Below are 573,600 nucleotides of genomic sequence, written 5' to 3' on the forward strand. Positions count from 1 at the left end.
CAGAGTCTCTGGATGGAAAAAACAGTGTTGTGCTTCCAACTCTCATAGAATGTAGCCACATGCCAGACGGCCGGGCCGAGATCCCAACTCCAGAGGTCGCACGACACCACAACCACTTGAAGTCCATCGCTAACATGATTCCACGTCTGGACCCTGAAGCCCAGATACTAATACATCTTGGACGCGACGTCCTTCAAGTCCATAAAGTCAGAGAGCAGCGTAACGGTCCTCATAGTGCCCCTTTCGCCCAACGACTGGATCTTGGCTGGGTTGTTGTAGGGGACGTGTGTCTCGGGTCAGCCCACAAAGCGGCAGCTGTGACTTCCTACCGTACTAGTGTGCTTGAAAATGGAAGACCATCTCTCCTCACTCCATGTCCCAACCAGCTTCAGGTCAAGGAAACGTTCAGCCCCAAAGTACACAATACAACTTCTTCTTGCAGCCTCACATTCACACACTAGGGACCATTTATCCGCAACACTGAATTTGAGTCACTAACTCCAATAAACAATTTTCCCTTTTTGATAATTTGTTATGCATCCTAATTTCGAGGAATGCAAAAAACTGTAGTAAAGTGCTTTAATATCTGTAGGACTGTGCAGTATATTTGGGTCCAAGCAATACAACATTACAGGACTCTCGCTACTATATTGGATCCACTATGGACTGGACTCTCACTGTTATGTTGGATCCACTATGGACTGGAATTTCATTATATCATGTTAGACCCGCTCGACATCCATTGCTTTTGGCCTCCCCTGGGGAGGGTGGAGGGGGTGGGGGTGGTTGCCCACATATGCGGTCCTCTCCAAGGTTTCTTATAGTCACTGTCACCGACATCCCACTGGGGTGAGTTTTTCCTTGCCCGCATGTGGGCTCTGTACCGCGGATGTCGGTTTGGCTTGTGCAGGCCTTTGAGACACCTGTGATTTAGGGCTATATAAATAAAAATTGATTGATTGATTGATACAATTTTCAGAGAGGGATACAGTTCAAGGTTAAAGAAGATTTTTACTAATGAAAATAAGAGGAGCCAAAACCTCCTCCCCGTCAGGGAATCGAACCCTGGTCTTCCGCATGACAGGCGGGGATACTGTCCACTATACTAACGAGGACTGTAGTTGCCAGTGTTTTTTACAGGACAAGTAAACGATCCAAGCCTATCCCTGCCACGCCACAACCAAAGTGATGCAATGTCATACATTTGCCGTCTCATAATGCCGATAAATTGATAATCTAAAGCACATTTATGGTGGTTGTGTGGCTGACTGGTCTAAGGCGCAGGCTTTAGGCTCCAATCTTTCAGGAGGCGTGGGTTCAAATCCCACCACAGCCATTTCTGTTCTGGTAACCACCTTGTTTCTTTCCTGACCTAAGCAATTAGATCTAACGTGGTCCTCGTTTGGAATGCTCTGGAAAACTTGTGGAAATCAGGCCAAAACATTAGCTTGAGAGTTTTTTACGTTAGGAATGTGATCAAAAAGAACACAACCCGGGGTGAGGATGTGTGCAGCAGTCCAAATACAACATAAAATAAGTGAAAGGTTGGTCTGACTTTCCCTCACAGTTATAAGGATGAAACCCCATGATAGTGAAAAAGGTAGACTTTCCAAAAGTTAAGTGAATTCAGAAAGGTCCATGGCATCTGTGCCAGAAGCAAAAATGTAATCATCTTCAACATCAATTATTTAATATAGCAAAGGACAGTTTTGTTTCATTGACTTGGTATGGTTGTAAGGTGGATATGTATGTTTTTGTCAACCTGTCTTCTGAAAATCTGCACCCCTACCGTAGACATTCAGGCCACTTGTATTTGTTCCTGTATTCGGATCACACCGCAGTGACGTATCGCTGGTCGGCACGGAGCGACTTGCAGGAGGGAGATGGCCTGTCTGGTGACATTGTGTGGAAACAACAACCTCAACCTCAACACAGACTACACCAAGGAGTCAAAAGAGGACATGAGAAAGGAACGTCTGTTCGCTCTTGTTAGAATTGTATACTTTTTCCAAGTCTTAGTCCATATTCCTGCAGGAATTTCCTAAGACACAAAAGTTCCCTCTCAAAGACTTTTGCAAAACACATTTCTGACTTTGTACAACTGACATGGTGTGGGGGCTTCGTGCATCCGTCAAAAAGGCAGGCAGAGGGCAAGTGTCTGGGTTAATTGTCATCTCCCTGGGATAGTTGTCATCTCCGTGGTGGTCCAGTGGATAGGATTTGGCGCTCTCACTGCTGTGGCCCGGGTTCAATTCCCGGACTGTCTACCCTGTCTGGGAGCATTCAATTTATAATTTATTTCCCATCTCATGTTTATGCTCATTGGATGCAAAGCATTAACATTGACATTTTCAAAAAAGGCAACAGGAAAATTGTTTAACTGTTCTTCGGCGTGAAGTCTGCACAATGGGTGTTCTTATCATGACGTGAAAACCAACAGTGTAAGTGGAACCTCGCGGATTCCTTTTACCTTAAACACTCGAGATAGAGGATAGATTCGATCTATCAACCTCGGGATTATGGGGGCAGCACTCTTCTGCTGCGCCACTCTGCTAATTGTATATGCTCCCTAGCTTTATAGAGACGTAGAGTTAAATACCATCGCTTACGGACAAGCAGTAGAAAATGGATGGATGGATGTTTTCCTGGTGAGAAACTTGTCTGTTTTCTGAGACGAAAATAATTTGTCCTTGTCAAATAGAACTAATGCACCCCAAAGGAGAGGTGTTTGTTTCTTTCACAGAACTGAACTTCCAACAGTAAAGGTACCGACACTGTGGACTTAACAAGATTAAATGTTGACAAATGTGTCAGTAAGAAAAGGTTAAAATCCCATCTTATCTTTTACATATATTCTTGGTTTCAAATTAACCCGCAATACAGAATTTTAGTCACTGACTCTAGTAAACAATTTTTCCTTTTTGAAAACTTGTTATGCATCCTAATTTCGAGGAATGCAATAAGCGGTAGTTAAGTATTATAATATCTGTAGGACTGTGCAGTATATCCGGGTCCACGCATCACAATTTTCAGAGGGGATACTGTGGTCACTGCTCAAGGTTGAACAATCAATCAATTAACCAACCACTGTATCTTTTGTTACTCTAGTGTATCAAGTACAGATTTTGGGCTTCTGCCGAGTGGGGGCGGAACTCTTCACTCTGCCACTCATTCACAGACTTTCAAGCTACTTTAACTAAAACTTTTGACCCGGTGTCCTCCAGCAGAGAAGGCACAAGAGCTAAGCAATTTAAAGCAGGGTAGCGGCTCTGTGTGCGACTACGCCACCCGCATCCGCATGCTAGCAGCAGAAAGCGGGTGGGAAGACAGAGCCCTCTATGAAGTCTTTCTGAAGGGACTCGGAGCTTCCAATCAGGGCCTCCTTGCTCCCTTGGACCAAAATGGTAAATGATAAATGGGTTGCACTTGTCTAGTGCTTTTCTACCCCTTTTTAAGGAGCTCACAGCGCTTTGATAGTATTTCCACATTCGCCCATTCACTCACACACTGACAGTAGGAGCTGCTATGCAAGGCGCTCACCAGGACCCATCAGGAGCAAGGGTGAAGTGTCTTGCCCAAGGACACAATGGACATGACTAGGATGGTAGAAGGTTGGGATTGAACCAGTATCCCTCAGATTGCTGGCAAGGCCACTCTACCAACTTCGCCACACCATCCCCAACCTACCAGACAACCTAGATGCCCTCATCGCACTCGCCATCCGGATGGACAACCGACTAGCCCAGCTCAAACGATAGCGAGGAGGAGGACCGGCTGCGGCAGGAAGAACCACCCATCCTTTCGCACCTAGCGGGGCGACCACTCAGCGTTCACCCCCGGAGCTATGTCCTCACCTCCGCACTGACCTGAGGGAGGAGCCCATGCAGCTAAAGAGAGCCCAACTGACCCCAGAGGAGCGACGCAAGTAGCTGATGGAGGGGAGATGTTTTTACTAGGTCATTTCATGTCCAACCAAGGGATCCCAGGTGGCAAGTCACGTTCCGGCGGTACCTCAGATGCCACGCACTCTCACTAAGGTCACGATAACGCATCTCACGGCCACAGATCTAGAGTTTAATAGACTCTGGGGAAGACGAGAGTCTGATGGACTGGGGTTTAGCTAAGAAACTAGGACTCAAGTCAGAACCGCTAGCTAAAACCATTAGGGCGAGGTCTTTCAACGGTAAGGAGCTTTTCACTATCTCACACACCAGTTAACCGGTCCAAATGAACATTGATTGCCATCAGGAAAAGATTTGTCCGTACTTAATTACTTAACCCTCCCTTTCGCTGATCCTGGGGCATCCATGGCTGTACCAGCATAATCGTTGGGTTAACTGGAAAACAGGGAAGATCAGTGAATGGGGAAGGGAAGGCACCAGGAACTGTGATTTTTCTACTGTCCAGGAAAAACGTGTCAAGGAAATGAATCCTACTTCTGCCAATCCTGCCACAGACTCTAAATTTCCGGACCTGAAGTCTGTTCCTTCTTGTTATCACCACCTGCGACAAGTCTTCAGCAAGACAAAAGCCCTGTTACTTCCGCCCCACCAATCCTACAACTGTGCCATCGACCTGCTTCCCGGTACCACTATTCCCAAGGGTCGTCTGTACTCCGTCTCTGATCCAGAAAGGGCTGCCATGAACGATTACATATCTGCATCACAAGAAGCTGGCTTGATTCGCCCGTCATCATCGTCAGCAGAAGCAAGGTACTTCTTTGTGAAGAATAAAGACGGGTCATTAAAATCCTGCATTAATTACAGCCCACTGAATTACATTACCATAAAGAACCGTTACCCTCTTCTCCTCATGTCTTCTGTCTTCGACCAACTTCAACAGGTCAAAATATTCACCAAACTGGATCTACGCAACGCTTTCCATCTGGTTTGAATTAGAGAGGGAGATGAGTGGAAGACCGGATTCAACACACACAGCGGCCACTATGAATAAAGGGTCATGCCCTTGGACTCACCAAAGTTCCCGCTGTTTTCCAAGCCATTAGCAATGAAGTTCTAAGAGACTTCCTGGACCATTTTCTGAATATCTACCTTGGGGATGTATTGATTTATTCACCTGACAGTGACACTCACCAAGTCCATGTAACTCAGGTTTTAAAGAGATTCTTGGACAATGACTTGTATGTTAACACCACCACAACAGCTGTATGAATATATGGAATTAATGGAGAGGTCTAGAAAAACATGTAGGCCACTTTAATTACTGACAAGCCATGCCAGCATGAAGCCTGCTTGTATAAGGAGCGAAACGTCATCTAGGACAAACTGAACAATCCAGTTTTAAATCCATTTCATGACCTGAGAATACAATGACCTGGATGAAGGAGGACGTCCATTGACTTTATTTGTTGGATGAGACAGAAATGTTGCCATAACATTAGGTATTAGCACACTGAATGAGATTCAGTTCCATGATGTCGTTCAAACAGAATGTCGCTTTAATAGATCGTTTAACATTAGACATCAGGGGAGCAAACACATTATCAATCAGAGAGGGTAGGTACAACCGTGATCGTATAGTGGTTAGTACTCTGTGTTGTGGCCGCAGCAACCCCGGTTCAAACCCGGGTCATGGCACTTTACCCTTTAAACTGTCTTTTTTTAAGCATAGTTCTTTTACACCTGGAGACTTAATTATTAGCCCCCTAAGAACTTTTGAAAATTTCTGAAAAATCTGCCGAATGTTTGCAATAATCATAAAAATCATGATAGTAAAACATTCTTCAGAAGCATTTTGGTACATTTTTTAGAGACCCTGAATTTCTCAGTCATGGAGTGTAATACATTCTTTAGACTAGGCTTTGAGAACCCTTGGAAAGGCCTCTTTCCACCCCTCAAAAGTCACCAATAGGGCAGACCTTGGTTACATTTGGATATGTGAACCCAAAAGTCATTCATATAGCTGAAGTAGCTCGGTTGGGAAAGCATCAGACTGAAGATCTGAAGGTCCCTGGTTCGACCCCGGGTTTCAGCGTAACTGTGAACTTCTCAATCAATTCTTATTACTAATAAGCCTTCTGTGGCTCTTATAATATTGAAATGGTCTCCCTGACCTGCCAGCCTTGCTGGTGGAATCCTAGCAACAGTTGTTTCAAACCTTTCCTCCATTTTCAATTTGTACAACCATTACGTGGTTTAGCAGTGTATTGTTCCTTAAGCCAATGTTTGGTCTTTAACTGACCCTTACATTGGGCTGTTTCAAACACAAATTTGTTGCCTTAGGGGTATTTCTTGGACTGTATAACTTGAAACTGGGAGTAATAAAGCTGGGCTCTGTGTGATGTGAGGGTGCATCCAACACACCTACAGCAAAAGATTAACCACAACTTTCATACAGATACACTGTCTAACAATTTATGTTTAAGGTATTGAGGTTAAACCTTCAGATGATCACATTTTAATGCTCTCCCACCAGAGCTTAAGTGGATGTGTGGGATGTTTTTGGATTTCAGTTTTTCAAATGAAATAAAGAAAAAACAATCGCTGTTGAAAACTATAAATACAGTTGAAATAAAGGTTACAATGACTCTTGCAGTGTGGCAAAGGGGTGTCTTTGGAGAAGTGTAAGGAGGTTAGCATCAGTTGCCTGAAATGGGACTTGAACCCTGGACTCTCAGTTAAAAAGTCTGACGCTCTCCCGACTGAGCTACCCAGGCCCTTATTAATGCTGATTTGCCCAACATCTGAGAGAACAGCAATATTGTCAATATCAGTTAAAGGTGAATTAGTCAGCATGTTCAGTGACATTCTGGGAACTGTCAAAGCTCAAGCTCGCCAATTGCTTGAGTCCAAAGCTCATTTTTGACAGTTAGGCCAGTTTTACATCGTCATCAACAAAGAACGTTTTGATCGAAAAAGAAGCTCCTCTCCCGAAGTTGCCAACTCTGAGTTGGATTAGACTTAGACTTCCTTTTTATTGTCATTCAAATTTGAACTTTACAGTACAAATAAGAACGGAATTCCGTTGCATTAGCTCTTGGTAGTGAAGGATGAAAAAAAAAGCAATAAGGTGCAGATATAAATAAATAGATTACTGTACAGATAAATACATTGCACTTTTTCATATGCATCCAGGTTTATGGATTTATGTTATATTGTCTTTTTTATTCCAGCGAGTTAATCCATTTTGGGGGGAGTTGAGGAGATAATTTAATTATAATGCGTTCAAGAGTCTTACGGCCTGAGGGAAGATGCTGTTATAGAACCTGGAGGTTCTGCTACGGAGGCTGCGGAAACTCTTCCTAGAGATCAGCAGTGAAAACAGTCCTTGATGGGGGTGGGAGGAGTCTTTGCAGATTTTCTGAGCCCTGGTCAAGCACCGGCCTTTTGTGATCTCCTGGACAGGAGGAAGAGGAGTCCTGATGATCTTTTCCGCCGTCCTCACCACTCTCTGGAGAGACTTCCAGTCTGAGGCATAGCAGGCTCCAGTCCAGACAGAGATTCAACTTGGATGCTCCCCAGAATTTTGCCAGAAGCATTTTGCTTCAATTTTTAGTGGAGGTTAGCTGCAACAGGTAGAGCTGGTGAAGGCCCAGGCTGCAACAAATCAAAGGTCACTAGATTTTAAAGTCCAACATAAGCAGTCAGTAAAGCCCTGTTTTGGTAGTAAGCCTAATGTAAACTGTGTGTTCCTTTGGCGTAAGATGTGTACAATATACAAGCTGTACTACCGTAATACTATTCTTTATGTAGGGCTAGTGGCGCAATGGATGACGCGTCTGACTAAGAATCAGCAGATTCTAGGTTCAACCCCTGGCTAGCTTGTTGGTTTTCGTTAGTTGAACTGAAACAAAATTCAGTGCCATTTCTTAAGGAGGCTTTTTTTTGCATTTAAAATAAATATCAAGTAACTGGAACATGCATTTTTTAAATTTTTATTTTAGGGATTAGTTAACAGCTGTAATTGTGTAGTGGTTAGTACTCTGTGTTGTGGCCGCAGCGACGCTTGTTCGAATCCGGGTCGTAGCACTTTACCCTTTCTTCCAGCTCTTTGATGATGATTTTTGAAAAAAGAGGTATCTTGTTCCCTCTGGTAAGTGGTTGAACAAGATGTGAAACCAACCAGGTACTCTGGCAATATTAAAAATATCTATTTTATGTCATTACGGTATTGGACTTGATGCACGATCTAATATGACTGATTTGTGCTTTGTGCTGTTTCTTTATCCCTTGGTAAAATTGCATTATAAGCTCAGTCAATCGATCAATACTTTCTTTAGTTTCTTTCTTTCTTTAGTTTATTTCGAACATTAACATACTTACAACATAATACATCAGACAATTGTATAGCATTTCACATTACATCCAATCCAATCCAATCCAAACCACTTTATTTATATAGCACATTTAAAAAACAATAACGTTTCCATAGTGCTGCACAGCCATGTTAAAAACAATATTAAAAAAACAAAATTATGCTCCACCAATAAAACAAAAAAATAAATAAATATAAAACCAATATGAAAAAAAAATCAATATAAAAACAAATATGATTAAAAGCTATTTTAAAGGGTAAAATCAATTAAAACAGTAAAATAGAAATCAAAGTGTATAAAAAACACAGAGGACAACAGAGGACAGAGGACCACAAAACTCACGCAGTGTTAAAAGCCAAAGAATAAAAGTGGGTCTTAAGACGAGACTTAAAACACTCCACTGTGGAAGCAGTTTGAACATGGAGGGGCAGAGTGTTCCAGAGCTTAGGGCCGACCACAGAGAAGGCCCTGTCTCCCCTGGTTTTAAGTCTGGTCTTGGGCACCACGAGTTGGAACTGGCTCTCGGACCTCAGGAATTTAAATTTGGATGAGGTCCGAGATATATTGAGGTGCCAGTCCATGTAAAGATTTAAAAACAAACAGCAATGTTTTAAAATCAATTCTAAAATGAACAGGGAGCCAGTGCAAACTCTGAAGAATTGGGGTTATATGCTGCCGTTTCCTGGCCCCTGTTAAAAGTTGTGCTGCCGCGTTCTGGACTAACTGCAACCGGGAGAGAGCTTTTAGGCTATGCCAGCATAAAGTGCATTGCAGTAGTCCAGACCACTGGAAATAAAAGCATGCACGACTTGTTCAAAAAGGTTAAAAGATGAAAACGGTTTAACCTTTACTAAAAGACGAAGGTGATAAAAACACGATTTTAAAACGCCATTGACTTGTTTTTCAAGTTTAAAATCGCTATCTATAGTGACACCAAGGCTGGTGACCTTGGGACGCACTTCATTTTGCAATGGTCCCAAGTCAGTGAGGGCCGGACCAAAAACTAAAATTTCCGTTTTTCCCTCATTCATTATTAAAAAATTCTGAGCTAACCAAGCCTTGACGTCGCATAGACAGTTAAGAAGGGGTGTCAGGGGGCCGTGGCCTTTTGAAATCGGCATATAAATTTGGCAGTCATCTCCATAAAAGTGATAAAACACTCCATGTTTCTTAAAAATATCTCCAAGATAAAGAGCAAACAGGATGGGGCCTAAAATAGATCCCTGGGGGACACCACAGTAAAGCGGGGTAGAAGAAGAGGTGGCGTCTGCCAGCTTGACAGAGAAGGACCTCTCAGACAGGTAAGATCTGAACCACTCTAACGCAGTCCCCCTGACACCCACAGTCTCTCAGGCGGTCTAAAAAAATTGTGTGGTTGACTGTGTCAAAGGTGCTGTAAGATCTAAAAGCACTAAAATGGCAGAGCTGCCAGAGTAAGACATTAAAAGCAAGTCGTTAAAAACCTTTAAAAGTGCAGATTCAGTACTGTGCAAAGCTTTGTATCCAGACTGAAAAGGATCTAAAGTGCTATTTACATCTAAAAAAGGCTGCAGTTGTGCCAGAACACATTTCTCCAAAATCTTTGACACAAAAGGTATTTTGGAAATGGGCCGATAATTTTACAAACTTGTCGGATCAATACTTGTTTTTTTAATCAAAGGCTCAACAACAGCTCTTTTACAAAAGGAGGGGACACTGCCAGAAATCAAGCTGCTGTTGATGATGTTCCTAACAGACAAGTCAATAGTGTCCCAGATTTCTTTAAAAAAGCGAGGGGGGACTGGGTCTGTGGGACATGACGACGGTTTTAGCTTGCCGACTATTCCTGTAAGTTCAGGCATGGACACAGGCTCAAAGTGACAGAACACCGTCGAGCACTGAGTGGCCACATTAAAACTTAATGGAAGACGAGAAAGATTTGCCCGAATAGAAGCAACCTTATCATTAAAAAAGGAGAGAAATTTTTCACAAGTTTCACTTGTCATCTCTGGTGAAGTGGCTGGATTCGGTTTAAGAACATTACTAATAGTATTAAAAAGAACACGTGGCCTACTGATGCTATTTGAAATTAAGTCTGACAAATATTTTGTTTTCTCAACTTTAACCACACTTTGATAATTTCGACAGTTTTCTTTTAAAATTTGATATGAGACTTCCACATACACAGCAACTTCGCCTCCATTTTTATTTAATCTATTAATATAGTTGAGTTCATATCTTTCTAGTCCAAAGTCCATTCCGTTTTTTGTATCCATCCATGTCTCTGATACAGCAATGATTTTGAAAGGTTCTGCAAATTGTTCCAAAAATGATTTTGTATTGTTAAAATCATTTTGCAAATCATTGTATTCCGTTTATATTTACATCCAACACAATTTCCCAACTCATATGGAAACGGGGTTTGTATGTTCATATGTTTATGCTTGTCAATGTTGAACTTTATAAATAAAGGTTTATGGGGGGAGGGGGGTATACATTCCGAAGCAGCACCCCCAGTTAGGGGTGTGGCCTAAAGATATGCAAAGATGGGCCAATCACAAACAAACAAAGGAACTCATCACCCCCAGACGACACACTCACCACAGATATAAAACTGCAAACTCTGCACCAAAACATTTAGAACGGAGGAATTCTTTGGCAATCAAGGCGAAACAAAAATTCAACTTTTGAAATCAGCTTTAAGTCCGTGCGTTTTTGAGCGTTGCAGAGAGAAACCAGCGAAGAAGAAACGCCGGAAGTTAGCAACGCGCAGGTTTTGTTTGTTTAAAAAAATGTGTCAGGTCAGAAAGCTGAGAATGTTGATGGAACAGCGACTAAATTCTGTCGTTGAAGAAATATTTGGACTGTTTGAAAGAACCATAGCAGACTACGAGGAAGAACTTTCTCGGACGAAAGAGGAAAAAGAACGACAACAAGAACTACTGAATGCTGTTTTCAAACCTCGAGTTGTGCTACACAGAGCAGGTTTGTTGACATCTTTTTGCTCCATCATGTAATTTAAAAGTAACTTTAAATACTTGCACTGAATTAACATTTTGCATTTTGTTTGGTAAATGCCTAGATGGGGTCAAAACTATTGTTTTGAAAAAATGCTATTTTGCTGATTTTTAAGAAAATGTGTGTGTAATAATTTGTATATGGTCTTCATTCTGCTAGTCCAGTGGTTCTCAAATGGGGGTACGCGTACCCCTGGGAGTACTTGAAGGTATGGCAAGGGGTATTTTTTTTTAAATATTCTAAAAATAGCAACGATTCAAAAATCCTTTATAAATATATTTATAGAATGATACTTCAGAAAAATATGAATGTAAGTTCATCAACCGTGAAAAAAACCAACAATGCAATAATCAGTGTTGACAGCTAGATTTTTTGTGGACATGTTCCATACATATTGATGTTAAAGATTTCTTTTTTTGTGGAGAAATGTTTAGAATTAAGTTGATTAATCCAGATGGATCTCTGTTACAATCCCCAAAGAGGGTACCTTAAGTTGATGATTACTTCTCTGTGTAGAACTCTTTTTGTATAATTGAATCACTTGTTTATTTTTCAACAAATTTTTTGTTGTTTTTATATCTTTTTTTCCAAATAGTTCAAGAAAGACCACTACAAATGAGCAATATTTTTGCACTGATGACATAGTGCTGTATTTTACTTCTTGATCTCTTTTTTTCAAGCAAAAATGCTTTGCTCTGATTAGGGGGTACTTGAATTAAAGGGGAACATTATTACAATTTCAAAAGGGTTAAATACAATAAAAATCAGTTCCCAGTGGCTTGTTATATTTTTTGAAATTTTACCGGTCTCGGAATATCCCTAAATAAAGCTTTAAAGTGCCTTATTTTTGGCTCTCTGCGAAGACACTGGCCATTTCCCTGTGACGTCATACAGTGCTGCCAATGTAAACAAACAATGGGAATACCACAGCAAAACATAGCGACATTAGCTCGGATTCAAACTCGGATTTCAGCGACTTAAGCGATTCAACAGATAACGCATGTATTGAAACAGATGGTTGGGGTATGAAAATATTGAAGAAGAAACTGAAGTTATTGAGCGAATAGCTATTGACACTATTCATAGCCATAGCATGGCCGAATAGCTGCGTTAGCATCGCCGGTAAAATGTGCGGACCAAACAATCAGGACTTTCGCATCTGTTGACACTGGAGCAACTTAAATCCGTCGATTGGTAAGTGTTTTTTTCGCATTAAATGTGGGTGGAAGGAAACTGGTCTTCAGTCTTGAAATATAGTACGACTTTTGCTCTTTTCATTTTGTTTGGGAATTAGTCTTTTTGAAATGATAGGTTGCTGATATATGTTAAAGGTTCTGAAATATCTTCAATAATCTCTTCAATGTAATGTAGTATTTAGTAGATAGATACCACACTGTACTTTCAACCATTCCTAAAAGACTACAATTTAGCCTCCAACAAATAACAGGACTTAGAAATGCTGCTTTTGTGCCATTATTTGCAACTGAATGGAAGGCTAACATGGGTGATTCCAGTCTAACAATTGATTTTGGGCTAGCAGTGGTCGTTACACTGCCATCGTTCTGTCATACAATACCTCAATGCTGACGAGGGTTGATTCCTTTCTAACGACTTTTGTGCGCATTGACAGAAATGTTGCTCTTTTGCATCTCAATAGTTGTTTTTTTTCACTACAATGGATTGGCACCCGCTACTAGACTGGATCTGACAAATTTAGGGCTATGAGCGTGAATTAAAAAAGCCTACTTGAATGAGAGGTGGAAGGTTTTCATAGGTATCGTTATAGACCACTGAAATTCTGGTCTTGTGACAACCTTTGTAGAGTGTCTTTCACAAAACAGGACCCCCACCACCTAGCTAGTGGTGCACTTTGGACCACTTTTTATTGACGACCCTTTTACTTTTTATTGACGACCCTTTTACAACGACTCCTTTCTTTTCCTACCTGTTGTCATTTTTTTTCTGTTAAGCACACACGCACACACACACACACAGATTTTTCTATCTGTTACCTTCTTGCGACCTCCAGAAAATGCCTACCTCTTTAGGACCACTCTTTCTAGATATATAAAGATTTGTATCTACAACAATAATAATATATACATCCATCCATCCATCCGTTTTCTACCGCTTATTCCCTTTGGGGTCGCGGGGGGCGGTATTGTGAGGCAGACGCACTAACCCCTCTCCCACCGTGAAGCCCCTAATATATACATACTATGCAGATATAAAAAACCTTGTTGTGAGAAATGAGTTGGAATTTCACAAGAAAAACTTGAAATTTCTGCAGTGTTATAATAAAAGTCGTAATTTTAATCAACGCAAGTTAAAAATTTAGCAGAAAAACTGAGCATTTGGGCCATATTACGATAAAAGTTGGAATTTTACACAAAAACAGTCACATTTTTACAAGAAAAGGTTAAAAGGGAACATTATCACCAGACCTATGTAAGCGTCAATAAATACCTTGATGTTGCAGAAAAAAAGACCATATATATTTTTTAACCAATTTCCGAACTCTAAAGGGGTGACTTTTGGCGAATTAAACGCCTTTCTATTATTCGCACTCGGAGCGATGACGTTACAACGTGACGTCACATAGGTATTCAATCCGCCATTTTCTCAAACACGTTACAAACACAAAGTCGAATCAGCTCTGTTATTTTCCGTTTTTTCGACTGTTTTCCGTACCTTGGAGACATCACGCCTCATCGGTGTGTTGTCGGAGGGTGTAACAACATGATCAGGGACGGATTCAAGTTGACTTACGTGGAGTGTGCAATGATTAGCACGGCATGCTAATCGATGCTAACATGCTATTTAGGCTAGCTGTATGCACATTTATAGCTATATTTGAATCCAGCCTTTCACTCCGCCCACATTTAATGCCAAACAAATACTTACCAATCGACGGATTTAAGTTGCTCCAGTGTCACAAGATGCGGAAATCCCGATAGTTTGGTCTGCACATTTTACCGGCGATGCTAAGGCAGACATGGCACAGAGATTTATGGATATCCCGCGACACTCAATCGTTGGTTAGAAGGCGATCGCCGAATAGCGTCAGTAGCTATTCGCTCAATAGCTTAATTTTCTTCTTCAATTTTGTTTTCGCTATCTACCTCCATACTCCAACCATCCGTTTCAATACATGCGTAATCTGTTGAATCGCTTAAGCCGCTGAAAACCAAGTCTGAATCCAAGCTAATGTCGCTAAATCTTGCTGTGCTATCCGCCATGTTGTTTGTATTGGCATCACTGGATGACGTCACAAGAAAATGAACGGTGGCTTCACAGATAGCGAAAATTTGGCACTTTAAAGCCTTTTTTGGGATATTCCATGATGGGTAAAATTTACAAAAAAAAATTGAAAAATAAAATAAGCCACTGGTAACTGATTTTTATTGGTTTTAACCCTTCTGAAATTGTGATAATGTTCCCCTTTAACACTTTGGCAATGTTTTAATAATAATCTGAACTTTGCTTGACACAATTATGACTATAATTTTACTCAAAAAATGTCACTATTCTACAAGAACAACAAAATTGGCAATATTGTGATAAAAGTCGGAATTTTGCATTACAAATGTCACCATTTTGCATCCAAAGTAAAACTTTTACAAAAAAATCCATCAATTTATGAGAAAATATTGCAATATTACAGAAACAGAAAGATTAGAAATAGTCCCCAATTTTATAAGAAAAATGTTGTCACATTGTCAGAAAAAGACTGCTTTTAGTTTATTTTATTTTTTGGAATGTTTTCTTTGTATTTGGTTTTAAATCTTCATTATTTACTTCAAGTTATTGCAGTATGTCGCTATATACATATTAATCTTTTTTTTTAATTAATTTTGGCACATTTCAATTTTTTACACACACTTGTTATTTCATATGTTGACCAGAGAGGGAGCACTTTTAAAACAGACACACAGTCAATTTGAAAAATTCCTCCTTTTTGGCACCACCCTAATTAATAGATTTCACCACCAGGGGTGCAAATGATAAATGAATAAATGGGTTGTACTTGTATAGCGCTTTTCTACCTTCAAGGTACTCAAAGTGCTTTGACACTACTCCCACATTTACCTATTCACACACTGATGAAGGGAGCTGCCATGCAAGGCGCTAACCAGCACCCATCAGGAGCAAGGGTGAAGTGTCTTGCTCAGGACACAAAGAACGTGACGAGGTTGGTACTTTTTAATGTAGGTGGAGAAAATGAATAACATTATAGGGGTGGGCCAAAGAAAAGGCAAACTAAATAAATGCATAAAGTGGAGTGCTGTCTATTTGGCCAAATTCACATGTGAATAGTTTGAATACTGCAAACTTCAATACAGTAACACGTCATTTATGTTTTATTTTCTGCAGACGTCCAGCAGGTGTCAGCAGAGAGTCATGAAGAGATTCCCTCCAAGCAGCAGGAGTGGAGCTCCAGTGTGGGACAAAAGAAGCTTGAGCCCACTCCTATAGAGGAAGAAGAAGAACTGTGGGAGCAGCTTCCAAGTTTGAAGGAGGTTAATGACGAAGATGATATAAACTCAGAACCAGACAGCATCTTTGCTCCACTGTCAGACATGGACGACATGATGTCAGACCTTTCTGATCACAGTGACCACATCCAAAAACATTTGGAGAGTAAAAATGACTCTAAAGGTGATACGAGACATCACACTAACAACAAACACTTTGACTGCACTGAATGTGGGAAATCATTTAGATGGAAGAGTGATTTTACAAGACACATGAGAATACATACTGGAGAGAAACCTTTTACTTGCTTTGTTTGTAAGAAGAGTTTCTCCATTAAGCGTGACATGACCACACACATGAGAACACACACTGGAGAGAAACCTTTTACTTGCAATGTTTGTAAGAAGAGTTTCTCCAGAAATAATCACATGACCACACACATGAGAACACACACCGGGGAGAAACCTTTTGCTTGCTCAGCTTGTGCTAAAAGATTCAACACTAAGAATACAATGATATCACACATGAGAACACACACAGGTGAGAAACCTTCCACTTGCTGTGTCTGTAAGAAGAGTTTCCCCACAAAGCATCACATTACCACACACATGAGAACACATACTGGAGAGAAACATTTTACTTGCTCTGTTTGTAAGAATAGTTTCTCCAGAAAGCAAGACATGACCACACACATGAGAATACACACAGGTGAGAAACCTTTCACTTGTTCTGTATGTAAGAAGAGATTCCCCAGAAAGTATCACATGACCAGACACATGAGAACACACACTGGCGAGAAACCATTTAGCTGCACTGTGTGTGATAAAACATTCAGGTTTAGGCAGCAGGTCAGTAAACACAAGTGTGTAAAAGTCATGGAAGCTGCAGGGATTTAAACATTAACAGAGTGACTGTGCTAAATGTAATTAAAAACCACAGCATGTTTAATATGAATGTATATTTTATGTTCAATGTTGTGCTTATATGTTGTGTTATAAGTGTTATATGTTGGCCTGTAATTACTTTTAAAGTTGTGTGCATTTATTGAATTTTATATATGTTGCTACATTTTTATTCTATTTTCCCATTGTTAAAGAGAGGTCATCTTATATATATATATTTTTTTTTTTTTCACACATTTTTTCCATTGCATTTTATTGATGTTATTATCCAATTAAAGGGGAACATTATCACAATTTCAAAAGGGTTAAAAACAATAAAACTCAGTTCCCAGTGGCTTGTTGTATTTTTTTAAGTTTTTTTCAGAATTTTACCGGCCCTGTAATATCCCTAAAACAGCTTTAAAGGGGAACATTATCACCAGACCTATGTAAGCGTCACTATATACCTTGATGTTGCAGAAAAAAGACCATATATATTTTTTAACCGATTTCTGAACTCTAAATGGGTGAATTTTGGCGAATTAAACGCGTTTCTGTTTATCACTCTTTTTGCGACGACGTCAGAACATGACGTCTCCAAGGTAATACAGCCGCCATTTTCATTTTCAACACATTGCAAACATTGGGTCTCAGCTCTGTTATTTTCCGTTTTTTCGACTATTTTTTGGAACCTTGGAGACATCATGCCTCGTCGATGTGTTGTTGGAGGGTGTAACAACACTAACAGGTTGCACCACTGGCCCGAGGATGCGAAAGTGTCTGCCGCCAGACCCCCATTGAATGTGCCAGTGTCTCCACATTTTACCGGCGATGACAGACATGGCACAGAGATGCATGGATAACCTGCAGATGCATTTGCAACAATAAAGTCAACGAAATCACAAAGGTGAGTTTTGTTGATGTTGTTGACTTATGTGCTAATCAGACATATTTGGTTGGGGCGTGACTGCCAGCTAATCAATGCTAACATGCTATGGTAATCGACGCTAACATGCTATTTACCGGCGGTGCTAAAGCAGACATGGCACAGAGATGTATGGATAACCTGCAGATGCATTTGCAACAATATTATGTTTCCTTCCACCCGCATTTAATACGGAAAAAACACTTACCAATCAAAGGATTTAAGGTGCTCCAGTGTCACAAGATGCGAAAGTCCTGATTGTTTGGTCCGCACATTTTACCGGCGATGCTAACGCAGCTCTTCGGCCATGCTATGGCTATGAATAGCGTCAATAGCTATTCGCTCAATAGCTTCAGTTTCTTCTTCAATACTTTCATACTCCAACCATCTGTTTCAATACATGTGTAATCTGTTGAAATCCGAGTCTGAATCCGAGCTAATGTCGCTATATCTTGCTGTGGTATTCCCATTGTTCGTTTACGTTGGCAGCACTGTATGAAGCCACAGTGAAATGGATAGTCACATCGCAAATAGCAAAAATCAAGCACTTTCAAGCTTTTTTTAGGGATATTCGGAGACCGGTAAAATTTTGAAAAAAAATTCAAAAAATACAACATGCCACTGGGAACTGATTTGTATTGTTTTCAACCCTTTTGCAATTGTGATAATTTTCCCCTTTAAAGGTAAATTGACCAAATTGGCTATTTCTGGCAATTTATTTAAGTGTGTATCAAACTGGTAGCCCTTCCCATTAATCAGTACCCACGAAGTAGCGCTTGTTTTAAAAAAGGTTGGTGACCCCTGGTCTAGATGATGAAGTAAGCTGTAAAATACCTGAAAGTCATGTGAATAAAATATTTGAAAAATTGACTGCAATAATAAATAGAATAAAATACATACCCACAAATATTAACTACATTTATTGTACCCACCTTTAGTTGAAGCATACATTGTTTATTGCATAAATGTCTGGGGCAGTGGTTCTTAACCTGGGTTCGATCGAACCCTAGGCGTTCGGTCAGTCGGCCTCAGGGGTTCGGCGGAGCCTCCGCCGGGAAGGTCAAGACACACCCAACTCATCGTGTAAATGAAAACTTCTCCCTATCAGTGCATAATGGATACGGCAACTCCAGAAGTCAGACTGATTTGCAGGTGTGTATCTCGTTGTGAGTTCATGCACTGTGTTGGTTTTGTTCTATGAACAAGGTGAATAAAATAATGTTTTTATTTTACGCTAAAGAAGGGTTCGGTGAATGCGCATATGAAACTGGTGGGCTTCGGTACCTCCAACAAGGTTCAGAACCACTCGTCTGGGGACATACATATAAAACAATCACACAACAATATTTATATTACACAAGAGAGTAATAAATACATTTAATAGAATGGATTATAGAGATCCAACAAATTATTCATAAAGTCACACATTTTAAAATTATATAAATACGACTGTTCAAATGATATATAAAGTAAATAATAATGTGCTTCCTGAAGTGGTCCAGAAGATGTTTCAGATGTGAACCAGTAAATATGAACTAAGAGGGATTTATGTGTACTCAAAAGCAAAGGTATGAACTCATGTAAAACAAATATGTACATCATATAAAGGAGTTCATCTATGGAATCATGTACATTAGAAAATAAAATATGTTACACTTCATTATTCAAAAAACATATATAAAACACTAGTACGAATAAGTATGAAAGTGAATTATGAATATGTACACATAAAATGTTTATTGTATGCAACATATTTTATGTACTGTTTATTCTCACCTTTCAGTCAAATTGTTGTGCTCATTTTAACGACAAGTTGAGTTTATACCAAAAAGTTCTATTTTGGTTTCAGCAGACCACATGGTATTCCCCAAATCCTCTGCTTTATCATCCATGTATCCATGTTGGTGTAAACTCATCTCGTCGTGTTTGGAGGAAGAAAAATTCTGAGTTGCATCCCAAGAACACCACACCTACTGGGAAGCATGGGGGTGGAAACATCATGCTTAGGGGCTGTTTTTCTGCTAAGGGGACGGGACGATTGATCCGTGTTAAGTAAAGAATGAATGGGGCCATGTATAGTGAGATTTTGAGCCAAAACATCATTTACCAATAAATTCTTCAAAAATCCTACAATGTGAATTCCTGGATTTTTTTTTCACATTCTGTCTTTCACAGTTGAAGTGTACCTATGATGAAACTTAGAGACCTCTGTCATCATTTTAAGTGGGAGAACTTGCACAATTGGTGGCTGACTAAATACTTTTTGCCCCACTGTATTTTCTGATGTTGTCAGAAAGTCAAATTTAACAAAGTTTTGACCGTTTATTTCAAATCCTGCATCTTCATTTGTTGCTGCTGTTCTCACCAGCACACTTGTGTTTCTAACACTGGTACTTATAAGAGAATCATTCTCCACACAAACTGCAACTCAACACTTTTTCTCCATGTGTACTGTAAGAGTGTTTAGGTGACCAAAGCTTTTGTTGCAGCTTGAACAGAAGTATGGTTTTTCACCAAAGTGCATTATCATGTGTGATTTTAATTGCTGTCTTTCTATATAACTTTTACCACATACTGAACTTACAAAAGGTTTTTCACCAGTGTGTGTTCTTAAGTGTACTTTTAAACTTCGATTTAATACAAAACTTTTACCACATTCTGAGCAGGAAAAAGTATTTTCTCCAGTGTGTTTTGAAATGGTCCCTTCGAGTAAAATCTTTACCACGGATTGAACATGCACATTTTTTTTCTCCATTGTGTATTGTCATGTGTGTTTTGAAATGGTCCATTCGTGTAAAAACTTTACCGCAGATTGAACATGAAAAAGGTTTTTCTCCAGTGTGTATTCTCATGTGCACTTTGAAATGCTCCCTTTGAGAAAAATGTTTACCGCAGATTGAACATGAAAAAGGTTTTTCTCCAGTGTGTGTTTTCATATGTACTTTTAAACTTTGATTTATTACAAAACTTTTACCACATGCTGCGCAGGAAAAATGTTTTTTTCCACTGTGTATTCTCATGTGTATTTTCAAATAGTGCCTATGAGTAAAATCTTTACCGCAGATTGAACATGAAAAAGTTTTTTTTCCAGTGTTCATTCTTATGTGTATTTTTAAATGTTGCTTTTGAGTAAAATCTTTACTGCAGATTGAACACAAATAAGGGTTTTCTCTAGTCTGTGTTCTCACGTGTACTTTCAGCATGTGTTTTAGTCTAAAATCTCTACCACATTCTGAGCAGGAAAAGGGTTTCTCTCCGCTGTGTGTACTCATTTGTCTTTTCAGATTACGATGGTCTTTGAAAGTTTTGTCACAGCGAGAACATGTGAAGCGTGTGTTGTAAGTGTGACATGTCTTATCATCGTTGAGGACGTTGTGTCCTCACTATCTGATAGTGGAGCTAAGAGCTTGTCTGCTTGTGATCCTCCACAGTGGTCTCCATCAGCTTCTGTTGTCATGTGTTGTGTTGAGCTGCTGCTTGGAGGCTCCCCCCCTCCCCTCTCCTCACTTTCACCTTTGATCTCTTCATCTTCACTCTTCACAGGGACAACAGTCACTGGCATCTTGGTGACTTCAACCTCCTCCAGTCTTTCAAGTTGCTCTCCCTCCTGACTGATGCTGTGTTCCTCCTCTTCCTCTTTAAAATAAGAGGTCAGTGGGTTATTTCCTTCGCTTCGCATTTGCAATGTATGTGGCGCCTCTTCTTCCTCTTTGATGTGGAAAGGCTGTGGCTCCTCCTTGTCCATCCGGAAGCTCCACTTCTGTTGCTCAGAGAAAATATGTTCTTCACAGACGTCTGCAGGACACAAGAAGACAAACATGCTCGAGAGGAGTCCATCTTTGTTCAGTCACAAGTTAGGAGCGGTATTGATAAGATTTTACCAATTCAGATTTCATTTTCAATTCTGCTTTAAGATTCAGTTATTTGTGGACTCACTTTTGCTTTCAAATTTGGTAAAAAGGAGAAGAAACAGGTTGATTAGCACCAACAGTGAGGTCTTAAGAGGCCCATACCTTACGGGTCCCCCATGAGGTGCCAGAGGGCCCTAAGAGCAATATTCTGCTTTGAAAATATCTACAAAATAAAAATATTTTGGGCTATAAACTAACAAGACGCTACACGTTATTTTTTGGTATTTCACAAAACTTTCGTCCAGAAGGTCTTTCTTTGTCCATGTGATGTCAGATGAAACAAACATTGAGCTTTTTGGCCACAATACCCAGCAATATGTTTGGAGTAGAAAATCCCAGGAACACCATTCCCACAGGCAAGGATGGTGGTGGTAGTATTATGCTCCGGGCCTGTTTTGCTGCCAATGGAATTGGTGCATTAAATGGGACAATGAAAAAAGAGGATTACCTCCAAATTCTTCAGGACAACCTAAAATCATCAGCCCGGAGGTTGGGTCTTGGGCGCAGTTGGGTGTTCCAACAGGACAATGACCACAAACTAGAGATGTCCGATAATATCGGACCGCCGACATTATCAGCCGATAACTGCTTCAAAATGTAGTATTGTAAATTATTGGTATCGGTTTCAAAATGTTAGGGATCAGTTTCAAAAAGTAAAATGTATGACTTTTTAAACTGCCGTTGTGTACACGGACGTAGGGAGAAGTACAGAGCGCCAATAAACCTTAAAGGCACTGATATCTACGGCTTTTCACACACAAGTGAATGGTCAACAGCCATTCAGGTCACACTGCGGGTGGCCATATCAACAACTTTAACACTGTTCCAAATATGCGCCACACTGTGAACCCACACCAAACAAGAATGACAAACACATTTCGGGAGAACATCCGCACCGTAACAAAAAATAAACCCAATAGAACAACTACCCAGAACCCCTTGCAGCACAAACTCTTCCAAGACGCTAAAATATACACCCGCTGAAATAAGATTTTAGAATGGCCTTCCCAAAGTCCCGACTTAAACGTTTGGACAATGCTAAACGAACAAGTCCATGCAGAAAACCAGAAGCTTGGGGATAGCTACCAAAAGTGCCTTATTGCAGTAAAACTTGCCAACGGGACATGTAAGCAAATATTAACATTTCTGTTTGTATACTTTTGACCCAGCACATTTGGTCACATGTTCAGTAGAACCATAATGCATTCATAAAAGAACCAAACTTCTGTCATGAGGTGGCGATTTTTCCAGGGTGTACGCCACCTTCCGCCCAAATGCAGCTGAGATACATACATAGCGCTTGCAACGAGATCCTGTTTTTTCTCTCGATTTAACATAAAAAGGAGAACGCAATATATATGCGTCATTTCATTTTTCTCAAAAACTTTCCACTGTGTTCGTTATAAAGTTCCACAACTGTTCACGTTATCCCACGCTTGTGCTACAACACTCATCTCATTGTGCAACATGTAAATGTTTGAAATGGAACTAAACGTGATCTCTGAAAGGGGTACACATTATTTCCAAAGCAGGGCCCCCATCCGCATATACAATACTAGAACATATCTGATGAAAAACAACATTATTTTGTTATTTTAATCATAGGTGGGCCATACCACCTATTAGGGTTGTACGATATACCGGTATTAGTATTGTACCGCGATACTAATGAATCATTTTTGAGACTATACTGTCTCTGAAACGTACCGGTCCTGCACCGCCCTTCTCCCGCGTTGAAGTCACGTCGTGACATTGCTGGTTTATGAGCAGACGAGCATGTTCGGCGGCACACAATCACAGGGTACTTACAAGCAGACACAGTGTGGAGACAGAAAAGGGAGAATGGACACATTTTGGTGTAAAAACTAACAATTAAAGTGAAGTTATAAAACTGAAACACCCTCAGGAAGAGGTGCTTTAAGACATGGCTAGCTAGCAGCTAACGTCCATCCGCCGTCTGCAGTGTTTTAGCTATAGTTGTGATCAAAATTATTCAACCCCCACACAATTTTGGTGTTTTAGCAAGTTGGACATTTATTCCGTATTTTGTTTATACTCATATCAAATAAAGATGTGTCAAATAGACAAATGTAACTTAAATTGTAACACTGTATTTTACAAAATACCAAAAAAGGAGATTTATCTTAATATCATATTTCTTAATAATTTAATTGACAAAATGATTCAACCCCCTAGTTACATGCACCTTTAGTACTTAGTAGAACACCCTTTGGCAGTAATGACATCCTTCAAACGTGATACATAACCGGACACAAGCTTCTTGCAACCATCTACAGGTAGTTTAGCCCATTCCTCTTGGGCAAAGGCCTCCAGTTCATTCATATTCTTTGGCTTGCGTGCTGCAACTGCCTTCTTCAAGTCCCACCACGGGTTTTCTATAGGATTTAGGTCTGGCGACTGTGAAGGCCACTCCAGAGTCTTCCAGCCCTTCTTCTGCAACCACTCTGATGTTGATTTGGAGCTATGCTTGGGATCGTTGTCCTGTTGGAAGGTCAAACGTCTCCCATGCTTCAGCTTCGTCACTGACTTCCTGACATTTGCAGCTAATATATCCTGGTAAGAAATAGAATTCATAATGCCTTGAACGCGCTGGAGATTCCCGGGACCTGAGGCAGAGAAACAGCCCCAGAGCATGATTGACCCCCCACCATGCTTAACAGTAGGCAAGGTGTTCTTCTCTTTGTAAGCTTAAATTTTTTGTCCTCCAAACATAATGTTGATTCATAGGCCCAAAGAGTTCCAGTTTTGTCTCATCACTCCATAGAACAGTTTCCCAAAACATTTTGGGTTTGTCCAGATGATTTTTGGCATACTGGAGTCTATTTTTCTTGTGCCTGGTAGTCAGAAGTGGGGTGAGCCTGGGAGTTCTGGTATGGAGGCCTTCATCTCGTAGTGCGCGCCTTATTGTCTGGGACGAAACCTGCGTTCCCCCTTCTGCAATGTCCTGTTGTATTTCCTCAGCTGTTACCTGGGGGTTTTTTACCACTGTACGCTTCAAATACCGGACAGCAGTTGCACACAGCATCCTCTTTCTACCACGCCCAGGTAATGTTTCCACTGTGCCTTTAGCTTTAAACTTGCGAATTATGCTCCCAACTGTGCCTCTTGGAATGTGTAATGTCTTTGCTATTTTCTTATATCCATATCCTTTCTTATGAAGAGAAATGACCTCCTCTCTTGACTTTTTTGACCACTCCCTGGACTTCACCATGTTGCAAAATACACCTTTGACCATCTACAAGAAGCTGAGCGTCACAGTCTTTTTCAATCAGTTTAATTGTTGCTCGTTATGGTTCTAATCACATCTACAGGTGTTTTCAACACCTGATTGAAAAGACCTTATTCAAATTCTGTTCTTAAGAGTTATGATCTTCAAGGGGTTGAATAATTTTGTCAATGAGATATTAAGATAAATTACACTGTTTGGTATGTTACAAAATATAATGTAATTCAAGTTGCATTTGTCTATTTAATGCATCTTTATTTAATATGACTATAAACAAAATACGGAATAAATGTCCTACTTGCTAAAACACCAATATTGTGTGGGGGTTGAATAATTTTGATCACAACTGTAGTGGAGCTAAGGGCTTTTCTGCTTGTGATCCTCCACAGTGGTCTCCATCAGCTTCTGTTGTCATGTGTTGTGTTGAGCTGCTGCTTGGAGGCTCCGCCCTTCCCCTCTCCTCACCTTCACCTTTGACCTCATCATCTTCACTCTGCACAGGGACACCAGTCACTGGGAACTCCTCCAACCATTTAGGCTAAATGATGCGGTGTTCTTCCTCTTGGTCCTCCTGTTCTCCGTGGTTCTTCCCCTCCCTCTTTAATGTGATGGGAATCTGGTACCTTTTCTTCCTCTTTAATGTGGGGGGGCTGTGGCTCTTCTTCCTGCTCATGAGGAAGATGTTCTTCATCGAGGTCTGCGGGACAGGAGAAAACAAACATTCTTTAGAAAAGTCCAGCTTTGCTCATTCACATGAGACATTGTCCTGCATCAACATATGATCTCACAATCTCATTAGTTTCCCCTCACAGCAGTCAGGGTACTGCCAGCTGACACAAGAAGAAGATCTTCAGGGGAATGCCTTCCCATGCCAACGTCCAATCCACCTTATTCATATAAAAACATCCTAAAAGTAATTCCTGCAATCCAGTATAGTGTGCTGTTCTCCCTCTGAATAAGTCATACACACACAGGAAATAATGTAGCACATGCCAGCCTCCACGCAGTAGTACTAGTGATGAGCTCCCCCTGCTGGTGGACAATAATTACAGTGATTTTCATATTCATCTTTAGAGACATGTCTGCTCAGACAAAAAGCATGAGCACAGTCAACATGTTGGCCAAAAAAGATGACATCTGTTTTGCTTTGATTACTGATTTCTCCTTCAAAAGACAACTTGTTTACCTTATTAATAATAGTAATAATGGATTAGATTAATTTAACTGTGTTAGAGTGAGAACTGGGAAGGCATCATTCATGCTTAAGCTACATTTAATAATAATAATAATAATAATAACAATAATAATAATAATAATAATAATAATAATAATAATAATAATAATAATAAGTAGATGAAGCAATTCCTGAAGCATTTGCGTGTGAATGCTCCAATACTGAAGTTGAACTGAAAGGTTGACGGAATGTAGTGTGAATGTAAGAATGGTTGGAATGGTTTGAATGTTGAAGAGTTGGAATTTCCAGAAAAAAATGGAATTTTGTTTAGAACTTGGGAACATGTTAGTTTGAATGTCCAGGATGAGTAGAATTTGTTGATGTTGAAATGGTTTGAATAGGTTGGAAAATGTGGGGATTGTGCAATTTGGAAATATATCACTCCAGTGGGTGTACGGATGTGTCAAAGGTACGTAGGCACAGAAAACTTCCTCACAAGCATGTTTGTGTGATTGACAGGAAGATTTAAATTCAATGTCCAAAGGTATTAACGCATTAGTCAATCAAACAAATGGTCAATGAAAATGAAAGCAATAACTTTGCAGTCATGGATACACCGAATGTGTGTTTATTTTCTACGGCTGCGGCTCTCAAATCCATACAAAAGGTCTTATAAGGTTTGGTCGGAAAGCGTAAAAAAGCACCCAGAAAAATTCCATAAAACCTTTAACTTTTTATTTAATTGTATCCGAATTAAAAATGTATCCTCCAGTTTGTGGCTGTTATAAGGCACATTTCCAGAGGATATGCATTTTTACAGCAAGCTTTAAAGAGATAGCATTTAAAAAACGATTTTTGCGTATACTGAATTCCATCCATCCATTTCCTACCGCTTATTCCCTTTGGGGTTGCGGGGGGCGCTGGTGCCTATCTCAGCTACAATCGGGTGGAAGGCGGAGTACACCCTGGACAAGTCGCCACCTCATTGCAGGGCCAACACAGATAGACAGACAACATTCACACTCACATTCACACACTAGGGACAATTTAGTGTTGCCAATCAACCTATCCCCAGGTGCATGTCTTTGGAAGTGGGAGGAAGCCGGAGTACCCGGGGGGAACCCACGCATTCACGGGGAGGACATGCAAATTCCACACAGAAAGATCCCGAGCCTGGGATTGAACCCAGGACTACTCAGGATCTTCGTATTGTGATTTATCATCTGAACTTGCTGAAGGCATGGAGGGAGGACGAGCCTGTCTCCATGGTGACGGTAGTGAGAGAGGAGGAGGAGCTGGGCCCTGAGATCCCGCGCTCTGGCCCGCCCCCTCATCTTCTCTGTGATAAACAGCTCACGGGGGCGCAGAAGGAGGATGTTGCCAAGTTGTAGCGGAGCTTCTCTGACGTGTTCTCCGCGCGGCCCGGACGGACGAATCTCATACAACATCACATTGAGACCAGCCCGGGGCTTACGGTGCGATCTCGGCCATATCGGCTGCCAGAACACAAACGCAAAGTAGTTTGGGAAGAATTAAAAGACATGCTTGAGAGGGGGGTAATAGAAGAATCCCACAGTGCCTGGTGTAGCCCCATCATCTTAGTTGGGAAGAAGGATGGGACTATACGTTTCCGTGTGGATTACCGCAAGGTAAATGCAGTATCACGTTTTGACGCGTACCCAATGCCCCGGGTCGACGAGCTCCTGGATCGGCTAGGCGCTGCTCGGTTTTTTTCGACACTGGATTTGACCAAGGGCTACCGGCAGATTCCCTTGTAGCCAGAGTCCCGAAGAAAAACTGCCTTTTCCACTCCGGACGGGTTGTACCAATTTGTGACACTTCCGTTCGACTTGTTTGGTGCGCCTGCCACGTTCCAGCGCCTCATGGACCGGGTGCTGCGACCCCATGCGGCGTACGCGGCTGCATACTTGGATGATGTCATCATTCACAGTGGCAGCTGGGAACACCACATGCGGAGGGAAGTACAGTACCTGGGGTACCACTTTGGGGGGGGGGGGGTTTGAGGAGGTAAAAACAGCACTCTGCGAGGAACCGTTACTGCACATGCCAATCTTTTATATGCCCTTCTGTCTGCAGGCGGACGCGTCGAGCCGGGGACTGTGCTTACCCAGCAGGTGGGGGCGTCGACCGCCCCGTACTTTACATCAGCCGGAAGTTGTCAGACCGGGAGGCGAGGTACAGCACCGTAGAGAGGGAGTGTCTCGCCATCCGGTGGTCGGTCGGGGCCCTCCGCTATTACCTGCTGGGGCGGGCCTTCAGTCTCTGCTCGGACCACAAACCTGTGCATTGGCTCCACCGAATGAAGGACGCCAATGCGCGGATCACCCGGTGGTACCTCGCACTGCAGCCCTACAACTTCCGGGTGGTCCACAGGCCGGGCGCGCGGATGGCCGTGGCGGATTTCCTCTCTCGACCCGCAGTGGGGTGTGGGGGGGAGTTGGCGTGGCCGGACGGTTGGCCGGCCTGAGTCTGGCGGTGGAGGCCTGTGGAGGGGCGTGGTCGCGCGTTCCCTGCGGGCGGGGTGTGTGCAGGGCCGGCCATGAAACAGCCAACAGGTGAGTGGATAATCTCAGCTGGAACGAGTTATCTAATCACCTGTTCCCTTTATTAGCAGGGCCGGAGACCATGAGGGGGGTTCTTCTTCTTGAGGACAGAGGAGACCGAGAGGCTGAAAAGCAAAGAGTGAACTTTTGATAAAATAAACCAGATTGCCGAGAGCAAAAAGAGGGACTTTGGAAACGAATGTAAACGAAAAATAAAAACTGTTCTGTTAAAGACGAACGTCTCAGGTGTTGTGGTCACAGTGCTCCGCTAGGAATCCGGAGGGGAAGAGAAAGACGTCCACAGTAATACATATGTCCTTTTCATAGTTTCAAAACTAAGCATTTTTTTATTTTCCATTACACTACATAAAGCTATTATAACCTTAGATATCCAGTCCTTAAATATTGAGTCTAATTTATTAGGTGCAAACTCTGTATCATAGGCACACCACTTAAGAACTGCAATATCGCTCTTGAGTTTGTGTTCCTTTGTGATCTTTTTCCATACTTTAAGGATCCATTTCACCCATGGATTATCAATGTTATTTATGTGGGCTTGTAAATTGCTATCTGCCAGGATTGCTTGTAGGGGGATGGAGGACATTTCTTCTTCAATAATTTTCCATTGAGGAACATATGACGGGTTGCACCAGTATATCACTGCTCTCATCTGGGCTGCAAAATAATAATATCGGAGGCAAGGTAAACCCCATCCTCCTTTTTGTTTGACCAATTGTAAAGTTTCGACAAAAACTTTTGGCCTTTTACTTTGCCATATAAACCTTGATAGCATTTTGTCCCATTCATTGAATTGGTTTTGGTTCATCTCTATTGGAAGGGTTTGGAACAGGTATAGCAGTCTCGGCAGTACATTCAATTTAATGGAATCAATTCTAGAACTAAGGCTAAAAAAATGAATTAATTTCCATCTTGCTAGATCATCTTTTATTTTTTTATGTATGGCCAGATAATTGTATTCTGATAATTTTGTTAGATCTTTTGACAAATTAATGCCCAAATATTTGCCATTTCAGAGGGTAACTACTTCTGATTTCCCCTGGTGGGTTATAATTATATGAGAGTAGATGGGTTTTACCTATATTAATTTTATATCCTGATAATTGACCATACATTTTAAGTGATTGCATTAACATAGGGAGTGAATATGTTGGGTGTCCAAGATAGACCAAAATGTCGTCCGCATAGCAGGCCAATTTATACTCTCTTCCTTTAATCCTAATTCCCTTAATATCTTCATTTTGTCTGATAGACTGAGCTAACGGTTCCAGATGTAATGCAAAGAGTAATGGTGACCATGCACATCCCTGTCTAGAGCCCCTTTCTTGGGTAAAACTGTTTGATAAGTATCCATTGACTTTAATCCTAGCAGTAGGATTATTATATAATGCCTGTATAGTTTTAATGATTGTATCCTGAAAGCCAAATGTGTATAGAACTCTGTAGAGAAAATTCCAATTGACCGAATCGAAGGCCTTTTCAGCATCCACACTTATAACAACTGCTTCGATGTTTTTTCTTTGTATATGATCCATAATAGGTAGTGTCTTTCTTATAATTTCTTGTGTTTGGCGTTGATGTATAAAACCTGTTTGATCATTATGTATTAACATAGGTAAGAAATCTTCTAATCGTTTGGCACTAATAGAAGTAAATAGTTTATCATCTACATTGAGAACCGATATTGACCTGTAAGATCCACATTCGATTCTATCGTTGCCATCTTTTGGTATAGCTGAAATAATTGGCTCCCTCCAACTAGGTGGCGTTTGAGCCTTTTTAAGACCCAATTCAATGTGGGGAGTAAAACAGGTATTAATTCATTTTTAAATTCCTTATACCACTCTGCCGTGTAACCGTCTGATCCTGGCAATTTCCTTAATTTAAGCCTACTAATGGCAACTTTTAATTCATTTTCAGTTATATCTGCAGACATTGTTTTATTTTGTTTTTCATCTAAAATAGGTAAATCCAGGGAATTCAGGAAGCTGTCCATTTGAGTTATGCTCCTACTAGAGACCTCGGAGTATAAAGTTTTATAAAAATGGTCGAAGGCTTCCTGAATTTTCTTTGGTTTAGTTTTTATCCCTTTTGTTCTTGGATCCCTGATTTTATGAATTGTGTTTTCCACTATATTTTTTTTTAGTTTCCAGGTCAATATTGTCATAGACTTAGAGCCACTTTCATAGTGTCTCTGTTTCAAAAACATTAGATTTTTTTATTTTTATTTCTTGTGTAGCCAAACTGTTAATTTCATTCCTAATATTTCTTATTTCCCATTAATGTATCTTGTGCCAAATCTAGTTTGTGTCTTCTTTCTAATTATTTTTGTCTTTTTTTTAAGTCATCTGATTTTGTATTCTCATTTTTTTTCTTAAATGAAGATATTGCTATAATTTTCCCTCTTAAAACAGCCTTCAAGGTGTCCCATAAAATGGGAGGCGAAACCTCTCCTGCGTCATTAAACTCTAAGAAGAGACTAATCTCAGATTTAATTTGTGTCTTAAAGGGTAGGTCATTCAGCAGACTTGAGTTTAATTTCCATGTCACTAGATAGGTATATAGGTGCATGGTCACTTAGATCTATTGTCCCAATTTCACAGGTATATATTTCATCTTTATCCTTCCCAAATGTTAGAAAATAGTCTATTCTTGTATAAAGACTGTGCAGAGCTGAGAAATATGTATAGTCCCTTCTGTCTGGGAAAAGGTCTCGCCATATGTCAATTAAGCCTACTTCTTCAAAAAGTGTGTTTACTTTCTTATAAAGGGGTTTAACGTTACGTATTTTTATGCTAGATGAGTCCAGTTTTGGCTGTAAATAGATATTTAAATCCCCACCACAAATCAAAAAACCTCCGGTTTCCGTTACCATAATATTGGGGATTTTTTGGAAGAAGTTAATATCACTCCCAGGTGGTGCATAAACCCTTTACTAAAATAAATCTACCGTCTTTATCACCAATTTCCAGTACTTTTTCAAAATGTACCTTTTTTGAGACGAGGATAGCAACTCCTCTCCTATGTCCTAATTTGTATGACGAAAAAAACAGGTGAGTGAAGCCCATTCTCTTTAATTTGACATGCTCCTTGTCAGTCTCCTGTAAATATACTATGTGGGCTTGTTCTGTCCTCACCTTCCATAAGATTTTACTGCGTTTAACTGGGTTCAATAGCCCATTAACATTGAACGACACACATTTTACTCTGTCACCAACCATAAGTGTTTATTTGTAAGTGTACCAAAAAATATTCAAAATATAACCTAGCAAGTCTACTCCCATAACGAAAAAAATTGAAATAACATAAATAAAACAAAGCAAAGTAACCAAGGCAAAATAAACAAAAAAAAAAACGGAAAAAAAAGGAAAAGTGTAGTTCCAAGGCAGGGGTTTCTAATAAATGACCCAGCAATGACAGTAGGATGGTGTTCCTGGGATTAAAGGCCTCACATTTTCTCCTCCAAACATATTGCTGGGTATTGTGACCAAACAGCTACATTTTTGTTTCATCTGACATCACATGGATAAAGATAAGACCTTCTGGAGCAAAGTTCTGTGGTCAGATGAAACAAAAATTGAGCTGTTTGGCCACAATACCAAGCAATATGTTTGGAGGAGACAAGGCGAGGTATTTAATCCCAGGAACACAATTACCACCGTCAAGCATGCGTCCTGCTGCAAATGGAATTGGTGCTTTTAATGTGTCAATGAAAAAGGAAGATTTCCTCCAAATTCTTCAGGACAAGGATATCAGTATTTTCTAGTGCGCCCAAGACCAGAGGTTAGGTCTTGGGCGCAGTTGGGTGTTCCAACAAGACAATGAGCCCAAACACATGTCAAAAGTGGTAAAGGAATGGCTAAATCAGACTAGAATTAAGGTTTTAGAATGGCCTTCCCAAAGTCCTGACCTAAACATGTGGACAATGCTGAAGAAACAAGTCCATGTCATAAAATCAACAAATTTAGCTGACTTGCACCAATTTTGTCAAGAGGAGTGGTCACAAATTCAACCAGAATCTTGTGGATGGCTACCAAAAGTGCCTTATTGCAGTGAAACTTTCCATGGGACAGGTAACCAAATATTAACATTGCACCTTCGCTTCATCCAAGCAGTCATGTCATTTTCTCACCATTATTTTGGCTTTCTTCTCTGTCTAAGCATGTCAGCATCATCCTCCATCTTGTCATTGATGATGTGGCCTAAGTATTTGACATTGTTGCACACACACAGCTGGTGGAACCCTGTACGACTGGGAGATATAATGGCCAAATCATCAGCGTACATAAAGTGGTTGATTAAGGTGTTCCCCATGATGAATCCTGTTCTGCATTCTCCGACTGCCTTGACAGGTCATCCATAGACAGGCTAAATAGGCCTGGTGATAGAAGCCCACCCTGCTGTACCCCATTGCCAACTCTAAAGGGAAAAGATAAACTACTCCCCCATTTTACCTGCTTCATCTGCCTGTCGTACCAATATGCCAGAATATACCCAGAACACCCCTATGCTTCAGATTGGTATATATATATATATATATGTATATATATATATATATATATATATATATATATATATATATATATATATATATATATATATATATATATATATATATATATATATATATATATATATATATATGTTCCCATCCTCACCTATGGTCATGAGCTTTGGGTTACGACCGAAAGGACAAGATCTCAGGTACAAGCGGCCCAAATGAGTTTCTTCTGCCGGGAGGCGGGGCTCTCCCTTAGAGATAGGGTAAGAAGCTCTGTCATCCGGGAGGAGCTCAATGTAAAGCCGCTGCGGTGTTTTGGGCACGTCCGACCGGTAGGAGGCCACGGGGAAAACCTGGGACACATTGGGTAGACTATGTCTCCAACCTGGCCTGGGAACGCCTCGCGATCCACCAGGAAGAGCTGGACGAAGTGGCTGGGGAGAGGAAAGCGACCCGACCTCAGATAAGCGGAAGAAGATGGATGGATGGATGGATTCTGCTTTCATGGATAAATGTTTGCCTTTTAGACATTGTTTTAACATTATCTGAATTTTTTACAGACTGTTCCTTGGGACCAACTACCTTGAAAACCTTTCAGTGTCACTGCTCATTCTGGCATGTGTAGAAGTGGCATTATGATCAGTAATGTAAATGCATGTGCTGTCAGTTCCTGATACATGCCAGTGGATTATACTTTTATAGTATTACTTGGCTATAAAAAGCTGAATGAGTTTTTATTAGTAAGAGTGCACATGTGTGTTACTGTGTATGTTGTTTGAGTGCTAATATTATTATTGTTATTAAAAACACTTGGTATTGCGTCTAACTTTTTTCTATGCTACTAAATGTTTTCATTTAGTAGAACCAGTGCCTGAGTGAAAAAGCTAAGCGTACATCCCGAGTTATCATTGAATATATATTCTACAACAACATGACTACAAAGTATTAGTTGCAAGCATGAACGCCTAATTAATTCCTAACCATTTTTATTCAATATAATTAGTCATTGTAAAACATTTTTAAAATATGTATACGTTCTGTTAAACCACAAATGGTAACATAAGCAAACCGGTGATGAACTAGTCATATGTGTAAAAAAAAAAAAAAAGGAACTTTAAGCTTGCTGTCATTTTGATTTGCTGGACTACCTCTGTAACAAAATTTAGGAATATTTTCTGTGGATTATCCATGTTCTTCTTTAGTTACATTACTCTGTTCCATGAATCTTCTTTCATTTGCATGCCAGATTGTTTACGTTCACTTGACAAGGCTACTCCACTCACTTCAATTTTACCAAATGTCATTTTATTGTTAACAATTAAATATAAAGTTGGTAAAGATGTGAGAGTAAGAAGTAAACAAACCTGTTCTGTGTAACGCAACTTGATGTTTCTTGAAAACAGTGTCCAGGAGTCGATTGTTCTCCTTTCTCGTTTCAGAAAGTTTTGCCTAGTATTCTGCTGTCTTTTTTTTTCTAACACTACAAATATTTCTTCAACGGCAGCAGTTAGTCGCTGATCCACCAACGCTCTCAACATTTGTGATGTAGACATTTTCACACAATCACAACATTTTACTCTGAACATCTATCTGATAACTTAAATGATAAATGGGTTGTACTTGTATAGCGCTTTTCTACCTTCAAGGTACTCAAAGCGCTTTGACACTACTTCCACATTTACCCATTCACACACACATTCACACACTGATGGAGGGAGCTGCCATGCAAGGCGCCAACCAGCACCCATCAGGAGCAAGGGTGAAGTGTCCTGCTCAGGACACAACGGACGTGACGTGGTTGGTACTAGGTGGGAATTGAACCAGGGACGCTCGGGTTGCGCACGGCCACTCTTCCACTGCGCCACGCCGTCCCTACTTCTGTGTCTTCTGTTAGCAGCTAACAAGCTAAGCTAACTACAGAGCTAAGCTAACAAATAAACGAGACAATTTTATCCTTGAATAAATAATTAAATATGTATTTCATATGACATGAATATATATATACTATATATATATATATATATATATATATATATATATATATATATATATATATATATATATATATATATATATATATATATATTAATCGTATATATGGCAGTAAAATATAGTATTTGACACATTTTATTTTGTAATACTTGGTAGGTAAAAATAAAGAAAATACATTATAATATAATATGATACAATATGAAATCTATACATAAATGTTCTACCAATTGTCCCTCTCAGCGTTGCAGTGGGGCTGGAGCCTATCCCAGCTGCACTCTGGTGGAACGCCGCCTAATCACAAGGCCAAAACAGACAACTTTCACCCACTCAGGACACTTTAGTGTTGCCAATCAACCTACCTCCAGGCACATGTCTGTGGCGGTGCAGAAGCCAGAGCACCCGGAGAGAAACAATAGAACATAATATATGTTAATAATAAAACATAGATTTCAACTACGTGAACTCACATATGTCACTGTAATGTACTTCTGCTAATCTTTTAATCCTGCAACTCTGAGCCAGTATCCAGTCCACATGGATGAGTGAGGATGCGTGCAAGGAGACCGACGTGTCCGATACCTGCTCAGTCAGCCAAGACACTGTAAAGTTTGTCCGTCCCAGTGCTCAGCGCCAGCTCCGCAGCCCTGTCTCTTCATCCGCATCTCCTCCAGTCTCTCCAAATGGACTCTGGTGTGGCAGAGACCCAGCAGCTGGTCTCCGGTAGGCAGATCCAGAAGTTCACAAAAAGCACCGCAGAAGTCACGAAAGTCCCGCCCCTTGTCACACAGTCCCAAAGGGTCCCCAACCAAAAGGCAAAAAAAACCCCACATGAAAACAAGAGGGAAACAGCAGGAACACAAAAGGATGAAACAAGAGCACAGAGCTCCTGCCACCAGCAGCCACTACAGCGGCGCTGTGATGTAACATTATTCGGTAATAAGAAGGGACCTTTATTTTGAAGGCGAGTTGCTCCTTCCTCTGGTTTCCGGAAGTCTGCCTGTGACAGTCTGACGCTCACTTGTATACACACGAGACGTATTTACGTGATTCAGCGCTTAAAGTTTGTTGTTTCTTCCACGAAGTGCCTTGGAAACATTGTCTGTAAGTCTTGTGTCTGTTTTATGAGTAGCATGAAGAGGTTGTGTGTGCGTGTAAATGTAAAAAAATAGTACTGTGTGAAGATAGCTTGTTCTCCTGTTTTAGCTTGTTGCTACTTAGCATTTAGCTTATTTGCTCCCTTGCTCATTCCTCTAAAGGAGGGTGCAATGTTTGTGTCTCTCCTCTTCAGTATATAATGTATATTATCCTGTGTTTATAAGCATTCCATATGTACATCTTATTCATGTGTGGCCTTGAGTGTTAGGACTATTTACATACATTTATGAGCACTGTTTACATGCTATTGTATGGGCTGTGTGTGTGTGTGTGAAAACATGTTATGCAGCAAAAATTTATGGACATGTTGTTACTTAGTAGTGTTTATTTGGCATGTATTATGTGTCACTTTATACAGTTTTACAAACAAAAAAGATAACCAAAACAAAAACAAAATCAATACAAGAAAAAGAGAAAACAAAGAAAGAAATGACCAATTAGAGAAGAAGAAAGGAAAAGTGCATTCTCTGTGAAAACCACTAAAGCTTCTTAAAGATAAAAGGCCTGGACTCTTTTTTCCATTTCCTTGGGATCTTCATGTTAACTATCTGTCAACTTGTTTACGTCACGAACACAGACACGTAGGACGGAATAGGCGCCATCTTAATGAAATACTTGTATGTTTTAGTAATGTATGTATAAAAAATAATATCTTACCTCGGAATAAAAGGGAACAAGAATATTATAAAGGAATTAGGTGTATCGCCACAATTTCAACCACTTTTACGCTTCTGTCATTGTAATGAATGACGCACGGGGGCGCCACTAACTCCCATCGCATCATCCATCCATACATCCATCTTCTTCCGCTTATCCGAGGTCGGGTCACGGGGGCAACAGCCTAAGCAGGGAAACCCAGACTTCCCTCTCCCCAGCCACTTCGTCTAGCTCTTCCCGGGGGATCCCGAGGCGTTCCCAGGCCAGCCGGGAGACATAGTCTTCCCAACGTGTCCTGGGTCTTCCCCGTGGCCTCCTACCGGTTGGACATGCCCTAAACACCTCCCTAGGGAGGCGTTCGGGTGGCATCCTGACCAGATGCCCGAACCACCTCATCTGGCTCCTCTCAATGAGAAGGAGCAGCGGCTTTACTTTGAGTTCCTCCCGGATGACAGAGTTTCTCACCCTATCTCTAAGGGAGAGCCCCGCCACACGACGGAGGAAACTCATTTCGGCCGCTTGTACCCGTGATCTTATCCTTTCGGTCATGACCCAAAGCTCATGACAATAGGTGAGGATGGGAATGTAGATCGACCGGTAAATTAAGAGCTTTGCCTTCCGGCTCAGCTCCTTCTTCACCACAACGGATCGGTACAACGTCCGCATTACTGAAAACGCCGCACCGATCCGCCTGTCGATCTCACGATTCACTCTTCCCTCACTCGTGAACAAGACTCCTAGGTACTTGAACTCCTCCACTTGGGGCATCGCATCATTTATTTTTTAAATGTTGATATTTTTTTAAACTTAACATTTACTGTAACCTAACAAAAAACATTTCACATTTTCAGAATTCTGAAGTAAATAAAGTATTATAAAAATAACTTTTAAAAAATCGATGTATTTTCCATTTAAGGTTGCTGGACACATCTTTCGGGTTTGTGTACAGATCTGTGCGGTTTCACTGTATTTTTTCAATAACGTTGGTTTTGTTTGTAATCGTTTATTAAGACATCGTTATTGAAGTACAGATGACCCAAAAGAACCATGGTAAGTAAGTGTGGCAAAACAAGTTGGCGGAAGTGATGTCGGTACGCGCATGCGTGGACCGATCGGGTGACAAAGCAAGATGGCGTCTGACGGAGAAAGCCTAATCGCGGGCATTATATTTCTGTATTCTTACATATATTTTGTTTAATAGAGTACACACGGTTAATAATTGTTTGTAGCCGGATACATTAGTCTGAGCGCACTTTGACACTCCTCCTGTTTGATAGCTTCACTTAAGATAGCTTGCAGCTAGTTTAACTGGCTAGTTAGCTTAGCTTGTTAGCTGCTAACAAAGAGACGCGGAAGTTATTTAAACATCGCTAAGTAGGGAACTAATGTGAGTGTAAAGTGTTGTGTTTGTGTGAAAATGTGCAAAAGAACGATAGCAAAGTGTGAGGAGGAACTTTGGCCAACAAAAGAGGAGAAGGAGCAACAACATCAACTACTGGAAATTTATTATAAGAAACATCATCAAGTTGTGTTTCACAGAACAGGTTTGTTTACTTCTTACTCTCACATCTTTACTAACTTTATATTTCATTATTAACACTATTCTTAAATATATTGTGTATAAGAAGTTTGGTTGGCTTGTGAGGATGATGTACATACAGTCGTGGTCAAAAGTTTACATACACTTGTAAAGAACATAATGTCATGGCTGGCTTGAGCTTCTAATAATTTCTACAATTCTTATTGTTTTGTGATAGAGTGATTGGAGCACATACTTATTGGTCGCAAAAAACATTCATGAAGTTTGGTTCTTTTATGAATTTATTATGGGTCTACTGAAAATGTGACCAAATCGGCTGGGTCTGAAGTATAAATACAGCAATGTTATATGCAGTCTATAATATATACAGCAATGACAGTAGGAATGGTGTTCCTGGAATTACAGGCCTCACCTTTTCTCCTCCAAACATATTGCTGGGTATTGTGGCCAAACAGCTCAATTTTTGTTTCATCTGACATCACATGAACAAAAATAAGACCTTCCGGAGTAAAGTTCTGTGGTCAGATGAAACAAAAATTGAACTGTTTGGCCACAATATCCAGCAATATAGTTGGAGGAGACAAAGCAAGGTATTTAACCCCAGGAACACGATTACCACCGTCAAGCATGGTGGTGGTAGTATTATGCTATGGGTCTGTTTTGCTACCAATGAAACTGGTGCTTTTAATGTGACAATGAAAAAGGAAGATTACCTCCAAATTCTTCAGGACAACCTAAAATCATCGGCCCGGAGGTTAGGTCTTAGGCGTTGTTGGGTGTTCCAAAAAGACAATGACCCCAAACACACGTCAAAAGTGGTAAAGGAATGGCTAAATCAGGCGAGAATGAAGGTTTTAGAATTGCCTTCCCAAAGTTCTGACTTAAACGTGTGGAAAATGCTGAAGACGCAAGTCCATGTCAGAAAACCAAAAAATAATAGCTAACTTGCACCAATTTTGTCAAGAGGAGTGGTCGAAAATTCAACCAGAAGCTTGTGGATGGCTACCAAAAGCGCTTTGTTGCAGTGAAACTTGCCAAAAGACATGTAACCAAATATTAACATTGCACCTTTGCTTTATCCAAGCAGTCATGACATTTTCGCACCAGTATTTTGGCTTTCTTCACTGTCTAAGCATGTCAGCATCATCCTCCATCTTGTCATTGATGATGTGGCCTAAGTATTTGACATTGTTGCACACACACAGGGTTTGACCAGACAAATATAAACCTGGGAAATTAAGATGGTGATCCTCCTTGGTCCTACATATCATTATCATACTCTTTGTGGCATTATACTTGATGTCAAACTTGACTCCATAGTCTGAGCATATGTTAAGAAGCTGGTGGAACCCTGCACCACTGGGAGATATAATGGCCAAATCATCAGCGTACATAAACTGGTTGATAAAGGTGTTCCCCATGATGCACCCTGTTCTGCATTCTTTCCACTGCCTTGACAGGTCATCCATAGACAGGCTAAATAGGCCTGGTGATAGAAGCCCACCCTGCCGTACCCCATTGCCGACTCTAAAGGGAGAGGATAAACTACTCCCCCATTTTACCTGCTTCATCTGCCTGTCGTACCAATATGCCAGAATATACCCAGAACACCCCTATGCTTCAGATTGGTGAAGAGATTGAGATGGTTGACTCTGTCAAATGCCTCAGATCAGGGGCGCTCACACTTTTTCTGCAGGCGAGCTACTTTTCAATTGACCAAGTCGAGGAGATCTACCTCATTCCTATTTATAATTTATATTTAGGGAATAACCAGTAGAAAATGGATGGATGGATGGATTTATGAAAGAGACATTTTTGTTAACAAGTTAATGGTGTTTAATGATATTACAAGCATGTTTAACACACATAGATTCCTTTCTTTCATGAAGACAAGAATATAAGTAGGTGTATTTGATTCTGATGACTTGCATTGATTGGAATTAGACAGTGGTGCTGATAACGTCCGCATTTTCAAATGGAGGAAAAAAAAAGTCCTCCTTTCCGTCCAATACCACATGAAAGTGGTTGGATTTGGCATCTCATTTGTCCAACTTGCATACTCGTTTTTAAACACTTTGTTATGAGAGTAGCATGTGTGTGTGGCCCTTTAATGTCTGGCAGCAGGTGAGTGACGTCAGTGAGTGTGCGGGTGGGCAAGCAAGTGAGAAAGCGGTCGCTGAGGGCGGGGGAGAAATACATTGGCATCAAACTCCGTAGCTTGCTAGCTTGTGCACGCTAGCTTTCTGAGACTCTTATTTTGTTAGCACAGGCAGGATGAAACAGGTCTTTTATGGTGAAGACAGGAACTGTGCGGTCGGTCTTTAGAGTTTTGACAGTAGGTACGAAGTCTCTAGATATAAAATGTGTTTCTCTGCGTCCGCCCTGTTAGTGATTTTTTTCTTAAATATGAGCTCGCAGCAGCCAGCGTCATCTCACAAGATCCTCGGGTGCCGAGAATGTCAAACAACTGACGAAAGTGAAGTCTTGGTATGATTGATGATTGCTCATTTTTATGTATAGTTTTTAATGCCTGGCTTGAGATCGACTGACACACCCTCCGAGATCGACCAGTCGATCACGATCGACGTAATGGGCACCCCTGCTTTAGATGCATCAATAAACCCTACCAACATTGTAGAGCCTTGCGCTCTGTATTTTTCTACTGCTTCTTTTAAAGCATAAATACATAAGTCAGTGCTGTACTTGCTCTTAAAGCCAAATTGGTTGTCTGCGGTTTAAATAAGATCCCCAACTCTGTATATTATCACACTTTCCAGCACTTTAGATAGCACGCTGGCTCGGGCGATAGGTTGATAATTGTCCATAGTCCCTACCTTACGAGCCTCGTCTTTAATGACAGGTACTAAAACAACTGTCAGCATAGCAGCTGGCAGGATGCCATGCATTACCAACCTACCAATATATACCTACTGCATGTACATAAAACCTTAATGGAGGTGTGTGGATGTTTTTTTAAGTTCTTTGTAGGCAGAGTATACAGACTCCAATAGCCTCTATTGTAAGCAGACTTTGGATCGCATTTATTTACTATTTACAACGCATAAGAAAGAAAAAATGTGTGTTCTTGATAGGCAAAATAAAAAAAAAGTGTGGTTTCCTTTTAAGTGAAGTGTATTTATTTAGCTCTTTTCTCTAGTGACTCAAAGCACTTTACATAGTGAAACCCATGATCTAAGCTACATTTAAACCAGTGTGGGTGGCACTGGGAGCAGGTGGGTATAGTATCTTGCTCAAGGACACAACGGCAGTGACAAGGATCAAACCTGGAACCGTTGAGTTGCTGGCCTACCAACCGAGCCACGCTGACCTCAGAATGTGTTAAATGCTATCAAAATCTCATAAAAATCGTAAATACATTCTAGAAATGTCTCAATGATTCCATGAACAATATTTTTATTTTGGAACTTTGTAATGTAACGTGTTTCTATTTACACTTTTGTTAAAATGTAATAATCACTTATTCTTCACTGTTAAAGAGAGTAATAAGCACTCGTTTTGTTGTTTGATACTTTTACTTTTAAGAGCTTTAGCAGTGTTTCTGTGGATCATTAAAAATCATTCGATGGTCTTTTCTTAAATTAAGGCCCTAAATGGTATTAAAAACCATTAAATACGATGTCCAGAGACATTAAAATATTCATGCAATCATAAGCTTGGACTGATATAAATGAAAATAAACCTAATAACTTAATTCTTGCCGTCTTCAATATATTGCTATGTCCGTCTGTTTCCTTCTTGGTCTGTGGATTTTAAACTGGACTAAGAGGTCTCACTCTTTGCATCGCTCTCAGCACCTGAGCATGTTTATTCCACAGCAGACTTACATGAACAAAGTAAGCCTCTTGTCACTCATTCACAATCTTTATTTTGGCTACTTGAAATTCTCCTCCACACATTTTCCTGCATGCAGTAGTGTTAGTGACACTCACTTTAATGTTGGAAATAGAAATAGTCATTTTAATACAACACTGTAGTACAGGCCCCCATACAGTTGCACGGGCTATGCCTGTTATATGATTCTTTAATTTTAAGCCTTTTAAAATTACCATGTTTTTGTCCGTTTGTGTCAGGGAGGTGAAATTAGGTCTGAAACCCTTTTGACAAGTTGCCTTCATGTTTATTAGGACTTTTCAAAGTGTAAAATACCATTCGCCTTAAACATAATTTTTTACTTTAAAATTAAACTCGATCATTTATTTTGTGTTTATGCATGACTTCCTGTCCCACACGAGCAGATTTTGGCTCAATTGAACCGCCTTGTTGTGGCGACCACTAAATATAGAAGCTAGGTGGTGGAAATTGACACATTGACTTGGAAACAAATACGGAATGAGTCTGTCACCGTGGCGCTGCCGTTCCAAATCCAGTGGAAATCCCCGGTTACATTTACAAATGTTGCATGGCAAGATCAATGACGAAACCTTACTTTGTGTTCAAAGCACGAACCAAAAGGAAATACACTTTCAACCCACAGCACTCACAGTGAGCAAACTTGACCACAATATTGCATCATAGCAGAGACAACAATACAGAATACAGATTTACACTGTAAACGGCCTAATCTTTTCTCCAAGTTTATACATCAGTAACTGACATTAAAATCACAGGAGGCGCTGGAGCATATCCCAGCTGCACTCAGGCAGCAGGGAATTTATTGTAATATAGATTTTAGACGATATTGCCCAGCCCTCATAAAAAAGGGTTTTATTTTCCTGTGAATAATGTTGTAAAGAGCAGTGTGTTTGTTTTCAGGCCAATCAATATCATAACTTGTTTTTTTAAGTTCATGTGAACTTACTGACTGATATAGACATTTCTCAAGCATGTTTGTCATTTTGTGTTCTGCAGACGTCTGTGAAGAAGAACTTCTGCCTGAAAAACTGGAGTGTAGCTTCAGGATAGTGAAGGAGGATCCATCAAAGAAGAAGACCAGGCGCCACAGACCCTCTGGCGTCTCCTTTTCCTTTTTGACACAGACCCTTCCCTGTAAAAAGGAAGAGGAAGACTCATTGACCCCCCACATTAAAAAGGAAGAGGATGAACACCGCATCAGTAAGCCTAAATGGTTGGTGGAGTTCCCAGTGACTGGTGTCCCTGTGAAGAGTGAAGATGATGAGGTCAAAGGTGAAGGTGAGGAGAGGGGAGGGGGGGAGCCTCCAAGCAGCAGCTCAACACAACACATGACAACAGAAGCTGTTGGAGACCACTGTGGAGGATCACAAGCAGACAAGCTCTTAGCTCCACTATCAGATAGTGAGGACACAACGTCACACTCTCCTGACACTGATGATGAAGACTCTAAAGATGATAAGACATGTCACACTGACAACACTCACTTCAAATGTTCTCACTGTGACAAAACCTTTAAATACCATTGTCATCTGAAAGTACACATGAGAACACACACTGGTGAAAAACCTTTCTCTTGTTCAATCTGTGGTAAAGGTTTTGCACAAAGTTCATGTTTGGTAAAACAAAAAACAATACACACTGGAGAACAATATTGTATCTGTTCAATCTGTGGTAAAGGTTTTGTAGAAAGTGGCAATTTGAAAGTACACATGAAAAGACACACTGGTGAAAAACCTTTTTCTTGTTCAATCTGTGGTAAAGGTTTTGTAGAAAGTAGCTCTTTGAAAAGACACATGAGAACACACACTGGTGAAAAACCTTTTTCTTGTTTAATCTGTGGCTTATCTCTTACAAGGAAGGAATATTTGAAAGTACACATGAGAACGCACACTGGTGAAAAACATTTTTCCTGTTCAGTCTGTGGTAAGAGTTTTACAAATACTGTCAATATGAAAACACACGAGAACACACACTGGCGAAAAATCACATTTCTGTTCAATCTGCAACAGAAGCTTTTGTGACCGATCAAACCTTGTAGCACACATGAGAAGACACCCAGGAGAGAAAGTGTTGAGTTGCAGTGTGTGTGGTGAAAGATTCTCTTATAAGTACCAGTGTAAGAAACACAAGTGTGCTGGTGAGAACAGCAGCAGCAAATGAAACTGCAGGATTTGAAATAAACTGTCAAAACTTTAATTGTGACTTTCTAACAACATCAGCACATATAACATGTGTGACATTGATGTTTGTGTAACAATCTTTTAATATGCTTCTACATTTATAGATTAGATATTTTATATTAGTGCTTTTTTCAGTCAAATACATGCATTAATATGCAACATTGTGTGCTTTTATTAAAAATTTAACAAAACAATTTGACTGAAAAGGTAAGTGTAAACAGTACAAGACATATTTTACATAAAATAAACATTTTATTTTTATATATATGCATAATACAATGTTAGACTTATTTATAATAGTGTTTTTTATAGGCGTTTGAAATATTGAAGTATTACATATTTTTATTTTTAATTGTTAATGATCCCATAGGTTATCACCTTTATATGATATACATATGTACTGGTTCACATCCAAAACATCTTCTGGACCACTTCAGGAAGCATGTTATTATTTACTTAATACATCATTTGAACAGTTGTCTTTTTTGCAATTCTAAAATGTGTGACTTTATGAATCATTTGTTGGGTCTCTATAATCTATTTTATTAATTATCTTTATTACTCTCTTTTGTATTATGATGATTGTGTTGTGATTGTTTTATATGTATGTCCCCAGACATTTATGCAATGTGAAAGTGAAAGAAAATGGCTGATTTGTTTTTAGAGAGTTATATTTGTGGATTTTAAAAAAAATCCCATTGTTGTGTTTTAAACACTTGTTTGTTTGTTTTTTTCTTTTTTTAACATCCCAAAAACAATATCAATATCAATCAAAGTTCAGAGTGTCAGGCAAAAGCCAATAATGAACATTTACTTTGCATAAATTCATAAAATAAACTGTTTATTTTGTTTCCCTATCACAGACTGAACAGGTCTTGTCTTCAATTGCAAAAGTACATCCTAAAAAATATTTTAAGTGGTCGATTCGTTTTTTTTTTGTTTTTTTTTAACGAACTCCTTTGCTTTTGGAAGAATGGAACCTTTCAAGTTATGAGTAGTTTTTTGTGTTCCACAGAAAATACAGTAAAGAAGAAATAATAAAGAAGAAATAGTAAAGAAGTAAAAAAAGATGATATTCTGTAATTAGAATAATTTGAACGAAAGCCTTTCCAAAGAGGTACACAGCTGTATGTGCGGCGGCAGGTGCTTGAGCCGTAACAATCTTTCTACAATCCTGTCAGCAATGAAAGGCAGTTTTGTTTCCTTCAGGCCGAGTGTATGCCTTCCATGAATGTTTACTGTGCTCCCCGTAAGCTGTGGCTTGCTATTGAAAAGAAGTCAATAGTGCATATTGTACCTGTTTTGCTGGCTGTGTAATTATATAGGATCATAGAAAACCCAATCTCAATTTAAAAAAAATTATATTAAATGTTTAACTTGTTTAGTGCTTAAGTTTTAACCCAAAACGCAATGCATGTAATATTCATTCTGTTTGTGTAAAAGTTCAACATTTAGAATGATTTTGAAGTTTTTAAGACTTTTGCCATCTCCAGGTATTGCATACATTACAATGATTTGTGTGACTCTAGAAAAATAAAATAAAATTGATGATGATCATGTTCCACAGATTCCACTTTAGTGTTGAGTTTTGGGGACAGAAAAAAAGAAGAATGTGTCATTTATAACCATTTGCAGAGTAATATAACTCTTAATTGGTACTTTTTAGTAAACAAATAACTGTCAATTGATATAACCTATTAGTAGGTAATCCATTACACTTACATTTCTGATGACAGGATAACAATGATGTAATGTACCTTTTATGAATATTTGTACACAACATTATTGTATAATGCAGCAATATGTTTCAACAATGTTTATTTCAACTATTGTCCATGTCATGTTTTTCCATACGTGCCGTGGTGGATTCAGAACTCTCCTCTACTTGGCCAGTCTGTGGGATAACTTCATCCATGGAAGCAGCAGCAGTAGTTGACGCTGATGTTGAAGTTTCTGTAGGTCCATGCCGCTCTAGTGTTCTTCTTTTTAACACGACAACTGTTGATGTATAGCCCATTTCTAAAAATCATCCGTTGGTTTACCATGCAAGAAATAATAACTGCAAGATCTGTGAGTCTTTTGTAGGCTTCCAGTCCACCCACTTGTTATTAGCGTTCTTACATTTCCTATTAAAAGCCTTAATCCATCTTATTTTCATGTCTGGATCTTTTTGGAAATGGCTACTGTTTGAATGGTGGATCACAAACACATCTTCCTGAGTCAAAATAACTCTCATCAATGTCAGACATACTTTGTTTCCATCGTGTGAGGTGATATGTACTATAAGAACATCTCACAATTAAGCACATTTTTTTCAGCATATTGAAAAATATACACGACGCGGAATAAACAATCATTCAGATATATATCTACTACTATTCACGTTAAAGAGTAAACACAAATCACAAACTTACAAAGTTTACTAAAAAAGTATGGAGTCGCTTGGCTTTGATTATCCGTCACGTACTTTGACCTCGACAAATTGGACATGTGCAGAAGCCAACATGGAAGTGGTCCATAGAAATATCGGAAGAGATCACCAATGCAAAAGATAGCAAAAAGAAGCATTAGACACAATTAATCATAGTATCTTAATAAACAAATTAGAACAGTATGGAATCAGAAGGTTGGTCTTGAACTGGGTTAGAAGCTACTTAACCAACAGGAGGTGTACAAAAAAACTGCCTCTGTAACGCTTGTTTTCTTTTTGTGTCATCGGGTTGCTTGAGTGTAGATCACTTTTACGACACTGGAGGGGGCATTGAATGCATCATTGCATCAGCAGGCTCTGAAAGTTACTGTGAACTTCAAAGTCAATTGTTTAATTGGCTGAGTAAATTACTTTATATAAACTTCAATATCACTTATGTGCTTAAAACTGTATCGCAACTAATTGTATCGGTTTTATTGTAGTCTAATGGCTGTTCGGCATCAAATTGACAAGCTAATTGCTAGCTGAATATCATACCCTGGTTGGGGCCTGTTTGTAGCATTGGACATGTTTGTTAGCCCCAAGTTACAATTTCCAATTATTGTTCTGATGCTATTTACATTCTATTACTCATTACATTACTTAGGGCTGGGATGTTCAAATCCTGTGCATTTATGTACACTGTGTATACACAGCTAAGTGATGTATATTTAAAAGCCCTGTCGCAGGTTTGTGCCTATATTTCATTGCATTGTGGTGACTTTAGTTCAGGGGTCTCAAACTTACTGGATGCAGAGTCTGGGTGAGGCTGGGCCGTGAGAAAAGATTTCTTTAAAAAAAATGTTGCATACTCCTCAGCATGTCTAGTTGTATAATGACGTTTCAAATTGTATCCCTTGTGCACCGTAACTTTCTCTGTGCAAATAAAGAAATATTGCATCTCCCACTTTTCCTGGAAATGTCTTTGCTCATCACAAACCTTTCTATTCATCTTTTAAAAAGACATGTTTAGGGTTGTGGAATATATTTGTGTTCAGCCGACGCACAGAGAATAATGTTATTTCCGTAATGTGTGTCGTTCCGCTTTTCCTCCCTACACATATTTGCCAACCTTGGGACCTCCGATTTTGGTTCAATTCCCACCTGGTACCAACTTTGTCAAGTCTGTTGTGTCCTGAGCAAGACACTAAACTCTTGCTCCTGATGGTAGCTGGTTGGCGCCTTGCATGGCAGCTCCCTCCATCAGTATGGGTAAATGTGGAAGTAGTGTCAAAGCGCTTTGAGTACCTTAAAGATAGAAAAGCGCTACACAAGTACAACTCATTTATCATTTATTTATTTAAATGAGAACGTGATGTTGCTTCCAGCTGCATAGCCATCTTTTCAAAGCATAAGATACACCATCGATCTCCATTTTGCAAGGTGGGCCATAATTCTGGGTTGTGAACAATGCTGCGCTGCGAACACTTTGTGCTTTGCTGACTGACCGTTCATGGCTGAGTATATCCGTTTACCGTGTTCAATGGAGAAGTCTGTTCTACAAAATTTACAGGCAACATACCCCTTCCCCTTCGAACTCTCCTGGATAAACTGAAATTCTTGTTTCCAATAGTTCTGGAACTGGCAAGTGTATTTCTTTATTTTGCCCGTCAACGGTGTAATATATTGGGTTGGAGTCAATAACCAGGCGACGTGATGAAGTTACGTCTCTTTACTGTGGGCTTCAGAACAGACATTATTTTCTATGTACAGTGGACGGCAGTATTGTCCTGTTTAAGAGGGTCACACCATTGAGTCAGGTTCTCTTGGAGCTGGAGTGGGCGTGGCCTCCAGCTCCATCTAAATTTCGGGAGATTTTCGGGATGAAATTTGTCCCGGGAGGTTTTCGGGAGAGGCGCTGAATTTCGGGAGTCTCCCGGAAAATCCGGGAGGGTTGGCAAGTATGTCCCTACAGCAACACGGCGGTCGGCGGATAATAGCCAGGAAAAAACAGGGGTAGCGAGCGCTAAAAAGTGACGACTTCCGGACTGTTATCCGGCGTCATATAAAAATATATGTAGTGTTAATCGTGTGAGGCAATGCAAATTAAACAATAAAAAAAACTAATAACGGTTTGAATTGGTCCAGGTTATCGGGGACTGTTATTACTGACGGACAGGTGTCGCGGTATGACTGCAGCCAGACACGTAAGAAAACCCTTGTCTCCATGGCAACGTCTCTGTCGCTTTCACTCACTCGCTGCTTTTCCACTAACGCAGGGGTAGGCAACCCAGAACGTTGAAAGAACCACTTTAGAGCCAAATAACACAACACTTTCAAGCGCCATTCATATTAAACTCACGGGCCACACTAACATTAAACTTTCATATTAAGGTGGGGCCGCAAAATAACGTCTCGCGGGCCGCAATTGTCCCGCGGGCCACGTGTCTGTAACCCCTGCTTTAGTTGATTTAAAATGATTATATTTGTTTAGAATAGGAAACCACAGACACACACACACAAAAACATGCACGCAAACAAACAACTCATGCAAGTCTTCAATAGACAATTAAACCTACAAATCTTAACTTGGACAATCTATTTTTCCTCCTGCACTCACCTGAACGAATAATTGCTGTCCTAACTCGACACCCTGAAGTGATTGCTAATCCATATTAATCCAGTCATAGTCATCACCACAGGAGGCAACATGTGAAGATAGGGGAACACACTTTTACACAGCTCAAAATATCGTGTGGTGTACTTCAGGGATCAATTCTTGGACCAAGACTGTTCACTCTTTATATAAACAACATTTGTAAAGTTACAAAGGACTTAAAGTTAGTATAATTTGCAGATGATACAACTGTGTTTTCTTCAGGAGAGAACACACAAGCTGAAACAAATAACAGAAGAAATGAACAAATTAAAAAGATGGTTTGACATAAAGCAGACTATATTTGAATCTCAGTAAAACTAAAATAATGTTATTTGGTTACAGTAGACCGGATAGTCAAACACAAATACAAATAGACGGAGTAGACATTGAAAGGGTAAAAGAAAACACATGTTGGGTGTAATAATACATGATAAAATTCTCTACTGCTCACTAGTTACAGTGTTACAGTGCAGAAATATGGGAAATAACTACAAATGTGAGCTTCATTCACTAATGGTGTTACAAAAAAGATCAGTTATGAGAATGCATAATGTTGGATATAGAGGACATGCAAACTTTTTATTTATTGAATCACAAATATTGAAAATCAACGATTTGGTACAACTTGCAAACAGCTAACATTGTGTACAAAGCAAACTATAACCTGCTATCAAAGAATGTACAACAATTCTTCCCTACAAAAGAGGAGAAATATAACCTTAGAGGAAAATCTAATTAAAAAAAATGTGTCTGCGTGCACAACATTTAGAGCCTTTAGCATATTTGTATGTGGAATGAAATTATGGAATGGATTAACCAAAGAAACCAAACAAAGCACCAATAAGATCCAGTTTAAGAGACTGTTCAAAAAGTACAAAGAAAAATTATGATGGACTTCTTGAACCTTTTTTTTTTTTAGATAATGATTATTTATATATTTAATATTTGTTTACTGACTATTGTATATTAATTATGTAATTACTGTTCTGTTGCAGAGAACAAGGAAATGCGATACAATTGCTATGATATGAAAAGGCTTAGGATTAAATAAGTTCTGCTTCTTCCTACTCCTTTTCGGACTTGCTGTCATGAAACAACTGGAAATATGTGATGCATCACATGTATCGAAACTGAATGGCAATAACACGAGATAAAGTGAGCCCCTTTTAGACTCATTAGCTGACACGTACTGTTGTTTCTCATTATAATTCTGTTCAAGACACGGTTGGCAACCCCAAATTCACACTAAATAATTCAAGCAGCTGGAAAAAAAAAATCATATTTTTTGTCTCACAATCTGCTGTATGTGCATGTGTCTTTTTTTTACAGCAATACTTGAAACATTTGACGCTTGTTTTGCATGACTGCAAGTTAAAAGTGTTATCATGTGTGTAATGACAAACCACCTCAAAAACAGAATTGTATTTGACAAGTTTTTAATGACTAAAACACCCAGAATGTACATGAAACATTGTACACATAAAACACTGAATATCAAGAATATATGAACGGCCTACCTTGTTTACTTCCCAAATGACATCATCGGGGTGTTTGCCAATCAAGCAAAAATATGACAATGCAAAAAAGAACGGAAAAAACAGCAAAGTTTTCAAAAAATATAAATATTTTGCAACGCCTTGTCATAAAAATATTGTGTCACACTAACTAGTAGGGTTGGGTACCGAATTCAGTACTTTTGTGGGTAATGACCAAATTCCCTTGTTCCTATCAATTCACGTAAAATCAAAGGGTGCCATAGTTCGATACCTTTGTTGCATGTGACGTCATGTCCGGTTTCAGACTGGTCATGTCTGCTTTCAGACTAAACACGGGCTCACGTAAACAATCACTCAAGCAGCATTCAGGCTGGACTCAGCCAAACTCCCTCAAAGTCAAATTGCAATTTTCAACACCAACACAGTGTGCTTAATAAAAAATAGCTCAAACGCAAAGTAATGCGACACTCTTCCAAAATGCTCTAGCTTATTGCTAATTTACATAGGATTTGCCATAGACAGGCTATTATTAACATGAGCGGTTGTACATGGCGATTTCCACACCTTGGAATTTGGTAAAGGAAACGACAACTAAGATTATAGTTAGAATTTACAGTTTTGTGTTATGAGGACAATTCTTACAGTATTGACACTTTGTAGGGCGCAACCTAACAAATTTGTTTTCCTGGAAAAAAGCTACTTTCTAGTTTGACAACATACCATAAATAGTTATACAGTGCTGCCATCTAATGGTCTTGGAAGTGCAACTTTATTTCAAATGAGACTAATGCAATCAGAAAACAAGATATAACAACTGGACAGCAGTTCTCATGATCATTATTCTTAAATGTTATATAAAAAAAAAATTAACATTAACATACAAAAGTACTTAAAAATGGTACTATTGTTCCAAAATATTTGTAAAAATAATGATGAGATGTAACACAAGGTGATATTCACTGATAAGCAGCTGTCTATTGGTTTGAAAAGGAAAGAAGAAATCCTTGTCAATGTGATGACACATGAGGCCCAAATGATGACATCACAACTACATGGACACAAAGATCAACATCAACATTATTCACTGGCAAAATATTGTTGGAAAATGCAGATTGAAGGATTTTGCTCAGCCACAAACAGCCAAGGAAGACATCATGTAAGATGAGGAGCAATTTGTGCAGATGTGAAAGAAATGTCCAAGTGTGATGAGGTCCCTCAGCGATGGAGACATCTCTCTGTGTTCCAGTGCACAAAGCATCCTGGAGGAAGAAGATGACTCAGCACATTCCCAACAAAAGCAGGTGAATCCAAGTGCAGATGTTAGCATGTGGCAGAGTGAACATCATCTTCACACAAAGTCAGAAGAACATTTGGAGGTGCGTGAAAAAGCAAAGTCCTCACTGTGTGCCGACTGCTGTGTGTCACTCAGCCTTCAGCCTTCACGTCTCTCTGAGAGCTCTTTACCACTGTCACCAGCTGTCGGAGCACAAAACGCACCGTGAGCTGGTTACGCTGCTCATGCTAAGCTAACACCTCACTCTGGTGAAGGAAGTCCATCCAGAAGGTGCATCTTCACTCATATCACATCTTTTCAGCTGTAAAATTCAAGAAGCAGAATTCTGCTCTTCTACTTCCTGACTAGTCTAAGACTAAGTCTCCAAACAGGTTCAGTCTGGCTTCAAGGCTCATGTGCAACCAGCCCTCCAGTGTCTTAGTCAGGTACGGTCATGGTCAGAAGTTTACATACACTTGTAAAGAACATAATGTCATGGCTGTCTTCAGTTTCCAATCATTTCTACAACTCTTATTTGTTTGTGATAGAGTGATTGGAGCAAATACTTGTTGGTCACAAAAACATTCATGAAGTTTGGTTCTTTTATGAAATTAGCGCTTTGAGTGTTTAGAAAAGCGCGATATAAATCTAAGTTATTATTATTATTATTATTATGGGTCTACTGAAAATGCGAGCAAATCTGCTGGGTCAAAAGTATAAGTACAGCAATGTTAATATTTGCTTACATGTCCCTTGGCAAGTTTCACTGCAATAAGACACTTCTGGTTTTTCACCCCTCCTCTTGACAAAATTGGTGCAGTTAAGCTAAATGTGTTGGTTTTCTGACACAGACTTGTTTCTTCAGCATTGTCCACACGTTTAAGTCAGGACATTGGGAAGGCAATTCTAAAACCTTTATTCTAGCCTGATTTAGCCATTCCTTTACCTCTTTTGACGTGTGTTTGGGGTCATTGTCCTAATGAAACACCCAACTGCGCCCAGAGACCCAAGTTCCGGGCTTAAGATTTTAGGATGTCCTCAAGAATTTGTAGGTAATCCTTATTTAGCATTGTCCCATTTACTCTCTGTAAAGCCCCAGTTCCGTAGGCTGAAAAACAGGCCCAGAGCATTACACTACCACCACCATGCTTGACAGTAGGAATGGTGTTCCTCAGATTAAAGGCCTCACCTTTTACTCTTCCAAACATATTGTTGGGAATTGTGGCCAAACAGCAACATTTTTGTTTCATACCCAGCAATATGTTTGTAAGAGATAACGTGAGGCCTTTTATCCCAGGAACACCATGCCAACCGTCAAGCATGGTGGTAGTAGTATTATTCTCTGGGCTTGTTTTGCTGCCAATGGAACTGGTGCATTACAGAGAGTAAATGGGACAATGAAGAAAGAGGATTACCTCCAAATATTTCTGGACAACCTGAAACCATTAGCCCAAAGGTTGGGTCTTTGGCGCAGTTGGGTGTTCCAAAAGAACAATGACTCCAAACACCCGTCAAAGGTGGTAAAGGAAGGGCTAAATTGTGCTAGCATGAAAGTTTTAGAATGGCCCTCCAAAATTTCTGACTTAAATGTGTGGACAATGCTGAAGAAACAAGTCAATGTCAGAAAACCAACACATTTGTCAAGAGGAGTGGTCAAAAATTCAAGCAAAAACTTGCCAGAAGCTTGTGCATCGCTACCAAAAGCGCCTTATTGCAGTGAAACTTGCCAAGGGACATGTAAGCAAATATTAACATTGCTGTACGTATACTTTTGACCCAGCAGATTTGCTCACATTTTCAGTAGACCCATAATAAATTCATAAAAGAACCAAATTTCATGAATGTTTTTTGTGACCAACAAGTATGTGATACAATCACAAAAAATAAAAGTTGAAGAAATGGTTGGAAACGGAAGACAGCCATGACATTATGTTCTTTACAAGTGTATGTAAACTTTTGACCACGACTGTACATGAAGACAGAGACGCTAAATGGATTGCGCTCTCTATTTTGCTCATTTCAGAGACTCTGCGCAGGAGTTAAGTAGATGAGGTTTGCACATGTTTTAATACACACAAACCTTTAGTAGATCAGGCCCTTGATGTTCATTATCATGACCACTCATCAAAAGTTGGCTGTGATACTTTCTATTCCGTGCGCTTACACCAGTATCAAGCTACTCCTAATGGAGGGAAGCTTTTATTCTCCTGCTAAACTTGTAACACGTGTCTACATCACAGCTTAAAACAGCAAGTTTGCAAGTTGACCCTTACAAAGATACCAACAATCCAGAATGTTGATGGTAACAGAAACAGAAAGTCAATATTATATTGAATATACCTGACATAAAGGTGTATAACAAAGATGAATCAATTATTTTAATTACTTGTATCTTTGTGGGGGTAAACTTACAAAGTGTGTGAGTGATGCTTCACCACTGCTTTGTTTATTGTTCTGGTTTCCGAGAAAGAGAAGATGTTTTACTTACCAGCTGGATCGTATTGGGCTGAAATGAAAGAGAAAGCAGGTGAAATTCACATCTCGTGAATGACGGCAGAGACTTTTCCGCGTCTTCCTGAAAGAGAAAACATTTGTGTCCCTCACCTTGTCTGCTTCGGCGACGCTTGATGATGATGACGATGATGATGATGATGGGGGCCGCCAGGAGGACCACCACAGCGAGGACCGCCAGCGTGGCAGTGACGCTCACGTTGCCTGTTGGTATGATATGATTGATTTGTTTGACAGCTGCTTGATAAGTCACATGAAGGAACATCAGGTGGTTCCATTGACACTATTCAACATGTCCTAGATGTTTCTTTCTCACCTTCATGGCTTGCGTTGCTCAGGATGCTTCTTCTCTCCAGCTTGGTGACCAGGTCCTCCTTGACACCAGACAGCTGGAACACACATTCGTACTTGCCCTCCACCTCGGCCGTCACCTCCACTTTCAGCTCCACCGACATCTGGAAGGTTCCGTCGTGGTTGGGGAGCAGCTCTCCATGCTCCACGTCCTTCAAGATCTGCTCGCCGTCTTTCCTCCAAAACAAGTCGGCTCGGTCGGGGTAGAAACCTGTCGCAAAAGCACCGCAAAGGTCATGAAAGTGCCACCCCTTGTCACACAGTCCCAAAGGGTGCCGGACCAAAAAGCAAACAAATATAATAACAAATGAAAAGAAGAGGGAAACACAAAAGGATGACACAAGAGCACAGAGCTCCTGCCAACAGCAGCCACTACAGTAGCACCATCTTGGAAAAAAAATAAAATAAATACACATTTTTTTTATTTATTTTTTTTTATTTCAAATTATTGACCTATTCAAGGCTCCAATTACGTCACGTTAAATTTTCCACTTTGAGATATTGTTTGAGGAAAATGTAGCATATTTTGTGTTTGCCATATAAAAAAAATGAGCTGTTTTTTTTTTTTTTTAAAGACGAGCCTAAAACGAACAAACAAAAAACATAAACAACAACAAAACTTAGAATTGACAGATAGATCTGAAGTTGATCTCGAGATTGTTGTGTTAAAAGTAAACGGTAAAAAAAATGTATAATTTATTTTCCAACACTTTAATGAGTAGGACCCTATTGGATCCCCAATAATTTCAGTGTGATTTGTTTTTAAGTGTCATTGCTCGAAAAATAATAATTAATCAAAATCAATGATGTTATGAATTATTGACCTTTTTAATTCACCAATTATTATATAATCTCAAATATTCCAATTAAAAAAAACTATTGGATGAAAAAATTGCATATTTTGTGATTTATCCATAAAAAAAAATGTTTTTTTTGTGAGAAAAATAGTATACAACTTAAATCGTTAAAATCATTATATTGACAGATAGACTTAATGTTGATCTAGCGATTTAAAATGTGAATAATAATAAAACAGAATAATAGTGAATAATGACACATTTTAAATATTTTTTGGACCAAAACCCTTTTGGGTCCCCGGGATCAAGCTTGAGTGGAGGCCTAAATGTATATTGGTGATAAATATATTGTATTTGTTTTTAAAATGAAAAAAATGTGAAATGGCCCCCGCTTGCTTTGATTTTTCAGTGTGCGGCCCTAAGTGCAAAAGGTTTGGACACCCCTGGTCTAAACGTTTAAAACACTCTTTTAAAATGGCAAAAACAATAACCTAACACTTTGGTTTTATTTGTAATTATTTGTATTTTTGGAATAATTGAACAATTGATCATACATAAACAATGCACATACATATCAAGGCACTTTCAACACAATACGATTCAATATTTTACAGCAGGTTTAACAATTACATAGGAATATAAAATAAATCAAATTAAATACAATGCCAATACCAACAAGACCTTGAAAAATAAGATACAATACAAATGAGATTAAAATAAAAATATACATCAGTAAATTAAATAAATAAAAATATAAAAGGGATCATTAAAAAAAATATTTAAAATGGGATGGAGTGGATTTTTACACTCTTAATAAAAATATTGTTTTTAAAAATTTAAAACATTTATCATCATCGACCTCACTTCATTTGACACTCACAAGGATTTAGAGAAGAAACAATTAGATGCACCAATGTCTTTACATCTGAGGGCTCCACTAATTAAACATTCATCCGTGAAAGACAAAGTTGGATTTATTCGTGCTGCTGAGATCGTGACGCTAATGAGGAAAATGATAAGTTTTTTTGCAGTTTTTCTCCTGCTACAAATATTAGTCTCATCTACAATTCATGTCTGCCGTTGTTTTTAAGCTGTGAAGTCAGTAAAGTCAGTAAAGTTGACCCGGGAGGAAGTCGCTACTACCACAAAATAAAATGAAAGTCGCAACACCTTCAAAATGAGTGTTTTTTTTTTTTACGTGAAAGTAAATGAAAGTAATATAATGTATGAATGGATGGATGTATGTAGTGTAATATATTTAGGAGGGTTGTAATCTTTTAATGGCTGTTAAGTAGAGGAGACACGGACATCAGTGTGGATCTACAGGAGCTTTGTTTTTCAACTCGCCACAGAGTGAATTCCAGTCCTTCAGCAATCACTATTTCTTTGGAATCAAAGTAAATAATATCTACAAATAAATATATATATTACATATAGCCTACTATTTGCGCACTACTGACAAGTGATGCACCAAAAATGTAATCGTCTTAAATAGACTTTGCACACCAAAACCGGGTGTTGTGGTTGAAATATCCACAAATATCCACGGCACACACGAATGATGTAGCTCGCCCAAAGCTGATAAGAAAGTCACATTCAGGTTGCATTGCGTTTAGACTGAAGTCACACTTAAAATGATCAGATTCCAATCGGATTCAGGACGACCCCCTGATATGGCCTCAATCTGATGCCAAAACATCATATTAGAAGGACTTTGAAGCATTTGGACTGTCAAAAAAATCAGATATTTGTCACTTGAGGGCATAAAAATAATCAGCTTTATTGTGCACTGTAAACGGATCTATAAGACCTGCTCAGTGCCCTTGTGGTTAGAGTGTCCGCCCTGAGACTGGAAGGTCTTGAGTTCAAATCCGGCCGAGTCATACCAAAGACTTAAAAAATAGGACCCATTGCCTCCCTGCTTGGCACTCAGTATCAAGGGTTGGAATTGGGGGTTAAATCACCAAAATGATTCCTGAGCATGGCCACTGCTGCTCACTGATCCCCTCACCTCCTAGGAGGTGAACATAGGAATGGGTCAAATGGGGATGATAATTTCACAACACTTAGTGTGTGTGTATAACTATCGTTGGTAATTTAACTCTAAAATCATACCAAATATATATTTTAATGACTCACTCATTTAATCACATCAAGGATTGTTCGTTACATTTGTTTACCTTCATAAATCATGTGCTGTGTGTTGATAATTGAAAATATGAAATGAAGAGAAACAGTTTAATTGTTTCATCTTTTATATAGGCATAAGACATTTCAAGAAATACAATATTAATAACTATATATGTATATTCCAACAAGAATGTATGATGAGGGTGCTAATGCACAATTGTATTTATGTACTCTTCTCTTATTATAAACAGGAGGCTGCAACAACAATGCCAACACACAGCAATTCCACTCAATCTACGCTAAGCTGGCTGTACACTGTGGCATTGAACCCAGCAAAACTGGAAATGCCACAGCACAAGACAACACTAAGATCCTCCCTATGACGAAGGACTCGGAGGACAACATTCCAGATGCCTTAGTGGTGGTGCCAAAAGTTCTTGTCGAGCATGACTATGCCAACTGGACACCAACTCAAAACTGTCCCTTACCGGACAACCATGTCACCTACATTGGTGGCTGGGTGGTATGAAACATTCTCACCAGGCTAGCGTGTCACACATGTAGATTTGTCTTAGTTACAGAAGTTCTCACACGGTCAGACCACTTATTAAAATGAATAAACAATGGCGGCCTTATGTCTTCAATGAATATTCATGGTGTCCAGGTGTGCAAGTTGCAGCATGTACACGTTGAACAATAGGGTCCCAGAATAAAGCCCTGAGGAACCCCACAGGTCATAGCCCTTTGGTCAGAAACACAGTTACCAATTCTAAGAAGTGGATATTCCCACCCAGTTTTCTAACCTCTTTTTTAAGATATTATGGTCAACTGTGTCAAAGGCAGCCCTCAAGTCCAGCAGAACCAAGACTGGGACTTGTCCTGCATCCGTTTACAGGCCGATATCATTTGTCACAACAGTGCTGTGGTGCCACCTAAAGCCTGATTGGAAAGTATCAAACACATTGTTAAATAGGAGAAAGTCACCAAGCTTTTGGTAGTGATGCACAGATCGATACTGAAATTTCAACACAGCCGATTCCAGCTCTTTTTGCTATAATATCGATTCTCAAGTCAAAATATTCATAGTTTTGATACCTTATTTAATGTATATCATTAACATGACCACAGTGTAAAGTTACTAAATCACTGAGATCTTGTCGAAATGAAACGCGAATGGTGGGAACTACTTTTTCACCCGCAGAGGTAAGTACGTAGCGCAGCGGCACATTGTGCTGTGCTCAGTCATTCAGTCGATCAATTGTTTATTTAAGTAATATTACCGTCAAGTAAAATGAGTCAGTCAGTATTATAAAACAGAAAGTGCATGTTTCCTTTTATGTAGACTATTTGAAGACACTTCATACAGAGTTGAATATAGACAAGAAAATGCATTTAGTGCAGAATAACACCATTATTTGTTTCGCCCTCTGACTTTATATCGTTTGAAGATGATTCCCCAAGATTAGCAGCACTCAAAATACAGTAGGTTTTAAACATTACCAGACCCATTAAGTATATTTGCGCATAGTATCAGTATCAGACCCGTATTGCCGATACCAGCCTGGATATTAGTTATCGGATCTGAAAAAAAATCAGTGGTATTGAACATCACCAGCTTTTGGGAGACACCTTTTTTCAGGACTTTGCCCAATAATGGCAGGTTTAATAAGGGCATATCGTTGTTCAACACTGTGGCATAAAGACTATTACTTTTACAATTACTAAGGTTGTATAGTAAGCAGTGCGTATGAAATGATTGGTGTTTACGGCGGTCACTTACCCTGTCTGGTCAACTCGTACGTGTCGAGAATGTGTGCACGCGTACAAAAGCAGTCCAAGAGAGGCAACAACCAATTTGCAATGATGTTATTGTTAAGATAGGATTTACATTCAATGTAACTATCCAAATTGCTATTATTAGTTAACAACACCCAAAGCTAATGTATGTGTTACGTACGTATGTAGTTACATCATTACAACCTAGAAGCCGAAAGAAGGAGAGCGTCAGGGGTATTTGTTGTCGAACCCCAAGATGCACAGACGGAGGAAGGCATAGCATATGAAAACATTATTTAATTAAAACTAAACAAGAACAAACAAAAAGCACGCACGTGGGCGGAATAACAAACTAAGGGAGCTAGCACTAGAAGCTAGAAAACAAAAAGGAACTTTAGCATGGAAGCTAGTGGATAGCAAACAGAAAAACTGGAAATAACTAATGGCTAACAAGAACAGCTTACCGCTACGACGACCAGGACAAAATGTAGCATGACAGGTAATAGCTGAAAAGAATCACAGATACGACAAGAGCAACATATGGCAACGACAAGTCCGAATGACAATACAATGATCCAGCACTGACTGGAGGAACAAAGCAGGTAAAATAGGAGCTGGCCGATTGACATCAGGTGAGACCAGATGAAAACCCGCTGTGATTACATGAAGAAAAACAACAACAGTACAGGACTACAGCCTGGGGCTGGGCTTTACGTAGGGGTCTGTCAGACACAGGTCACTTGTGTTCAGTTTGTCACATGCAGTGGACGTGGGCACTCATCTGGGCACAAAATTCATTCACTCCAATGTACGTGTGTTGCCCACTTGCTTGTAAATTGATGAAAACGGCAGTGTTTTTGTTTTTAGGTGTCTTGATCATATCAAATGAAACTTATAATTTGTTTATTACAAAATGTAGATTGAAACATTAAAGGTTGACTATGTAGAATTACAAGAAAAACAACAGAAAAAGAATTCCAACAGTCGATTGCCAGACCGTTGCTAAGTAAAACGGGCCGTTGCTAGGGACTCCGCTCTGAACAGAGGACAGCAGAGGAGGACTGCTAAGCAGGATATATACGTTATGTTTCATTTTTACCGTCATTGACAGCATCATAAATGACTTGTAACTTGTTACAGGGACAGTGGAGGCTCTCTGCCTTCCAAACCACTGCTGCTCAGAGCCTCCGCTGTCACTGCTCTCGTCAAGTTGTAAAAAAAAAAAGGAACACCCTAGGCACCGAAAGTCCGCGATGATAAACGTGTTTATGACAGATAAGACTACACATATACACCCATCCTAACAAGTATATGATAAATCTAGACAACTTTTCCTTTTCTTTTACTTTCATACTGCAACAGTGATTGGATGTTTACCGAGGGCTGAGGGGTGTGTGCGGGTGTGTGTGTGCTGCGCAGCCTGTGGAATGTTGAATACACGCACAGCGGAGGGAGGGATGCGAGGGAAGCCGACACTACTATATCGTGTGTGTCCCTTTTTCGGTGAATTTTTCCGCTTGTGCAGATAATTTTGTCAACTTGTAATGTAATTTTGTGAGTTTATTAAAATGTGCTTTCTCAAATTTTGATTTGGGGGCAAGACATTTATTTAAGGGGGCTCTGCCCCCTCTTGCCCCTGCGTAGACGCTTGTTTCAAGCCGCTTAACCGCAGTGACTGTTACAATATGATTTTTATGTTGACACTCCAGCCTATTAATACATGTTGCAGGGGGGAACGTTTAGGGTGAGAAACACTGTACAGGAAGTAAGCGGGCTGGTGTGAGTGAGCCACCTTGGATTGTAACTGCATTGAAGTTGACAATAAAGTAGAAGTGAGCAACTATACTGCTCTAACCGTCCACTCTTTATGGTTGGGAATATAACAGACTATATTGAAACATGGTGGCAGCGGTAGTTCAACTTTGAGACCGCCACGAACGTAAAGGTTACCATGAATTGATTAACGTGGACCTTGACTTAAACAAGTTGAAAAACCTATTTGGGTGTTACCATTTAGTGGTCAATTGTACAGAATGTGTAATGTACTGTGCAATCTACTAATAAAAGTTTCAATCAATCAATTCAATCAAGAGGCAACGCTAATGGCTAACAGCTAACGGGACCAGAGCTGACAGAAACCGCAGCATAGAGTGAAGTGACGGAAACGGAAATGGAGCAACTGAGACATCCGCCGATACTTCGTTTGGACTCTGCTAACTTGGCGAAGTCGTGGAAATGTTGGAAAGAGGAATTTACTCTATACATGGAACTGACGATGCTGGAAGCAGAGGAGGTTATGAAGGTGAAACTTTTCTACTACCTAATCGGCGAAAGGGGAAGGGAGCTGCTGAACACGCTGGAGGGCAGCAGTGGATCGGCGAGGAGGAGTGAGCTTGATTATGTTGCTGTTTGATGGACATTGTTACCCTAAACTGAACGAGACAGTAGAAAGATACAGATGTTTTGTGCGCAATCAAGTATTGGAGGAAAATATTGACAAGTATGTCACAGATTTAAAGTTTTGGCAAATACGTGCAATTCTGGAAGTATAAAGGACTCTCTAATAAGAGACATAATTGTTTGTGGCTCACACAGCTCTGCAAAGAGAGAGAGAGGCTGTTGAGGAAGAAAACTTAACCCTGGAAAAGTGTCTGCAAATATGCAGAGCGGCAGAGCTGTCGAAAGAAAACAGCAGAACTCTGCAAGGACAGACGGTGGAAGAAATACATGCAGTACAGAAAGTGCCGCAACATAAAGATATGTTCAGTGGCAATTTTTGTGGTAAAATACATGCAAGGAACAAGAAATGGTGTCCAGCTTTTGGTAAGACATTCAAGAAATGTGGCAAAGACAACCATTTTGCCGCCAAATGTAGGTCATAGGGCTGGGCGATTTATCGACATTCACAATATATCGCGGGTTTGTCTCTGTGCGATATAGAAAATGACTATTTCGTGGTATTGGAGTTTACGTTATCACGCAGTTGCTTTTAGCTGCTGCCATTACACTCCATTACACTCAAACTTTCTTGTCTCTCCTTCTCACAGACAGCAAGCGCACCTTCTTCCATACGTCACATATTGTCACGTCATACGTCACATACGTATACACCCTCGCGGAGCAGAGAGGTAGCAGCATGGGTAACGTTAGCTGCACGTAAGCGATGATAATAGAGACCTTCGATCCCTCAACTGAAGCCTTGCGAGTGGTAATACGAGAGAAACAATGTGCAAATGAAGGAAGAATTAATTCCCAAGAAAAAACAGCAGGGGGTCCATCGTCTGTCATTGGTTTGGCTTCAAGTGGGAATATTTTGAACAGAAAACCGTAATTTGTCAAGTGTGGGGCAAAAGTCTTGCTACAAAAAGTAGCATTACTGCTAATATGTAGCATCATTTGAAAAGTCACCTGCTAGAGAATTAAGAGTGATTAATCCGGATGTCAACATCTCCATTCGGTGCCACACGCCCACATCATCAAAATGCCGAGGCAAATATTTCCAGATCAACGACGTATAAAAAAAATAGTCAACAACACAATTTAGTAACGTCCGTAGTAACTTACCACATAGCAAAGGACGAATAGTATTTGATTTCCTATTACGCAGCTCATTTTTATTTAATCAATCAATCAATCAATGTTTATTTATATAGCCCCAAATCACAAATGTCTCAAAGGACTGCACAAATCATTACGACTACAACATCCTCGGAAGAACCCACAAAAGGGCAAGGAAAACTCACACCCAGTGGGCAGGGAGAATTCACATCCAGTGGGACGCCAGTGACAATGCTGACTATGAGAAACCTTGGAGAGGACCTCAGATGTGGGCAACGCCCCCCCCTCTAGGGGACCGAAAGCAATGGATGTCGAGCGGGTCTAACATGATACTGTGAAAGTTCAATCCATAGTGGCTCCAACACAGCCGCGAGAGTTCAGTTCAAGCGGATCCAAGACAGCAGCGAGAGTCCCGTCCACAGGAAACCATCTCAAGCGGAGGCGGATCAGCAGCGTAGAGATGTCCCCAACCGATACAGGCGAGCGGTCCATCCTGGGTCCCGACGAGCGGTCCATCCTGGGTCTCGACTCTGGACAGCCAGTACTTCATCCATGGTCATCGGACCGGACCCCCTCCACAAGGGAGGGGGGGACATAGGAGAAAGAAAAGAAGCGGCAGATCAACTGGTCTAAAAAGGAGGTCTATTTAAAGGCTAGAGTATACAGATGAGTTTTAAGGTCAGACTTAAATGCTTCTACTGAGGTAGCATCTCGAACTGTTACCGGGAGGGCATTCCAGAGTACTGGAGCCCGAACGGAAAACGCTCTATAGCCCGCAGACTTTTTTTGGGCTCTAGGAATCACTAATAAGCCGGAGTCTTTTGAACGCAGATTTCTTGCCGGGACATACGGTACAATACAATCGGCAAGATAGGCTGGAGCTAGACCGTGTAGTATTTTATACGTAAGTAGTAAAACCTTAAAGTCACATCTTAAGTGCACAGGAAGCCAGTGCAGGTGAGCCAGTACAGGCGTAATATGATCAAACTTTCTTGTTCTTGTCAAAAGTCTAGCAGCCGCATTTTGTACCAACTGTAATCTTTTAATGCTAGACATGGGGAGACCCGAAAATAATACATTACAGTAATCGAGACGAGACGTAACAAACACATGGATAATGATCTCGGCGTCTTTAGTGGACAAAATGGAGCGAATTTTAGCGATATTGCGGAGATGAAAAAAGGCCGTTTTAGTAACGCTTTTAATGTGTGACTCAAAGGGTCGAAGATAATACCCAGATTTTTTACAGAGTCACCTTGTTTTATTATTTGGTTGTCAAATGTTAAAGTTGTATTATTAAATAGAGGTCGGTGTCTAGCAGGACCGATAATCAGCATTTCCGTTTTTTTGGCATTAAGTTGCAAAAAGTTAGCGGACATCCATTGTTTAATTTCATTAAGACACGCTTCCAACTGACTACAGTCCGGCGTGTTGGTCAGCTTTAGGGGCATGTAGAGTTGGGTGTCATCAGCATAACAGTTATTAAAATATCTTGCGTGACATCATCCACAAAAGTGCACATTATTTGTTTTAAAATGTTGTGTTGGTGTTCTGTACAAAAAGTGCACTTTAATTTAGTGTTGTTTTGATATGTCATCTTAGTGACATCATGCACAAATGTGCACTAATAGCTTGTTTTAAAATGTCTCTGACAATCTTGCACTTTCTGTTTTGACATGAAATGAATGTTTGTGCCACTGCTTATTAATGTTTAATAAATACACTTTTGAGCAATTGATTTAGTTGTGATTTCCCTCTCAATCAATCAATCAATCAATCAATGTTTATTTATATAGATAGATAGATAGATAGTACTTTATTGATTCCTTCAGGAGAGTTCCTTCAGGAAAATTAAAATTCCAGCAGCAGTGTACAGAGTTGAAATCAATTTAAAAAAATAAAAAAATAAAAAAAATAAAAGTAAAAAGTAAATAATGGGGGTTTAAAAGGAAACAAAATAGAGAAATATTACAAAAAGAATAAAAACAATGGGAATAACAATATAACAGTAAAATAAGAATATAACAAGACAAAGTAGGCATGACCATGTTATGAAAACGTATTGCACTGTTAATGTTTTGCATCCCCTGTCATCCTAATACCCCCCGTCCCCCGTCCCAGAGAGGAGTTGTACAGTCGAATGGCGTGTGGGACAAAGGAGTTCTTGAGTCTATTAGTCCTGCACTTGGGATGAAGCAGTCTAGCACTGAACAGGCTCCTCTGGCTACTGATAACGCTATGCAGAGGGTGACTGGCATCATCCAGGATGCTCACTAGTTTGTCCACAGTCCTCTTCTCTGCCACCGTCACCAGTGAGTCCAGTTTCATTCCGATTGTAGAACCGGCCCGCCTGATCAGTTTCTCAAGTCTGGAGCTGTCCTTCTTAGATGTACTGCCCCCCCAGCACACTACCATGTAGAACAGAACACTGGCAACCACAGACTGGTAGTACATCCACAGGAGTTTTCTACAAATGTTGAAGGAGTGCAGTCTCCTGAGGAAGTACAGCCTGCTCCGTCCTTTCTTGTACTGGTGGTCCGTGTTAACAGTCCAGTCCAGCTTATTGTCCACCCAAACCCCGAGGTACTTGAATGAGTCCACGGTCTGTACCTCAACTCCCTCCCAAATCACAAATGTCTCAAAGGACTGCAAAAATCTTTACGACTACAACATCGTCGGAAGAACCCACAAAAGGGCAAGGAAAACTCACACCCAGTGGGCAGGGAGAATTCACATCCAGTGGGACGCCAGTGACAATGCTGACTATGAGAAACCTTGGAGAGGACCTCAGATGTGGGCAACCCCCCCCCCCCTCTAGGGGACCGAAAGCAATGGATGTCGAGCGGGTCTAACATGATGCTGTGAAAGTTCAATCCATAGTGGCTCCAACACAGCCGCGAGAGTTCAGTTCAAGCTGATCCAAGACAGCAGCGAGAGTCCAGTCCACAGGAAACCATCCCAGGCGGAGGCAGATCAGCAGCGTAGAGATGTTCCCAATCGATACAGGCGAGCGGTCCATCCTGGGTCTCGACTCTGGACAGCCAGTACTTCATCCATGGTCATCGGACCGGACCCCCTCCACAAAGGAGGGGGGGACATAGGAGAAAGAAAAGAAGCGGCAGATCAACTGGTCTAAAAAGGAGGTCTATTTAAAGGCTAGAGTATACAGATGAGTTTTAAGGTGAGACTTAAATGCTTCTACTGAGGTGGCATCTCGAACTGTTACCAGGAGGGCATTCCAGAGTACTGGAGCCCAAACGGAAAACGCTCTATAGCCCGCAGACTTTTTTTGGGCTCTAGGACTCACTAATAAGCCGGAGTCTTTTGAACGCAGATTTCTTGCCGGGACATATGGTACAATACAATCGGCAAGATAGGCTGGAGCTAGACCGTGTAGTATTTTATACGTAAGTAGTAAAACCTTAAAGTCACATCTTAAGTGCACAGGAAGCCAGTGCAGGTGAGCCAGCACAGGCGTAATGTGATCAAACTTTCTTGTTCTTGTCAAAAGTCTAGTAGCCGCATTTTGTACCAACTGTAATCTTTTAATGCTAGACATGGGGAGACCCAAAAATAATACATTACAGTAATCGAGACGAGACGTAACAAACGCATGGATAATGATCTCGGCGTCTTTAGTGGACAAAATGGAGCGAATTTTAGCGATATTACGGAGATGAAAGAAGGCCGTTTTAGTAACGCTTTTAATGTGTGCCTCAAAGGAGAGAGTTGGGTCGAAGATAATACCCAGATTCTTTACCGTGTCACCTTGTTTAATTGTTTGGTTGTCAAATGTTAAAGTTGTATTATTAAATAGAGGTCGGTGTCTAGCAGGACCGATAATCAGCATTTCCGTTTTTTTGGCGTTAAGTTGCAAAAAGTTAGCGGACATCCATTGTTTAATTTCATTAAGACCCACTTCCAACTGACTACAGTCCGGCGTGTTGGTCAGCTTTAGGGGCATGTAGAGTTGGGTGTCATCAGCATAGCAGTGAAAGCTAATACCGTATTTGCGTATGACGTCACCTAGCGGCAGCATGTAGATGCTGAAGAGTACAGGGCCAAGGACCGAACCCTGGGGAACTCCACACGTTACCTTAACATAGTCCGAGGTCACACTGTTATGGGAGACGCACTGCATCCTATCAGTAAGATAAGAGTTAAACCAAGACAGGGCTGAGTCTGACATACCAATTCGTGTTTTGATACGCTCTAATAAAATCTTATGATCGACGGTATCGAAAGCAGCGCTAAGATCGAGGAGCAGCAACATAGATGACGCATCAGAGTCCATCGTTAGCAATAGATCATTAGTCAATTTTGCGAGGGCTGTCTCAGTCGAGTGATTTGCCCTGAAACCGGATTGAAAGGTTTCACATAGATTGTTAAACGCTAAGTGTTCATTTAGCTGCTCTGCAACAATTTTTTCGAGGATTTTTGAAATAAAGGGAAGGTGAGACACCGGTCGGTAGTTTACCATGAGGTCAGGATCGAGGTTAGGTCTTTTAAGGAGAGGATGAATAACCGCTTTTTTGAATGCTAGGGTAACAGTGCCCGAGGAAAGTGATAAGTTTATAATATTTAGCACTGATGGACCTAATAATACAAAAAGCTCCTTGATAAGTTTCCCAGGAAGTGGGTCAAGTAAACATGTTGTTTGTTTTATTCCATTTACACGTTGTAACAATTCTTCTAGTGTTATTTCATCAAAACGAGAGAAACTATTTTGGATATTTGCAGTATCCGCCGTATATACAGTTGTATCTGTGTTACTATAACCCAGTTGTAGCTGGGTTGCATTGTCTTTAATCTCCTTTCTAATAAGTTAAATTTTCTTATTAAAGAACTTCATAAAGTCATCTGCCGAATGGGTGGAGCTACTGGAAGGAGTCCCTTGTTGGGTTAGCGATGCTACTGTACTAAACAAAAATTTTGGATCGTTTTTATTAATGCGGATGAGATTTGAGTAATAATTAGTTTTAGCTAAGGTAAGCATGCGTTTATAAGTTATTAAACTATCACTCCATGCTTGATGGTGCACCTGAAGTTTAGTCGTCCGCCATTTGCGTTCCAGCTTTCTACATAATAATTTCTGAGCTCTAGTTTCTTCAGTAAACCATGGCGTACGCCTTTTTGGAGCCTTTTTTAACTTCAGCGGTGCTATACTATCAATGGTTTCGCACAGCGCGTTGTTAAAGTTGTTAGTGAGGTTATCAATAGAGCCCACATACTTTGGGAACGGTGCCATTACCGAAGGCAGTAGGTCAGCAAGAGTCGTCGTTGTGGCAGCATAACTGCTATAGCGGCTGCTATATCAGTTTTTATTATTATTATTAGCTTGCCGAATATGAGTCTGAACTTCGAATTTTATAAGGTAATGATCGGAAAATACTTTAGTATACGGGAGTATCATAACTTTGGAAACGGTGATACCTCTGACAAGCACTAGGTCTATCGTATTACCACTGCGATGCGTCGGTTCATTTATTATTTGTGTAAGACCACAGCTATCAATTATAGTCTGGAGCGCCACGCACGGTGGGTCCAATGGGGTATTCATATGGATATTAAAGTCCCCCATTATAATTATATTAACGGCGTGTGTCACTAGATCAGCAACAAACTCTGAGAATTCACTAATAAAGTCCGAATAGGGCCCTGGGGGGCGGTAGATAACGGCCAGGCACAGAGGCAGAGGTGTGGCAGACTTCATAGAAAGCACCTCAAACGATTTATATTTATTATTTAAGTTAGGACTAAAGTTAAAGTTTTCGTTGTATATTAGTGCGACCCCCCCCCCCCCCCCCTCCCATTTTAAGGGGACGGGCAATATGCGCATTCGTATAGTTAGGAGGGGATGCCTCATTTATCGCAAAAAAGTTGTCTGGTTTAAGCCAGGTTTCGCTAAGACCGATGACGTTAAGGTTGTTGTCTCTAATGACCTCATTAACTAATAACGTTTTGGGAGACAAAGATCTGATGTTTAGAAAGCCCATATTATAGGTAGTGGGCTGTTTTAAGGAGTTGTTGATAAAATTATCCGTAGTAGCAATATTAATAATGTTGCGTTTATTATGCGCAGTGTACTTAAAATAATTACGACCATATCTAGGAATTGATATGACGGGAATTTTCATATTGTCTACTTGGTGCTGCGATAAACTGAACGCATCATAATTTGCCACCTCAGTAGAACGCATGTCTAACTCTGACGTAGTCATAGTCATAGCAGAAAAAAACATTTTGTGAGTTGTGTATTATTCTACGAAAATTGCTATGTGTACAGGGATCATCCAGCCTGGCGCTGGCTAGTTCTAACTTAACTGACTCCATACCCAGGCTAGCAGGCTCTGTAATTGCCTGTGACCGGGCTTGCTCTAGTGCAGTTAGTCAAATGTGGCTCAATGCGAAATCTATGTTCCGAGACAAGAGGATAGCGCCTTCCTGGTTAGGGTGAAGGCCGTCTCTCCTCAGCAAGCCAGGTTTGCCCCAGAAAGAGGGCCAATTATCAATAAACGTAAATCCCTGTTGTTTACAGAAGCTATCCAGCCACTTGTTATGAGAGACTAATCTGCTATACCTCTCATCATTGCCTCTCCCAGGCAGGGGGCCAGAGACAATTACTCGATGCCTTGACATCTTTCTGGTGAGATTACGAGCCCTGGCTATGTTTCTCTTTGTAATCTCTGATTGTCTCATCCTAACGTCATTGGAGCCAACGTGTATTATTATATTTGCATAACTAGTGGTGCGGTTAGCCTGCCGTACGTGTTTACTAGACCTGTTGCGAGTTAGCTCCCTAAGATTAGCTTCAATGTCAGGTGCTCTGACCCCGGGAATACACTTAATTGTGGCTGGTTTGCTAAGCTTTATGTTTCGGGTGATGGAGTCCCCTATGACTAAAGTGTGGTGCCCGGTAGACTGGGGTGTAGGACTAGCTAAAGGGCTAAATCTATTATGCGTCTCAACCGGTACACCGTAGCTTGTAGGCCGCTTAGGGCTGCTACAAGCTGGGCTAGTTAGCTCGCTACAGCCAACGCTAGCAGATGTGTCCGCAACATCTAAAGTTACGAAATTACACTGCTCTAACTGGCGGACACGGCTCTCTAGCAAAGCCAACCTATCCATGAGTAAAGTGCACGAAGCGCAGGAAGCCATACTCACAGAAACTTTCCGTTGCCGAGTGGAGTGCCAGCTGTCTTCGGGAAGTGATGGTCACGGTGGCGGGGGTGTAGCTTCCTTCAGACCGGCGCTGCCTTTCTCCGCTAGCCTTGTTAGCTTAGCAGCTAGCTAGCTGAGGGCGGAGTGGTGAGACAGAGATCGGGTGATTTGCAAGTTAAATTGAACTATTAAATATGTTCGAGAAGTTGTAAATAAAGCTGCAAAACAGTTAAAATCACACATGTAGAACGATACTTAGCTTTTTTGCAACAAGAGCAGTCATTCACGTTGACCCGGAACCCTCTCTGCATGTTAGTTTATAAGTAGCATATATTAATGCAGTATGAACAAGAATGTTTTAATGTAGACACATAGAATCATCTTACTGCAGTGATTATATGTATCAAGTGTTCATTCAAGGCCAAGGCAAAATATCAAGATATAAATTGTGTATCGCGATATGGCCTAAAAATATTGAGATATTAAAAAAAGGCCATATCGCCCAGCCCGACTTGAACTTTAAAGATGGCTATGAGTTTTTTTCCCCCTTGGCCTCAGTCTGGACTCAATTTTTGTATTTTAATTTTTTACTGACCTAGTTTCTCGTGAAAAAAAAAACATGTGTGCTTGTCTTACATAGGACTAGTGAATGATTATAAAAATTTAAAAAGTGCAGTTCCCCTTAAAATGAGAAAATAGAAAAAACATATATCATGTAACAAGAACATGAATGTGATGTGATTAAATAATAACGATTATGTTTGGGATTTCCCCTTTAAAGGGCAATAAAGTGCAGTTCCCCTTAAAATGAGAAAATAGAAAAAACATATATCATGTAACAAGAACATGAATGTGATGTGATTAAATAATAACGATTATGTTTGGGATTTCCCCTTTAAAGGGCAAAGTCCTCCCAGGTTATTTGGTCCTATTAACTATCTGTATAAAGTGATGAGACTAGAATTAAAGTTTAACAATTTATTGTACAAATGGTCTGGGATATGTAACTCATCTTTATGAGTAGTTAAATTCGACAGAACACGACAACCACATGTTGGCAAGACCACGTTGCAAGTACCAGACGGAATGCATCATCATCGCAAGACATCCCAACTTCTTATACACAATATATTGAATAGTGTTAATAATCAAATATAAAGTTAGTAAAGATGTGAGAGTAAGAAGTAAACAAACCTGTTCTGTGTAATACAACTTGATGTTTTCAGAAATGATGATGTCAGAAGCCTGGTTTCGCACAGTGTACCACGCGACCTCTTCAAGAAGCGGTTTGGATTTGCCGCGAGATTCGACAACTCCATCCATCCATCCATCCATTTCCTACCGCTTATTCCCTTTCGGGGTCGCGGGGGGCGCTGGCGCCTATCTCAGCTACAATCGGGCGGAAGGCGGGGTACACCCTGGACAAGTCGCCACCTCATCGCAGGATTCGACTACTCATAAACTAAATTATTTGAAGATTTCATTGTTAAGTAAGACCTACAAATAAAAATAATAAAAAAAATTAAAGACTTTTGGGGCGGTATAGCTCGGTTGGTAGAGTGGCCGTGCCAGCAACTTGAGGGTTGCAGGTTCGATTCCCGCTTCAGCCATCCTAGTCACTGCCGTTGTGTCCTTGGGCAAGACACTTTACCCACCTGCTCCCAGTGCCACCCACACTGGTTTAAATGTAACTTAGATATTGGGTTTCACTATGTTAAGCGCTTTGAGTCACTTGAGAAAAGCGCTATATAAATATAATTCACTTCACTTCATTCTAGCCTGATTTATCCATTCCATTACCACTTTTGACGTCTGTTTGGGGTCATTGTCCTGTTGGAACACCCAACTGCGCCCAAGACATAATACTACCACCACCACGCTTGATGGTCTGTATGGTGTTCCTTGGTTTAAGCGCCTCATCTTTTCTCCTCCAAACATATTGCTGGGTATTGTGGCCAAACAGCTCACATTTTGTTTAATCCGCCCACAGAATTTTCCTCCAGAAGGTCTTATCTTTGTCCATGCGATATCAGATGAACACAAAAATTGAGCTGTTTGGTCACAATACCTAGCAGTATGTTTGGAGGAAAAAAAGGTGAGGCCTTTAATTCCAGGAACACCATGCCTAAGCATGGTGGTGATAGCATTATGTTCTGGGCCGGTTTTGCTGCCATTGCAACTGGGGCTTTACAGAGAGTGAATGGGACAATGAAAAAGTTCTTGAGGACAACCTAAAATCATCAGTACGGAGGATGGGTCTTGGGCACAGTTGGGTGTTCCAACATGGCAATGACCCCAAACACAAGTCAAAAATGGTAAAGGAATGGCTAAATCAGGCAGGAATTAAGGTTTTAGAATGGCTTTCCCAAAGTCCTGAATTAAACGTGTGGACAATGCTGAAAAAACAAGTCCATGTAAGAAAACCAACACATTTAGCTGAACTGCGCCAATTTTGTCAAGAGGAGTGGTCAAAAATTCAACAACAAGCTTTTGGATGGCTAACAAAAGTGCCTTTTCGCAGTGAAACTTGCCAAGGGACATGTAAGCAAATATTAACATTGCTGTATGTATACTTTTGACCCAGCAGATTTGCTCACATTTTTAGTAGAACCATAATAAATTAGTAAAAGAACCAAACTTCATGAATTTATTTGGGACCAACAAGTATGTGCTCTGATCACTCTATCACAAAAAAAATAAGAGTTGTAGTAATGATTGGAAACTCAAGACAGCCACGACATTATAATCTTTACAACTTTTGACCACGCCTATGTGTGTCGTGTTTAAAAACAGGACACAGTTTAAAAACAAAAAGAGCTTATCTCTGTTGATTGATTGATTGAAACTTTTATTAGTAGATTGCACAGTACAGTACATATTCCCTACAATTGACCACTAAATGGTAACACCCCAAAAGTTTTTCATCTTGTTTAAGTCGAGGTCCACGTTAATCAATTCATGGTAGCAGTAACAGTAACTACAGTAACTTATTTACTTGTTTATTATGCCTTTAAAGTAGATACTGTGGATTGTTTTTAGTAGTTAAAATAGGTACAAAGAGGAACTTTTACTGTCATGAATGGGTGTGCAATCACCTTAAAAATATTAATTTATTCAACAATGAAGTGTGGGGAAACACTCAGCTCTTACTTAGGCATATAGCATATTGATACCAAAACTTAAACATTTTAAAATACTTTTGCATGCTGTCTAAAATAAGAAACATCTTAAACTATCCAAGAGTATGTACATGTGAATCAAGTTTGTAATATTGTTGTTTTAGGAAAACATTAAATCCATGAAGATAATGAAAATAGTGAGTGAATGAATGACAAAGTACATAAAGCACATACGGTGTACATGCACACCCATGGTTTGCAGTCATTAGAAGTAAAAGTAAAATTATATAATATATCATTGATGTGTACAAATGCACAAATGTGCATTGTGTACAAGTTTGTAAAACAAATCTTTAACAAGGAAAATGTGACGTACAAATAAACTTTAAAAAGTATTTAAACACAGCTAAACACATGGCTAGTTTGATAAACCATTAGAATTATACTAACATAAATTAGTTTTTTGGGTATCATAATCATGACCTCAGTGTGAAAACACTTACAGTGTTGATTACTTTTAAAATAGACTTTCATGTGCACATGAATATGTTGCTATAAGCGTTTGATGCTGTCTTGCGGTGACTGTTTTCTACCATAAGTAGAACATAGCCCCGGACTATAGCAGTAGTACAATTACATTGCAATCTATTTATTATTAGACTGATTACATGGTGTATGGAGAGATTCATCAATGTTACTACAAGAGGTAGTAGAAATCATTTCGAAATTATGCAGCTTAACAAAAGTAAATACACAAACGTAAATGCGTTGTAAAACTTTAGCATTATTAGTTTTAGACATTTTTCATTCAATTGACAGCTAGTCGTTTATGTTAGCTTTTTTAAGAACTACGATTGAAAATCAGTTGAAAGTGTTGAAAGCAATGACTATATATGTGTATAAGTGTGTATGTGAAATTCAACCAAATATTAATCAGTAAGGTATGTAAACACAAATGGTTAAATTATTTACCTTAACGTAGCCTTAATGTATAGTTATTCAAGTGCAGTAGGGCTGTGGAAAACATTCTGCTGAATATATAATGAGAAAAATATCCAAATCCTTTGCTATTCTTTATAAAGTAAGACACATGCTGAATAAGACAAGTCAGCATATGTTATATTATTCTTTTATTTTCCCTTATCTAACGTATCGTGTTGAAGTTTGGGAAAATGTTTATAAAACAAACATAGACCCAATAATTAAAACTTCAAAAAAGGGTCATCAGAATAATACACAAAATGTGCTACTATGAACATACAAATCCATTATTTATTAGTTCTAATGTGTTAACATTTTCAGATATTGTGTTTTTAAGAACAATGTAAATTATGTTTGGAGTAAAGAACAACAGTCTTCCTGCTTGTATTCTTAGGTTATTTCAATTAAGAGGAGAAAGCTATCATTTACGAGGGATATTGATTTTTTAAATAGGTAAAGTAAGAAGGAATATAAAATTCAAATGTATTTCAGTTTTAGTATTTAAATGGTGGAACAAGCTCAGTGATGAGTTGAAGACATGTAGTTCTCTCACTGGGTCCATTTCTACATACTCAGTTACATTAACATTGATATTATACATGTGGATAGAAATGCTGTTAATTGTAGCTTTGATGTGGCAAGCTACTTTTGCAGTATAGCATGTAGTGTAGCTTTCTACAATTCTCTGAGGATAGCTTTGCTACTTTTAATTGAGAGTAACTTAGCTTTACTTACATTACATTACTTACATTTTCCAGGTCGCTTGCCCATCACTGTCTATGTGGCCTAGCTCACATTTGAATAGTTTGAATACTGCGAACTTCAAAGACAAAAAAAGTAATATCAGTGTAATATTTATTTTGTTTCTTTTTTTTATTTCCTTATGCTACTGTTGTTTCCATACATTCTTAAATATTTGAATATTTTTACGGAAATAAGTTGTATGATTTTGTTTTGAAAATGTAAAATAGACAAGTTTACTTTTATTTTCAGAATGTTGAAATAGTTGTACCGGGGGTGGTTACTTGTTTCTCTCGCGAGATCTGGAAGAGAGAGCTGGTTACTTTTTTCTCTCGCGAGATCTGACAACACTGCGCGCGAGAACCAAACACGGCGAGGATAAAGCAAGATGGCTTCTGACGGTGAAGACCTTATTGTAGTCGTCACAGTTCAGTGTTGTTAATCTGTGCCTCCATGTACACATATATGTCCTTTATTAGGCTCTATTAAATAGAGTAAACATCATTATTAACTGTTTGCATCCGGTTATATTAGTCTGAGCGCACTTTGATGCTCCTCGAGCTAGCTTAGCCTGCTAGTTAGCTTAGCTTGTTAGCTGCTAACAAAGAAACGCGGACGTTATCAACACATCGCTAAGTAGAGATCAAATGTGAGTGTGAAGTGTTGTGATTGTGTGAAAATGTGCGAAAGAACGATAGCAAAGTATGAGGAGGAACTTTGTCCAACAAAAGAGGAGAAGGTGCGACAACATCAACTACTGTACGCTGGTTTCAAGAAACTTCAAGTTGTTTTACGCAGAACAGGTTTGTTTACTCCTTAATCTCACATGTTAAAAAACTTCATATTTATTTATTACCGCCATTCTTAAATATGTTGTATGTAAGAATGTGGGTGTTGTTGATGCACATATGTCTGGGACTTCCAACCACATGGTTCCTTAGCTACCTGTAAAAATGAGTTACTTATCAATCAATTAATCAGTGTTTACTTTTATAGCCCTAATTTATGAGTGTCTCAAAAGGCTGCACAAGACACAACGACATCCTCGGCTAGGATCCCACATTAGGGCAAGGAAAAACTCATCCCATTGGGATGACAATGAGAAACCTTGGAGGGGACTGATGTGTGTGAGAGTCCAGTCCAAAGTGGATATAACATAATAGTGTGAGATTCCAGTCTATAATGGATCTAAGATAATAGTGTGAGAGTCCAGTCCATAGTGGCTCTAGCTTAATAGTCTGAGAGTCTAGTCCATAGTGGATCTAGCATAATAGTGCGAGAGTCCAGTCCATAGTGGATCTACCATAATAGTGTGAGAGTCCAGTCCATAGTGCATCTAGCATAATAGTGTGAGAGTCCAGTCCATAGTGGAACAAGCATAATATAATGAGAATCCAGTCCATAGTAGATCTAGCATAATAGTGTGAGAGTCCAGTCCATAGTGGATCTAGCATAATATTGTAAGAGTCCAGTCCCTAGTGGATCTAGCATAATAGTGTGAGAGTTCAGTCCATAGTAGATCTAGAATAATATTGTGAGAGTTCAGTCCATATTGGATGGAGCATAATATTGTGAGAGTTCAGTCCATAGTGGATCTAGCATAATATTGTGAGTGTCCAGTCCATAGTGGATCTAACATAATATTTTGAGAGTCCAGTCCATAGTGGATCTAGCATAATAGTGCGAGAGTCCAGTCCATAGTGGATCTAGCATAATAGTGTGAGAGTCCAGTCCACAGTGGGTCTAGCATAATAGTGTGAGAGTCCAGTGCATAGTGGATCTAGCATAATAGTGTGACAGTCCAGTCCACAGTGGGTCTAGCATAATAGTGTGAGAGTCCAGTGCATAGTGGGTCTAACATAATAGTGTGAGAGTCCAGTCCATAGTGGATCTATCATAATATTGTGAGAGTCCAGTCCATAATGGATCTAAGATAATAGTGTGAGAGTCCAGTCCATAGTGCCTCTAGCATAATAGTCTGAGAGTCCAGTCCATAGTGGATCTAGCATAATAGTGCGAGAGTCCAGTCCATAGTGGATCTAGCATAATAGTGTGAGAGTCCAGTCCATAGTGGATCTAGCATAACAGTGTGAGAGTCCAGTCCATAGTGGAACAAGCATAATATCATGAGAATCCAGTCCATAGTAGATCTAGCATAATAGTGTGAGAGTCCAGTCCATAGTGGATCTAGCATAATAGTGTGAGAGTTCAGTCCATAGTGGATCTAGCATAATATTGTGAAAGTTCAGTCCATAGTGGATCTAGCATAATAGTGTGAGAGTCCAGTCCATAGTGGATCTAGCATAACAGTGTGAGAGTCCAGTCCATAGTGGAACAAGCATAATATCATGAGAATCCAGTCCATAGTAGATCTAGCATAATAGTGTGAGAGTCCAGTCCATAGTGGATCTAGCATAATAGTGTGAGAGTTCAGTCCATAGTGGATCTAGCATAATATTGTGAAAGTTCAGTCCATAGTGGATCTAGCATAATATTGTGAGAGTCCAGTCCATAGTGGATCTAGCATAATAGTGTAAAAGTTCAGTCCATAGTGGATCTAACATAATATTGTGAGAGTCCAGTCCATAGTGGATCTAACATAATATTGTGAGAGTCCAGTCCATAGTGGATCTAGCATAATTGTGCGAGAGTCCAGTCCATAGTGGATCCAGCATAATAGTGTGAGAGTCCAGTCCATAGTGGGTCTAGCATAATAGTGTGAGAGTCCAGTCCATAGTGGATCTAGCATAGTAGTGTGAGAGTCCAGTCCATAGTGGATCTAGCATAACAGTGTGAGAGTCCAGTCCATAGTGGAACGAGCATAATAGTGTGAAAGTTCAGTCCATAGTGGATCTAACATAATATCATGAGAATCCAGTCCATTGTGGATCTAGCATAATAGTGCGAGAGTCCAATCCATAGTGGATCTAGCATAATAGTGTGAGAGTCCAGTCCATAGTGGATCTAACATAATAGTGTGAGAGTTCAGTCCAAAGTGGATCTAGCATAATAGTGTGAGAGTCCAGTCTATAGTGGATCTAGCATAATATTGTGAGAGTCCAGTCCATAGTGGATCTAACATAATAATGTGTGAGTCCAGTCCATAGTTGATCTAGCATAATAGTGTGAAAGTTCAGTCCATAGTGGATATAACATAATAGTGTGAGATTCCAGTCTATAATGGATCTAAGATAATAGTGTGAGAGTCCAGTCCATAGTGGCTCTAGCTTAATAGTCTGAGAGTCTAGTCCATAGTGGATCTAGCATAATAGTGCGAGAGTCCAGTCCATAGTGGATCTACCATAATAGTGTGAGAGTCCAGTCCATAGTTCATCTAGCATAATAGTGTGAGAGTCCAGTCCATAGTGGAACAAGCATAATATAATGAGAATCCAGTCCATAGTAGATCTAGCATAATAGTGTGAGAGTCCAGTCCATAGTGGATCTAGCATAATATTGTAAGAGTCCAGTCCCTAGTGGATCTAGCATAATAGTGTGAGAGTTCAGTCCATAGTAGATCTAGAATAATATTGTGAGAGTTCAGTCCATATTGGATGGAGCATAATATTGTGAGAGTTCAGTCCATAGTGGATCTAGCATAATATTGTGAGTGTCCAGTCCATAGTGGATCTAACATAATATTTTGAGAGTCCAGTCCATAGTGGATCTAGCATAATAGTGCGAGAGTCCAGTCCATAGTGGATCTAGCATAATAGTGTGAGAGTCCAGTCCACAGTGGGTCTAGCATAATAGTGTGAGAGTCCAGTGCATAGTGGATCTAGCATAATAGTGTGACAGTCCAGTCCACAGTGGGTCTAGCATAATAGTGTGAGAGTCCAGTGCATAGTGGGTCTAACATAATAGTGTGAGAGTCCAGTCCATAGTGGATCTATCATAATATTGTGAGAGTCCAGTCCATAATGGATCTAAGATAATAGTGTGAGAGTCCAGTCCATAGTGCCTCTAGCATAATAGTCTGAGAGTCCAGTCCATAGTGGATCTAGCATAATAGTGCGAGAGTCCAGTCCATAGTGGATCTAGCATAATAGTGTGAGAGTCCAGTCCATAGTGGATCTAGCATAACAGTGTGAGAGTCCAGTCCATAGTGGAACAAGCATAATATCATGAGAATCCAGTCCATAGTAGATCTAGCATAATAGTGTGAGAGTCCAGTCCATAGTGGATCTAGCATAATAGTGTGAGAGTTCAGTCCATAGTGGATCTAGCATAATATTGTGAAAGTTCAGTCCATAGTGGATCTAGCATAATAGTGTGAGAGTCCAGTCCATAGTGGATCTAGCATAACAGTGTGAGTGTCCAGTCCATAGTGGAACAAGCATAATATCATGAGAATCCAGTCCATAGTAGATCTAGCATAATAGTGTGAGAGTCCAGTCCATAGTGGATCTAGCATAATAGTGTGAGAGTTCAGTCCATAGTGGATCTAGCATAATATTGTGAAAGTTCAGTCCATAGTGGATCTAGCATAATATTGTGAGAGTCCAGTCCATAGTGGATCTAGCATAATAGTGTAAAAGTTCAGTCCATAGTGGATCTAACATAAAATTGTGAGAGTCCAGTCCATAGTGGATCTAACATAATATTGTGAGAGTCCAGTCCATAGTGGATCTAGCATAATTGTGCGAGAGTCCAGTCCATAGTGGATCCAGCATAATAGTGTGAGAGTCCAGTCCATAGTGGGTCTAGCATAATAGTGTGAGAGTCCAGTCCATAGTGGATCTAGCATAGTAGTGTGAGAGTCCAGTCCATAGTGGATCTAGCATAACAGTGTGAGAGTCTAGTCCATAGTGGAACGAGCATAATAGTGTGAAAGTTCAGTCCATAGTGGAACTAACATAATATCATGAGAATCCAGTCCATTGTGGATCTAGCATAATAGTGCGAGAGTCCAATCCATAGTGGATCTAGCATAATAGTGTGAGAGTCCAGTCCATAGTGGATCTAACATAATAGTGTGAGAGTTCAGTCCAAAGTGGATCTAGCATAATAGTGTGAGAGTCCAGTCTATAGTGGATCTAGCATAATATTGTGAGAGTCCAGTCCATAGTGGATCTAACATAATAATGTGTGAGTCCAGTCCATAGTTGATCTAGCATAATAGTGTGAAAGTTCAGTCCATAGTGGATCTAGATAATAGTGTAAGAGTCCAGTCCATAGTGGATCTAGCATAATAGTGTGAGAGTCCAGTCTATAGTGGATCTAGCATAATATTGTGAGAGTCCAGTCCATAGTGGATCTAACATAATAATGTGAGAGTCCAGTCCATAGTTGATCCAGCATAATAGTGTGAAAGTTCAGTCCATAGTGGATCTAGAATAATAGTGTGAGAGTCCAGTCCATAGGGGATCTAGCATAATGTTGTGAGAGTCTAGTCAATAGTGGATCTAACATAATAGTGTAAGAGTCTAGTCCATAGTAGGGCTGGGTATCATCAGGTACCTCGCGGTACGATAATATCACGATATTTTGCCCACGATAACGATAAGTTCAGTGATGCTAAGTGTCAAGCAGGCCGGCAATGAGTCCCGTTTTTATAGTTTTTGTTATGACTCGGCCGGGGTTTGAACCAGGGTTGGGCGATATATCGATATACTAGATATATCGCGGGTTTGTCTCTGTGCGATATAGAAAAAGACTCTATCGTGATATTTGAGTATAAGTTAAATGACTATATCATGACATTCGAGTATAAGTTCTCTCGCAGTTGCTTTTAGCTGCTGGCATTACACTACAGGCTCTTCCCACTCTTTGTTGTCTCTTCTTCTCACAGACAGCAAGTGCACCTTCTTACATACGTCACATACGTATATGCCCTCGCGGTGCAGAGAGGTAGCAGCATGGGTAACGTTTTTTGTGGTGCTAGTGGTAATACGGTAATACGAGAGGAAGAAGGTGCGAATCTGGTAGCATATGAAGGAATAATTATTTCCCAAGAAAAACAGCAGGGGTTCCATCGTCTGGCGGTGGTTTGGCTTCAAGTGGGAATATGTCAAACAGACAACCGTAATTTGTCAAGTGTGGGGCAAAAGCGTTGCTACAAAAAGTAGCATTATTGCTAATATGTAGCATCATTTGAAAAGTCACCTGCTATAGAAAGAAGAGCGCTTACTCCGCATGTCAACATCTCCATTCGGTGCCACACGCCCACACCATCAAAATGCAGAGGCAAACATTTCCAGATCAACACCGTATGAAAAAAATAGTCAACAACAAAAGGAGATAACGTCCGCAGTAACCTACCACCTAGCGAAGAACGAACACTATTTGATTTCCTATTATGCAGCTCATTTTTATTTGACAGTTATTGAAATATCTTATGTGACATCATACACAAAAGTGCACTTATTTTATTTATTTTTTTCAACTATTGTAGTGGCGTTCTGTACAAAAAATGCACTTTAATTTCGTGACATCATGCACAGAAGTGCACTAATAGCTTGTTTTAAAATGTCTCTGACAATTTTGCACTTTCTGTTTTGAAATGACGTCAATGTTTGTGCCACTGCTTAATAACTGTTTAATAAATACAGTTTTGGTCAATTGACTTAGTTGTTTTTTACCTCCCTGCAAGAAAGTTTAAAATGAGCATATATTAACGCAGTATGAACAAGATTGTTTTAATGTAGACACACAGAATCATCATGCTGCTGGGATTATATGCACCAAGTGTTGATTCAAGGCTAAGGCATAATATTGAGATAGATACCGTATATCGTGATATGGTCTAAAAATATAGAGATATTTAAAAAAGGCCATATTGCCCAGCCCTAGTTTGAACTCACGACCTTCCACTCTATTCACAAGGCCACTGAGCAAGTCAAAGCCAAGAACACACATGTTTTAATTTAGTTTATGCATTTGAGAAAGAAAATAAACCTTAGCAAAAGTTAGATAACATTTAAGTCATTGGTAGCTGTTCTATTCTGCCTATAAAGTGCTCTAAATAACACCCTAAAACCTTCATCAACATTTTAAATACATGATTTAAGTATATAGAATAGAATACAATAGAAAGTACTTTATTGATCCCTGGGGGAAATTCAGCACCACAGTTTGCTCACAATAGACAATAATAATAATAAATGATATATAACATATATATATAACATATATATATATATATATATATATATATATATATATATATATATATATATATATGTATTTTTTTTAATTTATATATATAATATATGAATAGTATAAATATATTCTACATTTAAGTGCAGTCAAGAAATAACATAGGTATTATACAGTCTGATGGCTGTCGGTATGAAGGACCTCCTGTGTCGTTCCGTGTTGCATTTAGGGAGTCTGAGCCTTCCACTGAACGTGCTCATTCTCTCCGCAAGGTCTGAGTGTAGTGGGTGGGAGGTGTTGTCCATAAAGGCTAGGAGTTTTTCTAGACTTCTCCTGTCTGACACCACCGCCAGAGAGTCCAGCTCCACTCCCACCACATTACTGGCCTTCTCTACCAACTTGTCCAGTCTGTTTGCGTCCCTCACTCTCAGCCCGCTGCCCCAGCAGGCCACGACGTACAAGAAGGCGCCCGCCACCACCGACTCATAGAACATCTTCAACATCTTTGTACAGACGTTGAAGGATCCTAGCCTTCTGAGGAAGTAGAGGCAGCTCTGTCCCTTGTAGAGGGCCTCAGCGTGTTTTGACCCATGCAGCTTGTTGTCGATGTGTACTCCGAGGTATTTATAATCCTCAACCATGTCCACATTGACCCCCCTGTGGAAACAGGGGTTGCCGGAGTACTCCTCCTCCTTCTCAGGTCCACAACCAGCTCCTTGGTCTTCGTCACATTGAGCTTGATGTGGTTCTTTCCACACCATGTGACAAAGTCCTCCACTAGTGCCCTGTATTCCTCATCATCACCATCCTCATTACACCCCACTATCGCAGATTCATCAGAAAACTTCTGAAGGTGGCAGGACTCTGACTGATAGTGGAAATCGGTGGTGTAAATGGTGAAGAGGAAGGGGGAGAGGACCGTACCCTGCGGGGCCCCGGTGTTGCTGACCAGCCTGTCAGACACAGTCCTGCAGTCGAACGTACTGTGGTCTGTCAGTCAGGTAATCTACAACCAAGGACACCACGGGGCCCTCCACCTGCATCTTTTCTAACTTCACACCCACTAGCCCAGGCCGTATGGTATTGAAAGCACTGGAGAAGTCAAAAAACATGACCCTCACACTGCTTGCAGGCTTGTCCAGGTGGGTGTGGGCTCGGTTCAGTAGGTAGATGACTGCGTCCTCCACTCCCAGTCGGGGCTGGTAGGCGAATTGGAGTGGGTCCAGGTGGGGTTTGACTGTAGGGCGGAGCTGTTCCAGGACCAACCTCTCCATGGTCTTCAGGGTATGGGAGGTTAGAGCCACCGGCCTGTAGTCCTTTGATGTGCTGGGTCGCGTGCACTTGGGGATAGGGACCACGCATGAGGTTTTCCACAGTGTGGGGACTTTCTGCAGCCCATATTGAAGACATGTACAACCCATTTATTTATTTATGTGCTGGAGCACATATATGTAATGTAGTAACATTCTTATAATATGTAATATATACATGATGTAAGTATGTATGTTGTCTTCAGTGGCCTTCGTGTCTACCCAACTCTAGTAGTCGTGTGAGTCCACACTATTACCAGACTTTGCTTCACTGTCCTTATTGGATGATAAAACAGATAAGACCTTTTTACAATGTGCTAAGTGTACCCAGGTTAGTCTTTCCGCTATTTTTACTACTGTCGGGGTTGTTTACAGTACCTGGTACGGTCCCTCCCACTTTGGAGAAGGCCAAAGTTTTCTTTTAACACGTCTTATAAGAACCCACTCTCCTGTTTCCACTAGGTCTGTTATCTTGTGGAGACACAACAGGTTTACTGTTAGTTTCTGTCTCTTTTAGCTTCTCCAGCATTTTGCGCATTTTACCTGTTTGGTTCATCATTAGGTTCTCATTGATTTTTGAAATTTGGTAGCTGAAAAGGTCTTCCAAGTATTATTTCATATGATACACTAAATTGACCGTAGTTTGTGAATGTGAGTGTGAGTGTTGTCGGTCCATCTGTGTTGGCCCTGCGATGAGGTGGCGACTTGTCCAGGGTGTACCCTGCCTTCTGCCCGAATGCACCTGAGATAAGCTCTAGCACCCCCCACGTCCCCAAAAGTGACAAGCGGACGAAAATGGATGGATGGATGGATGATATGCGGCCTGTTGTACTCGTAATGTTCATGTACATTTTTAGTAAATCTATTCATTGTGTCCATGGACGTTTTGTTTCTTAATACATTTCTTTAGTCTGTTTTTAATTGTTCCGTTTGTCCTTTCCACTAGTCCTGCACTTTGTGGATGATAAGCACAGTGGTTTTTGAGATTAATGTGGAATAATGATCCTATATTCTTGATTAATTGATTTATAAAACGAGGTCCATTGTCACTGTATAGTTTTTTAGGTATACCATATCTTGGTATTATATATTTTCATAATGTTTTTGCTACTGTTAGTGCATCTGCTTTTCCTGTAGAAAATATTTCTACCCATTTTGAGAATTCATGTACTATGACCAGACAATACTGTTTTCTTTAAATCTTATTTATTTCAATAAAATCCATGCATAGATGTTGGAACGGGTGTTGTGGTTTGGGGAATTGGCCTAGTTGTGGGCGCATATTCCCTTGTGGATTGTGCCTCGCACAGGTCATGCATGACCTACAAAACATTTTTTTGAATAACAATTAAAACCATAGGTAGTGTAATACTTCTGTATAAGGGTCACCATCCTTCCGGTTGAGACATGAGTACAACCGTGGCTCAATACTGGTGCCCACTTATACAGAATTTTTTGGTAAGATTGGTTTATTGTCTGGACATACACAGATGTCTTCCTTGTTCACTGTGGCACTGTTTTTTTTTATCCATTGAGCTTTTTCTTTTAGAGGTCTTTGTTGCTGCATCTCTTTTCATATATTATTGTTCATGTCGCTAGTTTGTAGTTTGAAAACTTGTATTTCTTCATCTGCTGTTTAGCTGTTTTTTCCGCAAAAACATTTCCGAGTGATACTGTGTCCGTTAAGTTGGTGTGTGCCGTACATTTGCATATTGCTATTTTAGCTTGTAGCTGTACTGCTTTTAATATTTTTTTAATAGTTCTTCATGTGTTACAGGTTTTCCTGTTGACATTATCATTCCTCTATTTTGCCACTGTTGTGCAAATATGTGCACTCTTGAGAATGCATATTGGTTATCTACGTCTATTGTAACCTTTTGATATTTCATTGATTTACATGCTTCTGTTAGTGCCACTAGTTCTGCAGCTTTCGCTGAGTGATTTGATGGTAATTTGAGAGCTTTCAACACTTTGGTCGCTGTGACAACCGCACATTAGGGTTGGGTATCGTTTGAATTCCAACGATTCCGATTCCTGACGATTCTCGATTCCAATTCTTCTTGTACCATGCCGGGATCAATGTGTTTGCCAGGTAGTCCCTGGAAGGTGGTATGTACTTTGGGTGGAGAGTTTTCACCTTATCCCTGCAAACATAAACAAACATGTAATGTTGCTGTTACTGTTTAGCCCAGTATAAATTAGCTTATTGCTTAATTAACCTAAATGTTGGAGATTCCACATCTGAAAAGGGATGCAGTCTTTTGACTGTGTGCAGTGACCTTTCTGTGGCACTCTTCCGTCTGTGGTACCGACATCTTCCCCATTGGCGCTACGGTGACCGGAGTACGCTGAGCACATCGCGGAGCCTGGCTAGCAGGTTGTAAATTGTGTATGAAAAAATATGCGGGCTAATTTGTTAGCTGCCTCAACGTTGGCGCAAAACACATTATTTATTGCATATATACTGTTTTACTAACCGGATTCAGACTGCAGTGCAGTCACCGAGGTGCTGGGAGTCGGAGCCGGAGCCAGAGGAAGAGACAGAGGAGGACGGTCGGCGCAGCTCTTCGAAGACGGGACACGCATTTATTTGTACTCCATGAACTCTGAGGTGCTTCATCATGTTTGACGTGCACCCTCCTAAGCATGAAACAGTCCTGTTGCACGTGTTACATTTTGCCGATATTTAATTTTTTTTAGTAAAACAAAAGCCACACTTTCGACCGCCGACGCCCGCTATCCATGCTTGACTGACTTCCTCGGCTACATAGGCTCGGCTATGCTAACACTTCCGGCGGTGGGCGCTTCTTCGTTGGTGTTCAGCGGCTTCTTCTTCCGGTCGGTGGACTTATTCTTTTTTTCCGGTCGGCGGACTGGGTATCGAAACTAGGAATCGAAATTTAAACTTTTGAAGGATTCCGGGAGAATCGAAAAGTTAGTCCCGGTTCCAATCGATACTCGATACGCAACCCTACCGCACATCCTGTTCTATTTTTTCCATCTTCCCCTCTTCGTGCAGATCCGTACTTTTCCCTCCGTGAGAGGTTGGTCTTGTAAGTCAGGTCTGGGTTTAGATGTTTGTTCTGCTAAATGTTGACAGTCATGTGGTTCTACGTCATTTGGGTCAGGAATTAATTTGCTGGATTAAGTGTTGTGCATCTCTCTATTGTCAGATGTGGTTACGAACGTAACGTTGCCATACAGGATACATGTCTAGCTGTCGATAAGAACGCTAGATTAATTTGTAGTAATATTGCAGACACAGCATGAGGTACTTTTAGGGTGAATGGGGTGAAACAGTACAATTTGACTACTGCTATCAACTGCCATAGATGCGGCCACTAAAGCTTGCACATAAGGAGGAAGTGCGCATGCTACACTATCTAATCTAGATGAGAAGTAGGCCACAGGCCTTTGTTTAGCGCCATGTTGTAGCAACACGGGTGTCATAAATTGGCCTCTGCAGTCTACCATTTGTATGAACAGTTTGCTATAGTCTGGTAAGGCTAATGTTCTGCTGGACACTAATGTTCTTTTTATTTCACAGAATGCTGCTTCAGCTTCTGGATTTCACTCTACAGGTGTTGACATTTTTAGATATTTTTCATGCATTAATTTACTTAATGGAGCTACTATTTCAGCGTAATTTGGTATCCAACTCCTACAGTAATTAGTTTATCCTAGAAATGACATTATTTGCTTCTTTGTTTGTGGTTTTGGTGTTTGTAGTACTGCTGTTTTTTCTGCTTTCCACAATAGTGCGACCATCTTTGTTGAGAGAATGTCCTAGATACTTTACTTCTGTTTTGCAAAATTGGACTTTTGTTTTGCTTACTTTGTGTCCTTCACTATGTAAATGATTTAATAACGCTAATGTATCTTTTCTACAGGTTTTCTGATCCGGTGACGCTAATAATACCTCATCTACGTATATCAGGACTTGACTTCCTCCTGGAGGGTCGAATTAAGACATGCTTGCATGCATGGCTTGTGAATAGATTGTCAGACTTTCCGTATACCCTTCAGGTAGTCTTGTATAGGTATATCTTTTCCCTTCATAAGTAAATGCAAATCGAATTTACTTTCCTTATATATTGGTATCGAGAATAATTTATTACTGATATCAATCACTGTGAAATGTGTCTCATCCGTTCTTAGACTGTTCAACAATGTGTATGGATCTGGTACACATGGTGCACGTTGTATTACTGCATTATTCATCGCTTGTAAGTCTTGTACCATTCGCCATCCCACTGAGTTTGGTTACTTTTTAACAGGAAATATTGGGGTATTACGTGGTGAGTCCTCACATTCTATTATAACTCCTGCTTTATTAGATCTTCTATTACAGGTTTTATTCCTTCTAATGCATCCGGTTTTACACCAGTAGAGCTACACCAGTATATCCCGAGACAGGATCTACTGGTGTCCTTCTACCGCTGTTCTGTGGAGAGCATCCTCACATACTGCATCTGCATATGGTTCTGCAGCTGCACAGCAGCAGATAGGAAAACTCTCTAAAGGGTCGTCAACTCGACCCAAAAAATCACTGGGTGCCCCCTCCCCTCCCTAGAAGAACTGTACAACTCCTTCTGCCTGAAGAAGGCAGCCAACATACTCAAGGACCCACTTCGAACGGCTGTCTTCCGGCAGAGGTTTCAGAACCCTGCGAACCCGCACAAATAGACTCAAGAACAGTTTCTACCCCGGGCCATAACTGCACTAAACGCAGCTGGAATCTAAAAAAAAAAAAACAATAAATAAAATTAAATTAAATAAAAGTAAAAACTCCCTCATGTCAATCACAATCCGGGACTGTGCAATCAGTGGTTACATGCCAACTGGACAATATTTACCATATTTATTTACATATTTAATCCACAATAAAAAGCCTGCACAGCATAGGAGGTAGGAAATACTGACTCCCACACCCTCAGCACACTGGGAATCAGTATTACTCCTCTCTAGTCAGTTTTACTAGTCACTTTATATTTTTTATTGTCTTGTTTTTTACATTGCCTCTTAGAGTGGTCTTAGGCCATATTGTATATTGCATATTGTGTATATTGTGTTGTTTCTGTATATTGTGTGGTTTCTTCTTTTTTTAAATGCAAAGCACCTCAGGGAAGCAACCTACAATGGGGCAAAAAAGTATTTAGTCAGCCACCGATTGTGCAAGTTCTCCAACTTAAAATGATGACAGAGGTCTGTAATTTTCATCATACTGTAGGTACACTTCAACTGTGACTTAGACTTAGACTTAGACAAACTTTAATGATCCACAAGGGAAATTGTTCAACACAGTAGCTTAGTTACAATGATGGAAAGTGTAAGGATGGAAAGGACAATGCAGGTATAAATAGACTAGGTATAGCAATGTAAAATATAACATATTTGCGAATATAAACAATATATACTTATCATGTGTACAGTATATAATATATACAGATATAATGTCTATAACATATATACAATATATACCAAATGCTATGTACACTATCGCAGTATATTTGGCAGCCCCAGCATAAAAAAGAGAGTAAGTCCAGCAGAAAATGGAATATAGACATTAACAACAAAGAGAAGTAGCTGACATAGAAGGTGTCAGGTAATAGGCGGATAGTATCTGTTGCTGTATGGGGAGTGATTATACAGCTGGATGGAGTGTGGAATGAAGGAGTTCTTGAATCGCACAGTGCGGGAAGGAAGCTGAAGGAGCCTGTTGGAGTATGAACTCCGCTGTCCCTCAATTGTCTGGTGGAGTGGGTGGGAAGGATTGTCCATGATGGCCAGCAGTTTGTCCAGTGTCCTCTTGTCCCTCACTGATATAAACGCCTCCAACTGCGAGCCAATAGTTTGGCCGGCTTTCCGGATCAGTGAGAGTCGGAATGTGAAAAAAAAATAATGCATGGGGCCATGTATTGGAGATTTTGAGCCAAAACCTTCCATCAGTGAGAGCTTTCAATGGTTGACCAAATAATTATTTTCCACCATAATTTACAAATACATTCTTTACAATTCCTACAATGTGAATTCCTGGATTTTTTTTCACATTTTGTCTCTCACAGTTGAAGTGTACCTATGATGAAAATTACAGACCTCTGTCATCATTTTAAGTGGGAGAACTTGCACAATCGGTGGCTGACTAAATACTTTTTTGCCCCACTGTAAATTTTGTTGGACCTGTACCTGTACATGCAGAATGACAATAAAGATCATTCATTCATTCATTCATTTTAGTGGATATTGTTCAATGCATGGTCTATATTCTGTTTTTGGTCTGATTTGTACTGGTTGTAAATGATTAATTTTGCCCACATCGGTAGGTCCTTTGGACCATATTTTTTTTTGGTATTTGGTCTACAAATATTTATTCAGCTTCAGTCAGCAGCTGATGTCAGTGTTTTGCGTCGGGTTCCTGATGTACTCCACTTTGTAGAGTTACAGTCCAGAACAGACTTTTTTTTTGTCATTTCAGTTTTCTATTTACCCATGTTTTGTCTGAGGTCTTTTCACAATTAGTCAGATATTGTCCTTTCGTTACTAATGCTCCTACATCGTTCCATTTCATGTTATAATCATTGTACAGTGATACAGTATATGTGGTGCATTATACATTCTGAACAGGGCAGACATGGATGCAGGTAGCTTTACAGCCACTGCAGCTGCTGCTTCCCCGTCACTGTACAGATGTGTCAGTGTTACTTTTGTTGGAGTCTCTTTCTCTAATTTCTTTTGATAGCCAAAATCTGGTCCATCTCTGTACCACATGGTCACATGTGATTCATCAACGTTCATGCTGTCTTCTATTGTCACATGTTTCTTTTTTCATTTACCAACGCTTTTGCTGTGTTTAACGGAGGTGTATTTTTCAAATCTAGGGAGTACAGTCTCCTTTCTCTAATTGGTGCCGTCTTTTATCTATCTATCTATCTATCATAATCTGATACTCTCGCTAATCCGAGTACAGTCATCACGTCTCGTCCTAGTAGGTTTACTGGACAGTCTGGGAAACTTATGATTGACATGTTACACGTGTTCCCTAATGGGTCTCGCAACCATACTTTTTCTGTTTCTGCTACTCTCACAATTTCACCACTTGCTGCTCTTGCAGAAATGTTGTTTCCACTTAGTTTTATTCCTGGAAAATGTTCTCTACATGTAGTTCTACAAGATCCGGTGTCACACAGAAATTAGATTTCTCTGCCATTTAATTCGATTATTGTTTCCGGTTTACTTACTGTTTGCTCATCTAGGTTTTCACAACTTAGTATGTCCTCACTGGTCATTTCCTTTGTCTTTTGTCTTGGCCTTTGGAGATGTGGGCTTCTCCTGACCTCGTCATGCTGAGTAACCCGAGTTGTTGTCTTTCCTCTCAGGACAGTCTCGTGCCAAATGTCCTTCTTTTCCGCAGCACCAACATGCAGTAGGGTGTAACTGCTGTTGTTGTTGTTGTCCTCTACCTAAGTTTCTTCCCCCTCGACCTGGTCGTCCTTGTCCTCTAAACTGTCCTCTATTTTGGTTGTAAAATATTTCACTATATTCCTCCTTGTGGTGGAATGTGTCAGTGCCTGCTTTGGCTTTATTTCTGTTTTTAACTTTTTTCTGCATGTAATGCATGATTTATGTATTCATCCAATGTTCATGTGGGGAATCCAATGTAATGTTTGTTCACCCACTCACCCACTCATGTATGGCTTGTCTGGAGTTTGCATGCAGAATGTTTTTTAGTTGTTGTTGGTAGGGTCCTTGTGGATCAGCAGTTTCATTTAGTCCACTGTGTTGTTTAAAGGGGAACATTATCACCAGACTTATGTAAGCGTCAATATATACCTTGATGGTGCAGAAAAAAGACCATATATTTTTTCAACCGATTTCCGAACTCTAAATGGGTGAATTTTGGCGAATCAAACGCCTTTCTGTTTATCGCTCATGTGGTGATGACGTCAGAACGTGACATTTCTGAGGTAATACAGCCGCCATTTTCATTTTCAACACATTACAAACACCGGGTCTCAGCTCTGTTATTTTCCGTTTTTTCGACTATTTTTTGGAACCTTGAAGACATCATGCCTCGTCGGTGTGTTGTCGGAGGGTGTAACAACACTAACAGGGAGGGATTCAAGTTGCACCACTGGCCCGGAGATGCGAAAGTGTCTGCCGCCAGACCCCCATTGAGTGTACCGGAGTGTCTCCACATTTTACATGGCACAGAGATGTATGGATAACCTGCAGATGCATTTGCAACGATAAAGTCAACAAAATCATAAAGGTGAGTTTTGTTGATGTTGACTTATGTGCTAATCAGACATATTTGATTGTGGCGTGACTGCCAGCTAAGCGATGCGAACATGCTATGCTAATTGATGCTAACATGTTATTTACCGGCGGTGCTAAAGCAGACATGGAACAGAGATGTATGGATAACCTGCAGATACATTTGCAACGATAACGTCAACAAAATCACAAAGTTGAGTTTTGTTGATGTTGACTGCCAGTTAATTGATGCTAAAATGCTAAGCTAATTGATGCTAACATGCTATTTACCGGCAGTGCTAAAGCAGACATGGCACAGAGATGTATGGATAACCTGCAGATGCATTTGCAACTACATTACGTTTCCTTCCACCCACATTTAATGCGAAAAAAACACTTACCAATCGACGGATTTAAATTGCTCCAGTGTCAAGAGATGCGACAGTCCTGATTGTTTGGTCCGCACATTTTACCGGCGATGCTAACACAGCTATTCGGCCATGCTATGGCTATGAATAGCGTCAATAGCTATTCGCTCAATAGCTTCAGTTTCTTCTTCAATACTTTCATACTCCAACCATCCGTTTCAATACATGCGTAATCTGTTGAATCGCTTAAACCGCTGAAATCCGAGTGAATCCGAGCTAACTGGTTTAAATGTAACTTAGATATTGGGTTCCACTATGTAAAGCGCTTTGAGTCCCTAGAGAAAAGCGCTATATAAAAAAAAAAAATATATATATATATATATATATATATAATGTCGCTGTATCTTGTTGTGGTATCTGCCATTGTTTGTTTACATTGGCAGCACTGTATGACGTCATAGGGAAATGGATAGTCGCATCGCAAATAGCGAAAATCAAGCAGTTTAAAGCTTTTTTAGGGATATTCCGGGACCGGTAAAATTTTGAAAAAAACTTCTAAAAATACAACAAGCCACTGGGAACTGATTTTTATTATTTTCAACCCTTTTGAAATTGTGATAATGTTCCCCTTTAAATGTTTTTTTCCAGTCTTGGTTTATAATCTTCAAATGTTTCTTCATCTTTTTGTTTTGTGCTTGCCAATTTAGTGTAATTTGCTTTCTTTTGGAACCTTTGTTCAACTCGTGCCATTAGGTCTTGTACTCTATTTCTTAGGTTGTCATGGTCATGCTCTAATGGTATTCTTCTTCCGTCTTGCATGTCTAGTCTAATGGGGTCCCAATTGCCTCTTACTTGGTCCCATTTCGGCCACAATGCAGTCATCCAGGTAGTCTGTGTGTCTATCCCGTTAAGGTGATAGGATCTGTGGAGGTTTTCCATTCCCTCGAGGAACTGTGTTTTGTCCTCGGTTTATGGTGTTACCTCTTCTAATGCTTTTTTAGCATCTACCAATGTCCATGTCCTGTGTACTAACAGTGTCTTTGTTTTCCTGAACGTGGATAAGCCACTTCAATTAATGGACATAATTCTCCATTGTCAGGATTATAGTCTCGAGTTGGCGTTTTAGGTTTTGGCGATTACACTACTCCTTGCTTTCTGGACCATTTCAGGTTTGAGTTTGAGGCATTTGGTAAATTCATGTTTTGAACTACAGTCATCGAGACATTTCAGTAGGTCTCGGTTTGTTTTTTCTACTGCGTTCCAATCTTCACATTTTAACTCATCTTTTGGAGTAACATTTAGTTTACTTGTACCTTTTCCCATTTTGAGAATATAGAGTAATCCGTCGTCCTCTACAGAGCCAAATTCATAAGGATTATTTTTGTCTTTGTTGTAAGATGGTGGTTGAATTTGTTATTGTGGTACACGTCGCTTCTACTGGGGTTTTCCCACCAGTGGATGTGTCTTGCCTAGAGATTCCACAATAACCCACTATTTGTTTCTCACAACTTTTAGTACAGAGTACACCCCCACACACTCCCATGTTCACACCTTTCACACTCGTTTTACGGAATTTTCAGTTTTCACGGACCCCGTCGTTCTTCAGACTCACACTCGTTTTGTGGAATTTTCAGTTTTCGCGGACTTCGCCGTCTTTCAGACTCAAACTCGTTTTACAGAATTTTCAGTTTTCGCAGACTCTGCCGTATATGAATGATAATAGAATAATTTCAAAATAGGTTACAAAGGCTACTAATTTGACTGCTGACGTGCAGTAACATATTGTGTCATTTCTAATGGTACTATTTTGCCGAAAAAATTATTATTAGTGTACTTGTTTATTTATTGTTAATATTTAGTTACTTTCTTTGAGAAAATAATACTGGAAATGATGTAATACTTTACTGTATATTTCAGCAACTAAATTGGGAGCCTATGTAGCCTGTTTTAAAATGGTTCTATTAGTATTTCAATATGAAATAATATATCACAAAATCAATTTTAAACCATTACGTTCATCCATAGTAAAAAGTCCTGTTGTCCTGTTTTTTTTTTTTTTCCTGTGAATAAAGTTGTAAAGAGCAGCATGTCTGTACGTCAATGGGATTTCAAGACAGTTCATACGATAACTTGTTTTTCCTGAGTGCATGTAAAAGTACTGAATGCATCGTGTGACTGAGCACAGCTGGATGTTTCTAAAACATGTTTGTCTTCTTGTGTCCTGCAGACGTCTGTGAAGAACATATTCTCCCTGAGCAACAGAAGTGGAGCTTCAGGATGGAGCCACAGCCCTCCCCCATTGAAAATGAAGAGGGACACCCACTGATCCCCCATTTAAAGGAGGAAGAGGAGGGCCCACCGATCCCCTATTGTAAAAAAGAAGAGGATGACCCACTGACAGCCCATTTTGAAGAGGAAGATGAGGACCCACTGACACCCCATTTTAAAGAGGAAGTGGTGGATTCACTGAGCCCTCACATCGAGGAAGAGAAGGACCCACTGAGACTTCACATTAAAGAGGAAGACCCACTGATCCCTCACATTAAAGAGGAAGACCCACTGATCCCTCACATTAAAGAGGAAGAGGAGGACCCACTGACCCCTCACATTAAAGAGAAAGAGAAGGACGAGAAAGAGAAGGACCCACTGACCCCTTACATTACAGAGGAAGAAAAGGAGTCACAGACCCCTCACACCAAAGAGGAAAAAGAGGAACAGAGCATCAGTCAAGAGGGAGAGAATCTTAAATGGTTGGAGAAGGTTGATGTCACCAAGATGCCAGTGATTGGTGTCCCTGTGAAGAGTGAAGATGATGAGGTCAAAGGTGAAAGTGAGGAGAAGAGAGAGGCAGAGCCTCCAAGCAGCAGGTCAACACAACACATGACAACAGAAGCTGATGGAGACCACTGTGGAGGATCACAAGCAGACAAGCTCTTAGCTCCACTATCAGATAGTGAGGACACAACGTCACACTCTCCTGACACTGATGATGAAGACTCTAAAGATGATAAGACATGTCACACTGACAACACTCACTTCACATGTTCTCTCTGTGACAAAACCTTTAAATACCGTTGTGGTCTGAAAAGTCACATGAGTACACACACCGGAGAGAAACCTTATTCTTGCTCATATTGTGGTAGAGATTTTAGACTAAAAGGCACGCTGAAAGAACATATGAAAATACATACTGGAGAAAAACCTTTTTTATGTTCAGAATGTGGTAAATGTTTTGGAATAAATACAAGTTTAAAAGTACACATGAGAACACACACTGGAGAAAAACCTTTTTCATGTTCAATCTGTGGTAAAGATTTTACTCTAAAGCACCATTTCAAAGCACACATGAGAACGCACACTGGAGAAAAACCTTTTTCATGTTCAATCTGCGGTAAAGATTTTACTCAAAAGCACCATTTCAAAGCACACATGAGGACACACACTGGAGAAAAACCTTTTTCATGTTCAATCTGCGGTAAAGATTTTATTCAAAAGCACAATTTCAAAGCACACGGGAGAATACACAATGGTGAAAAACGTTTTTCCTGCTTAGAATGTGGTAAATGTTTTCTAAGAAATCAAGAGTTAAAATCACACACGAGAATACACACAGGTGAAAAACCATTCATATGCTCAATTTGCAATAAAGGATTCTCCCGGAAGCCATATTTGATACAACACACAAAAACACACACTGGTGAAAAACCTTTTATATGTTCAGTATGTGGTAAACGTTTTATACAAAGACATCATCTAAAACAACACATGGAACACACACTGGTGAAAAACCCTACTCCTGTTTAAGCTGCAACAAACACTTTTGTCAGCGAGAAGCTCTTACAGCACACATGAGAAGACACCCAGGAGAGAAAGTGTTGAGTTGCAGTGTGTGTGGTGAAAGATTCTCTTCTAAGTACCAGTGTAAGAAACACAAGTGTGCTGGTGAGAACAGCAGCAGCAAATGAAACTGCAGGATTTGAAAAAAATTGTCAAGACTTTAATTTGGACTTTCTATCATCAGCACATATAACATGTGTGACATCATTGTTGTGTGTATAACACAATCTTGTTATTATGATTCTAACATTGATAGATTTGATACTTCAGGTTAGTGCTTTTATTTCAGTCAAGTACATGAGTTAATATACATATTTGTGTACTTTAAAAATGAACAGGACAATTTGACTGAAAGGGTGAAAATAAACAGTCCATAAAATATGGTGCATGCAATAAACATGTTATGTGTAGATATTCATAATTCACTTTTATACTTATTAATTTTAGTGTTTTTTATGTAAGTTTATTGAAATAATGAAGTGTTGCATATTTTAATTTCTAATTGTAGATGATTCTATAGATGAACTCCTTTATATGATGTACATATTTATTCTACATGTGTTCATACCTTTGCTTTTGAGTACACATAAATCCCTCTTAGTTCATAATTACTGGTTCACATCTGAAACATCTTCTGGACCACTTCTGGAAGCATTTTATTATTTACGTTATACATAATTTGAGCAGTTGTCTTTTATACAAGATCCTTTACTTTTAAAATGTGCGACTTTGTGAATCATTTGTTGGGTCTCTAGAATCCATTCTATTATCTTTATTACTCTCTTGTGTAATATGAATATTGCTGTGTGATTGTTTTATATTTATGTCCCCATACCTTTATGCAATAAACAATGAATGCTTCAACTAAAGTTGGGTACTATAAATGTAATTAATATTTGTGAGTACGTATGTTACTCTATTTAGTATTGCACACAATTTTTAAAATGTTTTCTTTATATGATTTATATGTAGTTTCCAGCTTCGTTTTTATGTTATATTTAAAAAATGTGATTACCTTTGCTCTTTTTATTTCAATATTATCCATCATAGTTTGTGTTTTACATTTTTACAATATCCAAAAATGATATAATCGGTATTATTGAAGTTTAGTGACAGTTTATTGATGTGCAGCCATCTTTTTATGGTCAAGTTCTCTCTGGATAAAATAAGATGATAGTTTAATCAAGCAGTGAATAATGGAAGGTTATTATATACTTAATTATATATATATGTACCCTCAGTAGTGACAATTAAAGACACTTTCATCCAGTTCATTTCAGCAAATTAAAAAAAATAAGTATAATATTCTAAACAATAGAAAAATATTAATATCAGCAGTCAATATTCCAACATGGTGAAGCTGAGCTATCTTGATGAAGGAAAGATGACAGCACGTGTACCAGGAGCAGCAGCATTAGGAGGAAAAATTTCAAATGTACTTCTTGAAATATCAATGAAGTGGAAAAAAAGAGTAAAGTGTGACAATCAAATACTTCAGACTAATAGAGGAGTGAAAACATTTATTAAATAATGTTGTGTTTGATCAAACAATGGCTGCTGAGCTGTGAATGTGATGTATGAATTACAAAGTGAGGGAATATATCCCACAAACACTACGCTCTATTTTCTCCACTGACTTTCTTGATAAATCTGCCATTTTGTAAGAACTACGAATCAACAGAAGATAGTTTATTTCCAGTTTGAATCAAACTTATTTTTTAATCACTTTTGATCTCCCCTGTGACATTCTTCTTCTCTCCTACAGAGGCCATTGCAATGGATTATGTAAATGAGGCGATGTCGTCTTCTAGGACAGCCAATAGCTGCGTTCCTTACTGAGGAGTTGGCAACACTGATGGACCTCTACTTTTATATCCTGTATAAAACTGGGATTGTCTTTAAAGTTCACTGGTCCTGAAGGCACCGTGCATGGTAAACATGTACTTTGATATAGGCATGTACCTTGGTGTTACACACATGTACTTTAATATGGGCATGTACCTTGGTGTTACACATATGTACTTTGATATAGGCATGTACCTTGGTGTTACACACATGTACTTTGATATGGGAATGTACCTTGGTGTTACACACATGTACTTTGATATGGGCATGTACCTTGGTGTTACACACATGTACTTTGATATAGGCATGTACCTTGGTGTTACACACATGTACTTTGATATGGGCATGTACCTTGGTGTTACACACATGTACTTTGATATAGGCATGTACCTTGGTGTTACACACATGTACTTTGATATAGGCATGTACCTTGGTGTTACACACATGTACTTTGATATAGGCATGTACCTTGGTGTTACACAAATGTACTTTGATATAGGAATGTACCTTGGTGTTACACACATGTACTTTAATATGGGCATGTACCTTGGTGTTACACACATGTACTTTGATATAGGCATGTACCTTGGTGTTACACACATGTACTTTGATATAGGCATGTACCTTGGTGTTACACACATGTACTTTGATATAGGCATGTACCTTGGTGTTACACACATGTACTTTGATATGGGCATGTACCTTGGTGTTACACACATGTACTTTTATATAAGCATGTACCTTGGTGTTACACACATGTACTTTAATATGGGCATGTACCTTGGTGTTACACACATGTACTTTGATATGGGCATGTACCTTGGTGTTACACACGTGTACTTTTATATAAGCATGTACCTTGGTGTTGCACACATGTACTTTGATATAGGCATGTACCAGATTATTTGTTTCACACAATTTTCTTACTGTTTACAAAACTGGAACTCTTTTGCATGTATGCTGGTGTGGAAGATAAAACAAAAGGAAAAGAGAATGGAGTCAGAGGTCACCAGTACATGGAGGAGATCAGCCTTTACTACTCTTTATTTTAAAGTACACAAATGTGTGTATTAACTCATGTACTTGACTGAAATAAAAGCACTAACCTGAAGTGTTTAAAGGGGAACATTATCAAAATTTCAGATGGGTTAAAAGCAATACAAATCAGTTCCCAGTGGCTTATTTTTTCCCCCCAAATTTTACCCATCATGGAATATCCCGAAATAAGGCTTAAACGTGCCTGAATTTCGCTATCTGTAAATCCACCGTCAATTTTCCTGTGACGTCATATAGTGATGCCAATACAAACAAATATGGCGGATAGAACAGCAAGATATAGCGACATTAGCTCGGATTCAGACTCGGATTTCAGCGGCTTAAGCGATTCAACAGATAGCGAGAACGACATTGAAGAAGAAACTGAAGCTATTGAGCGAATAGCTATTGAAGCTATTCGGCGATCGCTTTCGAACCAACGATTGCATCTTTTGACCACTGGAGCAACTTAAATCCGTCGATTGGTAAGCGTTTGTTTGGCATTAAATGTGGGTGGAGGGAAAGGCTGGATGCAAATATAGTTACAAATGTACATAGAGCTAGCCTAAATAGCATGTTAGCATCGATTAGCTGGCAGTCATGCTGCGACCAAATATGTCTGATTAGCACATAAGTCAATAACATCAACAGAACTCACCTTTGTGATTTCGTTGACTTTATCGTTGGAAATGCATCTGCTTTGAGTGTCGCAGGATATCCAGTCATCTCTGTGCCATGTCTGTCGTAGCATCGCCGGTAAAATGTGCAGACCAAACGAGGGACTTTCGCATCTTTTGACACTGGTGCAACTTAAAAACGTCGATTGGTATGTGTTTGTTTGGCATTAAATGTGGGTGGAGGGAAAGGTTAGATGCAAATATAGCTACAAATGAGGCATAATGATGCAATATGTACATACAGCTAGCCTAAATAGCATGTTAGCATCGATTAGCATGCCGTGCTAATCGATGCACACGCCACGTAAATCAACTTGAATCCGTCCCTGATCGTGTTGTTACACCCTCCAACAACACACCGACGAGGCATGATGTCTCCAAGGTACGGAAAAAATTCGAAAAAACGGAAAATAACAGAGCTAATTTGACTTGTGTGTGTAATGTGTTTGAGAAAAAAATGGTGGATTGCTTACCATTGTGATGTCACGGGTGAAAGGTCATCACTCCGACAGCGAACAATTGAAAGGCGTTTAGATTGTCAAATTCACCCTTTTAGAGTTCGGAAATCAGTTAAAAAAACATATGGTCTTTTTACTGCAACATCAAGGTATATATTGATGCTTACATAGGTCTGGTGATAATTTTCCCCTTAATCTATAAATGTTAGAATCATGATTACAAGATGGTGTTACACACGCACACCAATGATGTCACACATGCTATATGAGCTGATGTTAGAAAGTTGTAAAAGAATCATCTCATGGATGCACTGGCACACATCCTCAGTGATGTACCCTGAGGCCATAGGGTGTTTCGGGTCTCACAACATCATACAACCTCGCCCAGGTGACCCAGCAGGGTTGATCAAGTCCTGACTTGCGTCCCACTAGCAGTCCACACGGATCAGCCCTCTTAATCCACACCCACCTTGTGGCCTTCTCTGCGGCTTCACTTGCGGATTTAAAGGCCCTTTGCTGCCCTTACAATGCCCAAGCGACTCAGGACTTTGTACAGTCCTGCGAAAGCCCTACAACCAACTTCTGTATAGGCTCATAGGAGGTTCACCAGCCTCTCTTCCTGCACTCCACCACCAGTTCCTGATATTAAGCGTGTTTCCTCCCATTGGCTTACTCAATATGGTCTTCCCAGGGCACCGCAAGTTCCAGAATGATCAGGTGTCTTGAAGCCTCAGAGGTAATGAACATGTCTGGTCTGGACATTAATTTGTCACAAAACCTTTACCACATTCTGAGCAGGAAAAAAGTTTTTTTTCCAGTGTGTATTCTCATGTGTTTTTTCAAATTCCGTCTTGGTGTAAAACTTTTACCGCATACCGAACATTTAAAACGTTTTTCTCCAGTGTGTGTTCTCATGTGTATTTGTAAACATCAATTTGTTACAATACTTTTACCACATATTGAACAGGAAAAAGGTTTTTCTCCAGTGTGTATTCTCATGTGTGTTTTGAAATGGTACCTTTGAGTAAAACCTTTGCCACAGATTGAACAGAGAAAATGTTTTTCTCCAGTGTGTATTCTCATGTGTACTTTCAGATGACAATGGTATTTAAAGGTTTTGTCACAGTGAGAACATGTGAAGTGAGTGTTGTCAGTGTGACATGTCTTATCATCTTTAGAGTCTTCATCATCAGTGTCAGGAGAGTGTGACGTTGTGTCCTCACTATCTGATAGTGGAGCTAAGAGCTTGTCTGCTTGTGATCCTCCACAGTGGTCTCCAGCAGCTTCTGTTGTCATGTGTTGTGTTGAGCTGCTGCTTGGAGGCTCCCCCCTCCCCGCTCCTCACATTCACCTTTGACCTCATCATCTTCACTCTTCACAGGGACACCAGTCACGGGAAACATCAGTCCTTCAATATTATCGCCCTCCTGACCAACGTTGTGTTCCTCCTCTTCTTTAATTTGGGAGGTTTGTGGCGCCTCTTCTTCCTTTTTAAAGTGGTAGGTCAGTGGTTCCTCTGTATTCCGTTTAATGTTGGGGGTCAGTGGATCATTCACTTTCTTTATAAAGTGTGGGGTCTCCGGTACTTCCTCTTCCTCTTTAAATTGGAGGAAGAGTGGGTCCTTGTCTTCCTCTTTAAAGTAAGAGGGCTGAGGTTCCTCCTTCACCATCCTGAAGCTCCACTCCTTTTGCTCAGACAGAAGATGTTCTTCACAGAGGTCTGCAAGACACATTACAATAACTTTTATGAGAAATAATCAGAACTTTTCCGAATGTGTTTGTTTCAACTCTGAAGTGGCATGCAAGGAAAAAACTGAGCCCACACAAACCCTCATGGTAACACAAGACATTCTTCTATCCTTCCTGGGTGGACCCACAAAACACACACACACACACACACACACACACACACACACTATAACACGTCTAACGTAGTACCCTGTCAATTTTTTAAAGGGGAACAGTATCACCAGACCTATGTAAGCGTCAATATATACCTAGATGGTGCAGAAAAAAGACCATATATTTTTTTAACCCATTTCCGAACTGTAAATAGGTGAATTTTGGCGACTTAAACGCCTTTCTGTTTATCGGTCTGGAGGGGATGACGTCAGATTGTGACGTCGCCGAGGTAATACAGCCGCCATTTTCATTTTCAACACATTGTAAACATAGGGTCTCAGCTCTGTTATTTTCCTTTTTTGCGACTATTTTTTGGAACCTTGGAGACATCATGCCTCGTTGGTGTGTTGTCGGAGGGTCTAAGAACACTAACAGGGAGGGATTCAAGTTGCACTACTGACCCGATGACAGACATGACACAGAGATGTATGGATAACCTCCAGATACATTTGCAATGATAAAGTCAACGAAATCACAAAGGTGAGTTTTGTTGATGTTGACTTATATGCTAATCAGGCATATTTGGTCGCGGCGTGACTGCCAGCTAATCAATGCTAACATGCTATGCTAATCGACGCTAACATGCTATTTACCGGCGGTGCTAAAGCAGACATGGCACAGAGATGTATGGATAACCTGCAGATGCATTTGCAACGATAAAGTCACAGAAATCACAAAGGTGAGTTTTGTTGATGTTGACTGCCAGCTACTCGATGCTAAAATGCTACGCTAATCAATGCTAACATGCTATTTACCGGCGGTGCTAAAGCAGACATGGCACAGGGATGTATGGATAACCTGCAGATGCATTTGCAAATATATTACATTTCCTTCCACCCACATTTAATGCGAAAAGAACACTTACCAATCGATGGATTTAAGTTGCTCCAGTGTCACAAGATGCGAAAGTCCTGATTGTTTGGTCTGCACATTTTACCGGCGATGCTAACGCAGCTATTCAGCCATGCTATGGCTATGAATAGCGTCAATAGCTATTCGCTCAATAGCTTCAGTTTCTTCTTCAATACTTTCATACTCCAACCATCCGTTTCAATACATGCGTAATCTGTTGAATCGCTTAAACCGCTGAAATCCGAGTCTGAATCCGAGCTAATGTCGCTGTATCTTGTTGTGGTATCTGCCATTGTTTGTTTACATTGGCAGCACTGTATGACGTCACACGGAAATGGATAATCGCATCGCAAATAGCGAAAATCTAGCACTTTAAAGCTTTTTTTAGGGATATTCGGAGACCGTTATAATTTTGAAAAAAACTTTAAAAAATACAACAAGCCACTGGGAACTGATTTTTATTGTTTTTAACCCTTTTGAAATTGTGACAATGTTCCCCTTTAAGAGTTTTATAAAATGTATAGTTCACATACAGGCTACTGTTAAATGAAATATATTAGGTGTATAGAGATGACAGACAAATCCTTCATAGATTTTCAAAACAACTGACATCTGACAAATCAGACTGTTAGTATCAGACTGTAAAATACATGGTCATCTTTAATGGATTGATCAGTCAAATCATCCTGTCAGTGACCTATTGATCCCATCAAAATCTGGGGGCCTGGCTTAGAGGTCATAAACCATTTTGATTGATCTGTTTTTGACTATTCGACAGAGAGTGGGTCCGATATTATCTTATAGCCCCCACCTGTGGAACAGCCTACCAGAGATCTTCGGGACTGCAGAGACCGCTGGTATTTGTAAAAAAGGGCTAATGACACACCTTTTTAATCAAACTTTTTACTGATCATGTTCAACTCCTGTTTATTATTATTCACTGTATTGTTTACTATCAGTGTGGACAATGTTTGTCATAAAAAATTATGAACTTGTTTGAGAAATGTTCAGATGATTCATCAACATCATTTTCATTGTGCACATTGTCCCAAGTTTGTTTTTCTAGCTCATTTTGGAAAACAATCATCCTCTTCTCTGTGCAAATTCTTCAAAATGTATTAATGTCTTCCATGTTCTGCTTTTCATCATATTTTGCAAAAACTGGCAGATGATGACTAATGTTGGTTATAAGTGGACCACTTGTAGAGTTGTTATCAAAATCATTGGTAACAATATGATCAATAAGCGTGGCACAGTGTCCTGTGATTTTGCTTGGCTTTGTGATTTTAGGATATAAACTGATGCTGAACATTGTATCAATGAAGTCATCAATGGACATTTGCTTGTTAGGGTTCAATAAGTCAATATTAAAGTCACTACATAAGAACATTATATTTTGACCATTGTCCATGTAATTTGCATTGATCCATTCTTCAAATGTTTCTATAATTGAATAAGGTGATCTATATACACAAGTGATCAATATGTTTTTGTGTTTTTCCTGACATATTTCAATACTTATACATTCTACAAAACCCCAAACCAGTAAAGTTGGCACAAATCGTGAATAAAAACAGAATACCATGATTTGAAAATCCTGTTCAACCTATATTTAATTGGATAGACTGCAAGGACAAGATACTTAAGGTTCAAACAGGAAAATGTTATTTTTTGCAAAAAGTAGCTCATTTGGAATATGATGCATTGAACATGTTTCAAAAAATCTGGCACAGATTTGTCACAAAGAGTGAGAAAGTAGAGGAATGCTCATCAAACACTTATTTGGAACATCCCACAGGTAAACAGGCTAATTGGGAACAAGTGGGCACCATGATTGGATTTAAAAGCGGCTTCCATGAAATGCTCAGTCATTCACAAACAAGAATGGGGCGAGGGTCACCACTTTGTGACAAAATGTATGAGCAAATTGTTGAACAGTATACGAACAACATTTTTCAACAAGCTATCGAAAGGAATTTTGGGTTTTCAAAATCTGCGGTCCGTAATATCATTAAAAGATTCCGAGAATCTGGAGAAATCACTGCATGTAAGCAATTATATTATGGGCCTCCTATCCCTCAGGTGGTACTGCATCAAAAAGCGACATCAGTGTGTAAAGGATATCACCACATAGGTCGAAAACCACTGTCAGTAACTACAGTTGGTCGCTATATCTGTAAGTGCAAGTTAAAACTCTACTATACATAGCCAAAGCCAGTCATCAACAACACCCAGAAACACTGCCGGCTTTGCTGGGCCCCAGCTCATCTAAGATGGACTAATACAAAGTGGAAAAGTGTTCGGTGGGCTTACGAGTCTACATTATAAATAGTTTTTGGAACCTGTGGACGTCATATATTTTGGACCAAAGAAGAAAAGAATCATCCTGATTTTTCTCGGCGCAAAGTTCAAAAGCCAGAATCTGTGATGGTATAGGGGTGTATTAGTGCCCAATACATGGGTAACTCACACTTCTTTTTTTACCACTTTGTGGTTCAGGTTCTTCATCACGTACCCAGCTACTCCTCCTCCTTTTATGTTGTTTTTGTTAATGTGGTTTAGTTAATTCCGTTCCAGATCAAACTCTTTTCATTTTTTATCATCGATCCATGTTTCTGTGACAGCGATCACTTTGAAAGGTTCGTTGAATTGTTCGAAAAATTGCTTCATGTAATTTGCGTACAAGCTTCTGCTATTAAAATGAATAATTGACAATTTGTTATCACACTTAATGTTGCTATTATATTTGGGTATCTCATGCTTTGATTACAAACAAAATATTGATGCATGTTCAATTTGTGTTCAATTTGTGTACAGTATATTAAAGCCATTTTTAATATTTAACATTTATTTCATTAAATATTTATTTTTGTCTAACTGAATGAGCATTAATTGTTATTCGTAATAACATGAATCAGTTGATTTAATTTCCATGATATGTTTGCCCCAACCCCAAAAAGGAACAAGCGGTAGGACAACGGATGGGTGGATGTCATCAGGGTAATAGAAATGCGTGCAAACAACATCATTTGTATTTATTGCTAATAAAGTTAGCACCAGCACAAAGTAGACCACTGCAATGTGTGTGTAATACATTATATTACACTGTCATAATAATCCATCCATCGATTTTCTACCGCTTATTCCCTTTGGGGTAATAATAATTTAAATTTTTATCCTGTAAGGCGTCTTTGAATGCACTGAAAAGCGCTGTACCAAGTAAAATGTATTATTATTATTATAATAACATGTGACTTATTCCAGACCTAAGTTACGAGACGTTCGTTCCTTTCTGGTAACAACTATTTAATGATGATAAGCGTGACTGTAATATAGAACAAAAAACAGTTAAAGTATTAAATAAGTCAATATAATTCTCATAGAGAACAAATAAAATACACTCCTCAGAAAAAAAAAAAAAACGCTAACATTTGCTACAAAGGCTTGCTGGCGGGCTAACGCTAGCACGTTAGCTTCGAACAACATATCAGGTAAATAAGAGAAATAATATAAAAATATATAATTTATATTACCTCATAAGCCGCGTGTAGAAGAGAGGAGTGGAATATATTATTCTTATTGTTACACCAGCAACTCTTAAATGGGACTTTCTTTGTTCTGTGGCCGGACGAGGGAAGTATGCACCACTCACTATTGTCCAAGTGAAACACGTGTTTGAAGGAAGTGTGCACCACTCACTATTGTCCCAGTGAAACACGTAATTGGCCAACATTTGTTCCGCGGTTGAGAACACTTCGATGACGTCACAAAGGAGGAAGAACAAAACAAGATGGCGTCTGGCGGAGAATACGTTGTTTTGGTTGTTATGGTTTCTTGGTCTTAATTACAACGTACATGTGCACATGTGTGTCGTTTAAAAGAGTAAACGTCGTTATCAATTGTTTGTATGCGGATACATTAGTCTGAGTGCACTTTGAAGTGCTAGCCAGCCTGCTGGTTAGCTTAGCTTGATAGCTGCTAACAAAGAGAGGCGGAAGTGATCGACACATCAAAGCAGAGATCCAATGTAAGTGTAAAGTGTTTTTATTTACAAATGATGTGTTGGTGACTCAGCGACTAACTACTGCCGTTGAAGAAATATTTGAGATGTTAGAAAAAAAAAACGGTAGCAGAGTACAACGAGGAATTTTGTCCAACAAAAGAGGAGAAGGAGCGACAATATCAACTACTGGATGCTGTTTTCAAGAAACACCAAGTTGGGTTGCACATCCATCCATCTATCTTCTTCTGCTTATCCGAGGTCGGGTCGCTGCGGCAGCAGCCTAAGCAGGGAAGCCCAGACTTTCCTCTCCCCAGCGCTTCATCCAGCTCCTCCCAGGGGATCCCGAGGCGTTCCCAGGCCAGCCGGGAGACATAGTCTACCCAACGTGTCCTGGGTCTTCCCCGTGGCTTCCTACAGGTCGCACATGCCCTAAACAACTCCCTAGGGAGGCGTTTGGGTGGCATCCTGACCAAATGCCGAACTACCTCATCTGGCTCCTCTCCATGTGGAGGAGCAGCAGATTTACTTTGAGCTCCTCCCGGATGACAGAGCTTCTCACCCTATCTCTAAAGGAGGGCCTTATTTCGGCCGCTTGTACCCGTGATCTTGTCCTTTCAGTCATAACCCAAAGCTCATGACCATAGGTGAGGATGGGAATGTAGATCGACTGGTAAAATGAGAGCTTTGCCTTCCGGCTCAGCGCGGCACTGATCCGCCTGTCAAACTCACAATCCTCTCTTCCTTCACTCGTGAACAAGACTCCTAGGTACTTGAACTCTTCCACTTAGGGCAGGGCACTCCACCCTTTTCCGGACGAGAACCTTGGACTCGGACTTGGAGGTGCTGATTCTCATCCCAGTCGCTTCACTTTCGGCTGCGAACCGATCCAGTGAGAGCTGAAGATTCTGGCCAGTTGAAACCATCAGGACCACATCATGCGCAAAAAGCAGAGACCTAATCCTGCAGCCACTAAACCGGATCCCCTCAACGCCTTGACTGCGCCTAGTAATTATGTCCATAGAAGTTATGAACCTCCTTGGCGGAGTCCGAACCTCACTGGAAAAGTGTCCGACTTACTGCCGGCAATGGGGACCAATTTCTGACACTGATCATACAGGGAGTGGACTGCCACAATCAGACAGTCCGATGCCCCATACTTTCTGAGCACTCCCCACAGGACTCCCCGGGGGACACGGCCGAATTCCTTCTCCAAGTCCACAGCGCACATGTAGACTGGTTGGGCAAACTCCCATGCACCCTCAAGGACCCTGCCGAGAGTATAGAGCTGGTCCACAGTTCCACGACCAGGAAGAAAACCACACTGTTCCCCATGAATCCAAGGTTTGACTATGCGCCATAAACCCCTCTCCAGTACACCGGAATAGACCTTCCCGGGAAGGGTGAGGATGCTTATACATATTGACACAAATATATAAAAAACACTAACCTTATGACAGATGATTTTGCAATTTTTCGATTTGATCTTTCACAGCAAGGTTAAATCACCATAAATGATTCCTGGGCGCGGCACCACTGCTGCCCACTGCTCCCCTCACTTCCCAGGGGGTGATCAAGGGGAAGGGTCAAATGCAGAGGACACATTTCACCACACCTAGTGTGTGTGTGACAATCATTGATACTTTAACTTTAACTTAACTTAACTTAGTGGCCACAATAATTCATTAAGTCAAACCTCATGGCGCAGAAAGTTGAACGCTGCGGACACGTTTGTTACTGGATACTTTCTATCAGATTTTTGTTTTGGAGACTTTGTGTACGTATTAAGCAAATATAATTATTTGATATGCTTAAATGTGCTGTTTTAGCTTAGCTGTTGTGTAGCTGCTAGCTCCTCGTAGCCTACAGCAGGTGTGTCCAAAGTGCAGCCCATAGCTATGTTTTTAACCGACAACGGGGAGTGGTGAAAATGTGGTATTTGTGTGTCGGCCCAGTCGGCGGCAGCTATGCCCTGTTTCATCATTGGACCTAAGTCTTTGGCTTGGTAGGCGGGTACGAACCTACCAAGACAGGTGGTACGAGCACGAGCATGGAGGAACCTTTGTGGTGGTGTCGCAGCTTGGTGGTCGTGCTGTCAGGTAACACCAGGAAGGTTCCTTCTGTGAGATATTGACTGGTGCTTTTTTTCTCCCTGTACTCCGACTTCATATCTGGTGTTGTCCTTCAGACCTCGGCCAAGAAGTCATGTAAACAGTGGCAAGAATGTGGGCGATAAGAGTGTATGTGCGTGGGCATGAACTTGCACCCAGTTTCAATTGGAACTCAGGACATATGATTAGTTGCACGGCCTATTCTAATCTATATTAAACATTACTTAATCACTTCATCCTTCATTGTCTTAATTACATCCCAACTTTAGCTACCTGTAAAAATGAGTGACTTAGTCTAGTCCATTAGTAAATAAATTGTTTTCCTAAATTATAGTCTCCTCACTTTAACCAGACCCTTTAAAAGGGAAAGCCTGAAAAAAGGACAGTATGAGGATGAATTCATCACATTTGCTATGAGGCATTTTATTATTGATATATTATGTTCTCGTTACTTGAGGCGGTATAGCTCGGTTGGTTGAGTGGCCGTGCCAGAAACTTGAGGGTTCCAGGTTCGATCCCAGCTTCTGCCATCCTAGTCACTGCCGTTGTGTCCTTGGGCAAGACACTCTACTCACCTGCTCCCAGTTCCACCCACATTGGTTTAAATATAATTTAGATATTGGGTTTCACTATGTAAAGTGCTTTGAGTTACTAGAGAAAAGCGTTACATAAATATAATTCACTTAAAGGGGAACATTATCACAATTTCAAAAGGTTAAAAACAATAAAAATCAGTTCCCAGTGGCTTGTTGTATTTTTTGAAGTTTTTTTCAAAATTTTCCCGGTCCCGGAATATCCCCAAAAAAAGCTTTAAAGTGCTTGATTTTCGCTATTTGCGATACGACTATCCATTTCCCTGTGACGTCATACAGTGCTGCCAATGTAAACAACAATGACCAATAGCACAGCAAGATATAGCGACATTAGCTCGGATTCAGACTTGTACTTCAGCGGCTTAAGCGATTCAACGGATTACGCATGTATTGAAACGGATGGTTGGAGTATGAAAGTATTGAAGAAGAAACTGAAGCTATTTTGACAATTCTACAAACTTTATGGCTGGCTCACATCGTGGTCACTCCGTGATCACGTACGACCGCCAGACACTTCTGGATGTGGACATATTGGGCCGTTTTGGACTGATAGACGCGTGCTTGCTACACCTGCTAACTAGCACGGGAATACGTCGACGGCTACATCCAGCGGCCTGTGAAGCAGGGGAGTATAGTAGCAGCGGGGGCCGTCTACGGAGTCGACGCCAGCGGTGTGATCGGAAACGCGGATGCCGAGCGGGGCTAAAAACAGCAGACGGCTAATCCCCACAGAACACCACGTCCCTCCATCCTGAAGCCGGATTTAAATGGAAGATGCGAGATTACTGGTCTGGGTAAGGAGTCAGTTAAATTAGAACAAGTTTTTTCTGCTTTGAGTGTTTCAGAGTTGGCCATGTGTTTTACTGAGGTGGCTAACTATGATGTGTGCAGTTTATCAAAGCAACAAACAAACAATCGGAAAATTCCCGTCGTATCAATTCCTAGATATGGTCGTAATTATACTAAATGCACTGGGCATAATAAACACAACATTATTAATATTGCTACTACGGATAATTTGATCAAAAATTCCCTAAAACAGCCCACTACCTATAATATAGGTTTTTTAAACATAAGATCAATGTCTCCCAAAAGGTTGTTAGTTAATGATATCATCAGAGACAACAATCTTAACGTCATCGGTCTCAGCGAAACCTGGCTTAAACCAAACGCCTTTTTCCGCTAAACTAGGCATGTCCTCCTAACTTTACACATGCGCATATTGCCCGTCCTCTGAAAAGGGGTGGGAGGGTCGCACTGATTTACAACGAAAACTTTAACCTTAGTCCTAACATAAATAATAAATATAAATCGTTTGAGGTGCTTACTATGAGGTCTGTCACACCGCTGCCTCAACACCTGGCTGTTATCTACCGCCCCCCAGGGCCCTATTCGGACTTTATCAATGAATTCTCAGAGTTCGTTGCTGATCTAGTGACACACGCCGGTAATATAATCATAATGGGGGACTTTCATTTCATTTCATTTCATTTCATTTTTATTTATCTCATTCATTGATGTGCATTTAGAACGATAAATAATTATATCACAATTATACAATTTAAATTCACACAATTCCTGAGAAGGAGCAGGATGAAGAAAATCTTATAATTTCCTGCCCCCTTTGACATAATACATTATCTTACTTCATGAATATCATTTAAGCCGACACATATATCCAAATGTGATGAAACAATCAAAAACAAAAAACACAAGAAAAACACAACAAGTGCAAAACTTCATAAAGTATAAACCAAACCAAGAAAATAATAGTAATAATATAATATACACGTCACGGAATGATACAGAGCAAATACCAAACCAGACAAAAAATAAGTAAAATAATAAATAAAAAACAAAATGTAAACACTTATGGCTGTCCATATGATCTTATCGTTCTATCTTTATATATTTTTTTCAATTGGAATATATTTTTACAGTTTTTTATCTCGTTGTAAAGAGAATTCCACAATTTTACCCCACCACTGATGTACACATTTGTTTTAAAGTTGTCCTTGAATATTGTTGTTTGAAATGACCTTTTCTTCTATGCTCTGTATTCTCAGAAGTGATGACAAACATTTTTTGTAAATTTGCTGGTAATGTTTTACTTCTAGCCTTAAACATGACACACAATGTATGTAGCTTTACTAGTTCCTGAAGTTTCAATAGTCCAGAGTTAATAAATAAAATGTTAGTGTGTTCTAAGTAATCTACTTTATGAATAATCCTTATAGCTCTTTTCTGTAATTGATACAATGCCTTTATGTTACTCTTATAAGTGTTCCCCCACACTTCCACACAGTAGCTGGTATATGGCAATATAAGTGCACAATACAATATGAGCATTGCCCTATAATCTAACATATATTTTACCTTGTTTAATATAAAAATACTCTTAGACATCTTTTTTCGTACATGTGCAATATGAGATTTCCATGTCAGACCATCATCTAGTATCACTCCTAAAAATCTAAGTTCAGAAACCCTTTCAATATCAATTCCATCTATCGACAGTTTGATGGTGTCCTCTCTTTTCCTCTTACCAAAAATCATAAACTTTGTTTTTTTTACATTTAATGATAATTTGTTGACATCAAACCATCTCTTAAGTTTAATCATTTCCTGTTCAATAAGTATCGATAAGGCTTTTAAGTCATGTCCCGAACTATAAAAATTGGTGTCGTCTGCAAATAAAACAAATTTCAATGACTTTGATACCTCACATATACCGTTAATATACAAAATAAACAATTTAGGTCCCAAAACCGAACCTTGTGGAATTCCACATTCAATCCTCATTTGTTCAGATGTATTACCCAAAAAATCCACAAACTCTTGTCTATTATCTAAATAACTTCTTAGCCATTCTAAAACTACTACTCTCACACCAAGTGAATGCAACTTGGACAATAATATAGTATGATCTATAGTGTCAAATGCTTTTTTAAGATCGATAAACACACCGATAGTGTATTTCCTATTATCAGTTTCTGTTGCTATATCCTCCATTATATTCATTACAGCTGAAGCAGTGGATCTATTAGTTCGGAATCAATACTGGCTCTCACTCAACACCATGTTCTTCTCAATAAAACTGTCTAATTTTTCTACAAATATTTTTTCAATTATTTTTGAAAATTGTGACAGCAGTGACACTGGTCTGTAATTAGTAAATATATGATTATCTCCCGTTTTATAGAGTGGAATTACTTTTGCTACCTTCATTCTATTTGGAAAAGTCCCTGTTTGAAAAGAGAGATTAAAAACATAACATAGAGGTTTGATGATACAGTCAATAGTCTTTTTTACAATTATCATGTCAATACCATCACTGTCTGTTGATGCCTTATTTTTCAGTTTTGTTACAACCGATAGAATTTCATTTTCACTAACATCTCCTAAAAGCATGGACTGTAGCACTTTGCTTCCCCCTCTCCATCCACTCTGTATATCTTTATGCTCTTCAATACTCTCTGCCAATTTGGGTCCAACATTCACAAAAAAAGAATTGAATCCATTTGCTACTTCTTTCATATTTGTTATCATCTTTTTATCCTCATTTATAAAATAGCTTGGTGGGTTTGTAGGCCCCGATGTTTTACCTATTACCTTGTTCAGAATATTCCAGGTTCCTTTAATATTGTTTTTGTTGTTTTCTAGTAAGTTATTGTAATAGTCTTTTTTAGCTTGTCTCATTATTGTTATCAATTTGTTTTTGTAAACCTTATATTTCGTTTCAGCATCATTTGTTCTTACTTTTATAAAGTCTCTATAAAGTTTGTTTTTCTTTTTACAAGCATTCTGTAGTCCCTTAATAATCCAAGGCTTTATATTGTAGCTGTCTCTTTGTTTCCATACATTCGGACAATGTATTTCATACAATGATAAATAAATATTAAGAAAAGCCTCATATGCAGCATTTGCCTCTCCCACATACACCTCATTCCAGTCTGCTTCAAATAAGTCCTTCCTAAATTTATTTATTGCCTCTTCAGTCCTTTTCCTTGTATACCTATGGGTTTTATCCTCCCTCTTTCTATACATTTGACAGTCATAAGTAAGAAACACAGGTAAGTGGTCACTTGTATCATTAATTATTAATCCACTTTTTATATTATTTTCTATGTCATTTATAAAGATGTGATCAATTAATGTTGCACAATTTGTCGATATTCTACTGGGTTTGGTGATCAATGGATAAAGCCCTCTACTATATACCACATCCAAGAAGTCTCTTGCTGATGTATTTCTGGGTGAGCTTAGCAGGTCTATGTTATAGTCGCCACACATGACGAATGTTTTCTTTTCCTTTACCTTACACAGTAATTCTTCCAGACTATCATGAAATGCTTCTACCTTAGACCCAGGTGTCCTATATAAACACGTAACAATAACATTTCTCTTCTTTTCTATGTCTACCTCCACAGTTACACATTCAAATAAATCATCGATTACCGTTGTCATACATTCGACAGGTTTACATTTAAAGTCGCAGTCAACAAACAGGGCCACACCTCCTCCCTTCTTGTTTTTTCTACTACTGTGATACAACTTATACCCGTCAATGGAGAAGTCAATACCTCTGTCTTTATCGATCCATGTTTCAGAAAGTGCTATTATTTTGATTTTGCTGTTTAAAGTCTTCAAGTATTCGTCAATCTTTGAGAAATTTGCATATAAGCTTCTGCAGTTGAAATGTATCAAAGAAAATTTATTATCTAAGCTAACATTGTCATTAAATTGTTCCTCGGTGTAGTAGTCACAAGTAGCATTGATTGAGTTGAACAGATGGTTATCTGGGTCAACATCATATTCAAAGTCATGTAATTTATAGTCCATGTATTCAGCTCTTGAAGACGCTTGATTCTCAGTTGTCTCACCTTCTCGTCGCGAAGCCTTCCCCATCTCCAGCCAAGGATGAGCCATGTCAGTCATACGCCTAGCAGGTCTCATCTATATTGATCCAAGTCACGGAGCTCTCGAATCGTGACAACTTTGGCTTCTTCATATGGTCCATTTAGCCGAATCATGATTTTACAGTTTCGTGTCCATGTTGCTTGTATCTTGTTTTCTTTTCTGAGGATGCGTGCTTGTCTTGCAATGTCGGCGTTCTTCTTTGTAAGATGTTCATTGATGTAAACCCCAGTTCCTTTCAGCTTCCTTCCCTGCCGTAGTAACTCCGTCTTATGTTTTCGATTCGCAAACCGGATCACAATGGCTGGGTTGGTTCTGCTGTCCTTCCTGGGTATAGTATGGCACGCCGAAATGCTGCCACTTTGAAGAGATATGTTCTTACTTGTAAAAAAGTTAATTACTTGCCGTTCAAGTGTCTCAAGTTCGTCTGCCGGGGCTTCGGCGTCCTTGTCAGCGTCCTTGCTGCGAGTCCCGGCCACTCTTGCATACGTGCGATGTTTGGTTTCCAGTCCGCTTATAATCAAATCGTCCATTCTGGTGTATTGTTCAAGTTCGTCAATTCTTGCTTCTAGGTCGACAATTTTCTTGTCTTTCTCCTTGATGATGTTTTTTAGCATTTTGATCTCGGTCAACAACTCCATTAGTGTGTCTTGCTGCTTGGCCACTGTCCTTACATCTTCCGACAGGGAGTTGATAGATTTTCTAATCTCCTCCAAGTCTTCCTCGAGTTTCTTGTGTTTTGCAGTCATTTTCTTGAATATCGCCGGCTTTTTTACTCACAGTAGGTAAACAAGTAATGATTAATTACAAATCAAATATGTTCATAGCTACAGTGCAAACAGTCCATTTTGTTCATAGATTTTTTTCGATGGATGTTTTTTTATGTATAAATCACTTCTTGGGCTTGCTCCCAGCTATTTGTGTTCCTTGTAGAGATTTCAGTCGCTACAGTTCATGGTCACAGGACATCCTGAACATGTTGGTTCCTGGAGCCAACGCTGATCTGGATAGTAGAAGGTTGTGGCCATAAACCGAGAAGTTGGTCCACTTTGACATCCAACGCCCAGGACACGTTGGGAAGACTATGTCTACCGGCTGGCCTGGGAACGCCTCGGGATCCCCCGGCAAGAGCTTGACGAAGTGGCTGGAGAAAGGGGAGTCTGGGCTTCTCTGCTTAGGCTGCTGCCCCCGCGACCCGGCCTCGGATAAACAAAACCCCAGTAGAGCATCCCCAACAACAGAACCAACAACCTAGTCCTGATCGTCGACTTTACTATCCATATGAATACCCCATCGGACCCACCGTGCGTAGCGCTCCAGACTATAATTGATAGCTGTGGTCTCACAAAAATAATAAATGAACCCACGCATCGCAACGGTAATACGATAGACCTAGTGCTTGTCAGGGGTATCACCGTTTCCAAAGTTATGATACTCCCGTATACTAAAGTATTGTCCGATCATTACCTTATAAAATTTGAGGTTCAGACGCATGTTCGGCAAACTAATAATAATAATAACTGCTATAACAGCCACAACATTAATACGGCCACAACGACAACTCTTGCTGACCTACTGCCCTCGGTAATGGCACCATTCCCAAAGTATGTGGGCTCTATTGATAACCTCACTAACAACTTTAACCACGCCCTGCGCGAAACCATTGATAACATAGCACCGCTAAAGTTAAAAAAGGCTCCAAAAAAGCGTACCCCGTGGTTTACAGAAGAAACTAAAGCTCAGAAATTATTATGTAGAAAGCTGGAACGCAAATGGCGCACGACTAAACTTGAGGTGCACCATCAAGCATGGAGTGATAGTTTAATAACTTATAAACGCATGCTTACCTTAGCTAAAGCTAAATATTACTTAAATCTCATCCACCGTAATAAAAACGATCATAAATTTTTGTTTAGTACGGTAGCATCGCTAACCCGACAAGGGACTCCTTCCAGTAGCTCCACCCACTCAGCTGATGACTTTATGCAATTCTTTAGTAAGAAAATTGAAGTCATTAGAAAGGAGATTAAAGACAATGCGTCCCAGCTACAACTGGGTTCTATTAACACTGATACGACTGTATATACGGCGGATACTGCCCTCCAAAATAGTTTCTCTTGTTTTGAGGAAATAACATTAGAGGAATTGTTACAATGTGTAAATGGAATAAAACAAACAAAATGTTTACTTGACCCACTTCTTGGGAAACTGATCAAGGAGCTCTTTGTTTTATTAGGTCCAACAGTGCTAAATATTATAAACTTATCACTTTCTTCGGGCACTGTTCCCCTAGCATTCAAAAAAGCGGTTATTCATCCTCTTCTTAAAAGACCTAACCTCATGGTAAACTACCGACCGGTGTCTCACCTCCCCTTTATTTCAAAAATCCTCAAAAAAATTGTTGGGGAGCAGTTAAATGAACACTTAGCGTCTAACAATCTATGTGAAACCTTTCAATCCGGTTTCAGGGCAAATCACTCCAAGGAGACAGCCCTCGCAAAAATTACTAATGATCTATTGCTAACGATGGATTCTGATGCGTCATCTATGTTGCTGCTCCTCGATCTTAGCGCTGCTTTCGATACCGTCGATCATAATATTTTATTAGAACGTATCAAAACACGAATTGGTATGTCAGACTTAGCCCTGTCTTGGTTTAACTCTTATCTTACTGATAGGATGCAGTGCGTCTCCCATAACAATGTGACCTCGGACTACGTTAAGGTAACGTGTGGAGTTCCCCAGGGTTCGGTGCTTGGCCCTGCACTCTTCAGCATCTACATGCTGCCGCTAGGTGACATCATACGCAAATATGGTATTAGCTTTCACTGTTATGCTGATAGCACCCAACTCTACATGCCCCTAAAGCTGACCAACACGCCGGATTGTAGTCAGCTGGAGGCGTGTCTTAATGAAATTAAACAATGGATGTCCGCTAACTTTTTGCAACTCAACGCCAAAAAAACGGAAATGCTGATTATCGTTCCTGCTAGACACCGACCTCTATTTAATGATACAACTCTAACATTTGACAACCAAACAATTAAACAAGGCGACACGGTAAAGAATCTGGGTGTTATCTTCGACCCAACTCTCTCCTTTGAGTCACACATTAAAAGCGTTACTAAAACGGCCTTCTTTCATCTCCGTAATATTGCTAAAATTCGCTCCATTCTGTCCACTAAAGACGCTGAGATCATTATCCATGCGTTTGTTACGTCTCGTCTCGATTACTGTAATGTACTATTTTCGGGTCTCCCCATGTCTAGCATTAAAAGATTACTGTTGGTACAAAATGCGGCTGCTAGACTTTTGACAAGAACAAGAAAGTTTGATCACATTACGCCTGTACTGGTTCACCTGCACTGGCTTCCTGTGCACTTAAGATGTGACTTTAAGGTTTTGCTACTTACGTATAAAATACTACACGGCCTAGCTCCATCCTATCTTGCTGATTGTATTGTACCATATGTCCCGGCAAGAAATCTGCGTTCAAAGGACTCAGGCTTATTAGTGATTCCCGAAGCCCAAAAAAAGTCTGTGGGCTATAGAGCGTTTTCATTTCGGGCTCCAGTACTCTGGAATGCCCTCCCGGCAACAGTTCGAGATGCCACCTCATTAGAAGCATTTAAGTCTCACCTTAAAACTCATCTGTATACTCTAGCCTTTAAATAGACTCCCTTTTTAGACCAGTCGATCCGCCGTTTCTTTTCTTTTTTCTCCTATGTCCCACTCTCCCTTGTGGAGGGGGTCCGGTCCGATCCGGTGGCCGTGTACTGCTCGCCTGTGTATCGGCTGGGGACATCTCTGCGCTGCTGATCCGCCTCCGCTTGGGATGTTTTGCTGCTGGCTCCGCTGTGAACGGGACTCTCGCTGCTGTGTTGGATCCGCTTTGGACTGGACTCTCGCGACTGTGTTGGATCCATTATGGATTGAACTTTCACAGTATCATGTTAGACCCGCTCGACATCCATTGCTTTCCTCCTCTCCAAGGTTCTCATAGTCATCATTGTCATCATTCTGCAACATCAAGGTATATATTGACGCTTACATAGGTCTGGTGATAATGTTCCCCTTTAAAGACATTAAAGTAGCGTAGCTGATGCAACCAGACACTTCTACATACAGCTATGAATAAAAAGTAAAATAAACATATACATTGTGGTGGCCTCTGCGGTGTTCCACGCCGTGGTCTGCTGGGGTGGAGGAAGCATGGCCAGAGACAGGAGCAGACCCAACAAAGCAACCAAGAGAGCTGACTCCACTCTCGGTTGCCAACCAACTCTCGACCAGTGTCCAGTCCGCATGGATGAGCGAGGATACGTCCAAGAAGACTGAGGTGTCCGATACCTGCTCATTCAGCTGAGACACCGTGAAGCTTGTCCGTCCCGACACTCAATGCCAGCTCCGCAGCCCTGTCTCTTCATCCGCATCTCCTCCAGTCTCTCCAAACTGATTCTGATGTGGCAGAGACCCAGCATCTGGTCTCCATGGCCAAAAGGCTCCCGGGAGGCAGATCCAGAAGTCCACAAAAAAGCACGGCAGAGGTCACAAAATTGCCACCCCTTGTCACACAGTCCCAAAGGGTCCCAGATCAAAAGGCAATATACATATATAAATATATATATATACTGTATATAATAACACATCAAAACAAGAGGGAAACACAAAAGGATGACACAAGAGCAGCAGCCACTACAGCGGTGCCATCTTGAAAAAAAAAAAGGGTAATTGCACTTTTTGGAATCATTCAGTCCCTATGTAAGTAAAAGTTAAGGTCCCAACGGTAGTCACACACTAGGTGTGGTGAACTTATCCTCTGCATTTGACCCATCCCCAACGTCACCTGGGAGGTGAGGGCAGTGGAGGCCGCACTCGGGAATCATTTGGTGATTTAACCCTCAACCCTTGATGCTGAGTGCCAAGCAAGGAGGCAATGGGTTTGTTTTAAAATGGTTGTATTAGTAGTTCTATATGAAATGATATATTGCAAAATCCATGTTAAACCATATCGCCCATCCATAGTAAAAAGTCCTGTCGTCCTGGTTTGTTTTCTTTTCCTGTGAAAAATGTTGTAAAGAGCAGCGTGTTTGTGCGTCACTGAGATTTCAAGACAGTTCATACGATAACTTGTTTTTCCTAAGTGAATGTAAAATTTCTTCAATGTATTGTGTAACTAAGCAGAGATTGTGTGTTTGTCTTGCAAATGTCTGTGAAGAACATCTTCACCCTGAGCAACAGAAGTGGAGCTTCAGGATGCAGACGGAGGAGCTACATCCCTCCCACATTAAGATTGAAGAATAATACTCACTGATCCCCCATTTTAAAATGGAAGAGGAACACCCACCGATCCCCCATTTTAAAGAGGAAGAGGAAGACCCACTGACATCCCATTTTAAAAATGAAGCGGTGGATCCACAGAGCTCTCACATTAAGGAGGAAGAGGAGAACCCACTGACCTTTCACATTAAAGAGGAAGAGAAAGAACACAGCATCAGTCAGCAGGGAGAGCATCTAGAAGGACTGGAGGAGGTTGATGTCACCAAGATGCCAGTGACTGGTGTCCCTGTGAAGAGTGAAGATGATGAGTTCAAAGGTGAAGGTGAGGAGAGGGGAGGGGGGGAGCCTCCAAGCAGCAGCTCAACACAACACATGACAACAGAAGCTGATGGAGACCACTGTGGAGGATCACAAGCAGACAAGCTCTTAGCTCCACTTCACATGTTCTCACTGTGACAAAACGTTTAAATCTCCTCGTAATTTGAAAAGACACATGATAACACACACTGGAGAAAAACCTCTTTCATGTTCAGTCTGCGGTAAAGGTTTAACTCATTGGCACTATTTGAAAGTACACATGAGAATTCACACTGGAGAAAAACATTTTTTCTGCTCAGAATGTGGTAAAAGTGTTGTCTCCCTCATCTATAGGGGAACAGTTTCACTTTAGAGTATCCACAGCCCTCATATTTTAAAGGAGACAAGGAGGATCCACAGCCCCCCTATTTTAAAGCGGAAGAGGGGGAGAGTGTCTTCTAGGGCAGGAGGAGGCTGATCTCAGCAAGTTTCCACTGACTGTTGTCTCTGTGAAGACTGAAGTGCATGAAGCATGTATGCACTGATTAAAAATACAGAACTAGAATGCCCATGTTTAGACTTTCTGATAGTTTATAAATCAATGATGAAATATTAACATTACAACACAAGCCAATACAGCCTTTTTAGTTTACTAAATTGCAATTTAATGTTTCCCGCGAAGTGTCCTGTTGAAAACGTCGCGGAATGATGACATGTACGTGTGACGTCACGGACTGTTAGGAAATATTAGCGCTGCGCTCACACACAGCTAAAAGTCGTCTGCTTTAACCGCATAATTACACAGTATTTTGGACATCTGTGTTGCTGAATCTTTTGCAATTTGTTCAATTAATATTGGAGAAGTCAAAGTAGAAAGATGGATTTGGGAAGCTTTAGCCTTTAACCACACGAACACACAGTGATTCCTTGTTTAAAATTCCCGGAGGTGACACTTTAAAATGGATCAGAGCGGTCAAGTGAACATGAATCCCGACAAAATGTCAACCAGCAGTTTTCGGTGAGAAAATTGTGGTAAAAAGTTGCCACTTACCGGAGATCAGCTGAGCTTGTGCCGTCCATACAGCTGCCGTCGACTTCAATCAGACACTGGCGTCAACACACCCGTAGATACACCCTTTCGACTATCCTGGTACTGTTAAACTCACTAAAACACTAGCAATACAATAGAAAATTAAGGGATTTCTCAGAATTATCCTAGTAAATGTGTCTAAAAACATCTGAATCTGTCCCAATGCAATCGCCTTTTTTTTTTTAAACTTGATTTTTTTTTTCTTAGTCCGTTGCTATCAATATCCTCAAACACAAATCTTTCATCCTCGCTCAAATTAATGGGGAAATTGTCGTTTTCTCTGTAAGAATAGCTGTTTTTGTTGGAGGCTCCCATTAAAAACAATCTGAGGATGTGATGAGCCATCAACGGGTGACGTCATCGTCTGCGACTTCCGGTAAAGGCAGGGCTTTCTGTTAGCTACCAAAAGTTGCGAACTTTATCGTCGAAGTTCTCTACTAAATCATTTTAGCAAAAATATGGCTATATCGCGAAATGATCAAGTATGACACATAGAATGGACCTGCTATCCCCGTTTTGATAAGAAAATCTCATTTCAGTAGGCCTTTAAGGACGTCAAAACAAAATGTATGCATTCTTTCCAACGGCCGCTGGGTAGAAGCAGAGGCTCCATGTATTACCTGAAGAAACATTTTGACTTTTGACCTTTCCACATTATTTATCTCATCTTTACTGCTGGAGTTCAGCTCGCTGAGGATGTAAGCTCCATTTTGGTATTTTAATTATCTTTAATTTTTCATAAACAGGCTTAAAACAAAGCATTATTATTATTACTACCTAATTTGTTTTCACTCTACTAATTAAAATTATCCTATTATGAAAACATTCAGGATGTTCATACACAAACAAAATATTACACATCCCCCAAACGTACACCTTTATTATAGTATTAATATAATATATAATTACATTTAATATTCACATGTTTATAACAGTACTGAACATTTTATTTTCCCCTCGGGGATTAATAAAGTATTTCTGATTCTGATGATTACATCACTCTCATAAAGCCTTTAAAGCTGAATATGTTTTACCACAGCTCAGCTTCACAATGTTGGAATATTGACTGCTGATATAAACATTCCTTTATTGTTTAGAATATTACACTTTTCTCTTTTTCTTTGCTCAAATTAATATGCTGAAAGTGTCTTTAATTGTCACTAATATAGTGTAATTATGAATATAATAATTTTCCATTCTTCATATTCATTACCACTTGATTTAACTCTCATCTTATTTCATCCAGAGATAATTTGACAATAAAAAGATGGCTGCACATCAATAAATTGTCACTTAACTTCAATAAAACTAAATATGTCATATTTGGAGATTGTAAAAATGTAAAATACAAATGCTGATGGATAATATTGAAATGAAAGTAATAAAGGTCATCACATTTTTAGGAGGTAATATAGATGATGAAGTAAGCTGGACACTACATGTAAGTCATATAAAGAAAACATAAAAAATGGAGTACAATACTAAATAGAATAAAATACATACTTACAAATATTAACTACATTGATTGTACCCAACTTTAGTTGAAGCATACATTGTTTATTGCATAAAGGTCTGGGGACATACATATAAAACAATCACACAATAATATTCATATTACAAAAGAGAGTAATAAAGACAATAATACAATGGATTCTAGAGACCCAACAAATTATTCATAGTCACATGTTTTAAAAGTAAATCATCATGAATAAAAGACACCTGCTCAAATGATGTATAAAGTAAATAATAATATGCTTCCAGAAGTGGTCCAGATGGTTTTTCAGATGTGAACCAGTAAATATGAACTAAGAGGAATTTATTTGTACTCAAAAGCAAAGGTATGAACTCATGTAAAACAAATATGTACATCATATAAAGGAGTTCATCCATTGGATCATCTACAATTACAAAATAAAATATGTAATACTTCATTATTTCAAAAACATATAAAACACAATTATGACTAAGTATAAAAGTGAATTATGAATATCTACACATAACATGTGTATTGTATGCAACATATTTTTGTACAGTTTATTCTCACCTTCTCAGTCAAATTGTTCTGTTCATTTTAAAGTACACAAATGTGTATATTAACTCATGTACTTGACTGAAATAAAAGCACTAATCTGAAGTGTCTAATCTATAAATGTTACAATCATATTAACAAGATTGTGTTACACACACAACAATGATGTCACACATGTTATATGTGCTGATGTTTTTAGCAAGTCAAAGTCAAAGTTTTGACAGTTTATTTCAAATCCTGCAGTTTCATTTGCTGCTGCTGTTCTCACCAGCACACTTGTGTTTCTTACACTGGTACTTATAAGAGAATCTTTCACCACACACACTGCAACTCAACACTTTCTCCCCTGTGTGTCTTCTCATGTGTACTGTAACAGATTTTGGGTGACGAAAGCTTTCGTGGCAGCTTAAACAGGAGTATGGTTTTTCACCAGAGTGTGTTCTCATGTGTGATTTGAAATGGGGCCTTTGAGTAAAATATTTACTGCAGATTGAACATGAAAAAGGTTTTTCACCAGTGTGTGTTCTCATGTGTACTTTTAATCTTTGATTTATTACAAAACTTTTACCACATTCTGAACAGGAAAAGGGTTTTTCTTTAGTGTGTATTCTCATGTGTTCTTTTAAACTTTGTTTTGTTACATAACTTTTACCACATTCTGAGCAGGTAAAAGGTTTTTCTCCAGTGTGTATTCTCATGTGTCTATTGAAATATTGCCTTTGAGTAAAATCTTTACCGCAGATTGAACAAGAAAAAGGTTTTTCTCCAGTGTGTATTCTCATGTGTATTTTCAAATATTGCTTTTGAGTAAAATCTTTACAGCAGACTGAACATGTAAAAGGTTTTTCTCCAGTGTGTATTCTCATGTGTGTTTTCAGATTACGATGGTATTTAAAGGTTTTGTCACAGAGAGAACATTTGAAGTGACATGTCTTATCATCTTTAGAGTCTTCATCATCAGTGTCAGGAGAGTGTGATGTTGTGTCCTCACTATCTGATAGTGGAGCTAAGAGCTTGTCTGCTTGTGATCCTCCACAGTGGTCTCCATCAGCTTCTGTTGTCATGTGTTGTGTTGAGCTGCTGCTTGGAGGCTTTGCCGCTCTCTTCTCCTCACCCTCAACGTTGACCTCATCTTCTTCACTCTTCACACTGATGAGGTGTCTCTTGTCTTCCTCTATGAAATGGGGGGACAGCCACTGTTTTTCTTCATCTTTAAAGTGGGGGGGCTGTGGCTCCTCTTCTTTCACTTGGAGGTGCTGTGACCTCTTCTGCTCCATACTGGAGGACCTCTCCTGTTGCTCAGGTGGACGATCTTTTTCACAGACGTCTGCAGGACACAAGAAGACGAACACATGCTGGGATGTAAATAGATACGATTTTACCAATTCAAATTTCATTTTCGAGTCTGCTTTCCGATTAGGTTATTTTTTTTTTTTTTTTTTTTTTTTTATTCGGTTATTTGTGGACTCACTTTTGCTTTCACATTCAGTAAAAAGAAGAAGAAACAGGTCGATTGGCATCAACTTTGACTAGTTGAGAAGTAACATGAGCGTACAAAGCCAACAATGAGGTCTTAAGAGGCACAGATTTTACGGGTCCCCCACGAGGTGCCAGAGGGCCCTAAGGTCAATATTCTACTTTGAAAATATCTATAAAATAAAAATATTTTTGTAAAGAAATTAACAAAATACTACATGTTATTTTGTGACAATTACAAAAGAATATCTAGTATAATTCTCAGGGCATTCAATCAATCACAACTGGACTGTTAAACTGAACTTATATACACAAGTATACACTATACATATTACATATATACATACATATATATACATATATACATATATACGTATATATGTATACATATATACATATATGCATATATATATATACATATGTACATATATATATATATATATATATATATATATATATACATAAATATATATATACATATAACCTGCCTTCCACCCGATTGTAGCTGAGATAGGCTCCAGCACGCCCCGCAACTCCAAAAAGGATACGTGGTAGGAAATGGATGGATATATATACATATAAACATATACACATGCATATATATACATCCATCCATCCATCCATTTCTACCGCTTATTCCCTTTTGGGGTCGCGGGGGGCGCTGGCGCCTATCTCAGCTACAATCGGGCGGAAGGCGGGGTACACCCTGGACAAGTCGCCACCTCATCGCAGGGCCAACACAGATAGACAGACAACATTCACACTCACATTCACACACTAGGGCCAATTTAGTATTGCCAATCAACCTATCCCCAGGTGCATGTCTTTGGAAGTGGGAGGAAGCCGGAGTACCCGGAGGGAACCCACGCGTTCACGGGGAGAACATGCAAACTCCACACAGAAAGATCCCGAGCCTGGATTTGAACCCAGGACTGCAGGAGCTTCGTATTGTGAGGCAGACGCACTAACCCCTCTGCCACCGTGAAGCCCCCATATACAGTCGTGATCAAAAGTTTACATACACTTGTAAAGAACATAATGTCATGGCTGTCTTGAGTTTCCAATCATTTCTACAACTCTTATTTTTTTGTAATAGAGTCATTAGAGCACATACTTGTTGGTCACTAAAAACATTTAAGAAGTTTGCTTCTTTTATGAATTTATTATGGGTCTACTGAACATGTGAACAAATGTGCTGGGTCAAAAGTATACATACAGCAATGTTAATATTTGCTTACATGTCCCTTGACAAGTTTCTCTGAAATAAGGCGCTTTTGGTTGCCATCCACAATTTTCTGCTTGATCTTTTGACCACTCCTCTTGACAAAATTGGTGCAGTTCAGCAAAATGTGTTGGTTTTCTGACATAGACTTGTTTCTTCAGCATTTTCCACACGACTTTGGAAAGGCCATTCTAAAACCTTAATTCCGGCCTGATTTAGACATTCCTTGACCACTTTTGACGTGTGTTTTAGGTCATTGTCCTGTTGGAACACCCAACTGTGCCCAAGTTCCAACCTCCGGGCTGATGATTTTAGGTTGTCCTGAAGAATTTTGAGGTAATCCTCCTTTTTCATTGTCTCATTTAAAGCAGCAGTTCCATTGGCAGCAAAACAGGCACAGAGCATAATACGACCACCACCATGCTTGACGGTAGGTATGGTGTTCCTGGGATTAAAGATCTCTCCTTTTCTCCTCCAAACATATTGCTGGGTATTGTGGCCAAACAGCTCCATTTTTATTTTATCTGACCATAGAACTTTCCTCCAGAATGTCTTATCTTTGTACTTGTGATGTCAGATGAAACACAAATTGAGCTGTTTGGCCACAATACGTTACAATCAATTGAAACACGGTACGATACCCCCTTTGAAAAGTACCGCTTCCACTCTCTGATTGACTACAGGGTCGAGGCGCACACACAAAGTGCATACAAGCAATAACATCTTGAAGAGGAAGAAAAGCAAAAAAAACTGAATTCTACTGGTTAATAATGAGGGTGTGAAGTACTATATGGGGGTATTAGGGCTTCAAAACTATCAATAAAGGTGACGCTTTAAACAGGGAGGGCCCACGTTGCAAGTACTGTTTTACTCCTTCCCTGCTTGTCGGCTCCCAGACCGTGGTCGAGGAGAGCAGGGGAGACCTTTCACTTTGGTCGGCATGACGAGGCCATCGATTAGTTACAACTTGCTCACTTTATTTATAATTTCCACAGGGCACAACCGGACATCCACCATGCATATTATTTAAGACTTTATCGTGCCCAGAAAAGGACAGTTTGCCTCTTCTGTGGCATTGATGAGATTTAAAGGAGTGTTGTTAGTCCCATGTTGATGTGATAAAACCTCTTTCTTGTTTGGAAGATACACACAGCTGTAAGTGTTGTTTCTTCCTGCACATGGTAAATATTTACAACAGGTTTGGATGTATTAATTTATGTAAAATTGTCATTAAATGTAATATTGTCGGACAAAAAGAGATTCGACGAAATATTTTGATGTTTACACATCGCATTTTTACACATGCTTATTTTACTAAAATACCCTTTTGAGCATTAAATATATCAAAATCAAGTCCCTACTGTACTGTTTACTTGTTGAAATACCCTTTTTAGAGCAAATATTTACCCAAATGGACACTTTGTTGCTGCCCCAAAATCATTTTAAGTAACATTTTGATATTGACACATCTTATCTCTGCATATTCTACTGGAATACTCTTATGGGCATTACATATGTTTCCAAATACACAGGACAAAATGTTAAAATCCAAAGTGCCACATACCTCCCATGTTGAAGACTTAAAGACACTGACTTACTATCTGTGTTGCTGCAGGCTGGGCAGACGCGTCATTAGGGTTTTCAAGTGGGCTCTTATTCTCACGGACGTTTCTCTGACTGGGCCCACGACGCTTCAAGTAGGTTCAGCGGTGCATTCTGGCGTCCCAGAAGCACCCCCCTCTGCAACTGACCAGCCTCAGCATGAGTATTGATTTATTTCGGTGACAAGTTGGGGTCCTTCCTCCTTGGTCAGAACCATTGGCTGCTCTGCTCTGCCACCCGCGATGTTTCTTAATGGCCTGACGTATAGCTTGACCGCCAACTCTCAGGTCCCTCAACAGCCTTGTTGTTGATGTTGCCACAAAGCCCCGACATCCAACTTTTACGGGGCAGATTTGTGTTGTCCAGCCTCGCCGTTCAGCCTCTGCAGCGAGCTCTGTATCCCGGAGCTTTTTCCGCTCAAAAGCTTCCTCCACAGCATCCTCCCAAGGGACTGTGAGTTCAACGAAGTACACGATGTGCTGGGAGTTGGACCACAGGACTAGGTCAGGCCGCAAGTTGGTAATTGCTGTCCCTGGTGGAGCGATGAGTTTTTTATACACGTCCACCAGCATCTGCCAGTCCAGGGCTACCTCCAGCTATCCCAACCTGGGCCTTGATGGTGTCTTCTGTTGGCTTCGTCGCCCCTCTCGAACAAAGGCAACTGGCATATTCAGGTTGGGTGTCCTGGGTGGCAAGGAGTTGTTGTTTTTTCTCCTGCTTTTCAGGGTTGTTGCTAAGTATTCGAGTACTTTGTTGTGTCTCCAGGTGTATCGTCCTTGGGAGAGGCTCACTTTAATCCCAGTGAGGATGTGTCTGAGTGTCACCGGTGTTCAGCACAGGGGGCATGATGGATCTTCACCCAGCCATTGGTTGACGTTTGTGGGGGTGGGAAGGACATCATAGGTTGCTCGAAGTAGGAAACTTACCCTACCTGATTCCATCTCCCCATTGTCCCTCCAGCTGAGCTTCCGTTTCTCCACCCCTTCCCACCTTGTCTACTGGCCCTGCTTAACTTGCGCCACAGCCTTGGCATATCTATTCGACTCTTCCTGTCGACGGACCTCGGTCACGAGCAGCTTGCGCCACTCAGCAGAGGATGCCTTGTTCCAGGAAGGTCCTTTCTCTCCAAGACCCAATCCGGCTTTTCCATGCCGGACTTGGCCCACGATGTCAGCGTGGTGAAGAGCAGATTTTGCCTGCTGTACTGCGTTCTTAGCTAACCACTTCTTCCCTGCTGTCAGATTTGGGGCAGTATCCCTCGATTCTGTTAGGGTCATCTCGAGCCTCACTTTGGAGCATTTGAACTCCTCTGTCAGGCTAGAGAGAGGCAGTTCAAGTAACCCATGACCATACAGGCCGATGCTGCTCAGGCATCAAGGGACACCTAGCCACTTTCTAACGTAAGAGCTGATTGTTCTTTCCATTTTCTCCAGTCTGGTGAGGGAGATACCATACATGGTTAGTGGCCATATGAAGCGGGGTAGTAACCCGAACTGGACGCACCAGATTTTCAGCTTCCCAGGCAGCATAGATCTGTCAATGTTCTTCAGACCTTTGGTGACTTATTGCCTTACCTTGTCTGCTTGCTCAGTGTCCTTCAGACTTGAGTCATACAACCTTCCCAGGTTCTTAATTGGCTTCTCTGACACAGTTGGAATGGGTTCTTCACCAATGAGAAACCTTTGTTCTGTCAGTTTGCCTCTGATGATGGAGATGCTTCTTGATTTTGAGCCCTTAAATATATATAAATCAAGTACCTACTGTACTGTTTACTTGTTGAAATACCATTTTTAGAGCAAAAAACTACCCAAATTACCACTTTGCTGCTACCAAAAATTGATTCCAGATAATATTTACAATAACAAAATTGTCAGAATAATTGTATATGAGTTATAACACAACTTTGTGTTCCATTGAGTTCAGGTCCCCTGCGAGAAGACAAAAGCTGTTTTTCTTCTTATCAAACAAAAGGGTTGTAAACTCCACTGTATGCAATGGTATGCGACATGGAGGTGTTGGTTTCTTTGATCTATTGACAGCCACAGGAAGACCTTGTCCTGGCCCGAGATTTACAAAGTGGAAAGGGAGCAGACCTGAAGCAGCTCCAGGCACTTTTTCGTAGAACAGTTTATAACCGAGTGCGACAGCAGTTTACGACCTCCCTCCCTTTAGAAACAGCTGCAGCTATGTAATCAAAAAAGGCCCAAATAAAAGAGGACAAGTGGAACTCCCTCGTCAGAGCGTGGTGGGAAACTGTACGAAGTTGCAGCCCAGACGTTTCTCCTCATGAGCTAAATTGAAACCTGTCTCTGTTTGATTTATTTACTTCTTTTTTTGTCTAATCCAATCCAATCCAATCCACTTTATTTATATAGCACATTTAAACAACAATAACGTTTCCAAAGTGCTGCACAGCAATGTTAAAAACAACATTATGCTCCACCAATGACTGAATAAAACAGAAAATGAATAAAAATAAAACCAATAAAAACAATATAAAAACAAATATGATTAAAAACTATTTTAAAGGGTAAAATCAATTAAAACAGTAAAATAAAAATCAAAGTGTATAAAAAACACAGAGGACAACAGAGAACAGAGGACCACACAACTCACGTAGTGTTAAAAGCCAAAGAATAAAAGTGGGTCTTAAGACGAGACTTAAAACACTCCACTGTGGAAGCAGTTTGAACATGGAGGGGCAGAGTGTTCCAGAGCTTAGGGCCGACCACAGAGAAGGCCCTGTCTCCCCTGGTCTTAAGTCTGGTCTTGGGCACCACGAGCTGGAGCTGGCTTTCGGACCTCAGAGCGCGCGCAGGGATGTAAATGTGGATGATGTCCGAGATATATTGAGGTGCCAGTCCATGTAGAGATTTAAAAACAAACAGCAATGTTTTAAAATCAATTCTAAAATGAACAGGGAGCCAGTGCAAACTCTGAAGAATTGGGGTTATATGCTGGCGTTTCCTGGCCCCTGTTAAATGTCGTGCTGCCGCGTTCTGGACTAACTGCAACCGGGAGAGAGCTTTTTGGCTAATGCCAGCATAAAGTGCATTGTAGTAGTCCAGGCGACTTGAAATAAAAGCATGCACAACTTGTTCAAAAAGGTTAAAAGATAAAAACGGTTTAACCTTTACTAAAAGACGAAGGTGATAAAAACACGATTTTAAAACGCCATTGACTTGTTTGTCTAGTTTAAAATCGCTGTCTATAGTGACGCCAAGGCTGGTGACTGTCATCGGTGTTTCAACCGGACAAAAATGTCAAAGCATTTCTCTGAAACACAATACTATATATTCTGAAAATGTAAACGAAACCAAGAATATACCTACACATTTCAGAAATGTTCACTAGCAAACACTTTGTTCAAAAGGTTTTTACTGCCTTTTTTAGCCCTTTGAGACACTTGTGATTTAGGGATATATAAATATAACATTGATTGATTGGTTGATACTCTACCAAAATTCTAAATACATAAAGAAAAAAATCACTGATAAACACTGGAAAACTGTCACTGAATGTCTTGGTGTGATGTCATTCTGTGACAGACAAATGGTACACAGTTTCCACATGGTGAAGACATAGATGTTCTGACTCACAATCTAACGGATCACCTCTACTTCTGCTTGGACGTGACCTGCCCTGCTAAGACTTTTCGGTGCTACCCTATTAAGAAACCCTGGGTAACACAGGAGGTTAAAGCTGTGCTCAACAAGAAGAAGCACGGCGGGAGGTGAAAGGACGCGTGAGGAAGGCTAAGGACAGCTACGGGAAGAAGCTGGAGCAACATGAGGGAGGTCTGGGAAGGTGTGAAAACCATCACGGTCCACAAGACAAAGACCAGGGCAATATGGGGGACAATAGAGAAGGCCAACTTCTTCAACCGGTTCAACCAGCACGTGTCATCCCCACCCCCACTCCTCATCGCAGCCACCCCCTCTTCTTCTCCCCCCCAGCCATGGCTGCACCCCCCACTCCTCCTCCTCCTCCTCTTTCTCCACCAGACATTAGTCATCTCCGTGGACCAGGTCAGAGGTCAACTGAGGAAGCTGCATCCTGAAACTATCTGGTGCGCACCAGAATCTATGTAGTGTGCACCGCGTATCATTTAAGTACATTGTTTTAGTTTCCTACATGCAAACACAGTGTTACTGTTCAAACTGTGTGTAATGTTACAGTAACTAAAAATATAAAATATACTTGTTACATAACGTGTCTTCCTTGTTTTTAAAGAATAATCCAGGCCTACTATGCTACTGTATTTTAATGCTGTTCAAGATGGTGGTACTTGGAAATCCAAGTATTTTCTGAGGTGGTACTTGGTGGAAGAAGTTTGACAACTACTGACGTAATGACATTGTAAACTACATTGGCAGACACCATTTTGTTACACCCAAACGGTGTCTGCTCATACATCACGCTTCCAACGATATCCCGTTTTTTCCCCAAGTTAGAAAGTTCCACAACTGATCACGTTATACCATCTCATCTTATTGTGGATCATGTGAATGTTTTTAAGTGGAACTAAATGTGATCTCTGAAAGGGGTACACACTATTACCAAAGCAGGGCCCCCATCCACACATACAATACTAGTACATATCTGATGAAAAACACAATTTTTTTTGTTATTTTAATTATAAGTGTGCCAAATCACTTATATTTGGACATTATCTAATGGAAATGACTACTGTCTGATAATCACATTAGTAACACAACAACAATCATGTGTCTGAGTGCACCTGTTGATTGAAATTAATCTAACACGGTATTTTCATGTTTATGATGAAATATAAAGTTAGTCAACATGTGAGAGAAAGAAGTAATCAAACCTGTTCTGTGTAACACAACTTGAGGTTTCTTTAAAACAGCGTCCAGTAGTTGTAGTTTCTTGTTCTCTTCTTTTGTCCGAGAACGTTCCTCTTTGTACTCTGCTATCGTTCTTTCGCACATTTTCACACAATCACAACACTTTACACTCACACTTGATCTTAACTAAGCGATGTGTTGATCAAATCCGCGTCTCTTTGTTAGCTGCTAACAAGCTGGCCTAATAATCTCCAAAGTTGACTGAGACGAGTGGAGTTTATCCTGACACGGAGGATGAATAAAGTGTAGTTAGTAGCGATGTGAGGAGATGTGCCGAGGCTTAGAAGCGTGTGTGGAGTGAAGAAGGACTTTGATGCAAAGCGCATATCTTCCACGCATGCGTCACTTAGGGGCGGGGCCAACGAGTCATAGTGATGGGCAAGTCATGAACGATTCATTCTAAATGCATGTTTTCATGGCGTTTACACAAAAAAGCACAGCAACAAATGATTTATCTACCGCGTGTCCATTACGGGGCGGCGGGGGGTGCTTGAGCCAATCTCAGCTGCATTCGGGTGAAAGGCGGCGTACACCCTGGACAAGTCGCCACCTCATCGCAGGGCCAACACAGATAGACAGACAAGTATATGAACTGTATTTGACTTTAAATCAGATAAATATCATTCCACAACAACATAATTTAAAGACTGTAATTACTGGTTTGCTGGTTTGCTGCTCATACTGGTGTAAAATTCTGCATCCATGTGTCCAAAATGTAACATCATCTTGCGGACACATAAGGACAAGCAAAAGTAAAGTGTCTGTTGTTTTACAATGTTTTACTATTTAATGACAAATGTTCAGAGAATACCTTTTTTTTGTGTATTTATTGGAGGCCTCAAAAGACAAAGGCCGTCCGTTTACAGGAGAGTGTCGGTGAGGCACACACCTTTGATCTTAGCTCAGGAATGCGTGGGGGAAGGGTTGGAGACAAGCGGGAAACTCTTAGTTAGGAAAAGTGTAGCTGCTGACAGAAGCACATTGTATATATGTTGTATCATTTCATTGTTGGTTAGAGTAAATAAATACAATGTATAGATATAAGTTCATATTTACATATAATGTGATTAAAAATGTGTTTCCTTTGGTTAATTCATGCAAGTACAAACCCCGTTTCCATACGAGTTGGGAAATTGTGTTAGATGTAAATATAAACGGAATAGAATGATTTGCAAATAATTTTCAACCCATATTCAGTTGAATATGCTACAAAGACAACATATTTGATGTTCAAACTGATAAAAAAAATGTATTTTGCAAATAATCATTAATTTTAGAATTTGATGCCAGCAACACGTGACAAAGGAGTTGGGAAAGGTGGCAATAGATACTGACAAAGTTGAGGAATGCTCATCAAACACTTATTTGGAACATCCTACAGGTGTGCAGGCTAATTGGGAACAGGTGGGTTCTATAATTGGGTATAAAAACAGCTTCCATGAAATGCTAAGTAATTCACAAACAGGGATAAGGCGATGGTCACCATTCTGTAAGCATATTTTCGAACAGTTTTAGAACAACATTTCTCAACGAGCTATTGCAAGGAATTCAGGGATTTTACCATCTACGGTCTGTAATATCATCAAAAGGTTCAGAGAATCTGGAGAAATCACTGCACGTAAGCAATGATATTACGGACCTTTGATCCCTTAGGCGGTACTGCATCAAAAAACGACATCAGTGTGTAAAGGATATCACTACATGGGCTCAGGAACACTTCATAAAACCACTGTCAGTAACTACAGTTGGTCGCTACATTTGTAAGTGCAAGTTAAAACTCTACTATACAAAGCGAACGCCATTTATCAACAACACCCAGGAACGCCGCCGGCTTCGCTTGGCCCGAGCTCATCTAAGATGGACTGATGCAAAGTGGAAAAGTGTTCCGTGGTCTGACGAGTCCACATTTCAAATTATATTTGGAAACTGTGGACATGGTGTCCTCCGGAACAAAGAAGAAAATAACCATCCGGATTGTTATAGGCGCAAAGTTCAAAAGCCAGCATCTGTGATGGTATGAGGGTGCATTAGTGCCCAAGGCCTGGGTAACTTGCACATCTGTGAAGGCACTATTAATGCTGAATGGTCTTAAAGGTTTTGGAGCAACATATGTTGTCATCCAAGCAACGTTATCATGGACGCTGCTGCTTATTTCAGCAAAACCATGCCAAGCCACGTATTACAACAGCGTGGCTTCATAGTAAAAGAGTGCGAGTACTTTCCTGGCTCGCCTGCAAGTCCAGACATGTCTCCCATCGAAAATGTGTGGCGCATTATGAAGTGTAAAATACGACAGCGGAGACCCCGGACTTTTGGACTGAAGCTCTACATAAAACAAGAATAGGAAAGAATTCCACTTTCAAAGCTTCAACAATTAGTTTCCTCAGTTCCCAAAAGATTGTTGAATGTCGTTAGAAGAAAAGGTGATGTAACACAGTGGTGAACATGCCCTTTTCCAACTACTTTGGCACGTGTTGCAGCCATGAAATTCTAAGTTTATTATTATTTGCAAAAAAAAATAAAGTTTATGAGTTTGAACATCAAATATGGCTGTGTACTCACGGCCCCGCGTCTGTGCGTCCAACTCAAAGGTGCCCCTGGTAAGAGTCTGTGTTGTCTAGGTTCTCCACAGACCAATGGGAAGTCACAACAATAGTCAAAAAATGAGGATACTTCCATAAAGTGGCTCCGTGGTCAAAACGCTGTGACTGACAGGTGCTCCAGGGGGTGTGTCATCTGCTTCCGCTTCCGCCTCTGCCTCCGCTTCTGCCCGGTCTGATAGAACCGGATGCCTTTTATATCCCCCCATTCATTTACGTTACATTTATTTTTAATATTAACATGATTTAATACGCCTGCAACAGTTTCATAATAATTACATGGATGACATAATAAGTATATATGATTACTTTCCCAGCTGAGCACAAGTTAATTGTGACTGGATTATGTATTATGTATAGATAGACCTCTTTGGCCATTACAATTTATGATGTCTTTTTGTTATTTTTGTTCGTGATTTATGATGTGTGTTAGTTGGAGGTATGTTCAGACAAACAATAAAGAATCAAAATAATGTCTTGTGTGTCTTGAGGTTGACACAAAATAGAAACCTCAACAGCTGTATGAATCTGGAAGTAAAGAGAAAAGTCCAGAAGAAAGTCAAGGGCAATCACATGGCTGACAAGCCGTGCTAGCAGTTCTGAGAAATGATTCTAAATCCAGAGACCCAGGCTGCAGGGAGACCAATTTTGCATTGTAAGAGCCACAGAAGGCTTCTTAGTAAAAAAATAACTGGTTAAGAAGAACACAGGGTTGTGCTGAAATACCTGGGTCGTACCAGGGACCTTCAGACTGACACTCTCCCAACTGAGATATTCCAGCCACACCAATTCTTTTCGGGTTCACTTTTTTAAATGTAACCTAAGTATGCCCTGTTGGTGCATTTTAAGGGCTGGGAGGAGGCCTTTCCATGGGGATCTCAGAGCCTAGTATTGGTCAGCAGAACAGGTACTTGAATTCCAGAAGCTCAAAAAGACTGTCTTATGCTCCATGACTGAGCATAATAGGGTCTCTAAAATATTAAGCGAAATGGTTCTGAAGAATGTTTTACTACCAAGAATGTTATGAGTATTGCAAACATTTGGCAGATTAATGTTGTTTAAAACAAAGACAATAAACTGTTGATCTATTGACTGAGTTTATAATGCAATTTTACCAAGGGATAAACTAACAGCACAAAGCACACATCAGTCATATTAAATCATTCATCAAAGCCAATACTGTAATGACACATAATAGATATTTCGAGTACCTGGTTGGTGTTACATCTTCTTCGACTACTTACCATAGGGAACAAGATACCTATTTTTCAGAAATCATCATAAAAAAAAGGCAGTTTGAAGAAAGGGTAAAGTGCCGTGACCCGGATTCGAACCAGGGTTGCTGCGGCCACAACACAGAGTACTAACCACTATACGATCACGGCTGTAGCAACATCCTCTGATTGATAATGGCTTTGCTCTCCTGATGTCTAATGTTTAATGATTTGTTCAAGCGACATTCTGTTTGAACGACATCATGTAAGAAAATCTCATTCAGTGTGCTAATACCTAATGTTCTGGGGAAATTTCTGTCTCCATCCATCCATTCATTTTCTACCGCTTATTCCCTTTGGGGTTGCGGGAGGCGCTGGTGCCTAACTCAGCTACGATCGGGCGCAAGGCGGGGTACATCTTGGACAAGTCACCACCTCATCGCAGGGCCAAAACAGATAGACAGACAACATTCACACTCATATTCACACACTAGGGACCATTAAGTGTTGCCAATCAACCTATCCCCAGGTGCATGTCTTTATGTCTCATCGAACCAATCAAGTTAGGATGTCCGACATAATGATGATTCTTTTTTAAATGACGTTACATAAAAATAAGAGAAAAAAAACCTTCGAGCTGGAGTTGAACCAGCGACCTAAGGACGTCAGCATCAGCAACTACAGTCCTTCACTCTACCAACTGAGCTATCGAAGGTCCTGCTTGTAGTTTTCATTTAGGAATTAAATTGGTTAAAATCTAATTAACTATTGCACAGAGTTGCAGACATTTGTAATAACATGCCATAATTGAAGAACCAGCTTCTACAGTACACAGGAGATGCTAAAAAACTAACTTTGTGCTGTGATTGGGCAGACAAAAGCTGGAATTGGATTTGATAGGTGTTTGAAAAGATGGATCCAGTTACGTGATTGGCCACAGAAAGATGAACTCAGTCTGGTGATAAGTTTAGGAGAAGTTTGGCTGGCGGCGGAACAAAAGAGTTTGTATTCGCACTGTGAAGGTTTAAAAGTATTACCTGAAACTCCAATTATTAAGCTGTGTAACTGAATGAAAAAGTTTTGGTGAAGTTTTTTGCTGTAGGTGTGTTGGATGCACCTTCAAGTCACACTGAGCCCAGCTTTATTACTCTCAGTTTCAAGTTATTTAAGTGTCAGTTCAAGACCAAACATTGGCTTAAGGGACAATACACCGTTAAACAATGTAACGGTTGTCTAAATTAAAAAAACGCGACCCGATTCCAGATAAGCGGTTGACGATGGATGGATGGAAAGGTGTGTGACAACTGATGTTAGGATTCCAATAGCAAGGTTGGCAGGTCAGGGAAACCATTTCAGTAGTGTAAGAACCCATCCATCCATCCATTTTTCTACCGCTAATACCCTTTGGGGTCGTAGGGAGCGCTAGTGCCCATCTCAGCTACAATCGGGCGGAAGGCAGCGTACACCCTACACAAGTCACCACTTCATCGCAGGGCCAACACAGATAGAGACAACATTCACACACTAGGGCCAATTTTTTTAGTGTTGCCCATCAACCTATCCCCAGGTGCATGTCTTTGGAAGTGGGAGAAAACCGGAGTACCCGTAAGGAACCCATGTAGTCACAGGGAGGACATGCAAACTCCACACAGAAAGATTCCGAGCCCGGGATTGAACCCAGGACTACTCAGGACCTTCGTATTGTAAGGCGGACACAATAACCCCTCTTCCACCGTGCTGCCTAGTGTAAGAGCCACATTAGGCTTATTAGTAAAAACAACTGGTTAAAAAGAACACAGAGCTGTGCTGAAACCCTAGGTCCAAACAGGGATCTTTGGAGTTATGCTCTCCCAACTGAGCTATTTCAGCATTACAAATCCCTTTTGGGATCACTTTTTCAAATGGAACCAAGGTCTAACCTGGTGGTGACTTTTCAGGGCTGGATGAAGGCCTTCTCATGGGGATCTCAGAGCCTAGTATTGGTGAGCAGAACAGGTACTTAAACCCTGGGAGCTCAAAAAGAATGTCTTACGCTCCATGACTGAGCATTTCAGGGTCTCTAAAAAAATTCTGCAAAATGCTTCTTGCAAAATTCTGGGAAGCATCCAAGTTAAATCCAGCTAAGAGTTGGCAACTTCGGGAGAGAAACTTCTTTTTTGGTCAAAACCTTCTTTGCTGCTGACGATGCAAAACTGGCTTGACTGTCAATAATGAGGTTTGTGTTTAAGCAATTGGCAAGCTTGAGCTTTGACAGTTCCCAGCTTGAACATCCTAATTATTTCACTTTCATCTGAGTTTGCCGATATGGTTATTCTGTCAGATGTTGGGCAAAACAGTATTGAAAAGAGCCTGGGTACCCCAGTCAGCAGAGCTTCAGACTTCTAGTCTGAAGGTCCAGGGTTCAAGTCCATGTTCAGGTGGCTGTTTTTAACTTATTTCCATTTCTGCAAAGGCGTCCCTTTTGCCCCCCTGCAGCAGTCCTGTATCCTGTATTCAATTTGAAAAACTTATTTGAGCTGATGCTTCCATTATTACAAACAATTACATGTGTCCAGATGAATTACATGAATTCTAAAGTGTGGGTCTCATGAGACCCTTTGATAGCTCAGTTGGTAGAGCGGGGACTGTAGTTGTACGTACGAAAATACTTAGGGAGCTGGTTCAAATCTACCTTGAAGGAATGCCAATTATATTTGTATGTGATGTCATCCAAAACAGAATAAAAATAATGTCTGACATCTTGAGGATGTCCGTTCAAAATCCTTACCGCTAGGACCTTGGCCTCTATGGATACCTCAATCAATGTTTATTTATACAGCCCTAAATCACAAGTGTCTCAAAGGGCTGCACAAACCACAGCGACATCCTCGGTAGAGCCCATATAAGGGCAGGGAAAAACTCACACCCAGTGGGACGTCGGTGACAGTGACATTGATGACTATGAGAAACCTTGGAGAGGACCGCATATGTGGGCAACCCCCCCACCCCCCAAAACGGGTTATCCATTGCACCACAAGCCCTATGTAAAGAGCAGTTTTACTGTAGTACAGCTTGTATATTGTACACATCTTACGCAAAAGGAACACACAGTTTACATTAGGCTTACTACCAAAACAGGGCTTTACTGACTGCTTCTGTTGGACTTTATAATCTAGTGACCTTCTATTTGTTGCAGCATGGGCCTTCACCAGCTCTACCTGTTGCAGCTAGCCTCCAGTAAAAATTTAAGCAAAATATTTCTAGGAAAATTCTGGGGAGCTTCCGAGTTGAATCCAGCTCAGAGTTGGCAACTTCGGGAGAGGAGCTTCTTTTTCGGGCAAAACCTTCTTTGTTGATGACGATGTAAAACTGGCCTAGCTGTCAAAAATGAGCTTTAGATTCAAGCAATTAGCGAGCTTGAGCTTTGACAGTTCCCAGCTTGTCACTGAACATGCTGACTAATTCACCTTCACCTGAGATTGACAATATGGCTGTTCTCTCAGGTGTTGGGAAAATCAGCTTTGAAAGGTCCTGGGTAGCTCAGTTGGCAGAGCATCAGACTTTGAATCTGAGGGTCCAGGGTTCAACTCCCTCTTCAGGCAACTGATGCTGACCTCCTTACACTTCTCTAAAGACATCCCTTTGCCACACTGCAGCAGTCGTTGGAACCTTTATTTCAACTGTATTTATAGTTTTCAACAGTGATTGTTTTTTCTCTATTTCATTTGAAAATCTGAAATCCAAAAACATCCCTCACATCCACTTTAGCTCTGGTGGGAGAGCATTAAAATGTGATCATCTGAAGTTTTAACAGCAATACCTTAAACATAAATTGTTAGACAGTGTATCTGTATGAAAGTTGTGGTTAATCTTTTGCTGTAGGTGTGTTGGATGCACCCTCACATCACATGAGCCCAGCTTTATTACTCTCACTTTCAAGTTATACATTAGAAAAAATACCCCTAAAGCTACAAATTTGTGTTTGAAACAGCCCAATGTAAGGGTCAGTTAAAGACCAAACATTGGCTTTAGGAACGATACACCGTTAAACCATGTAACGGTGTCCAATTTGAAATGGAGGGAAGGTTTGTAACAACAGATGCTAAGATTAAATCAGCAAGGCTGGCAGGTCAGGGAGACCATCTCATTATTGTAAGAGCCACAGAAGGCTTATTAGATTGATTGAGAAGTTCAGAGAGTTGTGCTGAAACCCGGGGTCGAACCAGGGACTTTCAGATCTTCAGTCTGACGCTCTCCCAACTGAGCTATTTCAGCTGTATGAATGATTTTTGGGTTCACATATCCAAATGTAACCAAGGTCTACCCAATTGGTGACTTTTGAGGGGTGGAAGGAGGCTTTCCCAAGTTGGTCTCAAAGCCTAGTCTAAAGAATGTCTTACACTCCATGACTGAGTATTTCAGGGTCTCTAAAAAATGTACCAAAATGCTTCTGAAGAATGTTTTACTACCGAGAATGTCATGATTATTGCAAACATTAGGCAGATTTTTCAGAAATTTTCAAAAGTTCTTAGGGGGCTAATAATTAAGTCTTCAAGTGTAAAAGAACCATGCTTAAATAAGGCAGTTTAGAGGGTAAAGTGCCATGACCCGGATTTGAACCGAGGTTGCTGCGACCACAACAGAGTACTAATTATACGATCACGGTTGTACCTACCCTCCCTGATTGATAATGTGTTTGATCCCCTGATGTCTAATGTTAAACGATCTATTAAAGCGACGTTCTGTTTGAACGACATCATGGAACTGAATCTCATTCAGTGTGCTAATACCTAATGTGGGAACATTTCTGTCTCATCTAACAAATAAAGTCAATGGACGTCCTCCTTCATCCAGGTCATTGTATTCACAGGCCATGAAACGAATTGTTCAGTTTGTCCTAGATGACGTTTCGCTCCTTATAAAAGCAGGCTTCATGCTGGCATGGCTTGTCAGCCATTAAAGTGGCCTACATGTTTTTGTAGACCTCTCCATTAATTCCATATATTCATACAGCTGTTGTGGTTGTGTTAAAATATAAGTCATTGTCCAAGAGTCTCTTTAAAACCTGAGTTACATGGACTTGGTGTCACTGTCAGGTGAGTAAATCAATAAATCATCAAGGTAGACATTCACAAAATGGTCCAGGAAGTCTCTTAGAACTTCATTGATAATGGCTTGGAACACGGCTGGAGCATTGGTGAGTCCAAGGGCATGACCCTGTATTCATAGTGGCCGCTGTGTGTGTTGAATCCGGTCTTCCACTCGTCTCCCTCTCTAATTCAAACCAGATGGTAAGCGTTGCGTGGATCCAGTTTGGTGAATATTTTGACCTGTTGGAGTTGGTCGAAGACATAAGACATGAGGAGAGGAGGGTAACGGTTCTTGAAGGTAATGTCATTCAGTGGGCTGTAATTAATGCAGGGTTTTAACGACCCGTCTTTCTTTTTCACAAAGAAGTACCTTGCTCCTGCTGGCGATGATGACGGGCGAATCAAGCCAGTTTCTTGGGATGCCGATATGTAATCGTTCATGGTAGCCCTTTCCGGACCAGAGACGGAGTACAGACGCCCCTTGGGAATAGTGGCACTGGAAAGCAGGTCAATGGCACAGTATAAGGAATGGTGGGGCGGAAGTGACAGGGCTTTTGTCTTGCTGGAGACTTGTTGCAGGTGGTGATAACAAGAAGGAACAGACTTCAGGTGCGGAAATTTTGAGTCTGTGGCAGGATTGGCAGAAAAATTATTAATTTCCTTGACACGTTTTCCCTGGACAGTAGAAAAAACACAGTTCTTGGTGCACTCCCTTCCCCATTCACTGATCTTCCCTGTTTTCCTGTTAACCCAAGGATTATGCTGGTACAGCCATGGATGCCCCAAGATCAGCGAAAGGGAGGGTTAAGTAATTAAGTACGGACAAAATTTTCCTGATGGCAGTCAATGTTCATTTGGACAGGTTAACTGATGTGTGAGATAGTGAAAAGCTCCTTACCGTTAAAAAGCCTGGGTTTAGCTAGCGGTTCTGACTTGAATCCTAGTCTCTTAGCTAAACCCCAGTCCATCAGACTCTCGTCTTCCCCAGAGTCTATTAAACTCTAGATCTGTGGCCGTGAGATGCGTTATTGTGACCTTAATGAGAGTGCGTCGCATCTGAGGTACCGCCGGAACGTGACTCGCCACCTGGGATCCCTTGGTTGGACACGAAATGACAAAATGGCCGCTCTCTCCACAGTGAAAACATCTCCCCTCCATCAGCCGCTTTGTCGCTCCTCTGGGGTCAGTCGGGCTCTCCATAGCTGCATGGGCTCCTCCTCCAGGTCAGAGCGGAGGTGAGGACATAGCTCCGGGGGTGAACGCTGAGTGGTCGCCCCGCTAGGTGCGAAAGGATGGGTGGTTCTTCCTGTCGCAGCCGGTCCTCTTCCTCGCTGTCGTTTGAGCTGGGCTAGTCGGTTGTCCATCCGGATGGCGAGTGCGATGAGGGCATCTAAGTTGTCTGGTAGGTTGGGGACGGCGTGGTGAAGTTGGTAGAGTGGCCGTGCCAGCAATCTGAGGGTTACTGATTCAATCCCCATCTTCTACCATCCTAGTCGCGTCCCTTGTGTCCTTGGCCAAGACACTTCACCCTTGCTCCTGATGGGTCCCGGTGAGCGCCTTGCATGGCACCTCCTACCGTCAGTGTGTGAATGGGCGACTGTGGAAATATTGTCAAAGCGCTTTGAGCTCCTTAAACAGGGGTAGAAAAGCGCTATACAAGTACAACCCATTTACCATTTAGGTCTAAGCGAAAAGGAGGTCCTGATTGGAAGCTCCGAGTCCCTTCAGAAAGACTTCATAGAGGGCCCTGTCTTCCCACCCGCTTTCTGCTGCTAGCCAAATTTGGCTCACTTGCCAGAGTTTGACACCTATGGAATACAGGAACAAATACAAGTGGCCTGAATGTCTACGGTAGCGGTGCAGATTTTCAGAAGACAGGTTGACAAAAACATACATATCCACCTTTTTTAGCCATACCAAGTCAATTAAACAAAACTGTCCTTTGCTATATTGAATAATTGATGTTGAAGATGAATACATTTTTCCATTTTTGTTTCTGGCACAGATGCCATGGACCTTTCTGAATCCACTTCACTTTTGGAAAGTCTACCTTTTTCCTTTCCCGGGGCTTCATCCTGGGGGAAAGTCAGACCAAAAGCCTTTGTAATCTGCATACATAAAAAAATGATTTAGGTTGATAAAACATGGCATATATACACTTTCACTTATTTTATGTTGTATTTGGACTGCTGCACACTTCCTCACCCCGGGTTGTGTTCTTTTTGATCACATTCCTAGCGCAAAGAACTCTCAAGCTAAAGTTTTGGCCTAATTTCCACAAGTTTTCCAGAGCATTCCAAATGAGGACCAAGCTAGATTCAATTGCTAAGGTCAGGAAAGAAACAAGTGGGTTACCAGAACAGAATTGGCTGCGGTGGGATTTGAACCCACACCTCCTGAGACACTGCAGCCTAAATCCAGCGCCTTAGACCACTCAGCCACACAACCGCTGGAAACTTGTTTAATGATCAATTTATCGGCATTATGAGACGGAAAACGTATGCCATGGCATCACTTTGGTTGTGGCGTGGCAGGGATAGGCTTGGATCATTTACTTGTCCTTTAGAAAACACTGGAAAATGAAGTCCTCGTTAGTATAGTGGACAGTATCTCTGCCTGTCACGCGGGAGACCAGGGTTCGATACCCTGGCGGGGAGGTGATTTTGGTTCCTCTTATTTTCATCAGTAAACATCTTTTTCAACCTTGAGCAGTGACCACAGTATCCCTCTCTGAAAATTGTATCAATCAATCGATGTTTTTTTTATGTAGCCCTAAATCACAAGTGTCTCAAAGGGCTGCACAAGCCACAATGACATCCACGGTACAGAGCCCACATACGGGCAAGGAAAAACTCACCCCAGTGGGATGTCGGTGACAGTGACTATAAGAAACCTTGGAGAGGATCGCATATGTGACGTCATGAATTTAACGGACAAAAAGAGTATATGGCTCTAACAACTGTCATCTAGTGTATTGGACTTGCAACTGTAAATAAACTTACTTATAAATGATAATTTGATAATAACTAAACAAGATGTAACAAAAGGACAACAGTTATCATTACAGTATCATTTTAAATTTTGCAATAAAAATTGTGATTTATTATCACAAACAATATCATTACCACACACAAAAGCACCAAAAAGTGGGAACGTTGAGAACAGGTATCGATTTCGGGGTACCGGAATCTGTGCCCAGTTCGGTAAAAAAGTGAACGGTACCCATCCCTACCAGCAACTGTTGTTGTCCTGGAAACTAATTTACAATTAGTTACAATTATTTTTTTATCACACACAATACTCCACTATGGAATTGTTGTTAAATTAAAATGATAAACAAATCCATCTTTGTACAGCAATTGTTTGAAAAAAGCATTTGGTCGCTGATGCACTTATTGAGTGATAAAAGTATTTTATTATTTGAAGACATCATTAAGTACGACCTGCAAATAGAAGAATATACAAAACAATATATATATAAAGGCTTTCCTTCAAAATATTCTAATTAGAGCATTTTATTTTTTTCCATTATTTACTATTACTTCTTTACTGTATTTTCTGTGGAACGAAAACAATTGTCATAACTTGAAAGCTTCCATTCTTCAAAACACAAGGGAATTCATTTAATAAAAAAAAGACGGAATTGACTACTAAAATTTATTTTTAGGATGTTTTGCAATTGAAGACAACACTTTTTCGTTCTGTGATAGGGGAAAAAAAAAACAGTTTATTTTATGAATGTATACAAAGTAAACCTCTGTTGGATGATGTACAATATTGGCTTTTGCCTGACACTCTGAACTTTGATTGCATACTAATGCACGTACTTGACTGAAAAAAGCAATAATATATTTAGAAGCATATTAAAAAGATTGTTACACAAACAACAATGTCACACACATTATATTTGCTGATGTTGTTAAAAAGTCAAAATTAAAGTTTTGACAGTTTATTTCAAATCCTGCAGTTTCATTTGCTGCTGCTGTTCTCACCAGCACACTTGTGTTTCTTACACTGGTACTTATAAGAGAATCCTTCACCACACTCACTGCAACTCAACACTTTCTCTCCTGTGTGTCTTCTCATGTGTGCTACGAGGTTTGATCGGTCACAAAAGCTTTTGTTGCAGATTGAACAGGAATGTGAATTTTCACCAGTGTGTGTGTTCATGTGTCTTTTCAAACTGTGACTTTCTTTAAAACCTTTACCACAGGTTGAACAGGAAAAAGGTTTTTCTCCAGTGTGTGTTCTCATGTGTCTTTTCAATTTCTGACTTACTGTAAAACACTTACCACATATTGAACAGATGAAAGGTTTTTCTCCGGTGTGTATTCTCATGTGTCTTATCAAATTTTGATGTAGTCCAAAACCTTTGTCACATACTGAGCAGATAAAAGCTTTTTCTCCGGTGTGTATTCTCATGTGTCTTTTCAGACAACAATGGTATTTAAAGGTTTTGTCACAGTGAGAACACTTGAAGTGAGTGTTGTCAGTGTGACATGTCTTATCATCTTTAGAGTCTTCATCATCAGTGTCAGGAGAGTGTGACGTTGTGTCCTCACTATCTGATAGTGGAGCTAAGAGCTTGTCTGCTTGTGATCCTCCACAGTGGTCTCCATCAGCTTCTGTTGTCATGTGTTGTGTTGAGCTGCTGCTTGGAGGCTCCCCCGCTCCCCTCTCCTCACTTTCACCTTTGACCTCATCATCTTCACTCTTCACAGGGACACCAGTCACTGGGAACTCCACCAAACATTTAGGCAGACTGATGCTGTGTTCCTCCTCTTCCTCTTTAATGTGCAACAGCTCTTGGTCTTCCTCTTCCTCTTTAAAGTAGGGGTTCAGTGCATCCTCCTTTTCCTCTCTAAAGTGAGGGGTCAGTGGGTTCTCTTGCTCCTTAAAGTGAGGGGTCAGTGGGTCCTCCTCTTCATTTTTGATGTGTAAGTTCAGTGGTTCTTCCGCTTGCCCTTTAATGTGAAGGGTCAGTTTAACACTATGGGTCTGTGGAGTCTCGTCTTCCTCTTTAATGTGGGGGAGCTGTGGCACCTCCCCCTCCCTCTTTTACATGATGGGAATGTGGTACATCTTCTTCCTCATGTATGTGGGGGGACTGTGGTTCCTCCTCCTGCTCATGAGGAAGATGTTCTTCATAGAGGTCTGCGGGACAGAAGAAAACAAACATTCTTTAGAAAAGTCCAGCTTTGCTCAGTCACATGAGACATTATCCTGCACCAACATATGATCTCACAATCTCATCAGTTTCCCGTCACAGCAGTCAGGGTACTTCCAGCTGACACATGAAGAAGACCTTCAGGGGAATGCCTTCCCAGGCCAACGACCAATCCACCTTACCGTATTTTCCACGCTATAAGCCGCACCTAAAAACCAAAAATGTTCTCAAAAGGTGACAGTGCGGCTTATAACCCGGTGCACCTTATATATGTATTAATATAAATATTTATTTTCATAGAGTTTAGGTTTCGCAACTACGGTAAACAGCCGCCATCTTTTTTCCCCTCGAAGAGGAAGCGCTTCTTCTTCTACGGTAAGCAACCGCCAAGGTAAGCGCCCGCCCACCTGGAAAGAGGAAGCGCTTCTTCTTCTACGGTACGCAACCACCAAGGTAAGCACCCGCCCCCGTAGAAGAAGAAGCGCGCAGCTAATCCGATTAATTTCATTTGTGTGTTTCTGTAAAGACGACCACAAAATGGCTCCTACTAAAAGACACGCGTACCACGCAGAATTCAAACTCAAGGCAATAAGTCACGCAGAAGAACACGGAAATAGAGCAGCAGCGAGAGAATTGAACATAAATGAATCAATGGTGCTTAGGTGGAGGAAGCAACAAGATGACCTGCGCCAAGTAAAGAAGACAACACAGAGTTTGAGGGAACAAAGCAAGATGGCAACAGTTGGAGGACAAACTGGAACAGTGGGTAGTTGAGCAGAGAGCAGCAAGCAGAAGTGTCAATACCATCACTATTCCAATGAAAGCAACAGCGCTAGCAAGCGAACTTCACTTAGATGATTTAAAAAGGTGGCGCTTCTCGGTGTTTCCGGTTCATGAAAAGACGCAATCTCTCCATCCGCACACGGACTACTATTTCACAGCAACTGCCAAAAGACTTTCAAGAAAAGCTGGCTACTTTCCACGCATATTGTAAAAACAAGATAGCTGAAAAAAGATCCGGCCAGGAAGGCAGGATTCATGGAACTGCCGGACAACAACAGCGACACTGACTCTGATGACTTCGACGAGACGGAGCCCGCCATTTTGGATGCCGTATTCGCTCAATTTTTTTAATTCAGACACCGAAGAAGAAGAATTCGAGGGATTTATGGATGAGGAATAACTTCTGAAGGTGAGCTTTAAATGTTTATTTTGTGTGCTGTGACATTAACGTTCGAGCAAAGTTGAGTTATTGATGTTGCTATTGCTCTGCAATATTTTGAGTGTTACTATTGTTGTGATTATACATTCGCACACTGGTTTGTATTATTAAAGTTTGACTGACCTATCTGACTGTTTTTTTGACATTCCCTTTAGCGCAGCGGGGGCGCGGCTTATGAACCGGTGCGGCTTATAGGTTTACAAAGTTTTTAAATACGCCATTCATTGAAGGTGCGGCTTATAACACGGGGCGGCTTATAGCGCGGAAAATACGGTAGTTCATATAAAAACATCCTAAAAGTAAGGGTGTAACAGTACACAATAATTTCGGTTCGGTACGTACCTCGGTTCAGAGGTCACGGTTCGGGTCATTTTCGGTACAGTAAGAAAAAAACAAAATATACATTTTTTGATTATTTATTTAACAAATTTGCTAAATCTTCCACCAAAAATATTTTGATGTGAAGTAATCGGAAACTTGGATAGGTCAATAATTCATAATAACATTGATTTTGACTTAATATTATGTTTTCAGCAATGACAGTGTGAAAGAAAAAAAAAACAGCTTTGTTTAATTAGACAACGTTGCCTAAATTACATTTAGCCTTTAAGCTTTTTTATTTTTGTTTATTTTGATGGTATTTTTAGAATGTGCCATGGGCCTTTAAAACATTAGGTGTGTGCTGAAATGGCCTCCTAGGCACACTTTTGACACACGTGCTATAGATATTAAAAAATTAAATCAGAGCCTGGCGACGCATGCAGGTTTATCATAACTCTCTCGCTCTGTCTGTCTCTGTCCCTCCCTCACGAATGCTGCTGTGTGCACAAATTGTCTTGTTTTGAACCCCTTCTTAACCTTGAACGTACATTGAAAATACACGCAACCCTAACTTAAAATACCGGACTTTTGAGGCATTTAGGAAACTCCACCCGGACAGCCCCGCAAAAGAGGACATGTCCGGTGAAAAGAGGAGGTATGGTCAGTCTATCATAGCCCAGTCGTTGCCAGCATGCCGTGTGTTGTTGTTTTTTTGATTGATTGAAACTTTTATTAGTAGATTGCACAGTAGAGTACATATTCCGTACAATTGACCACTAAATGCTAACACCCCAATAAGTATTTCAACCTGTTTTAAGTCGGGGTCCAAATAAATCAATTCATGGTGCCTCGTAGGGGTGCAACGGATCAAAAAACTCACGGATTGGATATTTTTTTTCGGATCAGCAAAAAAAAAAAAAAAAAAAGACAAGACAAATAAACAAAAGTTTTGCCGTTTTGTTTTGTAACACTTTTGAATTATTAAATTAAAATATATAAAATCTAGTTCAAGTGCACAAGGCATTATATCTTCTTTTTAACATAATTAAAAACAGTGCCACATAAAGAGGGATTTCTCCTTTCCTCCACTGCTTGTGTCAGTACCTGCACAAGGTGACTCTCTTAGAGGGGGCGTGTCTTCTCATCTCCCACTCTGCTGTGATGATATGAGCGCTTATGGTCACATAGTCCCTCTGGACCTCCACCCTTGCACTTATGGTCACATAGTTCCCCTGGACCTCCACCCTTGCACTTATGGTCACATAGTTCCCCTGGACCTCCACCCTTGCACTTATGGTCACATAGTTCCCCTGGACCTCCACCCTTGCACTTATGGTCACATAGTTCCCCTGGACCTCCACCCTTGCACTTATGGTCACATAGTTCCCCTGGACCTCCACCCTTGCACTTATGGTCACATAGTTCCCCTGGACCTCCACCCTTGCACTATGGTCACATAGTTCCCCTGGACCTCCACCCTTGCACTTATGGTCACATAGTTCCCCTGGACCTCCACCCTTGCACTATGGTCACATAGTTCCCCTGTCCCCTGGACCTCCACCCTTGCACTTATGGTCACATAGTTCCCCTGGACCTCCACCCTTGCACTTATGGTCAAATAGTTCCCCTGGACCTCCACCCTTGCACTTATGGTCACATAGTTCCCCTGGACCTCCACCCTTGCACTATGGTCACATAGTTCCCCTGGACCTCCACCCTTGCACTATGGTCACATAGTTCCCCTGGACCTCCACCCTTGCACTTATGGTCACATATTTCCCCTGGACCTCCACCCTTGCACTATGGTCACATAGTTCCCCTGGACCTCCACCCTTGCACTTATGGTCACATAGTCCCCTGGACCTCCACCCTTGCACTTATGGTCACATAATTCCCCTGGACCTCCACCCTTGCACTTATGGTCACATAGTTCCCCTGGACCTCCACCCTTGCACTTATGGTCACATAGTCCCCTGGACCTCCACCCTTGCACTTATGGTCACATAATTCCCCTGGACCTCCACCCTTGCACTTATGGTCACATAATTCCCCTGGACCTCCACCCTTGCACTTATGGTCACATAGTCCCCTGGACCTCCACCCTTGCACTTATGGTCACATAATTCCCCTGGACCTCCACCCTTGCACTTATGGTCACATAGTTCCCCTGGACCTCCACCCTTGCACTTATGGTCACATAGTTCCCCTGGACTTCCACACTTGCACTATGGTCACATAGTTCCCCTGGACGTCCACCCTTGCAATTATGGTCACATAGTTCCCCTGGACCTCCACCCTTGCACTATGGTCACATAGTTCCCCTGGATGTCCACCCTTGCAATTATGGTCACATAGTTCCCCTGGACCTCCACCCTTGCACTATGGTCACATAGTTCCCCTGGACCTTCACCCTTGCACTATGGTCACATAGTTCCCCTGGACCTCCACCCTTGCACTTATGGTCACATAGTTCCCCTGGACCTCCACCCTTGCACTATGGTCACATAGTTCCCCTGGACCTTCACCCTTGCACTTATGGTCACATAGTTCACCTGGACCTCCAGCCTTGCACTATGGTCACATAGTTCATCTGGACCTCCACCCTTGCACTATGGTCACATAGTTCCCCTGGACCTTCACCCTTGCACTTATGGTCACATAGTTCCCCTGGACCTCCACCCTTGCACTATGGTCACATAGTTCCCCTGGACCTCCACCCTTGCACTTATGGTCACATAGTTCCCCTGGACCTCCACCCTTGCACTATGGTCACATAGTTCCCCTGGACCTCCACCCTTGCACTTATGGTCACATTGTTCCCCTGGACCTCCACCCTTGCACTTATGGTCACATAGTTCCCCTGGACCTCCACCCTTGAACTTATGGTCACATAGTTCCCCTGGACCTCCACCCTTGCACTATGGTCACATAGTTCCCCTGGACCTCCACCCTTGCACGTATGGTCACATAGTTCCCCTGGACCTCCACCCTTGCACTATGGTCACATAGTTCCCCTGGACCTCCACCCTTGCACTTATGGTCACATTGTTCCCCTGGACCTCCACCCTTGCACTTATGGTCACATAGTTCCCCTGGACCTCCAACTTGCACTTATGGTCACATAGTTCCCCTGGACCTCCACCCTTGCACTTATGGTCACATTGTTCCCCTGGACCTCCACCCTTGCACATATGGTCACATAGTTCCCCTGGACCTTCACCCTTGCACTATGGTCACATAGTCCCCCTGGACCTCCACCCTTGCACTTATGGTCACATAGTTCCCCTGGACCTCCACCCTTGCACTATGGTCACATAGTTCCCCTGGACCTCCACTCTTGCACTATGGTCACATAGTTCCCCTGGACCTCCACCCTTGCACTTATGGTCACATAGTTCCCCTGGACCTCCACCCTTGGACTATGGTCACATAGTTCCCCTGGACCTTCACCCTTGCACTATGGTCACATAGTTCCCCTGGACCTTCACCCTTGCACTATGGTCACATAGTTCCCCTGGACCTCTACCCTTGCACTTATGGTCACATAGTTCCCCTGGACCTTCACCCTTGCACTTATGGTCACATAGTTCCCCTGGACCTCCACCCTTGCACTATGGTCACATAGTTCCCCTGGACCTCCACCCTTGAACTTATGGTCACATAGTTCCCCTGGACCTCCACCCTTGCACTATGGTCATATAGTTCCCCTGGACCTCCACCCTTGCACTTATGGTCACATAGTTCCCCTGGACCTCCACCCTTGCACGATGGTCACATAGTTCCCCTGGACCTCCACCCTTGCACTATGGTCACATAGTTCCCATGGGCCTTCACCCTTGCACTTATGGTCACATAGTTACCCTGGACCCCCACCCTTGCACTATGGTCACATAGTTCCCCTGGACCTTCACCCTTGCACCTATGGTCACATAGTTCCCCTGGACCTCCACCCTTGCACTATGGTCACATAGTTCCCCTGGACCTCCACCCTTGCACTTATGGTAACATAGTTCCCCTGGACCTCCACCCTTGCACTATGGTCACATAGTTCCCCTTGACATTCACCCTTGCACTTATGGTGACATAGTTCCCCTGGACCTTCACCCTTGCACTTATGGTCACATAGTTCCCCTTGACCTCCACCCTTGCACTATGGTCACAAAGTTCCCCTGGACCTCCACCCTTGCACTTATGGTCACATAGTTCCCCTGGACCTCCAGCCTTGCACTATGGTCACATAGTTCCCCTGGACCTCCACCCTTGCACTTATGGTCACATAGTTCCCCTGGACCTCCACCCTTGCACTTATGGTCACATAGTTCCCCTGGACCTCCACCCTTGCACTTATGGTCACATAGTTCCCCTGGACCTCCACCCTTGCACATATGGTCACATAGTTCCCCTGGACCTTCACCCTTGCACTATGGTCACATAGTTCCCCTGGACCTCCACCCTTGCACTTATGGTCACATAGTTCCCCTGGTCACATAATTCCCCTGGACCTCCACCCTTGCACTATGGTCACATAGTTCCCCTGGACATCCACCCTTGCACTATGGTCACATAGTTCCCCTGGACCTCCACCCTTGCACTTATGGTCACATAGTTCCCCTGGACCTCCACCCTTGGACTATGGTCACATAGTTCCCCTGGACCTTCACCCTTGCACTTATGGTCACATAGTTCACCTGGACCTCCACCCTTGCACTATGGTCACATAGTTCCCCTGGACCTCCACCCTTGCACTATGGTCACATAGTTCCCCTGGACCTTCACCCTTGCACTTATGGTCACATAGTTCCCCTGGACCTCCACCCTTGCACTATGGTCACATAGTTCCCCTGGACCTCCACCCTTGCACTTATGGTCACATAGTTCCCCTGGACCTCCACCCTTGCACTATGGTCACATAGTTCCCCTGGACCTCCACCCTTGCACTTATGGTCACATTGTTCCCCTGGACCTCCACCCTTGCACTTATGGTCACATAGTTCCCCTGGACCTCCACCCTTGCACTTATGGTCACATAGTTCCCCTGGACCTCCACCCTTGCACTATGGTCACATAGTTCCCCTGGACCTCCACCCTTGCACTTATGGTCACATAGTTCCCCTGGACCTCCACCATTGCACTTATGGTCACATAGTTCCCCTGGACCTCCACCCTTGAACTTATGGTCACATAGTTCCCCTGGACCTCCACCCTTGCACTATGGTCACATAGTTCCCCTGGACCTCCACCCTTGCACTATGGTCACATAGTTCCCCTGGACCTCCACCCTTGCACTTATGGTCACATTGTTCCCCTGGACCTCCACCCTTGCACTTATGGTCACATAGTTCCCCTGGACCTCCAACTTGCACTTATGGTCACATAGTTCCCCTGGACCTCCACCCTTGCACTTATGGTCACATTGTTCCCCTGGACCTCCACCCTTGCACTATGGTCACATAGTTACCCTGGACCTCCACCCTTGCACATATGGTCACATAGTTCCCCTGGACCTTCACCCTTGCACTATGGTCACATAGTTCCCCTGGACCTCCACCCTTGCACTTATGGTCACATAGTTCCCCTGGTCACATAATTCCCCTGGACCTCCACCCTTGCACTATGGTCACATAGTTCCCCTGGACCTTCACCCTTGCACTATGGTCACATAGTTCCCCTGGACCTCTACCCTTGCACTTATGGTCACATAGTTCCCCTGGACCTTCACCCTTGCACTTATGGTCACATAGTTCCCCTGGACCTCCACCCTTGCACTATGGTCACATAGTTCCCCTGGACCTCCACCCTTGCACTTATGGTCACATAGTTCCCCTGGACCTCCACCCTTGCACTATGGTCATATAGTTCCCCTGGACCTCCACCCTTGCACTTATGGTCACATAGTTCCCCTGGACCTCCACCCTTGCACTATGGTCACATAGTTCCCCTGGACCTCCACCCTTGCACTTATGGTCACATAGTTCCCCTGGACCTCCACCCTTGCACTATGGTCACATAGTTCCCCTGGACCTCCACTCTTGCACTATGGTCACGTAGTTCCCCTGGACCTCCACCCTTGCACTTATGGTCACATAGTTCCCCTGGGCCTCCACCCTTGCACTTATGGTCACATAGTTCCCCTGGACCTCCACCCTTGCACTTATGGTCATATAGTTCCCCTGGACCTCCACCCTTGCACTATGGTCACATAGTTCCCCTGGACCTTCACCCTTGCACTTATGGTCACATAGTTCCCCTGGACCTCCACCCTTGCACTATGGTCACTTAGTTCTCCTGGACCTCCACCCTTGCACTTATGGTCACATAGTTCCCCTGGACCTCCACCCTTGCACTATGGTCACATAGTTCCCCTTGACATTCACGCTTGCACTTATGGTCACATAGTTCCCCTGGACCTTCACCCTTGCACTTATGGTCACATAGTTCCCCTGGACCTCCACCCTTGCACTATGGTCACAAAGTTCCCCTGGACCTCCACCCTTGCACTTATGGTCACATAGTTCCCCTGGACCTCCACCCTTGCACTATGGTCACATAGTTCCCCTGGACCTCCACCCTTGCACTTATGGTCACATAGTTCCCCTGGACCTCCACCCTTGCACTTATGGTCACATAGTTCCCCTGGACCTGCACCCTTGCACTTATGGTCACATAGTTCCCCTGGACCTCCACCCTTGCACATATGGTCACATAGTTCCCCTGGACCTTCACCCTTGCACTATGGTCACATAGTTCCCCTGGACCTCCACCCTTGCACTTATGGTCACATAGTTCCCCTGGTCACATAATTCCCCTGGACCTCCACCCTTGCACTATGGTCACATAGTTCCCCTGGACCTTCACCCTTGCACTATGGTCACGTAGTTCCCCTGGACCTTCACCCTTGCACTATGGTCACATAGTTCCCCTGGACCTCCACCCTTGCACTATGGTCAAATAGTTCCCCTGGACCTACACCCTTGCACTTATGGTCACATAGTACCTCTGGTTCTCCACCCTTGTACTATGGTCACAAAGTTCCCCTGGACTTTCACCCTTGCACTTATGGTCACATAGTTCCCCTGGACCTCCACCCTTGCACTTATGGTCACATAGTTCCCCTGGACCTCCACCCTTGCACTTATGGTCACATAGTACCCCTGGACCTCCACCCTTGTACTATGGTCACAAAGTTCCCCTGGACCTTCACCCTTGCACTTATGGTCACATAGTTCCCCTGGACCTCCACCCTTGCACTTATGGTCACATAGTTTCCCTGGACCTAAACCCTTGCACTATGGTCACATAGTTCCCCTGGACATCCACCCTTGCACTTATGGTCACATAGTTCCCCTGGACCTCCACCCTTGCACTATGGTCACATAGTTCCCCTTGACCTCCACCCTTGCACTATGGTCACAAAGTTCCCCTGGACCTCCACCCTTGCACTTATGGTCACATAGTTCCCCTGGACCTCCACCCTTGCACTTATGGTCACATAGTTCCCCTGGACCTCCACCCTTGCACTTATGGTCACATAGTTCCCCTGGACCTCCACCCTTGCACATATGGTCACATAGTTCCCCTGGACCTTCACCCTTGCACTATGGTCACATAGTTCCCCTGGACCTCCACCCTTGCACTTATGGTCACATAGTTCCCCTGGTCACATAATTCCCCTGGACCTCCACCCTTGCACTATGGTCACATAGTTCCCCTGGACATCCACCCTTGCACTATGGTCACATAGTTCCCCTGGACCTCCACCCTTGCACTTATGGTCACATAGTTCCCCTGGACCTCCACCCTTGGACTATGGTCACATAGTTCCCCTGGACCTTCACCCTTGCACTTATGGTCACATAGTTCACCTGGACCTCCACCCTTGCACTATGGTCACATAGTTCCCCTGGACCTCCACCCTTGCACTATGGTCACATAGTTCCCCTGGACCTTCACCCTTGCACTTATGGTCACATAGTTCCCCTGGACCTCCACCCTTGCACTATGGTCACATAGTTCCCCTGGACCTCCACCCTTGCACTTATGGTCACATAGTTCCCCTGGACCTCCACCCTTGCACTATGGTCACATAGTTCCCCTGGACCTCCACCCTTGCACTTATGGTCACATTGTTCCCCTGGACCTCCACCCTTGCACTTATGGTCACATAGTTCCCCTGGACCTCCACCCTTGCACTTATGGTCACATAGTTCCCCTGGACCTCCACCCTTGCACTATGGTCACATAGTTCCCCTGGACCTCCACCCTTGCACTTATGGTCACATAGTTCCCCTGGACCTCCACCATTGCACTTATGGTCACATAGTTCCCCTGGACCTCCACCCTTGAACTTATGGTCACATAGTTCCCCTGGACCTCCACCCTTGCACTATGGTCACATAGTTCCCCTGGACCTCCACCCTTGCACTATGGTCACATAGTTCCCCTGGACCTCCACCCTTGCACTTATGGTCACATTGTTCCCCTGGACCTCCACCCTTGCACTTATGGTCACATAGTTCCCCTGGACCTCCAACTTGCACTTATGGTCACATAGTTCCCCTGGACCTCCACCCTTGCACTTATGGTCACATTGTTCCCCTGGACCTCCACCCTTGCACTATGGTCACATAGTTACCCTGGACCTCCACCCTTGCACATATGGTCACATAGTTCCCCTGGACCTTCACCCTTGCACTATGGTCACATAGTTCCCCTGGACCTCCACCCTTGCACTTATGGTCACATAGTTCCCCTGGTCACATAATTCCCCTGGACCTCCACCCTTGCACTATGGTCACATAGTTCCCCTGGACCTTCACCCTTGCACTATGGTCACATAGTTCCCCTGGACCTCTACCCTTGCACTTATGGTCACATAGTTCCCCTGGACCTTCACCCTTGCACTTATGGTCACATAGTTCCCCTGGACCTCCACCCTTGCACTATGGTCACATAGTTCCCCTGGACCTCCACCCTTGCACTTATGGTCACATAGTTCCCCTGGACCTCCACCCTTGCACTATGGTCATATAGTTCCCCTGGACCTCCACCCTTGCACTTATGGTCACATAGTTCCCCTGGACCTCCACCCTTGCACTATGGTCACATAGTTCCCCTGGACCTCCACCCTTGCACTTATGGTCACATAGTTCCCCTGGACCTCCACCCTTGCACTATGGTCACATAGTTCCCCTGGACCTCCACTCTTGCACTATGGTCACGTAGTTCCCCTGGACCTCCACCCTTGCACTTATGGTCACATAGTTCCCCTGGGCCTCCACCCTTGCACTTATGGTCACATAGTTCCCCTGGACCTCCACCCTTGCACTTATGGTCATATAGTTCCCCTGGACCTCCACCCTTGCACTATGGTCACATAGTTCCCCTGGACCTTCACCCTTGCACTTATGGTCACATAGTTCCCCTGGACCTCCACCCTTGCACTATGGTCACTTAGTTCTCCTGGACCTCCACCCTTGCACTTATGGTCACATAGTTCCCCTGGACCTCCACCCTTGCACTATGGTCACATAGTTCCCCTTGACATTCACGCTTGCACTTATGGTCACATAGTTCCCCTGGACCTTCACCCTTGCACTTATGGTCACATAGTTCCCCTGGACCTCCACCCTTGCACTATGGTCACAAAGTTCCCCTGGACCTCCACCCTTGCACTTATGGTCACATAGTTCCCCTGGACCTCCACCCTTGCACTATGGTCACATAGTTCCCCTGGACCTCCACCCTTGCACTTATGGTCACATAGTTCCCCTGGACCTCCACCCTTGCACTTATGGTCACATAGTTCCCCTGGACCTGCACCCTTGCACTTATGGTCACATAGTTCCCCTGGACCTCCACCCTTGCACATATGGTCACATAGTTCCCCTGGACCTTCACCCTTGCACTATGGTCACATAGTTCCCCTGGACCTCCACCCTTGCACTTATGGTCACATAGTTCCCCTGGTCACATAATTCCCCTGGACCTCCACCCTTGCACTATGGTCACATAGTTCCCCTGGACCTTCACCCTTGCACTATGGTCACGTAGTTCCCCTGGACCTTCACCCTTGCACTATGGTCACATAGTTCCCCTGGACCTCCACCCTTGCACTATGGTCAAATAGTTCCCCTGGACCTACACCCTTGCACTTATGGTCACATAGTACCTCTGGTTCTCCACCCTTGTACTATGGTCACAAAGTTCCCCTGGACTTTCACCCTTGCACTTATGGTCACATAGTTCCCCTGGACCTCCACCCTTGCACTTATGGTCACATAGTTCCCCTGGACCTCCACCCTTGCACTTATGGTCACATAGTACCCCTGGACCTCCACCCTTGTACTATGGTCACAAAGTTCCCCTGGACCTTCACCCTTGCACTTATGGTCACATAGTTCCCCTGGACCTCCACCCTTGCACTTATGGTCACATAGTTTCCCTGGACCTAAACCCTTGCACTATGGTCACATAGTTCCCCTGGACATCCACCCTTGCACTTATGGTCACATAGTTCCCCTGGACCTCCACCCTTGCACTATGGTCACATAGTTCCCCTTGACCTCCACCCTTGCACTATGGTCACAAAGTTCCCCTGGACCTCCACCCTTGCACTTATGGTCACATAGTTCCCCTGGACCTCCACCCTTGCACTTATGGTCACATAGTTCCCCTGGACCTCCACCCTTGCACTTATGGTCACATAGTTCCCCTGGACCTCCACCATTGCACAATGGTCACATAGTTCCCCTGGAACTCTACCCTTGTACTATGGTCACATAGTTCCCCTGGACCTTCACCCTTGCACTATCGTCACATAGTTCCCCTGGACATCCACCCTTGCACTTATGGTCACATAGTTCCCCTGGACCTCCACCCTTGCACTATGGTCACATAGTCCCCCTGGAACTCCACCCTTGCACTATGGTAACATAGTTCCCCGGGACCTTCACCCTTGCACTATCGTCACATAGTTCCCCTGGACATCCACCCTTGCACTTATGGTCACATAGTTCCCCTGGACCTCCACCCTTGCACTATGGTCACATAGTTCCCCTGGACCTCCACCCTTGCACTATGGTCACATAGTTCCCCTGGACCTCTACCCTTGTACTATGGTCACATAGTTCCCCTGGACCTCCACCCTTGCACTTATGGTCACATAGTTCCCCTGGACCTCCACCATTGCAAAATGGTCACATAGTTCCCCTGGACCTCTACCCTTGTACTATGGTCACATAGTTCCCCTGGACCTCCACCCTTGCACTTATGGTCACATAGTTCCCCTGGACCTCCACCCTTGCACTATGGTCACATAGTCCCCCTGGAACTCCACCCCTTGCACTATGGTAACATAGTTCCCCTGGACCTTCACCCTTGCACTATCGTCACATAGTTCCCCTGGACCTCCACCCTTGCACTTATGGTCACATAGTTCCCCTGGACCTTCACCCTTGCACTATGGTCACATAGTTCCCCTGGACCTCCACCCTTGCACTTATGGTCACATAGTTCCCCTGGTCACATAATTCCCCTGGACCTCCACCCTTGCACTATGGTCACATAGTTCCCCTGGACCTTCACCCTTGCACTATGGTCACATAGTTCCCCTGGACCTCCACCCTTGCACTATGGTCAAATAGTTCCCCTGAACCTCCACCCTTGCACTTATGTCCACATAGTACCCCTGGACCTCCACCCTTGCACTATGGTCACAAAGTTCCCCTGGACCTTCACCCTTGCACGTATGGTCACATAGTTCCCCTGGACCTCCACCCTTGCACTTATGGTCACATAGTCCCCCTGGACCTCCACCCTTGCACTTATGGTCACATAGTTCCCCTGGTCACATAATTCCCCTGGACCTCCACCCTTGCACTATGGTCACATAGTTCCCCTGGACCTCCACCCTTGCACTATGGTCAAATAGTTCCCCTGGACCTCCACCCTTGCACTTATGTCCACATAGTACCCCTGGACCTCCACCCTTGCACTATGGTCACAAAGTTCCCCTGGACCTTCACCCTTGCACGTATGGTCACATAGTTCCCCTGGACCTCCACCCTTGCACTATGGTCACATAGTCCCCCTGGACATCCACCCTTGCACTTATGGTCACATAGTTCCCCTGGACCTCCACCCTTGCACTATGGTCACATAGTCCCCCTGGAACTCCACCCTTGCACTATGGTAACATAGTTCCCCTGGACCTTCACCCTTGCACTATCGTCACATAGTTCCCTTGGACATCCACCCTTGCACTTATGGTCACATAGTTCCCCTGGACCTCCACCCTTGCACTTATGGTCACATAGTTCCCCTGGTCACATAATTCCCCTGGACCTCCACCCTTGCACTATGGTCACATAGTTCCCCTGGACCTTCACCCTTGCACTATGGTCACATAGTTCCCCTGGACCTCCACCCTTGCACTATGGTCACATAGTTCCCCTGGACCTCCACCCTTGCACTTATGTCCACATAGTACCCCTGGACCTCCACCCTTGCACTATGGTCACAAAGTTCCCCTGGACCTTCACCCTTGCACGTATGGTCACATAGTTCCCCTGGACCTCCACCCTTGCACTTATGGTCACATAGTTTCCCTGGACCTAAACCCTTGCACTATGGTCACATAGTCCCCCTGGACATCCACCCTTGCACTTATGGTCACATAGTTCCCCTGGACCTCCACCCTTGCACTATGGTCACATAGTCCCCCTGGAACTCCACCCTTGCACTATGGTCACATAGTTCCCCTGGACCTCCACCCTTGCACTATGGTCACATAGTTCCCCTGGATCTCTACCCTTGTACTATGGTCACATAGTTCCCCTGGACCTCCACCCTTGCACTTATGGTCACATAGTTCCCCTGGACCTCCACCATTGCACAATGGTCACATAGTTCCCCTGGACCTCTACCTTTGTACTATGGTCACATAGTTCCCCTGGACCTCCACCCTTGCACTTATGGTCACATAGTTCCCCTGGACCTCCACCCTTGCACTATGGTCACATAGTCCCCCTGGAACTCCACCCTTGCACTATGGTAACATAGTTCCCCTGGACCTTCACCCTTGCACTATCGTCACATAGTTCCCCTGGACCTCCACCCTTGCACTTATGGTCACATAGTTCCCCTGGACCTTCACCCTTGCACTATGGTCACATAGTTTCCCTGGACCTCCACCCTTGCACTATGGTCACATAGTTCCCCTGGGCCTTCACCATTGCACAATGGTCACATAGTTCCCCTGGACCTCCACCCTTGCACTTATGGTCACATAGTTCCCCTGGGCCTCCACCCTTGCACTTATGGTCACATAGTTCCCCTGGAACTCCACCCTTGCACTATGGTAACATAGTTCCCCTGGACCTCCACCCTTGCACTATCGTCACATAGTTCCCCTGGACATCCACCCTTGCACTTATGGTCACATAGTTCCCCTGGACCTCCACCCTTGCACTGTGGTCACATAGTTCCCCTGGACCTCCACCATTGCACAATGGTCACATAGTTCCCCTGGACCTCTACCCTTGTACTATGGTCACATAGTCCCCCTGGACCTCCACCCTTTCACTTATGGTCACATAGTTCCCCTGGGCCTCCACCCTTGCACTTATGGTCACATAGTTCCCCTGGACCTCCACCCTTGCACTATGGTCACATAGTTCCCCTTGACCTCCACCCTTGCACTTATGGTCACATAGTTCCCAAGGACCTCCACCCTTGCACTTATGGTCACATAGTTTCCCTGGACCTCCACCCTTGCACTATGGTCACATAGTTCCCATGGGCCTTCACCCTTGCACTTATGGTCACATAGTTACCCTGTACCCCCACCCTTGCACTATGGTCACATAGTTCCCCTGGACCTTCACCCTTGCACTTATGGTCACATAGTTCCCCTGGACCTCCACCCTTGCACTATGGTCACATAGTTCCCCTGGACCTCCAACCTTGCACTTATGGTCACATAGTTCCCCTGGACTTCCACCCTTGCACTTATGGTCACATAGTTCCCCTGGACCTCCACCCTAGCACTATGGTCACATAATTCCCCTGGACCTCCACCCTTGCACTTATGGTCACATAGTTCCCCTGGACCTCCACCCTTGCACTATGGTCACATAGTTCCCCTGGACATTCACCCTTGCACTTATGGTCACATAGTTCCCCTGGACCTCCACCCTTGCACTATGGTCACATAGTTCCCCTGGACCTCCACCCTTGCACTTATGGTCACATAGTTCCCCTGGACCTCCACCCTTGCACTTATGGTCACATAATTCCCTGGACCTCCGCCCTTGCACTATGGTCACATAGTTCCCCTGGACCTTCACCCTTGCACTTATGGTCACATAGTTCTCCTGGACCTCCACCCTTGCACTATGGTCACATAGTTCCCCTGGACCTTCACCCTTGCACTTATGCTCACATAGTTCCCCTGGACCTCCACCCTTGCACTATGGTCACATAGTTCTCCTGGACCTCCACCCTTGCACTTATGGTCACATAGTTCCCCTGGACCTCCACCCTTGCACTATGGTCACATAGTTCCCCTGGACATTCACCCTTGCACTTATGGTCACATAATTCCCCTGGACCTCCACCCTTGCACTTATGGTCACATAGTTCCCCTGGACCTCCACCCTTGCACTATGGTCACATAGTTCCCCTGGACATCCACCCTTGCACTTATGGTCACATAGTTCCCATGGACCTCCACCCTTGCACTATGGTCACATAGTTCCCCTGGACCTCCACCCTTGCACTTATGGTCACATAGTTCCCCTGGACCTCCATCCTTGCACTATGGTCACATAGTTCCCATGGACCTCCACCATTGCACTTATGGTCACATAGTTCCCCTGGACCTCCACCCTTGCACTATGGTCACATAGTTCCCCTGGACCTTCACCCTTGCACTTATGGTCACATATTTCCCCTGGACCTCCACCCTTGCACTTATGGTCACATAGTTCCCCTGTACCTCCACCCTTGCACTTATGGTCACATAGTTCCCCTGGACCTCCACCCTTGCACTATGGTCACATAGTTCCCCTGGACCTTCACCCTTGCACTTATGGTCACATAGTTCTCCTGGACCTCCACCCTTGCACTATGGTCACATAGTTCCCCTGGACCTTCACCCTTGCACTTATGCTCACATAGTTCCCCTGGACCTCCACCCTTGCACTATGGTCACATAGTTCTCCTGGACCTCCACCCTTGCACTTATGGTCACATAGTTCCCCTGGACCTCCACCCTTGCACTATGGTCACATAGTTCCCCTGGACATTCACCCTTGCACTTATGGTCACATAATTCCCCTGGACCTCCACCCTTGCACTTATGGTCACATAGTTCCCCTGGACCTCCACCCTTGCACTATGGTCACATAGTTCCCCTGGACATCCACCCTTGCACTTATGGTCACATAGTTCCCATGGACCTCCACCCTTGCACTATGGTCACATAGTTCCCCTGGACCTCCACCCTTGCACTTATGGTCACATAGTTCCCCTGGACCTCCATCCTTGCACTATGGTCACATAGTTCCCATGGACCTCCACCCTTGCACTTATGGTCACATAGTTCCCCTGGACCTCCACCCTTGCACTATGGTCACATAGTTCCCCTGGACCTTCACCCTTGCACTTATGGTCACATATTTCCCCTGGACCTCCACCCTTGCACTTATGGTCACATAGTTCCCCTGTACCTCCACCCTTGCACTTATGGTCACATAGTTCCCCTGGACCTCCACCCTTGCACTATGGTCACATAGTTCCCCTGGACCTCCACCCTTGCACTTATGGTCACATAGTTCCCCTGGACCTCCACCCTTGCACTATGGTCACATAGTTCCCCTGGGCCTCCACCCTTGCACTTATGGTCACATAGTTCCCCTGGACCTCCACCCTTGCACTTATGGTCACATAGTTCCCCTGGACCTCCACCCTTGCACTATGGTCACATAGTTCCCCTGGACCTTCACCCTTTCACTTATGGTCACATAGTTCCCCTGGACCTCTACCCTTGCACTATGGTCATATAGTTCCCCTGGACCTCCACCCTTGCACTTATGGTCACATAGTTCCCCTGGACCTCCACCCTTGCACTATGGTCACATAGTTCCCCTGGACCTTCACCCTTGCACTTATGGTCACATAGTTCCCCTGGACCTCCACCCTTGCACTTATGGTCACATAGTTCCCCTGGACCTCCACCCTTGCACTTATGGTCACATAGTTTCCCTGGACCTTCACCCTTGCACTTATGGTCACAGAGTTCCCCTGGACCTCCACCCTTGCACTATGGTCACATAGTTCTCCTGGACCTCCACCCTTGCACTTATGGTCACATAGTTCCCCTGGACCTCCACCCTTGCACTATGGTCACATAGTTCCCCTGGACATTCACCCTTGCACTTATGGTCACATAGTTCCCCTGGACCTCCACCCTTGCAATTATGGTCACATAGTTCCCCTGGACCTCCGCCCTTGCACTATGGTCTCATAGTTCCCCTGGACATCCACCCTTGCACTTATGGTCACATAGTTCACCTGGACCTCCACCCTTGCACAATGGTCACATAGTTCCCCTGGACCTCCACCCTTGCACTTATGGTCACATAGTTACCCTGGACCTCCACCCTTGCACTATGGTCACATAGTTCCCCTGGACCTTCACCCTTTCACTTATGGTCACATAGTTCCCCTGGACCTCTACCCTTGCACTATGGTCATATAGTTCCCCTGGACCTCCACCCTTGCACTTATGGTCACATAGTTCCCCTGGACCTCCACCCTTGCACTATGGTCACATAGTTCCCCTGGACCTTCACCCTTGCACTTATGGTCACATAGTTCCCCTGGACCTCCACCCTTGCACTTATGGTCACATAGTTCCCCTGGACCTCCACCCTTGCACTATGGTCACATAGTTCCCCTGGACCTTCACCCTTGCACTTATGGTCACATAGTTCCCCTGGACCTCCACCCTTGCACTATGGTCACATAGTTCTCCTGGACCTCCACCCTTGCACTTATGGTCACATAGTTCCCCTGGACCTCCACCCTTGCACTATGGTCACATAGTTCCCCTGGACATTCACCCTTGCACTTATGGTCACATAGTTCCCCTGGACCTCCACCCTTGCAATTATGGTCACATAGTTCCCCTGGACCTCCACCCTTGCACTATGGTCTCATAGTTCCCCTGGACATCCACCCTTGCACTTATGGTCACATAGTTCACCTGGACCTCCACCCTTGCACTATGGTCACATAGTTCCCCTGGACCTCCACCCTTGCACTTATGGTCACATAGTTACCCTGGACCTCCACCCTTGCACTATGGTCACATAGTTCCCCTGGACCTCCACCCTTGCACTTATGGTCACATAGTTACCCTGGACCTCCACCCTTGCACTATGGTCACATAGTCCCCCTGGACCTCCACCCTTGCACTTATGGTCACATAGTTCCCCTGGACCTCCACCCTTGCACTATGGTCACATAGTTCCCCTGGACCTTCACCCTTGCACTTATGGTCACATATTTCCCCTGGACCTCCACCCTTGCACTGTGGTCACATAGTTACCCTGGACCTCCACCCTTGCACTATGGTCATATAGTTCCCCTGGACCTCCACCCTTGCACTTATGGTCACATAGTTCCCCTGGACCTCCACCCTTGCACTATGGTCACATAGTTCCCCTGGACATCCACCCTTGAACTTATGGTCATATAGTTCCCCTGGACCTCCACCCTTGCACTATCGTCACATAGTTCCCCTGGACATCCACCCTTGCACTTATGGTCACATAGTTCCCCTGGACCTCCACCCTTGCACTATGGTCACATAGTTCCCCTGGACCTCCACCATTGCACAATGGTCACATAGTTCCCCTGGACCTCTACCCTTGTACTATGGTCACATAGTCCCCCTGGACCTCCACCCTTTCACTTATGGTCACATAGTTCCCCTGGGCCTCCACCCTTGCACTTATGGTCACATAGTTCCCCTGGACCTCCACCCTTGCACTATGGTCACATAGTTCCCCTTGACCTCCACCCTTGCACTTATGGTCACATAGTTCCCCTGGACCTCCACCCTTGCACTTATGGTCACATACTTACCCTGGACCTCCACCCTTGCACTATGGTCACATAGTTCCCCTGGACCTCCACCCTTGCACTTATGGTCACATAGTTACCCTGGACCTCCACCCTTGCACTATGGTCACATAGTCCCCCTGGACCTCCACCCTTGCACTTATGGTCACATAGTTCCCCTGGACCTCCACCCTTGCACTATGGTCACATAGTTCCCCTGGACATCCACCCTTGAACTTATGGTCATATAGTTCCCCTGGACCTCCACCCTTGCACTATCGTCACATAGTTCCCCTGGACATCCACCCTTGCACTTATGGTCACATAGTTCCCCTGGACCTCCACCCTTGCACTATGGTCACATAGTTCCCCTGGACCTCCACCATTGCACAATGGTCACATAGTTCCCCTGGACCTCTACCCTTGTACTATGGTCACATAGTCCCCCTGGACCTCCACCCTTTCACTTATGGTCACATAGTTCCCCTGGGCCTCCACCCTTGCACTTATGGTCACATAGTTCCCCTGGACCTCCACCCTTGCACTATGGTCACATAGTTCCCCTTGACCTCCACCCTTGCACTTATGGTCACATAGTTCCCCTGGACCTCCACCCTTGCACTTATGGTCACATACTTACCCTGGACCTCCACCCTTGCACTATGGTCACATAGTTCCCCTGGACCTCCACCCTTGCACTTATGGTCACATAGTTACCCTGGACCTCCACCCTTGCACTATGGTCACATAGTCCCCCTGGACCTCCACCCTTGCACTTATGGTCACATAGTTCCCCTGGACCTCCACCCTTGCACTATGGTCACATAGTTCTCCTGGACCTTCACCCTTGCACTTATGGTCACATATTTCCCCTGGACCTCCACCCTTGCACTGTGGTCACATAGTTACCCTGGACCTCCACCCTTGCACTATGGTCATATAGTTCCCCTGGACCTCCACCCTTGCACTTATGGTCACATAGTTCCCCTGGACCTCCACCCTTGCACTATGGTCACATAGTTCCCCTGGACATCCACCCTTGAACTTATGGTCACATAGTTCCCCTGGACCTCCACCCTTGCACTATCGTCACATAGTTCCCCTGGACCTCCACCCTTGCACTATGGTCAGATAGTTCCCCTGGACATTCACCCTTGCACTTATGGTCACATAGTTCCCCTGGACCTCCACCCTTGCAATTATGGTCACATAGTTCCCCTGGACCTCCACCCTTGCACTATGGTCTCATAGTTCCCCTGGACATCCACCCTTGCACTTATGGTCACATAGTTCACCTGGACCTCCACCCTTGCACTATGGTCACATAGTTCCCCTGGACCTCCACCCTTGCACTTATGGTCACATAGTTACCCTGGACCTCCACCCTTGCACTATGGTCACATAGTTCCCCTGGACCTCCACCCTTGCACTTATGGTCACATAGTTACCCTGGACCTCCACCCTTGCACTATGGTCACATAGTCCCCCTGGACCTCCACCCTTGCACTTATGGTCACATAGTTCCCCTGGACCTCCATCCTTGCACTATGGTCACATAGTTCCCCTGGACCTTCACCCTTGCACTTATGGTCACATATTTCCCCTGGACCTCCACCCTTGCACTGTGGTCACATAGTTACCCTGGACCTCCACCCTTGCACTATGGTCATATAGTTCCCCTGGACCTCCACCCTTGCACTTATGGTCACATAGTTCCCCTGGACCTCCACCCTTGCACTATGGTCACATAGTTCCCCTGGACATCCACCCTTGAACTTATGGTCACATAGTTCCCCTGGACCTCCACCCTTGCACTATCGTCACATAGTTCCCCTGGACATCCACCCTTGCACTTATGGTCACATAGTTCCCCTGGACCTCCACCCTTGCACTATGGTCACATAGTTCCCCTGGACCTCCACCATTGCACAATGGTCACATAGTTCCCCTGGACCTCTACCCTTGTACTATGGTCACATAGTCCCCCTGGACCTCCACCCTTTCACTTATGGTCACATAGTTCCCCTGGGCCTCCACCCTTGCACTTATGGTCACATAGTTCCCCTGGACCTCCACCCTTGCACTATGGTCACATAGTTCCCCTTGACCTCCACCCTTGCACTTATGGTCACATAGTTCCCCTGGACCTCCACCCTTGCACTTATGGTCACATAGTTCCCCTGGACCTCCACCCTTGCACTATGGTCACATAGTTCCCATGGGCCTTCACCCTTGCACTTATGGTCACATAGTTACCCTGTACCCCCACCCTTGCACTATGGTCACATAGTTCCCCTGGACCTTCACCCTTGCACTTATGGTCACATAGTTCCCCTGGACCTCCACCCTTGCACTATGGTCACATAGTTCCCCTGGACCTCCACCCTTGCACTTATGGTCACATAGTTCCCCTGGACCTCCACCCTTGCACTTATGGTCACATAGTTCCCCTGGACCTCCACCCTTGCACTATGGTCACATAATTCCCCTGGACCTCCACCCTTGCACTTATGGTCACATAGTTCCCCTGGACCTCCACCCTTGCACTATGGTCACATAGTTCCCCTGGACATTCACCCTTGCACTTATGGTCACATAGTTCCCCTGGACCTCCACCCTTGCACTATGGTCACATAGTTCCCCTGGACCTCCACCCTTGCACTTATGGTCACATAGTTCCCCTGGACCTCCACCCTTGCACTTATGGTCACATAATTCCCTGGACCTCCGCCCTTGCACTATGGTCACATAGTTCCCCTGGACCTTCACCCTTGCACTTATGGTCACATAGTTCTCCTGGACCTCCACCCTTGCACTATGGTCACATAGTTCCCCTGGACCTTCACCCTTGCACTTATGGTCACATAGTTCCCCTGGACATCCACCCTTGCACTTATGGTCACATAGTTCCCATGGACCTCCACCCTTGCACTATGGTCACATAGTTCCCATGGACCTCCACCCTTGCACTATGGTCACATAGTTCCCCTGGACCTCCACCCTTGCAATTATGGTCACATAGTTCCCCTGGACCTCCACCCTTGCACTATGGTCTCATAGTTCCCCTGGACATCCACCCTTGCACTTATGGTCACATAGTTCACCTGGACCTCCACCCTTGCACTATGGTCACATAGTTCCCCTGGACCTCCACCCTTGCACTTATGGTCACATAGTTACCCTGGACCTCCACCCTTGCACTATGGTCACATAGTTCCCCTGGACCTCCACCCTTGCACTTATGGTCACATAGTTACCCTGGACCTCCACCCTTGCACTATGGTCACATAGTCCCCCTGGACCTCCACCCTTGCACTTATGGTCACATAGTTCCCCTGGACCTCCATCCTTGCACTATGGTCACATAGTTCCCCTGGACCTTCACCCTTGCACTTATGGTCACATATTTCCCCTGGACCTCCACCCTTGCACTGTGGTCACATAGTTACCCTTGACCTCCACCCTTGCACTATGGTCATATAGTTCCCCTGGACCTCCACCCTTGCACTATGGTCACATAGTTCCCCTGGGCCTCCACCCTTGCACTTATGGTCACATAGTTCCCCTGGACCTCCACCCTTGCACTTATGGTCACATAGTTCCCCTGGACTTCCACCCTTGCACTATGGTCACATAGTTCCCCTGGACCTTCACCCTTTCACTTATGGTCACATAGTTCCCCTGGACCTCTACCCTTGCACTATGGTCATATAGTTCCCCTGGACCTCCACCCTTGCACTTATGGTCACATAGTTCCCCTGGACCTCCACCCTTGCACTATGGTCACATAGTTCCCCTGGACCTTCACCCTTGCACTTATGGTCACATAGTTCCCCTGGACCTCCACCCTTGCACTTATGGTCACATAGTTCCCCTGGACCTCCACCCTTGCACTATGGTCACATAGTTCCCCTGGACCTTCACCCTTGCACTTATGGTCACATAGTTCCCCTGGACCTCCACCCTTGCACTATGGTCACATAGTTCTCCTGGACCTCCACCCTTGCACTTATGGTCACATAGTTCCCCTGGACCTCCACCCTTGCACTATGGTCACATAGTTCCCCTGGACATTCACCCTTGCACTTATGGTCACATAGTTCCCCTGGACCTCCACCCTTGCAATTATGGTCACATAGTTCCCCTGGACCTCCACCCTTGCACTATGGTCTCATAGTTCCCCTGGACATCCACCCTTGCACTTATGGTCACATAGTTCACCTGGACCTCCACCCTTGCACTATGGTCACATAGTTCCCCTGGACCTCCACCCTTGCACTTATGGTCACATAGTTCCCCTGGACCTCCACCCTTGCACTATGGTCACATAGTTCCCCTGGACCTTCACCCTTTCACTTATGGTCACATAGTTCCCCTGGACCTCTACCCTTGCACTATGGTCATATAGTTCCCCTGGACCTCCACCCTTGCACTTATGGTCACATAGTCCCCCTGGACCTCCACCCTTGCACTATGGTCACATAGTTCCCCTGGACCTTCACCCTTGCACTTATGGTCACATAGTTCCCCTGGACCTCCACCCTTGCACTTATGGTCACATAGTTCCCCTGGACCTCCACCCTTGCACTATGGTCACATAGTTCCCCTGGACCTTCACCCTTGCACTTATGGTCACATAGTTCCCCTGGACCTCCACCCTTGCACTATGGTCACATAGTTCTCCTGGACCTCCACCCTTGCACTTATGGTCACATAGTTCCCCTGGACCTCCACCCTTGCACTATGGTCACATACTTCCCCTGGACATTCACCCTTGCACTTATGGTCACATAGTTCCCCTGGACCTCCACCCTTGCAATTATGGTCACATAGTTCCCCTGGACCTCCACCCTTGCACTATGGTCTCATAGTTCCCCTGGACATCCACCCTTGCACTTATGGTCACATAGTTCACCTGGACCTCCACCCTTGCACTATGGTCACATAGTTCCCCTGGACCTCCACCCTTGCACTTATGGTCACATAGTTACCCTGGACCTCCACCCTTGCACTATGGTCACATAGTTCCCCTGGACCTCCACCCTTGCACTTATGGTCACATAGTTACCCTGGACCTCCACCCTTGCACTATGGTCACATAGTCCCCCTGGACCTCCACCCTTGCACTTATGGTCACATAGTTCCCCTGGACCTCCACCCTTGCACTATGGTCACATAGTTCCCCTGGACCTTCACCCTTGCACTTATGGTCACATATTCCGCCTGGACCTCCACCCTTGCACTGTGGTCACATAGTTACCCTGGACCTCCACCCTTGCACTATGGTCACATAGTTCCCCTGGACCTCCACCCTTGCACTTATGGTCACATAGTTCCCCTGGACCTCCACCCTTGCACTATGGTCACATAGTTCCCCTGGACATCCACCCTTGAACTTATGGTCACATAGTTCCCCTGGACCTCCACCCTTGCACTATGGTCACATAGTTCCCCTGGACCTCCACCCTTGCACTTATGGTCACATAGTTCCCCTGGACCTCCACCCTTGCACTATGGTCACATAGTTCCCCTGGACCTCCACCCTTGCACTTATGGTCACATAGTTACCCTGGACCTCCACCCTTGCACTATGGTCACATATTTCCCCTGGACCTCCACCCTTGCACTTATGGTCACATAGTTCCCCTGGACCTCCACCCTTGCACTATGGTCACATAGTTCCCCTGGACTTTCACCCTTGCACTTATGGTCACATAGTTACCCTGGACCTCCACCCTTGCACTATGGTCACATAGTACCCCTGGACTTTCACCCTTGCACTTATGGTCACATAGTTCCCCTGGACCTCCACCCTTGCACTTATGGTCAAATAGTTACCCTGGACCTCCACCCTTGCACTTATGGTCACATAGTTCCCCTGGACCTACACCCTTGCACTTATGGTCACATAGTTCCCCTGGACCTCCACCCTTGCACTATGGTCACATAGTTCCCCTGGACCTCCACCCTTGCACTTATGGTCACATAGTTCCCCTGGACCTCCACCCTTGCACTATGGTCACATAGTTCCCCTGGACCTCCACCCTTGCACTTATGGTCACATAGTTACCCTGGACCTCCACCCTTGCACTATGGTCACATATTTCCCCTGGACCTCCACCCTTGCACTTATGGTCACATAGTTCCCCTGGACCTCCACCCTTGCACTATGGTCACATATTGCCCCTGGACCTCCACCCTTGCACTTATGGTCACATAGTTCCCCTGGACCTCCACCCTTGCACTATGGTCACATAGTTCCCCTGGAACTCCACCCTTGCACTTATGGTCACATAGTTCCCCTGGATCTCCACCCTTGCACTATGGTCACATTGTTCCCCTGGACCTCCACCCTTGCACTTATGGTCACATAGTTACCCTGGACCTCCACCCTTGCACTATGGTCACATAGTTCCCCTGGACCTCCACCCTTGCACTTATGGTCACATAGTTACCCTGGACCTCCACCCTTGCACTATGGTCACATATTTCCCCCTGGACCTCCACCCTTGCACTTATGGTCACATAGTTCCCCTGGACCTCCACCCTTGCACTATGGTCACATAGTTCCCCTGGACCTTCACCCTTGCACTTATGGTCACATATTTCCCCTGGACCTCCACCCTTGCACTATGGTCATATAGTTCCCCTGGACCTCCACCCTTGCACTTATGGTCACATAGTTCCCCTGGATCTCCACCCTTGCACTATGGTCACATTGTTCCCCTGGACCTCCACCCTTGCACTTATGGTCACATGGTTCCCCTGGACCTCCACCCTTGCACTATGGTCACATAGTTCCCCTGGACCTCCACCCTAGCACTATGGTCACATAGTTCCCCTGGACCTCCACCCTTGCACTATGGTCACATATTTCCCCTGGACCTCCACCCTTGCACTATGGTCATATAGTTCCCCTGGACCTCCACCCTTGCACTTATGGTCACATAGTTCCCCTGGACCTCCACCCTTGCACTTATGGTCACATAGTTCCCCTGGACCTCCACCCTTGCACTATGGTCACATTGTTCCCCTGGACCTCCACCCTTGCACTTATGGTCACATAGTTCCCCTGGACCTCCACCCTTGCACTATGGTCACATTGTTCCCCTGGACCTTCACCCTTGCACTTATGGTCACATATTTCCCCTGGACCTCCACCCTTGCACTATGGTCATATAGTTCCCCTGGACCTCCACCCTTGCACTTATGGTCACATAGTTCCCCTGGACCTCCACCCTTGCACTTATGGTCACATAGTTACCCTGGACCTCCACCCTTGCACTATGGTCACATAGTTCCCCTGGACCTCCACCCTTGCACTATGGTCACATAGTTCCCCTGGACCTCCACCCTTGCACTTATGGTCACATAGTTACCCTGGACCTCCACCCTTGCACTATGGTCACATAGTCCCCCTGGACCTCCACCCTTGCACTTATGGTCACATAGTTCCCCTGGACCTCCACCCTTGCACTATGGTCACATAGTTCCCCTGGACCTTCACCCTTGCACTTATGGTCACATATTCCCCCTGGACCTCCACCCTTGCACTGTGGTCACATAGTTACCCTGGACCTCCACCCTTGCACTATGGTCACATAGTTCCCCTGGACCTCCACCCTTGCACTTATGGTCACATAGTTCCCCTGGACCTCCACCCTTGCACTATGGTCACATAGTTCCCCTGGACATCCACCCTTGAACTTATGGTCACATAGTTCCCCTGGACCTCCACCCTTGCACTATGGTCACATAGTTCCCCTGGACCTCCACCCTTGCACTTATGGTCACATAGTTCCCCTGGACCTCCACCCTTGCACTATGGTCACATAGTTCCCCTGGACCTCCACCCTTGCACTTATGGTCACATAGTTACCCTGGACCTCCACCCTTGCACTATGGTCACATATTTCCCCTGGACCTCCACCCTTGCACTTATGGTCACATAGTTCCCCTGGACCTCCACCCTTGCACTATGGTCACATAGTTCCCCTGGACTTTCACCCTTGCACTTATGGTCACATAGTTACCCTGGACCTCCACCCTTGCACTATGGTCACATAGTTCCCCTGGACTTTCACCCTTGCACTTATGGTCACATAGTTCCCCTGGATCTCCACCCTTGCACTATGGTCACATTGTTCCCCTGGACCTCCACCCTTGCACTTATGGTCACATGGTTCCCCTGGACCTCCACCCTTGCACTATGGTCACATAGTTCCCCTGGACCTCCACCCTAGCACTATGGTCACATAGTTCCCCTGGACCTCCACCCTTGCACTTATGGTCACATAGTTCCCCTGGACCTCCACCCTTGCACTATGGTCACATAGTTCCCCTGGACCTCCACCCTTGCACTTATGGTCACATAGTTACCCTGGACCTCCACCCTTGCACTATGGTCACATATTTCCCCTGGACCTCCACCCTTGCACTTATGGTCACATAGTTCCCCTGGACCTCCACCCTTGCACTATGGTCACATATTTCCCCTGGACCTCCACCCTTGCACTTATGGTCACATAGTTCCCCTGGACCTCCACCCTTGCACTATGGTCACATAGTTCCCCTGGACCTCCACCCTTGCACTTATGGTCACATAGTTCCCCTGGATCTCCACCCTTGCTCTATGGTCACATTGTTCCCCTGGACCTCCACCCTTGCACTTATGGTCACATAGTTACCCTGGACCTCCACCCTTGCACTATGGTCACATAGTTCCCCTGGATCTCCACCCTTGCACTTATGGTCACATAGTTACCCTGGACCTCCACCCTTGCACTATGGTCACATATTTCCCCCTGGACCTCCACCCTTGCACTTATGGTCACATAGTTCCCCTGGACCTCCACCCTTGCACTATGGTCACATAGTTCCCCTGGACCTTCACCCTTGCACTTATGGTCACATATTTCCCCTGGACCTCCACCCTTGCACTATGGTCATATAGTTCCCCTGGACCTCCACCCTTGCACTTATGGTCACATAGTTCCCCTGGATCTCCACCCTTGCACTATGGTCACATTGTTCCCCTGGACCTCCACCCTTGCACTTATGGTCACATGGTTCCCCTGGACCTCCACCCTTGCACTATGGTCACATAGTTCCCCTGGACCTCCACCCTAGCACTATGGTCACATAGTTCCCCTGGACCTCCACCCTTGCACTATGGTCACATATTTCCCCTGGACCTCCACCCTTGCACTATGGTCATATAGTTCCCCTGGACCTCCACCCTTGCACTTATGGTCACATAGTTCCCCTGGACCTCCACCCTTGCACTTATGGTCACATAGTTCCCCTGGACCTCCACCCTTGCACTATGGTCACATTGTTCCCCTGGACCTCCACCCTTGCACTTATGGTCACATGGTTCCCCTTGACCTTCACCCTTCTGTCGTGAGCGCAACAGATGACGCTCGGGATAGTTCGTCCACAACTTTTTTCTTCCTTTGCTCACAAAAATCTGGCACAATCTTATCGTTGAAGTTGGTGCGTGACGGGATGTCGTAATGTGGCTGAAGCCCTTTCAGCATGTGTTTAAAACCCTCGTTTTGCACAATGGAGTCTGCACCTATAAACACACCGATTACATGTCACGGGGCGTTCAAGTTTCTCCGTTACGCCGCTCGCCATTACCACGCTGTGCGAACAACTATTTTTTTTTTTTTCATAAATCAGACCGCGGATCACGTGTGTGCCGAACCGAAGATATTGATCCGACTGGATCACGGATCAATGTTGATCCGTTGCACCACTAATGCCTCGGTGTGCATTGTTTACAAAACGTGCGCTACTTAATATGTCCGTGTCGTTCCTTACATCTCCGAACCGAAACCCACGTACCGAATCTGTTCAATACAAATACACATACTGTTACACCCCTACCTAAAAGTCATTCCTGCAATCCATACTAGTGTGCTGCTCTCCCTCTGAATAAGTCATACACACACAGGAAATAATGTACCACATGCCAGCCTCCACGCAGTAGTACTAGTGATGAGCTCCCCCTGCTGGTGGACAATTAGTCCTTTTCACATTCATTTTTAGAGACGAGTCTGCTCTAAAAAAGAATGAGCACAGTCAACATGTTGGCCAAAAAAGATGACATCTGTTTTGCTTTCATTTAGATAGTGTCGCCAAAATTAGACCAGGATGAAGTGATCATATTATTGACTAGTCCTTCAAAAGATAACTTGTTTATCTCATTATTAATAGTAATAATGGCTTAGATTAATTTTGTACGTTTCCAGACACTCAAATTGCGTTAGAGTGAGAACTGAGAAGGCATCATTCATGCAGTCCACACATTCAATGTGGTAAGGTACATTTAATTATAATAATGATAATAATAATAGTAATGATAATAATAATAATAATAATAATAATAATAATAATAATAATAATAATAATAATAATAATAATAATAATAACTGGATGTAGCAATTCCTGAAGGAATTGTGTGTGCATGCTCCAATGCTGAAGTTGAACTTAAATGCTGAAAGAATGTAGTATGAATGTAAGAATAGTTTGAATGTTGAAGAGTTGGAATTTCCAGGAAAACTGGAATTTGGTTTAAAACTTGGGAACATGTTAGTTTGAATGCCCAGGATGAGTGGATTGTGTAATGTTGTAATGGTTTGTATAGGTTCATATCAATGGTAACTTCCTGGAATTTTGGGAAAAGCGGGATTTTTGGAAAATGATGAAGAGCATAAACAAGTTGAATTGGTTAATGTTGCAATTGTTTAAATTTGTCAAGAAATGTTGAAGCAGTAACAGTTTTTTAATTCAAAAATGGCATTACGGAATTTCGTGAAAACCGGGAATTTTTCAAATTCTTAAACCAACTTGTTTTTTGGTCCTGACTAAGAGGAATGTTTTGACAGTTGAACGGTTTAAATGGGTTGAACAATGTGAAAGGAGTCATCGCAGTATAGAGGGTTGGAATTAAGGTTTGAAAAATAAAGGAATTCCTGGAAATGTGTTGAACGTGGAAACATGGTTGTTTGAATTTCCAAGATGATTTGAATGTGTTGAAGGTGGAATGGTTTGAATGGGTTGAAAAATGTGGGAATTGTGGAAGTTAGAACAATTTATAATTCATTTTGAATGGGGAAAATGTCCCTAACAACTGGGAATTTTAGGAAATCCGTGAATATTTTTAAATAAGTGTTGAAAGGGAGCACACAGTTCTTGAACAGGCTGAATATTTAGAAGTCGGGACGGTTTGAATCGGATTAAAAATATGGGAGTTGTTGAACTTTAATTTATTACATTTCAATGGGAATTTCATGGAAATTTGGGAATTTCATGGAAATTTGGGAATTTCGGTAAAAGCGAGATTTTGGGGAAAATTGTGAATGTTCTGAACGGTGAGTGTTGGACTTTTTCAAATCGATTGAGAAATGTTGAAACAGTAACATTTTTAATTGAGAAATGGTATTATTAAATTCCTGGAGTTTCGTGAAAACCGGGAATTTTTCTAAGTACGAAAAAATTTATTTTTTTTCCTGATTGAGGATGGAACGGTTGAAAAATGTGGAAACAGTCGTCACCAGAAAAAAGGGTCAAGAAAGGGTTTGAAAAAATGGGAATTCCTGGAATTTCTTTGAATTTGGAAAAATGATTGAATGTCCAGGATTGGTGGAATATGTTGAATGTGGAATGGTTTGAATCAGTTGAAAAATGTGTAAATGGTAGAATTTTGAAAACATCCCAATTGATTTTGAATAGGAAATATTACTAGATAGTACTTTATTGATTCCTTCAGGAATAGTAAATATTACTAAGCAATTATGTATTCTTGTTTGAAGGTAGTTTAGTGGCTAGCTTAGCTATTAGCCTGCCCGTCCTTTGTGTGTAACATATTTAGCCTTGTTCTACTGTCCTTCTGTGATAATAGTAATTGTAAGAAATGTAATGTATTTGCTGCAGTGGAGGATGGTTGAACGTGTGATGTGAGAAGATAAAGTTAGCTGTCATGACAACTAATTCCTTTGGTCGGCCAACCGAACATCAAAAATACAAATCAGCGGTTAACAATCTGGATGTTTGGGGTCTTTGTGAGTGGAAACAATTGTATTATGTCCTATACTAAATCAGAGTTTTAAGGTTTGATGAACACGATGGCCTTGTCGTACGAAGTTTAGTTTCTACACAGTTTGGGGATTATAAGTATGTAAGTAAAAATGCATCTGTTCTTTTGTGTCAGTTTTGATCAAGTAAACTCCTATTTGTTAAACCTTCTTACAAGTTTAAAACGATCGCAATGCTAATTTTTGTTAGACTGTCAATGTGGTCGTCCATTGTACTGTATGTTGGCATTAAGCTAGTGGCGCAAAAGCCAACTTTTATACTGTATGGTTGTATTGTGATGTGTCTTCTTGTCCCTTTTCATTTACCATGAATTGAATAACGTGGACCTCGACTTAAACAAGTTGAAAAACCTGTTTAAAAAAACACCCGAATGGTGTTACCATTTAGTGGTCAATTGTACGGGATATGTACTGCACTGTGCAATCTACTAATAAAAGTCTCAATCAATCAAACAAACAGGGGGGCGGAAGGCGGGGTACACCCTGGAAAATTCCATAAAACCTTTAAACTATTTTTTAAAATGTTATCCTAAGTAAAAATGTATCCTCCAGTTTGTGGCTATTATAAGGCATATTTCCTGAGGATATGCATTTTTACAGCATGTTTTAAAGAGATAACATTCTGTGGATATTGTATTGATCAACTAATTCTTATTTAGGGGGCTTAGTGAGCGGAATAGAGGCGCTCCCATTGACTCCATTGTTAGAATTAGGATAACTAAGGTTTTGCTAACTTTTGCTTAGGAATTAGAATACATGAATGAATGAATGGGTTTATTTGGAGCCATGCAAACAAAACAAGAGAATGACATAAAATACAAAAGAAATATATAGATACATTATTTTTACACCTACATTGAAAACATTACATGTGCCTAATCTTTTGTGGATGTCAAGATTGGCTCAAAAGGGAGTGGGAAGAAGTAAACTTATTAGGTCCCACCCCTATACATATAATATATATATATACAATATATAATACAATAATATATATAATATAATTCAATTCAGTGGTTGCTGCTATATATTGTCTATATAAAATACATTTAAATTCACACACACTTACATATATACATATGTACACACACATATACACACACACATATATACAATTTATATATATATATATACATATATATATATATATATATATATATATACATATACATAAACATATATATATATATATATATATATGCACATATACACATACACACACAATCACATACATACACACATGCATATACCCAAAATACACACACACACACACACACACACACACACACACCTATATAAATACAATATATATAATCCATCCATCCATCCATCCATTTTCTACCGCTTATTCCCTTTCGGGGTCGCGGGGGGGCGCTGGCGAGTATATATAATATACACTTTTGTCTAAACATTATTAACAGTTTATGGTGCCTATGGGAACAAGCTTTCATTTTGACTGTGATATTAGTGGTTAATAGTGGATCTGTGGCTGTGGAGCTATTGCCCCTGATCAACAGGACCCGAGGACCACTCTTGCTATGTGTCCTATGCTGTGCATTAAAAGAGACGAGGGGAGCCCCCTACCAGAGGAGTTATCCACAAACATAAGATCCCCCACTCGCCTGCCCTGTACTCCAGATAGTGTACCCAAATCCCTTTTCTTAGTTCCCATCGGCACCAATTCTTTAGTCAGAATTCATATTTGTTTTTACATTTGCAGAAAATTAGTATTACTGAAATTGCATATAGTATTGTTTGTGTACACACACACACACACACACACACACACACACGCACACACACAATTCAATGTATTCCTCTCATTGATACTAATTCATATAGTTTAACTAGTTGGGTGATGTCATAGAAGTAATAATAATAATGATAATATCAACAATGACTAAACAATAATAATATCGATAATGATAACAATAATAATAACAATATGAACAATAGCAATAGCAATGACAATAAATGATGACAATAATACATATAAAATAATGAAGATGATGATAATAACAACAATAATAATAATAATAACAATAATCATTATTAGCCAGTGATGGAGTTTAACACTTAGGCATCCATGTTCACATTCCTATACATTGCCCATACCATTTTTTTGTATCTTGTTTTGAACTGATGGACATTTGAACATTGCTTGAGCCCCACATCCAATCCGTTCCAAAGTTTCACTCCACACACAGACACACACAAACTTTTCCTGGTAGTTCTTACTGTTGGAATATTAAAGATAATACACCCCCTTAGATTATGAACTCCTTCTCTGTGTTTGAAATGTATTTGAATATTGGCAGGTAGAACCTTTTTGTTTGCTTTAAATAATAATTGAGCTGTATTAAAATCAACTAAATCAGGCAGTTTTAATAATTTAGATTGTAAAAATAAAATATTTGTGTGATCACAATATCCCACCTTGTGTAGAATTCTTATTGCACGTTTTGGGATTGTAACCAGGGGTTACATAAAAAATAAAAACATGTTATTATCTTACATAAGGATTGTGAATGATATAGGCATAGTTAAACTAAAAATCAGATCCCCTTTGATGATTTTTCTACATCCTGTGAACTGTTTGATGCTGTGGTGAAAGTGAGAACATAAATACATGTCAGGAAAATGCAAATTTCAGCAAAAATTAATGGCAAACTTTTTAAAACCTGGTTAAAGATTGTAGGTAGTAAACCCAGAGAGGCATGTGTATGTTGTAAAATTATGTTAGGATTAGCTTTATTGTTTGGGTTTGGGGGTCCCCGTCATGGGGGCCGCCCCTGGCCCAGCTCTGACTTGTTCCACCACTGGTCATTGTGATTATATTATATATTCCAAATGTCATGTTCTTGTTATTAATCAAATATAGTGTTAGTAAACGTTTGAGAGTAAGAAGTCAACAAACCTGTTCTGTGTAACACAACTTGATGTTTCGTGAAAAGAACGTCCAGTAGTTGATTGTTTTCCTCCTTTGTTCTAGAAAGTTCCGCCTCGTATTCTGCTACCGTTCTTTCTAACACTACAAATATTTCTTCAACGGCAGCAGTTAGTCGCTGATCCACCAACGCTCTCAACATTTGTAATGTAGACATTTTCACACAATCACAACACTTTACTCTCACACTTGATCTCTACTTAGCGATGTGTTGATAACTTCTTTGTCTTCTGTTAGTAGCTAACAGGCTAAGGTAATTAGCGAGTTAAGCTAACTAACAAACAAAGATAGCACGAGAAGCGGCACAGTGCTTCTAGCGCATCGAGACGATTTCATCCTTAAATAAAGAATCAAAGATGTATGTTATACGACGTAAATATTTCAAACTGGAGAACAAATAATAAGACTGACTTATTAGCGTCCTGCTCGCCGCTTTCTGCGTCGATGTGCTTTCACGACAGTTAGCACACTTGACGTTACAAGGCAGTACTACTCTGTTCTGCCGCCTTCCTTTTTTTTTTATAAACCTTTATTTTTAAAACTGCAACATTTAGAAATAATCGATAAATAATAATAATCAACATAAGTACAAAGACAGTACAAATCAGCGCCAGGTGGTTATAAACTCAATAGTGTAACTAAAATAGAATACTATGTACCAGATTTGAGCTTTATGGAGCTATTACCATTGCATTTCAAAGTTTTCATTGTTTTGCAGAAAAAATTGCCGAAGCCAAATGTGTCAAGTGTCTTGAAGATACATTCATATGTTTTCTCTTCGTCCACTCGTCTATGACGTCATTCCCAGCTTCCGTCGTAAACGGAAGGCAGCAGTGTGCCAACTGTCGTGAAAGCACGTCGACGCAGAAAGCCGCGAGCAGGACGCTACTAAGTCAGCCTTATTATTTGTTCTCCAGTTTGAAATATTTACGTCGTATAAAATACATCTTTGATTCTTTAGTAAAGGATAAAGTCGTATCGGTGCGCTAGAAGCACTGTGCCGCTTCTCGTGCTATCTTTGTTTGTTAGTTAGCTTAGCTCGCTAATTACCTTAGCTTGTTAGCTGCTAACAGAAGACACAGAAGTTATCAACTCATCGCTAAGTAGAGATCAAGTGTGAGAGTAAAGTGTTGTGATTGTGTGAAAATGTCTAAATTACAAATGTTGAGAGCGTTGGTGGATCAGCGACTAACTGCTGCCGTTGAAGAAATATTTGTAGTGTTAGAAAGAACGATAGCAGAATACGAGGCGAAACTTTCTAGAACAAAAGAGGAAAACAATCAACTACTGGACGCTGTTTTCAAGAAACATCAAGTTGTGTTACACAGAACAGGTTTGTTTGCTTCTTACTCTCAAATATTTACTAACTTTATATTTGATTGTTAGTAAGAAAATGACATTTGGTATAATTGAAGTGAGTGGAGTAGCCTTGTCAAGTGAAAGTAAACAATCTGGCATGCAAATGAAAGAAGATTCATGGAACAGAGTAATAACTAAAGAACAACATGGATAATCAACTGAAAACAGTCCTAGGTTTTGTTACAGAGGTAGTCCAGCAAAGCAAAACGACAGCAAGCGTTAAAGTGTCCGTTTGCGACTTGCTTAAAGTTTTTTTGTTTTTTTTTAACCTAGAAATATAACTACATCATCACTGAAGTGCTTATGTTACTATTAGTGGTTTAACAAAATGTATACACATTTTTAAATGTCCATTTTCTTTCACAATGACTAACTGAGATAGGCTCCAGTGACCCCGAAAGGGACAAGTGGTAGAAAAAGGATAATTATATTGAATAAAAATGGATAGGAATTAGTTTGGCGTTCATGGTTGTCACTTACTGCTGTCTCGTACACACACTGGGAGCGTGTGCACGTACACAGAAACAGTCCAGGAGAAGCAACTAACACTTTGTAGTCATGTTGTTCCTGTCATGATAGAATATACATTCAGTGATAACTAGGGATGTACGCTTTGCTTTTTCACTCGAGCACTGGTGCTACTAAATGAAAACATTTAGATAGCACAGGAAAACAATTAGAAGTAATATGAAGTGTTCTAAATAACAATTATAATATTAGCACTCAAACAACATACACAGTAATACACATGTGCACTCATACAAATAAGACCACATTTAGCTTTTTATAGCCAAGTAATACTATAAAAGTAAAGTCCACTACCATGTATCAGTAACATAACATGACTGACAGCACATGCATTTACATTACTGATCATAATGCCACTTATACAAATGCCAGAATGAGCAGTGACGCTGATAGTTTTTCAATGTAGTCAGTCCCCAGGAACGTTGATTTGTTTAAAGTCTGTAAAAAAAAAACAGATAATGTTAAAACAATGTCTAAAAGGCAAACATTTATCCATGAAAGCAGAATATCATCTACTATACATGGCTTTTACCACAAAATGACTTCACTACACACATACATCACATGTACACGCACATTAGCTTTGTGTGTTGATCTAATGCAGGGGTCGGCAACCTTCAGCCTACAAAGAGCCATTTTAGCCCATTTCCCTCCAAATAAAACCCACCTGGAGCCACAAACTCTGTTAGATTCCTAAAATGACGATAACACCAGTCTTGTTACACGTGTGCTATAGGATTTATGAAATCAAACACATATTTGATTTATTTCTGGGTATAACAAAGCAAATCATCAAATTATTTTGAACTTTAGAAACTAAATACACTCTTCCTTTCCTTATTAATGAATTCAAATTTAAAAATCTACTCATTCCAATGTTCTGAAGGCATACAACTGTGGCATATTCATTTGACAAACAATTAAAAACAACTACCTAGTCATCAACAAAAACAGCAAATTAATAAAAATGTAAGTAGAGGTGAGGTAGCGACTTGTCTAGGGTGTACTCCGCCTTCCGTCCGATTATAGCTGAGATAGGCACCGGCGCCGCCCGCTACCCCAAAGGGAATAAGCTGTACAAAATGGATGGATAAGTAAATAAAATGTTTCTCTTTGTTGATCTGTCCATTGCTAGGGGTTGACTGCTAAAAACAATACAATTGCATGGCAGCAAGAGATGTCGCATAAGGGCTGTGACATACATTTACATCGACAATATATTCAAATGTGTTTTATTTTCCTATGACAAGATCCCATAACTCTCCAAAAAACAAGTGTTAAATTCAATGAACTAACTAAATAAAATGAAATATATTAGATCAAGTAACCATTATTTGTTGACATTCGGTTTCAAAGCCAAAGGGAGCCACGGCAGAGGCATGAAAGAACCGCATGCGGCTCCAGAGCTGCGGGTTGCAGACCCCTGATCTAACGGTAGCTATCATAATAAGATAATTGTTATAAGATATTGTAAGTAATATAGACGCTAAAATGTTCTGTTAAACCACACATGTTAACATCTGTCCTTTGGTGTGTGTGTGTGTGTGTGTGTGTGTGTGTGTGTGTGTGTGTGTGTGTGTGTGTGTGTGTGTGTGTGTGTGTGTGTGTGTGCGTGTGTGCGTGTGTGCGGGTGTGTGGGTGTGTGTGTGCGTGTACGTGTGTGTATGTGTGTGTGTGTGTGCCCACTGTAAGAAGTCTTTCTAACGAGTTAAATGACTAAATGCCAGAAGCAGCATGTATGTGCAGACGTCGTTTGAGCAACAGAGAAAGACATTCAAAGTATTTTTCATCCCCGCCAACGGACTATATTTCCTTTCCGCACGTCCCCTTAAAGTTAAAACACCATCGACGTGGAGCAGTGAAAACGTGGCTTTATTTACCATCACGTTAATATCTTTTGTTGTTGAAATGAAATCCACGGTGACTGGCTAATTGTTTGAGTAGAAGCAACGCAAGAGGGTTAATGCTGTGTGCACATGGCTAAAATGATAAATGGGTTGTACTTGTATAGCGCTTTTCTACCTTCAAGGTACTCAAAGCGCTTTGACACTACTTCCACATTTACCCATTCACACACACATTCCACACTGATGGAGGGAGCTGCCATGCAAGGCGCCAACCAGCACCCATCAGGAGCAAGGGTGAAGTGTCTTGCTCAGGACACAACGGACGTGACGAGGTTGGTACTAGGTGGGATTTGAACCAGGGCCCCTCGGGTTGCGCACGGCCATGTAGCTTACCACCATCATGTGTAAATGTGGAGTGAATGAATGAAGGGCTCTCACTTCTCTGTGAGCGTTTTGAGTGTCTAGTACAGAGCTGGGGGAATATTTTGACTCTGGGGCCATTTTGAGAGAAAAATGTGCCAAGGTGTATGTGTGTATAAATAATATATACACATTTATCTGTAAATACCTGCTGTACAGTATGTGTGTTTGGATCCCTTTTTTCAGGAGCATTAATACCGAAATAATTCTAAAAAAGTTATGACAGACCACATCATAATAACTTAAATGCAATTTAAAAATTTTTTGCTGAATGGTACACTGAAAATGTACATTAAAATAAAGAAAGTGGGATTAACAATATTAGCTATGAACAATAAAACACCAAATTTTAACATATATACATCGCTCCTCTTTTACTTCTCAAACGATAGACGATCAAGGAAAAACACAACAAAAATGTAACAAACAGCAAAATGTGAATGCGAAGTGTAATAAACAACTACAATATGATATACTATCAATTTTATGCAGAAATGTGTTGTCCAAATTTTCTTCCTTATCTCTTCCTGACACATGAGTTTTGGACTGGCTGCTCTGAAAACAAATCTCTTTGTTCCTGGTCGGAACTGCTGTGACGTATATTACCGTAATTCTCGTACAACACTCGAAAGAGCAGATTTCAACCATGTAATTACTTTCTATAGTTCAAGACTTACGGTCATTTAAAAAACAGCACCGCACATCATAATGGCGGCTGCAGTTTTGATTTTAAAGGTCTAAAAAAATTATGAAAAACGTCCAGCGGGCCGGATTGAAAATCTTAATGGCCACATGTGGCCCACGGGTCGTATTTTACCCAGGTCTGGTTTAGTATTTAGGAAATTGCTATAAAGATCTAATCCATTATTATTATTATTAATGATTCAGTTCAGCTGCTGTCGCTACACATTATCGTCAGTGCTAAATGATGACGAATAAGGAAGCAACACCAAACAAAAGTTCGTTACATAACAATATTTTCTTCTCAAAGTCACTCACAAGGTGTCATTTTGAAGTGAATACACTTTTCTCACGACGAGTCACGGCCGTGTTTTATCAACCGTCCTCCTAGCGATGCATTAATCCACAGGCCAATTACTACACACACACATACATTGGTAGCAGAACACTCAATATGGCTCCTGGTCCATCACTCAAATACGTCCGTGTGCAACATGAACACAAAACATTCCTATTGTACCTGCAAACTCACATAACATGCTAATTGATTGTATTAATTTATGTAATATACTTGATATTACGTACATGTAAAAGGTATGTGCTGCCATACATAAATATTATTTCCAGCTGAGTGTAATTATAATGAATAGAACCCCATATATACTATATATATATATATATATATATATATATATATATATATATATATACACACACACAGTGGGGCCAGAAAAAAAATTTAGTCAGCCACAGAGTGTGCAAGTTCTCCCACTTAAAATGATGACAGAGGTCTGTAATTTTCATAATAGGTACACTTCAATTGTGAGAGACAGAATGTGAAAAAAATCCAAGAATTCACATTGTAGGAATTTTAAATAATTTATTTGTAAATTATGGTGGATAATAAGTATTTGGTCAACCATTCAAAGCTCTGGATGGAAGGAGGTTTTGACCTAAAATCTCACGATACACGGCCCCATTCATTCTTTCCTTAACACGGATCAATCGTCCTGTCCCCTTAGCAGAAAAACAACCCCAAAGTATGATGTTTCCACCCCCATGCTTCACAGTAGGTGTGGTGTTCTTGGGATGCAACTCAGTATTCTTCTTCCTCCAAACACGACAAGTTGAGTTTATACCAAAATGGATACATGGATGATACAGCAGAGGATTGGGAGAATGTCATGTGGTCAGATGAAACCAAAATAGAACTTTTTGTTAAAAACTCAACTCTTCGTGTTTGGAGGAAGAACAATACTGAGTTGCATCCCAAGAACACCATACCTACTGTGAAGCATGGGGGTGGAAACCTCATGCTTTGGGGCTGTTTTTCTGCTAAGGGGACGAACTTGCATTCGCTGGACAGAACCAATACCAGCACTTTTTCCCCAACCTGGAACTCTCGGAGTGTGGCACCTCTGTTATATGTTCTTGCTTGTTCTCTCTGGGCTTTTCCCATATGTTCTCCTACCATTGGCCAGATTTTGGAGACTTTTCCTAAATTTCCGTCCCACTTTTGCTGGTTCAATCCTGGGTGCCTTTTGGTCTTTCCCGCTGCGGGACTTGTGGAACTCCATTCTGGGTATGATTTTTAACCAATTTTAGACTTTTTCAGACTTTACCTCAATTTATCTCCCACTTTCGCTGGTTCACTCCTGGGTGCCTCTTGGTCATTCCCGGGACCCCGGGGCTCGTGCAGCTTGCTGCGGGACTTGTGGAACTCCATTCTGGATATGATTTTTAACCTTTTTTCTGACTTTTTCCGACTTTTCCTCAATTTGTCCCCCACTTGCGCTGGTTCACTCCTGGGTGCCTTTTGGTCATTCCCGGAAGCCCCGGGGCTTGTGCAGCTCGCTGCAGGACTTGTGGAACTCCATTCTGGGTATGATTTTTAACCCGTTTTGCACTTTTTCCGACTTTACCTCAATTTGTCTCCCACCTTCGCTGGTTCACTGCTGGGTGCCTTTTGGTCATTCCCGGGGGGCCCGGGGATCGTGCAGCTCACTGCGGGACTTGTGGAACTCCATTCTGCATCCTCGGTAGGGCTCACATATGGGCAAGGAAAAACTCACCCCAGTGGGACGTCGGTGGCAGTGACTATGCGAAATCTTGGAGAAGACAGCATATGTGGGCAACCCCTTCCCCCCCCTAGGGGACCGAATGCAATGGATGTCGAGCGGATCTAACATGATATTGTGAAAGTCTAATCCATAGTGGATCTAACATAACCATGAGAGTCCACTCCAAAGCCATGGAGGCATCGCGGTTGCGTTCCGGACACGCCCAAGACATGTGGTCCGGGTGTCCACACACATAACATTTCCGCTGTGGGGGCCGACTGGGTCTCTCAGGAGCAGCGCCCTGAGGTCAGGGTGGGGATGGAGATGGCAGTGGCGCTCTTCGGCGGTCGAGGCCTAGCCTCTCTTCCCTGGCGGCTCTGGCCGTTTCCATACGGGTGGCTCTCAGCATTTCCATGCTCACTAGGTGATTCTCTAATAAGGCCACCAACTGCTCCACAGTTGAAGGGCTTACTTGTGCGGCAAACTTCCGGGCATCAGGCGGCAAAGCTCGGATACAGCAGTCTATAACCAGTCGGTCTACGGAGGGGGGGAGGGAGGGGTTTCCTTTGCTCGTTAGGCAACGGTGTGTTAGGCGGAGCAGTGCGACTACCTGCGATCGCGGTGGGTAGGTGGGCTGGAAGGTCCAGTTGTTATATCGTTGAACCCTGGCAGGCAGACTGCACCCTTGGCTGTCGAGAATGGCTTTCTTTAGTTTCTTGAATTCTTGAGCATCCGCCAATGCCAGGTCACTACACACACACTGGGCTTCTCCAGCGAAGAAAGGTGCTAGAATGGATCCCCATTCAGCTACTGGCCACTTCTCCCTGGCCACAGTGCGCTCGAATAAATCTAAATAGGCTTCCACATCATCCTCACCCGATAGTTTAGTTAGGACCGCAGCGAGTGCCAGCGAGTGTGCTAACCACATCTTTAGCAATCTTTTTAACTAGCTCTTGCACCACACTTTGAAGTTCCTCTTGGCTTTTTAACAAAGCACTCAGTGCTTCTGCGTGTGACATTGTGGGAGGTTGGCGTGAATAGGAATGCCTGCATTCTCCACCATATGTGGCACCTGATTCTCCCCAAGACACAGAATTGGGTTTGCGGAAAGCCGAAAAGGGAATTTATTGTACAAGTCTTTGTAGAAAGGGCAGGGTGTGGATGTATCAAAATGAAAGTGTCCATTAACACATGTAAATATCTCCCATCTGCAATGAGGTGGCGACTTGTCCAGGGTGTACCCTGCCTTCCGCCCGATTGTAGCTGAGATAGGCGCCAGCGCCCCCTGCGACCCCGAAAGGGAATAAGCGGTAGAAAATTGGATGGATGGATGGAATATCTCCCATTCGGGGATCTCAATCCTTCACACAGCACACTTCTCTATAAGTCGTAGGTATTTGCCTATCAAACAAGAGAAAACATAATATCAGAAAACATTTCCCTAATAATGTCATTAATGAGGAAATAGTGGATGTCTCACTTACCGCCTGATGCACCTGCCTTGACACAGAGGAGAGCCAGACCTGAATGAGGCAGAGTTAAGAACTGTTTGTAGCTGAGCCCCACCTGGTCGCAGAGCTGGTGGCACTTCATGTGGATTGAGAAGGTACAGGGAAATGTACCGCCCCTCGATGATGCGGCCAAGGTTGGGACATTGTCTTCTGTGTTCCATTCTGCATCCATGTCCTGGCTCCTGCCCTGTGAGGTGCCTACCTGTCAGGCGGTGCTTCAGTGAGACTCCACAATATATATGTAAATGTGTATATGTATGTATGTGTATGTATATATATATATATATATATATATATATATATCCATCCATCCACTTTCTACCGCTTATTCCCTTTTGGGGTCGCGGGGTGCTGGCGCCTAGCTCAGCTACAATCGGGCGGAAGGCGGCGTACACCCTGGACAAGTCGCCACCTCATCGCAGGGCCAACACAGATAGACAGACAACATTCACACTCACATTCACACACTAGGGCCAATTTAGTGTTGCCAATCAACCTATCCCCAGGTGCATTTATATATATATATATATATATATGTGTGTGTGTGTATGTGGAGTTCCACAAGGCTCGGTATTGGGACCTAAGTTATTTATACTTTATTTAAATTATATTTGTTCAGTATCTAATACATTGAAATGTATTATGTTTGCAGATGATACACATGTATATTGTTCAGGAGAAGACTTGAAGGAAGTGTAGAGGTTAATAGAGATTGAGTTAAAAAAAATGGTTTGATATTTATAAGTTATCATTAAATGATGAGAAAACTAAATCTGTGGTGTTTAGTAGTGCAAGGACAAATTGTGAAGCAAAATTTAAATTAAATCAAGTGGAAATTGATAGAGTATATGAAACTAAATTATTGGGAAGAATAATTGAAAACAAATTATGTTAAATATATATATTCTTCGGATTAAAAATCACATTTTTTTTTCATAGTTTGGCCAGGGATGCGATTTATACTCTGGAGCGATTCATGTGTGAAATTATTAACACATTACTGTAAAATATCAAAAAATATTATTTATCTCATTCACGTAAGACACTAGACGTACCGATAGAAGAGGAAGTGGCACATTGTCTACTTTGGAGTTGGCAGAGTTATTTAGAAGCGACACAGAGGAAGTAGATTTCATCGGATTTAGCGATTAGGAGTCACAGATTGTTTGGTAAACGTATAGCATGTTCTATATGTTATAGTTATTTGAATGACACTTACCATAATACGTATGTTACGTTAACATACCAGGCACCTTCTCAGTTGCTTATTTATGCGTTATATAACATACACTTATTCAGCCCGTTTTTCAATATTCTTTATTTATTTTAAATTGCCTGTTAGAGCCATATACTCTTTCTGTTCGTCAAATTCATGACGTCACTAAAGGGTTGCCTGTCTACGCGCCCTATCAAATGTCTATTCTTGGTGTTGAATTTTATCAAATAAACTTTCCCAAAAAATGCGACTTATACCTTCGTGCGACTTTTATGTTTTGTTCTTCCTTCTTTATTTTGTATTTTCGGCCGGTGCGATTTATACTCCAGAGCGATTTATAATCCGAAATATACGGTAAATGGAAAAATATCCAAATGCATTGCTACCCTTTATAAAGTAAAACATGCTGAATTAGACATGTCTGTGTATGTTATATTATTCTTTTATTTTTCCATATTTAACATATTGTGTTGAAGTTTGGGGAAATGTTTATAAAACAAATATAGACCCAATAATTCAACTTAAAAAAAGGGTCATTAAATTAATACACAAAGTGTGCTACTATGTACATACCAATCCATTATTTATGAGTTCTAATGTGTCAACATTTTCAGATATCGTGTTCTTAAATACCTTGGAAATTATATTTTGAGTAAAGCAACAGTCTTCCAGGTTGTATTCTTAGGTTTTTTAAATTAAGAAGAGAAAACTATAATTTACGGGGGATATTGATTTTTGAAATAGGTAAAGTAAGAAGGTATACAACATACAAATGTAGGAGTTAAATGGTAGAACAAGCTCAGTGATGAGGTGAAGACATGTAGTTCTCTCACTGGGTCCATTTATACACTCTCAGTCACATTAATATTGATATTTTACATGTGGGCCAATAGAGAAATGCAAGCTACTTTTGCAGTGTAGCTTGTAGTGTAGCTTGCTACAATTCTCTGAGGATAGCTTAGCTACATTTAATTGAGAGTAACTTGTTGCTTAGCTTACTACATTTTCCGGGTAGCTTGCCCATCACTGTCTATTTGGCCTAGCTCACACGTGAATAGTTTGAATACTGCAAACTTCAATACAGTAACACCTCGTTTATGTTTTATTTTCTGCAGACGTCCAGCAGGTGTCAGCAGAGAGTCATGAAGAGATTCCCTCCAAGCAGCAGGAGTGGAGTTCCAGTGTGGGACAGAAGGAGCTACAGGCCCCCTCCCACATTAAAGAGGAGCAGCTTCATGATGAAGATAAAGCTCAGTCCTTACAGCTGCATCACAGTCAAAGTGAGGAGAACAGAGGGGCGGAGCTTGTAAGTCTGCACATCACAGAAGCTGATGGAGAGCATTGTGAAGATATAAAGTCAGAACCAGACAGCATCTTTGCACCACTGTCAGACATGGACCACATGATGTCAGACTCTTCTGATCACAGTGACCACATCCAAAAACTTTTGGAGGGTAAAAATGACTCTAAAGGTGATACGAGACATCACACTAACAACAAACACTTTGACTGCTCTGAATGTGGGAAATCATTTAGACGGAAGAGTAATGTTACAGTACACATGAGAATACATAATGGAGAGAAACTTTTTACTTGCTCTGTTTGTAAGAAGAGTTTCTCCACAAAGCTTATCATGACCAGACACATGAGAACACATACTGGAGAGAAACCTTTTACTTGCTCTGTTTGTAAGAAGAGTTTCTCCATAAAGGAAAGCATGACTAGACACATGAAAACACACACTGGAGAGAAAGCTTTTACTTGCTCTATTTGTAAGAAGAGGTTTTCCAGAAAGCTAGAAATGTCCACGCACATGAGAAGACATACTGGAGAGAAACCTTTTACTTGCTCTGTTTGTAAGAAAAGTTTCTTCAGAAAGCAGCACATGACCAGACACATGAGAACACACGCTGGAGAGAAACCGTTTCGTTGCACTGTGTGTGTTAAAAGGTTCAGGTTTAGGAATCAGGTCAGTGAGCACAAGTGTGTAACAGTCATGGAAGCTGCAGGGATTTAAAAACACTTAAACAGTGATTGTGCTAAATGTACTTTAAAATCACATCATGTTTAATATGAATGTATATCTGATGTTGCATGTAGTGCTTCTCATCTTCTACTGTTATATGTTGTCCGATGCTTACTTTTTAAGTGTGTGCATATGTAGTTATTATTGTATTCTATTTTCTCATTTGTTTTTATTCCACACATTTTTTCCATTTAATTTTATTGATGTTATTATCCAATTGAAAGAATGAATGAATAAAATTGTTAACAAAACGTGGACTCTGGTCGATGAGCAGCATAATTACGTCATGGGTGTTAACTACTGCAAAACATCAACAAAGAAGAAAAAGGCTGAAGTTAGCAACACATCACTGAACTTTAGAGCCATCGTGAGTGGACTTGGTTGTTTTTATTGTTGCATTTGTACTTATTTCACCTCACATCTTCACTTTTAATCCTCAAGTCTTCTTCAAATATATTGTGTGTGGCTTCTAAGGTTCATGTTTATGATGTGTGTGTAGACGGTCGAAAGGGTTGTTGTCCCTTTGTGGATCCATTTGCTCACTTGCACAGATACATCTTCATCATCATCATTATCAGACGTTACTGGTCCACTACTGGACGAAACCTTAGCATTAATGTTCTAATATAAGTGTGACCTCATGCAGTGACAGAGCGTGATCCACGCTTCCTCCCCGATCCCCCACGATTCCTGATATCTTGGCTTTGCACACGGTACCCCAGCAGCACCAAGAGCGTTTCTCGAACCTGGAGAACAAGCTCGAGGTCTCCTTCGCCAGCCTGCTTGCAAGATTGGACACAATTAGTCTAAGCTAGGGGGCCCCAAACTACGGCCCGCGGGGTGGATACGGCCCCCGAAGGTCCAAAATCCGGCCCGCGGGAAGTCCCAAGTAAAAAAGAAAAAAATTGTTTTTGTTTCTTTTAATTATTATTTTTTTAATCTGTCCTTTCTAGTCCATTTTGTACTGTCTCATAGCCACTCAGGCAAGTTTCATTGTCTAAAAATGCATTTTACCATCGATAACGTGATATGTGCGCTCTTTAAGTCAATTAGTGCACAAGGAATATATATGTGTGTGTGTGTGTGTATACGTTTGTAATAACAGACTCAGACTTGAACTTTTAACAGCCGCATTAAGTCAATAACATCAGCAGCTTTTACCACTTGAAACAAATTGCCAACATCAGAGGAATAATGTCTGAATCAGACTCAGAAAGAATAAGTCTTTTTCTCCAGCAGTTTGTACTACTGTAATGGTCTTTTCATTTCGCAATTATATTTTATTAGATATTACAGTTAAAATGACAAACAGTCATACTTTGCTCACGCAAACCCTTCATACAGGCACACATCCACTCATACACACTTGAGGAGAGAGGTGCACTCGAACTTTAACAACTCAAGGTTTACAGTATAGACATTATTAGAAAATATACCCAAATATTATATATATATATATATATATATATATATATATATATATATATATATATATATATATATATATATATATCCATCCATCCCGCTGCGGCTCACGATCAGCAGGCTATCCAGACCATAGCAAAATGGATGAATATTCCTCGGCATCAAGGATCCTCAAGAAGTGATCACAAGATCACCTCCCGAGGGCCTGTCCACCGTACACACTACAAAAAAGATGGCAGTTTTGTTTTTCTTTAAAATCTCAATAAGTTGCCACCTCATCCCTGCGATGAGGTGGCGACTTGTCCAGGGTGTACCCTGCCTTCCGCCCAATTGTAGCTGAGATAGGCGCCAGCGCCCCCCGCGACCCCGAAAGGGAATAAGCGGTAGAAAATGGATGGATGGATGTCAATAAGTTATGATTCAATATAAAGGTTTCCAGGTAAGTTTCCATTTTATTCATATTTGTAGAGTTTATAAATCTTATTTTTTTCAAGAGTCATTACATTCACAAGTTCATTTAGCCAGTTCCTGAAGTTGGGTGCAGATGGGGTTTTCCAGTCTCTGAAAATGAGTCTTTTGGCCAAGACCGTCCCAAGCAGCAACACAGTTGTAATATATTTTGGAAGCTTTTGTGTTTCTGAAGACCATCCAAACAAGATTATATCCCTGTCAGGAACAAGTTTTCTTTGATATACCCCCGAGTAAAAAAAGAAAATGCTGGACCAAAATGATTGAATAATTGGACATTCCCAAAACGAGTGAGACATTGATCCTTCAGCAGATTTACATTAATCACAAAGTGGAGATGCATCAGGATAAAATGTGTGTAATAAAACTTTAGAATAGTAAAAACGATGAATCACTTTAAACTGCATGAGCCTATGTCTGTTGTTATTTGAGCACTTGTGAATTTGAGAGCGTGTTGTTCTTAGTTCCTGTTCCCATGCTCTTTTAACACTGTCTGCTGATGTCATGGACATAATGAAGCAGCTGGCAAATTTAGCGACACGCTTCTTACTTGTGGGTGATAAATTTAATAATTCTAAAAGAGGATGTTTCTCATTTACCAGCTGGGACTTTGAAATGTTTTCTTTAATAAATATTTTTACCTGCAAATAGCAAAACCAACTGAATTGGTACAAATCAAATTTGATTCGCAATTGCTCAAATGACACAAGACTGTCCACGACATAAATGTTTTTTATGCATTTAATTCCATTTGAGTACCAGTCAAAAAATGTTTTATCTGTTATCGATGGAATAAGTGCATGATTTTGACATATTGGTGAATACATAGTTACATTGGAAATATTCAATTGTTTTTCAATTTGAGAAAGAATTTTGATAGAGTTTTTTACAACTTCACTATGGCTTATTGATTTAATTGAAGAGACTGGTTTAGTAAAAAGTAGAGATAGCAATGATGTATAAGGTTTAACTAATGACTGCAGTTCCAATTTCAGCCATGAGGGAGCAGAATTAAGTGATTCATTCTTTGGGAACGCCATCTTCCAATAAAATAGGTCAATGCTTTCAAATTTGATGCCCAATAGTAATTTTTGAACATTGGAAGACCCAGTCCCCCTTCCTTTGTAGATCTAAATAAGTGCTTTTTGGATATTCTGCCTTTTTTATATCCCCACACAAAATCTAGAACTAAAGATTCAAGTTTTTGGAAAAAATCTTTTGGAATTAGAATTGGTAAATTTTGAAAAGATAGATATATTTTGGCAGAGTGATAATTTTTATAGCATTCACTCTGCCTAACATTGAGAGAGGTAGGGTCTTCCAATACTCAATACACACGTTCAGTTTCTCAAAGGCTTCAGTAAAGTTCAACTTTAGTAATGATTCATAATTTTTAGATATTTTTAAGCCAAGATAAGATATATAATTTTCTGCGACTTTAACTGGATTTTGACTGATCCTAACATTATCTCCTAGGAACATAAGCTCACTTTTGGACCAGTTTATTTTATAACCAGATATTCTAAAAGAAGTGGTAATGCAATGTGTGGCTCAGTAAGTGTAACAATTACATCATCTGCATAAAGTGAGATGAGACTCTCTGTTGAGCCCACTGAACATTATTTAATATTAGAGTTCATTCTTAAACCAATAGCCAGTGGTTTGAGGGCCAAATTGAAGAGTAAGGGCGAAAGGCAGTAACCCTGTCTCACGCCACAATGTAATTCAAAACTATCCGATATTACATTATTAGTTATGACATATGATTTTGGTGCAAAATAAATTATTTTAACCCATTTTATAAAGTTTTCTCCCAACCCAGATAATTTGAGAACATGATAAAGATTAGCCCACTCAATTTAATCAAAAGCTTTATGAGCATCCAGAGTCAGGACCGCGGCCTTTTTGTTTCCTGTGCAGTCTGAGTACAACACGTTCAGTAATCTCCGTACATTGCCAAAAGAATGTCTGTCCGGGATGAAACCAACCTGATCCTCCGGATGAATAATTTCTGTTATGTGGTGCTTAACCTTGTTGCGAGTACCTTAGTTAGAATCTTATGGTCTAAATTGAGCAGGGAGATAGGTCTATAATTGGCTGGATCAAGTGTTTTTTTTCCCTTTTTTGGTATTATACATACATGGGCTTCATACAAAGAGTTTGGAAGTTTATTGTTCACGAAAGAACCATTTAACATTCTAAGTATTGTAGGGGAAAGTATTTCACTAAAAGCTTGATAAAACTCCGCACCAAATCCATCTGGACCAGGTCTTTTATTCACGGAGAAAGATTTCAGTGCTTTTTGCAGTTCTTCAGTTGAAATAGTTTTGTCTAAAGAATTCTGATGATTTGGACTCAGTTGAGGTAGGTTTAATGAGATAAAAAAAAAAAATTGAAATCATTAGCCGATATAGCTGAACTAGATTTATATAATTCTGAATAAAAGTCTTTGAAGACATTGTTGATATCCTGTAAATCTGTATATGTTTCACCTGTTTTTGAGCATATTTTGTGAATAGCATCTTTGGCTTGATCTCCTTTGAGCTGTCTAAACAGAAGTTTGTGTGGTTTATCGGATATTTAAAAATGTTTTTGTTTATTTTTCAGCAAGAGTTTGGATACTACCCCGTAAAAAAGAGAGTTGTATTCATTTTTCAGTTTCAGCATCTTATTGTAGTCAGACTGCAAAAGAGAATTTATATGAATTTCTTCCATTTCTTTAATTTATTTTTCTAATTCTTCCTGCCTTTTTCTTGCTTCTCTTTGATTTGAGCTTTCAAATGAAATTATAAATCCTCTCACAGTAGCTTTAAGGGCTTCCCACAATGTGGAGTCTGAGAACCTCTCCGTTATCATTCACCTCAAAAAAATCTTGGATTATCTTGTTTATATACTCTTTAAAATCTTCATATAATAACAATTGTGGATTAAATCTCCATTTTTGTTTGATTTTAAGGAGATCAGTTTGGATCTGCAAACTCACAGAACTGTGATCTAAGATGATTCTACTGTGGTACTCGGGATTACTGACATTGGAGAGGGCAGAGGCTTCCACAAAAAAGTAGTCAATTCTCTGGAAGAATTGTGTACAGTAGAGTAAAATTAATATTCCCTTTTATTAGGGTGTTTTATTCTCCATGTCTATGATATTTCTTGATTTCATAATATTATTAATCGTTTTAATGGAATTAGCAATTACATGAGATTTAGTTGACAATCTATCTAAAGTGAGATCCAAAAGGCAGTTAAAATCACCACCAATGTAGATATGAGAGGAGCTATCATCAGGAAATAGACCAAACACTCGATGATACAAGTTTGAGTCATCGGTGTTTGGTCCGTAGATATTCAAAAAAGTTACTGGGTAGGATGTACAAACCCCGTTTCCATAAATAAATGGGTTGTACTTGTACAGCGCTTTTCTACCTTCAAGGTACTCAAAGCGCTTTGACACTACTTCCACATTTACACACACATTCTCACACTGATGGAAGAAGCTGCCATGCAAGACGCTAACCAGCACCCATCAGGAGCAAGGGTGAAGTGTCTTGCTCAGGACACAACGGACGTGACGAGGTTGGTACTAGGTGGGGATTGAACCAGGGACCCTCGGGTTGCGCACGGCCACTCTTCCACTGCGCCACGCCGTACCACTCCATATGAGTTGAGAAATTGTGTTAAATGTAAATATAAACGGAATACAATGATTTGCAAATCATTTTCAACCCATATTCAGTTGAATATGCTATAAAGACAACATATTTGATGTTCAAACTCATAAACATTTTTTTTTGCAAATAATCATTAACTTTAGAATTTGATGCCAGCAACACATGACAAAGAAGTTGGGAAAAGTGGCAATAAATACTGATAAAGTTGAGGAATGCTCATCAAACACTTATTTGGAACATCCCACAGGTGTGCAGGCTAATTGGTAACAGGTGGGTGCCATTATTGGGTATAAAAGCAGCTTCCATGAAAAGCTAAGTAATTCACAAACAAGGATGGGGCGAGGGTCACCAATTTGTAAGCAAATTGTTGAACAGTTTTAGAACAACATTTCTCAACGAGCTTGTGGAGGGGCGTGGTCGACGCGTCCCCTGCGGGCGGGGCATGTGCAGGAGCCGGCTGTGAAGCGATGACAGGTGAGGAGATTTCTCAGCTGGAATGAGTCATCTAATCACCTGTCTCTTTATCAGGAGCGCTGGAGACCATGAGAGGGGGCAGAGAGAGAGACGCGACCAGGGGGCTGGGAACAATTGCACTGCTGAAAAGCAGGAACGAACAAGGGAAAAGATTTTATGTTGAAAGACCTGAAAAGATTTTGTGTTGTAAGATTAAAGTTCTGTATACTTGGAAGCATCCTGTCTGTGCTTTCTGGTGGTACCCCGCACCTCAACGGCAGCGAGTGTCACATTGGCGCCCAACTAAAGTGAACCAAGGAGAATGACGACTCCAACCCCCCTGGAAGCGCTTGGGATAGTCCTGGCGGAGGTGTCGGCGGCCAGCCAGCAACAAATGCAGGTACTGCAGACACTAATGGACAGAGAGGGGGGAGCATCAAGCGCCGGAGCGGGCGCGGTCATGCAGCGCATGACAGAGACAGAAGACCCGCAAGCATTTATTGATGTCTTCGAGGCTACAGCGACAGCGTGCGGGTGGACGCAGGAAGAGTGGGGGGTGAGACTGTTGCCGCTCCTGGCGGGGGAGGCGCAGCGGGCGGCGCTCAGCCTACCAGCGGCAGACCGAGTTCAATTTCCGCAGCTGAGAAGGGCAATCCTGGACCGGGTCGGCAGCACCGCGGAGGACCACCGGCGCCGATTCCGCTCACTAAGGCTGGGGCCAGAAGACCGGCCATTCGCTCTCGGGCAGCAGCTGCGCGATGCGGCCGCAAGATGGCTCAGACCGGCAGACATGGACAACCGCATGTTCGAGCTCATCGTGCTGGAGCAAATCCTTGAAGCCATCCCAGCACGCACCTCGGCGTGGATAAGGTACCACCGGCCGGACACAATGACAGATGCAGTGACGCTGGCCGAGGACCACCTGTTGGTACACCGCAATGCGCGGAGAGAGGAAGCGACAGCAGAGAAACCCACACCGGCCCAGCACAGACGATCCACACCATCTGTGGCAGCAGCACCATCGGAGCCCCGCGTCCGACCGGCAGGAGCAACAGTTACCCACGAGCAGGTTCCCGTGTCAGACATTTGCACCAAAAACAAAAAAACAAAACAACACACACACCAACAGCATTATCACAAGGGGGGGCGAGGGGATATAATTGTGCCTCTGCTCCTTTCTTCCAGGGTAGCGGCGCTGCTGGTGGTGGGCTTCCCCCGCAGACGGCACTACGAGCACCAGGGCAGGTGTGCTGGGGGTGCGGACAGCCTGGTCACATGCGGCGGGAGTGCTCCGCAATGGAGGTGGGCCAGGTGATACAGGTGGCCGGACCTCCAGCACCCTCCCCCGATCCAGGGGAGACGTATTGTGTCCCGGTAAGGGTACAAGGGAGTACACACCGGGCTATGGTGGATTCGGGCTGTAAACAATGCATGATCCACCAGAACCTGGTTCGACCCGGGGCGTTGAGGCACGCGACACAGGGGAGGATAATGTGTATACATGGGGATGTGCACACGTATCCCGAGGTGCCTGTCGATATCTGGTATCGGGGCCAAAAACATACGGTAAAAGTCGCCGTAAGCTCGCGACTGACGCACCCATTGATTTTAGGGACAAATTGGCCGGGGTTTAGCCAGCTAGTGGAACAATGTATGGGGATGCGTTCACGGGCTGCAGAGCAGGGGAGTATCCGCGCAGTACTCAGTGGCGACGCGAGTTCATGCGGCGCTGTTGAGCGGGAACTGGCGGGGGCTTTGCGGGAGGACCCCCCCGGCTCCCCAGTGGAGACCCACGGAAGACTTTCCCCTCGAACAGTCCCGGGATGAAACTCTGCGCGCGGCCTGGGACCAGGTGGATTACATCGACGGTCAGCTGGTGCGCCCGGGGAAACCGCGGGTATTTCCCCACTTTTCCATTATTAGGGATAGGCTATACCGAGTGACCCGTGACACTCAAACAGGTGAAGAATACACCCGATTGTTGGTGCCAAAACATTGCAATCCCCTCGCAGGCCACATGGGGTACGAAAAAACAGGCATCCGGGCGGACATACGCCGATGGTGTACTGCCTGTCCGGACTGTCAGCTGGTGAACAGGGCGGCCATCCCAAAAGCCCCGTAGCGGCCATTACCGCTCATAGAGGTCCCATTCGATAGAATCGGAATGAACCTCATCGGACCATTTCACCCGAGCACACGGGGATATCGATTTGTGTTAGTCCTAGTGGATTACGCAGCCCGATATCCCGAAGCAGTGCCGCTGCGCTCCATCTCTGCAAAGAGTGTAGCACAAGCACTCTTTTCGGTCATCTCCCGGGTAGGGATTCCGAAAGAAATCCTTACCGACCAGGGCACGACCTTTATGTCGCGCACGATAAAGGAATTATACTGGTTACTGGGAATTCAATCTATCCGTACCAGCGTTTACCATCCACAAACGGATGGCCTGGTGGAAAGATTGAATAAGACACTGAAAACAATGATCCGTAAATTCATACACGAGGACAAACCTAATTGGGATAAATGGCTGGATCCCTTGATGTTCGCGATGCGGGAGGCACCCCAGACCTCCCTCGGTTTTACGCCCTTTGAGTTACTTTACGGCAGGAGGCCGCACGGCGTGCTGGACCTTATTAAAGAAAGCTGGGAGGAAGGCTCCAGCCGCAGTAAAAATGAAATTAAATACGTGTTGGACATACGAGCAAAACTTCACAAAGTGACGCACTTACCACGGGGAATTTTGCTCCGCGCCCAGCAACGCCAACAGCGCACGTACAATCGGGGGACCCAGCTGAGGAAATTTTCACCGGGAGAAAAAGTACTTGTACAACTTCCAGCACTAAAATACTGGCTAAGTGGCAAGGGCCCTTTGTGGTCACACGGCAGACTAGCGAGGTAGATTATGAGGTCCGGCGCTGGGACCGGGGCGGAGACATGCAAATTTACCACGTGAACCTGCTGAAGGCATGGAGGGAGGCCGAGCCTGTCTCCATGGTGACGGTAGTGAAGGAGGAGGAGGAGCTGGGGCCGGAGATCCCGCGCTCCGCCTCTCCCCCTCCTCTTCCTTGTGATGACCAGCTCACATTGGCACAAAGAGCGGAGGTTGCCGAATTACAGCGGCGCTATTCAGATGTGTTCTCCGCGCGGCCCGGGCGCACAAACCTCATCTGCCATCGCATTGAGACCAGCCCGGGGATTACGGGGCGGTCTCGCACCTATAGGCTTCCCGAGCACAAGCGTAAAATGGTGCGGGACGAATTAAAAACCATGCTGGAGTTGGGAGTAATAGCAGAGTCCCACAGTGCATGGTGTAGTCCCATCGTGCTAGTAGGGAAGAAAGATGGGTCTATACGCTTCTGTGTGGATTACCGCAAGGTGAATGAGGTGTCATGGTTCGACACGTACCCAATGACTCGGGTCGACGAGCTCCTGGATCGGCTAGGCACTGCGCGTTTTTTTTCCACACTGGATTTAACCAAGGGCTACTGGCAGATTCCCTTATCGTCAGAGTCCCGGGAAAAGACGGCCTTCTCCACTCCAGAAGGCTTATACCAATTTGTGACACTCCCGTTTGGCTTGTTCGGTGTGCCCGCGACGTTCCAGCGCCTCATGGACCGGGTGCTGCGACCCCACGCGGCCTACGCAGCCGCATACCTGGATGACGTCATCATCCAGGGTAACACCTGGGAAGAACATCTGCAGCGGGTGGGGCGGTGCTCGAGTCCTTGAGGCGGGCGGGGCTCACCGCCAACCCCGGGAAATGTTCAATTGGTCGGAGGGTGTTACAGTATCTGGGGTACCACTTGGGGGGGGACAAGTGCGACCGCAGGTTGGAAAAACGGCGGCGATCGCAGCATGCCCGCCGCCCAAGACGAAAAAGGAGGTGAGGCGGTTTTTGGGCATGGCCGAGTACTACCGCCGCTTCATTCCCCGATTCGCGGAGTTGACCAGCCCACTGACCGACCTCACCCGAAAGGGTGCGCCAGAACTGGTCCAGTGGATGGAGCAGTGCCAGCAGGTGTTCGAACAGGTAAAATCTGCACTCTGCGAGGAGCCGGTACTGTGCATGCCTAACTTTTCCATCCGTTTCTGTCTGCAAGCGGATGCATCGGAGCGGGGGCTGGGGGCGGTGTTGTCGCAGCAGGTGGGGGGCGTCGACCGCCCCATCCTATACATCAGCCGGAAGCTCTCGGACCGGGAGGCGAGATACAGTACGGTGGAGAGAGAGTGCCTCGCGGTCCGATGGGCGGTCGGGGCCCTCCGGTATTACCTGTTGGGGCGCCCCTTCAGCCTCTGCTCGGACCACAAGCCGCTCCAGTGGCTCCACCGCATGAAGAATGCCAACGCGCGGATCATCCGGCGGTACCTCGCGTTGCAACCCTATAACTTCCGGGTGGTCCACCGGCCGGGTACGCAGATGGCCGTGGCCGACTTCCTCTCTCGCCCCTCTACGGGGGTGGGGGGAGTGGTCGTGGCCGGACGGGTGCCCGGCCTTAAACTGGCGGTGGAGGCATGTGGAGGGGCGTGGTCGACGCATCCCCCGCGGGCGGGGCAGGGGACGCCTCGCCCGCAGAATCTACCGGTATTCTACCAGTATTCTACCAGTATTCTTGGGAATACTGGTAGATTTGATTGAAGTGTGTTTGCGTTCTTGGCACAGAGCCAGTTCAAAACATTGTTCTCAAATGTTTAGCAGGGTTAAGGTCTAATCTCTGGAACAGACATTGCAGAAACCTGCCTGAAACCCTTGGACAGCAGTTTTGTATGTGTGTTTAATATTGTTGTCTTGTCAGAAAACCTGCTTGCGTAAAAAGATCAGCCTTTTCACTGTTGATTGGAGGTGAGGCAAAGTCTCATCTGACCAGTAAACTTTTGTCCCAAAAACTGGTTGAACGTGTGGGTGTCTTATAAGTAAATCCTTCTTACAGTCGACAACTCCGGGACAGGGGCTTCTTTCTTGGTCTGCACACTCTCAGTCTATGACCGTGTAAAACTCCTTTGAGTTCAAGCACTTCGCGGGCTTGAGGTTTGACAGTTTCCAGCCTGTCACTAAACATCCATCCATCCATTTCTACTGCTTATCTCTTATAACTGGGAAATTTAACGCATGAGCCGGCTTTTCTCATGACGTTAACACCTCTAACTTACTTAATGAAAACTATAAATAAGACTTTTGAGTAATAAGTACAATATGTACATTAACACTTTTTTGGGTGCAACAAAATCACTATGAATTCACACTACCACCATCTAGCGTATTGGACTTGCAACTGTAATAAACTTACTTGTATATGATATTAAGACAATAAAACAAGATGTAACAAACGGACAACATTTATCATAACAAACACATTTTTTGAATGTTGCATTAAAAATGGAGATTTAATTATCACAAACAATCAACATTATTAAAACACACAAAAGTACTAACAAGTGGGATCGTTAAAGATTGGTATCGATTTCAAAGTACCGGAATTTGTGTCGCATCGGTTAAAAGGTGATCAATATCCATCCCTACCAGCAAGTGCTGTTGTACTGGAAACTAATTTACAAACACAACTTCATCACACACAATACTCCACTATAGAATTGTTGTTATATTAAAATGAGAAACAAATCCATCTTTGTACAGCAATGGTTTGAAAAAGGCATTTGGTCGCTGATGCACTTATTGACTGATAAAAGTATTTTATTATTTGAATATTTTATTAAGTATGACCAACAAATAGACCAAAAACATTTTAAAAAAATTATCAAAGCTTTCGTTCAAATTATTCTAAATACAGCATATAATGTTTTTCAGAACTATTTTCTAATCGTTCTGGGCTTTTGGTGAATGGACACAATATTACAGGTTTGAAACTCTGAAATTAGACAATTCTTTACTATTTCTTTATTACTGTATTTTATCTGGAACAAAACAACAAATAAAAAATACGAATAACTTGAAAGTTTCCATTCTTCCAGAAGCCAAGGAGTTCATTTAACAAAAAAAAAAAAACCCTGGAATTTACCACAAAAAATATTTTTTACAATATTGTTTTGCATTTGAAGACAACGCTTGATCGTTCTGTAATAGGGGGAAAAAAATAAACTGTTTATTTTGTGAAAGTATGCAAAGTATTGATTGAAAGTAAATCTCTGTGGGAAGATGTACAATATTGGCTTTTGCCTGACACTCCAAACATTGATTAATATTGACATTGTTTTGGGGATGTTTATATAGGAAAAAAAAAAATATTAAAAAAGTTTAAAACACAACAATGGGGATTTTTTTTTTTAATCCAGAAATGTATGTTTTTAAAAACAAAACCATCCTTCCACAAACAATTCAGCCATTTCCTCTCACTTTTATATTGCATAAAGATCTGGGGACATACAAATGAAACAATCACAACACAATCATCATATTACAAAAAAAGAGTAATAAAGATAATTGATACAATGGTATAGAGACCCAACAAATGATTCATAAAGTCACACATTTTAAAATTGTATAAAAGACAAATGTTCAAATGATGTATAAAGTAAATAATAATATGCTTCCTGAAGTCATCCAGATGTTTCAGATGTGAACCAGTACACATGTATATCATATAAAGGTGCTTATCTGGGATCATTAACAATTAGAAAAAAAAAATTTAATACTTCAATATTTCAAACAACTATAAAAAAAAAACACTTTTATAATTAAGTCTAAAATTGTATGTTGAATATATACACACATACAATGTTTATTTTATTTGAAAAATGTATTGTACTGTTAACTCTCACCTTTTCAGTCAAATTGTTCTGTTCATTTTTTTTAATAAAAGTACACAATGTTGCAAATTAATGCGTGCACTTGACTAAAAAAAACGCACACAAATGTCATACATTATATGTGCTTATGTTGTTAGAAAGTGAAAAATTACAGTCTTGACAGTTATTTCAAATCATGCAGTTTCATTTGCTGCTGCTGTTCTCACCAGCACACTTGTGTTTCTTACACTGGTACTTATAAGAGAATCTTTCACCACACACACTGCAACTCAAAACTTTCTCTCCTGGGTGTGTTCTCATGTGTACTACGAGGTTTGGTCGTTCACAAAAGCTTCTGTTGCAGATTGAACAGGAATGGGATTTTTCACCAGTGTGTGTTCTAGTGTGTCTTTTCAAAGGTTGACTCTCTGTAAAACCTTTACCACATATTGAACAGGAAAAAGGTTTTTCGCCAGTGTGCGTTCTCGTGTGTACTTTCAAATGGTGACCATGTGTAAAACCTTTACCACAGGTTGAACAGGAAAATGTTTTTTTACCAGTATGTGTTCTCATGTGTACTTTCAAATATTGACTTCGTGTAAAACCTTTACCACAGGTTGAACAGGAAACAGTTTTTTCACCAGTGTGTGTTGTCATGTGTACTTTCATATTGTTACTTTGTATAAAAACTTTACCACAGATTGAACAGGAAAAAGGTTTTTCGCCACTGTGCGTTCTCGTGTGTACTTTCAAATGGTGACTAAGTGTAAAACGTTTACCACAAATTGAACAGGAAAACGGTTTTTCACCAGTGTGTGTTCTCATGTGTACTTTCAAATATTGACTTTGTGTAAAACCTTTACCACAGGTTGAACAGGAAACCGTATTTTCAACAGTATGCGTTGTCATGTGCACTTTCAAATTGTTACTTTGTACAAAACCTTTACCACAGATTGAACAGATAAAAGGTTTTTCACCAGTGTGTGTTCTAATGTGTACTTTCAAGTTGTTATTTTGTACAAAACCTTTACCACAGATTGAACAAATGAAAGGTTTTTCACCAGTGTGTGTTCTCATGTGTTCTTTCAAATGGTTACTTAGAACAAAACCTTTACTACAGATTAAACAGATAAAAGGTTTTTCTTCAGTGTGTATTATCCTGTGTAACTTCAAACTCTGACTTCGTGTAAAACCTCTTCCACATATTGAACAGACAAAAGGTTTTTCTCCGGTGTGTCTTCTCATGTGTGTTTTCAGATGACAAGGGTATTTGAAGGTTTTGTCACAGTGAGGACATTTGAAGTGAGTGTTGTCAGTGTGACATGTCTTATCATCTTTAGAGTCTTCATCATCAGTGTCAGGAGAGTGTGACGTTGTGTCCTCACTATCTGATAGTGGAGCTAAGAGCTTGTCTGCTTGTGATCCTCCACAGTGGTCTCCATCAGCTTCTGTTGTCATGTGTTGTGTTGAGCTGCTGCTTGGAGGCTCCGCCTCTCTGTTCTCCTCACTTTCACCTTTGACCTCATTACCTTCACTCTTCACAGGGACACCAATCGCTGGGAACTCCACCAGTCCTTCAATATGCTCTCCCTCCTGACTAATACTGTGTTCCTCCTCTTCCTCTTCCTTTTCCTTTTTACAGGGAAGGGTCTGTGTCAAAGAGGAAAAGGAGACGCCAGAGGGTCCGTGGCACCTGGTCTTCTTTTTTGATGGATCCTCCTTTACCATCCTGAAGCTACACTCCTGTTTTTCAGGCAGAAGTTGTTCTTCACAGACGTCTGCAGGACACAAAATGACAAAAGTGCTTGAGAAATGTCCAGATTCAGCCAGTAAGTTCACATGAACTTAAAAGCCTACTTAACCCACTACTACCGACCACGCAGTCATATAGTTTATATATCAATGATGAAATATTAACATTGCAACACATGCCAATACGGCCGGTTTAGTTTACTAAATTGCAATTTTGAATTTCCTGCGAAGTGTCGTGTTTAAAACGTCGCGGTATGATGACGCGTATGATGACGCGTGCGTTTGACGTCACCGGTTGTAGCGCACATTATTTTCCAGCCCGATCCAAGCTATAAGTAGTCTGCTTTAATCGCATAATTACCCATTATTCTGGACATCCGTGTTGCTGAATCTTTTGCAAGTTTTTCAATGAATAATGGAGAAGTCAAAGTAGAAAGATGGAGGTGGGAAGCTTTTAGCCTTTAGCCACAAAACACAGCCGGTGTTTCCTTGTTTAAAATTCCCCTAGATGAAGCTTTACTATGGATCAGAGCGGTCAAGCGAACATGGATCCCGACTACATGTCAACCGGCAGTTTTCGGTGAGAAAATTGTGGTAATAAGTCGCCTCTTACCGAGACATCAGCGGAGCGTCCTGCTGCAGCTGCCGTGACTTCCCTCAGACTCTGGCGTCAACACACCCGTGGCCACACCCCTCCGACTTTCAGGTAATATTTAATCTCACTAAAACACTAGCAACACAATAGCAGATAAGGGATTTTCCAGAATTATCCTAGTAAATGTGTCTAAAAACATCAGAATCGCTCCCACTGCAATCGCCTTTTTTTTTTTTTAGTTCTCCACTCTAAATTTCTTCATCCACAAATCTTTCATGGGGAATTTGTCGCTTTCTCGGTCCGAATAGCTCTAGCTGCTGGTGGCTATGATTGTAAACAATGTGAGGATGTGAGGAGCCCTACAACCCGTGACGTCACGCGCACATCCATCGTCTGCTACTTCCGGTAAAGGCAAGGCTTTTTTATTAGCGACCAAAAGTTGCGAACTTTATTGTCGATGTTTTCTACTAAATCCTTTCAGCAAAAATATGGCAATATCGCGAAATGATCAAATACTACACATAGACTGGACCTGCTATCCCCGTTTGAATAAGAAAAACGTATATTAGTAGGCCTTTAAAAAAACAAGCTATTATATGAATTGGCCTGAAAACAAACACACTGCTCTTTACAACATTATTCACAGGAAAAGAAGACCACTTTTTACGAGGGGTGGGCAATATGGCCTAAAATCTAAATTGCCATAATTTTGCTGCTGCCTGAGGGCTACTGGGATAGGCTCCAGCGCCCCCTGTGATTTTAATGTCAGTTACTGATGTATACACTTGGAGAAAAGATTAGGTTGTTTATAGTGTAAATCTGTATTCTGTGTTGTTGTCTATGATATGACGCCATCTTGTGGTCAAGTTGGCTCACTGCGAGTACTGTGCGTTGAAAGTGTATTTCCTGTTAATTCGTGCTTTGAACCCAAAGTAAGGTTTCGTCATTGATCTCACCAAGCAACGTTTGTAAGTGTAACCGGGGATTTCCATTAGATGTGGAACGGCGGCGCCACGGCGACAGACTCGTTCCGTTTTTGTTTTCAAGTCAATGTGTCAATTTCCAGCACCTGTCTTCTATATTTAGCGGTCGCCACAACAAGGTGGTTCAATTGAGCTAAAATCTGCTCGTGTGGCACAGGAAGTCATGCATAAACACTAAATAAATTATCTAGTTTACTTTCAAAGTAAAATATTCTGTTTAAGGTGGAAGGTATTTTATACTTTGAAAAGTCCTAATGGACATGAAGGCAACTTGTAAAAAGGTTTTCAGACATAATTTCACAATTAAAGAATCATATAACAGGCATATGCTGGGTAGCGAGATGGGGGCCTGCACTTCAGCCTTGTACAAACCCCGTTTCCATATGAGTTGGGAAATTGTGTTAGATGTAAATATAAACGGAATACAATGATTTGCAAATCATTTTCAACCCATATTCAGTTGAATATGCTACAAAAACAACATATTTAACATTAGAATTTGATGCCAGCAACACGTGACAAAGAAGTTGGGAAAGGTGGCAATAAATACTGATAAAGTTGAGGAATGTTCATCAAACACTTATTTGAAACATCACACAGGTGTGCAGGCTAATTGGGAACAGGTGGGTGGTGCCATGATTGGGTATAAAAACAGCTTCCCAAAAAATGCTCAGTGTTTCACATGAAAGGATGGGGCGAGGTACACCCCTTTGTCCACAACTGCGTGAGCAAATAGTCAAACTGTTTAAGAACGTTTCTCAAAGTGCAATTGCAAGAAATTTAGGGATTTCAACATCTACGGTCCATAATATCATCAAAAGGTTCAGAGAATCTGGAAAAATCACTCCACGTAAGCGGCATGGCCGGAAACCAACATTGAATGACCGTGACCTTTGATCCCTCAGACGGCACAGTATCAAAAACCGACATCAATCTCTAAAGGATATCACCATATGGGCTCAGGAACACTTCAGAAAACCACTGTCACTAAATACAGTTTGTCGCCACATCTGTAAGTTCAAGTTAAAGCTCTACTATGCAAAGCGAAAACCATTTATCAACAACATCCAGAAACGCCGCCGGCTTCTCTGGGCCCGAGATCATCTAAGATGGACTCATGCAAAGTGAAAAAGTGTTCTGTAGTCTGACGAGTCCACATTTCAAATTGTTTTTGGAAATATTCGACATTGTGTCATCCGGACCAAAGGGTAAGCCAACCATCCAGACTGTTATCGACGCAAAGTTCAAAAGCCAGCATCTGTGATGGTATTGGGGTGCATTAGTGCCCAAGGCATGGGTAACTTACACATCTGTGAAGGCACCATTAATGCTGAAGGGTGCATACAGGTTTTGGAACAACATATGCTGCCATCAAAGCGCCGTCTTTTTCCTGCTTATTTCAGCAAGACAATGCCAAGCCACATTCAGCATGTGTTACAACAGCGTGGCTTGTAAAAAAAGAGTGTGGGTACTTTTCTGGCCCGCCTGCAGTCCAGACCTGTCTCCCATGGAAAATGTGTGGCGCATTATGAAGCGTAAAATACAACAGCGGAGACCCCGGACTGTTGAACGACTGAAGCTCTACATAAAACAAGAATGGGAAAGAATTCCACTTTCAAAGCTTCAACAATTAGTTTCCTCAGTTCCCAAACTTTATTGAGAGTTGTTAAAAGAAAAGGTGATGTAACAGTGGTGAACATGCCCTTTTCTAACTAATTTGGAACGTGTTGCAGCCATGAAATTATTAAAAAGTTAATTATTATTTGCAAAAAAAAAATAAGTTTATAAATTTGAACATCAAATATCTTGTCTTTGTAGTGCATTCAACTGAATATGGGTTGAGGAGGATTTGCAAATCATTGTATTCTGTTTATATTTACATCTAACACAATTTCCCAGCTAATATGGAAATTGAGTTGTAATAGAACCATTTTAAAACAGACCCATTGTCTCCTTGCTTGGCACTCAGCATCAAGGGTTGGGGGTTAAATCACCAAAGGATTCCTGAGCGTGGCCTCCGCTGCCCTCACCTCCCAGCGGGTGAACTTGGGGATGGGTCAAATGCAGAGGATAATTACACCCCACCTTGTGTGTGACTACTGCTGGGACCTTAACTTTTACTTACGTAGGGACTGTGAATGATTCCAAAAAGTGCAGTTCCTTTGAAATTAGAAAATAGAACAACAAGATATCATGTGAAGTGAAGTGAATTATATTTATATAGCACTTTTCTCTAGTGACTCAAAGTGCTTTACATATCTAGGTTACATTTATGTGGGTGGCACTGGGAGCAGGTGGGTAAAGTGTCTTGCCCAAGGACAAAACAACAGTGACTAAGATGGCAGAAGCTGGATTCGAACCTGGAACCCTCAAGTTTCTGGCACGGCCACACTACCAACCAAACTATACCGCCCCAAGTAACAAGAACATAATATATATTAATAATAAAATGCCTCAAGGTAAATGTGATGAATTCATCTTAATACTGTCCTTTTTGGCTTTCCCTTTTAAAGGGCAAAGTCCTCGCAGGGTCTTTTGTCCTAATGACTGTCTGGTTCAAGTTAGAAGACTATAATTTAGAAATACACTTTATTTACAAATGTAATAGGATAAGTCGCTCATTTTTACAGGTCGTTAAAGTTGGGATATAATTAAGATAATGAAGGATGAAGTGATTAAGAAATGTTTAATATAGATTAGAATAGGCCGTGCAACTAATCATATGTCCTGAGTTCCAGTTGAAACTGGGTGCAAGTTCATGCCCACGCACATACACTCTTATCGCCCACATTCTTGCCACTGTTTACGTGGCTTCTTGGCCGAGGTCTGAAGGACACACCAGATATTAAGTCAAAGTCCAGGGAGAAAAAAAAGCACCAGTCAATATCGCACAGAAGGAACATTCCTGGTGTTACCTGACGGCACGACCACCAAGGTGCGACACCACCACAAAGGCTCCTCCATGCTCGTGCTCGTACCACCTGGCTTGGTAGGCTCGTACCCGTCTACCAAGCCAAATACTTAGGTCTAATGACAAAACAGGGCATAGCTGCCACTGAGTAGACCGACACGCAAATACCACATTTTCACCACTCCTCGTTGTCGGTTAAAAACATAGCTATGGGCTGCACTTTGGACACACCTGCTGTAGGCTACGAGGAGCTAGCAGCTACATAACAGCTAAGCTAAAACAGCACATTTAAGCATATCAAATAATTACATTTGCTCAATACGTACACAAGGTCTCCAAACAGATATCTGATAGAAAATATCCAGTAACAATCGTGTCCGCAGCGTTTAACTTTCTGCGCCATGAGCTTGACTTAATGAATTATTGTGGCCACTAGGTTAAGTCAAGTTAAAGTTAAAGTACCAATGATTGTCACACACACACTAGGTGTGGTGAAATTTGTCCTCTGCATTTGACCCATCCCCTTGATCACCCCCTGGGAAGTGAGGGGAGCAGTGGGCAGCAGTGGTGCCGCGCCCTGGAATCATTTATGGTGATTTAACCTTGTTGTGAAAGATAAAATCGAACAATTGCAAAAGCATCTGTCATAAGGTTAGTATTTTTTATATATTTGTGTCAATATGTATAAGCATCCTCAGCCTTCCCGGTAAGGTCTATTCCGGTGTACTGGAGAGGAGTTTATGCCGCATAGTCGAACCTTGGATTCAGGAGGAACAGTGTGGTTTTCGTCCTGGTCGTGGAACTGTGGACCAGCTTTATACTCTCGGCAGGGTCCTTGAGGGTACATGGGAGTTTGCCCAACCAGTCTACATGTGCTTTGTGGACTTGGAGAAGGTATTCGGCCGTGTCCCCCGGGGAGTCCTGTGGGGAGTGCTCAGGAAGTATGGGGTATCGGACTGTCTGATTGTGGCAGTCCGCTCCCTGTATGATCAGTGTCAGAACTTGGTCCGCATTGCCGGCAGTAAGTCGGACACTTTTCCAGTGAGGGTTGGACTCCGCTAAGGAGGTTCATAACTTCTGTGGACAGAATTTCTAGGCGCAGTCAAGGCGTTGAGGGGATCCGGTTTGGTGGCTGCAGGATTAGGTCTCTGCTTTTTGAAGTGAAGTGAAGTGAAGTGAATTATATTTATATAGCGCTTTTCTCAAGTGACTCAAAGCGCCTTACATAGTGACACCCAATATCTAAGTTACATTTAAACCAGTTTGGGTGGCACTGGGAGCAGGTGGGTAAAGTGTCTTGCCCAAGGACACAACGACAGTAACTAGGATGGCACAAGCGGGAATCGAACCTGCAACCCTCAAGTTGCTAGCACGGCCACTCTACCAATCGAGCCATCAGGACCACATCATGAAGATGATGTGGTTCTGATGGTTTCAACTGGGCTAGATCTTCAGCTCTCACTGGATCGGTTCGCAGCCAAGTGTGAAGCGACTGTGATGAGAATCAGCACCTCCAAGTCCGAGTCCAAGGTTCTCGTCCGGAAAAGGGTGGAGTTCCCTGCCCCAAGTGGAGGAGTTCAAGTACTTAGGAGTCTTGTTCACGAGTGAGGGAAGAGAGGATTGTGAGTTTGACAGGCGGATCGGTGCGGCGCTGAGCCGGAAGGCAAAGCTCTCATTTTACGGGTCGATCTACGTTCCCATCCTCACCTATGGTCATGAGCTTTGGGTTATGACCGAAAGAACAAGATCATCCGAGAGGAGCTCAAAGTAAAGCCACTGCTCCTCCACATGGAGAGGAGCCAGATGAGGTGGTTCGGGCACCTGGTCAGGATGCCACCCAAACGCCTCCCTAGGGAGGTGTTTAGGGCACGTCCGAACTGTAGGACGCCACGGGGAAGACGCAGGACACGTTGGGTAGACTATGTCTCTCGGCTGGCCTGGGAACGCTTCGGTATCCCCCGGGAAGAACTGGACGAAGCGGCTGGGGAGAGGAAAGTCTGGGCTTCCCTGCTTAGGCTGCTGCCCCCGGGACCCGACATCGGCTAAGCAGAAGAAGATAGATGGATGGATGGATGTGTAATACAACTTGATGTTTCTTGAAAACAGCGTCCAGTAGTTGATGTTGTCGCTCCTTCTCCTATTTTGTTGGACAAAATTCCTCCTTGTACTCTGCTATCGTTTTTTTTATTTCTAACATCACAAATATTTCTTCAACGGCAGAAGTTAGTCGCTGAGTCACCAACACGCACATCATTTGTAATGTAGACATGTTCACACAATAAAAACAATTTACACTTACATTGGATCTCTGCTTTGATGTATCGATCACTTCTGACTCTGTTTGTTAGCAGCTAACAAGCTAAGTTAACCAGCAGGCTCGGCTCGCACGTCAAAGTGCACTCAGACAAATGTATCCGCATACAAACAATTAATAAGGACGTTTACTATGTTAAACGACACACATGTGCACATGTACGTTGTAATTAAGACCTAGAAACCATAAGAACCAAAACAACGTATTCTCCGCCAGACGCCATCTTGTTTTGTTCTTCCTCCTGTTTGACGTCATCGAGGTGTTTCCACCGCGGAACAAATATTGGCCAAACACGTGTTTCACTGGGACAATAGTGAGTGGTGCACACTTCCTTCGCCCGGCCATAGAACAAAAGAAAAAGTCCCATTTAAGAGTTGCTGGTGTAACAATAAGAATAATATATTCCACTCCTCTCTTCTACACGTGGCTTATGAGGTATAATAAATTCTATTTTTTATATTGTTTCTGTTATTTACCTGATATGTTGTTCGAAGCTAACGTGCTAGCGTTAGCCCGCTAGCAGGCCTTTGTAGCAAATGCTAGCGTTTTTTTAGGAGTGTATTTTATATGTTCTCTATGAGAATTATATTGACTTATTTAATACTTTAACTGTTTTTTGTTCTATATTACAGTCACGCTTAACATCATTAAATATTTGTCACTAGAAAGGAACGAACATCTCGTAATTTAAATCTGGAATAAGTCACATGGTATAATAATAATAATAATAATACATTTTAATTGGTACAACGCCTTTCAGTGTACTCAAAGACGCTTTACATGATAACAAGTTAACCCAAAGGGAATAAGCTGTAGAAAATGGATGGATGGATTATTATGACAGTGTAATATAATGTATTACACACACATTGCAGTGGTTTACTTAGCGCTGGTGCTAACTTTATTAGCAATAAATACAAATTATGTTGTTTGCACGCACTTCTATTACCCTGAGGACATACACCCATCCATTTTCTACCGCTTGTCCCTTTTTAGGGTTGCGGGCGGTGCTGGAGCCTATGTCAGCTGCATTCGGGCAGACATATCATTGAAATTAAATCAACTCATGTTTGTTATTATGAATACACTATTTGCACAATTGTAAGCAATAATGCTCATTCAGTTAGCCAAAAATTAATATTTAATGAAATAAATGTTAAATATTAAAAATGGCTTTAATATACTGCACACAAATTGAACATGCATCAATATTTTGTTTGTAATCAAAGCATGAGGTACACAATTATTCTAATATATATATATATGTATATATATATATACATATATATATATATGTATATATATGTGTAGGTGTGGGAAAAATCACAAGACTACTTCATCTCTACAGAACTGTTTCATGAGGGGTTCCCTCAATCATCAGGATATTTTTCTGACGATTGAGGGAACCCCTCATGAAACAGTTCTGTAGAGATAAAGTAGTCTTGTGTTTTTTCCCACACCTACATATTGCGCTCTACCACGGTATCGAGCACTATTCTCTGAATAATCCAATCAAGACACATACATATATACATATATATACATATATATATATATACATATATATATATATATATATATATATATATATATATATATATATATATATATATATATATATATATATATACATACAGTGGGGCAAAAAAGTATTTAGTCAGCCACCGATTGTACAAGTTCTCCCACTTAAAATGATGACAGAGGTTTGTAATTTTCATCATAGGTACACTTAAACTGTGAGAGACAGAATGTGAAAAAATCCAGGAATTCACATTGTAGGAATTTTAAAGAATGTATTTGTATATTATGGTGGAAAATAAGTATTTGGTCAACCATTCAAAGCTCTCAATGATGGAAGGAGGTTTTGGCTCAAAATCTCACGATACATGCCCCATTCCTTCTTTCCTTAACACGGATCAATCGTCCTGTCCCTTTAGCATAAAAACAGCCCCAAAGCATGATGTTTCCACCCCCATGCTTCACAGTAGGTATGGTGTTCTTGGGATGCAACTCAGTATTCTTCTCCCTCCAAACACGACGAGTTGAGTTCATACCAAAAAGTTATATTTTGGTTTCATCTGACCACATGACATTCTCCCAATCCTCTGCTGTATCATCCATGTATCCATTTTGGTATAAACTCAACTTGTCGTGTTTGGAGGAAGAAGCGCTGTATTGCCAAAAGTATTTGGCCACCTGACTTTACTCACATATGAACTTGAAGTGCCGTCCCAAGGAATTGTCCAAAATGTTTTGGTATCCTGGGGCATTCAAAGTTCCTTTCACTGGAACCAAGGGGCAAAGCCCAACTCCTGAAAAACCAACCCCACACCATAATTCCTCCCCCACTAAATTTCACACTCGGCACAATGCTGTCGGAAATGTAGCGTTCTCCTGGCAACCTCCAAACCCAGACTAATCAATCAGATTGCCAGATGGGAAAAGCGTGACTCCTCAGTCCAGAGAAGGCGTCTCTACTGCTCTAGAGTCCAGTGGTGACGTGCTTTACACCACTGCATCCCACGCTTTGCATTGGACTAGGTGATGTATGGCTTGGATGCAGCTCTATGGCCATGGAAAGCCATTCCGTGAAGCTCTCTGCCTATTGTAAGTGGGTTAATTGGAAGGTCTCATAAAGTTTGGAGCTCTGTAGCAACCGACTGTGCAGAAAGTCTTTGCACTATGTGCTTCAGCATCTGCTGACCCCTCTCTGTCCGTTTACGTGGCCTACCACTTCATGGCTGAGTTGCTGTTGTTCCCCAACTCTTCACTTTTCTTATAATAAAGTTGACTTTGGAATATTTAGGACATTTCACGACTGGATTTGTTGCACAGGTGGCATCCTATGACAGTTCCACGCTGGAAATCACTGAGAGCGGCCCATTCTTTCACAAAATGTTTGTAGAAACAGTCTCCATGCCTAAGTGCTCTATTTTATAAGTGATTAGAACAACTGATTCTCATCATTTGGATGGGTGGCCAAATACTTTTGGCAATATAGTGGGTATATATATTCTCACGCCAGCACATTTCTTAAGGTGTGAGTGAGGTTCAACCAACATACTATCGCACGGCCACACTCGCTGGCACTTGCTACACGTGCTTCGCTGCACTTCTGTTTGTTTTCTGTTGGGTTAAAAATGTTGCTTTCGTAGAAGGAAGAACAAGGAGTGGATATTGCGCGTAAAAGTAAAGCCAACTAGTCACAGCTCTGCAGTCCTGGTCACCGTTGACGTGAGGTGGGACTATTTTGGAGGTTCACGTCAAGGTTGGCTGGTAGGTTGGTCGTGGGAGGAGCAAGTTGGGGTCACTTGATGCTGCAGCACAATGAAACTTTTATACGTGCAGACTGACTTCATGCAGTCATGACGGTATTAAAATCCCAGCAGGAGGTTTTCAATAAGTTGTTACTTTTTATCAATAATGTAAATGCAGAAAACAAGGTTCAATTACACAATTCATAATAATCAATAACTGATGATTATTCCATGTGTAGAAGAACATCACCACAAAGTGGTGTCAGTCCACTTGGAAAATATTATATTTGATAGACAAAGAAATATTTGACACGTTTGAGCTGATGTTTGTTTGCGTTGTCTTGCGGACGTCCAACAGATGAACGCTTTTCAACAAGAACATCCCCTTCAGCAGCAGGTGGATCCACAGCCCCCCCACATTAAAGAAGAAAAGGAGGATCTCTGGATCACTCAGGAGGGAGAGTGTCTTCTAGGGCAGGAGGAGGCTGATCTCAGCAAGTTTCCACTGACTGTTGTCTCTGTGAAGACTGAAGAGCATGAAGACAAACCACCTGAGTCCTCACAGCTTCATCACAGTCCAAGTAAGCACAACATTTAAATGTCATCCAATATGTATGCTAAATAGTTGAAAACTGCTAGTACAAGGCGGCTAACATTATAAGTAATGGTAGTCCTCTATTGTGCCTTTAAAGCCCCTTTAAAGGCCTACTGAAACCCACTACTACCGACCACGCAGTCTGATAGTTTATACATCAATGATGAAATCTTAACATTGCAACACATGCCAATACGGCCGGTTTAGTTTACTAAATTGCAATTTTAAATTTCCCGCGAGGTATCCTGTTGAAAACGTTGCGGAATGATAAATAAATGATAAATGGGTTGTACTTGTATAGCGCTTTTCTACCTTCAAGGTACTCAAAGCGCTTTGACACTACTTCCACATTTACCCATTCACACACACATTCACACACTGATGGAGGGAGCTGCCATGCGAGGCGCCAACCAGCACCCATCAGGAGCAAGGGTGAAGTGTCTTGCTCAGGACACAACGGACGTGACGAGGTTGGTACTAGGTGGGATTTGAACCAGGGACCCTCGGGTGATGACGCTTATGTTGATGTGTGCTTGTGACGTTATTGTTTGGAGCGGACATTTCAGCCCAGCACCACTCACGGCTAAAAGTTGTCTATTTTCATCGCATAATTACACAGTATTTTGGAAATCTGTGTTGCTGAATCTTTTGCAATAATTAATAATGGAGACTACAAAGAAGAATGCTTTTGGTGGAAAGCGGTGGATTGCAGCTGCCGTTAGCAAAACAAACACAGCCGGTGTTTCTTTGTTTGTTGTGAAGCTTTACTGTGGAGCAGAGCGGTCAAGCGAACACGTTTCTCTACCACACGTCAACCAGATAGGTTTTGGATGAGAAAATTGTGATATTAAGTAGGCTCTTACCATAGACTTGATTGGAGTTTGCGTCATCCTGCAGCAGCTGTCAAAGAGGCAGCTACGACTTTTTTTGCTCCTCCATGGCTTCCTTTAAAGACACTGGCGGTCACGGCAGCCCTTCGACTTTCAGGTATGACTTTATAATCTCACTAAAACACTAGTAACACAATATGCAGATAAGGGATTTTCCAGAATTATCCTATTAAATTTGTCTGAATCGCTCCCACTGCAATCGCCTATTTTTTCCTTTTTTTTTTTTCTCGTGCTTCACTTTTACTTTCCTCATTCACAAATCTTTCATGCTCGCTCAAATTAATGGGGAAATCGTCGCTTTCTTGGTCCGAATCGCTCCTGCTGCTGGTGGCTATGAATATAAACAATGTGAGGATGTGAGGAGCCCTACAACCAGTGACGTCACGCGCACATCGTCTGCTACTTCCGGTAAAGGCAGGGCTTTTTTTATCAGCGACCAATAGTTGCGAAGTTTATCGTCGATGTTCTCTACTAAATCCTTTCAGCAAAAATATGGCAATATCGTGAAATGATCAAATATGACATATATAATGGACCTGCTATCCCCGTTTAAATAAGAAAATATCATTTCAGTAGGCCTTTAATTTGCCAGTTTGTCATTGAAAGCCTTGCTAGTCTAGGTTTTGAGGATTCAACCTTCGCTTGTTTTGTGGCCGCCAGTCTCTGTTATTTGTTCTTTATGGGTACAGTAAATCATGGAATGATCACTTAAGCCGCATACAGTAGTTTCACTTGTGGTGATCTTAGACTGGTCAGAAGTAACAACGAGGTCTATTAAGGTTTAAAAGGACTCACTCACCCTGGTAGTTTGCTTAATGAGCTAAGTGAGGCAATGTTGGTGGCACAGCTTAGTGAAGGTTTCAAAAATGGCTGCATACCTTCGCGACATATCTGTGTTCCAGTCCCCAAGAAGATGTATACCTGTATCAACATGTTTACGCAAAACTCACACTCTCACTAAATACATTTTATACTGTAATCAAATTTAATTAAACTTATAATTTCACTTCCTGTTTCTGACTTACATGCATCAATAAGTGAAAGTAAACATTTATTTTCAATAACCAAAGTAGTCAACACTTGATTTATTAAAATAACACAAAGTTGACTGACATTCCGGCAGCGTGTCGTAGATGGTCTCCAATTCCTAAAGAGGAATTGTTGATGGAGATATTCCATAAAACAGCACATAGCAAAACATGTTTTGGTAAAAGTTCCTTTTGGCCCAGACAACAAGATGACCACCAAAACTTATTTTGCATGATAACAAAAACATACCATAAATGTTGTTTTTAGGGATTTTGGAATTAGATTTTTTTTTTTATTTCCATGATATAAAAGTTAGGCTTCACGGTGGCAGAGGGGTTAGTGCGTCTGCCTCACAATACGAAGTTCCTGCAGTCCTGGGTTCAAATCCAGGCTGGGGATCTTCCTGTGTGGAGTTTGCATGTTCTCCCCGTGAATGCGTGGGTTCCCTCCAGGTACTCCGGCTTCCTCCCACTTCCAAAAACATGCACCTGGGGATAGGTTGATTGGCAGCACTAAATTGGCCCTAGTGTGTGAATGTGAGTGTGAATGTTGTCTGTCTATCTGTGTTGGCCCTGCGATGAGGTGGCGACTTGTCCAGGGTGTACCCCGCCTTCCGCCCGATTGTAGCTGAGATAGGCGCCAGCACCCCCCGCAACCCCAAAAGGGAATAAGCGGTAGAAAATGGATGGATGGATATAGAAGTTATGGTTATGACAATGTCATTATAATATTATGGTTAAGTTCAGAGATAAAGAGTAGGTGTTAGAGATGCGCGGTATATCTCGGTTGGTAGAGGGGCCGTGCCAGCAACTTGAAGGTTGCAGGTTCGATTCCTGCTTCCGCCATCCTAGTCACTGCCGTTGTGTCCTTGGGCAAGACACTTTACCCACCTGCTCCCAGTGCCACCCACACTGGTTTGAATGTAACTTAGATATTGGGTTTCACTATGTAAAGCGCTTTGAGTCACCTAAGAAAAAGCGCTATATAAATATAATTCACTTCACTTTGCGGTTACAACCGCGGAGTCCCCGGGTCGGGCGGGTGACATGACGAAAAAATAGATTTTAAATAGATTCGGGCGGGTGGCGGTTGAACCAATTCGGAAATATATATTGTAATAATCCCAGGAATGTAGGCTCATAAAACTTATTTGTTTCTCTTGTCTTTATTGCACAAGATGTAATACAACCACACAACAGCTCTCATGTCTCTAACGCTTTTCCCGGGACAATGCGAACTCTCACTTCCTGTCGACAACGTCACGTCCCTATCTCTCCCGGAAGTCTCGCCCCCCAGCCAAAGTCATTGGCTAATACCCCGTAGCCAGCCGCTACATTATACTTAGTTAAATGTTATGTTGAAGAGGTTCATTTAGCCTACTGACGTGTATTTATAAATGGTGGATTTATATAGGCTAGTAGGTAAAGTGTTGTACCTGACAACACTTGATGGTACAATCCAAATAACACGTCACAGATGACGTCATCCTAACATCACGTGACACCTCTGATGAAGGCTGCAGAAGCCAGGTAGCCGAAACTTGTCAGGTCCAACACTTCACCTTACTAGCCTATATAAATCAACCATTTATAAATAGTTAAATGTTGTTAACAGTCATTTATTCATCATGCACTGCAGCACAACACGACACAACGGAAGAAGAAGAAACAAAGAAAAAGATGGCAACGCCTTCAGGAAACGTGGTACGCGACAAACTAAAAAAGGGAATACTAAAGACCAGGGAAAAAAAAGACCAGAAAAGTTCAGCGTGGACTCGTTTTTATGAGGTTGTAAATCAGGATGATAGCAATGCTGGCTACGTGATTTGCAAGAGCTGCGACGCTGTTTATGTTTACGACAGTCACAAAACCGGGACATCCAACATGGTGCATCACATTTGTGCAAAACCCCAAAACTCCACAAACACCCTGAGAATGAGCAGTTTCGTCCGCCGTGATCCCAGAAGAGTGCCACAGGATGTTAAAACAAGGCTTACAGATGCATGTGTGGACCTGTGCACTAATGATATGCACCCGTTTGATATAGTCTCGGGTAAAGGGTTTCAACAAGTGGCCCAGACGCTGATTGACATAGGCGCTAAGTGCGGTGCCGTGGATGCTGGTGCCATCCTGCCCCATCGGCAAACTGTGTGTGATCGGGCAAAACTGCAGGCTTCCACTGCTAAGCAGACACTTTCGGAGGACATCCAAAAAGCCATCAGCAACAACGGAGGTATTTCTGTAACCACCGATATGTGGACGGATGAATTCAAAAAGAGAGCATACACAGTCCTTACGTGTCACTATATCAGGGAGTGGAAGCTGGAAAATCGTGTTTTGGCAACAGTGGAGTTTGACCCAACACTGAAAAAAACCAGCGAAAACCTTCATGAGCAGATAACCAGTGTACTGACGTCCTACGGCATACAGCCATCTAAGGTAGTTTTTGTCAGTGACCAGGGCCCTAACATAAAAGCCGCACTCCGCTCCTACCACTGGATTCCGTGCTCTGCACACATCCTGAACACGGTGCTGAGACACACCTTCAGTAGAAAGGGTGACTATGAGGGCATTGAAGATGTCCTGGACATGATTGATTACTGCAAAGAGCTTGTTGCATTTCTGAAAAGAACCGGTGCCGTCGCCGGCCTAAAGTACACCGTGAATCAAGAATGTGACGTGCGATGGAACAGTAAAGTCATGATGTTTGAATCAATCCAGAAACAATACCAAGACATCAGAGAGCTGCTACGGAGCAAAGACCAAGAACATCGCCTCGATGGCATTCACCAGGATCAACTTGAACACTTGATCGACTTTCTCACCCTTTTCATGTCAGCAATCAGCGAGCTTGAAGGAGAACATCACCCAACCGTTCAGATGGTTCTGCTCTGGTTTTTCAAGCTGAAAAAACACTGTGAGCCCAAGTATGGAGACCCACCTTACATGAAAACTCTGCGCTCTCGCGCGTCTTCTCTGCTTGATGAGAAGATGCATCCGACTGCTGCTCACAAAATCGCCACTTTTCTCCACCCGAAATTTAAGTCGCTGAAAATGCTGGCAGACGAGGACAGACGAGAAGTGATCAAGCAAGTTCGGGAACTTCTTCTAGATGATGGAGAAGAAAACCCTGCCACCGAGCCACCTGTCACCGAGCCCCAATCAGCAACAGAGCAAGGTGAGTTGATACATTGCCTGCATGCGCTATTAAGTTTATGTTATGTTGATTGATTGTTTTATAGGTGTAAAATATTAGGCAATAATAGATTTTATTGTTCCTTTAGGTGGAGCTGATGGCACATCACCAAAAAAAAAAAGGATTGACTTCACAGAATGGGAGGAAGATACATCTTTGCTTGTTGATGAAGTAGAGGATTATTCCTCTACAAACTTCCGTCTCGACAGATCAGCAGAAGAACATCTACTTTCCTTTTGGCGGCAACAAGGACAATCATTCCCACGACTACAACACCTTGCAAAGAGACTCCTATGCATCCCAGCAACAATTGCCGCAAGTGAGCGTTCCTTCAGCGCAGCAGGGCGCATTTTAGAGGCCAGGCGCTCTCGCCTGAATCCTGGCACTGTAGATGCAATTCTATTCCTGCATAGTGCCAACAAAAAAAAAAGTAAATAGACATACGGTTGGATATGTCAACCTTCCTCTTGTGTTAGCTTTCTGGTACCATCTCTGATGTTTATGTTCCATATATATTGATGTTTAGAGAAAGTCTTGAGTTACAGTGTGTGTGGTGAAGAATTCTCTTCAAATGCCCTTATAAAGGTTTCATACTGAAACGGATCTCCATCAAACACAGGTACGTCTCTTGATGGTAAAGAGAATTGGACATTCTGCTCAACCAATAAGGCATTGAAATCATGTTGTCCTTTTAATAAATCAAGAATGTGATCTTGTTTGATGGCATTTGTGACAGCGGATGTAGTGTGAACTGTGTGACCTTTAACACCATCTTTTTTCACATGAGTATGATTACTTTGCCCAGTTGTATTCGACACATTTTCCATTTGCATAGTTGATTTTGATACATTGTCAGTTTGCATTAAAGAGAGAGCAGCCTGTCTTGGAGTCATATAATGAGCTTTGGTGTACTTTTCATACATGAATTGTTTTGGCTTCACAACCTGTGTGTCAGAGAGGGGCATTGTTTTCTTTGGAGCAGCAGCTCCCTTGTGTGATTCAGAGCTCATTCTTGACACTCTTGATTCTTCCCTAGATCCCATGGTTGCAAAAACTTGCTCCCTTGCATTTGCTGCTGCCAGCTTGGTTTCCAATTCCAACTGTTCCTTTTCCATTCTGAGTTGTTCCTGTTGTTTTGCGAATTCTTCCTGTTGAATTCTTTGTTGTGATTCAATCTGATGTTTTTTCTCCAATGCAGCAACCTCTGCCATGAGAGCAGATGAGGTAGAAGAGGTTCTTGATGTTATGGAGTTGCGTGTGATTTAGACATTCGATGAACTGTCCTGGGCTCCAATATCAGAAAGTGTAACACAAATGTTCATCATGGACAAGTGGGACATGCATTTCATCTTGGAATTGCATTTCAACTGAGCCATGTGTTTGAGAAGGATGCAATTGTGACTCCTCTCCCACAGGAGCAGTGTCATGTGTGGTTAGCTTTTTCACTTCTGATTATCAGTCATGCACAAGTTTTATGAAACCTTCTAGTATCTTAATCTTTTGTTGAAACCAGTAATTTTTTCTATCGAGTTCCTCTTCAGGCAATGGTAAGGCAATCAATGAGGAATGATTCTCCCTTGCCTCTCCACACAAATGAATCAATTTATCCAAATAACCTCTTACAGTATTTGCATTTTCATCATTTTCATTTAAATGCATGAGTTGTTTCATTGTGTCCCTTATTTTAGCATCTTTTTTAACATATTCTCTTATTGCTTTATGATAATTGTCAACTTTCATTTCCAAGCCTTTGGCAGTAAACTTTCTGGCTATTTTTTCCTTTTCAGGATCCACATTTTGGCCATCTTGTGGCTGTACATCATCTTTGCCACCAAACATAATTGGCCAAGTCTCTCCCTTGTGCTGCTTTCAGCTCCACACAACTCACCCTATAGAGCTGGCAGGTGTTTCCAATCACCCTGGCTGATGAGCAGCAGCGTGGCCAAGGCAGAATTCGTCCTCTTGTGGCTTTTTGATGTCCTTCAGTGTCCTTTTTGTTGTCCTTTTCACTCGAAGAGCACCGTTCTTACTTGAGTTGTAGTGGCAATCTTCACCTTCAAATGTTCAAATTTATTGTCACTACTCAACAGGTTTGAGGGAGTGATCCTACGCAGCAGCAAACATTGCAATGCAGTGAGGTCCAGTCAGAAATCCAGTTAATGCATATTTATTAATTAACTTGCAGGGTGAATGAAACATACTATGGATTATTGTAGTGACATTGTGCCATATGTTCTCCTGTCTTTCCTGCCTGTTGCTGTGTGCTGTTGTTTGCCGTTGGTAAGAACGGTTTGTGCTCCCACACCTGAGTCCTTTCTAATCAGCTCACTTGTGCTTCTATATATGCCTTCCCCCCTGCACTGCTCAACCAAAAAGCCCGCCACCTAGTGACAAAAGAAAGTAATGCCAACTCAAAATAAGGATGCCTAAAATGGCTCCTACAGTTAATATTTCATCATTGATATATAAACTATCAGACTGCGTGGTGGGTAATAGTGGGTTTCAGTAGGCCTTTAAGGATGCCACTGGGGAGGATGCTAAACTGCAGAAAGTGGTAGGCTTTATTCTATCAGGTTGGCTGAGGACTAAACAGGAGCTGCAACATGACATTCAGCACTATTTTTCATTTCAGGATGAACTTAGTGTACAGAAGGGTATTGTATTTAGGGGCGAAAGGGCAGTTATACCTGATAAACTGAGAACTGATCTGACACGCCGCATTCATTCATCACATTTAGTAGTTACGGGATGTCTCGGGAGAGCACGTGAATGTGTATAATGGCAAAGTATGAATAACTAGGTAAAGACTTTTGTTTCAAAGTGCGACATTTGTAGATCAGTAGACCCCAAACATCCAAGAGAGACACTTAAACCACATGATATGGGGTTTAGACCATGGGCCAAAGTTGGAACGAATTTGCTCAAATGGAAAAACAGGGATAATTTTTATTACAGTAGATCAGGGGTCACCAACACGGTGCCCACGGGTACCAGGTAGCCCGTAAGGACCACATGAGTAGCCCGATGGCCTGTTCTAAAAATAGCTCAAATAGCAGCACTTACCAGTGAGCTGCTTCTATTTTTTAAGTTTCATTTATTTACTAACAAGCTGGTCTCGCTTTGCTCGACATTTTTAATTCGAAGAGAGACTAAACTCAAATACAATTTGAAAATCCAAGAAAATATTTTAAAGGATTGGTCTTCACTTGTTTAAATAAATTCATTTATTTTTTTTACTTTGCTTCTTATAACTTTTAGAAAGACAATTTTAGAGAAAAAATACAACCTTATAAATGATTTTAGAATTTTTAAACACATATACCTTTTTACCTTTTAAATTCCTTCCTCTTCTTTCCTGACAATTTAAATCAATGTATCAAAGTATTTGTATTTTTTATTATTATTGTAAAAAATGATAAATACATTTTAATTTAATTCTTCATTTTAGCTTCTGTTTTTTCGACGAAGAATATTTATGAAGTATTTCTTCAAACTTATTATTAAAATTGGAAAAGAATTATTCTGGCAAATCTAGAAAATCCGTAGAATCAAATTTAAATCTTATTTCAAAGTCTTTTGAATTTCTTTTAAAATGTTTGTTCTGGAAAATCTGGAAGAAATAATGATTTGTCTTTGTTAGAAATATAGCTTGGTCCAATTTGTCATATATTATAACAAATTGCAGATTGGATTTTAACCTATTCAAAACATGTCAGCAAAATTCTAAAATTAATCTTAATCAGGAAAAATTACAAATGATGTTTGATAAACGCTTTTTTTATTTTTTTCAAAAAGATTCGAATTAGCTAGTTTTTCTATAAATTTTTTTCGGTTGAATTTTGAATTTTAAAGAGTTGAAATCGCAGATAAACTATGTTTCAAAATTTTATTTTCATTTTTTTCGTGTATTCTCCTCTTTTAAACCGTTCAATTAAGTGTTTTATTCATCATGTATTCTCTACAAAAAACCTTTCGTAAAAGGAAAAAAAATGTACGATGGAATGACAGACAGAAATACCCATTTTTTAAATATATATATAGATTTATTTATTAAAGATACATTGAGCAAACTGGCTATTTCTGGCCATTTATTTAAGTGTGTATCAGACTGCAGGACCTTTGTATTGTGAGGCAGACGCACTAACCCCTCTGCCACCGTGAAGCAATACAAAGGTCCTGCAGTCCTGGGTTCAAATCCAGGCTCGGGATCTTTCTGTGTGGAGTTTGCATGTCCTCCCCGTGAATGCGTGGGTTCCCTCCGGGTACTCCGGCTTCCTCCCACTTCCAAAGACATGCACCTGGGGATAGGTTGATTGGCAACACAAAATCGGCCCTAGTGTGTGAATGTGAGTGTGAATGTTGTCTGTCTATCTGTGTTGGCCCTGCGATGAGGTGGCGACTTGTCCAGGGTGTACCCCGCCTTCCGCCCGATTGTAGCTGAGATAGGCGCCAGCGCCCCCCGCGACCCCGAAAGGGAATAAGCGGTAGAAAATGGATGGATGTATCAGACTGGTAGCCCTTCGCATTAATCAGTACCCAAGAAGTAGCTCTTGGTTTCAAAAAGGTTGGTGACCCTTGAGCTAGAGGGACCGGAGCTGACAGAAACCGCGTCATCGAGTGGCGTGAGGGAAACGTAAATGGAGCACCTGAGACCTCCGCCGACACTTTGTTTGGACTCTGCTATTTATAAGTCGTGGAAATGTTGGAAAGAGGAGTTTACTCTTTACATGGAACTGACGATGCCGGAAGCAGAGGAGGTCATGAAGGTGAAACTTTTCTACTACCTAATAAGTGTGTATCAAACTGGTAGCCCTTCGCATTAATCAGTACCCAAGAAGTAACTCTTGGTTTCAAAAATGTTGGTGACCCCTGCAGTAGATTAGTACTCCAGTTTCTGGGAGGTAGATTACCTGCCGGACGCAACAAGCAGCACTGTAATTTATAAGCTGAAGGCTCACTTTGCAAGACATTGCATACCGGATGTGGTTGTGTCAGACAATGGGCCACGATATTCGTCTGAAGAGTTCCAGAGATTCAGCCTAAGTTGGGAGTTTGTGCACAGAACTTCATCACCGGAATACCCACACAGCAACGGAATGGCCGAGTCGGCGGTAAAGACAGCCAAAGTGACTTATGCTAAAAGCTGAGGCTGCCAGGCAAGATCTGTACTTGGCTATGCTGGATCATCGAAACACACCCAGTCAAGGCCTGGAGACAAGCCCTGCACAGAGACTGTTAAGTAGGAGGACTTGGACCCTACTGCCAACAAAAGATACCCTATTGACACCGCGGGTCATGGACTGTGAGCAGGGACTGTAAGGTAACAGACTGAGGCAGGAAAGATATTAAAACCGCTCAGTCAAGGACTTGGATTGTCTCAAGAGGGGAGACAGTGTGAGAGTTCAGACCTTTGAGCCGTGTAAAGTATGGAAAGTCGCAAAGGTGCTGAAGGAGATGCAACACAGGTCTTACGAGGTGAAGTTGGAGTCAGGTGCTGTTCTGCGGAGGAACCGTCGACACCTCAGGCGCAGCCATTAGGCACCTGCCCCGCTTCTGCAATCAGGAACGTTCAGTGACACAACTACGATGGATATTCAGCAACGTACCAATGACCAGTCGGTTGCTGTGACCAGAGCAGGTCGTAGAGTTTTTTGTCGAAATTTTCTGAAAGACTATACACAGTGACTTTTGAAGCTTGAAAACAGTTGTGACAAGTTTCTGGGTTACATGTTATTTTGGTTGTGTTAGAAAACAAAAAGGGAAGATGCAAATATCTTGCTAATTGATGAGAAATTTCTAGGTTAAGACGAAAAGAAAACCATACTGTAAAAGTAAAGAATGACAGGTGATACTGTTTTTTGTTTGTTTTCATCCTGTGTTGGTTTGTAAGTAAGATGATACTTTCGTTTTCTACTGTTACTGTTTTTTAGTATGTGTACAATCTAAGTTGTACTGTATTTTGCAATACTATGTTTTTTTTCTACATAATTAGGCAGTATAGGGTTAGGGTAAAGTAATCTCTTTTGAAAAGAAAAAAAAAGAAAAAGGATGTCACAATATGATTGTTACGTTGACACTCCAGCATATTAATACATTTTGCAGGGGGGAACGTTTAGAGTGAGACACACTGTACAGGAAGTAAGCCGACTGGTGTGAGTGAGCCACCTTGGATTGTAACTGCACTGAAGTTGACAAAGTAGAAATGAGCAACTCTAACCGTCCACTCTTTATGGTTGGGAACATAACGGACTAGAGTTAAGCAAAGACAACACTTATTCGTTCTGTGATAGGGAAACAAAATAAACAGTTTATTTTATGAATGTATGCAAAGTAAACTCTGTGAGATGTTGTACAATATTGGCCTATGCCTGACACTCCAAACTTTGATTGACATTGATATTGTTTTGGGGATGTTAAAAAAGTAAAACAATGTTTAAAACACAACAATGGGGATTTTTTTTTAATCCACAAATGTAAATTTGTAAAAACAAAAGAGACCCAAAAGATGATTCATAAAATCACACATTTTAAAATTGGATAAAAGACAACTGTTCAAATGATGTATAAAGTAAATAATAATATGCTTCCTGAAGTGGTCCAGAAGATGTTTCAAATGTGAACCAGTAAATATGTAAATCATATAAAGGTGCGGGATTATTAACAATTACAAATTAAAATATGCAACACTTCAATAAATTCAAAAACCTCTATAAAAAAAAAAACTATTATGAATAAGTCTAAAATTGTATTATTAAACTACAAAACCCAAAACTAATAAACTTGGCACATTGTGTAAATGGTAAAACAGAACACAATGATTTGCAAATCCTTTTCAATTTATATTCAATTGAATAGACTGCAAAGACAAGATACTTGAAAAACTTGTACATTTTTTTGCAAATAATCATTAACTAGAATTCAATGGCAGCAACACATTGCAAACAAGTTGTCACAGGGGTATTTTTACCACTGTGTTACATGGCCTTTCCTTGTAATGACACTCAGTAAAGGTTTGGGAACTGAAGAGACATATTTTTTAAGCTTTTCAGGTGGAATTATTTCCCATTCTTGCTTGATGTACAGTTTAAGTTGTTCAATAATCTGGGGTCTCCATTGTAAATGGTAAATGGGTTATATTTGTATAGCGCTTTTCTAATTTCAAGGTACTGAAAGCCCTTTGACACTATTTCTACATCCAACCATTCACCAACTGATGGCAGGAGCTGCCATGCAAGGCCCAAACCATCACCCACCAGGAGCAAGTGTAAAGTGTATTGCTCAAGGACACAACAGACATGACTATGATTATCAGAAGCCTATTGAACCAGGGAAGCTCAGGTTACTGGCACGGCCGCTCTACCAACCGAGCCACATCGTCAAGCTCTATAGTGGTCTTCAACGTTTTATAGGCCGAGGACCCCCAACCTGTACAAAATTGTGTTTTAAATTAAACATGGACCTTGTTATTATGCAATATTTAGATAATCAAACAATACAATAGAGAGCATTGTGGTATTTTAGGTTTCATAATGCACCACACATTTTCAATGGGAGAAAAGTCTGGACTACAGGCAGGCCAGTCTGGTACCCACACTCTTTTACTACTAAGCTACGCTGTTGTAACACGTGCAGAATGTGTCTTGGCATTGCTTTGCTAACATAAGCAAGGGCGTCCATGAGAATGACGTTGCTTCAAAACCTGTATGTACCTTTCAGCATTAATGGTGCCTTCACAGATGCGTAAGTTACCCATGCCTGGGGCACGAATACAGCCCCAAACCATCACAGATGCTAACTTTAGAACCTTGCACCTATAACAATCCGGATAATTTTTTTCTTCTTTGGTCCGGAAGACACATCGTCCAGTTTCCAAAAACAATTTGAAATGTGGACTCGTCTGACCACAAAACACTTTTCCACTTTGCATCAGTCCATCTTAGAAGAGCTTGCGCCCTACAAAGCCAGCGGCGTTTCTGGGTGTTGTTGATAAATGGCTTTGCATGTACCCGGGTTAAAAAAAAAAAATAACTAATATAAAATAACAAATACATGAATGTAGAAGCTTATTAAAAGATTGTTACCAAACAACAATGTCAAAAATGTTTTATGTGTTGATGTTCAAATTTTGACAGTTTATTTCAAATCCTGCAGTTTCATGTGCTGCTGCTGTTCTCAATAAAGTACTTTCTATTCTATTCTATTCTCACCAGCACACTTGTGTTTCTTGCACTGGTACTTAAAAGAGAATCTTTCACCACACACACTGCAACTCAACACTTTCTCTCCTGGATGTGTTCTCATGTGTGTTCTAAGGGTTGATCGTTGACCAAAGCTTCTGTTGCAGATTGAACAAGAATGAGATTTTTCACCAGTGTGTGTTCTTGTGTGTTTTTTTAAATTTTGACTTTCAGCAAAACTTTTACCACAGACTAGACAGGAAAACAGTTTTTCACCAGTGTGTGTTCTCATGTGTACTTTCAAATTGTGACTTTGTGCAAAACCTTTACTGCAGATTGAACAGATAAAAGGTTTTTCACCAGTGTGTAAAATTGTGTGTTTTTTCAAACTCTGACTGTGTGTAAAACTTTTACCACAGATTGAACAGGTAAAAGGTTTTTTTCCAGTGTGTATTGGCATGTGTTCGTTTAACACATTTTTTTTTGTAAAACTTTTACCACAGATTGAACAGAAAAAAGGTTTTTCACCAGTGTGTGTTCTCATGTGCACTTTCAAATATTCATTCCTTGTAAAAGATGAGCGACAGGTTAAACAGGAAAAAGGTTTTTCACCAGTGTGTGTTCTCATGTGTACTTTCAAATTTTGACTTTGTGCAAAACCTTTACTGCAGAGTGAACAGGTAAAAGGTTTTTCTCCTGTGTGTGTTCTCATGTGTCTTTTCAAATGTTCATCTTCGACAAAACTTGAATTACACACAGAACACTTAAAAAGGTTTTCTCCAGTGTGTCTTTTCAGGTGTTTTTTCAAATCTCTACTTCGTGCATATCTTGAATCACACAAAGAACACGAAAAAGGTTTTTCTCCTTTATGTGTTGTTGTGTGATCTTTCATATTTTCCTTCCTTGTAAAAGATAAGCCACATATTGAACAAGAAAATAGTTTCTTTCCAGTGTGTGTTTTCATGTGTCTTTTCAGATGATTATGGTTTTTAAATGTTTTGTCACAGTGAGAACAATTCAAGTGAGTGTTGTCAGTGTGACATGTCTTATCATCTTTAGAGTCTTCATCATCAGTGTCAGGAGAGTGTGACGTTGTGTCCTCACTATCTGATAGTGGAGCTAAGAGCTTGTCTGCTTGTGATCCTCCACAGTGGTCTCCATCAGCTTCTGTTGTCATGTGTTGTGTTGAGCTGCTGCTTGGAGGCTCCCCCCCTCCCCTCTCCTCACTTTCACCTTTGACCTCATCATCTTCACTCTTCACAAGGACACCAGTCACTGGGAACTCCACCAGTCCTTCAAATTGATCCCCCTCCTGACTGATACTGTGTTCCTCCTCTTCCTCTTTAATGTGGGGGGTCAGTGAGTCTTCCTCTTCCTTTTTACAGGGAAGGGCCTGTGTCAAAGAAGAAAAGTAGATGCCAGAGGGTCCATTGCATTTGGTCGTCCTTTTTGAAGGATCTTCCTTCACCATCCTGATGCTACACCCCTGTTTTTCAGGCAAAAGTTGCTCTTCACAGACATCTGCAGGACATAAAATGACAAACATGCTTGAGAAATGTCCAGATCTGCTTGGTAACATGAGGCATTCAGTACATTTACATGTACTTAAAATAACAAGTTATTATATGAATTGGCCTGAAAAAAAAAACACTTCTTTACAACATTATTCACTGAAAAAGAAGACCACTTTTTACAAGGAGTGGGTAAAATGGCCTCAAATCTATATTGCCATTAATTCCCTGGGATAGGCTCCAGCGCCTCCTGTGATTTTAATGTCAGTTACTGATGTATAAACTTGGAGAAAAGATTAGGTTGTTTACAGTGTAAATCTGTATTCTGTATTGTTGTCACTGCTTTGACGCCATCTTGTGGTTGAGTTTGCTCACTGCGAGTGCTGTGGTTTGAAAGTGTATTTAATTTTTCTTCGTGCCTTGAACCCAGAGTAATGTTTCGTCATTGATCTAACCAAGTAAGTGTAACCGGGATTTCCACTGTATGTGGAACGGGGGCTACGACGACAGACACGTTCTGTTTTTTTGTTTTCAAGTCAATGTGTCAGTATCCACCGCCTGGCTTCTATATTTAGTGGTCGACACAACAAGGCAGTTCAATTGAGCTAAAATCTGCTCGTGTGAGACAGGAAATCATGCATGAACACAAAATAAATGATCCAGTTTACTTTAAAAGTAATATATTCTGTTTAGGGCGTTTGGACATGAAGTCAACTTGTCAAAAGGTTTTCAGACCAAATTTCACCTCCTTGACACTAATGGACGAAAACATGCCGATTCTAAAAGGCCCAAAATTAAAGAAACATATAACAGGCATATCCCGGGCAGCTATATGGGGGCCTGTATTACAGCTTTGTATTAAAATGACTAGTTCCATCTCCAACATTAAAGTGAGTGTCACTAACATTACTGCATACAGGAAAACGTGTGGAGGAGAATTGCAAGTAGCCGAAATAAAAATTGTGAATGATTGACAAGACGCTCACTGTTCATATAAGTCTACTGTCAAATAAACATGCTCAGGTGCTGAGAGGAATGCACAAAGTGAGATCTCTTAGTCCAGTCTGAAATCCACAGACCAAGAAGGAAACAGACGGATATAGCAATATATTGATGACGGCAAGAATTAAGTTATTAGTTTTATTTTCAATATGTATGTCTGTATGTCCAAACCAATATGCTGGTGAGAAAATGTCACTACTGCTCTGATGAAGCGAAGGTGTACTTGTTTAGAGCTTACTGCACCCCTATGTACACAGCACCCCTCTGAGAGAGGTTCAAGAAAGAGAGCTTGCACAAACTCCAGGTTGCACATAATGACTGTCTCAGAATCCTGCTCAGAAAGGCCAGGGGTAGTAGTGCCAGCAAGCTTTTTTGTGATTTAGGGATAAACACCTTCCACGCCACCCTGAGAAAACTGATTTTTAAGTGTTTATGTAGACTGCAGGGGCCCGAGAATGTTTTTTTTTTATACAGATAACCAATCCTAGGTGTAGTTCTGTTAGGTACCAATCCTATATATGGAAACACTGGCATCTGTGCCTCACAATACGAAGGTCCTGGGTTCTATCCTGGGCTCGGGATCTTTCTGTATGGAGTTTGCATGTTCTCCCTGTGACTGCATGGGTTCCCTCCAGGTACTCCGGCTTCCTCCCACCTCCAAAGACATGCACCTGGGGATAGGTTGATTGGCTACAATAAATGGGCTCTAGTGTGTGAATGTGAGTGTGAATGCTGTCTGTCTATCTGTGTTGGTCCTGCGATGAGGTGACGGCTTGTCCAGGATGTACACCGCCTTACGCCCGAATGCAGCTGAGATAGGCTCCAGCACCCCTCGCGACCCGAGAGGGACAAGCGGTAGAAAATGGATGGATAAATGGATGTTATCTTTGCCTTTAATAGAATGTGTAGAAGCATTCTAAAGTATATTTTTATTGCTGCTTATATTTATTTAATATATTTTTGTTTTACTGAATATGCACAAGCATCGTTTTAAGTTTATTTTACAAATAGACTGGGCTCGGTAATTTATTTTTACGGGTAGTTAAATTAGACAGAACCACAACAACCACGCAGTTGCAAAGACCAGATGTATATACAGTCGTGATCAAAAGTTTACATACACTTGTAAGAACATAATGTCATGGCTGTCTTGAGTTTCCAATTCTTTCTACATCTCTTATTTTTTTGTTATAGAGTGATTGCAGCACATATATGTTGGTCACAAAAAACATTTATGAAGTTTGGTTCTTTTATGAATTTATTATAGGTCTACTGATAATGTGAGCAAATGTGCTGGGTCAAAAGTATACATACAACAATGTTAATATTTGGTCACATGTCCCTTGGCAAATTTCACTGCAATAAGGCGCTTTTGGTAGCCAGCCAAAAGCTTCTGGTTTAATTTTTTGACCACTCCTCTTGACAAAATTGGTGCAGGTCAGCTAAATGTTTTGGTTTTCTGGACTTGTTTCTTCAGCATTGTCCACATGTTTAAGTCAGGACTTTGGGAAAGCCATTCTAAAACCTTAATTCTAGCCTGATTTAGCCATTCCTTTACCACTTTTGACATGTGTTTGGGGTCATTGTCCTGTTGGAACACCCAACTGCGCCCAAGACCCAACCTCCGGGCTGATGATTTTAGGTTGTCCTGAAGAATTTGGAGGTAATCTTTCTTTTTCCTTGTCCCATTTAAAACACCAGTTGCATTGGCAGCAAAACAGGCCCAGAGCATAATGCTACCACCACCATGCTTAATGGTAGGGATGGTATTCCTGGGATTAAAGGCCTCACCTTTTCTCCACCAAACATATTGCTGGGTATTGTGGCCAAACAGCTCATTTTTATTTTCATCTGACCACAGAACTTTACTCCAGAAACTTTTATCTTTGTCCATGTGTTGTCAGATGAAACAAAAATTGAGCTGTTTGGCCACAACACCCAGCAATATAGTTGGAGGAAAAAAAGCTGAGGCCTTTAATCCCAGGAACACCATGCCCACTGTTAGGGATGATACTCGAAACCGGTTTTCCCGGTTGTTCGATAAGAAAAGAACCGAGTCCTCGGATTCGAACCTCTTTTTGATAACCGGTACCCATTATCGAGACCACTATAGTAAAGAAAAAGAGTTGGTTCTTTATTCGAATCCGTCCTGACCAGAAATGCTCTGTGAGACATCACAAGAAACGACGTCACGTAGCTCAGCCATTAGGCACAGATAGCGAAAGCAGGAAAACAACGGACGGGAAAAAGCGCTCCAATGTGTAATAAAGTTCAAAACAAAAGACATAATCCAATAAATAACTTTACTGAGAGATTTGAGCAGGGTACAAACACATGACCAACACTTTTACAACCAACCGGAAACATAGCAACCAGGCTAGCAACGCACCTCCTTTACGGCAGCTGTCGCAACGTTCTTAAAGCAACCGCAGCACATACATATATATACAAAATATCCCCCTTTTTTAACTTTTGTTTTTCTTTCCTTGTAAACAAAGCAAAATCACACTGTATATGTGTTGTCAGTCTAATTAGAAATAATGCAGACGAGGCGTGTTGGCTGAGTTCTTGACGTTTACAGCCGGGTGACGACATGCAACACTTTTCGGGGCTACCGCGCATGCTCGTCACTCCCGTTGCATGCTGGGTAGTGTAGTCGTTATATTCCCTAGCTCATAAAGAAATAATATTAACTCAATAAAGTGTATTTCTTTTTTTAGCTTTAACTTTTTATATTTTAGCATTGTAACCACATTTGCAAACAACTTTTCTCTTCATAGAATTTTCTAATCAGATGTATTTCTAATGTATATACTTGTTCTTATGCTATCTGAACTCACTATGTTCTCTGCTTGCTGTACATATCCTACTAAGTAAGACCTACACTGTTTCAATATCCATTTCTCTGTTGATGCAATTGTTGATGACTGAAGTACGGATATCAACCAAAGCTCCTCATTCCATCCCCCGGATTGTAATTAATGTAAATAATTCAATGTATATACTATGATGATTAATTTGTGTGATGACTGCATTATGCTGATATATATATTTGTGCCATGAATTGATTAAAGTGGACCCCGACTTAAGCATGTTGAAAAACCTATTCGGGTGGTACCATTTAGGTGTCAACTGTACGGAATATGTACTGTACTGTGCAATCTACTAATATAATTTTCAATCAAACAATCAATCAAAGCAGATTTGGTCACATTTTCAGTAGACCCATAATGAATTCATAAAAGAAGCAAACTACATGAAGGTTTTTTGTGACCAACAAGTATGTGCTCCAATTACTCTATCACAAAAAAATAAGAGTTGTAGAAATTATTAGAAAACCAAACAGCCATGACATTCTGTTCTTTACAAGTGTAAACTTTAAACCACAACTGTATTTAAATTGTCCTCACGAGACAGCCAAACTTCTTATACACAATATATTTAAGGATAGTTAATAATGAAATATAAAGTTAGTAAAGATGTGAGAGTAAGAAGTAAACAAACCTGTTCTGTGAAACACAACTTGATGATGTTTCTTATAATAAACATCCAGTAGTTGATGTTGTCGCTCCTTCTCCTCTTTTCTTGGGCAAAGTTCCTCCTCGTACTTTGCTGTCGTTCTTTCGCACATTTTCACACAATCACAACACTTTACACTCACATTAGTTCCCTACTTAGCGATGTTTAAATAACTTCCGCGTCTCTTTGTTAGCAGCTAACAAGCTAAGCTAACTAGCCAGCTAAACTAGCTGCAAGCTACCTTAAGTGAAGCTATCAAACAAGAGAAGTGTCAAAGTGCGCTCAGACTAATGTATCCGGCTACAAACAATTATTAACCGTGTGTACTCTATTAAACAACATATATGTAAGAATACAGAAATATAATGCCCGCGTTTAGGACTTCTCCGTCAGACGCCATCTTGCTTTATCACCCGATCGGTCCACGCATGCGCGTACGGACGTCACTTCCGCCAACTTGTTTTGCCACACTTACTTACCATGGTTCTTTTGGGTCATCTGTATTTCAATAACAATGTCATCATAAACCATGACATACAAAACAAACTTCATTAAAAAATACGGTATTTATTATGAAACCGCACAGATCTGTACACAAACCTGAAAGATGTGTTCAGCAGTCTTAAATGGAAAATACATCGATTTTGAAATATTTTATGAAAAGTTATTTATTTAAGAATTCAGAAAATGTTAAATTGTTTTTTTGTTGGGTTACAGTAAGTGCTTTGTTTAAAAATATCAACATTTTAAAAATAAATTATGCGATGTGAGTTAGTGGCGCCCCCGTGTGTCATTCATTACAATGACAGAAGCGTAAAAGTGGTTGAAATTGTGGCGAAACACCTTGTTCATTTTCATGTTCTTGTTTCATTTTACTCCGAGGTAAGATATTATTTTTTTTACATAACTAAAACATAAAAGTATTTCATTAAGATGGCGCCGCTGTAGTGGCTGCTGGTGGCAGGAGCTCTGTGCTCTTGTTTCATCCTTTTCTGTTCCCGCTGTTTCCCTCTTGTTTTCATGTGGGGGTTTTTTTGCCTTTTGGTTGGGGACCCTTTGGGACTGTGTGACAAGGGGTGGCACTTTTGTGACTTCTGCTGTGTTTTTTTGTGAACTTCTGGATCTGCCTACTGGACACCAGCTGCTGGGTCTCTGCCACACCAGAGTCCATTTGGAGAGACTGGAGGAGATACGGATGAAGAGACAGGGCTGCGGAGCTGGCACTGAGCGCCGGGACCGACAAGCTTCACAGTGTCTTGACTGAATGAGCAGGTATCGGACACTTCGGTCTCCTTGGACGCATGCTCGCTCATCCATGTGGACTTTAACTGGCCGAGAGTTGGTGGGCGCTCCTGTCTCTGGCCATGCTCCTCCCACCCCAGCAGATGATGGCGTGGAACACTGCAGAGTTGAAATTATGTTTTTGTTTGGTTGCTTGTCTATGCAGGGTGCAATCATGTGTGCGCAATATATATTATTGGTTAAATATTTGTTGTTGTTTTACTTTTGCTTTTATAGCAGTATGTAGAAATAACACTGCTGGAATGGCAGCTGTTTGCATCAGCTCTGCTCTTTTAATGTCCTTTGTGTTCTTTGATGTTTCCCTCTTACACATATGTTTATGTGTGCTATGGCTATGAGTTGTTTTTTTTTCTTCCCTAGGCCTCAGTCTGGACCTCCTCTCCAGGGACCCAGGCTTTGACTGAATATTTTTTTCATTTTATTCACCCTCTTCCTCAGCGTTTATCTGTTTACCGCCTTTTTTGTAAGGGGCGCCGGAAGTTGGCCGACCTGTCAGCGATCCAGTTCCGTCTCCCTTTAATGTTTATCTGCTCTTGATTGGGATTGTGATGAAAATCTTAATTTTCCCTCGGGGACTAAAAAAGTACTTCTGATTCAGATTCTGATCACAGAAAATCATGGGCAAGCAGGATGCCTCTTCAGGAGAATTTCAGAGCCTATGTTTGGCCAGCAGAAGAAATACTTAAATCCTGGGAACTCTGAATAAAGTCTGATTTCCTACGACCGAGCAAATCAGAGTCTTTTCACAACACGGTAAAAAACATAAAATAAAGCAAAATGCTACTGGCAAAATTCTGGTTGCATCCTTGATCCCTGTTTTGGACAATACTGGTAGATTTGATTTGAATAGGTTGCTTTCTTGGCACAGACCAGCTTCTAAGCATTGTTCACAAACCGACTGTTTGGCGAACCGTGCCCAGAATTAGAAGCTCAAAAGCAGCTACACACAGATGGATATTCACAATCTCAATTCCCAAGGCAGACATTCAAGTCTGTTTGTTAATTTGTCGTCGGCAGACTGAAGCAGCAGGATTTAGTACAGGGGTAGGGAACCTATGGCCCTCAAGCCAGATGTGGCTCTTTTGATGACTGCATCTGGCTCTCAGATCAATCTTAGCTGACATTGCTTAACACGATAAGTAATGAATAATTCCGTTGGTAATCACAGTGTTAAAAATAATGTTCAAAATATAAAACATTCTCATGCATTTTAATCCATCCATCAGTCAGTTTTTTACCACACCTGTTCAAGAAGACACATTAATGGTAAGACATATTTTATTTATTATTGGTTAGCTTCAGAATACCAATGTTATTAAAAAACAATAAGAGACGTATTCTCTAGAAATGTAGGTCTTACTTAAAAATGCACACATTTGGTTGTATTCAGTGTTAAAAAATATTATATGGCTCTCACGGAAATACATTTTAAATTATTTGGCTTTCATGGCTCTCTGTGTGACGGCCCCAGCGCATCCCAGTGCGTATTCATTTGTGCGCTGCACTGGGCGCACCTCCAAAAGTGTGTCAGGCGCATGCCAGTCCGGTTGCAGCAAGCCACTGCAATCAATCGTCAGGGGGAACTGACAAAAAGATGAAGAGATTGATGGCATTTAGAAATGGAAAAAAGACACAGAGCAAATCAGTCTATCAATCAATCAAACAATGTGTATTTATATAGCCCTAGATCACAAGTGTCTCAAAGGGCTGCACAAACCACAACAACATCCTCGGTAGAGCCCACATAAGGGCAAGGAAAAACTCACCCCAGTGGGACGTCGGTGACAGTGACAATGATGACTATGAAAAACCTTGGAGAGGACCGAAAGCAATGGATGTTGAGCGGGTGTAACATGATATTGTGAAAGTCCAATCCATAGTGGATCTAACATAACCGTGAGAATCCAGTCCAAAGTGGATCCAATATAGTAGCGAGAGTCCCATTCAAAGTGGAGCCAGCAGGAAATCATCCCCAGCGGAGGCGGATCAGGAGCGCAGAGATGTCCCCAAAAGATACAGCGGTCCATCCTGGGTCCCGACTCTGGACAGCCAGTACTTTATCTATGGCCACCGGACCTGTGTCCCCCCTCAACAAGTGAGAGGGGGACAGAGGAGAAAAAGAAAAGAAACGGCAGATCAACTGGTCTCAAAAAGGGGTCTATTTAAAGGCTAAAGTATACAAATGAGTTTTAAGATGAGACTTAAATGTTATCATGGTATCATCTCAAACTGTTACCGGGAGGGCATTCCAGAGTACTGGAGCCCGAATAAAAAACGCTCTATAGCCCGCAGACTTTTTTTGGGCTCTGGGAATCACTAATAAGCCGAAGTCCTTTGAACGCAAATTTCTTGCCGGGACATATGGTACAATACAATTGCTGGAGCTAGACCGTGTAGTATTTTATACGTAAGTAGTAAAACCTTGAAGTCACATCTTAAGTGCACAGGAAGCAGGTGCAGGTGAGCCAGTACAGGCGTAATGTGATCAAACTTTCTTGTTCTTGTCAAAAGTCTAGCAGCCGCATTTTGTACCAACTGTAATCTTTTAATGCTAGACATGGGGAGACCCGAAAATAATACGTTTCAGTAATCGAGGCGATATGTAACAAACGCATGGATAATGATCTCAGCGTCTCTAGTGGACAGAATGGAGCAAATTTTAGCGATATTATGAAGATGAAAGAAGGCCGTTTTAGTAACGCTTTTAATGTGTGACTCAAAGGAGAGAGTTGGGTCGAAGATAATACCCAGATTCTTTACCGAGTTGCCTTGTTTAATTGTTTGGTCGTCAAATGTTAAAGTTGTATTATTAAATAGAGGTCGGTGTCTAGCAGGACCGATAATCAGCATTTCCGTTTTTTTGGCGTTGAGTTGCAAAAAGTTACCGGACATCCATTGTTTAATTTCATTAAGACACGCCTCCAGCTGACTACAGTCCGGCGTGTTGGTCAGCTTTAGGGGCATGTAGAGTTGGGTGTCATCAGCATAACAGTGAAAGCTAACACCGTATTTGCGTATGATGTCACCTAGCGGCAGCATGTAGATGCTGAAGAGTGCAGGGCCAAGGACCGAACCCTGGAGAACTCCACACGTTACCTTAACATAGTCTGAGGTCACATTGTTATGGGAGACGCATTGCATCCTGTCAGTAAGATAAGAGATATACCAAGACAGGGATAAGTCTGATGTACCAATTAGTGTTTTGATACACTCTGTTCACGAGTGAGGGAAGAGTGGATCGTGAGATCGACAGTCGGATCGGTGCGGCGTGTTCAGTAATGCGGACATTGTACCGATCCGTTGTGGTGAAGAAGGAGCTGAGCCGGAAGGCAAAGCTCTCAGTTTACCGGTCGATCTACGCTCCCATCCTCACCTCTGGTCATGAGCTTTGGGTCATGACCGAAAGGACAAAATCACGGGTACAAGCGGCCGAAATGAGTTTCCTCAGCCATGTGGCGATGCTCTCCCTTAGAGATAGGGTGAGAAGCTCTGTCATCCGGGAGGAACTCAAAGTAGAGCCGCTGCTCCACTACATCGAGAGGAGCCAGATGAGGTGGTTTGGGCATCTGGTCAGGATGCCACCCGAACGCCTCCCTAGGGAGGTGTTTAGGGCACGTCCAACCGGTAGGAGGCCACGGTGAAGACCCAGGACACGTTGGAAGACTATGTCTCCCGACTGGCCTGGGAACGCCTCGGGATCCCCCGGGAAGAGCTATACGAAGTGGCTGGGGAGAGGGAAGTCTGGGCTTCCCTGCTTAGGCTGCTGCCCCCGCGACCCGACCTCTGATAAGCGGAAGAAAATGGATGGATGGATGGATGGTATCGAAAGCAACGCTAAGATCTCGGCTTGTGCGGTTTGTCGAGGAAGTCCTCCCGGAAAGAATCATTGTAAGGTTTTTAAGCTTCTACGTTAGAAGCTGGAAGAGGAATTTAGATAAGGACAAATAAATAAAGAAAGTATAATTGCAGTATTTTTAGACATAGAGAAAGCTTATGATATGTTGTGGAAACAGGGGTTGCTGGTACAATTAAATGAAATTCGGATTACAGGGAAAATGTATAGATGGATTAAAGACTTCCTAACAAGTAAAAACATATTTGTACGAATAGAGAATGAATATAGCAGAGAATATGAAGTGGAAAATGGGACCTCGCAAGGGAGTATAATAAGTTCACTACTCTTTTCGATAATGATAAATGAAGTGTGTAGTGAAGTGGAAGGGTTAGTGGAGGTGGCATTGTTTGTGATGATGGAGTGATGTGGAAGAGAGGTAGATATAAACATCATAGAGAAAAGAAGATTCAAAAAGCGGTAAATAAAGTTCGAGAATGGGAAACAGCTTGGGGTTTTTAGATTCTCTGTTGGAAAGACTAATGTCATGAATTTTACAAAGAGGAACGTTCAAAACAAGCTCCAAATTAAACTCTATGGAAAATAATATCCATTCATTTTCTACCGCTTATTCCCTTTCGGGGTCGCGGGGGGCGCTGGCGCCTATCTCAGCTACAATCGGGAGGAAGGCGGGGTACACCCTGGACAAGTCGCCACCTCATCGCAGGGCCAACACAGATAGACAGACAACATTCACACTCACATTCACACACTAGGGCCAATTTAATGTTGGCAATCAACCTATCCTAAGTATTTAAATGTTTGGGAATATGGTTTTATAAAAATATGACTTGGTTAACCCACATCAGCAAAATAGTGGAGAAAAGTAAAAAGGTGTTAAATATAATGAGGGCTTTGAGGGGTAAAGATTGAGGGGCTGATAGGTTGACATTGAAAACAATATATATCACTTTAATTCCATCTGTTATTGGTCACGGATGCATTATTTACTAATCTGCTTCAAAAACATTACTTGGGAAAATAGAAAGAAATACAGTCACAGGCTTTAAGGTTATGTTGTGGAACTACTAAATCAACTCCAGTGGCAGCATTACAAATAAACATGAATGAAAAACCTCTGGACATGAGGAGAGATAAACTGTCAGCAGTTTATTGGGCAAACTTAAAAGGATCCAAGCAACGACATCCAACCCGTCAAGTGCTAATAAACTGCCAAGAAAAAGAGAAGAAAAAAATCAATAGTTTTGGGTGGACAATAGGAGACATATGTAATAAAGGTCGAATTGACAATATTAAAGTTAGCCCTACAGTACCAATTCCTGCAATACCACCGTGGATGTATGACAACCCAAAGGCAAACATGCAATTACTAAATAATATTAATTTAAATAGTTACCAGATAGAACAATGGATTAAGGAAATGTTTTTTGACAACATCATGATATACACAGATGCATCAAAAATTAGGAGGAGCTGCTGCAGTTATCCCACAAGGAAACATAGTGTTAAATAAAAGAAACAGTGATAAACTATCTGTTTTTACGGGGGAATTGGTAGCAATTTATATGGCAGTTAACTGGATAGAGGAAAACAAAGCAAGGAAAGCAGTCGTGTGCTCGGACTCCAGTAGTGCTTTGATGAGCATAAAAAACATAACATCAGAAACAAGACAAGATATAGTTTATGAAATAGTTCAAGCATTCTACAGAATAAATAAAGCGGGAGGTATGGTAACATTTCTCTGGGTTCCTGCTCATGTAGGAGTTGAGGGAAATGAGTTAGCTGATAGATACGCAAAACAAGCAACCACTAAAACAGAAGTAAACATGGAGATTAAGCACAGTAAAGAAGAAGTGAAGAACATCATTAAGATAGAACACAATAAAAAGTGGCAGGATAATTGGAATAAGGAAACAAAAGGTAGAGAGTTTTACAAAGTCCAGAGGAGAGTAGGTGTCATGAGAGGAGGGGGTAGAAATAGGAAGGAAGAAGACATTATTTCTAGAATGAGATTAGGACATACATATCTAAATAGTTCACTAAAATTGATAGGAAAACATACTACAGGGCAGTGTGATTTTTGCCATCAAATAGAGAATGTTGACCATGTTTTAATACATTGTAGGAAATACAATAGAGAAAGAGAAATACTGGAAAGTAAGTTAACAAAAGAAAATATTAGGTTAAAAGTGGTAGATATATTAGGATTGCATTCAGAAAACATAGGATATAAAGCAATATACACATATTTAAAAAACACTGGGTTAAATAAAAGAATATAGAGTAGGGATCCACCTCGGTCTACAGTCCATTACAGTAGGTGGCGGTAATGCACACCAAAAGGTTGCTTGCCAAATGCCATAAAAACAAAAGAAGAAGAAGAACAAGAAGAAGAAGAAGGAGGAGTAAAAAACTAAATGGCGTTTGACGGAGAAGGAATAAACGTTGCCACTGGCCATTATTATTTCTGTATTTGTATTTAGTGCATACATGTACGCATATATGTCGTGTAGTTGTGCATATATGTCTTGTAGTAGATGAAACATTGTTAGTCATTGTTTGTATCCGGATACATTAGTCTGAGCGCACTTTATCGCGTCTTGTGCTAGTTAGCTTAGCTTGTTAGCTGCTAACAAAGAGACGCGGACGTTATCAACACATCGCTAAGTAGAGATTAAATGTGAGAGTAAAGTGTTGTGATTGTGTGAAAATGTGCGAAAGAACCAGAGCAAAGTATGAGGAAGACCTTTGTCCAACAAAAGAGGAGAAGGAGCGACAACATCAACTACTGGACGCTGTTTTCAAGAAACATCAAGTTGTGTTACACAGAACAGGTTTGTTTACTTCTTACTCTCACATTTTTACTAACTTTACATTTCATTATTAACACTTTTATTCAATAGGAAGATGCTTTGTCTTTTGGGAATGATGCAATGCTTTGATTCAGATTCTTCATGAAAAGGAGACAGTTAGAGGTTGATGGTCCTCTCAGTTTGTAACAATGTGTGATTGATTGATTGAAGGAGTTATGAGAAGTTTGCATAGGAAAGGGTACACTTTCATCACGGTACACATTCACTGCTGCAAGAAAGCCTGAGATGGTTTTTAGTTGAAATATTTGTGTAGCTCACACATAACATAGTACTATGTAGAAAGTAGCTTTTAAAGTACACAAATACTGCTAGAAAATACAATAAAAAAAGTAAAATGCTTTTTCTATTTCCAGTTACAAGCTAAAATGTATTTTCAAAGCAGCTTTGAAGAAAGTAAGGGATTTACATTCCTTTATGGCTATTGATAAGAAGATCCACATTTTGGTGGTCTAGCAGGCAAACTAATTATAACCTTTTTTGGAGTGCGATCTGGGTTGATTGTGATTTGTACAACTACCTCTGGTATCATAATGGTGAATATATTTGGAAGTATCTAGACAGGTACATGGGTATTTTAATGGTGTGGTGTATCTTGTACACCTGACCAACTGCAAGAAGATGTTCTCTGTCGGCTACCAAGAGCCTCCCCACGTTAAGGAAATGGTTGGCGGAAAGGTGAGCCCGAGATGGACGGTTGAGTAGAAGCCCAATCATTTTGTTTTGGGCTGTCTGGAGTTTATTTTTCAGGGCTCTTAAGGTGTCACGGCACCAAACATGAACTCTGTTGTCAAAATCGGGTTAAATGAGTGCTTGTGTTAAAGTCTTAAGTGTATTTCTACCCACCAGCGGGGTGATCTTACTATGTAAGAACTAGGGTTGTACGGTATACTGGTATTAGTATAGTACCGCGATACTAATGAATCATATTCGGTACCATACCGCCTCTAAAAAGTACTAGCTCTATGATTTCATCAATATTTTTTGGCGTCACATTATTTTTCATTTAAAAAAAAATTATATTACGTTTATAAACTCAGAAAATATGTCCCTGGACACATGATGACTTTGAATATGACCAATGTATGATCCTGTAACGACTTGGTATCGGATTGATGCCCAAATGTGTGGTATCATCCAAAACTAATGTAAAGTATCCAAACAACAGAAGAATAAGTGATTATCAATCAATTTTTTTTCAGAAGTGTAGATAGGAGATGTTGAAACAGAAAATAAGCAGATATCTACAGTAAATGAACAAGTATATTAATAACCAATTTTTTACCACTTGTCCTTAATAATTTTTACAAAATAATACAGTATAAATGACACGATATGTTACTGCATATGTCAGCAGACTAAATTAGGAGCTTTTGTTTACTTACTACTTGAAGACAAGTTGTCTAGTATGTTCATATGTTTTATTTAAGGACAAACTTGCAATAAGAAACATGTTTAATGTACCCTAAGATATTTTTTATTTAAAAAAAGCCAATAATGCACTTTTTTGAGGTCCCTTTTATTTAGAAAAGTATCAAATGTCATTGTGATACAGGTCCCGGTACCAAAACATTGGTATCGGGACAAAACTAGTAAGAACAGAATTCGTCAGTTGATTCTTTGACTACCTTAGTAGTCATTTTTTCACTGGAGAGATTAGTCTCTATGATGCAGCCAAGATAGGTAATCACATTTTTGTTTGTTATAATATTGTCAACCACTTTGACTGTGAAGTTATGTACTTTTCTGAGTTTAGGAATTGACCCAAAAACCTGTGTACTTGCAAGTACGGAGCGAGTCTTATTTTGCCAGTTTGTCATTGAAAGCCTTGCTAGTCTAGGCCTTGCTTGTTTTGTGGCCATCAGCCTCGGTTCTATGTTCTTTAAGGGTACAGAAAATGATAGAATGATCACTTTAGCCGCACACAGTAGTTGCACTTTTGGTGATCGTAGACTGGTCAGAAGTAACAACGAGGTCTATGAAGGTTTAAAAGGACTCACTCACCCTGGTAGTTTCCTAATGAGCTAAGTGAGGCAATGTTGGTGGCACAGCTTAGTCAAGGTTTTAAAAATGGGTTTTTCGGGACATATTTGTGTTCCAGTCCCCAAGAAGATGTAAACCTGTATCAACATGTTTACACAAAACTCACACTCTCACCGAATACATTTTATGCTGTAATCAAATCTAATTTAAGATGTTATTTTACTTCCTGATTCTGACCTACATGCATCAATAAGTGAAAGTAAAAATGTATTTTCAATAACCAAAGTAGTCAACACTTGATTTATTATACAAAGCATAAAGGTGACTGACTTTCCTTCAACGTGTCGTAGATTGTCTCCAATTCCTAAGGAGGAATTGTTGATGGAGATATTCCATAAAACAGCACATACTAAAACATATTTTGGTAAAAGTTTAAATTTGGCCGAGCCAACAAAATGACCATTAGAAAGTATTTTGCATGATGACAAAAACATACCGTGAATGTTTTTTTTAAGTGATTTTGGAATTAATTTTTTTTCATTTCCACAATATTGAAGTTATAGTAATGACTCTGTCATTGAAAGATTATGGTTAAGTTCAGAGATAAAGTTTAGGTGTCATAGACCATATACACAATAAAATATTTACACACTTTACATCAGTGAGTGTAAAGTTAAGAATGCCTCAATCAATGCTGCCTCGTACTTATAAACTTTTCAAATTGCCCTCCATCAAATTTCCAAGTCTGTTTTTGTACTCACTGTACCACTTTTGAATTATTTTTAGGACAAAAGGAGGTATTTCCCATTTTTATTGGTTGTTTCGCTTCACAATATGACACAACACACAAAAGAACACAAATAATGTCATTTTGTTGACAGTGTCAGTCCAAAACTATTTCTATTCTGTCTTCATCTTATTTACTTATTTACCCAACAGACATCCAGCAGCCCCCTCACATTAAAGAGGAAGAGGAGGAAGTGTGGATCACTCAGGAGGGAGAGTGTCTTCTAGAGCAGGAGGAGGCTGATGTCAGCAAGTTTCCACTGACTGTTGTCTCTGTGAAGACTGAAGAGCATGAAGACAAACCACCTGAGTCCTCACAGCTTCATCACAGTCCAAGTAAGCACAACATCCACATATCATTTTATTCTCAGGGCATTCAATCCATCACAACTGGACTCTTCACTTTGTCTTAGAAGATGTTTGTCCTCTCATCAAAGTAGGCTTCATCAGTTCATGTTCAGAGACTTAAAGTCTTAAATTTAATCGTTTAAATTTAGAGGGGAACTGCACTTTTGGGGGGGAATTTTTTCTATCGTTCACAATCATCATAAAAGATGTGACGATGTATATATATTTTTTAAATCACATTCTAACTTGTAAATGTAAATAAAAGTCCACTTGCAATGAAGCGAATGTTCTCTATAACCATTACAAAAGCTCCAACAATACTCCATTTGCATTTCGTGGCTTGAATGCCAACCAAGTATTAGTGATATTGTTATTATAAGTGCTAACGCAGACAAACTATTTACAGTTTGTGTGTCTATGTTGACATCACTGGCTGGTGAGCTCCTTTCTCGCCTCGGTGCTGGTGAAAAAATATTCCAGATCATGAATCGTGCCTCTCACCTGGATAGTAGAAGGATGACGATGTACTCTTGACAATTTGGTACCCTTTGACAGCCAATTTAGACCCGGCAATAGCGAACAACACAAAAATACATTTGGCCTCACTCCCCTTTTCCGTGCGACGTTTATGAGTCGTTCTTCATCTACACGGGAATATAACAATATTCTATCAGTCTGCGTCATAGTGACAGCAGACCTTGTACGGTAAGTGATGTTTTATTATGTTTTATGGTTCTCAGGAAGTCTACAGTGTGTAATATTCAGTTATGTTGTACAAAAAAAAGCGAACATTGTGATGCATTTTTTTTTTTATCACTGCGCTTATTAGCAAAAATACGTAAATATTACGTATTTTAGAAAATGTACCTGTTTATATTTACATCTAACACAATTTCCCAATTCATATGGAAACAGGGTTTTTAGATTTTAGGTCATATTGCCCATCCCTCGAAAAAATTTTGTTATTTTCCTGTGAATAATGTTGTAAAGAGCAGTGTGTTTCTTTTCTGGCCAATTCATATAATCACTTTTTTTTTAAGTTAATGTGAACTTACTAACTGAATCTGGAAATTTCCCAAATATGTTTGTCATTTTGTGTCCTCCAGATGTCTGTGAAGAACAACTTCTGCCTGAAAAACAGGAGTGTAGCTTTGGGATGGTGAAGGAGGATCCATCAAAGAGGAAGACCAGGCGCCACGAACCTTCTGGCGTCTCCTCTTCCTCTTTGACACAGACCCTTCCCTGTAAAAAGGAAGAGAAAGACTCACTGACCCCCCACATCAAAGAGGAAGAGGAGGAACACAGCATCAGTCAGGAGGGAGATCATCTTGAAGGACTGGTGGAGTTCCCAGTGACTGGTGTCCCTGTGAAGAGTGAAGATGATGAGGTCAAAGGTGAAGGTGAGGAGAGGGGAGGGGCAGAGCCTCCAAACAGCAGCTCAACACAACACATGACAACAGAAGCTGATGGAGACCACTGTGGAGGATCACAAGCAGACAAGCTCTTAGCTCCACTATCAGATAGTGAGGACACAACGTCACACTCTCCTGACACTGATGATGAAGACTCTAAAGATGATAAGACATGTCACACTGACAACAATCACTTCACATGTTCTCACTGTGACAAAACCTTTAAATTACCTTGTTATGTGAAAAGACACATGAGAATACACACTGGAGAAAAACCTTTTATATGTTCAATCTGTGGTAAAAGTTTTACACACAGTCAACATTTGATAAGACACATGAGAACACACACTGGAGAAAAACCTTTTTCCTGTTTAACCTGTGGTAAAGGTTTTACACACAGTTATGATTTGAAAGTACACATTAGAACACACACTGGTGAAAAACCTTTTTCCTGTTCAATCTGTGGAAAAGGTTTTACACAAAGTCAGACTTTGAAAAGACACATGAGAACACACACTGGTGAAAAATTACATTACTGTTCAATCTGCAACAGAAGCTTTTGTCAACGATCAACCCTTAGAACACACATGAGAAGACACTCAGGAGAGAAAGTGTTGAGTTGCAGTGTGTGTGGTGAAAGATTATCTTTTAAGAAGCAGTGTAAGAAACACAAGTGTGCTGGTGAGAACAGCAGCAGCAATTGAAACTGCAGGATTTGAAATAAGCTGTCAAGACTTTAAAGGGGAACATTATCACCAGACCTTTGTAAGCGTTAATATATACTTTGATGTTGCAGAAAAAATACCAAATGTTTTTTTTAACCGATTTCCGAACTCTATAAGGGTGAATTTGACGATTGAAACGCCTTTCAATTGTTCGCTGTCGGAGCAATGACCTTTCACCCGTGACGTTACAATGGGACGCAATCCGCCATTTTCTCAAACACATTACACACACCAAGTCAAATCCTCTCTGTTATTTTTTTGGCTGTTTTCCGTATCTTGGAGACATTATGCCTCGTTTGTGTGTTGTCGGAGGGTGTAACAACACGAACAGGGACGGATTCAAGTTGACTTACTTGGAGTGTGCTAATCAGACATATCAATGGTCACGGCATGCCAATGGATGCTAAAATGCTATTTAGGCTAGCTGTATGTACATATTGCATCATTATGCCTCATTTGTAGCTATATTTGCATCCAGCCTTTCCTTCCACCCATATTTAACGCCAAACAAACACATACCAATCGACAGATTCAAGTTGCACCGCACCAGAATCAGAATCAAAAAAGTTTTTATTGCATTGCTTGATAACAGGTTCACAAACTAGGAATTTTATTTGGCGCAATCGTGCAACATAAAAGACATATAACACAGAATAGAATAACATGAGCTGTAACTGAGCTATCAGATCCTGTTATTGTTCACGTGTCTGATGGCCATGGGGAAAAAACTGTTTAGATGGCGGGAGGTGTGGGTCTGTATGGACCATAGTCTCCTGCCTGAGGGAAAAGGGGAGAATATTTTTTGTCCAGGGTGAGAAGAGTCAGCTGTGATCCGACCAACACGCCTCCTGGTCCTGGAGGAGAACAGGTCCTGGAGGGGTGGAAGTTTGCAGCCAATCACCTTCTCAGCAGCATGTACCATGCGCTGCAATCGATGCTTGTCCCGGACTGTGGCGTCAGGGAACCACACGGTGATGGAGGAGGTGAGGACGGACTCGATGATGTCTGAGTAGAACTGCACCAGCATCTCAGTCGGCACTTTCAGTTTTTTCAGTTGCCGCAGGAAGTACATCCTCTGCTGGGCCTTCTTGATGAGGGAGCTGATGGTCGGCTCCCACTTGAGGTCCTGGGTGATGGTGGTGCCCAGGAAACGGATGAAGTCCATAATGGAGACGGGGGTGGGAGAGTCAATCAGGGTGAGGGAGGATGGTGGGGCTGTGACTTTCCTGAAGTCCATGATCATCTCCACTGTTTTCTGGGCGTTCAGCTCCAGGTTGTTGAGGCTGCACCAGGACGCCAGCCGGCCCACTTCTCTCCTGTAGGCGAACTCGTCGCCATCCGAGATGAGCCCGATGAGAGTAGTGTCGTCCGCAAACTTGAGCAGCTTCACCGACTCGTGACTGGAGGTGCAGCAGTTTGTGTACAGGGAGAAGAGCCAGGGGGAAAGTACACAGCCCTGAGGAGTACCAGTGTTTGTGGTTCGACTGTCTGAGACAATCTTCCCCAGCCGCACGTGCTGTCTTCTGTCTGTCAGGAAGTCATTGATCCACCTGCAGAGGGAGTCGGGTACGCTGAGCTGGTAAATCTTGTCTCGTAGCAGTCCAGGGAGGATGGTGTTGAAGGCAGAGCTGAAGTCCACAAACAGGATCCTCGTGTAGGTTCCTGGGGAGTCCAGATGCTCCAGGATGAAGTGGAGGACCAGGTTCACTGCATCATCCACAGACCTGTTGGCTCTGTAGGCGAACTGCAGTGGGTCCAGGAGGGGGCGGTGATGTCCTTAAGGTGGGGCAGGACCAAGCGCTCAAAGGACTTCATGACCACAGACGTCAGCGCCACCGGCCTGTAGTCATTAAGTCCTGTGATCCGAGCTTTCTTGGGGAAAGGGACGATGGTGGAGGTCTTGAAACAGGATGGCACGCGGCATAGCTCCAGAGAGGTGTTAAAAATGTCAGTGAAGACAGGAGCCAGCTGATCCGCACAGTGTCTCAAGGTGGAGGGGAAGACACTATCAGGCCCGGGGGCGTTCCGCGTGTTTAGCTTCAAGAACTGCCGACGTACATCCTCTCGGATGGAGAGGGCCTTTTGTGAGGTCCTGTGATGTTCTTGGAGTCTTTTAATGACTTTTGAGTCCTTTATGTCCTTTAATGTAGTGCTGGAGTTGGTGGGGGGGTGGGGAGAGTAGAGCTTTGATGAGCTGAAGGCCGTTCATGACGACAGTAATGTGTGTTGAGGTCCTGAGCGAGAGTTCGGTCAATCCGGGGCTGGGGGGCTTTGGGCTTATAGTTCGTAAGGGCCCTAAATCATCTCCACACAGCTGCAGAGTCATTGGAGCGGAACTGTTCCTGTAGACGGTTAGAGTACACAGATTTAGCTTTCTGCACTTCCCTGTTGAAGTGGTACTTCGCTTCTCTGTAGGTACTCCGGTCCCCGCTCCTCCACGCAGTGTCCTTTTTCTTGCGCAGTCGTCGGAGCTTGGGTGTGAACCAGGGCTTGTCGTTGTTATAACAAGCCCTGGTGCGCGTTGGAATGATGCGCGCCTCATTGAACTGTATGTATGAGGTCACTGTGTCCGTATACTCGTCCAGATTGTCTGTGGCTGGTCCAATTGCCTCCCAGTCTGTCGTCTCCAAACATGCAAGCAGCTCATCCACAGCTTCAGCAGTGAAAAACTTAATGGTCCTCATAACAGGTTTAGCCATTTTCAGTCTATGCCTGTATGAAGGGATTAAGTGCACCATCACGTGATCTGATAGTCCAAGGGAAGCACGTGGGACTGCATGATATGCCTTGCTTACTGTGGTGTAACAGTGATCCAAATGTTCTCCTCTCTGGTCGGGCATTTAATAAGCTGCCTATACTTGGGTAATTCCTGGTTCAGATTTCCCTTGTTGAAGTCACCAAGCACGATAACGATAGAGTCCAGAAAAGACCGTTCCACGTGTAAGTTCTAGTCTGCAAGCGTGCGCTGAGCGTCACGCACGTCCGTGCTGGGCGGTATGTTGGCAGCCACCAGAATGAATGAAACAATCTCACGCGGTGAGTAAAAGGGCTTACAGTGAATGAAAATATATTCCAGAGCAGGAGAGCAGTGTTGGAATATCACCGTCACGTCTGTACACCAGTTGCTGTTGATAAAGAAGCAGACTCCACCGCCTCTTTTTTGTCGCAGAGCCGCGCATTTCGGTCCGCGCGGAGAAGATGAAAGCCCTCCAGTTGAACCAGTGGTCAAAAGATGCAAAAGTCCCTCGCACACTTTACCGACGATAGCGATGCTACTACAGAGATGGCACAGAGATGTGTGGATATCCTACGACACTCAAAGCAGATTCATTTCCAACGATTAGGTCAACGAAATCACAAAGGTGAGTTTTGTTGATGTTATTGAATTATGTGCTAATCAGACATATTTGCGCACGGCATTACTGCAACCTAATCGATGCTAACATGCTATTTAGGGTAGCTGTATGTACATATTGCATCATTATGCCTCATTTGTAGCTATATTTGCATCCAGCCTTTCTCTCCACCCACATTTAATGCCAAACAAACACTTACCAATCGACGGATTAAAGTTGCACCAGTTGTCAAAAGATGCAATCGTTGGTTAGAAGGCGATCGCCGAATTCGTCCTCGTTGCCGCCGTCTGTTGTGATTTGGCTCAATAGCTTCAGTTTCTTCTTCAATTTCGTTTTCGCAATCTGCCTCCACACTCCAATCATCCGTTTCAATACACGCGTAATCTGTTGAATCGCTTAAGCCGCTGAAATCCGAGTCTGAATCCGAGCTAATGTCGCGATATCCTTCTGTTTTATCCGCCATGTTTGTTTGTATTGGCGTCATGCAGTGACGTCACAGGAAAATGGACAGTGTCTTCGCAGAAAGTGAAAAAAAGGCACTTTGAAGCTTGTTTTCGGGATATTGGGTGATGGGTAAAATTTTGAAAAAAACTTCGAAAAGTAAAATAAGCCACTGGGAACTGATTTTTATTGGTTTTAAGCCTTCTGAAATTGTGATAATGTTCCCCTTTAATTTTGACTTTCTAACAACATCAGCACATATAACATGTGTGTCATTGTTGTTTGTGTAAGGATTTATATATTTTTTAATTTTTGTGTAAGTAATTATATATGAGATACATAATTACTGGTTCACATTTGAAACATCTTCTGGACCACTTCAGGGAGCATATTATTTACTTTTATACATAATTTGAACAGTTGTCTTTTATTCACTTTTAAAATATGTGACTTTATGAATCATTTGTTGTGTCTCTATAATCTATTTTATTAATTATCGTTATTACTTTATTTTATGATGATTGTGTTGTGATTTTTTTTTATGTATGTCCCCGGACCTTTATGCAATATAAAAGTGAGAGAAAATGGCAGATTTTTTTTTATGGAAGGATGGTTTTGTTTTTTATAAACTTACATTTGTGGATATATAAAATGAATCCAGTATTGTGTTTTAAACATTTTTTATGTTTTTTTTTCCTTTTTTAACATCCCCAAAACAACATCAATATCAGTCAAAGTTTGGAGTGTCAGGCAAAAGCCAATATTGTACATCATCCCACAGAAATTTACTTTGCATACATTCTTAAAATAAACTATTTTGTTTCCCTATCACAGAACGAACAAGTATTGTCTTCAATTGCAAAACAACATCCTAAAAATTATTTTAAGTGGTCAATTCCGTCATTTTTCTTAAATGAACTCCTTTACCTTAGGGAGAATGGAAACTTTCAAGTTATGAGTATGTTTTTTTTTTCCAGAGAAAAGACAGTAAAGAAGAAATATTAAATAATTAAAAGTGCAGGTTGCACTTAATGAAATCTTCAAATAATAAAATAATTTTATCACTCAATAAGTGCATCAATGACCAAATGCCTTTTTCAAACAATTGCTGTTCAAAGATGGATTTGTTTTTTTATTTTAATATAACAACAATTCCATAGCGGAGTATTGTGCGTAATGAAGTTTTGTTTGTAAATAAGTTTCCAGTACAACAACACTTGCTGGTAGGGATGGGTACTGTTCACTTTTAGTTCCATGTTTTATGTGTTATATATGTAAATATATAGTGTGTTAGTATTTTGCCAACATTGTAGAATCACATGAAAGGCAGCTTGTATCATGTTTTTCTGTCACCTTGAGGAAATGGCATAAAGAGGAAGATGACAATATAATGTCACTTGGACAATGATGTACAGAACAGAGGAGATTTAGTTATTTTTTTATTTTTGGTGTTAGGCGATTGTTTTTAATTTTTTATTTCACAAAACCTCTCCATTATCCAGCTATGGATTTCTGGTTGCTGGTAAAAAAGAGATGGAAGGGGATAAGGAGGGGATGTACGAGGAACGTATGGACATGGATAGGACTAGAAGGGAGAGAGGAAAGAAGGAGAGAGGAGGTCATGAAGGAAAATCGAGCGCTAAAAGAGTAGAAAAGAGGAAAAATATCATGGTTGATAATTGCAAGATTATATATCAATTTAAGTCACATCAAGACATGAAGGATATTAGTTTGATGACACTGGTGAAGGGATTAAAGAAGGACGTTGGAGAGGTGGAGATGGCCAAAGTGCTAAACGATGGAAGTCTTTGGATTAAATGTAACAACCAAGAGAAAAAGAACCAAGCAATGTGATTGCAACAGCTATGCAATAAGATACTAAAGGAAATAATCAAAGTGGGAGAACGAAAGGGGACTAGAGGAGTCATGACAGGAATCCCAAGAGGTGACAATTTATAAGATTTGAAAAGAGAAATAAAAGATGGAACTGTCACAATGATGAAGAGAATGATGGCATTGAAAAACGGAGAAAAGATGGAGAACGAATCTGTGCTAGTGCAATTTGAAGAGGAAGTCATCCGGGTAAGAATCATCATGGGGTTTTTAAGTTTCTACGTTAGACCTTACGTCAGTACCTTGTTTCAAGTGCCAATGCTCTGGGCACATAGTAGTGTGTGTCATGCTAAGATGAGATGTGGAAGGTGTGGAGGGGAGCATGAATATGGACAATGTGGAAGTCATGAACAGATCAAGTGTTGTAAGTGTGGGGGAATCACACAGCAGCTTATGGGGGCTGTGTCATTAGGAAACATAAGTACAGCAAATGAGAGGAGCATATGTAATAAACTGTACAGAACGGAAGATGGTCACTTGACTCATATACTTCCGTGCCCGTTCACACTTTCCACTCGGAGCCGCTGACCGCAACGTCTTTTGTTTACTTCCGTCATACAAACAGGAACTAAAGCGCCACAAACCACACTGCAGCAGTGCCCCCCAGTGGACGGTGGATGCCACCACTCAACTCCAATACTCCCTAGCTTGTACTGACTGGGCCATTTTTGATGGTAGTCTGAATGGCAGAATCTCTGTCATTACAGACTACATCAAATTCTGCATCAGCTTCACAAAACCAACCAAAACAATAAATATCGATCCCAACCCCAAACCATGGATTACCCCACAAATAAAACAGAGCCTGAGAGAAAAACAAAAATCCTTCAGGCAACAGGACTGGGCCAGCCTCAAGGCAACAAATAGGAATTAAAAAAACGAGGTACTTAGAGCAAAACTGATGTAAAAAAACAAACTGGAAACCGAATTCAGCAGCATGAACACCAAGCAGGCCTTTCATAGGGTGAAAACCCTGACAGGATGCGGACCAAAAACATCATGCACCGTCAGTGACCCAGAAACCCTCTCTAAAGATCTGAACACATTGTTTACCCATTTTGATCATTTGGACTTCTCACCAGAGTGCTAGGACCTGCTGAGAGCCCTCCCACCACCAGACCCCGAGGAACAGGCCCCCTTCACAGAGGAAGAAGTATGGCAACAGCTGAGCCGCTGCAAGCCAGGCAAGGCACCAGGGCCTGATGGCATTCCAGCCAGTGTGATCAGGGACTGTGCCATGGAGCTCTCCCCCATCCTACACTCTCTCTTCTGTCAATGTTACCGGACTGCAACAATGCACTGTGGCAAACTGCAACCATCACCCAGTACCGAATAAATCCAGACCCACAGAACTCAACCATTACCGCCTCATAGCCTTTATATCCATAATTATGAAGCGCCTGGAGAAACTGCTGCTCTACATCATCCTTCCAGTTGTCACCCCACACCTGGACCCTTCCAATTTGCCTACAGGTCCAGGAGGGGTAGAGAGGATGCTGTGGCCTGCCTGCTGCATCTCCTCCTCCAGCATCTGAACTTCCATCCCGTACTATATGTTGCATCTCACCTCCTGGTATTACTGTACCAAAGCATTGTTCAACCCATGCTTCTGTGCTGTTCCAAATGGTTTTTCACTATGCTTTCTGTAACTCACACGCTTTACAAACATAGCAGCTAAAATCATCGGCCTACCCACACCTAAAATCTCAGATCCAAACCACAGGTCCATCATTCGACTTGCAAACACAATAGTCCAGGATATCACTCATCCGCTACACCAATACTTCATCCTACTACCATCAGGGCGCAGGTACAGAACTATCAAATTCCGGAGGGCCCGCCTCGGGAAAAGCCTAATCCTTGCAGCTATAGCCGCCCTAAACAGCAGGCCTGGCCGACCTGTCTGACTAGCCTGTAAATCTGTTGGTCATGTATGATGTCTTTTTGTTATTTTTGTTCGCGATGTGTGATGTGGGTTATTTGGAAGTATGTTCAGACAAATAATAAAGAATCAAAATAATGTCTTATGTCTTGAGGTTGACACAAAATTGGAACCTTAACAGCTGTATGAATCTGGAAGTAAAGGGAAAGGTCCAAAAGAAAGTTAAGGGCAATCACATGGCTGACAAGCCGTGCCAGCAGTTCTGAGGGATGATTCTAAATCCAGAGACCCAGGCTGCAGGGAGACCATTTTTGTATTGTAAGAGCCACAGAAGGCTTCTTAGTAAAAACAACTGGTTAAGAAGAACACAGAGTTATGCTGAAATCCTGGGTCGTACCAGGGACCTTCAGATCTTCAGTCTGACTAGGGTTGGGTATCAGTTGAATTGGAACGATTCCGATTCTTTGTTTCGATTCCGATTCCTGACGATTCTCGAATCCGATTCTTTCTTTAAAAAAAAAAAAAAAGTTAGGGTCAAAGAAAAGTTTAGGATATTTTAAATGAGCTAGCTAACCTACAGTCTTTCTGAATGAAATAGTCTGACATTCTCCATCAATTTTAATTCTATTAACTTTTTATGAACTTTACTATAAATTCCTTACAGGGCTGTTTTCAACTAGAATATAAATATCAAATCTATGAACTTGAATATAAATATTATACATCATGAATACATTTTCACAAGGGTACACTTTCATCAAGAGAGCTTTATTTTTGAAAACCTCATGAAAACACATTTACACACATAAGTGTGTGATGCTGCAGGAAACCTCATGAAAACACATTTACACACACAAGTGTATGATGCTGCAGGTATTTAAACATGTTACTGTGCTCCCACTGATGGTCTAACCTGGTGCAGAAAAGCAAAAAATAATAAGAAACAACTTACAAAACCCAGTCCAGATTAGCAGCAGGTACAGTATAACATCAGACAGTTCTTGTTTAGGAAAATGACCATATCCGCCTTCTCAGGCAGGATGTGTGAGCTTTCTGGACAGATAGTGTCTCCTGCTGTGGAAAATACAAGTTCGCTGGTTGTGGAAGAAGCTTGAACGCATGAATAGGAGAAAGCGAGATCTGACAGCAAAGGATAATACTTTTGTTGACAGGACACGCATTTATTTGTACTCCATCATGTTCGACGTGCACCCTCCTGAGCACGAAACAGTCCTGTTGCACGTGTTACATTTCGCCGATATTTAATTTTTTTTAGTAAAAGAAAGCCACACTTTTGACCACCGACGCCCACTATCCATGCTTGACTGACTCGCTCGGCTACATAGGCTCGGCTATGCTAACACTTCCGGCGGTAGGCGCTTCTTCGTTGGTGTTCAGCGGCTTCTTCTTCCGGGTCGGCGGACTTATTATTTTTTTCCGACCTGCGGACTGGGTATCGAAACTAGGAATCGAAATTTAAACTTTTGAACGATTCCGGGAGAATCGGAAAGTTAGTCCCGGTTCCAATTGATACTCGATACTCGATACCCAACCCTATGGTGGTGGCCATGATTGTAAACAATGTGCGGATGTGAAAAGCTCTACAACCATTGACGTTACACGCACATCGTCTGCTACTTCCGGTAAAGACAAGGCTTTTTTATTAGCGACCAAAAGTTGCGAACTTTATCGGCGATGTTCTCTACTATATCCTTTCACCAAAAATAGGGCAATATTGCGAAATGATCAAGTATGACACATAGAATGGACCTGCTATCAACGTTTGAATAAGAAAATCTAATTTCAGTAGGTCTTTAAACAATTAAAAAGGCTTTTGTTCAAAATATTGTAATTGCAGCATATCATCTTTTTTAATTATTTACTATTTACATTATTCTGGAAGAAAAAAAAATCATACATTGGAAGTTTTCATTCTTCCAAAGGCAAAGGAGTTCATTTAGAAAAAAAGCCCCAAATTAACCACTTAAAATAACTTCTAGGATGTTGTTTTGCAATTGAAGACAAGACTTCGTTCTGTGATAGGGAAACAAAACAAACAGCTTATTTTATGAATGTATGCAAATAAAATATGTGTGGATGATGTACAATATTGGCTTTTGCCTGACACTCCAAACTTTGATTGATATTGATATTGTTTTGGGGACGTCAAAAAGAAAAACAACAATAAGAAATGTTTAAAACACCATAATGGGAGTTTTTGTTTTACCCACAAATGCAAGTTTGTAAAAACAAAACCATCCAATCACAAACAATTTCAGTTGTTTTCTCTCACTTTTATATTGCATAAAGGTCTGGAGACATACATATAAAACAATCACAACACAATCATCATATTAGAAAAGAGAGCAATAAAGATCATTAATACAATGGATTATAGAGACCCAACAAATAGTTCATAAAGTCAAACATTTTTGAAATTGTATAAAAGACAACTGTTCAAATGATGTATAAAGTAAATAACGATATGATTCCTGAAGTGGTCCAGAAGATGTTTCAGATGTGAACCAGTAAATATGTATGTCATATAAGGGTGCTAATTTATGTCACACTTCAATATTTCAATTACCTATAAAAACTCAAATACGAATAAGTCTAACATTTTCTGATGGATGTATATACACATAAAATGTTGACTGTATGTAAACTATGTGTTGTAGTGTTTACTCTCACCTTTTAAGTCAAATTGTTCTGTTCAATTTTTAATAACAATACATATTGTTGCATATTAATGCATGTACACGACTGAAATAAGCACTAATATGACCATTTTTTCAAATCCTGCAGTTTCATTTGCTGCTGCTGTTCTCACCAGCACACTTGTGTTTCTTACACTGGTACTTAGAAGAGAACCTTTCACCACACACACTGCAACTCAACACTTTCTCTCCTGAGTGTGTTCTCATGTGTGCTGCAAGGTATGATCGTTCACAAAAGCTTTTGTTGCAGATTGAACAGGAATGTAATTTTTCACCAGTGTGTGTTCTCATGTGTCTTTTCACATTCTGACTTTCTGTAAAACCTTTACCACAGATTGAACAGAAAAAAGGTTTTTCACCAGTGTGTGTTTTCTTGTGTACTTTCAAATATTGACTTTTTGTAAAACCTTTACCACAGATTGAACAGGTAAAAGCTTTTTCACCAGTGTGCGATCGTGTGTGTCTATCCAAACAACGACTTTCTGTGAAAGTTTTACCACAGATTGAACAACAAAAAGGTTTTTCACCAGTGTGCGTTCTCATGTGTACTTTTACAGACTGTCGACGAACAAAATCTTCACCACAAATTGAACAGGAAAAGGGTTTTTCTCCACTGTGTATTGTCATGTGTTCTTTCAAACTCTGACTGTGTGTAAAACCTTTACCACAGATTGAACAGGAAAAAGGTTTTTCACCAGTGTGTGCTCTCATGTGTACTTTTAAATTGTGACTTTGTGCAAAAACCTTTACTACAAAGTGAACCGGTGAAATGTTTTTTCTCCTGTGTGTGTTCTCATGTATCTTTTCAAATGTTCATCTTTGACAAAACTTGAATTACACACAGAACACATAAAAAGGTTTTCTCCAGTGTGTCTTTTCAGGTGTTTTTTCAAATCTCGACATCGTGCATATCTCGAATCACACAAAGAAAACGAAAAGTTTTTTTCTCCTTTGTGTTCTTGTGTGATCTTTCATATTGTCCTTCCTTGTAAAAGATAAGCCACAGATTGAACAAGAAACAGGTTTATCTCCAGTGTGTGTTTTCATGTGTCTTTTCAGATGACAATGTTTTTTAAAGCTTTGGTCACAGTGAGAATATTTGAAGTGAGTGTTGTCAGTGTGACATAACTCTTTAGAGTCTTCATCATCAGTGTCAGGAGAGTAGGACGTTGTGTCCTCACTATCTGATAGTGGAGCTAAGAGCTTGTCTGCTTGTGATCCTCCACAGTGGTCTCCATCAGCTTCTGTTGTCATGTGTTGTGTTGAGCTGCTGCTTGGAGGCTCCGCCTCTCTCTTTTCCTCACTTTCACTTTTGACCTCATCATCTTCCCTCTTCACAAGGACACCAGTCACTGGGAACTCCACCAGTCCTTCAAAATGATCCCCGTCCTGACTGATGCTGTGTTCCATCGCTTCCTCTTTAATGTGGGGGGTCAGTGAGTCTTCCTCTTCCTTTTTACAGGGAAGGGTCTGTGTCAAGGAGGAAAAGGTGACGCCAGAGGGTCCGTGGCACCTGGCCCTCCTCTTTGAAGGATCCCCCTTCACCATACTGAAGCTACACTCCTGTTTTTCAAGCAGAAGTTCTTCACAGACGTCTGCAAGACACAAAATGAAAAATATGCTTTAGAAATGTCCAGATTGAGTCAGTAAGTTCACATGAACTTAAAAAAAACAAGTTATTGTATGAATTGGCCGGAAAACGAACAACTGTTAGGGCTAGGCGAAAATGAGGACTCAGGTGGAGAAAAATGACAATTGACTGACTTTATTTAGTTAGTTTTCCTTGCTATCTGTTGGACAAAGTGGCTACAAAATCTATCTATGATATATTCAAGCAACAAAGGATATGTAGCATAGGGCATACTTCAATAAACATAAAATCACTCCATAAGGAGTAAAAAGGCAATACCAAAGTTCTATACAAGTCTAATAACAAAAAAAAAACCCAACAAACTATGATTATCCACAAAAAGGTAAATCACTCATGCAGAGGAGTCGAGAAGCTATAAACAGAAAGTATGTTATAAATTGTTGAGAAGCCTGCAAACTAAAAGCGCTCCAGAAGGAGGAAAAAAGGAAGACAAAGCACTATGGAATTGATACAAAAAGACTTGACCGAAAAACTTTAGCAAAATAAAATCACTCTCTCAGAGGGAACAAAGAAATCAATAAATAAAGCGAGACAATACTTATCAAACCTGGTTCAAGGCTGTGGACAAAGCTATGAACAAGGCTGTGAACAAGGCTGTGGACAAGGCTGTGGACAAGGCTGTGGACAAGGCTGTGGACAAGGCTGTGGACAAGGCTGTGAACAAGGCTGTGGACAAGGCTGTGAACAAGGCTGTGGACAAGGCTGTAGACAAGGCTGTGGGCAAGGCTGTGGACAAGGCTGGGGGTACGTGGCAAGACGACATACTCTGGCAACAAGACAGGGGAAGACGAGGACTGTATACACATGAGGGAGGGTGACACAGGTGGGCACAATCAGGCAATCAGGAGAGACATCAGACCAGTGACACAGGAGGAAGGGCAAGTGGCCTGAAACGAGAGGAGGATTATAATTTTCAAAATAAAACAGGAGGTTTGCCAGACAACCCCAAAACAGCACTTCCCTCACTACAGTGTGACAACAAACTGCTCTTTACAACATTATTCAGGGGAAAATAAGACCACTTTTTATGAGGGGTGGACAATATGGCCTAAAATCTGTATTGCGATAAATTCCCTGCTGCCTGAGTGCAGCTGGGATAGGCTCCAGTTCCCCTTGTGATTTTAATGTCAGTTACTGATGTATACCGCTGATGGCGACCCATCAGCGTTCTTGTTCTGTAACCCTGTACACTGTTTGTGTAATCTTGAACAGGTTTGTGCTGAAAACAAAGTTTCGTTGTACTTGTGCAATGACATTAAAGACCTATCCTATCCTATAAACTTGGACAAAAGATTAGGTCGTTTACAGTGTAAATCTGTATTCTGTATTGTTGTCTCTGTTATGACGCTATCTTGTGGTCGAGTTCGCTCACTGCGAGTGTTGTGGGTTGAAAGGGTGTTTCCTTTTGCTTCGTCCCTTGAACCCGAAGTAAGGTTTTGTCATTGATCTCACCAAGCAACGTTTGTAAGTGTAACCAGGATTTCCACTGGATGTGGAACGGCGAAGCCACGGCGACAGACTCATTCCGTTTTTTGTTATCGAGTCAATGTTTCAGTTTTCACCACCTGGCTTTTATATATAGTGGTCGACACAACAAGGTGGTTCAATTGAGCTAAAATCTGCTTGTGTGGGACAGGAAGTCATGCATAAACACAAAATAAATAATCCTGTTCACTTTCTAAGTAGAATATTCTGTTTAAGGCGAATGGTATTCTACACTTTGAAAAGTTCTAATGGACATTAAATCAACATGTCAAAAGGTTTTCAGACCTAATTTCACTTCCTTGACACAAATGGACGATAACATACTGATTCTAAAAGGTTCAAAATTAAAAAATCATATAACAGGCATATCCTGAGCAGTTATGTGGGGGCCGGTATTACAGCTTTGTATTAAAATGACTATTTCTATCTCCAACATTAAAGTGAGTGTCGCTAACACTACTGCACACAGGAAAATGTGTTGAGGAGAATTGCAAATAGCCGAAACAAAGATTGTGAATGACTGAAAAGAGGCTCACTTTGTTCATGTAAGTCTACTGTGGAATAAACAGGCTCAGGTGCTGGGAGCGATGCACAGAGTGAGACCTCTTAGTCCAGTTTAATATCCACAGACCAAGAAGGAAACAGACAGACATAGCAATATATTGATGACGACAAGAATTAAGTTATTAGGTTTATTTTCATTTATATCGGTCCCGGCCTATGATTGCATGAATATTTTAATGCCTCTTGTCATCGTACTTAATGCTTTTTAATACCATTTAAGGCCTTAATTTAGACAAAGTCCATTTAATGCCTTATAATGCTTTTTAATGATCCACAGAAACTCTGCTAAAGCTCTTAAATTCAAAGTATCAAACAACAAAACGAGTGCTGATTACATTTTAACAAAAGAGAAGAATAAGTGATTATTACATTTTAACAGAAGTGTAGATAGAAACACGGTACATTAGAAAGTTCCTAAACAAAAATATTGTTCATGGAATTATTGAGACATGTTTTGGATGTATTTACAATTTTTATGAGATTTTGATACAATTTAATACATTCTAAGGCCAGCGTTGCTCGGTTGGTAGAGCAGCCGTGCCAGCAACTTGACGGTTCTAGGTTTGATCCTAGTCACTGCCGTTGTGTCCTTGAGAAAGGTATTTCACCCACCCGCTCCCAGTGCCACCCACACTGGTTTAAATGTAATTTAGATAATAGGTTTCACTATGTAAAATGCTCTGAGTCACTAGAGAAAAGCGCTAAATAAATATACTTCACTTCACTTAAAAGGGAACCACACGTTTTTTGTTTTTTTTGGCTGCTGAGAAAACACACGTTTTTTTCTTTTTTATGCATTCTAAACAGTAAATAAATGCGATCAAAAGTCTGCTTACAATAAAGGCTATTAGAGTCGCATTATTCTGACGGCAAATAACTTAAAAAACATCCAAACACCTCCATTAAGGTTTTATGTACATGCAGTAGGTATATATTGGTAGGTTGGTAATGCATGGCATCCTGCCAGCTGCTATGCTGACAATTATTTTAGTAGTTGTCATTAAAGACAAGGCTGGTAAGGTAGGAACTATGGACAATCCTCCACCTATCGCCCGAGCCAGCATGCTATCTAAAGTGCTGGAAATTGTGATAATATACAGAGTTGGGGATCTTATTGGCACCGCAGACAACCAATTTGGCTTTAAGAGCAAGTACAGCACTGACTTGTGTATTTATGCTTTAAAAGAAGCTGTACAAAAATACAGAGTGCAGGGCCCTACAATGTTGATAGGGTTTATTGATGCATCTAAGGCATTTTACAGAGTCAACCATCTCAAACTCTTCACCAATCTGAAGCGTAGGGGTGTTATGGGTATATTCTGGCATATTGGTACGACAGGCAGACGATGCAGGTAAAATGGGGGTAGTAGTTTATCCTCTCCTTTTAGAGTTGGCCATGGGGTACGGCAGGGTGGGCTTCTATCACCAGGCCTATTTAGCCTGTCTATGGATGACCTGTCAAGGCAGTGGGAGAATGCAGAACAGGATGCATCATGGGGAACACCTTAATCAACCACTTTATGTACGCTGATGATTTGGCCGTTATATCTCCCAGTAGTGCAGGGTTCCACCAGCTTCTTAACATATGCTCAGACTATGGAGTCAAGTTTGACATCAAGTATATGCCACAAAGAGTATGGTAATGATATTTAGGACCAAGAAGGATAAACATCTTCATTTCCCAGGTTTCTGTTTGTCTGGTCAAACCCTGTCTGTGTGCAACAATGTCAAATACTTATGACAAGGTGGAGGATGATGCTGACATGCTTAGACAGAGAAGAATGCTGTATGTCCAAGCCAATATGCTGGTGAGAAAATGTCATTACTGCTCTGATGAAGCAAAGGTGTACTTGTTTAGAGCTTACTGCACCCCTATGTACACAGCACCCTCCTGGGTGAGGTTCAAGAAAGAGAACTTGCACAAGCTCCAGGTTGCATATAATAACTGTCTCAGAATCCTGCTCAGAAAGGCCAGGGGTAGTAGTGCCAGAAAGCTTATTTGTGATTTAGGGATAAACACCTTCCACGCCACCCTGAGAAAACTGATGTTTAAGTTTATATGTAGACTGCAGGTCCCCGAGAATGGTTTTATTATACGGATAACCAATCCTAGGTGTAGTTCTGTTAGGTACCAATCCTATATATGGAAACACTGGTATCCGTGCCTCACTATACGACGTCCTCGGCTAGGGATCTTTCAGTGTGGAGTTTATATGTTCTCCCCGTGACTGTGTGGGTTCCCTTCGGGTACTCCGGCTTCCTCCCACCTCCAAAGACATGCACCAGGGGATAGGTTGATTGGCAACACTAAATGGGCCCTAGTGTGTGAATGTGAGTGTGAAAGTTGTCTGTCTATAAGTTTTGGCCCCGTGATGAGGTGGCGACTTGTCCAGGGTGTACACCGCCTTCCGCCTGAATGGAGCGGAGATAAGCTCCTGCACCCTTCGCGACACCGAAAGGGACAAGCGGTAAAACATGGATGGATGGATGTTGTCTGTGCCTTTAAGAGAATGTGTAGAAGCATTTGAAAGTATATTTTTTATTGCTGCTTATATTTATTTTAATGGTATGTTTTTTTTTGTTTTTTTACTGAATATGCACAAACATCTATTTAAGTTTATTCTACAAATGGACTGGCATAGGTAACTTATTTTTACGGGTAGTTAAATTCAACAGAACAAGGACAACCACGCGGTTGCAAGTACCAGACGTTTATACAGTCGTGATCAAAAGTTTACATACACTTGTAAAGAACATAATGTCATGGCTGTCTTGAGTTTCCCATAATTTCTACATCTCTCATTTTTTTTAAGATATAGTGATTGGAGCACATACTTGTTGGTCACAAAAACCATTCATGAAGTTTTTGGTTCTTTTATGAATTTATTATGAGTCTACTGAAAATGTGAGCAAATGTGCTGGGTCAAAAGTATACATACAGCAATGTTAATATTTGCTTACATGTCCCTTGGCAAGTTTCACTGCAATAAGGTGCTTTTGGTAGCCATCCTCAAGCTTCTGGTTGAATTTTTGACCACTCCTCTTGACAAAATTGGTGCAAGTTAGCTAATGTTTTTGTTTTTTTGACATGGACTTGCGTCTTCAGCATTTTCCACACGTTTAAGTCAGGACTTTGGGAAGGCCATTCTAAAACCTTCATTCTAGCCTGATTTAGCCATTCCTGTACCACTTTTGACGTGTGTTTGGGGTCATTGTCTTGTTGGAACACCCAACTGCGCCCAAGACCTAACCTCCGGGCTCGGGATTTTAGGTTGTCCTGAAGAATTTGGAGGTAATCTTCCTTTTTCATTGTCACATTAAAAGCACCAGTTCCATTGGCAGCAAAACAGACCCAGAGCATAATACTACCACCACCATGCTTGACGGTGATAATGGTGTTCCTGGGATTAAAGACCTCATTTTTTCTCCTCCAAACATATTGCTGGGTATTGTGGCCAAACAGCTCATTTTTTGTTTCATCTGACCAAATAACTTTACTCCAGAAGGTCTTAACTTTGTCCATGTGATGTCAGATGAAACAAACAATGAGCTGTTTGGCCACAATACCCAGCAATATGTTTGGAGGAGAAAAGGCGAGGCCTTTAATCCCAGGAACACCATGCCCACCGTCATTGCTGGAAATATACTAACATGCTGTATATATACTATATATAACATTTCTGTATTTATACTTTTGACCCAGCAGATTTGGTCACATTTTCAATGGACCCATACGACATTCATAAAAGAACCAAACTTCATGAATGTTTTTGTGACCAACAAGTATGTGCTCCAATCACTCTATCACAAAACAATAAGAATTGTAGAAATTATTGGAAACTTAAGACAGCCATGACATTATGTTCTTTACAAGTGTATGTAAACTTTTTACCATGACTGTATGTACATCATCCTCACAAGACAACCAAACTTATTACACACAATATATTTAAAAATAAAGTGAATAATGAAATATAAAGTTAGTAAAGATGTGAGAGTAAAACGTAAACAAACCTGTTCTGTGTAACACAACTTGATGATGTTTCTTATAATAAACATCCAGTAGTTGATGTTGTCGCTCCTTCTCCTTTGTTGTTGGAGAAAACTCCTCCTCGTACTTTGCTGTCGTTCTTTCGCACATTTTCACACAATCACAACACTTTACACTCACATTAGTTCCCTACTTAGCGATGTTTGAATAACTTCCGCGTCTCTTTGTTAGCAGCTAACAAGCTAAGCTAACTAGCCAGCTAAACTGGCTGCAAGCTACCTTAAGTGAAGCTATCAAACAGGAGAAGTGTCAAAGTGCGCTCAGACTAATGTATCCGGCTACAAACAATTGTTAACCGTGTGTACTCTATTAAACAACATTTATGTAAGAATACAGAAATATAATGCCCGCGTTTAGGACTTCTCCGTCAGACGCCATCTTGCTGTATCACCCGATCGGTCCACGCATGCGCGTACCTGACGTCACTTCCATTTCAATAACAATGTCATCATAAACCATTACATACAAAACAAACATTATGAAAAATATGGTATTCATTATGAAACGGCACAGATCTGTACACAAACCTGAACGATGTGTTCAGCAGCCTTAAATGGAAAATAAATCGATTTTGTATTATTTTATAATAAGTTATTTATTTCAGAATTCAGACAATGTTAAATTGTTTTTTGTTAGGTTACAGTAAGTGCTTCGTTTAAAAATATCAACATTTTAAAAATAAATAATGCGATGGGAGTTAGTGGCGCCCCCGTGCGTCATTCATTACAATGACAGAAGCGTAAAAGATGTTGAAATTGTGGCGATACACCTTGTTCATTTCCATGTTCTTGTTTCATTTTACTCCGAGGTAAGATATTCTTTTTTCTACATTACTAAAACACAAAAGTATTTTCATTAGGATGGCGCCGCTGTAGTGGCTGCTGGTGGTAGGAGCTCTGTGCTCTTGTGTCATCCTTTTGTGCTCCTGCTGTTTCCCTCTTGTTTTCATGTGGGGTTTTGTTGCCTTTTGGTTGGGGACCCTTTGGGACTGTGTGACAAGGGGCGGCACTTTCGTGACTTCTGCTGGCTTTCTTGTGAACTTATGGATCTGCCTACTGGAGACCAGCTGCTGGGTCTCTGCCACACCAGAGTCCATTTGGATAGACTGGAGGAGATGAAGATGAAGAGACAGGGCTGCGGAGCTGGCGCTGAGCGCCGGTTACGGACAAGCTTCACAGTGTCTTGGCTGAATGAGTAGGTATTGGACACCTCGGTCTTCTTGCACGCATTCTCGCTCATCCATGCGGACTGGACACTGGCCAAGAGTTGGTGGGCGGCTCTCTTGGTCTGCTCCTGTCTCTGGCCATGCTCCTCCCACCCCAGCAGATGATGGTGTGGAACACCGCAGAGGCCCCCACAGCGTATAGGAGTGTTGAAATTATGTTTTTGTTTGGTTGCTTGTCTATGTAAGTTGCAATCGTATGTGCACAATATATATTATTGGTTAATTATTTTTGTTGTCGTTCTTTAACTTTTATAGCAGTATGTAGAAATAGCACTGCTGGAGTGGCAGCTGGTTGCATCAGCTCTGCTCTTTTAATTTCCTTTGTGTTCTTTGATGTTTCTCTCTTACACATATGTTTATGTGTGCAATGGCTATGAGGTTTTTCTATTTCTTCCCTCGGCCTCAGTCTGGAGCACCTCCCCAGGGGCCTAAGCTTTGACTGAATATTATGTTTTTCATTTTACCATTCTTGCCAACTTTGAGACCTCCGATTTCAGGAGGTGGGGGAAGACGTGGTTGGGGGCGTGGTTAAGAGGGGAGGAGTATATTTACAGCTGTTGTGTGTGCAGTTGTGCACTGCACTTTCTAAAGTAGATTTTATTGTTACAAATGCATGATTGATTGATTGAAACTTTTATTAGTAGATTGCACAGTACAGTACATATTCCGTACAATTGACCACTAAATGGTAACACCCGAATACATTTTTCAACTTGTTTAAGTCGGGGTCCACGTTAATCAATTCATGGTACAAATATATAATGTCAGCATAATACAGTCATCACACAAGTTAATCATCATAGTACATACATTGAATAATTTACAATCCGGGGGGTGGGATGAGGAGCTTTGATTGATATCAGTACTTCAGTCATCAACAATTGCATCAACAGAGAAATGGATATTGAAACAGTGTAGTCTTACTTAGTAGGATATGTACAGCCAGCAGAGAGCATAGTGAGTTCGGATAGCATAAGAACAAGTATATACATTAGAAATACATTCGATTATTTACATTAGGTTATTTACAATCTGGGGAGATGGGATGTAAATGTAGGAGGATTAGTAAAGGGTAGAATTTGCCTGGAGGTGTTGTGGTGCATGTACAGTAGATGGCAGTATTATCCTATTTAAGAGTGTCACATGCTGTTTACGGCAGACGAACTGCCTTACGGGAGATGCACACGTGACTGCTGTTGTTGTGTGTTGTTACTGCGCTGGGAGGACGTTAATGAAACTGCCTAACAATAAACCCACATAAGAAACCAAGAACTCGCCCTCGATCATTCTACAGTTATGACGTCATTGGGCAGACACGCTCTCAGACACGTCACTCAGGTCCTCATGGAGTTAGAGGGGGCGTGGGCTCCAGCTCCGCCTGAATTTCGGGAGATTTTCGGGAGAAAATTTGTCCAGGGGGGTTTTCGGGAGAGGCGCTGAATTTCGGGAGTCTCCCGGAAAATCCGGGAGGGTTGGCAAGTATGATTTTACTCACCTCTCTCCCTAGCGTTTACCTGTTTCTTCCCTTTTTTGTAAGGAGCGCCGGAAGTTGGCAGACCCGTTAGCGATCCTGTTCTGTCTTTAAATGTTTGTCTGCTCTTGAATGGGATTGTCACAGCTAAACAGTGTGTGCAAATATACAAATGCGCCTACCGATACTCCGGATATGCACTGGATGTGGCGAGGACTTTTTCAATTTCAATTCAAGTCAATGTGTCGATTTCCACTGCTGCCGAACCCTTTGTCGGTGCCGTACCACAACCCTGCGCTAAATATAAGCAGAGCTTCTATATTTGCCAGACGGCACAATGCGGCAGGTCAATGTAGCTCAGATCTGCTTCTGTGGGACAGGAAGTCACGCTCAAACATAAGAATAAATTATCTGCTTTACTGTCAAAATAAAATACTAAAAATCTGTTTCGTTCAATGAAAATCTTCCCCAACATTTACTAAGATTAAACACAAATAAGGCAACAAGATAAGTTTCCAACCTTACTCTTTTCTAAATAAAATGTGTGCAGCTGAGTCTGTCTCTCAGCAGTAAATGTGCTGCTGCTTGCTGCTTGAATAGATGCTGGGGTGTAAAACACAAAATGGCACATATGTCATCTCAGTATGCATTGCAACTATAAAGTACTTTTTTCTACTTTCCAATTGTATTTATTGATGAATAAAACAAACAACCAACTCCACTCGCGATAGCTCTAAAGTTCAGTGATATGTTGCTAACTTCAGATTTTTTCTTCATTTTTGATGTTTAGCAGTAGTTAACATCCATGATGTAACAATGCTGCTAGTCCACGTTTTGTTAAATATTTTATTCATTCATACTTGGATAATAACATCAATGAAATGCAATGGAAAACTTTTTCGATTTTATAAGACACAAAAACAAATGAAAATATTAACATGTCCTCTTCAAAGATGAGACGACAAAAAAAATAGTAGCTGCATATAAAATATTCAATTCATTCACACGACTTAAAAAGTAATTCCAGGACAACATATAACAGTAGAACATGAGAAGCACACATACATCAAATATACATTCATATTAAACATGCTGTGTTTTTAAACTACATTTTGCACAAACACTGTTTAGGTGTTTCTAAATCCCTGCAGCTTCCATGACTGTTACACACTTGTGTTTACTGACCTGATAATTATACCGGAACATCTTATCACACACAGTGCAACAAAATGGTTTCTCTCCCGTGTGTGTTCTCATGTGCGTGGACATGTCAGGCTTTCTGGAGAAACTTTTCATGCAAACAGAGCAAGTAAAAGGTTTCTCTCCAGTGTGTGTTCTCATGTGCGTGAACATGTCAGGCTTTCTGGAGAAACTCTTCTTACAAACAGAGCAAGAAAAAGGTTTCTCTCCAGTGTGTGTTCTCATGTGTCTGGTCATATGTTGCCTTGTGGAGAAACGCTTCTCACAAACAGAGCAAGTAAAAGGTTTCTCTCCAGTATGTGTTCTCATGTGTGTGGTCATGTCAACCTTCCTGGAGAAACTCTTCATACAAACAGAGCAAGTAAAAGGTTTCTCTCCAGTATGTGTTCTCATGTGTCTGGTCATTACAAGCTTTGTGGAGAAACTCTTCTTACAAACAGAGCAAGGAAAATGTTTCTCTCCAGTGTGTGTTCTCATGTGTGTGGTCATGTCAAGCTTCCTGGAGAAACTCTTCTTACAAACAAAGCAAGTAAAAGGTTTCTCTCCAGTATGTGTTCTCATGTGTTTGGTCATGTCAGGCTTTCTGGAGAAACTCTTCTTACAAACAGAGCAAGTAAAAGGTTTTTCTCCAGTATGTATTCTCATGTGTTCTGTAAAATGACTCTTCTGTCTAAATGATTTTCCACATTCGGAGCAGTCAAAGTGTTTGTTTTTAGTGTGATGTTTCGTATCACCTTTAGAGTCATTTTTACTCTCCAAAGGTTTTTGGATGTGGTCACTGTGATCAGAAGAGTCTGACATCATGTGGTCCATGTCTGACAGTGGAGCAAAGATGCTGTCTGGTTCTGACTTTATATCTTCACAATGCTCTCCATCAGCTTCTGTGATGTGTTGACTTACAAGCTCCGCCCCTCTGTTCTCCTCACTTTGACTGTGATGAAGCTGTAAGGAATGAGCTTCATCTTCATCATTAGCCTCCTCCAACCTTTGAAGCTGCTCCCACAGTTCCTCCTCTTCCTCTTTAATGTGGGAGGGGGCCTGTAGCTCCTGTCCCACACTGGAGCTCCACTCCTGCTGCTTGGAGGAAATCTCTTCATGACTCCCTGCTGACACCTGCTGGACGTCTGCAGATTATAAAACACAAATGAGGTGATACTGTATTGGAGTTTGCAGTATTCAAACTATTCCCATGTGAGGTAGGCCAAATAGACAGTGATGGGCAAACGACCTGGAAAATGTAGTAAGTAAAGCTACAAGTCACTCTCAATTAAATGTAGATAAGCTATCCTCAGAGAACTGTAGCAAACTGCACTGCAAAAGTAGCTTGCCACATCAAAGCTACACTTAACAGCATTTCTATCTATTGGCCCACATGTATAATATCAATGTTAATGTAACTGAGAGTGTAGAAATGGACCCAGTGAGAGAACTACATGTCTTCAACTCATCACTGAGCAAGTTCCACCACTTAACTCCTAAAACTGAAAGACATTTACATTTTAAATTCCTTCTTACGTTACGTATTTCAAAAATCAATATCCCCCGTGAATGATAGTTTTCTCCTCTTAATTGAAATAACCTAAGAATACAAGCTGGAAGACTGTTGCTTTACTCAAAACCTAATTTCCAAGGTTTTTAAAAACACAATTTCTGAAAATTTTTGCACATTAGCTCTTACAAATAATGGATTGGTATGTCCATAGTAGCACACTTTGTGTATTATTCTAATGACCCTTTTTTGCAGTTGAATTATTTGTTTTAAAACCATTTCCCCTAACTTCAACACAATATGTTAAATATTGAAAAATAAAATAATAATATAACATATGCAGACATGTCTTATTCAGCATGTTTTACTTTATAAAGAGTAGCAATGGAATTGGATATGTTTCCCTTTACCATATTTTTCAGATTATAAATCGCTCCAGAGAATAAATCGCACCGGCCGAAAATGCATAATAAAGAAGGAGACAAAAACATATATAAGTGTCACTAAAGTATAAGTCGCATTTTTGGGGGAAATGTATTTGATAAAATCCAAAACAAAGAATAGACATTTGATAGGCAATTTAAAATAAATAAAGAATACTGAACAACAGGCTTAATAAGTATACGTTATATGAGGCATAAATAACCAACTGAGAAGGTGCCTGGTGTGTTAACGTAACATATTATGGTAAGAGTCATTCAAATAACTATAACATATAGAACATGCTATACGTTTACCAAACAATCTGTCACTCTTAATCGCTAAATCCCATGAAATCTTCTTCCTCTATGTCGCTTCTAAATAACTCTGCCAACTCCAAAGTAGACAATGTGCCACTTCCTTTTCTATCAGTACATTTAGTCTCTTACGTGAATGAGATAAATAATATTTTTTGATATTTTACAGTCATGTGTTAATAATTTCACACATAAGTCCCTCCAGAGTATAAGTCGCACCCCTGGTCAAACTATGAAAAAAATGTGATTTTTAATCCGAAAAATAAGGTATATAGTCAAAATAATTTACTATCAATTATTCTTCCCAATAATTTAGCTTCATTTACTCTATCAATTTCCACTTGATTTAATTTTAGATTTGCTTAACAATTTGTCCTTACACTACTAAGCACCACAAAATTAGTTTTCTTATCATTTAATGATAACTTATAAGTATCAAAACATTTTTTTAGCTGAATCAACTTCTCCTCAAAAATATACATGTGTATCATCTGCAAACATAATACATTTCAATTAAATACTGAAAAACATAATTTAAATAAATAAATATTTATATATATATATTTTATTTAATTTTTTTAAATATATATATATATATATTTATTAGGAGTGTGGGGAAAAATTGATTCGAATACGAATCGCGATTCTCACGTTGTGCGATTCAGAATCAATTCTCTCTTTTTTTTTAAATCGATTTTTTTTTAATTAATGTATTTTTTTATCAATCCAACAAAACAATACACAGCAATACCATAACAATGCAATCCAATTGCAAAACCATACCTGACCCAGCAACACTCAGAGCTGCAATAAACAGAGCAATTGAGAGGAGACACAAACACGACACAGAACAAACAAAAAGTAGTGAAACAAAAATGAATATTATCAACAACAGTATCAATATTAATTATAATTTCATCATATCAGTGATTAAAAATCCCTCATTGACATTATAATTAGACATTTATAAAAAATAAAAAAAAGAACAATAGTGTCACAGTGGCTGACACTTGCATCGCATCTCATAAGCTTGACAACACACTGTTTCCAATGTTTTCACAAAGATAAAATAAGTCGTATTCTTGGTTCGTTTAATAGTTCAAACAAATGTACATTATTGCAATCAGTTGATAAAACATTGTCCTTTACAATTATAAAAGCTTCTTTTTTTTTGAATCTACTACTCTGCCAGCATGTCAGCAGACTGGGGTAGATCCTACTGAAATCCTATGTATTGAATGAATACAGAATCGTTTTGAATCGGAAAAATATCGTTTTTGAATCGAGAATCACGTTGAATCGAAAAAAATCGATATATTATATATATATATATATATATATATATGTATATATATATATACATATACATATATATATATATATACACACACACACACACACACAAAGTGTGGCAAAAAAGTATTTAGCAAGCCACTGATTGTTCAAGTTCTCCCACTTAAAATGATGACAGAGGTCTGTAATTTTCATCATAGGTACACTTCAACTGTGAGAGACAGAATGTCAAAAGAAATCCAGGAATTCACATTGTAGGAATTTTTAAGAATTTATTTGTAAATTATGGTGGAAAATAAGCTCTCACTGATGGAAGGAGGTTTTGGCTCAAAATCTCACGATACATGGCCCCATTCATCGTCCTGTCCCCTTAGCAGAAAAACAGCCCCAAAACATGTGTTCACCCCCATGCTTTACAGTAGGTGTGGTGTTCTTGGGATGCAACTCAGTATTTTTCTTCCTCCAAACACGAAGAGTTCAGTTTATACCAAAAAGTTCTATTTTGGTTTCATCTGACCACATAACATTCTCCCAATCCCCTGCTGTATCATCCATGTATCCATTTTGGTACAAACCGTTAGATTAGGGGTCTGCAACACGCGGCCCTGGAGCTGCATGCGGTTCTTTCATGCCTCCGCCGTTGCTCCCTTTGGCTTTGAAACAGAATGTCAACAAATAATGGTTACTTGATCTATTATATTTCATTTTATTTAGTTAGTTTATTTCAATTCAACAGTTGTTATTTTTGAGAGTTCTGGGATCTTGTCATAGGAAAATAAAACACATTTGAATATATTGTCGATGTAAATGTATGTCACAGCCCTTATGCGACATCTCTTGCTGCCATTCAATTGTATTGTTGTTAGCGGTCAACCCCTTGCAATGGACGGATCAAGAGAAACATTTTATTTACTTACATTTTTATTAATTTGCTGTTTTTATTGATGACTAAGTAATTGTTTTTAATTTTTAATCAAATGAATATGCCACAGAACATTGGAATGAGTTGATGTTTTAATTTGAATTCATTAATAAAGTAAAGAAGAGTATATTTTGTTATGAACAGAATCGGTAATTGGCGGAGTCCAAACCTCACTGGAAACGTGTCTGACTTACTGCTGACAATTTTTTGGCTATAAAAAGCTAAATTAGGTCTTATTTGTATGAGTGCACGTGTGTTACTGTATATGTGGTTTGAGTGCTAATATTATAATTTTTATTTAGAACACTTCGTATTACTTCAATTTTTTTCCGTGCTTCTAAATGTTTTCATTTAGTAGCACCAGTGCCCGAGTGAAAAAGCAAAGCGTACATCCCTAGTTATCACTGAATGTATATTCTATCATGACAACAAGAACATGACTGCACACTTGCACAAGCTCCCAGTGTGTGTACGAGACAGCACACTGGGAGCTGCATGAAAGGCAAACTAAATCCTAACCATCCATTTTCTACCGCTTATTCCCTTTCGGGGTTGCGGGGGGCGCTGGCGCTTATCTCAGCTACAATCGGGCGGAAGGCAGGGTACACCCTGGACAAGTCCCCACCTCATCGCAGGGCCAACACAGATAGACAGACACCATTCACCACCATTTTTATTCAATATAATTATCCATCCATTTTTTACCCCTTGTCCCTTTCGGGGGCGCTGGAGCCTATCTCAGTTAGTCACTGTGAAAAAAAAATTGACATTTAAAAATATGTATACGTTCTGTTAAACCAGTAATAATAAACCAAACAATTAAACAAGGCGACTCGGTTAAAGAATCTGGGTATTATCTTCCACCCAACACTCTCCTTTGAGGCACACATTAAGAGCGTTACTAAAACGGCCTTCTTTCATCCCCGCAATATCGCTAAAATTCGCTCCATTTTGACCACTAGCTACGCTGAGATTATTATCCGTGCGTTTGTTACGTCTCGTCTCGATTACTGTAACGTATTATTTTCAGGTCTTCTTATGTCTAGCATTAAAAGATTACAGTTGGTACAAAATGCGGCTGCTAGACTTTTGACAAGAACAAGAAAGTTTGATCATATTACGCCTATTCTGTATATACCTTTATAAACATACACACCTATATATATATCTATACTGGCTCACCTGCACTGGCTTCCTGTGCACTTAAGATGTGACTTTAAGGTTTTACTACTTACGTATAAAATACTACACGGTCTAGCTCCATCCTATCTTGCCGATTGTATTGTACCATATGTCCCGGCAAGAATTCTGCATTCAAAGGACTCCGACTTATTAGTGATTCCCAGAGCCCAAAAAAAGTCTGCGGGCTATAGAGCATTTTCCGTTCGGGCTCCAGTACTCTGGAATGCCCTCCCTGGTAACAGTTTGAGATGCTACCTCAGTAGAAGCATTTAAGTCTCATCTTAAAACCAATTTTTTATACTCTAGCCTTTAAATAGATCCCCTTTTTAGACCAGTTGATCTGCCGTTTCTTTTCTTTTCTTTTTCTCCTCTGCCCCCCACTCAGGTCCGGTGGCCATGGATGAAGTACTGGCTGTCCAGAGTCGGGACCCAGGATGGACCGCTCATCCAGAGTCGGGACCCAGGATGGACCGCTCGTCTGTGTATCGGTTGGGGACATCTCTGCGCTGCTGATCCGCCTCCGCTTGGGATGGTTTCCTGCTGGCTCCACTATGGACGGGACTCTCGCTACTATATCGGATCCACTTTGGATTGGACTCTCACCGTTATGTTAGATCCACTGTGAAATGGACTATTAAGTTAGACCCGCTCGACATCCATTGCTTTCAGTCCCCTAAATGGGGGGGGGGGGGGGGGGGGGGGGGTTGCCCACATATGTGGTCCTCTCCAAGGTTTCTCGTAGTCATCGTCACTGTCACCGACGTCCCATTGGGTGTGAGTTTTTCCTTGCCCTTATGTGGGCTCTACCGAGGATGTCGTTGTGGTTTGTGCAGCCCTTTGAGATACTTGTGATTTAGGAGTATATAAATAAACATTGATTGATTCTGCCTACAATGAACTTAAAGGCCTACTGAAACCCACTACTACCACCACGCAGTCTGATAGTTTATATATCAATGATGAAATATTAACATTGCAACACATGCCAATACAGCCTTTTTAGTTTACTAAATTGCAATTTTAAATATCCAGGGACTTTTTTCTTGAAAACGTCGCGTAATGATGACGTGTACGCGTGACGTCACGGGCTGTTATGAATATAAGCACTGCGTACACACACAGCTAAAAGTCGTCTGCTTCAACCGCATAATTACACATTATTTTGGAGATCTGTGTTGCTGAATCTTTTGTAATTTGTTCAATTTTTATTGGAGAAGTCAAGGTAGAAAGACGGAGTTGGGAAGCTTTAGCCTTTAGCCACACAAACACACGTTGATTCCTTGTTTAAAATTTACGGAGGTGAAACTTTACTATGGATCACAGCGGTCAAGGATCCCAACCGAATGTCAACCAGCAGGTTTCGGTGAGAAAATTGTGGTTAAAAAGTCGCTTCTTACCGGATATCAGCTGAACTTGTGCCTCCCATACAGCTGCCGTCGACTTCCCCGAGACACTGCACGTCAACACCCAGCCGTGGACGTACACTTCCGACTATCAGGTACTGTTAAACTCACTAAAACACTACCAACACAATAGAAAGATAAGGGATTTCCCAGAATTATCCCAGTAAATGTCTCTAAAAACATATGAATCCATCTCAATGCGACACGATTGCAATCGCGTTTTTTTTCTAACTTGTTTTCTTTTTTCTAGTCCGTCGCTATCAATATCCTCAAACACATATCTTTAATTCTTTTTTCTAGTCCGTCGCTATCAATATCCTCAAACACATATCTTTAATCCTGGCTCAAATTAATGAGGAAATTGTCGTTTTCTCGGTCCAAATAGCTCTTTTTGTTGGAGGCTCCCATTAAAATCAATGTGAATATATGAGGAGCCATCAACATGTGACGTCATCGACTGCGACTTCCGGTAGAGGCAGGACATTTCTCTTAGCACCTAAAGTTGCGAACATTATCAATCAATCAATCAATGTTTACTTATATAGCCCTAAATCACTAGTGTCTCAAAGGGCTGCACAAACCACTACGACATCCTCGGTAGGCCCACATAAGGGCAAGGAAAACTCACACCCAGTGGGACATCGGTGACAATGACCCAGTGGGACGTCGGTGACAATGATGACTACGAGAACATGATACTGTGAAAGATCAATCCATAATGGATCCAACACAGTCGCGAGAGTCCAGTCCAAAGCGGATCCAACACAGCAGCGAGAGTCCCGTTCACAGCGGAGCCAGCAGGAAACCATCCCAAGCGGAGGCTGATCAGCAGCGCAGAGATGTCCCCAGCCGATACACAGGCGAGCAGTACATGGCCACCGGATCGGACCGGACTCCCTCCACAAAGGAGAGTGGGACATAGAAGAAAAAGAAAAGAAACGGCAGATCAACTGGTCTAAAAAGGGAGTCTATTTAAAGGCCAAAGTATACAAATGAGTTTTAAGGTGAGACTTAAATGCTTCTACTGAGGTAGCATCTCGAACTGTTACCGGGAGGGCATTCCAGAGTACTGGAGCCCGAAATGAAAAAGCTCTACAGCCCGCAGACTTTTTTTGGGCTTTGGGGATCACTAATAAGCCGGAGTCCTTTGAACGCAGATTTCTTGCCGGGACATATGGTACAATACAATCGGCAAGATAGGATGGAGCTAGACCGTGTAGTATTTTATACGTAAGTAGTAAAACCTTAAAGTCACATCTTAAGTGCACAGGAAGCCAGTGCAGGTGAGCCAGTACAGGCATAATGTGATCAAACTTTCTTGTTCTTGTCAAAAGTCTAGCAGCCGCATTTTGTACCAACTGTAATCTTTTAATGCTAGACATGGGGAGACCCGAAAATAATACGTTACAGTAGTCGAGGCGAGACGTAACAAACGCATGGATAATGATCTCAGCGTCTTTAGTGGACAGAATGGACCGAATTTTAGCAATATTGCGGAGATGAAAGAAGGCCGTTTTAGTAACGCTTTTAATGTGTGCCTCAAAGGAGAGAGTTGGGTCGAAGATAATACCCAGATTCTTTACCGTGTCGCCTTGTTTAATTGTTTGGTTGTCAAATGTTAGAGTTGTATTATTAAATAGAGTTCGGTGTCTAGCAGGACCGATAATCAGCATTTCCATTTTTTTGGCGTTGAGTTGCAAAAAGTTAGCGGACATCCATTGTTTAATTTCATTAAGACACGCCTCCAGCTGACTACAATCCGGCATGTTGGTCAGCTTTAGGGGCATGTAGAGTTGGGTGTCATCAGCATAACAGTGAAAGCTAACACCGTATTTGCGTATGATGTCACCTAGCGGCAGCATGTAGATGCTGAAGAGTGCAGGGCCAAGGACCGAACCCTGGGGAACTCCACACGTTACCTTAACGTAGTCCGAGGTCACATTGTTATGGGAGACACACTGCATCCTATTCGTAAGATGAGTTAAACCAAGACAGGGCTAAGTCTGACATACCAATTCGTGTTTTGATACGTTCTAATAAAATATTATGATCGACAGTATCGAAAGCAGCGCTAAGATCGAGGAGCAGCAACATAGATGACGCATCAGAATCCATCGTTAGCAATAGATCATTAGTCATTTTTGCGAGGGCTGTCTCCGTCGAGTGATTTGCCCTGAAACCGGATTGAAAGGTTTCACATAGATTGTTAGACGCTAAGTGTGCATTTAACTGCTCCGCAACAATTTTTTCGAGGATTTTTGAAATAAAGGGAAGGTGAGACACCGGTCGGTAGTTTACCATGAGGTCAGGATCGAGGTTAGGTCTTTTAAGAAGAGGATGAATAACCGCTTTTTTGAATGCTAGGGGAACAGTGCCCGAGGAAAGTGATAAGTTTATAATATTTAGCACTGATGGACCTAATAATACTAAGAGCTCCTTGATCAGTTTCCCAGGAAGAGGGTCAAGTAAACATCTTGTTTGTTTTATTCCATTTACACGTTGTAACAATTCCTCTAATGTTATTTCCTCAAAACGAGAGAAACTATTTTGGAGGGCAGTATCCGCTGTATATACAATCGTGTCAGTGTTAATAGAACCCCATTGTAGCTGGGACGCATTGTCTTTAATCTCCTTTCTAATGACTTCAATTTTCTTACTAAAGAATTGCATAAAGTCGTCAGCTGAGTGGGTGGAGCTACTGGAAGGAGTCCCTTGTTGGGTTAGCGATGCTACCGTACTAAACAAAAATTTAGGATCGTTTTTATTACGGTGGATGAGATTTGAGTAATAATTAGCTTTAGCTAAGGTAAGCATGCGTTTATAAGTTATTAAACCATCACTCCATGCTTGATGGTGCACCTCAAGTTTAGTCGTGCGCCATTTGCGTTCCAGCTTTCTGCATAATAATTTCTGAGCTCTAGTTTCTTCTGTAAACCACGGGGTGCGCTTTTTTGGAGCCTTTTTTAACTTTAGCGGTGCTATGTTATCAATGGTTTCGCCCAGGGCGTCGTTAAAGTTGTTAGTGAGGTTATCAATAGAGCCCACATATTTTGGGAATGGTGCCATTACCGAGGGCAGTAGGTCAGCAAGAGTTGTCGTTGTGGCTGTATTAATGTTGCGGCTGCTATAGCAGTTATTATTATTATTAGTTTGACGAACACGCGCCTGAACCTCGAATTTTATAAGGTAATGATCGGACAATACTTTAGTATACGGGAGTATCGCAACTTTGGAAGCGGTGATACCCCTGACAAGCACTAGGTCTATCGTATTACCGTTGCGATGCGTGGGTTCATTTATTATTTGTGTGAGACCACAGGTATTCATATGGATATTAAAGTCCCCCATTATGATTATATTATCGGCGTGTGTCACTAGATCAGCAACGAACTCTGAGAATTCATTGATAAAGTCCGAATAGGGCCCTAGGGGGCGGTAGATAAAAGCCAGGTGTAGAGGCAGCGGTGTGACAGACCTCATAGTAAGCACCTCAAACGATTTATATTTATTATTTATGTTAGGACTAAGGTTAAAGTTTCCGTTGTATATTAGTGCGACCCCCCCACCCCTTTTAAGCGGACGGGCAATATGCGCATGTGTAAAGTTAGGAGGACATGCCTCATTTAGCGCAAAAAAGTCGTTTGGTTTAAGCCAGGTTTCGCTGAGACCGATGACGTTAAGATTGTTGTCTCTGATAATATCATTAACTAATAACGTTTTGGGAGACAATGATCTTATGTTTAAAAAACCTATATTATAGGTAGTGGGCTGTTTCAGGGAATTTTTGATCAAATTAGCCGTAGTAGCAATATTAATAATGTTGTGTTTATTATGCCCAGTGCATTTAGTATAATTACGACCATATCTAGGAATTGATACGACGGGAATGTTCCGATTGTTTGATTGTTGCTTTGATAAACTGCACGCATCATAGTTAGCCACCTCAGTAAAACACATGTCCAACTCTGAAACACTCAAAGCAGAAAAAACTTGTTCTAATTTAACAGACTCCTTACCCAGACCAGTAATCTCGCATCTTCAATTTAAATGCGGCTGAAGGATGGAGGGAAGTGTTCTGTGGGGATTAGCCTTCTGCTTTGTTTTAAGCCCCGCTCGGCATCCGCGTTTCCGATCACACCGCTGGCGTCTGCTCCGTAGACGGCCCCCGCTGCTACTAGACTCCGCTGCTTCACAGGCCGCTGGATGTAGCCGCCGACGTATTCCCATGCTAGTTAGCACGTCGAACAAGCCCGCGTCTATCAGTCCAAAACGGCCCGCGTCTATCAGTCCAAAACGGCCCGATATGTCCATATCCAGAAGTGTCTGGCGGTCGTACGTGATCACGGAGTGACCACGATGCGAGCCAGCCATGAAGTCTGCAGACCTGTCCGGCATTTCCGCCAAATGTTCCATCTTTAGCAAGAGCACCGCAGTGTCGCAGCCCGTCCGGGCGCCGCCATCTTGCCAACTTCAAGTATTCGTGGTTGTTCTCTACGAAATCCTTTCAGCAAAAATATGGCAATATCGCAAAATGATCAAGTATGACACATACAATGGACCTGCTATCCCCGTTTAAATAAGAACATCTCATTTCAGTAGGCCTTTAAAAAGCATCCAAACACCTCCATTAAAGGCCTACTGAAACCCACAACTACCGACCACGCAATCTGATAGTTTATATATCAACGATGAAATCTTAACATTGCAACACATGCCAATACGGCCGGTTTAGTTTACTAAATTGCAATTTTAAATTTTGTGCGGAAGTATCATGCTATCATGATGACGCGTGTGCTTGACGTCACGCATTGTAGAGGACATTTTGTTCCAGCACCGTACACAGCTATAAATCGTCTCTCTTCATCACATAATTCCACAGTATTATGGACTTCTGTGTTGCTGAATCTTTTGCAATTTGTTCAATGAATAATGGAGACATCAATGAGGAAAGCTGTAGGCGGGAAGCGGTGTATTGGGGCCGCCTTTAGAAACACAAACACAGCCGGTGTTTCATTGTTTACATTCCCGAAAGATGACGGTGAAGCTTTACTATGGAAAAAAGCGGTCAAGCGAACACAGTTGGATTGGACCACACACACAAAGTACAGTGTATTATACAGCGATCATTTCGAAAGATCGTGTTTCGAAGAGGGTCCCTTGCCAAGGGCAGAGATAGGCATCGCCACCACCCGTCGCCTGGTGAAGAAGAAAGGTGCGGGGCCGACCTTCAGGTTGTACAGGTACGACCATATAATTTCACTAAAAACACTTGTAACACAATAAGCAGATAAGGGATTTTCCAGAATTATCTTAGTAAATTTGTCTAATAACATCTGAATCGCTCCTACTGTATAGTCTTTTTTTTATTTATTATTATTTTCTAGTTCTTCACTCTCATTTTCCTCATCCACGAATCTTTCATCCTCACTCAAATTAATGAGGAGATCGTTGCTTTCTCGGTCCGAAGCGCTCTCTCTGCTGGTGGCCATGATTGTAAACAATGTTCAGATGTGAGGAGCTCCACAACCCGTTACGTCACACGCACATCATCTGCTACTTCCGGTACAGGCAAGGCTTTTTTATTAGCGACCAAAAGTTGCAAACTTTATCGTCAATGTTCTCGACTAAATCCTTTCAGCAAAAATATGGCAATATCGCAAAATGATCAAGTATGACATAGAATGGACCTGCTATCCCCGTTTAAACAAGAAAATCTCATTTCTGTAGCCCTTTAAGGTCATATGTACATGCAGTAGGTATATATGTAATTTAGTAACAAGTACAATTTTAAAAAGATGGAATATTTACATCTTTTTGCTTATTAGCGCATTACTTTCAAAAAAGCATCCTTTTTTTTTTAACATCACTGAATATTACACACTGCAGACTTCCTGAGAGCCAACCTACTTTGTAAAACAACACTTACTGTATAAGGTCTGCTGTCACTATGACGCAGACTAATAGACTCGTGTTATATTCCCGTTTGGATGAAGAAAGACTCATAATCGTCGCACGGTATGGGGGGTGAATCCAAGCGTCTTTTTGGGCCTAAATTGGCTGTCAAAGGGTACCAACTTGTCAGAGTACGTCCTCATCCTTCTACTATCCAGGTGAGAGGCACAATTCATGATCTGGAATAATCTTTCACCAGCACCGAGGCGAGGAAGGACCTCACCAGCCGGTGATGTCAACATAGACACACAAGCTATAAATAGTTTGTCTGCTTTAGCACTTATAATAACAATATCACTAATACTTAGTTGGTATCCAAGCCACGGAATGCAAATCGAGCATTGTTGGCGCTTTTTGGATGGTTATAGAGCAGTGGTCCCCAAAACATTTTTTTTTTTTTTTTAATTAAATCAACATAAAAAAACACAATATACACTTACAATTAGTGCACCAAACACAAAAACCTCCCTTTTTCATGAAGGATAAAAAAAGGTTGGGGACCACTGTTATAGAGGACCATGCAATGGACCATGGCTCCATTGCATGTGGACTTTTATTTACATTTATGAGTTAGAATGTGATTTATATATATATATATATATATATATATATATATATATATATATATATATATATATATATATATATATATATATATATATATATATATATATATATATTTACTTGACCCTCTTCCCGGGAAACTGATCAAGGAGCTCTTTGTATTATTAGGTCCATCAGTGCTAAATATTATAAACTTATCACTTTCCTCGGGCACTGTTCCCCTAGCATTCAAAAAAGCGGTTATTCATCCTCTTCTTAAAAGACCTAACCTCGATCCTGACCTCATGGTAAACTACCGACTGGTGTCTCACCTTCCATTTATTTAAAAAATCCTCGAAAAAATTGTTGCGTAGCAGTTAAATGAACACTTAGCGTCTAACAATCTATGTGAAACCTTTCAATCCGGTTTCAGGGCAAATCACTCCACGGAGACAACCCTCGCAAAAATGACTAATGATCTACTGCTAACGATGGATTCTGATGCGTCATCTATGTTGCTGCTCCTCGATCTTAGCGCTGCTTTCGATACCATCCATCCATCCATCCATTTTCTACCGCTTATTCCCTTGTGGGGTCGCGGGGGCCGCTGGCGCCTATCTCAGCTTCAATCGGGCGGAAGGCGGGGTACACCCTGGACAAGTCGCCACCTCATCGCAGGGCCAACACAGATAGACTGACAACATTCACACTCACATTCACACACTAGGGCCAATTTTAGTGTTGCCAATCAACCTATCCCGAGGTGCATGTCTTTGGAAGTGGGAGGAAGCCGGAGTACCCGGAGGGAACCCACGCATTCACGGGGAGAACATGCAAACTCCACACAGAAAGATCCCGAGCCTGGATTTGAACCCAGGACTGCAGGACCTTCGTATTGTGAGGCAGACGCACTAACCCCTCTGCCACCGTGAAGCCCGCTTTCGATACCGTCGATTATTATATTTTATTAGAACGTATCAAAACACGAATTGGTATGTCAGACTTAGCCCTGTCTTGGTTTAACTCTTATCTTACTGATAGGATGCAGTGCGTCTCCCATAACAATGTGACCTCGGACTACGTTAAGGTAACATGTGGAGTTCCCCAGGGTTCGGTCCTTGGCCCTGCACTCTTCAGCATCTACATGCTGTCGCTAGGTGACATCATACGCAAATACGGTGTTAGCTTTCACTGTTATGCTGATGACACCCAACTCTACATGCCCCTAAAGCTGACCAACACGCCGGATTGTAGTCAGCTGGAGGCGCGTCTTAATGAAATTAAACAATGGATGTCCGCTAACTTTTTGCAACTCAACGCCAAAAAAACGGAAATGCTGATTATCGGTCCTGCTAGACACCGACCTCTATTTAATAATACAACTCTAACATTTGACGACCAAACAATTAAACAAGGTGACACGGTAAAGAATCTTGGTATTATCTTCGACCCAACTCTCTCCTTTGAGTCACACATTAAAAGCGTTACTAAAACAGCCTTCTTTCATCTCCGTAATACCGCTAAAATTCGCTCCATTCTGTCCACTAAAGACGCTGAGATCATTATCCATGCGTTTGTTACGTCTCGCCTCGACTACTGTACCATATTATTTTCGGGTCTCCCCATGTCTAGCATTAAAAGATTACAGTTGGTACAAAATGCGGCTGCTAGACTTTTGACAAGAACAAGAAAGTTTGATCACATTACGCCTATACTGGCTCACCTGCACTGGCTTCCTGTGCACTTAAGATGTGACTTTAAGGTTTTACTACTCACGTATAAAATACTACACGGTCTGGCTCCATCCTATCTTGCCGATTGTATTGTACCATATGTCCCGGCAAGAAATCTGCGTTCAAAGGACTCCGGCTTATTAGTGATTCCCAAAGCCCAAAAAAAGTCTGCGGGCTATAGAGCGTTTTCATTTCGGGCTCCAGTACTCTGGAATGCCCTCCCGGTAACAGTTCGAGATGCCACCTCAGTAGAAGCATTTAAGTCTCACCTTAAAACTCATTTGTATACTCTAGCCTTTAAATAGACTCCCTTTTTAGACCAGTTGATCTGCCGTTTCTTTTCTTTTTTCTCCTATGTCCCACTCTCCCTTGTGGAGGGGGTCCGGTCTGATCCGGTGGCCATGTGCTGCTTGCCTGTGTATCGGCTGGGGACATCTCTGCGCTGCTGATCCACCTCCGCTTGGGATGTTTTCCTGCTGGCTCCGCTGTGAACGGGACTCTCGCTGCTGTGTCGGATCCGCTTTGGACTGGCATCTCGCGACCGTGTGGATCCATTATGGATTGAACTTTCACAGTATCATGTTAGACCCGCTCGACATCCATTGCTTTCCTCCTCTCCAAGGTTCTCATAGTCATCATTGTCACCGACGTCCCACTGGGTGTGAGTTTTCCTTGCCCTTATGTGGGCCTACCGAGGATGTCGTAGTGGTTTGTGTTGTGGTTTGTGCAGCCCTTTGAGACACTAGTGATTTAGGGCTATATAAGTAAACATTGATTGGTTGATATATATATATATATATATATATATATCAATCGTCATGTATTTTATAATGATTGTGAACAATAAAAAACATTTCTCAAAAAACTGCAGTTCTTCTCATTAAAGGGGAACATTATCACAATTTCAAAAGGGTTAAAAACAATAAAAATCAGTTCCCAGTGGCTTGTTGTATTTTTTGAAGTTTTAAAATTTTTTTACCGGTCTCGGAATATCCCTAAATAAAGCTTTAAAGTGCCTTATTTTCGCTCTCTGCGAAGACACTGGCCATTTCCCTGTGACGTCATACAGTGCTGCCAATGTAAACAAACAATGGGAATAGCACAGCAAGATATAGCGACATTAGCTCAGATTCAAACTCGGATTTCAGCGACTTAAGCGATTCAACAGATTACGCATGTATTGAAACAGATGGTTGGAGTATGAAAATATTGAAGAATAAACTGAAGCTATTGAGCAAATAGCTATTGACGCTCTTCATAGCCATAGCATGGCCGAATAGCAGCGTTAGCATCGTCGGTAAAATGTGCGGACCAAACGATCAGGACTTTCGCATCTTTTGACACTGGAGCAACTTGAATCTGTCGATTGATAAGTGTTTTTTTTTTGCATTAAATGTGGGTGGAAGGAAACATAATATAGTTGCAAATGCATCTACAGATTATCCATACATCTCTGTTCCATGTCTGCTTTAGCACCGCCGGTAAATAGCATGTTAGCATCGATTAGCATAGCATGTTAGCATCGATTAGCGTAGCATGTTAGCATCGATTAGCTGGCAGTCAACATCAACAAAACTCACCTTTGTGATTTCATTGAGTATTGTTGCAAATGCATCTGCAGGTTATCCATACATCTCTGTGCCATGTCTGCCTTAGCATCGCCGGTCAAATGTGGAGACACTCTGGCACATTCAATGGGGGTCTGGCGGCAGACACTTTCGCATCTTCGGGCCAGTGGTGCAACTTGAATCCCTCCCTGTTAGTGTTGTTACACCCTCCGACAACACACCGTCGAGGCATGATGTCTCCAAGGTTCCAAAAAATAGTCAAAAAACCGGAAAATAACAGAGCTGAGACCCGGTATTTGTAATATGTTGAAAATGAAAATGGTGGGTGTGTTACCTCGGCGACGTCACCTTCTGACGTCATCGCCTCCAGCGCGATTAACAGAAAGGCGTTTGATTCTCCAAAATTCACCCATTTAGAGTTCGGAAATCGGTTAAAAAAATATATGGTCTTTTTTCTGCACCATCAAGGTATATATTGACGCTTAAATAGGTCTGGTGATTATGTTCCCCTTTAAGTTTATGAGCATGAACTGATGAATCCTACTTGGATGAGAGGACAAACGTCTTTTAAGACAAAGTGAAGAGTCCAGTTGTGATGGATTGAATGCCCTGAGAGTAAAATGATATGTGGATGTTGTGCTTACTTGGACTGTGATGAAGCTGTGAGGACTCAGGTGGTTTGTCTTCATGCTCTTCAGTCTTCACAGAGACAACAGTCAGTGGAAACTTGCTGAGATCAGCCTCCTCCTGTCCTAGAAGACACTCTTCCTCCTCTTCCTCTTCAATGTGGGGGGGCTGTGGATCCTCCTCTTCCTCTTTAATATGGGGGGGCTGCTGGACGTCTGTTGGGTAAATAAGTAAATAAGATAAAGAGAGAATAGAAAAAGTTTTTGAACTGACACTGTTAACACAATGTCATTACTTGTGTTCCTTCCTGTGTTGGGATAAACGTGTGTAGCAAAACAACCAATAAAAACACGGGAAATACCTACTTGTTTCTTAAAATCAATTCAAAAGTGGTACAGTGAGTACAACAACAGACTTGGAAATTTGATAAGGGGCAATTTGAAAAGTTGTTATAAGTACGAGGCAGCATTGATTGAGGCATTCTTAACTTCACTGATGTAAAGTGTGTAAATATTTTATTCTGTATACCATCTGTTACACCTACTCTTTATCTCTAAACTTAACCATAATATTATCATGATTTTGTCATTACTATAACTTCAATATCTTCAAAATTTAAAAAAATGTAATTTAAAAATCACTTAAAAAAAACATTCATAGTATGTTTTTGTTATCATGCAAAATATGTTTTGGTGGTCATTTTGTTGGCTGGGCCAAAAGGAACTTTTACCAAAAACATGTTTTACTATGTGGTGTTTTATGGAGTATCTCCCTCAACAAATCCTCTTTAGGAATTGGAGACCATCTACGACACGCTGAAGGAAAGTCAGTCATCTATATGTTCTTTTAATAATTCAAGTGTTGACTACTTTGGTTGTTGAACATAAATGTTTACTTTCATTTATTGATGCATGTAAGTCAGAATCAGGAAATAAAATTATAACTAATTACATTTGATTACAGTATAAAATGTACTTGGTGAGTGTGTGAGATTTTTGTAAACAACTTGATACATGTTTACATCTTCTTGGGGACTGGAACACAGATATGTCCTGAGAGGATGCACCCATTTTTAAAACTTTCATTAAGCTGTGCCACCAACATTGCCTCACTTAGCTCATTAAGCAAACTACCAGGGTGAGTGAGTTATTTTAAACCTTCATAGACCTCGTTGTTACTTCTGACCATTCTAAGATCACCACAAGTGGAACTACTGTATGCGGCTTAAGTGATCATTCCATTTTTTTTTGTACCTGTAAAGAACATAGAACCGAGGCTGACGGCCACAAAACAAGCAAAGCTCCAATCCTCAAGACCAAGACTCGGAAAGCTTTCAATGACAAACTGGCGCATTAATACTCGCCCCTGGTACTTGCAAGTACCTAGGTCTGTGGGTCAATTCCTATCCTCAGAAAAGAAAATTACTTCACAGTCAAAGTGGGTGACAATATTATAACAAACAAAAATTTGATTACCTATCTTGGTTGCATCATAGAGACTAATCTCTCTAGTGAAAAAATGACTACTAATGTAGTCAAAGAATCAACCGACAAATTATGTTCTTACTAGTGTTGTTCCGATACCAATATTTTTGTAACGGGACCTGAACCAAAATGTATTTTGATACTTTTCTAAATAAAAGTGACCACAAAAAACTGCATTATTGGCTTTATTTAAACAAAAAAAAATCTTAAGGTACATTAAACAGATGTTTCTTATTGCAAGTTTGTCCTTAAATAAAATAGTGAACATACTGGACAACTTGTCTTTTAGTAGTAAGTAAACAAACAAAGGCTCCTAATTTAGTCTGTTGACATATGCCGTAACATATTGTGTCATTTATATTCTATTATTTTGTCAAATTTATTAAGGACAAGTGGTCGAAAATTGATTAATCATCTACCTGTTCATTTACTAGTAATTTCTGCTTATGTTCTGTTTTAATATGTGCTATCTACACTTCTGTTAAAATGTAATAATCACTGATTCTTCTATTGTTTGATACTTTACATTAGTTTTGGATGAGACCACAAATTTAGGTATCAATCTGATACCGTACAGTAACATACACCATTCTACCAAAATACCCATGCAGCTGACTAGATACTTCCAAAATGTAAAACATATTGACCATTATAACACCAGAGGTAGTTGTACAGATTTCACCGCAAAAAAGGTTCTAATTTGTTTGCCTGCTATACCACCAAAATGTGGATCTTCCGATCAATAGCCATTAAGGAGTGTAATTCCCTTACTTCCTTCAAAGGCAATTTGAAAATACATTACAGATTGTAACTGGGAATATAAAGCTTTTTGCTTTTTTTTATTTTATTTTTTAGCAGTATTTTTGTAATTTAAATGCTACTTTCTACATAGTACTGTGTTCTGTGTGAGTGAACAAATATTTAAACTGAAACCATCTCAGGCTTTCTTGTAGCAGTGAATGTGTACCGTGATTAATTTTTAGCCTTTCCTATGCAAACTTCTCATAACTCCTTCAATCAATCAATCACACATTGTTACAAACTGAGAGGAACATCAACCTCAAACTGTCTCGTTTTCATGAAGAATCTAAATCAAAGCATTGCATCATCCCCACAAGACAAAGCATCTTCCTATTGAAGAAACGTGTTAATAATTAAATATACACTTAGTAAATATGTGAGAGTAAGAAGGAAACAAACCTTGTCTCTGTGACACAACTTGATGTTTCTTAAAAATAGCGTCCAGTAGTTGATTGTTTTCCTCCTTTGTTCGAGAAAGTTCCGCCTCGTATTCTGCTATCGTTCTTTCTAACACTACAAATATTTCTTCAACGGCAGCAGTTAGTCGCTGATCCACCAACGCTCTCAACATTTGTAATGTAGACATTTTCACACAATCACAACACTTTACTCTCACACTTGATCTCTACTTAGCGATGTGTTGATAACTTTTGTGTCTTCTGTTAGCAGCTAACAAGCTAAGCTAACGAGCGAGCTAAGCTAATTAACAAGCAAAGATAGCACGAGAAGCGGCACAGTGCTTCTGGCGCTTCGAGACGAATATATCTTTAAATAAAAAAATCAAGTGTATTGTATTCGACGTAAATATTCAAAACTGGAGAAAAAATAGTAAGACTGACTTATTAGCGTCCTGCTCACGTCTCCTCTTTCCTCTTCCTTCCTCTTCTGTTAAATGGCGGTTGGCAAGCAACCTTCTGGTATGCATTAGCGCCACCTACTGTAATGGAGTGTGGACCGAGGTGGATCCCTATTCTATATTATTTTATTTAACCCAGTGTTTTTAAATATGTTTATATAGCTTTATATCCTCTGTGTTCTGAATGCAATCCTAATATATCTTCCACTGCTAACCTAATATTTTCTTTCGCCAACCTACTTTCCAGTATTTCCCTTTCTCTATTGTATTTCCTACAATGTATTAAAACATGGTCAACATTTTCTATCTGATGGCAAAAATCACACAGCCCTGTAGTATGTTTCCCTATCAATTTTAGTGAACTATTTAGATATGTATATCCTAATCTCATTGTAGTAATAATGTCTTCTTCCTTCCTAAATCTACCCCCTCCTCTCATTACACCTACTCTCCTCTGGACTTTGTAATACTCTCTACCTTTTGTTTCCTTCTTCCAATTATCCTGCCACTTTTTATTGTGTTCTATCTTAATTATGTTCTTCACTTCTTCTTTCCTGTGCTTAATCTCCATGTTTACTTCTGTTTTAGTGCTTGTTTGTTTCGCATATCTATCAGCTAATTCATTCCCCACAACTCCTACATGAGCAGGAACCCAGAGAAATGTTACCACACCTCCCGCTTTATTTATTCTGCAGATTGTCTGAACTATTTCATAAACTATATCTTGTCTTGTTTCTGATGCTATGTTTTTTATGCTCATCAAAGCACTGCTGGAGTCCGAGCACACGACTACTTTCCTTGCTTTGTTTTCCTCTATCCAGTTAACTGCCATATAAATTGCGACCAAATCTCCCGTAAAATAAGTTAGTTTATCACCGATTCTTTTATTGAATACTATGTTTTCTTTTTGGATAACTGCTGCAGCTCCTACCTTACTATTTATAGTTTTTGATGCATCTGTGTATACCATGCTGTTGTCTAAAAACATTTCCTTAATCCCTTGTTCTATCTGGTAACTATCTAAATTAATATTCTTTAGTAATTGCATGTTTACCTTTGGAATGTCATACATCCACGGTGGTATTGCAGGAATTGGTACTGTAGGGCTAACGTTAATATTGTCAATTTGAGCTTTTTTACATATCTCTCCTATAATATACCCAAAACTATTCATTTTTTTCTTCCCTTTTTCTTGGCAGTTTATTAGCACTTGACGGGTTGGATGTCCTTGCTTGGATCATTTTAAGTTTGCCCAATAAACTGCTGACAGTTGATCTCTCCTCATGTCTAAAGGTTTTTCATTCATTTCTACTTGTAATGCTGCCACTGGAGTTGATTTAGTAACTCCACAACATAACCTTAAAGCCTGTGATTGGATCCTGTCTATTTTCCCAAGTAATGTTTTTGAAGCAGATTGATAAATAATGCATCCATGACCAATAACAGAAGGAATTAAAGTGATATATAATGTTTTTAATGTCAACCTATCAGCCCACCAATCTTTACCCCTCAAAGCCCTCATTATATTTAACACCTTTTTACTTTTCTCCACTATTTTGCTGATGTGGGTAACCAGTTCATATTCTTATCAAACCATATTCCTAAATATTTAAATACTTATATTTTCTCCACCAAGTTTAATTTGTAGCGTGTTTTGAACTTTCCTCTTTGTAAAATTCATGACATTAGTCTTTCCATCAGAGAATCTTAAACCCCAAGTTCCCGATTCTTGAACTTTATTTACCGCTTTTTGAATCTTCCTTTCTCTATAATTCTTATTTCTACCTCTCTTCCACATCACTCTATCATCACAAACAGTGCCACCTCCACCAACACTTCCACTTCACGAAACACTTAATTTATCATTATTGAAAATAGTACTGGACTTATTATACTCTCTTGCGGGGTCCCATTTTCCAATTCATATTCTCAACTATATTCATTCTCTATTTTTACAAACATGGTTCTACTTGCTATGAAGTCTTTTATTCATCTATACATTTTCCCTCTAATCAAAAATTAATTTAGTTTTATCAGCAACCCCTGTTTCCACAACATATAAGCTTTCTCTATGTCAAAAAATACTGCAATTATACTTTCTTTATTTATAAGTACTTATCTAATTTCCTCTTCCAGCTTCTAACGTAGAAGCTTAAAAACCTTACAATGATTCTTTCCGGGAGGCCTTCCTCGACAAACTGCACAAGCACAGATTTGCTCTCCCTCTTTTTTCCATATCTAAATGCCATCAATCTCTTCATCATTGTAAAAGTTCCCACTGACGATTGATTGCAGGGGCTTGCTGCAGCCGGCCTGGTGCGCGCCCGGCGCGCTCTTGGAGATGCGCCCAGCGCAGTGCACGCATAACTGCGCACTGGGGTTGTCGCGGGCCGGGACAGAGAGAGCCATGAAAGCCAAGTATTCTAAAATGTATTTCCATGAGAGCCATATAATATTTGTTTAACACTGAATACAACTAAACATGTGCATTTTTAAGTAAGACAAACATTTTTAATGTATGATAAGTCTCCTATTCTTTTTAATAACATCGTTTTTTTGAAGCTAGCCAATAATTAATAAAATACTTATTACCATTAATGTGACTTCTTGAACAGGTGTGGTAGAAAACGGATGGATGGATTCAAATGCATGACAATGTCTTATATTTTGAACTTTATTTTTAACACTGTGGTTACCAGCGGAATTATTCATTACTTATTGTGTTAAGCAATGTCAGTTAAAATTGATCTGAGAGCCAGATGCAGTCATCAAAAGTGGCCACATCTGGCTTGAGAGCCACAGGTTCCCTACCCCTATGCTAGATCCTGCTGCTTCAGTCTGCCGGCGACAAATTAAAAAACAGACTTGAATGTCTGCCTTGGGAATTGAGAATGTGAATATCCATCTGTGTGTAGCTGCTTTTGAGCTTCAAATTCTGGGCATGGTTCGCCATGCAGTAGATTTGTGAATAATGCTTAGAAGCTGGTCTGTGCCAAGAAAGCAATCTATTCAAATCAAATCTACCAGTATTGTCCAAAACAGGGGTCAAGGATGCAACCCGACTTTTGCCAGAAGCCTTTTGCTTCCTTTTTTGTGTTTTCCCGTGTTGTGAAAAGACCCTGAATTGCTCAATCTTAGAAGATCAGACTTTAATTCTGAGTTTCCAGGATTGAAGTACTTCTTCTGCTGGTCAAACATAGGCTCTGAAATTCTCCTGCAGGGGCATCCCGCTTGCCAATGATGTTCTGTGATTAGAATCAGAATCAGAAGTACTTTATTAATCCCCGAGAGCAAATTAAGATTTTCAGCACAATCCGATTCAAGAGCACCCAAACATTACAGGGAGACGGAACAGGATCGCAGATGGGTCTGCCTACTCCCGCCGACCCTTTCAAAAACGGTGAGAAACAGGTAAACGCTGGGGAGGGGGATGAATAAAATGGAAAAAAAAATTAGTCAAAGCCTGGGACCCTGGAGAAGTGGTCCAGAAAGAAGAAAACTTCATAGCCATTGCACACATAAACATATGTGTAAGAGGGAAACATCAAATAACACAAATGACATTAAAAGAGCAGAACTGATGCAAACCTGCTGTCACTCCAGCAGTGTTATTGCTACATACTGCTACAAAAGCAAAAGTAAAACAACAAAAAATAATGAACCAATAATATATATAGCGCATACACGATTGGACCCTGCATTGACAAGCAACCAAAAAAAAACACAATTTCAACACCCATATACACCGTGGTGGCCTCTGCGGTGTTTCACGCCATCATCTGCAGGGGTGGGAGGAGCATGGCCAGAGACAGGAGCAGACCCAAAAAAGCAACCAAGAAAGCCGCCCACCAACTCTCGGCCAGTTACAGTCCACATGGATAGGCGAAGATGCGTCCAAGGAGACCGAGGTGTCCGATACCAGCTCATTCAGCCAAGACACAGTGAAGCTTGTCCGTCCCGGTGCTCAGTGCCAGCTCCACAGCCCTGTCTCTTCATCCGCATCTACTCCAGTCTCTCCAAATGGACTCTGGTGTGGCAGAGACCCAGCAGCTGGTCTCTGATAGGCAGATCCAGAAGTTCACAAAAAAGCACCGCAGAAGTCACGAAAGTCATTCTTGTCACACAGTCCCAAAGGGTCCCCAACCAAAAGGCAAACAAAACCCACATGAAAACAAGAGGGAAACAGCAGGAACAGAAAAGGATGACACAAGAGCACAGAGCTCCTGCCACCAGCAGCCACTACATCTGTGACATCTTAATGAAATACTTGTATGTTTTAGTAATGTATGCAACAACAAGTAATATCTTACCTCGGAGTAAAAGGAAACACGAATGTGAAAATGAACAAGGTGTATCGCCACAATTTCAACCACTTTTACGCTTCTGTCATTGTAATGAATGATGCACGGGGGCGCTACTAACTCCCATTTATTTTTTAAATTTTGATATTTTTAAACGAAGCACTTATGGGAACCTAAAAAAATAAATTTTAAATTTTTTTGAATTCTGAAAAAAATAACTTATTATAAAACAATAAAACAATAGATTTATTTTCCATTTAAGGCTTCTGAACACATCTTTCATGTTTGTGTACAGATCTGTACGGTTTCATAATAAATACCGTATTATTTAATAACGTTTTTTGTATGTAATGGTTTATGATGACATTGTTATTGAAATACAGATGACACAAAAGAACCATGGTAAGTAAGTGTGGCAAAACAAGTTGATGGAAGTGACGTCGAGTACGCGCATGCGTGGATCGATCGGGTGATAAAGCAAGATGGCGTCTGACGGAGAAGTCCTAAACGCGGGCATTATATTTCTGTATTCTTACATATATGTTGTTTAATAGATTACACACGGCTAATAATTGTTTGTAGCCGGATACATTAGTCTGAGCGCACTTTGACACTTCTCCTGTTTGCCAGCTTCACTTAAGGTAGCTTGCAGCTAGTTTAGCTGGCTAGTTAGCTTAGCTTGTTAGCTGCTAACAAAGAGACGCGGAAGTTATTTAAACATCGCTAAGTAGGGAACTAATGTGAGTGTAAAGTGTTGTGATTGTCTGAAAATGTGCGAAAGAACGATAGCAAAGTACGAGGAGGAACTTTGTCCAACAAAAGAGGAGGACGAGCGACAACATCAACTACAGGATGTTTATTATAAGAAACATCATCAAGTTGTGTTACACAGAACAGGTTTGTTTACTTCTTACTCTCACATCTTTACTAACTTTGTACTTGATTATTAACTACATTCTTAAATATATTGTGTATAAGAAGTTTGGTTGTCTTGTGAGGATGATGTACATACAGTCGTGGTCAAAAGTTTACATACACTTGTAAAGAACATAATGTCATGGCTGTCTTGAGTTTCCAATAATTTCTACAACTCTTGTTTTTTTGTGATAGAGTGATTGGAGCACATACTTGTTGGTCACAAAAAACATTCATGAAGTTTGGTTATTTTATGACTTTATTATGGGTCTACTGAACATGTGACCAAATATGCTGGATCAAAAGTATAAATACAGCAATGTTATATATAGTATATCTACAGCAATTTTAGTGTACATACAACAATGTTAGTATATATGCAGCAATGACTGTGGGCACGGTGTTTCTAGTATATACGGGCCTCACCTTTTCTCCTCCAAACATATTGCTGGGTATTGTGGCCAAACATATCAATTTTTGTTTCATCTGACATCACATGGACAAAGAAAAGACCTGGAGTAAAGTTCTGTGGTCAGATGAAACCAAAATTGAGCTGTTTGGCTACAATAACCAGCAATATGTTTGGAGGAGAAAAGGTGAGGCTTTTAACCCCAGGAACACCATAGCCACCCTCAAGCATGGTGGTGGTAGATTTATGTTCTGGGTCTGTTTTGCTGCCAGTGAAACTGGTGCTTTTAATGTGACAATGAAAAAGGAAGATTACCTCCGAATTCTTCAGGACAACCTAAAATCATCAGCCCTGAGGTTGGGTCTTGGGCACAGGACAATGCCCCTAAACACACGTCAAAAGTGGTAAAGGAATGGCTAAATCAGGCTAGAATTAAGGTTTTAGAATGGCCTTCCCAAAGTCCTGTCTTAAACATTTGGACAATGCTGAAGAAACAAGTTCATGTCAGAAAACCAACACATTTAGCTGAACTGCATAAATTTTGTCTAGAGGAGTGGTCAAAAATTCAACCAGAATCTTGTGGATGGCTACCAAAAGTGCCTTATTGCAGGGAAACTTTCCAGGAGACATGTAACCAAATATTAAAATTGTACCTTCGCTTCATCCAAGCAGTCATGACATTTTCTCACCAGTATATTGGTTTTTTTCTCCGTCTAAGCATGTCAGCATCATCCTCCATCTTGTCATTGATGATGTGGCCTAAGTATTGGACATTGTTGCACACAGACAGGGTTTGACCAGACAAATAGAAACCTGGGAAATTAAGATGGTGATCCTCCTTGGTTCTACATATCATTACCATACTCTTTGTGGCATTATACTTGATGTCAAACTTGACTCCATAGTCTGAGCATATGTTAAGAAGCTGGTGGAACCCTGCACTACTGGGAGATATAATGGCCAAATCATCAGCGTACATAAAGTGGTTGATTAAGGTGTTCCCCATGATGCACCCTGTTCTGCATTCTCCCACTGCCTTGACAGGTCATCCATAGACAGGCTAAATAGGCCTGGTGATAGAAGCCCACCCTGCCGTACCCCATTGCCAACTCTAAATGGAAAAAATAAACTACTCCCCCCATTTTACCTGCTTTGTCTGCCTGTCGTACCAATATGCCAGAATATACCCAGATTGGTGGGTATATTGCTTCAGATTGGTGAAGAGTTTGAGATGGTTAACTCGGTCAAATGCCTTATATGCATCAATAGACCCTACCAACATTGTAGGGCCCTGCGCTCTGTATCTTTCTACTGCTTCTTTTAAAGCAGGGGTGCCCATTACGTCGATCGCGAGCTACCAGTCGACCGCGGGGGGTGTGTCAGTCGATCTCCAGCCAGGCTTTTAAAAAAAATAGACATAAAAATTAGTGGTCATCAATCTTCACCAAGACGTCACTTAAATGACATTCACGGTACCGGAGGGTCTTGTGAGATGACGCTGGCTGCTGCAAGATCATTATTATGAAAATATGACCGAGAGGAAGGCGAGAAACACTTTTTATTTCAACAGACTCTCGCGCCATACCTTCCGTCAAAACTCTAAAGGCCGACTGCACATTTCCTATCTTCACAATAAAAGCCCTGCTTCATGCTGCCTGCGCTAACTAAATACAGAGCTTCCGAAAACTCGCGTGCACAAGCGATCCCTCAGAAAGCTGGCGTGCACATCACTTGTGCACGCCAGCTTTCCGAGACTATTATTTTGTTAGCGCAGGCAGCATGAAGCAGGGCTTTTATTGTGAAGATAGGAAATGTGCAGTTGGCCTTTAGAGTTTTGACGGAAGGGACGGCGCGAAAGTCTGTTGAAATAAAAATAGTTTCTCGCCTTCCTCTCTGTCATTTTTTCATAATAATGAACTGGCAGCAGCCAGCGTCATCTCACAAGACCCTCGGGTGCCGTGAATGTCAATCAAGCAAGCTACGGAATTTGCCGCCAATGTTTTTCTTGTAAAGTGTATGGAAGCTGGATGAATTAGATGCCATGAAAAACAGAGGTTTTCTTTTTGATTGGTGCACTAATTGTAAGTGTATCTTGTGTTTTTTTATGTTTTAATAAAAAATAAAAATAATAATATTTTTTTAAATTCTTATTAAAAAATAATAACAATTAATAAAAAAATATTCTGCGGCCCGGTACCAATCGATCCGGGCCCCGGCCCGCTGGTTGGAGACCACTGCTCTAGATAACATTCTGGCTTGGGCGATAGGTCAATAATTGTCCTTAGTCCCTTCCTTACCAGCCTTGTCTTTGATGACAGCTACTAAAATAACTGTCGGCATAGCAGCTGGCAGGATGCAATGCATTACCAACCCACCAATATATACCTACTGCATGTACATAAAACCTTAATGGAGGTGTTTGGATGTTTTTTAAGTTCCTTGTAGGCAGAATAATGCAACTCTAATAGCATCTATTGTAATCAGACTTTTGATCGCATTATTTACTATTTAGATTGCATAAAAAAGAAAAAAAGATGTGTTCTTGATAGGCAAAATACAATAAATTGTGGTTCCCTTTTATATGAGGTGAAGTATATTTATTTAGTGCTTTCCTCTAGTGACTGAGAGCGCTATACATAGTGAAACCTAGGGCCGGGCAATATGGCCTTTTATTAATATCTCAATATTTTTAGGCCATGTTGCGATGTACGATACATATTTCAATATTTTGCCTTAGCCTTGAATAAACACTTGATTCACATAATCACAGCAGTATGTTGATTCTATGTGTCTATATTAAATTATTCCTCTTCATACTGCATTAATATATGCTCATTTTAAACTTTCATGCAGAGAGGGAAACCACAAGTCAATTTAGCAAAACTGTATTTATTAAACAGTTATTAAGCAGTGGCACAATAATTCATGTAATTTCAAAACAAATTGCAAGATTGTCAGAGACATTTTAAAGCAAGCTATCAGTGCATTTTTGTGCATGATGTCACTACTCCAGTACAATAGTTAAAAAATACTAAAGTGCACTTTTGTGCATGATGTCACACAAGATATTTCCATAACTGAGCTGCATAATAGCAAATCAAATAGTGTATATCCTTCGCTATGTGGTACGTTCCTGCGGACGTTATCTCCCTCTGTTGTTGACTAGTTTTTTTATACGGTGTTGATCTGGAAATGGTTGCTTCGGCATTTTGTTTGCTGTGGCACCGAACGGAAATGTTGACATGCCGAGTTTCAAGCTCTCTTCATTCTCTAGTGGGTGACTTTTCAAATGATGCTACAAATTAGCAGTGCTGCTACTTTTTGGAGCAACGCTTTTGTCGCATAATTGTTCAACATCTTCCCGCTTGAAGCCAGACGATGGACTCCCTGCTGTTTTTCTTGAGAATTCATTCTTTCTTCATTAGTTACCAGATTTGCACCTTGTCCGCCCTGAGATCAATAGGTTGGGAGTTCAAACCCCGGCCGAGTCATACCAAAGACTATAAAAAAATCGGACCCATTGCCTCCCTGCTTGGCACTCAGCATCAAGGGTTGGAATTGGAGGTTAAATCACCATTAATGATTCCCGGGCGCGGCACCGCTGCTGCGCACTGTTTCCCTCACTCCCCAGGTGGTGATCAAAGGAATGGGTCGAATGCAGAGGGCAAATTTCACCACACCTAGTGTGTGTGTGTGTGTGTGTAACAATCATTGGTACTATAATTTTAACTTTTTTTCTCTAGTATTACCACTCGCAACACATCGTTAGCGGGGCAGCACGCTGGCTGAGGGGTTAGTGCATTTGCCTCACAATACGAAGGTCCTGATTAGTCCTGGGTTCAATCCTGGGTTCGGGATCTTTCTGTGTGGAGTTTGCATGTTCTCCCCATGACTGCGTGGATTCCCTCTGGGTACTCCAGGTTCCTCCCACCTCCAAAGACATGCACCTGGGGATAGGTTGATTGGCAACACTAAATGGGCCCTAGTGTGTGAATGTGAGTGTGAATGTTGTCTGTCTATCTGTGTTGGCCCTGCGATGAGGTGGCGACTTGTCCATGGTGCACCCCGCTTTCCACCCGATTGTAGCTGAGATAGGCACCAGCGCCCCCCCGCGACCCCAAAGGGAATAAGCATTAGAAAATGGATGGATGGAACATATCGTTAGCATCACAGCTAATGTTACCCATGTCGCTACCTCTCTGCTCGGGGAGGGCGTGTGACGTTGCACGCGTGATAGTATGAGACGTATGTAAGACGGTGCGCTTGTTTTATGTCTCTGTGAGAAGAAAAGACAATAACGAGTGGGATATGCATGAAGTGTAATGCCTGCAGCTAAAAGCAACTCTGTGACAACATATACTCGAATATCACAATATAGTAATGTTTTATATCGCACAGAGACAAATCCGCGATATATCGATATATAGCTCAGCTCTAAGCATTGCTTTCAGTACCTGAGCATGACCACAAGGTGGCGCCATAGCAGAGACAACAATACAGAATACAGTTTTACGCTGGAGACAACCTAAACTTTTCTCTAAGTTTATACATTAGTAACTGACATTAAAGTCACAGGGGGCACTTGAGCCTATCCCAGCTGCATTTAAGTGGAAGGGAATTTATGGCAATATAGATTTTAGGCCATATTGCCCACCCCTCGTAAAAAAGTGGCCTTCTTTTCCTTTGAATAATCTTGTAAAGAGCAGTGTGTTTGTTTTCAGGCCTATTCATATAATAACTTGTTATTTTAAATACATAGACTGTAAACTTACCGAATGCCTCGTGTGACTGAGCAAATCTGGACATTTCTTAAGCATGTTTTTCATTTTGTGTTCTACAGACGTCTGTGAAGAACAACTTCTGCCTGAAAAACCGGAGTGTAGCTTCAGGATGGTGAAAGAGGATCCATCAAAGAGGAAGACCAGGTGTTACGGAACCTCCGGCGTCTCCTTTTCCTCTTTGACACAGACCCTTCCTTGTAAAAAGGAAGAGGAATACTCACTGACCCTCCACATTAAAGATGAAGAGGAGGAACACAGCATCAGTCAGGAGGGAGAGCATATTGAAAGACTGGTGGAGTTCCCAGTGACTGGTGTCCCTGTGAAGAGTGAAGATGAAGAGGTCAAAGGTGAAAGTGAGGAGAAGAGAGAGGCGGAGCCTCCAAGCAGCAGCTCAACACAACACATGACAACAGAAGCTGATGGAGACCACTGTGGAGGATCACAAGCAGACAAGCTCTTAGCTCCACTATCAGATAGTGAGGACACAACGTCACACTCTCCTGACACTGATGATGAAGACTCTAAAGATGATAAGACATGTCACACTGACAACACTCACTTCACATGTTCTCACTGTGACAAAACCTTTAAATACCATTGTCATCTGAAAACACACATGAGAAGACACACTGGAGAAAAGCCTTTTATATGTTCAATCTGTAGTAAAGGTTTTGTAGAAAGTCGCTATTTGAAACTACATTTGAAAACACACACTGGTGAAAAACTGTTTTCCTGCTCAGAATGTGGTAAATGTTATACTAACAGTCAGAGTTTAAAAGTACACATGAGAACACACACAGGAGAAAAACCTTTTTCTTGTTCATTCTGTGGTAAAGGTTTTACAAAAAAAAACTTGTTAAACCAACACATGCCAATACACACTGGAGAAAAACATTTTACCTGTTCAATATGTGGTAAAAGTTTTACACACAGTCAGAGTTTGAAAAAACACACAATGTTACACTCTGGTGAAAAACCTTTTATCTGTTCAATCTGTGGCTCATCTTTTCCAAGGAAGGAATCTATGAAAGTGCACATGAGAACACACACTGGTGAAAAACCTTTTTCCTGTTCAGTCTGTGGTAAAGGTTTTGCAGAAAGTAAATATTTGAAAAAACACACTAAAACACACACTGGTGAAAAATCACACACCTGTTCAATCTGCAACAGAAGCTTTTGTGAACGATCAAACCTTAGAGCACATATGAGAACACACACAGGAGAGAAAATGCTGAGTTGCAGTGTGTGTGGTGAAAGATTCTCTTATAAAAAGCAATGTAAGAAACACAAGTGTGCTGGTGAGAACAGCAGCAGCAAATGAAACTGCAGGATTTGAAATAAACCTTCAAAACTTTAATTTTTACTTTCTAGCAACATCAGCACATATAACATGTGTGACATTGTTGTTTGTGTAACAATATTTTAATATGCTTCTACATTTAGAGATTAGTTATTTTATATTACTGTTTTTTTTTTTAACCCGAGTTCATGCAAAGCCATTTATCAACAACACCCAGAAACGCCGCCTGCTTCGCAGGGCCCGAGATCATCTAAGATTGACTGATGCAAAGTGGAAAAGTGATATGTGGTCTGACGAGTCCACATTTCAAATTGTTTTTGGAAACTGTGGACGTGGTGTCCTCCAGACCGAAGTTTAAAAGCACCATCCAGATTGTTATAGGCGCAAGGTTTAAAAGCCAGCATCTGTGATGGTATGTGGGTGTGTTAGTGCCCAAGGCATGGGTAACTTACACATCTGTGAAGGCACCATTAATGCTGAAAGGTACATACAGGTTTTGGATCAACATATGTTGCCATCCAAGCAACATAATTTTCATGGATGTCCCTGCTTATTTCAGCAAGACAATGCCAAGCCACATTCTGCACGTGTTACAACAGCGTGGCTTCGTAGTAAATGAGTGTGGGTACTAGACTGGCCTGCCTGTAGTCCAGACTTGTCTCCCTTTGAAAATGTGCGGCGCAATATGAAGCCTAAAATACCACAACAGAGACACTGGACTGTTGAACAACTTAAGCTGTACATCAAGCAAGAATGGGAAAGAATTCCACCTGAAAAGCTTAAGAAATTAGTCTACTTAGTTCCCAAACGTTTACTGAGTGTTGTTAAAAGGAAAGGCCATGTAACACAGTGGTAAAAATGCCTCTGTGACAACTTTTTTTTAATTTATTGCTGTCATTAAATTATAAGTTAATGATTCTTTGCAAAAAAATAAAAAATATATTTCTCAGTTCCAACATTAAATATCTTGTCTTTGCAGTCTATTCAAATGAATAAAAACAATTAAAAGATTTGCAAATTATTGGATTCTGTTTTTATTTTCCATTTACACAGCATGCCAACTTCACTAGTTTGGGGTTTTGTAGATTCATAATACAATTTTACATGTATTTATAATGGTGCTTTGTATATGTGTTTGACATTTTTAAGTGTTACATATTTTTAATTGTAATTGTTAATGATCCCATACATTAGCACCTTTATATGATATACATATTTACTGGTTCACATCCGAAACATCTTCTGGACACTTCAGGAAGCATTATTATTTACTTTATACATCATTCGAACAGTAGTCTTTTATACAATTCAAAAATGTGTGTCTTTATGAATCATTTGTTGGGTCTTTATAGTCCATTTTATTATTATCTTTATTACTCTCTTTTGTAATATGATGATTGTGTTGTGATTGTTTTATATGTACGTCCCCAGACCTTTATGCAATATAAAAGTGAGAGAAAATAGCTGAATTGTTTGTGGAAGGATGGTTTTCTTTTAACAAATCTACAATTGTGGATTTTAAAAAAAAATCCCCATTGTTGTGTTTTAGGCATTTTTCTTAACGTTTTTTTTTATTTTTTTTAACATCCCCAAAGCAATATCAATATCAATCAAAGTTTGGAATGTCAGGCAAAAGCCAATGTTGTACATGTACTTTGCATACATTTATAAATATAAACTGTTTATTTTGTTTCCCTATCACAGAACGAACAAGTGTTTTATTCAACTGCAAAACAACATACTAAAAATTATTTTAAGTGGTCGATTCTTTTTTTTTGTTTTTGTTAGATTAACTCATTTGCCTTTGGAAGAATGGAAACTTCGAAGTCATTAGTATATATATATATATATATATATATATATATATATATATATATATATATATACATATATATATATATACATACAGAGGTGGGTAGACTAGCTAGAAATTGTACTCAAGTAAGAGTACTGTTACTTTAGAGATTTATTACTCAAGTAAAAGTAAGGAGTAGTCACCCAAATATTTACTTGAGTAAAAGTAAAAAGTATGTTGTGAAAAAACTACTTAAGTACTGAGTAACTGATGAGTAACCTGTTCGTTTAATGATTACGGCACAAAAACATAAAAATAGCAATGAACAAATTCAGAGCCAGGAATATCTCAACCAACAAAAACAATAATATATACTAAATAATAGTACATTGAAATAAGGCACATTGAGCCACAATAAATTAACAGCACCATAGGCTCAGTAGGCATTCATTGATTGATTAATTGATTGATTGAAACTTGTATTAATAGATTGCACAGTACAGTACATATTATCAATTACTTAATAAATGACCAAGTCGAGATGATCTACCTCATATATACATATACATACACACACATATTATACACACACACACATATATATATATATATATATATATATATATATATATATATATATATATATATATATATATATATATGTATATATATATAAATACATACATTTATATATACAGTACATAATTTATATTTATTTGTTTTGCCGTTTTTGTTGACATGTTTAAGGTGTTTTAATGAATATATATGCATGTTTAACATATAGATTCCTATCTTTCATGAAGGCAAGCATATAAGTTGGTGTATTACCTGATTCTGATTACTTGCATTGATTAGAATCAGACAGTAGTGCTGATAACATCCACGTTTTCAAATGGAGGAGAAAAAAAGTTCCTCTTTTCCATCTAATAAAGAGGGGCTTCACGGTGGTCGAGGGGTTAGTGCGTCTGCCTCACAATACGAAGTTCCTGCAGTCCTGGGTTCAAATCCAGGCTCGGGATCTTTCTGTGTGGAGTTTGCATGTTCTCCCCGTGAATGCGTGGGTTCCCTCCGGGTACTCCGGCTTCCTCCCACCTCCAAAAACATGCACCTGGGGATAGGTTGATTGGTAACACTAAATTGGCCCTAGTGTTTGAATGTGAGTGTGAATGTTGTCTGTCTATTTGTGTTGGCCTTGCGATGAGGTGGCGACTTGTCCAGGGTGTACCCCGCCTTCCGCCCGATTGTAGCTGAGATAGGCGCCAGCGCCCCCCGCGACCCCAAAGGGAATAAGCGGTAGAAATGGATGGATGGATGGACCACATGAAAGTCATTGGTTTTTGGCATCTTATTTGTCCAGCTTCCATATTTGTTTTTATACACTTTACAAGAAATACATTGGCGGCAAACTCCGTAGCTTGCTAGCTTGTTTGCGCTGGCTTTCGGAGACTCTTATTTTGTTAGCGCAGGCGCAATGGAGTGGCACTTTTATTGTGAAGACAGGAACTGTGCGGTCAGTCTTTGGGCTTTTGACGGGAAGTACGGTTGAAATAAAAAGTGTCTTTTTTCCTTTACACTTTTGATTGATTGATTGAAACTTTAATTAGTAGATTGCAAAACTCACACCGAGTGGGACGTCGGTGACAATGATGACTATGAGAACCTTGGAGAGGACTAAAGCAATGGATGTCGAGCGGGTCTAACATGATACTTTGAAAGTTCAATACATAGTGGCTCCAACACAGCCGCGAGAGTCCAGTCCAAAGTGGATCCAACACAGCAGCGAGAGTCCCGTTCACAGCGGAGCCAGCAGGAAACCATCCCAAGCGGAGGGGGATCAGCAGCGCAGGGATGTCCCAAGCCGATACACAGGCGAGCGGTCCATCCTGGGTCCCAACTCTGGACGAGCGGTTCATCGAGAGTTCCATCCTGGGTCCCGACTCTGGACGAGCGGTTCATCCTGGGTCCCGACTCTGGACAGCCAGTACGTCATCCATGGCCACCGGATCGGACCGGACCCGCTCCACAAGTGGGACATAGGAGAAAAAGAAAAGAAACGGCAGATCAACTGGTCTAAAAAGGGAGTCTATTTAAAGGCAAGAGTATACAAATGAGTTTTAAGGTGAGACTTGAATATTTCTAATTCTTATATATATATATATATATTGTTTTGTTTTATTTTTTAATGATTTTTTTTTCAAAATACAGTAGAGAAGAAATAGTACATAATTTAATAAATATGATGTGCAGTAATTTGAATATTTTGAATTGTGAATTATATTTTATATAGCGCTTTTCTCTAGTGACTCAAAGCGCTTTACATAGTGAAACCCAATATCTAAGTTACATTTAAACCAGTGTGGGTGGCACTGGGAGCAGGTGGGTAAAGTGTCTTGCCCAAGGACACAACGGCAGTGACTAGGATGGCGTAAGCGGGAATTGAACCTGCAACCCTCAAGTTGCTGGCACGGCCACTCTACCAACCGAGCTAGGTTTTAGAAAGGCCTTCCCAAAGTCCTGACTCAAACCCTTTTGATTGATTGAAACTTTTATAAGGAAATTGCACAGTACAGTACATATTGAAATTGCACAGTACAGTACATATTCCATACAATTGACCACTAAATGGTAACACCCAAATAAGTTTTTCAACTTTTTTAAGTCGGGGTCCACGTTAATCAATTCATGGAACATGCGGACAATGCTGAAGAAACAAGTCCATGTCAGAAAACCAACACATTTAGCTAAACCGCACCAATTTTGTGAAGAGGAGTGGTCAAAAATCTCAAGCAGAAGCTTGTGAATGGCTACCAAAAACGCCTTATTGCAGTGAAATTCGCAAAGGGACATATAAGCGAATGTTAACATTGCTGTATGTATACTTTTGACCCAGCACATTTGCTCATATTTTCAGTAGACCCATAATAAATTCATAAAAGAAGCAAACTTCATAAATGTTTTTTGTGACCAAAAAGTATGTGCTCCAATCACTCTATCACAAAAAAATAAGAGTTGTAGAAATTATTGGAAACTCAAGACAGCCATGACATTATGTTCTTTACAAGTGTATGTAAACTTTTGACCACCTGTGTGTGTGTGTGTATATATATATATATATATATATATATATATATATATATATATATATATACATATATATACATACACACACACACACACGTCTGTGTCTGAGTGTTCTAAAACACAACCAATAGTAACAAGTCATTTATTTTTGTTTTTACTTAAGCAAGTTGCAAACAAGACACTTTAATGTTTGCGGCCATTGTGATTATATTATATATTAAAAATGCCACGCTCTTGTAAATAATCAAATATAGGTTAGTAAAGATGTGAGAGGATGAAGTCAACAAACCTGTTCTGTGTAACACAACTTGATGTTTTGTGAAAACAGCGTCCAGTAGTCGATTGTTCTCCTCTTTTGTCCTAGAGAGTTCTGCCTCTTATTCTGCAATCTTTCTTTCTAACACTACAAATAAGTCTTCAACGGCAGCAGTTAGTCGCTGATCCACCAACGCTCTCAACATTTGTAATGTAGACATTTTCACACAATCACAACCCTTTACTCTCACACTTGATCTCTACTTAGCGATGTGTTGATAACTTCTGTGTCTTCTGTTAGCAGCTAACAAGCTAAGCGAACTAGCGAGCTAAGCTAAGTAACAAGCTAAGCTAGCACGGGAAACGGCACAGTGCTTCAAGCGCATCGAGACAATTGTATCCTTAAATGAGGAATCCAATATATATTTTATATGACATACATATTTGAAAACTGGAAAACAAATAATAAGACTGACTTGTTAGCGTCCCGCACACTTCCTTCTATGTCAATGTGCTTTCATGACAGTTCGCTCACTTGACGTTACAAGACAATACTGCTTTGCTCTCGCGAGATGTGTCATGCGCACAAGAGTCAAAGCAACGATGCGTCATCACGGCCGCCTTTTCAAGCATTTACTGCATATTTACTGCACTACAGAGGTCTATCAATGATTAAAATCACCTAATTTTCAGCAGATTTTCAGTCTGTTTGCTTAAATTTAAACGTCAGACACATACTTATCATACCAACTATTTTAATTCAAGATTTAAATGCAGGCTTTCATACCAAAATAAATACATAGTGTGGGAGAGTGTGTAATATCATCGACAACGTGCTGTTTGGTTGCATATTAAAACCGAATGCAATTAAATATATCCGTTACTATAATACATCAAACTATTCAATAATAATATTACGTTATGTATTAGATACACTGAAACAAATAGAATGTATTCATATATAGTATACTTAAAGGCATACTGAAACCCACTACTACCGACCACGCAGTCTGATAGTTTATAAATCAATGATGAAATATTAACATTACAACACATGCCAATATGGCCGGTTTAGTTTACTAAATAACAATTTTAAATATCCCGGGACTTTAAATTTCCCGCGGAGTTTCTTGTTGAAAACATTGCGGAATGATGATGCGTATGATGACATGTGTTTGTCACGTCTCAGATTGTATCGGGCATATTAGCCCAGCACCACTTATGTCCAAAAGTCGTCTCTTTTCATCGCATAATTACATAGTAATTTGGACATCTGTGTTGCTGAATCTTTTGCAATTTGTTCAATCAATAATGTCAAATAAGAATGCTGTTGGTGGAAAGCGGTGGATTGCCGCTGCCTTTAGCAACCGAGACACAGCTGGTGTTTCTTTGTTTGTTGTGAAGCTTTAACACAGAGCGGTCAAGCGAACATGTTTCTCTACGTCAACCAGCAAGTTTTTGGATGGGAAAATTGTGATATTAAGTCGGCTCTTACCGGAGACTTCAGTGGATTACTGGACCTCCTCCTGTAGCTGTCAAAAAGGCAGCTGTGATCTTGGCTCCTCCATTGGCTTCTCTCAGAGACACTGGCGTTCACCGCAGCCATCCGAATTTCAGGTATGACTTTAGAATCTCACTAAAATACTATTAACACAATAAGCGGATAAGGGATTTTCCAGAATTATCCTAGTAAATGTGTCTAATTACATCTGAAACGCTCACACTGCCGCCGCCCGGAGCCGTTGCTTTTTCTTTTTGTGCTTCACTCTAACTTTCCTCATCCACAAATATTTCACCCTCGCTCAAACTAATGGGGGAATTGTCGCTTTCTCGGTCAGAATAGCTCTTGCTGCCTGAGGCTATGATTATAAACAATGTGAGGATGTGAGGAACCCTACAACCCGTGACGTCACACGACCAAAAGTTGCGAACTTTATCGTCGATGTTCTCTACTAAATCATTTCAGCAAAAATATGACAATATTGCAAAATGATCAAGTATGACACATAGAATGGACCTGCTATCCCCGTTTAAATAAGAAAATCTCATTTCAGTAGGCGTTTAAGTCAAGTAAATAACTTACACAGCAGAAGTGTTGCAAAAGTCATGTGTAAACAGCCAGCCAATCAGGGTTTCTGCATCACACAAATTTGATTAGTTTTTTACACACACACACACGCACGCACGCGCACACAGACACACACACACACACACACACACACACACACACACACACACACACACACACACACACACTCGTTCACAGCAAAAACGTAGCAAAAGTCACATGTACAAAGACAGCCAATCGAGGAAATACTGACAGATTGTTTTCCTACACAGACAAATCATAATACAGACAACTTAAAACATGTATACACAGCTCCGATTACACACACATAAACTGATATACAGAAACACACATTAGTACACTATCACGTGAATTGGAGTACAAATGCACAGATTTAAGATAAACCATTGCAAATAATTGTGCAACAATAATACTTCCATAATGATCCAGCACTGAAGGAAGGGCATGGCTGGCAAAAAATAAACCTGACTGGCAACTTGGAACAGGTGTGCCCAGATTGCCAGTTAGAGACAGGTGAACCAATCGACCAATTAACAAAATAGACATGTATTTTGTCAAACATTTCAAAGAATCAGACTATTGTTCATAAAAAAACACATTTTATTCTACAAGGTCACAAGCAAAGGATACAGCGCTGGTTTCAAATTGCTAGTACAAACAAAAATGTCTATCTTACAAAAACTGTGCTTAATTATACTGTGTAGCGTACAAGTACAAGAAGTAGGACCACTGGCACCACCTTGGTGGAGACTTGTTTTGGAGACAGCAAGCCTGTGAAGGGGCACACTGAACCATAACATCATAATCACTTCTTAAATATTACAGAAGTACAAATTGATGTGTTAGTACACAACTAAACATATTAGTAAGAATGAGCAATACATATAAACTGTGGTGTGAATGTTGTTTTCCAGGATGTGTAACTAAGAAACATATTTATATGTTTGCTATTGAAGTCATTGGAAAAGACCTAAAGGTGATTTGGGGTTTGTGTGATTGTCATTTAGTTGGAATCATAAAAAACAAAAAGTATATTCAGATGCTAATGAAACTTTCAGGACATGTCAGAAATGGGATAAGAAAGAAGTGATTAGATTTTGGTGTTGATCCTGATCATCATTTGGATTCAGACTTATTTTAACGGATTCTTTACTACTAGGAGATTTGGCCTGGTGGAGGTCTGTGGAGCTCTTCTTTTTTACTGCTGCTGGTCTCAACAGCACACTTATGTTTGTTAAGTTGGTACTCATGAGAGAATCTTTCATCACACACACCGCAACTCAACACTTTTTCTTCAGTGTGTCTTCTCATGTGTTTTTTCAAATTTTGACTTCGTGCAAAACTTTAATCACACACACAACAGGAAAACGTTTTTTCTCCCGTGTGTGTTCTTGTGTGCTCTTTCATATTTTCATTTTTTGTAAAAGATAAGCCACAGATTGAACAAGAAAAAGGTTTTTCACCTGTATGTGATCTCATGTGTCTTTTCAAATTTTCACCATGGACAAAACTTGAATTACACACAGAACACTTAAATAGGTTTTCTCCAGTGTGCCTTTTAAGGTGTTTTTTCCAATCTTGACTTCGTGCATACCTTGAATAACACACAGAACACGAAAAAGGGTTTTCTCCAGTGTGTGTTCTTGTGTGCTCTTTCATATGTTCCTTTCTTGTAAAAGATAAGCCACAGATTGAACAAGAAAAAGGTTTTTCTCCAGTGTGTATTCTCATGTGTGTTTTCAAGTTGTTCTTGTGTACAAAACCTGTTCCACACACTGAACAGGAAAAAGGTTTCCTCCAGTGTGTGTTCACATGTGTCTTTTTAAACTTGCACTCTGTGTAAAAAAATACACCACACACTGAACAAGAAAAAGTTTTTTCTCCTGTGTGTGTTCTCATGTGGGTTTTTAAACTTTCACCTCGGACAAAACTTGAATTACACACAGAACATTCAAAAAGGTTTTCCCCAGTGTGTCTTTTCAGGTGTAATTTCAAACATTGACTTCGTGCATACCTTGAATCACACACAGAACACGAAAAAGTGTTTTCTCCTTTGTGTGTTCTTGTGTGCTCTTTCATATTGCCCTTCCTTGTAAAAGATAAGCCACGGATTGAACAAGAAAAAGGTTTGACTCCAGTGTGTATTATAATGTGTCTTTTCAGATGACTATGGTATTTAAAGGTTTTGTCACAGTGAAAACATGTGAAGTGAGTGTGGTCAGTGTGACATGTCTTATCATCTTTAGAGTCTTCATCATCCGTGTCAGGAGAGTGTGACGTTGTGTCCTCACTATCTGATAGTGGAGCTAAGAGGTTGTCTGCTTGTGATCCTCCACAGTGGTCTCCATCAGCTTCTGTTGTCATGTGTTGTGTTGAGCTGCTGCTTGGAGGCTCCGCCTCTCTCCTCTCCTCACTTTCACCTTTGACCTCATCATCTTCACTCTTCACAAGAACACCAATCACTGGGAACTCCACCAGTCCTTCAAGATGCTCTCCCTCCTGACTGATGTTGTGTTCCACATCTTCGTATTTAATGTGGGAAGTCTGTGAGTCTTCCTCTTCCTTTTTACAGGAAAGGGTCTGTGTCAAAGAGGAAAAGGAGACGCCAGAGGGTCCGTGGAGCCTCATCTTCCTCTTTGATGGATCCTCCTTCACCATCCTGATGCTACATTCCTGTTTTTCAAGCAGAAGTTGTTGTTCACAGACGCCTGCAGGATACAAAATGACAAACATGCTTGAGAAATGTCCAAATTCAGTTAGTAAGTTCACATTAACTTGAATTTTTATTTATTTATATGAATTGGCCTGAAAACAAACCCGCTGCTGTTTATAACATTAATCACAGGAAAATAAGACCACATTTTTACAAAGGGTGGGCAATATGGCCTAAAATCTACATTGCGAAAAATTTCCTGCTGCCTGAGTGCAGCTGGGATAGGCTCCAGCGCCCCTGTGATTTTAATGTCAGTTACTGATGTATAAACTTGGAGAAAAGATTAGGTCGTTTACAGTGTAAGCAACGTTTGTATGTAGAACAGCGGCGCCACGGCGACAGACTCATGCCGTTTTTGTTTTCAAGTCAATGTGTCAGTTTCCACCGCCTGGCTTCTATATTTAGTGATCGACACAACTATGCGGATAATTTGAGCTAAAATCGGTTCATGTGGGACAAGAAATCATGCATAAACACAAAATAAATAATGTAGTTTACTTTCAAAGTAAAATATTCTGTTTAAGGCGGATGGTATTTTACACTTTGAAAAGTCCTAACGGACATGAAGTCAACTTGTCAAAAGGTTTTCAGACCTAATTTCACCTCTTTCACGCAAATGGACGAAAACATGCTAATTCTAAAAGGTCTAAAATTAAAGAATCATAAAACAGGCATATCCTGGCCAGTTATATGGGGGCCTGTATTACAGCTTTGTATTAAAATGAGTATTTCCATCTCCAACATTAAAGTGAGTGTCGCTAACACTACTGCACACTGGAAAATGTGTGGAGGAGAATTTCAAGTAGCGGAAACAAAAATTGTGAATGAGTGACAAGAGGCTCACTTTGTTCATGTAAGTCTTCTGTGGAATTAACATACTCAGGTGCTGAGAGCGATGCATAGAGTGAGAACTCTTCGTCCAGTTTAAAATCCACAGACCAAGAAGGAAACAGACGGCCATAGCAATGTATTGAAGACGGCAATAATTAAGTTATTAGGTTTATTTTCATTTATATCGGTCCTGGCCTACGATTGCATGAATATTTTAATGCCTCTGGATATTGTATTTAATGACCTTTGAGACACTCGTGATTTAGGGCTATAAAACATTGAATGATTGATTGATTATCTGTGCCTTTTATAGAATGTGTAGAAGCATTTTAAAGTATATTTTTATTGCTGCTTATCTTTATTTATGATAGTTTTTTTTTTACTAATTATGCACAAGCATCGATTTGAGTTAATTCTACAAATGGACTGTGTTAGGCAACTCATTTTTAAGGGTCGCTAAATTCGACAGAACAATGACAACCACGCGGTTACAGATACCAAACGTACATATGTACATCATCCTAACAAGAAAACCAAACTACTTAAATACAATACATTTAAGCATAGTGTTAATAATCAATACAAAGTTAGTAAAGATGTGAAAGTAAGAAGTAAAAAAACCTTTTCTGTGTAACACAACTTGATGATGTTTCTTATAATAAACATCCAGTAGTTGATGTTGTCGCTCCTCTTCCTCTTTTCTTGGCCAAAGTTCCTCCTCGTACTTTGCTGTCGTACTTTCGCACATTTTCACACAATCACAACACTTTACACTCACATTAGTTCCCTACTTAGCGATGTTTAAATAACTTCCGCGTCTCTTTGTTAGCAGCTAACTAGCTAAGCTAACTAGCCAGCTAAATTAGCTGCAAGCTACCTCAAGTGAAGCTATCAAACAGGAGAAGTGTCAAAGTGCGCTCAGACTAATGTATCCGGCTACAAACAATTATTAACCGTGTGTACTCTATTAAACAACATATATGTAAGAATACAGAAATATAATGCCCGCGTTTAGGACTTCTCCGTCTTCTTCTTCTTCTTCTTCTTCTTTTGTTTTTATGGCAGTTGGCAAGCAACCTTCTGGTGTGCATTACCGCCACCTACTGTAATGGAGTGTGGACCGAGGTGGATCCCTACTCTATATTCTTTTACTTAACCCAGTGTTTTTTAAATATATGTATATTGCTTTATATCCTATGTTTTCTGAATGCAATCCTAATATATCTCCCACTTCTAACCTAATATTTTCTTTTGCTAACTTATTTTCCAGTATTTCTCTTTCTCTATTATATTTCCTACATTGTATTAAGACATGGTCAACATTTTCTATCTGGTGGCAAAAATCACACAGCCCTGTAGTATGTTTGCCTATCAATTTTAGTGAACTATTTAGATATGTATGGCCTAATCTCATTCTAGTAATAATGTCTTCTTCTTTCCTATTTCTACCCACTCCTCTCATTACACCTACTTTCCTCTGGACTTTGTAAAACTCTCTACCTTTTGTTTCCTTATTCCAATTATCCTGCAACTTTTTATTGTGTTCTATCTTAATTATGCTCTTCACTTCTTATTTACTGTGCTTAATCTCCATGTTTACTTCTGTTTTAGTGGTTGCTTGTTTTGCGTACCTATCAGCTAACTCATTTCCCTCAACTCCTACATGAGCAGGAACCCAGAGAAATGTTACCACACCTCCCGCTTTATTTATTCTGTAGATTGCCTGAACTATTTCATAAACTATATCTAGTCTTGTTTCTGATGTTATGTTTTTTATGCTCGTCAATGCACTGCTGGAGTCCGAGCACACGACTACTTTCCTAGCTTTGTTTTCCTCTATCCAGTTAACTGCCATATAAATTGCTACCAATTCCCCCGTAAAAACAGATAGTTTATCACTAATTCTTTTATTCAACACTATATTTCTCTGTGGGATAACTGCAGCAGCTCCTACTTTACTATTTATAGTTTTTGATGCATCTGTGTATATCATAATATTATCAAAAAACATTTCCTCAATCCGTTGTTCTATTTGGTAACTATTTAAATGTCTATTCTTCAGTAATTGCATGTTTACCTTTGGGTTGTCATACATCCACGGTGGTATTGCAGGAATTGGTACTGTAGGGCTCACTTTAATATTGTCAATTTGTGTTTTTTTACATATATCTCCTATTATCCACCCAAAACTATTCATTTTTTTTCTTCCCTTTTTCTTGGCAATTTATTAGCACTTGACGGGTTGGATGTCCTTGCTTGGATCCTTTTAAGTTTGCCCAATAAACTGCTGAGAGTTGATCTCTCCTCATGTCCAAAGGTTTTTCATTCATTTCTACTTGTAATGCTGCCACTGGAGTAGATTTAGTAGCTCCACAACATAATCTTAACGCCTGCGACTGGATCCGGTCTAATTTCTCAAGTAGAGTTTTTGAAGCAGATTGCTAAATAATGCATCCGTAGTCGATAACAGACCGAATTAAAGTGATATATATTGTTTTCAATGTCAACCTATCAGCCCCCCAATCTTTACCCATCAAAGCCCTCATTATATTTAACACCTTTTTACTTTTCTCCACTATTTTGCTGATGTGGGTTGACCAGTTAATATTTTTATCAAACCATATTCCTAAATATTTAAATACTTGTACCTCTTCTATGTTTTCTCCATAGAGATTTATTTGGAGCTTGTTTTGTACTTTCCATCCATCCATCCATCTTCTACCGCTTATTCCCTTTCGGGGTCGCGGGGGGCGCTGGCGCCTATCTCAGCTACAATCGGGCGGAAGGCGGGGTACACCCTAGACAAGTCGCCACCTCATCGCAGGGCCAACACAGATAGACAGACAACATTCACACTCACATTCACACACTAGGGCCAATTTAGTGTTGCCAATCAACCTATCCCCAGGTGCATGTCTTTGGAAGTGGGAGGAAGCCGGAGTACCCGGAGGGAACCCACGCATTCACGGGGAGAACATGCAAACTCCACACAGAAAGATCCCGAGCCTGGATTTGAACCCAGGACTGCAGGACCTTCGTATTCGTAAAATTTATGACTTTTGTCTTTCCAACAGAGAATCTTAAACCCCAAGCCGTCCCCCAGTCTTGAACATTATTTACCGCTTTTTGAATCTTCTTTTCTATATGATTTGTATTTCTACCTCTCTTCCACATCACTCCATCATCAGCAAACAATGCCACCTCCACTAACCCTTCCACTTCACTAAAAACTTCATTTATCATGATGGAAAATAGTACTGGACTTATTATATTCCCTTGTGGGGTCCCATTTTCCACTTTGTATTCTCTGCTATATTCATTCTCTATTTTTACAAATATTGTTCTACTTGTTAAAAAGTCTTTTATCCATCTGTACATTCTTCCTCTAATCCCAATCCTATTTAGTTTCATCAGCAACCCCTGTTTCCACAACATATCATACGCTTTCTCTACGTCAAAAAATACCGCAATTATACTTTCTTTATTTATTTGCCCCTTTCTAATTTCCTCTTCCAGCTGCACTGCTGGGTCATTTGTGCTTCTTGCTTTGCGAAAACCACTTTGGTAGTTTTTTATAATTTCTTTTGACTCTAAATAATATATTAATCTTTCGTTAATCATTTTTTCCATTACTTTGCCCAAATTTGAGGTCAATGCTATCGGCCTATAATTTCCTGCCTCTTCCGGATCTTTCCCTGGCTTGCATATTGGAATTATTACAGCTCTTTTCCACTCATCTGGTAATTTTCCTTCTTCATATATCCTATTACATAATTTCAAGACCACTTCTTTGCCGATGCTACCTAAATTTTTGATCATTTGATAACTCACCAGGTCTTTCCCTGGCGTCGTATTTTTAACTTTTTTTAAAATTTGAACCATTTCATCCAAAGAAAATGTCATATCCATAGTGTTGATAAAACTATTATCATTGTCTTCCTTCATTTCCTCAATATTTAAACTAATTGTTTCTTCTCTCTTTTGTTTTTCTACATTTCTCAAATTATCATTACTGTGCACTTTAACAAAGGTTTTTGCTAAAAGTTCTGCTTTTTCTTTATTTCCTACCACACTCCGCATTCCATCTTTCATCACATGATTTTTATGTTCTTTTCTGACCCCTGACATTCTCTTGATCATTCCCCACACTTGGCTTAAAGGAGTAGTTCTATTTAGTGTTTCACAAAAAGTTATCCAATGGTGTTTTCTTGTTTTTTTAATAACATACCTTACTCTAGCTTGATGCCTTTTATATTGGATCATGTCTTGGAAATTATGTGTTCTTCTCAATATTCTAAATGCTCTATTCCGTTCTTGTATTGCATCTGTACACTCTTGTGTCCACCACGGCACTATCTTCCTTCTTCTCCCTATACTATTCCTTGGTATGCTCTGTTCGGCTGCTTCTATTATGCACTTTGTAATATCTGTATTTAATTGTTCAATATCTTGATTTATATCTACTTCCTTTAAAGTTATGTCGGTAATTTCCCTAAATTTCTCCCAGTCACCATGATTATACTTCCATCTTCCTTCTATCCTAGTGTTTTCTGTCCTATGATTTATGTTTATGTGAATGAAGATTGGATAGTGATCACTTCCCATTGTGCTGTATTTATTTACTTCCCACTCCACCTTTCCTGCTAACCCTTGTGACACTAGTGTTAAATCTATTGCTGTTTCTTTACCCGTGACGACATCTAACCTTGTTCCCGACCCATCATTCACACACACCAGTTCTTTTTCCTCCAAAAGTGCTTCCAATGTATCCCCATTCCAGTCATCCCTTTCACCCCACATTGTGCTATGTGCATTAAAGTCACCACACCAAATAATATTGCCACTCCAGTGCTCCATTATTGTTTCTAGTTGGTGAATTTCTAATTTCTTGCATGGATTATAGAAGTTTAGTACTTTGTATCTTTCTTTATTATTCCATACTTCTACTCCTACTATCTCTAGTTCTTGTTTTACTTTTAATATTGAATAATGCATATCTTCCTTAATAAATATGGCACATCCTCCTCCTTGCCCATCATTCCTATCTTTACGTATCGTTATATATCCTTTTATTATAAAGTTTAATTTTGGCTTCAGCCATGTTTCTTGAATACATATTATATGTGGTTTATTTTTCATATTATTAATATATCCCTTTAATTCCTGTCCGTTTGCTATCAAACTTCTGGCATTCCACTGAACAATTAACATGGCGTTGGATTGTGGTAACATGACTCAGTCTCGTCTACTCTCTGTAGCTCACCGTGCACCTGTTCCCAGGATAGTTCTTTTAAATTTAAAAACTTTGCTGCTGCTTTGACAATTATTTTGATTTTCTCAGTCTTGTTTCTAGCCTGTTCTGTACAATTTATTACATAAGCCAGGAATACAACTAGTTTGTCCATGGAAATTCCTGTATTTGCTGCCTCTGGTTTTTTATTTCTTGAACTATTTTCACTTCTGTCCTGTTCTGCACTTTCTTGATTTCTTATTTTAACTGCCTATGCGTATGTAATATTTCTTTCAACTCTGATTTGCTGTACTTCTGTTTCCTGTTTCTTATGATGCAACCCCCATACGCTGCTGTGTGATTCCCGCCACAATTACAACACTTGACCTGTTCATTTTCTCCACATTGTCCATATTCATGCTCCCCTCCACACCTTCCACATCTCATCTTAGCATGACACACACTAGCTATGTGCCCATAGCGTTGGCACTTGAAACAACGTACTGGGGGTGGCACGTCAGCTCTAACATAGAATCTTAAATACCCAATCATGATTCTCTCTGGTAGAACCTCCTCTGCAAATTGCACTAGCACGGATTCGCTCTCAGTCTTTTCACCGTTCCTAAATGCCATCATTCTTTTCTTCATAGTGACAGTTCCTCCTTTTATTTCTTTTTTTAGATCATCTAAATTTTCTCCTCTTGGGATTCCTGTCACGACTCCTCTTGCCCCCTTTCGTTCTCCCACTTCGATTTTTTCCTTTATTATTTTGTTGCACAGTTTTTGCAATCGCATTGCTTTGTTCTTTTGCTCTCCATTTTTGCATTTAATCAACAGCCGTCCGTCCCTGAGCACCTTCGCTATCTCCACCTCTCCAATGTCCTTCTTTAATCCCTTAACCAGTGTCATCAAACTAATGTAATTCATATCTTGGTTTGATTTAAATGTATAAATTATCTTATATTCATCCACCATAACCCCTTTCCTCTTATCAACCTCTTCATCGTCTTCATGCACTCTTTTAGTACTCGACTTTCCTTCACTCCCTCCTCTCCCCTTCTTTCCTCTCTCCCCTCTAGTCCTATCCATTTCCATACTATCCTCATACATCCCGTCACTATCCCCTTCCATCTCGATCCAGTCACAAAACAGCTTATGCTCAACCGCCAAAACAGATTTAGATACTCTCGCCGCCGCCAAATTCACTCCAAATGTTTGGTAGTTCCGCGTCTCTCCTTCCGGAAGCTTCCAACCTCCGGACTTCTCCGTCAGACGCCATCTTGCTTTATCGCCCAATCGGTCCACGCATGCTCGCAGGCGACGTCACTTCCGCCAACTTGTTTTGCCACACTTACTTACCATGGTTCTTTTGTGTCATCTGTATTTCAATAACAATGTCGTAATAAACGATTACGTACAAAACCTTTTTTTTTTTTTTAATGGTATTCTTCATTAAACCGCACAGATCTGTACACAAACCTGAAAGATGTGTTCAGCAGCCTTAAATGGAAAATAAATCGATGTTTTACTATTTTATAACAATTTTCGACTGTTTGAATTTCAAACAGTCGAAATTGAAGATAAACTATGTTTCAATATTTAAATTAAATTTTTTTCCTGTTTTCTCCTCTTTTAAACCGTTCAATTAAGTGTTTTTTTCATCATTTATACTCTACAAAAAACCTCACGTAAAAGAAAAAAAAGTATGACAGAATGACAGACAGAAATACCCATTGATATATATATATATATATATATATATATATATATATATATATATATATATATATATATATATATATATATATATATATATATATATATATATATATATATATAGTCCATGTGGACTGAACACCAGCAGAGAGTTGGTGGGCGGCTCTCTTGGTTGCTTAGTTGGGTCTGCTGCTGTCTCTGGCCATGCTCCTCCCACCCCAGCAGGTGATGGCGTGGAACACCGCAGAGTTAAACTTATATTTTTGCTTGGTTGCTTGTCTATGCATGGTGCAATCGTGTGTGTGTAGCGATGTAGTACTCCTTTGAGTTGTGTTTTTCCCCAAAAGACGACACCCAGTCTTTCTTTCGGATCAACCATAGTTTATTCTGGTGAAAACAATCATTATGAGTCTCCAATCAGCCTTCTCTATACATTTTTAAACCTGCACAGAAATAAAACTAAAAAAAACTTAACATACATGTGTCTCTTTTAGGCCTACCGCAACACAGCTAGCCTGCTAATAAGTTAGCTAAAAGCTAGTTGACAGGGCACCAGAGCGCACAACTTAGCGTCACGTGCAACTGTGGTTCTCAAATGGGGGCCACGCACCCCTGGAGGTACTTGAAGGTATGCCAAGGGGTATGTGAGATTTTTTTTAAATATTCTAAAAATAGCAACAAAAATAATATGAATGTAAGTTCATAAACTATGAAAAAAAATTATAACAATGCAATATTCAGTGTTGACAGCTGGAGTTTTGTGGACATGTTCCATAAATATTGATGTTAAAGATTTCTTTTTTTGTGGAGAAATGTTTAGAATTAAGTCCATGAATCCAGATGGATCTCTATTACAATCCCCAAAGAGGGCACTTTAAGTTGATGATTACTTCTATGTGTAGAAATCTTTATTTATAATTGAATTACTTGTTTATTTTTCGACAAGTTTTTAGTTTTTTTTATATCTTTTTCTCCAAATAGTTTAAGAAATACCACTACGAATGAGCAATACTTTGCACTGTTATACAATTTAATAAATCAGAAACTGATGACATAGTGCTGCATTTTACTTCTTGATCTCATTTTTTCAAAAATATATGCTTTGCTCTGATTAGGGGGTACTTGAATTAAAAAAATGTTCACAGGGAAAAAAGGTTGAGAACCACTGAGAACCACTGACGTGGAAGACAGCAAACTGACTACACACACGTGCCTCAGCCTGTACGTCTGCTGTGACATGTGACGTTCAGTGACCATAAAAAGAAATAGGAAATCACACTACTAAACTTAGAATAATAAAATTAGCAAAATAAAGAGCCAAATTACATAATGTGTAAATGCAATAAATTAGATAAGATGACATTAAAATAAAATGACATTGAAATAAGAAGAGTAGTAAGACAGTAAGCTATTGAGATCATAAATGACCTCTGTTACAATTGCAATGAATGTCGCACGGGGGCGCCACTGAACTCCATCATTAAAGGTTCGTTTAATATACTTTGAATTTATTTTTGAAAAACAATACACTCTTTTTATGTCACATTGTTATTCAAATAAATATTACGGAAAAGAAAGGCAGGATAACTGTGACAGCAGGCAATATCTCATATGGCGATGCCGCGTTGACCGCTAGTGTCTATTGGCCCTGACGAGCCGGATGGCCGCCATCTTACACCGGTCAACATCTCCATCTCGTGACAGGATCATTTTCTCAATACTTGACTGATTTTCACGCGATTTTAATGCAAACATCATACATGTAGCTGTGATACAGTTCAAATGAATTGTCGTATGCTGACGGTGCCTATCTAGAACCCTTAATAGCGTCTGTGTTTTAATTTTCGTCCGCTCGGGTGTGACGTCAATACCAGCTTCCGGGGTAAACGGAAAGCAGCAGAACGTCAAGTGTGCTAACTGTCGTGAAAGCACATCGGCGGAGAAAGACGTTAGCAGGACGCTCATAAATCAGTCTTATTATTTGTTCTCCAGTTTGAAATATTTGCGGCGTATCAAATACATATTTGATTCTTTATTTAAGGATCAAGTCGTCTCGATGCGTCTGAAGCACTGTGCCGCTTCTCGTGCTATCTTTGCTTGTTAATGTGCTTAGCTTGCTAGTTAGCTTAGCTTGTTAGCTGCTAACAAAGAGACGCGGACGTTATCAACACATCGCTAAGTAGGGAACTATCGTGAGTGTAAAGTGTTGTGATTGTGTGAAAATGTGTGAAAGAACGAGAGCAAAGTATGAGGAGGAACTTTGTCCAACAAAAGAGGAGAAGGACCGACAACATCAACTACTGGACGCTGTTTTCAAGGAGCCTCAAGTTGTGTTACACAGAACAGGTTTGTTTACTTCTTACTCTCACATCTTTACTAACTTTATATTTGATTAATAACACTATGCTTAATATATTGTGTATAAGAAGTTGTGTTGTCGTGTGAGGATGATGGATTCTGTCTGCTACTTGCAACGTGGTTTTTCAACCACGTGGTTGTCGGTGTTCTGTCGAATTTAACTACTAAAGATGAGTTACATATCACAGTTTATTTGTACAATAAACTGTCAGTGGTGGAACAAGTCAGAGCTGGGCCGGGAGTGGGCCTCATGACATGCCCCGCTAAACCCAAATAATAAAGCTAATTTTAACCAGGTTATAAAACGTTTGCCAGCCATTTTTGCTGAAATGTGCATTTTCCAAACATGCATTTATTTTCTGACTTTCACTACAGCATCAACCCATTCACAGGATGTATAAAACATATCAAAGGGGATCTGATTTTTTGTCTTTAAATTTGCCGATCATTAACAATCCTTATGTTAGACAATGAAATTATTTTTAAAAACATTTTTATGCATTCTAAGTTCTAAAAAAACGTCAGCAAAATCTTAACTATTCTAAAATTATCAATGGAGTCAATGGGAACGCCTCTATTCCGCTCACTAAGCCCCCTAAATAAGAATTAATTGATCAATATTATATACCCAGAAGTCATTTTTTATTCGCTATCTCTTTAACACCTCCTGTAAAAAGGCCTCATAATAGCCACAAAATGGAGGATACATTTTTAATTTAGATACAATTTAAATAAATAGTGTAAAAGTTTTATGGAACCCCGCCTTCCGCACCCCTGTGAGTCCAAAAGGGACAAGCGGTAGAATATGGATGGATGTATGGGAAAAAGGCACATCATAGACAGGCCTCAAATTTTTACTTTTTAAGGTCAAGACAAGTGTTGCCTTAAAGGAGGGCTCATATTTTGGGGCACCAAGGCAAGTTAGAAGGGCACCAAGGCAAATGTTATTTTCTTTCCAGTTTGTTAATTAAATGCAGAATCGCTCACATTTATTTGTGCAATAAATCTTTGGACAATATTGACCCGTACTTTGGGTCAAAACAAAATAATTGTGTAAATGCATAAATAAGTTCATTATGCTTGTGTGAGGTGTTTTTTTTTTACTAAACCTTTATTTTGATAGCGCAGTCAGACCTATTATTGTGAAGGGGGAAGTGTGTTGCTGTTCTCAGCTTGATGTGTGGAGGTGACTTGAGGCTGTTTAAAAAAAGGAGAGAGAGAGACTCAAGTTGCGACTCCTGTCCTGTTTCTACATTAATCCTCCATGGATGATGTCGTTCACAACAACACAAGCAGAGATGTGTTGTGGGTTTAAGGATTTTCCTTGCTAGCTTTAGCTTCGTAGTTTAGCCACTATTTCGAATGACCACCTCAAGGACGGGACAGTTGCGTGTTTAGAGAATGAATGAGTTGTCCAGAACACATTATTTTCCATAACAAATGTTGCTTCTCCTCACAATGACAACATTTCGCTTACATTTATGTCAGTTTCCCTGATATTCTGCAGTGAACAGCAGATTTTGTTATATTAGCCGATTCTGTGACTCCCTAAGTCATTGTTGAAATAATATGCCTTATTTTTTTTTTGAGTTCAGTGATTATTGATTGGATTATTACTTTGGGATGGTCAGAGAAGAAGAGTTGTGGTCTTGTGAGAATTGCCTTGTTAGTCCATCCTAGGCCACCGTAGGTCACGTGCGGTGCATCACCAGACCTGCTAATGTTAGCCAAGTTAGCTGCTCATGCGTGTTGGAGTGGAGACGGCTGAGGGGAGTCGTGGATGAAACAAGCTCAGCTTCCTCATGAACATGACGTGATGATGTCACATAAGGACTACACGCCTACTGTCACAAAAGAATGGCAACGTTTGGGCCCTCAGACCTGCTTTATTTTTGCCGTATTGAGGTAGCACTTTTTTACGCTTTTGGACCAAACGAACAAAGGAAGACCTTTTGTATGCAGTTTGAGAGCCGCAGCCGGAGAAAATAAACACAGTGTATCCATGACTGCAAAGTTAATTGACCGTTTGTTTGATTGATTGACGGTTTTAATACCTCTGGACATTGACTTTAAATATTTCTGTCAATCCCACAAACATGATTGTGGGGGAGTTTTCTGTGTCTACCTACCTTCGACACATCCGTACACCCACCGCAGTGACATTTTTCCAAGTTGCACCATCCCCATATATTTCAACCTATTCAAACCATTCCAACATCAACACATTCCACTCATCCTGGACATTCAAACTAGCATGTTCCCAAGTTCCAAACCAAATTGCGGCTTTCCTGGAAATTCCAACTCTTCAACATTTAAACCATTCCAACATTCAAACTATTCTTACATTCATACTACATTCTGTCAGCATTTCAGTTCAATTTCAGCATTGGGTATTCACATGCAATTCCTTGAACACCTGCCTCATCCAATTATTATTATCATAATTAAATGTAACTTACATATTGAACGCATGGATTGCATGAATGATGCCTTCTCAGTTCTCACTGTAATGCAATTTGAGTGTCTTGGAAATGCACTAAATTAATCTAATCCATTATTAATAATAAGGTAAACAAGTTATCTTTTGAAGGAGTAGTCAGTAATCTGATTACTTCTTCCCAGTTTAACTGTGGCGACACTTTCTAAATGAAAGCAAAACAGATGTCATCTTTTTTAGGCCAACATGTTGACTGTGCTCATGCTTTTTTATAGCAGATATGTCTCTAAAGATGAATGTGAAAATCACAAATTATTGTCCACCAGCAGGGGGAGCTCATCACTAGTACTACTGCGTGGAGGCTGGCATGTGCTACATTATTTCCTGTGTGTGTATGACTTATTCAGAGGGAGAACAGCACACTTTCACATATGGCGTCTACCATTAAGGATTGCAGGAATGACTTTTCAAATGTTTTTATATGAATAAGGTGGATTGGACGTTGGCCTGGGAAGGCATTCCCCTAAAGGTCTTCTCCATGTGTCAGCTGGAAGTACCCTGACTGCTGTGAGGGAAAACTGATGAGATTGTGAGATCATATGTTGGTGCAGGACAATGTTTCATGTGACTGAGCAAAGCTGGACTTTTCTTAAACATGTTTGTTTTCTCCTGTTCCGCAGACATTGATGAAGAACCTCTACTTCATGAGCAGGAGGAGGAACCCCAGTGCCCCAACATACATGAGGAACAAAAGGTACCACATTCCCAAAACATTAAAGAGAGAGGAGAGCAGCCACAGCTCCCCCACTTTAAAGAGGAAGATGAGACACCACAGACCCATAGTGTTAAACTGACCCTTCACATTAAAGGGCAAGCGGAGGACCCACTGATCTTGCACATCAAAAATGAAGAGGAGGACCCACTGACCCCTCACTTTAAAAAGGAAGAGGAGAACCCACTGGCCCCCTACTTTAAAGAGGAAGATGAGGACCAAGAGCCACCGCACATTAAAGAGGAAGAGGAGGAACACCGCATCAGTCAGCCTACATGGTTGGTGGAGTTCCCAGTGACTGGTGTCCCTGTGAAGAGTGAAGATGAGGTCAAAGGTGAAAGTGAGGAGAAGAGAGAGGCGGAGCCTCCAAGCAGCAGCTCAACACAACACATGACAACAGAAGCTGATGGAGACCACTGTGGAGGATCACAAGCAGACAAGCTCTTAGCTCCACTATCAGATAGTGAGGACACAACGTCACACTCTCCTGACACTGATGATGAAGACTCTAAAGATGATAAGACATGTCACACTGACAACACTCACTTCAAATGTTCTCACTGTGACAAAACCTTTAAATACCATAGTTATCTGAAAAGACACATGAGTACACACACTGGAGAAAAACATTTTACCTGTTCAATCTGTAGTAAAGGTTTTTTAGAAAGTTGCAATTTGAAAGTACACATGAGAACACACACTGGTGAAAAACCTTTTTGTTGTTCACTCTGTGGTAAAGGTTTTACTCACAGTCAAAGTTTGAAAGTACACATGAGAACACACACTGGTGAAAAACGTTTTTCCTGTTTAACCTGTGGTAAAGGTTTTACACAAAGTCAGAGTTTGAAAAAACACATGAAAATACACAGTGGAGAAAAACCTTTTTCTTGTTCAATCTGTGGTAAAGGTTTTACAGAAAGTCAATATTTGAAAGTACACAAGAAAACACACACTCGTGAAAAACCTTTTTCCTGTTCAGTCTGTGGTAAATGTTTTACACGAAGTCAGAATGTGAAAAGACACAAGAGAATACACACTAGCGAAAAATCACATTCCTGTTCAATCTGCAACAGAAGCTATTGTGACCGATCAAACCTTGTAGTACACAGGAGAACACACCCAGGAGAGAAAGTGTTGAGTTGCAGTGTGTGTGGTGAAAGATTCTCTTATAAGTACCAGTGTAAGAAACACAAGTGTGCTGGTGAGAACAGCAGCAGCAAATGAAACTGCAGGATTTGAAATAAACTGTCAAGACTTTAGTTTTGACTTTCTACAACATCAGCACATATAACATGTGTGACATTGATGTTTGTGTAACAATCTTTTCAATATGCTTCTACATTTATAGATTAGATAGTTTGAAATATTGAAATATTACATATTTGTATTTCTAATAGTTAATAATCCCATAGATGAGCCCCTATTTATGATATACATATGTACTGGTTCACCTTTGAAACATCTTTTGGACCACTTCGGGAAGCATATTATTTACTTCATACATCATTTGAAACGTTGTCTTTTATACAAGTTTTAAAAAAATGTGTGACTTTATGAATCATTTGTTGGGTCCATTTAATTAATTATTTTTATTACTCTCTTTTGTAATATGATGAATATGTCATGATTATTTTATACGTATGTTCCCAGACCTTTATGCAATATGAAAGTGAAAGAAAATGGCTGAAATGTTTGTGGAAGGATGTTTTTGTTTTTACAAACTTATATTTGTGGATTAAAAAAAAAAAAATCCCATTGTTGTGTTTTAAATATTTGTTACGTTTTTGTTTTTTTTAACATCCCCAAAACAATATAAATCAAATTTCGGAGTGTCAGGCAAAAGCCAATATTGAACATTTACTTTGCATACATTCATAAAATAAACAGTTTATTTTGTTTCCCTAGCACAGAACGAACAGGTGTTGTCTTCAATTGCAAAACAACATCCTAAAAAATATTTTAAGTGGTCTGTTCCGGTTTTTTTTTTTCTTAAATGAACTCCTTTGCTTTTTGAAGAATGGAAACTTTATTATGAGTATTTTTTTTTTTCCTTTTGTTCCACAGAAAATACAGTAAAGAAAAAATAATAAAGAAGAAATAGTAAGGAAGTAAAAAAGATAATATGCTGTTATTAGAATAATATGAACAAAATCCTTTTCAGAGAGGCGCACAGCTGTATGTGCGGCGGCAGGTGCTTGAGCCGTAACAATTGTTCTACAATCCTATCAGCAATGAAAGGCAGTTTAATTTCCTTCAGGCCGAGTGTATGCCTTCCATGAATGTTCACTGTGCTCCCCGTAAGCTGTGGCTTGCTATTGAGAAGAAGTCAATAGTGCATATTGTACCTGTTTTGCTGGCTGTGTAATTATATAGGATCATAGAAAACCCAATCCGAATAAAAAAAAAAAAAAATCACATTAAATGTTTAACTTGTTTAGTTTTTAAGTTTTAACCCAAAACGCAATGCATGTAATATTCATTCTGTTTGTGAAAAAGTTCAACATTTAGGATGATTTTGAAGTTTTTAAACCTATTGACATCTCCAGGTATTGCATACATTACAATGATTTGTGTGACTCTAGAAAAATAAAATAAAATTGATGATGATCATGTTCCACAGATTCCACTTCAGTGTTGAGTTTTGGGGACAGAAAAAAAGAAGAATGTGTCATTTATAACCATTTGCAGAATAATATTACTGTTAATTGGTACTTTTTAGTAAACAAATAACCGTCAATTGATATAACCTATTAGTAGGTAATCCATTACACTTACATTTCTGACTACAAGATAACAATGATTTAATGTACCTTTTATGAATATTTGTACACAACATTATTGTAAAATGTAGCAATATGTTTCAACGATGTTTATTTCAACTATTTTCCATGTCATGTTTTTTCATACGTGCCGTGGTGGATTCAGAACTCTCTTCTACTTGGCCAGTCTGTGGGATAACTTCATCCGTGGAAGCAGCAGCAGAAGTTGACGCTGATGTTGACGTTTCTGTAGGTCCATGCCGCAGTAGTGTTCTTCTTTTTAACACGACAACTGTTGATGTATAGCCCATTTCTAACAATGGCAAAGGGTGGTCATCCGTTGGTTTACCATGCAAGAAATGTTTACTGCAGATCTGTGAGTCTTTTGTAGGCTTCCAGTCCACCCACTTGTTATTAGCATTCTTACATTTCCTATTAACGGCCTTAATCCATCTTATTTTCATGTCTGGATCTTTTGGAAATGGCTACTGTTTGAATGGTGGATCACAAACACATCTTCCTGAGTCAAAATAACTCTCATCAATGTCACACATAGTTTGTTTCCATCTTGTGAGGTGATATGTACTAGTTGAACATCTCACAACTGAGCAAATTGTCTTTGGCATTTTGAAAAATTTACACGACGCGGAATAAACAATCATTCAGAAATATATCTACTACTATTCACGTTAAAGAGTAAACACACACCACAAACTGACAAAGTTTACTAAAAAAGTATGGAGTCGCCTGGCTTTGATTATCCCTCACAAACTTTGACCTCGACAAATTGGACATGTGCAGGAGCCAACATGGAAGTGGTCCATTCAAATATTGGAAGAGATCACCAGTGCAAAAGATAGCAAAAAGAAGCATTAGACACAATTAATCATAGCATATTAATAAACAAATTAGAACAGAATGGAATCAGAGGGTTGGTCTTGAACTGGGTTAGAAGCTACTTAACCAACAGGAGGTGTACAAAAAGACTGCCTCTGTAATGCTTGTTATATTTTTGTGTCATCGGGTTGCTTGAGTGTAGTTCACTTTTACGATACTGGAGGGGGCATTGAACGCATCATTGCATCTGCAGGCTCTGAAAGTTACTGTGAACTTCGAATTCAATTATTTAATTGGCTGAGTAAATTACTTTATATACATCTTAATATCACTTATATGCTTAAAACTGTATTGCAACCTCATTTTATCTGTTTTATTGTAGTCTAATGGGTGTTTGGCATCAAATTGACAAGCTAACTCCTATTTGTAGCATTGGACATGTTTGTTAGCCCCAAGTTACAATTTCCAATTATTGTTCTGATGCTATTTACATTCTATTACTCATTACATTACTTAGGGCTGGGATGTTCAAATCCTGTGCATTTATGTACACTGTGTATACACAGCTAAGTGATGTATATTTAAAAGCCCTGTCGCAGGTTTGTGCCTATATTTCATTGCATTGTGGTGACTTTAGTTCAGGGGTCTCAAACTCACTGGATGCAGATTCTGGGTGAGGCTGGGCCGCGAGAAAAGATTTCTTTAAAAAAAATGTTGCATACTCCTCAGCATGTCTAGTTGTATAATGACGTTTCAAATTGTATCCCTTGTGCACCGCAACTTTCTCTGTGCAAATAAAGAAATATTGCATCTCCCACTTTTCCTGGAAATGTCTTTGCTCATCAAAAGCCTTCCTCTTCATCTTTTAAAAAGACATGTTTGGGGTTGTGAAATATATTTGTATTCAGCTGACGCACGGAGAATAATGTTATTTCCATAATGTGTGTCGTTCTGCCTTTCCTCCCTACAGCAACACGGCGGTTGGCGGATAATAGCAGGGAAAGTACCGGGGTAGCGAGCGCAAAAAAGCAACGGCTCACGGACTGTTATCCGGCATCATATAAAAATATATGTAGTGTTAATCGTGCGAGGCAATGCAAATTAAACAACAAAAAAAACAAATATTGTTTTGAAGTGGTCCAGGTTATCGGGGACTGTTATTACTGACGGACAGGTGTCGCGGTGTGACTGCAGCCAGTTACGTAAGAAAACCCTTGTCTCCATGGCAACGTCTCTGTCGCTTTCACTCACTCACCGCTTTTCCACTAATGCAGGGGTAGGCAACCCAGAACGTTGAAAGAACCACATTGGAGCCAAATAACACACCGCTTTCAAACGCCATTCATATAAACTCACTGGCCACACTAACATTAAACTTTCATACTAAGGTGGTGGCCGCAAAATAACGTCTCGCGGACCGCGTGTCTGTGACCTCTGCTTTAGTTGATTTAAAATGATTATATTTGTTTTGTATAGGAAACCACAGACACACAAAAACACACACGCAAACAAACAACTCATGCAAGACTTCAATAGACAATTGAACCTACGAATCTGGACTTGGACAATCTATTATTCCTCCTGCACTCACCTGAACGAATAAATGCTGTCCTGACCCGACACCCTGAAGTGATTGCTAATCCATATTAATCCAGTCATAGTCATCACTACAGGAGGCAACACGTGAAGATAGGGGAACAAACTTTTACACAGCTCAAAATATCGTGTGGTGTACCTCAGGGATCAATACTTGGACCAAGACTGTTCAATCTTTATATAAAACACATTTGTAAAGTTACAAAGGACTTAAAATGTGTATAATTTGCAGATGATACAACCGTGTGTTCTTCAGGAGAGAACACACAAGCTAATACAAATAATGACAGAAGAAATTAACAAATTACAAAGATGGTTTGACATAAAGCAGCCTACATTTGAATCTCAGTAAAACTAAAATAATATTTGGTTACAGTAGAAGGGAAAGTCAAACACAAATACAAATAGACAAAGTAGACATTGAAAGGGTAAAAAAAAAAACACATTTTGGGTGTAATAATAGATGATAAACTGAACAAGAAACCTCATGTAAAAAATATACAACATAAAGTAGCAAGAAACACTTCAATAATGAATAAAGCAAAACATGTTCCGGACCAAAAATCAGTTCATATTCTCTACTGCTCACTAGTGTTACATATCTGAGTTACAGTGCAGAAATATGTGAAATAAATACAAATGTGAGCTTCATTCACTAACGGTGCTACAAAAAAGATCAGTTATAAGAATGCATAATGCTGGATATAGAGGACATGCAAACTTTTTATTTATTGAATCACAAATATTGAAAATCAACGATTTGGTGCAACTTGCAAACAGCTAAAATTGTGTACAAAGCAAACTATAACCTGCTATCAAAGAATGTACAACAGTTCTTCTCTACAAAAGAGGAGGAATATAACCTTAGAGGAAAATCTAATTAAAAAAATGTGTATGCGCGTACCACACTTAGAGCCTTTAGCATATCTGTATGTGGAATTAAATTATGGAATGGATTAACCAAAGAAACCAAACAAAGCACCAATATGATCCAGTTTAAGAGACTGTTCAAAAAGTACAAAGAACAATAATGACGGACATCTTGAACCTTTTTTTTTTTTAGATAATGATTATTTATATATTTAATATTTGTTTACTGACTATTGTATATTAATTATGTATTTACTGTTCTGTTGCAGAGAACAAGGAAATCAGATACAATTGCTATGATATGAAAATGCTTAGGATTAAATAAACTCTGCTTCTTCCTACTCCTTTTCGGACGTGCTGTCATGAAACAACTGGAAATATGTGATGCATCACATGTATCGTATGTATGTTCCAAATAAACTAAACTGAAACTGAACGGCAATACCACAAGATAAAGTCTGCCCCTTTTAAGCTCATTAGCTGACACATACTTTTGTTTCTCATCCTAATTCTGTTTTTCAAGAGACAGTTGGCAACCCTAAATTCACACTAAATCATTCAAACAGCTGGAAAAAAAAAATTCAATTGTTTGTCTCACAATCTGCTGTATGTGCTTGTGTTTTTTTTTACAGGAATATTTGAAACATTTGACACTTGTTTTGCATGACTGCAAGTTAAGTGTTATCATGTGCGTGATGACAATCCACCTCCAAAACAGAATTGTATTTGTTACGTTTTAACTGAATAAAACACCCAGAATGTACATGAAACATTGTACACATAAAACACTGAATATCAAGAATATATGAACGGCCTACCTTGTTTACTTCCCAAATGACATCCTCGGCATGTTTGGCAATCAAGCAAAAATATGACAATGCAAAAAGGAACGGAAAAAACAGCAAAGGTTTTCAAAAAATATAAATATTTTGCAACGCCTTGTCATAAAAATATTGTGTCACACTAACTAGTAGGGTTGGGTACCGAATTCAGTACTTTTGAGGGTAATGACCAAATTCCGCTGTTCCTATCAATTCATGTAAAATCAAAGGGTGCCATAGTTCGATACCTTTGTTGCATGTGACGTCATGTCCAGTTTCAGACTGGTCATGTCTGCTCTCAGACTAAACACGGGCTCACGTAAACAATCACTCAAATAACACTCAGGCCGGACTCAGCCAAACTCCCTCCAAGTCACCTTGCCATTTACAACACCAACAAAGTCTGCTTCATAAAAAAAAAAAACGCTCAAACATTAAGTAATGTGACACTCTTTTAAAATGTGCTAGCTTATTGCTAATTTACATAGGATTTGCCATAGACAGGCTACAATTAACATGAGCGATTTTACATGGCGATTTCAACACCTTGGAATTTGTTTGTAAAGGAAACTATAATTAAGATTATAGTTAGAATTTTACAGTTTCGTGTAATGAGAACTATTCTTACAGTATTGACACTTTGTAGGGCGCAACCTAACTAATTAATCTTCCTGAAAAAAAGCTACTTTCTAGTTTGACAACATACCATAAATAGTTATACAGAACTGCCATCTAATGGTCTTGGAAGTGCAACTGCATTATAAATGAGACTAATGTAATCAGAAAACAAGATATGATAACTGGACAGCAGTTCTCATAATCATCATTCTTAAATATTACATAAAAAAAAATAGCATTAACATAGAACAGTCCCGAAAAATGGTACTATTGTTCCAAAATTTTTATAAAAATAATGATGACATGTGACACAAGGTGATATTCACTGATAAGCAGCTGTCTATTGGTTTGAAAAGGAAAGAAGAAATCCTTGTCAATGTGATGACACATGAGCCCCAAATGATGACATCACAACTACATGGACACAAAGATCAACATCAACATGATTCACTGGCAAAGTATTGTTGAAAAATGCAAATTTAACTTGCTCTCTCAGCCATAAACAGCCAAAGAAAAACATCATGTAAGATGAGGAGCAATTTGTGCAGATGTGAAAGAAATGTCCAAGTGTGATGAGGTCCCTCAGCGATGGAGACATCTCTCTGTGTTCCAGTGCACAAAGTATGCTGGAGGAAAAAGATGACTCAGCACATTCCCAACAAAAGCAGGTGAATCCAAGTGCAGATGTTAGCATGTGGCAGAGTGAACATCATCTTCACACAAAGTCAGAAGAACATTTGGAGGTGCGTGAAAAAGCAAAGTCCTCACTGTGTGCCGACTGCTGTGTGTCACTCAGCCTTCAGCCTTCACGTCTCTCTGAGAGCTCTTTACCACTGTCACCAGCTGTCGGAGCACAAAATGCACCGTGAGCTGGTTACGCTGCTCATGCTAAGCCGACACCTCACTCTGGTGAAGGAAGTCCATCCAGAAGGTGCATCTTCATTCATATCACATCTTTTCAGCTGTGAATTCAATCAGATACATCAAGAAGCAAAATTCTGCTCTTCTACTTCCTGACTAGTCTAAGACTAAGTCTCCAAACAGGTTCAGCTTGGCTTCAAGGCTCATGTGCAACCAGCCCTCCAGTGTCCTAGTCAGGTAAGTGTCCCATTAGTGCCATGCCTCTGTTTCCTTTCACTTTGCCCATTTCATCTTCTTCCTTTTAGCTGCACATACAGTCACGGGCAAAAGTTGTAAAGAACATAATGTCATGGCTGTCTTGAGTTGTCAATCATTTCTGCAACTGTTATTGTTTTGTGATAGAGTGATTGGAGCACATACTTGTTGGTCACAAAAACATTCATGAAGTTTGGTTCTTTTATGAATTTATTATGGGTCTACTGAAAATGTGGGCAAATATGCTGGATCAAAAGTATACGTACATCAATGTTAATATTTGCTTACATGTCCCTTGGCAGGTTTCACTGCAATAAGGAAGGCGCTTTTAGTTTTTGACCCCTCCTCTTGACAAAATTCGTGCAGTTCAGCTGAATGTGTTGGTTTTCTGACATAGACTTGTTTATTCAGCATTGTCCAGACATTTAAGTCTGGACTTTGAGAGGGCCATTCTAAAACCTTCATTCTAGCCTGATTTAGCCATTCCTTTACCACTTTTGACATGTGTTTGGGGTCATTGTCCTTTTGGAACACCCAACTGTGCCCAAGATCCAACCTCCGAGCTGATGATTTCAGCTTGTCCTGAAGAATTTGGAGGTAATCCTCCTATTTTATGCCCCAGTTCCAATGGCAGCAAAACTGGCCCAGAGCATAATACTACCACCACCATGCTTGACGGTATGCATGTTGTTCCTGGGATTAAAGGCTTCACGTTTTCTCCTCCAAACATATTGCTGGGTATTGTGGCCAAACAGCTCCATTTTTTGTTTCATCTGACATTACATGGATAAAGATAAGACCTTCTGGAGGAAAGTTCTGTGGTCAGATGAAACAAAACATGAGCTGTTAGGCCACAATACCCAGCAATATGTTTGGAAGAGAAAAAGTGAGGCCTTTAATCCCAGGAACACCACACCCACCGTCAAACATGGTGGTGGTAGTATAAAGCTCTGGGCCTGTTTTGCGGCCAATGGAACTAGTGATTTACAGAGAGTAAATGGTTCAATAAAAGAGGATTAGCTCCAAATTATTTAGGACAACCTAAAACCATCAGCCCAGAGGTTGGCCCTTGGGCGCAGTTGGGTGTTCCAACAGGACACTGACCACAAATACACGTCAAAATTGGTAAAAGAATCGCTAAATCAGGCTAGATTTAAGTCCGGACTTAAACGTGTGGACAATGCTGAAGAAACAATTCCATGTCAGAAAATCAACAAATTTAGCTGAACTTGACCAATTTTGTCAAGAGGAGGGGTCAAAAAACAAAAGTGCCTTATTGCAGTGAAACTTGCCAAGGGACATGTAAGCAAATATTAACATTGCTGTATGTATACTTTTGACCCAGCTGATTTGCTCACATTTTCAGTAGACCCATAATAAATTCATAAAAGAACCAAACTTCATGAATGTTTTTTGTAACCAACAAGTATGTGCTCCAATCACTCTATCACAAAAAAATATGAGTTGTAGAAATGATTGGAAACTGAAGACAGCCATGACATTATTTTCCTTACAAGTGTATGTAAACTTTTGACCACGACTGTACATGAAGACAGACAAGCTAAATGGATTGCGCTCTCTATTTTGCTCATTTCAGAGACTCTGCGCAGGAGTTAAGTAGATGAGGTTTGCACATGTTTTAATACACACAAACCTTTAGTAGATCAAGCCCTTGATGTTCATTATCATGACCACTCATCAAAAGTTGGCTGTGATACTTTCTATTGCGTGCGCTTACACCAGTATCAAGCTACTCCTAATGGAGGGAAGCTTTTATTTTCCTGCTAAACCCGTAACACGTGTCTACATCACAGCTTAAAACAGCAAGTTTGCAAGTTGACCCTTACAAAGATACCAACAATCCAGAATGTTGATGGTAACAGAAACAGAAAGTCAATATTATATTGAATAACACTGACATAAAGGTGTATAACAAAGATGAATAAATGATTTTAATTACTTATATCTTTGTGGGGGTAAACGTACAAAGTGTGTGAGTGATGCTTCACCACTGCTTTGTTTATTGTTCTGGTTTCCAAGAAAGAGAAGATGTTTTACTTACCAGCTGGATCATATTGGGCTGAAATGAAAGAGAAAGCATCTCATGAATAGTGGCAGAGACTTTTTGGCGTCTTCCTGAAAGAGGAAACATTTGTGTCCCTCACCTTGTCTGCTTCGGCGACGCTTGATGATGAAGATGATGATGATGGGGGCCGCCAGGAGGACCACCACAGCGAGGACCGCCAGCGTGGCAGTGACGCTCACGTTGCCTGTTGGTATGGTATGATTGATTTGTTTGACAGCTGCTTGTTAAGTCACATGAAGGAACATCAGGTGGTTCCATTCACACTATTCAACATGTCCTAGATGTTTCTTTCTCACCTTCATGGCTTGCGTTGCTCAGGATGCTTCATCTCTCCAGCTTGGTGACCAGGTCCTCCTTGACGCCAGACAGCTGGAACACACATTCGTACTTGCCCTCCACCTCGGCCGTCACCTCCACTTTCAGCTCCACCGACATCTGGAAGGTTCCGTCGTGGTTGGGGCGCAGCTCTCCGTGCTCCACGTCCTCCAAGATCCGCTCGCCGTCTTTCCTCCAAAACAAGTCGGCTCGGTCGGGGTAGAAACCTGTCGCCATGCAGCTGACCGGAAAGGATGGCGTCTTCTGGAGGAGGAACACCTCTGGAAGCTCTGCACAGGAAGTAACGTGTGAATGGAGGATGACGTGGAGAGAAAGATGGAGATACATGGAGAGAATAGAGGTAAAGATGGAGAAAAAAGGAGAAAATGGAGGTAAAGATGGAGCAAATGAAGGTAAGGGTGGAGCGAATAAAGGTAAAGGACAAAATGAAGTTAAGATGCCGAAAAAACGAGAGGATGGAGGTAAAGATGGAGGAAAAAGGAGAAAATGGAGGTAAAAAGAAAGAGAAAAGGTGAGAATGAAGTTAAAGATGGGGAGAACAGGAGAGAATGGAGCAAATGAAGGTAAAGAAGGAGAGGGAAGGAGAAAATGTAGTTAAAGGTGGAGAGAAAAAGAAATAATGAAGGCAAAGATGAAGAGAAGAGGCAATAATGAACATAAAGATGGAGAGAAAAGGAGGAAAGGGAGAATGAAGGTAAAGATAGATAGAAAAGGAGAGAGTGGAGGCAAAGATGAGAGAAGAAGAACATGGAGGTAAAGATGGAGAGAAAGGGGGGAGAATGGAGGTAAAAAAGCAGAAAGAAGGTGAGAATGAAGTTAAAGATAAAGAGAAAAGGAGAGAATTAAGGTAAAGATGGAGAGAATTGACAAAGATAGAGAGAAAAGTTGAGAACAAAAATAGAGAACAAAGGTGAAAAAAGATAGAAAATGACAAAGAAGCTAAAGATGGAAATAAAATGAGAGAATGAAGGTAAAGAAGGAGAGAGAAGGAGACAATGGAGGTAGAGTTGGAGAGAAAATGATACAATGAGGTAAAGATGGAGAGAAAGGAGGGAATGGAGGTAAAGATGGAGAAAAATGGAGAGAATGGAGGTAAATATGGAGAGAAACAGAGAAAAAGGTAAAGATGGAGGGAAAAGGAGAAAGTGAAGGTAAAGATAGACAGAAAATGAGAGATTGGAGGTAAATTTGGAGAGAAGGAGAGAATGATGGCAAAGATGGAGAGAAAAGGAGAGCATGAAGGTAAAGATGGAGATAAAAGGAGAGCATGAAGGTAAATATAGAGATAAACAGAAAATGGAGGTAAAGATGGAGAGAAAAGGCGAAAATAAAGTTAAAGATGGATTAAAAAAAGAAAGGGAAAGATGGAGAGAAAAGGAGAGAATGAAGGTAAAGATGGAGGGAATGAAGGTAAAGAAAGAAAGAGGAGAGAATGGAGGTAAAGATAGAGAGAAAAGGAGGTGAAGAGAAAAGAGTATGGAGAGACAGAGTGTAATGTGAGTAATGTTCCTATAGGGGGAGTGCTAACATGTGAGAAGGTGAAAGTACAAGGTGTGCTTCTACCTGTTCTCATTAGGACCTTCTTCCCATACTCCACATACTTCTTCAAGTAAGAAGGACAAAGCTCAGTGTAATAATACTTAATGTCTAATAGAAATATGTCTTGGTCCAACTTGAGTTTGGAGGGGAAAGCTTGTTGTTTTGCTGCGGTCCATGTCTTCATGTCCAACGATATGAAATCTTCTCCATCATAACTGTGCTGCTCCCAACCTTTAACCTCAGTCTCATCATTCCATTCACATCCTGACATCTCCTGGTAAGTGTGAACACCTGAGAGACACAAAGTGTTGTAAAGCAGAGTGAAACTAACACACATGTCTTTGTTGTGGCTTATTATGGGATGGACAGAGACAAGGTATATCAGTGCAGTAATGTGTGTTTTTAATACACTATCAAAATATCAAATATATTAGAATAGTAGAAAGTTCAACATAAACAAACCTCCAGTTTGGTTGAAACGCTTCTTAAGTATTTCAACGTTGTCTTTGAGGACATGTTGTCTAACAACATTGATCTCTGTTTCTCTCAGGCAGTAGTTTGGATCCTCTGCTGTGATTTTATTCATCCAGTCCTGTTTGGATTCTGCTTTCCTGATGTTGCTGTCATAGTAACTCGTCTCAACTTCATCAACATAACCAACCTCCACATACTCTGGGAAGTTTGGAACTTGAGAGGATGCAGTGGTGAAATACTGCAGCGTGTGAATCACTAAAAGACAAAAAGAAAAAAGAAAAAAAAAAAAAAATTTAGTTTCATGTTGAACAAAGACAAAAAGGCAGAAAAACAACATTTGATTCTTGAGTTTCATGTTGAACAATTCCTATTTGAAATGATGCTGTCTTCATTTCAACTTCAAACACTGCTGCTTCTCACAGTAAACAATCACTTCCTGTTCCAAGAGACAATAACACCGTTTGTCTTTGATGTCATGCATCTCACATTTATACCTCACTTTAAGACCACACACATGAATAACTTGACTTATTTCCTTCTACAACTGTAAGTGTCAAATAAATATACAACATTATTGCTGGCAGAGAAGTGAAAGTTGTTTTTCTAGGTGAGGGGAAGTTCAAACTAGTGATGTCACTGCCAAAGCATGGAAATATAGCACCACCTTATGGAATGTTGACAATGGAATACAACAACAATATTATAATACTCGTCATTTACATATTAGGACTATTCCCAGTAAAAAAGCATTTAAGAAACATGTAAAGTCACCTTTTAGATTTGAGGGTTTATGTTTCATGTTTTTTTTTCTCTTTTTCCTTTCTTTTATTGTAATTGGATGTGTGTACTGTTATTTTATTCTGTTTTTTTGAGAATGTTATTTTTATTTTTCCTTTATTTTATTTGTAACTGGATTTGTGCATTATTATTTTACTTTGAACTTTTGAAATGAGGATCCCCATTAGCCGTTTGTGCGCCGGCTAATGGGGATCCTCAATAAACAAACAATAATCCATCCATCCATTTCCTACCGCTTGTCCCTTTCGGGTCAATTATATCCATTATTTCAGAATAATTCCCACCAATAGAGTAAATTTTGTGTGCATTAAATTTTTCTGATCTACATCTCGTCTTACAACTGATACTCCTAATTGTTTCCTGCATTAATTATTGTTTTTTACCTATTTAAAAGTGAAACCAACGTTTCCGGAAATGCTAATGTAAAAAAGTTTGATGTATGTTGCTGTTAAAGTGAGACAACTTGAACAAGTTTGACTCGTTAAAGGTTTGAGCAACAATTGAAGATGCAAACTATTCACTGATTGATGTTGGTGAGAAGAGAAGAGCGTCAATAATAATGAGAAGAAATAAATGAGAGTATTTTGGATGAAATGAGCATGTAGGAATGAGGTGTATAAACTTGTAAAGAAAGTGGACTTACCAGGCGTCACGCTGTGTGTTTGTACAACTAGGAGGAAGAAGGAAAGCAAGTTCATCATTAAATGTCACAAAAGTGCAGAAGTCAATAAAAAAAGTTTCTAGTTTTAATCCTCAGAGAAAAACAAGGCGACGACAACTTGCTTGACGAGTAAACATGAAATGGACGCCAAGGCGACAACGAGCGTTAATAAAAAAAAAATCCGGAAATCACGTGACTTGAAATAACTTTCCTAGAGGAGAATACAAATATTTTACAGCAACGCAGTTCCTCCACTGCAGCTAACACATGAATATTAACTAAATAAAAGTCATATCATCATTACAAGAATAAAAGTGTCGGAGGTGATGTCATGTTTTTTGAAGCAGCTTTATTATAATACACACACTAACTTTATAGGAACAATACACAAAAACAAGATGAACATTTTACATAAGTGATATCGTAGCGTCTAAGCGTTTAAAACACTCCTATAAAAAGACAAAAAACAATGACCTAACACTTTTGTTTTATTTGTAATTAATGGTATTTTTGGAATAATTGAACAATTGATCATACATATACAATGCACACACATATCAAGGCACTTTCAACACAATACGATTCAATATTTTATAGCAAGTTCAACAATTACATAGGAATATAAAATACACCAAATTAAATACAATACTCATACCAAGCAGACCTTGAAAAATAAGACACAATACAAATGAGATTAAAATAAAAATGTATATAAGTAAATAAAATAAATAAAAACTGGGCTTGTTTAAAACAACTTTAATTTCTCCAATAAAGATAATAATTTCAGGCTGTTTCTACTTTTTACCATTTTCCAAATTGTAATTAACATTTTAATGTAGGAAATTGGGTTTCACTTTAAGAAAGTGACTTTTGCGTATGTAAAATGTAGCTTGCACGGGCTGGGTTGCATATGACGTCATACCGTTTGTTCATCTCTGTGGATTAAATGACACGACGGTCAAGCGTAGAAATAAAACAAGTGAGAGTGAGTGCAGAGTTTGAGCACAAAATGTCGTATAGCTGGGTTGCAATCACGTGACCTAGAGGCACATCTGGCCACTTCCGGGTTTCAAACCATGGTCTAGAGTCCCATTAGGCTTCTGTTTATTTACCTGAATCCGTGCAGAAAGGTTTGGCGGCAAATATAAAAGCGATCATTAAAAAAAGATATGTAAAATGGGATGGGGTGGATTTGTACACTCTTAATCAAAATATTGTTTTTAAAGATTTAAAGCATTTATTATCATCGACCTCACTTCATTTGACAGTCACAAGGATTTGGAGAAGAAACCATTAGATGCACCAATGTCTTTACATCAGAGGGCTCCACTAATTAAACATTCATCCGTGAAAGACAAAGTTGGATTTATTCATGCTGCTGAGATCGTGACGCTAATGAGGAAAAGGATAAGTTTGTTTGCAGTTGATTTCCTGCTACAAATATTAGTCTCATCTACAATTCATGTCAGCCGTTGTTTCTTTCTTTCTTTCTTTTCTTAGTTTATTTTGAACATGACATACCTACAACATTATACATCAGGCAATCTCATTATTTCACAATACACAATACATCATGTCCGAAAAGGAGTAGGAAGAAGCAAAGCTTATTTAATCCTACCCCTTTCCCACATCAGAGCGCCCACAAATATATACATTCATTCACTGACCTTCTTTACAGCAAAATATCAAAATAGCAAAATGACATCTGTGAATGAGTAACACAACAGTTTTGTAATATGCACTTAATTAATTCAGTCATTATTAACACACTAAGATGATGAATATCTTATTTTCAATAAGTTTGAAAGTGTTTCTCATAATTCTTCTTCTTTGTACTTTGTAAGCACTATTAATTTGAACATCCTCTGAAACTGGATCATATCAGTACAATGTTTAATTTCTTTACTTAATCCACTCCATAATTTAATTCCACACACTGATATGCTAAAGGTTTGAAGTGTTGTACGTGCATACAAATGTTTTAAATTAGATTTTCCCCTTAAGGTTATATTTCTCTTCTTTAGTTGAGAAGAATTGTTGTACATTCTTTGGTAGCAGCAGGTTATAATTTGCTTTGTACATCAATTTATCTGTTTGCAATTTTACCAAATCACCAAACTTTAATATTTTTGACTCAATAAACAAAGGGTTTGTATGTTCTCTATATCCAACATTATGTATTATTCTAACTGATCTTTTTTGTAACACAGTTAACGAATGTAGCGCACATTTGTAGTTATTTCCCCATATTTCTGCACAATAACTCAGATATGGTAACACTTGCAAGCAGTTGAGAATATAAAGTGATTTTTGGCCCAGGACGTATTTTGCTTTATTCATTATTGAAATATTTTTTGCCACCTTATGTTGTATGTTTTGTATATGAGATATCCAGTTCATTTTATCATCTATTAATACTCCCAAAAATCTGGTTTCTTTTACCCTTTCAGTATCTACTCTGTCTATTTGTATTTGTGTCTGATGCTCTTTTCTATTGTTGCCAAATAGCATTATTTTAGTTTTACTGAGATTCAAAGATAGTCTGTTTTCATCAAACCATTTTTTTAATTTGTTCATTTCTTCCGTTATTATTTGGATTATCTTCTGTGTGTTCTCTCCTGAACAGAAAGCAGTTGTGTCGTCTGCAAATAAAACTAATTTCAAGTCCTTTGTAACTTTACAAATGTTGTTTATATAAAGATTGAACATTCTTGGTCCCAGTATTGATCCCTGGTGTACACCACAAGATATATCCAACCGTGTTGACATATTTTCCCCCATCTTCACATATTGCTTCCTGTTGGTTAACTAGCATCTTACCCAGTTCAATACCAAACCTCTGATGCCATATCGTTGTAGTTTTTGTATTAAAATATCATGATTAATTGTGTCAAATGCTTTTGTTAAATCCATGAATACTGTGGCTGCACATTCTTTACCGTCTGTTGCATTGGTAATTTTCTCAGTTATTTGTATTAATGCTATTGATGTTGAGATCTATCCTTTAAATCCAAATTTGATTCTCCACGAGCGTCCCACTTTTGTTGATAAATTTATCTAATCGGCTATTGAATAGTTTATCCATGATTTTGGAGGATTGTGGAAGTAATGAAACTGGTCTGTAGTTAGTAAACTGGTGTGTGTCTCCATTCTTATGAATTGGTACGACTTTTGCAATTTTAATTTTGTCAGGGAATTTGCCGGTTAGAAATGATATGTTGCTGATATACGTCAGAGGTTCTGAAATATCTTCTATAACCTTTTTTACCGTTACCATATCTATTCCATGACAGTCGGTTGAGGTCATAGATTTACAATTTTTTACAATTTTGATTACTTCTTCTTTTGTCACCTTTTCAAGAAATATGGAATTGGGATTTCTGTCACTCAAGTTCTCAACTGACCCATCATTTGCATTTAGAATTCTTTGTTCCAGATTTTTTCCGATATTAACAAAGTCATCATTAAAACGTTCACCTATTTGGTTCATATTCTCATTTTTTGTATTTCCATCTAGAAAGTACTGGGTGTAATCTTTCTTAACGCCATTTTTGGTGATGCTATTTAGGATGCCCCATGTTGCTCTCATGTTGTTTCTGTTCTTGTTTAACCTTCGTCTTGTGTTAGGGTCGGCACCGACCCGTTTTAGTTTTTAAATGCATAAAAGAACCACATAAATGTATTCTTTTGCATCAAGGCTTTTTGACTTTGTCATGAACCTCTATTTCAACAAAATAATTTTTATTTATTTTTTTCACTAAATTATAAAATGCTCCGGTTGAAATTATGCCCTTGGTCTTGTTAGGGTCGGTTTCGACCCAGTTATAAAAATAAGATTATAAAGCAATAATTAGAGCCAAAACTGAACACACTGACAGCCAGCTCATGAGCTTTAGTGGATTCTCATTTTACCTTGTTATCCAGTACAAAAACAAACAAAGACGGGCATGTCCATTCATGTGAGGTCAATTCAGTGTAAAGTTGGTCACTTGCAGAGTGCACATGTCCAATTTGCAGCATGCAAAAATGAAAAAAAATGATATATAGTGAGGGATGTTCTGGATAGTATTTTTTGGTGAAAATGGGGTAGAGGACATGGAGCAGCAGAGTGATACGGATGAACAGGTTTCTGAGGAGGAAGACAATGTGGAGTGTCATCCAGAAGACACAGACACATCTGATGAGTCTGATGAGGAGGCCACCGGTGGTGAGAATGAGGACAAGAACTTTTCCGCAGGATAGTTACCATGGTGGGCACAGTGAAGAAAAATAAACCTGTGCTGCATGCTGAAATCTTGCAGGTGAAGGACAGGGCTCCTCCTCAAAGTTTGCTTTTACAGAAAACCACCATTATTGTCTCATATTGCCCCCCAAAAAAACAGAATGTGATGCTTATGTCTACTCTTCACAAAGATGCATCAGGAAGTGACAAAAAGCCCACAATTATCCTCAACTATAACAAAAACAAAGGAGGAGTGGACAACCTGGACAAGCTGACTGCCACTTACACTTGCCAGCGAATGACCAGGAGATGGCCAATGGTTGTGTTTTACAACATCCCTGGTATGTCTGCATGTAATGCATTTGTGTTGTGGACCCACATCCACCAAGGGTGGAAGTCAACCAAAAAAAAAAAAACAAGCGAGAGAATGTTTCTTGAGGAGTGGGAAATTCCCTTGTAAAGCCACACATTGAACAAAGGGTACTGGAGCCCCGAGACCCAGACACTGCAGCCTTGGTCCGACAGCTGCAGAGCTTGCCTAGCACTCTGTCCACTTCATCATCAACACAAACAGCATCCGCGCCAGCATCCTCCTCAACCAGCTCTGCCTCAACACCAACCAAAACAGCCAGCGCCACAACTCCACTCAGGCCACCTGATTCTCAAAGAAAGAGGTGTCAGGTCTGCCCAAGCATTAAGGAGAGGAAGACAAACTTATTGTGCTTCAACTGCAAGGAATATCTCTGCAAAAAACACACTAGAATCGTCACTTTTTGCCACACATGCATGTAAACACACACACATACACATGCAAGTTCTTGCACACAGAGACTTTTACTCTGATTTTGGTTTTTATTAGTTTTGGAACTAGTAATCTATTTCTATTGGTTTGATTTGCTTGATTGGTTGTCGTTTGTTTGATGTTGAAGTTCTGTTCCTGAAAAAAATACTTTTTAGCCTTTTTCTTGAAGTAAATATATATGGGTCGAAATTGACCCGTAACACAATAGATGTTACTATACTTAAAATTATTGAAATGAAAAAAATGAACAACACAAATTTATTCAAGAGATGTGTTGTAATAGTCAGGTAACACAACAACCTTTTATTTATTTATACGATTCTCTTGAGGTTCTTTTACCATTTTTTAAAGTAGAAATCGAGGGGCATACTGACAAAAAAAAGGCCCAATGGCCCACACCAAAAATATTAAAACTAATATTTCCATGGATAAGGAAGCCTAACAAGGTAACCAAGAGATGAAAAACAAATTGGATGATAGATAATGGTTTTTAGTGTATTTTACAGCTCATTTAAGACATGGGTCAAAACCGACCCGTTAACATAAGAGATGGTAACAGAAAGCTAACACAAGAGGGAGGAAGGTTAATAATTGACTGTAGTATTCCCTCTTAAATGTTCGTAGTATACCATTTAGCTTGTTTTTATATTTCTTATAGTTATTTTCTGCCTCTATAGATCTCTGTGTTATAAATATTCAATATCATGTGTTTTTTTTGTGACAAGCATTTCTCAGTCCTTTTGTCATCCATGGTTGGTTGTTTTTCTTTTGCTTCTTACTAAGTTCTTTCCAAGGACAATGTTTATCATAAAGTATTCATAGAAAGGTGTTGAAAAAATTCCCAGATGCATCATTTACATCATCTTCATTGTACACATTGTCCCAAGTTTGTTTCCTCAGATCCTCCTTTAAGGAAATTATTCTTTTCTCTGTGCCTAGTCTTTGAAATGTATTTTCGTCAATGTTCTTCTTGTAATTCCCATCATGAATAGTAAAAACTGGCAGTTGGTCGCTGATGTCGGTTGTTAACAGTCCACTTGTTCTGTTAATATAAAAGACATTAGTGAAGATTTTATCAATAAGTGTAGCACTGTGACTTGCAGTTCTGGTTGGCCTTGTGATTTGGGGATACAAACTCATACTGTACATTGTATCTATGAAATCATTAATGGACTTTTGCTTATTGGGGTTCAAGAGATCTATATTGAAGTCGCCACATAAAAAAAAAGTACTTTTTGACTGATTCCATCGAAAGTTCCCTTAATCCAGTCTTCAAATCCTTCAATGCTTGAGTTGGGTGTTCTATATATACAACTGATCAATACATTTCTACTTCTTTCATGACATATCTCAATAGTTATACACTCTAAAACATTGTCAATAGCTAGTGACATGTTTTTTACCACCCTGTAATGGAAGTCCTTCATCACATACTCAGCAACTCCGCCTCTATTCTTATTTAATCTATTAATATAATTGAGTTCATATCCTTCTAGTCCAAAGTCCATTCCTTTTTTTGTATCCATCCATGTCTCTGATACAGCAATAATTTTGAAAGGTTCTTTAAATTGTTCCAAAAATGATTTCATATTGTTGAAATTGGCATACAAGCTTCTGCAGTTAATATGAATAATTGACAGTTTGTTTTTGGAATTAATGTTGGTTTTGAATTGTACTTCTGTATAATATAAACAATTATTATCCATGTGAGAAAAAAAAATGTGTCTGGATCTATAGCACTGTCCAATTCTGTCCCGTTATGATCAATGCTGGAAAAGGTTGTACATTCTCTTTCTGATTAATTATTGTTTGTTTGTGTCATGGTTGTGTTTAATCTATTTACCGTTATTGATTTGTATCCAGCGCTGCTATTTTCCTTGTGACTATTACTCTGGCTTCCTCTGGTGTTCCATTTAGATTATTAAATATCTAGCAATTTGCTGTCCATGTTTGTTGTATCTTGCCTTGTTTTCTTAGACTACGTGCTTTCCTGGCTATGTCTGCATTTTTGTTTGTTAAATGTTCATTTATGTACACATCTGTTCCTTTTAACTTCCTCCCTTGTTTTAGTAATGCAGTTTTATGTTTCCTATTGGCGAACCTCATTTTTATTGCTGGTGCTGATTCATCCTTCTTCTTATGTAGTGGGTGGCAAGCTTCTATATTGGCAATGTCCATTATTATACCCTTGGACTCCAAGAACGTTGCTACCTGACTCTCTGTAGATATGTCCAAGTTCCCAGGCTCCTCTCTACCATTGGCGGTCACCGCCCGAGTATATGAAAGGGGCTTTAGATTAAGCCCGGTCAGAATAACGTCGTTTATTCTCGTATATTGTTCTAGCTCGTCCACTCGGTCAGTTAATTGTTCTATTTTTCAGTCTTTAGCGTCATTCTCGCCGTGTAGAGTTTTCACCTACTTTACCAGCTGCATTATTGTTTGTTGGTATTGCTTCATAGCTGATACCTCAGCTGTCAAAAATTTGCAGCAGCCGTCAGCTGCAATCAATCACCGGCAATCAATCACCGGCAATCTCATGATGGTTTTTTCTTTTCAATCCTCCCTGGACAATTTTTCTAGCCCTCCTCAGCAATATCATGGACTGTTTAGCAGCGCTGTAGCGATGGAAGAATTTTCCCGCCGCCTGGCCACCCACCTTTCACCATTAGCGACAGTTCCTCACTCAGCAGGAAGCGTCTGGCATACGCTTTTGGAGGGGGGGGGGGGGGGGGGGTGGTACTGATGGCTGTGCTAATGTGGTGCCGCAGCTGCAAGAAGCCAGGCTACCCCCTGCCAGAGAAATTCCACCTATCTTCCGCTTTTTCCAGCTGCAGCCACCAGTCCCCTGGCTAGCCTCGGAGCTAGCTCCAGTTCCCAGGTTAGCGCCCGAGCTAGCAACAGTCTCGAGGCTAGCGTCCAAGCTAGCTCCAGTCCCCAGACTAGCCCCCGAGCTAGCACCAGTCCCCAAGCTAGCCTCCTAGCTAGCTCTAGTCCCCAGGCTAGCACCCGAGCTAGCACCAGTCCCGAGGCTAGCGTCCGAGCTAGCTCCAGTCCCGAGGCTAGCGTCCGAGCTAGCTCCAGTCCCGAGGCTAGTCCCAGAGCTAGCTCCAGTCCCCAGGCTAGCCTCCGTGCTAGCACTAGTCCCCAGGCTAGCCTCCAAGCTAGCAGCAGCCCCTCGGTTAGCCTCCGAGCTAGCACTAGTCCCCAGGCTAGCCTCCAAGCTAGCAGCAGCCCCTCGGTTAGCCTCCGAGCTAGCACCAGCCCCTCGGCTAGACCCCGAGCTAGCACCAGCCCCTCGGCTAGCCCCCAAGCTGGCACCTGTCCCTGAGCTAGCCTCCAAGCTAGCACCTGTTCCCGAGCTAGCCTCCGAGCTAGCACCTGTCCCCAAGTTAGCCTCCGAGCTAGCACCTGTTTTCGAGCTAGCCTCCGAGCTAGCACCTGTCCCCAAGCTAGCCTCCGAGCTAGCACCAGCTTCCAGGCTGACCCCTGCGTCTCCGGCAGCTTCCAGGCTGGCCTCGGCCTCTGCACCTCAGCCTGCAGCGCCGACTTCAGCACCTTGGCCAGCTCCTCAGCTGCCATCCTCGTCTTCGGCTCCGATGACGTCCGCCGCTTCCACGCCGCCGATGACGTCCGCTGCTTCGACGCCGCCAATGTCCGCTGCCTCCACGCCGCCGTCTTGCTATTCCTCTACGCCACAGACGACGTCTGCTGCTGCTTGCATGCCTCCGACGTTACCTCCTCGTTTTTGGCAAGACGCACCATGGTGCCACTCGCGTTCGCCACCCCGATGGCCAAGATGGTGGCCGTTCCTTGGTCGCCCGCCTCGCCGGCGTCAGCGGCATTCTACTAGCCGTCGCCACCAAACTCGTCCCCGGTGGATTCGGGGACACACCACCAGTTCGCCCCTTCGCCCTCCATTGACTTTTGTTCCTGTGCTCTTGGTGGTTCGACCTGTAGGACATCTGGAAGCTGTCCATAAGGAGGGGGGTACTGTTACGGCTTAGACTCCTGCCAGCGCCGCTCATTTGTCTGTGCGCACCTCGGGACACGCCCACGGGCGCGCTGAACCAGGGACGAGCCGAGCGCGTCTCCGCTCTGCAGCAGCCGTCAGCTGCAATCAATCACAGGAAATCTTCACACCAAACGGTAATGACAGAGCTGCCTTCATAAACCTGGACATCCTGCCATTAACTCGCCGGATTATAGTCTTCTGTTAATGTGTAAGCATTCTGTATCTGGCTTCCATCCCGCGTACTCGCTCTTCCCCTGCGTGTTCCGTTGGTTCTGATGTTTCCTGTTTTCTTCCCACAGCACTCCCCGTGTTTCCCTGGATCTCCCTCTGGACTCTGACTGCCTCCCTCAATCCTTGACAAACTGCTCAGCACAGACATTACAAATCTAGTGGTGTGTATGTGAATGTTAGATATGGTGCCGTCTCCAAGCAGAAGACAATCTTTGACTTTGGCTCTTGGCACAGTTGTTGTGTCCATCTGACGCTTTGTGCTGACTTCACCGATTTTATAGTTTTATTTCTGTTTATGATAGTCATTAAAATTGGGCAGTTCTACCTTGCATGGGTTAGAGTCCAAGCCAGTGTTAAATTCCAAGCCAGGGTTGGATCAGGAAGTAAAAACTAAAGCTGAAACAATTCATGTGATTGACTCGCTGTGGCAAAAGTACTAAAAGTGAGAGGAGGGAAAAAGTGAGGCTGAATCTTCTGGAGGCAAAGCATCCAAGAAAAGGAAAGTGAAATGTGAAATTAGACACGGTAAAGCCAAACATTGACTGGACGCTTGATCCAAGCCGCTTAACCGCAGTGATTGATTGATTGATTGATTGATTGATTGATTGATTGATTGATTGATTGATTGATTGATTGATTAAAACTTGTATTAGTTGATAGCACAGCACAGTACATATTCCGTACAATTAACCACTAAATGTTAAAGGGGAACATTATCACCAGACCTAGGTAAGCGTCAATGTATACCTTGGTGGTGCAGAAAAAAGACCATATATTTTTTTAACCGATTTCCGAACTCTAAATGGTTGAATTTTGGCAAATTAAATGCCTTTCTGTTTATCGCTCTTGGAGCGATGACGTCAGAACGTGACGTCACCTAGGTAATAAAGCCGCCATTTTCATATTTTCAAACACATTACAAACACCGGGTCTCAGCTCTGTTATTTTCCGTTTTTTCGACTATTTTTTGAAACCTTGGAGACATCATGCCTCGTCGGTATGTTGTCGGAGGGTGTAACAACACTAACAGGGAGGGATTCAAGTTGCACCACTGGCCCGAAGATGCGAAAGTGGCAAGAAATCTGCTCCCAGACCGCCATTGAATGTGCTGTAGTGTCTGCACATTTTACCTGCGATGCTAAGGCAGACATGGCACAGAGATGTATGGATAACCTGCAGATGCATTTGCAACGATAAAGTCAACAAAATCACAAAGGTGAGTTTTGTTGATGTTGTTGACTTATGTGCTAATCAGACATATCTGGTCGCGGCGTGACTGCCAGCTAATCGATGCTAACATGCTATTTAGGCTAGCTATATGTACATTTGAAACTAGATGCCCACATTTAATGCGAAACAAACACCAATCGACGGATTTAAGTTGCTCCAGTGTCACAAGATGCGAAAGTCCTGATCGTTTGGTCCGCACATTTTACCGGCGATGCTAACGTCAATAGCTATTCGCTCAATAGCTTCAGTTTCTTCTTCAACTTCATTTTCGCTATCTGCCTCCACACTCCAACCATCTTTTTCAATACATGCGTAATCTGTTGAATCGCTTAAGCCGCTGAAAACCGAGTCTGAATCCGAGCTAATGTCGCTATATCTTGCTGTGCTATTCGCCATTGTTTGTTTACATTGGCAGCACTGTATGACGTCACAGGAAAATAGACAGTGGCTTCGCAAATAGCGAAAATCAAGCACTTTAAAGCTTTTTTTAAGGATATTCCGGGACAGGTAAAATTTTGAAAAAAACTTCAAAAAATAAATTTGAAGTTTGATTTTTATTGGTTTTAACCCTTTTGAAATTGTGATAACATTATCACAATTTCAATTATCGCAAGTTTTTCAACTTGTTTTAGTCGGGGTCCACGTTAATCAATTAATGGTAAGTGACCATCATGAAAGATAAAGATAGTACATTTCAACACGATAGGATCTGCTGCTATGAATGTTACTGAGTTACCTGTTACATCTCAGGACAACAGGTGTGTATTTGTGGTCATGGACTACTTTACAAGCTATGTCAACCTTTTCCAGCGTGCCTTTACAGTAGCAAAATGTATGTTTGAGGACTATATCAGACAAAATGGCTTGCCAGAGTGTAGTCACACAGACCAGGTAGGCAATTTGAGTCAGACCTTGTAAAACACTTTGTAAAACCTTGCTGGAATAGTTACCTCTACTGCCCCCCAGTGGCCGTTAGAAATGATGCATACATTTTGTGTTGAAGTCCTTAAAGCTGTCTTGTTGTCTTGTTTGTGTCCCAGATGAAGTCGTTAGTGGCTCGGAGGAAGATAGGCGGGGCATTAGCGCAGCAACATTCTTCGTTTCTTTTCTTTTTTACAAGAACTTTGCTGACAAAGTGCAAGTGTTTGTGGACGTTACTGTACATTTTGGTATTGATCACACCACCCAGTAAATACAGGGAACATTTTCAAGATCATTGCATGATTTTGACTTTCGTTTTGTGAACGATATAAACATATATTAATACAAACATATAGAGGAACCGGATGAGTTGCTTCGGGCATCTGGTCAGGATGCCACCTGAACGCATAGGGAGGTGTTTAGGACACGTCCGACCCGTAGGAGGCCACACGGAAGACCCAGGACACGTTGGGAAGACTATGACTGGCCTGGGAACGCCTCGGGATCCAGGAGCTGGACGTATTTGCTTGGGAGAGAAGGTGTGGGCTTCCCTGCTTAGGCTGCTGCCCCCGGATGGATGGATGAATAGACATATATGAATACAACAATGTAAGACATAGTAACAATGTTGTGTATTTACTGGCGTCGTCCTCTAGAGGTCACTGATGTGTGCTCCTTTCCAGAGTCGTGAAGAGAGAGAGTTTGGCCGGTCGGTGTCTAACAAGGCGCTCTGTAGTCACCTGTGGGAATTTGACCAATTAGAGAGAGTATGGCCAGACAGTCTCCCAAATGAATGGTTAAAAAACCCTTCATGTGACTACAGGGGGCCATGTTGGACACCATCTCCAAAACCCTGTTGGCTACACTCTCTCAATACTCTCTCTGCGCCTTTCTGGCCTCGGATGACACTCACTACGTCACAGAAGCCAGTGTGAAAGTGACAGATTCACAAAATGTGCACAACGGGCAATTAAGTCCCTCGTCTGGGTTGAAGTGAATTAATGAACTCATATTGTGTTTTGTATATGGTGAATGTTTATTGTGGGCATTTACGTCCCTCGATAAAACATTTCTGTTGACTTCTCATGGGCTGAAGGGGCCTCCCATGCTGCTGATCAGTGATGCCAGTAACACGCTACTGAGGAACTTACCTAACATTGGACATTTAACATTCAAGGCAAATTGTAATCTTTGCCAGGATCTCCCCCAACAATCTGACGCTGAACGTAAGGCGCAACAAGGTGTGCATATAATGATGCACACCTTTTGTAAGAGACATTTTTGTTTGTACTAGAAAATTGGAACCAGCGCTATATCCTTTGCATGTGACCTTGTCGGATAAAATATTAGTTTTTTGCTTGCCCTTGCTTAGTGATCGTTGTTTTGCTTGTGCTTGTAATTGCAAGTTTTCTGTGCACTTCACAGCTGCACTATTTCAACCTTGTTTTTGAGTATTGACTGTATTGACAAAGTAAAGTGAACCATAAGAATGTTCAGTATTTACCTTGGAGACTGGACTTCTACGGTATCTCCTTCCAGCTGCTTCTCTGTCAAACACACCACCAGCAGCTACTACATACTTTCATGGATACATGTTTGCCTTTTAGACGTCTGCTATGTCAGGACAAGAAAACTAAAAATGTTTTGTTCATAAGACTTGAGTAAAATGATGAAAGTGATATTTGACAATCATGTAATTAAGCTAATAGGCCATTTTATTCTTAAATGATCTATTAAATCAGTATCTTGGCACAACATGTTGCAAAGCTCCACACTGCAAATGCAGACTAGCATCTTGAGAAAGAAGCTGTGCAAAGTAGTGTTGTTGCAGGGTTAATAGATTAGTAGAAGTACATTAAAGTTAAATATGTGAGTTCACGTAGTTAAAATCTATATTACATTATTAATATATATTATGTTCTATTGTTTTTCTCCGGGTTAGGTTGATTGGCAACACTAAAGGGTCCCGAGTGTTTGAATGTTTATATATATATATATATATATATATGTATATATATATATATATATATATATATGTGTATGTATGTATGTATGTATATATGTATATTTATATATATATATATATATATATATACCATATTTTTAGCAGTGTAAACATAATTTTATGTTATTTCATGCATACACTTCCTTTAAATGTCTAGTTTTATTTATGGTATTCTTTTATACTTGTATTAAATGTGTGAGTGATTGTGTGTATAAATACACACATATATGTAAACATTAAGTATAAATGTATAAATATGTATATATATATATATAATTTTATTCGAATACAATATGTATTATTATATTCGTGTCAGGTTCAAACACTGATGACATCAATTAAACAGACAAGAAGCAAGGAATCATACAGAGACACAGTTCAACTTGTCTCAATGAGGAGAGACGTTTGGGCTGAACTCTAGTTACCGATCCAAACTATGCTCTAAAATCCTGCCCACGTGCTTCCTCTATTTATTTGGGAGGTCACTGGTTACATCACTGAGTCTGTCGCTGAAGGAAAGGGGTAATCTTAACAGCCCCAGTTAGACACAATATAAGATTATTAATAAAATGCAAATGTGCTGACACTCGTGATATCGCCCTGTCCTCTCCGTGATATCTGTGTCCTAGTACTCAATGTTTGCCCTTGGCAGTCAGCAGGCCAATTCTGGAAACAAACACTGATACGAGACAACTGGCTTTGCACAGATAGAAAAAGTACAACTTCAGCACAATTGATAACTATAGCAACAACCCTAAAGCATAAGAGTTGTGTGATAATATGTACATAATTATTCTAACATTATTAAGATATTTTGGTGTTAAATATATTTGTTATTATTATATATCAGTCTGTCTTGATATGCAAACAAACTACAACGCTCCTTTGACTCTCCTGCGCATGACACATCTCACGAGAGCAGAGTCGTACCATCTTGTAACGTCAAGTGTACGAACTGTCGTGAAAAAACATCGACGCAGAAAAAAAAAGGAAGTGTTATTATTTTTCCTCCAGTTTGTAAATATTAATGTCAGATAAAATACATATTTCATTATTTATTCAAGGATAAAATCGTCTCATTTGTTTGTTAGCTTAGCTCTGTAGTTAGCTTAGCTTGTTAGTGACTTGTTTAAAGTCTGTAAAAAAATCAGATAATGTTAAAACAATGTTTAAAAGGCAAACATTTATCCATGAAAGCAGAATCCATCCGTCCATCTTCTTCCGCTTATCCAAAGTTGGGTCGCGGGGGCAGCAGCCCTGGCAGGGAAGCCCAGACTTCCCTCTCCCCAGCCACTTTGTCCAGCTCTTCCCGGGGGATCTTGAGGCGTTCCCAGGCCAGCCGGGAGAGATAGTCTTCCCAACGTGTCCTGGGTCTTCCCCTTGGCCACCTACCGGGTGGATGTGCCTGAAACACCTCCCTAGAGAGGCGTTTGGGTTGCATCCTGACCAGATGCCCGAACCACCACGTCTGGCTCCTCTCCATGTGGAGGAGCAGCAGCTTTACTTTGAGCTCCTCCCGGATGACAGAGCTTCTCACCCTATCTCTAAGGGAGAGACCCGCCACCCGGCGGAGGAAACTCATTTGGGCCGCTTGTACCCGTGATCTTATCCTTTCGGTTATAACCCAAAGCTCATGACCATAGGTGTGTGTGTGTGTGTGTGTGTGTATATATATATATATATATATATATATATATATATATATATATATATATATATATATATATATATATATATATATATATATATATATATATATATATATATATATATATATAGGCAGCCATAGTAATTAATCTAATCAGCAGAGCAATAAAACTTGGATCTGACAAAAAATTAAACATAAATACTGATAAAACATGACAGCAACATGCATCTGCTAGCTAATGATCGCCCCCACTTCTCAGGGTGGCGAGTTATACTATTACAAGAGGCACTCTAATACAGTGCTTAAATCTGTATTTTTGGTCTTATTATCAAGAAATAATGAAGTCACACTTATATTAAAACATTAATGCTAAGGTTTCGTCCAGTAGTGGACCGGTTACGTCTGATGATGATGATGAAGATGATGATGATGAAGATGTATCTGTGCAAGTGAACAAATGGATCCACAAGGGACAACAACCCTTTCCACGGACTACATACATCATAAACATGAATCGTATGAGCCTACAACAATATTGAATTTGAAGAAGACTTTAGGATTAAAAGTGAAGCTGTGAGGTAAAATAAGTACAAATGCAGCAATAAAAACAACCAACTCCAGTCACGATGGCTCTAAAGATCAGTGATGTGTTGCTAACTTCAGCCTTTTTATTCTTTGTTGACGTTTTGCAGTAGTTAACATCCATGATGTAACAATGCTGCTAATCTACCAGAGTCCACATTTTGTTATTGTATTCATTCATACTTAATAACATCAATAAAAATGCAATGGATAAAAACCCAAAGGAATAATAAGAAGTCCTCACATTAACAATGAGAAAATATAAATAAATAGTAACTACATATATTATATTCAATAAATACACATACATTAAAAAGTCATTCCAGGACAAAATATAACACTAATAGATGAGAAGCACTACATACAACATCAAATATACATTCATATTACACATGCTGTTTTTTTAAAGTACATTTGGCACAATCACGGTTTAAGTGTTTTTAAATCCCTACAGCTTCCATGTCTGTTACACACTTGTGTTTACTGACCTGATTTTTAAACCTGAACCTTTTAACACACACAGTGCAACTAAACGGTTTCTCTCCAGTGTGTGTTCTCATGTGTGATATAATTTCATATTTAGTGTTGAATCGTTTAGCACAAGCTGAGCAAGCAAAAGGTTTCTCTCCGGTATGTCTTCTCATGTGTCTGGTAATGTCAAGCTTTCTGGAAAATGTCTTCTTACATACTGAACAGGTAAAAGGTTTCTCTCCAGTATGTATTCTCATGTGAGTGGTCATGTTACGCTTTCTGGCGAAACTCTTCTTACAAACAGAGCAACGAAAAGGTTTCTCTCCAGAATGTGTTCGCATGTGCGTAGTCATGTCAAGCTTTCTGGAGAAACTGTTCTTACAAACAGAGCAAGTAAAAGGTTTCTCTCCAGTATGTATTCTCATGTGTGTAGTCATGTCTGGCTTTCTGGAAAAACTCTTCCCACAAAAAGAGCAAGTAAAAGGTTTCTCTCCAGTATGTGTTCTCATGTGTGTGGTCATGGCAAGCTTTATGGAGAAACTCTTCTTACAAACAGAGCAAGTAAAAGGTTTCTCTCTAGTGTGTATTCTCATGTGTTTGGTCATGTCAAGCTTTCTGGAGAAAGATTTCTTACAAACAGAACAAGTAAAAGGTCTCTCTCCAGTATGTGTTCTCATGTGTGTGGCCATTGCAAGCTTTATGGAGAAACTCTTCTTACAAACAGAGCAAGTAAAAGGTTTCTCTCCAGTATGTGTTCTCACGTGTGTGGTCATGTTACGCTTTCTGGAGAAACTCTTCTGACAAACAGAGCAAGCAAAAGGTTTCTCTCCAGTGTGTATTCTCATGTGCCTGGTCATGTGTTGCTTTGTGGAGAAACTCTTCTTACAAACAGAGCAAGTAAAAGGTTTCTCTCCAGTATGTATTCTCATGTGTACTGTAAAATTACTCTTGCGTCTAAATGATTTCCCACATTCAGAGCAGTCAAAGTGTGTGTTGTTAGTGTGATGTCTCGTATCACCTTTAGAGTCATTTTTACTCTCCAAAGGTTTTTGGATGTGGTCACTGTGATCAGAAGAGTCTGACATCATGTGGTCCATGTCTGACAGTGGAGCAAAGATGCTGTCTGGTTCTGACTTTATATCTTCACAATGCTCTCCATCAGCTTCTGTGATGTGTTGACTTACAAGCTCGGCCCCTCTGTTCTCCTCACTTTGACTGTGAAGAAGCTGTAAGGATTGAGCTTCATCTTCATCATTAGCCTCCTCCAACCTTTGAAGCTGCTCCCACAGTTCCTCCTCTTCCTCTTTAATGTGGGATGAGGCCTGTAACTCCTTCTGTCCCACACTGGAGCTCCACTCCTGCTGCTTGGAGGGAATCTGTTCATGACTCTCTGCTGACACCTGCTGGACGTCTGCAGAATATAAAAAACAAATGAGGTGTCACTGTATTGAAGTTCGCAGTATTCAAACTATTCACATGTGAGCTAGGCCAAATAAACATTGATGGGTAAGCGACCTGGAACATGTAGTAAGCTAAGCTACAAGTTACTCTCAATTAAATGTAGCTAAGCTATCCTCAGAGAATTGTAGCAAACTACACTACACGCTACACTGCAAAAGTAGTTTGCCACATCAAAGCTACATTTAACAGCACTTCTATCTATTGGCCCACATGTATAATATCAATGTCAATGTAACTGAGAGTGTAGAAATGGACCCAGTGAGGGTTCATTGCTGTTAACTATCTGTCATTTAGCTAAGGACACCTTACAACTACCTCGAGGGGTCCCCGCACTCCACTGTATGCATTCATTTATTTGTTCTTGTATTTCTACCCTTCTTGAGACACCAACAAGGAAAAGTAGCTTCCATATGAGGAGGTGTGAACAAGTTGGGACAAAAATCATGGTCCCAATGTCTCATTTGCACCCCTGGTAGTGAAATCTATCAAAATTAGGGTGGTCCCAAAAAGGAAGAATTTTTCAAATTGACTGTGTGTCGGTTTTAAAAGTGCTCCCCTTCTGGTCAACATATGTAATAAAAAGTGGATGTAAGAAATCGAAATGTGCCCCCTTTGGCCAAAATGAATTTTAAAAAAGTATGTGTGTATATATTTACCGTTATTTCCTTGAATCGCCACCCGGGCGCTAATTAATTTAAAACCTCTTCTCACACCGGCGCTTACCAAAGGCATGTGGTAAAGCTAAGCATGCGCTAATTATTTTAAAACCTCTTCTCACTCCGGCACTTACCAAAGGCATGCAGTAAAAATTTGAGTGTGATGTAAGGATACATCATGAAAAGCACATTTAATAAAAAAAACTTTATTATGGTCTTACCTTTACTTTTAAATTAAGTCCATGCCAGCTCCTTCTGATCAAAAGCATCGATAACTCATTTATAGAAGTCTTCCTTATCTTTCTTGAGTTTTAAAAGTCTCTCTATCTCAATGGAGATCTTCCTTTTATTACTTCCTGCTTCGACTGAAAGTCCAGTTTAGAAAACTGCTATCAGACCGCTGCTATCAGTTAGCTCGGCTCCTCACGTGCGGGCGACGACAGAATTCGGGAACCTCCCCCTCCCGTTCTGCTCCATGGGTGATCTCTTTATCCCACCGCTGCCACCAGGAAGTGTTATTGTATAAATAATACACTGTGTATTTACAACTGGAACATGCTTTATTTCAGCCCGGTTGTTTACATAGCTAGCATAAAAGTTGTGGTGTTACATCCTAAAAGGTCCGTCGTGCACCACTCGCGTCATATCCGTTCCCAGCACATATCACGTCACTCGTTGTCGCTTCTTCTGCAGCCGAGTAGTCGCAAGAAGGATCACTAGCGCCCTCTACCACCAGGAGGTGGGAGTCATTTAATGACTCATATTTGACCCATGCAGCTACGGTATATTAATAAAACATAACTTCTTACTGTTCCTTTTAGCATACCGGTATTCAATAGCTTGGACCTTAAATCCTACTGAATAGTTCGTAATCTTCTTCCCTTTATGCAATTTCAAATTACCGGTATTGAAATCAGCCTCCTCCATTTTGAAAATGTAATTCAAAGCAGGCGCATACTATATACCCGGCGGCAATTCAAGGAAATACGGTGTGTATATATACATATATATAAACACATGGGTTTTTTTTTTTGGTTTTTTTTACAGTGAGGTCCACAGGTATTTGCACACTCTGCAATTTTGCAAGTTCTCCCACTTTGAAATTAGAGAGATATGTGAAATGTTCATCATAGATGTATTTCCACTGTTAGAGACATAATCAAAAATGAAAAATCCGGAAATCACATTGTATGATTTTTTTAATGATTTATGTGCATGTTACTGGGGTTCATACATATTTGCACACATGAGAATATTAGTTTTAATATTTAGTGTACAATGCAATTACAGAGGTCAAACGTTTCCTATTGTTCTTCAGCAGGTTTGCACACCCGGCAACAGGGATGTTGGCCCACTCCTCCACACAAATCTTCTCTAGATCTGTCAGGTTTCGGGGCTGTCACCGACCAACACAATGTGGAGACTGGCTAGGCCACTCCAAAACCTTGATATGCTCGGTATGGAGCCAGTCCTTGGTTATCCTGGCTGTGTGCTTCGTGTTGGAAGACCCAGCCACGATCCATCTTCAATGCTCTAAATGAGGGAAAGAGGTTTTTGGCCAAAATCTCTCAATACATGGCCCCGTTCACCCTCTCCTTAATCGGGTGCAGTCGTCCTGTCCCCTTTGCTGAAAAGCACCCCCAAAGCATGATGTTTCCACACCCATGCTTCACTGGTGGTGTTCTTGGGATGATACTCATCCTTCTTTTTCTTCCAAACCCGACGAGTGGAGTTTATACCAAAAAGTTCCATTTTGGTCTCATCTGACCACATGACCTTCTCCCATGACTCCTCTGGATCATACAGATGGCCATTGGCAAATTTCAGATGGGCCTGGACATGGGCTGGCTTAAGCTGGGGAACCTTCCGTGCGATGCATGATTTTAAACCACTAGGCCGTAGTGTTCTACTGATAGTAGCCTTGGAAATAGTGGTCCCAGCTGTCTTCCGGTCATTCACCAGCTCCTGCCGTGTAGTTCTGGGCTAAATCCTCACTTTTCTTATCATGAGTGATGCCCCACGAGGAGAGATCTTACAAGGAGCCCCAGTCCGAGGTAGATTAGCAGTCATGTGTAGCCTCTTCCATGTTCTAACAATTGCTGCAACAGTTGATCTATTCTCACCAAGCTGTTTCCCAATTGTCCCATAGCCTTTTCCAGCTTTGCAGAGCCCTACAATTTTGTCTCTGGCTTCTTTTGACAGCTCTTTGGTCTTGCCCATGGTAGAAGGAGGACCTTGACTGACTGTGGGCTGCACACGTGACTTTAATGAGCTCAAAAGGCTGGTGGGTGGGTGATTAGTTGTGGGTTGAAGGTGGACTTTTTTAAGGTAGAATGACATCTCTTTGAGAGTCATAATTATTGCTGATTCTCACATGTGCAAATACTTATGAACCCCAGTAACATACTAATATATCATTAAAAAATCATACAATGTGATTTCCAGATTTTTCTTTTTCAATTATGTTTCTAACAGTGGAAATACATCCATGATGAACATTTCAGACCTCTCACTAATTTCTAAGTGGTAGAACTTGCAAAATTGCAGGGTGTGCAAATACTTGTGGACCTCACTGTACTGTATATAGAATAGAATAGAATAGACTAGAATAGAAAGTACTTTATTGATCCCTGGGGGAAATTCAGCACCCCAGTTTGCTCACCCATCCTCATCCATTATCTACCGCTTATTCCCTTTTGGGGTCTCGGGGGGCGCTGGCGCCTATCTAAGCTACAATCGGGCAGAAGGCGGTTTACACCCTGGACAAGTTGCCACCTCATCACAGGGCCAACACAGATAGACGGACAACATTCACACTCACATTCACATACCAGGGACAATTTAGTGTTGCCAATCAATCTATCCCCAGGTGCATGTCTTTGGAAGTGGGAGGAAGCCGGAGCACCCGGAGGGAACCCACGCATTCACGGGGAGAACATGCAAACTCCACACAGAAAGATCCCGAGCCTGGGATTGAACCCAGGACTGCAGGACCTTCGTATTGTGAGGCAGACGCACTAACCCCTCTTCCACCGTGAAGCCCAGTTTGCTCACAATAAACAATAATAATAATAAATAATACATTACTTATATTATATATAATATATGAATAATTTAAATATATTCTACATATATTCTACATTTAAGTGCAGTCAAGGAACATATGTTTTATACAGTCTGATGGCTGTCGGTATGAAGGACCTCCTGTGTCGTTCCGTGTTACATTTTGGTAGTCTGAGCCTTCCACTGAACGTGCTCATTCTCTCCGCAAGGTCTACGTGTAGTGGGTGGGAGGTGTTGTCCATAATGGCTAGGAGTTTTGCTAGACTTCTCCTCTCTGACACCACCGCCAGAGAGTCCAGCTCCACTCCCACCACATTACTGGCCTTCTCTACCAACTTGTCCAGTCTGTTTGCGTCCTTCACTCTCAGCCCGCTGCCCCAGCAAACCACGGCGTACAAGAAGGCGCTCGCCACCACCGAATCATAGAACATCTTCAACATATTTGTACGGACGTTTAAAGATCATAGCCTCCCGAGGAAGTAGAGGCGGCGCTGTCCCTTCCTGTAGAGCAGTGGTCCCCAACCACCGGACCGCGGAAGAATTTTTTATAAAAAAATTAATTAATAAATAAATAAATAAAAATATATATATATATTTGTCCCGGGCTGCGGGACAAATTATTAAGCGTTGACCGGTCCGCGGATACAAAAAGGTTGGGGACCACTGTTGTAGAGGACCTCAGCATGTTTTGACCCATTCAGCTTGTTGTCGATGTGTACTCCGAGGTATTTATAATCCTCTACCATGTCCACATCGACCCCCCTGATGTGTATATATATATATATATATATATATATATATATATATATATATATATATATATATATATATATATATATATATATATGTATACTGCATATATATATATGCACAGTATATGTATATATATATATATATATATATATATATATATATATATTTGAGATGCGCGGATAGGCAATTATATCATCCGCAACCGCATCACCAAAGTCGTCATCCACCCGCCGTACACCCGAACCAACATTTTATCAGAACCGCAACCGCCCGCCACCCGCCCGTTGAAATACATCAGAGGTCGGCAACCTTTACCACTCAAAGAGCTATTTAAACCCGTTTCACGGAGTAAAGAAGACAATGGGTGCCGCTAACGTTCTCGCGAATATTCAATGGCGTTCATCCTGATGACAAGAATAAGGGCGTGCTGTGAAGCCAGTGCCTTTGACACCGTCAACAACATGTACAAACTGATTGTTAGTCCAACAACATGTTGTATGCAGCTTCCGCAATCACAAGTACAAGATTGAAAGGCATACTGGGTGATACAGAGTACACTGATGGTTGTGATATAAACAATTTTAGCACTCTTACTAATATGCGCCACGCTGTGAAGCCACACCAAACAAGAATGACAAACACATTTCGGGAGAACATCCTCATAGTAACACAACAATTACCAGAATCATTTGCATCCGTGATACTTCCTGAATATATTTTACACCCCCGCGCCCCCAACCCCGCCCACCTGACCGACGCACGGGGGTGGCGGGGTTTGCTGCTAGCGGGGTGTATAAAATAGTCAGGAATTGTCATGGATGCAAAGGATTCTGGGTATTTGTTGTGTTGCGTTTATGTTGTGTTACTGTGAGGATGTTCTCCTGAAGTGTGTTTGTCATTCTTGTTTGGTGTGGCTTCACAGCGTGGCGCATATTAGTAAGAGTGCTAAAATTGTTTATATCACAACCATCAGTGTACTCTGTGTCACCCAGTGATGATGCGTGTGTCTGCGGAAGCCACATACATCAAGTTGCTGGACTGACAAGCAGCTCGTACATGTTGTAGATGGCGACAAAGTCAATGGCTTCATGGCACGCCCTAATACTTATTAACTGGAAGACTGCCAGCAGTCATTCTAGAGAATGTTGGCGTCTGCTATTGTCTTCTTCGCTTTGTGACACTGGTCCTAAATGGCTCTTTGAATGGTAAAGGATACCGATCCCTGAACCATGTATATCAAATATCTCCGAATGATTCAACCGCCACCTGCCCGAATCTAATTAAAATCTTTTTTTTCGTCATGTCACCCGCCCGACTCCTTGGATGAGACCGCAAACCGCGCATCTCTAATAAGTATATATATATATATATATATATATATATATATATATATATATATATAAATATATATATATATATATATATATATATATATATATATATATACTCCTCCCTGAGCTGCCACCTCATCATGGTAGAGGAGTGTGCATGTCCCAATGATCCTAAGAGCTATGTTATCTGGGGGCTTTATGCCCCCTTGGTAGGGTCTCCCAAGACAAACTGGTCCTAGGTGAGGGATCAGACAAAGAGCAGCTCGAAGACCTTCATGAAAAATACACACGAAGGACCCAGATTTCCCTCGCCCGGACGCGGGTCACCGGGGCCCCCCTTTGGAGCCAGGTCCGGGGGTGGGACACGATGGTGGCAAGCGCCTGGTGGCCGGGGTTTTTCCCCATAGGGCCCGGCCGGGCACAGCCCAAAGAAGCTACATGGGTCCCCCCTCCAATGGGATCACCACACATAGCAGGGGCCATAGAGATCGAGTGCAATGCGAGCTGGGTGGCAGTCGAAGGCAGGGCACTTGGCGGTCTGATCCTCGGCTTCATAAGCTAGCTCATGGGACGAGGAACATCACCTCGTGGGTGGGAAGGAGCCTGAGCTAGTGCGCAAGGTGGAGAAGTTCTGGCTAGATATAGTCGGACTCACTTCGACGCACAGCAAGAGCTCTGGAACCAATTCTCTCGAGAGGGGCTGGACTCTCTTCCACTCTGGCGTTGCCAGTAGTGAGAGGCTGGGGTTTGCAATTCTTGTTGCCCCCCGGCTCAAAGCCTGCAAGTTGAAGTTCAACCTGGCTGGGGGACGAGAGGGTAGCTTCCCTCCGCCTTCGGGTGGGGGGACGGGTCCTGACTGAGTGGTGTTTTATTATTGGACTTTGGTGCTCGTCACAGATTGTCCATAACAAACACCATGTTCAAACATAAGGGTGTCCATATGTGCACTTGGCACCAGGACACCCTAGGCCGCAGTTCCCTGTTCGACTTTGTAGTTGTGTCATCGGAATTGCGGTCTCATCTTTTGGACACTCGGGTGAAGAGAGGGGCGGAGCTTTCTACCGATCACCACTTGGTGGTGAGTTGGCTGCGATGGTGGGGGAGGATGCCGGACAGACCTGGCAGGCCCAAACGCATTGTGAGGGTTTGCTGGGAACGTCTGGCAGAGTCTCCTGTCAGAGAAATTTTCAATTCCCACCTCTGGAAGAACTTTGAACATGTCACGAGGGAGGCACTGGTAGTGGCGTTCTGTACAAAAAGTGAACTTTAATTTAGTGTTGTTTTGATATGTCAACTTAGTGACATCATGCACAAAAGTGCACTAAGAGATTGTTTTAAAATGTCTCTGACAATCTTGCACTTTCTGTTTGGAAATTACATGAATATTTGTGCTACTGCTTATTAACTTTAGTAAATACAGTTTTGCTAATTTGACTTAGTTGTGGTTTCCCTCTCTGCATGAAAGTTTAAAAGTAGCATATATGAATGCAGTATGAAGAGGAATATTTTAATGTAGACACATAGAATCATCATACTGCTGTGATTATATGCATCAAGTGTTCATTCAAGGCTAAGGCTGAATATTGCGATACATATCGTGTATTGTGACATGGCCTAAAAATATTGAGATATTAAAAAAAGGCCATATCGCCCAGCCCTTGTTAGAATGTGATTTTTTTTATATATATTTTTTTATATCCACTATCATGTAATTTATAATGATTGTGAATGATAGAAAAATTCCCCAAAAAAGTACAGTTCCCCTCCAAATTCTAATGATTAGATTTAAGACTTTAAGTCTATGAGCATGAACTGATGAAGCCTACTTGGATGAGAGGACAAACGTCTTCTAAGACAAAGTGAAGAGTCCAGTTCTCCCGTCCAAAGGCAAAACCCAGTAACTCAATTTTGGTCAAAACTGAGCTGATAATAATTTTGGAGTTCCTAGGTGATATGTTTTACATTAGAGTATGCGATATTGTAATTTGTTCCGTAAGTAAGCTGTTACGCGCATGGCAGGACCTAGCAACTACCACATAACCGCGTAGATACAACAGAAAAACCTAGTATCTCAAGGGACCAATCGGAGCTTCTTTGTCAGTCGCCTTATCGTCTTTAATGAGACATTTGCACGAATGAGGGCCGACGGTCAACCTGATTATGTGATATTATGGCACGAGGGGATATTTGGAAGATTGGCCAGGACGTTGCAAGCTCCTTCATTGAATGTATTGTTCTTGATTCTTCCCCTTGCATACTCTTTTGGGCAGATAACTGTGGAGGTCAAAATAAAAACTGGACGCTGTACACGGCTCTTGCCCAATGTGCAAACGCAGAATGGGGCCCACCGGAGATTGTGATAAAATATCTGGAGAAAGGGCACACGTTCATGAGAGCAGATTCAATCCATGGCTCAATCGGCAAGAAAATGAAAGCTCAAGAAAACATCTATACGTTTGATGACTTTGTAGATCTTTGTAAGACAGCACCAAGATAGATTGGTTTAAAATTTGTTTTCTCAAAATCAGCTAGAAGTGAGTTACTAGGTTTTGCCTTTGGACGGGAGAGTTGTGATGGATTGAATGACCTGAGAATAAAATGATATGTGGATGTTGTGCTTACTTGGACTGTGATGAAGCTGTGAGGACTCAGGTGGTTTGTCTTCATGCTCTTCAGTCTTCACAGAGACAACAGTCAGTGGAAACTTGCTGAGATCAGCCTCCTCCTGCCCTAGAAGACACTCTTCCTCCTGAGTGATCCACACTTCCTCATCTTCCTCTTTAATGTGGGGGGGCTGTGGAGCCTCCTCTTCCTCTTTAATGTGAGGGGGCTGCTGGACATCTGTTGGGTAAATAATTAAATAAAATGAATAGAGAATATAAATGGTTTTGGACTGACACTGTTAACACACTGACATTACATGTGTTGTTTTGTGTGTTGTGTTAAAAGTGTGAATAGTAAAACAACCAAATATTTCAAAAATGTAAAATATATTCACCATTACAACATCAAAGGTAGTTGTACAAATCACGTTAAACTCAGAGCTCACTCCAAAAAAGGTTCTAATTTGTGTGTCTTCTATACAACCAAAATGTGGAACTCCTTATCAAAAAGGAAAGACATTACACATTGTGGCTACTCGTAACTGGGAATATACAAAGCCTTTTAACTATTTGAACTATATTTTCTTGCAGTATATTTGCATCGAAATGCTACTTTCTATATAGCAATGTGTGAATTAAAATATATTTCAACTGAATCCATCTCAGGCTTTCTTGCAGCATTGAATGTGTACCGTGATGAAAGTGTACCCTTTCCTATGCAAACTTCTCATAAGTCCTTCAATCAATCAATCAATCAATCACACATTGTTACAAACTGAGAGGAACATCAACCTCAAACGGTTTCGTTTTCATGAACAATCTAAATCAAAGCATTGCATCATTCCCACAGTATAAATCATCTTCTTATTGAATAAAAGTGTTAATAATGAAATATAAAGTTAGTAAAGATGTGAGAGTAAGAACTAAACAAACCTGTTCTGTGTAACACAATTTGATGTTTCTTGAAAACAGCGTCCAGTAGTTGATGTTGTTGCTCCTTCTCCTCTTTTGTTGAATAAAGTTCCTCCTCATACTTTGCTATCGTTCTTTCGCACATTTTCACACAATCACAACACTTTACACTCACATTTGATCTCTACTTAGCGATGTGTTGAAAACGTCCGCGTCTCTTTGTTAGCAGCTAACAAGCTAAGCTAACTAGCACAAGAGGCGATAAAGTGGGCTCAGACTAATGTATCCGGATACAAACAATGACTAGCAATGTTTCATCTACTACACGACATATATGCGTACATGTATGCACTAAATACAAATAGAGAAACAATAATGGCCAGTGGCCACGTTTAGGCCTTCTCTATCAAACGCCATTTTGCTTTTTACTCCTTCGTCTTCTTTGGATTTCCAGCAGACTAGTAGAGCATCTTAGGCCTCCACAGCTTCTTAACGGGACTTCTTCGTCCTGTCCTATGGTCCATACTACATTCTACAGTACAGGAGGTCGCAATATCAACCTTTCCATGGACCACTTCCAAGGTGGCTTCGTCGTTCGTATTTTTTTTTGTTTTGTTTGTTCAATGGCGGTTAGGATACATGGAGGGCACTAGGACCGCTCTTTGTGGCCGCAGGAAGAGCAGCAGAAAGTTTCCCTGGAGAAAGAAATTGGTGAGTGCCTAAAGTTTGTATTGTATTTGTATTTATATATATATATATATATATATATATATATATATATATATATATATATATATATATATATATATATATATATATATATATATATATATATATATATATATATATATTATTATTATTATTATTATTATTTAATTTTTTTTTCACCACAGGCTGTGCTTCTAACATACTCCTAATACGTGTTTCCTATTGTTCTTCTTTTCTTTATTATCAATCAGAAGTGTCACCAGGACGTCCCCTGGCCCTAACACTCCATGAAGAACATTTACAGGCATTGACTTCCGTCTTATATGGACATTCACATGGATATTGTTAACATCCATATTACCAAACTTTCTGTTTGGTCCTTGTGTGCCAGCTGTTTAATAGCAAATGTTTTTGAAGAAACGGCAAATGTTCTGTTTTGTACATTTTACATTGATCAGGATAAATTTTATTTAAGTATGACGTTTCGAGCAAGCGCTCTTTTTCACACTGCTGTGGCGGTGTGTGCGGACCTTTCTTCCTTTTTTGATCCAGCACCCATCCCAATTGTTTTCTATAATAATGTTTTTGCAAATTTTGAAATTTTCTTGTGATTATGGTATGAATAGGACTTACAGTAAGTGCAACAGTGGTTTAGTGGAGGTGTAAAGTTCATTTTTTTAAGCACTGTGGAATTTTTAAAGCATTTTCTAAGCATTTTTTCAGGCCCGGACTGAAATAGGGGAAACACAAATTTTATAATGGACACAAAAATGTTCCAACCGCCTGCGAGATGTCCCTTATTTCAATGTCTGGGTGTTGGCAACCCTAATGGTTTGACAAAGGCATTTGATCGCTGATGCACTTATTGAGTGATAAAAGTATTGTAATTTTTTAAGATTTCATTAAGTACGAACTGCAAATAGATGAAAATATTTAAACCAATATTAAAGGCTTTCATTCAAAATATTCTAAGTACAGCATATCATTTTTTTCAGAACTCTTTTATATCCTTTCTTGGGATTTTTGGTGGATGGACACAATATTAGAAATTTGAAACTCTGAAATTAGACAATTCTTTACTTTTTCTTATTTGCTGTATTTTCTTTGGAACAAAACAAACAATACTCATAATTTGAAAGTTTCCATTGGCAAAAGTGTTCATAAAAAAAACACACATACAAAAAAAAACAGAATTGACCACTTAAAATAATTTTAGGATGTCGTTTTGCAATTTATGACAGCACTTGTTCGTTCTGTGATAGAGAAACAAAATGAACAGTTTATTTTTTAGGAATTTATGCAAAGTAAATCTTTGTGTGATGATGTGCTATATTGGGTTTGCCTAACACTCCAAACTTGTTTTGTGAAATTAATATTTAAAACTTTTTTAAAACACAATATTGAGGGTGTTGGTTTTATCCATAAATGTAAGTTTGTAAAAACAAAACCATCCTTCCACAAACATTTCAGCCATTTTCTCTCACTTTTATATTGCATAAAGGTCTGGGGACATACGTATAAAACAATCACAACACAATCATCATATTACAAAAGAGACTAATAAAGATCATTAATTAAATGGATTATAGAAACCCAACAAATAATTCATTAAGTTATACATTTTAAAATTGTTTAAAAGACAGTTGTTCAAATGATGTATAAATTAAATAATAATATGCTTCCTGAAGTGGTCCAGAAGATGTTTCAGATGTGAACCAGTACATATGTATTGTGTATTTATGTATGTATAAATAATTAGCCCAAGCTGGCACCTGTCCCTGAGCTAGCCTCCAAGCTAGCACCTGTTCCCGAGCTAGCCTCCGAGCTAGCACCTGTCCCCAAGTTAGCCTCCGAGCTAGCACCTGTTTTCGAGCTAGCCTCCGAGCTAGCACCTGTCCCCAAGCTAGCCTCCGAGCTAGCACCAGCTTCCAGGCTGACCCCTGCGTCTCCGGCAGCTTCCAGGCTGGCCTCGGCCTCTGCACCTCAGCCTGCAGCGCCGACTTCAGCACCTTGGCCAGCTCCTCAGCTGCCATCCTCGTCTTCGGCTCCGATGACGTCCGCCGCTTCCACGCCGCCGATGACGTCCGCTGCTTCGACGCCGCCAATGTCCGCTGCCTCCACGCCGCCGTCTTGCTATTCCTCTACGCCACAGACGACGTCTGCTGCTGCTTGCATGCCTCCGACGTTACCTCCTCGTTTTTGGCAAGACGCACCATGGTGCCACTCGCGTTCGCCACCCCGACGGCCAAGATGGTGGCCGTTCCTTGGTCGCCCGCCTCGCCGGCGTCAGCGGCATTCTACTAGCCGTCGCCACCAAACTCGTCCCCGGTGGATTCGGGGACACACCACCAGTTCGCCCCTTCGCCCTCCATTGACTTTTGTTCCTGTGCTCTTGGTGGTTCGACCTGTAGGACATCTGGAAGCTGTCCATAAGGAGGGGGGTACTGTTACGGCTTAGACTCCTGCCAGCGCCGCTCATTTGTCTGTGCGCACCTCGGGACACGCCCACGGGCGCGCTGAACCAGGGACGAGCCGAGCGCGTCTCCGCTCTGCAGCAGCCGTCAGCTGCAATCAATCACAGGAAATCTTCACACCAAACGGTAATGACAGAGCTGCCTTCATAAACCTGGACATCCTGCCATTAACTCGCCGGATTATAGTCTTCTGTTAATGTGTAAGCATTCTGTATCTAGCTTCCATCCCGCGTACTCGCTCTTCCCCTGCGTGTTCCGTTGGTTCTGATGTTTCCTGTTTTCTTCCCACAGCACTCCCCGTGTTTCCCTGGATCTCCCTCTGGACTCTGACTGCCTCCCTCAATCCTTGATTCCCCCCCCCCCCCCCCCCCCCGCTTGGGCATGGATCTTGCCTCTTTGCGCCTTCCCTATGGACTTCAGCGTTCCTTCGCTCTCATCAACACTTTGGTAACACACACCTCAGCTAATCACACACATTGCCTCACACCACATACACTTTTGGATCTCATCCACACTCCATTTCCTTGGTTTATTCATTAGTATTGTTTATATTCTTTTATATATATATATATATTTACTTAATATAAAAATAAATCTTTTGACATTACTGCCACCTGGTGTTAGTCAGCCGTCATCTCCTCTTAGTAAAACACAACAGCCTGCCTTGAATTATTGCCGGGTCAAACTCGCTTCGCAAAATAATTAGCACATGCTTAGTATTACCGCCTGGTCAAACTCGTGACGTCACGAGTGACACTTCCCCTGTCATCATTTTCAAAATGGAGGAGGCTGATTTCAATACCGGTAATTTGAAATCGCATAAAGGGAATACGATTAAGAGCTATTCAGTAGGATTTAAGGTCCAAGCTTACATCACACTCAAATTTTTACTGCATGCCTTTGGTAAGTGCCGGAGTGAGAAGAGGTTTTAAAATAATTAGCGTATGATTACTTTCACCGCATGCCTTTGATAAGCGCAGGAGTGAGAAGAGGTTTTAAATTAATTAGCGCCCCGGCGGCAATTCAAGGAAATACGGTACATTACTTATTAAACATTACCAGACCCATTAAGTATATTTGCGCAAAGTATCAGTTTAAGACCCATATTGCCGATACCGGCCTGGATTTTACTCTGTATCGGTTCTGAATAAAAATCAGTGGTACTGCACATCACCAGATTTGGGAGACACCTTTTTCCAGGATTTTGCCCAAAAATTGCAGGTTTGATATGGTCAGATCGTTGTTCAGCACTGTGGCATAAAGACTATTACTTTTACAATTACTAAGGTTGTATAATAATCAGTGTGTATATAATGAATGGTGTTTACGGCGGTCACTCATCCTGTCTGGTCAACACGTACATGCAGAGAACATGTGAACACATACAAAAGCAGTCCAAGAGAGGCAACAAATAATTTGAAATTATGTTATTGTTAAGATAGGATTTACATTTAATTTAACTATCCAAATCACTATTATTAGGTAACAACACCCAAAGCTAATGCATGTGTTACATACGTATGTAGTTACATCATTAAGTCCTAGAAGCCGAAAGAAGGAGGGATATGCTGTGGGAAATAAATTGGAAAGTTAGCTCCCTCTAAACATCTGTGTAAATGTTGCAAACAACCCTTTAAGGCCTTTGGAAATGTTCCAGTCTGAAGTGAGACGTTAACAAGATGAAGGAATTGTGGTGACAAACTGCTCAGCACAGACTTTACAAATCTAGTGGTGTGTATGTGAATGTTAGATATGGTGCCGTCTCCAAGCAGAAGACAATCTTTGACTTTGGCTCTTGGCACAGTTGTTGTGTCCATCTGACGCTTTGTGCTGACTTCACCGATTTTATAGTTTTATTTCTGTTTATGATAGTCATTAAAATTGGGCAGTTCTACCTTGCATGGGTTAGAGTCCAAGCCAGTGTTAAATTCCAAGCCAGGGTTGGATCAGGAAGTAAAAACTAAAGCTGAAACAATTCATGTGATTGACTCGCTGTGGCAAAAGTACTAAAAGTGAGAGGAGGGAAAAAGTGAGGCTGAATCTTCTGGAGGCAAAGCATCCAAGAAAAGGAAAGTGAAATGTGAAATTAGACACGGTAAAGCCAAACATTGACTGGACGCTTGATCCAAGCCGCTTAACCGCAGTGATTGATTGATTGATTGATTGATTGATTGATTGATTGATTGATTGATTAATTAAAACTTGTATTAGTTGATAGCACAGCACAGTACATATTCCGTACAATTAACCACTAAATGTTAAAGGGGAACATTATCACCAGACCTAGGTAAGCGTCAATGTATACCTTGGTGGTGCAGAAAAAAGACCATATATTTTTTTAACCGATTTCCGAACTCTAAATGGTTGAATTTTGGCAAATTAAATGCCTTTCTGTTTATCGCTCTTGGAGCGATGACGTCAGAACGTGACGTCACCTAGGTAATAAAGCCGCCATTTTCATATTTTCAAACACATTACAAACACCGGGTCTCAGCTCTGTTATTTTCCGTTTTTTCGACTATTTTTTGAAACCTTGGAGACATCATGCCTCGTCGGTATGTTGTCGGAGGGTGTAACAACACTAACAGGGAGGGATTCAAGTTGCACCACTGGCCCGAAGATGCGAAAGTGGCAAGAAATCTGCTCCCAGTCCGCCATTGAATGTGCTGTAGTGTCTGCACATTTTACCTGCGATGCTAAGGCAGACATGGCACAGAGATGTATGGATAACCTGCAGATGCATTTGCAACGATAAAGTCAACAAAATCACAAAGGTGAGTTTTGTTGATGTTGTTGACTTATGTGCTAATCAGACATATCTGGTCGCGGCGTGACTGCCAGCTAATCGATGCTAACATGCTATTTAGGCTAGCTATATGTACATTTGAAACTAGATGCCCACATTTAATGCGAAACAAACACCAATCGACGGATTTAAGTTGCTCCAGTGTCACAAGATGCGAAAGTCCTGATCGTTTGGTCCGCACATTTTACCGGCGATGCTAACGTCAATAGCTATTCGCTCAATAGCTTCAGTTTCTTCTTCAACTTCATTTTCGCTATCTGCCTCCACACTCCAACCATCTTTTTCAATACATGCGTAATCTGTTGAATCGCTTAAGCCGCTGAAAACCGAGTCTGAATCCGAGCTAATGTCGCTATATCTTGCTGTGCTATTCGCCATTGTTTGTTTACATTGGCAGCACTGTATGACGTCACAGGAAAATAGACAGTGGCTTCGCAAATAGCGAAAATCAAGCACTTTAAAGCTTTTTTTAAGGATATTCCGGGACAGGTAAAATTTTGAAAAAAACTTCAAAAAATAAATTTGAAGTTTGATTTTTATTGGTTTTAACCCTTTTGAAATTGTGATAACATTATCACAATTTCAATTATCGCAAGTTTTTCAACTTGTTTTAGTCGGGGTCCACGTTAATCAATTAATGGTAAGTGACCATCATGAAAGATAAAGATAGTACATTTCAACACGATAGGATCTGCTGCTATGAATGTTACTGAGTTACCTGTTACATCTCAGGACAACAGGTGTGTATTTGTGGTCATGGACTACTTTACAAGCTATGTCAACCTTTTCCAGCGTGCCTTTACAGTAGCAAAATGTATGTTTGAGGACTATATCAGACAAAATGGCTTGCCAGAGTGTAGTCACACAGACCAGGTAGGCAATTTGAGTCAGACCTTGTAAAACACTTTGTAAAACCTTGCTGGAATAGTTACCTCTACTGCCCCCCAGTGGCCGTTAGAAATGATGCATACATTTTGTGTTGAAGTCCTTAAAGCTGTCTTGTTGTCTTGTTTGTGTCCCAGATGAAGTCGTTAGTGGCTCGGAGGAAGATAGGCGGGGCATTAGCGCAGCAACATTCTTCGTTTCTTTTCTTTTTTACAAGAACTTTGCTGACAAAGTGCAAGTGTTTGTGGACGTTACTGTACATTTTGGTATTGATCACACCACCCAGTAAATACAGGGAACATTTGCAAGATCATTGCATGATTTTGACTTTCGTTTTGTGAACGATATAAACATATATTAATATAAACATATAGAGGAGCCGGATGAGGTGCTTCGGGCATCTGGTCAGGATGCCACCTGAACGCATAGGGAGGTGTTTAGGACACGTCCGACCCGTAGGCCACACGGAAGACCCAGGACACGTTGGGAAGACTATGACTGGCCTGGGAACGCCTCGGGATCCAGGAGCTGGACGTATTTGCTTGGGAGAGAAGGTGTGGGCTTCCCTGCTTAGGCTGCTGCCCCCGGATGGATGGATGAATAGACATATATGAATACAACAATGTAAGACATAGTAACAATGTTGTGTATTTACTGGCGTCGTCCTCTAGAGGTCACTGATGTGTGCTCCTTTCCAGAGTCGTGAAGAGAGAGAGTTTGGCCGGTCGGTGTCTAACAAGGCGCTCTGTAGTCACCTGTGGGAATTTGACCAATTAGAGAGAGTATGGCCAGACAGTCTCCCAAATGAATGGTTAAAAAACCCTTCATGTGACTACAGGGGGCCATGTTGGACACCATCTCCAAAACCCTGTTGGCTACACTCTCTCAATACTCTCTCTGCGCCTTTCTGGCCTCGGATGACACTCACTACGTCACAGAAGCCAGTGTGAAAGTGACAGATTCACAAAATGTGCACAATGGGCAATTAAGTCCCTCGTCTGGGTTGAAGTGAATTAATGAACTCATATTGTGTTTTGTATATGGTGAATGTTTATTGTGGGCATTTACGTCCCTCGATAAAACATTTCTGTTGACTTCTCATGGGCTGAAGGGGCCTCCCATGCTGCTGATCAGTGATGCCAGTAACACGCTACTGAGGAACTTACCTAACATTGGACATTTAACATTCAAGGCAAATTGTAATCTTTGCCAGGATCTCCCCCAACAATCTGACGCTGAACGTAAGGCGCAACAAGGTGTGCATATAATGATGCACACCTTTTGTAAGAGACATTTTTGTTTGTACTAGAAAATTGGAACCAGTGCTTTATCCTTTGCATGTGACCTTGTCGGATAAAATATTAGTTTTTTGCTTGCCCTTTCTTAGTGATCGTTGTTTTGCTTGTGCTTGTAATTGCAAGTTTTCTGTGCACTTCACAGCTGCACTATTTCAACCTTGTTTTTGAGTATTGACTATATTGACAAAGTAAAGTGAACCATAAGAATGTTCAGTATTTACCTTGGAGACTGGACTTCTACGGTATCTCCTTCCAGCTGCTTCTCTGTCAAACACACCACCAGCAGCTACTACATACTTTCATGGATACATGTTTGCCTTTTAGACGTCTGCTATGTCAGGACAAGAAAACTAAAAATGTTTTGTTCATAAGACTTGAGTAAAATGATGAAAGTGATATTTGACAATCATGTAATTAAGCTAATAGGCCATTTTATTCTTAAATGATCTATTAAATCAGTATCTTGGCACAACATGTTGCAAAGCTCCACACTGCAAATGCAGACTAGCATCTTGAGAAAGAAGCTGTGCAAAGTAGTGTTGTTGCAGGGTTAATAGATTAGTAGAAGTACATTAAAGTTAAATATGTGAGTTCACGTAGTTAAAATCTATATTACATTATTAATATATATTATGTTCTATTGTTTTTCTCCGGGTTAGGTTGATTGGCAACACTAAAGGGTCCAGAGTGTTTGAATGTTTATATATATATATATATATATATATGTATATATATATATATATATATATATATATGTGTATGTATGTATGTATGTATATATGTATATTTATATATATATATATATATATATATACCATATTTTTAGCAGTGTAAACATAATTTTATGTTATTTCATGCATACACTTCCTTTAAATGTCTAGTTTTATTTATGGTATTCTTTTATACTTGTATTAAATGTGTGAGTGATTGTGTGTATAAATACACACATATATGTAAACATTAAGTATAAATGTATAAATATGTATATATATATATAATTTTATTCGAATACAATATGTATTATTATATTCGTGTCAGGTTCAAACACTGATGACATCAATTAAACAGACAAGAAGCAAGGAATCATACAGAGACACAGTTCAACTTGTCTCAATGAGGAGAGACGTTTGGGCTGAACTCTAGTTACCGATCCAAACTATGCTCTAAAATCCTGCCCACGTGCTTCCTCTATTTATTTGGGAGGTCACTGGTTACATCACTGAGTCTGTCGCTGAAGGAAAGGGGTAATCTTAACAGCCCCAGTTAGACACAATATAAGATTATTAATAAAATGCAAATGTGCTGACACTCGTGATATCGCCCTGTCCTCTCCGTGATATCTGTGTCCTAGTACTCAATGTTTGCCCTTGGCAGTCAGCAGGCCAATTCTGGAAACAAACACTGATACGAGACAACTGGCTTTGCACAGATAGAAAAAGTACAACTTCAGCACAATTGATAACTATAGCAACAACCCTAAAGCATAAGAGTTGTGTGATAATATATACATAATTATTCTAACATTATTAAGATATTTTGGTGTTAAATATATTTGTTATTATTATATATCAGTCTGTCTTGATATGCAAACAAACTACAACGCTCCTTTGACTTTCCTGCGCATGACACATCTCACGAGAGCAGAGTGGTACCATCTTGTAACGTCAAGTGTACGAACTGTCGTGAAAAAACATCGACGCAGAAAAAAAAAGGAAGTGTTATTATTTTTCCTCCAGTTTGTAAATATTAATGTCAGATAAAATACATATTTCATTATTTATTCAAGGATAAAATCGTCTCATTTGTTTGTTAGCTTAGCTCTGTAGTTAGCTTAGCTTGTTAGTGACTTGTTTAAAGTCTGTAAAAAAATCAGATAATGTTAAAACAATGTTTAAAAGGCAAACATTTATCCATGAAAGCAGAATCCATCCGTCCATCTTCTTCCGCTTATCCAAAGTTGGGTCGCGGGGGCAGCAGCCCTGGCAGGGAAGCCCAGACTTCCCTCTCCCCAGCCACTTTGTCCAGCTCTTCCCGGGGGATCTTGAGGCGTTCCCAGGCCAGCCGGGAGAGATAGTCTTCCCAACGTGTCCTGGGTCTTCCCCTTGGCCACCTACCGGGTGGATGTGCCTGAAACACCTCCCTAGAGAGGCGTTTGGGTTGCATCCTGACCAGATGCCCGAACCACCACGTCTGGCTCCTCTCCATGTGGAGGAGCAGCAGCTTTACTTTGAGCTCCTCCCGGATGACAGAGCTTCTCACCCTATCTCTAAGGGAGAGACCCGCCACCCGGCGGAGGAAACTCATTTGGGCCGCTTGTACCCGTGATCTTATCCTTTCGGTTATAACCCAAAGCTCATGACCGTAGGTGTGTGTGTGTGTGTGTGTGTGTGTATATATATATATATATATATATATATATATATATATATATATATATATATATATATATATATATATATATAGGCAGCCATAGTAATTAATCTAATCAGCAGAGCAATAAAACTTGGATCTGACAAAAAATTAAACATAAATACTGATAAAACATGATAGCAACATGCATCTGCTAGCTAATGATCGCCCCCACTTCTCAGGGTGGCGAGTTATACTATTACAAGAGGCACTCTAATACAGTGCTTAAATCTGTATTTTTGGTCTTATTATCAAGAAATAATGAAGTCACACTTATATTAAAACATTAATGCTAAGGTTTCGTCCAGTAGTGGACCGGTTACGTCTGATGATGATGATGAAGATGATGATGATGAAGATGTATCTGTGCAAGTGAACAAATGGATCCACAAGGGACAACAACCCTTTCCACAGACTACATACATCATAAACATGAATCGTATGAGCCTACAACAATATTGAATTTGAAGAAGACTTTAGGATTAAAAGTGAAGCTGTGAGGTAAAATAAGTACAAATGCAGCAATAAAAACAACCAACTCCAGTCACGATGGCTCTAAAGATCAGTGATGTGTTGCTAACTTCAGCCTTTTTATTCTTTGTTGACGTTTTGCAGTAGTTAACATCCATGATGTAACAATGCTGCTAATCTACCAGAGTCCACATTTTGTTATTGTATTCATTCATACTTAATAACATCAATAAAAATGCAATGGATAAAAACCCAAGGGAATAATAAGAAGTCCTCACATTAACAATGAGAAAATATAAATAAATAGTAACTACATATATTATATTCAATAAATACACATACATTAAAAAGTCATTCCAGGACAAAATATAACACTAATAGATGAGAAGCACTACATACAACATCAAATATACATTCATATTACACATGCTGTTTTTTTAAAGTACATTTGGCACAATCACGGTTTAAGTGTTTTTAAATCCCTACAGCTTCCATGTCTGTTACACACTTGTGTTTACTGACCTGATTTTTAAACCTGAACCTTTTAACACACACAGTGCAACTAAACGGTTTCTCTCCAGTGTGTGTTCTCATGTGTGATATAATTTCATATTTAGTGTTGAATCGTTTAGCACAAGCTGAGCAAGCAAAAGGTTTCTCTCCGGTATGTCTTCTCATGTGTCTGGTAATGTCAAGCTTTCTGGAGAATGTCTTCTTACATACTGAACAGGTAAAAGGTTTCTCTCCAGTATGTATTCTCATGTGAGTGGTCATGTTACGCTTTCTGGAGAAACTCTTCTTACAAACAGAGCAACGAAAAGGTTTCTCTCCAGAATGTGTTCGCATGTGCGTAGTCATGTCAAGCTTTCTGGAGAAACTGTTCTTACAAACAGAGCAAGTAAAAGGTTTCTCTCCAGTATGTATTCTCATGTGTGTAGTCATGTCTGGCTTTCTGGAAAAACTCTTCCCACAAAAAGAGCAAGTAAAAGGTTTCTCTCCAGTATGTGTTCTCATGTGTGTGGTCATGGCAAGCTTTATGGAGAAACTCTTCTTACAAACAGAGCAAGTAAAAGGTTTCTCTCTAGTGTGTATTCTCATGTGTTTGGTCATGTCAAGCTTTCTGGAGAAAGATTTCTTACAAACAGAACAAGTAAAAGGTCTCTCTCCAGTATGTGTTCTCATGTGTGTGGCCATTGCAAGCTTTATGGAGAAACTCTTCTTACAAACAGAGCAAGTAAAAGGTTTCTCTCCAGTATGTGTTCTCACGTGTGTGGTCATGTTACGCTTTCTGGAGAAACTCTTCTGACAAACAGAGCAAGCAAAAGGTTTCTCTCCAGTATGTATTCTCATGTGCCTGGTCATGTGTTGCTTTGTGGAGAAACTCTTCTTACAAACAGAGCAAGTAAAAGGTTTCTCTCCAGTATGTATTCTCATGTGTACTGTAAAATTACTCTTGCGTCTAAATGATTTCCCACATTCAGAGCAGTCAAAGTGTGTGTTGTTAGTGTGATGTCTCGTATCACCTTTAGAGTCATTTTTACTCTCCAAAGGTTTTTGGATGTGGTCACTGTGATCAGAAGAGTCTGACATCATGTGGTCCATGTCTGACAGTGGAGCAAAGATGCTGTCTGGTTCTGACTTTATATCTTCACAATGCTCTCCATCAGCTTCTGTGATGTGTTGACTTACAAGCTCGGCCCCTCTGTTCTCCTCACTTTGACTGTGATGAAGCTGTAAGGATTGAGCTTCATCTTCATCATTAACCTCCTCCAACCTTTGAAGCTGCTCCCACAGTTCCTCCTCTTCCTCTTTAATGTGGGATGAGGCCTGTAACTCCTTCTGTCCCACACTGGAGCTCCACTCCTGCTGCTTGGAGGGAATCTTTTCATGACTCTCTGCTGACACCTGCTGGACGTCTGCAGAACATAAAAAACAAATGAGGTGTCACTGTATTGAAGTTCGCAGTATTCAAACTATTCACATGTGAGCTAGGCCAAATAAACATTGATGGGTAAGCGACCTGGAACATGTAGTAAGCTAAGCTACAAGTTACTCTCAATTAAATGTAGCTAAGCTATCCTCAGAGAATTGTAGCAAACTACACTACACGCTACACTGCAAAAGTAGTTTGCCACATCAAAGCTACATTTAACAGCACTTCTATCTATTGGCCCACATGTATAATATCAATGTCAATGTAACTGAGAGTGTAGAAATGGACCCAGTGAGGGTTCATTGCTGTTAACTATCTGTCATTTAGCTAAGGACACCTTACAACTACCTCGAGGGGTCCCCGCACTCCACTGTATGCATTCATTTATTTGTTCTTGTATTTCTACCCTTCTTGAGACACCAACAAGGAAAAGTAGCTTCCATATGAGGAGGTGTGAACAAGTTGGGACAAAAATCATGGTCCCAATGTCTCATTTGCACCCCTGGTAGTGAAATCTATCAAAATTAGGGTGGTCCCAAAAAGGAAGAATTTTTCAAATTGACTGTGTGTCGGTTTTAAAAGTGCTCCCCTTCTGGTCAACATATGTAATAAAAAGTGGATGTAAGAAATCGAAATGTGCCCCCTTTGGCCAAAATGAATTTTAAAAAAGTATGTGTGTATATATTTACCGTTATTTCCTTGAATCGCCACCCGGGCGCTAATTAATTTAAAACCTCTTCCCACACCGGCGCTTACCAAAGGCATGTGGTAAAGCTAAGCATGCGCTAATTATTTTAAAACCTCTTCTCACTCCGGCACTTACCAAAGGCATGCAGTAAAAATTTGAGTGTGATGTAAGGATACATCATGAAAAGCACATTTAATAAAAAAAACTTTATTATGGTCTTACCTTTACTTTTAAATTAAGTCCATGCCAGCTCCTTCTGATCAAAAGCATCGATAACTCATTTATAGAAGTCTTCCTTATCTTTCTTGAGTTTTAAAAGTCTCTCTATCTCAATGGAGATCTTCCTTTTATTACTTCCTGCTTCGACTGAAAGTCCAGTTTAGAAAACTGCTATCAGACCGCTGCTATCAGTTAGCTCGGCTCCTCACGTGCGGGCGACGACAGAATTCGGGAACCTCCCCCTCCCGTTCTGCTCCATGGGTGATCTCTTTATCCCACCGCTGCCACCAGGAAGTGTTATTGTATAAATAATACACTGTGTATTTACAACTGGAACATGCTTTATTTCAGCCCGGTTGTTTACATAGCTAGCATAAAAGTTGTGGTGTTACATCCTAAAAGGTCCGTCGTGCACCACTCGCGTCATATCCGTTCCCAGCACATATCACGTCACTCGTTGTCGCTTCTTCTGCAGCCGAGTAGTCGCAAGAAGGATCACTAGCGCCCTCTACCACCAGGAGGTGGGAGTCATTTAATGACTCATATTTGACCCATGCAGCTACGGTATATTAATAAAACATAACTTCTTACTGTTCCTTTTAGCATACCGGTATTCAATAGCTTGGACCTTAAATCCTACTGAATAGTTCGTAATCTTCTTCCCTTTATGCAATTTCAAATTACCGGTATTGAAATCAGCCTCCTCCATTTTGAAAATGTAATTCAAAGCAGGCGCATACTATATACCCGGCGGCAATTCAAGGAAATACGGTGTGTATATATACATATATATAAACACATGGGTTTTTTTTTTTTTTTTTTTTTACAGTGAGGTCCACAGGTATTTGCACACTCTGCAATTTTGCAAGTTCTCCCACTTTGAAATTAGAGAGATATGTGAAATGTTCATCATAGATGTATTTCCACTGTTAGAGACATAATCAAAAATGAAAAATCCGGAAATCACATTGTATGATTTTTTTAATGATTTATGTGCATGTTACTGGGGTTCATACATATTTGCACACATGAGAATATTAGTTTTAATATTTAGTGTACAATGCAATTACAGAGGTCAAACGTTTCCTATTGTTCTTCAGCAGGTTTGCACACCCGGCAACAGGGATGTTGGCCCACTCCTCCACACAAATCTTCTCTAGATCTGTCAGGTTTCGGGGCTGTCACCGACCAACACAATGTGGAGACTGGCTAGGCCACTCCAAAACCTTGATATGCTCGGTATGGAGCCAGTCCTTGGTTATCCTGGCTGTGTGCTTCGTGTTGGAAGACCCAGCCACGATCCATCTTCAATGCTCTAAATGAAGGAAAGAGGTTTTTGGCCAAAATCTCTCAATACATGGCCCCGTTCACCCTCTCCTTAATCGGGTGCAGTCGTCCTGTCCCCTTTGCTGAAAAGCCCCCCCAAAGCATGATGTTTCCACACCCATGCTTCACTGGTGGTGTTCTTGGGATGATACTCATCCTTCTTTTTCTTCCAAACCCGACGAGTGGAGTTTATACCAAAAAGTTCCATTTTGACTCCTCTGGATCATACAGATGGCCATTGCCAAATTTCAGATGGGCCTGGACATGGGCTGGCTTAAGCTGGGGAACCTTCCGTGCGATGCATGATTTTAAACCACTAGGCCGTAGTGTTCTACTGATAGTAGCCTTGGAAATAGTGGTCCCAGCTGTCTTCCGGTCATTCACCAGCTCCTGCCGTGTAGTTCTGGGCTAAATCCTCACTTTTCTTATCATGAGTGATGCCCCACGAGGAGAGATCTTACATGGAGCCCCAGTCCGAGGTAGATTAGCAGTCATGTGTAGCCTCTTCCATGTTCTAACAATTGCTGCAACAGTTGATCTATTCTCACCAAGCTGTTTCCCAATTGTCCCATAGCCTTTTCCAGCTTTGCAGAGCCCTACAATTTTGTCTCTGGCTTCTTTTGACAGCTCTTTGGTCTTGCCCATGGTAGAAGGAGGACCTTGACTGACTGTGGGCTGCACACGTGACTTTAATGAGCTCAAAAGGCTGGTGGGTGGGTGATTAGTTGTGGGTTGAAGGTGGACTTTTTAAGGTAGAATGACATCTCTTTGAGAGTCATAATTATTGCTGATTCTCACATGTGCAAATACTTATGAACCCCAGTAACATACTAATATATCATTAAAAAATCATACAATGTGATTTCCAGATTTTTCTTTTTCAATTATGTTTCTAACAGTGGAAATACATCCATGATGAACATTTCAGACCTCTCACTAATTTCTAAGTGGTAGAACTTGCAAAATTGCAGGGTGTGCAAATACTTGTGGACCTCACTGTACTGTATATAGAATAGAATAGAATAGACTAGAATGGAAAGTACTTTATTGATCCCTGGGGGAAATTCAGCACCCCAGTTTGCTCACCCATCCTCATCCATTATCTACCGCTTATTCCCTTTTGGGGTCTCGGGGGGCGCTGGCGCCTATCTAAGCTACAATCGGGCGGAAGGCGGTTTACACCCTGGACAAGTTGCCACCTCATCACAGGGCCAACACAGATAGACGGACAACATTCACACTCACATTCACATACCAGGGACAATTTAGTGTTGCCAATCAATCTATCCCCAGGTGCATGTCTTTGGAAGTGGGAGGAAGCCGGAGCACCCGGAGGGAACCCACGTATTCACGGGGAGAACATGCAAACTCCACACAGAAAGATCCCGAGCCTGGGATTGAACCCAGGACTGCAGGACCTTCGTATTGTGAGGCAGACGCACTAACCCCTCTTCCACCGTGAAGCCCAGTTTGCTCACAATAAACAATAATAATAATAAATAATACATTACTTATATTATATATAATATATGAATAATTTAAATATATTCTACATATATTCTACATTTAAGTGCAGTCAAGGAACATATGTTTTATACAGTCTGATGGCTGTCGGTATGAAGGACCTCCTGTGTCGTTCCGTGTTACATTTTGGTAGTCTGAGCCTTCCACTGAACGTGCTCATTCTCTCCGCAAGGTCTACGTGTAGTGGGTGGGAGGTGTTGTCCATAATGGCTAGGAGTTTTGCTAGACTTCTCCTCTCTGACACCACCGCCAGAGTCCAGCTCCACTCCCACCACATTACTGGCCTTCTCTACCAACTTGTCCAGTCTGTTTGCGTCCTTCACTCTCAGCCCGCTGCCCCAGCAAACCACGGCGTACAAGAAGGCGCTCGCCACCACCGACTCATAGAACATCTTCAACATATTTGTACGGACGTTTAAAGATCATAGCCTCCCGAGGAAGTAGAGGCGGCGCTGTCCCTTCCTGTAGAGCAGTGGTCCCCAACCACCGGACCGCGGAAGAATTTTTTATAAAAAAATTAATTAATAAATAAATAAATAAAAATATATATATATATTTGTCCCGGGCTGCGGGACAAATTATTAAGCGTTGACCGGTCCGCGGATACAAAAAGGTTGGGGACCACTGTTGTAGAGGACCTCAGCATGTTTTGACCCATTCAGCTTGTTGTCGATGTGTACTCCGAGGTATTTATAATCCTCTACCATGTCCACATCGACCCCCCTGATGTGTATATATATATATATATATATATATATATATATATATATATATATATATATATATATGTATACTGCATATATATATATGCACAGTATATGTATATATATATATATATATATATATATATTTGAGATGCGCGGATAGGCAATTATATCATCCGCAACCGCATCACCAAAGTCGTCATCCACCCGCCGTACACCCGAACCAACATTTTATCAGAACCGCAACCGCCCGCCACCCGCCCGTTGAAATACATCAGAGGTCGGCAACCTTTACCACTCAAAGAGCTATTTAAACCCGTTTCACGGAGTAAAGAAGACAATGGGTGCCGCTAACGTTCTCGCGAATATACAATGGCGTTCATCCTGATGACAAGAATAAGGGCGTGCTGTGAAGCCAGTGCCTTTGACACCGTCAACAACATGTACAAACTGATTGTTAGTCCAACAACATGTTGTATGCAGCTTCCGCAATCACAAGTACAAGATTGAAAGGCATACTGGGTGATACAGAGTACACTGATGGTTGTGATATAAACAATTTTAGCACTCTTACTAATATGCGCCACGCTGTGAAGCCACACCAAACAAGAATGACAAACACATTTCGGGAGAACATCCTCATAGTAACACAACAATTACCAGAATCATTTGCATCCGTGATACTTCCTGAATATATTTTACACCCCCGCGCCCCCAACCCCGCCCACCTGACCGACGCACGGGGGTGGCGGGGTTTGCTGCTAGCGGGGTGTATAAAATAGTCAGGAATTGTCATGGATGCAAAGGATTCTGGGTATTTGTTGTGTTGCGTTTATGTTGTGTTACTGTGAGGATGTTCTCCTGAAGTGTGTTTGTCATTCTTGTTTGGTGTGGCTTCACAGCGTGGCGCATATTAGTAAGAGTGCTAAAATTGTTTATATCACAACCATCAGTGTACTCTGTGTCACCCAGTGATGATGCGTGTGTCTGCGGAAGCCACATACATCAAGTTGCTGGACTGACAAGCAGCTCGTACATGCTGTAGAAGGCGACAAAGTCAATGGCTTCATGGCACGCCCTAATACTTATTAACTGGAAGACTGCCAGCAGTCATTCTAGAGAATGTTGGCGTCTGCTATTGTCTTCTTCGCTTTGTGACACTGGTCCTAAATGGCTCTTTGAATGGTAAAGGATACCGATCCCTGAACCATGTATATCAAATATCTCCGAATGATTCAACCGCCACCTGCCCGAATCTAATTAAAATCTTTTTTTTCGTCATGTCACCCGCCCGACTCCTTGGATGAGACCGCAAACCGCGCATCTCTAATAAGTATATATATATATATATATATATATATATATATATATAAATATATATATATATATATATATATATACTCCTCCCTGAGCTGCCACCTCATCATGGTAGAGGAGTGTGCATGTCCCAATGATCCTAAGAGCTATGTTATCTGGGGGCTTTATGCCCCCTTGGTAGGGTCTCCCAAGACAAACTGGTCCTAGGTGAGGGATCAGACAAAGAGCAGCTCGAAGACCTTCATGAAAAATACACACGAAGGACCCAGATTTCCCTCGCCCGGACGCGGGTCACCGGGGCCCCCCTTTGGAGCCAGGTCCGGGGGTGGGACACGATGGTGGCAAGCGCCTGGTGGCCGGGGTTTTTCCCCATAGGGCCCGGCCGGGCACAGCCCAAAGAAGCTACATGGGTCCCCCCTCCAATGGGATCACCACACATAGCAGGGGCCATAGAGATCGAGTGCAATGCGAGCTGGGTGGCAGTCGAAGGCAGGGCACTTGGCGGTCTGATCCTCGGCTTCATAAGCTAGCTCATGGGACGAGGAACATCACCTCGTGGGTGGGAAGGAGCCTGAGCTAGTGCGCAAGGTGGAGAAGTTCTGGCTAGATATAGTCGGACTCACTTCGACGCACAGCAAGAGCTCTGGAACCAATTCTCTCGAGAGGGGCTGGACTCTCTTCCACTCTGGCGTTGCCAGTAGTGAGAGGCTGGGGTTTGCAATTCTTGTTGCCCCCCGGCTCAAAGCCTGCAAGTTGAAGTTCAACCTGGCTGGGGGACGAGAGGGTAGCTTCCCTCCGCCTTCGGGTGGGGGGACGGGTCCTGACTGAGTGGTGTTTTATTATTGGACTTTGGTGCTCGTCACAGATTGTCCATAACAAACAGCATGTTCAAACATAAGGGTGTCCATATGTGCACTTGGCACCAGGACACCCTAGGCCGCAGTTCCATGTTCGACTTTGTAGTTGTGTCATCGGAATTGCGGTCTCATGTTTTGGACACTCGGGTGAAGAGAGGGGCGGAGCTTTCTACCGATCACCACTTGGTGGTGAGTTGGCTGCGATGGTGGGGGAGGATGCCGGACAGACCTGGCAGGCCCAAACGCATTGTGAGGGTTTGCTGGGAACGTCTGGCAGAGTCTCCTGTCAGAGAAATTTTCAATTCCCACCTCTGGAAGAACTTTGAACATGTCACGAGGGAGGCACTGGTAGTGGCGTTCTGTACAAAAAGTGAACTTTAATTTAGTGTTGTTTTGATATGTCAACTTAGTGACATCATGCACAAAAGTGCACTAAGAGATTGTTTTAAAATGTCTCTGACAATCTTGCACTTTCTGTTTGGAAATTACATGAATATTTGTGCTACTGCTTATTAACTTTAGTAAATACAGTTTTGCTAATTTGACTTAGTTGTGGTTTCCCTCTCTGCATGAAAGTTTAAAAGTAGCATATATGAATGCAGTATGAAGAGGAATATTTTAATGTAGACACATAGAATCATCATACTGCTGTGATTATATGCATCAAGTGTTCATTCAAGGCTAAGGCTGAATATTGCGATACATATCGTGTATTGTGACATGGCCTAAAAATATTGAGATATTAAAAAAAGGCCATATCGCCCAGCCCTTGTTAGAATGTGATTTTTTTTATATATATTTTTTTATATCCACTATCATGTAATTTATAATGATTGTGAATGATAGAAAAATTCCCCAAAAAAGTACAGTTCCCCTCCAAATTCTAATGATTAGATTTAAGACTTTAAGTCTATGAGCATGAACTGATGAAGCCTACTTGGATGAGAGGACAAACGTCTTCTAAGACAAAGTGAAGAGTCCAGTTCTCCCGTCCAAAGGCAAAACCCAGTAACTCAATTTTGGTCAAAACTGAGCTGATAATAATTTTGGAGTTCCTAGGTGATATGTTTTACATTAGAGTATGCGATATTGTAATTTGTTCCGTAAGTAAGCTGTTACGCGCATGGCAGGACCTAGCAACTACCACATAACCGCGTAGATACAACAGAAAAACCTAGTATCTCAAGGGACCAATCGGAGCTTCTTTGTCAGTCGCCTTATCGTCTTTAATGAGACATTTGCACGAATGAGGGCCGACGGTCAACCTGATTTTGTGATATTATGGCACGAGGGGATATTTGGAAGATTGGCCAGGACGTTGCAAGCTCCTTCATTGAATGTATTGTTCTTGATTCTTCCCCTTGCATACTCTTTTGGGCAGATAACTGTGGAGGTCAAAATAAAAACTGGACGCTGTACACGGCTCTTGCCCAATGTGCAAACGCAGAATGGGGCCCACCGGAGATTGTGATAAAATATCTGGAGAAAGGGCACACGTTCATGAGAGCAGATTCAATCCATGGCTCAATCGGCAAGAAAATGAAAGCTCAAGAAAACATCTATACGTTTGATGACTTTGTAGATCTTTGTAAGACAGCACCAAGATAGATTGGTTTAAAATTTGTTTTCTCAAAATCAGCTAGAAGTGAGTTACTAGGTTTTGCCTTTGGACGGGAGAGTTGTGATGGATTGAATGACCTGAGAATAAAATGATATGTGGATGTTGTGCTTACTTGGACTGTGATGAAGCTGTGAGGACTCAGGTGGTTTGTCTTCATGCTCTTCAGTCTTCACAGAGACAACAGTCAGTGGAAACTTGCTGAGATCAGCCTCCTCCTGCCCTAGAAGACACTCTTCCTCCTGAGTGATCCACACTTCCTCATCTTCCTCTTTAATGTGGGGGGGCTGTGGAGCCTCCTCTTCCTCTTTAATGTGAGGGGGCTGCTGGACATCTGTTGGGTAAATAATTAAATAAAATGAATAGAGAATATAAATGGTTTTGGACTGACACTGTTAACACACTGACATTACATGTGTTGTTTTGTGTGTTGTGTTAAAAGTGTGAATAGTAAAACAACCAAATATTTCAAAAATGTAAAATATATTCACCATTACAACATCAAAGGTAGTTGTACAAATCACGTTAAACTCAGAGCTCACTCCAAAAAAGGTTCTAATTTGTGTGTCTTCTATACAACCAAAATGTGGAACTCCTTATCAAAAAGGAAAGACATTACACATTGTGGCTACTCGTAACTGGGAATATACAAAGCCTTTTAACTATTTGAACTATATTTTCTTGCAGTATATTTGCATCGAAATGCTACTTTCTACATAGCAATGTGTGAATTAAAATATATTTCAACTGAATCCATCTCAGGCTTTCTTGCAGCATTGAATGTGTACCGTGATGAAAGTGTACCCTTTCCTATGCAAACTTCTCATAAGTCCTTCAATCAATCAATCAATCAATCACACATTGTTACAAACTGAGAGGAACATCAACCTCAAACGGTTTCGTTTTCATGAACAATCTAAATCAAAGCATTGCATCATTCCCACAGTATAAATCATCTTCTTATTGAATAAAAGTGTTAATAATGAAATATAAAGTTAGTAAAGATGTGAGAGTAAGAACTAAACAAACCTGTTCTGTGTAACACAATTTGATGTTTCTTGAAAACAGCGTCCAGTAGTTGATGTTGTTGCTCCTTCTCCTCTTTTGTTGAATAAAGTTCCTCCTCATACTTTGCTATCGTTCTTTCGCACATTTTCACACAATCACAACACTTTACACTCACATTTGATCTCTACTTAGCGATGTGTTGAAAACGTCCGCGTCTCTTTGTTAGCAGCTAACAAGCTAAGCTAACTAGCACAAGAGGCGATAAAGTGGGCTCAGACTAATGTATCCGGATACAAACAATGACTAGCAATGTTTCATCTACTACACGACATATATGCGTACATGTATGCACTAAATACAAATAGAGAAACAATAATGGCCAGTGGCCACGTTTAGGCCTTCTCTATCAAACGCCATTTTGCTTTTTACTCCTTCGTCTTCTTTGGATTTCCAGCAGACTAGTAGAGCATCTTAGGCCTCCACAGCTTCTTAACGGGACTTCTTCGTCCTGTCCTATGGTCCATACTACATTCTACAGTACAGGAGGTCGCAATATCAACCTTTCCATGGACCACTTCCAAGGTGGCTTCGTCGTTCGTATTTTTTTTTGTTTTGTTTGTTCAATGGCGGTTAGGATACATGGAGGGCACTAGGACCGCTCTTTGTGGCCGCAGGAAGAGCAGCAGAAAGTTTCCCTGGAGAAAGAAATTGGTGAGTGCCTAAAGTTTGTATTGTATTTGTATTTATATATATATATATATATATATATATATATATATATATATATATATATATATATATATATATATATATATATATATATATATATATATATATATATTATTATTATTATTATTATTATTTAATTTTTTTTTCACCACAGGCTGTGCTTTTAACATACTCCTAATACGTGTTTCCTATTGTTCTTCTTTTCTTTATTATCAATCAGAAGTGTCACCAGGACGTCCCCTGGCCCTAACACTCCATGAAGAACATTTACAGGCATTGACTTCCGTCTTATATGGACATTCACATGGATATTGTTAACATCCAAATTACCAAACTTTCTGTTTGGTCCTTGTGTGCCAGCTGTTTAATAGCAAATGTTTTTGAAGAAACGGCAAATGTTCTGTTTTGTACATTTTACATTGATCAGGATAAATTTTATTTAAGTATGACGTTTCGAGCAAGCACTCTTTTACACACTGCTGTGGCGGTGTGTGCGGACCTTTCTTCCTTTTTTGATCCAGCACCCATCCCAATTGTTTTCTATAATAATGTTTTTGCAAATTTTGAAATTTTCTTGTGATTATGGTATGAATAGGACTTACAGTAAGTGCAACAGTGGTTTAGTGGAGGTGTAAAGTTCATTTTTTTAAGCACTGTGGAATTTTTAAAGCATTTTCTAAGCATTTTTTCAGGCCCGGACTGAAATAGGGGAAACACAAATTTTATAATGGACACAAAAATGTTCCAACCGCCTGCGAGATGTCCCTTATTTCAATGTCTGGGTGTTGGCAACCCTAATGGTTTGACGAAGGCATTTGATCGCTGATGCACTTATTGAGTGATAAAAGTATTGTAATTTTTTAAGATTTCATTAAGTACGAACTGCAAATAGATGAAAATATTTAAACCAATATTAAAGGCTTTCATTCAAAATATTCTAAGTACAGCATATCATTTTTTTCAGAACTCTTTTATATCCTTTCTTGGGATTTTTGGTGGATGGACACAATATTAGAAATTTGAAACTCTGAAATTAGACAATTCTTTACTTTTTCTTATTTGCTGTATTTTCTTTGGAACAAAACAAACAATACTCATAACTTGAAAGTTTCCATTGGCAAAAGTGTTCATAAAAAAAACACACATACAAAAAAAAACAGAATTGACCACTTAAAATAATTTTAGGATGTCGTTTTGCAATTTATGACAGCACTTGTTCGTTCTGTGATAGAGAAACAAAATGAACAGTTTATTTTTTAGGAATTTATGCAAAGTAAATCTTTGTGTGATGATGTGCTATATTGGGTTTGCCTAACACTCCAAACTTGTTTTGTGAAATTAATATTGTTTAGGGGATGATAAATGAGGTGGTGACTTGTCCAGGGTGTACCCCGCCTTCATTCCGATTGTAGCTGAGATAGGCGCCAGCGCCCCCCGCGCCCCAAAAGGGAATAAGAGGTAGAAAATGGATGGATAGATGGATAAACATAAAACTTTTTTAAAACACAATATTGAGGGTGTTGGTTTTATCCATAAATGTAAGTTTGTAAAAACAAAACCATCCTTCCACAAACATTTCAGCCATTTTCTCTCACTTTTATATTGCATAAAGGTCTGGGGACATACGTATAAAACAATCACAACACAATCATCATATTACAAAAGAGACTAATAAAGATCATTAATTAAATGGATTATAGAAACCCAACAAATAATTCATTAAGTTATACATTTTAAAATTGTTTAAAAGACAGTTGTTCAAATGATGTATAAATTAAATAATAATATGCTTCCTGAAGTGGTCCAGAAGATGTTTCAGATGTGAACCAGTACATATGTATTGTGTATTTATGTATGTATAAATAATTAGAAATAAAAATATGTCACACTTTAATATTTCAAACACCTATAAAAACACTACTATGAATATGTCTAATTTTGTATGATGAATATATATACACCCACATTTTTTAATGTATGTAACATATGTATTGTACTGTTTACGCTCACCTTTTCAGTCAAATTGTTCTGTTCAATTTTTAATAAAAGTACACAATGTTGCATATGAATGCATGTACTTGACTAAAAAAAAAACACTAATACAAAATATATAATCTATAAATGTAGAAGCATATTAAAAAAGTGTTACACAAATAACAATGTTACACGTTTTAAAATGAAATTATTTTGTATAAATTATATATAGTTACCAGCACCCCCGTGACCCCAAAGGGAATAAGCAGTAAATAAATGGACGGATAGATGGATGGATAAAATATATGTACACTAAATGTACTTTTCATGTATCACATGTTTTGTACTGTTTTGGATTTACTGACCTTTTTAGTAAAAGTGTCCCTCTTTCAATAATTTATGTCAATATAAAAGTAAACAATGTTGCATATTAATGCACGCAATGGGCTGAAACAAATGGTGTATAAATATAGAAGCATGTTAACAAGATTGTGTTACACAAACAATGTCACACGTTATATGTGCTGATGTTGTTAGAAAGTCAAAATGAAAGTCTTGACAGTTTATTTCAAATCCTGCAGTTTCATTTGCTGCTGCTGTTCTCACCAGCACACTTGTGTTTCTTACACTGGTACTTAGAAGAGAATCTTTCACCACACACACTGCAACTCAACAATTTCTCTCCTGGGTGTCTTCTCATGTGTACTACAAGTGTTGATTGCTGACAAATGCGTCTGTTGCAGATTGAACAGGAATGTGATTTTTCACCAGTGTTCTCATGTGCTTTTTCAAATATTGACTTTCTGTAAAACCTTTACCACATATTGAACAGGTAAAACATTTTTCTCCAGTGTGTGTTAGCATGTGTTTGTTTAACAAGTTTTTTTGTGTAAAACCTTTACCACAAATTGAAAAAGAAAAATGTTTTTCTCCAGTGTGTATTCTCATGTGTACTTTCAAACTCTGACTGTGAGTAAAACAATTACCACATTCTGAGCAGGAAAAAGGTTTTTCGCCAGTGTGTGTTCTCATGTGTGCTTTTAGGTGACAAATGATATTTAAATGTTTTGTCACAGTGAGAACATTTGAAGCAAGTGTTGTCAGTGTTACATGTCTTATCATCTTTAGAGTCTTCATCATCAGTGTCAGGAGAGTGTGACGTTGTGTCCTCACTATCTGATAGTGGAGCTAAGAGCTTGTCTGCTTGTGATCCTCCACAGTGGTCTCCATCAGCTTCTGTTGTCATGTGTTGTGTTGAGCTGCTGCTCGGAGGCTCCGCCACTTTCTGCTCCTCACTTTCACCTTTGACCTCATCATCTTCACTCTTCACAGGGACACCAGTCACTGGGAACACCAGTCCTTCAATATGCTCTTGACTGATGCTGTGTTCCTCTTCTTCGTTTTTAATGTGGAGGGTCAGTGAGTCTTCCTCTTTCTTTTTACAAGGAAGGGTCTGTGTCAAAGAGGAAAAGAAGACGCCAGAGGGTCCGTGGCGCCTCATCTTCCTCTTAGATGGATCCTCCTTCACCATCCTTAAGCTACACTCCTGCTTTTCAGGCAGAAGTTGTTCTTCACAGATATCTGCAGGACACAAAATGACAAACATGCTTGAGAAATGTCCAGATTTGATCAGTCACATGAGGCATTCAGTACATTTACATGTACTTAAAAAAATAAGTTATATGAATTGGCCTGAAAACAAATACACTGCTCTTTACATTATTATTCACAGGAAAATAAGACCACTTTTTATGATGGATGGGCAATATGGCCTAAAATCTATATTGCGATAAATTCTGTTATGCCTGAGTGCAGCTGGGATAGGCTCCAGCGCCCCCTGTGATTATAATATCAGTTACTGATGTATAAACTTGGAGAAAAAATTAGGTCGTTTACAGTATAAATCTGTACTCTGTATTGTTGACTCTGGTGGTCGAGTTCGCTCACTGCAAGTGCTGTGGGTTGAAAGTGTATTTCCTTCCGAAGTAAGGTTTTCAGACCTAATTTCTCTTCCTTGACACAAATGGAGAAAGACTTGCTAATTCGAAAAGGCCCAAACTTAAAGAATCATAAAAAAGGCATATCCCGGGCAGCTATATATGGGCCTGTGTCAATTACCAGCTGATACGAGGACTTGAATAACATTTATTCTCTTACGGTTTCAAAGCAATGTGTACATTAAATCTGACCGTTGTATTAAAATGACTAGTTCCATCTCCAACTTGAAAGTGAGCGTCGCCAACACTACTGCATACAAGAAAATGTGTGGAGGAGAATTGCAAGTAGCAGAAACAAACATTGTGAATGACAAACAAGAAGCTCACTTTGTTCATGTACCGTATTTTTCGGATTTTAATGCGCACTTACAATCCTTTCATTTTTTCAAAACTCGACAGTGCACCTTATAGCCCGATGCGTCTACTGTACGGACTAATTCTGGTTGTGCTTGCCGACGTCAAAGCAATTTTATTCAGTACGTGGTGTATTGATAAGTGTGTCCAGTAGATGGCAGTCACATATAAGAGATACGTGAAGACTGCAATATGATGCCAGTTAAAAACACCAAAACTTTGAATGTTCCATTGAAAATAAAGAACATTACAAACGGCACTCAAAAATCTGTCCAAATGTTTTAGTACGACTTTGAAGCCACACCAATTGAGGGATTGTCGGTTTATTATGGCTATTGGCTACCGTAGTCAGAGTATTACTATGGTGTGTGTATAAGGACCGCAACATGTCACACATCAGCAGACATATTATCTGGCGTCTTGTTTCACAATACGATGCAAATGTTTTTGATTGATTTTAATTTTTTTATTGATTGCTGCTCTCGGTATCAGCCCAAAGGTAAGGGCTGTACATTATTGTTTATAAATTAAATAAAAAAGGAAGACTTTAAGGGCATAAACCAAATTATTTAATTCAGAGCCATATTTGAATATTCAATTGCTATTCTAACACCACCATCCTGTGTTTTTGTCTGATTATGATTAGACACAAAAATTGACACATTTAATTATCATTAAAAATTTAAATATAGGTATCAGCATTGGTATGACCGATACTGCCCTTATAACTACTTGTAGTATCAGCCAAAACTAAAGAATAAAACAACAAAACAAGTGATTATTACATTTTAACAAAACAGAAGAATAAGTGATTTTACATTTTAACAGAAGTGTAGATAGAAACACGTTATATTACAAAATTCCTAAATAAAAACATTGTTAATGGAATTATTTAAACAGTTCTTGGATGTATTTAGGATTTCTACTGGATTTTGATGGAATATAAAACATTCTAAGGCTGGCATGGCTCGGTTGGAAGAGCGGCCGTGCCAGCAACTCGACAGTTCCAGGTTCGAGCCTAGTCACTGCCGTTGTTTCCTTGGGCAAGGTACTTCAACCACCTGCTTCCAGTGCCACCCACACTGGTTCAAATGTAACTTAGATTATAGGATTCAATATGTAAAGCGCTCTGAGTCATTAGTGAACAGTGCTAAATAAATATACTTCACCTCACTTAAAAGGGAACCACACTTTTTTTTATTTTGCCTATCAAGACACTCGTTTTTTTCTTTTGTATGCATTCTAAATAGAAAATAAATGCGATCAAAAGTCTGCTTACAATAGAGGCTATTAGAGTCACACTATTCTGCCTACAAAAAACTTTTTAAAAATCCAAACACCTCCATTAAGGTTTTGTGTACATGCAGTAGGTATATATTGGTAGGTTGGTAATGCATGGCATCCTGCCAGCTGCTATGCTGACAGTTATTTTAGTACCTGTCATCAAAGACAAGGCTGGTGAAGTAGGGACTATGGACAATTATCAACCTATCGCCCGAGTCAGCATGCTATCTAAAGTACTGGAAAGTGTGATAACATACAGAGTTGGGGATCTTATTTGCACGGCAGACAGCCTATTTGGCTTTAAGAGCAAGTACAGCACTGACTTGTGTATTTATGCTTTAAAAAAAGCGGTATAAAAATACAGAGTGCAGGGCCCTACAATGTTGGTAGGGTTTATTGATGCATCTAAGGCATTTGACATAGTCAACCATCTCAAACTCTTCACCAATCTGAAGCATAGGGGTGTTCTGGGAATATTCTGGCATATTGGTACGACAGGCAGACAAAGCAGGTAAAATGGGGGAGTAATTTATCCTCTCCCCTTACAGTTGCAATGGGGTACGGCAGGGTGGGCTTCTATCACCAGGCCTATTGAGCCTGTAACTGTCAAGGCAGTGGAAAGAATGCAGAACAGGATGCATCATGGGGAACACCTTGATCAACCACTTTATGTACGCTGATGATGTGGCCATTATATCTCCCAGAAGTGCAGGGTTCCACCAGCTTCTTAACATATGCTCAGACTATGGAGTCAAGTTTGACATCAAGTATAATGCCACAAAGAGTATGGTAATGATATGTAGGACCAAGGAGGATCAACATCTTAATTTCACAGGTTTCTATTTGTCTGGTCAAACCCTGTCTGTGTGCAACAATGTCCAATACTTAGGCCACATCATCAATGACAAGATGGAGGATGATGCTGACATGCTTAGACAGAGAAGAAAGCCAATATCCTGGTGAGAACATGTCATGACTGCTTGGATGAAGCGAAGGTGCAATGTTAATATTTGGTTACATGTCCCATGGAAAGTTTCCCTGCAATAAGGCACTTTTGGTAGCCATCCACAAGATTCTGGTTGAATTTTTGACCACTCCTCTTGACAAAATGGGTGCAAGTCAGCTAAATGTATGACATTGACTTGTTTCTTCAGAATTGTCCACATGTTTAAGTCAGGACTTTGGGAAGGCCATTCTAAAACCTTAATTCTAGCCTGATTTAGCCATTCCGTTACCACTTTTGACGTGTGTTTGGGCTCATTGTCTTGTTGGAACACCCAACTGCGCCCAAGACCTAACCTCTGGGCTTGGGATTTTAGGTTGTCCTGAAGAATTTGGAGGTAATCCTCCTTTTTCATTGTCACATTAAAATCACCAGTTCCATTGATAGCAAAACAGACCTATAGCATAATACTACCACCACCATGCTTGAAGGTGGTAATCGTGTTCATGGGATTAAATACCTCGCCTTGTCTCCTCCAAACATATTGCTGGGTATTGTAGCCAAACAGCTCAATTTTTGTTTCATCTGACCACAGAACTTAGCTCCAGAAGGTCTTATCTTTGTCCATGTGATGTCAGATGAAACAAAAATTTAGCTTTTTGGTCACAATACCCAGCAATATGTTTGGAGGAGAAAAGGTGAGGCCTTTAATTCCAGGAACAACATCCTACTGTCATTGCTGTATATATTATGGAGTAAATATAACATTGTATATATACTTCTGACTCAGCAGATTTGGTCACATTTTTAGTAGACCCATAATAAATTCATAAAAGAAACAAACTTCTAGAGTGTTTTTTGTGACCAACAAGTATGTGCTCCAATCACTCTATCACAAAAAAATAAAAGTTGTCGAAATTATTGGACACTCAAGACAGCCATGACATTATGTTCTTTAAAGTGTATGTAAACTTTTGACCACGACTGTATGTACATCATCCTCACAAGACAACCAAACTTCTTATACACAATATATTTAAGAATGGTGTTAATAATCAAATATAAAGTTAGTAAAGATGTGAGAGTAAGAAGTAAACAAACCTGTTCTGTGTAACACAACTTGATGATGTTTCTTAAAATAAACATCCAGTAGTTGATGTTGTCGCTCCTTCTCCTCTTTTGTTGGACAAAGTTCCTCCTCGTACTTTGCCATCGTTCTTTCGCACATTTTCACACAATCACAACACTTTACACTCACATTAGTTCCCTACTTAGCGATGTTTAAATAACTTCCGCGTCTCTTTGTTAGCAGCTAACAAGCTAAGCTAAATAGCCAGCTAAACTAGCTGCAAGCTACCTTAAGTGAAGCTATCAAACAGGAGAAGTGTCAAAGTGCGCTCGGACTAATGTATCCGGCTACAAACAATTATTAACCGTGTGTACTCTATTAAACAACATATATGTAAGAATACAGAAATATAATGCCCGCGTTTAGGACTTTGCCGTCAGACGCCATCTTGCTTTATCACCCGATCGGTCCACGCATGCGCGTATCCGACGTCACTTCCGCCAACTTGTTTTGCCACACTTACTTACCATGGTTCTTTTGTGTCATCTGTATTTCAATAACAATGTCATCATAAACCATTACATACATAACAAACTTTATCAAAAAATATCTATTATGAAGCCGCACAGATCTGTACACAAACATGAAAGATGTGTTCAGAAGCCTTAAATGGAAAATAAATCGAGTTTTTTTTATTGCTTTATAATAAGTTATTTGTTTCAGAATTCAGAAACTGTAAAAATGTATTCTTTAGGTTACAGTAAGTGCTTCGTTTAAAAATATCAACATTTAAAAAATAAATTACGGGATGGGAGTTAGTGGCGCCCCCGTGCGTCATTCATTACAACGACAGAAGCGTAAAACGTTGAAATTGTGGTGATACACCTTGTTCATTTTCATATTCTTTTTCCCTTTTACTCCGAGGTAAGACATCATTTTTAATACATACATTACTAAAACATACAAGTATTTCATTAAGATGGTGCCGCTGTAGTGGCTGCTGGTGGCAGGAGCTCTGTGCTCTTGTTTCATCCTTTTGTGTTCCTGCTGTTTCCCTCTTGTGTTCATGTGGGGGTTTTTTTTGCCTTTTGGTTGGGGACCCTTTGGGACTGTGTGACAAGGGGTGGCACTTTTGTGACTTCTACGGTGCTTTTTTGTGAACTTCTGGATCAGCCTATCGGAGACCAGCTGCTGGGTCTCTGCCACACCAGAGTCCATTTGGAGAGACTGGAGGAGATGCGGATGAAGAGACAGGGCTGTGGAGCTGGCACTGAGCACCGGGACGGACAAGCTTCACTGTGTCTTGGCTGAATGAGCTGGTATCGGACACCTCGGTCACCTTGAATGCATCCTCGCTCATCCATGTGGACTGGACACTGGCGAGAGTTAGTGGGCAGTTGGCTTGGTTGCTTTGTTGGGTCTGCTCCTGTCTCTGGTCATGCTCCTCCTACCCCAGCAGATGATGGTGTGGAACACCGCAAAGGCCCCCACAGTGTATATGAGTGTTGAAATGATGTTTTTGTTTGGTTGCTTGTCTATGAAGGGTACAATCGTATGTGCACAATATATATTATTGGTTAATTATTTTTTTTGTTTTACTTTTACTTTTGTAGCAGTATGTTGCATCAGCTCTGCTCTTTTAATGTTGTTTGTGTTCTTTGATGTTTCACTCTTACACACGTTTATGTGTGCTATGGCTATAAGGTTTTTTCATTTTTCTCACCTCTCTCCCTAGCGTTTACCTGTTTCTCACCTTTTTTGTAAGGGGCGTCGGAAATTGTCAGACCCGTCAGCGATCCTGTTCTGTCTCCCTGTAATGTTTGTCTGCTCTTGAATGGGATTGTCACAGCTAAACAGTGTGTGCAAGCAATACAAATGCGCATACTGATACCCCAGGCATGCACTGGATGTGGCGAGGACTTTTTCAATTTCAATTTAAGTCAATGTGTCGATTTCAACTGTTGCCAATCCCTTTGTGGGACAGGAAGTCACGCTCAAACATAATAAATTATCTGGTTTACTTTCAAAATAAAATACTAAAAAACTGTTTTGTTCAATGAAATTCTTCCCCAACATTTTCTAAGATTAAACAAAAATAAGGCAACAAGAGAAGTTTCCATCCTTACTCTTTTCTAAATGAAATGTGTGCAGCTGAGTCGGTCTCCCGGCAGTAAATGTGCTACTGCTTGAATAGATACTGGAGTGTAAATCACAAAATGGCACATATGTCATCTTTGTATGCATTGCAACTCTAAAGTACTTTTTCTACATTCCAATTGTATTTATTGATGATTAAAACAAACAAACAACCAACTTCACTCGCGATGGCTCTAAAGTTCAGTGATGTGTTGCTAACTTCAGACTTTTTCTTCTTTGTTGATGTTTTGCAGTAGTTAACATCCATGATGTAACAATGCTGCTAATCTACCAGAGTACACGTTTTGTTAACAATTGTATTCATTCATACCTATAGTTGGATAATAGCATCAATAAAACGTAATGGAAAACTTTTTTGATTTTATAAGACACAAAAACAAATGAAAATAATAACATGTCATCTCTTCAAAGATGAGAAGATAAAAAAATAGTAACTACATATATAATATTCAATATATGCACACAACTTAAAAAGTAACTCCATGCCAACATATAACACTATAAGATGAGAAGCACTAGATACAACATCAAACATTCATTCATATTAAAAATGCTATGCTTTAAAGTGCATTTAGCACAATCACTGTTTAAGTGTTTTTAAATCCCTGCAGCTCCCATGACTGTTACACACTTGTGTTTACTGACCTGATACTTATGCCGGAACATCTTATCACACACAGTGCAACTAAATGGTTTCTCTCCAGTGTGCGTTCTCATGTGTGTGGTCATGTGATTAATTCTGGTGAAACTCTTTTTACAAACAGAGCAAGTAAAAGGTTTCTCTCCAGTATGTATTCTCATGTGTGTGGACATGTCAAGCTTTCTGGAGAAACTCTTCATACAAACGAGCAAGTAAAAGGTTTCTCTCCAGTATGTGTTCTCATGTGTGTGGTCATGTCAGGCTTTGTGGAGAAACTCTTCTTACAAACAGAGCAAGGAAAAGGTTTCTCTCCAGTGTGCGTCCTCATGTGTCTGGTCATGACAATCTTTCTGGAGAAACTCTTCTTACAAACAGAGCAAGGAAAAGGTTTCTCTCCAGTATGTGTTCTCATGTGTGTGGTCATATGTTGCTTTATGGAGAAATGTTTCTTAAGAACGGAGCAAGTAAAAGGTTTCTCTCAAGTATGTGTTCTCATGTGTGTGGTCATGTCAGGCTTTCTGGAGAAACTCTTCTCACAAACAGAGCAAGTAAAAGGTTTTTCTCCAGTGTGTGTTCTCATGTGTGCGGTCATGTCAGGCTTTGTGGAAAAACTTTTCTTACACACAGAGCAAGTAAAAGGTTTCTCTCCAGTATGTGTTCTCATGTGTACTGTAAAATTACTCTTCCATCTAAATGATCTCCCACATTCAGAGCAGTCAAAGTGTTTGTTGTTAGTGTGACGTCTTGAATCACCTTTAGAGTCATTTTTCCTCTCCAAAGGTTTTTGGATGAGGTCACTGTGATCAGAAGAGTCTGACATCATGTGGTCCATGTCTGACAGTGGAGCAAAGATGCTGTCTGGTTCTGTTTTCATATCTTCACAATGCTCTCCATCAGCTTCTGTGATGTGTTGACTTACAAGCTCCGCCCCTCTGTTCTCCTCACTTTGACTGTGATGAAACTGTAAGGACTGAGTTTCATCTTCATCATTAGCCTCCTCTAAACTTTGAAGCTGCTCCCACAATTCCTCCTCTTCCTCTTTAATGTGGGAGGGGGCCTGTAGCTCCTTCCGTCCCACACTGGAGCTCCACTCCTGCTGCTTGGAGGGAATCTCTTCATGACTCTCTGCTGACACCTGCTGGACGTCTACAGAACATAAAACACGAATGAGGGGTTACTGTATTGACGTTTCAGGTATTCAAATTATTCACATATGAGGCAGGCCAAATAGACAGTGATGGGCAAGCGACCTGGAAAATGCAGTAATGTAGCTACAAGTTACTCTCAATTAAATGTAGCTAAGCTATCCTCAGAGAACGGCAGCAAGCTACTCTACACACTACACTGCTAAAGTAGCTTGCCACATCAAAGCTACAAACCCCGTTTCCATATGGGTTGGGAAATTGTGTTGGATGTAAATATAAACGGAATACAGTGATTTCTAAATCCGTTTCAACCCCTATTAAATTGAATGCACTACAAAAACAAGATATTTGATGTTCAAACTCAACCTTTTTTTTTTTTTTTTTTTTTTGCAAATAATAATTAACGTAGAATTTTATGGCTGCAACACGTGCCAGAGTAGTTGGGAAAGGGCATATTCACCACTGTCTTACATTACCTTTTCTTTTAACAACACTCAATAAATGTTTGGGAACTGTTGAAACCAATTGTTGAAGTTTTGAAAGTGGAATTCTTTCCCATTTAGCCCGGGGTCTCCGCTGTTGTATTTTACGCTTTATAATGCGCCACACATTTTCGATGGGAGACAGGTCCGGACTGCAGGCGGGCCAGGAAAGTACCCGCACTCTTTTTTTACGAAGCCACGCTGTTGTAACACGTGCTGAATGTGGCTTGGCATTGTCTTGCTGAAATAAGCAGGGACGTCCATTAAAAAGACAGCGCTTAGATGACAGCATATGTTGTTCAAAAACCTGTATGTACCTTTCAGCATTAATGGTGCCTTCACAGATGTGTAAGTTACCCATGCCTTGGGGACTAATACACCCCCATACCATCACAGAAGCTGGCTTTACAACTTTGCATCGATAACAGTCTGGATGACACGATGTCGAATATTTCCAAAAACAATTTGAAATGTGGACTCATCAGACAAAAGAACACTTTTCCACTTTGCATCAGTCCATCTTAGATGATATCGGGCCCAGAGAAGCCAGCGGTGTTTCTGGATGTTGTTGATGAATGGCTTTTGCTTTGCATAGTAGAGCTTTAACTTGCACTTACAGATGTAGCAACAAACTGTATTTAGTGACAGTGGTTTTCTAAAGTGTTCCTGAGTCCTGGGTTCGATCGAACCCTAGGGGTTCGGCCGACCCTCCGCCGCGGAGGTTGAGACACACCCAACTCATCATGTACCATGAATTGATTAACGTGGACTTAAACAAGTTGAAAAACTTAATAAGGTGTTACCATTTAGAGGTCTATTGTACGGAATATGTACTGTATTCTGCAATCTATTAATAAACGTTTCAATAAATCAATCAATCATGTAAATAAAAACTTCTCCCTATCGGGGTATTATGGATACGGCAACAGCAGATTTCACACGGATTTGTAGGTGTGTAATTTGTTGTGAGTTCATGCACTGTGTTGGTTTTGTTCTTTGAACAAGGTGATGTTCATGCACGGTTCATGTTGTGCACCAGTAAAAAACATAACTTTGTCTTGAATTTGAAATATATATATACGTATCTATCTATCTATATTATATATATATAGATATATATAGATCTATATATATATCAATCATTATTGTCACAGACGTCCCACTGGATCATTATTGTCACCGATGTCCCACTGGGTGTGAGTTTTCCTTGCCCTTATGTGGGCCTACCGAGGATGTCGTGGTGGTTTGTGCAGCCCTTTGAGACACTAGTGATTTAGGGCTATATAAGTAAACATTGATTGATTGATTGATATATATATATATATATATATATATATAGATCTATATATATGTATATATATATATATATATATATATATATATATATATATATATATATATACAGCGGTATGTATATATATATTTTTTTTTTTCAAATTCAAGACAAAGTTATATGTTTACTGGTGCAAAAAAAAATTTGTATATATATATATATATATATATATATATATACATATATATATATATATATATATATATATACATATATATATATATATATATATATATATATATATATATATATATATATATATATATACACACATACACATACACATACACATACACATACACATATTTATATGTGTATATATATATATATATATATATATATATATATATATATATATATATATATATATATATATATATATATATATATGTGGGCTTCACGGTGGCAGAGGGGTTAGTGCGTCTGCCTCACAATACGAAGGTCCTGCAGTCCTGGGTTCAAATCCAGGCTCGGGATCTTTCTGTGTGGAGTTTGCATGTTCTCAACCGTGAACGCGTCGGTTCCCTCCGGGTACTCCGGCTTCCTCCCACTTCCAAAGACATGCACCTGGGGATAGGTTGATTGGCAACACTAAATTGGCCCTAGTGTGTGAATGTGAGTGTGAATGTTGTCTGTCTATCTGTGTTGGCCCTGCGATGAGGTGGCGACTTGTCCAGGGTGTACCCCGCCTTCCGCCCGATTGTAGCTGAGATAAGCGCCAGCGCCCCCCGCGACCCCAAAAGGGAATAAGCGGTAGAAAATGGATGGATGGATGGATATATATATATATATATATATATATATATATATATATATATATATATATATATATATATTTGAGATGCGCGGATAGGCAATTATATCATCCGCAACCGCATCACCAAAGTCGCCATCCACCCGCCGTCCACCCGAACCAACATTTTATCAGAACCGCAACCGCCCGCCACCCGCCCGTTGAAATACATCAGAGGTCGGCAACCTTTACCACTCAAAGGTGGTAAAGAAGACAATGGGTGCCGCTAACGTTCTCGCGAATATTCAATGGTGTTCATCCTGATGACAAGAATAAGGGCGTGCTGTGAAGCCATTGCCTTTGACACCGTACAAACCGATTGTTAGTCCAACAACACGTTGTATGCAGCTTCCGCAATCACAAGTACAAGATTGAAAGGCATACTGGGTGATACAGAGTACACTGATGGTTGTGATATAAACAATTTTAGCACTCTTACTAATATGCGCCACGCTGTGAAGCCACACCAAACAAGAATGACAAACACATTTCGGGAGAACATCCTCATAGTAACACAACAATTACCCAGAACCTTTGCATATATATATATATATATATATATATATATATATATATATATATATATATATATATATATATATATATGTATATATACATATATATATATATATATATTTGTTTATTTATTTTTTTTGTTTGTTTGTTTTTTTCAAATTCAAGACAAAGTTCTATGTTTTTTTACTGGTGCAAAAAAAAAGTATATCAATCAATCAATCAATCAATGTTTACTTATATAGCCCTAAATCACTAGTGTCTCAAAGGGCTGCACAAACCACCACGACATCCTCGGTAGGCCCACATAAGGGCAAGGAAAACTCACACCCAGTGGGACATCGGTGACAATAATGACCTAGTGGGACGTCGGTGACAATAATGACTATGAGAACCTTAGAGAGGAGGAAAGCAATGGATGTCGAGCGGGTCTAACATGATACTGTGAAAGTTCAATCCACAATGGATCCAACACAGTCGCAAGAGTCCAGTCCAAAGCGGGTCCAACTCAGCAGAGAGAGTCCCGTTCACAGCGGAGCCACCAGGAAACCATCCCAAGCGGAGGCGGATCAGCAGAGGCGGATCAGCAGCGCAGAGATGTCCCCAGCCGATACACAGGCAAGCAGTACATGGCCACCGGATCGGACCGGACCCCCTCCACAGGGGAGAGTGGGACATAGAAGAAAAAGAAAAGAAACAGCAGATCAACTGGTCTAAAAAGGGAGTCTATTTAAAGGCTACAGTATACAAATGAGTTTTAAGGTGAGACTTAAATGCTTCTACTGAGGTGGTATCTCGAACTGTTACCGGGAGGGCATTCCAGAGTACTGGAGCCCGAACGGAAAACGCTCTATAGCCCGCAGACTTTTTTTGGGCTTTGGGAATCACTAACAAGCCGGAGTCCTTTGAACGCAGATTTCTTGCCGGGACATATGGTACAATACAATCGGCAAGATAGGATGGAGCTAGACCGTGTAGTATTTTATACGTAAGTAGTAAAACCTTAAAGTCACATCTTAAGTGCACAGGAAGCCAGTGCAGGTGAGCCAGTACAGGCGTAATGTGATCAAACTTTCTTGTTCTTGTCAAAAGTCTAGCAGCCGCATTTTGTACCAACTGTAATCTTTTAATGCTAGACATGGGGAGACCCGAAAATAATACGTTACAGTAGTCGAGGCGAGACGTAACAAACGCATGGATAATGATCTCAGCGTCTTTAGTGGACAGAATGGAGCGAATTTTAGCGATATTACGGAGATGAAAGAAGGCCGTTTTAGTAACGCTTTTAATGTGTGCCTCAAAGGAGAGAGTTGGGTCGAAGATAATACCCAGATTCTTTACCGTGTCGCCTTGTTTAATTGTTTGGTTGTCAAATGTTAGAGTTGTATTATTAAATAGAGTTCGGTGTCTAGCAGGACCGATAATCAGCATTTCCGTTTTTTTGGCGTTGAGTTGCAAAAAGTTAGCGGACATCCATTGTTTAATTTCATTAAGACACGCCTCCAGCTGACTACAATCCGGCGTGTTGGTCAGCTTTAGGGGCATGTAGAGTTGGGTGTCATCAGCATAACAGTGAAAGCTAACACCGTATTTGCGTATGATGTCACCTAGCGGCAGCATGTAGATGCTGAAGAGTGCAGGGCCAAGGACCGAACCCTGGGGAACTCCACACGTTACCTTAACGTAGACCGAGGTCACATTGTTATGGGAGACACACTGCATCCTATCAGTAAGATAAGAGTTAAACCAAGACAGGGCTAAGTCTGACATACCGATTCGTGTTTTGATACGTTCTAATAAAATATTATGATCGACGGTATCGAAAGCAGCGCTAAGATCGAGGAGCAGCAACATAGATGACGCATCAGAATCCATCGTTAGCAATAGATCATTAGTCATTTTTGCGAGGGCTGTCTCCGTCGAGTGATTTGCCCTGAAACCGGATTGAAAGGTTTCACATAGATTGTTAGACGCTAAGTGTTCATTTAACTGCTCCGCAACAATTTTTTCGAGGATTTTTGAAATAAAGGGAAGGTGAGACACCGGTCGGTAGTTTACCATGAGGTCAGGATCGAGGTTAGGTCTTTTAAGAAGAGGATGAATAACCGCTTTTTTGAATGCTAGGGGAACAGTGCCCGAGGAAAGTGATAAGTTTATAATATTTAGCACTGATGGACCTAATAATACAAAGAGCTCCTTGATCAGTTTCCCAGGAAGAGGGTCAAGTAAACATGTTGTTTGTTTTATTCCATTTACACGTTGTAACAATTCCTCTAATGTTATTTCCTCAAAACGAGAGAAACTATTTTGGAGGGCAGTATCCGCCGTATATACAATCGTGTCAGTGTTAATAGAACCCCGTTGTAGCTGGGACGCATTGTCTTTAATCTCCTTTCTAATGACTTCAATTTTCTTACTAAAGAATTGCATAAAGTCATCAGCTGAGTGGGTGGAGCTACTGGAAGGAGTCCCTTGTTGGGTTAGCGATGCTACCGTACTAAGCAAAAATTTAGGATCGTTTTTATTACGGTGGATGAGATTTGAGTAATAATTAGCTTTAGCTAAGGTAAGCATGCGTTTATAAGTTATTAAACCATCACTAAATGCTTGATGGTGCACCTCAAGTTTAGTCGTGCGCCATTTGCGTTCCAGCTTTCTGCATAATAATTTCTGAGCTCTAGTTTCTTCTGTAAACCACGGGGTGCGCTTTTTTGGAGCCTTTTTTAACTTTAGCGGTGCTATGTTATCAATGGTTTCGCGCAGGGCGTCGTTAAAGTTGTTAGTGAGGTTATCAATAGAGCCCACATACTTTGGGAATGGTGCCATTACCGAGGGCAGTAGGTCAGCAAGAGTTGTCGTTGTGGCCGTATTAATGTTGCGGCTGCTATAGCAGTTATTATTATTATTAGTTTGACGAACATGCGTCTGAACCTCGAATTTTATAAGGTAATGATCGGACAATACTTTAGTATACGGGAGTATCGTAACTTTGGAAGCGGTGATACCCCTGACAAGCACTAGGTTTATCGTATTACCGTTGCGATGCGTGGGTTCATTTATTATTTGTGTGAGACCACAGCTATCAATTATACTCTGGAGCGCTACGCACGGTGGGTCCGATGGGGTATTCATGTGGATATTAAAGTCCCCCATTATGATTATATTATCGGCGTGTGTCACTAGATCAGCAACGAACTCTGAGAATTCATTGATAAAGTCCGAACAGGGCCCTGGGGGGCGGTAGATAACAGCCAGGTGTAGAGGCAGCGGTGTGACAGACCTCATAGTAAGCACCTCAAACGATTTATATTTATTATTTATGTTAGGACTAAGGTTAAAGTTTTCGTTGTATATTAGTGCGACCCCCCCACCCCTTTTAAGCGGACGGGCAATATATACATATATATATATATATATATATATATATATATGTATAAGTATATAAGTATATACATTTTAAATTTGATTTTATATAAGTATATACATTTTAAATTTGATTTTTTTTCACTAAAGAAAGGTTTGGTGTGAATGCGCATGTGAAACTGGTGGGGTTCGGTACCTCCAACAAGGTTAAGAACCACTGCTTTAGAGATTGATGTCGTTTTTTGATACAGTGCCTTCTGAGGGACCGAAGGTCATAGTCATTCAATTTTGGTTTCCGGCCATGCCGCTTATGTGGAGGTATTTCTCCAGTTTCTCTGAACCTTTTGATGATATCATGGACTGTAGATGTTGAAATCCCTAAATTTCTTGCAATTGCACTTTGAGAAACGTTGTTCTTAAACTGTTTGACTATTTGCTCACGCACTTTTGGACAAAGGGGTGTACCTCACCCCATCCTTTCTTGTGAAAGACTGAGCATTTTTTGGGAAGCTGTTTTTACACCCAATCATGGCACCTACCTGTTCCCAATTAGCCTGCACACCTTTGGGATGTTCCAAATAAGTGTTTGATGAGCATTCCTCAACTTTATCAGTATTTATTGCCACCTTTCCCCACTTTTTTGTCACATGTTGCTGGCTTTAAAATCCAAAGTGAATGATTATTTGCAAAAAAAAGTTTGAACATCAAATGTGTTGTCTTTGTAGCATATTCAACTGAATATGAGTTGAAAATGATTTGCAAATCATTGTATTCTGTTTATATTTACATCTAACACAATTTCCCAACTCATATGGAAACAAGGTTTGTACAAAAGTACACGTCATTCATAAACCGTGTTACAGAAAAGATCAGTTAGAATAATACATCATGTTGGATATAGAAAACATTCAAACATTTTATTTATTGAATCAAAAATACTGAACATCCACGACATAGGGAATTTGCAAACAGCTAAAATTATACACAAAGCAAACTATAACCTGCTGTCCAAGAATATACAACAATTCCTCTCAAAAAAAAGAGGATACATTTAATCTTAGAGGAAAATGTTTTTTAAAACATTTGTACGCACGTACAACACTTCAAACCTTCAGTATATCAGGATGTGGAATTAAATGATGGAATGGATGAAGCAAAGAAATCAAACAATGTACTGATATAATTCACTTCTATAAACTCTTCAAACTTTAAGTATTTACAAAGTAGAAAGAAGAACCACTGAGAACATTCTGAATTTATTGCATCCATCCATCCGTTAATTTTCAAGATAATCTTACTCATCTCACCATATGAAATGTAACTTACTTCACCGAGTATTTTTTATATATTTTTATTGTGACTATTTATGGAGTATATTGTGAATAAATTGAGAACAGGAAGTGAACAAAAGTTTTAGCAACTTCTCAGTAAAAGCAGTTTCGAACATGTTGAAAAGACAAACTGGAAATTGTGATGTATCATGTTGCATGCATGCATGTTCCAAATAAACTTAACTAATACTTGGTCGAAATTCAAGCCACGAAATGCAAATGGAGTATTGTTGGAGTTTTTTAGATGGTTAGAGAGGACCTCCAAATTGCTCCATTGCAAGTGGACTTTTATTTACATTTATGAGTTAGAATTAGGGCTGGGCGAATATATTCGATATATCGTGGGACTAACTGCAACCGGGAGAGAGCTTTTAGGCTATGCCAGCATAAAGTGCATTGCAGTAGTCCAGGCCACTTGAAATAAAAGAATGCACGACTTGTTCAAAAAGGTTAAAAGATAAAAACGGTTTTAACTTTGCTAAAAGACGAAGATGATAAAAACACGATTTTAAAACGCCATTGACTGGTTTTTCAAGTTCAAAATCGCTATCTATAGTGACGCCAAGGCTGGTGACTTTGGGACGCACATAATTTTGCAATTGTCCCAAGTCAGTGAGGGCCGGACCAAAAACTAAAATTTCAGTTTTTCCCTTGTTCATTGTTAGAAAATGTTGGGCTAACCAAGCCTTGACGTCGCATAGACAGTTGAGAAAGGGTGTCGGGGGGCCGTGGCCTTTTCAAATCGGCATATACGTAAATTTGGAAGTTGTCCGCATAAAAGTGATAAGACACTCCATGCCTCCTAAAAATCTCTCCAAGAGGGAGGAGATATAGAGCAGACAGGATGGGGCCTAGAATAGATCCCTGGGGGACACCACAGTAAAGCGGAGCAGAAAAAGAAGTGGCGTCTTCCAGCCTGACAGAGAAGGAACTTTCTGACAGGTAGGATTTGAACTTGGGCTGGGCGATATTGGCTTTTATTAATTTCGCGATATTTTTATGCCATATTGCGATATACGATATATATTACGATATTTTGCCTTGGCCTTAAATGAACACTTGATAGATAGATAGATAGATAGATAGATAGATAGATAGATAGATAGATAGATAGATAGATAGATAGATAGATAGATAGATAGATAGATAGTTAGATAGATAGATAGATAGTACTTTATTGATTCCTTCAGGAGAGTTCCTTCAGGAAAATTAAAATTCCAGCAGCAGTGTACAGAGTTGAGATCAATTTAAATAAAAGTAAAAACTAAATAATGGGGGTTTAAATGGAAACAAAATAGAGAAATATTACAATAAGAATAAAAACTAAAAAGCAACAATGGGAATAAAAATATAACAGTAAAATAAGACAATAACAAGACAAAGTAGGCAGTAGTGACCATGTTATGAAAATGTATTGCACTGTTATTGTTTTGCATCCCCTGTCATCCTAGTACCCCCCGGCCCCCACCCCAGAGAGGAGTTGTACAGTCTAATGGCGTGTGGGACAAAGGAGTTCTTGAGTCTATTAGTCGCATATAATCTATTTGTAATATCTATATATATAATATAATAGATGCATATAATCACAGCAGTATGATGATTCTATGTGTGTACAAACCCCGTTTCCATATGAGTTGGGAAATTGTGTTAGATGTAAATATAAATGGAATACAATGATTTGCAAATCCTTTTCAAGCCATATTCAGTTGAATATGCTACAAAGACAACATATTTGATATTAAAACTGATACACGTTTTTTTTTTGTTGCAAATAATCATTTACCTTAGAATTTGATGCCAGCAACACGTGACAAAGAAGTTGAAAAAAGTGGCAATAAATACTGATAAAGTTGAGGAATGCTCATCAAACACTTATTTGGAACATCCCACAGGTGTGCAGGCTAATTGGGAACAGGTGGGTGCCATGATTGGGTTTAAAAGCAGCTTCATGAAATGCTAAGTAATTCACAAACAAGGATGGGGCGAGGGTCACCAATTTGTAACCAAATTGTCGAACAGTTTTAGAACAACATTTCTCAACGAGCTATTGCAAGGAATTTAGGGATTTTATCATCTACGGTCCATAAAATTATCAAAAGGTTCAGAGAATCTGGAGAAATCACTGCACGTAAGCGGTGATATTACGGACCTTTGATCCCTCAGGCGGTACTGCATGAAAAACCGACATCATTGTGTAAAGGATATCACCACATGGGCTCAGGAACACTTCAGAAAACCACTGTTAGTAACTACAGTTGGTGGCTACATCTGTAAATGCAAGTTAAAACTCTACTATGCAAAGCGAATGCCATTTATCAACAACACAGAGGAACGCCGCCGGCTTCGCTGTGCCCGAGCTCATCTAAAATGGACTGATGCAAAGTGGAAAAGTGTTCTGTGGTCTGACGAGTCCACATTTCAAATTATATTTGGAAACTGTGGACGTGGTGTCCTCCGGAACAAAGAGGAAAATAACCATCCGGATTTTTATAGGCGCAAAGTTCAAAAGCCAGCATCTGTGATGGTATGGGGGTGTATTAGTCCCCAAGGCATGGGTAACTTACACATCTGTGAAGGCACCATTAATGATAAAAGGTACATACAGGTTTTGGAGCAACATATGTTGTCATCCAAGCAACGTTATCATGGACGCCCCTGCTTATTTCAGCAAAACAATGCCAAGCCACGTGTTACAACAGCGTAGCTTTGTAGTAAAAGAGTGCGGGTACTTTCCTGGCCCGCCTGCAGTCCAGACGTGTCTCCCATCGAAAATGTGTGGCGCATTATGAAGCGTAAAATACGACAAAAAGACCCCGGACTGTTGAACAACTTAAGCTGTACATCAAGCAAGAATGGTAAAGCATTCCACTTTCAAAGCTTCAACAATTAGTTTCCTCAGTTCCCAAACGTTTATTGAGTGTTGTTAAAAGAAAAGGTGATGTAACACAGTAGTGAACATGCCCTTTCCCAACTACTTCGGCACGTGTTGCAGCCATGAAATTCTAAGTTAATTATTATTTGCAAAAACAAAAAAAGTTTATGAGTTTGAACATCAAATATGTTGTCTTTGTAGTGCATTCAATTGAATATGGGTTGAAAATGATTTGCAAATCATTGTATTCCGTTTATATTTACATCTAACACAATTTCCCAACTCATATGGAAACGGGGTTTGTACATTAAAACATTGTTCTTCATACTGCATTATAATATGCTCATTTTAAATTTTCATGCAGAGAGGGAAATCCCAACTAAGTCAATTGACCAAAACTGTATTTATTAAATACTCTTCATTCTCTCGCGGGTGACTTTTTAAATGAAAGAACAAATTAATAGTGCTGCTACCTTTTTGTAGTAACACTTCTGCTGCATACTTTGCATATTGCTGTTGTCTGCTGAATATCTTCCCATTTGAAGCCAAACCACTGCCAGATGATGGACCCCCTGCTCTTTATTTTGGGCATTAATTGTTCTTCCTCCATTTGTGATCAGTTTCACACCATCTCTCTCTTGTATTGTCACAAGCTGCGCTCCGCTCGACCTGCTTCAGCTAACGTTAGCCATGCTGCTACCTCTCTGATCAGCGAGAGCGTATGACGCTACACTTGCGAGAGTATGTGACGTATGTAACAAGGCGGGCTTGTTTTATGTCTCTGTGAGAAGGAGACGAGTAGGAGTGAGAAACGCCTGTAATGTAATGCACGCAGCTAAAAGCAACTGTGTGAGAACATATAATCGAATATTACGATAGTCATTTTCTATATCGCCCAGCCCTAATTTGAACCACTGTAATACAATCCCTCTAATGCCCACACTGTCTCTCAGGCGCTCTAAAATAATTGTGTGGTCGACTGCGTCAAATGCAGCTGTAAGATCTAAAAGCACTAAAATGGCAGAGCTGCCAGAATCCGACATTAAAAACCTTTAAAAGTGCAGATTCAGTACTGTGCAAAGCTTTGTATCCAGACTGAAATGGATCTAAAGTGCCATTTTCATCTAAAAAAGGCTGCAGTTGCACCAAAACACATTTCTCCAAAATTTTTGACGGAAAAAATAATTTAGAATTGGGCCGATAATTTCATAAACTTGTAGTATCAAGACCTGTTTTTTTCTAATCAAAGGCTCAAAAAGAGGTCACACTGCCTGAAATCAAGCTTCTGTTGATGATGTCCCTAACAGACAAGGCAATAGAGTCCGAGGCTTCTTTAAAAAAGTGAGGGGGGACTGGGTCTGTGGGACAGGACGAGGGTTTTAGTTTGTCAACTATTCCTTTAAGCTCAGGCATAGACACAGGCTCAAACTGACAAAACACAGCCGAGCACCGACTGCCCATATTGAAACTCAATGGACAAGGAGAAAGATTTGCCCGAATAGTAGCAACCTTGTTGTTAAAAAAGGAGAGAAATTTTTCACAAGTTTCACTTGTCATCTTCAGTGAAGTGGCTGGAATCGGATTAAGAACCGAACAAATAGATTTAAAAAGAACATGTGACGTGTTGACACTATTTGAAACTAAGTCTGACAAATATTTAGTTTTTTCAGCTTTAACCACACTTTGATAATTCCGACAGCTTTCTTTTAGAATTTGATAAGAGACCTCCAAGTGATCCCCTTTTTACTTCCGCTCCGCCCTTTGCCACTCACGCCGAGCTGTGCGCGTGGTGTCATTGAGCAAAGGCTCCTGTTTCGACTTTGGACGTATAGCACTGAGGGGCGCTATTCCGTCCAGAATCTCAGAACATGTGGAGATGAAAGAGCACATCAATTGTTCAGTGTCTGCAGAGTGTGATATATTCTGCATGGACACAGTGAACAAAGGATTAAAGGTGGCTGCAGTGTCAGACATAATAACACGCCTATGACGCACGGCAGGCCTTTTTACATCAGGGTCCAAACTTAAATTGAACATAACTGAACTGTGATCGGAAAACACATTGAAAGGACATTGTCAACATTAAAACCATAAGACAGCACAAGGTCTACAGTGTGTCCGTGTACATATGTTGGGCCAGTAACATGCTGAGCCAAATTAAAACCTTCAATCCAGTCCAAAAACTCTCTGGCCATGGGTTTAGAAGGACAACAAATGTGTAGATTAAAATCCCCGACGATTAAAATCGTGTCACAATATTTATCCAGATAAATATGGTGTATCATGACATGGCCTAAAAATAATGAGATATTAAGAAAAGGCCATAACGTTCAACCCTAGTTAGAATGTGATTTTTATTTTTTTTAATATATCCACCATCATGTATTTTGTAATGATTGTGAATTCTAGTAAAATTCCCACAAAAAGTGAAGGTTCCCTCTAAATTCCAGTAATTAAATTGAAGACTAAGTCTATGAGCATGAAGTGATGAAGCCTACTTGGATGAGAGGACACACATCTTTTAAGACAAAGTGAAGAGTCCAGTTGTGATGGATTGAATGCCCTGAGAATAAAATGATATGTGGATGTTGTGCTTACTTGGACTGTGATGAAGCTGTGAGGACTCAGGTGGTTTGTCTTCATGCTCTTCAGTCTTCACAGAGACAACAGTCAGTGGAAACTTGCTGAGATCAGCCTCCTCCTGTCCTAGAAGACACACTTCCTCTTCTTCCTCTTTAATGTGGGGGGGCTGTGGATCCACCTCTTCCTCTTTAATATGGGGGGGCTGCTGGACGTCTGTTGGGTAAATAAGTAAATAAGATAAGGAGAGAATAGAAAGTTTTGAACTGACACTGTTAACACAATGACATTACTTGTGTTCTTTCCTGTGTTGTGATAAAAGTGTATAGCAAAACAACCAATAAAAACATGGTAAATACCCACTTGTTTCTTAAAATAAATTTAAAAGTGGTACAGTGTGTACAAAAACAGACTTGGAAATTTGATTAGGGGCAATTTGAAAAGTTGTTATAAGTACGAGGCAGCATTGATTGAGGCATTCTTAACTTCACTGATGTAAAGTGTGTAAATTTTTTATTCTTTATATGGCCTATTACACCTACTCTTTATCTCTAAACTTAACCAGAATATTATAATGACATTGTCATTATCATAACTTCAATATCATGGAAATTTAAAAAAATCTAATTTCTAAATCACTTTAAAAAAAACTTCATGGTATGTTTTTGTCATCATGCAAAATACGTGTTGGTGGTCATTTTGTTGGCTGGGCCAAAAGGAACTTTTACCAAAAACATTTTTTACTATGTATTGTTTTAAGGAGTACCTCCATCTACAATTCCTCTTTAGGAATTGGAGACCATCTGCGACACACTGAAGGAAAGTCAGTCACCTTTATGCTCTCTTAATAATTCAAGTGTTGACTACTTTGGTTATTGAACATAAATGTTTACTTTTACTTATTGTTGCATGTAAGTCAGAATCAGGAAGTATAATTATAACTAATTACATTTAATTATAGTATAAAATGTATTTAATGAGTGTGTGAGTTTTGTGTAAACAACTTGATACATGTTTACATCTTCTTGGGGACTGTAACACAGATATGTCCTGAAAGGATGCACCCATTTTTAAAACCTTCACTAAGCTGTGCCACCAACATTGCCTCACTTAGCTCCTTAAGCAATCTACCAGGGTGAGGGAGTTGTTTGAAACCTACATAGACCTCGTTGTTACTTCTGACCAGTCTAAGATCACCACAAGTGGAACTACTGTATGCGGCTTAAGTGATCATTCCATAATTTTTTGTACCTGACAAGAACATAGAACCGAGGCTGACGGCCACAAAACAAGCAACGCTACAATCCTCAAGACCAAGACTCGGAAGACTTTCAATGACAAACTGTCGCATTAATACTCGCCCCTGGTACTTGCAAGTACCTAGGTCTGTGGGTCAATTCCTATCCTCAGAAAAGAAAATTACTTCACAGTCAAAGTGGGTGACAATATTATAACAAACAAAAATTTGATTACCTATCTTGGCTGCATCATAGAGACTAATCTCTCTAGTGAAAAAATGACTACTAAGGTAGTCAAAGAATCAACCGACAAATTCTGTTCTTACTAGTGTTGTCCCGATACCAATATTTTGGTACCGGGAGCTGTACCAAAATGTATTTCGATACTTTTCTAAGTAAAAGTGACCACAAAAAACTGCATTATTGGCTTTATTTAAACAAAACAAAAATCTTAGGGTACATTAAACAGATGTTTCTTATTGCAAGTTTGTCCTTAAATAAAATAGTGGACATACTGGACGACTTGTCTTTTAGTAGTAAGTAAACAAAAAAAGGCTCCTAATTTAGTCTGTTGACATATGCAGTAACATATTGTGTCATTTATATTCTATTATTTTGTCAAATTTATTAAGGACAAGTGGTAAAAATTTGATTATTAATGTACTTGTTCATTTACTAGTAATTTCTGCTTATGTTCTGTTTTAACATGTGCTATCTACACTTCTGTTAAAATGTAATAATCACTGATTCTTCTGTTGTTTGATACTTTACATTAGTTTTGGATGATACCACAAATTTAGGTATCAATTTGATACCATACAGTAACAACATACACCATTCCACCAAAATACCCATTCAGCTGACTAGATACTTTTAAAATGTAAAACATATTGACCATTATAACACCAGAGGTAGTTGTTCAGATTTCACCGCAAAAAATGTTCTAATTTGTTTGCCTGCTATACCACCAAAATGTGGATCTTCCGATCAATAGCCATTAAGGAGTGTAATTCCCTTACTTCCTTCAAAGGCACTTTGAAAATACATTACAGGTTGTAACTGGGAATATAAAAGCTTTTTGCTTTTTTTAAATTGTATTTTCTAGCAGTATTTTTGTACTTTAAAAGCTACTTTCTACATAGTACTGTGTTCTGTGTGAGCTACACAAATATGTCAACTAAAAACCATCTCATGCTTTTTGTAGCATTGAATGTGTACCGTGATGAAAGTGTACCCTTTCATATCCAAACTTCTCATAACTCCTTCAATCAATCAATCACACATTGCTACAAACTGAGAGGAACATCAACCTCAAACTGTCTCGTTTTCATGAAGAATCTAAATCAAAGCATTGCATCATCCCCACAAGACAACGCATCTTCCTATTGAAGAAACGTGTTAATAATTAATTATAAACTTAGTAAATATGTGAGAGTAAGAAGGAAACAAACCTTGTCTGTGTAACACAACTTGATGTTTCTTAAAAACAGCGTCCAGTAGTTGATTGTTTTCCTCCTTTGTTCTCGAAAGTTCCGCCTCGTATTCTGCTATCGTTCTTTTTAACACTACAAATATTTCTTCAACGGCAGCAGTTAGTCGCTGATTCACCAACGCTCTCAACATTTATAATGTAGACATTTTCACACAATCACAACACTTTACTCTCACACTTGATCTCTACTTAGCGATGTGTTGATAACTTATGTGTCTTCTGTTAGCAGCTAACAAGCTAAGCTAACGAGCGAGCGAAGCTAACAAACAAGCAAAGATAGCACGAGAAGCGGCATAGTGCTTCGAGCGCATCGAGACGAATAAATCATTGAATAAAAAATCAAAGGTTTATTTTATACGACGTAAATATTTCAAACTGGAGAAAAAATAATAAGACTGACTTATTAGCGTCCTGCTCAAGTCTCCTCCTTCCTCCTTCTTCTTCTTCTTCTTGTTTTGCATGGCGGTTGGCAATCAACCTTCTAGTGTGCATTACCGCCACCTACTGTAATGGAGTGTGGACCGAGGTGGATCCCTACTCTATATTCTTTTATTTAACCCAGTGTTTTTTAAATATGTTTATATTGCTTTGTATCCTATGTTTTCTGAATGCAATCCTAATATATCTCCCACTTCTAACCTAATATTTTCTTTTGCTAACTTATTTCCCAGTATTTCTCTTTCTCTATTGTATTTCCTACATTGTATTAAAACATGGTCAACATTCTCTATTTGATGGCAAAAATCACACAGCCCTGTTGTATGTTTTCCTATCAATTTTAGTGAACTATTTAGATATGTATGTCCTAATATCATTCTAGTAATAATGTCTTCTTCTTTCCTATTTCTACCTCCTCCTCTCATGACACCTACTCTCCTCTGGACTTTGTAAAACTCTCTACCTTTTATTTCCTTATTCCAATTATCCTGCCACTTTTTATTGTGTTCTATCTTAATTATGCTCTTCACTTCTTCTTTACTGTGCTTAATCTCCATGTTTACTTCTGTTTTAGTGGTTGCTTGTTTTGCGTATCTATCAGCTAACTAATTTCTCTCAACTCCTACATGAGCAGGAACCCAGAGAAATGTTACCACACCTCCCGCTTTATTTATCCTGTACATTGCCTGAACTATGTCATAAACTATATCTTGTCTTGTTTCTGATGTTATGTTTTTTATGCTCATCAATGCACTGCTTGAGTCCGAGCACACGACTACTTTCCTTGCTTTGTTTTCCTCTATCCAGTTAACTGCCATATAAATTGCTACCAATTCCCCCGTAAAAACAGATAGTTTATCACTGATTCTTGTATTTAACACTATATTTCTCTGTGGGATAACTGCAGCAGCTCCTACTTTACTATTTATAGTTTTTGATGCATCTGTGTATATCATGATGTTATCAAAAAACATTTCCTCAATCCAATGTTCTATCTGGTAACTATTTAAATGTCTATTCTTCAGTAATTGCATGTTTACCTTTGGGTTGTCATACATCCACGGTGGTATTGCAGGAATTGGTACTGTAGGGCTCACTTTAATATTGTCAATTTGTGCTTTGATACATATATCTCCTATTATCCACCCAAAACTATTCATTTCTTTCTTCTCTTTTTCTTGGCAGTTTAGTAGCACTTGACGGGTTGGATGTCCTTGCTTGGATCCTTTTAAGTTTGTCCAATAAACTGCTGAGAGTTGATCTCTCCTCATGTCCAAAGGTTGTTCGTTCATTTCTACTTGTAATGCTGCCACTGGAGTAGATTTAGTAGCTCCACAACATAATCTTAAAGCCTGCGACTGGATCCGGTCTATTTTCCCAAGTAGTGTTTTTGAAGCAGATTGATAAATAATGCATCCGTAGTCAATAACAGATCGAATTAAAGTGATATATATTGTTTTCAATGTCAACCTATCAGCCCCCCAATCTTTACCCCTCAAAGCCCTCATTATATTTAACACCTTTTTACTTTTCTCCACTATTTTGCTGATGTGGGTTGACCAGTTAATATTTTTATCAAACCATATTCCTAAATATTTAAATACTTGTACCTCTTCTATGTTTTCTCCATAGAGTTTTATTTGGAGCTTGTTTTGTACTTTCCTCTTCGTAAAATGTATGACTTTTGTCTTTCCAACAGAGAATCTTAAACCCCAAGCCGTCCCCCAGTCTCGAACATTATTCACCGCTTTTTGAATCTTCTTTTCTATATGATTTGTATTTCTACCTCTCTTCCACATCAATCCATCATCAGCAAACAATGCCACCTCCACTAACCCTTCCACTTCACTAAAAACTTCATTTATCATGATGGAAAATAGTACTGGACTTATTATACTCCCTTGTGGGGTCCCATTTTCCACTTCGTATTCTCTGCTATATTCATTCTCTATTTGTACTAATAATGTTCTACTTGTTAAAAATCTTTTATCCATTTGTACATTCTTCCTTTAATCCCAATCTTATTTAGTTTAATCAGCAACCCCTGTTTCCACAACATATCATACGCTTTCTCTATGTCAAAAAATACCGCAATTATACTTCCTTTATTTATTTGTCCCTTTCTAATTTCCTCTTCCAGCTGCACTGCTGGGTCATTTGTGCTTCTTGCTTTGCGAAAACCACTTTGGTAGTTTTTTATAATTTCTTTTGACTCTAAATAATATATTAATCTTTCGTTAATCATTTTTTCCATTACTTTGCCCAAATTTGAGGTCAATGCTATCGGCCTATAATTTCCTGCCTCTTCCGGATCTTTCCCTGGCTTGCATATTGGAATTATTACAGCTGTTTTCCACTCATCTGGTAATTTTCCTTCTTCATATATCCTATTATATAATTTCAAGACCACTTCTTTGCCGATGCTACCTACATTTTTGATCATTTGATAACTCACCTGATCTTTCCCTGGCGTCGTATTTTTAACTTTTTTTTTTTTATTCGAACCATTTCATCCAAAGAAAATGTCATATCCATAGTGTTGGTAAAACTATTATTGTTGTCTTCCTTCATTTCCTTAATATTTAAACTAATTGTTTCTTCTCTCTTTTGTTTTTCTACATTTCTCAAATTGTCATTACTGTGCACTTTAACAAAGGTTTTTACTAAAAGTTCTGCTTTTTCTTTATTACCTACCACACTCTGCGTTCCATCTTTCATCACATGATGTTTATGTTCTTTTCTGACCCCTGACATTATCTTGATCATTCCCCACACTTGGCTTAAAGGAGTAGTTCTATTTAATGATTCACAAAATGTTCTCCAATAGTCTTTTTTCATTTTCCTAATAACGTACCTTACTTTTGCTTGGTGCCTTTTATACTGGCTCATATCTTGAAAATTATGTGTTCTTCTTAATATTCTAAATGCTTTATTCCGTTCTTCTATTGCGTCTGTGCACGCTTGTGTCCACCATCTTCCTTCTTTTCCCTATTCTACTCCTTGGTATGCTCTGTTTGGCTGCGTCCATTATGCACTTTGTAATAACTGTATTAAGTTGTTCAATATCTTGATTTATATCCACTTCCTTTAATGTTATGTCGGTAATTTCCCTAAATTGTCCCCAGTCACCATGATTATACTTCCATCTTCCTTCTATCCTAGTGCTTTCTGTCCTATGATTTATGTTTATGTGAATGAAGATTGGATAGTGATCACTTCCCATTGTGCTGTATTTATTTACTTCCCACTCCACCTTTCCTGCTAACCCTTGTGACACTAGTGTTGAATCTATTGTTGTTTCTTTACCTGTGACGGCATCAAACCTTGTTACGGACCCATCATTCAGACACATCAGTTCTCTTTCCTCCAAAAGTACTTCCAATGTTTCCCCATTCCAGTCACCCCTTTCACCCCTCATTGTGCTATGTGCATTAAAGTCACCACACCAAAAAATATTACCACTCCAGTGCTCCACTGTTGTCTCTACTTGATGAATTTCTAATTTCTTGCATGGATTATAGAAGTTTAGCACTTTGTATCTTTCTTTATTATTCCATACTTCTACTCCTACTATTTCTAGTTCTTGCTTTACTTTTAATATTGAATAATGCATGTCTTCTTTAATAAATATGGCACATCCTCCTCCTTGCCCATCATTCCTATCTTTACGTATAGTTATATATCCTTTTATTATAAAGTTTAATTTTGGCTTCAGCCATGTTTACTGAATACATATTATATATGGTTTATTTTTCATATGATTATTATATCCCTTTAATTCCTGTCCGTTTGCCATCAAACTTCTGGCATTCCACTGAACAATGAACATGGTGTTGGATTGTGGTCACATGACTCCGTCTCGTCTACTCTCTGAAGTTCACCTTGCACCTGTTCCAAAGATAGTTATTTTACGTTTAACAACTTTGCTGCTGCTTTGACAATTATTTTGATATTCTCAGTCTTATGTCTTGCCTGTTCTGTACAGTTTATTACATATGCCAGGAACACAACTAATTTGTCCATGGAAATTCCTGCATTTGTTGTTTTTTTATTACTTAAACTGTTCTCACTTCTGTCTTGTTCTCCACTTTCTTGTTGTCTTGCTTTAACTGCCTCTGCATATGTAATATTTATTTGTACTCTGATTTGCTGTACTTCTGTTGCCTGTTTCCTTATGATGCAACCAACATACACTGCTGTGGGATTCCCTCACAGTTCCGACACTTGATCCGTTCATGACTTCCACATTGTCCATACTCATGCTCCCCTCCACACCTTCCACATCTCATCTTAGCATGACACACACTACTATGTGCCCAGAGCATTGGCACTTGAAACAAGGTCCTCAAGGTGACAGAAAAACATGATACAACTTGCCTATCATGTGATTCTACCATGTTGGCAAAATACAAACGCAAACATGGAATCAAAAGTGAAAAGTACCCATCCCTACCAGCAAGTGTTGTTGTACTGGAAACTAATTTGCAAACACAACTTCATCACATCCAATACTCCACTGTGGAATTGTTGTCATATTAAAATGAGAAACAAATGCATCTTTGAAAAGCAAAGGTTTGAAAAAGGCATTTGGTCACTGATGCACTTATTGAGTGATAAGAGTATTTTATTATTTGAAGATTTCATTAAGTACGACCTGCAAATAAAAAAAATACATCAACATTTAAAAAGGCTTTCATTCAAAATATTCTAATTACTGCATATCATCTTTTTTAAATTATTTTCTATTTCTTATTTGCCGTATTTTGTCTGGAAAGAAAACATACTCATGATTTGAAAGTTTCCATTCTTCCTAAGGCAAAGTATAGTTTTAGAAAAAAAAAAAGATGTAATCGATCACTTAAAATATTTTTTAGGATGTTGTTTTGCAATTGAAGACAACACTTGTTCATTTTGTGATAGGGAAACAAAATAAACAGTATGCAAAGTAAATCTTTGTGGGATGATGTACAATATTGGCTTTTGCCTGGCACTCCAAACTTTGACTGATATTGATGTTGTTTTGGGATGTTAAAAAAAAAAAAACAGAAAAAATGTTTCAAACAGAATATTGGATTTATTTGATATATACACAAATTCGTAAAAACAAAACCTTCCATCCATAAAAAACATTCCATTTTCTCTCACTTTTATATTGCATAAAGGTCTGGGGACATACATATAAAACAATCACAACACAATCATCATAATACAGAGTAATGAAGATAATTAATAAAATGGATTTTAGAGACCCAACAAATGATTCATAAAGTCACACATTTTAGAATTGCAAAAAAGACAACTGTTCAAATGATGTATAAAGTAAATAATAATATGCTTCCTGAAGTGGTCCAGAAGATGTTTCAGATGTGAACCAGTAAATACGTATGTCATGTAAAGGTGCTAATCTATGAGATTATTAGCAATTAAAAATACAAATATGTAATACTTCAATTTTTCATATGAATAAGTATAACATTGTATAATGAAAAAAAAAAAATATATATAGGTTGATTGGCAACACTAAATTGGCCCTAGTGTGTGAATGTGAGTGTGAATGTTGTCTGTCTATCTGTGTTGGCCCTGCGATGAGGTGGCGACTTGTCCAGGGTGTACGCCGCCTTCCGCCCGATTGTAGCTGAGATAGGCGCCAGCGCCCATGCGAACCCAAAAAGGGAATAAGCGGTAGGAAATGGATGGATGGATATATACATATATATATATATATATATATATATATATATATATATATATATATATACACACACATAAAATGTTTATTGCATGTAAAATATGTCTCGTACTGTTTACTCTCACCTTTTTACACAAATGATTGTCCATTTTTTAATAAAAGTACACAATTTTGCATATTAATGCATGTGCTTGACTGAAAAAAGCACTAATATAAAATATCTAATCCATAAATGTAGAAGCATATTGAAAAGACTGTTACACCAACAACAATGTCACACATGTTATATGTGCTGATGTTGTTGAAAGTCAAAATTAAAGTCTTGACAGTTTATTTAAAATCCTGCAGTTTCATTTGCTGCTGCTGTTCTCACCAGCACACGTGTGTTTCTCACACTGGTACTTATAAGAGAATCTTTCAAAACACACACTGCAACTCAACGCTTTCTCTCCTGGGTGTCTTCTCATGTGTCTTATAAGGTTTGATTGGTCACAAAAGCTTTTGTTGCAGATTGAACAGGAAAATGATTTTTCACCAGTGTGTGTTCTCTTGTGTACATTCAAATGATGACTTTGTGTAAAACCTTTACCACAGATTGAACAGGAAAAAGGTTTTTCACCAGTGTGTGTTCTCATGTGCACTTTCAAATGTTGACTTTGTACAAAATATTTACTACAGATTGAACAGGAATGTGATTTTTCACCAGTGTGTGTTCTTTTGTGTCTTGTCAAATTCTGACCTTCTGTAAAACCTTTACCACATATTGAACAGATGAAAGGTTTTTCTCCAGTGTGTATTCTCATGTGTCTTTTCAAATTTTGACGTTGTCCAAAACCTTTGTTGCATACTGAGCAGATAAAAGGTTTTTCTCCAGTGTGTGTTCTCATGTGTTTTTTCAGATGACTATGGTATTTAAAGGTTTTGTCACAGTGAGAACATTTGAAGTGAGTGTTGTCAGTGTGACATGTCTTATCATCTTTAGAGTCTTCATCATCAGTGTCAGGAGAGTGTGACGTTGTGTCCTCACTATCTGATAGTGGAGCTAAGAGCTTGTCTGCTTGTGATCCTCCACAGTGGTCTCCATCAGCTTCTGTTGTCATGTGTTGTGTTGAGCTGCTGCTTGGAGGCTCCCCCCCTCCCCTCTCCTCACTTTCGCCTTTGACCTCATCATCTTCACTCTTCACGGGGACACCAGTCACTGGGAACTCCTCCAGTCCTTCAATATGCTCTCCCTCCTGACTGATGCTGTGTTCCACCTCCTCTTCTTTAATGTTCAAAGTCTGTGGCGCCTCCTCTTCCTTTTTAAAGTGGGGGGTCAGTGGTTCCTTCTTGTTCCATTTAATGTTGGAGGTCAGTGGGTCCTTCACTTTCTTTATAAAGTGTGGGGTCTCTGGCACCTCCTCTTCGTCTTTGAAGTGGGGAGTGAGTGGGTCTTTGTCTTCCTCTTTCAAGTAAGAGGGCTGTGGTTCCTCCTTCACCATTCTGAAGTTCCACTCCTGTTGCTCAGAGAGAAGATGTTCCTCACAGACGTCTGCAAGACACATTACAATGACTTTTATTAGAAATAAAAAGGACTTTTCCTAATTAGTTTTTTTCAACTCTGAAGTGGCATGCAAGAAAAAGGCTGAGCCCACACAAACCCTCATGGTAGCACAAGACATTCTTCTATCTTTCCTGGGCGGGCGCACACACACACCCACGCACGCACGCACGCGCGCGCACACGCACACACGCACTCACACACACACACACACACACACACACACACACACACACACACACACACGCGCACACACACACACACACACACACACCTAACATAGCACCCTCTCCATTTTTTAAGAGTTTCAACAATGAAGAGGCGTTGTATAGTTCACATACATGATCTTGATAAATAAAGTAAATTAGATATATAGAGATGACATAGACACATCTTTCATATATTTTCCTTTTCGACCCATATTCGATTGAATGCACTACAAAGACAACATTTTTGATGTTCGAACTCATAAACTTTATTTTTTTTTTGCAAATAATAATTAACTTAGAATTTCATGGCTGCAACACGTGCCAAAGTAGTTGGGAAAGGGCATGTTCACCACTGTGTTGCCTCACCTTTTCTTTTAACAACACTCAATAAACGTTTGGGAACTGAGGAAACTAATTGTTGAAGCTCTGAAAGTGGCATTCTTTCCCATTCATGTTTTATGTAGAACTTTAGTCGTTTAGTCGTTCTCTGCTGTTGTATTTTACGCTTCATAATGCGCCACACATTTTCGATGGGAGACATGTCTGGACTGCAGGTGGGCCAGGAAAGTACCTGCAACTCTCTTACTATGAAGCCATGCTGTTGTAACACGTGGCTTGGCATTGTCTTGCTGAAATAAGCAGGGGCGTCCATGATAACGTTGCTTGGATGACAACATTTGTTGCTCCAAAACCTGTATGCACCATTCAGCATTAATCGTGCCTTCACAGATGTGTAAGTTACCCATGCCTTGGGCACTAATACACCCCCATACCATCACAGATGCTGGCTTTTGAACTTTGCGCCTATAACAATCCGGATGGTTATTTTTCTCTTTGTTCCGGAGGACACCACGTCCACAGTTTCCAAATATAATTTGGAATGTGGACTCGTCACACTACAGAACACTTTTCCACTTTGCATCAGTCCATCTTAGATGAGCTCGGGCCCAGCGAAGCCGGCGGCGTTCCTGGGTGTTGTTGATAAATGGCTTTCGCTTTGCATAGTAGAGTTTTAACTTGCACTTACAGATGTAGCGACCAACTGTAGTTACTGACAGCTGTTTTCCGAAGTGTTCCTGAGCCTATGTGGTGATAACCTTTACACACTGATGTCGGTTTTTGATGCAGTACCGCCTGAGTGGTCAAAGGTTCGTAATATCATCGCTTACGTGCAGTGATTTCTCCAGATTCTCTGAACCTTTTGATGATTTTACGGACCGTAGATGGTCAAAATTCCTAAATTCCTTGCAATAGCTCGTTGAGAAATGTTGTTCTAAAACTGTTCGACAATTTGCATGAAAAATTGGTGATCCTCGCCCAATCCTTGTTTTTAAATTACTTAGCATTTCATGGAAACTGCTTTTATACCCAATCATGGCACCCACTTGTTCCCAATTAGCCTGCACACCTGTGGGATGTTCCAAATAAGTGTTTGATGAGCATTCCCCAACTTTAGCAGTATTTATTGCCACCTTTCCCAACTTCTTTGTCACGTGTTGCTGGCATCAAATTTAAAAGTTAATGATCTTTGTAGCATATTCAACTGAATATGGGTTGAAAATTATTTGCAAATCATTGTATTCTGTTTATATTTACATCTAACACAATTTTCCAACTCATATGGAAACGGGGTTTGTACATAGTCATCTTTAATGGATTGATTGGTCAAATCATACTGTCAGTGACCTACTGATCATTTTGATTGATGGGTTTTTGGCTATTTGACAGAGAGTGGGTCCTATATTGTCTTATGGCCCCCAACTATGGAACAACCTGGACTGCAGAGACTGTTGATATTTTTTAAAAGGGCTAAGGACACACCTTTTTAATAAGGCTTTTTATTCATCATGTTTAACTCATGATCTTTTATTATTCATTGTGTTGTTTTCAATCTTAATTTTTAATATCACTTCTATTAATCGTTCAATGTGATGCTTTTATCAACGTATTATTGTATTATTTGTATTTTATTTTTTTGCATTCACTTTGTCATATGCGTCATACATTTTTTTGAGATTAAGGCATTAAATTTGATTTTGTGTTTACAAAAACTTGTGTTCACTTCCTGTTCTCAAAGTATTTATAATAAACTCCATAAGTAATAACATTAAACATGAATAAATAATAATGCGGGAATTAAGATTTATTTCATATGGTGAGATGAATAAGAGTATCTAGAAAATGAATGGATGGATGAAGTAAATTGAGAATGTTTATCATGGTTCTTCTCCGTTCTACTTTGTAAACACTAAGTTTTAAGAGTTTCTTGAAGGGGATCATACTAGTACATTGTTTGATTTATTTGCTTAATCCATTCCATCATTTAATTCCACATACTGATATACTGAATAGAATAAAAAGTACTTTATTAATCCCTGGGGGAAATTCAGCAGCTCATAAGTGTTGTACGTGCGTACAAATGTTTTAAATTACATTTTTCTCTAAGATTATATTTCTCCTCTTTTGTTGAGAAAATGTTTTCTATCTTGTGTAGCAGATTGTAGTTTGCTATGTGGATCATTTTAGCTGTTTGCAAATTCACTATGTCATGGAATTTCAGTATTTTCGATTCAATTAATAAAGGGTTTGAATGTTCTCTAACTCCAACATGATGTATTATTATAACTGATCTTTTTTGTTACACGGTTAATGAATGACGTGTACTTTTGTAGTTCTTTCCCCACAATTCTGCACAGTAACTCAGATATGGTAACACTGGCAAGCAGTAAATGATATGAAGTAATTATTGGTCTAGAACATGTTTTGCTTTATTCATTATTTCCGTGTTTCTTGCCACTTTATGTTGTATAGTTTTTATATGAGATTTGCAGTTAATTTTTTCATCATTAAACCTAGAAATGTGAATACATTTACGCTTTCAATTTATATTCCATTTATTTGTATTTGTGTTTGACTTTCAATAAAAACCACCACAGTTGAAATATTAGCTGTGTTTTGTTTGTTTATGAACTCTTTAATCTGTTATTGAACAGTTTTTTCAATGATTATAGAAAATTGCAGAAGCAAAGAAACAGGTCTATAATTTGTAAATTGGTGTTTTTCTCCTTCCATCCATTGTCTACCGCTTGTCCCTTTTGGGGTCGCGGGGGATGCTGGAGCCTATCTCAGCTGCATTCGGGCGGTAGGCGGGGTACACCCTGGACAAGTCGCCACCTCATCGCAGGTGGGTAAAGTGCCCAAGGACACAACGGAGTGACTAGGATGGCAGAAGCGGGGATCGAACCTGGAACCCTCAGGTTGCTGGCACGGCCGCTCTACCACCCGGGTTATACCGCCCCAAGGGAGGAAGCTGGATTCCCTATTCTTATAAATGGGTGCAACTTTCTATATTCCATTTCATTTGGAAATTTGCCCGTTTGAGATAATAGGTTACAGATAAACATTAATGGTCCTCAGATCTCTTAAATAACCATTTTATTGTTTCCATATCGAATCCATTACTATCGATTGAAGTCTTAGATTTAATTATTTTCACATTTTTACTAGTTTCATCCTTTGTCACATTATCGAGGAACATTGAGTTGGGATTTTTATCTATGGTGTCGTTATAGTCCTCAGTTGAAACTGGGTCCAGAATCATCTCCTCCAATTTTGGTCCAATGTTTACAAAATAATTATTGAAACTTTCAAGTATTTCCTTCATGTTGTCATTATTTTTTGTTTCCATCTGAGAAGTATTGGGGGTAATCCCTCTTAGTGCCATTTTTAATAAAGCTATTGAGGATGCCTCTCGTTGCTCTCAAATCGATTTTGTTTCTGTCTAATAACTGACTGTAATCTTATTTTCTAAATGTTCTCAGTATGCTAGTTAGCTTGTTTTGATAATCTTTGTACTTATTTTCTGCCTCTGTAGCTATTTGAGTGATAGATTTTCTATATAATGTATTCTCATTACAAGCATTTTTTAGTCTTTTTGTCATCCATTATAGATTGTCCTCACTCTGCTTTCTACTGAGTAGTTTCCATGGAAATTGTTTGTCATAAAGTATTATGAACGTGTTGAAGAAATGTTCATAATTTCCATTGAACACACTGTCCCAATTCTGCTTTTCCAGCTAATTTTTAAAGCAATCATCCTTTTCTCTGTGCCGAGTCTTCGAAATTTATTTTTGTCTTCCATGTTTTTCTTCTTGTAGTTTCCATCATATATTGTGAAAACTGGCAGAAGATGACTAATGTCGGTTATAAGTAGACCACTTGTAGTGTTGTTATCAAAATCATTGGTAAAAATATGACCAATAAGCGTGGCACAGTGTCCTATGATTCTGCTTGGCTTTGTGATTTTAGGAATATAAACTGATGCTGTACTTTGTATCGATGAAGTCATCAATGGACTTTTGCTTGTTAGGGTTCAATAAGTCAATATTAAAGTCACCACAAAAGAACATTATTTTTTTACCACTGTTCATGTAATTTGCCTTGATCCAATCTTCAAATGTTTCTATACTTGACTTAGCTGATCTACATAAACAATTGATCAATATGTTTTTGCTTTTTTCCTGACATATTTCAATGGTTGTACATCATACAAAACACAAAATCAGTGAAGTTGTCACGTTTTGTAAATAGTAAATAAAAAAAGAGTACAATGACTTGGAAATCCTTTTCAACCTATATTCAACTGAATAGACTGCAAAGACAAAATACTTAACATTTGAACTGGAAAACTTATTTTTTTCAAATATTAACTCATTTGAAATTTGATGCCTGCAACATGTTACTTAAAAGCTCGCACACGTGGCAAAAAAGACTGAGAAAGTTGAGGAATGATCATCAAACACTTATTTGGAACATCCTACAGGTGAACAGGCTAATTGGGAACAGATGGGTGCCATTGTTGGGTATAAAAGCAGCTTCCATGAAATGTTCAGTCATTCACAAACAAGGATGGGGGCGACGGTCACCACTTTGTGAAAAAATGTGTGAGCAAATTGTCGAACAGTTTAAGAACAACATTTCTCAAAAAGCTGTTGGAAGGAAATTAGGGATTTCAAAATCTGCGGTCCGTAATATCAAAAGATTCAGAGAATCTGGCAAAATCACTGCACAAAAGATATTACATGCCTCCAATCCATCAGGCGGTACTGCATCAAAAAGCGACATCAGTGTGTAAAAGATATCACCACATGGGCTCAGGAACACTTCAGGAACACTGTCAGTAACTACAGTTGGTCGCTACATCTGTAAGTGAAAGTTAAAATTTTACTATGCAGAGCCAAAACCATTTAACAACAACACCCAGAAACTCCGGCGGCTTTGCTGGGCCCGAGCTCGTCTAGGATTGACTGATGCGAAGTGGAAAAATGTTTTGTGGTCAGACGAGTCCACATTTCAAATTGTTTTTGGAAACTGTGGACGTCGTGTCCTCCGGACCAAAGAGGAAAAGAACCATCCAGATTGTTCTAGGTGCAAAGTTCAGAAGCCAGCATCTTTGATGGTATGGGGGTGTGTTAGTACCCAATATATGGGTAACTTACACATCTGTGAAGGCACCCTTAATGCTGAAAGGTACATACAGGTTTTGGAGCAACAAATGTTGCCATCCAAGCAATGCTATGATGGACGCCCCTGCTTATTTCAGCAAGACAATGCCTACCCACGTGGTACAACAGCATGGCTTCATAGTAAAAGAGTGCGGGTACTAGATTAGCCTGCCTGTAGTCCAGAGCTGTTTCCCATTGAAAATGTGTGGTGCAATATGAAGCCTAAAATACCACAACAGAGACCCCGGACTGTTGAACAACTTAAGCAGTACATCAAGCAAGAATAGAAAAGAATCCCACCTGCAAAACTTAAACAATCGGTCTCATCAGTTCCCAAACGTTTACTGAGTGTTGTTAAAAGCAAAGGCCATGTAACACAGTGGTAAAAAGGCCCCTGTGACAACTTTTTTGCAATGTGTTGCTGCCATTAAATTCTAAGTTAATAACTATTTGCAAAAAAAAAAAAAGATTCTCAGTGGGAACATTAAATATATTGTCTTTGCAGTCTAATGAATTGAATATAAGTTGAAAAGGATTTGTAAATCATTGTATTCTCTTTTTACTATCTTATTATTTATATTGTATTATATTGGTCATCTGTATAATAAAAACTATTTTTAATGATGTGAGAGAAAACATTTATAAATGGATATATATAATTTTCCAAATCTTGTTTTTTGTGATCTTTGTTGCAGAACTTTTTCAGTTCCATATTTTTTTGTTCAACAATCTAGTTATTCTCCGGTGTGGAAGACTCAAATGTGGCATTTTTCCTCAAATCGTCAGTACTTTGTTTTTATTTTATTATTGTCAATAAGGCTGTGTGTGTGTGTGTGTGTGTGTGTGTGTGTGTGTGTGTGTGTGTGTGTGTGTGTGTGTGTGTGTGTGTGTGTGTGTGTGTGTGTGTGTGTGTGTTTCCTTCTCTTCTTCTTTTTGGCAAAACTAAGGAGAGAAAGTTGAAGAGAAATCTATTTCAAGCTACTGTATTTTCCGAACTATAGGGCGCACCGGAATATAAGGCACACTGCCGATGAGAGGGTCTAGCCAAGTTTTTTTCATACAAAAGGTCCACCGGATTATAAAGCGCATTAAAGGGGTCATATTATTATGTTTTTTCTAAATCGCTTCAGGGTGCGCCGTTTTGTAGGCGGTCTTATTTATGTGGCTCACCTTCGACAGCGTCTTCTCCCCGTCATCTTTGTTGCAGCGGTGTAGCGTGCAAGGATGGGGGTGGAAGAAGTGTCAAAAGATGGCGCTAACTGTTTTAATGACATTCAGACTTTACTTAAATCCATTGCAATTGTGTGCGCAAAATATCCATCCATCCATCCATTTTCTACCGCTTATTTCCCTTGTGTGCGCAAATATATTATTGATTATTTTTTATTTTTACTTTTGTAGCTGTATGTAGAAACGGCACTACTGGAGTGGCAGCTGGATTCATCAGCTCTGCTCTTTAAATGTCTTTAATGTCCTTTGTGTTCTTTGATGTTTCCCGCTTACAAACATGTTTATGTGTGCTATGTCTATGAGGGTTTTTTTCCCCCTTGGCCTCACTTTGGACCCCCTCCCCAGGAGCCCAGTCTTAGACGGAATATTTTATTTTTATATTGCTCACCTAGTTTCTTGTACGAAAAACATTTGTGCTTGTCTTACATAGAGATATTGAATGATTACAACACTTTAAAAAGTGCAGTTCCCCTTAACATTAGAAAATAGAACAAACATATTTCATGTAACAAGAACATGAATGCGGTTATTTTGTCCTATTAACTATCTGCATAAAGTGATGAGACTTGAATTGAAGTTTAACAATTAATTGTACAAATGAACTGGGATATGTAACTCATCTCTACGGGTAGTTAAATTCGACAAAACACCGACAACCACGTGGTGGCAAGACCACGTTGCAAGTACCTGACAAAATGCATCATGCTCACAAGACAACACAACTTCTTATACACAATATATTAAAGAATAGTGTAATAATGAAATATAAAGTTAGTAAATATGTGAGAGTAAGAAGTAAACAAACCTGTCCTGTGTAACACAACTTGATGATGTTTCTTATAATAAAAATCCAGGAATTGATGTTGTCGCTCCTTCTCCTCTTTTGTTGGACAAAGTTCTGCCTCCTACTTTGCTATCGTTTTTTCGCATATTTTCACACGTTTTACAACACTTTACTCTCACACTTCATCTCTACCTAGCGATGTGTGCGAACAAGCTAAGCTAACTAACGAGCTAAGCTAACTAACAAGCAAAGATAGCACCAGAAGCGGCACAGTGCTTCTGGCGCTTCGAGACGACTTTATCCTTAAATAAAGAAATCAAATATGTATTTTATACGACCTAAATATTGCAAAGTGGATAAGAAATAGTAAGCCTGACTTATTAGCGTCCTGTGTTTTTTTTCTTCGTCAAAGTGCTTTCACGACAGTTAGCACTGCCTTGTAACGTCAAGTGTGGTAACTGTCGTGAAAGCATCCATCCATCCATTTTCTACCGCTTATTCTCTTTCGGGGTCGCGGGGGGCGCTGGCGCCTATCTCAGCTACACTCGGGCGGAAGGCAGGGTACACCCTGGACAAGTCGCCACCTCATCGCAGGTCGTGAAAGCAATTCGACGGTAAAAGAGGTGCGCAGGACGCTAATAAGTCAGTCTTATTATTTGTTCTCCAGTTTAAAAATATTTACGTCGTAAAAAATACATATTTGATTCTTTATTTAAGGACAACATCGTCTCGAAGCGCTAGAAGCACTGTGCCGCTTCTCGTGCTATCTTTGCTTGTTAGTTAGCTTAGCTCGCAAGTTAGCTTAGCTTGTTAGCTGCTAACAAAGAGACACAGAAGTTATCAACACATCGCTAAGTAGAGATCAAGTGTGAGAGTAAAGTGTTGTGATTGTGTGAAAATGTCTACATTACAAATGTTGAGAGCGTTGGTGGATCGGCGACTAACTGCTGCCGTTGAAGAAATATTTGTAGTGTTAGACAGAACGATAGCAGAATACGAGGCGGAACTTTCGAGAACAAAGGAGGAAAACAATCAACTACTGGACGCTCTTTTCACGAAACACCAAGTTGTGTTACACAGAACAGGTTTGTTGACTTCTTACTCTCACTTGTTTACTAACACTATATTTGATTAATAACAAGAACATGACATTTGAAATATATAATATAATCACAATGACCAGTGGTGGAACAAGTCAGAGCTGGGCCGGGGGACGGGCCCCATAATGGGGCCCCCTAAACCCAAATAATAAAAGTAATTCTAACATCATTTTACAACATACACATGCCTCTCTGGGTTTACCACCAACAATCCTTAACAAGGTTTTAAAAATTTTGCCAGCCATTTTTGCTGAAATTTGCATTTTCCCGACATGTATTGATTTTCTCACTTTCACCACAGCATCAGCCCGTTCACAGGATGTACAAAAATTATCAAAGGTGGTCTGATTTTTTTATTTCTTATTTTGCCTACCATTCACAATCCTTATGTAAGACAATAATGTTTTTATTTTTTATGCATTCTGTCGCAAACAAACGTTAGTAAAATCTTAACTATCCTAATTCTAACATTGAAGTCAATGGGAGCAACTCTATTCTGCTCACTAAGCCTCCTAAATAAGAATTAGTTGATCAATATAATATACCCTAGAAGTTATTTTTTAAATGATATATCTTTAAAACATGCTGTATAAATGCATATTCTCTGGAAATATTTCTTATAATAGCCACAAACTGGAGGATATATTTTTAAGTAGGATAACATAATAGTTAAAAGTTTTTATGGAATTTTCCAGGGTGTACACAGCCTCCTGCCCCCCTGTTACCCCAAAAGGGACAAGTGGTAGAAAACTGATGGATGGATGGAAAAAGACACATCATAGAATGATATTTATATCCTTGAAATGCATGAAAGAAAAACTTGAGCAATTGAAACATGTGGAATAGATTGTGTTTTACACCCTCTGTTGTTTAAAAAGGGTACAGTTAGGGCTGAACCATTATGGCAAAAATAATGACCATTATTTCGATTGATATTGTAATCACGATTAATTACACAATTATTCATATATTTGAAAGCACCAGTATTTATTTTATTACCAATACTCAACTTTAAATATAGTTTAAAAAAACATATATGATTTAGTAACAAATAAACCACAAGTAAAACATTAGTAAAAATAAATGTAAATAACAATGGCAATATAAAAAACAATACAATTTAGTTTTATGTTTTAATTGTTTTACTTCCATTTTTTTTACCTTTTACACTTATTTTGTTACTACCATTTAAGTGTGGGTTTTTTAGGGCCAAATAAAAATGTATACACTGTTTGTTAACTAAATGCAGAATCTCTCACATTTATTGGTGCAATATATCTTTGGACAATTTTGACCCCGTACTTTGGATCAAAGCATAATAATTGTGTAAATGCATCAATACGTTCATTATGCTTGTGTGAGGTGCTTTTTTTGAAACCTCTTTTTGTTAATGCAGTCAGACCTATTATTGTGAACGTGGAAGAGTGCTGCTGATGCTGGTTAAAACAAAAAGCAGAGAGAGCGAGAAAGAGACTGAAGTTACCACTACATGGATGATGTCGTTCACAACAACACAAGCAGATGAGATGTGTTGTGGGTTTATGGATTTTCCTTGCCAGCTTTAGCTTTGTAGTTTAGACGCTATTTCGAATGACCGCCTCAAGGTCGGGACGGTTGCGTGTTTCATAATAACGTTACTAGTCGTTGTGACATGTAGAGGACGAGGAGGTTTATTGCCGTTGTGGGGGAGTTTTCTGTGTCAACGTACCTTCGACTTATCCGTACACCCACCGGAGTGACGCCACGCTTTCTCCGCCGTGTGTTTGAGGAGCCTGCAAAAGACCTGCACATACATGTAACAATCATGTTCAATCACCAATACAGTTTGGTATAAACCTAAAAAAAAACTCAACACAACCATACAGGATAAAGGTTGGCTTTTGCGCCACTAGCTTAATGCTAACATACAATGGACGACCACAATGATAGGCTAACAAAAATTTGCATTGCCATCATTTTAAACTTTTACAAAGGTTTAACAAATAAGATTTTAGTTCATATACATTTTAGTTCAATTCGAAGTGTTCCAACTTCAAAATATTCAGCCTGTTCAGGAACTGTGTGCTCCCTTTAAAAACGTATTTAAAAATATTCCCAAATTTCCTAGAATCACAGTTTCAAAGGACATTTTCCCCATTCAAAATTAATTATCCATTCTTCAAACTTCCAAAATTCCCACATTTTAAACCTATTCAAACCATTCCACCTTCAACACATACAATTCATCCTGTAAATTCAAACAACCATTTTTCCACATTCAACAAATTTCCAGGAATTTCTGTTATTTTCTAACGTTATTTCCATCCATCCATTTTCTACCGCTTATTCCCTTTGAGGTCGCAGGGGACGCAGGTGCCTATCTCAGCTACAATCGGGCGGAAGGCGGGGTACACCCTGGACAAGTCGTCATCTTATCGCAGGGCCAACACAGATAGACAGACAACATTCACACTCACATTCACACACTAGGGCTAATTTAGTGTTGCCAATCAACCTATCCCCAGGTGCATGTCTTTGGAAGTGGGAGGAAGCCGGAGTACCCGGAGGGAACCCACGCAGTCACTGGGAGAACATGCAAACTCCACACAGAAATATCCCGAACCTGGGATTGAACCCAGGACTACTCAGGACGTTCGTATTGTGAGGCAGACGCACTAACCCCTCTCGCACCGTGCTGCCCAGAGAAAATACAATTGATAAGAATTGTCTAATTTTGGAGTTTCAAATCTGTAATATTGTGTCCATCCACCAAAAGCCCAGATAGGTTAGAAAATAATTCCGAAAAAGATGATATGCTGTATTTGAAATATTTTGAACGAAAGCCTTTATAATTTATTTATATATTTTCCTCTATTTGCAGGTCGTACTTTATGAAATCTTACAATTTTATATTTATTTTATCACTCAATAAGTGCATCAGCGACCAGATGCCTTTTTCAAACCATTAGGGTTGCCAACACCCAGACTTTGAAATAAGGGACATCTCGTGGGCGGTTGGAACATTTTTGGTGACCCTTATAAAATTTGGGTGTCCCCTATTTCAATCCGGGCCTGAAAAAATGCTTAGAAAATGCTTTAAAAATGCCGAAATGCTTTAAAAATCACTTTTACACGTCCACTAGACCACTGTTGCACTTGCTGTAAGTCCTATTCATACCATAATCACAAGAAAATTGTATTTTTCAACCATACATTTATTTTTTTCAAAATGTGCAAAACATAAGGGGGGAAAAAACAAATTGGGATGGGTGCTGGATCAAAAAAGGAACACTTACAAGAAAAAGAAAGAAAGAAAGGTCCGCACACACCGCCACAGCAGTGTGAAAAAGAGCGCTTCCTCGAAACGTCATACTTAAATTTAATACATCCTGATTAATGTAAAATGTGCAAAACAGAACATTTGCAATTTCTTCAAAAACATTTGCCATTAAACAGCTGGCACACAAGGACCAAACAGAAAGGTTGATAATATGGATGTTAAAAATGTCCATGTGAATGTCCATATAAGATGAAAGTCAATGCCTGTAAATGTTCTTCATGGAGTGTTAGGGCCAGGGGACATATTAGGAGTATGCTAGAAGCACAGCCTGTGGTGAAAAAAAATTAATAATAAAATTTTAAAAAATGTGTGTATATATATATATATATATATATATATATATATACATATATATATGGCTTCACGGTTTAGTGCGTCTGCCTCACTATACGAAGGTCCTGCAGTCCTGGGTTCAATCCCAGGCTCGTGATCTTTCTGTGTGGCGTTTGCATGTTCTCCCCGTGAATGCGTGGGTTCCCTCCGGGTACTCCGGCTTCCTCCCACTTCCAAAAACATGCACCTGGGATAGGTTGATTGGCAACACTAAATTGGCCCTAGTGTGTGAATGTGAGTGTGAATGTTGTCTGTCTATCTGTGTTGGCCCTGCGATGAGGTGGCGACTTGTCCAGGGTGTACCCCGCCTTCCGCCCGATTGTAGCTGAGATAGGCGCCAGCGCCCCCCGCGACCCCAAAAGGGAATAAGCGGTAGAAAATGGATGGATGGATATATATATATATATATATATATATATATATATATATATAAATTATATTTTTTTCATTTTATTTATTTATTTATTTTTTCTCAACCTTTTTTCAGTGATGTACCCCCTGTGAACATTTTTTTAATTCAAGTACCCCCTAATCAGAGCAAAGCATTTTTGGTTGGAAAAAAAGAGATAAAGAAGTAAAATACAGCACTATGTCAACAGTTTCTGATTTATTAAATTGTATAACTGCAAAATATTGCTCATTTGTAGTGGTCTTTCTTGAACTATTTGGAAAAAAAGATAAAAATAACTAAAAACTTGTTGAAAAATAAACAAGTGATTCAATTATAAATAAAGATTTCTACACATAGAAGTAATCATCAACTTAAAGTGCCCTCTTTGAGAATTGTAATAGAGATCCATCTGGATTCATGAACTTAATTCTAATAATTTCTTCCCCATAAAAAAGAAATCTTTAACATCAATATTTATGGAACATGTCCACAAAAAAATCCAGCTGTCAATACAGCTAGATTTGCACTATTGCATTTCTTTTCACGATTTATGAACTTACATTTATATTTTGTTGAAGTATTATTCGATAAATATATTTTACAAATGATTTTTGAATTGTAGCTATTTTTAGAATATTTTCAAAAAATCTCCCATACCCGTTGGCATACCTTCAAGCACCCCCAGGGGTACGCATACCCCCATTTGCGAGCCACTGGGTTAGGGTGTGTGTATATATATATATATATATATATATATATATATATATATATATATATATATATATATATATATATATATATATATATGTGTATATACATATATATATATATATATATATATATATATATATATGTATATATATACATCCATCCATCCATCATCTTCCGCTTATCCGAGGTCAGGTCGCGGGGGCAGCAGCCTAAGCAGGGAAGCCCAGACTTCCCTCTCCCCAGCCACTTCGTCTAGCTCTTCCCGGGGGATCCCGAGGCGTTCCTAGGCCAGCCGGGAGACATAGTTTTCCCAACATGTCCTGGGTCTTCCCCGTGGCCTCCTACCGGTTGGACGTGCCCTAAACACCTCCCTAGGGAGGCATTCGGGTGGCATCCTGACCAGATGCCCGAATCACCTCATCTGGCTCCTCTCGATGTGGAGGAGCAGCGGCCTTACTTTGAGCTCCTCCCGGATGGCAGAGCTTGTCACCCTATCTCTAAAGGTTAGCCCCGCCACACGGCGGAGGAAACTCATTTCGGCCGCTTGTACCCGTGATCTTATCCTTTCGGTCATGACCCAAAGCTCATGACCATAGGTGAGGATGGGAACGTAGATGACCGGTAAATTGAGAGCTTTGCCTTCCGGCTCAGCTCCCTGTTCACCACAACGGATCGGTACAATGTCCGCATTACTGAAGACGCCGCACCTTTCCGCCTGTCGATCTCACGATCCACTCTTGCCCCACTCGTGAACAAGACTCCTAGGTACTTTAACTCCTCCATTTGGGGCAGGGTCTCCTCCCCAACCTGGAGATGGCACTCCACCCTTTTCCAGGCGAGAACCATGGACTCGGACTTAGAGGTGCTGATTCTCATTCCGGTCGCTTCACACTCGGCTGCGAACCGATCCAGTGAGAGCTGAAGATTGCGGCCAGATGAAGCCATCAGGACCACATCATCTGCAAAAAGCAGAGACCTAATCCCGCGTCCACCAAACCGGAACCCCTCAACGCCTTGACTGCGCCTAGAAATTCTGTCCATAAAAGTTATGAACAGAATGGGGGACAAAGGACAGCCTTGGTGGAGTCCAACCCTCACTGGAAATGTGTCTGACTTACTGCCGGCAATGCGGAAAAAGTTCTGACACTGATTGTACAGGGAGCGCACCGCCACAATCAGACAGTCCGATACCCCATACTTTCTGAGCACTCGCCACAGGACTTCCCGAGGGACACGGTCGAATGCCTTCTCTAAGTCCACAAAGCACATGTAGACTGGTTGGGCAAACTCCCATCCACCCTCAAGAACCCTGCCGAGAGTATAGAACTGGCCCACAGTTCCACGACCAGGACGAAAACCACACTGTTCCTCCTGGATCCGAGGTTCGACTATCCGGCGTAGCCTCCTCTCCAGTACACCTGAGTAAACCTTACCGGGAAGGCTGAGGAGTGTGATCCCACGATAGTTGGAACACACCCTCTGGTCCCCCTTCTTAAAGAGAGGGACCACCATCCAGGTCTTCCAATCCAGAGGTACCGCCCCCGATGTCCACGCGATGCTGCAGAGTCTTGTCAACCAAGACAGCCCCACAGCATCCAGAGCCTTATGGAACTCCGGGCGGATCTCATCCTCCCCTGGGGCCTTGCCACCAAGGAGGATTTTAACTACCTCGGCAACCTCAGCCCCAGAAAAAGAAGAGTCCGCCACAGATTCCCCAGGCACTGCTTCCTCATAGGAAGACGTGTTGGTGGGATTAAGAAGGTCTCCAAAGTATTCCTTCCACCTATCCACAACATCCGCAGTTGAGATGAGCAGAACACCATGCGCACCATACACGGTGTTTACAGTGTACTGCTTCCCCTTCCTGAGGCGGCGGGTGGTGGTCCAGAATCGCTTCGAAGCTGTCCGGAAGTCTTTTTCCATGGCTTCCCCGAACTCCTCCCATGTGAAGCTGCACGCCACTTGGCCTGTTGGTAACTGTCCACATATATATATATACATATATTCTTTCTCCAGAGAAACTTTCTGCTGCTCTTCCTGCGGCTACAAAGAGCGGTCCTAGTGCCCTCCATGTACCCCAACCGCCATTGAACAAAAAAAGAACGACAAAGCCAACTTGGAAGTTGTCCATTGAAAGGTTGATAGCGCGACTTCCTGTACTGTAGAATGTAGTATGGACCATAGGACAGGACGAAGAAGTCCCGTTAAGAAGCTGTGGAGGCCTAAGATGCTCTACTAGTCTGCTGGAAATCCAAAGAAGACGAAGGAGTAAAAAGCAAAATGGCGTTTGACAGAGAAGGCCTAAACGTGGCCACTGGCCATTATTGTTTCTCTATTTGTATTTAGTGCATACATGTACGCATATATGTCGTGTAGTAGATGAAACATTGTTAGTCATTGTTTGTATCCGGATACATTAGTCTGAGCGCACTTTATCGCCTCTTGTGCTAGTTAGCTTAGCTTGTTAGCTGCTAACAAAGAGACGCGGACGTTATCAACACATCGCTAAGTAGAGATCAAATGTGAGTGTAAAGTGTTGTGATTGTGTGAAAATGTGCGAAAGAACGATAGCAAAGTATGAGGAGGAACTTTATCCAACAAAAGAGCATAAGGAGCGACAACATCAACTGCTGGACGCTGTTTTTTTAAGAAACATCGAGTTGTGTTACACAGAACAGTTTTTTTTTACTTCTTACTCTCACATCTTTACTAACTTTATATTTCATTAATAACACTTTTCTTCAATAGGAAGATACTTTGTCCTGTAGGGATGATGCAATGCTTTGATTTAGATTCTTCATGCAAACGAGACAGTTTGAGGTTGATGTTCCTTTCAGTTTGTAACAATGTGTGATTGATTGATTGAAGGAGTTATGAGAAGTTTGCATAGGAAATGGTACACTTTCATCACGGTACACATTCAATGCTACAAGAAAGCCTGAGATGGTTTCAGTGGAAATATTTGTTCACTCACATATAACAAAGTAATATGTAGAAAGTAGCATTTAAAGTACACAAATACTGATAGAAAATAAAATTTAAAAATAGCAAAAGGCTTTTTCTTTTCCCAGTTACAACCTCAAATGTATTTTCAAAGCGGCTGTGAAGTAAGGGATTTATACTCCTTTATGACTATTGATAGGAAGTTTCACATTTTGGTGGTATAGCAGGCAATCGAATTAGAACCTTTTTTGGAGTGAAATCTGGGTCGAATGTGATGTTTACAACTACCTCTGCTGTTATAATGGTCAATATATTTTGAAGTATTTTGACGGGTACATGGGTATTTTAGTGGTATGGTGTATCTTGTACACTAGACCAACTACAAGAAGATGTACTCTGTCAGCAACCAAGAGCGTTCCCACGTTAAGGAAACGGTTGGCGGAAAGGGGAGCCTGAGATGGATGGTTGAGTAGAAGCCCAATCATTTTGTGTTGGGCCGTATGGAGTTTGGTTTTCAGGGCTTTTAAGGCGTCACGGTACCAAACATGAACTCCGTAGCCAAAGTGGGGATAAATGAGTGCTTGTGTTAGAGTCTTTAGTGTATACATTTTTTTACCTACCAGTGGGGTGATCCTACTAGGTAAGAACTAGGGTATACCGGTGTTAGTATAGTACCGCGATACTAATGCATCATATTCGGTACTATACTGCCTCTAAAATTAGTACTTCTATGATTACATCAATATGTTTTGGCATCACAACATGTTATTTTGTTGTTTAAAATTTATATTTTGTTTATAAACTCAGGAAATATGTCCTCGGACACATTAGGACTTTGAATATGACCAATGTACCATGTACTAACCCACGTTAGTCAAGGTTTTAAAAATGGGTGTATCCTTTTGGGACATATCTGTGATCCAGTCCCCAAGAAGATTTAAACCTGTATCAACATGTTTACACAAAACTCACACAGTCACCAAATACATTTTATACTGTAATCAAATCTAATTAGTTATAATTTCACTTCCTGATTCCGACTTACATGCAACAATAAGTAAAAGTAAACATGTATTTCCAATAAGCAAAGTAGTCAACACCTGATTAATTAAAAGGACATAAAGGTGACTGACTTTCTTTCAGTGTGTCGTGGATGGTCTCCAATTCCTAAAGAAGAATTGTTGATGGAGATTCTCTATAAAACACCACAGAGTAAAACAAAACCAACACATAGTAAAACATGTTTTTGGTAAAAAGTTCCTTTTGTCCTAGCCAACAAAATGACCACAAAAAAGTATTCTGCATGATGACAAAACATGAATGTTTTTTGAAGTGATTTAGGAATTACAATTGTTTTATTTCCATGATGTTGAAGTTATGGTAATGACTCTGTAATTAAAAGATGATTGTTAAGTTTAAAGATAAAGTTTAGGTGTCACAGACCGTATACACAATCAAATATTTACACACTTTACAGCAGTGAGTGTAAAGTTAAGAATCCCTCAATCAATGTTGCCTTGAACTTTTAAAAAACTTTTCAAATTGCCTCCCATCAAATTTCCAAGTCTGTTTTTGTACTCACTTTTGAATTAATTGTAGTGACTGGAACAAGAGGAGGTATTTCCTGCGTTTTTATTGGTTGTTTTGCTACACACTTTTAACACAACAGAAAAAAGAACATAAATAATGTCATTGTGTTAACAGTGTCAGTCCAAAATTATTTTAATTTTGTCTTTATCTTATTTACTTATTTACCCAACAGACGTCCAGCAGCCCCCCCACATTAAAGAGGAAAAGGAGGATCCACAGCCCCCCCACATTAAAGAGGAAGAGGAGGTTGTTTGGATCACTCAGGAGGGAGAGTGTCTTTTAGGGCAAGAGGAGGCTGATCTCAGCAAGTTTCCACTGACTGTTGTCTCTGTGAAGACTGAAGAGCATGAAGACAAACCAGCTGAGTCCTCACAGCTTCATCACAGTCCAAGTAAGCACAACATCCACATATCATTTTATTCTCAGGTCATTCAATCCATCACAACTGGACTCATCACTTTGTCCTAGAAGACGCCTGTCCTCTCATCCAAGTAGGCTTATCAGTTCATGCTCATAAACTTAAAGTCTTAAATCTAATCATTTGAATTTGGAGGGGAACTGTACTTTTTAGGGGAATTTTTTCTATCGTTCACAATTGTTGTAAAAGACATGACAATGGATATATATATTTTTTAATCATATTCTAACTCATAAATGTAAATGAAAGTCCACTTGCAAAGGAGCCAATGGGAGGTCCTCTGTAAACACCCAAAAGGCGCCAACAATTCTCCATTTGCATTTTGTGTCTTGAATACCAACCAAGTACTAGTGATATTGTTATTATAAGTGCTAACACAGACAAACTATTTATTGCTTGTGTGCCTATGTTGACATCACCGGCTGGTGAGCTCCTTACTTGCCTTGATGCTGGTGAAAGATTATTCCCAATCATGAATCATGCCTCTCACCTGGATAGTAGAAGGATGAGGACGTACTCCGACAAGTTGGTACAGTTTGACAGCCAATTTAGACCCGGCAATAGTGAACGACACAAAAAGATGCTTGGCTTCACCCCCCTTTTCCGTGCGACGATTATGAATCATTGTTTATCTAAATGGGAATATAACTATATTCTATCAGTCTGCGTCATAGTGACAGCAGACCTTGTACAGTATATCATGTTTTATTATGTTTGTTGGCTCTCATGAAGTCTGCAGTGTGTTATATTCAGTGATGTTAAAAAAAACAGTGAAGGTCGTGATGTGTTTTTAAAATGTACCTGTTTCTAAATGACATATATACCTACTGCATGTAGATAAAACCTTAATGATCCTTTTTAAATTATTTGTGGGCAGAATAGTGCGACTCTAATAGCCTCTATTGTAAGCAGACTTTTGATCGCATTTATTTATTATTTAGAATGCGTAAAAAAGAAAAACATGTGTTCTTGATAGGTAAAATTTAAAAAAAAGTGTGGTTCCCTTTTAAGGAGCATCAATTTTGTTCAAAGTCCTCATATCAGCTGGTAATTGATACAGTCCCCCATATAGCTGCTGGGGGATATGCCTGTTATATGATGCTTTAATTTTGGGCCTTTTAGAAACAGTATCTCTTCGTCCATCTGTGTCAAGGAGGTGAAATTAGGTCTGAAAACCTTTTGACAAGTTGACTTCATGTTCGTTAGGACCTTTCAAAGTGTAGAATACCATCCGCCTTAAACAGAATATTCTACTTTGAAAGTAAACTGGATCATTTATTTTGTGTTTATGCATGACTTCTTGTACCACACGAGCAGATTTTAGCTGAATTGAACAACCTTGTTGTGTCGACTACTAAATATAGAAGCGAGGCGGTGGAAACTGACACAAAAAAACGGGACGAGTCTGTCACTGTGGCGCCGCCGTTCCACATCCAGTGGATATCTCCGGTTACACTTACAAGCGTTGCTTGGCGAGATAAAACAAAGAAACCATACTTCGGGTTGAAGGAAATATACTGTCAACCCACAGACCTCGCAGTGAGCAAACTCGACCACCAGATGGCGTCATAGATTAACGCCTACCACCTGTGAAATCTAATCACCTGCCAGGTGTGTCTCGCCGTCAGCACATGCTCCGCCCCTGCCCGATGGTGCTCGTCCTCAGTGCCATGGACAGCGGCGGTGACTTTTCCTGCTGCAAGCAGCGCTGACCACAGCTCCCCTCGCAGGGACAATACAATTTCTTAACTCCACATGGTTAAAAAAGCCAGAATTAGCCAGAAAGCTAGTTTTCATCTCTAGTCCCCTGGCCAGGATGTGAAAACAAGGAAGTCAAATTACAATTTCACAGAAAGGGAATAGATTAAAAAAAAAAAGCACACAATACATATACAATATAATAGAAAATAAAATGCAACATCACCACATAACATTTTTAATCAAAACAGGCTCATCTTTTAGTGCTGGCAGCTGTAAATAAGCCACATTGTCCATCTGTTTCCGAAGGCCCTGTAAGTTGTGACCATCAGTAACTGACATTAAAAAGCAGGGGGCGCTGGAGCCTATCCTAGTTGCACTCAGGCAGAAGGGAATTTATGGCAATATAGATTTTAGGCCATATTGCTCATCCCTCATAAAGTGTTCTTCTTTTCCTGTGAATAATGTTGTAAAGAGCAGTGTGTTTGTTTTCAGGCCAATTCACATAATAACTTGTTATTTTAACTACATGTAAATGTACTGAATGCTTCATGTGACTGAGCAAATCTGGACATTTCTCAAGCATGTTTGTCATTTTTTCTCCTGCAGACGTCTGTAAAGAACAACTTCTGCCTGAAAAACAGGAGTGTACCTTCAGGATGGTGAAGGGGGATCCATCGAAGAAGAAAACCAGGCTCCACAGACCCTCTGGTGTCTCCTTTTCCTCTTTGACACAGAGGCTTCCCTGTAAAAAGGAAGAGGAAGACTCACTGACTCCCCACATTAAAAGGGAAGAGGAGGAACACAGCATCAGTCAGGAGGGAGATCATCTAAAAGAACTGGTGGAGTTCCCAGTGATTGGTGTCACTGTGAGGAGTGAATATGATGAGGTCAAAGGTGAAAGTGAGGAGAAGAGAGAGGCGGAGCCTCCAAACAGCAGCTCAACACAACACATGACAACAGAAGCTGATGGAGACCACTGTGGAGGATCACAAGCAGACAAGCTCTTAGCTCCACTATCAGATAGTGAGGACACAACGTCACACTCTCCTGACACTGATGATGAAGACTCTAAAGATGATAAGACATGTCACACTAAAAAAACTCACTTGAAATGTTCTCACTGTGACACAACATTCAAATACCATTGTCGTCTGAAAAGACACATGAGAATACACACTGGTGAAAAACATTATTCTTGTTCAATTTGTGGCTTATCTTTTACAAGGAAGGAACATTTGAAAGTCCACATGAGAACACACACTGGAGAAAAACGATTTGCCTGTTCAATCTGTGGTAAAGGTTTTTTAGAAAATAACAATATGAAAGTACACATGAGAACACACACTGGTGAAAAACCTTTTCTCTGTTCAATCTGTGGTAAAGGTTTTACAGAAAGTCAGAATTTGACAAGACACATGAGAGCACACAGTGGAGAAAAACCTTTTTCTTGTTTAACCTGTGGCTTATCTTTTACAAGGAAGGAACATTTGAAAGTGCACATGAGAACACACACTAGTGTAAAACCTTTTTCCTGTTGAACCTGTGGTAAAGGTTTTACACTAAATCAGTGTTTGAAAAGACACAAAAGAACACACACTGGTGAAAAATCACATTCCTGTTCAATCTGCAACAGAAGCTTTTGTGAATGATCAAACTTTGTAGTACACATGAGAATACACCTGGGAGAGAAAGTGTTGAGTTGCAGAGTGTGTGGTGAAAGATTCTCTTATAAGTACCAGTGTTTGTCTTGTTTGTTGTATTGATAGTATATGTAAAACCAGTGTTTAAAGGCCTACTGAAATGAGAATTATTTTTTTTAATGGGGACAGCAGGTCCATTCTATGTGAAATACTTGATCATTTTGCGATATTGCCATATTTTTGCTGAAAGGATTTAGTAGAGAACATCGACGATAAAGTTCACAACTTTAGGTCACTAATGAAAAAGCCTTGCCTTTACCGGAAGTAGCAGACAATGTGTGCGTGACGTCACGGGTTGTAGGGCTCCTCACATCCTCACATTGTTTACAATCATAGCCAGCAGCAGCTAGAGCTATTCGGACCGAGAAAGCGATAATTTCCCCATTAATTTGAGCGAGGATGAAAGATTTGTGGATGAGGAAATTTAGAGTGAAGGCCTAGAAGAAAAAAAAAGGTGGAGGCAGTGAGAGTGATTCAGATGTTTTTAGACACATTTACTAGAATAATTCTGGGAAATTCCTTATCTGCCTATTGTGTTGCTAGTGTTTTAGTGAGTTAAATAGTACTTTAAAGTCGGAGGGGTGTGGCCACGGGTGTGTTGACGCCAGAATCTCTGAGAGAAGTCACGTCAGCTACAGGAGGACGCTGGCTCCGCTGATCTCCGGTAAGAGGCGACTTATTTCCACAATTTTCTCACCAAAAACTGCCGGTTGACATGTAGTCGGGATCCATTTTCGCTTGATCGCTCTGATCCATAGTAAAACTTCACCTCCGGGATTTTTAAACAAGGAAACACCGTGTGTTTGTGTGGCTAAAGGCTAAAAGCTTCGCACCTCCATCTTTTTACTTTGATTTCTCCATTATTAATTAAACAAATTGCAAAAGATTCAGCAACACAGATGTCCAAAATACTGTGTAATTGCGCGATGAAAAGAGACGACTTTAGCCGTAAGTGGTGCTGGGCTAATATGTCCCCTCCAAAAAATAACGTCACAAACACGCGTCATCATTTAAATTTAAAATTGTAATTTAGTAAACTAAACTGGTCGTATTGGCATGTGTTGCAATGTTAATATTTCATCATTGATATATAAACTATCAGACTTCGTGGTCGGTAGTAATGGGTTTCAGTAGGCCTTTAAGTTCACTTTGGAATTCATTAGTGAGGTGCACTTCCTCCTTTAGACAGCGGGAGGCAGCATTGCCTAGTTTACAGTAATGTCCATGTTAACAGGAGACAACAAGGAGTTCCTTTCAAGTCTTCTTTAAGCTAGTTCAGTGACGATTGCAAACGTGTTCATCTGCTCGAATCTCATGCCAAACAAAGTATCATCGGTATGTATCGTTGAGTAGTATGTTAATATTTGATTGAGCCGTATTATTTGTTGGTTGTGATGTAATTTGGGACGTATTATGGCCAAAAGTCAGTCATGATAATTTTCGCAATTCATTACAGTGAAGTGAATGTTAGCATAGTAAGCTAGTTTGCTGTAGAGCTCTTAAATTATATATTTTGTGGCATTTATTTATCCATTTAAGTTCAATACACAGCATAATTCATGTTTTATTTTAGCATGCTTGTGTGTAAGTGACTGTGTGTGCATGTCTGTAATGTAAGCATCCTTTCTGCTTGTATGCTTTCAGTTTTACCCTTTTTACGGTCAATAAACCTGTGGACTAGAAGACGTTTTTCAGAGTGTTTGTACCAGAACAGGTGTTAGAGTAAAGCCAAGATATTTCTACATATCGAGAGCGGCACAGTAAAACGATGTCTTTAACGCAGAAGATACACAAGAACAAATGATGGATTGCACAGAAAGCTCAATACGGACAAAATCTACCACTTCACGTTCTTCAACGAGGTCACAAGCTTGCGCCCCCGAGGCTGCAGCTGCCAGAGCACGCGCAAAAGCAGAGGCAGCAAAAGTGCGTCTGTCTTTTGCACAAAAAGAAATGACACTCAAAGTTGAAAAAGCCCAACTGGACATGGAAAAAGCACAACTAGAAGCTAAGATGGACATGCTCTTACTGGAGCAGGACGCAGCAGCTGCACTCGCCAAAGCGGAGGTCTTGGAAGCAGCTCCTATCTTCACATCAAGCAGTTGTTTGAACATTCAGTTGACACATTAGAGCGCATAAAGGAATACATAGCCACTCGGGCCCAAGAGAAAAGTCCAATAAAACTTGAATCACCACACAATCAGCCATCATCATGGAATGAAACACAAGATTATAAACCACCAGATGTGAACTGCATTCAACACCCACATTTCCAGACATAGCACAATGAACACAGAGTTGGCTTTGTTTCTACCATACAACAAAGGATGACACCTTGACAGCCAGAAGTCACATCAGTCACCAGTCCATCTTCAAACAACATACGAGACAATCACCAAGATTACAAGTCAAACTACAATTCTCCTTTGCATCCATGGTCCAGCCATACACCTTGTCAACCTGTCTCCGATCAAGGGAATGTGGCAGACTTTGCAAGATATCTAGCTCACCGTGAGCTAATTACAACGAGCCTGATAAAGTTCAGCGACCAGCCATTCAGTTACAGGGCATGGAAACAGTCCTTTGTGAACACAGTCAGAGGCCTCAACATAACGTCCAGTGAAGAAATGGATTTGTTGGTCACGTGGCTAAGGAAGGAGTCAGCTGAGCATGCAAAACGCATCAGGGCTGTCCATGTCAACTCTCCAGACAGAGGCCTAAAAGGGATATGGGACAGACTGGAAACCTGTTACGGCGCACCCAAAATGGTGGAGGATTCACTGTTCAAATGGATCCACAGCTTCCCTAAAATCATCAACAGAGACTATTCAAAGCTCCATGAGTTGAGTGATTTTCTCATAGAATTGGAGGTAGCCAAGGAAGATGGAGACCTGCCTCGCCTTGCATATTTGGACACAGCGCGTGGGATAAACCCATTAGTTCAAAAGTTACCATTCAACCTTCAAGAAAAGTGGCTCAACGTTGGCACAAAATACAAATAACATCACAATGTGACATTTCCCCCCTTTGAAGTTTTTGTTGACTTCATTGGAAAACAAGCTTTGATTAGGAAAGACCCAGCCTTCAAGTTTACAGTTCAAATTGTCACCTCAAAAGCAGACAGAGTCCAATAGAAGCAGATCCAAAATAGGGAAATCTCAGTTCATAAGATCGATTTCCAGTCTAATGACAAACAACACTTTGAAGCTGATGATCACAAGAAACAATGCCCTATTCATAAAAAGCCTCACATGCTCCAGAAATGTCAGGCCTTCCGTTCAATGCTGTTGGAACAACGCAAGGAATTCTTGAAAGAGAATGGCATATGTTTTAAGTGTTGCACATCTACTCAACACATAGCAAAAAACTGTAAATTTATTACTAAGTGCACTGAATGTCAGAGCGCAAAGCACATTTCTGCACTTCATCCTGGACCTGAACTATGGATTCAGGTCCCAACCCCCCTGACACAGCTTGGCGGGGAGCAAGACTCACAACCTTCAACTGAGGTCAGTGCTCAATGTACAGATGTATGTGGTGGCAATCAAAGCTACAAATCCTGCTCAAAGATCTGCCTTGTTAAAACATATCCTAGCGGCCGTCCTGAAAAATCCCTGAAAGTTTATGCAATCATCGACGAGCAGAGTAACAAGTCCCTTGCTCGTTCAGAGTTCTTTGAGATCTTCAACATTCAAAATCCTTCATCTCCATACACACTCCGAACCTGCTCTGGAGTGATGGAAACCACTGGGAGAAAAGCCTCAGGCTACAAAATTGAATCCATGAATGGAAAAGTGTGCCTCTTCTTACCAAGCCTCCTGGAATGTGATGATCTACCTAACAACAGATCAGAATTCCCAACACCTAATGTTGCAGCCAACCATACTCACCTCAAATCAGTTGCTAACTTCATCCCAGAGCTGGATCCTAACGCGTCCATTATGCTTTTCCTTGGGAGAGACATCATCTCTGTCCACAAAGTGCGCAAACAGGTTGATGGGCCACGCGATGGTCCCTATGCTCAAAACTTGACCTGGGATGAGTGATCGTTGGAAATGTATGCTTGGGAGGTGTTCACAAACCGACCAAAGTGAATAACTTCAACACCATTACGACTGAACAAAGGCGTCCCACAGTCTTTAAACCTTGTCCTAACGTATTTCAAGTCAAGGAGAGACATGGCCACATTCAAAGCCCTGAATACTCAAAGGTAACCTTCCCAAAGAAATGTAAGCAAGATGACATGGGCTCTACAGTGTTTCAGCAGACCAAAGATGACAACAAAGTCGGTCCATCCATTGATGACATCGCCTTCCTGCAAATCATGGCGAGGGGTTTGAAAAAGGACATAACAAACAGCTGGGTAGTTCCGCTGCCATTTAAGACTCCAAGGCCCAAGCTTCCTGACAACAAAGTTCAAGCCTTGAATCGTTTTTCCTCTCTGAGACACAACTTTGAAAGAAAACCAGTGATGAAAGAGCACTTTTTTAGCTTCATTGAAAAGATCTTTCAAATGAAGAAAGATGGTATTTACCGGCCTTTGGCGTCTACCATCCGAAGAAACCTGGAAACATCCGTGTGGTGTTTAACTCCAGCGCTCAATACAATGGTGTGTCACTTAACGACGTGCTGTTAACTGGACCCGATCTCAACAACACCCCTATAGGCGTACTCCTCAGGTTTCGCAAAGAAGCTGTAGCCATAACAGCAGACATTCAGCAGATGTACCACTGTTTCTTAGTCAGAGAAGAGGACCGCAATTATCTCAGGTTTTTATGGTTCAAAAACAACAACTTGTGATGACTGTTTGGCATCGAGGTGCCGGGTTTGATTCCTTCAAGGATGCGTTGACGTGTAGAAAACGAGGAGCAGATGAAATCAATGTGTGACCATGGTAACGGACTAAACAGGAATTAAGTGGGTCAGAAGAGAATGAAACAAAGATGGAAAATCAAACATATGAAGATCCGAGTCACGGATTGCAACAGTATTCCCCCCCACCCCAAAAAAAGACAGATCCCAGATGTCTCAAAAAAACAAAACAAATAAGAAACAACTTGAACCCCCTCCCCAAAAACAAAAAATCCACAAACGAAGGGATGGCGGAGGGAGGCCACAGTGGAGGGTCGCCAAGTCGCGTGTCCCCGAATCCAACCGAGGACAAGTCATGTGGCGGCAGCAGATGGAACTCCGCTGCCGAAAAAGTCTTGGCCGGCGACCTTGAAAAAAACACATCAGTGGCCGACTTGCAGGATGACGCTTCAGCACCGTTGTCATACCAGGCTTGGATGTAGCAGACGAGGATGCGGGTGCTGCAGCCGAAGAAGGTGGCGTTGTGAAGGCAGGCGTAGTCGTCGCCGTCGTGGGAGCAGGCGTAGTCATTGCCGTCGTGGAGGCAGGCGTAGTCGTCGCCGTCGTGGAAGCCGCAGGAGCCAGCGGCGGCGTGGAAGCTGCAGTAGTCGTCGGCGGTGTGAAAACCGCTGTCGTCATGGCCCTGGAAGAAGGCGTAGTAGGCGGCGTGGAAGCCACAGTCGTCATAGGTGGCGTGGAAGCCGCAGTCGTCGTGGAAGCCGCAGTCATCATGGGCGGCGTGGAAGCCGCAGTCGTCGACGCAGGTGTTGGAGTGGGCTCCAGCTTTGGAACTGGTGCTGGAGTGGGCTCCATCTCCGGAGCTGGTGCTGGAGTGGGCTCCAGCTCTGGGGCTGGTGCTGGAGTGGGCTCCAGCCTAGGAGCAGGTGTTGGTGTGAGAAGCAGGTGAGAGACAAGTGCTGGCGTGAGAACCAGACAAGGATTCGGTAATGGTGTGTGAACCAGGCGAGAGACAGAAGCTGGTGTGGGAACCAGGTTGGAGATGGATGCTGGTGTAATTTGTGGTTTAGCAGGTTGCAACTGTGCTGAATCCGTAGCACAGCTGCCAACCTGAGCCCCCCTTTCAAATAGAGGATACCAGACGCATTCCTTATCGTGTAAACTGGTCTTTAAGGGTGGGTGGCGGGAAGTTAGGAGGAGGGCAGATTCCTCCCCACTAGAATTACCCTTAAAAAAAAAAGAAAAACCCATAGATTTGGGCTGGGAATTATAGTCCAAAAAAAAATGTTTTTCGGTGACGTCACCGGAAGGCGTTACCAACATGACGTCACCGCTGCCGTCAGGCTTGTGAGGAGAATCCTGAAATGGGTTGAAGCATGCTGTGTTCGCTGAAAGGTTGTTGTGGATTGGAAGCGTCACTGCAGCGGGCAGCGCGAACCGCTTTGGAGGGCACATCACCGTAATGGCGCATCTCCGCCTCCCGTGCTCGGAGCTTTCTCCAAGTGCCTATATCAAAGGCGTTCTTTTTCCAGCTGTCAAACGCGAAGGAATTTCTTGCTGGGTCCATACTGTGATGACTGTTCGGCATCGAGGTGCCGGGTTCGATTCCTTCGAGGATGCGTTGACATGAACACAACAAAGGTAAGATCTTAAAAGATTTATTTAACAAAAAGGGAGCTCTGAACAGAAATACTGGAACTAATAAAAAGCTAACCGAAAACGCTAGTATGAGAACTAGGATAAACAAACAGAAAACTAGATTTGGCACGATTGCACAAAATGTAAAAACAAAAACAATTAGCATGAGAGCTAAGAAAAGGCAGGTGGCTTAGCATATAAGCTAGCAAGAATACACGTACCAAAAGAAGCAGTCGTTACTAGTTGCATGTGAGCAAATTTATGGACCCAGACTGAACAAAGAAAAGAGGAAGGCTTATATCAGGGAGTAATCAAGGAGAACCAGGTGTGTGTAGAAAACGAGGAGCAGGTTAAATCAATGTGTAACCATGGTAACGGACTAAACAGGAAGTAAGTGGGTCAGAAGAGAATGAAACAAAGATGGAAAAATAAACATGTGAAGTCCGAGTCACGGATCGCAACACAACTCATCTGAAGATGTCATGGAATACAGAATGAGGGTCCATGTCTTTGGAAATTGTCCCTCTCCCGCAGTGGCCATCTACTGTTTAAGACAGTCAATGAAAAATGCTGAGCCCGTTGTGAAGCAGTTTGTCAACCGTGACTTTTATGTAGATGACGGGCTAACGTCACTTCCCTCCGTCGAAGCTGCTCAAGAGGACGCAAGAGGTTCTGTCAGACTCAAACTTGAGGCTTCACAAAATCGCCTCAAATAAAGCAGAAGTTATGAATGCATTCCCATCTCAGGACCATGCCATCAACTTAAAGGATCTGGACTTCACTTCAGATACCCTGCCAATGCAACGTAGTCTGGGACTTAACTGGAATCTAATGTCAGACACATTTACTTTTCAAGTAGCTGATGAGCAAAAGCCTTTCACTCGCAGAGGTGTCTTGTCAACTATCAACAGCATCCTTGATCCCCTAGTATTTCTTGCCCCTGTCACCATACAAGGAAAACTGATCCTGCGTGAGCTCATGCAGAACAACGGAGATTGGAATGCACCTCTTCCTCAAAAAATGGAAGAGACATGGTCATCATGACGATGCTCATTGAAAGATCTCAGCAATCTCCAGATCCCAAGAATTTACACACTAGAGATGCGTGGTTTGGGTTTGCAGTCTCATCCGCAGAGTCCGCGGATAAACCGCGGGTCGGGCGGTTGACATGACGAAAAAATAGATTTGAATTAGATTCGGGCGAGTGGCGATTGAACCATCTGGAGATATTTGATATACATGGTTCTGGGATCAGTATCCTTTACCATTCAAAAGCCATTTAAGACCCGTGTCATAAAACGAAGAAGTCAAAAAGAGACGCTATTATTTTCTTGAATGACTATCAGCAGTCACCCAGATAATAAGTATTAGGGCATGCTATGAAGCCATTGACTTTGTCACTTACTACAACATGTACAATCTGCTTGTCAGTCCAGTATCATGTTGTGTGTGGCTTCCGCGTCAACACGCACACGACTGCAAGGCATACTGGGTGACAGAGTACACTAATGGTTGTGATATAAACAATTTTAACACTCTTAGTAATATGCGCCACGCTTTGAAGCCACACCAATTAAGAACGACAAAAACATTTCGGGAGAACATCCTCACAGTAACACAACATAAACGCAACACAACAAATACCCATGATCATTTGTATTCATGACACTTCCTGACTATTTTATACACCCCAAACCCCCCCCCCCCCGTGTCGGCAAGGTGGGTGGGGCTGGGGGCGCGGGGGTGGAAAATATATTCAGGAAGTGTCATGAATACAAAGGATTATGGGTATTAGTTGTGTTGCGTTTATGTTGTGTTACTGTGGGGATGTTCTCCCGAAATGTGTTTGTCAATCTTGTATTGTGTGGCTTCATAGCGTGGCGCATATTAGTAAGTGTTAAAGTTGTTTTTATCACAACCATCAGTGTACTCTGTATCACCCAGTATGCCTTTCAATCTTGTATCCATCAGTGTACTCTGTATCACCTAGTATGCCTTTCAATCTTGTATGTGATTGCGGAAGCTGCACCTAACATGTTCCTGGACCAACAATTGGATTGTACATGTTGTTGAAGGTGTCAAAGGCATCGGCTTCACAGAACGCACATATTCTTGCCATCAGGATGAACGCTATTGAGAAGTCGCGAAAACGTTAGCGGCTCCAATTGACTTCATTACTCTGTGAAACAGGTTTAAATAGCTCTGCGAGTGGTAAAGGTGGCCAACCTCTGATGTGTTACAGCGGGCGGTTACGGTCCTGATAAAATGATGGCTCGGGTGGACGGCAGGTGGATGATGATTTTGGTGATGCGAATGATGTAATTGCCTAGCCGCACATCTCTATTACACGCAGGCCTTTCCTAAGGCGGTGTCAAACAAAGAGAGAATCATTTTTTGTGACACTTCCACAAAGGCAATTGCAGCAGTTGCAGAATTAAAACTAACAGATAAAAATGGAACCCACCACGTGGGCTTTCTCATGGGAAAAGCCAAGCTCACACCCTTTTCAGAACAAATTGTCCCTAGACTTGAGCTTTGTTCTCCAGTATTAGCGGTGGAGCTTGTCGAGCTCATCACCTCAGAGATGGACCTGGAGGTTGACATCACTTTCTACAGCGACAGCAAGGTCGTTCTTGGTTACATCATCAAGGCCAGACCTCTTGTACCAGTGTCCACCGACCCAGATGACCCCCAAATACTCTCACCAGCCACACTCCTCACACAACTGCTCCCGTAGGCGACTGGGTAAAAGATCTCCACAAGCATCACTGGCGTCAAGTCCAGCATTTGGCTCAAACCTTTTGGGACCGATGGAAGAAGCAATACCAATCCACACTTCAGCCACAAAGGAAGTGGCATTCACACCACCATAACTGCCTGCCTGGAAGTGCAGTGCTCCTCAAAGATGACCAACTGAAGAGAAACCATTGGCCTTTAGGACTAATTACACAATTCTTCCCAAGCAAAGACGGCAGAGTTCGCAAAGTTGAGATAAAAGTCTCCAGAAATGATGGGACCAAAGTGTTCCTGCGGCCAGTAACAGAGACAATCTTGCTTATGGTACCAGAGAAGCCATACATTGTATCCTTTGGGACAGTTTGGTAGTGGCGGCCTAATCCGCCAGGCGGGGAGTGTTCTGTCTTGTTTGTTGAATTTATTGATAGTATATGTAAAACCAGTGTTTAAGTTCACTTGGCATTCATTAGTGAAATAAACTTCCTCCTTTAGACAGCGGGAGGCAGCATTGCCTAGTTTACAGTAATGTCCAAGTTAACAGGGGACAACAAGTAGTTCCTTCGAGTCTACTTTAAGCTAGTTCGGTGACGATTGCAAATGTGTTCATCTGCTCGAATCTCATGCCAAACAAAGTATCATCGGTATGTATCATCGAGTAGTATGTCAATATTTGATTGAGGTGCATTATTTGTTGGTTGTGATGTACTTTGGGACGTTTTAAGGCCAAAAGTCAGTCATGCTAATTTTCCCAATTTATACAGTGAAGTGAATGTTAGCATAGTAAGCTAGTTTGGTGTAGAGCACTTAGATAACATCTTTTGTGGCATTTATTTATCTATTTAAGTTCAATACACAGCATAATTCATGTGTTATTGTAGCATGCTTGTGTGTGTAAGTGGCTGTGTGTGCATGTCTGTAATGTAAGAATCCTTTCTGCTTGTATGCTTTCAGTTTTACCCTTTTTACGGTCAATAAACCTGTGGACTAGAAGACGTTTTTCAGAGTGTTTGATCCAGAACAGGTGTTAGAGTAAAGCCAAGATATTTCTACATATCGAGGGCGGCACACTCAGTGAGCTGAACTCCAGCAGTAAAGATGAGATAAATAATGTGGAAAGGTCAGAAGTCAAATGTTTCTTCAGGTAATACATTGATCCTCTGCTGCCAACTATACACACACACACACACACACACACACACACACACACACACACACACACACACACACATATATGTATATATATTTGCAAATTTATATATACATTCATATAGCTAGATCTATATATATATACATATATGTATGTATATATATATATATATATATATATATATATATATATATATATATGTATATGTATATGTATATGTATATGTATATATATATATATATATATATATATATATATATATATATATATATATATATATATATAATGCCAAAGGAAATTTAAAAATAACATGAAAACCTCCCACAGTCTAAAATACATTATAAAAACGATTATCATCAAAAACCAAAATAATATGAGTGTAATATTTAGTTAGTTTCTTTTTTTTTCTGTCCTTATGCTTAAATATTTGAATAGTTTCACGGAAATACGTTTTATATCTTTGTTTTGTAAATTTGAAATGGAGAAGTTCACTTCATTTTCATCAATCAATCCATTTGATTTATAAAGCACATTTGAACAACAAAATGTTTCCAACCATCCATCCATTTTCTACCGCTTATTCCCTCTGGGGTCACTTCATTTTCAGAATAAGTAAATATTATATAATAAAATAGTTGTACCCGGGGTGGAAAGCTGGTTGTACTTATTCCTCTCGCGAGATTTGGAAAAGAACTGGTTACTTGTTTCTCTCGCGAGATCTGACAACACTGCGCGCGAACCAAACACGGCCAGGATAAAGCAAGATGGCGTCTGACGGTGAAGACGTTATTGCAGTCGTCACAGTTCAGTGTTCTTAATCTGTGCCTCCATGCACACATATATGTCCTTTATTAGACTCTATTAAATAGAGTAAACATCGTTAATAAGTGTTTGCATCCGGTTATATTAGTCTGAGCGCACTTTAATGCTTCTCGAGCTAGCTTAGCTTGCCAGTTAGCTTAGCTTGTTAGCTGCTAACAAAGAGAGGCGGAAGTGATCAAAACACATCGCTAAGTAGAGATCAAGTGTGAGTGTAAAGTGTTGTGATTGTGTGAAAATGTGCGAAAGAACGATAGCAGAGTACGAGGAGGAACTTTGTCCAACAAAAGAGGAGAAGGAGCGACAACATCAAAAACATCAAGTTGTGTTACACAGAACAGGTTTGTTTACTTCTTACTCTCACATGTTTACTAACTTTATATTTCATTATTAACACTATTTTTGAATAGATTGTCTATGGGAAGACAAATGGTCATGTGAGGATTGTTCATACATTGTTCATAAAAAGGAGACAGTTTCAGACACACAATATTTATGAGAGGTTGATGTTCCTCTCAGTTTGTAACAATGTGTATCAACATGTTTACACAAAACTCACATAGTCACCGGGGGAATATTCCAGAGAGCAGGTTAAGTGCAAAGTCCTGAGTATGTTAAGTTTGAGAGTTTTACCTCCAAAAATAAGAGAGGTAAGATACAGTAAGAGTAAGTTACCATACCTAGCCTGCCAGCTGGCAGGTTTGACAAGTTATATATGTGTGTCAAAGATAGATGGATAGATGGATGGATGGATAGAACTTTATTGATTCCTTCAGGAACATTAAAATTCCAGCAGCAGTGTACAGAGTTGAGATCAATTTAAAAAAAGTAAAAAGTAAATAATGGGGGTTTAAATGGAAACAAAATAGAGAAATATTACAATAAGAATAAAAAATAAAAAGCAACAATGGGAATAAAAATAAAACAGTAAAATAAGAATATAACAAGACAAAGTAAGCAGTAGTGACCATGTTATGAAAACGTATTGCACTGTTATTGTTTTGCATCCCCTGTCATCCTAGTACCGCCCGCCCCAGAGAGTGGAGTTGTACAGTCTAATGGCGTGTGGGACAAACTATACTGACCTGTTATTTCCTTCATATTGGTGCAGCCATTAAACTACTACAACACTTACTACATTGACCTACTCAGTGGCCTAGTGGTTACAATGTTCGCCCTAAAATCTGTGGATTGTGAGTTCAAACCCCAAACCCAGTCATACCAAAGACTATAAAAATGGGACCAGTTACCTTACTGCTTGGCACTCGGCATCAAGGGTTGGAATTGGGGGTTAAATCACCATAAAAATTATTCCCGGGCGTGCACACCGCTGCTGCTCACTGCTCTCTTCACCTCCTAATGGTGGGTCAAGGGTGATGGGCCAAATGCAGAGAATAATCTTGCCACACCTGGTGTGTGTGTGACAATCATTAGTACTTTAACTTTTTAATGTGGCAGTAAATGTCGAAATCTAAAGCTGACATCTTGATCTCATACCATCTCAAACCAATTGGCCGTTCATTATTAAGTGAAATGTCTTAAAGTCGCTTAAATTTTTTCTTTAACCAAGGAACATTATGCACTATCCAGTTACTCGATTAATTGAAAACATTTCCAGTTGAACACTTGATTAATAACATTTTCAAAAGCCACAGCCCATTATTTCATGTACGATTTAATATTTAGCATGTAGGAGTTAAAATGTGTTTTGTTTGTGTCCTGTAGACATCCATCAGCTGATTGAACACCAAAAAGAATGTCTCCCTCATCTGCAGGGGGACAGTTTCACTTTAGAGTATCTACAGCCCTCACATTTTAAAGAGGAAGAGGAGGGAGAGTGTCCTGTAGGGCAGGAGGAGGCTGATCTCAGCAAGTTTCCACTGACTGTTGTCTCTGTGAAGACTGAAAAGCATGAAGACAAACCACCTGAGTCCTCACAGCTTCATCACAGTCCAAGTAAGCACAACATCCACATATCATCTAATACAATGTTTGTGACACATGTTCATCCGGGGGCCACATTTATGACTAAAGCTTTTATTTGCTTCTTAACACCAACATTTAAAAACAAATTCTCATCAATCATCAACAGTGTAATTGCTGTGGTGTAACCATGTGACCTAGAGGCCGTCCTCCTTACCTCACGTGGTCAAATGAAGGCAAACATTCAATATGGCTACTGTTTATTTACCTTAGCAGCACATATGTCAGCATATTTCAAAGGTTTAGTGGTGAAGATTAGAGATGTATATACCAAGTACCATTTTTTTTTTAAATTAATACTGGTTCCTAATCACGTCGTCCATGAGGACAGTGAAGATTCTGGACTAACGACACAACTATTTGTATTTTTGATAGCAGCTGACTGACGTAACTATGACACGTTGTCACATTGAGTTCAGCTGCCGCTGCTACACATTAAAATTAGCTTTGAATAATGATAAATAAGGTAGCAACATTATGCAAAAGTTTGATGTTTGTGTTATTGACAAAAAGATGACATAACTGCATTTCACCTTGCACTGCACACATAGTTGACTTCTGTAAGACTTCAAATAAACAGCTGCTGATAAAAGACTTCCCTGCTCTGAGATGTTACAGAACATCATGTTAGAGGTGTTCGACTTCTTGTGCTAATAGGAATGCTATTTAAAATGCCTTTTTTCCACTTTTTATTTCCACAAATGACATGTAGTACCGATAAATACTGGTATTGATAAGGGGTATCGATTAGGGTATCATATCAATAAATTCCTAGCGATTTATATCCCTCCTGAAGATAGAAGCTAGATATCCTAAATATATAATTTCAACGTTTGTTTGGATTTAGTTACTTCTCTGCTGTCCAGCAATGTCTCAATCAATCTATTTTATTAGTACTAATTAGCAAAGTTGTCTTGTCTTTTTAAAGTCTTTATTTTGTCAGCCCCCTCGCGGTTAAGTCGTCCGAGTGCAAACTATTTGTGACTGATGAAACTTTCTGTGAATCAAAATTTAAGAAATTGTTCCGGAAAGTTAATTACTTTGAAGACGGCCAATAAATACGCAATCAGAATCAGAGATACTTTAATAATCCTCGAGGGGAAATTAAGTGTTGTAACAATACCAATATTTTGCTACCGGTTAGGGGTGTAACGGTACACAAACATTTTGGTTCGGTACGTACCTGGGTTTAGAGGCCACGGTTCGGTTTATTTTCGGTACAGTAAGAAAACAACAAAATATAATTTTTATCCTGCCTTCCTTAAGCACACTTGTACACGAAGGCAGTAAGTTCAACACCTTCCGCTCATCAAAACTCTGAACACCAGGTTGACTGATGGAGGCCAGGTTTATTGACAATTGCAAGGGTGACACTGTAGGACACAAACATTGTAAATGTAAATGCATAAATTAAATGAACTTAATAATGTCATATCACAGACCAATGATGATTAAGTATTCCGTTTGAATTAAATCTAAGTTTAACTGTGTCACACACCACTGTATGTGTTGTTATGATTAATAATACCAGTGACAGATGAGCCTTCTACCGTTTAAATTGTCTTAAGTAACAGTACAACAAACGTCCACTAGATGGTGGCAGATGACAACAAATGCAAGTTAGTGGACAAGTGATGTAATCAGAGATCGTCTAACATCATAAAACACACACATTTCACAGCTAAATATGATTCATTGTGTACTATAAACATTAAAGATGGGTACATGCCAACAATGCCACGAACAGCATAAGATGTGATAATTGTTTGCTGAAACACGAGGAGTAATGCGGAGTTGTGTGCACCAGTCTGAAATCTTTCCGGAGTCTAAACACGTGACCTACCTACGTGTTTCTTAAAGGTACAGCTCACTTAACAGAACCAACTGTAATGACTCGGAAACAAAACACACACTAAATAAAGTAATCTTGATAACTGAGGCAGAACAATTTTTTTGGTTATTTATTTAAAGGGGAACATTATCACAATTTCAAAAGGGTTAAAAACAATAAAAAATCAGTTCCCAGTGGCTTGTTGTATTTTTTGAAGCTTTTTTCAAAATATTACCGGTCCCAGAATATCCCTAAATAAAGCTTATTTTCGTCTCTCTGCGAAGACACTGGTCATTTACCTGTGACGTCACACAGTGCTACCAATGTAAACAAACAATGGGAATACCACAGCAAGATATAGTGACATTAGCTCGGATTCAAACTCGGATTTCAGCGACTTAAGCGATTCAACAGATTACGCATGTATTGAAACAGATGGTTGGAGTATGAAAATATTGAAGAAGAAACTGAAGCTATTGAGCGAATAGCTATTGACGCTATTCATAGCCATAGCATGGGCGTATAGCTGCGTTAGCATTGCCGGTAAAATGTGCGGACCAAATGATCAGGACTTTCGCATCTTGTGACACTGGAGCAACATAAATCCGTCGATTGGTAAGTGTTTTTTTTCGCGTCAAATGTGGGTGGAAGGAAACGTAATATAGTTGCAAATATATCTACAGGTTATCCATACATTTCTGTTCCATGTCTGCTTTAGCACCGCCGGTAAATAGGATGTTAGCATTGATTAGCGTAGCATGTTAGCATCGATTAGCTGGCAGTCAACATCACCAAAACTCACCTTTGTGATTTCGTTGACTATCGTTGCAAATGCATCCGCAGGTTATCCATACATCTCTGTGACATGTCTGCCTTAGCATCGCCGGTCAAATGTGGAGACACTCTGGCACATTCAATGGGGGTCTGGCGGCAGACACTTTCGCATCTTCGGGCCAGTGGTGCAACTTGAATCCCTCCCTGTTATTGTTGTTATACACTCCGACAACACACCGACGAGGCATGATGTCTCCAAGGTTCCAAAAAATAGTAAAAAAAAACAGAAAATAACAGAGCTGAGACCCGGTGTTTGTAATGAAAATGGTGGGTGTGTTACCTCGGTGACGTCACATTCTGACGTCATCACCTCCAGCGCGATTAACAGAAAGGCGTTTAATCCGCCAAAATTCACCCATTTAGAGTTCGAAAATCGGTTAAAAAAATAGATGTTCTTTTTTCTGCACCATCAAGGTATATATTGATGCTTACATAGGTCAGGTGATAAAGTTCCCCTTTAACGAATTTGCAAAATCATCCACCAAAAATATTTTTCTTAGTGGAATATTTGATGTGAAGTAATGGGAAGCTTGGATAGGTCAATAATTCATAATAACATTGATTTTGATTCAATATTAGGTTTTGAGCAATGACAGTTTGAAAGAAAAAAAAACAGCTTTGTTTTATTAGTCAACATTGCAACTTTTTCTAAATTACATCTAACCTTCAAGCTTTTCTATTTCACTTTTGTTATGTTTTTGTTTATTTTAATAGTGCAAACCCCGTTTCCATATGAGTTGGGAAATTGTGTTTAATGTAAATATAAACGGAATACAATGATTTGCAAATCATTTCCAACCCATATTCAGTTGAATATGCTACAAAGACAACATATTTGATGTTCAAACTCATAAACGTTTTTTTTTTTGCAAATAATCATTAACTTTAGAATTTGATGCCAGTAACACTTGACAAAGATGTTGGGAAAGGTGGCAATAAATACTGATAAAGTTGAGAAGTGCTCATCTAACACTTATTTGGAACATCCCACAGGTGTGCAGGCTAATTGGGAACAGGTGGGTGCCATGATTGGGTATAAAAGCAGCTTCCATGAAATGCTAAGTAATTCACAAACAAGGATGGAGCGAGGGTCACCAATTTGTAAGCAAATTGTCAAACAGTTTTAGAACAACATTTCTCAACGAGCTATAGCAAAGAATTTAGGGATTTTACCGTCTACGGTCCGTAAAATGATCAAAAGGTTCCGAGAATCTGGAGAAATCACTGCACGTAAGCGATGATATTACGGACCTTTGATCCCTCAGGCGGTACTGCATCAAAAACCGACATCAGTGTGTAAAGGATATCACCACATGTGCTCAGGAACACTTCATAAAACCACTGTCAGTAACTACAGTTGGTTGCTACATCTGTAAGCGCAAGTTAAAACTCTGCTGTGCAAAGCAAAACCCATTTATTAACAACACCAAGGAATGCCGCTGGCTTCGCTCAGCCCGAACTCATCTAAAATGGACTGATACAAGGTGGAAAAGTGTTCTGTGGTCTGACCAGTCCACCTTTAAAATTATATTTAGAAACTGTGGACGTGGTGTCCTCCGTAACAAAGAGGAAAATAACCATCCGGATTGTTGTAGGCGCAAAGTTTAAAAGCCAGCATGTGTGATGGTATGGGGGTGTATTAGTGCCCAAGGCATGGGTAACTTACACATCTGTGAAGGCACCATTAATGCTGAATGGTCCATACAGGTTTTGGAGCAACATATGTTGTCATCCAAGCAACGTTATCATGGACGCCCCTGCTTACTTCAGCAAGACAATGCCAAGCCACGTGTTACAACAGTGTGGTTTCGTAGTAAAAGAGTGCGGGTACTTTCCTGGCCCGCCTGCAGTCCAGACCTGTCTCCCATGGAAAATGTGTGGTGCATTATGAAGCGTAAAATAAGACAGCGGAGACTCCGGACTGTTGAACGACTGAAGCACTACATACAACAAGAATGAGAAAGAATTCCACTTTCAAAGCTTCAACAATTAGTTTCCTCAGTTCTCAAACATTTATTGAGTGTTGTTAAAAGAAAAAGTGATGTAACACAGTGGTGAACATGCCCTTTCCTGAATATGGGTTGAAAAGGATTTGCAAATCATTTTATTCCGTTTATTTTTACATCTAACACAATTTCCCAACTCATATGGAAACGGGGTTTGTATTTTTAGAATGTGCTGTGGGCCTTTAAAACATTAGCTGTGGGCCTCAAATGGCCTCCGGCGCACACTTTTGAAACCCCTGCTATAGATAATAAAAATTAAATCTGATAAATCAATGGATAAAAAGCAGAGCCTGGAGACGTATGCACCTTTATCATAACTCTTTCGCTCTCTGCCCCTTCCTCACAAATGCTGCTGTGCGCACAATCTGTTTTGTTTTCATCCCCGTCTTAACCCTGAACGTACATTGTTAATACATGCAGCCATAATTCAAAATGCCAGACATTTGAGGCATTTAAGAAACTCTGCCCTGACAGCCCCGCAAAAGAGGACATGTCCAGTGAAAAGAGGACGTAAGGTCAGTCTATCTTAGCCAGGTCGCTGCTAGCATGCGAGCAAAAGAGGACATGTCCGGTGCTAGCAGCGACCAGGCTAGGATAGACTGACCTTACGTCCTCTTTTCACTGGACATGTCCTCTTTTGCGGAGCTGTCAGGGCAGAGTTTCTTAAATGCCTCAAATGTCCGGCATTTTGAGTATTGTTTACGCAACTTGATATGTCCGTCTGGAAACTCGTTCGGTACAACTCTGCACCGAACCGAAACCCCCGTACCGAAATGGTTCAATACAAATACACGTACTGTTACACCCCTAGTACCGATATTAAAATTATTTTGGTACTTTTTTAATTAAAGGGGGATACAAAAATGGCATTATTGGCTTTATTTTAACAAAAAAACTTAGGGTACATTAAACATATGTTTATTATTGCAGTTAAGTCCTTAGATAAAATAGTGAACATACAAGACAACTTGTCTTTTAGTAGTAAGTAAACAAACTAAGACTCCCAATTAGTCTGCTGACATATGCAGTAACATATTGTGTCATTTATACACCTATTATTTTGTACACATTATTAAGGACAAGTAGTAGAAAATAAATTATTATTTTACTTGTTCATTTACTGTTAATATCTGCTTACCCTCTCTTTTAACATGTTCTGTCTACACTTCTGTTAAAATGTAATAATCACTTATTCTTCTGTTGTTTGATACTTTACATTAGTTTTTGGTGATACCACAAAAATGTGGGTATCAATTCGATACCAAGTAGTTACAGGATCATACATTGGTCGTATTCAAAGTCCTCATCTGTCCAGGGACATAATTCTTAAGTTCATAAATAGAATATACTATTTAAAAAATGAAAGAAGACGTTGTGATGCCAAAAAATATTGACATAATCATAGTAGTATCGGCTAGATACGTGGCGTTTGTTTACATTTTGAAGCCGGTGAGCTAAGATGTGTAGTGAAACATGTTTAGCTGTTCCTCGTCCTGCAGTGATAATGTTATTTGTAAGAAACGTACTTTATTGTCGCCATGGAGGCGAGGATTAGTGATTTAGATGTAGCTAAAACACTGCCGACGGCGGATGGACGTTAGCCGCTAGCTAGCTAGCCATGTCTTAAAGCACCTCTTCCTGAGGGTGTTTCAGTGTTATAACTTAACTTTTATTGTTAGTTTTTAAGCCAAATGCGTCGGTTCTCCCTTTTCTGTCTACACACTGTGTCTGCTTGTTCGGCAGCACACAATCACGGATGATTGTGTGCTGCCGAACATGCTCGTCTGCTCGTAAACCAGCAATGTCACGACGTGACTTCGACGCGGGAGAGAGGGGGTGCGGATCCGGTACTTTTCAGAGAACGGTATAGTACCGAAAATGATTCATTGGTATTGCAGTACTATATTAATACTGGTATACCGTACAACCCTAATAGTTGGTATGGCCCACTTATAATTAAAATTACAAAATAATGTTGGTTTTGCATCAGATATGTTCTAGTATTGTATATGTGGATGGGGGCCCTGATTTGGAAATAATGTGTACCCCTTTCACAGATCACGTTTAGTTCCATTTCAAACATTCACATGTTGCACAATGAGATGAGTGCTGTAGCACAAGCGTGGGATAACGTGAACAGTTGTGGAACATTTTTAACGAACACAGTGGAAAGTATTTTGAGAAAAATGAAATGACGCAGATATTGCTTTCTTCTTTTCCTGTTAACTCGAGAAAAAAACAGGATCTTGTTGGAAACGCGATGTTTGTATCTCAGCTGCATTCGGGCGGGCAAGTCGCCACCTCATCACAGAAGTTTGGTTATTTTATGACTTTATCATGGGTCTACTAAAAATGTGAGCAAATGTGCTGGGTCAAAAGTATACATAGAGCAATGTTAATATTTGGTTACATGTCCCTTGGAAAGTTTTACTGCAAAAAGGCACTTTTGGTAGCCGTCCACAAGCTTCTGGTTTTCTGACATGGACTTGTTTCTTCAGCATTGTCCATACGTTTAAGTCCGGACTTTGGGAAGGCCATGCTAAAACCTTAATTTGGCGGGTGTATATTTTAGCGTCTCTGAAGAGTTCGTGCTGCAAGGGGTTCTGGGTATTTGTTCTGTTGTGTTTATGTTGTGTTACGGTGCGGATGTTTTCTCAAAATATTTGTCATTCTTGTTTTGTGTGGGTTCACAGTGTGGCGCATATTTCTGACAGTGCTAACGTTGTTTATACGGCCACCCTCAGTGTGACCTGTATGGCTGTTGACCAAGTATGATCGCATTCACTTGTGTGTGTGAAAAGCCGTAGACATCATGTGATTGGGCCGGCACGCAAAGGCAGTGCCTTTAAGGTTTATTGGTGCTCTGCACTTCTCCCTACGTCCGTGTACACAGCGGCGTTTTAAAAAGTCATACATTTTACTTTTGGAAACCTATACCGATCATTTTTTAAACCGATACCGATAATTTCCGATATTACATTTTAAAGCATTTATCGGCCGATAATATTGGCAGTCCGATATTATCGGACATCTCTAGTTTGGAGTCATTGTCCTGTTGGAACACCCAACTGCGCCCAAGACCCAACCGGGCTGATTAGTTAATCTTGTCCTGAAGAATTTGGAGGTAATCCTCCTTTTTCATTGTCCCATTTAAAGCACCAGTTTTATTGGCAGCAAAATAGGCCCAGAGCATAATACGAACACCACCATGCTTGACGGTGGGGATGGTGTTCCTGGGATTAAAAGCCTCACCTTTTCTCCTCCAAGATGGCGCCAGTGTGTGCTATGGCCTGCCGTCTATCGCTGTCAGTTCTGTTTGTTTTGGTGCTGTTCACGTTTTGTGTTGTCCCTGTCGACTCACTGTTGGTGTATGATCGCCAAACACTGTTGGATCTGTGTCCCTCTCACACGGACATGATCAACTTCGACGTTGGTTTTTCGATGTCCAAGTCAGCGTTCTCACCTGGCCGGATTCCTCCTTTCCTTTTTCGCCCACTGGCTCCTCCCCCCCGGCGAAAGCGCCACCGGCGCCGCGGCAATCGTGGCGGCCAGCTGGTGAGAGTTAGGGCACTCCTGGCCCGCCTTTCCGTGGCTTCCCGAAGGAGGTATGGTCCGGTACCTGGTCTCTTCCTGCTCCCGCGTTCGCTGGATCCCCCCGGGTCCTGGATTGTGCCTGTTGTCGGTCTGCAGAGGGAAGCTTGCCCGCCTCGCTCCTGCTGTCCCTGCCCCCGGAGACGCGGCGTGAATTCCCGCCACCTGCGGGCTCTGTGTCGGGCCCCACCTGGATTAGTAGCGGCCTTGGACCCGCCGGCCCCCATTAAGTTCAGTCTTGTTAACGCAAGATCCTTGACTTACAAAACATTTATCCTGAAGGATTTATTCGTCTCCCGCGGACTGGACCTCCTCTGTTTGACAGAAACCTGGCTGAGAGTCGGTGAGTCCGCTGCTCTTAATGAACTTCTGCCTCCGGAGTGTTCCTATTTTAATTCTCCGCGGTCGTCCGGCCGAAAAGGAGGAGGATTAGCAGTCGTTTTTAAAAATGACTTTAAATGCCGTCAGATCCGCCTGCAATCCTCCTTTTCAAGCTTCGAACTATGCATGTTTGAACTGGGTCTTTCTGATGTCGTCCTGTGTGTCGTCGTATATCGACCACCCAAGTACCACAAAGACTTTATAAATGACTTTTCTGAATTTCTGGCCGAAATCCTGCCCAAATATGATCATGTCTTAATTGTTGGTGATTTTAATATTCACACCTGCTGCCCAGGCGAACCATTATCCAGGAGCTTCCTGAATGTCATTGACTCTTTTAACTTTGTACAGTCTGTGTGTGGTTCTACACACGAACGCGGGCATACACTAGACCTCGTACTGTCTTATGGTTTTATTGTTGACAATGTTGTTATTGGTGATGCGGTGTTCAGTGATCACAGTCCTGTTATGTTTAATTTAACTTTTGAACCTGATGTAAAGCCGCTTGCCGTGCGTCATGCGCGTGTTATTAGGTCTGACACTGCAGCCGCCTTTTCTCCTTTGTTTACTGAGTCCATGCAGAGTATATCACACCCTGCAGACACTGAACAATTGATGTACTCTTTTCTTTCGACATGTTCTAAGATTCTGGATAGTATAAAGCCCCTCAGAGCTATACGTCCCAAACCAAAACAGGAACCTTGGCTCAATGAAAGCACACGCACAGCTCGGCTTGAGTGGCGAAGGGCGGAGCGCAAGTGGAAAGGGGATCACTTGGAAGTCTCCTATCAAATTTTAAAAGAAAACTGTCGAAATTATCAAAGTGTGGTTAAAGCTGAGAAAACAAAATATTTGTCAGACTTAATTTTAAATAGCATCAGTAAGCCACGTGTTCTTTTGAATACTATTAGTAATGTTCTTAAACCGAATCCAGCCACTTCACTGGAGATGACAAGTGAAACTTGTGAAAAATTTCTCTCCTTTTTTAATGATAAGGTTGCTTCTATTCGGGCAAACCTTTCTCGTTTTCCATTAAGTTTTAATGTGGCCACTCAGTGCTCGACTGTGTTCTGTCACTTTGAGCCTGTGTCCATGCCTGAACTTACAGGAATAGTAGGCAAGCTAAAACCCTCATCATGTTCCACAGACCCAGCCCCCGCCCTCTTTTTTAAAGAAATCTGGGACACTATTGATTCGTCTGTTAGGAACATTATCAACAGCAGCTTGATTTCTGGCTGTGTCCCCTCCTTTTGTAAAGGAGCTGTTGTTGAGCCTTTGATTAAAAAACCAGGTCTTGATCCGACAAGTTTGTCAAATTATCGGCCCATTTCCAAATTACCTTTTGTGTCAAAGATTTTGGAGAAATGTGTTCTGGCACAACTGCAGCCTTTTTTTAGATGAAAATAGCACTTTAGATCCATTTCAGTCTGGATACAAAGCTTTGCACAGTACTGAATCTGCACTTTTAAAGGTTTTTAATGACTTGCTTTTAATGTCTGATTCTGGCAGCTCTGCCATTTTAGTGCTTTTAGATCTTACAGCTGCCTTTGACACAGTCGACCATACAATTCTTTTAGACCGCCTGAGAGACTGTGTGGGTGTCAGGGGGACTGCGTTAGAGTGGTTCAGATCTTACCTGTCTGAGAGGTCCTTCTCTGTCAGGCTGGGGGACGCCACCTCCTCTTCTGCCCCGCTTTACTGTGGTGTCCCCCAAGGATCTATTTTAGGCCCCATCCTGTTCGCTCTTTATCTCCTCCCTCTTGGAGATATTTTTAAGAAACATGGAGTGTTTTATCACTTTTATGCAGATGACTGCCAAATTTATATGCCGATTTCAAAAAGCCACGGCCCCCTGACACCCCTTCTTAACTGTCTATGTGACGTCAAGGCTTGGTTAGCCCAGAATTTTTTAATAATGAATGAGGGAAAAACGGAAATTTTAGTTTTTGGTCCGGCCCTTACTGACTTGGGACCATTGCAAAATTATGTGCGTCCCAAAGTCACCAGCCTTGGCGTCACTATAGACAGCGATTTTAAACTAGACAAACAAGTCAATGGCGTTTTAAAATCGTGTTTTTATCACCTTCGTCTTTTAGTAAAGGTTAAACCGTTTTTATCTTTTAACCTTTTTGAACAAGTCGTGCATGCTTTTATTTCAAGTCGCCTGGACTACTGCAATGCACTTTATGCTGGCATTAGCCAAAAAGCTCTCTCCCGGTTGCAGTTAGTCCAGAACGCGGCAGCACGACTTTTAACAGGGGCCAGGAAACGCCAGCATATAACCCCAATTCTTCAGAGTTTGCACTGGCTCCCTGTTCATTTTAGAATTGATTTTAAAACATTGCTGTTTGTTTTTAAATCTTTACATGGACTGGCACCTCAATATATCTCGGACTTCATCCAAATTTACATCCCTGCGCGCGCTCTGAGGTCCGAAAGCCAGCTCCAGCTCGTGGTGCCCAAGGCCAGACTTAAGACCAGGGGAGACAGGGCCTTCTCTGTGGTCGGCCCTAAGCTCTGGAACACTCTGCCCCTCCATGTTCAAACTGCTTCCACAGTGGAGTGTTTTAAGTCTCGTCTGAAGACCCACTTTTATTCTTTGGCTTTTAACACTACGTGAGTTGTGTGGTCCTCTGTCCTCTGTTGTCCTCTGTGTTTTTTATACACTTTTATTTTTATTTTACTGTTTTAATTAATTTTACCCTTTAAAATAGTTTTTAATCACATTTGTTTTTATATTGTTTTTATTGTTTTTTTTTTAATTCATGTTTTGTTTTATTCAGTCATTGCTGGAGCATAATATTGTTTTTAACATGGCTGTGCAGCACTTTTGAAACGTTATTGTTTTTTAAATGTGCTATATAAATAAAGTGGATTGGATTGGATTGGAATCATATTGCTCGGTATTGTGGCCAAACAGCTCAATTTGAGTTTCATCTGACATCACATGGACAAAGAAAAGACCTTCTGGAGGAAAGTTCTGTGAAATACCAAAAAATAACGTGTGGTGTCTTGTTAATTTATAGCCACATTTTTTTTAATTTTATAGATATTTTCAAAGCAGTCTTTAGGACCCTCTGGCACCCCATGGGGTAACCGTGAGCTCTGGGCCTCTTAAGACCTCACTGTTGGTGCTAATCGACCCGTTTCTTCTCCTTTTTACCGAATTTGAAAGCAAAAGTGAGTCCACAAATAACCGAATCGTAAAGCAGAATTGAGAATGAAAACTGAATTGGTAAAATCTTATCGATATCGCTCCTAACATTTGACTGAACAAAGATGGACTCCTCTTGACCATGTTTGTCTTATTTCCTGTAGACGTCTGTGAAGAACATCTTCTCTCTGAGCAACAAAAGTGGAGCTTCAGGATGGACAAGGAGGAGCCACAGCCCTTCCACTTTAAGGAGGAAGAAGAGGCGCCACATTCATTGCAAATGCAAAGGGAAGAAAATAACCCACTGACCTCTCATATTAAAGAGGAAGAGGAGGAACACCGCATCAGTCAAGAATGGTTGCAGAAGTTCCATGTGATTGTGAAGAGTGAAGATGATGAGGTCAAAGGTGACAGTGAGGAGAAGAGAGAGGCGGAGCCTCCAAGCAGCAGCTCAACACAACACATGACAACAGAAGCTGGTGGAGACCACTGTGGAGGATCACAAGCAGACAAGCTCTTAGCTCCACTATCAGATAGTGAGGATGATGAATACTCTAAAGATGATAAGACATGTCACACTGAAAACACACGCCTTACATGTCCTCACTGCGACAAAACATTCAAATATCGTTGTTTTCTGAAAACACACATGAGAAAACACACAGGGGAGAAACCTTTTTCCTGCTCAGAATGTGGTAGAGATTTTAGACTGAAACACATGCTGACAGAACACATGAGAACACATACTGGAGAAAAACCTTTTTCGTGTTCAATCTGCAATAAAGCTTTTACCCGAAGGCACCATTTGGTAACACACACGAGAATACACACTGGAGAGAAACCTTTTTCATGTTCAATCTGCGGTAACAATTTTACTGAAAGGACATTTTTGAAAACACACATGAGAACACACACTGGAGAAAAACCTTTTTCGTGTTCAATCTGTGGTAAAGATTGTGCTCAAAGGCACAATTTGAAAACACACATGAGAATACACACTGGAGAAAAACCTTTTTCCTGCTCAGAATGTGGTAAAAGTTTTGTAATGAATCAAAGTTTAAAGGTGCACATGACAACACACACCGGAGAAAAGCCTTTTTCATGTTCAATCTGCGGTAAAGATTTTATTCGAAGGGACCATTTTAAAGCACATATGAGAATACACACTGGAGAAAACCCTTTTTCATGCTCAGAATGTGGTAAAAGCTTTGTTAGAAATCAAAGTTTAAAAGTACACATCAGAACACACACTGGAGAAAAACCTTTTATATGTTCAATCTGCGGTAAAGATTTTACTCAAAAGCACAATTTCAAAACACACATGAGAATACACACTGGAGAAAAAAATGCTTCATGTTCAATCTGCGGTAAAGATTTTACTCGAAGAAACGATTTCAAAACACACATGAGAATACACACTGGAGAAAAACCTTTTTCCTGCTCAGAATGTGGTAAAAGTTTTGTCATAAAACAAAGTTTAAAAGTACACATGAGAACACACACTGGAGAAAAACCTTTTATATGTTCAGTATGTGATAAAAGTTATATAAAAAGAGACCGCTTAAATTTACACATGAGAACGCACACTGGTGAAAAACCATACTCCTGTTCAAGCTGCAACAAAAGCTTTCGTCACCGACAATCTTTTACAGTACACATGAGAACACACCCAGAAGAAAAAGTGTTGAGTTGCGGTGTGTGTGGTGAAAAATTCTCTTTTAAGTACCAGTGTAAGAAACACAAGTGTGCTGGTGAGAACAGCAGCAGCAAATGAAGATGCAGGATTTGAAATAAACTGTCAAAACTTTAACTTTGACTTTCTAACAACATCCGCACATATAACATGTGTGACATCATTGTTGTGTGTGTAACACAATCTTGTTAATATGATTCTAACATTTATAGATTAGACACTTCAGATTAGTGTTTTTATTTCAGTCAAGTATATGAGTTAATATACACATTTGTGTACTTTAAAATGAACAGAAAATTTTGACTGAAAAGGTGAGAATAAACACTACATAAAATGTTACATACGGTAACCATTGTATGTGTAGATATTCATACATCACTTTTATACTTATTCATAAGAGTGTTTTATATATGTTTGTGAATAATGAAGTGTTACATATTTAATTTTATAATTGTAGATGATTCCATGGATGAACTCCTTTATATGTTGTACATATTTGTTTTACATGAGTTCATACCTTTGCTTTTGAGTACACATAAATCCCTCATAGTTCATATTTACTGGTTCACATCTGAAACATCTTCTGAACCACTTCTGGAAGCATATTATTATTTACTTTATACTTCACTTGAGCAGTTGTCTTTTATACAAGATCATTTACTTTTGAAATGTGTGAATTTATTAATCATTTTTTGGGTCTGTATAATCCATTATTTTAATTGTCTTTATTACTTTCTTTTGTAATATGAATATTGTTTTGTGATTGTTTTATATGTAAGTCCCCAGACCTTTATGCAATAAACAATGTATGCTTCAACTAAAGTTGGGTAAAATAATTGTCGTTTATATTTATAAGTATGTATTTTATTCAATTTTGTATTGCACTCCATTTTTAATGTTATCTTTGTATGGTTTATTTGGTGTCCAGCTTTTTTACCTTTATTTCTTTCATTTCAATATTATCCATCATAATTTGTGTTTTACATTTTTAAAACCTCCAAATATGATATATTTAGTTCCATTATGTTTAGTGACAGTTTATTGATATGCAGCCAACTTTTTTATGGTCAAGTTCTCTCTGGATAAAATAAGATGAGAGTTGAATCAAGCTGTAATGAAGGTGAAGAATGGAAAATTATTATATGCATAATTATATATAGTTACTTTCAGTAGTGACAATTAAAGACACTTTCATCCTGTTCATTTGAGCAAAGAAAAAGAGTAAAGTGTAATATTCTAAACAATAGAAGAATATTAATATCAGCTGTCAATATTCCAACATTGTGAAGCTGAGTTATGGTAAAAAAAAAAACATATTCAGCCTTAAAGGCTTTATGAGAGTGATGAAATTATCAGAATCAGAAATACTTTATTAATCCCCGAAGGGAAAATTAAAATTTTCAGCACTGTTATAAACCTGTGAATATTCAATGTAAAAATGTATGATATTAAAACCATAGTAAAGTTGTACAACTGCGGATGTGTAATATTGTTTGTATGAACATCCTGAATGTTTTTGTGTTAGAATTGATTTATTTAGTAGAGAGTGAAAAACATGAGGAAGTAATGATAATAATTGTTTGTTTTTAGCCTGTTTATGAATAATTGAAGATAATTAAAATACAAAAAAATGGAGCTGACATCCTCGGTGAGCTGAACTCCAGCAGTAGAGATGAGATAAATAATGTGGAAAGGTCAGAAGTCAAATGTTTCTTCAGGTAATACATGGATCCTCTGCTGCCACCCAGCGGCCGTTGGAAAGAATGCATACATTTTGTTTTGCTGCTTTTTACTTTCTGTCCTGTTTGTGTCCAAGTCTGTAGTGTGGGCCATAGTACTGACGGTGGACATTCTGTTAAGAGTCTGTGGGGGGCAACAATACCCCTAAGATGTTCTACTAGTCTGCCTGAAATAGAAAGAAGGAGAAGAAGAAGGCGTTAAAACCAAGAGCTGGAAGGACAGAGTAGGATCGGCAGCGGAAGTGAACCAAGGAGCGGTGGCTGACAGTGAGAGTGTCTAAATCTTTTTGGCGGTTGAACATTAACTGATTTCTGACTGGATGGAGATGGAAGGGGATAGTGAGGGGGTGTATGAGGAAGGTACCTCAGATGCCACGCACTCTCACTAAGCTCACGATAACGCATCCGGAGTTTGATTGACTCTGGGGAAGATGAGAGTCTGATGGACTGGGGTTTAGCTAAGAGACTAGGACTCAAGTCAGAACCGTTAGCTAAAACCATTAGGGCGAGGTCTTTCAACGGTAAGGAGCTTTTCACTATCTCACACATCAGTTAACCTGTCCAAATGAACATTGACTGCCATCAGGAAAAGATTTGTCCGTACTTAATTACTTCACCCTCCCATTCTCTGATCTTGGGGCATCCATGGCTGTAACAGCATAATCCTTGGGTTAACTGGAAAACAGGGAAGATCAGTGAATGGGGAAGCGAATGCACCAAGAACTGTGTTTTTTCTACTGTCCAGGGAAAACGTGTCAAGGAAATTAATCCTTTTTCTGCCAATCCTGCCACAGACTCTAAATTTCCAGACCTGTTCCTTCTTGTTATCAGGACCTGCGACAAGTCTTCAGCAAGACAAAAGCCCTGTCACTTCCGCCCCACCAATCCTACACTGTTAAAAAAAAAATCCTATTTTTATGGTTAATTTACTCAAAATTTCTACTGTAATTTTTCAATTTTTTTTAAATAGGTTATAAAACTGTAGAATTGAAGACATTATTTGTAAATAAACAAAACTGCCTGTTATTTTAAGTAATATGCCAGTAATGACAAACTATGTATATTTCAAATCATTTGCTGTTTTCTCAAGCTACTTTCAAATTCATGTAAAATTACAGTAATAAACTTTCATTTAATATGTAGCTTGTTATATAAAAGTCTATGTCCATACGAACAATCCAACAGTTTTATATGTAATTTTAAGAAAAATCTTATTTTTTAATATTTATGTGTATTTTTGTATTCAAGTTGAAAAGTATTTATGGCCTGTTATATAGTGGTATATAATCATACTAACAATTTAACATTTTTTTCTGTAATAAAACACACATTGGTGACTGCAAGACATACTTGATCACAGCCAACAACCATACAATTCACACTGACAGTGGCAGTACAAACAAATTTAACACTGTTACAAATATGCGCCATATTGTGAACCCGCATCAAAAAGAATGACAAATACATTTCGGGAGAACTTCTTCACCGTAACACAAAATAAACACAAAAGAACAAATACCCAGAATGCCAAGCAGCACTACTCTTCAGGGCTACACCCCCGCCACCACCAAACTCCGCCCACCTCAACCGACGCACGGAGGGGGGCGGTGATGTGGGGTGATGGCGGGGGTGTAGCCCGGAAGAGTAGCGCTGCTTGGCATTCTGGGTATTTGTTGTTTTGTGTTTATTTTGTGTTGCGGTGAAGATGTTCTCCCGAAATGTGTTTGTCATTCTTTTTTGATGGAGGTTCACAATGTGGTGCATATCTGTAACAGTGTTAAATTTTTTGTACTGCCACCGTCAGTGTGATCTGTATGGCTGTTGATTAAATATGTCTTTCAGCCAGTAGAGTAAAATAATCAAAGCCACACACAACATACATCGCAGTCGGCTATCGGCGTTGTCAGGTAAATGAGCTAATGCGACGAGAGGATATTGGGGGTACTATGGTCAGTGCTGTAATGGCACTCCCCAGAAATACTTTTTCGTTTGATATAAATAAATAAATGATAAATGGGTTGTACTTTTGCAGCGCTTTTCCACATCCAAGGTAGTCAAAGCGCTTTGACACTACTTACATATTTACCCATTCACACACTGATGGAGGGAGCTGCCATGCAAGGCGCCAACCAGCACCCATCAGGAGCAAGGGTGAAGTGTCTTGCTCAGGACACAACGGACGTGACGAGGTTGGTACTAGGTGGGAATTGAACCAGGGACGCTCGGGTTACGCACGGCCACTCTACCACTGGGCCACGCCGTCCCCTATATCAGGACAACCTTTCGCGAAGATTGGCAAGTACGTTGACAGGTCGGTGTAGCCATTCAAAGAAGATGAATCCACTTATCACATAGTTTCTACATACAGTGGCCCCTTGATAAACTTGAGTTTGAGACCCCTGAATTTAATAATTCAGAAAAAATCTGTAAAATAACTGTATTTTTCTGTGGGACTGCCAGCATTGTCAATTCATTAAAGTTGGTTGATCGTAATAAATTGGAAAAACTCTGTAGAAAAAATGTATTTTTCTGCAGAACTGTTTGCATCGTCACTTTATTAAAGGTGGTTGATCTTAACAATTTAGTAAAAATCTGTCAAATTTCTATATTTTTCCGCAAAACGTTTAATGAAAATTCCTGTAAATATAATGTTTTTGATCATTATTTGGTTTACAGTGTTTTACTTTAATTTTATGTTTTTCGTTTGGCAGCCGTAGCTGCCAGTAGATTACCGTTTTTTTAAAGATTTTTTTTTTTACAGTTCACGACCGTGTCATCGACCTGCTTCCCGGTGCCACTATTCCCAAGAGGCGTCTGTACTCCATCTCTGGTCCAGAAAGGGCTGCCATGAACGATTACATATCGGCATCACAAGAAGCTGGCTTGATTGGCCCGTCATCATCGCCAGCAGGAGCAAGGTACTTCTTTGTGAAGAAGAAAGACTGGTCGTTAAAACCCTGCATTAATTACAGCCCACTGAATGACATTACCATTAAGAACCGTTCCCCTCTTCCTCTCTTCCCCTCATGTCTTCTGTCTTCGACCAACTCCAACAGGTCAAAATATTCACCAAACCGGATCCACGCAACACTTTCCATCTGGTTTGAATTAGAGAGGGAGACGAGTGGAAGACCAGATTCAACACACACAGCGGCCACTATGAATACAGGGTCATGCCCTTTGGACCCACCAATGCTCCCGCCTTGTTCCAAGCCATTATCAATGAAGTTCGAAGAGACTTCCTGGACCATTTTGTGAATGTCTACCTTGATGATATATTGATTTACTCACCTGACAGTGACACCAAGTCCATGTAACTCAGGTTTTAAAGAGACTCTTGGACAATGACTTGTATGTTAACACCACCACAACAGCTTGATTAATATATGGAATGAAGGGAGAGGTCTAGAAAAACATGTAGGCCACTTTAATGACTGACAAGCCATGCCAGCATGAAGCCTGCTTGTATAAGGAGCGAAACGTCATCTGGGACAAACTGAACAATCCAGTTTTAAATCCATTTCATGACCTGAGAATACAATGCCCTGGATGAAGAAGGACGTCCATTGACTTTATTTGTTGGATGAGACAGAAATGTTGCCAGAATATTAGGTATTAGCACACTGAATGAGATTCAGTTCCATGATGTCGTTCAAACAGAATGTCGCTTTAATAGATCGTTTAACATTAGACATCAGGGGAGCAAACACATTATCAATCAGGGAGGGTAGGTACAACCGTGATCGTATAGTGGTTAGTACTCTGTGTTGTGGCCGCAGCAACCCCCGGTTCAAATCCGGGTCATGGCACTTTACCCTTTAAACTGCCTTTTTTTAAGCATAGTTCTTTTACACTTGAAGACTTAATTATTAGCCCCCTAAGAACTTTTGAACATTTCTGAAAAATCTGCCAAATGTTACCAATAATCATAACATTCTCGGTAGTAAAACATTCTTCAGAAGCATTTTGGTAAATTTTTTAGAGACCCTGAAATGTTCAGTCGTGGAGTGTAAGACATTCTTTAGAGTAGGCTTTGAGAACCCTTGGAAAGGCCTCCTTCCACCCCTGAAAAGTCACCAATAGGGCAGACCTTGGTTACATTTGGATATGTGAACCCAAAAAGCATTCATATAGCTGAAATAGCTCAGTTGGGAGAGCGTCAGACTGAAGATCTGAAGGTCCTTGGTTCAACCCCATGTTTCAGCACAACTCTGTGAACCTCTCAATCAATTCTGATTACTAGTAAGCCTTCTGTGGCTCTTACAATATTGAAATCTTCTCCCTGACCTGCCAGCCTTGCTGGTGGAATCCTAGCATCAGTTGTTACAAAACTTTCTTCCATTTTCAATTTGGACAACCGTTACGTGCACTCTAAAAATATGATTTGCCAGCGAAATTGTTGGACTAATTATAGTTTTCAAGTTTGTCAGACTCAGAAATAAGGTTTCACTGTGTTTAACTACCAAAACCGTGTCTGGCCAGCAAACTTCTCTCTATCCTTGCACCAAAGGGTATTTTCAAAACACTACAAGAAGGATTTTGGAGTTGCACTTGGGCAAATTGGGCAAACGTCTTTTTGTTGGAAACCCCGTACATTCTGTTTCAGGGGCACGCCAGTTTGGACAGACGGAATCTCAATATCTACCTTCTGGCCATGCAGAGATGGGTAAGGATCAAGTTTTGACGATTTGTCGAATATTTATTTGGCTAAAAAGGTATTTTTTTTTGTTTTTTTTTCTAAACAAGGGATGTTAATGGCAAAGTGCACTGTGCTATTTAAATTGAAAGATGGAAAAAATACTTATTGCTGGCTAGACTACTGATGGCCCCAAAATAATATATTTCATGAGCGGGAATAAATGGTCCCGCACTAAGGGCATTGAGTAAGACAACGGTGATTTTGTGTAATTATGACATAATGTATTTAACAGAGAAAAGGTTCCACTCGAAAAAAGGCGGGGCGGCGGTGCGAAGGGTTCGGTTCGGGCCTGGCAGTCAAACAAGAAGAGTAGTTCAGGGAGTGCGTGTTGGACGGTGAAGCTCGCCACCAGAGCAGAGACTCTAAACAAAACAGGTACCCTGGTTATAATTGACACCCGTGTAATATACATCACTTGTGTTTTTATGCGAGTTTTATTTTGCCACCGACATTAAGTCATGACCGTGGTTAAGCGTCTGTCGTGAGTGTGTGGCCTCTTCAATGCCCAAGATGGCGGTCGCTGATAGCAATGACTGCTAAATGTAAAGCTGGTCACTTTCTGTGTGGGTCCAAACGAGTTCTTTAAAAAAAAATTTAAATAAAGAATAATTAATCTATTTCAGAGGCAGAGGGGACTTGAGCACAGAGCCATGCTTGAAAAAGATCATCTGAATGGCTTCATACATGTACTTCATCTCCTTTTGGATAATCAATGTTCATGGCATACAGTAGGCCAAAGAGGTATGCAAAGGCAGTACCGAGTTCTGGCGGGTTATGTAGCATAATGGTATTTTGTGAATCTCACTGAAATGTAGATATATATTTTTCTTTACATTTAAGTGAGGTTGACAAGAGGTGCATATTCACTGTCAGCAGATCAAGTTTTTCAACTGTTGTAATGTACAAAACAAATTTTCTCTATGATGATAATTCTATCATCAAATCATTACACAACTATATTGCCTGGCTGCTGTAAAAACATTTATTTCTTAGCTTTTAACTTCAGTGTTACAGTGATCGAATTTTCCTTTGTCACCGATTCTGTTCATAACTTTTATGGACAGAATTTCTAGGCGCAGTCAAGGCGTTGAGGGGTTCCGGTTTGGTGACCGCAGGATTAGGTCTCTGCTTTTTGCAGATGATGTGGTCCTGATTGCTTCATCTGACCGGGATCTTCAGCTCTCACTGGATCGGTTCGCAGCCGAGTGTGAAGCGACCGGAATGAGAATCAGCACCTCCAAGTCCAAGTCCATGGTTCTCGCCCGGAAAAGGGTGGAATGCCATCTCCGGGCTGGGGAGGAGACCCTGCCCCAAGTGGAGGAGTTCAAGTACCTAGGAGTCTTGTTCACGAGTGGGGGAAGAGTGGATCGTGAGATCGACAGGCGGATTGGTGCGGCGTCTTCAGTAATGCGGACGTTGTACCGATCCGTTGTGGTGAAGAAGGAGCTGAGCCGGAAGGCAAAGCTCTCAATTTACCGGTCGATCTACGTTCCCATCCTCACCTATGCTCATGAGCTTTGGGTCATGACCGAAATGATAAGATCACGGGTACAGGCATCTGAAATGAGTTTCCTCTTAGAGATAGGGTGAGAAGCTCTGCCATCCGGGAGGAACTCAATGGAAAGCCGCTGCTCCTCCACATCGAGAGGAGCCAGATGAGGTGGTTTGGGCATCTGGTCAGGATGCCACCCGAACGCCTCCCTAGGGAGGTGTTTAGGGCACGTCCAACCGGTAGGAGGCCACGGGGAAGACCCAGGACACGTTGGGAAGACTATGTCTCCCGGCTGGCCTGGGAACGCCTCGGGATCCCCCGGGAAGAGCTAGACGAAGTGGCTGGGGAGAGGGAAGTCTGGGCTTCCCTGCTTAGGCTGTTGCCCCCGCGACCCGACCTCGGATAAGCGGAAGAAGATGGATGGATGGATGGATGATCCAATTTTACTGTTAGGGAAGTGTTTTATTCACTTCAAAGAAAATATCTGGGAAAGTGTCAAGGTCTCTGACACACCCAATTTAACCCTTATGTTAAACATGTTTCTGAATGAGAAATAAAGAAGGTTTTGGATATATTTTGATGTGTGCTCTTTATTTTATTTATTCATTCAGCTTTTTTTTGTTTTTAAATTATAGCAACATAAATGTTACTTGACTTGTAAAGGAAGTTTTCTCACTGAAGTAGCAAGAATTTCAGAGTTAATTGAAGGTAAAAATACATGGAATTGAAGCATGAACTTTATTGTTGGTCCGACGTCAATATCATAATTAGGTGAACAAGATCGAGTTGGCATAATTCTTGTCTAAACTTGGAAATCTTAGTTTGGTCAACAACAGTAGTCAAAGTTCAACAAGAATATATGAGTTAGTTGAAGGTAAAAATACATGGATTTGAAGCATGAACTTTATTGTTGGTCCGTCGTAAATATAATAATTTGGTGAACAAGAAGATCTTAGATGACATAACGCTTATCTAAACTTGTAAATCTTAGTTAAGTCAACAATAGTAGTCAAAAGTTGAGAACACGCAAAAGTCTTGTTGCATCAAGTTACCTTGAAAATGTGCGTTTTCTCAACTTTTTTTTTTTTTTACAGTGTAGAGTGGCCGTGCCAGCAATCTGAGGGTAACTGGCTCAATCCCCACCTTCTACCATCCTAGTCACATCCGTTGTGTCCTTGGGCAAGACCCTTCACCCTTGCTCCTGATGGGTCCTGGTGAGCGCCTTGCAAGGCAGCTCCCGCCGTCAGTGTGTAAATGTTTGTGTGAATGGGCGAATGTGGAAATACTGTCAAAGCGCTTTGGGCTCCTTAAAAAGGGGTAGAAAAGGCGCTATACAAGTACAACCCATTTACCATTTACCATCTATTAAAATGAATGCACTATCAAGATTGCTGTACCTATTTCAAACCCTATGAAGAAGGACCAAAACCAATTCAGCTTTTTGTACTGTAATGAAAGATTAAAAAATACTCAAATTTTAAACTATTAAAAGGACACTTTTTTTTTTAGAAAACCAAGACTTCTATCAATATTTGCAGTTGCAGCATTTTGTTAATATGAAGGTGAAAAATGTAACAAAGACAAGCATTTGAACTATTTACAAAAGCATATAATTCAGAAACTATTGATAGCAGTGTTTCATGCTTGTATAAGAAATCATATTCAACTTCATATATTAAAAGAAAATGGGAGAAGGAAGGAGTGATAACTATGTATCTGAGGAAGAATGGACAATAAAATGGAGATATCAATGGACTTGTAGCAGCTCACCCAAGTGGAGGGAGTTTGGCTGGAAAAGTTTGATCAGATTTTTTATTCCACGTTCTCAGAAGTCCCGTTATGATAACAACTCCCCTGCCTGTTGGAGAAATTGTGGGAATCCAAACGTAAACCACTAGCATGTTTCCTGGGGCTGCTCTGCCATAAAGGACTATTGCAAAGAGATACACCAAGCTCTACAGCAGTGGTCCCCAACCACCGGGCCATAGAATAATTTTTTATTAAAAAAAAAAAAAAAATGTTATTATTAAATCAACATAACAAACACAATATACACTTACAAATAGTGCACCAACCACAAAAAACTCCCCTTTTCATGACAAAAACGTCCCTTTTTCATGACAAAGAAGAAAAAAAAAAAAAGGACACCCCCCCTCCGGGCCGCGGGACAAATTATTAAGCGTTGACCGGTCCACGGATACAAAAAGGTTGGGGACCACTGCTCTACAGGATATTTTCAAATGACCCCTTGAAAGTAAGATTATGTTTTTCGTACCTCAGGATTGGCTGAAAAAAGATAAATACCTAATGAATATCCTACTAGTGGCTTGTAAAAAGATTGTTACCACAAAATGGATATTACAGGAAAGCCCAACTTTGAAGCTACGGATGGAAATCACAATGGGCATTTATAAAACAGAGAAGATAAAAGCTTTTATTGATTGTAAAATAGAAAAAATTACTTCAAACTGGGAATACTGGGTTGATTATGTCACGCCCCATAAGCCTGATTTTATTTTTTCTAATTAGTGATTAAACTGTTTAAAATAAAGATTACTCCCTATATTTATATATTTGTTTTCTATGTATTTATTTACTATCTGTTTATATTATTTGTTATTATAATCGTTATTATTATTGTTATTACTTTGTTGTTTTTTTGTTTGTTTTGCTGTTTTTCTCTTTTTGGGGAGGAGGGGTCGGGTGTCATCATTGAGAAATAAACAAAAAATAATATTTTGATCTTTCGGGCAGACAATAGATGTATGATGTATGCAAATATGATGTAATGGATAACAATGTCAGATGATGGATGTCAATAAAAAAACAATAACAATAATAATAATTTGTAAGTAAAAAATAACATTTAAATTAAATAACAGTAGTTGTATTGATTAAAGTAGTACTCACTTCTCTCATCCGGACTGTAGCCTCCACATAGAACACAAGTGAGGCGACATGAGAACAACATTCTCTCAATCCTGCCTTCCAGTCACAGTTTGCTGACATGACACTAGATTGGTTATCCGTGAGTATCCAGGGTGTCAATCTTGGGTCAGCTCATTTCTGAGAGTCCATTTGTCATATCTGGCAAATGTTGTCCACATTTTGTTCGTATTCTCTGGTGTTTAGTGTTTTAATTCCTGTCCTGTGCTTTTATTTTGGTGGCTCTCCCGGTTTTGTTGGGGTTTTCCTGTGGCTGCTTCACTTCTGTCACAGAGCATTTCCCCTCACCTTTTTTCTGTTTGCAATCAAAACTATTTAAACTGATCCTTTTGCTACCTTTGTTGTCCGGACATTGTTTTTGTTCACAGGTGAATATTCTTTTAGATGTCAAGCTTTAATACGCACATATTTTGTGGACGCCGCCTGCTCCACATTTCCTTTGAGTGTTTTGCCGGGTTTCAGCGGTTTGTATTGTTTTCTTCACAGTTCCCTGTTGCTCTCGGTTTTTGTTTGTTTATTAATAAATATCCCTTTTTTTACTGCACAGTGCCACCTCGTTCGTCTGCATCTTAAGAAATCATTCCCAATTACCAATTTTTGGACGAATTCTTGTGAAATTTCCACTGTCATGTTACTCTTCAGGGCTTCACGGTGGCAGAGGGGTTAGTGTGTCTGGCTCACAATATGAAGGTCCTGAGTAGTCAGGGTTCAATCCCATGCTGGGATCTTTCTGTGTGGAGTTTGCATGTCCTCCCCATGAATGCGTGGCTTCCCTCCGGGTACTCTGGCTTCCTCCCTTTTCCAAAGACATGGACCTGGGGATAGGTTGATTGGCAACCCTAAATGGTCCCTAGTGTGTGAATGTGAGTGTGAATGTTGTCTGTCTATCTGTGTTGGCCCTGTGATGAGGTAGCGACTTGTCCAGGGTGTACCCAGCCTTCTGCCCGATTGTAGCTGAGATATGTACCAGCAGCCCCCGCGACCCCAAAGGGGGATAAGCGGTAGAAAATGGATGGATGTTACTCTTTATAGTTAACTAATTAGAAAATTAAGAAAATATTTACTGAGTCCTGCTCCTAGTTCACTTTTTGTGGAGTCATTTTGCTACCTGTCAAGGAGGGAATTTGTTCTTAAATATATATAAATAATCCTCAATTTTGGCAGCCATAGTGATTCATTTATTCAGCAGAGCATTAAAACTTGGATCTGACAAAAAAGTAAACACAAATGCTGTCTTCCTCGCTGATAAAACATGATAGCAACGTACATCTGCTAGCTCACGATCGCCCCCACTTCTAACACAATGTGGCGAGTTGGAGTACTACAAGAAGCACTCTAATATGGTACTTAAGTCTGTATTTTTAGTCGTATTATCAAGGAATAATGAGGTCACACTTATATTAAAAAAATAATGTTAAAGTTTCATCCAGTATTCTGATGATGATGAATCTGTGTACGTACTCATAGTCCAAATTTTGTAAACAATTTTATTATTTCATACTTTTAATTGGATAATAACATCAGTAAAATGCAATCGAAAAACTGTGTGAAAAAATAACAAATAAAATAAGATGACCTCTCTTTAACAATGGGAAAATAGACTAAAAATGTAGCAACATATATAAAATTCAATAAATACACACAACTTAAAAAGTAATTACAGGCCAACATATAACACTAGAAGATGAGAAGCACAACATTCAACGTAAAACATACATTCATATCAAACATGCTGTGTTTTTTAAGTACATTTAGCACAGTCACTCTGTAAGTGTTTAAATCCCTGCAGCTTCCATGACTGTTACACACTTGTTTTTACTGACCTGCTTCTTAAACCACAACCTTTTATCACACACAGTGCAACTAAATGGCTTCTCGCCAATGTGTGTTTTCATGTGTGCGGTCATGTGTTGCTTTCTAGAGAAACTCCTCTTACAAACAGAGCAAGTGAAAAGGTTCTCACCTGTGTGTGTCCTCATGTGTAATATCATTATATTATTAGTGTTGAATCCTTTAGCACAAGCTGAGCAAGCAAAATGTTTCTCTCCAGTGTGTGTTCTCATGTGTGTGGTCATGTGATGCTTTTTGGAGAACCTATTTTTACAAACAGAGCAAGCAAAATGTTTCTCTCCAGTATGTACTCTCATGTGTCTGGTCATGTCACGCTTCATGGAGAAAGTATTCTTACAAACAGAGCAAGTAAAAGTTTTCTCTCCATTAGGTGTTGTCATGTGTGTGGTCATGTGATGCTTTCTGGGGAAACTCTTCTTACAAACAAAGCAAGTAAAAGGTTTCTCTCCAGTATGTATTCTCATGTGTCTTGTAAAATTACTCTTCCATCTAAATGATTTCCCACATTCAGTGCAGTCAAAGTGTTTGTTGTTAGTGTGATGTCTTGTATCACCTTTAGAGTAATTTTTACTCTTTAAAGGTTTTTGGATGTGGTCACTGTGATCAGAAGAGTCTGACATCATGTCGTCCATGTCTGACAGTGGAGCAACGATGCTGTCTGGTTCTGAGTTTATATCTTCTTTGTCGTCATTAACCGCCTCCAACCTTGGAAGCTGCTCCCACAATTCCTGTTCTTCCTCTATAGGAGTGGGCTCAAGCTTCTTTTGTCCCACACTGGAGCTCCACTCCTGCTGCTTGAAGGGAATCTCTTCATGACCCTCTGCTGACACCTGCTGGACGTCTGCAGAACATGGAACACAAATGAGGTGTTACTGCATTGAAGTTTGCAGTATTCAAACTATTCACATGTGATTTAGGCCAAATAGACAGCACTCCACTTTATGCTTTTATTTAGTTTGCATTTTCTTTGGCCCACCCCTATAATGTTATTCATTTTCTCCACCTGCATTAAAAAGACAGCATCTATCTATATCTTGAAAAACAAAAGCAATGATGTGCGTGCTGTTTGAGAACAGTTTGTAAGAGTTATGTGAAGTAAAACTTTTCATGAACTTTAACTCACCTTAATGTGCTGGATGTCTTTGATCATTATGATTTTGGTTTAAAGAGTCTACAGCAATTTGCAAGCCTGTGCTGCACATCACTTAAAAAAACACATTAAACGCATACGCACGCTATCATTAACAATAACAACACATACAATTGAGGATTGAGGCAAGTTATATGTTTCATGCGAGGGATCCCTCTGGGTACTCCGGCTTCCTCCCACCTCCAAAGACATGCACCTGGGGATAGGTTGATTGGCAACACTAAATTGGCCCTAGTGTGTGAATGTGAGTGTGAATGTTGTCTGTCTATCTGTGTTGGCCCTGCGATGAGGTGGCGACTTGTCCAGGGTGTACCCCGCCTTACGCCAGATTGTAGCTGAGATAAGCACTAGCGCCCCCTGCGACCCCAAAGGGAATAAGCGGTAGAAAATGGATGGATAGATGGATGGATGTATATATTATTATTGTTGTGGATACAAATATTTATATATCTAGAAAGGGTGGTCCTAAAGAGGTAGGCATTTTCTGGAGGTCGCAAGAAGGTAACAAATAGAAAAATCTGTGTGTGTGTGTGTGTGTGTGTGTGTGTGTGTGTGTGTGTGTGCGTGTGTGTGTGTGTGTGTGTGTGTGTGTGTGTGTGTGTGTGTGTGTGTGTGTTTAACAGAAAAAAATGACAACATGTTGGCAAAGAAAGGAGTCGTTGATATATCTTGTGGTGTACCCCAGGCATCAATACTGGGACCAAGATTGTTTAATCTTTATATACACGACATTTGTAAAGTTACAAAGGACTTAGTTTTATTTGCAGACAACACAACTGCTTTCTGTTCAGCAGAGAGAACACACAGAACATAATACAAATAATAACGGAAGAAATTAACAAATTAAAAAAATGGTTTGACAAAAACAGACTATCTTTGAAATAATACTATTTGATAGCAAAAGTAAAGAGCATCATACACAAATACAAATAGACGGAGTAGAGTAGACATTGAAAGGGTAAAAGAAACCTGATTTTTGGGAGTATTAATAGATCAAATGAACTGGAAATCTCATATACAAAATATACAACATAAGGTGGCAAAAAACATTTCAATAATGAATAAAGCAATATAAGTCCTGGGCCAAAAATCACTTCTTATTCTCTACTGCTCGCTAGTGTCACCATATCCGAGTTATTGTGCAGAAATATGGGGAAATAACTACAAAAGTACACTTCATTCGTTAACCATGTCACAAAAAACATAAATTTGACTGATACATACTGTTGGATATAGAGATCATACAAACCCTTTATTTATTGAGTGAAAAATATTAAAGTTTGATGATTTGGTAAAACCCCGCCTTCCGCCCGATTGTAGCTGAGATAGGCGCCAGTGCCCCCCGCGACCCCGAAAGGGAATAAGCGGTAGGAAATGGATGGATGGATGGATTTGGTAAAATTGCAAACAGCTAAAATGATGTACAAAGCAAACTATAACTTGCTACCAAAGAATGTACAACAATTCTTCCCAACTAAAGAGGAGAAATATAACTTTAAGGGGAAAATCTATTTTAAAACATTTGTATGCACGTACAACATTTAGAACCTTTAGCATATCAGTATGTGGAATTAAATTATGGAATGGATTAAGTAATGAAGTTAAACATTGTACTGATATGATCCAGTTTAAGAGGTTGTTCAAATTAATAGTGCTTACAAAGTACAAAGAAGAAGAATTATGAGAAAGACTTTCAACCTTATTGAAAATAAAATATTCTTCAATCCAATCCAATCCAATACACTTTATTTATTCAGCACATTTAAACAACAATAACGTTTCCAAAGTGCTGCACAGCCATGTTAAAAACAATATTAAAAAAAAACAACAATATTATGCTCCACCAATGACTGAATAAAAACAAAAAAATCTTCATCTCAGTATGCTAATAATGCCTGAATTAATTAATTACATATTACAAAACTGTTGTATTACGCATTCATGGATATAATTTTACTAATTTACTATAAAAAAAAAAGTCAGTAAATGAATGTATATATTTGTAAACGCTCTGAAGTGGGAAAGGTGTAGGATGATATAAAGCTTCTTCCTACTCCTTTTCGGACATGATGTAATGTGAAATGGTATTAAATTGTCTGATGTATTATGTTGTAAGTATGTTCATGTTCGAAATAAACTAAAGAAAGAAAGAAAATAAAGAACGTATTGATCGATCGACTGAGCTTATAATGCAATTTTACCAAGGGATAAAGTAACAGCAAAAAGCACACATCAGTCATATTAAATTATGCATCAAGGCCAATACTGTAATGACATAAAATTGATATTTTTAATTATGCCAGAGTACCTGGTTGGTTTCACATCTTGTTCAACCACTTACCAGAGGGAACAAGATACCTCTTTTTTCAAAAATCATCATCAAACAGCTGGAAGAAAGGGTAATGTGCTATGACCCGGATTCGAACAAGCATTGCTGCGGCCACAACACAGAGTACTAACCACTATAAAAGTACAGCTGTTAACTATTCCCAAAAATTAAAATAAAAAAAATGCATGTTCCATCCATCCATCCATTTTTCTACCGCTTATTCCCTTTTGGGGTCGCGGGGGGCGCTGGCGCCTATCTCAGCTACAATCGGGCGTAAGGCGGGGTACACCCTGGACAAGTCGCCACCTCATCGCAGGGCCAACACAGATAGACAGACAACATTCACACTCACATTCACACACTAGGGCCAATTTTTTAGTGTTGCCAATCAACCTATCCCCAGGTGCATGTCTTTGGAAGTGGGAGGAAGCCGGAGTACCTGGAGGGAACCCACGCATTCACGGGGAGAACATGCAAACTCCACACAGGAAGATCCCGAGGCTGGATTTGAACCCAGGACTGCAGGACCTTCGTATTGTGAGGCAGACGCACTAACCCCTCAGCCACCGTGAAGCCATGCATGTTCCAGTTAGTACATATTTATTTTAAATGCAAAAAAAACCTCCTGAAGAAATGGCACTGAATTTTGTTTCAGTTCAACTAACGAAAACCAATGAGCTAGCCAGGAGTTGAACCTAGAATCTTCTGATCCGTAGTCAGATGCGTTATCCATTGCTCCACTAGCCCTACATTAAGATCAGTTCTACTGTAGTACACCGTGTATATTGTACACAGTTTACATTAGGCTTACTACCAAAACAGGGCTTTACTGACGGCTTATGTTGGACTTTAAAATCTAGTGACCTTCTATTTGTTGCAGCCTGGGCCTTTACCAGCTCTACCTGTTGCAACTAACCTCCAGTAAAAATTGAAGCAAAATGCTTCTGACAAAATTCTGGGGGGCATCCAAGTTGAATCTCTGTCTGGACTGGAGCCTGCAATGCCTCAGACTGGAAGTCTCTCCAGAGAGTGGTGAGGACGGCGGAAAAGATTATCAGGACTCCTCTTCCTCCTATCTAGGAGATCGCAAAAAGCCACTGACTGACCAGGGCTCAGAAAATCTGCAAAGCCTCCGCCCACCCCCACCAAGGACTGTTTTCACTGCTGGTCTCTGGGAAGATAGTCCGCATTCTCCGTAGCAGAACCTCCAGGTTCTGTAACAGCTTCTTCCCTCAGGCCGTAACTCTTGAACATCCATCCATCCATTTCCTACCGCTTATTCCCTTTTGAGGTCACGGGGGGCGCAGGCACCTATCTCAGCAACAATCGGGCGGAAGGCGCGTACACCCTGGACAAGTCGCCACCTCATCGCAGGGCCAACACTGATAGACAGACAACATTCATACTCACATTCACACACTAGGGCCCATTTAGTGTTGCCAATCAACCTATCCCCAGGTGTATGTCTTTGGAGGTGGGAGGAAGCCGGAGTACACGGAGGGAACCCACCCATTCACGGGGAGAACATGAAAACTCCACACAGAAAGATCCCGAGCCTGGGATTGAACTCAGGACTGCAGGACCTTCGTATTGAGAGGCAGACGCACTAACCCCTCCTCCACCGTGAAGCCCAACTTTTGTACGTATCATAATTAAATTATCCCCTCAACTCCCCCCAAAATGGATTAACTCGCTGGAATAAAAAAGACAATATAACATAAAACCATAAACCTGGATGCATATGAAAAAGTGCCATGTATTTATCTGTACAGTAATCTATTTATTTATTTCTGCACCGTATTGCTTTTTTTTTTAATCCTGCACTACCAAGAGCTAATGCATCGAAATTTCGTTCTTATAAAGTTCAAATTTGAAAGACAATAAAAAGTAAGTCTAAGTCTATTCCAGCTCAGAGTTGGCAACTTCGGGAGAGGAGCTTCTTTTTCGGTAAAAACCTTCTTTGTTGATGACGATGTAAAACTGGCCTAACTGTCAAAAATGAGCTTTGGATTCAAGCAATTGGCGAGCTTGAGCTTTGACAGTTCCCAGCTTGTCACTGAACATGCTGACTAATTCACCTTCACCTGAGATTGACAATATTGCTGTTCTCTCAGATGTTGGGCAAATCAGCATTGAGAAGGGCCTGGGTAGCTCAGTCGGCAGAGCATCAGACTTTTAATCTGAGGGTCCAGGGTTCAAGTCCCTGTTCAGGCAACTAATGCTAACCTCCTTACACTTCTCCAAAGACACCCCTTTGCCACACTGCAGCAGTCATTGTAACCTTTATTTCAACTGTATTTATAGTTTTCAACAGCGATTGTTTTTTCTCTATTTCATTTGAAAAACTGAAACCCAAAAACATTCCTCACATCCACTTTAGCTCTGGTGGGAGAGCGTTAAAATGTGATCTTCTGAAGGTTTAACCTCAATACCTTAAACATAAATTGTTAGACAGTGTATCTGTATGAAAGTTGTGGTAATCTTTTGCTGTAGGTGTGTTGGATGCACCCTCACATCACACCGAGCCCAGCTTTTTTACCCTCAGTTTCAAGTTATACAGTCCAAGAAATACCCCTAAGGCAACAAATTTGTGTTTGAAACAGCCCGATGTAAGGGTCAGTTAAAGACCAATCATTGGCTTAAGGAACGATACACCGTTAAACCACGTAACGGTTGTCCAATTTGAAAATGGAGGAAAGGTTTGTAACAACTGTTGCTAGGATTCCACCAGCAAGGCTGGCAGGTCAGGGAGACCATCTCAATATTGTAAGAGCCACAGAAGGCTTATTAGTAATCAGAATTGATTGAGAAGTTCACAGAGTTGGCTGAAACCCGGGGCCGAACCAGGGAGCTTTAGATCGTCAGGCTGACGCTCTCCCAATTGAGCTATTTCAGCTACATGAATATGAGTTCACATATCCAAATGTAACCAACCAAGGTCTGCCCTATTGGTGACTTTTGAGGGGTGGAAGGAGGCCTTTCCAAGGGGTCTCAAAGCCTAGTCTAAACAACGTCTTACACTCCATGACTGAGCATTTCAGGGTCTCTAAAAAATGTACCAAAATGTTTCTGAAGAATGTTTTACTACCAATAATTTTATGATTATTGCAAACATTCGGCAGGTTTTTTAGAAATTTTCAAAAGTTTTTAGTGGGCTAATAATTAGGTCTTCAGGTGTAAAAGAACTATGCTTAAAAAAAAGGCAGTTTAAAGGGTAAAGTGCCATGACCCGGATTTGAACCGAGGTCGCTGCGGCCACAACACAGAGTACTAACCACTATACGATCACGGCTGTACCTACCCTCCCTGATTGATAATCTGTGTACTCCCCTGATGTCTAATGTTAAACGATCTATTAAAGCGACGTTCTGTTTGAACGACATCATGAAACTGAATCTCATTCAGTGTGCTAATACCTAATGTTATGGCAACATTTCTGTCTCATCCAACAAATAAAGTCAATGGACGTCCTCCTTCATCCAGGTCAATGTATTCTCAGGTCATGAAATGGATTTACAACTGGATTGTTCAGTTTGTCCTAGATGACGTTTCGCTCCTTATACAAGCAGGCTTCATGCTGGCATGACTTGTCAGTCATTAAAGTGGCCTACATTTTATTCTAGACCTCTCCCTTCATTCCATATATTCATACAGCTGTTGTGGTGGTGTTAACATACAAGTCATTGTCCAAGAGTCTCTTTAAAACCTGAGTTACATGGACTTCGTGAGTGTCACTGTCAGGTGAATAAATCAATATATGGTCAAGGTACACATTCACAAAATGGTCCAGGAAGTCTCTTAGAACTTCATTGATAATGGCTTGGAACACGGCGGGAGCATTGGTGGGTCCAAAGGGCATGACCCTGTATTCATAGTGGCCGCTGTGTGTGTTGAATCCGGTCTTCCACTCGTCTCCCTCTCTAATTCAAACCAGATGGAAAGCGTTGCGTAGCTCCAGTTTGGTGAATATTTTGACCTGTTGGAGATGGTTGAAGACAGAAGACATGAGGGGAAGAGGGTAACGGTTCTTGATGATAATGTCATTCAGTGGGCTGTAATTAATGCAGGGTTTTAACGACCCGTCTTTCTTCTTCACAAAAAAGTACCTTGCTCCTGCTGGCAGCCTCTTGTGATGCCGATATGTAATCGTTCAGGGCAGCCATTTCCGGACCAGAGACGGAGTACAGACGCCCCTTGGGAATAGTGGCACTGGGAAGCAGGTCGATGACACAGTCGTAGGATTGGTGGGGCGGAAGTGACAGGGCTTTTGTCTTGCTGAAGACTTGTCGCAGGTGGTGATAACAAGAAGAAACAGACTTCAGGTCCGGAAATTTAGAGTCTGTGGCAGGATTGGCAGAAAAATAAATAATTTTCTTGACACGTTTTCCCTGGACAGTAGAAAAAACACAGTTCTTGGTGCATTCCCTTCCCCATTCACTGATCTTCCCTGTTTTCCAGTTAACCCAAGGAATATGCTGGTACAGCCATGGATGCCCCAAGATCAGATCATGGGAGGGTGAAGTAATTAAGTACGGACAAATCTTTTCCTGATGGCAGTCAATGTTCATTTGGACAGGTTAACTGATGTGTGAGATAGTGAAAAGCTCTTTACCGTTGAAAGACCTCGCCCTAATGGGTTTAGCTAGCGGTTCTGACTTGAGTCCTAGTCTCTTAGCTAAACCCCAGTCCATCAGACTCTCGTCTTCCCCAGAGTCTATTAAACTCTAGATCTGTGGCCGTGAGATGCGTTATCGTGACCTTAGTGAGAGTGCGTGGCATCTGAGGTACCGCCGGAACGTGACTCGCCACCTGGGATCCCTTGGTTGGACACGAAATGACAAGATGGCCGCTCTCTCCACAGTAAAAACATCTCCCCTCCATCAGCCGCTCGCGTCGCTCCTCTAGGGTCAGTCAGGCTCTCCCTTGCTGCATGGGCTCCTCCTCCAGGTCAGTGCGGAGGTGAGGACATAGCTCCGGGGTGAACGCTGAGTGGTTGCCCCGCTAGGTGCAAAAGGATGGGTGGTTCTTCCTGCCGCAGCCGGTCCTCCTCCTCGCTGCCGTTTGACATGGGCTAGTCGGTTGTCCATCCGGATGGCGAGTGCGATGAGGGCGTCTAGGTTGTCTGGTAGGTCCAAGGGAACAAGGATGTCCTGATTGGAGGCTCCAAGTCCCTTCAGAAAGACTTCATAGAGGGCCCTGTCTTCCCACCCGTATTCTGCTGCTAGCGTACGGAAGCGGGTGGCGTAATCGCATACAGAGCTGCTACCCTGCTTTAAATTGCTTAGCTGTTGTGCCTTCTCTGCTGGAGGACACCGGGTCAACAGTTTTAGTTAAAGCAGCTTGAAAGTCTGTGAATGAGTGGCAGAGTGAAGAGTTCCGCCTCCACTCGGCAGAAGCCGACGCCTTGGCTCTATCCGTAAGGTGTTAAATCATGAAAGCGATCTTGGATCGGTCAGTGGGAAACGCCTGTATCTGTTCAAAATGAATAGCACAGTCTATCAAAAACGTTTTGCACAAACGGGGAGCTCCAGTGTATGACACCGGAGGGGCCAGCTTGCATCCAGTTCCGGGGGGAGGTGAAGATAGAGTGGGAGCGGCGGTTGGCGTGGGAGGCTGGGAAGCCGGAACCGGTCGAGCAATATGCACGAGTAGGTCTTGCAGATGGGAGGAGAAGTGACCCATATTTGCTGCCATCTCTGCCTGAAAAGCCTTCGTGATTCCTGGGCGCGCAGGATCTCTGTCAGTTGTTTGGCCTCAACTGAGTCCTTACTGGCCAGAGTATACTGCTATGCCTTGCAAGAATGAGGACTCAGGTGCATAAGGGAGACGATTGACACAGGCTTTATTTCAACAGTATCTTTGAACTCTTTGGACAAGGTGATTTAAACAAAATGGCTACAAAATCTATACTTGATACACTAGAGTAACAAAAGATACAGTGGTTGATTGATTGATTGATTGATTGATTGTTCAACGGTGAGCAGTGACCACAGTATCCCCTCTGAAAATTGGGATGCGTGGACCCGGATATACTGCACAGTCCTACAGATATTATAGTACTTAACTACCATTTGTTGCATTCCTCAAAATTAGGATAAAATAACAAGTTTTCAAAAAGAGAAAATTGTTTATGAGAGTCAGTGACTCAAATTCAGTATTGTGGATTAATTTGAAACAAAGAATATATGTAAAAGATTAGATGGGATTTGAACCTTTTTTTACCGACACATTTGTCAGCATTTAATCTTTTTAAGTCCACAGTCCACCTCTACTGTTGGAAGTTCAGTTCTGCGAAAGAAACAAACGCCTCTACTTTGGGGTGCATTAGTACTATTTGACGAGGACAAATTATTTTCGTCTCAGAAAACAGACAAGTTTCTCACCAGGAAAACATCCATCCATCCATTTTCTACTGCTTGTCCCTAAGCGATGGTATTTAACTCTACGTCTCCATAAAGCTAGGGAGCATATACAGTTAGCAGAGTGACGCAGCAGAAGCATGCTGGGCCCATAATCCAGAGGTTCTTAGATCAAATCTATCCTCTATCTTGAGTGTTTAAGTTGAAAGGAATCAGCGAGGTTCAACTTACACTGTTGGTTTTCACGTCATGATAAGAACACCCATTGTGCAGACTTCACGCCGAAAAACAGTTAAACAATATTCGTGTTGCCTTTTTTAAAAATGTCAATGTTAATGCTTTGCATCCAATGAGCATAAACATATGGGAAATAAATTATAAATTAACTGCTCCCAGACAGGGTAGACAGTGTTTCCCTGACCAGGAATTGAACCCAGGCCGTGGCGGTGAGAACGCCAAATCCTAGCCACTAGTCCACCAGGGAGATGACAACCAATCCAGACACTTGCCTTCTGCCTGCCTTTTTGACGGATGCACGAAGCCCCCACACCATGTCAGTTGTACAAAGTCAGAAATGTGTTTTGCAAAAGTATTTGAGCTTTTACTTTTGTGTCTTAGGGATCTCCTGCAGGAATATGGACTTAAACTTGGAAAAAGTATACAACTCTAACAAGAGCGAACAGACGTTCCTTTCTCATGTCCTCTTTTGACTTCTTGGTGTAGTCTGTGTTGAGGATGAGGTTGTTGTTTCCACACAATGTCACCAGACAGGCCATCTCCCTCCTGCAAGTCGCTCCGTGCCGACCAGTGATACGTCACTGCGGTGTGATCCGAATACAGGAACAAACACAAGTGGCCTGAATGTCTAAGGTAGGGGCTCAGATCTTCAAATGACAGGTTGACAAAAACATACATATCCACCTTCAGCCATACCTAATTAATTACAACAAAACTGTCCTTTGCTATATTGAATAATTGATGTTGAAGATGAATACATTTTTGCATTTTTGTTTCTGGCACAGATGCCATGGACCTTCCTGAATCCACTTCTCTTTTGGAAAGTCTACCTTTTTCATTATCATGGGGCTTCATCCTTAAAACTATGTGGGAAAGTCAGACCAAAAGCCTTTGTAATCTGCATACTTACAAAATGATTCAGGTATATAAAACATGTCGTATTTACACTTTCACTCATTTTATGTTGTATTTGGACTGCTGCACACATCCTCACCCCGGGTTGTGTTCTTTTTGATCACATTCCTAGCGTAAAGAACTCTCAAGCTAAAGTTTTGGCCTGATTTCCACAAGTTTTCCAGAGCATTCCAAATGAGGATCAAGTTAGATCTAATTGCTTAGGTCAGGAAAGAAACAAGGTGGTTACCAGAACAGAAATGGCTGTTGTGAGATTTGAACCCACACCTCCTGAGAGACTGGAGCCTAAATCCAGCACCTTAGACCACTCGGCCACACAACCGCTATAAACAAGCTTTAGATTATCAATTTATCAGCATTATGAGACGGCAAACATATGACATTGCATCACTTTGGTTGTGGCATGGCAGGAATAGGCTTGGATCGTTAGCTTGTCCTTTAGAAAACACAAGGAAATGCAGTCCTCGTTAGTATAGTGGACAGTATCTCCGCCTGTCACGCGGAAGACCAGGGTTCGATTCCCTGACGGGGAGGTGATTTTGGTTCCTATTATTTTTATCAGTAAACATCTTCTTCAACTTTGAGCAGCGAATACAGTATCCCTCCTTGAAAATTGTATCAATCAATCAATCAATGTTTTTGATGTAGCCCTAAATCACAAGTGTCTCAAAGGGCTGCACAAGCCACAACGACTTCCGTGGTACAGAGCCCACATACTGGCAAGGAAAAACTCACCCCAAAGGGACGTCGGTGACAGTGACTATAAGAAACCTTGGAGAGGACCGCATATGTGGGCAACCACCACTCCCCCCTCCCCAGGGGAGACCAAAAGCAATGGATGTCGAGCGGGTCTTACATGATATTATGAAATTCCAGTCCATAGTGGATACAACATAATAGTGAGAGTCCAGTCCATAGTGGATCCAATATAGTAGCGAGAGTCCTGTAATGTTGTATTGCTTGGACCCGGAGATACTGCACAGTCCTACATATATTAAAGTACTTTACTGCCGTTTGTTGCATTCCTCAAAATTAGGATGCATAACAAAATATCAAAAAGGGAAAATTGTGTATTAGAGTTAGTGACTCAAATTCAGTTTTGCGGATAAATGGTCCGTAGTGTGTGAATGTGAGTGTGAATGTTGTCTGTCTATCTGTGTTGGCCCTGCGATGAGGTGGCGACTTGTCCAGGGTCTACCTGGTTGCCCGATTGTAGCTGAGATAGGCACCAGCGCCCCCCGCGACCTTATAGGGAATAAGCATCAGAAAATGGATGGATGGATGGGATTAATTTGAAACCAGATATGTATAAGATATTAGAAGGGAATTTAACCTTTTCTTACTGACAAGTTTGTCAGCATTTAATCTTTTTAGGTCCACAGTGTCGGTACCTCAACTGTTGGAAGTCCAGTTTTGCGGAAGAAACAAACGCCTCTACTTTGGGGTGCATTAGTACTATTTGACAAGGACAAATTATTTTCGTCTCAGAAAACAGACAGGTTTCTCACCAGGAAAACATCCATCCATCCATTTTCTACTGCTTGTCCCAGGCGATGGTATGTTAATCTACGCCTCCATAAAGCTAGGAAGCATGTACAGTTAGCAGAGTGGCGCAGCAGAAGCATGCTGGCCGCATAACCCAGAGGTCGATAGATAGAAGCTATTCTCTGCTATCTTGAGTGTTTTATGTGAAAGGTATTTGCTAGGTTCCACTTACACTCTTGGTTTTCATGTGACCTCATTTTCAACCTCATCATCATTGTCATCATCATTTTGAGAATACATAAAACTGTCAACATTGTCAATAAAACCACCAGAATTCAACATGTTTGCTTTGTACCATGTCTCATGTTTAGTATACTCATCATCTGGCAACAGAGACAACAAAGTTTTGTGGACTTTTGTGGTTGCATGATATAAATCCATAAACCTGCTAAATTCCTCCTTTAGGGCTGCAGAGCTGGCACTGAGCGCCAGGACAGACAGACTTTGCGGTGTCTTGGCTGGATGAGCAGGTATTGGACACCTCGATCTTCTTGGACGTGTCCTCACTCATCCATGCGGACTGGACACTGGACGAGAGTTGGTTGGCAATCGAGAGTGGAGTCGGCTCTCTTGGTTGCTTTGTTGGGTCTGCTCCTGTCTCTGGCCATGCTCTCTCCACCCCAGCGGACAACGGCGTGGAACACCGCAGAGACCACCACAGTGTATATTATTACTTTACTTATTATTCATTGCTGTATGTAGAAGTGGCTGGTTGCATCAGCTCCGCTACTATAATGTATTTCATGTCCTTTGTGTTTTTTGATGTTTGATGTTTCCATCTTACATGAGTGTAAGAGGGATGTGTACTATGGCTATGAGTTGTTTTTTTCCCCTTGCCCTCAGTCTGGACCCACTCAGCAACACCTGGCTAGGATCCCAGCTCCTGCCTAAGTAGACTGGCCCTTGGCCTTGAGCCAACCCCTTCAGTGACGTCATGAATTTGACGGACAAAAAGAGTATATGGCTCTAACAACTGTCATCTAGCGTATTGGACTTGCAACTGTAAATAAACTTTCTTGTAAATGATATGATAATAATTAAACAAGATGTGATTCCAAGATGGCGGCGCCCGGACGGGCTGCGACATGGCGGAGCTCCTGCTAAAGATGGAACATTTGGCAGAAATACCGGACAATTCTACAAACTTTATGGCTGGCTCACATCGTGGTCACTCCGTGATCACGTACGACCGCCAGACACTTCTGGATGTGGACATATCGGGCCGTTTTGGACTGATAGACGCGTGCGTGCTAAACGTGCTAACTAGCATGGGAATACGTCGGCGGCTACATCCAGCGGCCTGTGAAGCAGAGAGTATAGTAGCAGCGGGGGCCGTCTACGGAGCAGACGCCAGCGGTGTGATCGGAAACGCGGATGCCGACCGGGGCTAAAAACAAAGTAGAAGGCTAATCCCCACAGAACACCACTTCCCTCCATCCTGAAGACGGATTTAAATGGAAAATGAGAGACTACTGGTCTGGGTAAGGAGTCAGTTAAATTAGAACACGTTTTTTCTGCTTTGAGTGTTTCAGAGTTGGACATGTGTTTTACCGAGGTGGCTAACTATGATGCGTGCAGCTTATCAAAGCAACAAACAAACACTCGGAAAATCCCCGTTACTGAGGTGGCTAACTATGATGCGTGCAGTTTATCAAAGCAACAATCAAACAATCGGAAAATTCCTGTTGTATCAATTCCTAGATATGGTCGTAACTATACTAAATGCACTGGGCATAATAAACACAATATTATTAATATTGCTACTACGGATAATTTGATCAAAAATTCCCTAAAACAGCCCACTACCTATAATATAGGTTTTTTAAACATAAGATCATTGTCTCCCAAAACGTTATTAGTTAATGATATTATCAGAGACAACAATCTTAACGTCATCGGTCTCAGCGAAACCTGCCTTAAACCAAACGACTTTTTTGCGCTAAATGAGGCATGTCCTCCTAACTTTACACATGCGCATATTGCCCGTCCGCTTAAAAGGGGTGGGGGGGTCGCACTAATATACAACGAAAACTTTAACCTTAGTCCTAACATAAATAATAAATATAAATCGTTTGAGGTGCTTACTATGAGGTCTGTCACACCGCTGCCTCTACACCTGGCTGTTATCTACCGCCCCCCAGAGCCCTGTTCGGACTTTATCAATGAATTCTCAGAGTTTGTTGCTGATCTAGTGACACACGCCGATAATATAATCATAATGGGGGACTTTAATATCCATATGAATACCCCATCGGACCCACCGTGCGTAGCGCTCCAGACTATAATTGATAACTGTGGTCTCACACAAATAATAAATGAACCCACGCATCGCAACGGTAATACGATAGACCTAGTGCTTGTCAGGGGTATCACCGTTTCCAAAGTTACGATACTCCCGTGTACTAAAGTATTGTCCGATCATTACCTTATAAAATTCGAGGTTCAGACGCATGTTCGTCAAACTAATAATAATAATAACTGCTATAGCAGCCGCAACATTAATACGGCCACAACGACAACTCTTGGTGACCTACTGCCCTCGGTAATGGCACCATTCCCAAAGTATGTGGGCTCTATTGATAACCTCACTAACAACTTTAACGACGCCCTGCGCGAAACCATTGATAACATAGCACCGCTAAAGTTAAAAAAGGCTCCAAAAAAGCGCACCCCGTGGTTTACAGAAGAAACTAGAGCTCAGAAATTATTATGTAGAAAGCTGGAACGCAAATGGCGCACGACTAAACTTGAGGTGCACCATCAAGCATGGAGTGATGGTTTAATAATTTATAAACCCATGCTTACCTTAGCTAAAGCTAAATATTACTCAAATCTCATCCACCGTAATAAAAACGATCCTAAATTTTTGTTTAGTACGGTAGCATCGCTAACCCAACAAGGGACCCCTTCCAGTAGCTCAACCCACTCAGCAGATGACTTTATGCAATTCTTTAGTAAGAAAATTGAAGTCATTAGAAAGGAGATTAAAGACAATGCGTCCCAGCTACAACGGGGTTCTATTAACACTGATACGATGGTATATACGGCGGATACTGCCCTCCAAAATAGTTTCTCTCGTTTTGAGGAAATAACATTAGAATAAGGAATAAAACAGACAACATGTTTACTTGACCCTCTCCCTGGGAAACTGATCAAGGAGCTCTTTGTATTATTAGGTCCATCAGTGCTAAATATTATAAACTTATCACTCTCCTCGGCCACTGTTCCCCTAACATTCAAAAAAGCGGTTATTCATCCTCTTCTTAAAAGACCTAACCTCGATCCTGACCTCATGGTAAACTACCGACCGGTGTCTCACCTTCCCTTTATTTAAAAAATCCTCGAAAAAATTGTTGCGGAGCAGTTAAATGAACACTTAGCGTCTAACAATCTATGTGAAACCTTTCAATCCGGTTTCAGGGCAAATCACTCCACTGAGACCGCCCTCGCAAAAATTACTAATGATCTATTGCTAATGATGGATTCTGATGCGTCATTTATGTTGCTGCTCCTCGATCTTAGCGCTGCTTTCGATACCGTCGATCATAATATTTTATTAGAGCGTATCAAAACACGAATTGGTATGTCAGACTTAGCCCTGTCTTGGTTTAACTCTTATCTTACTGATAGGATGCAGTGTGTCTCCCATAACAATGTGACCTCGGACTACGTTAAGGTAACGTGTGGAGTTCCCCAGGGTTCGGTCCTTGGCCATGCACTCTTCAGCATCTACATGCTGCCGCTAGGTGACATCATACGCAAATACGGTATTAGCTTTCACTGCTATGCTGATGACACCCAACTCTACATGCCCCTAAAGCTGACCAACACGCCGGATTGTAGTCAGCTGGAGGCGTGTCTTAATGAAATTAAACAATGGATGTCCGCTAAGTTTTTGCAACTCAACGCCAAAACAACGGAAATGCTGATTATCGGTCCTGCTAGACACCGACCTTTATTTAATAATACAACTCTAACATTTGACGACCAAACAATTTAACAAGGCGGCACGGTAAAGAATCTGGGTGTTATCTTCGACCCAACTCTCTCCTTTGAGGCACACATTAAAAGTGTTAGTAAAACGGCCTTCTTTCATCTCCGTAATATCGCTAAAATTCGCTCCATTCTGTCCACTAAAGACGCTGAGATCATTATCCATGCGTTTGTTACGTCTCGCCTAGACTACTGTAACGTACTATTTTTGGGTCTCCCCATGTCTAGCATTAAAAGATTACAGTTAGTACAAAATGCGGCTGCTAGACTTTTGACAAGAACAAGAAAGTTTGATCACATTACGCCTGTACTGGCTCACCTGCACTGGCTTCCAGTGCACATAAGATGTGACTTTAAGGTTTTACTACTTACGTATAAAATACTACACGGTCTAGCTCCATCCTATCTTGCCGATTGTATTGTACCATATGTCCCGGCAAGAAATCTGCGTTCAAAGGACTCCGGCTTATTAGTGATTCCCAAAGCCCAAAAAAAGTCTGCGGGCTATAGAGCGTTTTCCTTTCGGGCTCCAGTACTCTGGAATGCCCTCCTGGTAACAGTTCGAGATGCCACCTCAATAGAAGCATTTAAGTCTCACCTTAAAACTCATTTGTATACTGTAGCCTTTAAATAGACTCCCTTTTTAGACCAGTTGATCTGCCGTTTCTTTTCTTTTTCTTCTATGTCCCACTCTCCCTTGTGGAGGGGGTCCGGTCCGATCCGGTGGCCATGTACTGCTTGCCTGTGTATCGGCTGGGGACATCTCTGGGCTGCTGATCCGCCTCCGCTTGGGATGGTTTCCTGCTGGCTCTGCTGTGAACGGGACTCTCGCTGCTGTGTTGGATCCGCTTTGGACTGGATTCTCGCGACTCTGTTGGATCCATTGTGGATTGAACTTTCACAGTATCATGTTAGACCCGCTCGACATCCATTGCTCTCCTCCTCTCCAAGGTTCTCATAGTCATCATTGTCACCGACGTCCCACTGGGTCATTATTGTCACCGATGTCCCACTGGGTGTGAGTTTTCCTTGCCCTTATGTGGGCCTACCGAGGATGTCGTGGTGGTTTGTGCAGCCCTTTGAGACACTAGTGATTTAGGGCTATATAAGTAAACATTGATTGATTGATTGATTGATTGATTAAGGGACAACAGTTATCATCACAGTATAATTTAAAATAGTGCAATAAAAATTAAGATTCATTATCACAAACAATATTTTTACCACACACAAAAGCACCAAAAAGTGGAAACGTTGAGAACAGGTATCGATTTCGGGGTACCGGAATCTGTGCCGTATTGGTTAAAAAGTGAACGGTACCCATCCCTACCAGCAAGTGTTGTTGTACTGGAAACTCATTTACAATTAGTTACAAGTAATTTTCATCACACACAATACTCCACTATGGAATTGTTGTTATATTAAAAAGAGAGACAAATCCATCTTTGTACAGCAATGGTTTGAAAAAGTAATTTGATCACTGATGCACTTATTGAGTGATACATGTATTTTATTATTTGAAGACATCATCAAGTACGACCTGCAAATAGAAAAATATACAAAACAATATATATAAAGGCTTTCGTTCAAAATATTCTAATTACAGCATTTTATGTTTTTCAATTATTTACTATTTCTTCTTTACTGTATTTTCTGTGGAACAAAACAAATAGTCATAACTTGAAAGCTTCCATTCTTCCAAACACAAAGGAGTTCATTTAATGAAAAAAGACGGAATTGACTACTAAAATTTATTTTTAGGATTTTTTGCAATTTAATTTTTTTATGTAAATTCTCAGAATTCTGAAATAAATGAATTATTATAAAATATCAAAACATCAATTTGTTTTCCATTTAAGGCTGCTGAACACATCTTTCAGGTTTGTGTACAGATCTGTGCGGTTTCATGATGAAAACTGTATTTTAATAACGTTGGTTTTGTATGTAATGGTTTATGATGACATTGTTATTGAAATACAGATGACACAAAAGAACCATGGTAAGTAAGTGTGGCAAAACAAGTTGGCGGAAGTGACGTCGGGTACGCGCATGCGTGGACCGATCGGGTGATAAAGCAAGATGGCGTCTGACGGGGAAGTCCTAAACTCGGGCATTATATTTCTGTATTCTTACATATATGTTGTTTAATAGAGTACACACGGTTAATAATTGTTTGTAGCCGGATACATTAGTCTGAGCGCACTTTGACACTTCTCCTGTTTGATAGCTTCAATTAAGGTAGCTTGCAGCTAGTTTAGCTGGCTAGTTAGCTTAGCTTGTTAGCTGCTAACAAAGAGACGCGGAAGTTATTTAAACATCGCTAAGTAGGGAACTAATGTGAGTGTAAGGTGTTGTGATTGTGTGAAAATGTGCGAAAGAATGATAGCAAAGTACGAGGAGGAACTTTGGACAACAAAAGAGGAGAAGGAGCGACAACATCAACTACTGGGGCGGCATAGCTCGGTTGGTAGAGTGGCCGTGCCAGCAACTTGAGGGTTGCAAGTTCGATTCCCGCTTCCGCCATTCTAGTCACTGCCGTTGTGTCCTTGGGCAAGACACTTTACCCACCTGCTCCCAGTGCCACACACACTGCTTTAAATGTAACTTAGATATTGGGTTTCACTATGTAAAGCGCTTTGAGTCACTAGAGAAAAGCGCTATATAAATATAATTCACTTCACTACTGGATGTTTATTATAAGAAACATCATCAAGTTGTGTTACACAGAACAGGTTTGTTTACTTCTTACTCTCACATCTTTACTAACTTTATATTTCATTATTAACACTATTATTAAATATATTGTATATAAGTAATTTGGTTGTCTTGTGAGGATGATGTACATGCATTCGTGATCAGAAGTTTACATACACTTGTAGAGAAAATAATGTCATGGCTGTCTTGATTTTCCAATAATTTGTACAACTCTTTTTGTTTTGTGATAGAGTGATTGGAGCACATACTTGTTGGTCACAAACACATTCATGCAGTTTGGTTCTTTTATGAATTTGTTATGGGTCTACTGAAAATGTGACCAAATCAGCAGGGTCAAAAGTATATATACAACAATGTTATGTGCAGTATATACATCAAAAGTGGTTAAGGAATGGCTAAATCAGTCTTGAATTAAGGTTTCAGAATGGCCTTCCCGAAGTCCTGACTTTAATGTTTGGACAATGCTGAAGAAACGAGTCTATGTCAGAAAACCAACAAACTTAGCTGACCTGCACCAATTTTGTAAAGAGGAGTGGTCAAAAAATTCTACCTGAAGCTTCCCAGAAGCTTGTGGATGGCTACCAAAAGTGCCCTATTGCAGTGAAACTTGCCAAGGGGACATGTAACCAAATACTACCATTGCTGAATGTATACCTTTCACCCAGGAGATTTGGTCACATTTTCAGTAAACCCATAAAAACATCATAAAAGAACCAAACTTCCTGAATGTTTTTTGAAACCAACAAGTATGTGCTCCAATCACTCTATCACAAAAAAATAAGAGTTGTAGAAATTATTGGAAACTCAAGACAGCCATGACATTATTCTCTTTACAAGTGTATGTAAAATTTTGATCATGACTGTATATACGTCTGGTACTTGCAACCGCGTGGTTGTTCTTGTTCTGTTGAATTTAACTACCCGTAAAAATAAGTTTCCTATGCCAGTCCATTTGTAGAATAAACTTAAATCGATGCTTGTGCATATTCAGTTAAAAAAATATACCATAAATAAATATAAGCAGCAAAAAAATTTACTTTAAAATGCTTCTACACATTCTATTAAAGGTAGAGACAACATCCATCCATCCATTTTTTACCGCTTGTCCCTTTCGGGGTCGCGAAGGGTGCAGGATCCTATATCCGCTCCATTCGGGGGGAAGGCGGGGTACAGCCTGGACAAGTTTCCTTCTCATCACAGGGCAAACACAGATAGACAGACAACATTCACACTCACATTCAAACACTAGGGCCCATTTAGTGTTGCCAATCAACCTATCCCCAGGTGCATGTCTTTGGAGGTGGGAGGAAGCCAGAGTACCCGGAAGGAACCCACTCACTCAGGGGGAGAATATGCAAACTTTATACTGAAAGATCCCCAGCCCAGGACCTTCGTATTGTGAGGCACGGATACCAGTGTTTCAATATATAAGATTGGTATCTAACAGAACTACATCTAGGATTGGTTATCTGTATAATAAAACCATTCTCGGGCCCCTGCAGTCCACATATAAACTTAAACATCAGTTTTCTCAGGGTGGCGTGGAAGGTGTTTATCCCTAAATCACAAAAAAGCTTGCTGGCACTACTACCCCTGGCCTTTCTGAGCAGGATTCTGAGACAGTCATTATATGCAACATAGAGTTTGTCCAAGCTCTCTTTCTTGAACCTCACCCAGAGGGGTGCTGTGTACATAGGGGTGCAGTAAGCTCTAAACAAGTACACCTTCGCTGTAATGACATTTTCTCACCAGCATATTGGCTTGGACATACAGCATTCTTCTCTGTCCAAGCATGTCAGCATCATCCTCCATCTTGTCATTGATGATGATAAAATGTTGATCCTCTTTGGTCCTACATATAATTACCAAAATCTTTGTCAAACTTGACTCCATAGTGGGAGTAGGGCTGGGTATCGTTTGAATTTGAACGATTCTGATTCTTTGTTTCGATTCCGATTCCGATTCCTGACGATTCTCGATTCCGATGCTTTCTTTAAAAAAAAAAAAAAAAAAGGCACGGTAAAAGAAAACGTTTAGGATATTTTAAATGAGCTAGCTAACCTACAGTCTTTCTGAATGAAATAGTCTGACATTCTCCATCAATTTTAATTCTATTAGCTTTTTATGAACTTTACTATAAATTCCTCACAGGGAATATTTATATTCAACTAGAATATAAATATCAAATCTATGAACTTGAATATAAATATTATAAATTATGAATACATTTTCACAGGGGTACACTTTCATCAAGAGAGCTTTATTTTTGAAAACCTCATGAAAACACATTTACAAATAAGTGTGTGATGCTGCAGGAAACCTCATGAAAACACATTTACACACACAAGTGTATGATGCTGCAGGTACTTAAACATGTTACTGTGCTCCCACTGATGGGCTAACTTGGTGCAGAAAAGCAAATAAACAATAAGAAACAACTTGCAAAACCCAGTCCAGATTAGCAGCAGGTAAAGTATAAAATCAGAGACAGTTCTTGTTTAGGAAAATGACCATATCCGCCTTCTCAGGCAGGATGCGTGAGCGTTCTGGACAGATAGTGTCTCCTGTCGAAGACGGGACACGCATTTATTTGTACTCCATGAACTCGGAGGTGCTTCATCATGTTCGACGTGCACCCTCCTAAGCACGAAACAGTCCTGTCGCACGTGTTACATTTCGCCGATATTTAATTTTTTTTAGTAAAATAAAGCCACAAATACGACCGTTGACGCCCGCTATTCATGCTTGACTGACTCGCTCGGCTACATAGGCTCGGCTATGCTAACACTTCTGGCGGTGGGCGCTTCTTCGTTGGTGTTCAGCGGCTTCTTCTTCCGGGTCGGCAGACTTATTATTTTTTCCGGTCGGCGGACTTGTTATCGAAACTAGGAATCGAAATTTTAACTTTTGAACGATTCCGGGAGAATCGGAAAGTTAGTCCCGGTTCCAATCGATACTCGATACCCAACCCTAAGTGGGAGCATATGTTAAAGGGGAACATTATCACAATTTCAGAAGGGTTAAAACCAATACAAATCAGTTCCCAGTGGCTTATTTTTTTTTTTTTCAAAATTTTAACCCTCATGGAATATCCTGAAAAAAGTAAAAGTTAAAGTGCCCTATTTTCGCTATCTGTGAGGCCACCATCCATTTTCCTGTGACGTTATCAAGTGATGCCAATACAGACAACATGGTGGAGAGTACAGCAAGATGTAGCGACATTAGCTCGGATTCAGACTCGGATTTCAGCGGCTTAAGCAATTCAAGAGATTACGCATGTATTGAAACGGATGGTCGGAGTATGGAGGCAGATAGCGAAAACGAAATTGAAGAAGAAACTTAAGCTATTGAGCGAATAGCTATTGATGCTATTCGGCGATCGCCTTCTAACCAATGATTGAGTGTCGCAGGATATCCATACATCTCTGTGCCATGTCTGCCTTAACATCGCCGGTAAAATGTGCAAACCAAACAATCGGGACTTTCGCATCTTGTGACACTGGAGCAACTTAAATCCGTCGATTGTTAAGTGTTTGTTTGGCATTAAATGTGGGTGGAGTGAAAGGCTGGATGTAAATATAGTTTTAAATGCACATACAGCTTGCCTAAATAGCATGTTAGCATCGATTAACATGCCGTGCTAATCAATAAGTTGTTTTGTAAATGTAAAATACTTCTTGTGGTCTACATTACATGTGATGGTGGTTCTTTGGTTGCATAAATGATGTTTTACAGATCATCTTCAAGTCGCTTTCTGACAGTCGCTTCAGAATTCGCCGTTTTGTGGGCGGTCTTATTCACGTGGCTCACCTTCGACAGCATCTTCTCCCCGTCATCTTTGTTGTAGCGGTGTAGCGTGCAAGGACGGGAGTGGAAGAAGTATCAAAAGATGCAGCTAACTGTTTTAATGACATTCAGACTTTACTTCAATCAACATCTCCTCATCCGTGGCTCACTAGTGCCACAGCAACGCCGGAAATGTGTCCCGTGAAAAACCGTCCGAACGAAACTTTCTAATAACCAAAGTTCCTTGGGTGAATTATGTATATTCACTGTACCGGTATGTTTTAGTCGTTTCATGGGCAAGTGTACTGACAGACAAAAGTTAGAACTTTACACTACTTTGTATTAGAAATGGCAACAACAGAAGATGAATGTCCCATAAAAAGAAGATAGAGAAAAAGAAGCTCGTTGACTACGGCATCGTCACTGACAACAGGTAGCGGTCATGTGCAAATTTTTAGGAATTATGCAGATCCCAAATAAATATCAGCAGGTACCAGAAGGTAAGAACAGCCAAATAATATGTCTGCTAATAAGTGCAATTTTGCGGTACTTATACACACACAATAGTGATGCTTGTATCACTGACGATGGTAGCCATAATGGACTCCGAGGTACTTGAACTCCTCCACTTGGGGCAGGGTCTCCTCCCTAACCCGGAGATGGCACTCCACCCTTTTCCGGGCGAGAACCATGGACTCTTGACTTGGAGGTGCGGATTCTCATCCCAGTCGCTTCACATTCGGCTGTGAACCGATCCAGTGAGAGCTGAAGATCCTGGCCAGATGAAGCCATCAGGACCACATCATCTGCAAATTGCAGAAACCTAATCCTGGAGTCACCAAACCGGATCCTCTCAACGCCTTGACTGCGCCTCGAAATTCTGTCCATTAAAGTTATGGATTTGAATCCGGAAGTCAGAATGAAAGTCTGATGTTCTTACGACGGAGCAATTCAGGGATTCTTCACAACACGTGAAAATAAATAAAAATGAAGCAAGATGCTTCTGGCAAAATTTTGCTTGCATATTTGACCCCGTTCTTGGAAATACTGAAGTGGTCCAGAAGATGTTTCAGATGTGAACCAGTAAATATGTATATCATATAAAGGTGCTAATCTATGGGATTATTAACAATTAGAAATAAAACATGTAATACTTCAATATTTCATATGATTAAATCTAAAATTGCATGACAAATATATATATATATATATATATATATATATATATATATATATATATATATATATATATATATGTGTGTGTGTGCGTGTGTTTACATACACACAAAATTTTTATTGCATGTAAAAGCATTTTCGTACGGTTTACTCTCACCTTTTTACTCAAATTGTTCTGTCCACCTCCAAAGACATGCACCTGGGGATAGGTTGATTGGCAACACTAAATTGGCCCTAGTGTGTGAATGTGAGTGTGAATGTTGTCTGTCTATCTGTGTTGGCCCTGTGATGAGGTGGCGACTTGTCCAGAGTGTACCCCGCCTTCCGCCAGATTGTAGCTGAGAATGTGGTAGCCATAATGGGCCCACAATCCATCAAGCGGTGCGGCTTCAAAGTTGTACTAAAACATTTGGACATATTTTGAGTGCTGTGTGTAATGTTCTTTATTTTCAATGGAACATTTAAAGTTTTGGTGTTGTTTACTGGCGTCATATTGCAGTGTACAGGTATCTCTTATGTGTGACTGCCATCTACTGGTCACAATTATCTTTACATCATGTACCAAATGACAAAAGACAAGGCACAGGAGAAGCAGGGGACAACTCACAGCATTCGCAGTGAGAAAACTCGACCACAAGGATGGCGTCAAAGAAGAGACAACAATACAGAATACAGATTTACACTGTAAACGACCTACTCTTCTCCAAGTTTATACATCAGTAACTGACATAAAAATCACAGGGGGCGCTGGAGCCTATCCCAGCTGCACTCACGCCATATTGCTTATCTCTCATAAAACGTGTTCTTTTCCTGTGAATAATGTTGTAAAGAGCAGTGTGTTTGTTTTCAGGCCAATTCATATAATAACTTGTTTTTTTAAGTGCATGTAAATGTACTGAATGCCTCATGTGACTGAGCAAATCTGGACATTTCTCAAGCATGTTTGTCATTTTTTGTCCTGCAGACGTCTGCCAGGAACAACTCATGCCTGCGAAACCGGAGTGTAGCTCCAAGATGGTGTGCTTTTACTTTATCTCTTGGTAAAGATGCATTATAAGCTCAGTCAATCAATCAATACTAACTTTCTTTTATTTATTTCTTTAGTTTATTTCAAACCTGAACATACTTACAACATGATACATCAGACAATTGTATATCATTTCACATTACATCATGTCCAAAAAAAAGAGTAGGAAGAAGCAAAGCTTATTTATTTCTACCCCTTTCCCTGTCCATTTTATAATACAAGTACACAATGTTGCATATTAATGCATGTGCTTGACTGAAAAAAACACTAATATAAAATATCTAATCTATAAATGTAGAAGCATATTAAAAAGATTGTTACACAAACAACAATGTCACACATGTTATATGTGCTGATGTTGTTACAAAGTCAAAATTAAAGTCTTGACAGTTTATTTCAAATCCTGCAGTTTCATTTGCTGCTGCTGTTCTCACCAGCACACTTGTGTTTCTCACACTGGTAATTTTTCACTACACACACTGCAACTCTACACTTTCTCTCCTGTGTGTCTTCTCATGTGTGCTACAAGGTTGGATCGGTCACCAAAGCTTCTGTTGCAGATTGAACAGGAATGTGATTTTTCACCAGTGTGTGTTCTTTTGTGTCTTTTCAAATGTCGACTTTCTTTAAAACCTTTACCACAGATTGAACAGGAAAAAAGTTTTTCACCAGTGTGTGATCTTATGTGTACTTTTAAATATTGACTTTGTGTAAAACCTTTACCACAGGTTGAACAGACAAAAGGTTTTTCACCCGTGTGAGCTCCCATGTGTACTTTCAAATGTATACTTAGAACAAAATCTTTACCACATACTGAGCAAGAAAAAGGTTTTTCACCAGTGTGTGTTCCAATGTGTATTTTCAAATGGGGACTTTGTACAAAACTTTTGCCACAGATTGAACAGAGAAAAGGTTTTTCTCCAGTGTGTATTCTCGTGTGTACTTTCAGATGACAATGGTATTTAAAGGTTTTGTCACAGTGAGAACATGTGAAGTGAGTGTTGTCAGTGTGACATGTCTTATCATCTTTAGAGTCTTCATCATCAGTGTCAGGAGAGTGTGACGTTGTGTCCTCACTATCTGATAGTGGAGCTAAGAGCTTGTCTGCTTGTGATCCTCCACAGTGGTCTCCATCAGCTTCTGTTGTCATGTGTTGTGTTGAGCTGCTGCTTGGAGGCTCCGCCTCTCTCTTCTCCTCACTTTCACCTTTGACCTCATCATCTTCACTCTTCACAGGGACACCAGTCACTGGGAACTCCACCAGTCCTTCTATATGAGCTCCCTCCTGACTGATGTTGTGTTCCATTGCTTCCTCTTTAATGTGGGGGGTCAGTGAGTCTTCCTCTTCCTTTTTACAGGAAAGGGTCTGTGTCAAAGAGGAAAAGGAGATGCCAAAGGGTCCGTGGCACCTAGTCGTCCTTTTTGAAGGATCCTCCTTCACCATCCTGAAGCTACACTCCTGTTTATCAGGCAGACATTGTTCTTCACAGACATCTGCAGGACACAAAATGACAAACATGCTTGAGAAATGTCCAGATTCAGTCAGTAAGTTCACATGAACATAAAAAAAAGAAGTTATTATATGAATTGGCCTGAAAACTAACACATTGCTCTTTACAACCTTATTCACAGGACAATAAGACCACTTTTTACGAGGGGTGGGCAATATGGCCTCAAATCTATATTGCGATAAATTCCATGTTGCCTGAGTGCAGCTGGGATAGGCTCCAGCTCCCCCTGTGATTTTAATGTCAGTTACTAATTTATAAATTTGGAGAAAAGATCAGGTCGTTTACAGTGTAAATCTGAATTCTGTATTGTTGACTCTGCTATGCCGCCACCTTGTGGTCAAGTTCTCTCACTGCGAGTGCTGTGGTTTGGAAAGTGTAATTCTTTTAGCTTTGAGCCCTGAAACCAAAGTAAGGTTTCGTCATTGATCTCACCGAACAACGTTTGCATGTGCAACCCGGGATTTCCACTGGATGTGGAACGGCGGCGCCACGGCGACAGACTCATTACGTTTTTGTTTTTAAGTCAATGTGTCAGTTTCCACCACCTGGCTTCTATAGTTAGTGGTTGACACAACAAGGCGGTTTAAGTGAGCTAAAATATGCTCATGTGGGACAGGAAGTAATGCATAAACATAAAATAAATTATCTAGTTTACTTTCAAAGTAAAATATTATTTTTAAGGCGGATGGTATTTTAACACTTTGAAAAGTCCTAATGGACATGAAGCCAACTTGTCAAAAGGTTGTCAGACCTAATTTCACCTCCTTGACACAAATGGACAAAAACATGCTGATTCTAAAAGGTCCAAAATTAAAGAATCATATAACAGGCATATCCACCGTCAGTTATATGGGGGCCTGTATTACAGCGTTGTACTAAAATGACTATTACCACCTCCAATATTAAAGTGAGTGTCGCTAACACTACTGCACACAGGAACATGTGTGGAGCAGAATTGCAAGTAGCCGAAACAAAGATTGTGAATAACTGACAAGAGGCTCACTTTGTTCATGTAAGTCTACTGTGGAATAAACATGCTCAGGTGCTGAGAGCGATGCACAGAGTGAGACCTTTTAGTCCAGTTTAAAATCCACAGATCAAGAAGGAAACAAAAGGGCATAGCAATGTATTGATGACGGCAAGAATGTGTCCTTGAGTAAGGTACTTTATCCACCTGCTTCCAGTGCCACCCACACTGGTTTAAATATGACTTAGATAATGGGTTTCATTATGTAATGCGCTCTGAGTCACTAAAGAAAAGCGCTAAATAAAAATACTTGACTTCACATAAAAGGGAACCACACTTTATTTATTTTGCCTATCAAGAACACGTTTTTTTCTTTTTTTTATGCATTCTAAATAGTAAATAAATGCGATCTAAAGTCTGCTTACAATAGAGGCTATTAAATTCGCATTATTCTGCCTACAAAGAACTTAAAAAGCATCCAAACGCCTCCATTAGGGTTTTATGTACATGCGGTAGGTATATATTGGTAGGTTGGTAATGCATGGCATCCTGCCACCAGCTATGCTGACAGTTATTTTAGTACCTGTCATTAAAGACAAGGTTGGTAAGGTAGGGACTATGGATAATTATGGACAATTATCGACCTAGAACCAGCGTGCTATCTAAAGTGGTGGAAAGTGTGATATTATATGGAATTGGGGATCTTATTTGCACCGCAGACAACCAATTTGGGTTTAAGAACAAGTACAGCACTTACTTGTGTATTTATGCTTTAAAAGAAGCGGTAGAAAAAACAGAGTGCAGGGCCCTACAATGTTGGTAGGGTTTATTGATGCATCTAAGGCATTTGACAGAGTCAACCATCTCAAACTCTTCACCAATCTGAAGCATAGGGGTGTTCTGGGTATATTCTGGCATATTGGTACGACAGGCAGCCAAAGCAGGTAAAATGGGGGTAGTAGTTTATCCGCTCCCTTTAGAGTTGGCAATGGGGTACGAGAGGGTGGGCTTCTATCACCAGGCCTATTTAGCCTGTCTATGGATGATCTGTCAAGGCAGTGGGAGAATGCAGAACAGGATGCATCTTGGGGAACACCTTTATCCACCACTTTATTTACGCTGATGATGTGGCCATTATATCTCCCAGTATTGCAGGGTTCCACCAGCTTCTTAACATATGCTCAGACTATGGAGTCAAGTTTGACATCAAGTATAATGCCACAAAGAGTATGGTAATGATATGTAGGACCAATGAGGATCAACATCTTCATTTCCCAGGTTTCTGTTTGTCTGGTCAAACCCTGTCTGTGTGCAACAATGTCAAATGCTTATGACAAGGTGGAGGATGATGCTGACATGCTTAGACAGAGAAGAATGCTGTATGTCCAAGCCAATATGCTGGTGAGAAAATGTCATTACTGCTCTGATGAAGCGAAGGTGTACTTGTTTAGAGCTTACTGCACCGCTATGTACACAGCACCCCTCTGGGTGAGGTTCAAGAAAGAGAGCTTGGACAAACTCCAGGTTGCATGTAATAACTGTCTCAGAATCCTGCTCAGAAAGGCCAGGGGTAGTAGTGCCAGCAAGCGTTTTTGTGATTTAGTGATAAACACCTTCCACGCCACCCTGAGAAAACTGATGTTTAAGTTTATATGTAGACTGCAGGGGCCCGAGAATGATTTTATTATACAGATAACCAATCGTAGGTGTAGTACTGTTGGGTACCAAGTATATATATGGAAACACTGCCATCCATGTCTCACAATGCGAAGGCCCTGGGCTCGGGATTTTTCTGTGTAAAGTTTGCATATTCGCCCTGTGACTGCGTGGGTTCCCTCCGGGTACTCTGGCTTCCTCCCACCTCCAAAGACATGCACCTGGGGATAGGTTGATTGGCAACACTAAATGGGCCCTAGTGTGTGAATGTGAGTGTGAATGTTGTCTGTCTATCCGTGTTGAACCTGTGATGAGGTGGCGACTTGTCCACGGTGTACTCCACCTACCGCCCGATTGTAGCTGAGATAGGCTCCAGCACCCCCTGCGACACCAAAAGGGACAAGCGGTAAAAAATGGATAGTTGGATGTTATCTGTGCCTTTAAAATATTGTGTAGAATAATATTAAAGTATATTTTTATTGCTTCTTATATTTATTTATGGTATGTTTTTTTTACTGAATATGCACAAGCATCGATTTAAGTTTATTCTACAAATGGACTGTGTTAGGTAGCTAATTTTTACGGGTAGTTAAATTCGACAGAACAACGACAACCACGCGGTTGCAAGTACCAGACGTATATATGTACATCATTCTCAAAAGACAACCAAACTTCTTATACGCAATATATTTCAGAATAGTGTTAATAATCAAGTATAAAGTTAGTAAAGATGTGAGAGTAAGAAGTAAACAAACCTGTTCTGTGTAACACAACTTGATGATGTTTCTTATAATAAATATCCAGTAGTTGATGTTGTCGCTCCTTCTCTTTTGTTGGCCAAAGTTCCTCCTCATACTTTGCCATCTTTTTTTCGCACATTTTCACACAATCACAACCCTTTACACTCACATTAGTTCCCTACTTAGCGATGTTTAAATAACTTCCCCGTCTCTTTGTTAGCAGCTAACAAGCTAAGCTAACTAGCCAGCTAAACTAGCTGCAAGCTACCTTAAGTGAAGCTATCAAACAGGAGAAGTGTCAAAGTGCGCTCAGACTAATGTATCCGGCTACAAACAATTATTAACCGTGTGTACTCTATTAAACAACATATATGTAAGAATACAGAAATATAATGCCCGCGTTTAGGACTTCTCCGTCAGACGCCATCTTGCTATATCACCCGATTGGTTCACGCATGCGCGCACCGGACGTCACTTCTGCCAACTTGTTTCGCCACACTTACTTACCATGGTTATTTTGTGTCATCTGTATTTCAATAACAATGTCATCATAAACCATTACATCAAGGGCGTAGAATCGGGTAGGGACGCTAGGGACACGTCCCTACCAATATCCAGCCGCTACTGTGTAGTCACTATCAATACAAGCGCTGCCCGTAATGTTTAGTCAATGATTATGGCACAGAAAAGGTTAAATGTCCGTCTCTGCTTGAAGTCCCGCCTCTAACCTAAATATCGCTCCCTGATTGGTTACCGGTTTCATGCTACTTTACGTGTGGTTGGCTGTCCCCGCTGTCACTCCTTCAGCTTGTAAAAGCTAGCCTACATGCTAGTTGCTAGCGAGCGGACGAGAGTGTCACACCAAATTTCATCCCCCCTACAAAAACCTTACCCCCCATTTACTTCCGGGGTCATGATTAATACAGACATTTTGTTAACGCTGTATTGTAAAAATATAACGCTATATTATAAAAATACAGACGTTTTGTTAACGCTGTATTGTAAAAAATAAAATAAAAAACAATTTACAAACACAACCTACGGGATGACGTATTTACTTCCGGGGTCACGTTTCCTCCAATGTCATCCCATTGTCTTTTCCTCCGCTTTTTTTCAGGTGAAAGTCAATGCTTAGTCCCCTTTACCATTGTTAACCCTCCCCGGAGGTGAAAGTTAACCTTAAACATGTGAATTCAACTACTTTAGTCCTTTTTTAACATCGTAAAAACATCAGCTGTCTTTTACTACGGACTGCAAGGGTCCGTTGTCATGGATACATGACAACAACTTCCATTCATACGAGTCATACGTGCCTGAGGCGGAGTGATAGCCTACGCTGTGATAAGGCTTTAGAATATTTAAACCACGGTTAACAGCCAATCAGATCGCCGAATTTCACCTTTCCGTTTTATTTTTTAAATTATTTTTTAGTTTCATGTATTTGTGTAGAAGTGAGCAACGGTTTGAAAATACCAAAGTGGTGGAAATACAATAAGCCCTCACTAGATGATCATGTGATTTTACAATGCTAAAATATAATTCATTAATATGAAGTAATATTCATATTTAGTAAAAGCCTTTTTGCTCAGGCAGTAACTGTACCATCAAGCTCTATGGCCATTGTCCTTAATGTATCTGTCATGCATCAACATATTTTTGGCCAGCAGTTAATTTCTGTGACAGACCGGCGGAGGCATGTGTGTGGATCTTTCAAATAGGAACAACCAGTGGAAACTAATCTGCTTGTATTTGAGTATTAGTGACAAACATATTTACAGTACAAAAGCAGCAATAGAAATAAGTAGTTGAAGGGAAAAATTGTGAGTGATTTAAACACAAGTTGGGGAAAAGATTATTACAGTTCATTTATGTTTATTTACAATGTTATATTGCATGAATGTATTTCTAATGTTGTTGATGGACAGTAGGCTATGTTCATTGACAGTATGATGCACAGTTGCACTACAGCCCTAGACTAAAGAGTAAAGATGAGAACTCTTCCAAGTTGTCTCCTTTGCTTTCATTTTAGTTACTTTACCCTATAACATCTGCATGACGTGAAATTATGATTGCTACTGTAAAAAAAAAAAAAAAAAAAAGTAAACTTTCAGAGTGCTGCCTTGGAGCACTTTTGTGTCCCCACCAATCTCAAAATCAAACCTACTCCCTTGTATTACATACAAAAGGAACGTTATTAAAAATATGGTGTTCTTCATGAAACCGCACAGATCTGTACACAAACCTGAAAGATGTGTCCATGGAAAATAAATCGATGTTTTACTATTTTACAATAATGTATTTATTTCAGAATTTCGAAAATTTCAAATGATTTTTTGTTGAAATACAGTAAGTGCTTCGTTTAAAAAAATATCAACATTTAAAAAATAAATTGATGGGAGTTAGTGGCGCCCCCGTGCGTCTCATTCATTACAACGACAGAAGCATAAAAGTGGTTGAAATCGTGGCGACACACCTTGTTCATTTTCATATTCTTGTTCCCTTTTACTCCGAGGTAAGACATTATTTTTAATACATACATTACTAAAACATACAAGTATTTCATTAAGATGGTGCCGCTGTAGCGGCTGCTGGTGGCAGGAGCTCTGTGCTCTTGTTTCATCCTTTTCTGTTCCTGCTGTTTCCCTCTTGTTTTCATGTGGGGTTTTTTTGCCCTTTGGTTGGGGACGCTTTGGGACTGTGTGACAAGGGGTGGCACTTTTGTGATTTCTGCGGTGCTTTTTTGTGAACTTCTGGGTCTGCCTATCGGAGACCAGCTGCTGGGTCTCTGCCACACCAGAGTCCATTTGGAGAGATTGGAGGAGATACGGATGAAGAGACAGGGCTGCGGAGCTGGCGCTGAGCGCCGAGAGGGACAAGCTTCACAGTGTCTTGGCTGAATGAGCAGGTATTGGAGACCTCTGTCTCCTTGCACGCATCATCGCTCATCCATGCGAACTGGACACCGGCCGAGAGTTGCAGGGTTAATAGATTAGTAGAAGTATATTACAGTTAAATAAGTGAGTTCACGTAGTTGAATCTATATTCCATCCATCCATTTTCTACGGCTTATTCCCCTTTGGGATCGCGGGGTGCGCTGGTGCCTATCTCAGCTACGATCGGGCGGAAGGAGGGGTACACCCTAGACAAGTCGCCACCTCATCACAGGGCCAACACAGATAGACAGACAACATTCACACTCACATTCTCACACTAGGGACCATTTAGTGTTGCCAATCAACCTATCCCCAGGTGCATGTCTTTGGCGGTGGGAGGAAGCCGGAGTACCCGGAGGGAACCCACACAGTCACGGGAGAACATGCAAAGTCCACACAGAAAGATCCCGAGCCCAGGTTTGAACCCAGGACTACTCAGGACCTTCGTATTGTGAGGCAGACGCACTAACCCCTCTCCCACCGTACTGCCCTGAAATCTATATTATGTTATTAATATATATTATGTTCTATTGTTTCTCTCCGGGAACTCCGGCTTCTTCCCACCACCACAGACGTGCCTGGGGATAGGTTGCTTGGCAAAACTAAAGGCTCCCAAATGTGTCAATGTGGTCTTTGTTCACCCTGTGATGAGGTGGCGTTCCACCTGAGTGCAGCTGGGATAGGCTCCAGCTCCGCTGCGATGCTGAAAGGGACAATTAGTAGAAAATGGATGGACGGCTGTTTTTATTGAATCATATTATATCGTATTTTCTTTATTTTACGTATCAAGTGTTACTAAATGAAATGTTTCAAAGACTATATTATACTATTTATACTGCTATTGAGTGCCACACATATATATATATATATATATATATATATCCATCCATTTACTACCGCTTATTCCCTTTGGGGTCGTGGGGGGCGCTGGTGCCTATCTCAGCTACAATCGGGCAGGGTACACCCTGGACAAGTCGCCACCTCATCGCAGGGCCAACACAGATAGACAGACAACATTCACACTCACATTCACACACTAGGGCCAATTTGGTGTTGCCAATCAACCTATCCCCAGGTGCATGTCTTTGGAGGTGGGGGGAAGCCGGAGTACCCGGAGGGAACCCACGCATTCACGGGGAGAACATGCAAACTCCACACAGAACGATTCCGAGTCCGGGATTGAACTCAGGACTACTCAGGACCTTCGTATGTATACATACATATGTGTGTGTATATATACTATATCAGGGGTCACCAACGCAGTGCCCGCAGGCACCAGGTAGCCCGTAAGGACCAGATGAGTAGCCCGCTGGCCTGTTCTAAAAATAGAAGCACTTACCAGTGAGCTGCCTCTATTTTTAAAATTTTATTGATTGGCAACATCACATCAACACTAAATTCGCCCTAATTTCCTACAGCTTATTCCCTTTGGCTTAATAATCATTTTAATTTTTTATCATGTAAAGCGTCTTCGAGTACACTGAAAGGCGTTGTACCAATTAAAATGTATTGTTAAGGTGTTTGAGCTTAACAGAGTTCTTTATGCGTGCACATGAACGACACTTTCAACGAGTCTTGAACATCAACGTCCTCTCACCGAGGAGACTTTTATTCTCTTCTTCTGTTGAACACACAACTGCTTCTGTGTTAAACACTACACAGTTCCAGAGCGCCCTCAAGGGGATAACATGCGCTACAACATCCTACTTCTATAACACAGTCACTGAGTAAGAGCGTGGATATATACAATCTTAACACCCCCACTCGCTATTAGCTCACTGTGTTAAACAATATTTTAAGAACATTTTCCATCATCCTGTTTTGTTAGGATTTATCCTTCAAGTCTTCATCCCAACATGCCAAACATATTCTGTGAGAAACATTTCAACTTCTGTTTAGTAGCTGGTTTTGTCAGAATATCAGCAACCATTTGTTCTGTAGGACAATATTCCAGTATTACCCTACCAGTAGCAACAATGTCTCTTATGAAGTGGTATTTCACATCAATGTGTTTGCATCTTTGTCTGTTAACAGGATTTTTAGTGAGTGCAATCGTACCCTGATTGTCTTCGTACACTTTTGTTTTAACATATTGATAGTTATCAAGTCCTTTTAGTAGCTGTTCAATGTAAAGACACTCCTGTATAGCTGAAGCTAAAGAAATGTATTCTGCTTCACAAGTAGAAAGGGCTACTGTTGGTTGTTTTCTTGTCTTCCATGAAATGAATGAAGTGCCTCCACACAAAGTTGCACAATAGCCTGATGTGCTACGTCTGTCTGTTTCATTTGATGCCCAACTTGCATCACAGTAAACTGTCAGACCGAGTCTTTCAGTTACATTCTTCTTGAAGTTAAGTCCTTGTTCTGATGTACCTTTTAGGTATCTGAATACATGTTTCACTGTATTCCAATGTTCCATAGTAGGTTCATTAAAGTGTTGAGATAGTTTACTCACAACAAAGCTTATGTCAGGTCGAGTGCATGTTGATAAGTAAATTAAACTTCCCACTGCTTCTCTGTACTGTCTTGGTTGTTTCAACTTTTCAACATTTTCTGCATAATCAAGTTTTGGTTCACAAGGAGTTTCTCTTGGTTTACAATTTTCCATATCAAACCTCTGTAAAACCTTTTTCAGATATCTGTCTTGTGACATTTTGACTAGTCCATGTGTTTGTTCAAAGTCTATTCCTAAGAAATGTTTTAGGGTTCCCAAATCCTTCATTTTGAATCTCTGAGTTAACATTCTTTTTACATCCTGCATTGATTTTTCACTTGAGGTAGCTAAAATAAGGTCATCTACCCAAATAATAAGAATTACCTTTTGACCATATTTTTCTCTTGTATATACACAATGATCTGCATCATTTTGCACAAAGTCATTTTCACATAAATGAGTGTGTAGCACTGTATTCCAGTTTCTGCCCGACTGTTTGAGTCCATACAATGATTTGTTTAGTTTACATACCAGTTTTTCACCAGTGTTAGAGTTTTTCTCGTAACCTTGTGGTTGTTCTAAATAGATTTCGCAGTCGATGGGTGCGTGTAGATACGCGGTCTTCACGTCCATCTGATGTAGGATTAAGTCCTCCTGTGCCGCCTTCTGCATGAGAATTCTTACACTTAACATGTCAGCTGTCGGTGAAAACGTCTCGTCGTAATCAGTTCCTGCTCTCTGGTCGTATCCTTTAGCAACAAATCTTGCCTTAAATGTATTAGATCCATCTATGTCTGTTTTGAGTGCATAAACCCACTTAGCTTTTAAAGCTCGTTTACCTGGTGGTAAGTCAGTCAACTGGAATGTGTCATTTTCCATTAGTGACTTCATCTCCTCATTGATGGCGTTTTTCCAGTGCATTGACTCGGATGATAACACGGCTTCCTGATAAGTTTCTGGAATGTCACAAACTGCTCGATAACAGAAATCAACGCATGTTTGTAATCTGTCCAATGAATCATCAGTCTCATAATCTTGTAAATAAGATGGCTTTTGTTTTACTCTGAATGGATTCTTTCTGATTTCTGTTTCGGCATTTGCCGCTGACTGTTCCACATCTTCCTGCTCATTTAAATCCTCAGTTTTGTTTTCAGGTTGAACTCTGTCCTCATCCTTCTGGTCACTGTCACAGACTGCATTGTCTCTGTTTCCAATGTCATGTCCTGCGTATGGCTCTAAAGTTTGTGTCTCTCTCTCTACACTTGTTTTGGTTGCGAATTTCACCAATCTGATCTTTTGGACTTTTTCCATTTCTGGATAATATACAAGGAATGCTGGGCTGTTTTTATCATATCCTATGAAAATGCCCTGTTCACTTTTTGAGTCTAGTTTTCCTTTTTCTTGTTTGTAACTAAAACATGTAGACCCAAATTTTTGCATTCGTGACACATTTGGTACTTTTCCTGAAAGTAACTCATATGCTGTTTTCTATTGTAACACCTGTTTCTAACATGAGCTGCTGTTTGAATGGCATAGTTCCACAAATAGTTTGGTAGTTTGCTTTCTATCAGTAAGCATCTAGCCATTTCAAACAGTGTTCGCCATCCTCTCTCTGCTGTGCCATTTTGGTGTGGCGAATAAGGCGCTGACGTCTCATGTCTTATTTTGTTCTTTGTTAGTAACATTTGGAACTCTCTGTTTGTAAACTCAGTGCCGTTGTCTGAACGTATACACTTTACATCTCCAAAGGGTGCTACATCTGCTAAGAACTTTTCTGTTGCAGTAACTGTATCACTTTTTGACTTAAGGAAATATACTAATACAGCACCTGAATAGTCATCTGTGAAACATTGTGCGTATTTGTGTCCTTTTATGCTCTCAGTTTTCATTGGTCCTGCTAGGTCTGTATGGATTAACTCCAGGGGTTTATTTGCTTTAGCATCTAGCTCCCTATTTCTCGTTTGGGTAAACTTGCCTTTTGTACATATGTCACACATCTGATCCGGCTTAACATTTCCCTTAATTACCATACCTTTGACCACAGTTTGGAGTTTGATTACATCGTCATAGTTGCAGTGTCCTAGAATCTCGTGCCATGTTTGTACGTCATGACAAACTTTACACTGATCTTCATTCGCATCAACAGTTGGTAGATAATACAGCTTCTCATGTTCGTGTATTTTAAATCTGTTACCATCTTTAGTGATCATGTGGCTCTGTCCTTTCTTGAAAGTTATGGTTGCTCCTCCGTCGGCTGCTCTCGCCACTGAAAAGATGTTGTGGGGATAGGAGGGCATGTACAGAGCGTTTTGTAGTTGTGCCCTGTGCTGTCGTCCATTGCTATCCATTAGATGTATCGTAGCTGTTCCTCTTCCTTGGGCCATTCCACTGCATCTTGTCCCATCAGCTAGTTCCACTGAATGAGTCTCTGGCTGAAAAGTGTTGTCAAAGCTTGTAAAGTTATTCACATCATTTACAATGTGGGATGTCGCTCCTGCATCCACCATAATGCCTTTCATCTTTATTTTGGGTGCTGACTCACTTTCTTCTTGTGCTGCTTTGAAGAGGTAATCACTGGAATGTTCATCAGTAACCTTTTTGACATTGTCTCGTTTATCTTTCTTTTTGCATATGGTTTCTTGGTGTGTGTTGCTCTTACAAAAGTTGCACCACACTTTTCGGATACAATTTCTTGCTCTGTGTCCTTTTAATCCACATTTGAAACATGTCAGATCTTCATCTCCACTTCTACTTTGAGTGCTGCTGGTGTACGTCTTCTGGATATTTCTATCCTGTTTTGTGAACATTTTCATCACATTGTCTGTTGGCTCAGCAGTACTAATTTTCTCTGACTCTTCGTAAATACGTAATCTCCTTTTGAAATCTGTAAATGTCACATTGTCTTCGTTTTGTGTTACATGTACAGCTAATGGCTTGTAAGCGTCAGGAAGTCCTCCAAGAATCATGGCTATGATCAGACTATCACTGAGAGTCTCACCGGCATCACGAAGTGCTATAATCAGGTTTTCTGCTCTGATAATGTAGTCCGTAGTCGACTCTCTATCTGCTTTCCGTAGTTTTGTCAAGGACGTGTACAAGTTGATTATTCGTGGCTTGCTTTTTCCTGAGTAGTGCTCCCTCAGCATTTTCAGTGCTTTCCTTCCATCGTATGTAGCATCATGTCTAATTAAAGACAGGCTTTTATCATCGATCAACCTTATGAGCTCTGCATAGCAGTCTGGATTCTTTATTCTGTCCACTGCTGCTTGCTCTTCTCCAACTGGTTCATTTAGAACAGTGTCTTTCAACTTTAAAATATGTAAGTGTCCCAAAAACCTTGCTTCCCAAAGGTCATACTTGCTTTCGGATCCATCGAAGTACAGTTGCGGGGATACTGCTCCAGTAGTACGAGTCGCAATTTTTGTTTAAGCTCCGCACTTTAGCACTGTGCTATGCTAATTAGCTCAACCTTTGCCGCGGTTACTTCTTCTTCGAGAGTACACGCTACTTCATTGGCTAAAGTCCCTTTAATGCTCCGTGTAATACTTCACGTTTGCATTACCTTTATCCTTGGTCAAGTAGTTCTCCTCTGTTAGCTCAAGTCCACACCTGCAAACTTCCTTGGCTTCTGTGTCCGTGCGTCGACTCAACGCTACCTTGCCTTGTTTGCTTGAGTTGGTTGGAATCACTGCGGTTCCTGGAATTACTGCGGTTCCTGGGGTTGCTGCAGTTCCTGGCGTTATTTGGGTTGCTGGGCCCATAACCTGTTAAGGTGTTTGAGCTTAACAGAGTTCTTTATGCGTGCACATGAACGACACTTTCAACGAGTCTTGAACATCAACGTCCTCTCACCGAGGAGACTTTTATTCTCTTCTTCTTTTGAACACACAACTGCTTCTGTGTTAAACACTACACAGTTCCAGAGCGCCCTCAAGGGGATAACATGCGCTACAACATTCTACTTCTATAACACAGTCACTGAGTAAGAGCGTGGATATATACAATCTTAACATGTATTATTATTATACCATGTGACTGATTCCAGACTTAAATTATGAGATGTTCGTTCCTTTCTAGTGACAAATATTTAATGATGTTAAGCGTGACTGTAATATAGAACAAAAAACAGTTAAAGTATTAAATAAGTCAATATAATTCTCATAGAGAACATATAAAATACACTCCTAAAAAAACGCTAGCATTTGCTACAAAGGCCTGCTAGCGGGCTAACGCTAGCACGTTAGCTTCGAACAACATATCAGGTAAATAACAGAAACAATATAAAAAAATTAAATTTATATTACCTCATAAGCTGCGTGTAGAAGAGAGGAGTGGAATATATTATTCTTATTGTTACACCAGCAACTCTTAAATGGGACTTTTTCTTTTGTTCTGTGGCAGTGCGAAGGAAAAGTGCACCACTCACTATTGTCCCAGTGAAACACGTGTTTGGCCAACATATGTTCCGCGGTGGAGAACACTTCGATGACGTCACACAGGAGGAAGAACAAAACAAGATGGCGTCTGGCGGAGAATACGTTGTTTTGGTTATTATGGTTTCTATGTCTTAATTACAACGTACATGTGCACATGTGTGTCGTTTAACAGAGTAAACGTCGTTATTAATTGTTTGTATGCGGATACATTAGTCTGAGTGCACTTTGACGTGCTAGCCGAGACTGCTTGTTAGCTTAGCTTGTTAGCTGCTAACTAAGAGAGGCGGAAGTGATCGACACATCAAAGCAGAGATCCAATGTAAGTGTAAAGTGTTTTTATTGTGTGAACATGTCTACATTACAAATGATGTGCGTGTTGGTGACTCAGCGACTAACTGCTGCCGTTGAAGAAATATTTGTGATGTTATAAAAAAAAAACAAAAAAAAATGATGTGCGTGTTGGTGACTCAGCGACTAACTGCTGCCGTTGAAGAAATATTTGTGATGTTATAAAAAAAAAACAAAAAAACGACAGCAGAGTACAAGGAGGAATTTTGTCCAACAAAAGAGGAGAAGGAGCGTCAATATCAACTACTGGACGCTGGTTTCAAGAAACATCAAGTTGTGTTACACATCCATCCATCCATCTATCTCATTCTGCTTATTTGAGGTCGGGTCACGGGGGCAGCAGACTAAGCAGGGAAGCCCAGACTTTCCTCTCCCCAGCCGCTTCGTCCATCTCTTCCCGAGGCATTCCCAGGCCAGCCGGGAGACATAGTCTACCCAACGTGTCCTGGGTCTTCCCCGTGGCCTTCTACAGGTCGGACGTGCCCTAAACACCTCCCTAGGGAGGCGTTTGGGTGGCATCCTGACCAAATGCCCGAACCACCTCATCTGGCTCCTCTCCATGTGGAGGAGCAGCAGCTTTACTTGGAGCTCCTCCCGGATGACAGAGCTTCTCACCCTATCTCTAAAGGAGAGCCTTATTTCGGCCGTTTGTACCCGTGATCTTGTCCTTTCGGTCATAACCCAAAGCTCATGACCATAGGTGAGGATGGGAACGTAGATCGACCGGTAAAATGAGAGCTTTGCCTTTCGGCTCTGCGCCGCACCGATCCGCCTGTCAAACTCACAATCCTCTCTTCCCTCACTCGTGAACAAGACTCCTAGGTACTTGAACTCCTCCACTTGGGGCAGGGAACTCCACCCTTTTCCGGACGAGAACCTTGGACTCGGACTTGGAGGTGTTGATTCTCATCACAGTCGCTTCACACTCGGCTGCAAACCGATCCAGTGAGAGCTGAAGATCCTGGCCAGTTGAAACCATCAGGACCACATCATCTGCAAAAAGTAGAGACCTAATCCTGCATCCACTAAACCGGATCCCCTCAACGCCTTGACTGCGCCTAGAAATTCTGTCCACAGAAGTTATGAACCTCCTTAGCGGAGTCCAACCCTCACTGGAAAAGTGTCCGACTTACTGCCGGCAATGCGGACCAAGTTCTGACACTGATCATACAGGGAGCGGACCGCCACAATCAGACAGTCCGATACCCCATACTCTCTGAGCAATCCTCACAGGACTTCCCGGGGGACACGGCCGAATACCTTCTCCAAGTCCACAAAGCACATGTAGACTGGTTGGGCAAACTCCCATGTACCCTCAAGGACCCTGCTGAGAGTATAGAGCTAGTCCACAGTTCCACGACCAGGACGAAAACCACACTGTTCCTCCTGAATCCGATGTTCGACTATGCGGCATAAACTCCTCTCCAGTACACCTGAATAGACCTTCCCGCGAAGGCTGAGGATGCTTATACATATTGACACAAATATATAAAAAACACTAACCTTATGACAGTTATTTTGCAATTGTTTGATTTGATCTTTCACAACAAGGTTAAATCACCATAAATTATTCCAGGGCGCGGCACCACTGCTGCCCACTGCTCCCCTCACTTCCCACGGGGTGATCAAGGGGATGGGTCAAATGTAGAGGACACATTTCACCACACCTAGTGTGTATGTGACAATCATTGGTACTTTAACTTTAACTTGACTTAACCTAGTGGCCACAATAATTCATGAAGTCAAGCTCATGGCTCAGAAAGTTGAACGCTGCGGACACGTTTATTACTAGATACTTTCATCACATTTCTGTTCTGGAGACTTTGTGTACGTATTAATATGCTTAAATGTGCTGTTTTAGCTCAGCTGTTGTGTAGCTGCTAGTTCCTCGTAGCCTACAGCAGGTGTGTCCAAAGTGCAGCCCATAGCTATGTTTTTAACCGACAACGGGGAGTAGTGAAAATGTGGTATTTGCGTGTCGGTCTACTCAGGGGCAGCTACGCGCTGTTTCGTCATTGGACCTAAGTCTTTGGCTTGGTAGGCGGGTACAAGCTTACCAAGCCAGGTGGTACGAGCATGGAGGAGCCTTTGTTTAGGTGTCGCAGCTTGGTGGTCGTGCCGTCAGGTAACACCAGGAAGGGTCCTTCTGTGAGATATTGACTGGTGCTTTTTTTCTCCCTGGACTCCGACTTAATATCTGGGGTTGTCCTTCAGACCTCGGCCAAAATGCCGCGTAAAAAGTTGGCAAGAATGTGGGAGATAAAAGTGTATGTGCGTGGGCATGAACTTGCACCCAGTTTCAACTGGAACTCAGGACATATGATTAGTTGCACGGCCTATTCTAATCTATATTAAACATTTCTTAATCCTTTCATTCTTCATTATCTTAATTACACCCCAACTTTAGCTACCTGTAGTGACTTATTCTAGTCCATTAGTAAATAAATTGTTTTCCTAAATAATAGTCTCCTCACTTGAACCAGACAGTCATTAGGACAAAAGACCCTGCGAGGACTTTGCCCTTTAAAAGGGAAAGCCAAAAGGACAGTATTAAGATGAATTCATCACATTTACTTTGTGGCATTTTATGATTAATATATTCTGTTCTTGTTACTTGGGGCAGTAGAATTTGGTTGGTAGAGTGGCCATGCCAGCAACTTGAGGGTTCCAGGTTCGATCCCAGCTTCTGCCATCCTAGTCACTGCTGTTGTGTCCTTGGTCAAGACACTTTACCCACCTGCTCCCAGTGCTACCCACATTGTTTTAAATGTAACTTAGGTATTGGGTTTCACTATGTAAAGCGCTTTGAGTCACTAGAGAAAAGTGCTATATAAATATAATTCACTTCACATGATATCTTGTTGTTTTATTTTCTAATTTCAAGGGGAACTGCACTTTTTGGAATCATTCACAGTCCCTATGTAAGTAAAAGTTAAGGTCCCAGCGGTAGTCACACACTAGGTGTGGTGAAATTATCCACTGCATTTGACCCGACCACAAGGTCCCCCGCTGGGAGGTCAAGGCAGCGGAGACCGCACTTGGGAATCATTTGGTGATTTAACCCCCAACCCTTGATGCTGAGTGCCAAGCAAGGAGGCAATAGGTCTGTTTTAAAATGGTTCTATTACAAACCCCGTTTCCATATCAGTTGGGAAATTGTGTTAGATGTAAATATAAACGGAATACAATGATTTGCAAATCCTTTTCAACCCTTATTCAATTGATTGCACTATAAAGACAAGATATTTGATGTTCAAACTCATAAACTTTTTTTTTTTTTTTGCAAATAATAATTAACTTAGAATTTCATGGCTGCAACAAGTGCTAAATTAGTTAGAAAGGGGAAGGGGCATGTTCACCACTGTGTTACATCACCTTATCTTTTAACAACACTCAATAAACATTTGAGAAATGAGGAAACTAATTGTTGAAGCTTTGAAAGTGGAATTCTCTCCCATTCTTGTTTTATGTAGAGCTTCAGTCGTTCAACAGTTCGGGGTCTCCGCTGTTGTATTTTACGCTTCATAATGCGCCACACATTTTTGATGGGAGACAGGTCTGGACTGCAGGCGGGCCAGGAAAGTACCCGCACTCTTTTTTTACGAAGCCACGCTGTTGTCACACGTGCTGAATGTGGCTTGGCATTGTCTTGCTGAAATAAGCAGGGGCGTCCATGAAAAAAACGGCGTTTAGATGGCAGCATATGTTGTTCCAAACCTGTATGTACCTTTCAGCATTAATGGTGCATTTACAGATGTGTAAGTTACCCATGCTTTGGGCACTAATGCACCCCAATACCATCACAGATGCTGGCTTTTGAACTTTGCGTCGAAAACAGTCTGGATGGTTCGCTTCCCCTTTGGTCCGGATGACACGATGTCAAATATTTCCAAAAACAATTTAAAATGTGGACTCGTCAGACCACAGAACACTTTTTCACTTTGCATCACTCAATCTTAGATGATCTCAGGCCCAGAGAAGCCGGCGGCGTTTCTGGATGTTGTTGATAAATGGCTTTTGCTTTGTATAGTAGAGCTTAACTTGCACTTACAGATGTAGCGAAAAACTGTATTTAGTCACAGTGGTTTTCTAAAGTGTTCCTGAGCCCATGTGGTGATATCGTTTAGAGATTGATGTCGGTTTTTGATACAGTGCTGTCTGAGGGATCAAAGGTCACGGTCATTCAATGTTGGTTTCCGGCCATGTCGCTTACCCTGGGGTGATTTCTCCAGATTCTCTGAACCTTTTGATGAAATCCCTAAATTTCATGCAATTGCACTTAGAGAAAAGTTGTTCTTAAACTGTTTGACTATTTGCTCACGCAGTTGTGGACAAAGGGGTGTACCTCGCCCCATCCTTTCTTGTGAAAGACTTAGCATTTTTTGGGAAGCCGTTTTTATACCCAATCATGGCACCCACCTGTTCCCAATTAGCCTGCACACCTGTGGGATGTTTCAACTTAGTGTTTGATGAGCATTCCTCAACTTTATCAGTATATATTGCCACCTTTCCCAACTTCTTTGTCACGTGTTGCTGGCATCAAATTCTAAAGTCAATGATTATTTGCAAAAAAAAAAAAAAATGTTTATCAGTTTGAACATCAAAAATGTTGTCTTTCTAGCATATTCAACTGACTGTGTTGAAAATTATTTACAAATCATTGTATTCTGTTTATATTTACATTTAACCCAATTTCCCAACTTATATTGAAACAGGGTTTGTAGTAATACTATATGAAATAATATATCGCAAAATCAATTTTAAACCATATCGTCTATCCACAGTAAAAAGTCCTGTCGTCCTGGTTGGTTTTTCCTTTTCCTGTTAATAATGTTGTAAAGAGCAGCGTGTTTGGGGTTACTGAGATTTCAAGACAGTTCATACGATAACTTGTTTTTCCTAAGTGCATGTAGAAGTACTGAATGCATTGTGTGTCTGAGCAGAGATGGTGTGTTCGTCTTGCAGAGGTCTGTGAAGAACATCGTCACACTGAGCAACAGAAGTGGAGCTTCAGGATGTGGACGGAGGAGCCACAGCCCTCCCACATTAAGAAGGAAGAGGAATACCCACTGATCTCCCATTTTACAAAGGAAGCGGAAGAACCACTGACACCCCATTTTAAAGAGGAAGCGATGGATCCACTGAGCCCTCACATTAAAGATGAAGAGGCGGACCCACTCACCCCTCACATTAAAGAGGAAGAGGAGGAAAACCGCATCAGTCAGCAGGGAGAGCATCTAGAAGAACTGGAGGAGGTTGTTGTCAAGAAGATGCCAGTGGCTGGTGTCCCTGTGAAGAGTGAAGGTGATGAGGTCAAAGGTGAAAGTGAGGAGAAGAGAGAGGCGGAGCCTCCAAGCGGGAGCTCAACACAACACATGACAACAGAAGCTGATGGAGACCACTGTGGAGGATCACAAGCAGACAAGCTCTTAGCTCCACTATCAGATAGTGAGGACACAACGTCACACTCTCCTGACACTGATGATGAAGACTCTAAAGATGATAAGACATGTCACACTGACAACACTCACTTCAAGTGTTCTCACTGTGACAAAACCTTTAAAAACCATTGGCTTCTGAAAAGACACATGAGAACACACACTGGAGAAAAACCTTTTACCTGTTCAATCTGTAGTAAAGGTTTTGTAGAAAGTCGCAATTTGAAAGTACACATGAGAACACACACTGGTGAAAAACCTTATTCTTGTTCTATCTGTGGATTATCTTTTACAAGGAAGGAACATTTGAAAGTGCACATGGGAACACACACTGGTGAACAACCTTTTTCCTGTTCAATCTGTAGTAAATGTTTTGGAGAAAGTCGCAATTTGAAAGTACACATGAGAACACACACTGGTGAAAAACCTTTTGTCTGTTCAGTTTGTGGTAAAGGATTTGTACAAAGTAACCATTTGAAAAGACACATGAGAAAACACACTGGTGAAAAACCTTTTGTCTGTTCAATCTGTGGTAAAGGCTTTGTACAAAGTAACCATTTGAAAAAACACATGAGAACACACACTGGTGAAAAACCTTGTTCATGTTCAATCTGTGGCTTATCTTTTACAAGGAAGGAACATTTGAAAGTACACATGACAATACACACTGGTGAAAAAACGTTTTCCTGTTTAATTTGTGGTAAAGGTTTTGTAGAAAGTCACAATTTGAAAGTACACTTGAGAACACACACTGGTGAAAAACCTTTTATATGTTCAATCTGTAGTAAAGGCTTTGCAAAAAGTCAGAATTTGAAAAGACACATGAGAACACACACTGGTGAAAAACCTTTTTCGTGTTCAATCTGTGGTTTATCTTTTACAAGGAAGGAACATTTGAAAGTTCACACCGGAATGCACATTAGTGAACAAACTTGTTCCTGTTGAATCTGTGGTAAAAGTTTTACAAACTGCAGGATTTTGAAATAAAATTTCAATTTTGACTTTCTAACAACATCAGCACATATAACATGTGTGACAATGTTTTTTGTGTAACAAACTTTTCAACAACTTTTTGATATGCTTCTACATTTATAGATTATACATTTTATATCTGTGCTTTTTTCAGTCTAGTACATGCATTAATATGCTACATTGTGTACTTTTATTAAAAAATGACCAGAACTATTTGACTGAAAAGGTGAGAGTAAACAGTACAATACATATTTTACATACAATACACATTTTAGACTTATTCATAATAGTGTTTTCTATAGGTGTTTGAAATATTGAAGTATTACTTATTATTTCTAATTATTAATGATCCCATAGATTAGCACCTTCATATGATATACATATGTACTGGTTCACATTTGAAACATCTTCTGGACCACTTCAGGAAGCATATTATTATTTACTTTATAGATCATTTGAACAGTTGTCTTTTATACAATTGTGTGTGTAACTACAAATGTGTAACTTTATGAATCATTTGTTGGGTCTCTATACCATTTTATTAGTGATCTTTATTACTCTCTTTTGTAACATGATGATTGTGTTGTTATTGTTTTATATGTATGTCCCAAGACCTTTATGTAATAAACAAATGTGAGAGAAATTAGCTGAATTATTTTGCAAATTTAAATTTGTGGATTTAAAAAAATCCCCATGGCCTCAATAGATAAAGAGGAAGTCCCAGAGAGTACTGTGGACTGCATGCTATGCTTTGATACACAATCCACTAAATTATTTATTCTAGTCTTTAATCGTTTGTTCTTCTACGCAGCGAGAGGAACAAGAGGGAAAAGAAGTCGAAAGTGGAGCCATGAAAATGGTTTTAACCACAAAAAAGCTGCTCATTTACTTAATAATTGCATATTTTTTCTGGTGTGTAAAACATTTAGTTATTTAATTTACGTCCTCTCATTTATTTCTTTTTTCACACCCAACTCTTCTACATACTTAGGCTACTTTTGTATTTCTCTCAGTGTTGGAACATTTGGTTTGAGAAACTTCCTGGTTCAATTTGTGTTTGGAATCACAGAAATACCCGCACACTTTCTGTGCATCTGGTTTTTGGAGTTGTTGGGGAAAAAACAAGTGTGATTTTAACCAGCCTGGCAGGTGGCTTGTTCAGTCTTCTGACCGTGGCTTTCTTTCAAGGTGACTCCATCATTTTTCACAGAAATTATGTCTTCGCTTGGACATATTACACTCACATATCTTTCACTCATTCTCATAGACTTAGATTGGTCAGATCTAGTCTTAGACTAGATTGGTGAGATTTAGCATCATAATCATCCCCTCAATTCCCCCCAAAAATGGATTAACTCGCTAGAATGTAAAGACAATATAAAATACATCCATAAACGTCGATGCATATGCAAAAGTGCAATATATCTATCTGTACAGTAATCTATTTATTTATATCTCCATCTACCATGAGCTAATGCAACATCATCCCGTTCTTATCTGTACTGTAAAGTTCAAATTTGAATGACAATAAAAAAGAAGTCTAAATCTAAGTCTAAGTCTGTCAAACTTGGACTTGGAATTGGATTGTTTCTTCTTTGCAAAGGATATTTGAGACGAGCCAGACGTGAATGTGAGTACATTTTGATTTATTTAACACTGTAACTCAAAAAAGGCAAACAAAAAGCGCGCATGAGGGCGGAAGTACAAAAACTGGGCTATGAAACAAAAAACTAGCACGGAGGCTATAAACTATAAACATGAACAAAAAACACTTGCGCTGTGGCATGAACAACAACATTTATGTGGCTTGGACAAAACGAACAGCATAACATGGCATGAAGCAGATAGGAATATGGAGGCATGTAGGTAGGTACAGGTAATGTGGGAAGTTGTCAGACTCACTACCTGGTAACTGTGGCTTAAATAACTGTGATCATTACTAACAGGTGTGAGGGCTGAGTACAGGGGCGTGACTTGAGGGCAAGGTGAAAGTCAATGAGTTGGCATGGAGACGAAAACAAACCAGGAAGTGCAAAGGAGAACTGAGTGTCCAAAAAACAAAACATAACATGACCTAAACAAGACATGATCCATAGGCGTAACAAAGTCTAGATCTAGTCTAGCGGCTAGTGCCAAAACCCTAAATATTTATACCAGTCCAGTTGCGATTGAGTGAATGCCCTGAGATCAACATATATATATTGTGTATTCTTCCCAGGGTCACAGGGTTGTGAGGGCAATGACTCTGTTTTAGTTCTCAAAGTAAGGCCATGCAGCAGGGATATTAAACTTAAATGGTAATTGGGTTATACTTGTATAGCACTTTTCTACCTTCAAGGTACCCGATGTCACAGTTAGTTGATGATGAACCCCAAGATGCAGCGATAGAGGCAGGCATGGAATGAGAAAACATGATTTAATTAAATATTACGACAAAAACAAAACCAAAAGGGTACAAACACAAAGCGCGCACGAGGCGGATAACAAACTAAGGGAACTAGCACTGGAGCTAGAAAAACAAAAAGGAACTTTACCATGGAAGCTAGTGGATAGCAAACAGAAAAATTGGAAATAGCTAAGTGCTAACAAGGACAGCTTAATGTAGCACGACAGGCAATAGCTGATATGATCACATCGACACAACACGAGTGACATGTGGCAACGACAAGTCCGAATGACAATACAATACAATGATCCAGCAACTGACACAAGATAAAGCAGGTAGAAATAGGAGCAGGCTGATTGGCAACAGGTGTGGCCAGGTGCCAATCAGCCGCAACTGAGGAGGAACACAGCACTCAGGGAACAAGACAGGAAGCTGACAAAATGAGAGCACTAGACAGGAACTAAGGACAGGAAATACTAAACACACAAAAGAGAAACTAAAACACAAACAAACTGTCAGTGGCAAGCCTGACACCCAAAGCGCTTTGACACTATTTCCCCATTCACACACCCATTCACACAATGATGGCGGGAGCTGCCATGCAAGGCCCTAACTACGACCAATACGAGCAAGAGTAAAGTGTCTTGCTCAAGGACACAACGGACGTGACAAGGTTGGTAGAAGATAGGGGTTGGACCAGGAATCCTCAGGTTGCTGGCACCGCCACTCTCCCAACCGTGCCACGCCTTAATTGTTTTGGGGCCCTGCATTTACAAAAAGCTAAAAACTGAGGGGCTTCTTTCTTCACTATTAGTCCCATTATGTATATTCTAGAGCAGAGGTTTTCAACCACTGTGTGCCGTGAGATACAGTCTGGTGTGCCATGGGAGATTATGTAATTTCACCTATTTGGGGTAAAAATATTTTTTGCAAACCAGTAATTATAGTCGGCTAACAATTTGCCGTTGTTGAGCGTCGGTGCTGTTTCGAGCTCGGCAGAGCAACCATCATTGCTGTTGTTAGGCTTATTTTAGGGGGGCTAAAATATTCTTAAGCCCCCCTAAATAATTTGGTGTTATATATATATAGTTTTTTTTGTTTTCTTTTAATTTTACAAATACATGCCGACATATTCATTATAAAGTGGCTCAAATATAAGTTTAAATAAATAATCATATAACCTGTCATTATTCACTTAGTTTCCCCTCACTTCATAGCGTAAGGTAGAGAGCCCCTTTAGCGCGTCGGTATCCAATCCATTCCAGTTGTTCATATAGAAAATGCCCACATCACTCCAAATCCAGTCCACATTTTCTCTGCGACCTCGCTTGCGGTTCTGCGGGTGTGCCACTTTTGAAGCACGCAGCGCTGCAGAACAAACACGTGAACGGATGTAAAGTGGACATAAGAAACGTTTTCAAGAAAGTAAGCATTCATCACTGCTTGCAGAGGTGTGGACTCGAGTCACATGACTTGGACTCGAGTGAGACTCGACTCATGATTTTGATGACTTTAGACTGGACTTGACAAAATGTAAAAAGACTTGCAACTCTACTTAGACTTTAACATCAATGACTTGTGACTTCACTTGGACTTGAGTGTTTTGACTTGACATGACTTGCTACTTTCCCCAAAACCCAACGATTAAAAAGTTATTCAGGAGCGCTCCGTATCTTCCATTGTGTACGCATGTGTGTGTCAGTGTGTGCGCTACCTGTCAGTACAACAGCCAATCAAATTACATCCACGTTATTTTCGTCCCACAGCATTCATCCAATCAAATTGCAGGAAAACAAACGAAGAAGAGCTCTCAAACAACGTGCCAGTGAGGAAAAATAATGCCAAAAATAGCTTCCTTCGGGTGTTAAAACTATGATATGGTCAACAAAAAACGAATTGCCGTATGCAAAACACGCGGTTCGAAGATTACAGACGGAGACGCAACAACTTCCAACTTCGTTCGACATTTGAAGTTGCACAAAGAAGGGTAAGTTTTGAATGTTAGCTAACGTTTATTGGCTGAGTAACGTAACTTTTATTTGCTGTGTAGTTAAATCAGTGAGGCTGTAAACTCACTGCTAACGTTATAATCCTAGACATCTTATAAATTGACGCAGCATCGAGCGCTACTGCATACTGGCGCTGACGAGACGTGGGTGGGGCCGCCATATTGGAGTGGTGATCCACTCCACTCAGTGCAATACATTTGGCAGGAGCAATGAACTGTCAGCACATTTATATCATATTACCTCACTGAATACCACTCATTTTCATGCACTTTTTTGTCATACGTGTAACTATGATAAAGGACACATGTTTTGGCGTGTTCATAGTTTGCTTAACAGTAATAGAATATTCTTATATGCTATAAGTGACCAGACGTCCAAGATCAAAACTGGGAATTATATTCCCAGAGAAGGGGGGAAAAAAACGGTCAGCTATTTTTAAGTTGAAGAAACAATATGATTAGGTTATGTATATATGTGTATATCCTACATAAACGATGTATGAATATATTAGATATCTATATATCTTACGGAACAATACTTTATTTGTGTTGCTGCAACAGCAGGTAGTTTATTCTGTCTTGACACTTTGTATTGATATTTTCTATTACATTCTTCCCCTAAACGATCATGTTTACAGTGTTAGTTTTATATATATTTTTCATGTATGTTGCTTTGGATAAAAGTGTCTGCCAAATACTTAAACATTTATAAACACCTGAAATACTTTATATCAGCTAAAACCACCAATCTATTTCACAGGATTCAGGATAAAACCAAAGTCTGTCTTACCTTACCCAGCAATGTTAGTATTTGAATATTGTTACTTGAAGACTTATTCCTCGTAACAATTATACTGTTAAGAGAGTATTGTCTTATAATTTGCCTAAAATGAGAATGCATCATAGTCAGTGGCGGCTGGTGAACTTTGTTTTAGGTGGGGCTGAAAGTTTGTAAACCAAATACCTGTAGGGGCGTCATCCTCCCCCAGAAGATTTGTTTGTGATTTTCACATACAAATATTGAAGATCTTTGCTCCTTCTGAACTGAGTGGTAATATTCTTTTCACAAAATACAGCCAATAGTATGTTAATGTTAAATCTTACTTGTGAAAAGTAATCCCCCGATTCCTATTTTCAACGGTCTGCTCATTTGAGCAGGAAAACGCTGAACACCAGCCCGGCATCTTTGTTTTCTACCTCTCAACTGTCAGTTTAGGCTGCTCGCCAGCTCCTCATCACCACTTCAAGATGGCGGCCAAATTGCTCGCGTCACAGCAGCCAATGCTGCTTCTACTTATAAGATGTCTATGGTTATGACGTCATCGCAAACACGGCAATCTGTTGCGTCCACTGCAGTTCGCTAACTTATTCATACTTTTTGTCAAGTGAATGTTTTTAAGCAGGGTTGCATGAGGTACCTACACATAATGTTACATTAGTGAATGTATCACACATAGTAACGTAACGTTAGACGGCAGTCAGCAGCACCGTATATTTTAGCCACCCACAAAAAGACAAACATAGTCAAATATAGGTCAGATAAAATGTATACTATATTAAGGATATTCCATAGTGCCCCGACATCTAAAAAGTACAACTCTGTTTATTGTTATGTTCATGCATTTATGTTTTTAATGTGTACGCACACATCAACACACATACAGTATGAGATGTGTTGCGATCTGTGGCTCAGATCTTCACGTGTTTGTTTTTTCATTCTCTGTCTGACCCGTTTATTTCCTGTTTTTATCCATCACTATGGTTACACATCAGTCCACCTGCTAGTCTCGCCCCGCACACCTGCTAATAATTATCACCCTCCTATTTAAGCTCACCTTTTCTGTTCACTCATTCTCGGATCCTAATTTGCCCACGCGCATCAGTGACGACTCTCATCATTCGTATGTATTTTCTCGCTAGCTCTCACGCCAAGCCACTTTATTGTCTAGCTTTCATGCTAAATGTTTTGTTTACTCTTTTGTGTCCTCGTACCAAGTTCTAGTTTTCCTTGTTTTAGCCTAGCTTTCACGCTAGCGTCTTTTGTTTACTTTTTCTCTTTACACCAGTATTTTTGTTCATAGACTTTTGTTATTAAATACCCTTTATCTTACCTATGCTGTGTTCTGCTTCGACGCATCCACGGGAAAACCACACCGGCATTACAATGCCGAAGAAGAGTCTTCACAGTAGGATCCGAGCATTAAAAAGTTTTTCCGCGTCTGGCAACCACGAGGAGACCTTCGACGAAGGCACATGGAGGGTATTCCGAGCGATGGAGGCTGAAACTCTCCGATGCAATCCAGACGAAAGCATGATGTGGGACCTGGAGGGAAAACTGGTTCCGATCGATGCTTCCGGGAGCGGTGAGTTTCCCTCCCGCAGCGCTCGCGCTCGTCCGCGTAGGCGGAAGCCGCGAAGTATGGCTTCGTCGGGCGACAGTGACTTGCCCACTCCATGTCTCCCTCCTCACGAACACAGCAACCTACAGTCAGCACACAAAACCCCTACACCATTGTTTGGGGACCCAATAACACACTTTGCTAACAGTTTTACCGACTGGGCAAATTCCCAACTTGTGTCCCGCGCAGATGACGTCATTTCGTCGACGCCCCCCGGTAACGCAAACCCGTCTTCCGATGATGACGTCATCAACAAGGAATTTTTTGGGGAAGATTCGTTTTCTCAGCCATTTTCAAATGACAATAACATTAATAATAAGATACAAAAGTATCGGGATATTTTTTCTTATTATTCTAGTCAACCTCAGTCACCTAGTTTTTCTTCTAACCCACCGTTTAAACCTCATTCTCTGCCCAAGTCCAAGGTTTTTTCTCCCTTTTCAAAGGGGCACTCTGGACAATATAGAGGGGAGGGGTCTGCCTGCCTCCAAACCTCCCACCACCCTCCCTTATGGTCAGTCCCTGACCACAGGGAACGGGTCTGGGATTCCCGTCTGGAGGGGGGGGCTACGGCCTATAGCTGTGTTGCGGAGGTAGGGCAGACGCTACCTCTTCTTAAAACTACTAAGCCTCCTAGACCTCCACCACCGGTGTTTACCCCTGTTATACCACTACGGCCTCCTAGACCTCCTCCACCGGTGTTCTCCCCGGTCAAGTCACGCCCTCTTAGACCTCCTCCACCTGTGTTCCGTCTGTGCCCTAGTTCTAGCTTTAGTCACAGTCTCTCTCAGAGTTCGAGTCCCAGCCTTCTTCGTAGCCCATGCTCTAGTCCTACTCGTAGACCGACTTGTAGACTGAGTCGTAGTCCAAGTCCTGGTCCGAGTTTCCGTTCTGATTCTAGTTGTAGTCCTAGTCTTTCTCGTAGTCGTCCTAGTTCCACTCGTAGACTGATCCGTAGTCCGAGTCCTGTTTCGAGTCCGGTCCCGAGTCTTGTTTCTTGCCTTTGTAATATTAGTACTGATTCCCCTCGTGGTCTTAGTCCGAACCCTAGTCCTTACCCAAGTTCTTGTCCGAGCCCCAGTGTTACTGTAAGTCCTAGTCTTTGTCCTAGTCCTTGCCCGAGCACCAGTTTGATTGTTAGTCCCAGTCCTTGCCCAAGCCCTAGTTTGACCGTTTGTCCTAGTTCTTGCCCAAGCCCTGGTATGACTGTAAGTCCTGGTCGTTGCCCAAGCCCTTCTCAAAGCACTAGTGTGATTGTAAGTCCTGGTCCTCTCTCAAGTCCTTGCCCGAGTCCTAGTGTTTGTCTTATCACTCATCATAGTCCTAGTCCTGCTCACAGCCAGTCCCCTAGTTCTCCTCGGCAGACCCCTGTGCCTGCTCCTCGGCTGAAGCCGACTCCTGCTCCTCGGCTGAAGCCGACTCCTGCTCCTCGGCTGAAGCCGACTCCTGCTCCTCGGCTGAAGCCGACACCTGCTCCTCGGCTGAAGCCGACACCTGCTCCTCGGCTGAAGCCGACACCTGCTCCTCGGCTGAAGCCGACACCTGCTCCTCGGCTGAAGCCGACACCTGCTCCTCGGCTGAAGCCGACACCTGCTCCTCGGCTGAAGCCCACACCTGCTCCCAGTCTGGTTCTCACACCAGCACATGACACTAACCTGGTTTTCACGCCAGAATTCGACTCTCGCCTGGTTCACACACCAGCAGCTTTTTCGGGCCTGGTTCTCACACCAGTTTTGAACTCTAGTCTGGTTCTCGCACCAGAAACTGATGTTAGCCTGGTTCTCACACCAGCCTCCGACCCAGAACTGGTTCTCATACCAATTACAGACTTTAACCTGGATCTCACTCCAGCAACAGCTCCAAAGCTGGAGCCGACTCCAGCAACAGCTCCAAAGCTGGAGCCGACTCCAGCAACAGCTCCAGAGCTGGAGCCCACACCAGCGTCGACGACGGGGCTGGAGCCCACACCAGCGTCGACGACGGGGCTGGAGCCCACACCAGCGGCGACGACGGGGCTGGAGCCCACACCAGCGTCGACGACGGGGCTGGAGCCCACACCAGCGTCGACGACGGGGCTGGAGCCCACACCAGCACCTCCGACGACTCCTGCGGCTCCCAGGCCGCCTCCGACGACTCCTGCGGCTCCCAGGCCGCCTCCGACGCCTTCTTCGGCTGCAGCACCCGCATCATCCTCGCCAGCTGCACTCGGGCCTGCTTTGGCTGCAGTCCCCGCACCCTCGTCTGCTGCTTCCAAGCCTGCTGGGATTTCGGTGCTGAGGCGTCGTCCACCACGTCGACCACGGGCGTGGCCTCTGCGAGGTCATCCTCCTCGCCAGATACTCCCTCCTCCATGTCGGCCACGGATGTGGCCGTGCCCGGGTCGTCCGCCTCGCCGGGCACCTCATCCTGCGAGGCGGCCACTAATGTGGCCTTTTCGAGGTCGCCCGCCAAAACTTTTTCGGCAGCAGCGTTCCACCCGCCGCCGCCACATGATGTGTCCTCGGTGGATTCGGGGACATGCGATCTGGCGACCCTCCACCGTGGCCTCCCTCCGCCCTCCCTTCGTTTGTGAACTTTCTGGTTTTGGGGAGGGGGTTCAAGTTTTGTTTGTTTTTTAAGACATCTGGTATCTGTCTTTTGTTGGGGGGGAATACTGTTGCGATCTGTGGCTCAGATCTTCACGTGTTTGTTTTTTCATTCTCTGTCTGACCCGTTTATTTCCTGTTTTTATCCATCACTATGGTTACACATCAGTCCACCTGCTAGTCTCGCCCCGCACACCTGCTAATAATTATCACCCTCCTATTTAAGCTCACCTTTTCTGTTCACTCATTCTCGGATCCTAATTTGCCCACGCGCATCAGTGACGACTCTCATCATTCGTATGTATTTTCTCGCTAGCTCTCACGCCAAGCCACTTTATTGTCTAGCTTTCATGCTAAATGTTTTGTTTACTCTTTTGTGTCCTCGTACCAAGTTCTAGTTTTCCTTGTTTTAGCCTAGCTTTCACGCTAGCGTCTTTTGTTTACTTTTTCTCTTTACACCAGTATTTTTGTTCATAGACTTTTGTTATTAAATACCCTTTATCTTACCTATGCTGTGTTCTGCTTCGACGCATCCACGGGAAAACCACACCGGCATTACAATGCCGAAGAAGAGTCTTCACAAGATGAGATCAATGAGCTAAGGTAAGAACAGGATAGAAACTGCTGTGGAACTAGTTCCAATGCAATATGCCATGGAAATACAATGTTAACACTTTTGTGCAAATAAGTGCTGTTGCACTTGTTTTTTCAAATGTGTTTATTCTGTAAAGGAATGAGTTACATGTTTAAAATAACTGGTTAATAGTGCTAATATGAAGTGCAATGCCAGCACTATTTTTTAACTCAGGTTACCGGGTTTATTGTAACCTTTGATAATTGTGTGGGATGTGTATGCTACTCTATGTGTTGGTTGAAGGATTAAGTGTAAAGTTAACCATGTAAATAATACAAGAGGATGCTGTACATGCGTGATGGATGAAATCTTCGTCAGACCAAAAGTGTAGGCACAAGGGAAGTCCGGGGGCAGGCAGGAGGTCGAGGGCAGAAGGCAAGCAGCGAAGTCCGAGTCCAAGCAAGAGATCGAGGATCGAGGGAGGCAGTCCAATTTACGGGTTGAGGTCGATATACAGCGCTCGAACACACGGAACAAGGCGGGCACTGCAAGGAGGACAAGGGACATAAGTCAACAAGACAAAACGAGGCACGAAGAACAATGAGGCGAGGACGATATGCAAAGTAAATTTATGTGGGATGATGTACAATATTGGCTTTTGCCTGACAGTCTGAACTTAGATTGATATTGATATTGCTTTGGGGATGTTTAAAAAAAAACAAAAAAACATTAAAAACGTTTAAAACCCAATAATTGGGATTTTTGTTTTATCCACAAATGTAAGTTTGTAAAAATTAAAAAAACATCCTTCTACAAACAATTCAGCCATTTTCTCTCACTTTTATATTGCATAAAGGTCTGGGGACATACATAAAAAATAATCGAAACACATCATCATATTACAAAAGAAAGTAATAAAGATAATTAATAAAATGGATTACAGATAATTAATAAAATGGATTACAGATACTCATAAAGTCACACATTTTAAAATTGTATAAAAGACAACTGTTCAAATGATGTATAAAGTAAATAATAATATGCTTCCTGAAGTGGCCCAGAAGATGTTTCAGATGTGAACCAGTAATTATGTATATCATATAAAGGGGCTAATCTATGGGATTATTAACAATTACAAATACAAATATGTAATACTTTCATATTTCAAACTATCTAATCTATAAATGTAGGAGCATATGAAAAAGTGTGTTACACAAACAACAATGTCACACATGTTATATGTGCTGATGTTGTTAGAAAGTCAAAATTAAAGTCTTGACAGTCTATTTCAAATCCTGCAGTTTCATTTGCATCTGCTGTTCTCACCAGCACACTTGTGTTTCTTACACTGGTACTTATAAGAGAATCTTTCACCACACACACTGCAACTCAACAATTTCTCTCCTGTGTGTGTTCTCATGTGTGCTACAAGGTTTGATCGATGACAAAAACTTCTGTTGCAGATTGAACATGTGAAAGGTTTCTCACCAGTGTGTGTTCTCATGTGTACTTCCAAATGGTTTCTTTGTACAAAACTTTTACAACAGATTAAACAGACATAAGGTTTTTCTCCGGTGTGTATTCTCACGTGTACTTTCAAATTCTGACTTAGTCCACAACTTTTACCACGTACTGAGCAGGTAAAATGTTTTTCTCCAGTGTGTGATCTCATGTGTCTTCTCAGAAACCTATGGTATTTAAAAGTTTTGTCACAGTGAGGACATTTGAAGTGAGTGTTGTCAGTGTGACATGTCTTATCATCTTTAGAGTTTTCATCATCAGTGTCAGGAGAGTGTGACGTTGTGTCCTCACTATCTGATAGTGGAGCTAAGAGCTTGTCTGCTTGTGATCCTCCACAGTGGTCTCCATCAGCTTCTGTTGTCATGTGTTGTGTTGAGCTGCTGCTTGGAGGCTCCGCCTCTCTCTTCTCCTCACTTTCACCTTTGACCTCATCATCTTCACTCTTCACAGGGACACCAGTCACTGGGAACTCCTCCAACCATTTAGGCTGACTGATGCGGTGTTCCTCCTCTTCCTCTTTAATGTGCGGCAGCTCTTGGTCCTCCTCTTCCTCTTTAAAGTACGGGGTTAGTGGGTCCACCTCTTCCTTTTTAAAGTGAGGGGTCAGTGGGCCCTCCTTTTCCTTTTTGATGTGTAAGATCAGTGAGTCCTCCGCTTGCCCTTTAATGTGAAGGGTCAGTTTAACACGATGGGTCTGTGGCGTCTCGTCTTCCTCTTCGTCAGGGGGCTGTGGCTCCTCTCCTCCCTCTTTAATGTGTTGGGAATGTGGTACCTCTTCCTCCTCATGTGTGTGGTGGGACTGGGGTTCCTCCTCCTGCTCGTGTTGAAGACGTTCTTCATCGAGGTCTGCGGGACAGGAGAAAACAAACATTCTTTAGAAAAGTCCAGCTTTGCTCAGTCACATGAGACATTGTCCTGCACCAACATATGATCTCACAATCTCATCAGTTTGCTGACAGAATGTAGTATGAATGTAAGAATAGTTTGAATGTTGGAATGGTTTGAATGTTGAAGAGTTTGAATTTCCAGGAAAACTGGAATTTGATTTGGAACTTGGGAAGTGTTAGTTTGAATGTCCAGGATGAGTGGAATGTGTTGATGTTGGAATGGTTTAGATAGGTTAAAAAATGTGGGAATTGTGCAACTTGGAAAAATGTCACTCCGGTGGGTGTACGGATGTGTCGAAGGTACGTGGACACAGAAAACTCCCCCACTATCATGTTTGTGTGATTGACAGGAAGATTAAAATTCAATGTCCAGAGGTATTAAAATATTAGTCAATCAATCAAACAAACGGCCGATGAACTTTGGAGTCATGGATACACTGTGTGTTTATTTTCTCTGGCTGCAGCTCTTAAACTGCACACAAATGGTCTTCTTATTTTGTTTGATCCGAAAGCGTAAAAAAGCGCTGCCTCGATACGGCAAAAATAAAGCGGGTCTGGGGGCCCAAACGTTGCTATTCTTTTGTGACTGTAAGCGTGTAGTCCTTATGTGACATCATCACATCACCTTCATGAAGAAGCTGAGCTTGTTTCATCCACGACTCCTCTCAGCCGTCTTCCCTCCAACACGCATGAGCGGCTAACTTGGCTAACATTAGCAGGTCTTGTGATGCACCGCACGTGACCTACGGTGGACAAACGAGACAATTCTCACATGACCACAACTCTTCTACTCTGACCTTCCCAAAGTAATAATCTAGTCAATAGTCACTGAAAACAACAAAAAAAACAGGCATATTATTTCAACAATAACTTACGAAGTCACAGAATTGGCTAATATAAAAAAATCTGTATCGATCCGTTGTGATGAAGAAGTAGCTGAGCCGGAAGGCAAAGCTCTCAATTTATTGTTCAATCTACGTTCCCATTCTCACCTATGGTCATGAGCTTTGGGTTATGACTGAAAGGACAAGATCACGGGTACAAGCGTCCGAAATGAGCTTCTTCCGCCGGGTGGTGGGGCTCTCCCTTTGAGATAGGGTGAGAAGCTCTGTCATCCGGGAGGAGCTCAAAGTAAAGCTGATGCTCCTCCACATTGAGAGGAGCCAGATGAGGTGGTTCGGGCATCTGGTCAGGATGCCACCCGAACACCTCCCTAGGGAGATGTTTCAGTCACGTTCGACCGGTAGAAGGCCACAGGGAAGACGCAGGAAACGTTGGGAAGACTATGTCTCCCAGCTGGCCTGGGAACGCCTCAGGATCCCCCGGGAGGAGCTGGACGAAGTGGCTGGGGAGAGGGAAGTCTGGGCTTTCCTGCTTAGGCTGCTGCCCCTACGACCCGACCTCGGATAAGCGGAAGAAGATGGATGGATGGAAGATAATGTGTTCTGGACCACTCATTCATCCTTTAAACACCCAAGTGTCCCGTCCTTTAGGAGGTCATTCGAAATAGCGACACAACTACGAAGCTAAAGCTGGCAAGGAAAATCCATACACCCGCAACACGTCTCATCTGCTTGTGTTGTGGACGACATCATCAATGTTGGAATAATGTACAAACAGGACAGCAGTCGCAACTGTCGCCTCCACACATCAAACTGAGAACAGCAACACAATTCCCCCTTCACAATAATAGGTCTGACTGCGCTAACAAAATAAAGGTTAAAAAAAAAAAGCACCTTACACAAGCATAATGAACTTGTTGATGCATTTGCACAATTATTATGCTTTGACCCAAAGTATGGGTCAAAATTGTCCAAAGATTTATTGCACAAATAAATGTGAGCGATTCTGCAATTAATTAACAAACTGGAAAGAAAATAACATTTGCCTTGGTGCGCTTCTAACTTGCCTTGGTGCCCTAAAATATGAGCCCTCCTTTAAGGCAATACTTGTCTTGAGCTTAAAAAGTAAAAATTTGAGGCATGTCTATGATGTGCTTTTTTCCCATCCATCCATCCATTTCCTACCGCTTGTCCCTTTTGGACTCACAGGCGGGTGGAAGGTGGGTTACACCCTGGAAATTTCCATAAAACCTTTACGTTATCTATTTAAATCGTATCCTAATTAAAAATGTATCCTGCAGTTTGTGGCTATTATAAGGCATAATTTATGGATAAGCGAGGATGCGTCCAAGGAGATCGAGGTGTCCAATACCTGCTCATTCAGCCAAGACACCGTGGAGCTTGTCCTCAGCGCCAGCTTCGCAGCCGTGTCCCTCCATTCGCAACCCCTCCAGTCCCCTCCAGTCTCCATGGCCAAAAGACTCCCGATGTGCAGATCCAGACGTTCACAAAAAAGCACTGCAGAAGTCACAAAAGTGCCACTCCTTGTCACGCGGTCACAAAGGGTCCCCAAACAAAGGGCAACAAAACCCCACATGAAAACAAGAGGGAAACAGCAGGAACAGAAAAGGATGACACAAGAGCACAGAACTCCTGCCACCAGCAGCCACTACAGCGGTGCCATCTTAATGAAATAATTGTATGTTTTAGTAATGTATGTATTAAAATTAATATCTTACCTTGGAGTAAAAGGGAACAACAATATGAAAAGGAACAAGGTGTATTGCCACAATTTCAACCACTTTTACGCTTCTGTCATTGTAATGAATGACGCACGGGGGCGCCACTATCTCCCATTGCATAATTTATTTTTTAAATGTTGATATTTTTTAAATGGATCACTTACTGTAACCAAACAAAAAATACATTTTCAGAATTCTAAAATAAATAAATTTTTATAAAATAGTAAAACATCAATTTATTTTCCATTTAAGGTTGCTGAACACATCTTTCAGGTTTGTGTACAGATCTGTGCAGTTTCATAAAGAATACCATATTTTTAACAACGTTTGTTTTGTATGTAATGGTTTATGATGACCTTGTTATTGAAATACAGATGACACAAAAGAACCATGGTAAGTAAGTGTGGCAAAACAAGTTGACGGAAGGGACGTCAAGTGCGCGCATGCGTGGACCGATCGGGTGACAAAGCAAGATGGCGTCTGACGGAGAAGTCCTAAACGCGGGCATTATATTTCTGTATTCTTACATATATGTTGTTTAATAGAGTACACGCGGTTATTAATTGTTTGTAGCCGGATACATTAGTCTGAGCGCACTTTGACACTTCTCCGGTTGGCTAACTTCATTTAAGTTAGTTTGCAGCTAGTTTAGCTGGCTAGTTAGCTTAGCTTGTTAGCTGCTAACAAAGAGACGCGGAAGTTATTTAAACATCGCTAAGTAGGGAACTAATGTGAGTGTGAAGTGTTGTGATTGTGTGAAAATGTGCGAAAGAACGATAGCAAAGTATGAGGAGGAACTTTGGCCAACAAAAAAGGAGATGGAGCGACAACATCAACTATTGGATGTTTATTATAAGAAACATCATCAAGTTGTGTTACACAGAACAGGTTTGTTTACTTCTTACTCTCACATCATTACTAACTTTATGTGTGATTATTAACACTATTTTTAAATATATTGTGTATAAGAAGTTAGGTTGGGTTGTGAGGATGATGTCGTGGTCAAAAGTTTACATACACTTGTAAAGAAAATAATGTCATGGCTGTCTTGGGTTTCCAATAATTTCTACAACTCTTATTGTTTTGTGATAGAGTGATTGGAGCACATGCTTTTTGGTCAGAAAAAACGTTCATGAAGTTTGGTTCTTTTATGAATTTATTATGGGTCTACTGAAAATGTGACCAAATCTACTGGGTCAAAAGTATAAATACAGCAATGTTATATATAGTAGTTATACAGCAACGTTAGTATATACACATCAATGTTAAAATATATACAGCAATGACGACGGGCATGGTGTTCCTGTTATTAAAGGCCTCACCTTTTCTCCTTTTAACATATTGCTGGGTTATGTGGCCAAACAGATCATTTTTTGTTTCATCTGACATCACATGGATAAAGATAAGACCTTCTGGAGAAAAGTTATGTGGTCAGATGAAAGAAAAATGGAGCTGTTTGGCCACAATACCCAATAATATGTTTGGAGGAGAAAAGGTGAGGCCTTTATTCCCAGCAACACCATTCCCACCGTCAAGCATGGTGGTGGTAGTATTATGCTCTGGGTCTGTTTTGCTCCCAATGGAACTTGTTCTTTAAATGGGACTATGAAAAGGAGGATTACATCCAAATTCTTCAGGACAACCTAAAACCATCAGCCCGGAGGTTGGGTCTTGTGCGCAGTTGGGTGTTCCAACATGACAATGACCCCAAACACACGTCACAAGTGGTAAAGGAATGGCTAAATTGGGCAAGAATTAAGGTTTTCGAATGACCTTCCCAAAGTCCTGACTTAAATTTGTGAACAATGCTGAAGAAGTAAGTCCATGTTAGAAAACCAACACATTTAGCTAACTTGCACCAGTGCCTTATTGCAGTGAAACTTGCCAAGGGACATGTAAGCAAATATTAACATTGCTGTTTGTATACTTTTGACCCAGCACATTTGGTCACATTTCCAGTAGACCCATAATAATTTCATAAAAGAACCAAACCTTATGAATGTTTTTTGTGACCAATAAGTATGTGCTCTAATCACTCTATCACAGAAAATATGAGTTGTAGAAATTATTTTAAACTCAAGACAGCCATGACATTATGTTATTTACAAGTGTATGTAAACTATTGACCTTTACTGTACGTCTGGTACTTGCAACTGCGTGGTTGTCGTTGTTCTGTCGAATTTAACTACCGATCCCAGTCTATTTGTATAATAAACTTAAATTTATGCTTGTGCATATTCAGTAAACAAAAAACATACCATAAATAAATATAAGCAGCAATACAAATATGCTTTAAAATGCTTCCACACATTCTATTAAAGGCACAGATAACATCCACCCATCCATTTTCTACCGCTTGTCCCTTTTGGGGCCGCCGGTGGTGCTGGAGCTGTCACGCCAAATTTTTTCTCCCTACAACCCCCCATTTACTTCCACGGTCATGATTAATACAGACGTTTTGTTAACGCTTTATTATAAAAATATAACGCTATATAATAAAAATACAGACATTTTGTTAACGTTATATTATTAAAAAAAAATACAAAACAATTTACAAACACAAGTTATGGGATGACATAAGAGGAAACATGACCCCGGAAGTAAATGCGTCATCCCATAGCCTGAGTTTGTAAATTGTTTTTTAATTTTTTTTATAATATAGCGTTAACAAAACGTCTGTATTTTTATAATATAGCGTTATATTTTTATAATATAGCGTTATATTTTTATAATATAGCGTTATATTTTTATAATATAGCGTTATATTTTTATAATATAGCGTTAACAAAACGTCTGTATTAATCATGACCCCGGAAGTAAATGGGGGGGAAGGTTTTTGTAAGGGGGAGAAATTTGGTGTGACAGCGCCCACCTTCACTTCCATTCGGACGGAAAGCGGGGTACACCCTGGACAAGTCGCCAACTCATCACAGAGCCAACACAGATAGACAGACAACATTCACACACTAGGGCCCATTTAGTGTTGCCAATCAAACTATCGGAAGTCACCCTCGCAGTCACGGGGAGGACATGCAAACTCCACACAGAAAGATCCCGAGCCCAGGACCGAACCCAGGACCTCTGTATTGTGAGGCACAGATACCAGTGTTTCCATATATAGGATTGGTACCTAACAGAACTACACTTAGGATTGGTTATCTGTATAATAAAACCATTCTCGGGCCCCTGCAGTCTACATATAAACTTAAACATCAGTTTTCTCAGGGTGGCGTGGAAGGTGTTTATCCCTAAATCACAAAAAAGCTTGCTGGCACTACTACCCCTGGCCTTTCCGAGCAGGATTCTGAGACAGTCATTATATGCAACCTGGAGCTTGTGCAAGTTCTCTTTCTTGAACCTCACCCAGAAGGGTGTTGTGTACAAAGGGGTGCAGTAAGCTCTAAACAAGTACACCTTCGCTTCATCAGAGCAGTAATGACATTTTCTCACCAGTATATTGGCCTTCTTCTCTGTCTAAGCATGTCAGCATCATCCTCCATCTTGTCATTGATGATGTGGCCTAAGTATTTGACATTGTTGCACACACACAGGGTTTGACCAGACAAATAGAAATCTGGGAAATTAAGATGTTGATCCTCCTTGGTCCTACACATCATTACCATACTCTTTGTGGCATTATACTTGATGTCAAACTTGACCCCATAGTCTGAGCATATGTTAAGAAGCTGGTGGAACCCTGCACTACTGGGAGATCAAAGGTAGGTTTCATTTTAAGTGAAGTGAAGTATATTTATTTAGCGCTTTTCTCTAGTGACTCGGAGCGCTTTACATAATGAAACCCATTATTGAAGTTATATTTAAACCAGTGTGGGTGGCACTGGGAGCAGGTAGGTAAAGTACCTTGCTCAAGGAAACAACTGCAGTGACTAGGCTCAAACCTGGAACCGTCGAGTTGCTGGCACGGCCGCTCTGCAAACCGAGCCAAGCTGGCCTTAGAATATATTAAATTCTATCAAAATCTCATAAAACTCGTAACTACATCCTAGAAATGTCTCAATAATTCCATTAACAATATTTGTATTTAGGAACTTTCTAATGTATTTTGTTTCTATCTACACTTCTATTAATATGTAAAAATCACTTATTCTTCTCTTTTGTTAAAATGTAATAAGCACTTATTTTGTTGTTTGATACTTTAAATTTAAGAGCTTTAGCAGGGTTTCTGTGGGTCATTAAAAAGCATTAAAAGTCATTCAATGGACTTTGCCTAAATTAAGGCCTTAAATTGTATTAAAAAGCATTAAATACGATGTCCAGAGGCATTAAAATATTCATGCAATCGTAGGCCGGGACCGATATGAATGAAAATAAACCTAATAACTTAATTCTTGTCGTCATCAATATATTGCTATGTCTGTCTGTTTCCTTCTTGGTCTGTGGATTTTAAACTGGACTAAAAGGTCTCACTCTGTGCATCGCTCTCAGCACCTGAGCATGTTTATTCCACAGTAGACTTACATGAACAAAGTGAGCCTCTTGTCACTCATTCACAATCTTTGTTTCGGCTACTTGCAATTGTCCTCCACATTTTTCCCTGTGTGCAGTAGTGTTAGCGACACTCACTTTATTGTTGGAGATGGAAATAATCATTTTAATACAACATTGTAGTACAGGCCCCCATATAACTGCCCAGGATATGCCTGTTATATGATTCTTTAATTTTGGGCCTTATAGAATCAGCATGTCTTCGTCCATTCGTGTCAAGGAGGTGAAATTAGGTCTGAAAACCTTTTGACAAATTGACTTCAATCAATCAATCAATTTTTATTTATATAGCCCTAAATCACTAGTGTCTCAAAGGGCTGCACAAACCACAACACAAACCACTACGACATCCTCGGTAAGCCCACATAAGGGCAAGGAAAACTCACACCCAGTAGGATGTCGGTGACAATGATGACTATGAGAACCTTGGAGAGGACCACATATGTGTGGGCAACTGCCCCCCCCCCCCCCCCCCCCCCCCATCCCCCCCAGAGGACCGAAAGCAATGGATGTCAAGCGGGTCTAACATGATACCGTTCATGTCCATTAGGACTTTTCTAAGTGTAAAATACCATCCGCCTCAAACAGAATATTTTACTTTGAAAGTAAATTAGATCATATATTTTGTGTTTATGCATGACTTCTTGTCCCACACGAGCAGATTTCAGCTTAGTTGAACCGCCTTGTTGTGTCGACCACTAAATATAGAAGCCAGGCAGTGGAAACTGACACATTGACTTGAAAACAAAAAAACGTAACGAGTCTGTCGCCGGGGTTCCGCCGTTCCACATCCAGTGGAAATCCCCAGTTACACTTACGAATGTTGCTAAGCGAGATAAATGAAACCACGAAGCAACAGGAAATACACCTTCCACCCACTGCACTTGCATTGAGCTAACTCGACCACAAGATGGCGACATAGAGACAACAATGCAGAATACATATTTACACTGTTAACAACCTAACCTTTTCTACAAGTTTATACATCAGTAACTGACATTAAAGTCACAAGGGGCGCTTGAGCCTATCCCAGCTGCACTTAAGTGGAAGGAAATTTATCACAATATAGATTTTAGGCCATATTGCCCACCCCTCGTAAAAAGTGGTCTTCTTTTCCTGTGAATAATGTTGTAAAGAGCAGTGTGTTTGTTTTCAGGCCTATTCATATAATCACTTATTTTAAGTACATGTAAACTTACTGAATGCCTCATGTGACTGAGCAAATCTGGACATTTCTCAGGCATGTTTGTAATTTTGTGTCCTGCAGACGTCTGTGAAGAACAACTTCTGCCTGAAAAACAGGAGTGTAGTTTCAAGATGGTGAAAGAAGATCCCTCAAAGAGGAAGACCATGTGCCACGGACCCTCTGGCGTCTCCTTTTCCTCTTTGACACAAACCATTTTCTGTAAAAAGAAAGAGGAAGACTCACTGACCCCCCACATTAAAGAGGAAGAGGAGGAACACAGCATCAGTCAGGAGGGAGAGCATCTTGAAGGACTGGTGGAGTTCCCAGTGACTGGTGTCCCTGTGAAGAGTGAAGATGATGAGGTCAAAGGTGAAAGTGAGGAGAGGGGAGGGGCGGAGCCTCCAAGCAGCAGCTCAACACAACACATGACAACAGAAGCTGATGGAGACCACTGTGGAGGATCACAAGCAGACAAGCTCTTAGCTCCACTATCAGATAGTGAGGACACAACGTCACACTCTCCTGACACTGATGATGAAGACTCTAAAGATGATAAGACATGTCACACTGACAACACTCACTTCACATGTTCTCACTGTGACAAAACCTTTAAATACCATTGTCATCTGAAAGTACACATGAGAACACACACTGGAGAAAAATTTTTTATCTGTTCGATCTGTAGTAAAGGTTTTGTAGAAAGTCACAATTTGAAAGTACACATGAGAACACACACAGGAGAAAAACCTTTTTGTTGTTCAATCTGTGGTAAAGGTTTTGCACAAAGTTCATGTATGGTAAAACACAGAAGAAGACACACTGGAGACAAATCTTTTATCTGTTCAATATGTGGTAAAGGTTTTGTTATAAGTAACAATTTGAAAGCGCACATGAGAATACACACCGTAGAAAAAGGTTTTATTTGTTCAATATGTGGTAAAGGTTTTGTAGAAAGTCGCTATTTGAAAGTACACATGAGAACACATACTGGTGAAAAACCTTTTATCTGTTCAATCTGTGGCTCATCTTTTACAAGGAAGGACATTTTGAAAGTCCACATGAGAACACACACTGGTGAAAAACCTTTTTCCTGTTCAACTTGTGGTAAAGGTTTTATACAAAGTCGTTGTTTGAAAAGACACAAAAGAACACACACTGGCGAAAAATCACATTCCTGTTCAATCTGCAACAGAAGCTTTTGTGACCGATCAAACCTTGTAGCACACATGAGAACACACCCAGGAGAGAAAGTATTAAGTTGCAGTGTGTGTGGTGAAAGATTCTCTTCTAAGTACCAGTGTAAGAAACACAAGTGTGCTGGTGAGAACAGCAGCAGCAAATGAAACTGCAGGATTTGAAATAAACTGTCAAGACTTTAATTTTGACTTTCTAACAACATCAGCACATATAACATGTGTGACATTGTTGTTTTTGTAACAATCTTTTTAAATGCTCCTACAATTTATAAATTAGATGTTTTATATTAGTGCTTTTTTCCAGTCGAGTACATGCATTAATATGCAACATTGTGTACTTTTATTAAAAATTAAATGGAAAAATTTGACTGAAAAGGTGAGAGTAAACACTACAACACATTTTACAAACAATTTTTTTATATGTATATATATTCGCAATACAATTTTAGACTTATTCATAATAGTGTTTTTTATAGGTCTTTGACATATTGAAGCGTTATATATATTTATTTCTAATTGTTAATGATCCCATATATTACCACCTTTATATGATGTACATATAATATACAATATAGAAAAGTGCTATACAAGTATAACCCATTTATCATGTATTATCATTTATTTGTACTAGTTCACATCTGAAACATTTTTTGGACCACTTTAGGAAGCATATTATTATTAACTTTATACATCATGAACAGTTGTCTTTTATACATTTTAAAATGTATGACTTTATGAATCATTTGTTGGGTTTCTACAATCCATTTAGTTAATAATCCTTATTACTCTCTTTTATAATATGAGGATTGTGTTGTGATTGTTTTATATGTATGTCCCCAGACCTTTATTCAATATGAAAGTGAAAGAAAATGGTTCAATTGTCTGTGGAAGGATGTTTTTGTTTTTACAGAGTTACAATTGTAGATAAATAAATTAAAAAATCACATTGTTGGGTTTTAAACATTTGTTACGTTTTTTTTTCTTTTTTAACATCCCCAAAACAATATCAATATCAATCAAAGTTCGGAGTACCAGGCAAAAGCCAATAATGAGCATTTACTTTGCATACATTCATAAAATAAACTGCTTATTTCGTTTCCCATCACAGAACGAACAGGTGTTGTCTTCAATTGCAAAACAACATTCTAAACATTATTTTAAGTGGTCAATTCCGTTTTGTTTTTTTTCTTAAATGAACTCCTTTGCTTTTGGAAGAGTGAAAACTTTCAAGTTATGAGTATTTTTTTTTGCTCCACAGAAAATACAGTAAATAAGAAATAGTAAATACGTAAAAAAGATGATATGCTCTAACTAGAATAATTCGAACGAAAGCCTTTCCAAAGAGGCGCACAGCTGTATGTGCGGCGGCAGGTGCTTGAGCCGTAACAATTGTTCTACAATCCTTTCAGCAATGAAAGGCAGTTTTGTTTCCTTCAGGCCGAGTGTATGCCTTCCATGAATGTTCACTGTGCTCCCCATAAGCTGTGGCTTGCTATTGAGAAGAAGTCAATACTGCATATTGTACCTGTTTTGCTGGCTGTGTAAATGTACAGGATCATAGAAAACCCAATCTGAATTAAAAAAAAAAAATCATATTAAATTTTTAACTTGTGTTTTTTAACTTGGGTTAACTTAAGTTTTAACCCAAAAGGCAATACATGTAATATTCATTATGTTTGTGTAAAACTTCAACATTTGGGATGATTTTGAAGTTTTTAAACATCTTGCCATCTCCAGGTATTGCATAAATTACAATGATTTGTGTGACTCTAAAAAAAAAAAGTTTTTTTGATGATGATCATGTTCCACAGATTCCACTCCAGTGTTGAGTTTTGGGGACTAAAAAAATAAATAAATAATAATGTGTCATTTAAAATTATTTGCCGAGTAATATAACTGTTAATTGGTACTTTTTAGTAAACAAATAACTGTCAATTGATATAACCTTTATTTATTTATTTATTAATTGAATCAATCAATCAATCAAGGTTTACTTATATAGCCCTAAATCACTAGTGTCTCAAAGGGCTGCACAAACCACTACGGCATCCTCGGTAGGCCCACAAAAGGGCAAGGAAAACTCACACCCAGTGGGACATTGGTGACAATAATGACCCAGTGGGACGTCGGTGACAATGATGACTATGAGAACCTTGGAGAGGAGGAAAGCAATGGATGTCGAGCGGGTCTAACATGATACTGTGAAAGTTCAATCCATAATGGATCCAACACAGTCGCGAGAGTCCAGTCCAAAGCGGATCCAACACAGCAGCGAGAGTCCCGTTCACAGCGGAGCCAGCAGGAAACCATCCCAAGCGGAGGCGGATCAGCAGCGCAGAGATGTCCCCAGCCGATACACAGGCAAGCATTTAATTTTAATCTTCTATTTTTTTCTCCCATTCCCCCCCACTTGTTTACTTGTATCTCACCTTTTTTGTAAGGGCCGCTGGAAGCCGGCACACCCGTCAGCGATCCTGTTCTATCTCACTGTAATATTTGTCTAATCTTGAATGGGATTGTTCTGAAAATTTTAATTTTCCTGAAAGAATAAATAAATTACTATCTAATCTATTAGTAGATAATCCATGACACTTACAACATTTCTGATTACAGGATAACAATGATGTAATGTACCTTTTGTGAAATTTTGTACACAACGCCTCGGGATCCCCCGGGGAGAGCTAGACGAAGTGACTGGGGAGAGGGAGGTCTGAGCTTCCCTGCTTAGGCTGCTGCCCCCGCGACCCGACCTCGGATAAGCGGAAGAAGATGGATGGATGGATTATTGTATAATGCAGCAATGCAAGTCTCTCCCTGGTCGTCAGTTGCAGGTGTGCTGCCAGCCATCCGAGCCCACCTGCACCTAATCAACGACTTGACTTAAACCTTGGATCTCCACCCAGCCACTGCCAGTTCGTCCGTTGCCTGTGGTACACTCTAACCTGAAAGCTATCATTCTGACTTTTACCCTGAACCTTTTTGATTCCTGTTTTTGTATTTCCTCAGATGCTGAACAGACTTTTGACCCCGTCTTCCTGGAGCTGACTTTTGTTACTCTTAAATTATTTTGTCCAGTGATTTTTTTTGTTATTAAATAGACTTTTTACTGATCCGCAATAGGATTCCTTTTTTGAAACCTTAAAAGAACGAACTGGCCTGTATGAATCCAGCGGATCTTCCCCTTGATGAGGACACACCTGTGACAATCAGGGAAGCCGTTTCACATCAAGGCATCCTGTTTGGCCTGCATGAACAGACACTACGCCTTCTTGTTCAAGGAAATCAGGACCTTGTAACACAAATGAGTCAACTTATGAACCAAATGTCTGTCTTAACAAAACAACTTTCATCCACAGCCTCCGCCCAGTCACCTTTGACCCCTGCCTCACCTCACGCCTCTGCCACCACTCCTGAAGTTCCCGTGACAAACTCTGAGCCTTTTCATGGGGACCTGAGCAGCTGTCAAGGCTTTTCTTCTGCAGTGTTCCAACATTTTTCAATTCAGACCAACAACCTTTTTTGCAGATAAATCAAAAATTTTGTTTATGGTTGGGTTACTGTGTGGCAGGGTGTTAGCATGGGCAGAGGCAGACGATTCCCAGAATCCACTGGCACTCAGGAGACTCAATAACTGAGCGTTTCCGGCAAGTTTTTGATCACCCAAACTATGCTGGTAGTGCAGCAAAGCGTCTCCTAACACTACAGCAAGGAAGTCACAGTGCTGCAGATTATTCTTTTTTTAGATTAGATAGATTAGATAGATTAGATAGTACTTTATTTATTCCGTCAGGAGAGTTCCTTCAGGAAAATTAAAATTTTCAGCACAATCCCATTCAAGATCAGACAAACATTACAGGGAGACAGAACAGGATCGCTGACGGGTCTGCCGGCTTCCAGTGCACCGCGGAGCCTCTCCGTCCCAGCGCTCAGTGCTAGCTCCGCAGCCCTGTCCCCTCATCCGCATCTCCTCCAGTCCCTCCAAACAGACTCTGGTGTAGCAGAGACCCAGCAGCTGGTCCCCATGGCCAAAAGGCTCCCGGGAGGCAGATCCAGAAGTCCACAAAAAAAGCACCACAGAGGTCACGAAAGTGCCACCCCTTGTCACACAGTCCCAAAGGGACTGTGGAGTTTCAAACATTGGCAGCTGACTCAGGATGGAACGACAAAGCGCTTATGGAGATTTTTATTAAGGGCCTTATTGAACAGCTAAAGGATGAATTAGCTTGAAGAGACCAATTTTAGTTCACTCATCTCATTGGTGATTTGGTTAGATAACCGTTTACGTGAGGGCCTCCTCGAGCAGAATGGTCAATTTAAATTTCCTCAAACTGTTCACAGACCAGCAATTAAAGCAGCAGAAATTCCACGTCCTACCTCTCCTGTGGCAACAGAAGAACCGATGCAGCTGGGCAGAGCACCCCTGTCTCCTGAAGAACGGCAGCAGCGCATGAGGCTAGGTCAGTGCCTATATTGTGGGGGATCGGGTCATTTAATTTCCACTTGTCCAGTCAGGCCAAAAAGACCGTACTCACCAGTAGTGGGAGTTTTGGTGAGCTATTCTAAAATAGGGTGTAGTCCCCGATTGTTACTTCCGGCTACCCTTAAATTGGGTAAATTTTCCCTACCGTTGATCGTTTCTGGTGCGGAGGACAACTTTTTAGATTTTGAGTTAGCTAAACAGTCTAACATCCCCCTACGGGCACTTAAAGCTCCTATTACAGCCAATTCTCTTAATGGGAAACTGTTGGCTAATGTTACTCACTGTACTGTCCCGCTAAAACTTTGCCTCTCTGGAAACCACCATGAAGAGATTAAATTTAAGATTATCTCTTCTCCTCACACACCACTCGTTTTAGGACATCCTTGGTTGAGTTTGCACAACCCCAGCATTGACTGGTTACATAGTAGAATTACAGGTTGGAGTGAAAAGTGTCACATTAATTGCCTTCGTTCTGGCCTGGTGTCAGTTAAGGATGGTCCCTCTAATCCTCTGGGAATCTCCGATCTTTCGAACATCCCTACTTGTTATGATCTGGCAGAGGTTTTCAGTAAAGACAAAGCCTTCTCTCTTCCTCCTCACCATCCGTATGATCGCGCAATCGAGCTCCTTCCTGGTGCCACCTTGCCCTCAAGCCGCTTGTTCAATTTGTTACGCCCAGGGAGAGAAGCGATGGAAAAATATCTAAACAAGTCTTTATCAGCAGGTTTAATCCATCGATCTTCTTCCCCTATCGGTTCCGGATTTTTTTTTATTGAAAAGACAAATCCTTTCATCCCTGCATAGATTATCGTGGTCTGAATAACATTACTATCAAAAATAAATATCCACTACCTTTGCTCACAGCAGCCTTTGATCCATTACAGGGATCTGTCATTTTCACAAAATTAGATCTGCGCAATGCTTACCACCTTGTACGTATTAGAGAAGGGGACGAGTGGAAGACAGCCTTTAACACCCCCGTAGGACATTTCTTAATATTTGATCATGCCTTTTGGTCTTACTAATGCCCCAGCTGTTTTTCAAGCACTTGTGAATGTTTTGAGAGACTTTCTAAACCATTTTTTCGTTTATCTCAACGATATTTTAATCTTCTCCCAGTCCCCTGCTAAACATATCAAACACGTCCGTCTAGTTTTACAAAGACTTCTGGAAAACAAATTGTATGTCAAAGCGGAGAAATGTGATTTTCACCATGACTCTGTGTCCTTTTTGGGGTTCATCATTGAGGCTGAACAAGTGAGACCTGACCCCCAAAAAGTAAAGGCAGTTTTAGAATGGCCACAGCCAACAAGTCGTCAGAAGCTCCAACAGTTACTGGGTTTTGCAAATTTTTATTGCCGCTTTATCCGCAACTTCAGCTCAATTGCCCAACCCCTTTGCCGTTTAACATCATAATCGACTCCCTTCTCTTGGACTGAGGAGGCTGAGTCGGCATTCAGAAAACTAAAGGACTTATTCACTACCACACCAGTATTAATGCAACTAGACCAAACTCGTCAGTTCATTGTAGAGGTGGATGCCTCTGACTCTGGAGTCGAGGCAGTGTTATCTCAACGGTCTAGCTCTGATGACAAGCTCCACCCCTGCGCTTTCTATTCTCGTCATTTATCTCAGACTGAAAATAATTACGATGTAGGGAATTGGGAGCTTTTGGCCATCAAATTGGCAATAGAGGAATGGAGACACTGGCTTGAAGGAGCTGAAAAGCAATTTATTGTCTGGACTGATCATAAAAATCTTTCTTACATTCTAACTGCCAAAAGACTCAATTCACGCCAAGCCCAGTGGGCATTGTTTTTCAGCAGATTTGATTTTGTCCTAACTTATCGGCCAGGGTCCAGGAACACCAAGCCAGATGTCCTTTCTCGCCAATTCACCTGTTCTGACACCCCCTCTGACCCAGTGACCATTCTCCCTTCCACTCGCATTGTTGCAGCCGTTACTTGGGAGATCGAAGCAAAGGTGAAGGAGGCTCAACGCATAGATCCCGATCCAGGTAATGGACCCAATAACCGCCTCTATGTGCCTAACTCTGTCCGTTCTCAAGTGTTGCAATGGATCCACACTGCTCGATTTTCCTGCCACCCTGGAGTCACTCGCACACTCAACCTGCTCAAACGTAGATTTTGGTGGCCTTCAATGGATGCTGACACACGGAAGTATGTCCTTGCCTGCTCTGTCTGCGCCCAAAATAAGTCTTCACACCGTCAACCCTCTGCACTTCTCCATCCGCTCCCCGTACCTTCTCGCCCATGGTCTCATATCTCTCTGGACTTTGTCACAGGACTGCCACCGTCCCAAGGTAATACTCACTATAATTGACCGTTTTTCCAAGGCCTGTCATTTTGTGGCTCTACCCAAACTGCACACAGCATTGGAAACTGCAAATCTCCTGGTTAATCATGTCTTCCGTCTACATGGACTGCCGTTGGACATTGTTTCAGACCGTGGACCACAATTCACCTCAAGTATGGCGGCTGTTTTGTAAGTCAATTGGTGCGACAGTCTTTCCTCCGGTTTTCACCCCCAATCTAATGGGCAGACAAAACGGGCAAATCAGGAGCTGGAAGCCGCATTAAGATGTGTGACAGCAGAAAATCCCACGCAGTGGAGTGCCCATCTTTCCTGGGTTGAGTACGCCCACAACTCTTAAGTTCTGCTACTGGTTTAACCCCCTTTGAAGCCTCTCTTGGTTATCAACCGCCACTATTCCCTGAGCAGGAACAGGAGTTGGCCGTGCCATCAGCCCAACTTTATCTGCGTCGATGCCAAAAGGTATGGAAGGACACACGAACTGCTCTCCTGCGTACAGCCGAACACAACAAGGTGGTGGCTGACCGTCGCAGAGTTCCTGCTCCTGCTTATCAACCAGGACAATTGGTATGGTTATCTTCTCGGAACATCCCCCTAAGAACTGAGTCGTAAACTGTCTCCACGCTTCCTTGGTCCTTTTCCTGTCGACTTAATTGTCAACCCTACAACCGTCCGTCTAAAGCTGCCATTTTCTATGAGGATACATCCTGTTTTTCAAGTTTCCCAGCTCAAACCGATGACCGTCAGCCCTTTGTGCCCTCCGGCCAACCCCCCTACAATCCTGAAAAGCCTGGTGGTCGCCGGGTGGCTCCCATTGGAGGGGGTGGGGGGGTCATGTCATGAGGGCAGTTCTCCTGCCTTTTTTTTTTCCTCGTGTCTGCAAGTCTCTCGCTGGTCATCAGTTGCAGGTGTGCTGCCAGCCATCAAAGCCCACCTGCACCTAATCAACGACCTGACTTAAACCCTGGATCTCCACCAAGCCAGTGCCAGTTCGTCCGTTGCCCGTGGTACATTCTAACCTGAACACTATCATTCTGACCTTTGCCCTGAAACCTTTTTTGAATCCTGTTTTTGTATTTCCTCAGATGCTGAAAATATCTTTTGACCCTGTCTTCCTGGAGCTTACTTTTGTTACTTTTAAAATATTTTCTCCAGTGATTTTTTGTTATAAAAATACTTTTTACTGATCTGCAATTGGATTGATTTTTTTGAAACCTTAACAGCTATCCCCGTTTAAATAAGAATCTCATTTCAGTAGGCCTTTAAGATGCATTCTCATTTTAGGCATAATATAAGACAATACTCTTAACAGTATAATTGTAACCAGGAATAAGTCTTCAAGTAACAATATTCAAATACTAACATTACTGGGTAAGACAGACTTTGGTTTTATCCTTAATCCAGTGAACCAGATTGGTGGTTTTAGCTGACATAAAGACTTTCAGGTGTTTATATATACTTTTTTGGCAGACACTTTTATCCAAAGCAGGATACATGAAAAATACATATAAAACAATCTCTGTAAACATGATTGGAAGAATGTAATACAAAATATCAATACAAAGTGTCAAGACAGAATAAACTCTCTGCTGTTGCAGCAACAGAGATAGTCTAATGGTCGGTAATATATATATATCTAATATATTCATACATTGTTTATGTAGGATATACACATGTATACATAACCTAATATTGTTTCTTCAATTTAAAAATAGCTGAACGTTTTTTTCCCCCCCTTTTCTGGGATTATTATTCCCAGTTTTGATCTTGGACATCTGGTCACTTATAGCATATAGGAATATTCTATAACTGTTAAGCAAACTATGAACACGCCAAAACATGTCCTTTATCATAGTTACACGTATGACAAAAAAAGCGCATGAAAATGAGTAGTATTCAGTGATGTAAAATGCGTTGACATTTCATTGCTCCTGTCAAATGTATTGCATTGAGTGGAGTGGATCACCACTCCAATATGGCGGCCCTGCCCCCGTCTCGTCAGCGCCTGTAGGCAGTAGCGCTCGATGCTGCGTCTACTTATAAGATTTCTATGATCATAACGTTAGTGAGTTTACAGCCTCACTGATTTAACTACACAGCAAGTAAAAGTTACGTTACTCAGCCAATAAACGCTAGCTTACATTCAAAATTTACCCTTCTTTGTGCAACTTCAAATGTTGAACGAAGTTGGAAGTTGTTGCGTCTCCGTCTGTAATCTTCGAACCGCAATTTGTTTTTTGTTGACCAAGTCGTAGTTTTAACACCCGAACAAAGCTATCTTTGGCATTTTTCCTCACTGGCGTGTTGTTTGAGAGCACTTCGTTGGTTTTCCTGCAATTTGATTGGTTGAATGCTGTGGGAGGAAAATAACATAGATGTAATGTAAATGGCTGTTGTACTGACAGGTAGCGCACATGCTGACGCACACATGCATACACAATGGAAGATACAGAGCGCTCCTGAATAACTTTTTAATCGTTGGGTTTTGGGGAAAGTAGCAAGTCATGTCAAGTCAAAAGACTTAAGTCCAAGTGAAGTCACAAGTCATTGATGTTGAAGTCTAAGTCGAGTTGCAAGTCTTTTTACATTTTGTCAAGTCCAGTGTAAAGTCAACAAATTCATGACTCAAGTCGAAGTCATGTGACTCGAGTCCACACCTCTGCAAGCAGTGATGAATACTTACTTTCTTGAAAAAGTTTATGTCCACTTTCCATCCGTTCACGTGTTTTTGGTCTGCAGCGCTGCGTGATTCAAAGCTGCACACCTGCAGGACCGCAAGCAAAGACGCAGAGAAAATGTGGACTGGATTTGAGTGATGTGGACATTTTCTATATGAACAAGTGGATTGAATTGGATACCGACGCACTGAAGGGGCTCACTGCCTTACGCTATGAAGTGAGGGGAAACTGAGTGAATAATGACAGGTTATATTATTATTTATTTTAAACTCTTATTCGGGCCACTTTAAAATGAATATTTTGGGATTTTTTTGTAAAAAAAAAGAAAATAAATACTAATAAAATAAAATATAACGCCAAATTATTTAGGGGGGCTTAAGAATATTTTAGGGGGGCTTGACCTGATGCATTTCCCATTTTTTCATAATTTTCCTCTCTGTCAAGGACCCTGGGGTGTACCTCTCTGTCCTGATACTCAGTGTGCGTCCCATGTGTTTGTGGTTCTTTTTCGTTGACTGTCTTGTTTGTGAATTTCACTAGCCTGTGTTTTTGGACCGTTTCTGCGTATGGATAATACACAAGATAAGTTCTTGTCGTACCCGATAAAACGACCCTGTTCACATCTAGGATCTAACTTCCCTTTCTATTGTATGTATGCAAAACACACAGTTCCAAATTTCTAAGGTTTGGACATGTCTAAATGTCCAAATGTGTGTAAGCATCTCATAAGGTGTTTTCCTTGTGCGTTTACTCTAACATCTATTTCGCACGTAAGCAGCAGTCTGTACAGCATCATTCCACATTTTGTCTGGTAGTTTACTGTCAAAAAGCATACACCTGCCCATCTCATAGAGGGTTCTCTATGAGAACTAACTTCTCTCTGCCGTGCCATTTTGGTGCGACGAATAGGATGCAGATGTCTCGTGCTTTATCCTATTTTTGGTTAATAGTGCTTTGAATTCCTTGCGCGTAAATTCAGTACCTTTATCCGAGCGTAGACATTTAACTTCCCCAAAAGGGGCGGAGTATGCTAAGAACCTCTCTGTAGCGTGTACTGCATCACTTTTGCATTTGAGAAAATATACAGTCATAGCACCTGAATAGTCGCCCGTAAAGTATTGTGCATATTTGTGACCTTCTAAGCTTGGGGTTCTCATAGGACCGGCTAAATCTGCATGGACCAGTTGTAAGGGCTATGTAGACTTTCTGTCTGGTTCTCTATTTCTTGTCTGTGTGAATTTACCCTTTGCACATATTTCACACAGCTGTGTTGGCCTGGCCGCAGTCCCTTTGATTTTCATACCTCTTACCACACCCATTAATTTCTGTTCATCCTCATAATTGCAGTGACCCAATATTTCATGCCAAGTTTGCGTGTCAAGGCACATATTGCATTTATCAATATTTTTCTGAACAGTTGGTAAGTAAAACAGATTACCACTCTCATAGAAGTCAAACCTGTCCCCTTTCTTGGTGACCATGTGGCTGTCTCCCTTCTTGAATGTCACTGTCGCTCATACTTGCCAACCTTGAGACCTCCGATTTCGGGAGGTGGGAGGTGGTGTGTGGGGGGGCGTGGTTAAGAGGGGAGGAGTATATACAAGTGCTTTCATCAAATGCACTAGAGTCTGGAATCTTCCATCTCTCCCTAGCATGGCCCAAAACATACAGTAAATGGCAGTATTGTCCTGTTTAAGAGTGTCACAACATTGCTCTTTACAGCAGACGAACTGCTTTACGGTAGACCAGGGGTCGGCAACCCGCTACTCCGAACAAGTGTTGTATTCAACTGCAAAACAACATCCTAAAAATGATTTTAAGTGGTCAATTCCATTTTTTTGTTTTTGTTAGATAAACTCATTTGCCTTTGGAAGAATGGAAACATCGAAGTCATTAGTATATATCAGAGGTCGGCAACCCGTGGCTCCGGACCCGCATGCGGCTCTTTGGCCACTCTGATGTGGCTCAGCTGCATAATCGCCAACCCCCCCGATTGTTTTGGGGGGGTTCCGGATTTTGGTGCCTCTCCCGGACATCACCCGGGGTTAACATTCTCCGATTTTCACTCGGACTACAATATTGAGGGCATGCAGTTATGACTTTACTTTTAACGTCCTCTACAACATGTCATCGCGCCCACATGTCATCGGGCCCACCTTTACGCCATGCTATCTGCGTGCCAGACAGACGCATGCAATTCGCTGCTTCTATTGTCACACGTACGAGAATGCAAGGCATACTTGGTGATACAGGTTACACTAAAGGTTGCGATATAAACAACTTTAACACTCTTACTAATATGCGCCACACTGTGAACCCACACCAAACAAGAATGACAAACACATTTCGGGAGAACATCCTCACAGTAACACAACATAAATGCAACATAATTACCCAGAATCCCATGCATCAATGAAACTTCCTGGCTATATTATACACCCCCGCGCCCCCAACCCCGCCCACCTCAACCGACGCACGGAGGGGTAGGGGGCGGGGTTTGGTGCTAGTGGGGTGTATAATATAGCCAGGAACTGTCATGGATGCATGGGATTCTGGGTAATTGTTATGTTGTGTCTATGTTGTCTTACAGTGCAGATGTTCTCCCGAAATATGTTTGTCATTCTTGTTTGGTGTGGGTTAACAGTGTGGCGCATATTAGTAAGAGTGTTGAAGGTTGTTTATTTCACAACCTTCAGTGTAAACTGTATGGCTGTTGAACAACTATGCCTTGCAGTCGTGTATGTGTATCTGCGGGAGTCACATACACCATGTTCCTGGGCTGGCAAGCTGTTTGTACATGTTGTAGAAGGCGTCAAAAGCAATGGCTTCATAGTACGCCCTTATTATTGTTATCTGGGTGGCCATCGGCAGATATTCGCGAGAATGGTTGCGGCTCCTATTGTCTTCTTTATTATGTGAAACAGGTCAAAATGGCTCTTTAAATGGTAAAGGTTGCCAAACCCTGCGGTAGCCGAAAACGTGACTGATGGTGTTGTGTGTTGTTACCGCGCTGGGAGGACGTTAATGAAACTGCCTAACAATAAACCCACATAAGAAAGCAAGAACTCGCCCTCGATCATTCTACAGTTATAACGTCTCTGGGTAGGCACGCTGTTTATATTGTAGGAAAACAGGCTGTCGACACGTCACTCAGGTCCGCATGGAGCTGGAGGGGGCGTGGCCTCCAGCTCCGCCTGAATTTTGGGAGATTTTCGGGAGAAAATTTGTCCCGGGAGGTTTTCGTGAGAGGCGCTGAATTTCGGGAGTCTTCCGGAAAATCCGGTAGGGTTGGCAAGTATGCTGTCGCTCCACCGTTTGTTGCCCTTGCCACTGAGAAGATGTCGTGTGGATAGGTTGGTATATACAATGTGTCCTGTAGCTGCGCTCTTTGTTGGCATCCCTCGTTTTCTAGCAGATAGATCAGCGCGTCCCTCTGCGTTGCGCCATCCCACTGCACTTGGTCCCATCTGCCAGCTTGATAGAATGGGTGTCGGGCTGGAATGTGTTGTCAAAGCTCTTTAACTTGGCGATGTCGTTCACATGTCGTCCATCACTTTCCCTTTCTTTTTCACGTTGACAGATGGCCTCTCGTCTGTTGCATGCTTGGCCATGAAACATTGATCCTCGTCGTCAATGTCCTCCTCTTCTTCTGCAACTTTTCTGGCTCCGTCTTTTCCCTTTTTCCTGCATAGAGACTCTGCGTGTGTGTTACTCTTGCAGTGACTGCACCACACTTTCTTGGTACACCTGGATCTGATATGTCCTTTTTTTCCACATTTGTAACATGTCGGAGTGGCTTCCCCTTCCTTCCAGTATGTCTTGGTGTCTTGTTTGCTTTGCTTTGTGCTAGTCTTCATCACGCTGTCTGCAGGTCCGGTTGTCCTCATCTTCTCAGACTCTTCAAAAACCCTCAGTCTTCTCTTGAAGTCTTTGAATGTCTCGTTGTCCTCATTTTGTGTAACGGGGACAGCTATTGGTCTGAATGAGTCTGGCAGTCCATTCAAAATGGTGGCCACAAGCAGCCCGTCACTCGTGTTCTCTCCTGCATCGCAAAGAGCTGATATTATATTCTCAGCCCTTATCAAATAATCAGACAAAGTCTCATTCCCTTCCATTTTTATGGTGGTCAATGAAGTGTACAGGTTTAGAATACTGGGCTTGCTCTTTCCAGAATAATGTTCTCTTAATAATTTCAAGGCTTTCGTTCCATCATCGGTGGCGTCATGTCTTATCAATTATAGACTCTTATCATCTAGTGCATTCACTAGTTGAGCATAACAATCTGCATTATTCGCTAGATCCGTAACTATGGCAGCTTCGTCAGTGGGCTCTCTCAAAATGGTGTCTTTTAGCTTTAGAATGTGTAAACAACTAAGGAAGCATGTTTCCCATAAATCTTACTTATCTTCTGTTCCATCAAAGACAATCTGCTGTTGTAGCATTCCTGCTTCGGCCATTTTCACTTTTATTATTTTTATAGTTTGCAATCTCCAAAACGTTGCTCAGGCTGTGGCTTGTAGAGTCCTCAATTTTTGCGGGGTTCTCTCCGCGCCATCTTTATCCAAGCTTGTCTAGTTGTTTCTCTTGGCAAACAGTTCTACTTACTTATGTTACCTTGTTGTTGCTCTAGACTTGCGTGACTGGGCCCACAACCTGATGAGCTTCGTGCGTTGTGGTGTAGATGTAGTCAAACTCTCATGAGACACATTTTACCTTTGGCCTTGTAGGTATATTTATGGTATCGGCAGCATCGCAGGTGTGCTGCTGCTCTACACACAAATTGAACTAATGACCCCCGAACAGGAAACATAGGTGTCAGGTAACACAGAGGTAAACACTGCCCTCTAATGGACTCAATGAGTAAGGGCGTACAATAGTACAACAATTAACAAGTCTCCTATTCGTTTTAATAACATTGTTATTCTGAAGCTAACCAATAATAAATAAAATACTTCTTACCATTAATGCGACTTCTAGAACTGATGCGGTAGAAAACGGATGGATGGATTAAAATACATGAGAATGTTTTAGATTGTGAACATTATTTTAAACACTGTGATTACCAGCAAAAGTATTCATTAATTATGGTGTTAAGCAATTTCAGCTAAGTTTTACCTGAGAACCAGATGCAATCATCAAAAGAGCCACATCTGCCTCAAGAGCCATAGGTTCCCTACCCCTGTACTAGATCCTGCTGCTTCAGTCTGCCGGCGACACATTGACAAACAGAATGTCTGCCTGGGAATTGAGAATGTGAATATCCATCTGTGTGCAGCTGCTTTTGAGCTTCAAATTCTGAGCACGGTTCGCCAAACAGTCGGTTTGTGAACAATACTGAAAAGTTGGTCGGTGCTCAGAAAGCAACCTATTCAAATGAAATCTACCAGTATTGTAAAAAAACAGGGGTCAAGTATGCAACCAGAATTTTGTCAGAAGCATTTTGCTTCATTGTATGTGTTTTATCGTGTTATGAAAAGACTGAATTGCTCAGTCATAGAAAATCAAACTTTAATTCTGAGTTTACAAGATTTGAATACTTCTTCCCCTGGCCAAAAATAGGCTCTGAAATTCTCCTGCAGGGGCATCCTGCTTGCCCATGATGTTCTGTGATCACAATCTGAATCAGAAGTACTTTATTAATCCTCCAGAGCAAATTAGGATTTTTAGCACAGTACGATTCGAGAGCAGACAAACATTACAGGGAGACAGAACAGGATTGCAGATTGGTCTGCCTACTTCCGGCGCCCCTTTCAAAAAATGTGAGAAACGGGTAAACGCTGGGATGGAGGATGAATAAAATTCAAAAACAAATATTCAGTCAAAGCCTTGGGCCCTGGAGAGGTGGTCCAGGCTGAGGCCTAGGGAAGAAAAAAAAACCCTCATAGCAATTGCACACATAAACATATGTGTAAGAGGGAAACATCAAATAACACAAAGGACATTAAAAGAGCAGAGCTGATGCAATCAGCTGCCACTCCAGCAGTGTTATTGCTACATACTGCTACAAAATCAAAAGTAAAACAACAAAAAATAATTAACTAATAATATATATTGCGCACACATGATTGCGCCCTGCATGGACAAGCAACCAAACAAAAACACAATTTCAACACCCATATACACTGTGGTGGCCTCTGCGGTGTTCCACACCATTATCTGCAGGGGGGGGAGGAGCATGGCCAGAGACAGGAGCAGACCAAGAGAGCTGCCCACCAACTCTTGGCCAGTGTCCAGTCCGCATGGATGAACGAGGATGCGTGCAAGAAAACCAAGGTGTCCAATACCTGCTCATTCAGCAAAGACACAGTGAAGCTTGTCCGTCCCGGTGCTCAGTGCCAGCTCCGCAGCCCTGTCTCTTCATCCGCATCTCCTCCAGTCTCTCCAAATGGACTCTGGGAGACCCAGCAGCTGGTCTCCGATAGGCAGATCCAGAAATTCACAAGAAAGCACCGCAGAAGTCACGAAAGTCACCCGTGTCACACAGTCCCAAAGGGTCCCCAACCAAAGCGCAAAAAAAACCCCACATGAAAACAAAAGGGAAACAGCAGGAACAGAAAAGGATGACACAAGAGTAC

The 573,600-nt window shown here is 40.8% G+C and overlaps 21 protein-coding genes and 10 non-coding genes across 52 annotated transcripts; 14 read left to right on the top strand and 17 right to left on the bottom strand.

Annotated features, from left to right (window-relative positions):
- Positions 1-5,921: 5,921 nt before the first annotated feature.
- Positions 5,922-5,994, top strand: trnaf-gaa (transfer RNA phenylalanine (anticodon GAA)). Its single transcript has one exon. It is a non-coding gene; the product is annotated as a tRNA-Phe (tRNA).
- Positions 5,995-10,996: 5,002 nt separating this feature from the next.
- Positions 10,997-18,064, top strand: LOC133544921 (gastrula zinc finger protein XlCGF8.2DB-like). The gene is made up of 3 exons (XM_061890167.1): positions 10,997-11,239; positions 15,647-16,596; positions 18,044-18,064. Exons 1-3 carry the CDS (start codon positions 11,047-11,049, stop codon positions 18,062-18,064), a joined length of 1,164 nt encoding a protein of 387 aa, XP_061746151.1. The 5' UTR covers positions 10,997-11,046.
- Positions 18,065-35,938: 17,874 nt separating this feature from the next.
- Positions 35,939-45,934, top strand: LOC133545122 (zinc finger protein 567-like). 2 transcript variants are annotated; one of them, XR_009804732.1, is made up of 2 exons: positions 35,939-36,062; positions 43,183-45,934. XR_009804732.1 is itself a non-coding variant. In XM_061890475.1 (2 exons), the coding sequence occupies exons 1-2, from the start codon at positions 38,191-38,193 to the stop codon at positions 44,205-44,207; spliced, it is 1,152 nt and encodes a 383-aa protein (XP_061746459.1). In that variant the 5' UTR covers positions 37,762-38,190; the 3' UTR covers positions 44,208-45,934. The 2 variants fall into 2 exon arrangements, 1 of the variants encoding a protein (XP_061746459.1); XM_061890475.1 differs by lacking the exon at positions 35,939-36,062 and adding an exon at positions 37,762-38,317.
- A 4,920-nt stretch (positions 45,935-50,854) lies between these two features.
- On the bottom strand, positions 50,855-342,816 carry LOC133545492 (major histocompatibility complex class I-related gene protein-like). Of its 5 annotated transcripts, none has more exons than XM_061891141.1 (7): positions 342,631-342,813; positions 341,178-341,444; positions 340,740-341,006; positions 339,137-339,445; positions 338,920-339,057; positions 54,693-54,710; positions 50,855-52,407 (listed from the first exon to the last, which is right to left on the bottom strand). In XM_061891141.1, the coding sequence occupies exons 1-4, from the start codon at positions 342,686-342,688 to the stop codon at positions 339,165-339,167; spliced, it is 873 nt and encodes a 290-aa protein (XP_061747125.1). In that variant the 5' UTR covers positions 342,689-342,813; the 3' UTR covers positions 50,855-52,407; positions 54,693-54,710; positions 338,920-339,057; positions 339,137-339,164. The 5 variants fall into 5 exon arrangements, with proteins under 5 accessions (XP_061747125.1, XP_061747126.1, XP_061747123.1 ...); XM_061891142.1 differs by having other exon boundaries at positions 338,920-339,060; XM_061891139.1 differs by having other exon boundaries at positions 338,920-339,024; positions 342,631-342,812.
- Positions 75,696-96,311, top strand: LOC133545688 (zinc finger protein 391-like). The gene is made up of 2 exons (XM_061891495.1): positions 75,696-76,132; positions 94,586-96,311. Exons 1-2 carry the CDS (start codon positions 76,009-76,011, stop codon positions 96,160-96,162), a joined length of 1,701 nt encoding a protein of 566 aa, XP_061747479.1. The 5' UTR covers positions 75,696-76,008; the 3' UTR covers positions 96,163-96,311.
- LOC133545129 (gastrula zinc finger protein XlCGF8.2DB-like) lies at positions 123,297-124,600 on the bottom strand. The gene has a single exon (XM_061890484.1). The coding sequence runs from the start codon at positions 124,556-124,558 to the stop codon at positions 123,527-123,529; it is 1,032 nt and encodes a 343-aa protein (XP_061746468.1). The 5' UTR covers positions 124,559-124,600; the 3' UTR covers positions 123,297-123,526.
- Positions 136,363-136,434, bottom strand: trnah-gug (transfer RNA histidin (anticodon GUG)). Its single transcript has one exon. It is a non-coding gene; the product is annotated as a tRNA-His (tRNA).
- On the top strand, positions 139,772-139,844 carry trnaq-uug (transfer RNA glutamine (anticodon UUG)). Its single transcript has one exon. It is a non-coding gene; the product is annotated as a tRNA-Gln (tRNA).
- On the bottom strand, positions 140,445-140,517 carry trnaf-gaa (transfer RNA phenylalanine (anticodon GAA)). Its single transcript has one exon. It is a non-coding gene; the product is annotated as a tRNA-Phe (tRNA).
- Positions 143,699-143,780, bottom strand: trnal-uag (transfer RNA leucine (anticodon UAG)). Its single transcript has one exon. It is a non-coding gene; the product is annotated as a tRNA-Leu (tRNA).
- Positions 182,055-193,112, top strand: LOC133544962 (zinc finger protein 33B-like). Its single transcript, XM_061890217.1, has 2 exons — positions 182,055-182,546; positions 191,951-193,112. The coding sequence occupies exons 1-2, from the start codon at positions 182,360-182,362 to the stop codon at positions 192,850-192,852; spliced, it is 1,089 nt and encodes a 362-aa protein (XP_061746201.1). The 5' UTR covers positions 182,055-182,359; the 3' UTR covers positions 192,853-193,112.
- Positions 204,651-225,445, bottom strand: LOC133545430 (gastrula zinc finger protein XlCGF57.1-like). 2 transcript variants are annotated; one of them, XM_061891024.1, is made up of 2 exons: positions 225,029-225,445; positions 204,651-207,397 (listed from the first exon to the last, which is right to left on the bottom strand). In XM_061891024.1, the coding sequence occupies exon 2, from the start codon at positions 207,345-207,347 to the stop codon at positions 205,824-205,826; it is 1,524 nt and encodes a 507-aa protein (XP_061747008.1). In that variant the 5' UTR covers positions 207,348-207,397; positions 225,029-225,445; the 3' UTR covers positions 204,651-205,823. The 2 variants fall into 2 exon arrangements, with proteins under 2 accessions (XP_061747008.1, XP_061747007.1); XM_061891023.1 differs by lacking the exon at positions 225,029-225,445 and adding an exon at positions 214,160-214,429 and having other exon boundaries at positions 204,653-207,397.
- LOC133545389 (gastrula zinc finger protein XlCGF57.1-like) lies at positions 214,483-477,116 on the top strand. Of its 11 annotated transcripts, XM_061890900.1 has the most exons (5): positions 214,483-214,609; positions 217,790-218,012; positions 248,297-248,479; positions 446,039-446,257; positions 474,779-477,116. In XM_061890900.1, the coding sequence occupies exons 2-5, from the start codon at positions 217,790-217,792 to the stop codon at positions 476,386-476,388; spliced, it is 2,235 nt and encodes a 744-aa protein (XP_061746884.1). In that variant the 5' UTR covers positions 214,483-214,609; the 3' UTR covers positions 476,389-477,116. The 11 variants fall into 11 exon arrangements, with proteins under 11 accessions (XP_061746884.1, XP_061746888.1, XP_061746893.1 ...); XM_061890904.1 differs by lacking the exon at positions 446,039-446,257; XM_061890909.1 differs by lacking the exons at positions 446,039-446,257; positions 474,779-477,116 and adding an exon at positions 249,598-255,285.
- Positions 229,420-237,769, bottom strand: LOC133545414 (gastrula zinc finger protein XlCGF57.1-like). Its single transcript, XM_061890987.1, has 2 exons — positions 237,335-237,769; positions 229,420-232,838 (listed from the first exon to the last, which is right to left on the bottom strand). The coding sequence occupies exons 1-2, from the start codon at positions 237,459-237,461 to the stop codon at positions 231,328-231,330; spliced, it is 1,638 nt and encodes a 545-aa protein (XP_061746971.1). The 5' UTR covers positions 237,462-237,769; the 3' UTR covers positions 229,420-231,327.
- Positions 260,474-269,060, bottom strand: LOC133545495 (zinc finger protein 33B-like). 2 transcript variants are annotated; one of them, XM_061891151.1, is made up of 3 exons: positions 268,632-269,060; positions 263,116-263,455; positions 260,474-262,512 (listed from the first exon to the last, which is right to left on the bottom strand). In XM_061891151.1, exons 2-3 carry the CDS (start codon positions 263,372-263,374, stop codon positions 261,836-261,838), a joined length of 936 nt encoding a protein of 311 aa, XP_061747135.1. In that variant the 5' UTR covers positions 263,375-263,455; positions 268,632-269,060; the 3' UTR covers positions 260,474-261,835. The 2 variants fall into 2 exon arrangements, with proteins under 2 accessions (XP_061747135.1, XP_061747137.1); XM_061891153.1 differs by lacking the exon at positions 263,116-263,455.
- On the bottom strand, positions 270,537-293,208 carry LOC133545417 (zinc finger protein 25-like). 3 transcript variants are annotated; one of them, XM_061890996.1, is made up of 4 exons: positions 292,698-293,205; positions 290,031-290,228; positions 276,659-276,736; positions 273,543-273,688 (listed from the first exon to the last, which is right to left on the bottom strand). In XM_061890996.1, exons 1-3 carry the CDS (start codon positions 292,882-292,884, stop codon positions 276,666-276,668), a joined length of 456 nt encoding a protein of 151 aa, XP_061746980.1. In that variant the 5' UTR covers positions 292,885-293,205; the 3' UTR covers positions 273,543-273,688; positions 276,659-276,665. The 3 variants fall into 3 exon arrangements, with proteins under 3 accessions (XP_061746978.1, XP_061746980.1, XP_061746979.1); XM_061890994.1 differs by lacking the exon at positions 276,659-276,736 and having other exon boundaries at positions 270,537-273,688; positions 292,698-293,208; XM_061890995.1 differs by lacking the exon at positions 273,543-273,688 and having other exon boundaries at positions 276,336-276,736; positions 292,698-293,204.
- Positions 297,891-305,881, top strand: LOC133545441 (zinc finger protein OZF-like). The gene is made up of 2 exons (XM_061891047.1): positions 297,891-298,352; positions 303,620-305,881. Exons 1-2 carry the CDS (start codon positions 298,226-298,228, stop codon positions 304,879-304,881), a joined length of 1,389 nt encoding a protein of 462 aa, XP_061747031.1. The 5' UTR covers positions 297,891-298,225; the 3' UTR covers positions 304,882-305,881.
- Positions 312,681-317,144, bottom strand: LOC133545204 (zinc finger protein OZF-like). Its single transcript, XM_061890587.1, has 2 exons — positions 316,246-317,144; positions 312,681-314,788 (listed from the first exon to the last, which is right to left on the bottom strand). The coding sequence occupies exons 1-2, from the start codon at positions 316,370-316,372 to the stop codon at positions 313,425-313,427; spliced, it is 1,491 nt and encodes a 496-aa protein (XP_061746571.1). The 5' UTR covers positions 316,373-317,144; the 3' UTR covers positions 312,681-313,424.
- On the top strand, positions 324,428-330,147 carry LOC133544911 (oocyte zinc finger protein XlCOF7.1-like). Its single transcript, XM_061890153.1, has 2 exons — positions 324,428-324,916; positions 328,046-330,147. The coding sequence occupies exons 1-2, from the start codon at positions 324,793-324,795 to the stop codon at positions 329,359-329,361; spliced, it is 1,440 nt and encodes a 479-aa protein (XP_061746137.1). The 5' UTR covers positions 324,428-324,792; the 3' UTR covers positions 329,362-330,147.
- On the bottom strand, positions 358,366-370,226 carry LOC133545401 (gastrula zinc finger protein XlCGF57.1-like). Its single transcript, XM_061890950.1, has 3 exons — positions 369,573-370,226; positions 368,659-368,877; positions 358,366-360,183 (listed from the first exon to the last, which is right to left on the bottom strand). The coding sequence occupies exons 1-3, from the start codon at positions 369,694-369,696 to the stop codon at positions 358,742-358,744; spliced, it is 1,785 nt and encodes a 594-aa protein (XP_061746934.1). The 5' UTR covers positions 369,697-370,226; the 3' UTR covers positions 358,366-358,741.
- On the bottom strand, positions 380,671-392,464 carry LOC133545400 (gastrula zinc finger protein XlCGF57.1-like). Its single transcript, XM_061890948.1, has 3 exons — positions 391,818-392,464; positions 390,904-391,122; positions 380,671-382,518 (listed from the first exon to the last, which is right to left on the bottom strand). Exons 1-3 carry the CDS (start codon positions 391,939-391,941, stop codon positions 381,077-381,079), a joined length of 1,785 nt encoding a protein of 594 aa, XP_061746932.1. The 5' UTR covers positions 391,942-392,464; the 3' UTR covers positions 380,671-381,076.
- Positions 395,028-400,608, bottom strand: LOC133545500 (uncharacterized). The gene is made up of 2 exons (XM_061891157.1): positions 400,179-400,608; positions 395,028-396,080 (listed from the first exon to the last, which is right to left on the bottom strand). Exons 1-2 carry the CDS (start codon positions 400,303-400,305, stop codon positions 395,482-395,484), a joined length of 726 nt encoding a protein of 241 aa, XP_061747141.1. The 5' UTR covers positions 400,306-400,608; the 3' UTR covers positions 395,028-395,481.
- LOC133545488 (zinc finger and SCAN domain-containing protein 2-like) lies at positions 402,404-420,579 on the bottom strand. Of its 2 annotated transcripts, none has more exons than XM_061891131.1 (3): positions 420,045-420,579; positions 417,374-417,571; positions 402,404-404,089 (listed from the first exon to the last, which is right to left on the bottom strand). In XM_061891131.1, exons 1-3 carry the CDS (start codon positions 420,214-420,216, stop codon positions 403,422-403,424), a joined length of 1,038 nt encoding a protein of 345 aa, XP_061747115.1. In that variant the 5' UTR covers positions 420,217-420,579; the 3' UTR covers positions 402,404-403,421. The 2 variants fall into 2 exon arrangements, with proteins under 2 accessions (XP_061747115.1, XP_061747116.1); XM_061891132.1 differs by having other exon boundaries at positions 420,486-420,578.
- Positions 425,485-436,511, bottom strand: LOC133545479 (oocyte zinc finger protein XlCOF7.1-like). The gene is made up of 2 exons (XM_061891118.1): positions 435,501-436,511; positions 425,485-427,743 (listed from the first exon to the last, which is right to left on the bottom strand). Exon 2 carries the CDS (start codon positions 427,691-427,693, stop codon positions 426,563-426,565), a length of 1,131 nt encoding a protein of 376 aa, XP_061747102.1. The 5' UTR covers positions 427,694-427,743; positions 435,501-436,511; the 3' UTR covers positions 425,485-426,562.
- Positions 477,117-482,179: 5,063 nt separating the features above from the next.
- On the top strand, positions 482,180-482,252 carry trnaf-gaa (transfer RNA phenylalanine (anticodon GAA)). The gene has a single exon. It is a non-coding gene; the product is annotated as a tRNA-Phe (tRNA).
- Positions 482,253-494,654: 12,402 nt separating this feature from the next.
- trnak-uuu (transfer RNA lysine (anticodon UUU)) lies at positions 494,655-494,727 on the top strand. The gene has a single exon. It is a non-coding gene; the product is annotated as a tRNA-Lys (tRNA).
- A 1,006-nt stretch (positions 494,728-495,733) lies between these two features.
- trnah-gug (transfer RNA histidin (anticodon GUG)) lies at positions 495,734-495,805 on the bottom strand. The gene has a single exon. It is a non-coding gene; the product is annotated as a tRNA-His (tRNA).
- A 4,459-nt stretch (positions 495,806-500,264) lies between these two features.
- On the bottom strand, positions 500,265-500,346 carry trnal-uag (transfer RNA leucine (anticodon UAG)). The gene has a single exon. It is a non-coding gene; the product is annotated as a tRNA-Leu (tRNA).
- A 139-nt stretch (positions 500,347-500,485) lies between these two features.
- Positions 500,486-500,557, top strand: trnad-guc (transfer RNA aspartic acid (anticodon GUC)). The gene has a single exon. It is a non-coding gene; the product is annotated as a tRNA-Asp (tRNA).
- A 28,426-nt stretch (positions 500,558-528,983) lies between these two features.
- Positions 528,984-536,344, top strand: LOC133545450 (gastrula zinc finger protein XlCGF28.1-like). Of its 2 annotated transcripts, none has more exons than XM_061891061.1 (2): positions 528,984-529,262; positions 534,235-536,344. In XM_061891061.1, the coding sequence occupies exon 2, from the start codon at positions 534,307-534,309 to the stop codon at positions 535,672-535,674; it is 1,368 nt and encodes a 455-aa protein (XP_061747045.1). In that variant the 5' UTR covers positions 528,984-529,262; positions 534,235-534,306; the 3' UTR covers positions 535,675-536,344. The 2 variants fall into 2 exon arrangements, with proteins under 2 accessions (XP_061747045.1, XP_061747044.1); XM_061891060.1 differs by having other exon boundaries at positions 534,257-536,344.
- A 14,729-nt stretch (positions 536,345-551,073) lies between these two features.
- Positions 551,074-558,494, top strand: LOC133545443 (zinc finger protein 614-like). The gene is made up of 2 exons (XM_061891050.1): positions 551,074-551,533; positions 556,419-558,494. The coding sequence occupies exons 1-2, from the start codon at positions 551,407-551,409 to the stop codon at positions 557,678-557,680; spliced, it is 1,389 nt and encodes a 462-aa protein (XP_061747034.1). The 5' UTR covers positions 551,074-551,406; the 3' UTR covers positions 557,681-558,494.
- The last annotated feature ends 15,106 nt before the right edge of the window (positions 558,495-573,600 follow it).

This window comes from Nerophis ophidion, linkage group LG28 (assembly GCF_033978795.1).
Source record: "Nerophis ophidion isolate RoL-2023_Sa linkage group LG28, RoL_Noph_v1.0, whole genome shotgun sequence".
Classification (NCBI taxonomy): Eukaryota; Metazoa; Chordata; class Actinopteri; order Syngnathiformes; family Syngnathidae; genus Nerophis; species Nerophis ophidion.

Bases quoted from the DNA above. Each gene is read 5' to 3' on its own strand.
- LOC133545488 (XM_061891131.1), bottom strand. From the start codon at position 420,216: ATGTTGAGAGCGTTGGTGAATCAGCGACTAACTGCTGCCGTTGAAGAA. The intron at 417,572-420,044 runs GTTTGTTTCCTT...TTTACCCAACAG, and splicing joins AGTTGTGTTACACAGACAAG to ACGTCCAGCAGCCCCCCCAT. The intron at 404,090-417,373 runs GTAAGCACAACA...TATGTTCTGTAG, and splicing joins ACAGCTTCATCACAGTCCAA to ACGTCCAGCAGGTGTCAGCA.
- LOC133545129 (XM_061890484.1), bottom strand. From the start codon at position 124,558: ATGGAGCAGAAGAGGTCACAGCACCTCCAAGTGAAAGAAGAGGAGCCA.
- LOC133544911 (XM_061890153.1), top strand. From the start codon at position 324,793: ATGTGTGAAAGAACGAGAGCAAAGTATGAGGAGGAACTTTGTCCAACA. The intron at 324,917-328,045 runs GTTTGTTTACTT...CCTGTTCCGCAG, and splicing joins AGTTGTGTTACACAGAACAG to ACATTGATGAAGAACCTCTA.
- LOC133545401 (XM_061890950.1), bottom strand. From the start codon at position 369,696: ATGTGCGAAAGAACGATAGCAAAGTATGAGGAGGAACTTTATTCAACA. The intron at 368,878-369,572 runs GTTTGTTTAGTT...TTTACCCAACAG, and splicing joins AATTGTGTTACACAGAACAG to ATGTCCAGCAGCCCCCTCAC. The intron at 360,184-368,658 runs GTAAGCACAACA...TATATTCTGCAG, and splicing joins ACAGCTTCATCACAGTCCAA to ACGTCCAGCAGGTGTCAGCA.
- LOC133545204 (XM_061890587.1), bottom strand. From the start codon at position 316,372: ATGTGCGAAAGTACGACAGCAAAGTACGAGGAGGAACTTTGGCCAAGA. The intron at 314,789-316,245 runs GTTTTTTTACTT...TGTATCCTGCAG, and splicing joins AGTTGTGTTACACAGAAAAG to GCGTCTGTGAACAACAACTT.
- LOC133545389 (XM_061890900.1), top strand. From the start codon at position 217,790: ATGAACGCTTTTCAACAAGAACATCCCCTTCAGCAGCAGGTGGATCCA. The intron at 248,480-446,038 runs GTAAGCACAACA...TTTACCCAACAG, and splicing joins ACAGCTTCATCACAGTCCAA to ACGTCCAGCAGCCCCCCCAC. The intron at 446,258-474,778 runs GTAAGCACAACA...TATTTCCTGTAG, and splicing joins ACAGCTTCATCACAGTCCAA to ACGTCTGTGAAGAACATCTT.
- LOC133545414 (XM_061890987.1), bottom strand. From the start codon at position 237,461: ATGTGCGAAAGAACGACAGCAAAGTACGAGGAGGAACTTTGCCCAAGA. The intron at 232,839-237,334 runs GTTTGTTTACTT...TATGTCCTGCAG, and splicing joins AGTTGTGTTTCACAGAACAG to ATGTCTGTGAAGAGCAACTT.
- LOC133545450 (XM_061891061.1), top strand. From the start codon at position 534,307: ATGTGGACGGAGGAGCCACAGCCCTCCCACATTAAGAAGGAAGAGGAA.
- LOC133544921 (XM_061890167.1), top strand. From the start codon at position 11,047: ATGTGTCAGGTCAGAAAGCTGAGAATGTTGATGGAACAGCGACTAAAT. The intron at 11,240-15,646 runs GTTTGTTGACAT...TATTTTCTGCAG, and splicing joins AGTTGTGCTACACAGAGCAG to ACGTCCAGCAGGTGTCAGCA. The intron at 16,597-18,043 runs GTCAGTAAACAC...TTACGTTGGCAG, and splicing joins CATTCAGGTTTAGGCAGCAG to CACTGTATGAAGCCACAGTG.
- LOC133544962 (XM_061890217.1), top strand. From the start codon at position 182,360: ATGTCTAAATTACAAATGTTGAGAGCGTTGGTGGATCAGCGACTAACT. The intron at 182,547-191,950 runs GTTTGTTTGCTT...TATTTTCTGCAG, and splicing joins AGTTGTGTTACACAGAACAG to ACGTCCAGCAGGTGTCAGCA.
- LOC133545122 (XM_061890475.1), top strand. From the start codon at position 38,191: ATGTGCAAAAGAACGATAGCAAAGTGTGAGGAGGAACTTTGGCCAACA. The intron at 38,318-43,182 runs GTTTGTTTACTT...TGTGTTCTGCAG, and splicing joins AGTTGTGTTTCACAGAACAG to ACGTCTGTGAAGAAGAACTT.
- LOC133545430 (XM_061891024.1), bottom strand. From the start codon at position 207,347: ATGGTAAAGGAGGATCCATCAAAAAAGAAGACCAGGTGCCACGGACCC.
- LOC133545500 (XM_061891157.1), bottom strand. From the start codon at position 400,305: ATGTGCGAAAGAACGATGGCAAAGTACGAGGAGGAACTTTGTCCAACA. The intron at 396,081-400,178 runs GTTTGTTTACTT...TGTGTCCTGCAG, and splicing joins AGTTGTGTTACACAGAACAG to ATATCTGTGAAGAACAACTT.
- LOC133545443 (XM_061891050.1), top strand. From the start codon at position 551,407: ATGTGCGAAAGAACGATAGCAAAGTATGAGGAGGAACTTTGGCCAACA. The intron at 551,534-556,418 runs GTTTGTTTACTT...TGTGTCCTGCAG, and splicing joins AGTTGTGTTACACAGAACAG to ACGTCTGTGAAGAACAACTT.
- LOC133545441 (XM_061891047.1), top strand. From the start codon at position 298,226: ATGTGCGAAAGAACGATAGCAAAGTACGAGGAGGAACTTTGTCCAACA. The intron at 298,353-303,619 runs GTTTGTTTACTT...TGTGTTCTACAG, and splicing joins AGTTGTGTTACACAGAACAG to ACGTCTGTGAAGAACAACTT.
- LOC133545479 (XM_061891118.1), bottom strand. From the start codon at position 427,693: ATGGTGAAGGAGGAACCACAGCCCTCTTACTTGAAAGAGGAAGACAAA.
- LOC133545688 (XM_061891495.1), top strand. From the start codon at position 76,009: ATGTGCGAAAGAACGATAGCAAAGTATGAGGAGGAACTTTGTCCAACA. The intron at 76,133-94,585 runs GTTTGTTTACTC...TGTGTCCTGCAG, and splicing joins AGTTGTTTTACGCAGAACAG to ACGTCTGTGAAGAACATATT.
- LOC133545495 (XM_061891151.1), bottom strand. From the start codon at position 263,374: ATGTGTATACAGTCCTCGTCTTCCCCTGTCTTGTTGCCAGAGTATGTC. The intron at 262,513-263,115 runs GTTTGATAAGTA...TGTGTCTTGCAG, and splicing joins TGTCCACAGCCTTGAACCAG to ACGTCTGTGAAGAACTTCTG.
- LOC133545400 (XM_061890948.1), bottom strand. From the start codon at position 391,941: ATGTGCGAAAGAACGATAGCAAAGTATGAGGAGGAACTTTATTCAACA. The intron at 391,123-391,817 runs GTTTGTTTAGTT...TTTACCCAACAG, and splicing joins AATTGTGTTACACAGAACAG to ATGTCCAGCAGCCCCCTCAC. The intron at 382,519-390,903 runs GTAAGCACAACA...TATGTTCTGCAG, and splicing joins ACAGCTTCATCACAGTCCAA to ACGTCCAGCAGGTGTCAGCA.
- LOC133545492 (XM_061891138.1), bottom strand. From the start codon at position 342,688: ATGATGAACTTGCTTTCCTTCTTCCTCCTAGTTGTACAAACACACAGC. The intron at 341,007-341,177 runs GTTTGTTTATGT...TGTGTCTCTCAG, and splicing joins GCGTTTCAACCAAACTGGAG to GTGTTCACACTTACCAGGAG. The intron at 340,116-340,739 runs GTAGAAGCACAC...TTCCATCTTTAG, and splicing joins GAAGGTCCTAATGAGAACAG to CTTCTTTGTCATTTTCTATC.
- LOC133545417 (XM_061890994.1), bottom strand. From the start codon at position 292,884: ATGTCTACATTACAAATGTTGAGAGCGTTGGTGGATCAGCGACTAACT. The intron at 290,229-292,697 runs GTTTGTTTCCTT...TTTACCCAACAG, and splicing joins AGTTGTGTCACAGAGACAAG to ACGTCCAGCAGCCCCCCCAT. The intron at 273,689-290,030 runs GTAAGCACAACA...TATAATCTGCAG, and splicing joins ACAGCTTCATCACAGTCCAA to ACGTCCAGCAGGTGTCAGCA.